Raw genomic sequence first — 576,716 nt, forward strand, 5'->3', positions numbered from 1 at the left:
AAAATACATTTCTAACAATGATTATAAATCTCTATTACATTTGAATGAAATATGAGGATCGAGCGGCTGGGAAACTCTGGAATCCACTATTGCTGTTTGACCACACTTTACACTTCAAGGTTTAGTAAGTGTAGAAACACGTGTAGATGAGGCACGGCTTCTACATCAGTGTGTGTGCACTAGTGTGTCCTCCGTGTAAGCACACACATGAAATAAAAGCCCTCAGGAATCTTGTTTTTTTTTTTCCTTAAGTGTACTGAATAAACAGAGGTGGAAAAATCCTCCCCCTGGAATATAATTCTGACATCAAATTTATGAGTGTTTTCATAGCAGCTTGTGATTTTAAGTTTATTTAATCAGAGCAAACAGAAAGGCCCAAATCATCAGACATGTTGCGAACAAACCACTGTCAAAAGCCGTGCCCAGACTTGATAGGCTCATCACAGGGTGCCAACCAGCCTCGGGTTGCTTTTCATGAGCTTTGACTTGGCAGCAGCTCACAGTGCTGAACAAACCCCCATGAAATGAAAAAAATAAAGAAAAGCCCTTTATGATTTTGTGTGTTGCAAATTGAAATGAGGACACCTATCCTGTGTGAAATCGGGTTTTTGAAACAATCGGTTCATAATTGGATGTGCGTTTGAAGAAGTTTTAACATATTTGACACTTTTTTCTTAAACGAATATTTAAGAATTGGACTGGCTCCCACCAAACTCTTAATAGATAAACCAGGTTTCTGTGTTTTGGGAAAGAAATTAATCTAATTTAAAGTAAGTCCACCACCCTGACAGAATGTTAGCTGCCTAACCGCTGAGATAAATTGATGAAAGGACATTGGTGTTGGTGGATGTGGGTAAGGAAGAAGCCAAGTTGTGATTAGTTTGTGTTCTACTGTGTTGGCAAATGTTCATTGGAACAGTTTTTGTATGATATTAAAAAGATGTAGTTTTCTTAAGGTTGTGACTCAGCTTCTACACTAATAGCTACAGTTTTAAATAAATATTTGTTTTATACTATTAACCAGAAACCAAAAAACCAGGGTCTTAATACTAGCCAATAAAATTGATTCTGATTTCAATTAATACTAAATCCAAGGGAAACGTGTCATTAATTGAAATACGGATGAAAAAAAAATACAGAATTTGGGACAGTGTTCTAGCCTCTATTGAGCAGCTGGGAACCCAGATACTGGTTTCAAATACTGAAGCGCAAGTCCACATGCATTTTTTTTCTGGGGAGGTTCGAAGTGCTCATACAGCCAGCTAAAACAACCAATTACATCATGCCTGTTAAGTGACCGTTTTCATTTCCTGTCACAGTAAACACTCCATTAGACCACGTTATGTGCATGGCTGTAATCATTTGCCTCCTTGTTCCAGATGGTTTTTGTGGGATGAAGTTGGTTTTTGGGGTGAGAGCAGAAGCCACAATTCTGAAGCAACTCTGTGTGGAAGGACCCCAGAAGATTTATAACAGTTAGATATAACTGAAGAAAAAAAAAAAAGAAAAAAAGAAAAAAAAATTATATATATATATATATATATATATATATATATATATATATATATATATATATATATATATATATATATATATATATATATATATATATATATATATATATATATATATATATATATATATATATATATATATAAATAACATATATATAAATTCTGACTATGGTAAAACAGAAAATGTCTGACTCTAAATCAAACCCATTAGAAAGGTCACACTTTTTTTTGTCAGCATATATAGTATAGTAGTATTAAAGTAGGTCCAAGTGAACATTTTGATTTACTATCTCAATTTTGACTGACAGTCTAACATTTGGTATTTATGACCTTACAACCTAAACATCAGCATCAACATTGTGTCTTCAGTGAATGTCCCGACTTAGTCTGCAAATTAAATTAGGGGGTCATAATCCACGATCAATTGAGCTTTACAAATTACACCTCCTCTGTCCCGACGGCAGGTTTGCCGTTGTTGGAATAAGCTTCCAAACTCTGCACTCTCAGCAGCCTCACTGTCAAAATTGAACAAACAACTAAAAACAGAATTGTTCAACAACTTCTTAAGTACTTAAATCTTAAAAAACAAAAACATCTTCTTCCACTTGCATCTCAAAATACAGAACAGAAAAGCGTCTCATAGCACTTTAATGCTTTCTTCTTGAATTAGATTTTTGCTGCAGTGTTCATCACTAGTAAGTCACTTTGGATAAAAGCAAACTACAACTACGTGTAAATGTAAATCGTACTAACTTGTCTAAAGAAATGCCACTAAACATTTTATACTGACCTTTAGGCTATAAATCTGTAAGACTGCAGAATTCTAATTGGGTTTATACAATGTATTGTGCCTGTTGCCCTTAATGGAATACCCCACTTTCCCAATAACCACATCACCAGGTATATGGTCTTCTTAAGTGTAAGTAAAAGAAAAAAAAAAGATTTCGACATACAACATTTTATTTTTCCCTTTTCAGCCTTGTTAGTTTTAATGGGGAGTAAAACATCAATCTCCTCTTCAGTATCCACTTCATAACTCACAGAACTGTGTGGAATCAGAATATTCAAGTTCAATCAAAATTATAGGTCTGAAAAATTTTAATTATAGGCCATTAAGCAAACAGACACTAGATTGTCTTTCTACACCACCCGCAGCTGTTATCGGCAGTAATTTACAAAATTATCTGAGCGTCTATGATTGAACCATCATGATATCTTTGGCCTTTTATATACAGTATCTCTGTAGAGTCCAAGAATCCCCTTTTTTTTTTTTTTTACAATAACTAAATCAATCTACAGTCATTTCCTCTGACACCTGTGATTATTCATCTTGCTTCTGGTTCCAAACACATACATCGCGCATTTAGTGTCACATTTTCTAAATAATTCCTGCATAACAACTTATATTTGTAATCTTAGGAAAGTGTACATTCATAAGTACAGCTCCTAAATATGTGGATTCTTTACAAAGAACACCTGAACCTTCAACATTTTCCACACAGAATGGTGCCAGGAAAACTAAATGTGCAATGTGTGTGCAATTCAGGTGGAAAAACCCCATAAAGCTGTCCTTTTTGCATTAATATATCATGATAACATAATAAGTAGGTGGCCGTGGTTCAAAGCCAGCCCCAGGAGTGAGTTAAAGAGTCAACCCAGAAAATAATCACTAATGTGCTAGAGTTACAAAGGGGATGATGAACCTATTCTGGGAGAAAAGGAACAGTCAGTGAAAGCTGCTATTATAAATGAGTAGCTAACATTTAGGTTCTGCTGGTTTTTATGGACCCACTGCAAATTTTGCAGTAGTTTCTATTCAAAGGTGATTTGTTTTTAAAACTGTTTGAGTTTTTGAACTGCTCATGCAGGAGACATCTTTTAGATAACATTAAAAGGTGGATAGTTTCTAAATTAACAGTATTTTCAACAATGCCCACACTTTCCCAAAAAAATGAATTAGCGTGTGCAGCTGAGAAAAACAAGAGAATCCAGGTTGGAGACTTTACAGATTCTCCACGTACGTCTGGTTCACTTTCTAGTGGATTGGTGGGAAATTACAGATGAATCAGTGTAAACAATATTTCACTAATACAAATACACATCAGAGGAATGAGTAAACTCCAAGGTACAGCTAGAGCCTAATGAAAGTGAGTTTAGGTGCATTCTCCCCCCCCCACATCCTGGTCATAATTTTGCTAAGTAACAGCTGCTTGTGGTTTAATGGGGGGGGGGGGGGGGGGGGGGGGGGGAACAATTTATGAAATTCACTTAAAATTGTTGGCTCGGGAAGCTGGAGAGACATTACTGAGGAACAACTGAACTTTTAATGGGCTGTCATGATTGATTTAGCTGATTCTGAGCCATGAAGCGCACTCCTCATGCATCAACTAGAGAGCTGTATGGCTGACGGTCTAATAACTCTGCCTTGGGAAACATGCCTGAATCAGTTTACTTGGGTTTTTTAGTTGCTGACTAGTTTGCTGTGTTTTAAATCATTACAGGAAGAATTCACAAGCTATTTGACATTATCTGGATTTATGGTCCTGTGAGAAAAGATTACACAACACCCAACTACCTGCTCAGTCTTGGAAAACTTAACACCCCCCCTTGTCTGCTAGCTCACACAGCATTTAGTTTCTTTCCACTGCATTGCAGCTAATTTGAAAGTCATAAAACAATCATTAATTACGCTACAGAGAAATTATACCACCTTATATAAGTTTGTCTAAATTTAAATACATAATTCCTGTTTAAAAAAAAAATTATCTACAGATAGCAAACTATCCTGATTTTAAGATCAGGTACCCAAAGTTGACTCAGCTGCTTCCATTGTAGCACAACTCTGAACTACTATGTGTGGTTATTTCAGACGGGCCTTTGTGGGTTTTAATGACCAATCATAAATCAAATTTGTTGTTTTTTTTTTTTCCCCACCAAATGCTTTTACAACTTGTGGTTGGTCACTGGTGATTGATACGCAGTAAAATGCTTCATAAATGACATGGACATGTTGACAGTGGCACCATACAACTTTATCCTAAGACTTGAAGTTTTCTCACATCTTCACCCAAGTCCACAGGCAAACAGGATGAGACTCACTAAGCGGGTTCTCAAGAGGAAGAGATTAAACTGCTTGTTGAAAGCTAGGAATTAAAATTGGAGTGAATCAAAAATATACCGAAGCCGGAAGGAGTTTTGTCTTTTTCCACGAGGGAAAAGCCTGATTTGATTCTGGCTGTTTAGTCTGAGGGAACACAATCACCAATCACTCCTTTTACTGCTAAAATGTTTCTTCACCTTTCTCTGTGAAGAATAAAAATCATGCATTGCAGGAGTCATTTCAGGGATCCAGTCCAAGACGGGAAGAATATAGTTACTGGAACAGCAAACCTACAATGACATCATCCTCTTAAAACTAATGGCTATTATTCAAAAACATATGGCTGCTGGCCACATGTGTAGTCCATCCCACACTCCCCCTCCACCCCTGCCGACTGATTTGGCAATACATAAACACACACACACGCACGCACGCACACACTTCTGGGTTTTATTTTCTTTACAGGTTATCCTCCAACTCCTGGATTTTGATGATAGCACTTTGCCAGCGCCACTGGCGACAGGCAAACAGCCCAAAGTTCTGGGCAGTTAACAAGCAGAAGATTGATGTGACTAATCTGCCAACTTGACTGTGATCCCAGAATTCCAGAGAAACCTGGTCTCTAATGCAGTGTGTCGACTCATCCCTCTCCCTGAATCCTGCAGACTAGCTAACCAGAGACATTCATGCTTTGCTGAGCTTAAGGAAACACTGGTGACTAAGACCTGGTGGTCTTACCCTTGTGATGGACAGAGGTCAGCATGGGGAAAAAACTAATGCTGCACTGCAGCTCTTTACATACCCAAAACCCGTTTTTACACAAACCATGCTAATTTCTGTCCGTCATAACATTGAAAATGAATTAAAACGAAAACGTGGAGCCCTGGAAGCCAAATGGGCAGAGTATGGAACATAGCTGAAGCATCCTTGTTTTAAATCAGGTTGGGGCACCTGTGCTGCATGTCATTCCCTCTCTCTTGCCCCGTGTTTCCTGTCCACTTCTTTTTTTAAAAAAAAAACTATCAATTAAAAGTATCTTTAAAATTAGTTTTTGACACTAACAGTCATTAAAATGACTCTCAGTGTTTAAAAAAATTTCCTATTTGTGAATTCAGGAAATAACTTTTTTTTCTTTTGTACATGTTCCTGCTTTATGATGGCATATATCACGGCTGACTGAGCTGCCCACACAAAATCCTCTAAAATGGCCCTTTTAAGTTGCAACTGATGGGGCACCATAAAACAGAGAATACAGCTATACCATTAAAGACAAAAGGATGAGTTTATAGCAGTTGGGGGACATGGTAGCTGCTTTGAAGGAACATCCATGGATTAAGAATGGAGAAATCCCTCCCATTCCCAAACCTCATGGATCAGCCATGTCTCAGAGATTAATGAAACAAAACATTTGGCCCTGATGAAGAAAAAAAAAATGTAGTTATCCTACAATGCCTCATTTGCTTCCAAAGATTTGCATTATAAGTCCTAATAACACTTTATTGTTTCCTCCTGTTAATGTGAGGAATGTGGAGTTGCATCTTAAATAGACAGTGGTGTCCAAAAGTAACCCAGATGTGTCTTTGAAATGCATAGAAGGAAAGATCTAAGTAGAACCTTTTCTGGTATGGAGTTAATCAGACAGCATTCAGTGTGATCTCAAAGGCCATGCTAGTTGTTTGCAAAGCAGTATTTTTACATCTTTTATTAAGAAGGTTTTACGAAATCATACGAGAAAACTTATAAACTAATAGTGTGTGGCCCACTATACTAATGACTTAATGTTTGAAGAGTGAGTCACAAATACAGTTCTGTTTTTGTGAAAGGCACAGAAACTACAGTGGCCCTGAGGTAGTATATTGAAATAGTTTTTGTTCATTCTCATTGATTCAAGAACCATGCTTTAAATTAACATCTGCATTTGTTTTGTTTTTTTTTGTTTTTTTTCAATGGATGAAAACAATTTTGATGGTGACAGAATGGTTTCGAGTTTTCTTACAGTTAGTTACTGCAGCTTTTAGCTAAGTGTTACTGCAACTCAAACTGAGCTGCCTTCAACAACAATAAGAAAAATATCTTCCGAACTGACGCTTGAAGGATGGGTTCACCCTGTTTCAAGTGTGTGGATATATGTCCAAAGGCAGGGCTTTTTTTATTCTAAATATTGTGTTTTAATTTTCCCTTTTGCTGCCACTCAACGGAAAAGCACTATTGAGAGAAAAGCAAAATGTCGAGATCATTACTGCTGCTCGACATGGAGTCGTTAGATGTATTTCTTTATCCTTTTTCACGGACGGTAAAAATGGTGCACTCCATCATATTTCACAGGAGCATAGTCTCTTTAGGCTCTAGCTACTAACAGTGTACCATAAATCAGGAAATACTGGGGGGAATTGTATTATGTATTTGTTGGAAGGTACCGTACTTGCAGATGAATATTAATTTTCTGCTCTTGAGTATTTCCAGCAGCTGGATGCATTTGTGGCTCACTGATAAATACTGAACAATGTCAGCCATAGCGTCAAAATTCTAAACCTTTATTACATTTTTTTGAATCTACAAATCTACATTTTGTTGTGCTGATCCCAAACCCAATACCGACATATCCCAACTTTATGTAAGTAAACAGCTGCGTTTTTGCACATCCAGCCGACACAAAGCAATATTAAAATTTACCTTGAGAAATCTAAATCCGCTATTTACCCTCCTTGTAGCTGTGATATTGTTTTGACCAGAAAAATACAATACAATCATTTTGTTAACTTTTTGATGTACTGATTACCGGTACAGTGCAATGCAATTGAATACAGCAGCTCTGCCATGAATTCTACTTTTACAATAATAATTGTTATAATATCTGTTCTTCTGATGCAGATGAAGCTGAATTAGTTCTGACTCAGAATGAAATCTAGTGTGTGCTACTTATATTGGCGGGATAATTAAATACTTCCCTACTCTCTGATGAGGAAATCAAGCAAAAAAAGAACTTCATCTTTGTCAGTTTGAGGTTTTCAGCTACACGACAAATCCAGCAGGATGTTTTTTTGCAGATCATCTCCTAATAGGACAAAGCTGGTCCTTGGCCCTAGATTTTCTGAGGCTCTTTTGAAGGAAGCTGAAGTAATGATTAGAAAGCTAAGTCCACATCTGATATATATTTCCCAATACCAAAGGCATTACTGGAACCAGATGGGCAAGACGTTAGCCTGTTTGATACTTCCTGGTTTTTAACAAGCCTTTTTATTGACAGAATGGTTTCATGTTTTGTTGTTTACACATGCTGCAGTGACATGATGTATTGCGGCTCATAAAAGTATTTACATTGTAACATTCGTCATTGAGTTACTTGGATCTACAGTGTGTTTCTTGTGCAGTGAAAACACAAGTTGGCCAACAGGGCCACTGGATTTCTGTGCACGCAAATTCATGAATCCAATGAAACAGAATGGGGAAAGTCACATGCAAGTCCAAATCCAGCAAGCATAGACTGTGTGCAAACAAATCTGTGATAAGACGGTGCTGCACTTTAGTTAAGCAAGCATTAAAGTTTACTATCAGCATAATCTGTTAATGATGTATATCCCTGGATTAGCATTCACACACACACACACACACACACACACACACACACACACTGCGGCACCAATTGCCCGTGAAACCACACAAAGCTAAATCTGAAGACACCTCGACAAGAATTTCACAGAAACCTGGAGGGGTGGGGTGGCTGGGGGGGAGCGGGGGTATGAAAACATCCATGGGTGAGAGATCCTTTGGTGTGGAGATCTTCCCAGTGAGCGTGAAGAACTGGGACAGCTGAGCTAAGTGTTTTTCTCTTTGACTCGACTGTGGAAGCAGAAGCTGGCTGTTATGTCAGTTCATGCTCCCTTTTGTTTTCACGGCGTCACACATCACATGTAAAGACGTAAATGATGGTTTGAAGACAGATAAGAAGCTGAATGGTCTTTGAAAGATAGGCTGAAGAATCCAAATGTTTGCAGCAAACTAAAATACTTAATAGCGCTTATGCACACATAAAATAAACAGCAAGCCTGAATGATATGAACTCCGTTAACCGCCTACAGGTTTTACTTCTCATACCTTGGATTCAATGCCTCTTTGCTTCAGGCCCCATTGATATGTCCTACCCCCCCTTACTTGATGTGATTCATTATGATTAGATATGTTGGAATGCAGGACGAGCCCAAGATGAATGAAGCAGCTGCAATGGGAAGAGCAAGAAACCAACCTTTCTGCAGACATCCCACGCTACCAAACGACGTTTAAGAATGCAACGCGATTTGAATTTGTATATGTGTCATCATAGTGAGCCATATAACTGTTTATACATACATGAATTTTAAAAGGGTTTAAAAAAGGCTCAAGTATCATGAATAATAATTATAATAAGGAACCAGGCACCACTTGCCAGGCACGAAATAAAAAATACTCTTTAAACAACTGTGATGTGCCAATTTGTAATGTTTCCACAATCGAATTTCGCAAAGCATCTGCTCTTGTTGAGCTACAGTAACCGACCAAACTTGTTAGACAATTTCACTCAAGTCCGTTGAACTGTTGAACTACAATTACAGTCCCACTGAGCAATAGGGAATATGAAGTTGACATCAAGGCATGTTAACTGTTGGGGGATGTGGGTGTCACCTTCTGTCAGGTTTTCTGTTGGCAAGTTGACAGTAAGCCATGCTCTGACTTTCTCGCCTCTTTCACATATAAACTCCATACATTATCCAGATAATGAGGTCTGGATATTGTCTGTAATTGTGTTTTCACACATGTAACACACAGTGGGAGGTTGTCACAGGGAAAACTCCATTTCAGTGAGGGGTCGTTCCTGGCCCGAGGAGGCAGGAGGGACAACACGATAGAAAAAGTATACTGGGGTTTCGTTTGAAGCCTATCGCTTTAAATCCTCCCCAAAAACATGGGACAGAGCAGTGTGATCTGTCCACGCACAGGCTCATTCACATCATCCGGACCTTGTACTAGGAAGCTCACAGGATAAAGTGGAGGTAATCTCTGCACCGTCGGACTCAGACATTTGAGTTCCCACATACACCACCTCTAGATAAAGTCTGGAGAAGATCAGGATTCCAGCGCATGTGAGAAGAGGACCAAGTCAGGATTGCAACAAGCAACTGAAAAACTGGTCTTGTTCGTATAGCTTTCTATAGTCCAAATACTCCACTACTCGCTAGTGTGATTTCCTTTGTCCAGGTAGGTTCCCTGTTAGCCATCTTCACCTGTTCCCATCTCCAACGGATTTAAATGCTTTACACTAGTTGTTTAGCCAAACCAAAGCAGGCACAGGCAAACAGACCATATACTTATACATATACTATACTAGTTTGTATTGCATACTGGCCAAACCAAACTACTTTTGCTACTGCAAGTTAGCAACCAGATCATTTTGATAATAATCAAACCTTTTGTGCTACCTTATGTTAGGAAACTACTGGGCCAAACACAAAGCTACCCAGCATACTGTACTCGTAAGCATGCTGCCAAAGTCTGAACATGTTCCATCTTGGTAACAAGCCAAGCCTCGTGCCATACCTCATATCAACAGACATAATCAAGACACATGCATACAAGTCGGTTTACTGCTGCTTGAGCTCAGTCAGTTTTGCACTTACCCATCTGTACCATAGTTGCACACTTCCAGAAATACACTGAAAGCACATTTTTCACTGCCTGCTCAAGTCTCTGCCCCTTTATACCTGATGCTGCATTCATTGCACACTGGAGGTTGGAAATACACAAGTTAAACAATGAGTTCAATGTGATCCACAAAGTAAGTTTTAAACAATCAACATGGCTGATCACATGAAACTCAATGAATGTACTGTAAATAATTTTGCAATGTCAGCAGAAAACTGCAGAATGCTAGACAATGGATAAATATTACACAAGTCAGGAATTACATGCCAAACCACCAAAAATGTATCAATATAATCTAAATAAACAGATGTAATGGTTACTCTTATTTAGTACCATTTGAAAAAAATCTGCCATCATGAATTTCATTCCAAGGTACAATCGCGCTTTTCAAAAAGTTGGAAATACCCTTCTCTCTCAGTTCATCCTGTAGTTGTATTCATATTTCAGTGCAACTCCATAAAAGAAAACTAAGTCTGAGACCATGTTTTTTTTCCTTCTATATTTATGTAAAATTTGTATGTACATGTAGATTGGTAGCAATGAAATGCTCACATTCAAATCTGAGACAAAAATAGTGCTAAAAACAGACCAGCAACATTCGAGCAAAACAAACCCAACTGGCAATATTTGCACTGTGATAACTTTTGCACGTTAACATGTATGACTACAATGGGTTGTTTTTTTTTTTTTTTTTTTTTTTTTTTTTAAACCAGTGAATACTGATTAATGCAGTTAGACTGGATGTACAGAGACATGACAGTGGTAAAAATATTTAGCCACACATCGAGTGACTACACACACAAAAACAAAACAAAAAAAAAAATTCAAGAAATCTGCCACATAGATCTACAAATTATCTTGTGCTGCAGAGTGATGGTCCTAAGATTATTCAAGTAACAAAACAAAATTAAAATTAAACAAAGAACTTGGACATTGGTCAAAATTGGCTCTAGTGCACTTTTCCCATCGGAAAAAAAAAAATTAAAAAAAAATATAGCGCACACACATTCATATTTCAACAGGAACGAGCTGCTCTGCAGTGCAGCTTCTTAAGCCCAGCAACTGCAACAGCCAATTGTGTGGCCTAAACGTATTAATTTTATGATTTATTATCGTCTGATCAGAAGAGAGGAAATTTAAAAGGAAAAGTTGGACCTTTAAAAGTTGAAGCAAGTGCCAGCAGATGATTAGCCCATGTGTGCCTGAAGAAGAAACGGCAAGCGTGGTTCGGTTCCAAACATCTAACTAAATATCATTTGTTTAATATGTACAAAAAAAACTAAATGTAAAAATGACATTCTGGGATTTCATTTTACCTTTGGACAAACCCACACTAGCTGCTTTCCTTCTGCTTCTAGTCTTTATGCCATGATAGACTAACCGTCTGCTGGCTGTGGCTTGTGATATAAATTTATGAATGGTGTCCTAAAACTGTTCCTTTCAGCAAAACCCACTGGCCTGTAGAATGAAAGAATGTCAGAAAGTATCTACATACATGTAGTGGAAATTGTTTCAGTGAGAGAAAAAATAAAAACCCAACCCTTTACCTAGTCGTTTTGTCACTCACCACATTCAACTAAAACTTAGGAATTGACATTTTAAAGTATATCTGTAAATATACAAAGATATATAGATATATAAACAGGAAAATAGAAAGCAAAGTTTGGGATTTTATTGCTTGTGCAAGTCCATATGTAGGATGAGATGCAACCGAGGCCATTTTATTTGAAGACGGTGTCGAAAGCAGGACATTTGTAGCTCTTCAATTTTTTGATGGTCTTTTTGAACTCTCTGCTGGACTTCTCCCACTTGTGGATGCCGGTGAGGAGGTACTGTTTGTCCACCTTGCGACCCATGATTAGATACTGGTTTCCCAGGTTTTCCAGCTGCTGGCAGGGGCAGTCTGCACCATTCTTCAAATACAACACGAGGTTCTTCAGGTCCTTTTTCTTCAGGCTCCCCGCTTTCAACATTTTCTTCCTTTTCTGCAGGATCACCTTGCGGTCATTGTTTTCCCTCTTCACCTCCTTGATCTTGCTTTTCAAAGCTGCAAGTGAAGAAAGGAACATGGGAAAAAGTTAAGCCACTTTTCGTACAAAATGTTTAGTTAAAGAACACGGTTCCCTCTAAAGACAGCTCTTTTTTATTTTATGATATATGTATTAAAAAAAAAAGTAATTTAGACTTTGAGATTTAAGTCAATATCATTCACAATGCTACAAAGTTAAGAGAATAGCATTTTTATAAGAAAACGCAACATTTTCATTTTAATAGAAATGATGTGCAACATTGATTGAAAACCATAATAAAATAAAAGTATCAAGTCAAAAGTATAAAATTCAATCAACTTGAAAGTACTGACAGCTTGAATTTTCCAGTGTAAATGTCCTGCTCAATTATTTAATATAAGATTATGAATCTTGAGTTCATGTTAAAACAATATTGGCTTCTATATATTTTGAAACAAATACAAATGTTGACATTGGCTTTGAAAATCCAAGATCTGTCAAGATATATTATGACACTAAACATTTCCCCAATCCCCACCCGTCCTTCTCTTAAACACTATAAATGGGCCAACTGAAAATTAGATCGTCTCACTAAACATATCACATACAACGCACACTGTAATATTAAGCAAGTAATTCAAATCCTACTGCATATGTCAAACTGAAATATCTGACAGTGTTTCTGGGATGTCAAGATGTCTATGTAATAGGTCATTACGAGTTTGTCAGCCTGGTCTAGCACTACACCACCACCACAACTTAAATGAAATAACTCTTGTTCACACTCTTGACACACACAACTTCTGACTTTTACCTCTCTCAGTCCAGAATACTCCCGATCTGTCCCTAAACTCCATTTCACCCTATAATCTGTTTCCATCAATTCCCCTTCTGAAACGGAGCACGAGTCAGACTGTGGTGGTCTAAATCTCTATACGCCTCCACGCATTTCATCATCCTCTGATATTTAGTGAAGTGTGTGCAGCACAGATGAACCTGTGATATGGCAGCGCAAGAAAAAAAAAAAAAAAAAAAAAAAAAAAAAAGAGAGAAGAAAAAAAAAAGTGTAGCATCAATTTAGGTGGTGTCGGGACAAGTCAGGGTCTTGTGACCTACAGCGCGCACAACTGACTGATTAGGGAATCATTTTCACACTCCAGCAAAGATCTGGACGGAATCTGTAGCTTCCACCTTATTTTTCTCAACATTTTGGACACCAAATCCTGACTCACGGGATTTACAGAATTGAGCTTGACCTAAGCAACTAAATTGGCACGGGAACAACCTTACAGATGTTTGATTCCCTAGTTGGAGCTTGTATCTCCTGTTGCTAATGGAAGTCTGACCCAAAATAAAAAAAAAAAAAAGCCCTTTTTTCCTTTGTATCAGAGTGCACATGGTAGCGATTATGACCTTTATCCTCCATCTGTGGTCTCCAATGTTCAGTGAAATCAAAATGGGCAGCATTTATATCAATTACTCAATATTTGGTGGGGGGTCTTCAGTGGTGCTGCTTCTTCTTGTACAGGATGTAGCCAACATGGACGTCCTGTTTGGTGGCGCTGATTTTGCAACTGCAGTGACACCAAACCTCAGTTGGTGTAATATATAGAGTAGTTCATTCTTAATCAGATTTACTTTTCAGTAGTTGCCAAACCAATGCACCAATTCAACTTTCAAAAGTTATTGGCAACGAGAAAGCTGATGAGGACTGATCCTTCACGTCCTCATTAAAATGACAAGCATCTCCAGCAGAAGGTATTTTTAATCCATCACTAACGAACATTCAGTGCGTTAAGAACTGATTGGTTCACCCGAAGCCAGCGTTAAAGGTTGTTTGCGAGACGAGATACATTACTCCCAAACTCCACTGTATAGACCTAGAAAAATCCAAATGATAGAAATGACCCTATTCTAGTTCCTGACCCCTGACCTGGTTTCCTGTGCTGGTTCAGAAGTCAAGGCAGAGCCTTAAGCTCCCAGAGTCATAAACCCAGCAGGATGTGCACGGCTCTCCATTCACAATAATGGAAATACAACAGAGCTGATAAGCTCTAGTGAGCACTCCTCCAATGTAGGGCTGCCCTGTTTACTACATCAGCAAAGGGAAGGAGCAATTTTGGCAATGACAACAAAGTGAGTCATCTGACGGAAGGGATAGATTTAATTGAAGGGTGATGGGAGTTTTCTGAGAGAACAGGGCACCGTAAAACCTTAAGCACCGAGATAAATTGTGGTGGGAACAGAGTGTTGAGTGGGATAAGCTGTGTGTTTTCAGGTCAATTCATCAGAGTTACTTTAACAAGTAAGAGCTTCTAAGTCCAGGAATTCTCCTACACAGGACTGAGACTCTGATTTCTCTGAACTCCTGGTGATTCTCCTTCACATACGCACATCCTATTTGCGACACTCTGCGGATAACAGATGTACAGCTTACATCCAAAAGCTGCCTGGCTGCAGTGTTCTCTGCTTTTAAATGTACAACTGATGGGAAACAATTATTCAGAGAGTAATGATTGAAACGGTTATTACCCAAAAAAAAAAACAAAAAAAAAAAAACACACTCCTAACTTAACTGAGAGCAGATTTTTCACAGCTTCCAGTAAGTAAGTGAATTTTCGGTGGGCAAAAACAATTCACTGCCAGGATGTGGATATTTTACACATGATTGGTTCGTGCAGATTAATAAAGACTTCAGTGCAAGTCACGGATTCATTTCTCAGGCCTTTCCATGGTTTTCCAGCTCTATGCTCCATGGAAAAGGGCAAGTAGCCTAGTCATCATGTTTATTGCTGTAGTGCAGTCCAAACACAACAGGAGACTTTTCTGCCACTTGGACTTTAAACACTGGCTCCTAACATGCTTAAGTCCTAACTAGCAGTATCCAATCAAACTAATGGTCAGTGGTATAAAACACATCAAAGCTTCTTTTATCTGCATATTTTCGTCCGTCATGACTTCAACTCCTGTACGATATACAAACCCCTGTATGCAGAAAAGTTTGGACGTGCAAAATGTTTATTAAAAAAAAAAGGGAATGCAATGACTAGCAAGACATTTCAAACCATTTTTGATTGTTAATATTTGGTGTCCGACATCTCGCAGGGAAAGGGGCAACAACAAGGACTGGAAAAAGTGGTGTAACACTTAAAAATCCAAACCAACACACACCGACAAGATACGTGGCTAAATACAGCACTGATTGGACATGATCTGCAGGACCTCAGGCAGCACTGCATAAAAATCACGTTCTGAAAACCACTGTCAGTGAATAGTTTAGCATGGAGAACAAAGCATCCATCCAACAACGATTTGTTATCACCAGCACAGCATTCAAGTCAGCATCTGTGATGGTGTGTGCTGAATATACACACTAAATATTAAAAGAAAAAACACATACATACGTTCTCCATGCTGAAATGCTTATTTATTTATGTTCACCTCACACCCCCCCCCCCCCCTTTAAGAAAACCTTATTTCGCCAACACAATGCCAAACCAAATGCTGAAAGTATTACAGCAGCATGGCTCAGCAGTAAAAGAGTCCAAACTGACCTGTAGACCAGTTGCTTCCTGAAAACATTTGGGGTACTCAGGCTTTAAAAAAAAAAAAAAAGGGGAGGAGGCATCAACCAGTTGAGCAGCTTAAATCATCAAACAACAAAAGGGAAAACATGTTTGTGAAGGCAGAGGTGATGCAACATGTTCTTGTCCCAGCTTTTTTGAAAAATGTTGCTGGCACCAATTCAAAACGAGAGAAAAAGTCTGGGTTTTAACATTTGCCGTTTTGTCTTTGTACCATTTACAGTCCAAAAAAAATTATTTGACTTTACTTTTTATTTACCTTTTATACAGCTTCCAAGTCTTTCTGGAAATGCGGTTTCTGTTTGTTGTTTTTCTTTGTTTTTTTACCCCTTCAGACCCAAACTGAATTCCATTGGTAAATGGGGGGGTGGGGGGTGGGGGATAAAATAAATCTTCAGACTAGCTGGTGATACAAGCAGTGATGCCATCTCCTGACAGGCTGCACATTACTCGTTTACACGCTGCAATCAGCTCCTACTGAAATCACAGCCACGTTTGTTGCATTCCGATTTGAAATCTGCGACATAAGCATCACAATGTGTCATCCCCAGCCTGACACTAAATCTGTATGTGTATCCTTAGATGTCAGCTGGTTAGGGGACTTATGACAAGCAAGCAAAACAACATCTGTCTTCATCCGAGATGAAACGAGCCAATAATGCGCCACTCTTGGCAAACCAGGGCACAGACTAAAAAAAGGCGAGTCCCATCACCGCAACATAAACAACGAGGCAATTCCCTAAACAAATGTAACTCTAAACCCTTCCTGAGAACTGGAAGAAAGTCTGTTTCCAATGTGTGTCCAGTCTATGTTTGCTTGCACCTGGAATTCAAGACGCCACAAGTTTTGTTTTATTCGATAGCTGGAGCAAAACTTCAAAAATCGAGTGCCCCCTTTAGCAAAAGATGAACCTTCCCTCCTGGTTTTGTTCATGTTTGTTTTCGGTCTGGTTGCCACTAATGAAACAAATGTGTAAAACTGGCTGTTTGTTCCATTGTTCTATTTTTCATAAAAAGGTGACTCATCCTTAATTTCCAAGAACTTCCTAATTCTTTAATTGCCAATTTTTGCCTTACTGCTGTGCATTCGCACTGCAAACTTCTAATAAAGGACACGAGTCGATCTAAAAAACACACAGACTGTGTTTGCATGCACCTTAGTGAGCAGGATAGTCCGAGAAATCGGTTTCCTCCGGGAAAAGCGAACAACATGGTGAATGGAAACCTTCGCATAATCATATTTCATGTGGCCAGAGAGTGACAGCTCAGGGAGGAGAAAGGCAAAGAAAAAGGCGGAGAGACACACACAGCTGATCCGCAACAGGAACTGTCTGAATTAAAACAAAAAAAAAAAAAAAAACACAAGGGACAGTGAATTATTTAGACTTCTACAACTTTGTGTTAGTCAAATGTTCTGAAACAGAACATCTTCGTTTGAAAATCATGTTACATCGCCCTATTAACGATCTCTCCTTTCATTCATTCTTTCACTCAGCCCCTGCCAGCAGCCTGTTGTTCTGCACAGGCCAAACCGGAGTATAAATGACAAAGAAACGTGCTTTCTCTGACAGAAAGCTACCTGGGGATAGCAGCTTTCCCGATTACGTGACAGTTAAGAAGTCACTTTTCCCCGAGAAAGCTGACTGTAACCTGGTTAATTAAATCCATGTAAGCACACTCCTAGTTCTAGGGTCTACCCACCCGGGAGCTCCCCCTAGAATTTTACACCCCTGGGGGCTCATTTTCTCTTTGGATTCACACCAGCAACAGTAATGCTGAAATGAAGCATTTATGGGTTTATTGATTCACGATAAGTCCGCCACAGTCTTAAGTTTTCAAAATGTGTTTCCCCCCCCCCCCCACTTTAGAGAAAACAGTCAGTAAAATGTCATTTTGACCATAACATTTTAAAATGCTGTGAACATTACTACAGGGCTTGCTGACAGACCGTTTGCCTCCCCATAAAAGGGGGACACTGGTCTGTTGTTCTCAGGGCTGCTGGGATCACAGAATTATCTCACCTGGCTGAACGTTACGGTGCTGAAAACATTAGATCAAATTTACTGACCAAATCTTAGTCTAAATTGTTGCCGTCTCACATCAAAGCAGGATGAAAATTAGAACACGTTTTTGCTGCTGTGACTGCCGGCTCAGTGTTTTACCAATCAGAACACACACACACCACATTTACAGGTCGTTCACCATTAGAAACTCACAGCTTCAAGATTCAACTTAATCTAGCGCTTGCAAGAGATTTAAAGTTCACTCTATCCATCCAGCCCTCCCTGCTATGCTTTTCTACCATCTGCTACACTCTACCACACTCATCCCTTTGGGTAGTAATTATTAATTACAATAAAGACGAATCTGTAAAAGTTACTAATTAAGCTAAAATATTAAAAAATTTGCCTTATTGGTTAGAAGAGTAAGCCTCAATCCTCAATAGGGGAGAATGATTCTCCGAAAAAAAAAAAAATATAATAATAAAGTACTGCAACTTTAAGTTATCAGTGGTTAATGTAAAAAAAGTATATACTACATCTACTACTTCGACAAAAGTGAGTAAGCCACATGTTTAAAAAAAAAACAAAAAACTATATCATAAGTTAAAACTGTAAAAAAAAAAAGTATCATGATCATGTAAATATATTATTATCATCATCATTATACTGTTCATTTAAATCACCTCACTCAAATCTTTGTCTAAGTGTGTTGAACTTTTTACAGTGTTTCCACCAAGTGCAGAAGGTTGTCTGTGACAAAAGTCCACCAGACAGCAGAACAAACATCCCACTTTACTACTGTGAGGACCAACCACATAAAGACTGTAACAACCCCAATTCATTAGTCACAGGGCATCATCCTCCACCAAACCAGACGGGTCTATCTGCACATAAACACACACAGGCATACACACACACGCAGATGGAAGATAACACTGATGAACTCTGAGTGCTACACGTCAAGGCATATCAGTGTGGAGTGTGTGTGTGTGTCCCCTTCTGTTTTTCCTGTGTTAGAGACACTTACCAAACTCACTGGCACAAATGTTGTCCAGCATGGTGTCGGTTTTCATTTCATCGTCACATGGAGGGCAGATGGAAGGTGGTCCTGAAAGACAACAAAAGGAGGGACACAGTTCTTTTCAAATCATTGAAAAAGAAGCAGAGAAATGCAAGTAGCAGCAAAGCCAGTGATAAATGCACCTGGTTTAAGCTATGGATGGATTACTGAATTGGCCAAGATACTGTTCTCATTTAAAATACACAGAATGGCCACAAAGAGATGCACAAGATCCCCCATCAAGATGCAAAATGACAGACAATGATCTGAAACTATACTGGAGATGCTAAATTCCCAAAAACAGACAAAACTAGACCTCAAATTACAGAAAATAAAAAGATAACATTTAAAAATTATTAAAAGAAAAACACAAAGCTAAAAACACTTGTGCTGACTGTCCAGTGACTCATGATCCAGACATGGTTTTACCTTCGAAAAAAGGAATAAAAGCACAGCCCTGCTGTAAAAAAAAAAATTAAAAAGATTAATCTCACAAATTTCTACACACACCTAACTTCTCTACAGACAGAGATCCTATCTTGTGTTGCGTACGCTCTGATGACCTGACCTCAGTGAGGAATGTCTACAGCTTTTATAGCCAGCTGTAACTAAGAGCTGCAGTAAACTGTTCCTCGCTCAGAGCTGCATTTAAAAAAAAAAAAAAAAAAAAAAAAACATTTCCAAATGGATCGTTTCCATAATGCTCAACAGCGATTTATACACCCGGAAACGTGAAAGCAACAGAATGTAGTGATATTCAATCCAAACTGAAGGAATGTTCTGATACCCCCACCCCCCGAAAACAAAAAGGTAATAATAGTCAGCTAGAAGACAAAACCCCAACTTAAGAAAAAGAGCCAAAGTGTGTTATTGCCAAGAAGGAACTCAGTCTAGAGGCATATCTGCAAATATTTTACCGACACAATTTTTCTATTTCTTTTTTTTTTTTAACCGCAAATGATTGCTCCGTGCCAAACAGCTGAGCTTACTTTCCAAACAAACTTGGACCTGCAATGGGATCGCAGGGTCCTGCTGAATTTAATTCAAACCGACTGCATTTCAATGTCACAGCCATGGATGTGGATGGATGGAGCAGAAGGAGCAAGGGAAGGGAAACAGCTCTTTTCGTTGCCAGTTGTCCATTACACGTGTTTAACCCAAGCTTGTGAAAGTAACACCGTGGTGTAAAGAGCTTGTGAAAATAGACGCTGTTTACAGAGCCACGGGGTCCCTTTGCCTATCAGAGCTTGTGTGTTCACCTTTAGATAAGCCAGCAGGAGACTGCTAAGCACTGTTAGATGACCTCCATTAACAATCATTAAAGAGAAACTGCTGAAAAGATCAGTCTGCTTTGGTTTATCTTTATCAGGCTCAAGAGCAGAAATTGATGCGTTTCAGAAGAAAATTTATGCCAAAAAAGGAAGAAATCTTGATACTATAAGTACTTAAGGCCTAACTCTGTCCTGCGGTAGGATAATGCAATTGGTGTTAGGGCTTATTTAATATCTGAAGTTCATTTTATTTGTGACTGGGACGAACAACAATTATAATATATAATAACTGTGACGTCTACAGGTGCACAGCTTTTTGGGGTCTCTTACAGAAGAGAGTAACAAAAGGCCAACAAAATTAAAAAAAAAAAATAAAATGAATAAGTTCTTATGTTCTCAAAATTCTGAATTAAAGTTTTGAGTAAAGTCCAAATTAGAAGTTTACAGCCTGAGTCAGGATTTTAAAGAGGAGTTTAAAGAAAAAAAAAAAAAAAAAAGACAGATTTAGTTAGTCGAAATTTGAAGATTAAAGTCGGAACTCAAATACATTTTTATGGTGGCCCTAATCTTCAAATTGAGCTTTTATTCAGACAAACAGGCCTTGCTCCATACCACCATGTAAGTCTGTGGCTAACACACACGTCCTCTTCTCAGATACAGTGAGCACTGTGTAATTGCTGGAAGATCCACAAGTCCACCATCTATTTATGGCCAACATGTTCTGCGAAAATGACTTCAAGTGGTGCATTTACAGCTTAAGGCTGAAATGCAAGTCAATTGATAATGTGATGATGGAAATCCCCCCTTATAGTTTATGGTTTTATAGCATGGACACTGGCTCAGCAACTGAACTTGCAAAACCAGAAGTATTTCAAGTCAGCCAGAGCTTTATCTTCGCCAGACGTGTTGATTTTGTGCATTTTTCAGGGTTTCTCTGGTATTTGCCAGCTCGGCTAATCTGCTCAGTGCCTTAGACTGCGCACCCCCCCCCCTCCCCCTTCTCCCCCCCCGTCACGGATGCTACACGAGTTGTCTGTCTCTGCTCCATACCACCACACAGAGTTCCAACAGATCTGGGCAATCTGCAGCCATTGAGGGATTAGTGATAGATGGTAACCAGGGATGGTGGGGTTGCCATGTCCTTGAGAGCTTTTGTTTGCTCACATCCAAACTTGATCTTAATACACTTTTGGGGCCGTGTGTTTTTCAAATTATGGCTTCATCTTTCTGTGATGCGTTTATCAGCGATAGCTCTGTGAAGAACGGGAATTAATAGATGCAGGTTTTCACTTCTTGCTGTTGGACTTCCTCCCAGTTATTGTCCTCCAGCTCAACAAACACCTTGAAATAAATGACTACCATCTGTCAGAAATGTCCAATATTACAACATCAAGTCAACTGCAATATTAAAGACAGCTTAAAGTAATACTGTACATTTGATTTAAAAACAAACAAAAACAGCATACAACTGTCTTCAAAGAGCAACTATAGTTAAAATGCAAAGCAAACCAAGCCCAGGAAAAGCTGAATTTGATGTTTGTGTAGGAATTTGCATTTGCAAAGACCCCTTCACCCCTGGACTAACAGTCTTAAGCCCCTTTAACTGTACTGGTGTCACTTTTCACACAGCAGCAAAAGTGGTGGCTGTTTGTTTTCTCCGTCAGATAGTTCCTTTAGAAATGCTAAAATGATGCATGTTAGTCAACTGACGGGAAAGTAACTGCATCAATTATGATAATTAATTGCTCAAGTTATTTCTAATGCAAATATGTGCCATCTTCTCCAATGTGATGGGTTGCAATTTGATCGCAGTAACTTTAATCTTATGGCATTGGGACTGTTTGGACACGGCAAGAGTACTTAAGTTTAAAATCGTAGGACTCACTGAGGTCACGACCTCAATGTTTTTTCTGTGAATTTGGGGGATTTTAGGTTATGTCACGGGGATTTGTCCTCATGACCTCTGAAAAATATAGTTATGGTCCTGGGCTCTCAGAACAAATATTTCTTAGTTTTCTGGCATTTACAAAAACCATTAGTATTGAAAAATCATAAAATGCCTGATACTCGGAAGCAAGTTACTGACCAAGGTCCGTCAAATTTAAGGACAAAATAGATCATTTACCCTTTGAGAATAGTCTCAAAAGGGAACTGGAAAACCTGGTCCTCGTGGAACTGCTCACTGAGCAACGAATGTAAAGATGTTGAAGTAGTGCACCCCCATGAGTTGCTCATGATAAATACAAGTTGAATACACAGTACACGTAGTAATACATATTTTAAAAGGTAGGGGACACTCATTTGCACAATGAAACACAGCTGAGACGTATGAACTACCTGTCGGTCTGGTGGCCTCTGTTGTGTTGGGCTGCGTCATGGAAATGCACATGTCACCCTGAGGAAACTTATCACAGGTTAGCATCTCCGGCCAGGGAAAGCCGAACGCCTCCATGATGGGGGTACAGCCGTCCCGCACGGCCTCGCAAAGCCAGCGGCACGGGAAGATGGGCCGATCCAGGCACACGGGCGCAAAGAGCGAGCAGAGGAAGACCTGTGTGGTCGGGTGGCAGTTCTTGTGCACCAGAGGCACCCAGCTGCTGGCCTGCTGCTTCACCTCGGCCATGGTCTCGTGCTCCAGCAGGTTGGGCAGCAGCATCTGGTTGTAGCCCACGTTGTAACAGAGCCGCAGGTCGTCCGGGATGTCCACGCACTGTGGAGTCTTGCCGTAGATGGGCACAGTGTACGGGTCCGAATAAGACAGGACCCCACTGACTGACGCTCTGCACGCCGCTGACATGAGCGCCACTGTCACCGCCAGACGGATCATCTTCAAGAACAACTGAGAAGTAGCCTTCATCATTTCTCTTCGCAAAACTAAAACGAATGCAGCCACTGCTGGTCAGCCGGGCGAACAGAGGGGACTGAAATACTGAACACGAAGAAAGAAATGCGCAGTCGAAGTTGAGCTCTGCTGCGTAAAAACGCGTGGAGTTTCTGGTTTGGGCGAAGTCCACAGTCGCTCTCCTCTGATACGTGTGGCTGCTGAGAGAGTTTGGGGAGGTACAGCGCTCTGCCTCTGCTGAGCTTGGAAACAAGAGGCGATTGTAAAGTGCGCTCCGGCCAATCGGAGCGCGCCTGGGCCTTTTGGCACTCAGCTGTCAGTCAAAGCGCTTAATTACCCAGAGTGTAAAAACTCCACAGGAGCCTCCCTACCCCTCCTTTTACTCCCCCACTTTTACTTCCTTTGACAAAACAAAACACCGAATAGGGGCACGTACACATTTCGACCTGGGATTCTAGTTAATATGCGAGCTCCTAATGCGAGTTGTGCAGAATAAAAGGGAATAATGTTTGCGTTCCTCGGAGTTCCAGCATTGTGGTGCATGAAACATGGGTCTGGGAAATAGAACGAAGGTCTCACCGTAATGAGGAAACACTTGGATTCATTTTTAACACATTTGTCCCTTGAAGAGAATGTACAGGACAGCCCCCGGTAAATGTAGTTAATGAGTCACATAACTGTGTTGCTTAAAAAAATTCATTACCCAATAACAATTTAATAGTGCAACTGGAGTTGGGACTTCTCTAAGCACGAGGAGGAACACAAAACAGTTTTCTGCACCATTTAAATGATCGCAAAACCCATTTCTTTCATATTTTTTAATTGAAATAAAATACAGATGAAGTAAGGAGCTAACTGCGTTTACTCAAGTACTGCACTTAAGTATATTTATTAAGAATTTCAATCATTTTACTTTTATTTTTACAGTAATTCCGAGGAAAAAGATGTACCTTTTGCTGTTTGATATTAAATGGTTAAAAGCAGTTGCTACTTTTGTTCCACACCAACTCTCCACAGTTACATGCATCTTTGTCTTTATCATTTACTTTTTAAATATTTTTTTGCTGTGTTTTATTATTTTTTTGTGCGTTTTCAACAGAAATGGAAAATGAATTGACAGTAAAAATAACGTTTCCTTTTGAAAAGTTTTATTTAAGTAGTTCTTGTCCCCCAACAATTATTTGTGCTGCTAGTAAGTATAGAGAGTTTCCAAAATGAAATTATGATTTTTCGAAATACATAGTAAATCAGGTTTTTGAAGTGGTTCTCTCTTTGAATCTGCACATGAAATCGACTTGCACATTTTAGATTTCTGCACAAAACTTATTTATGAGGCACATGTGGAACAGATCTGGACTAGACTCGAATATATGTCATCAGTAGCATCAAGTTCAAAGTCTTGAACTTGATGCTACTTTTTTAAACTTTTTTTTTTTATAACTTGATGCCTGGTGAAATCATTTGCTCAGCAAAGTACCTATATTATTCCACTTAAAGTAGATTTTAAAGCATGTGTTTCAATTTGAGTAATGCATATTAGGATTCGGTGACTCCACTGTCATGCCAGCACAATGAAGTTGTGGATTTGTATTAAGTCATGCTTTATGTTTTACATTTGCAATAATAAAATATCAACCTATAAATACAATAATGATCAGATATAGGGTGTGTTTGAAGTTATTACTACTTTAGAATATTGCACTAATGAATGGTGGAGTATTTTAGGTATAGTGATATTGGTAGTTTAATTGTAGTGAGTGACGCTTGTAGTGAAGTATTTTTTATGTATGTATAGTTGCATGTTTACTATACATAGCATTTATTTTACAAAATATCCTACAGCTCTGTGATAGAATAGTTTCAACACATGAGATTTTTAGTGAAGTTATTAGTTTTTTAGCGAAGTCCTCAAGTCCAGATACTATCCGACTATAAACAATTGGAGTTTTTAGATACATTACGTTATCAAATGTGTGCTGGTTATCTTAAACTGTTTGCCCTTGGTGCACGGAGATATGCAAACATTTGGGAAGTGCTTCTTTATCAAACCTAATTACAAACTTTATGCTAGAGTCAATTTACTGAGCCCCGAGTGTCCATCTCCTCCCAGCTTCACCTCGTTGTGTGATAAGACTGAAGGTGTGAAAGCCCTCTATTTAAATGCAGCCAATTTACATTTCATTGTGTTGTTAAAAATTCCTGCAGAGCAAGAAAAAACAACAACAACAAAGCACTTAATTTGGTTTTAAGTGTGGATGGAGCAAACAGAGTAAAGACGTTTTAGAGTAAAGAGCTTTGTTGAACTTATTTATCAAATGAATGTGTTTCACAGCTGCTCCTCCACTGTGGAGGATAAAGCTCACCTAGATATTTAATTCCTGAGCTGAGGCCAGGAGAAAACATTCAGCAGAATGTTAAATGCATTATGCAGCATGGAGGAATCGTGACAGATGGCACCATTATCAGAAATTGAGGATAATCTGCTGGTTCCGAAAGGTGAAATGAAACAAAAATGTCAAAAGTGCTGTAAATCATTTGGAGCTACAGTCAAAATAGAGTCGGGGCAAAAAAAAGGACTTTAACTTTCAATAGCTCATCAGTGAAATTATCCATTAACTAAGACCTCTGTGTGCCACAGTGGTGATGTGTGTTGTAAAAAAAAATGTAAATGAGGCTCTGAGACCACTATAAAGACGTTAAAGATGACACCTTTGTTAACCTTTCAAATTAACACTGATGGTTTAATAAGGGTGGGCTGTGTTTGTGGTGATGCTACACGGACTTTACAGGCTGATGGCAACCAACAACAGTTTGTGAACAGATTGTTCTTAAAGCAAACTTAAAATTTAGAGGACAGGAGCGCAGACCTGGCTGTGCCTTCAGTCAGGAGTGGAAGGCTGTGCTAAAAACCACCAGCCAGACAAAGCCATTCAGCGAATGGGGAGGAGTGAGTTTACTTCTATATGAGTCTACAGCAGAGAAATGGCAGTGAGGGGGGACCTCTGCAATCAAAAGCAGATATAAGCATGCAGGCGTGGATGTCACTGTTATCACTGCCATGTTCACTTTCCAAACTTTGTGCTTTAACAGTATGTGACTAACAATAGAGAGACTAAATATTTGGACTTTCAGGCCTCCAAGGAGGACAGAGTTTCCCAAAGACAGCCCATCCATCTATTTTCACCAGTGTTTAAAAGCCACAATCTTGTGTACATGTTCATGCATTGCCATGAAAGGGCATTCTGGCCCCTGGCCGAACGAAACATGTATGTCATTAAGCGTCCGTCGTCGGCAAGTGCTGGCTTAAACACTGGATGTGCTCTAGTGCAGGGCGTCAAATGAAGTCTGATGAGGTGTATGTACGCAAAGGATGCTGTGGGTGAAAATGTCCCATTAACCTAGTGCGCGTTAAAGTATAGGAAACACAAGCACACCTGCTTTGTGTCAGGTAATGCCAGGAGAGTGCAAAGCACACTTCCTTTTTTTTTTTTTAAAGTTCAGTGCGTTCATATTACATGGCATAAAAAATACTTTTCCAGGAAATAATGGCTCCAGTGTTGGGTAAAAGTATATGGTTCTTAGCTTTACAGTGTTGTCAGTGAGGAAGTTGTGAAGATGTCCAGTCAGTCTTACTTCATGCTTTTGACCTGTTATATTCTACCTAAAATATTATGGAAGTGGCAGTAGTCTTGTTTCTACTGCAGGCCCACTTTCAATGGCCCAAAAACCCTTGAGGAACTAAATTCCTTTGTCTGTGTTTCCAAAAAGAGGAATCTGGTTCGGAACTTAATTCCATGGCTTTAGTTGTACCCCCACAAAAAAGTATACTTTCTGAAGACCAACTATTGGAGTAGGTCCTGCAGCACTGAACATTACTGTCTGGTCATCTAGCATGCAGCATGTTAGACTCTCACTGCACATGCAGGTTGTTTAGTTTTGGTTGGTTGCTACATAAACCAGGACAGAGCAGCCCAAGAGGTTTCAGGAGGGAAAGACCAATGACAAAGTGCTTGTCATACTGACATGGTTAACTTTACGTGTTACATACAGTAAGAAGGACTCTAACCCTTGAAAATGTTCCTGGAAAAGGAAAAAGAAAAGATACTGGTTCTAATTTAGAGAATCTAACCTTTTAGATGTACAGTAACTGGGTCACGTTCAGCTTTCTGCAGTCATATAAACAAGAAATCCAGCTTTTTACTAAGGGATAGCGGATGTGGAATAGATTAATATGTGAATGTACTGTAGAATATGAACATAAATAATGTCTGGTGTCAAAGGCTTTAACTTCCCACTAGGAAACAACCAACCTAGCACAAAAGGCAGAGGAGAGGGACAATAATAACTTCCCTATGGGAAAAACACTGCGCACCAACAAAGTGGGGACATCTCTTTTCTTATCTACATCATTTTTTGGAGTCCGTCTGTCCTTTGAAATGCAGGAAACAGTAGCTTGTACATTGACTAATTATCAACCCTGTCACCTAAAAATGAGCTTCCTGTTTATTAAAACAGTTTTTGGAGAGAAAGGAGAATGCTACATTACTACAGAAATGCTACATTTATCATTCCAAAGCACATAGCAAAAGGTGGCTATACGGTGAACGTTGCTTAAGAAAGCACTTTAGTTATGGTTGGGGAAAGATTGCAGTTAATTTAAACACACCTGTGCAAAATGACTCACGTTTTCTTTCTTAAACCAGAGAAAAATCTTTCCCCAATCTTAACCATTTGGTGTCAGTGCAGAAAACAATGAAAAACCTTGAAAACACTACCGTCAGTGAGAATCTCTGTGGCCCAAGAGATTGTGCAGGTTGTCCAATAACTGTAGGGCTGGCAGTGTGTGTGTATGTGTGTGTGTGTCACTTTGGATGAGACTATCTGCCAAATGACTTAATGTAAATGTAGGCACAAAAATACGATTTGTAAGTCTTTGTTTTTAGGAGACAGGTAGCAAGTTATGCAAATTCCGACACATGAAAAAAAGACATGTACGATTTAACATTGCACACTTTTTAAGCATAAAAACTGACAGACACTATTATACCATGCATTATTCTAGTATTATTACAATATTACATATTTTTGTTATATATAAAGAGGCTTTGAATATATTATTAATCCCATTGAACCTACATTACCCATAATGCCACTTAACCGACACCATTTCATTCAGAGATTCAGATGTGTAAATGTTAGCAGTGCGAACAAAAAGCTGGTGAAGCCACTTCTTTCTGATTCCATAACCTCAGATTGTTTTCATTTCCAAACTTGTAGTCAGCTCTGACTGACGCCGACTCAAATAACATCACTTAAGGCAACATATTGGACTTCACACAGCTGCCTCTAGAACTCCAAAAGCCTTTATTCAACATTTTTAACATATGCAGTTGGACTTTGACATGTGTAAACAGACTTTGATGTCTAAAATCTGTGGAGTTCTAGTTCAGGGGTAATCTGATTACTGATATGTTGCATGTAAACATACATTTTACTGTTGCCAGGTTACTTTAGAGCATCTGGACAGTTCTTAAAAAACTTCTTAACATCCCAAGAACAAACAACCCCCCCCAAAAAAATAAATTAAATAAAAGCAGCAGAGCTCTCTGAGGTGGGATATCATTAAAAAAAAGTTGTTTAAAAGGTCAACAAAGATGCAAATCCATGCTGCATGACTGAAGCGTCCACATGTTTTTCTTTTAATTTGCCACACAGTGAAGAAACTGACATGTGGGTGGCCAACAAGCTTTTTTGGCCCGAAATTGGCCGCGGCTGACATGGTCATTGGTTGTCAGCAGTCAATTAGATTTGCGTGCCTGTTTAGCTTGTTGTTGTTCTTTTGATTTAGTTTCATGAGTAATAGCAGCACATGGTTAGTGCAAAGACTGAGCCGAGAAGTGTTTTAAAACGTCAGTTCGAGTGTGTGCATCAGTGTTATTAGAGTGATTTATTGCTTTATTTTTTATTAAAGGGGCAAGATGTCGATCTCACCTCAGCCGGCTTCCTTAAACTCCAACCGTCCAAGAAACTCACTTTAGCAATCTGCACATGCAATCTTCTTCTTTTCATCACTGCCTTTCCAACGCCATTCCTATAAATCAGGGGTTGCCAACCCTGGTACCCCTTACCCTGCTTGTTTGTCAACTATTCCAACTATTCCAATCTAACATTACTGATCAGGTATGTTTAGCCAATATGAAGCAGGAAGTTAGCATCTAAAATTAGGGTGGGGTTGGTAAAGACAAAGCACATTGGCATCTTCTAACTAAACCAACCTGATCCAGGTAATCAGTAGTGGGTAGGGGACCAGGGATAGTTAGAAACTGCAGGTGGTCATCAGGTCTGTCTTTTTGTGAGGAGCACATTTCCCTGTAGACGAGTACATACTAGAACAACTCTTTTTAAATGAAGCTGAATGTAGATCCTCATAAGACGTTTGTACAGCAGTTAGCTCAGACTGCATAACAGTTTATGTTACGGAGGAAAGTGTTCTGCCAAAACCACAAATCCCCCACTTATTTTTCTGCACAGCTACCAATTGTCGTCAAGACGACGACTTGCCTGGATGCTCTGTCCTTGCCCTGAATTATTGTGACATTTGCGTCCTGACGAGGAGGAAAAGAAAAGTGGGTGCAGTTACTTTAGCTTGATCATCAGAGGGCAAAATACCTCTCGCATAACTCATAGCTCGTGTGAGGCCGGAGCGTTACTGCTCATCAGGGGTTGTTGAATGGGGGGGGGAGGAGAGGTTCAAGGCTTATCTGGTGCTCAAGGAGTCAAGACTCCCATTCTGAGCCAAATCATAGTTTCAGTAAATCCTGAAGCCCACACTCATATTTGTGTGTGTTGAAAGTTACCAGCAATACTCTTCTCTAATTGATTTGGAATGTACTTTCACTCAGGATATCGGCACCTAAATGCTTCAAGCCACAGCTGCATATTCAGAATGGAATATTGGAGCTTTTTAGTGGTAACACCCCTGCTAGACTTGATAAAGCACAGGGAAAACCTCAGCTCTCTGCATGGTAATACTGTGTGCACTGCATCCATATTCACAAATGTTTTCTGGCTGATTTATGTATTTCACCAAACAAGCCTTCTTCACATTACTCTCCCATATATACTCTATTGTGAGTCTGAATTGCTTATTTGCAACTACTCTGACCCACACAACAAAGATAGAAATTGCTTTAAATATTTAAATATGACTGTTGTTATGTAGTTATAGCTTCATAATGATCACACTTCCTAGCCAAAACCACGAGGAGAAAGTCTATGAGAAAGCCACTGTAAACAATCAGCTTGAAGACAAAGAGTGCCAAAACTAAGACACCATGGTGAAGGAAGTGGGTGGGGGGCGGGGTCTATAAAAAAGTCAGCTAGAAGTCATCAATCTTCGCAGAAGTACACAGAATTTCAGCCCCAACATATACCATCATAATTTATCTTATTAAATTGCAATCAGATCATTATCTGCCACACACTCAGCTTGAGTTCTACTCAGCAATATAAGTTAATAGCTGCGCATCCAAATGGCCTTAAAGAGGCAAATTCACTGCTTCCAGTTCGATGAGCACATTTATGGGAATGATATTAAATGTCCCTCGGCTGTCCTTTTATTCATTGATTATTTATTAATCAGCTTGTTCAGAGAAGTGGATTATGTATCGCTATGACAACAGAGGGCCCGATAACATTCACCTCTCTCCAAAAAATATGTATATTTGTCACACTTTTCTTTACAGAAAGTTAGAAAAACCATTGACCACAGATTCCTCAATTCATACTATGAAGGTGTAGTGGGAGGTGGTTTCTGGTGATAAGTTGAGAAGTAATTTGTTTAAACACATTAGTCCCACTGCAAACAGCAATGGGACGTTCCTGCACTCACATGATTACTATAGAGGATTTAAAGCGATAAGGTGGGTTTAGTTTTACTTGTTAAATCATGCTCTAACACTTTGTTTTCCATTTTACTCTTCGACAATGTGTTGAACCTAACTTGGACTTGACATCCAAACACTATAACTCAAGAAAAGCATTTACAGTTGAGATGAATACCAGCCTGGAGGTGCTTTATGGGGGGGGGTGGGGGGGGGGGGGGGTGGGCCTTTTAGCAACTTTCCATCTTTGCAGCAGCCTTTCAGGTAAACCACTTGAGTGAAAGCAGTCGAGGAGCTCTACAAGGCAATAGGCTCACTGGGCTATAGACACGGAGATAGACCCCTTGCCCTCCCACACAACCACACACACACACACACACACACACACACACGCACCAGCCTTCAGTCTGTCCCATGCTGCACACTGTCTGTTTTGAGACACAGCAGGGCTCATGGGCTGTTCTGGCTAACATTAACATGTATAAACATTACAATTAATGAGCCTCTGTGACATCGCAAGTTAAATGGCTCCTGCCCAGTAACAAATTCAGAGATATTTTTCCTGCACTCAATTATGTCAAGCCAAATAGAGAGTGTGTGGGCCCTTTCTGCCTCTCACTCCCAGTGGAATAAAATGGAAACTGCCCATGTTGTGGTCAGAATAGCAGATGAATCATGTAAAATATTAACATCAGTAAATCTACAAACAGCTAATACGAGTTACAAATAATTTTACTTAACAAATTACCTTCTGTGCACATGTTGAAGCATAAAAAAATCAGGATTGAGCCAAGGTAAGCAATACTTTATCATAACCTGATGCCCATAGCTGGGGTGACACAGGCCAAATGCATCATTCTCATCTTGAATGTGCAGCACCCTCCGACCCCCCCCACCAGGAACACATTACAGTTAATCAGGAAAGTATGTTGCACTGTGTTACACCCATGATTTACACATGGATATTCTCTTTTTGCTGCTCTTTTTGCTGATTCGAACGCCATCATCCCCAACCCACAGCTCTGAACTGAAATGTTTTTATCATTGCATGCATAGATCTGTTGTGTTGTGTTGGCAGTTTGAACCAACGTTGCATTAAATCGTTACACTACAACAGTGGCTTTCAATCACCACGACAATAGCAAAAAAGTTTTGAGCTTGTCCACTATTTCCTGCATCTGCATATCTACTGATTAGGCCCTTGTTGCTGTGTTCTCTTTGCTGTGAGTGACAGTAACATCTTCAAGTTTTGCCTTGGTTTATGTTTATGTGCAAAAACGGAATTTTAAAAGGAAGAAAGTCTGTTGACAGGCAGCGATGCTAAGTAGTGGATAACATTTGAAATACTCCACACATGCACAAAATAAGCAGAGAAGTGTGTGAACAATGACCCCCTTAAAACAGCTTTTTGGTAAAAAACAAGCATATCTCTGGCCTTTCACTGGTTCAGAAACTGGATTGGAGGATCTGTGCCTAACTATTTGTTTAACTCTTTGTAGCTAATGAATTGCCATTCACGCACACACTTCACACTTTCTGGCATTGCAGAAAGTCTGCGTGAACAAATATTTCTGGGCTGCAAATGGATGCCTATAGATATACATAGTCAAATTACAAATTTGAGGGGGTGATCAAATGTATTTAACAGATACCATAGTGGAAACACAAATAAATTGGCCCTAATGTAGATGCATTGTGATCAACTCAAGCTTCTTTATAACGTCAGAGGACCTTTATTTTCTACCAGAAGCTGAAACTATTCCTAGCCATCCAGTTCCCAGCCCCTTCTGCACCATGGGAAAATCAGCCAAGTGAGTGCAGGTCAGGTCAACCTTGTCTCCTTGCCTGACTGTCAAAATAACAGTACCGTCCCCTCTGGCTTCCAGCACTGTCCGTCAGAGCCCGGAGCTCAGAGCTGTGGCACAAAGGGGTGGAAAAGCAATTAAATCAAACATGGATGAGTAGCTGCAGGACAAATGCCTCATCAGCGTTTTCAGCTCAGCCAGAGAAAGGCTGGTGTTTTTTTTTTCCTCAAGAAGGGGTATTGGAAAAAAAAAAAAAAAAAAAAAAAAAAAGTATTGAAAGTAAAAGAGAAAACCCTCCGAAGACATTTTGTGTCACTGGGTGACCAATACAAGAGTTACCTAAAGGGCTAAGAAAGACATTGGCCCAATTCAGAGCCTCTTTCTTCCTCAGTGATGGCCTAAAACTCGGGGTCAGACACATACTCCAACCCTTGACCCGCTGGTTCACATCTCCTTGTAATTACCTTTGCGCATCAACCCCTTGGCCACCCCACCCAAAGACAATGTAACAATTTATCTTTTCAATTGTCTGTCAATCAGCCTCTTACGAGCTTTTTCAGTGGGCGTATATGGTTTCTTTTTCCATTTGTATTTATTTATTTATCTTGCTTCGAGAAGTGGGGGTAGTCTGGCCCCAGAAACAGGGAGCCTTTGTTTGGGCTGGTTTCACATGGATATACCCCCTTCCACCACCACACCCCTCCTCAGCTCTGCTCCCCTCTATCCAGCTCCTTATAATCAGACCTCATGGATTTGTTTAGGGCCGGATCTCAGGGTCATTGTACTGGGCATTTCCATAACCACTGACACAATGACATTTTTCTCTTTTTTATGTATAACTAAGGTGCTTTACAAACGGCTCCCTATAATGCAAATTTAACTTCTCTTCATCTGTCTCTGACTTTACCTTAATATTTTTTTTTTTACATAGAAAAATGTATGCAAAGTAACTGCTCTGAGCTCTGGCTATGATCATCCGGAGAGAAGCCCCGTCAGTATGTTTGCCACTTTGTATTACTCACCAGCCATCTGAAAGGAAAAATACAAACAGGTCTTGGCAAGTGGATGAAATGTTCCAATTTTCCCTGCTGCCATTTTTAACCGCCAACTTCCAGTAATTCTGAACACTAAAGGCATTTCTATCACAGTAGAAGTCGAATTGCCCAGCGTGCCCAACACCTAAACACTCAACAGCTCAATCATTCATTTTCATTGTCAATCTTAAAATGGATGTTTTGTCACCTCTAGCTCTTACAGCATGTGTTGTATCTCCCAATATGAGCTTTTTCTGATATATTTATGTTTACATTAGTGTTTAATAAATGTGGTTAGAAAGGCTGATGTAATTCTTTATGTGCTTTCCAAAACATAGCAGTTTTTGGGTTGTCCATTTATTCCTCCTTTTGTCCCGTCTGATTCTAGCGAACACAATATCAACAGCAACAAGTCCTCTTGGACTCAAGGATGAACTGATTAGATTTTAGTGCCCAAAAGTTCAAGGCCATTGTGACCTTACGCCTGACCCATTCACAACCTACTCGAAATTCTTCAAAATTGGCACAAACATCCACTTGGGATGAATAATGAACTGATTACAATTTGATATTCAGAAGTTTAGGTCATTGTGACCATATGTCATTCTCATTCATGTGAGTGCAAGATTGGCTTTCTTCAAATCACATGGATAAACTAATTAAATCAAAGGTCAATTTAACCTCAATATTTTTCCCATTCACATCAACATAATCTCTCAGAAACACCTACATCTCCTTGCACTCAGGGATGAACTGATTAGAAAATTAGTTTGGACAGAGATTCATGTAAACTGTAACTGTCAGAGACATAAAACTAACGGGTCGGGAAGTGATTTCACTGATAGTATGAACCGAAGAAAGATTACAGTGGCCCTTCACTTCGCTGATACACACACAGTTCACACATTCAATAAGTGAAAATCAGAACCAATGCTTTTGAACCTTTGTCTCTGCCCTTTTCAGAGATGTAAAATCAATAATTTAATCCAGTGGTTTCTACAGTCTCTCATCGTAAATTAGTTCTGCACTATTTGTTTTGATCTAAAGGTTCGTCATAAAACTGTATCAGTTTTGGTTTAATCTTGAAGCAGTAAGAAAAGAGCACAAAACATTTCAAGTGGTCCATTCAAAAAACATTGCTGCGAGTAAGATAAATAAGAGGCTTCTTGAAGAGTGGTCATTTATAACAATAGTCCCCGTGCGAGTTTGCTCTGACAACAGGCTTCTACAGCACCCTATTGCTTGGCAATCACTGTATAAAATTACATGGACTTCAACATTTCCCCCAAGAAGACTGAGCATTCCTAGTCGAGGTAATGAAAGCCAGAGGAGAAAGAAGACGATTCACCCTTGGACTGTGTGATGTGAGGCGGTTTTTGAGGGAGTAAACACAATCGGTCTTTTAGACAGTTTGGTTTGCGCAAGTCACTCATCCTGATTGTCTATCATGTTTCATATGAAGCTCATAATTAGGACGGTGTCAGGAGGGAGATCTGTATAAAGACTGTGGTTTGCTTTGATCAGTCTAATTTGGTCTTTGAAAGGGGTGAGAATTTGTGCGAGCGGTTGCAGTTGGTACGAGTAGAAACACAGCAGTGTTAGCACTCCCAACAACACAAAGCAATTAATCCTTGGTGGGATTTTAAATTGTGCAACAATTGTTCATTTACTGCTGCTTGAATGCTCTCAGTCCTTTACATCTGATGAGGGACAAGGAGAAAAGAATGAGTGGTTGAAGTAGTGAGGGTAAACTAGAGTAGATTGGAGTCATCCTTCTACAAACAGAGCTGCTCCGGTGGCCAAAATAATCCCATTAGTTTATTTAAACTATAATGGCAGACTAAGACAACCATAGATAAAAATGGTGTGACATGCTTTTTAGGGAATTTGCAGTATAAATACAAAGTCTCATTACCTGCTGTGAGCAGAATAAAATAAACATTGGTTGTAAGGGTGCTAATTGTTGGTCAGTCCTCCATGATAGACTGAATAGCCAAGTTTTCCATTACACAGGCTCAACTCAGCTCAACCCTACTTTAGTCCACTCACCTTTGGTACCAGGGGCAAATTTAGTACCACGTGGTTGTCGTGACGATGCCACATAAAGGTGGAATCATGTCGCTGCCAACGCTTCACAGATGCTTTACCTGATGGAAAAGTAGAGTCAGGGCGAGATGGTATTATGCAGTCACTTAGTAATTTACATGTTGGGGCATATGGATGAGTCACCAAAACACAGAACTTTCACACATGACCCAAGTAGGAAGCTACTGCCATTCTTGTTATTGCAACCACTGCATCACATCATGTGACATGTCATGTAAAGCAGGAATTTTAAGGCATTTTTCAGTGTTTTTTAATGGTTTATGTTGAAAGGTTGTGATGAAATAGAACTTTTGGTGCCATTAGAAGAGACAACAGAAGAGCCTGGCACCAAAAGGTTGTAGTTTTAACAGAGGCTTAACACCCTGTGTCTAACCTAAAGGTTGGAGGAAAGGTTGGATGTTCTTACTTTGTTGATCACCTGTATTTTTATCCTGCTCCATCAGCAGACAAACACTAATACAGTGACATAGCTCAACATCTTTTCAGTGAAGTGGCATTAAATTTAGCACTTTACTAGGACTGTGTCCAAGTAAAGTAAAGTTTGGTGAAGTAATACATAATAAATGTTTTGAGTAACATAAAAACAGTGCACCTTGAAATATTAATATTTAAAGTGTCAAATTTTTATTTTAATAATTGCATTTTAACCGAACCCTACCTGAGGGGATAGTGACATTCATCTAGCTGCTGAGAAAAAATAAAGATATACAAAGAAAAAAACAAAGACTAAGATTTTTAATAAAAAATAGCTTGTGACAATGCGGCACAGTGTAAAAAAAAAAAGCTGTGCATACAAATAATCACATATTCAGTAAACACAAACTAATTTTGGTCTTGATATTAACAAAGTATAGAGATTTACTTTGTTAAATTAATTAATTATTGAATTCAATATATTGATTATCTCAGCTCATCATTTTCCACACTCTTATTAAACCCAACAAAGTTCAGTTATTGCTTTACTTATTATTGGCTCATAGTACATTTCACTTCTTAGCACTTTGTAAATTTTACTCAAACTCTTATTACCTAAAATCCTCCTAATTATTTAACATGTCACTTTGTTGCCAAAGTAAATAATTAGCACACTTTTTAGAGTGCAATTAGTCTGGATACAAGAATGTGTGTGTGTGTGTGTCTGCAAAATATTTCCTTCTCCATCACAGTCAAACATCTCCATGATCAATACAGACCCTGTTTTAGCAACCTGACCATGAAGAAGACAACAACCGATCAAACGTTCTGTTTATTTAAACACACCACAAAGACCAGAGTGAAGGCCAGCAGTTGGACAACCCACCCACCCACCCACCCACACACACACACACACACACACACACACACACACACACACCAAAAATACTTCAGAAAATCAAACAAAACAAACTGTTTTCATGCCACTGTGAATCTGATTAAACATGTTTGTAAAGAAAAATGATATGTCAGTTGAATGGAACTGCAACGTTTTCCTTTGTTTTGTTTTTCGGCTGGCGTCGGCCAAAATAGAATATTTGATTGTGGAAAAATAATAGTTGGAGGCAGAAAAAACAAAAAAGGACCAGTTTCACCAATGAGACTCAGACAGTTGTCACTGAATGTGAATGAATGTTAGCTGACACACAGGAGCTAACTTAGCTGTTCCTGCTTTCAAGAAACGTCTAAGAGTCACTTTGGTGTCTCAAGGCCTTTACTGATGTTTTCAGATGTGGAAAATCTGAATGTTCCAATTTGGAGCCTAATGCAGTAGAGTTTAAAAGTTTTAATGTAAATTTCTGAAAGCACAACATGACAAACCTGTCGGTTTGGATTTTTTTCATCTTAAGAGTTTCTTTCCAGGGGGCATGAATGTTTTTTTTTTAAATAAATGAGCTTACATAGAAGGCATTAGATAATATAATTTCACAATTAAATTTCAAATCGAACATTTTATATTTGGTAAATGGTCTGTAATTATAAAGTGCTTTTTTACCTATTGGCACTCAAAGCGCTTTAAACTGCTTCCCATTCACCCATTCACACTCACACTCTCTCACACACACACTAATGGTGAAGCTACTCTGCAGCTTGTCAACACTCACTGGGAGCATTTGTCTTACATGTTACCAAATGTGCCATGATCTCTATCAGTTACCATGGCCCCCTACTCTTTGCCAACTTTAGAAGATGACTGGCTAAAAACCACATGATCATAAATCTAATTGACTGGCTGATAGAAATATGTCTGTATATGATTGGCTGCCATATTTTTTTCCTCCTCCTCTGTCTTTCCCTCTCCGTTACTTTTGAATTAGCAAGCTAACAAAGAGTCACTGTAAGCAGGTTCATGTGATAGTGGGGTTATTTTGAGGACAGCAGTTCTGAGCTGGGACGAATCGCTAGAAAGTCACAGAGCAGTTATTGATAAAACATGATACATGTAAAGGTGAGTGGCAGGCTTTTATGCTTGGCCCGAGATGCAGGGCAGGTGTGTGTAGGCAGAGAACTTGGACTTTAAGGTTTCTGCAGCAATGAGTAAAATTAAATACAAGCTTCACAGTGTCTTCTCAGAAGTGATGTCACCAAGCTGACATCCGAGTCACAATGTCCACATTCCACAAAATGAAGCCGGCGGCCTCTGAAAGAAAGTTAGAAATGCCCTTAAGTCTAACGTGAACGAAGAACAGACGATCATGTGTGACTCCTGTGACACTGATGGCAGGTGTACAGTGGAAAATGGCCTGGTAAATTAAAAGAAGATGGTTGAGCTGGAAAAAGAGAAATGCAACAGACTTTTAATGACTAAATAAAGGCTGGCTAGTCCTCCAGTTTACTAAACACAAAAAGAACGGCCCACACCCACACCGCTGTTGCTGACAGCCTGCAAAATCGGCAGCTGTGTTACCTGCTGCATGGCGAGGGTGCACTGAGTGAAAGATTTGTGTTTCGATCAAACATTTTAGGGGAAAACACAGATTTTGATTAAGGATATGTTTGTCATACTAGTATCAGATATAGCACAACATCTGGTTTGTTTAAACGGAGAGAGAGCATGTTGCCATAGGCTACAACGTTTATATACAACATGTGTGTGTGTGTGTGTGTGTGTGTATGTGTGTGTATCTAACAAACGAGGACCACATGATTGTTTGGTCCCGTCCCTGAAAGATGCTGCCGTGCTTCCCATTGACTTTTCAAACTAACTGCAACAGATATATGGGATATAAGGTGAGTTCTGTCCTGCAGTATCCTTGTTCACACACTAAGCATTATGAGAAAATGGGCCCCTGGGCATAGACAGATAAAAGCCCCCCCATACTTTAGGACCCCGCCCCCCCCCCAGACTGACAGAGACACAAATAGACTATAAAATGTGATGTTTTGACATTTTGCCCATCTCTGGGATCATTTGTGTCTTGATTTTTGGTAACTGATGTCATGGTTTGATGGAAGAGAGTGTAGAGCTACAGTTCTATCAACTGTAGAACAAATATATAGATAAAAATCTGTTGCTTTTATATTTGTGGACCGGCTTTTAAAGGCACAGAACTGAAATGACTATTAGTAAGAATGTTCTGGCTGTTGCTTTAGTGAAGGAAGGTTTTGGTCACTGGAACTGTGAAAGAATGCCAAGCTGTAAAGATTTCTGCTTGTTAAGTCAGACAGTTGGGTACATAGGTCTTAAGTGAGCAGTAGAGTTATGTGACTATAAGCAGTCTCACACACAATGCTATAAAAGTGTCTTGATTTAATAGGGTGATTAATGCCTCTCAGACTGCTGAATGAAATATGAGGTAGTCTGACTCCCGGACCCCGGTCAAAACATGCCCAACTTGAGGGCAACTCAAATCCTGCAATAACAAATGGAAGCTATTTTGCCATTTTGTGTCACACACAGTGATTCATATTTGTTGTGTGCATAATCACGTAATATGCCGTATAAAAATGCGAATTCATCTGGGATTATGTGTAATTTCTTTGAGGCTCAGTAGAATAGAGTGGCTAAGGAGGAGTGGAACAGTGGTACAGGAAACTGTGACTTAACCAAGGAACTTAACGGTACCAAACTGATAAAAGACACCCTAAACAGGATATTAAACAGCTAATAAAGATTTAGCGGCATGTATGTTTCCCTTTAAATCCTTCCCAGGCATCTTGAGGGAAGGGATCGTTTGAATTTCCATGGGCTGTTGAATGCACACTGTCAGCCACATCTGATGCAAATGAGTCATATGGAGATGAGGTAATAACGTCACGCTATTACACTGGTAATTTGGGGTGGCATGATGAGGGACTCCCAGTGGTACCCATAAATCATCTGTTTGTCTGTGGCCTCCATGCATAAAGCAAAACTAATTTCTCAGTTCTTTAATATATGTTTAGCTTTGAAGAGATACTCTGAGCCTTTGTACTTTGTGTTAAAAACCTAAATTATAAGATTAAATAATTAACTCACAGTTAATTTGCGTGCTATCTGTGGTGGTTTGTGTGGTTTGCTGATAAATGCCAATGGCTAAATAATTATGTGGGCAGGTGCTCAGATTTCTGGCTTTCATTTACTGCCCTGATTTGGAACAAAAAGTCCACAGTCACTGGAGTTCCAGCACACTCACATGCCAAATGCTGGCATTTTCAACTGTAACGGGTGAATACGGAGAATGAAAAATGACGAAATCATTAATAAATTCTTAAACAAAATATATGCAAAAATATTTAAATACAGACAGGAGATATCACAAGAACACTTCCCACAGAGGAACAATACATAGGATTAAAAAAATATTAAATTTCATAAATAATGGGCTGTATCATTTTTATTGCCATTACATGACCAACCCAAATTTGGACCTGATCCGACTTCTGTCATCCGATTCAGATAACGGGTCAGAGGAAACATAAATGTTGTAATAAAACATCTCTTGGGAGCTGAGGTCAATCCTCAGATCTGTCCTAGCTGAGATTATACAGAGGGCTTACGAGTCAAATGCGGCAATAACTGGCCATTGTTTAATTTGTCCCCTAGATCAGGTCTCTATTTTTTGTACACTGGGTTTGAGTTTGTTTCCTCTGGGCCCGCTTAAGGTAGTGTCCAAATTTTTTGAGCCCTGAAGATTTCTACTATGAAGCTATGAGTTCATATTTTAGACCTATTGGAAACTGTAGAACCTCCTCCTCGCTTACACTGACACTGCTGTTGAGAACGACCAACCTGTTCACATTATCAAAAGACAGAGCATCTCTCTTTTTTTGCATGATGTGATCGGTGTTGATTTCCACAGCTAAACAGTTCACATTAATTGCAAAAATAAAGGCACTAATTTTGCCAGCTCTAATGAATAAATAAATGCTCATTATAAATAAACTAATAAATATATACAATTCAATTCAGTTCAATTCAACTTTATTTATATAGCGCCAATTCACAACAAAGTCATCTCAAGGCACTTTACATAATAAAGTCCAGGCTACACAAGTATGTAGGCAACCCAACAAATCCCCCTTGAGCAAGCCCTAGGCAACAGTGGAGAGGAAAAACTCCCTTTAACGGAAGAAACCTCCAGCAGAACCAGGCTCAGGGTGGGCGGCCATCTGCCTCGACCGGGCGGGTTGAGTGGAAAGTGGAGAGAGAAAAGAAAAGAAAAGAGCAACAAAAAGCAACAAGAAAACATTATACAGGTTGGTAGGACGAGTAGCAGCACACTGGAAAACACACAGCAATAAAGCCAAGGACACCTGCAGGAAGGGACAGAGAGAGGGGGACAGAGGGGGAGAAGCACAACTACGGGAGAGAGAAGACACACAATTAATAGCATGCAGTGGTGACAAATAAATATATGGAGAGAAAGAGGAGGGGAGCTCATTGAACTTGTCCACCAACACTCTAAACCTATAGCATCTTAAGTAAATATACCAAGTAATATGCTGAAATAATATTTAATAAATAAGTACTCAAATAATAAAATAAATAAATTCATAAATGTTTACATTATTGCCTTTAACATGTATACTTTTTAGATATTTTATTACATTTTTAATACATTTGAATAGTATTTAATATGCCCCTATTTTTGTGTATTTTCTTGTAAATATGACTCTGTAGGTCAGAGGTACAACCAGGGAAAAATGATCAACATAAATGTTTTACTGTGGGACAATGTGCATAATAGCTGTAGCGAACATAATATAGTCAGGTGCTACGTTTGCACATTTAAAATCTAACACTTTTGAATATTTAGTGCACTAAATAGTGGCACTATTGTAAAAGACATCCTTCACCATTGGTGTGTGGTGCCCAAAAAGGTGTAATTTCAAAAGATAGCTGCCTCCCAGTTTAACTACAGAAATTCAATAATGTAAAACTGAAGGAAAATATCAGTACATTTTATATTAATTCTTGCTTTTTTAAACCAGAAAGATGCAACAAGTGTTGAAATAAAGATATATATGTTCTAATTAATTACCAGCATTAATTTGCTTATCATATATTCATTTAGTTATTTCTGTACTTTTAAATTTATAATACTGTTTAATTCTGTGTTTTAAAATGTATTACTTATTGATAATTAAGTAAGTATTTGTTTCTCAGTTATTGCCTCTAAAGCGAAATAAGAATAATGTGTTCTAATTCATTACTTGTCTTTATTCTAAAAATGTTTATTGTTATCGTCATGTGCCAGATCTTTCCCAAATGCTGCAATTTCAATAAGCATCCAGAAGAGGTCATTCAAAGTTTCAGATCTCTTTATATGTTTAATGCATGAAACATTTAAGATGTCAACAGCATGTCAGCGCTGTTCTGCCTCTGCTGTTTCTACCTGGGCACAGTAGTTAGCAATGTGGAGATGTGGGGCCAAAGGGAACATTTATTAGGAGTTCAACATAGCAGCATAAAAAAGACTTTAACGTTTCGTCAAGGAGGTGGATGCATTCCAGTTGTAGCTCCTTCATTGTTAGTCAATTGGCTATAAATCTCGAGTTAAAAGGAAGCAGCTTGCGTCTGGATGGACTCCTGTATGCATGGCTGCCTGGCCAAGACACGAAGGGCCTCACTGTGATCTGGATTCCTTCAAAAGATCCAAGTGGGATTAGAAAGGCCATCGTACATTCTTATCTCCTTTTATGTTTATTAGGGGTGATAATGGTGGAAGACATATTGAGATCACGAGTAAATATTCCAACACACGCAAACAAATAAGAACGTTAAAATACTTCATTTGTTCAAATGTCCCATATATAAAATGTGAACCAGCTTTCCACTAAGTAGTTTTGCTTACCGATGCCTGAATTTCAGTGTGCATCGTATTTTGAGTTTCAGAGTTTGGTTCTGAAGTACAGAAATATTATAAAGTGTAAAGTATCAAAAGTATTATGTAGTAGTTGTATTATTGAATCAATATTACAAATGCACGTATAGATGAGAAATGTTTCACATAATTAAAAGCTTTAGAAAACTGCATAAGTAGAGTATATGTACCTAATATTGTACATAAATACTAGAATCCACCCACTGTAAAATACATTGTGACTTGATGTTAAGTTTGTACGGAAGCCCTGAAAGGCAAGTGGAAGAAACTTAATTCTGGTTTTAATTGATTAAATCTGAGCTAATCGTTTTTGTCCTGTGTTAATGACCTAAGATCAGATGAATGTTTTTGGATTCCTAAGTTTCTTAATTATGTGTGTGTGTATGTGTGTGCTTGTAGTCAGTGACAACCTTATTTATTATCATTATTTATTATCTTCTCATTTATTATTTTTGTCATGTCACTGCAGAGGGCAGAATTATCCATAAGGTTTGTACTGAGCTGTGTGTTTTTCTGTCGTGTTTTAGAATAACATAAGGTGAGTTGTGTCAGTGCATTTTTAGCTTTAGTCTAACAACTGTCTTCTCAGGTAGTGGTCCATGAAACATACGCTATCATAAGGGGGTCCATACTTATCAGTTTGAGAATGAAATGGTGGCTTCGCGGATTCAAGGGACACATGTTGGAAGAAGTTATAAAAACAATAGTTTTAATGATGCTTGACCTTCAGTATTATTCAGGTAAAATACCTGTGCTTACCTGCATACGTGATGTTATGTTCATCGTTCCCTGGATGGATTTAAGCAGAACAATGAATTTAGACTTTAGCATTTGAAATTGTGCTAAAATCACATATCTGCCATGATAAAATCCCGTGGTCGGTTCAATTTCATTCACACTACAAACAAACAGCTCCAGGGCTGCAGCAGACCTACACTGTCATTTGTAAGCTGTGTTGGTGGGATTTTTTTTTTGGCCTGCACCACAGGGTTTGATTGACATCTTTTACAGTAGCACAAAGCTCCAGCATTTGTTTTAAGTGAACTAACCAAGCTGAGAGTGAACACGCATAAGCAGGCATGGCACTGTAATTATAATTTCTAGCTGAAGACTTGTCTATAGGTAGCTATCAATAAATGTGCGAAATTATTATATTCTTTTTGTGAGAGTGCAACACAAATATCCGATTTACCAGTAAAACATTCCATTCCACCATGACTAGATTAATAACACAGTAAACTAGGATTGGCATTGTAGCTTGTGGGTAGCCACAAACAACAGAGTGGCGTAGGAAGGAGTCTAACAACCTAAGAAATCCGTTAACATTGTCAGGAAGACTAGGGGTTCATTGAATGGGGTTTTGGTTCAATGCCTGAAATAATGTATGTGATCAAATACAAGGTTAAAAGATTTTCACGTTTTATTCTCTGATATTAAAGTCATCGGTAAATATCTCCATCTGGGAAATCCGTTGGGCCCTCTCCCAATCAGAGCATTCACCCCGTTTAGAACATGGTATAGCGATGCACTCTTGTGGCCAAAATAAGTATGAGAGAGATAAGCAGACACGCACAAAAAAATAAGTTTACAATTTTTTCTCCTTGTCGGTAAAACAAAAAAAATTTCCTTTCACAGATGCAAAAAAAGTTGTTTCAACTCTTTTATAAATGAAAGAAAATCTAACTTAAAAATTTGGAAAACCCTTTTCCCGCCTGTGTTAGATACACGGGAAAGATAAAAGATTGGCAAGGTAAAAATTATATTTACATTTTTAATTATTTTTTATTTTACTTGTTCTTAGGTCATAAAAAGTAGAAAAAAAGACTTGAAAAAATGAATCTCCAGAATTATTTATTATTATCACTTGCCTTTTAGGGCTTCCATAGGTTTTACTGTCTGGACAAAAGGTGCATTGCTATAAAGTGGTGATTTAAAACCCTTGTTTCCTTTCTTAACTTCATCATTGGTGCCTTAGCTACTCTTTACTGTGCAGTGTTCTGTTTAATTTGTGTCTATCTTTAGTGATAAATCCTCAGTAGGTGTGAATAACTGCAGATAAACATGCACTTCAGGCATGAAGTCATAAAATTTAATATAATCAAGTAGATTTCTCACCAGATGTTGAGGTTCACCACTGTGCCTTACGTTCAGGTGGTGCTGCTTTGTGGACAATTTTCTCCCATCCCTTTTGCCATGGCCTGCCCTTTGTATGCATTGTGCAGCCTAAATTAGCATAGGATACCTGCTCTTATTAATTTGGAGCCTCTAAGAGTGAAATTTACTTAGCTTAATGATCCATCTGTGGTTTCTTTCTATAAATAGACACAAGTGGTCATCTAGAGAGGTTGTATAGTTTCCATTAGATAGTCACTGCAGCAAAAGTGGCCTGAGCAGCAATAAAAACCATTGTCTTGGGCTATTAACCAGCATGTGTTGTAAAAGAAGGGCCCAAATGGTTCTCATTAGTGGTCTCCCACACACCGGTCATCACAATGGAAGGGGGCTTCCTTGCTAAGTCTAATGCAGGAGCAAAACTTGGATTTTTGCTTTTATACCAATGCACTAATTACCCTCTGAAAGCCAGATCCAGGCTTCGTGATCCGTGAGATTGCTGTGAAAAATGCATTCCTCACACTCACAGGCAGCTCATTCTGATCTCCCAACTGAAGACCAGGCCCCCACAGGCTGTGAAAATCTGTCCCAACTTTGCCAGTAGTCAATACCTTAAGAGGCATGTAGTTAGAGAGCTGTTGGGTTCAACTCATTTTAACACGTGAAGTTGTTTAGAGCGGTAACGTAGCTGGTTAACTTTCAAAGAACTTGACCTATCTAGATGGTCACACGTGTTTTCCAAATATTAAAGTAATATAATATTTTTATGTTTGTTCTGAATTTTCTCAAACACAGGGGGGATATTAGGTCCACAGCCAAGTTTAAAGATTGATTTTTACTCAAAATTACAAAAGAATCTACTTTAATGGGTGTGTGATGGTCCAAGGCCAGGACAATCTGCTTTTCATGGGTAATCAAGGCTAAAAGCTGTTGTGGATACAGAAACCCAAACTGAATTTTGTGTGGTCCACAGCCTTAATATTGCAACCAAAAATGTTTTAAAAGTCACACAAAAAAGTAAGTGTTTTGTATATTTTTACATCAAATATCCTGCATGAGCCCACAATTCTGAAAGATTTAAGATGATACATTAGCAATTTCCATCTTTAACTTTTAATTTGTTTTTTAACTCTTCTCCACCAATGCTTTTTATTTACAATCATGCCTTTAATTGCAGTTAACTTGCAAAATCCCCAAGTGATCATGTCTAATTTTAACTGCTGCAGTATTAAAGCCATATTGCAACATCCAGTTGCAAGTATAAACACATTTAAGTTTACTGTGCATTAGGAAACTAATCCACAGTACATGACACGTAGTGGAGGATACTTTACTCAAGTGAATAGTAATACCAATCAGTCAGAACACTCCTTTACATGTGTAAAAGTACATCGAAAGTTTGGATACAATTTACTTGAAAATTTCAGTTCATTGTTAGTTTATTACTGATTCATAAAGATTGTCATAGGTTATAGTTGACTGCAGTGAATCTATTTCATACAAAGTAAATTGTCTTGTCTAGATATTGAGAATCTTATTCCCCTGACTGGTGTCAAAAGTTTCATTCAGGGAACAGTGACTCAGCAATAGATCACTGGTTTAAACACGTTCCACTGAACATTGCTTTGGCATGAGTTTTTATGCCGGATTCCTTTCCTGCTGCAACCCTCTCATTTTATCCGGGCTCGGGACCAGCACCAGGATGGCCCTTGATGGCTGAGTTGGGCCACACCTGGTGGTGTGGTATTGGAACCCGCGACCCTCTGCATCCCAACCCAACCCAACTGAGCCAGGCTCCTTAACAACGATTTAGCAATATTTCATACATAATGCACACTGTATGAAAAATATAATGCAGGAAAACACAGTAGGGAATACAAAAAAATTGCTAATGTTTTGATGGTCAATGATTTGATTTGAATACTATAAAAATTAGGACAATGATTTACATGTATTTAACAACAAACAACACTGGGCCACAAATAGGGACTTTTACTTAAATTACTTTAAATAATTTATAAATCATACACCTGTTTACTTTTACTTAAGTTGAAATGTCGGTCTAGTACTTCTGATTTTACCGGAGTACACTGAGGATTTCAAATGTTCTAAAGGACTTATAGGTATTTATCGCACGGAACCTTAGTCGTTGAACTAAAGTTCCTCTCGGAGCGGATATTTCATAGTACAGGCTAAAAGCTGTTAGCGGAAGATAAACAAAGACCTTGTTCAACATGGCAGAGGTAAGAAAATGGTCATTTTGAATCTTATTGTCACCCATTATTGGTGTGTGGATGAAATATTCTTAATGATGATGTTGTTTTTGAATCTATTGTCTGAAAACGTTACATGAAAAGAAGGAAGGTAGAATAGCTTGTTAGTTTACTGGTCGGTACTTGCCTGGTTACCGACTAGATACAAGTCACTTCTAGCAAACTGTTATGACGTTAAATGTCAGTGACTCATATATGCAAAATTATCGTTTAAGCGTTTTTCTTTTTCAGCGAGGAACCAGGCTGCGTACATCAGCTAAACGGTTTAATGGATAACTGGCTGTGTGCTACCTCTATATCTCCCTATACAATTAGGCCATATGGAGACATAAAGTACAACGCTACACATCATTCAGACTTTGCCTCATGACAAACGGTAACTGTAGTGATAGTAGTTTTGGCCCGATAGTAGCCGTGTGTGGTGTCATGGTACAAAAGCTTACACACGTTTAAAACCCACATAAAGTAGAAACAACCAGTTTTTAAATGCAGATCCAGTGGAGACAGAAGGATTCTGGAAGAAATAATGGTACTGATATAAGTAACAAATGTGTTCTTCCTACTAATATCTTCTGGAAATGTGAATGAGTGAATTTAGAAAATTATTTATTAAACAGTATATATGTTATATACATCGAAAATTGAGAAAAATCTGAGGTTGGTTTATTTATAGATTGTATGACAGAAGCACTATATGGGACCAGTAATAGTTTATAGATAATAGCAGCCTGGTGGCCCAATGGGTAGAGCATCGAGCCAGGATACAGATGTCTGCTGGTTCATATCTCAGGCCCATGCACTAGCTCCGCGGGTGCTGTCTGTGGCTGCCCAGGGCCCCCTCAGAGTTACATGCAGAGCACATATTTAATTGTAACATCTATATGTACTCAATGGCAACCAATAAAGCTTCTAAAGCTTTAATCTCTTGTTTTCACAGACTCACAGCTTGCAGGATATGAGGCAACAGGCAGCCATAGCTGCTAAAGTCTTCCTTCAGAGAGACTATACCAATGGCACTGTGTGCCAGTTCCAAACCAAGTTCCCCTCCGAGCTGGAGACCCGGGTAGGGTATGCCTCTTCACTGTCTGCTTGTTTCATTATACTGAAGATGTTTTACAGAGTTTCATTAACTTCTTGTCCTAAGGGTTCTTAGCTTCTGTATCACAATCTTTTTTCAAAGATTCAATTGGGCAGGTTGGTAGGACCAGTAGCGGCACACTGGAAAACACATAGCTTCAAAGCCGGGGACACCTGCAGAAAGGGACAGAGAGAGGGAGACAGAGAAGGACAAAGACAACTTTGGGAGAGAACACATAGAGTTAATGACATACAGTGGTGACAATTGCGGGGTGAGAGGAGAGGAGAGAGGGTCAAGAGGAGGAAAGCAGCTCAGTGCATTGGGGCAGTTTAAGCCTATAGCAGCCTATAGCAGCATAACTATAACTAACTTTAAGCTTTATTAAAGAGGAAGGTTTTAAGCCTAGACTTAAAAATAGAGAGGGTGTCTGCTTCCCAAATCTGAACTGGGAGCTGGTTCCACAGGAGAGGAGTTTGATAGCTAAAGGCTCTGCCCCCCATTCTACATTTGGAAATTCTGGGAACCACAAGTAGGCCTGCATTCTGAGATCAAAGTGGTCTACTGGGATGATATGGTGCTATGAAGTCTTCTCTATATGATGGAGCCTGACCGTTCAGAGCTTTATATGTAAGAAACAGGGTTTTAAATTCTATTCTAGATTTAATGGAAAGCCAATGGAGAGAAGCTAGTGAAGGTGAAATATGATCCCTCTTGCTAGTTCCAGTCAGCCCCTCTTGCTGCAGCATTTTGGATTAATTGCAGGCTCTTTAGGGAGTTACTGGGGCATCCTGAAAGTAGGGAATTACAGTAGTCCAACCTAGAAGGAACAAATGCATGGACTAGCTAGCTATTTGGCATCACTTTGAATAATTTTTTGTGACAATGTAGTTGCATTTTGGCTGGTTGCATTTTATTTAATCACAATAACGCAATGTAATTGTTGCTGTGGCTGTGGGTGTTGTTAAGGTTAAAAACATTTTGACTAGAGCTTTTTGTCTCTGCCCTGTGTTGCCACCAACCTGTTGTTGCAGGGAGAGCTTATGCCTTTTCCAACGTCCAATGCGTGCAAGGCAGTAAAACAAACTGGGTTGGTTACTAATATTTAGAGATTTCCCAGTTCACGTTGTGTGCTGAAGGGGACCCAAATCCAATATTTTTGCCCTCAAATGATTCACTTCACATTTTTTTTCCTGGAGATGAGCATAAACCAAATCAGATTTTTTCAAATGAGATCTGGACCAATAACCTTAACCCTCATCAGAGCTGGATACCTGTTACTTACAAACATAAATAGTGAATCAACAAAATGAAAACATTGAATTTTACCCAAAAACTTTGAAATTGAGTATGGTCTGTATGTGAAATCACTTGATGAAATTAATGAAACCGTATAATATCAATTAGACTAATGTGTCAAGGATAACGCTGTTAATTTTTGAAAACAATTGTATTTACAACACACTCTACTATTTCACTTGTTTATTCATTCCAAAATGGTTTGTTAAGAGATGGGGGAAAAACAAATTGTCCCAAATGCTCGGAAAACACCGTAATTCCATTAAGGACCTTCACATGCCAGAATGCAGTACAGTGTTATGGCAATTTGCAGCATTTGGGGTGTTTTGAAAATGTTTTCATGCATTTTGGCATAAAGAAACACAGCACTTAGTGAAGTGGTGTGTCTGGCTGATGTGACAAGGGAGGTCTGTGGCACAGACGAATAAACGTATCTAGGTTGCAGACTTACTGACATTACCTCTAAGTAGAGGCCGTTTATTTTTGGTTTTAGTGTCTGCATGACGATTGTTAAAAATATAGTTCATTTAGGAAAATACTGAAGTTATCCTTAATAAAACACTGCTATATTGTGCATTTATCTTATCAAAATAGCTGCACGATTGTTTTGGCACTAGAAACAAATCTGCCGAAATTCAGTGCGAACTTGAATTTGAAGTGTCAGCCACTTCCCCAGAGTAACCCTGCTGGACTTTGTCCTCATGTGAACCACAGTGGAAGTGGGTTAAGAGAAGCCATTGGCAGTAATGTGGAGAAGGAAGGGCAGGTCACTGAGACTAAACAGGCTCCACGCCACATGAAAGATGGTGCCAGGCAAACAGTTCAGAGTTCACAGGACAGAAAGCTGCAGTTGTGAAATGCATGCACCACATGAAAAGTGCTCCACAACTCACTGGTGGTTTATTGTCACTTCCTCCTTGATTGGGTGGTCTCCCATGTTTTTCAATAGGATTCAGTTCACACAAACACACACACAGAAAATGATGAAGAAAAAAAAACACGAATAGCTTTCCTCTGGGAGGTAAAAGCTTAAATCCTCTATCATAAAAAGTTCTCCCACATATATTTTTAATGATTTGCCTTAATCCCAGTTTATGAAATATGCAGTATAATTCCAGATGCATTAGTGGCCAGCCATTTGTCAGGAGGAACTTTGAAAAAGAGCCTTGTGTTCTTTGAGCCATCTTATTTTAACCCAAGTGCCTTAGTTTGCCATGTAGTTGGCCTTGTTTTGCAGACGTGCTTAATTTAACGTCACATTTTTGCAGCCAATTATATTTTGGTTGAGGGATTTATTATTCTTGGTAGCTCTTTCCTGTTTTGCTTTTGGAGAGTTGTACCAAATAACTGGGAAAGCATACAGTGTTCTAAATGTGTTTGGCAGCTGGTTTGCCAAACGTTGCTGCCAAATACAGTCAGTATTTCATTAATTGACGGGTAACAGCTTTCCAATGTGATATTTGTTTTGTATGTTTGCTTATGTTTAATGGCAGTTAAAATTAAGACAATGTCCTCCTCCTGACTCCAATTTGTAAATCCTGTTGAGCTTTGCGCTCTCATCAAAATTTTTTAGAATGCTAATATGGCTGTGCGAGATGTAATGGAAAAATGCAAAGGCAGAGAAATGTGGTTTGAATCACGGCCTCTGAACTGGAAAATTAGAAGAACAAAGACTCCCAATGGTGAGTACCAAACACGTGCAAGACCACTGATGTGTTGGAGCTTGTTGTTGCATTCCTTGGGCACAAGGGAACAGAACATTGGATGGAGGATTTTTAGAAGCTCGGGAGGCCCCTGGCTGGCTCCTGGTCTGTTCTGGAGGCTCCGTGTTTTTCCGTAGTATCACAGAGAGATCAGTAAATAAATTCTATACACCAGCATGGGACTATTGTCAGCACCCCAGTCAAAACAGCCTCTGAGCACAACCTTCCTCCTCCACCATCCGCCTTTTCGTGCAGCAAGCCTTCAATTTAAGGAATTCTTGTGAAACGCTGGTTTGATAATCAGCCAGCCGTGGTTCCACTTTGCATCCTGAAGGCTATCTGTTGTTCACAGAACCGCCAAGACTCCTCTTTGTCTTACTCAAGTTGTGTGTCTGTACCACTGGACAAGGAGAAACCATCAGCGTTGCTTTTTGGGTTGTCAAAATCTTTTCTTCCTTTCAGTGGATTTGTCCTGTGTGTTATTAAGTGAAAGCATTCACAGAGCATATGGCCAAGGCATCCTAATAATTTTAGGTTGTTTTCCAATGCGCGATGGAGGCTCAGCATTCACTTGATGTATGACCAGTCCAAGAAAATTTAGCTTCTCATTTATCTAGCAATGGAAAGAATGGGGTGGGGGGGGAATTCTCAGGTGCTAAGAAGGCAGTTTTTCCACTCCAGAATCCCAACAGAGAGAGAAAGTAGTTCCACTGCAGTCCAACTTTATTCCTGGATCTTTGCCTCTGTTGTTGATTTTAACCCTTTCATCTTCATCTGTGTTTCCATCCATCTTAGATTGACAAGCAGCAGTTTGAAGAAACCGTGCGGACACTGAATAACCTGTACGCCGAAGCTGAGAAGCTGGGGAGCCAGTCATATATTGAAGGCTGTCTAGCCTGCCTCACAGCGTACACCATCTTCCTGTGTATGGAGACTCACTATGAGAAGGTGAGTGATAGTAGTAATAGTTACGGGTGCACATTTAACTGCATTTCATTACCACTCTAGTACCACATTGCTGTACTTTATTTATACCTTTTTGTTTAGTCTTACGTCTAAGCTTGATTTATGCAGCTGTGTTGATTCTAAACCTCAAGTATAGTGTAAGTACGCCATAGCCTCTTACCTATAAAGTACTCTACTCTTTATAGCATGATGCGCACCTCTCCAAAAATGGAACTATACATTGCAGCAGCGCATACTGGACCAACTATAATTGGTCAACTTGGAAGCATCCAATTTCCTCTTAAGCATTTTGTACAGATCATTTTCTCCAACGTCTTCCCTCTTTTATGCTCTGCGGCAATTTTATCAAAAATATCTGCCGTTCAACATCTACTAGTTCAGACTCCGACATAATTTGTTCCTTTTAGCTCATTTCAAAAGATATTGTAGTAGTGATGGAGAGATGAAGCACAACAGTGTTACGGCCATCTAAATAAAATAAATGGTTCAATTGCGCCCCAGACATCACCTAGTGGTGAAAGGAGTGTATCCTTGGGACTTTATGCTGACTTTTTGGGTAGAATTAGTCCTTGAATCCAAACTATGTTTTTCTATGGTCGTAGCTCTGTGTCATTTACTTTGATGGGTTTGATTCCCAAGTCCATTCTGATATTATTGAATCTTTCTGCAATACAGGAATAAGTGACTTCAAAACATCGTTAATAAATACAATACATGTCAGTATTCAAAGCTTCACATGAAGACTGTGTCTCCAGTAGGCTCTAATAAAGTCAATGTTGCTAATATGAGCAAAATGAGCATATTCTGGGAAGCTGTCAAAATGTATTTCTGTGACTGCACAGACAACTGTTGTGCTCTGTAATACTACAAAACCACAAACTTCGTGATCCCACTGGTACCCCTTATAGCTCGAACATCCTGCCAGGCTCAGAGCACTTCCTAAAGCACTTGCCCCAGATGAAGCTTTAATAACGTTACATGCTGGGACCAATACAAGCCTGGTTACGAAGGTTCACTTTCTGTTGCCCTGAGTAATGACACATGTTTCCAAGCTCTGGTTTTCAGCCTACCATCACTCCATTGTGGTACACCAAAAACCCACCGCTGTGGCACAGAAACTGCAATGGCTGTTAGCATTTTAGTAGTGTATTGTCGAGAGACATAAAGGCAGAGATTCACCAAGCCGACATCAAAGAGTAAGGCCTCTAACAAAGGTCACCTGCTGGGTCTCCTCACATTTCCTTCATGTTTGCCAAAAAGGGCACTCGAAGCACTTCTGTACACTCTGCACCTGCATGAGAGGAAGTTTCCTTTCTTTCATCTGTTTCTCTACTTGTACACTGATTCACTGGGCCGAACAGCCTCTGCTGCTATTAAACTAAATGAAGATACATTTTGTGAATGTTTCAACCCTGTTTAACTATTACTGACCCGATAACATTAAAATCTGAAAGAATTCTGTTAAGAGTACAAAGCCTCACAAATTATGAAAAACCCCAGGGCCTTTTCATTGCGGAAACATGACCCAGAAAATTCAGGGACGTGTGTGTTATCAGTTAAATTGATTGTTTGAATAACAGACTTCTTTTGTATCATTGAGGGATATGTGTTGAAATTAATCTTTGTATTTTCCAAAGTCATTGAAATTCTTTTGTCAGCACTGTCAGTTTTGTTTAAACTTGTTAAGACAGTCCAGAACCTAAGGTGTTGAATTTCCAATGATACAAAACAGTGAAACTTCTCACCATTTAAAAATACTGGGAGTAAGGAATTGTGGGAAAAGACACATTTACGCTTAATCCAACAAACGATTTGCATTGAAACATTTAAAATCAAAGAACTTTTGTGTAATGTGAGGTAGTAAGAAGGCTTGTATATCAAAAGTATCATTTTCACATACAATATGGCCTCCAGCATTTGAATGATACCCAGCCCTAATAATTAGCAGCCTGATGTAGAGTGTGTAGAGATGCTGGATTTGTATTTGGTGCTACATCTAGACACAATCATGAAACAGATTATGGTTGACATTGGAAATGACTGAGATAATAGAACTACTGTTCCAGCAATGCGGAACATTGTATTTTGGTTGTAATTTTATGACTGTATGATGTAATTTGATGAGAGCTATCAAATAAATAAATAAAAATTCAGCCTAAAACGTGCTTTGGCCCAGTTCGTCGGGAATGTAAATGGATCAGTAAAGCCGTGGTGTTTTCCTACCCTATGCATTTGTCATTTAGTGGACTCGAGTAAACTGGATTAAAAAAAAAACAAACATTTGGCCTGCGTTGGGTTTTGTAAGCAATTATAAAGACATGCAATTTAAATTGACTGGTCATTACCACAGTCAAAATAGTTTGTTAGTGATCAAGAATGTGGTGGGTTGGCAAGTCAGATCCTGTGGTTGCCTCCTTAGCCAGACAGAGATGTGCCAGTTTGAAATCTGCTACCTGATTTGCAGTATGTACTGTAGGAAAGTACCTCACTGTTGTTGTAGATGTGAGATAGGACTGGTTAATACAGTATGTACTAAGTTTCCTGTTTGGTTGTTCACACAAGCATTTTAATTCTAATGACTGAACATTCCGCAACCTAATGCAACACCTTGAGGGTACGCGGTTATAACAAATTGTATATTTTTTGTTTTGCTTTGAAACATACAGTTGTATGCAAAAACCTATATGAACATATAGACATAACAGACATCTCCCTTGTTTGGACTCACGTAAGGTTGCAGTGTTTTAAAAGGTTAAAGGTTAAAGGTTGTCTTAAAACAAATATCAGGTGGCTATATTAACTCTGAAACAGGCTCCGCGTCCTGTAACCATTCCTCCTGTCGATACAGGCCTTTAACAGATTCCGATACTTCCTTTGGAAGCAAACTGCAAAGTTTTTTTTTGTATAAAATTCCCTATTTGTTACTTTCCTACAACAGAAAAACACAAAAGGGGATTTTTACACTATAAAGACCTACATTAGGAAGTTATTCACTTGATTTAATACAGGGATACTGCTGAAGCCTCATACTAGCTTAGGACATAGCCCCTGTCACTTCCATTGAAACCGATCTCTTCATCGCCAGTATGAGCAGGAGGAAGCATTATAGCAAGTATGACCCCTTTGTTGTTCATATGAGCACTTGTTCTAAGAAAGATTTGTCCTTTAAAGTCAATAACAGATGTCATTTATCCTGGGGTGACAAAACCTTATGATTTGAAAGAACTATGCTAGAATATTTCCTTTATTCAGAACTGCACTACCTCACCTTTATTGCTCTTTTTATTGTATTTTTTTTCCTGTTTTTGTTTTACTTTACTGCATGACATTTATTGTGGACGGCAAAGTAAGAATTTCATGCCCTCTGTCTGTGCATATGACAATAAACACTTTGAATCTTGAAGAGTAAAATCTCAAGTCTCAATAGTCACAGTAGTGGGAAGTAACGAAGTACAAGTGCTTTGTTACTGTACGTGTGTAAAATTTTCATGTATCTATACTTTACTTAAGTAGATTTATTTATGATTACCTCGACTTTTACTCCATTACATGTAAGAGCAAGTATCTCAACTTTTTACTCCACTACATTTTTAATCAAACTTGCACTACAATCACGTCACTTTACACATTTCATATTTTATCACTTTTTTAAAAAGTTTTCTCCTTCTGTGGTCTTATTTAAAAGATTTATTTGACGTATTAGCAGAGTACTCAAAGTGAGCTCTTTTTCTCACATGAGTAGTTTTATTCAGGAATAAAACTGAAAAAAGCATCATGATTTATGTCTATTACTATTAATTAGGTAATGTCCCCCCAAACATAAAGCAGGACTGGTCCACAGAAAAGGACGGATAAAACTAATTTAATTCTTTAAGTAAAATATAAATCATGTAATTACTTACTTAAAACTTTCAGTGGGTACTTATACTTTTGCTAGAGTAGATTATTGTATTTTTACTTAAGTACAGTTTTTGAGTACTTCATCCACCACTGTTGATACCAATGTATAGTGGCTTTTGTACATTTTCTTTTGGATATAGGAGATTTAAACATAAATGGGTAAAAACTGGGCATTTTTTAAAAAACGAGATAACATGTTTTTGCCAAATTACACAAATTTATTAAAAAAACAACAACTTGAATCTCAGTATGCAGCCCCCTCTCAAAAAGGAGGACAGAAAACTGAAAAGAAAGTCGTTTAAAAGTTGTACCATTCTCAAAGCCTGTCTTGCTTGTGGGAAGACTAAAATGTGACACTGTGATTTCTGTTCCCACTTAGGTATTGAAGAAGATTGCAAAGTACATTCAAGAGCAGAATGACAAGATCTACGCACCGCGAGGGCTCCTACTTACCGACCCCATCGAGAGAGGCCTGCGAGTTGTATCCTGTGCTTTAGTGTTTGCTGTAGCCAGGATATTCCGGCTCTTACGTTCTGTTACATATAAATGACAAATGAATTTTCTACACGTATCTGACTGATTCTCCAGAGTAACAAAATGAAAGATCACCAACCTTACAAAGATGTTTAAAACACAGTCAAGGGTCAAAACTACAGTTTTTTTTTTCAACAACAAAACGAGCAACCTTACAGTGCAAGAATGACTGTATATGGAAAGAGGAATTACACGTTAAGGATTTTGGCTGAATTTAACTTGTTAAACCCACCCTGAGATCAGAAAATGTGAACGTAATCACAGCCTTAAGTAGAACAAGGAGCCTTCACAATGACCTAATAGAAATTGTGATTTACAGGCCCTCTGCCCCCACTATGTCTTTCCCTGTAACTGCTGGGTGAAAATGGAAAGCAGCAGTCTGGGCAGCTTACAGGAAATCCAGTGCTATGTAGGGATACCCTGTTAAAAACACCAGATAAAAGTTAGTATGAAATCCATAGCATCTGCATGAAATCAGTGGGCGCACCAACATCCTGGCTTTCCCAGTTTGTGTGTACAGTATGTCTTTGTGTGTGGGGTGACTAAACATCCCCCATTAATTGTAAGTCAGCGGCAATGGGAGATTAGGGATAACAGACTATGACTGAAATTGTTCACAGCCGAGCTTTGTTGCCTCTCTCGCCTATGATTTTATAGGGTTGACAGTGATCTGGATTATTTCTCCCACACTGTCGAGCTGCTGTGCTGACTTTGGTATGGGAGCATTGGGGGACTGGCAGGAATGTCTCACCTCCGTGGTTATTTTCACATTTAAGCCCGAAAACCATGATCCTGCTGTATTTGTAATTGCCTAATGATGTGACCGACTTGATTGATTTGCTCACTGATTTATCGTCCTTATCTGAATTCAAACAATTACCAAAAAATGGAGACAGGCATGATTTCTTCAGATTACTGTATGTGTATGGTGTAAAAGGGAGGAGAATTCAAATCTCAATTTGTCAGATTTAGAAGAAAAAGTAACTCTGCTCTGAAGTTTTTTTTTTTTTTTTTTTTCTTGACTGAATACTGTTAAGATTGAGGTCACCATCTTTGAAGAAAGAAGTCTGTCTAGATGAAAAGCTACCATGGTGAGTCTTGGGTATAATTAACATGTCATAATAAACTGCATTTTGGGGATTTCAGGTATGTTTATTCCAACTATGAAACACGTTTTTCTTAAACCGTTTTGGAAAACCTGCAAAGAGAAGGCCTTGAGTCCAAAAGCAGTAATTAAACAAGGTTTATTCTTTATATGCCCTGTTGTCCTTTGCTCTCAGGCAGAATGCCTCCTCTGCATTCAAAGAAAAAGCCCACATTAAAGTTTAAAGCCTCTTCATCTGTGAGTAATATTAGTTAAGCGCTTTACTGTGGGGAGAGCTGTTCTCTATAGAATTGAAAGGGATAATTCTGCTTACTTTTACTATGTCGCAGTGTGTTGCCATTTACTTCAATGAAGGCTGTATGCACCTATAGTTCACGGTGCAGAAGACACAGTAAGTAATTATCCATTTAGCGTAGCAGCACACTGCTTACGGTGATTAAATAGCTTTAATCAAAAAATTATCACACACTGGAACTGTCTGCCAGGCTTCTACCTCATTGAAAAAAGTTGGAGAATCGAAAGCATTGCTGGTGCCACAAAAGAGCAAGAATTATATAATCCTCGAGGATGGCACAAAATGTGACTGGATATTGTGTTGGTTTCTACAAAGCTTTTTTATATGTTTCATGTTTGTAAAATTTAAAATAAATCATGTGTAAACCATAATCCATTTGGAGCAGATATTTAAGGGCATATAGCTAAGTATCACATACGGAACCATAACCTAAATAAAATGAAACCCTCTTAATTAACATGAAAGTCTGTCACACTCTGGTTACACGTGTACACTGGGTTAGAGCCACGCTACTTTAGGCCACGTTACATTTGCTGTTCCGGCAATTTCGTTCTGTTTAAAATGATTCAATGTCACCACGATGCAGAATTTCCAAGCTGCCAGCACAAACGTCAAACATTGATAATGTCGCCAGTCTTCCATCTTGTTTCCTAATTTTATTGCCCACCAAGTCACAAAAAATGATCAAAATGTAAATGTGTGTCATTGATTTGAAATGTTCTAAGACATTTTGTTGGAAGCAAATATTCCCTCTCATTTACTCTGCTCTGAAATATATTTAGAACAGCCTTCAGCAGTTATCATTCCATAACACTTATTTATTTTCTCACAACATACTTTTGTGTTAGAATTCTCAAACACTGTGTGACAGCACAGTTATGATGGTCAGCCACAGATGGCTTTGCGAATACTTCAAACCCACAGACCACTGAGAGTTTTTCCCTCATCCCATAGATTGTTTCAATTTTTGTTACGTTAAATCCTGACTTTTTATCATTTGTAAAGAATATGACAGGGAGGCTCATTGCGTGGTGTCATCCCAGGATGTGCTTGGCCAAAATCATACTGAAAATCACTTTGTGTTAACGTTGGACAGGACCCAGTCTGCACTTTCAGAGTAAGACATACCCCATAAATATTTTACCTGTGGGGAATGTTGCGTTTGGCACCACGTTCGAGACCATAAACCCTTGTGGATGGATAAACCATTGCCCTACTACTGTATAGATGCACAGAGGGATTAATCTTTCATTTGAGGTTTCTGCTGAGCGCCTCCATACATATACATGTCTTGTTGAGGAATGTAAACCCAGGCCTTTTATAAGTAGTTGTTGAAAGAAGAGTGCATTGGAGCTTTGCCATGGTCAAAAACAGTAAACCACAGCAAGCAGATTAAACACACAGAAAGTATATCCATCCTTCCCAGTGTTTAATCCTCTAAATATTGCCAGAGTCTCTTCTTTTTCTCCTCCAGACATATACTGATATTTTATTGTATCAGACCAACATCAGCCTTTTAATAAAGGTCTTTTTTTGGCAATAAAGCTTCCACTTTTGTAAGCATCCTAAGGGGCCAACTTCCCCATCATTACTATAAACCCCATTTCCAGAAAAGTTGGGAAATTGTGTTATATACAAGTAAAGACAATGCAATCATTTGATTTTGAAACTTATTTTGGATTGTAAATAGTACAAGGAAAAGACCACGCATCAAATGCTGAAACAGAGAAATGTATTTTGTTCATTTTGATGCTTGCAACATGTCTTACAAGAAGAGGTGATGCAACCCAACAAAGCCGTAAGGAAGGATAGGATTTCAGCTGCCCAACAGTTCAGGGCCACCTTTGTCTGTTTTTTCAAATCATAGTTTTAATATTTTTTTTAAATGTGTAACAGGTCTGGACTGCAGTCAGACCAGTTAAGCACCTAGACTGTTAACTGTGGAGCCATGCTGTTGTAATACATGCAGGGTGTGGCTTGTCTTTCTGCTGCTGAAACAAGCATGGTCTTCCCCGAAAAACACATCGCCGAAAGGTAGAACATGTTACTCCAAATCCTCCATATGTCATTCAGCGTTATTGGGTCCATAGCAGATGTGCAAATTACCCAGGCATCCCCACACTGTCACAGATGCCGACTTTTGAACTGATAACAAGTCAGGTGGTTCCTCTCCTCTTTAGGTTTCCACTTCACCTCAGTCCATTTTAAATGAGCTCGGGCTCAGAGAAGGTGGTGTGTGTTTCTCGATCTCGTGTACAAATGGTCGTTTGTTTCCACGGTAGAGTTTTAACTCACATTTGTGGATGCAGCAATAATCTGTGTTGACTAACAGTAGTTTTCAGAGGTGTTCCTGAGCTCACGCAGGGATTTCCACTACAGAATCACGTCTGTTTGAATTAAAGTGCTGCCTGAAAGCCTGGGGATTACAGCCATTTACGTAGTCATGTGATCCATTAGAGTAATTCAGATGCAAAGATCTACAAATCTTTTTCTAGAGGCGGACACTAGGAGTCTTTTAAGTTTCTGTAGTATAAAATGATATAATTGAATACATAGTTATACTTCTCTCAGGAATATATATCTGCTTTTGATACGCATGCTTTTTAAAGAGCAGTTGAGTTGTTGAGCAATCATCGATGTATATGAGGGTTGTTTCATCAAAGAAAACGTCCAACGCAGTGTTAGGCAATGTACTCTGTGTGATGGAGGGGGCTTAGTTGAAATGCTTGTAAGCCATGCCAGCTCATTTAATGCTATGCTTGTGGTAATCTAGCAAACATCCCATAAATAACCCCTAAAGGCTGAGTAACTATCACTGTCAGTCAGGGCAGAGGTAGATCGTGTTTAGTGTCAAGAAAGCCACATTCAAAGTTTCTGTAAATGAAAATGAAGACAAATCCATCCACAATCAATGTTCGAGTACAAATCCTACAAGACGTTGTTTACCGTAACCTGCTGAATATGAAATAGGCATGAAAGTTGGCATAGAAGAACTAAGAGTGTGCTCAGTGTGCCCCTGATGTAGTTATTCTTGTACCATGACACGTATGACAGCTCTAAAAAAAGAAAAAATGTATTTATTGTTCAATCGGTTTTATGTTTTCAATCTTTCTGTTTTTGCAGCAGCCCTTTAACTGGACAATAGCAGCCCTGTACCACTGCCCAGTTACCGGAGGACCACCTAGACCTGTCCCCTTAACACTGCGTCTCTACAATCTAATACTTTCTCTAACTATTACTGTGCGAGCACGTCCTATGTTCAGAGGGTCTCTGACCAAGTTTGAGATTATTCGTCACATATTTATTCAAACATTATGCATGAAATCATATTCATTAGTTGAGCATTAAGCTGTGTTACTACATGCTTGTATTTAGTTAGAGATCAGTCAAGGACTATTACTACTACTTTGTAAAAAAAAAAAATATATTATTTGTGGTATTATGAACTTTTGTATATTTCTGTCTTTTTCGGACACTCCTTTTTCAATAATAAAGCCAACACACAGGGTAACTTATTTTTAAAAAGGTTTGTAGAACCCATCCACAACCATGCTTTAAGTGATTGTCTTGCTAAACTGAAAAAAAAAAACTGAAAAAAACCCAGAGATCTCTGGTTATTAATGAGAATCGCTGCATGTGCAACACCTCAGTTTCATGGTTTTATTTTTCTTACTGTATGAAGGATGTTTGGTGCTTACTGCCTTTTCTGCATGTTTTCTTTGTAGGGTTTGACCTGTGTTATTAATGGCTGAGTGAACGTAGTCAGACTGTAAACATTCCAGTCAAATGCTTTAATTTATGAGGTTATTTGTTTGCTTTCTATAAAAAAACCAAAACGTGTTCTTGCTCAGTATTTTGCATGTACTAATGTCAATGCTACACCTGGAGTCATAGTTATTTTATTAGTAGACTGTGCTATGCATAGCTATTGGTGACTACTGTTAATTTGTTTCCATACATAATCATATATTCATATATTGTGGCATTGCCTTTGACCAGTGTATTAAAAGTGCTCTTGTTTGTTGACAGTGCCTGTAATGGCTTTGAATGTTGCCTTTGTGTGAGTCTAAAGGCCCAGTCACAGTGTAGTAGAGATGCAATTTCTTCTTCTGGTGCACAATAGAGAAACAGTGCATAGTTTGTGCATTAGCACTGTGTTTGAAAATACTTAATTACTTTTTTCATAATTTTGCCTCAGACATATTCAGAACGGTGAGCATACCCAAGGGCTGCTTACACCACACTACATTCCCATCATACCACTGGACCTACCGCGTGTGCTCACACATTCTGCCGCAGACACATTCCGGGCCAGTGGGCTGCCGCGTGTTGGTTACCAGTTTAGCTCTATGATGGTGAACCTTTTCCTACAAATTTGTGCTGTTGACTTTTTGAAAGGACAGTCAACTCTTGGAAAATGAAGAAGGCCATTGCAACATATTGGCTGTGTTGCACCATTCACCTTTTATACTGGGGTGTATGAGGTGGTGGTGACTTTCTGTCTGATATAGCTTTATTTTCCCTGTTCAGTAACTTTTTATTGAATGTAAAAATGAAGGTTAATCGCCAGTCAGTTGGACTTGCATTAACCATGAGCGAACCACCTACAACAGTTGACCATCTGGCCCTGCTAGTAATCAATACATCACAACAAGAAGAACATGTCAGTCAGATCCTGGATTTGTTCTGAGACCATGTTTCTCAATACGGACACTAAAACTAACACTTGGTTGTGAGCCTACAGTCTGGATTCACATGTTTGTGCAATAGACCACCATTGTTGCCCAAAAAATGTTTAAAGACATCAGCCATAACACAACACTCCATAGAGTGACATATTTCCTTATTTTGAAAATGAAGAGCCTTAAAAATATTGTCCACATTAATCACAGTCTCCAAAATTCCAATTTGAATGTATTTTGGAGCACAGACGAACACGAACAGTCTAATCCAGACTGCAGACTGAAATTAAAATCTGAGTAGAGAAGATTCAAGGTTGGTTTAAGCTTCTGTATGCTAAGTTGTGGACAATATGATAATTAAAAAAAATGATCACAGTTATCTTTGTAAGTCTAATATATGTTGTTGGACATAATGTTTAGCTTTAACTGTCTCAGGCATCTCGGGAATGTGTTCTGACAGAAAGCATCTTTAATTATGAAGACTTATTTGGATTGTAACTGAATTACTGAAAAACAAAACAAAAGTGTATTGTTAACCCAAAGCTTGTATGCTCATAAATAAAACGTGTACATATCTGTGCACAAATTTCCTGGAACTTGTGGTGATTTGGAGACAAAAAGGTTCAGCTGCGTTTCAACTTGGTTTGATTTCAAGGGGCGATATTTTGCGTTGTCCCTTTGAGTTATATAGCAGAATAGCTCTCCTGCATCCACCAGAGCTGCTCTATTTCTCAGAGCGGAGGTGAACCCCGACCAGATGATCTCATATTCCCACAGGAGCAGCAGAGTGATGCAGTGAAGAGGCGAACCATCCTTCAGCCGTGTGAATCACAGTTTAAGCCTTTAGAGCTGCTAACTGATCTTTGTAGAGGGACAGCACAATACCAAAAAAAAAAAAAAAAAGATCTGTACAGTTTTTAATAACATGACATTCTTCACTTTATTTCTTCAACAAAGATAGGATTTAAAGTCTAAGCCCATTATAACAGAGATTATCCAAAAGAAATGGAAATTGCATGCAAGTGTTTGAAGAGGGAGAAGCCTCATGAAGAAATAGTTGCTTAGAGTTTTTCCAGGGGTGATTGTTGTAATATGAAATTAAAGAAAGATTTATTTATAGCCTGTAAATACCTATAAATATCCTTTGGATCACGTGAGTGGTGGTGCTTCTACTGCAGTTAGAGAGTTGAATTAAGCAATGCAAGAAGCATTGTTTAGTTTGTATTACCCTCCCTCGGTAATAAGTCGCATTGCCTGAAACTTGAGCTATTATATCAAGATTATATCTTGTGTTTCAGAATGATAACTACACACAAGGCTGAATCACCAAATGGGAACTACATGGTTCTGACTTGTTTAATGTGATACGTCGCTTTGTGTAATTGAATGTCTCTCGACATATTAAAAGGAATTAGGGGTTTCCCAACTGGTGCATTGCTTTTTAACCCAGGGTCACGTAAAAAAAAAAAAAAAAAGAATCGTCGCAAAATGGTCTCATGTAAAGAAACACCCATCTTAGAAACACATGGGAAGATGTTCACAGGATTCAAGTGTCCACACGAGTTGTACCTGATAGGCCTGTGATAACCTGGTAATGTGAGTAGAGTGGATCCCGTTAAACCGCTAAATGCTTGCTGAGATAAGCCCCAACCTCATTATGAAGGTTACTAAACACAACCAGTTGTCCGAGGTCCACGGCCCACCAAGCCGACGCTCAGCTGTTGGTGAGTGAGCGTCCATCAGACTAGTTGTGCAGCCTGTCCCGCATGAGTAGGGACAGCAGACAGCTTATTGAATGTCACCTTTGTCCACTCAAAATCTGACCCATGAGCTCACCGCAAAGACCTCAGCTGGCATGGAGGTAGCTCAAGAGGCAACAACATAAAACTACATATTTAAAACCAAAAATGTTCATTGTCTTTGTGGTACATGCAGCATTTCTTTGACATGGCCTCTACTGTTAATTCATTTATCTTGATCTCAGAGCATATTGGTAACATGTTAGTTTCTGTGTTTCACCTCATTACGGCCTTTATGTGGCACACAAAATCATAAAATTCCCCTGGAACACTATACCTTTCCCAGGATCTGCAGAAATCTGATCTCATCGCGGTTATCAGATGAGGTCTTGTCTGCAACAGCGTGAAGCACGAGTTTTGCAAGAAATAAAATTCCATTTTGGAGTTGGTGCAACACACATCATGTCGTTCATCTCCTGCAGTGAATAAGTGCCTGATTCCTGTTGCAACAAATTTCTAATGTGGCGATTATAAAAATAAGTAAAGTCTGGTTCACACGAAGCATAACTATACATGGACCCCTGCTTTTTATGGAGGAATAGATACAATCAGATTCTATCCGTGTGAAGAAACAACATGCAGGTAGAAATAACGGCATTCGTATCTCATATGTTTTGTAAAAATTACACGGGGCTTATTTAATGTCAAAAAACTATAATAAAAATGACTTATAAGGAGTTTTCCCTTGTCACTGCTTTTTTAATTTTTTTTTTATATCATACACCCTTAAGGAAAAGATTCACAATTTAAAAACACCCTGTATTTTACACTTAAGATTGCAGTAAATTGCGGTTTCAGCCATTTACCTCCATAGAAAACCACAGCTCAAAATGAGTAGGCCTTGTTCCTTTTGTGAAGTAAAATACAAACCACAGAGGAATGGGAATTTTAGGACATGGAAGCCCACCAACTGGCTTTTAAAAACTCATAAAAAGGTTTAACATCATGGCAGCAGTAGGACCCCTGCCTCCTCTTTTCTGCCAACCACACACATATAAAACAAGATCACAGCTTTCAGTGGTCTCACGGAACAAGATATGACAATTCTCAAGGCCTGTTGCAAAGATCAAACACCAGCTCTGAAGAGAAAAACGTTAAAAGGTATAAAACACTCTAACAGCTCTATTACATCAAAAAAAAAAAAAACAACAACAAAAAAAAAAAAGCTTAGCGCAGTAACTAGAAATTTCAAAAGGCTTAAGGTGTTAATCAGTTTATGAAGTTCAACGCTTTTATGATAATCTCAAATCTCAATACCAATAACTGTGTCAGTAACTAGTTGAAGTGTTTGGAAGACAGAGGTCCTGTTCCACAAAGAACCCCATTCTTACAGAGGTGGTAGTGTGATAGTGTGGGGACGGTTATACAGCAAGACAATGGGCCTCATTCACCTTTAAATGTATATTCTTAATTTTGATGATGAGTCACATCCACTAAGACGCCGTTAGTTCTGTAACCTTGTATTTATCAGCTGAGTGCCAACACAATTAAAAAAGTACTGCACAGCTCCGTGGTGCACTCGAGACCATTTCCGTTTCTAACTGAATCAAATATGCAAAGATTATTGTTTGGAGTCACCCAAAATCGTTTCCTCTCTTTAACATCCATGCAGAAAAACCAGACCATGACATATTAATGGAGAAGCTGTGTTTGCCTGAACGTGAGCGAGGCTTCACATCTATCAGGGAGTCCAGCAGCAGCTCGGTTTACACTGCAGCACCAACAGATTAGCCAAACTGAGGATGTCTGGCTTTGCTCCAGCATCCACAGCTGTAGTCTTCTCCTTCAGAGAAAGCAGCCATAATTTAAAGACCGCACAAAGATTTGGGGCAGCTTACTGCCTCAGTTTTAAATGACTGTACTTATGACAACTGTAATTCATCAGCTTTATGGGTTATTGGATGTTCTCCGACAGGAAGAAAAAAAATGTATAATTGGACTTTACTGTAAACATCCCTCCTCTGTGCCAGTGGGCTTTGAAATGAGATCTGTCTGCGGCACATAGGAAAACACAGGATTGTTTGGTATGAAGATGGACCCGTCCTTGTTTTGGTGAAGCAGCTTTGCGACATGTTCGCCGTGTGTGTGTGTGTGTGTGTGTGTGTGTGTGTTTGTCCCTCATCTCAGCCAAAGGCATGCTTGGACTGAGATAACTGCTTTAAAGAGTAGATGAACTGTAACTACAGATTCCTGCAGACAAATGAATGTAATGTGCATTTGAGGCCACAGGAGGGCAGTGTTGCACCATGGTGGGCTGCAGTTAAACTGCACTACAAAACAATCCTCTGTTCCTCAGGTAATTTTCAAATGCACTACTTTTAATTCTTCCAATGACAACATTCAAATGTAAATGTATGAGGAATGTAAAAATTTTTAATGTGCTGCAGAGTTTGTGCTCTTGGATTCAGGGTTTATGTGAGATGATGGCAACAAGCCCAATACACAAACAAGACCTGACAAAGCAGCAAAGAAGCTCTTCGGGTGAAAAAAAAGAACTTAAATTACAAAACATGTTGGTGAAAGACCATCACGCAACCTACAGACCCTGCTATTCCCGAGACATTAGTAGACTATCAAGCTGTCAGCAAAAACCAATGAACAGATGAGAAGCCAGGAGCTGTTCCACATAAACTCATTAACCACCTGGGTCTGATCATACAGCTGGACCATTAAAGCCACCTGGTGGTGGACAGGGGTCAGCATGGGTGCTCAAAATCCTCAAATGGTATCACACACACAAACACACACAATCAAAGAAAGGTTCTAACAACCCAGTACAAAAGACAATAAGAGTTATGTTTCATTTACTCTTCTCTTGACAAGATATTAAGATCACTGGGATGATCTCTCTGTAGACCCTGTTTCTCCAGTCCTCTTTTAGATTCTTGTGGCCCTTCTATCTCCACCCCCACAGAAGCACATGGAATATTTTTCTTTATTTTAATTGGCTTCTAAAGAGCTTATTCTAAGTTTTTTTTTGTGAAGGTAATATAATAACTGACCCTCATTTAATTTCTACTATTATCAAATCCACTGTTGCATCAGTCTTGGTGTAATTCATACTTTTTGCCTCATGACAGCTTGATTAAAAAAAAAATACTAAAATGACAGTCTCCAGCAGATAAAACCTCAGTAAATTAAATTTAAAACAATTTTCTGCAGAGGCCTTTTTCTAATGAAACATAATTCAATGCATTTTAATGGCCATTCAAGACCTGCTACACTGCAGATTCTCTGTAACTGTGTTTCTATGCACATGTTTTCATATGCTGACATATTATGTTGATTGGTCGTATATAAAATTCACAAATGAATGTCTGCCTATCAGGTTGTTCATATGATAAACCGCTATTGTTTAGATGGTAAAGTTGAGCTAACTGTCCCTGACAAATAGCTGGAGGCAGACACATTTATTCATGAAATTTGTACAACGTAAAGGATCCAGTGCAGGTGGGGGAGACTGGGGATGGGGACACTTTTTGTTTGAGCATCAGTAACTTTGTGGTTGTTTGTACTGGAAACTGATCCACGGCACCTACTTGTCTCTAAAGAATAAACCTTTGAATAACAAAAAGTGACAAAACACTTTATTTAGCACAAGTTAATTGCTATGTGTGTATCTTCTATAGACATCACCCAGAGGAGCTGTCGGACGGCCATTTTAGTCAGTTTGACTCAGACTATATTTTGTGAAGCCCATGATACAAAATGTAATGTCTTAAGTGAGTATGTGTGTGGATAGAGCAGCCTGTGGTCCAGAGGATTTAAGGTGAGCACGGTCACATCGATGATGTCAAAACCAGGTTTAGAGTTCATGGCAATACAAGGGAATACACATGATTGTAGTGGGAAGAAAAGGTGTTTATTTCTATAATCTGCAAAAAAAATGTTCAATATACAAAATATTCATTCAATGTGTGGGTGGGTGGAAAAATGCAGCACAAAAATAAGACAAAAGCAAATAAATAAGAACCCAACGATGCGGTGCAGTGAGGAGAGGCAGCAAGAAGGGAGAGGCCAGGAATGAGGACGGCTGATCTTTTTAAACGCCTTCTGGATGAACTGGCCAGGTGCACCCAGTTGCATTAATAGACTCCACCTACCCGGAGCTGAAGAGAGACCCTGTCATAATGTTATGTCCTGCCTCGTGCACACTCTGACCAGGCACCACCCCTCCCTGAAATCAGTTTCTCCCCATGTGACAGCACATCTAACCCTCCTGCTGTGTGCTACCTGTGTGAACACAACAACAACGTGTATGACGGGGCACCCGGCAGAACCCAGGTGTCATATGCGCCAGCTATTCGGCCATCAGAGCTGAATGTTACAACTGTCCCCACTGCAAGCAGCTATCACATAGTTTGACGTTAGCACTCATATGGTCACAGATAAAGTCTGTACAGCTCTGCTGAAATTCAAGGTGGAGAATGTTTTGGCACAAAGTGTGTTTGTTGAGCTGGAGTCACTTGATGCATTTTAATTATTTCTTTCATATTAGGTGTTTGTGAGACTAGTTCGTAACATAGCTAGATAGTTAGAATTCAGTCGGATATTAAATAACTCCCTAAGATAACAGTTGGATACTGAGAGAATCCACAGACAAATCTTTAAAAAAAAGCAATGACCATAAACACCACTTAACAGGAAAGATTAGTTGCTCCATAACTCACTTTTATTATAGAACACATAAAGCAAATTGTTTCATACGCTCAGTTCAAGTATACTGTTATGTATACATAGTGTTCATCATGTACTGGCTCCTCAGAAAACAGAGGGACAGATTTATAGCACCAATATAAAAAAAAAAAGTACAATAAAATAGGATTTACATACACACACACACACACAACAAAGAACAAATATGTAAAAACCTAATGGCATGTATTATTTCCTTCTGAGAATCTGAGGATAGAAATCAGGTTAACTGCAACTCAGGCTGTCTACACATGGAGAAATGCTCTTCTGTGTGTTCTCTCGGCTGTGAGAAGATGGTGCGTGTGATGCAACAGGATGGAAATCAATCATAAAGCGCAGCAAAAAGCACATATCTGAAACGTTAATTTGAAAACATATTACTGTAGGTAGGATGCTCCTGTAGAGACAATAGCAAAGACTTCCGCCTAATAGTAGAGTAATGTTTCTTAATTCTTCTGCTGAGATGCCGGGAGCTCGGACACAAATGCAAACAACCTTGCTCTGAAGCTCATGAGCTAAGGACAGTTAGTATTGTTCTGTCAGTGGTTTTTAAGATGTGGCCTGCAAACTGGCAGCTTGTTCAGCTTAGCTGTTGGCCATGTTTGTACAGTAGATAAAAAAAAAAGAGCTTCAAAGGTCAGAATATGACAGAGCAGTGACCGCACTGCTTTAATGTGTGACAGCAATAATTAATGTGTTTCTTCTCAAATTATTTAACTTTTCAACAGCAACAAAGAAAAAAAAAAAAGACACTCGCACGGCTAGTTGGTGAACTGCTGTAGGTACATGGTCAACCACCAACCAGCTGGTTGAAAATTTGCTCAAACTAACACTTGTGAGTCACAGTCTGCTTCTAATGGTGTAACCTAATTGTGCCATTGACTCCAGTCTGCAAACTACTCCTTGTCTGTAGAGCAGTCAGTCCAACAGAGGAGGGCTAAAGAAGAGGAAATGTTGATGCCACGTTCAATGACTTACAACAGCTTCCTGGATTTTGCATCCATAGATATAGACCAACACAGTAGGAGTTGGTGGAGTGGCCGCCCACTCCAGGGCAGACCATAGACCATAGGGTCAGAGGTTCGTGCCCTGGTCTCCCCAAACGCATGTTGAAGCATCCCTAGGCAAGTCACTGAAGTGCCAAGTACTGGTCCCGAGCCTGGCAGAAACTGAGGACCATTGGCATCCGGTGGAAAAATGTGCCAAATCAACATGAGCACTAATGATTCGCTGTGTTGACCCTGAAATTACGGGATCAGCTGAAAGGATCCTCTACATAGCCCAACACAGTTTGTAACCACTGGGCACAGACGGGTGTTCACCTGAGATGGGGGACTCAGGTGTCATGACTTGAGTTGCTATTAAGTTGCAGTGCATTTTGGATAAAACTGAAGCTGGTTCAGCTTGTGGCTTTGTTTTGAACTCATGAATGTTTGGGTCGTCTGTGTGAGAACTCTGAAGAGGGACACATGAGCAAGGTCTTTGAGATGTCTAGATGATACTTAGCACTTATTTTGGTACCAGACTTGGTCATGTTACTTTACATTTGATTAAATCTTAGTTTATTGGGACTCTTTGTGACAGTAACTGAAAGGTTATGTTGCTGCCTTAGACTGAAATATTGTAACTCATTCATTTTAATAAACTGTTATGAGTTATATAAAATCAACTACTTAATAAATTACACATAACTTTCCCACCGGTGGCTTTAATCGTATAGATTTGAGATTCGGCTGTGAATAATTTTTTTAATAAACCCACATTTTCTCCAACCTGTCGTCTAAAGGGACATCTGCAGATTAACAGCTGGGTCAGGTGTCATCACTGTGAAATATCCGATGGATCAGATAAGATTTATAAGGTGTAAGCAAGCTGCAACAGTTTTGTTAATGCTGAAAATAAAGCCTGAATTTTTTTGACCACTGTCTTTTTAATAGATTTAAATGGGAACACGGGGGCAGGTCATGAGAATTTAGTGACCTGTCTTGTGACTTGTTCGACTAATAACGGCACTAAACACTAAACATTACTGCAGAAAACAGTCATGCAAAGTGTTTTTAATGGCCTTGGTTGCTGTAATTGCAAGCAACTGTCTGTCCAGTCTCCAGGCGGGAGGATTTTGTATGGTGCAATGCTTTTGTACAATTTAGGACTTTTGGGAAATTCAGATTCACAAATAGCTGGTTAGTTTTTTTCATTTGCATCAGGTGGTGAGCTGCATTTTACAAAGAGCAGCACAGGCTGAGTCAAAGTTCACCATATTTTAAACTACACCCACACTGTGGATATCTGCAGAAAACGGGTACAGTGCAGCAAAAACATAACAATGGCAAGACATATATATTCATATTAATATGAAGGAAGTGAGGATGTTAGCATAAATAGCTGATATGCAATAGAAATGCTCCTTTTCCAATGTAACAGGATGTGTGTATGTAAACCTCAGTGTGTAAAAGGCACTACATGAAACTGTTAAAGTGAAAGAATGCTGCATTTATTTCCGTACACAGGCTGCTGCTGTCGTTAGTGATGATTCCTCTCAATCATCAGGTGCCCTGGCACAGACATTTGAACTCCCCAGGGTCAGCTTTGAACAATAAAAACACTCCAGCTGGGCCTTTTTTTTTTTTTTTTTTTTTTTTTTTAAAACGTGCCGCACATCAAAGAAAACATTCTTGATAAGCCCCCCCACCCCCCCGCCTCTCGAAGTGCTGCACCTTGTGTAAAATACCTGACACTTCCCAGCAGGTTTTAATTCATCACTCAAAAATAGGGGTGTACAGAAAGCTCGGCCATTCGTCTTGATCATAACCAGGGACGCTGGAAGTGAAAGGCTGTAGCTGCCTCTGTTTAGACAGGAGGGAGAATCAAATATTCCTTCTGCTGGGAGAAAGAAATAGGGTGTTTGGGGTCAAAGAAAGCTGCTGCCATGTGGAGGAAAGGGGCATAAAAAGATGGTTTGACCAGGGCAGAGCCGGATGAAGGAATCCACCACAGATAGAGACGTGTAGTGGTTAGTGGGCTTCAGATAGTCTCCCTGCTGCTGGAGGAAACAGCCAGTTGACTCCTCTCCTCCCCTTTGTCTTTACCTGTGGGTCACCTGGTTGTTGAGGAGGCCTGGGAACGTCTGTTCTGTTTCACTACTTAATGAGCCACCTAGCAGAGCAGGAGAGACAGAGAATTACCAACACTTTCAATCTCTTCTATTTTCAGGTATGATGCGCGCAGGTGATTTCTGTTCTATAAGTGTCCACATATGCCTTCAATTAGCCATGTGAATGTGCCAGGTGGTAATAATTCAGGAAATCAGGTCAACTTTTTTGCCTGGCTTGGCTCTTGTAAAAGGTAATGATATGCACTTATATAGTACTTTTCTGCCTACTGGTACTCGAAGCGCTTTACCCTGGCGATACTCAGGATTAGTCGAGTAAATTATGAGGGCAACTTATGGTCACGGATTCCACCGAGTCTGCCACATGCTGCCGCCCCTGTTGGTAAATGAAACATGTGGGAGTCAAGCCCGTTATTTCGCAGACGGGACGTGTCCCAAGCTCTGACTTGTACTAACGTGTAGCATTTAAGATTATAATTAATTCATTTTATTATTAGCCGTCGTACTATTCCCCTTAAGTCTTTAAGGCTTGGTGATGCTGTATTAAAAAAAAAACAAAAACAGAGCAGCAGTCTGCTCCAAGGTGGAATAAAGGTTAGAGTATGTGAATGTGATCAATTATTTCGTGCCAGTGCTGCATTTACTGATTAAAATCATTAAAAACTTATTGGTAATCAGTAATGATTATTCATTTCACGAGTAAGTCGTGGGCTAAAGTGTTTGGAACCTCCTCCACCCACACACTGCTGCACAGCGTCATCTGAACCAAATGTTTCTATAGTTTCAGAAACCCAGAAAAGTGACGTGTCTTCACCCTGGAGGATCCCATACCGTCAATTTCCGATGTCGAGTTCTCCTAGTATCATCAATTTATGAGTAGAAACATAACATTTTTGAAGCTGGACTTCCTATGTTTGCGTCAAGAGTGTCAGATATAGTAAAATACAGCTGTTATTTTAATATGTTAAATCAAGTATTCATCTTATCAATGTAAATGAAATTTCACTGTCGGTAAATAAGTATCAGATCGACCTCTGTATCCGATATTTAACATCACTAGCAACTGGTAATAATTGTGGCCAAAACAACAAAAATAGCACTTTTTTTAAGTCTTAACATTTTCATTAATCATTAGTATTTGGAATATTATAAATTGTCTAAATGCTGTTTAATTCCACGTGACTCTTATGATATCTTACCATTGTGGCAGCTGTACATCCACACACGATGGCCATCGTAGCGACACCTGCATTTCACTATGTTATTAGTGTAGTCCGACTCTGGCACTTCGTAGTTTGGATTAATTACTATCTGTAAGAGCGAGAACACGAATGAGCCGGAGATGATGCAGGTCAATTGACTCCTAATTTAAAGAGTGAAAAAAATGGGAAACGTTACCTGAAAAATGTAATCACCAGGTTTCACATCCGTTATGTCCACCCACTGGCAGTCAATGTCATGCCTGTACGTATCCCAGCAGCCCACTGTGATTCCCTGATCGCCAAAGTTAGCGCATTCATACCTTTTCTCAATACCTAAAATGGGACATTAGCATATTAGGACATATATAATGAGTCTCTCTGCAAATCATAAAAAATTTGGAAGCTGCCTTATACATTATTTGGCCACTTGAGGGCAGCACGTTTTTTTCTTTATTTCCTGAAAACTGTTACCAACATTAATGAGAGCAGTAAGAATAAATCCAACTTTGAATATATTAAAACAATCACTTGGAATGAAGCAAAGTACAGCTCAGAGTGTTAAAGTTCTCCTTGGGTGCATCATTACAAGTGACCTCTTTGCTATGTTCTTCCAGTAGGTTACTTTATTTCCACATCTTAATGTTATGTGGTTCTCACCTTCATCACACTCTGAGTCCTCCAGGCAAAAACTTGCTTTGTGTCCCTCTGCCACTTTGGTTCCATTGAGGCTATATAGGTCGTAAAGAGTAAACACCTCCATGCTGTGATAATGCCTGCACACACAGACAGAAACTCAGTTTTCAACACCTACTTAGGTTGAAAATACACTGCAAGAGTAAATCACAATGTCAATTTTTTTTTTTTTTTTACCAGACCTCTAGTCTCTGCTGCAAACTACTCAGTCAAGTTCTAATTTTGACATCAACTATTTTATGCAATATCTACGTGTCAGTATCTGTGTGAAGCTGCCAATTGGCAACTTGTCCTCCAGCCAAAACATACGGGGCCTTTTCCGGAGACTGTGCACTGTAGTTTTAGCTTAAGCCACATGGTCAATTGCAGGGCAGCAAAGTGAACGGAGGGGATATATTCTCCTGAATAAGTCAAGGGAAAAGACTTGGCCTCGATTTTAACCAATGATTATGATATGATATGCTCTTTCTGAATCGTTCGAATTTCTTCCATTATGTGGTAACGTTGAAGCTGAAAGTCAAACAATCTCCTGTATGATAAATGTTATGTGAACTACAGTATTATCATTGTTCTGTAAGTTGGGTGACACAAATGTACTTTTTATCTGCATTTTCTTATTCATGGCAGCAATCTTGCATGATTATGTGTAAATATCTTACTTTTCCTATTACTACATGTATTTATTTATTTAAATATTATTTCTCCTCTTCCTTATAAGGTGGTGGTAAGGAGTTATAGCAATAGAAAAATGTATTTCCGTTACCACATTATCCCAAAATTTTCCTTCTTTAAAGCAAAGTGAAGACACATCACAGTCTGTGACACCAACCTGTGACAGTCATGCCAGACCCAAGTTTCTCTGCTAGCTTTGGGCCTGAAGTCAGACTGGCCGTTGTTGTGGATCTGGGAGGAAAAGCGCAACAAGCGGCGGTAAGAGTTGGCCGGCGTCTGGCTGGAGGTTGAGGCCAGACAGTTCTCCTCGTACGCGCACTGCAGCATGAACATAGGCCTGTCCTCCATGTAGGTGGTCTGCTCCACCACCTCAGGGTTTAAAACCAGGTCAGGAGCCGCTGTGGACAGGACAATCATAAAAAAAATAACTAACCAAGATAGAAGCAGACAGAGACAATAGTGTTTAGAAACACAGAAGCTGCTGAAAAAAGCTCTTGCATGTGTAAAAGCTAATAAGTGGCTTCTCTTCCAAACTGCGCAGCCCTCTTATAATTCAGCAGGGAAATTTGAGTTTCAGTTATGCAAACATGCTCCGACACAGAGATTCTCCAGAGGCAGAAATAATTTCATTTGGTAAATTAAAACTTTGAGCAAAGCAACAGAGTGAAAGCTTTTCAGTTGTGAACTTTAGCTGCAGTTAAAAGTCCAAATGTAAATTGTTTGCACTTATATAGCACTTTTCTACCTATTGGCACTCAAAGCACTTTACACTGCTTCTTATTCACACATTAGCACTCACAACCACACACACAATCACATGGGGGACAGCTGGCCAACACTCACCGGGAGCAACTAAGTTGGGGTTCAGTGTCTTGCTCAAGGACACTTGGACACGTGAGCGGAGGAGCCGGGGATTGAACCAACAATTGCGAGATTGGTGGACAACCGCTCTACCTTCCTGCGCCAAAGTCCCAGGAAGTCGCCCCATTGAAAATGTCAATTACTTGTTTTCTTTTCTCATAGTGTTCAGTATCATGTGGATCACAATCTTAAAGGGCAAAGAAAATGTCTACTGTAACACTACATGATGTCTGGGCATCTTTTTCCCAGTTACCTCTCACAACATTCACCTGTAACAATATGAAATTCTTACTCTCAGAGCAGGAGACGCCAGCAGCGTTACGTCCGCCTCCTCTCGGGCAGCTCAGGTGGGCTCCATGGTGCAGGCAGTGGGACAGAGACATCTCGGTTCCAGAGCAGCGGACACCACTCATCACCACAGAGTCTGCACCCACGTCGCCTGGCCAATACCAAGTCTCCTGTGGAGACATAGCGAAGATGCTTCATGGGTCACAGCTGAACAATAGCAATTTGATTTTCATATTTAAAGAAGATTTTCCTCAAGTTTGCAAAGCCTGCTGTGACTTTTAGGTATATTATTAGGTACATTAGAGTACATCCATATAAGACAACATTTTAAAAACAATCCTTATCATTTAATTCCTACGAAGCTGTGAATATTATGGTGATGATGCTAGGCAACAGTGTGGGTACTTTCTGATGGATATTATCCCCAACAATACCATGAAAAGGTAAGTCTCCACAATGACCACTAGAGGACACAATCCAACCTTCTACAGCATCATGAATGGGGGCAGGGAGTTGTAGTGATGATGTGGCACTGAAATTTCCATATATCATTATATCAAACAGATGACTAGATCGTGTCTTCTTACGTCTGTATTGAAACCTAAATAACTGGTATGTATTGGTAAGAGTGTAGCATGAACTGTCAAATAGGATCTGTGCAACATAAGTCTTAATGTCTGTGATATATCTAAGTGTAGAATGAAGCTGCCAGATTAAAAAAATTGAGCCTAGTAATTTTGTAACCTTATAAATAAGTCTCCTATTACAAGATTCTCTCTTATTCCTGTCATCCTCTAATTATATAGAAAGGATTTTAAATTTCCAGCAATAAAACCTCTGCCCTGCACTGTCCTGCTAGTATTTTCCAAGGGTGATAGTCTGAATCCCCCAACTTGGCTGCTGGTAACAATGATGCTGCACACAACTGTGGCGGATGCCTAATATGTCCTTGTCTAAAAAGAAATGGGCTCTACGTGTCTAAACTGTTTTTACTGCACATCTGTCGCTCTAGCAACAACATACACAAAGAAATAAAAATAGTCCTCCTCTGTATGGAAAGTATATGACTGCCAAAAAGCAAAATTGTTGACAAAACAAGAACAAAAATAACATTGACCAATGATTTTTTTGTTTGGTATTTTGACATCACAAATGGGCCTTTCGCTTCTGTATTTTCAAATTATCTCTTGACTTTAACGTGTTTCAATGAAACAAACACTTGTGTGCAGCGTTGCCTACTCTGTCGCTCTAATTACTGACTTTTCAGACTTTTTTTCCCCCTTACAAAAACATGACTTGCAATACATTCTACTTTTAGGGAATGTGTTTTGTTTTTCTTGACTCTTTGTCCAAAAATGTCCTTTCCTGTGGTCGTTTTTTTCTTAGACTGTCTATGTTTACTGTACGCGGGGATGTGGGGCAGCAGCTTGTTCAGGCAACCAATCGCAAGCCAGAAAGAAGCACGGATGAGAAGTGAGCTAAAAGGACCAATCACTTCTCCCAATTAAACGACTTTCTCTGCGTAAAATTCCATTCAACATGGCTGTTTAAGTTGAGCTCCACAAGTTAAATAATTAATCAATTACTTAGGAAAAAAATATGTGACAAATGGCAGGTACACATAAGTCTATAGTATGTTTTTCTGTAATGTTTTATGCAGCATCAATGTTGTATTAGTTACATTTACAGATGGGGCTATAAATACTAAAAAGCTGTTGGCATCCTACTACAGAAACTGACCTTACTGTGTTCGGTCACTTGGGGGTCAGAGTAATTATATGACTTATTCAGTACAGTGCTGGGGCTAAAGTGTGTGAAACTGGATGAGCGTCAACGAAAACCCTAACCTAGCTCCCTTAATGGAGACCTCAAACGACACTAAAGAGCTCAGCTCGTAACTGCTAATGAAAACGTGCTCAAATTAAGGAGATTCACTAAATATGGAGTGAGGCCATAGCGGGGGGTTTTTTTAAGCACCATTTTCACTGCTGTATCATACGCAGTGGATTTAGAAACCCGGATTAGTTTGGCTTGGCTCTGCTTAACTAACAGTAGAGTTTGGCAGATACTGAAGTCGGAGTCCGGATAAACAGCTACACCTCTCCTTTCCACTGAGATCTGAGTTGTAGTATTTCATTCTCTAATCCCCAACAGTCCCAAAACAATGTCATGACATCCATCATTTGGCTGCATGTCATCTTCGTGTTTCTGCGATACACAAATAAACTGTTGCATGGAATAAAAATTATGCTGAAAAATCAGCATTTTATTAAGCATTTTCTAAAAAATGTAATATTTATGACTAAAAAGGAACTTAATAATGTTTCTTGTTATTAATCTCTGTCCTCTTTGCTAACAGAAGCAATTTATGTGTGCTATGCTTTACATATGCCAATATTGATGATTACAATCTATTTAGTTTGGTTTAAATGGAGTCGTTGTTTAAAATTAATGTACTTCTCTTTGTCTATTATTCCTATTATTAGAAAAAAAATATTTTTGTAATTGCAATTTTTCCTGGTATTACATTCTAGCTAAAAACAAAACAAGAAGCCAAACGCCGTAACTCGTACCTGGAATGCGTTGCTGGCAAAGCCCAGGCCCAGCTGTCTGCAGACCACCATGGCCTCCATGGTTCCCCAGCCTTCACTGCACACAGTACCCCACACCAGAGACCCGTTTCTTTCCACCAGCACCTCTACACGGCCCTCGTAGGGGTTGCGACCTCCACTCAGGCGCAGCTAAGAACACATGAAAACATATGAAAGGGAGCAATTTAAAGACTAAATCCAAACCCTTACCGATCAGAAACAGTGTTCACGAACCCTTTTCAATGTGAGAAAAACATCTTGTAGATTTTACTATATGTAGTCAAGTAAAGGATTCAGTGTACATATTATAGTTCACGCTGACACTGACTGGGAGTTAAATAATCAGGTTAAAGCTGATTTCCTAACTGTCATGGAAACAGAAAAGCCTTTTGACCAAAATCGGTGTAGGGGATTAGGGAAACCTAATTTCCCCAGCACGTTCTTACTCCCAATGCGCCGCCGCCATCCAGTCCCTTTCCATTACGTGGTGACGCTTAAGGTACCGGTTTGTGTCGGCGACCAATGCTCAGAGTTTTTAGTGTAGTACAATGGAAACCAACGGCGCTTCATTGTTTGACGACGAAAGCAATGACGTAGTACATAAAGTGAAAAAGTCTCATCCAACAAGACAAAGGACCTTTCCACAGGAGACCAGGGTTTGAATCTGTTTTCTGTCACTTTACAGTTAAAATCTGTGCGCAAGGCTTTTAAAACAAGTCCGAGGTGGAAGAGAAATCAAGCTGCTGCATGAATTTGAGGATTTCCAGTTCCAACACTGTCACCGAGGAAGGAAGAGCTGTTCTTGTACAGGAAACAATGGTCAATATTGCATCTTGGTCATGTTTCCCAGTGTCTGTGTGTGTGTAACTTTGACTCACCCTCTCCTGAAAGCCCATAGCGGGGACATTACATCTGACGCCTGCGTCCTCCTCATGGCTGCAACCCAAAGCCTCTTCGTTGAACGAGCACTCTGTGATGGATTTCTCAAATCCAGAGCAATTCACCTCATTCATATGCACCGGACCCATACCTGAGCAAAACAGAAAAGAAAAAGAGAAAAAATGTCATAGATAAAAATAAAGGCAGTTTGGGGACATTTGATATCCTGCTGACACTTACTTGAGAATATTGTTGCTACTCTTGTGCCTGTACATAGAAGCCTGATGCTTGAACCAGCAGCCTGTTCAGGGAAACAGCTTTGTCTAAAACAAATCTGCCTGCTTGCATTTGACCTAAAGGACGACTTCACTGATATTTAACTTCTTTCTTTTGGTTCTAGTTTGGTTAGTACATGCAAGAAAAAACCATTTCACTTTTCTCTGATGTCCCTATATCAAAATATCTCTCTAAGTCTGATTGAAAACTGCCTCCAGATGACATCACTTGGAGGAACCTACAGTTCAGATTATTTGAGCTTGTTGACTATTCTAGGCAGTAATCATGGTCAACCTGCTTTTCCAGAAACTTCTCTGGGTCATGTCGTCCAGAGGAGATTTTTAGCTAGACTCAGAGAAATATTTTGATACAGGGACGTCAGAGGGAAGTTTAAAACCATGAATGTCCATTTACACCCTAACTTAAGCCATAGAAAGCAAGTTAAAAATTGATGGAGTCGCCCTCTAAGGAAGTAACTGGCCAGAAAACTGTTGCAGTGTATCTGCCTGAAACACACAAATTCTCACCTTGACATTTCCGTTTCTGTATGGAACAAACAAACAAATCAAAAATCAATAAACCAAGCTGTGATGATCACAAGTTACTGGGAGGCCGAATTGTGTCACTGGCTGTTTCTCCTTGTTTCCAGGCGCCACATTACACTAAGTTCATAAACTGCGAGCTCTAGCTTTAAATTACACACAGACTTGAAATGGCTTTGATTTTTCACATCTAACTTTCAGCAAGAAAGCATTTCCAAAATGCTGAGCTGAAGCGTCCCTTTAAAAAAGGTTAAATGATCCGGATGACATGAAATAGCCAAGAGGCTTATTATGCTACATATAAATGACAGAGAAAGGGAAAGTTAACTAAGAGAAGTGTTCAATTGATTAGACAACCCCAACAGGACAGTTGATTTCTAAGGCCTTTTAGGCTAATTAATTTAAATTGGTTAAAGCTGCCAAAAGCATCAGATCTGAAGTCTGAAGTCTTTGAAATATGATGAAATAAATCTGTTGCACTGCCCTTTGGAAAATGACCTTAAAGTAATTTAAGAGATGAGATGCTGCATCATGTCACAGACAATTATCAAAAATAAAATAAAATGACTTAAGTTGAATCCTGTGCGCTTAATAAGTCAGGCCTTCACATATGACAACTCTAATAATAATAATAATAATCTTTTCCCTTCTCTGTTATCTTGCTTTACGTATTTTGCCATCAGAGTTCTGTTTTTCTCCCCAAAGCATTAAAAAAAGCAAACGATGAGAAAATTATCCAATATCACTGGAACGTGCAGCAATGTACAGCACGTCCCCACTATGAAACATGGCAACGTCATGACAAGGAAACCTGATGGGTCTAGGTGTCAACAGTGGTCTACTACAAGAAATAAAAAGACATGCTGCATAAGAATCAACAATGGAGACTACTACATGACTTAAAATTGTCTAGGCGTGTGTTTATTTTAAAGAAAGAGAGAAATCAATCAAATGCTGAGTTTATCATTAACCTCAGTGTTTTAGCAGAGAGACACAGTAGCAGCGTAGCTCTTCCACGGTGCTAAAGCACTTACAGCCGTCAGGCCTGTGAGTTCATGATACTCTGCTCCGAGGCAAACTGGAGCAAAGCATAGAATTACTGCCTTGAATGTTTTGAATATGTGGTTTGTCTACATGGTCACAACCTTCCCTTCGGTGCCATGAGGCAACATGGAAAGTTGTACCAGGGATACAGACCGTCAGTCTGAACTCATTGCCATGGGCTGACTAAGCTACAGGTCTACTCTATACTTAGTCCATACTGTGTGTTTTAGGTTCCCTGTAAATGAATATGCTGCTTATATCATATGTCTTTAGGCTTTTTTTTTTTTTGCCATTACACAGAAGAGGAGAGTTTTGTGGCGGAGTTGGAGACTGAATAGATGACAGGAATGTTTTTATTCATTAGTTTAATTAAAGATTCTCAGATGTACCAGTGCCACAGTTTAGAAATAATATGTTTCAAGTATTACTGTAGCTCAAAAGAATAACTGAAGTACCAAAGTACCAAAAGTAAAAGTGCTCTTACTTATGCAGAATTCGAAATATGACCGACTGTTCATCTGTGAAATGTTGCGGCTGATAATGATGGAGCTTATTTTAACAACCTTTTACGCCATTTTGATGTAGAAACCTTACGTCTGAATCTAGAATATAACATGAATTGTTTTATGTGCCACTGAATAGATGATTAAAGTTCATATTCTGTGTCTTTTTATTAATGTAAATTAGAAAAATAATTAGAAACAAATGTATATCAGTAACAGTATGAAGTGGCAGAAAATGAAACACTAGTTGCATTAAACTTTTACCAAATGTTCTTACTTTAAATCGCTGTCCGCTAACAAATCACTGTTCTGACTGAGGATCAGCTGGAAAAAAGTGCGAGTTGACTTTTCATGCACAGCTCATAGTTAAAAAACATCAAACCATTATACCTTGTCCCAGCTGACCCCCAGACAGAGCCTCCTTTGCGGTGCCAAAGCCCAGCTCCCGACACACCACGGTGGCAGTCAGCAGGTTCCAGTTATCATCGCATATGGTGCCCCACTCTGCGTTTTTCAACACCTCCACCCGGCCCTCGCCTACAATGGCCCCCCCACGAAGACGAACCAGCGGTTGCTAGAGAGGAAAAACAGAGCCAGTGTAAAAGCTGAAATTCTCAAAACCGCATCGGTTATTCTGGCTGTTTGCAAAAATGACAGACTCAGCTAAAAGTTTGGAACGTGCACTTTTCCTCCCCCCTGCATTGGGAAAGTTAAAGCAGCAGAGTGGGTGGTTTCATGTTTACAGAATTTGCGAATAATGCATCAACTGTTTAAACATACTGGAAGTGTTTCGTTTTACAAGTAAACACATTAGAAGCACAGTTTATTCCAGAACCCACTGACATTATAATAAGATAATGTCTTCACACATCATATGCATGTCCTCCACGTTGTGCTATTAGTGTTTATATCCGAAAACATTCACCTTCTATTAATTTGAAACTAATGGATAAACAATGGATGAACTAATAAACTGCAGGAAAAGAGAAGAGTCATTGAGGTTATTGGGATAACATGTCTTCTGAGCCAGACTTGCTGAGCGTGGTAGAAGCTTTGAGATGGGATGTCAGGCACGCTGCTCCCAGCCCTGCACTCAGCTGTGGAACGTGACACAGAGCATGCAGGCTCATACCTCACAGCAGAATGTGGATGGAGTGGCACGGACAGAAATTTTACAGTGTGGTGTGGTTGGGGTTTTTTTTTCGAGCTTGATTTAAATGAAGTTAGATGGTTGTTTACAGTCTGAGGAAATTTCATGACATTTAGGTTGTGATCACAAACTTATTAGTATTAAGGTGCTGCTCCAACCTGCATTGCTTTGGTTCCAGGGTTGCATCTAGGATTTGAAACCTGACTGGAATTTGCTCCCATTCAGCCAGAAGGACGTTTTTAAGTGAAGCTGAATACTGACGTTAGGTGTTAAGATGTAGTAAAGTTTCACATACCCAGACCAAACTATGTGTGATCTCATGGACACCTGGTACAAGTCAAATTGCGATACGCAAAAAACTGCAATATGCTGAAGATGGTTTTCATGAATCAGTTACAATAAAGTTTTAGAGACTTTGGACCCTACTTCCATCCTCTTTTTTGCCTTCTGAAGATCCATCTTTTCCCTTCCTTGCCCGGACAATTTTACTACACCATGTCACTGCTGAAACCCCGAGGAAATGATCATTCATTTTGATGAATAGTTTCCAAGGCAGCTACAGCTGCAGTTCCGAAAGTGACACTGAGTCCTGAACATCAGTGTTGGCTAATGTCTAACAAAAACATTTCATCCCCCCCTCCCGCCCCATTAGAGCCAATGAACTGAAGTGAACCACTGGAGCCGTTTCTTCCAGCACATTTGTTTACCACTTTCAACACCAAGCTTGTGTTTTCATTTTTCAAAATGTTGCATACATAAATTAGTACGAGTTTGAAAAGCCTCAGGTTTAAGTGATGGAGTCAATGCAAAGACTGTGTAAGTCTTTTTACCTCTTGTCTGAAGGCCTTCCTAAATCCTGTCATGGGAGAGGGGGAGAAGGCTTTGCCAGGCACACAGCTCACCACCACAGGCGACCCTCCAGCACAGGTCCCATTGGACTTCCGTGATGTAGTGTGCCCCAGTTTACAGCTGGACAAATGTGCTTCATTGCCAGTGCAGTTAATAGAAAAATCCCAAAATGTGGGCTTTCTCCTGCGAGCGAACATCCTAGACAGATGGAGCAGATAGAAAGTCTTTAAAGCATAAAAAAAGGAGATTCTTTTTTAATTATGTACATTTTTAACTTAGCTCTGTCTTCGTCATTTAAAGCTGCATTGTGTGACTAGCTTGATACTTGGAATCAGTTCTTCAGCTTTTCTCTACTCTTTACAATCTGCTATGCTCTGCACAGAACTTCACAAGTGAGTCGTTATGAGGATAATAAATAGGAATGCAGCTAAATGTACTAATAAAGGAGAAAGTGTTGCCCCTCTCTGATTGGTCAGACGGGTGAGCCTCGCTCAAAACATTTAGAAGTGAATATGTCTGCGCTGTTCAATTAGTCTATGTCATGGGAAGCTTTTGTACAGCATATTCCCATTTACTTACAGTACTTCTCTTACTAATTCTTAGCTATTAAAATATCTGCTTTTAGTTGCTCATACTATGGAGGTTTCTGTTGACCCACTAATCCTCCAGAACTCCTCCGAATAACACGATTTGAACACACAGATTGTGGACAAACATAGGGAAGGCAGAGCCTTTTATCATCTTTCAGATGTTATTTCCCAATTCATCTCAATCTTAAACGATTTTGAAACTATTCAAAAATGTGTAAGGGGAAAAGAAAAGATCCTTTCATTAGCCTACTGCAAAACCTACGGCTGAATTTCTCGATTTTGATACAGTTTGTGAAGATTAATTAAAACACTATGTCATAGAATTAATGCATGCTTTATCTTGACACCACAAATGAAGACCAGGGCGATGACATCAGCATATAATTAATACCCAAAGACAAAGTTTGAAAACAGCTGCAGCATTCAGTTTTCCTCATAAACCTGAGCAAACTCGGGGTTAAAGATACTCTTCCAGGCCTGCCAGGGTGTTAATCTTTTCCTCTCCCCTTATTAGTGAGCCTAAATTATGTATTTAATGAGCCTTGTATGGAGAATGTCATGTCCTATCCTTGGGTCTCGTGTCTGAGGTGTACGTGAGAAACGAGATCAAACTGGAACAGGCAGCAAATGTTTTTCATTTGGGAGCTGGGAGAAAGAGGCTGCAGCCTGGAAGCTATCCAAGGTGAATGTTCTAAGCCACAGGCAAAGGACTGACTATATCTCCACGATACAATCTGAACACAGCCAGACTGTGTATCAGGACATTAGGGTTGGCTGAATAAACCGGTGGTCCCGAGGCAGTGAAAATATCACAATCCTGCTTTAATTAACGTCTTTGTTTCTCTACACAACTTTTTTTTTTTTTAAATTGAAATTGATGAGAAAACACACCACGTGGGGCTTTTTTAAGAAGACTGTGATTGGTCCACTCTGGAGCATTTTCCTCTGCACATTTTGCACACACCACCTTCTCTAAAGTCATATGTCTTTTCTGTGTTTTAGATTTAACACGGAAGCATAAATCCCGGTTTACTGGGAGTTCAAAGATCCGTTTCAGCTCAGTCGTAGTTAGACTAAGTGCATGGGCAGAAGGGACAGTAGCCAGAGGCCAAACAGCCACTCTGGCCTGAAGGGGTCTGATATTTTTGTTAGAATACTATATAACAATTAGAATCAAATGTATTATCATCTGATCAAAGGGCGACTTCACCAATTTGGAAGTTTCTGTTATTTCTCCTTCATCACACAACTGTAACCTCTATGCCTGAATTAAAGCGAAGAAAATCATTTTAAATACTTAACAGCAACAAATAATAGATTGTGGCTGTCTCCTACTAAGTTTTCTTATTTATATAGTATCAGTACTTTCTATAATATTCTGTGGCAGAAGGTCTAGACAACTCATTGACCTGAGCATTAGCAATGATTAAACACTTGTGTGTTTGCCTGCAGAACGGCAACAGACACAAAATGACTACTCACACAGCTTTCACTGCTGACGCTGTCATCATTAACGGAAACTAAAACAGACAATTATGTTAAAGCCACTAACTAACAGATTACTACATGATTTAAACTGACAGCTGAGTTACAGGGCTACAGTAGCGTATTACATGGTTCACATCATGCTGTTTGAATAACGTACTGCAAGTACTGTAAGTTGAGCGTAAACCTCCAACGTAGACTCATCCTCCATTCTGGCAGCAGTGTTTTCACAGGATCAGGGGTTTAATGATGTGTAGGCAGACTATTAAAAGCAGATGGGCATCTGAAATGAATTTCTAAATATTTCATATTCCACTTTGGTGCCACTAGTTGCATAGCAGGCTCCAGTACAATATACAGTACTGCAAATACATGGTTATGCAGGAGGAGACCAGTTGCTGGAGTTTAGGAGCATTTTTGTCTGATGCAGGATTCTAGCTGCTCAACAGTCCTGGACCTTGTTGACTGATTTTTTTTGTTTTATGATGCGCCAAATGTTCTCTATTGGTGAAAGGTCTGGACTGCAGGCAGGCCAGTACAGCACCCAGACTCTTCTCCTGCAAAGCCACGCTGTTATGATGGATGCAGTATGCAGTATAAAACTTCTGTGTACACTTTTAGCACTGATGGTGCCTTTTCAGATGTGTAACTTTTTTTTAGATGCATTGCTGCCATCAAATTCAAAATGAGCTAATATTTTTCACGAAATGGTAAATTATCTCAGTTTCTACTTCTGATATCTTGTTTATGTTCTATTGTGAATAAAATGTGGGTTGATAGGATTTGCAAATCATTTCATTCTGTTTTTGTTTACGTTTTGCACATCGTTGAAGTTGTATATGAATACAATATTATTATCGGCAAATTATATTTTGGGTTGAAACAATTAATTGATGTAACTTTGTGGAATGAAACAGAATATCTCTTTTCTGACATATTTCAGAAATGCATTTAATTTATATCCTCGAAGTGACTCTGGACATATTTAAACTAGAAAGGTCCACAGGAGCAGCAGAATCAAGACAAACTGAGGTTATGAGACTGTTGTAGTTGTTGGCTCTGTGGCGTCTTGGTGTTTCAAACGACAGCTTGTAAAAACATACAGCAGGCTTCATGAAGCCGATGTAGCAGCGGCAGGATGACACGTAGATGGAAAGTTAAGGAGCTGATGTTGCTCTGCTGTGATTACCTAAAGCAGAGGAAACTTCCAGCCCAGACAGACAGTAAATTCAAGGTTAACTTGAGTGCTGGAAGTTTTATGTTATGCCAAGATTAACCTGTTGGCTGTTTGGCTACAAGCTTCCTCCTGCAAGCAAGATTTATATCTGCCACGCATTACAACAGCTTTGAAGAATGTTGGCTTTACAGAAGTCAGGCTAATGATACACGTAACCCACGCACTGGAAGATGTAGGTTATTGCGTTTTTTGTGGCACTCTGCCTAAATAACGACCGGTTTCCGATGGTTTCCATTTTAAACCTGACAACTTGAGGTCGGAAACTGATCCACCTCATGCGGAAATAATTTTCTCTAAGAAATATGACGTGCAAAAGTTTGCATGTCGGTTTTAGTGAACAAGTCCTTCCATATAAAGGCACTTAATGCTTCTTTGTTGGAAAATCAATTAACCAACAACAGCGACATGCTAAATAAATTCAACGCCATGCAAAATGAGCAGAGATGGAAAAAAACTTGAAAAAGGAAGCACAGTGACCACAAAGAAATAAAGAGTATTTCTGCACCCAACAATATAACAAACAAAACACAAGTAAAAATAGATCAAAATTTCAAACAAGGAAAAAAATCATCATAAACAAAGTAAAAAATGACTAAAACGAGAGGTAGACTGACTAAATAAAATTAAAAAAACTACCCCAAAGAGTCTCAGTAAATATTTCTCCCAATCTGTCCATAACAAGAAGTACACAAGTACTGTATATAATGTCTTCTCTAAATTTTTTTTGGGGGGGGGATTCACTTCCTGTGTTTATTCTCATGTCCCCACCCCAGATCTTTTTAACAAAGAGCGGACAAGACAATTCTTGTGTTATTTGTGATGCAATCTGGTTTGCTTGGATTGCAGTGCGTGAAAGGAGACTGGGCAAAATGGACCAAATTCCAATCTGATCGAGTGATTCGAATCAGAGCAAATAAACTGTAGGTTTGAACCCCCCCCCCCCTAAAAGTGAGGTTATTAGTTATTAGTCTGATACACTGATTTGACTGTGTGATTTCTTTTTGAAAAGAGAGATTTCAGAACAGCACAGCCAGAGATCTCCCAATTTTCACGTTGCCCTATGGATGTTTGGGTGCTTGTAACCTCATCGAGAAACTCCAGTGTAACCGAATCCAATCTGCATGTACTTGCCAGGCTGCTGGCCACATGAAATTACCAGTTTGTGGGCAAAGTGAAGAAATGTCAGAGCAGCTTGGTGCAAAGGTTTGCATCCTCACATGCCGTTTCAGTGTAAGGGGATGCAAACGTAACCCTGAACCCTAAATCATAGTAACAGCACTCGTTTGGCTAGTGTGACTGTCACTGTAAAACTCTATTGGTTTGAATCCCTCTTGATAAATGAATTCACTTTTTAAATTTGTACTAGCTGAATGTGCATTAAATATATTATTGATGAAAAATTGTCAAAATGAGGGGATGCTGGGGAACTGTTGCACACAACCGTACATGGCCAGAGGCAGAGTTTTCTGTTATTTCACACAACCCTGTCTTTGTTAGTATCCACTAGTGAAAGCATCCCGAAATTATTCCTCTCCTGTTTGAATCAATAACCACACACACTGTACTTGCAGTGGGGTACTCACTTGTAGACTCTGGCGTTGTACTTCTTCTCCCCAGGAAAGCCAAACATCCCACATATGACTCTGCTGTTGAACTGGGTCCACTCCGTATTACAGATCTGCTTCCATGTGCCGCCATCTTTTACCTCCACGTAGCCCTCCGTCACAGGGATCCGCTTACGGTAAGACGACAGAATGGCTCGTATACGCACGTCCTCCACTTGAATGTCCATGTTCTGTGGGCAATATAATCATTTTGCATATGTTTTATCGTTCTAAATGATTTCTTCTTATTTCTATTTGTGACAAAGTGTGAGCATACTATACAGCACATGTCTACAGACTAGTTCCTGTGTTACATAATGTCTACTCAAAGACCTAAACCCCCACTATGCCGACTGTCACAGCCTCTCAGGTCTGTACATGCTGCTTTTAAATCTCCAGAATGCACAAGCATTTTTAAAGTGCATCACATAAATAAAGTTAAACACCAAAACCAGCTGGCCTGCAACTGTTTTTCAGTTATAAAAGTCAAAGATACGAAACGGTTTCCATGGCACCATGTGCAACACATTTTAGTGCGGAAAATAGGAACAGCAAGAAATCTGATAAAGTGGAAATGAACATGTTCTTGTTAGCACATGTGCAGAAGGAAAGGATTTTTTTTTTTTTTTCAGGGATCTCACGTTTTACTTAAGTGTCTGGTCAGTTAGGTTCTAGTTTCACAAGTTGTTATTATCTGAAACATTGTGGAGCAATTGTGCACATTTGTGTGATGCTTAACAGAAATACAAAATAAAAAAACTAAATATATTGGGACCTACTTACATCTCTGTGTGTATTCCATGTGATTGTGAGACTTCTGAGAAATTATTTTCAATCTACATTTTGTCTCTAGAAAAGTAACAAATTAGTGTGAAAAAATGTCAGTGCATGTTCATCTCTGTCTACACCACAACTGGAAGACCTCCAGATGGTAAATCTGGAATTATTTAATGGGCGACTTTAAACTGTGATTTTCAACTTGCTTTCTATGGCTTTAGTTTAGGGTTTAAATGTACATTAATGCTTTTAAACTTCCCTCTGACTTCCCTATATTCAAATATTTCTCTGCATCTGGCTGAAAAACTCCTACAGATGACGTGAGGAGTTTTTCCATCATGATGTCATCTGGGGGAGCTCTGGAAAAGCAGGTTGACCCTGATTACAAACTAGTATGAGCAACAAGATGCAATAATCTGAATTCAAGGTTGCCTTCAAGTGATGTCATCTGGAGGCATTTTTTAGCCGGAAGTAGAAAAATCTTTGGATATAGTGAAATCAAAGGGAAGTTTAACTGCTGACTGACTTACTTCACTACATTTCTAATTAAAGTTGCGTTATAATCACTTTTATACCACTTTTTAGATTTTTTTTTTCTGAAAACAAATCACTAGAGCGACAGGCATAGTGTCAGTTTCTCCTTCCATGGACTTATCTAAAATACGTATTTGACAAATTAGCAGTACTCAAAGTGAGCCAGTATGCAGTAATTTTGGAAAAAAAAAAAGGTGAAAAGGCATCAGATCATATAGCTAATTAGCTTTAACCCATCATTTACGTCTATTACTATTAATATTAATAATAATATTGATATTAATTAATTAAATATATTGTGTATTAACTTTTACTTAAGTAGAAATTTCAGTGGGTGCCTATGATTTTACCAGAGTATATATTATTGTTGGTTTATTTGTACTTTTACTTAAGTACAGTTTTTGAGTTCTTCATCCACCACTGCCTACTGTGTTGTACCTCTTTAAAGAGTAGAAGTTGGTCACTGCAGGTCTACATTTTTTTGCTTCAAAAACTTTACACATGTATGACATTTAGTACTTTAGCTGCTACAAATTGTTCTTTAAACAAACAGCAGTGGCTTAGAAGAAATTACAGGAAGTGTTAGCATAGGGCCTTCTCTCACTCACTGTTGATATGCTTAAGTGGGCCCTTGTCCATCATCTGGGTCTCTAAATTGGCCAAGGCATTCTCCAACACCCAGAGGCGCACATGGATAGTAATAGGAAGGAGTCTATTTTCATCCTACACTAAAATATGACGGCATCACTAAAGTCACGTGGATGATTAGTGTGTAACTCTGATAAGGCAATCGAGAAGGATTCCTGTGTCAATAAACATAGAACATCTGGGCATTTAGGTAAAACTCAAGGGGCTGTCAAAAATAAGCTGTGACTCTTTCCTCTCTGTCTTTCTGCAGGGATTAAATAAACATTTTCCTCTTCCATTGACCAAACCCACATTCTTGTACTACGTGACAGTTTAGGCTGAGGAGGGGAAGGGGAGGGAGTTTAGTCTGGCTGGAAGTGGTGTGGAATGGTGGGGGGTGGAGGATGTTGCCTCGCTCAACAGATGTGCTGGTATAAACCTCTCTCATAGACAGCCAAGAAGAACCTAGGCATCAAATAATGAGAAAGGAGGGTTTCTTAAAGTGGCATTTGCATCCAAAGAAGAAGAGACGCTACCAGAGTGAAAACTGCAAATCATCTCTCATTCCTCTGCTATTTTCTCTAAAAGATAACCACATTTATCATTTTGGTCAGAGGCAACAAGGTCTGGATGGCAGGGGATATAAAACTACACAGGCAGAAATCATGGAACAAGATGACTGTGGGGATGTGACCATGTCTGGGTTTACTGAATACATAGTACATGACCTGGTGGCAGACATTCAAAAAAGTTTCAAATGAGAAAAGTAAATATCGAAGGTTGAGGCCCAAATTTTCAGCGTGGAAAGAAGTTTTCCCATGGCTGGTTCACGTGCCTGCTTCCTGTCTCCCGCCCTCATTCTTTTCAAATCCATTTAATTTATCTTAATTCATTTCCTGTTTAGAGCTCAGATGGTCCTCATCTGTCTGTTTGCACACAAAAAATGGCTATTAGACTGTGGAAAAGAAGAGATTTCTAACATGTGTGTCTGCGTTTCTGTACACACTCTTGGGGCTGTTTCTGAGGAGGAGCATTTACACAGATGGAAACATCATTATTAGGATGCAATGGACGGGAAAAGTAAAGGGGCCTCAATCTGCTCCAACACAGCCCTTAATCACAGAATCATCTATTCCACAAGTTCCTTAAATAAAGAGTCTGATTTAGGAATACTAACGCTGGCAATGCAGTTTCTTACAGCGGACTTCACTGAACGTCTCTATATGTAGTCAAGAGGTAAAGTTCACTAATTGTGTGCCTTTGCAAACCAATTAGCTGTACAAGTTATTTATATTGTGATTCATTTAGGTAATTTGGCGGAAAAGTTACTTTGATGTGACTGCTTTTTCTTGAATTTTAATTATGAAGAAAAATCTTCCAAGGGGAGGGGGGGTGGTGATTCTTTCCTATACACGCTCAGATATACAAGAAGTTCATTTCTTTCCCTCAAGGTACAATCTACAATAATGTATGTCTTTGGGCTAATTATTGGAACTCAAGGTAACTCTGTGTAGCTTCTGAGGGCAAAAAAGGTCCCAAGTAGTAAAAGTAGTTATTCAGTTAAGGTACAATTTCAGGAGACAGTTTGTTTTTAAGTGGATTTGTGGCTATAAAAATTAATTATCAAGTCAATAATGCAGATATCATTGACCAGGTTAAATGAAAAGCAATGACATATATGCACTCAAGGTGCTGAATAAGCAGTACAACTATTACCACAAGGGTACAAATAAGTCTGTCTTCTAGAGGACAGAGTCCCAGTGACAAGCCTTGGTAACCCTGAAGATACAATAATGTCACCTTTTTTCTGGGAGTGAACCTACTGTGTGTAGTTGCAGGCAAATACGGGAAGATAAGTACCAAACAGTTAACTGGTTAAATGGCTTTAGGGAAAATTGAGTAAAAAACTAATCGAACCCAGAATGAATGAGGGGCAAAAAGATGTCAAATCTAACAAACACTAGAAATGTGAGTAATGGATGTCAATATTAACAACAGGGCTGGAGAGTGTAGGGGAAAAAAAAAATGGCAAAAGATTAAGTTTGGGTTTTGTGGCTTATATTGTCTACACAGGGTGATTTCATTGATGGGAAGCAGGTGAGTGTGGGCGGAGCAAGGGGGCACGTGGTTAAGACATGGAAGGGGAACAATGGCCTGCAGGCAGGAGGGGTTAGAAGTGAGAAACAGGAAGTCTGATAGAGGGAAAAACAGGGGCAGAGAACGGACAAAGAACTAAACTGTGATGTTAAGCAAACAGGATCAGTTGTTGATAAATCCAATATAAATTTTAGAAAAGTATGACATTACCCTTATTTGTGAATGCTATATACTGTAACCACACATCAGTAATCAGAAGGTGGCAGCTGTATTGAAACCAGAAGAGAATATTTAGCAATAAATGCAAAATAAATGAGTCTCAGACAAAGACGTGCTGCTATGACCTATAGCTGTAATAAGAACGTACTGAAGTGATTTAATGCCAGCTTGTCTGAGGACCACAGGACATGAATATAAAAAAATCCACAGCTGTGGAACGAGCTACGAATCGCATCAAAGCAGACTGTAAGACTCAAGTTATGTTTGATTAAAGAGTAAAACCAACCTTGAGGAATAGTTTGGGTTTTTTAATCTGGTCTTTCAACAACATCGGTGTCCTAATATGTACATGACTGTCTTTCTTACTTGCTATTTTTTGACTCTTTGATCAACACACTTTGTCAGTTTTTAACCAGAACATGATTAAAACGGTAGGTAATCGGTGCCATAAATGCTCCCCCCCCTATTATTTTGTGCAAACAACACTCATAACACACTTTGATGTAAATTGAGTAGATTGCCAAGACTGAAGATAGCAGAGAGTGATTGTTAATTAGAAATTAGAAATGTCACAACTGAATTGGTCTCTAGAAGACGTGGGTACTATCCAGTACTACGGAAAAGTGCTGGGTCAAATGTCTGCTTAGCCCTACCCCAGTGCTGCCAACCTTAATATACTGTGCAACTAACAAAGTGAGAACAAACCCTGAACACGCCATCCCATGGTTACTGTATTTTGGTGCTGGTCCCCTACAGTCCATAATGGAGAGTCCATTTGCCAGAAAAAATACAGCACACAGAGCTAATTGGGAACATATGGCTGCAGTAGAGGTCAACAAATCTCTCAGAAATCACCTCCCATCTACAGCAAAAGTCCCGAGACACAACTGTAAGCTTATGTGCAGTGCTATTCAGTTTCATCCTGCAGATGTTTTCATGTATTTAAAGTCCCTACGTGTATATGGGCTGAACAAAAATTGTAGATCAGATGCAGTCTTTCACAAGAGCTGATGATTCCACCAGCTGCAACACAAATTAAGGATTATGTGTTTTTCGCACACAGTGTTGGGAGAATGTTGGGAATGTTGTGTCACAGTGTGCAGTCCCTCCTTTAATATCCATTAAATGAGCTTTTGTTAACAAACTGAAGACAGATGCTTCACAAAGTCCTGACAAAGCCCGAACCGGAGTGTAAATTACAAACACAGTGATGAACTGGACTTTAATGTGGCATTAAAGCTGCAGCGACACATTTGGGAGGGATCGAAATGGTGGCGCTGTTAGTCCGTCCCACTTTGACAGCAATGTAAATCACACGTTTGACTTTACAGTAGGACACACCAACTGAACACACACCAGTTGTTCAGACAAATGTACCAATATTGAGACATAAATCTGCACAGTTTAATTATGACCAGTTACAGTGGATAAACCATCTATGTGTTGAATGCTTTAACCATCAGACAGACACCAAACACAATCTTTATGCATCTACGTTGGTGTGTGCAGAGAACACAGAGCTCTGTTAGAAATGTTCATATATTAATACCTAAACAGGTGGTGGCAGTAGCGCTGCTGTGGATTCAACTTATTATTCCCAAGCTAAAGAATCACCATTGATGTTTAGCTTTGAATTTTAACAACACTTGAACTGGATTTGAGGAAATGTTATCTCATACATGTGACACATGTTACACATTGTGACAGAGAAGATAGAAGAGGGGCAGCAGTGGTGAAAAATACCAGATGAATGAAGGAGCTCCGTTTCTCTTCATACATATTCAATCTGGCAAATCTGTTCTGCACGTGAGAACTAAAAGAGACAATCAAAGACTCCACAGTACTTCCTTCGACAGTGATAAATGTTTTTCTGCTTTAAAAGGACACATTGGATTCTTCTGGTCTGAACACAATTAAGACCTTGAAATCCATCCAGGCTTTGCCATTAAAAACCCCAACGTCTCTGAATGCAGGCCCTGCCATGATGATGTCAGACAGGGCACTTAATTTTAGATTATCAGGAGGCTAAATATCCACCCGCACTGTGGGAATGTGATGCCTCAGGATGAAAACATTCACAATGCTGCAGAAGCATCTACCGGCTATGTGAAAAATAATTCTTTAATTAAAGATTGGGACACAAAGGGGCAGCCGTGCTAAGCCCATGGTACAAACATGGCTAGACGTTTACAGCTAGGAAAGTGGAAGATGTGACCTTAAGGGCTCAGAAGGAAAAATGACTAAAGAGTGGAAAATGAGAGCTGTAAACGCTGCTTGGGGTGACTTCATTGGCTGCTTGTAATCTACTTATGAAGGAAAGCGCTGGAGAAAAAAAAGCTGCAGCGATAGAAAGAAAGCAGGGGAAAGCTTTGATTCTGCTATTCCCCAAAGTGAGATTTCATCATTACTTTTTGTTTTTAGCATGACAGCAACAAATGATTCGTCAGAAGAAGAGTGAAGGCACCGAAAAATCTGCAAGGCAGCATGGGATGTGCTCCGTAGGCATCTGTTACCAAGTAAACCTTTCACTATGCAGATTATTCCCAATGAGCTACAGTTATGTTGTGCTGGTTTTCAGGGAACAAACTTGTCTAATTTAAGATAAAGAAGGGTTTTGTTCTAGGATTTATGTGCATACAGAGCAGGGTATGTGAACTGACTCTTCAGTTCGTCTAATTCACAACACATGGGTGGCTGAGGAGTTGGAGCTTAAATCTTGTCTGTATGAAAGAGCTCAGGTGCAAGTTTAGCTGAAAAGCTCCTGTGTGTGTTGGATTTGGCAAAACAACATTCAAATTAGAAACAAAAAATTTCAAAAGGGTTGGACAATTTATATGCATGTCTGACTTATCTAATCAGTTCGTCCATGAGTTCAAAGGTGTGTTCCTGAGATATGAAGTTTAAAAGACTAGGATGTACATGCACAAGTACTGATCATCTAGCAAACAAGGAGGGGCAACTTAGGGTTCCGTGTCATGCCTAAGGTCACGTAGCCAGGAGGAACCAGGATTCGAACCTGTGGCTCATGAGCGACTACTCCACAGACAACACATTTTTACAGACCCCCATTTTGTCTGATCTCTAGCATTACAACTAAGAACTGCTTTTCATTATCGGAGTTCGCTAATAACATTAATCAGTTAATCATCTCAACTATAAAATGATGGAAAATGCAACTTGATGTCAGTTTGCTTGCTTTGTCAAAGTGCCAGTATAAAACCTATAGAAATTCATTTTACAACAGCTGAGGAAAAGCACAATTGTGCTTAAAAAAATTGCTGTAAAGATTAGTGGATTCTTTAAATGATCTTATCATCAGCAGGTCAATAACTCTGGGCTCTGTTTGTAGCAAAGTGGTTTCTGAAAGTGAAACATTCCAGAGTGGAATTCAGATTTGGCTGTAATATATTTCGCTATATAGAGGTCTTTATGAAGCAGGCCCGACCAGTTTATGAGATTATATTCTGAGAGTCTAACATTAAAATCCATTTCCTTTCCATTTTCTGTCCACTTTGAAAAGCTTTTGATGACTTATAATTGACGACGTTTGCACTCAGAATGGCTACAATGATTATAATACTCAGCCCCTAATTACATCTCTGCAGACTTTCTACACTGCTGACAGACATTTCTATAAGACTTCTTTGTGTTGCCGGTCTCCGCATCAACTGACATTTCTCCATACGGCCAAACGACAGAGAACATTCCTCTTTCACAAGCTGTTCCTCAGACGTTTATAACCGCTGTTTTTGTCCCTTTGAGCGTTGACTTGAATAAATCAGGATGAGGAATCTGACTGCCAAACATCACACTTCTAAAAGGCTCCAAATTTCCCAATGCTGAAATTGAGGTAAAATGGAATGTGATGCACGAATTTGATCACAAGTCAGACCTCAGAAACTCTGTGCAGCCACTTCTGCGTAAGGAAAGAGACTTGCTCAAAGCAATGACAGGAATATATAAATAAACACTCTAGAGATGCCACGCTAAATATTCCGCAGACACAGAACTGAAACACTGGGTGTCAGTGAGTGTTGTTTACTCTCCAGCTGACTGAGGCACAATGCAACACACACAGTCGCCAGACTCCATGCAAACAACCTCTGTTCACCACAAAAAGAACAAATTCATGGAGCAAGATGTTTATAATCTCCCCGTTTACAAGCCAGTCACAAAACCAGCGACAGTCAAAATGTAACATCTCGTCTTTTATGTCAACAATGTAAGAAGATGAAACACAGAGGAATCTGAGCGCACGTGTCAAAGGTCAGCGACATGTGCATGCAAGGGTTCTCGTTTCACCTCCCTCTTAGCTCACCCTCCAGGCATTTCCTTAAGTTGGTTGACTGGCTGGCCACTACACTGACATCACCTGAGAAGGCATCGTGTTTGCTGCCTGAATCCATCCTGATTTCTTCTTTTGTTTTTGGTGTAACTCATACACCGTTTCATATCTTGACATAAAAACTTCTATAAAACAAAGGCAACCTGAGCAAACACTAAATACAGATGCATACAAGCAAAAAGGTGATTTAATATTTAATATTTAGGTAATAATGACCCCCTTAGTTACAACTGTATGTCCAAAAAACAACTAGTTCCAAGATATGCTGTTAGGTTCAATGGTGACTATAAATTGCCCATAGATGAAAATGATGCGACTTGTCCAGGATGAACAGTACCTCATCTCTCACCCAATGACAGCAGTGATATAGGCTCAAGCCGCCCAGCAACCCTACAAGGACATGCGGTATAGTAGTAGAGATAAGGAACAGATGAATAATCTTGATGCTTCAATAAATACAATGATCACGTTCATTTTTCGTGGTCTACTTTGCCTTTGTTTTATGTCAAATCTAGTTGAAAGATCTGAGATAGCTCAGTATGAGATACACATAGAAAGAAAAGAAATCTGGGGGGGGGGGGGGGTCAAAGGTCTTTCCACACCACCGTACATGCAGCTTCCTTAGTGTTTAAAAAAAAAAAAACGTTAATCATCCGACACCACAGCCCCCTCAGCGATATGTCGTCATGGAACAGCAGAATGGGCCTGGCTGAGTCACCAGATGACCACTTCCAGATGACGCAGACCAAGCGTGGCCATGTGGCAGTCAGACACGGCTGGATGTATTTTAGATGCTTGCTCTTCACCTTCTGAGTCTGATTTTTGTTGTTGTTGTTTTTAACCACTCATCCCATTTTGACCTTCTGCTCCGCTCTCTAGGGAATCTTTACCTTATCTCTCTCTCTCTCTCTGTAAGCCTCTGACAGGAAGTCAGATAAGTGAATCCGCTCCCACAATGCAACATTAAAGCAGCTGAAACTGACATTTTCCAAGTTAGGTGGTTTTTCATCCACTTGTTTTCATACCGTTTAAATTTGCACATAAATAAAATCTGAGAGAAAACAAACAGAAAATGTTACGTATTTTTTTGAGTTTTTGAGTCGAAATTTGCACTATATTAGGACAGAAACTGAGCTCCTGGTTTCAAATTATCACGTGATGCAGTGTTACTCTAAGAAACACGTATCATAGCTGCATTAACTCGTTGCACAGCCGTGGCCGCATCTGACAAACTCAATGAATAGTTTTTTTTTAATTCAAGCCAATAACAACAACCCCATTAACCCTGCCAGTTGCTTTTGGCAAAAAGCAAATGAAGACTGCTGAGCTGTCCACACACGTTCTTACAGCATTCGGTTAAATTACATCGAAGTCTTTACACTCTTCAGAAAGAAAGAAAGACAGGCTGAGCTCTTGAGTGCAGTTTGCTCATAACTTTGGAATGTGGATTCATTGGGGCTGCACAGTGAGCAGAATGATAGCATTCTGCTTTTGGCGGCAATTAGCTTGGAGCTCACCGGCTGGTCACAAAGTGATGCTCACCAGGACTAATAATGATAAGGCCAGGGGACCCTGACAGTTACGAGTGCAACACCCAACAATTAGCAGTTTAACTTTACTTGACCTGCCACACTTTTACTGCAGAAAATTTAAAAAGGAGCATTATTAAAAGACAGAGTGGGAAGTGTACACAGCTGTTTCCAGGCAAAAACCAGCAAAGATGTCTTACTAAAATGCACGTTATTGTTTATCCCATGAAAAGAACTGTTAGACAAATTGTATGATTAGAGCAGCTTTGTCAAGTCTAAAAGAGAAGTAAAGTGCATTTGTATTTTGACTTTGCTGTTCTCTCCAGTAGTTCTTTTGGTGTTGCATAGAAGGGGGATGGGACCGAATCTAATCAGTTCATCTCTGACTCCGCGTGGATGTTTGCACAGAACTTGATTAAAATTTTCTCGAGGAGTTTGTGATGTATGAACAACCTGAAAACATGTTGCCTTTGGTCATGGTCATGGCTGTCGCTACTGTTGCATAAAAAAAAAAGGCATAAAAACTCCCAATACAGCAGCATAAAATCTAATCAGCACTCCCTTCCTTTATTCCTTATACCATGAGTGAATGGCATTGTGACTCTAGACCAAATGTGTTTACCTCACTCGAATAGGTTGCACAGGAATTGAATGATAGTCTCAACCTTATAAAATATCTCGACAAATTGGGAAAACAATTCTCAAAAAAATTATCAAATGAATGTGACAGAAGAGCAAATTCTGTTCAGTATGCAAGAAATACTTATTATATCCTTTATAATTGTATTATTTGATTTACAATGTTTCTAAATGAATGTGACCTGGGTTATGAATCCAGGTCACATTAAACTAATAGATTTAGAAATTCAAATGTCAAACATGAAGTTTGTCTTAACTTAGACACTTGCACTAAGTTGACACTAAGATTCCATAGCTATTGTGAAAGGAATAATGAGAGTGTAGGCTACAGGTCTTACTTTATAATACTTGGAGGCCCTTTTGGGGAAAACTGAATTCAAGGCGTTTCCAGGTGCCATCATTCATTTAGGCTTCATTGGCAAAACAATCAGGAAACATCTTTCTGTATGAATGGCAGTGAAAACTTCACTGCTTCTTCTTATACACCAGGTGTAAAAATAGTACATGAATATTGTGGCTTTTTCCTGACTGGACTAGTCTGAATACAGCCACAAGTAACAATCCTCATAGTACAGTAAATGTAGGCACAATGGTTAGAAATTCTGATCAGGGCTTTTGAGACCTAAGTTGGTTTTACACAAAATGACAAAAGAATAGATCATAAAACCCAACTGTCAACATACAAGTCAACAAGACAAATAAATGTGTTTTTGGCAAATACTGTAGTAAAAAAACATGCCATGAAAAACAAAACACGTGGCTACTGAGTGTGAAAGATTTCAATCACTGCAGGTTCACCTCTACATGGTTGCGCAGGGTGTTGAGAAATTTAAATCCCGGTATCCTCTTGTCGCTGCACACCACACCGACGTCTTCACTGTGCTTACAGTCTGAAACACCAATCCCATTGGACGGACACAAGGCCAAGGTCTTTTCTTTTCCGGTGCAGTGAAGATTGTCAAACCAGATGGGTCCTAAAGAAACAAAAGAGAAATTCATCAGTGGTTCCACTGGGAGGAATTTTCCCTTTGGTAGTGAAAACAATATTTTAAGGGTTTCTGCTGCATATGATGATTTTCTTGTGAATAATAGTAGAGATAGTATAAAAGCTAAATCATTACAATAATAATACATTCCAGCAGCATTGGCCTTCTGATGAAAGAATTTTTGTATCTATCAAGTAACATGATGTTTGAGAAAATATTAAATGTGTTTCCACTCTGATGTGTTTTCACCTACCTTGTCCTTTCCCATATTTCGAGGACGGTGACCATGAGATGGCTTCCACGTAGCCTAGCTCCCGGCACACCACCTGAGCAGCGTGGATGGTAAAGTCATCATCGCAGACGGTTCCCCACTCGCCGTTGTAAAAAACCTCTATTCGGCCCTCGTTGTGCTTCCTTTTATCTCCTGCCAATCGCAGCTGAATCCTGGGCGTGTCTGGTGCCAGCTGGGGGGCGGTGTACTCCTCTTGCTCTGCTTCGGGGTAGCTCAGTGGGTAGCCGTAGTGCTCATACTGGGCAAAAGCCAGTTTTAGTAGCACTGACAGAATGACAGCGCAACAAGGCAGGTACTGAGTGGAAATCATTTTGGCTTGAACTGATGAAGAAAAAAAAAAAAAAGAGAGGAGCCATCATTAATTCCTTGGCAACTAAATCAGACTGCTTTCTTTTTTTTTTTTTAACTTAAGAAAATCATGGAACATAATACTTAAGGGGCACTTCAGAGATTTCACACATACAGAACAGTGCGGGTCAAATCCAGCCTGAAAAAATAACCCCTAATAATGTCATCTCAACTTTGCATTACATGCCTTGTGGTGTTACCACATATTAGTAACAGATGAGGACAGTGTGTGCCATCAAGTTACATTACAGGTAAATGAAGGATCCAGCGTTTTTGGAGCTTGAGCCATACTAGGGACAAAATGTCACATTAACTCAGTTTGTTCGACATTGATTTTGACTTTTTTCTCTTGTGAGATCTTCAATTTAATGAAACTGTAGCCTTAAATTGCTTACGTTCCTCTTTAAACAGTAGTGTTTCATTTGCAGTTGATTAAATGACAGCATGATGCGAAAGGGATCCCTCACTAAAAATAATCATCCAACCCTTCCAGACTGTGGAGCATTTTAGCGTCTTTTGGCTTTTTCGTTTGGATTTAAAGCCCACAAGTGTGTGGTTTTGGTTCACCCCCATTGCCCTCAAGCATTTTGTTTCCGCCAGCAACAGGGCAGTAAGAATTCATGGGCCATCCGCAACAATCACCGTTCGCCAGCCCATTCTCATTTCCGAGCCATCAAAAAGTGCTGGTTTGTCCAGTCATTGCTCTGAGCTTTCAGTGTAGTACAGTGGAAACCCACACTTTTGACACCTAAAGCAATGAAAGTAGTATATGAACTGAAAAAGTCTTAGATGCAGGTGGATGATACACAGGACGTTTCCACAATAGCTCAGGGTTCGACTCTATTGCAAGATATTGTAATCTTTAACAATGATCGTAACACAACTTTTGTTTTTATGTAAATCTTCTCATAACATAATCTTACCCTGAAGTAGTTTTCCCTAACCCCAGTGCAGTTTTGTGTGTATATATAAAGTTGTACCCATAGCATCAAGTAGTGGCATCTTTGGAGCATCCATTACTGACGCCTACCGTGCCTATAGCATCAGTATCCGATGCTGTTGTTGCCATGGCGTTATATAGTGGTGCTCCTGAAAGTGGTGCTTCCTGTGGCATCAAATTGATACAATTTGAAACGTGGCATACGTTGACACCTTAGAAAGTGTTATATGGTGCTGTGGGAGGAGCACTCATTGGCTCATTCATGCTGATGCTCTACGACACTATAGTGAGCAGTGTGGACGTTTATCTAATGGAAGTGCGACATGGAAGACAGAGAAGAAGAAACTGGTTGGGCCAGTATTTCCTCCGACCAATGAGCCAATCACCAGCACGGAGGCACATGCTAGAATGAAAAAGTAGTTTGAAAAACGCTCGGCATGTGCAAGGCAGTGCACGGAAGATTTTCCACCACCTTCCACTTCCATAAATTGCTGCATACTGTGTTCGGTGGATGCTGGGTGTTCAGGCGCAGTAAAAGCTGCTTTTACTGCCCCCAAGTGGACCAAAAACACTTGCTAATGAAGCTTTAAAGTGTTTGTTTTTCTTGGTTTTTGAGGCAGGTCTGGTATCTAATTAGTGGTCAGTTTCCCCACACATATAGTGCAGTTCATTTTCATACTTTTTCAGCAAATTAAAGATCTGTAAATGCAGAGGCATTGCTTTCTATTCATGGAGGAGGACCAACTAGTAACTGTTACATTCTGTACAAAACTCACAGCAAACCACTCGTAAGATAAATGAGTAAAAACTATGACAAGTAAAGTTAAATTAAAAACATAGAGGCCCATTAGATACATATAAATACTTTGCAAAACTTTAAGAATGCAAAAACTATAGACAGCAGCATAGTGCAGCGGATTCATTGTATTTTAACAGCCCTGTAATGTCATTAGCTGCAAACAGCTGCACAATCATTCACATCATTGTATATCAATAGGTGATCATCCAACAGCTTCAGGCTTTAAAAGCTGGACTCAAGCCTGAAGCAGACACCTGCACGTGACTGCAGGAAAATACAAAAACTAAATCACAATTCCAAGTCAAAAGCGAATTAACTCATCATACAAAACACAAATAAAATCATTTACTGCCTCATCAACGACCGTTTCCAAAATGTATTTGGCCAAATTGTTCAGCTTTTGTGTAAAGAAGAAATGAGGTAATACTCCAACTGCAGAGTTTCTGTGTGTCTCACTGTAACGTGGCAATGGTTACACAAGCAAGACACAACACACACATTATAGAATTGACACATGGAATGGAGCCTACAGGCTCACAGGTCTGTGAACAATGTTTCGGTGCAAACAGGAGAGTTGTCATTAGACAAACATGGGCAGCAAGTACAGTTCAACTGAAGCAACACGTATGGAGCTGAACTGAGTTGTCAGAGCAGCTTGTTCCTCAAGCTCAAGAAACAAACCAGAAATCCCCCCAAAATGATTTCATGATAATGTTGGACAGTAGAGTGGAAAAATCATGCTCTGGTTTAAAACTGCAGTATGTTTGTGTCAAGCACTCCTGTGTTTTAAGAAAGGTTTCAATTGCCCACTGTTCTTTCACCTTCACTGAGGTCAGAAACAAGTCCCACCTGCTGCTGGAGGGGATCTCTGCACCGGTTGAAAGGGTCAAAATATCACTTTGTAAAAACGCCAACTGCTCTGCTCCTGCTCTTTCCTGAGATCCCTGCATTTACACAATGAAATGGATCAAAAAAGGTTTTTTGGCTTTTCTCTGATTCTTATAGATCATGTGTTCTATGTACTATTTCTTATTAAATACTGGACGGTTGAAATTTATTAAAAGTTTTCCAAAAGGACATTTCCTGTATTAGCTTTGTACAAAAGTTGAGTGTGATCAGTTTGCAAAGATAGAAACCAGAAAACTTTTCAATCTAGAGAAGCTGGACCTAGTATCTTTTGCTTGATAACTGACTTGGACAGTTAATAATCAAAGTTGTCCATGACTGATCTAATCATCAATCAATAAATTTGCTGGCTGTAAATGTTCAAATAACCGTAAAACTCAAAATAGTTTCTAATGAACTGCTAGACTTATTATCCTATTCTAAAAATGGTTTTAAAAAGAAATCATGTGATGTCTGGAACCAGGAGACAATAAAGGCAGCAGCTGAAGACAATGAATATCTTGCAGTGAGATGAAAACTTAAATATCGGTACTAATCTCTCCAAAGCCACAGTTAAGTCCTCATAAGAAAGGCTATAGCATTGATAATCTAAGTCCTGAGGTGACTTTTGCATATTTCCAGGCTCAAACTTACTTTTCTTGTCGATGCTGAAAACAGTCCTCTGTGCAGCTTTGTGCTCCTGCGGACTCTCACTAACAGCCTGTGCGCAGACACAAAGCCCAAAGTCAGCAGCCCCTCTTCCTACTGCTACACTCGAAACTTTCACTCCCTTTCATGCAGTCCGGAGCCAGGCTTTGCCAGCGATGGCCACGCCCACTCACGCCCACCTTAACGATGAGCTCACTGGATGTGAGCCGTGGATGAAGACGCACAGCGCTGATGGTTACGCGAAGCTGCAACGCTGCTTTAAAGACTAACAAGGGGAAAAAATGCCTATGTGTGGAATGAAATGTCTCCGTGGCCTGTGTGCTACTATAGAACAATAAAACGAAATACTTCTGGGGGTTAAGCATGTCAATTGAGCACTGTAGTAAAGTACAATATAGAGGTACTTGTACTTGTTACTTTTATTTTTACTTCAGTACAGTTCAAATTGAAATATTGGACTTTTTCTCTAGTAGGCTACATTTGTCAGCTTCAGTTACTGGTTACTTTTTGCAGAAATATAATGAATGAAGAGGCTGCCAGTACACAAAGTGCTTAAAATCAGTCCCACTTTTACCAGCTGCTATTTTTTTCCCCATCCAGTTGCTATAGTAACACAGATCTTTGTCCTTATTTTGTATTAATAGGAATTGTTTCTATTTAATTCATTTTTGTTAAATCTCTGAACGTTTGCAAACTGCTCTAAACACATACATTTCCATTTTTCTTAGAGCATTAGTTTATTACTTTCGATTACTTTAGTTACATCTATTACCTTGAGTTGAGGAGTAAGCCAAAGTAGCCCAAAGACACAAATGCCTCTAGGAACAATCCAACAAAAAACAATTACGATTTCTCAGTTTTTAAGTTCAAACCGTCAGAAAGTTATGTAAAGACCCTATTTAAAATGAACGAGGGGGACAAAATATTAAAACCACCTCTTATAATGCATTTATAGTGCAAATATAATTCACTCCAGTATGACTGCACTACCCACGTTGAGCTCGGAAATAAACAGAGAGTAGAACTTTCCGTTTCAACTTTTAACCTCAGTAGAATTAATGGCAGAGCTGCATTGTTGGTTTACATTAGATTGCACAACTGTACCTAAAAAGTGGCCACTGTATAAGTGGGAGTATTAAGATGACTGCCCTCAGAACTCATTAGCAGTAAGAAATTCTAAACGTGCTTCGTGAGGTTTTCGGCTGAAGGGGGATGTTGACGATAACTGGAGTGTCTTATTATTTTGCCTTCTGGCTCGTTTGAGGAATGAGAGTCACAGAGCAGCACTGCACTTTAAAAATGAAGAGGAACAAATGTCGGTCAGGCGTTGAGTTGCATGATATTTTAATTCACATGAAATTTCAGGTCATTCCTCAAATGTGTTCTTATTGTTTATCGTGGACTGAAAAGTACTGGTTGCCTGATTTTATAATTATTTTGTCCAGAAGAAGAAGAAACTTGTTACATTAGTGTTGCCCAGTTCTCTTCATTTCTTGATTCACATCACTTGAGCACCTTGTTGACTGGTGCATTAACAAGGCCTCTCTCACTTTTGTAAGGGAACAACATGAATAAAACATTGTGACTTTTGTTTCCTGCCACTTACTTTCATTTTAGATTTCTTTGCAAGTTAAAATATAACCGTGCAGCATACGTAGCCATTCTTCCCTGGAGAAGACTCAACTCTGCTGCCACCTTGTGCAAATGCTTGCAAAGTACAGCAAATCCAACTAATGTTCCACTTTGTTAGCAACCTGACTTTCTGTCAAGGGTTTGATTCCCTGCTCTGGTCATTTTTTGTGCATCGTTTTACTTATTACAGGTGTTTCCACATACAACTGGCAACTGCCTGGAATAGAAAGACAAGCTCTAGTGTCACATTTGTGTGGTGTCATCAGGCCCCATCATTAGTCTATGTGTTGCCAATCATTCCAACCACAGAATATAGTGTGGTTCCAACATTCTGCTGTTCGCTGGGCTTTTTAAAGTTCAGTTAATGAGATAAAAAGAACATTTGCTTGGGTATTTAGTTACTGCTGAGGCAGAGAAGACTGCGACTGTGGTGACGCTTTTCAGAATCACCACAGAAAGTCCAAACAGACTCCAACTCACCAACAGAAAGAAAGCGGGAAATCTCACAAGACGGCTCAAGCATCCCCCAACAGTTAACATGGCGGGATGGGAACAATATCTACTCTTTGGAGGTATATGTAGAACTCAGTGAACAGATTACATCTCATAAGTTTGATCCACAATGAAAGAGTAAAACATGAGCTGTGGTGTAAAATAATAAGTTAATGAAACAGGTTACGTGTCAAATTCTTTATTTTTGTTTGGGTTTTTTGTTTTTTTTTGGACAAGAGGATCTGTCTTTGCTGAATGCTGGGCAACTTCATGATGATGACACAACTGGCAGATTTACAGGGTTTGGATCAGAGTTTGGATTTTCAGACCTACTTACGACCAAACAGCTAAAAAACCACAGACTTCCAGCCTTAGCTGCCCACATGTTGTAATAAATGCTAATAAGCAAATGTTAAAATGCAGACACGCACAGTGCTAAAATGAAATGAACACTGGTTCCAGTGAAAGTTCTGAGTCTACATCCCTGTCTTGTGGTGACCCCATCTCAGAGCACTTTGTCCAATGCAGCAGAGTGTGCATGCACTTCAGACTTCCTCTGGGCTTTCTCTGCTTCTGTGTTTCTGTGGCTTTGGCAAACAAAGTACTTCAGCAATACTTTGTTATTAAGGTCAGCTGTGACAGCCTGTCTGTGGTACAGAGTGTCTTGGAAGATAATCATCTGTAGCCACACTCTACAGCTTGTTCTTGTTCTGTCTTGTTTTGACTATAAAGCCAGATTACAACTCATAGTTGGGGAAAACATTATAAGGAGACTGTTGGATATCTGCTGTATTAAGCCAACAGAAGCCTGCAGAAGGCTCAAAGCTTAAAAGGGAACATTTTCAACAGTATGACAACTTAAAAAGGTCTCTTCTGCTAAACTACCACTTAACATTTTATACTCAAGTTGGAGTAAAAAGTACACACTCTTAAATGTACTTAAAGTACAATTACTCTTCTGGGAAAACAATTTAATAGCAGTGAATTTGAAGCTGTATTCCAGTCCCCAGTCACACACACACACACACACGTTATAATATGTATTCTTAATGTAGAAGGGAGACGTCCCATCGAACTACCACCCACTAACCTGTCTCTGCACAACGTTGAACTCCTGTCAGGCATCGTAGTGGCTAAGATGAGCGGGCACATGGATTAATCCCTGAGCAGACAGAAAGGAATCTGTAGTAACACCAGAGGAGCAAAGCACCAGATCCTGGTAGATAAAGCAGTCAGACGAGACTGCAAGACCAAACATACCAACCTGTGCACTGCCTGGATGGACTACAAGAAAGCCTATGACTCAATGCCTCACGCATGGATCCTGGAATGCTTGGAACTATATGAGATCAACAGAACTCTAGGAGCCTTTATCAAGAACTCAAAGGGGAAGTGGAAAACAACCCTAGAGGCCGACATCAATCCAATTCCACAAGCCAACATCAAGTGCGGCATATACCAAGGAGATGCTCTGTCCCCGCTGCTGTTCTGCATAGGCCTGAACCTCCTCAGCCAGATCATCACCAAGAGGGGTTACAGATATCGACTACAGAATAGAGCGACCATCAGCCACCTCCTCTCCGTGGGTGACATCAAGCTGTATGCCACCAGTGAACGAGACAGGACATCAAAATGTCATTCAGACTGGATATGTGTGGTCGGATGGTAACAATGAGAGGAAAAGTAGTCAGAACTGAGGGGATTGTACTACCAGAAGGCAAGATAGCAGATGTTGAGTATAGCTTCAAATACCTTGGGATCCCACAGACAAATAGTAACCACGAAGAGGCCACAAGGAAAGCAGCTACTACCAAGTACCAGCAAAGAGTAAAACAAGTCCTGAAAAGTCAGCTGAATGGCATAATAAGCTGGCTGAAAGTGGGGATAGGGGCCACTTAGATTAAGACAAGGAAGCTTCTTACAATAGATGGAGGAATTATTGAGCTTCAGAGCCACTATGCAGGATGAAACAACCAAGATCCATGAATACATCAGGAAAGTGGCCCTTATGTGATGATGTGCTTAGTGAATACCTCAGGCAGCAAAAACCAGAGGAGCAAGGGAAAGAAGAGCAGGACAAAGCTGGACTGAAAGACCACACGGAGGCACTAATCCTAGCAGCACAGGAGCAAGCTCTGAGTAAAAGATCAATATAGGCCGGGGTCTACCATACCAGGCAGGACTCCAGGTGCAAAGAAGACCCACCTCCAATGTTGGTGGAGAATGACAGAGCTAAGATCTGGTAATGTCCCACCAACCCGACATAGTAGCTGTGGAAAAACAAAAGAACAAGGCTGTAGTGGTAGATTTCGCGATCCCAAGCTATAGCAACATCAGGAAGAAGGAACATGAGAAGCTCAACAAATACCAAGGGCTGAAACAGGAGTTAGACAAGATGTGGAAGGTGAAGATATAAGTGGTACCTGTGGTATTAGGAACACTTGGGGCTGTGATCCCCTAACTGGGAGACTGGCTCTAGCAGATTCAAGAACAACATCTGAGATGTCTGTCCATATGTACCGTCCTAGGAACAGCTAAGAACCTGCAAAGTAACCTCAAGCTTCCAGGCCTCTGGTAGAGGGCCTGAGCTTGAAGTAAAGAATTAGGGTGGGGAATTTATATGTGTACACACACACATATATATACATACATATACTTTGCTTTTATTATAGTTTACGAATAAAAGCTGGTTGCTGTTTTTATGGCTACCCAGACAGTCCTCAATGAAGGTGAACACCAGCAGAGGCACCCAAATTAAATGCAAGCTAATATATGTGGTCGTCTGTTCATCAAAGTTTAAATTAAAAAAGGCTACTAGAAATATCTGTTTTGGTGAAGGAGCTCTACATGATTTCTAGAATACAGGAACATGTGGTGATAAAATTTCCACATTTAAAATTTCAACCTTCTTCTTATGGTTCTAGTTTGGTGAGCACGTCTATGATGAATGGAAAATTTAAATGACAAAAAAAAAAACAAAAAAAACAATATAAGCACAGTGCTCTTACAAACTTAAAACCTACATCTCTGGCCTGACTTTTTGCACTGGAAAGTATTTAGACTTTTTCATTTTTTGCATATTTAACATTTGTAAATTTATCTTAAATGGAAAAGGTTTTTTTGCCCATAATGACAGAGTTCAAACAGGCATTTTTAAATGTGTTTTTGCTGATTATTCTTGCATTTACACAAGTATTCAGCTCTTTTGCTGCATCTGAATAGTAAAACTGTATGAGACCTGCATGCTGGGCTGATAGTTAACCTTTCAGTACAACCATGACCGAAAGCTATCAGCCAAGACAACGCTGGAATGACCTCAACTCCATAGAACATCTGTGGGAAGAACACTTACCATCTCAACCCAAATCCAGCTGTGAGAAGCTTTGAGAAACTTACCCAAGAATCAAAGCTGCTATTACTGCCAAAGTAATACCAAAATAAAAATAAAATCACGTGATGGGCAAAAGAATCAGATTGATAGAAAAAAATGTAGAATTTTTCCTATTTCAAATTAAATAAGAATATACAGTAAAAAGAGCAAGAAATGAATCGTTCTGAACACTTAAATGAAGCTGTCTTATTTTAAATATAATGTAATTCTTACGCATTTCTTATTAGCAGCTTGCAATCATAAAGCACTTTAAACTGCATGCAACTGTACACAAGGTCTTACAAAAATAAAATACTGATCATATTAAGATATTCAGATTTTTAACTACCTCTCGTTTAAAAATTACATGTACGATTGAATGGTCCCTTTGGGTTCTCCCACTGAAAAAGCTATTTGATTGTTGGCGAAACACCCTGTAAATAATCTCATCTGGAGAAGCAGGTCAATGAAAACTACAACCTCATATTTTATTACAGAAAATGCAGGAGGATGTTTATTACTATTCATATACATGTACTCCCCTAACTGGAAATATAGGAAGCAAGTGAAGTTGCCTTTTTAATTCTTGTTCCAGATACTGTCAAACATGCCCATCATGAAATCTAGTGCAGTTAGTATCCTGTCACCAGCTGCAGTAGCCTGCTTCAATGCATATTCCAGTGTATTATCCAGGATTATTTAAGAAATGTAAGTGAGTAAAATGTCGTAGCTTTGAAGACATCTTTTTTTATTCTCTGGGTGAGAAAGCAATCTTAAATATAATTTCAAATACATATGTACACACTCATATGACACGTTGAGACAGTTGCGTTTACATTAATAGAAGAAGTTTTTGGCCTCTCGTGAACTCTAACACACTGTCTTCCCTTCATTCATTTTCTTCTTGAAGCAATGGCTGTGGAAGACAGTAAAAAAAGGATTTTTTAAAAATACTTGATTAAATTCAATAATCCAATCTATTTTTATTTCGTATCATCTGTAATCATATTCTCACCGTGTATGCCAGACCCTCGGGCCGAGAGTCCGGTCGCTGCCATTCGTGGTTCGACAAAATCTTTAGAACAACCAAACCAAAGGCTACAATCAAAACTCCTAATGTATTTCCTAACACAGCCTCGGGTGGAAGACTGGAGTATGGCTGAGTTCCAGTGGCGTTTCCTTTACTGTGGGGAAAACAATTTGTGAAGAAGTTGGGTTTTTCAGAAATTAGAGAACTGACAAAAAGATAAAAGACACAAGCACTCACAGAGCAAAGAAGAGCTTCTCGTTGATTCCTGAGATACAGGCAGCAATGCTGAGCAGCAATATGATGCCTCCCAACCACACATGGACAGGTTTCAGGACTTTACGTAGTGTTACGGGGGAACACGGCAGGAGGAAGCCAGCTGCACCACACACCCACTGAATAGGACATCCAACGAGAATGGACAGAAAGACGTGACAAAATCATGTCTCACGGAAAAAGGAACTTCACTGATGAAATGACTCGGAATCTGCATTTTAACTTGTTAACCTGCGTTTGTTTCGCTTGTATACCTGCATTGCGAACACAGCTGTAGCAGTAATTCCAATCCAGCTGTGCAAGGAGTAGACGTTAGAGATTTTATTGATGTTGTGGTAGTCGAACACAGCACAAAGTCCCACGATTGACAGGATCAGGGCGATAAGCATTAGCGCAGCATGCAGGAGCTTCCAAGGGAGTTTATTCTGACCCCAGGTCAGAGGAATACGGTACACTACAGCTCCTGCAGGCGACAAGCACGAAAAGAAAAACCTTTATTAATATGATGTGGAGATTGATTATTGCATTCAGAATTTAATGAACCAATAAAAGTCAAATCTGGCCTTTCTCAGATTTTAAATCATGCTGCATTTATTATATTCCTGTATGTTATATCATTGGAATGATACATGAAAATTAAAAACTGTAAAAACCTAATGGAGGTCAGTGACATTTCTACTCTGTATGAAATATGTACTCAATATATTTCCTCATAATGTATATAAAACAATTTATTACGCTTCTTAATTATAATTTTACATAACCATACATATTACCCTTCTTTCACCTATTACTTTAACACGTGTGTTTAGTTGTCTTTATCCAGCTTGTTCATGTCTTATGTTTATCACTGTGTGTCTACCTTGATCACCGGAGTCAATTTTTTTTATATGCACAAACATCTTTAAATCACTGAAGGCTCATTTTCAAACATTTCACAACTGTATACATCGTTCAATATTGGTTTTTGAACTTGTCCCCTAAGGTTAGAGATTTCACTGGATTCTTTTCGATTTTATGCACCACAGACACCCATATTCTTTGCAATTTTAATTTGAGTAAATATTTTCACAAAATCTATATGGTCCATCAATCGATATTAATATACTAATTAATTATTTGCCCATACTGTAGCTTGCCCATATCGTTTTTCACGGAGTAAAAAACACAGTAGAGTAGATATTGGTCTGACACGATAATGTTTAATGCTCCCGAAAACCTCTCATTTAGCTAATTTTTAGCAACGGCTTTGTATAAGATCAAAAATAGCGATAGAGGGATATTTATTTATGACTTTTATGTCAGCAAATAAAACATGGAAATCTTTTGATCTGGTTCTACTGTAGACCTTATTTCAGGCATTTGACCAAACATCCATTCAAAAATCTCATAAACCTTGGGATGAGGGAACGGATATCGAGGTGTTTGGATTCTTATGACACTCAATTAACCTCATTAGTCCTGTTAGGTGATTTGGGTGAAATGACTGTATTGTATTGTGCTGTTTTTGTAAACATTTTATACAAAACATGATTTTAACACGGTTTTCTGCTCCCCAGCATAATTTTGCAGAAGTGTAAAGTTCCTTTTATGTATTCACTGTAAATAAAGAGAAAGGAACATACAGGAGGCATTGTTACAGTATAAGTCTAGTACATTATGTACCATGATGAAGACTCTAGCACATCTGCTGAAAGGTGTCGTTTTCCATTATATTAAGCTGCACTGCAATCTCTGAGGTGTGGTACTTAAAGCAAAACACTCACTGTGGACATTACCTCAGATTTATGTTAAGGAAATGATGCATCAAATTATACACTAGGTCTCTGCCAAACTTGTAATATGTAATTATTGTAGTCTGACTCTGAGCAGGAAGAGCAGAAGTGAGAAAACAGAAATGAAACTGTATATGATCCAAATTTAAAATGTCACTCACCAACGCCATACACCACCACCAAGCCTGTGACCATCAGGACGGGATGCCAGTTAAACTCCAGGGCCGAGCCATCCCAGGCGAACCCTCCGCGCCAATGGCCGCTCCACACACACACACACACCACGCAGGCCAGACCCAAGCACAGGGACAGCAGGTATAATAAATAGAAGACGATGATGGACGTCATCCTGGAGAGATCTGCAGGCTATATGCATAAGAGGGGTCAAACGCACGAATTAAGATTCTAACCACCTTATTAATTCCACAGGGGAAAGCAGCAGGGCAGCATAGCAGTGAGATAAACAGTGTGTCATGGTGCAGAGTCATTTGTGCATCAAAGTCTAAATGTCTAAAAGTGGCAAAAACTGTACATTCTTACAGGTCTTGCTGCATAGAGCATGTGCAAAGGTATAAAGCAGTTTAATACATTTCACTGTGTAGCACTTTTTAATTACATATTGAAATATTGTCAAATGCTGTTGAGACACTGGCTCTAGGGCCTAGTTGTGTAACCAAATTTAGCCCCGTTTCAATCTTGACATATTCACTAAATCAATGTTGAACACCTTCCTACTTCCCTTCTGTCAGTTGTGATCGATAAAACCGCTAAGATTTAATGTGAGCAACATCAAGATGATACTAGAAAGGATGACTATATTGAATGGGTGTGAAAGTTGATCTGATTTCATAAAAAAAAACAAAAAAACAAAAAAACTTTACTTCTGAAACAAACAGGGAATTACAATAGAAGCTGTTGATTGTATCTAACCTTTAAACTACCACTACTTGCTTCAGCACCACACCAAACTCACATATATCGACATATAGAACATTTAACTTTTATCATCCCTTACCTTATACACAGCTTCTGCAACACTGAAAGCAGTTTCGACTCTACAACACTGATCTTATGTCCACATTCTGTGTAAGTTATTGTCTGATTCTGGTTTACCCTTAGACTAATACTCACAGGGTTATTTGCTCTCACTTCGTGTTTCTCTGATGCAGCTGAAGTCTCACTTCCACATTCAGCTGCAGGTCGGTGGCTGAGCGAGAAACACTCCGAGGTGGAGGAACAGCTGGCAGAGGATGCTCCACCCGGTTGCACCTGCTGCCTATAAATAGATGAGAACTGAGACGTTCATCAGTGTGAGGGTGGAAAGGTATTGAAACAAAAAATGTGATGTCAAATACACATGTAGAACGTTTGTGTACAGATATGAATGGAGTGAAAACTCGAGGGTTTTTGCTCTTCTTCCTTACATACAGTAATAAGTGTCATGAACACACAGACCCCCAATTCATTAACCATGACGCACTGAGCTAGCTAGGTAACTCCCTGCAAGCAACTATTTGAACTAATGCGATTTATCTTTACAGAAAAACCGGGTTAAATACTTTTTACCGAGTGAATGTGCGTCATTCATGTAATACTTTTATTGATTTTTATTGGTTTGCCACAGCCGTGTGCTTTCTTGTAAGCCAGGCTCCCTTAGATGTGCTTGGTATTCAAATTGACTCTGGTAAAGCTGACGTCCGTAGTTAACGCAGCATTGCGAAACAAGTCCAATTTTATAAAAGTTCAAAAAGTCCGTAATTTACCTCATTTACAAAAATTCCACAACCATACAGACGACGGAGGTCGTCCTTAACAGGTTAACCTACAGGTGAAGCCACATTCTTAAGAAACGAAATGTTTATCTTACCTACTTCCTCATTCACAGCGCAAAGCCTTGTGGGAAATGGGGTTTTAATGCGGTTCCTCACTGAACTGCAGCTCTGCGGCAGTCTGCCGGCTCTGCCCACTGTATAATAAACTACATCTAATCATGATACTATAATTGTGCAGTTTTATTAACTCAAACAGTGTCACACACTGTTCAATTTGATGTTTTCCAGTTTTGTCGATGCTATTTTCTCAATTTTCTGAACAGTCTCAATGATATAGCAGACACTACACAATAAGATGATTAATAATCATCTAAGAAAAAAGGCCTGTGACACTCAAAGCAATAAGCTTTAGCAGAGGAAATGAAAATAAAATGTAAGCACTCAGATGTGAATTATAATCTACTGCATAAAAAACAATGCAACAACAATACAGACTGAAGCTAATAAACAAGTCTAACATTGAATAAACATATATTTCTAATACAGATCTATATTTACAATACCCTCACAGGCTGTGTGGTATTTGGCTCTGAAATGACTGTGAAAACAGATCTATTGCAGTAAGAAGGCTGCTGTCCAGGGTGGCTGACCTGTAGAGATCTGCTGTCTTTCAGCTCCACCTGGAGGCAGTTAAACACAGTATCTTATTTGCTTTACGCTGCCTCCCCTGAAAATCCTGAAGGCTGAAAAACCTGTACATAAGAGCTATGTTTAGTCCTAAGAATAAAATACACTGTTTACATTTACTGTGTTTTTGTCTATTTTACTTTCAAACACAAAAGAAAGAGGTACTCTGTAGAAACAACAGCAAAACCAAATTAGTAGGCAGAGATAATATTTTGTATGTAACAGCTCTAAAAAAAAATATTTTAAATTGAGGCTTTTTGTAATTGTGGGGTTTTCAGCACATGGTGGGTATCTTGTGAAAATAATACTCCAGGAAAACTTACTTTCTTAAGTTTAATTATGAAAAGAAATGTTTAAAACACATCACGTTAATTGATGAAAACATCGTTAATGTTTTCTAGGCTTTACTGTTTCCATTATTATTATTATTTTAAAAATTGAATATTTCTTGTATTATTGCTGATTGGCTCATTTACTTTCAGAAAGAATATCCCTCATGTGCCTGTTTCCCACTTACTGCTTGCTGATTTCACAGTCTGTACACTGTGTGGTGTAGTGTCAGTTTGTAATTAGTTTTTGGGTAACAAAGCACACATTCCTTTAGTAAAATACACCTGGGTATATTGAAAAAAGAAACCAATTAAAACTGTCTTTTAACCCTGACCCTCAAGATTGAAATGTAATCCTGTCACCGTGTACATATGCAATGAATCAAATTCCAATAAACGAATTGCCATATGGAACCTGAAGCCTACAGGCCCCCTGAAGTTCTTGGGCTCAGTTTCCAGTTGGCAACGCACCTTTACAGCACGCACATATATATATACTATAACTTTACAGTTGTTTTTAAAGCTTACCAATTTACACCTTGCTTCCTACTGTTCTAATTTTGGGAGTAAATTTCTTTTAATGCTTTTAAACTTTTGGCTGCCTTCCCTATATTTAAATATTATTGCAACTTCTAGCTGAAAAACAACTTCAAATGATTCCAGACTTCAGAGTTTCATCAGGAGTACAGATGATGTCATTTGAAAGAGTTGTTCAAGAATAAAACCTCCACACGACTAGATGACAAATGAAATGATCCAAAGGCAGAAAGATAATATATGGAAGGCAGTTGGATGTCTTATGCCGTTCACACAGTTTGGCGCAAAGACTTTCACCCCCTTATTTGTTAATGGCAAGTGGAGCAAAACAAAGAATTAGTTTTCAGCACCATGTTATTTAATGCACAACATTCGTAATTAATCAAGGAAATGCAACCGCAAAGGGACACGAGCCAGTGTCTTCTTGTGCCAGTCCCAAGTCGGGATAAATGCAGAGGGTTGTGTCAGGAAGGGCGTCCGACGTAAAACACATGACAAATTAAAAATGTGTAGGTGTGTTCGTAGGCAGAGAGAGAAGAGGAAAGATAAGAGTGTAGGACTGACAGTAGGGACTTTGAATGTGGGACTATGACAGGGAAGGCTAGAGAGTTGGTTGACTTGATGCAGAGAAGGAAAGTGGACATACTGTGTGTCCAGGAGACCAGGTGGAAAGGTAGCAAGGCTAGAAGCTTAGGAGCAGGGTTCAAGTTGTTCTACCATGGGTCAGATAGGAAGAGAAATGGAGTAGGAGTTATCCTGAAAGTGGAGTTTGTGAGGAATGTTCTAGAGGGGAAAACAGTATCAGACAGTTTGATGAGTCTGAAGCTGGAAATTGAAGGCGTGATGTTCAATGTTGTGAGTGGTTATGCCCCACAGGTAGGATGTTCCTGCCTCTTTCTTCCAGAAGAGGCACGAACATAGGGTGATGTGTAAGAGCGGAGGTAGAAGCACTCAGGTGGACGACATCTTGTGTAGACGTTGTAATCTGAAAGAGATGAGTGACTATAAAGTATTGGTAGGGGAGAGTGTAGCCAGACAACACAGGATGGTGATGTGTAAAATGACTCTGGTGGTGAGGAAGATGAAGAGGACTAAGGCAGAGCAGAGGACGAAGTGGTGGAAGTTGAAAAAGGAAGAATGACGTGTAGCTTTCAGGGAGGAGCTGAGACAGACTCTGGGTGGTTTGGACAGGTGCCAGGAGTGTGATGGGAAGATGGAAGGAGAACTTTGAAGAGTTGATGAATGAGGAAAAGGATAGATAACGCAGAGTAGAAGAGGCGACTGGTGTGGAGCAGGAAGTAGCAAAGATTAGTAAGAGTGAAGTGAGGAGGACGTTGAAGAGGATGAAGAGTGGAAAGGCAGTTGGTCCTGATGACATACCTGTGGAGGTATGGAAGTGTGTAGGACAGGTGGCAGTAGAGTTTCTGACTAGTTTGTTTAACAAGTTCTTGGAGAATGGAGGGATAAGTGATTGCAGATTAACCCAAACTTAAATTACAAAGAATTATTCAAAGAAATGTAAATCAAAAATGTCCGCATTGATGCAGACATTTTTGATAAGTACACTTTGCCTGTTTTGTCTGGATGTTTGTTTCATTCATGTTTCCAATTATTGACAGAAATGGTGGCATCTTGAGGACAGGGGACACTGCAGCTGGATTATACATGTTAACGTGGCCACAAGGACACATTTCACTTTTCTGTTTTCATCTGAAAACAATTACTCTCAGTCTTTAGTCAGGTTTTCAGAATACCATGGGAGTAGTGCACAGATGTGTCCTGCTGCATGTAGGTGTTTTAAGCTTTATAGCAGTTAAAATAAATGCAGACTTTCTCCAAATGTAGTCACTTTTTGCAGCAAAGGAGTGTGCAGAATAAATGCTTTTCATATGAACAAGCATTTTTAACCCAGCGCTCATCTTCAGGTTTAATGTGTCACTGTTTGAAGGGGGATATTTCATAGAAAGAAAAAGCCACAGCAATTTATTAGAATCTGTCTCTGAACCTTGCAGTATATCATCTGCATTATTTCTTCATCCGTCCTCTGAGGGAAGGGGCGCCAATATAGATGGCATGAGCCGCTGTCCTCCAGCATTGTAAGAAGACAAGAATCAAGCTGCCAGGGGCTGCCAGTCCCTGTCTTATATTATCAAAGTCTCTCGGATCCTGTGACAGAATCCTTGAAGTGATGTTTTCAAATGCTTCTCCTAGTCTCCCCTCAGTGCGACTGGCCTCAGCAGCACAGTGCCGAGGATGAGGACGCTTGGTGGGCAGAGTTGTGACACAATAAGACAGCTCCAGGCTTTTGTGAGGAGACATCAGAGTCAATGTGCTATATTTCTTTTGCTCCTCCTTGGGTTCTGGCATGACATGGACTTTGTCTCATCCTGATAGTCTTGCGGTGATTCTCCCTCTGAGGTTTTCGAAACCAGAGATGCAGAACTGGAGTACAGGCACGGTGTCAGGTTTTTCAGTCTCTGGACAGCTTTTCAAACAGCATGTATGAGTTTTGGGAGTCACAGAAACAAGCGATTAAATATGACTAAGATTATAAGCAGCTCTGTGAGGCTGTGGTGTTTAGTTGCTCACAGAAAACAGCTGATCATAAAAGTTTAACAAGCATGTTAAAAGTGGATATTTGACACTAAACATAGGGGATAACTAATGCTCATGGTGATACCGTAAATTAATATTATTAGTCATCACTCAGACACATAAATCAGCCTCATGGTGGCTGCAGAAAAATGTCAAGTTATCGCCACACTCCTCTGAATTTACCATTGTCCAACATTTTCTCCCAATGCACCCAGCTCAGTCTGAATAGTTGCTGGATTATCAGAAAAAGAGCCCCTGGACACAGACAGGTGGACGTCTTCGTTTTTATTTTTGCTCTATTCTGAAGAATTTGTGTCAGATTTTTCACCTCTTCACTGTTGCTCTTTTTCATAGTCACCTATTATTTTTTTTGTCTTTTGGTTTATTCATCACATCTTTTTTTTTCCCCCAATTCATGGTCATTTGGCATCATTGGGACTTTCAAAAAAGAAATATTAGCACTCACTTCATAAAGAGGTTCTCGCCTACGGGGTCTTTTCATCTCTTGGGCCATTGGGCCTGTGCCTTGTAGGCCTGCTCAGTAATCTGTCCTGGACTGAAGGTGTGGATCATCTCTCGGACTGACATTGCCATGCTGCAAGAATAGATAAAAATGATGTGGAAAATACTTTTTTTTTTCAATTTATATTTTGACTAAAACTTTCGAAATGACTTTAAAGTTAAATGAACAATTCCCCCAAAACAGTTTTAAGTGCTGGATGATAACTACGTCCTCTGAGTTCATCATATTTATAAAGGAAAGAATATGTTTTATTTTCATCGTGTTTCGAAATGAGAGACTCACTACACGGTTGCAGAGGCTTTGGTCAAGTCAAATGTGATCCAGTCTATATTGTGAAAAGATGACCTGACCTGAACTGAATGTCCGTGCAGGAAAGAAGCAGCAAATAGGATCTCTGCAGGGAATCCCACTGAAACTTTGGCTTATTGTGCCGCAGAATGAGTGGCCTGAACAATTTCTGTCTGGAAGCAAATTGAGGAGCGAAGACTCAGCATCTCTGTGATGTCATAGTGATCTACGGCATTGGAGCCACTGTGTCGGCAGTGAAAAGAAGGCTGACTTTGTGAATCAGAAATGATGTCCCCTTATTCTGAGAAAGTCATCCTGAATTCTGTCATAGTGACCTTTTCTACCTTTTACAATTTATTCTCTGCTGGGTTATACATGAGTCTAACAAGTTCAGATTAAGACACAGGGCAAATCTGCTCTTGTTTTCCAGCGAAGGAGGTAGAATATTTTACGATCTCTCCCATAACTTCACATTTTAGAGCTGAATTTCATTTCTCCTATGCAGCAGCCCTGAAGGCCAAAAAAGACCAGATTGAATGCTTTTTTATCATTCCCTTCACAACACTGATTAGCAGAGCTCTTGGTACGAAGGCTGGCAAGCTGTTTTATCTTTTCCTGAATGCCGTGATCATCACAGCTTTCATCAAAATCAGGCCCTATTCACTCAAAATTGCACATAAGAAGTACCCAGCATGCTTTTAGAACAGCACTTACATGAATGTGAGTGGAATATTGTAATATTGTTTTGGAGGAAATCTAATTTATTATTCTTGCATGTGCGCAGGTACAATGGTCATAAAAGCATGATTTCAAATTGAAGAGATACTAACTGAACACTGCTGTATTAGAGGTACTGTGTTGTGGTAATCAGAAACAACCCAAGAGGGCTTTCTTCACAGACAACCAATGGTAATGCCGTCACTGGATGTCGATTTGATCCCAGGGGGCCTTTTGGTTCACTGTCACCACACACACTAGAGGTTTTTGGGTCGTGGATCCATGAGGCAGCTGTGGAGAGCCAATGAAGCTGTTGTTGTAGAATGGGAATGAAGTCTCTAGAGTGGCAGCTGGGCTTCTTGGGGTCTTACCAATAATCACAGGAAACTGCAGTCAAATTGGTAAAATGGCGACAAGAAAATAATGCTACAGGAGTAGGGAGTGAGAGCCCTTTCAAAGGACGGAGAAAGCCTGATTTTAAAGCTGCATCAACGGATTTTGGCCACTTGGGGGAAGAACAACAAGCTGAAAACAATTATTATCGCCATATAAATTTAAACGTGTCAGCAAACTGTAATTATTACTGTACACATTATGTGTACTTTTTAAAAATGTAACAATATTCAGTCACATTTTTTTTCAATAGAAATGCCTTAGGTGTCACCAGGTGACCTGCAGGGCACATATCATCCTTTTAGTTACTAAAACAATTACACTCAGGTGAACCTCTGGAATTATTTAATCTGAGAGGGTGTTTTTTAATCATTTGTGAACTGAAGTCCAACAGAAAGTAGATTAGGCACCAAGACAACCACAAAGCAGCAAATGTATACATACAATATACAATATACAATATACAATGTAATGTTACTATTGGTATTGCTTAACAATAGAAATAACAATTGATCAGTTCCTAACTGTTGTTACCATGGTGATTACTTACTGAAATACGCAGTACAAACCCCAGCAGTAAGAATCAGAAACCCAAGTTGCACTTTGCACAACATTACAGAGAGGATCAAAAATATTCCTTAATCAGTTTTATGAAGCGCCGAGACCAAGATTAACCTCTATCAAAGTGATGGAAAGGCTAAAGTGTGGAGGAAGAACACACTTCAACAGAGGGAAAACATGGACTGACCAATTCAACGATCAGAAGTTGTCCCAAATGAACATGTATTTCACCTGCTTTCATAGTAATTTTTATGCAAAACTGCATTCTTTTTTCCCAAAGCCAATAAGTATCATTTTTAAATGTACTTCACCATGAGCTTTGGACCATAGTTTTTCTTACAGTGAACATTTAGGATTTGCAGGTGCTCTCTACCTGAAAAATTGTGATGATAGCGAACGAAAGTAAGTTACTGTAGCAGGTGAGCTCATATTCTCATCATCCTCGTTCCACATCATCTGATAACATGAACCACATGAACATGGTTATAGAGGGAATTCATCCCTCAGATTTAGGTTTAGATTATCGATGGAAAGTTGCAAGTTGATAGTTGTCTTAAATGGGATTTGAATTGAATGTTTGAAGAGTTTGATGTCTTAGATGTGGTTTGCTGGTTGGATTCCCCAGTTTTGTTTTTATAACTACTGAGTGTGAACACAAATTTGTAGACTTGTGTTTTCCATCATGGTGCTGGTGGACTTACATTTAGAAAGCAGTCATGCAGGGAAGTCATTTCCAAATTCAATTCCCTTCTATTTGAAAAAAAAAAAAAAGCTGTATTACAGCAACAGACATATTTTCAAAGTCAAACACGGTTGTATTTTATGTTACTGCATAATACAGCCACTGAGAAGCTGAGCTCTCAGATCTTTAATACATCCATACCTTCAAATCACCTTTTCTAAATGGTAATTTGGCTTGTGCAGTAGACGGCTGCGAGAGAATGTTTAATAATGTTCTCAGCCAGCATTAGTTTGATGCATGAGAGTCAGAAAGCTGATTTGTTACAGCAGAGGTATCACTTAGCTGAATGTTACAGTGACACCTCTATTAAACGCTCTGGGCTTTAAGGACCATAGGGCTAGTATGCAAAGTGATGGACAGAGTAAACCATCAATCTTCATAATGGTAATGTAAGAAAAAAAAAAGCCACATCATGAGAGTAAATCAACATGGCGGAATGAGGAATGAAGGAGAAAATGAGGCAGAAAACTGCAGCATTGACTGGCGCATGAAAGGATGTCTGAGGAGCTCATGAAAACAGATTCATGTGTGGATGTAGAACTTATGCTCGTCGACTTAACTCCAGCTACAGGACCAACGAGAGGCACTGACACGTGGAGCATGGAGCAGCTCAGGGCCAAGAGGTGCACAGCAGTGAGCAGAGTTACTTTTGTCTTTTGGAGTTGTATTGCTGTGCAGTGATCTTACAGCCTGTGGTTATTCTGCTGGTTAATGGTGTTCTGGTCACCACGAGGCAAATTAAGGCAACTGAAGCACAGTGGGAGCCAGAGAAACAAAATGTTCAGTATATAACAAAGCAATCTTACACGGGAGTTCTTGCCCAAACAAAGATAGTTCCCTGAGGTTGAATGAATGATTGGTGACTTTTCTTCTAGTGCAAACTCTGGTTTAGGTTTTAATAAGATAAAAATTGGACAGGCAGCCAAATTTTCCACACACGTGTCCATTTCATTGTTGCCTTACTATCAAGTAAATTTGTCCAAAAATAGTGTTTTTTTTTTCCTTTTTATTAAAAGCAAAACAATAATTTACATCAGCTGTACTTCTGTGTTTAATGCTAACAGCAAATGTTTGCATACACTGAACTATTGTGAATATGGTTCACCTGGACTTTAGGGGCCTAGCAATCTACCCAAAGCTGAGAAAATAAATATATACACAGTACCAATTTAATAACTCTTTTCAAAAAAGAGAAAGGAGAGAGTGTTCATTTTATTTCTTTCCTTTTATTTCATAGTTTTTATTTTTAAGGCTCTGGTTTTCAGTTTTTAAATGCGTAATTACGACCACTAAGAAGGTATGAGGAAAATCAGTCTTAAAAAAATAAAAAAATAAAAAAAAAGAATGAAACAGCAGGCTGACAAACATGAGAGCGGAACCTGAGTCATAAAGCAAATAAAAATAAAAGGAGAACCAAATATAAGAAGACGGAATGTAACATTGTGATGAACCTTCGATACAGACAAGTACATCTCTCACTATCCAGAGAGCCACACAGATCAGTAAAATTAGATCATCATATAATATAACAAAACTCACAATTCATTAGGGAAAAGTGTCGAAATATAAAAAACAAAAACAGTCTTTTACTGTCTTTGTTAGTTTTCAACTTAATAACTGATCACAGAAGTATGAGCGTTGTTATAGTGTAAACCACAAAAGTGACGAACTGTAACAACCTGCCCATTTAGGCCATGGAAAGCCAAACCTAACCATGGTCACACAGAATATACAAATACAACCAGGCAGAAGATCCACAATAAGTTACATTTAATCCTATTAATTCAAGAGGATATTATATCCCAATAAATAAAACATTATATAAAAATATAATCAAGGTCACACACTCCCAATGAAATTATTAAATCGTCATGAAAATGTATTTTTACACTAGGACAACACTGTTTTTAAATGCAATACTTCAAACTATCAACACTCCTTAAAACCAACGTCCACCCAAGCTGTACAGTTCAACATGATTATGGGCGGCAGTCTTTGTGTGCTGGACAGAATCTCACATCACGATGTGTAACTTCATGTTTTCTCAAAAAGTTTCCTGAGAGCAGGTCAACTCTCATTAAGGCTCACAGACGTAATGACCATTGCGAACGGCGATCTCCATGACAGTCTCAGCTGTACGCCTCTGATTCAAGTCACATAATGCTTTCAGAAGGTCGTTGAGGCTGGCGTCTCTGCCCTCCTTCTCCACCCAAATAGTCAGCAGTTCATGGATCCTATCTTCATATGGAAGGTGGTCATGGCTTTTGATTACATTGTCGTTAATCCCAAGGTGACGGAAGAATCTCTTGTGATAGTTGATGTCGATTTCTTCAAAATATTCAAAGCATTTCTTCAAAGAGACTTCACCTGTTGACAAAGATAAGTAGGCAATTTTTAGTACTTGAAGTTGACTGACAGGACGGAATCTATTCAAATGTGTAGGAAAAGGAAATAAAATTAACACATTACCATTAACAGGATAAAGCTTGGACAACCGTTCGTCTTCCTATATGAACAACAACAACAACAAAAACATCATAACTATTTTATTTATTTTTTATATATAGATATCTAGATCTAGAGAGAGAGAAAGACAAAGAGAAAGAGATTTGACCTATATAGAAATTCAGTCATAGATCCCACCACCTAGTGTCAACAACTGATCATTTAGTCACATTTCCTTATTTTTCCCCACAATTGATATTGTGATGTGAACTGAAATCCCAGGTAGAGTTCTCATAATTCAAATGTGTATTTTATGTATGAATGGAAAACAACCAGCCCCATAAAGACAAAGCAACCTTCCTAAAACAGGTGCAGCAAGGAAAATATGACTCATTGAAATCTCTTTCCAACAATGGCACCACTGAACAAAACAAGTAGAGTAGCCTCACCCGTCCCATTGTAGACTAGTTTCAAAATGATAAATACACAATTAAATGTGCTGTGTTTAAGTTGGGGGGGGCATAGATGTAAGATTCAGAAGTATGAGCATGACAGAGCCTACTTTATCCATCAGGTGTCATTCCTTCTACAACCCCATCCAGTAACAATGTCCCACAATAAAAAGGTATTTTTAAAGTGAATTAAAAAGGTATCCTATTTAGTATGTTAAACTATAAATCATATAGTTTTCATGTAGGACAGTAGATGGTGTATTTTTGCCAATGTTACAGAGCTTTTTTCATCTTAGTGCAAACTAACATTGGCAAAGTACTGGGAAAATGTTATTCTAGGAGGTTAGACTTCTTGACAGATAGCAGGATACACTTTTTTTTATTTAAATCTGTTTGCACAGTCAAAGAACATCCAGGACTGTTCCCTGGTAACCTTGCAAAGTATAAAAAGGTATTGTAAACAATTACAATAATGTAAACCGTTATCATCTAGTGAATTCTCTTCCTCTGAAGTGCTCCTGCTTAATCTTAGTGAATTCTCAGTTTTTATTTGCTGTCTTTTATCACCCCACCCACCAGGAACTGCTAGATCCTTCTTGTTGGAAATTTCAGATTTTTTTATCTGGTCTTATTTTAAAATATGATAGAGTTGTTCTTTGTGGTGATATTCACGTTGACAATTGTTCTAATAATCATGCTACAGAATTTTAAATATAACAAACTCTTAATTTTCAGCAATATGTAGCTGGTGAAACTCATTCTGGTGGTTGCGGTCTTGATCTAGTTTTTAGTCTGGTTGTTTGGATTTCAGAACTGAACATTTTGGATTTATCCGTATCTCAACCATAAGCCTATGGTTTTTAGCTGTGAATTACAGGTTGTTAGCATTGTGCCAATAAGTTTTGTACTCTTTAATTCCTTAACGCCACCTGCACTAAAGAAATGGTTGATTCTTTTAACTCACATTGCATGTCAACCTTAGACTGTATAGCTCCTTTAAGAAAACAGACCTGATCCAATGACCAGGAAGCAACCGTGGATTAATGGCAAGATATGAAATTGTAAATTAGTATATAGACAGGCTGAGCGTAAATGGAAGAAATCTGGTCTTATGGTTCGTTTTATTAAAAAAAATGAAAATCCCAGAGCCTCTTATTTCTCACAATCGTCAAACTCCCAGATTTCTATTTCATACTGTTGATAGGCTGGGTAACCCTCTACCCCCTCATGTCTCTGCCAATTGTGTTGCTGACTGGAAACAAAGTGTGATTAAAAACCTATTGCAAAGTGGAAAAATGAGGGGTGGCATCACTCAAAATCCTTCATTTCTGGATGTGGTCTCTCCTTATCCGAGCTCCCTGAATGATTTCTCTCCCATTTCACTGTCTAACCTACTTGATACAATATCTCATATGAAAGCATCAACTAGTTCACTTGAAGTTATACCAACAAAGTTTTTACTGGAAGTGTTAGACTGTAAGCACCATACTTGCTTATCATACTCAACAAATCACTGAGTACTGGTTGGACTTGAAACGCCTACAAATTGTTCAGAACCCAGCAGCTAGACTCCTGACTAGAACCCTGAAGTTCAGCCACATTACTCCTTGTCTTGTGTCTCTACATTGGCTCCCTGTTCATCTTAGGATAAATTTTAAGATTTTACTGATTACTTATAAAAGCACTGCATGGTCCTATTTTTGTGATCTTTTAATTCCATATGTGCCATTACAAAACTTAAGATTGTTCAACCTAGCGGTTAAAAACCGAGGGGGATAGAGCATTTTCCATCATGGCTCCAAAACTGTGGAATGTCCTGGCTGAGGAAATCAGGCTTTGTGACTCAGAATCATCTTTTAAGTCTGAAAATGCATTTTTAATAGAATTGCCTTTCCAGAGATGTGAGATCCTTGTTTTAGTAGTAATAGTAGTGACTATGACAAGTGACTATGTCACTTGATGTAGTTTTTAGTTTGTGCTTTTCTTTGATTTTATATTTATTTATTTTTCTGTATTTTCCTTTTAATGTACAGCACTTTGTTTGATAAGTGCTTTTTTATTATTATTATTATTATTATTATTATTATTATTATTATTATTATCATCATCATCATCATCAGCAGACGTGATGGAGCAGTCAGGGCCAGGCAAGATAGAGCAGCTACCAGAGCCTGATCCTTCAAAAAGAGAAAAAAAAAAAACCTTACCAAGGCATCAGAAAGAAGTAACAGTGATTTGCGCTTCGACAATTATTTTATGACATTGGTCTGCTTGATATGAACAGTACCAATACAACGGAAAGTGGCATTTACTGCAGCCACTGGGATTCTGTGCACTGACAAGAATGGAAATCATAACCCTTCTTAGAATAATAAATAAGTGCTCCAAGTTTATGTAAATCACAGGCCAGCCACTGTGACTACAGTGAAAGAATACAACTGTGTTCTGACTCAGTGCCACAGTGAATGTGAAATTACCCTGCACCCTACCAGACCGTGAGCAGTGGTGATTTCAAAACTATTTTAGGTAAGTGTTGGTCACCAGAGTAGCGCAGCTCAGTTGTATTTTTTTTAAAAAGCAACAGTATGGAGACGTTACATGTTGTAAGAAATGACAAAGTCAGAAAAGCATAAGAGGAATGGGCCAGAGAGGTGAGGATATCTGCTGTTAAGGTTGCAAAGTGTTACTCAGTAGGAACAAACAAGCAGCAAGCAGGTGAGAACTAAAGAAGCAGGTTGTTGCTCTCACCATTCTGGTGGGCTGCATGGCTTGAGGCAGAGGTTCGGGGAATGCAGAGGAGTACAGGTTGGTTAGACTGTGCTGGGAGTTACTGGCTGAGCTGTTAAGGCTTTCACACAGCACTTTACACTCTTCCGTCGTGCTGGCTGAGGTTTTGGCTCTCACCAGTGGCCAGCTTGTGAAGCTGGACCTTTGGGTTTCTCTCCTTTCCCCAGAGGAACTGTTGTTTATGTAACTCTAGCGAACACATGGAACAAGGAGAACATCCTTTATGTGCTTCTGACGTAACAATAAATAATAATATAATCAATAATAAATGAACACCGTTATTTGTACTACAATATTTTATACGTGGGGTGTATTCATCTTCACTGTTCAAATCATTATTAAATCTCAGAACATTCGAATATTTTCATATTCCTCATTCTGTTCTGGACTTCTTTTCACTATTCCTAGAGTAACTGTGCCAGTAAAATGAGAAGCAACTCACCTCACCAGCTTTAACCTCAGCAGGATTATTATTCTGGGAATCTATAGAAATGATGAAGAAAGGATGTTACAAGAGGATTATGCAACTTTTCCCAAAGCTCAATACATACAGCTATTGACTTCTGTGATTTGAATTGGCCAACATTAGATGTGCCATTTGCAGTACAGTTAGGCTGCTTTCTGGGCCACACTGCTACAGAAACATGCAGCATGAAGCATAGCCTGTGTGAACCATGAGACCAAAAACAATGACAAAGCCTGCAGTGACATCAGTGTCCCTCACTAACCAATTTCAACAAAACTTACCGTTAAATACACCCTTTGAATCACATTCTAGTCTAAAAGCTCACTGGGGTAATCGTGGCTAATGATGGACAGATAATTAAACAGGAATGTTCTACCTTGAAGGCTCTGTCTGTTCGTCCATTGTTTTGCGTCATGGACAAATTATAGCAGGCACTGTGTGATGTCACACACTTCCGCTGTGTCTCTCAACATGCCATTCCCCACTCCCTGTCACACCTCTCATTACATTCAGGCCAAGCTGATTCAGTGGAAGCCCGAAATGGGGAGTTATGAGTTAGCTAGCTGTTCAGGTGCGGCTAATACTGTATATAAATTACCTCTCAGTTGCCTTTGTGAACAGGTTTTACATTAAAAAGTAACACTTCGCTTCCTGATTGCACCTGTTGACGATGTCATTTTACATTCCATTTACATTGATAATACCAAAACCAACTAATAAATATAACCGACAAATATGCAATAGGTCGAATCAGCATCTACTAACAAAAATTGGAAGTGAAGATGTACATTTTTAATGTGTGTTGTACTTTTATTTGGATTTGTTTTCCCTTACCTGCTGCACAGCATCTCTTTCTTTGAAGAAGGAACAAAATAACTATAGCAACTATAGTAATGAGCAGGATCACCAGTACAATTGGCAGGATCACGACAATATTTGCTGATTGAGGAAGAGAAAAAAAACACATAAAAACACAATTTACCACCATTCACAAAACTAAAGTAATGACATGGTCATAATTTTGAGGTATAACTGTTCCCATTGAGCCATGTTTGTTCATACATTTCAACAATCACAATAGCTGCTTTATTGATGGGATCAACATTACAGTTACATACATAAACAATAAAATCTCAAGGATTGTATATTTATATTATACTATATAAAAAGTCAAAATGTCTTTAATCCCACTTGCTGAATTATTGCTAACCATTTTCAAAAGGGCAGATGATAAAGTATCCCCACTTAGCATAAACTATAAATTAACCCGTATCATGTTTAAATCCAAGCTATTTTGCAGGCCAAATTTATCACTATATACATTTTTTTTAACTTAAAGCAAGGAAATGTGGAATGTTTTTTTACTTTAAACAAAACTCCAGGCCTGTCTCCAGTAATGGCTGGTGTCTTTATAATCTTTGAAGACATTTGCAGGTAGGTCTAGCTTCCAATGAATCCCATACCTGAGACAGAGCCGGTGTTATGTTGCATTTCCTTGCATTCCGTGTCGGTGGTGGAAGTGCAGTTCCTCGCTATGACCTCATCCTTTTTACACCTAGTTTGTAGGAACACATAAAGACCAACTTGACCAATGAGTGCTGTTGTGAAAAGCTCTGCGTGAGCCAAGCATCAGGTGTGTTCGCTATGTGCTGTGTATAGACTCACTTTGAACACCTCTTGCACACTTCACATGCTTGGTCCGGAGCACAAAACCAACCTGGTTTGCACTGACATTGAGCGTCTTGAGTGGTCGTACAGTGCCTTACAATTTCCTGGTCTGAGGAAGCAAAATGAAAATGCCTCGTTAGGGTTTAGTTTATGCTTCGAGCACTGTGAAAAGGCCAAGTATTGATTCTTCTTCTACGGTCATTCTAATCGATGATGGAAAGCTTTTAGGTAGAATTACCTGAGCGACACTGCGTGCACTTAAAGCACTGAGGCAGTCCATTGGCGTGCTCAGTGTATGTCCCATAATCACAGTCTTCACACTGGCTCTTCTTTTCCAAGCTTGTGCAGGCCAACTTAACGTGTGTTCCTACCACAAAAGAGAAACCCCCCAAAAATGTCTTTACACACCTAATTAACTGAGCTTTTAAAGATTCAAGTTCAACCTGTCACCTAAGCTAAATAACAACCACTGATCACATGCTCTACTTGCTTCATTACTGCTATAATTTATGATTGGAGCTGGTGACATATCTCCATTCTCTAGACTAAATCATGTGCTGCTCCATGTTGCTTACCAGCTGGACAGTTTAAACAGCAGATGTTATTGTGCCAGTACTCCAGGTCTGCGCTGCAGTGGACATCCCGCTGCGTTCTGCTGCCTCCAAAGTCAAGACCAGATGGTGGAAATGCACTAATGGGTTTAAGGGGCAAGAGGAAAACGGAAAAAACCTGAGAGATAATCAAAAAATAAAAGTCATAATCAATTTATGTTATATTTTTCAGCATTTCACAAAGAATATGTCTGACATTTTATAGTTCAAATCATGAACACAAAACAGTGACTAAATAATGAATTTTTAAGCACAAGTGAAATTATCTGGTTTTACTTTGCCATGTTTAACTCTGGAAGATTATGAAGTCATTTTCATCAGTGCATGATGCTGTGATTAGATAAGAGAATAGATAGATTTGAAGTTACCATTTTATTTACAACTAAAGAGATTTACCAATACGCAGTTAGTGTATATTTGTTTTTGTTTCACATTATTTAACACAGTTTGTCAAACAAAACCACTTTCACAAGGAAGGGAAACAGACCATGAAAATTATTTTACGTAATAATTTAGCAGACATAAGCTTTCCCCAGTTACCCGTGTGTTAATCATTCATATTTGTGATGACAGGCCAAAGTCCTTCATAAACAGCAGCAACAGGAAGTGACTCATTTACAAGGGATGGAGGGGTTTTAAGTTAAATAAAGAGAATGCAATGATTTTTTTTTAATATTTACTTTATGAAGTGGGAAAAGGCTTTTTTTTGGTTCCAGCACTATATTCAAAACAGAAAAAAGAGAAAAGCAATTTTACTTTTCCTTGTTTAAAAAGCATCATAATTAAGGTGATGCAACACTAGACACACAAGACTCTGCCCACCAATGGAATGCACTTGATCTGGCCATAAGCTACCAAACAAGTTCAGAGGTGCGCAAGTGCACAAGATGGAAAAGGGGAATTCCATCAGATATGCCTTTCCTTCATGTCCGCAGGACAGACACAGCCTGATGGTAGGTAGTTCTGTGAAACTCTGCTACAATAAGCAAATGTAAGGATGTTTTTAAAATTATAAATGTCTTACGAGAAACAACACAGACAATGTGCCCTCTATAGGCCTTAACCTAGAACCTGGCCAACTCGATGGAATAGCCTAATAAGGTATTCACATAAACCAACTATATGTCCACACCCAATATTTCTCAACCTCTCCTCACTACTTGGCAAAGGATCACATGCTTAGGTATCTCATAAACTGCGCACCCACAAAACATACAACCTATATTTAATTTTTTTTAAATTCAGGGACTCCAACACCCATCTCCCCCACACCCCGTTATTCAAAAAGAAGTGTGCTAAACAAAATTAAAGAAAAATGTCATGAAATAAAAATAGACATTCAAAATATAATAAACAAACATTCAACTCCATTCAAAATAAATAAATGCAACAGTGTGGAGCAATGTTAGAAATCATAATCTCTTTCCTAAAATATAAAAACAAATCTGAATTTTTAAGAGTTCTGCCCAAATTCGGCATTCCGTATTTTCCACAAAACAAAAAACAAACAAAACAAAAAAAAAAAGAAATATGAAACATGAAATAAAAGCTGTTTGATAAAAGCAATATTGCTAAAAAACAAACAAACAAATGCCTTGAAATAGAAACATTTTAATACAGAGATTGGTAAACAACTTGTCATCCACTCGGTTCAAAGTTTAAGCATAAGTCACATCACTAAACGATGTAACAGCTGATGTTAATTTCCCCCGAGCAGTCAACTAGAGAAACCTTCGAGCAGCTCACTGACCTGTTTGATGGGAAAAGAGCTTAACGTTAAATGAATGAACTACTTGTTACTTTCCCAAACTTATGAGGAATTTCGCACCTGGGCTCAAAGAGCGTGAGAGGCGCTCACAGCTGTGACAGCCGGTGACGGAATTGTGTCCAGACAAGCAAGCAATGCGGAAAATCCCACACTCAAATTAATTTTCCTACGGGACACCACAGATAAACTTTAGCTTGTCGACAACACGTGGCCTTGCTTTGCTTGTTGTTCGGCTTATAAAAGTAAAATGATGAGACAACGTTCTGCCTCAACCAACGCTGGTTAGGAGCGTTTTCCCCACTTTGTTTAAGTTCCTAAGTGAACATGGCGTTTCCTCACCATTTTATGCCGTCATTAACACACAAGTTCACGTTTGTACACTTTGCCATTTGGAATAAAATAAAACTTACCACACAAAGCAGGAAGTTAGTCATGCTTTAGAAAAATGTCAAAATCCATAGACGCTAATGAATCAGGCTGAAATTACTTTGAAAACACCTCTGGGAACTGTTACAAACGTCGCGCGTGCGTCTAATTTAAGTGTCATCTGGACACACCTGCGTCTGGATGACGTAAGGCACAGGGGGCGGGGCCAGACCGCAACGGAGGAGGAAGTATTTTTTTGTTATTGAAGTAATAGTGCCAATACATGGACAAGTATGGACAAAACACTGTCACACAATTAAGCAACATTTGTGAAGTAAAACTTAGAGAGGTTATCTCTCTTGGGTGTTAACAACTTATTGAATTGTGCAATTCAAGGAATTGGTTATGTAATAGAAAAGGGAAAAAAGAAGTAGACATAAAGAAGAGCAACGGGAAAGAAAAACAAAAAGAAGAAAGAGCATGACATCACTTGTTGAGCAACATGCAGTGTAAATACTCATTTTTAGCACCTTAGTACTACAAGGTTTTATTACACAGCATACTGTAAAACTGTGACTTAGATCATAGGGTAAAGACAAACAACTGCTCACAAGTAACTTAACTTTGAATCACCATGAGGTTTCATGGTTTATAAGTTGTCTTTTCCCCTGACGCTATGAACTAACTCTGACTGTCTCCTGAAATGTGCTGTTTGGATGCAGTCATTTCCTATTCAAGTAACATACTGTAGCTCAGCTGTTAAATTCATGGAACCATTACGAAATGTTGAGAGGCACAGAACACAGTTTGGATAAAAAATGACCAAAAATAATCCAAAAGCGATACAAAATAACCATAAAGACACAAAAATAAATGGATAACAGTTCAACAGTAAAAAAAAAATATTACTAAATTAAATTATTAAAAAAGAGACCTACAGTGTCACAATCAAGAGAAAATATATTTAAACAAAATGACCGCAAACAGTTAAACTTTTAGCCATAATTAAGTGACCACAAATTATATAGTGGCTTCATTTTTAGCTGTGCAGGAAATAACTAAAGAAATCCTCTGACTCTTAGCACCACCAACATGTCCAGACTTTCTTTTGTCCAATAGATTCAACACATTCTCATCCCACAGCATCAAATCGTCCCGCTCTTCCTTTGGCATGTCATATTGACACCACAGACACACTTTGGCATCATTATTAGATGCTCCAGAAGTGCCACTATTTGATACTTTTTTTTAATATATAGTACACCATTGCTTTAAGCATCAAATACTGAAGGTTCTCATTGTACTAAACCGAAAGCTAAGAGTGTCCATCAGTGACGCTAACGGGTACCCTAAGCATCAGCATCTACTGCAAAGAGATTGGATAAAGTGGTGCTTTCTGACACCTCAGGAATGAGAACAGGCGGGTAAATTTAAAACCAAAACGGAAAAATGTAAGTGGAAGCTTACTTCCATGCTTCAGTGGAAGGAAATTTGCTTACATTTTATTTCTGCCCTAGACATTGTGCAGAATTTGAAATATTTCTTCAGTTTCCAAGTCACATGTTGTTTTCTTTAAATCAATTCCAAAATGACAATATGTAATTTAAAAAAAAGATGTGGTATCAGACTTTGAAATCCACATCTTATGAGGAATACGTCTGTATTCTGTATATAAGACTTGTAATTTGAGTCATATGAATAAACCCAAATACTGTGTTTAGAGCTACATTTACATCAGGATCTATAAACTCAATTTTCAGTTAAAACCCAAAAAATGTGCAAAATGTAAATAAATAGACAATGCAGTGATGTGCAAATCATATTTCTGACTGCAAATAGCACAAAGACAACATATTAAACACTAAAAGTGTGATTTTTTTTGGAAAACAACAGGCTCAATTTAAAGTATTCCTGTTTTATTTGTAATCATAACTTAAATTACAATTGTTATATTCCAGAGCATATGAGATATTTTTCAATAGGTTCAAATAATTTGCAAATGTGTGCATTCTTTTCTAGTATACATTTACACAAATGTCCTAACATTTCTGCAAATGGGGTTCGTGGAATGACAATTGAACAAAACTGGAGGCAGTTAATACTGCAGTTTAATTAATTTAAGCAGTAGCTCCATCGCTAAATTAACCCTTTTGGAGGCCAAATGCAACGCATGTAAATAAAAACTGTGTCTGCTGTTACAGTCTGTCACTGTGTGTATCTAAAAGTAACAAGAGCTTTCATGTTAAATGAGGACAGCATCACTATTACTGCTGTAGTTTAACGTGAATGGCTGTTCCAAGTGGTTTATCTGTGTCATTAGTCTGTACAGGATAAAGGAGAAACAGACAGTTGTATGAAGCCTCTAATCACAACCCGCATAACAAACTGAAATCCAGTGCTCGCCACGTTTTTTTTTCTAGTTTTTATTTACTTATCTAACGAGCAGTTGCCTGCAGCTCGAAGATATGCCGCCGGACAAAAAGGGGTGGATTCAGCCGCACATCTTTGGCTGGAACGTGTTGATGCCCACAGAGAGAACACCGGGGACACTGGGGATAGTAGAGAGAAAACGCAGTCCTCAGTTTCAGTCGGTTGGCTGTGGTGCCAAGCTGTGAAGCTGTAGCTGAAATGGTCTTATGCTTTTGATGGCGGTTTGAGGTGAAAGCCTATCCTGATGGGGCAGTTCGAGACTCAAAGATTAGACTCATTGGTGGGTGACTGATGGCCTCACGGGCCACTAGGCACACTGAGAAATAGAGCCCACAAGCCTCTGAGCACCACAGCTCATCAACATCTCATTCTACAATTTACAGTGCCATTGCATATCTGTTTTGACCATCTTTATTTTCATAATTATTCAGAATCTGCTGCATGTGTTACAATTTCTGCACCGTTTACCCCTGCTCTCTCGGCTGGAACTTTGTGTTGTTTTTATTAGGTTTTTTTTTTTTTCTTTTTTGATAAGGCGAGGGAGGAGGTCAAAACCTCTAAGCCACTTTTTTCACAAGATAAGACCTTTTCCATTCAGATGGACTGTGCTGCTTTCTGCCCATCTGTTACCCAATCAATTCTAATCATCTAGAAAAAAATAAATACATTATTTTTTTTCTCTTACCAGCTCTTCTGTTTACACTGAGAGAAAAGCAATGCTGCGTAGGCTTTTGGCACAGTGCGAGGGGGCCAAAGTGAAAAAGTACTCTCATATGAACTCAGTTTACTCTCCTCTCCAAAGCTGAGTGAAAGTGAATAGTGCATCAAGCTTAATGAAAGTACATTAAGAAGCACATGTGAAATCTTAAAAAAAAACACACACACACACACACACACACACACATCTTGAAAGACAGACAACAAAATGGGCTGAAAAGCTATGAATTGTGCTCAAAAGCCAGGGAAATGCTTTTTACCTTTTTTCTTCTGTCAAGACATCATCTAACTGTATACACATTCTCACTGAAGAGACCCCAACCATCTTTTTGAGGCAACATAAAACGTTAATGTGCATTTTAGTGAGCAGGATCAGCCTTATGGAGTCAGCATGAAAATAGAGTCGTACAAGTTTGAAAAACACATCCAGTGATTCCAAATGTATTTTTTACTCATTTACTCATAAGCCAGCATGTCCACATCTTGCCCTCTACTAGAGTTTATCTGGTGATTCTTTAGCAACTTCCTGAAGCCCTGCGGTTAAGATCTGTTTTTTTTTTTTTTTTTTTTTTTTTGTGGAAAGTGGAAATCCTCATAATCTAAATTCGAACAGCTCACAATGACATATGGTGTCCACCAAGGTTCAATTCTTGGACCACTGTTATTTCACCTGTACGTGTTCCCTCTAGGTCAAATCGTACATGACAAGAACGTTGCTTTTCACAGCTATGCTGATGACAGTCAGGTTTAGTAGACTCTTTGACCCAATGACTAAGGATCCTTTAGCTCATTCAGAACGCTGCTTCCAGATCTCTAACAAGAACCAGGAGAACTGAGCCCCTCACTCCGGTTCTGTTATGCAACACATAGATGGAACCAACTTTCTGATGATTGTAATTGAATATGCGCCAACTGTAGCCACATACAAAGCTGTCTCCCTCTGCCTTTGATTGTTCTCTTTGTTGCACTCTCATTTCTTTGCTCATTTTGGCGCTGAACACTTCAGAAAAAGGTAAAGCTGTGTGATTACGTGTTTGGTTTGTATACAAAATACAAAATAAAATAAAAAACTTTCCCTCCTAAAAGAGAAAAACATATGACTTTGCCCATCTGTGTTACAGACATTTTATCTGGGGTGCTGTTTTCGACAAACATAAAATAGAGAAAATGAAAAGTATCAACAGATGTTCAGGGATTATACAGCATAACATGGACAACGTTATCTTGTAAGATATCTCAAATTAACAATGCTCCGATGCTATTATTTTAGTAGCAAGAAGAATGATAATGTTCTCAACATTACAACATTACTTTAACCATTAAAAGTGTGGTTATGTCTTTTGGTTTGTGCAAAATCAGAAGTACAGAGGTTTTCTTCAACCTTTTAAATCCTCAATTTATACAAAACTTATGCAAGTCTGCGTAAGTATGCATTGGTAAAAAGTGGGTATACAGTCAGCCTTATGGAGTCAGCATGAACATAGAGTCATACAAGTTTGAAAAACACATCCAGTGATTCCGAATGTATTTTTTACTCATTTACTCATAAGCCAGCCTGTCCACATCTTGCCCTCTACAAGAGTTTAACTGGTGATTCTTTAGCAACTTCCTGATCCCTGCGGTTAAGATCTGTTTTTTTTTTTGTTTTTTTTTATGGAAAGTGGAAATCCTCATAGAAAAAGAGAAGTTATTGTTGTCACTCCTTAGTCACTGCTCTACTGGCCTATGAGTTTTCCCATGGGGAGGGAGGAGCTCACAGCTTAAAGTCAACATTTCCATAATAGTCCACTTCATGTGTGAGTGTTCATATGTGAGTGTGTGAGTGAATGGGTAGCAACATTGTAAAGCGCTTTGGCTAAAAGCGCTATATAAGCAACTATTCATGTGAATTAAATAGTGACAGTAGAATTAACGTATGAAGACTTTTACTGATACAAAAAGTAGCAGACATCTTGAGATCTTTCAACTGTACATTTATTTCAAAAAGGCTGCATATACATTTGCAAATTCTACTGTACAGAAAACATCCAAAGTGTCCATAATATAGATACAATTTACCACAAAGCTGCCCTGGCAATACCAAACATAGATGTTCAGCACTAGAAAAGCTCTGCAGCCTATTCAATATTATCATCTTAAATACTTTTTAACTAATACCTTTAAATGTATGTCAGCATGATTAATTGTACTTTTTTTGTTTCATCCCCATCTGTATTTTACAACATTCACCATTTACAGTAGTTAAACAAGGCACAAGAATAGTGATATGAAGCCAAAGGCCATGCGTGAAGCAGAAAACAGCATGGGACCGATCAAACTCAGGTGACAGAAAAACATGGATGCAACAGTGAACTTTCTATCTCATGAGACAAGGTTAGTCTTACTGCAAAGCATTATTCATATTGAGAGTTTCTGGATTAAATAAAAAAAAACAAAAAAAAACAAGCCGAATTCGTACACATTTATGAGTAGAAGAAAAAAAAACAAACACCCAGAACGAAGAAGAATTTCGAGTGCGATCGGATGTACCACACAGACAGAATGGTCTTGTTGCAACATAAACCACCGCTACTCATTTACAAAAGCACACATTTCCATTTTTGACACTCTTTGCTTGCAGGAATGAAAAGGAAAATCCAGTTAGTCACAAGAAGAAACCATATTGGGAAAAAAAAAAAATAATAAAAGATTATCTTTCACATTCTTCTCTTCCTGCCTTAAATTAAATAAAAAAGATGAATATAATTTGATTAGAGAGCACAGAGATGATACCAAAAAGGAAAATGTTCAGTTCTTGATCATGGCAGGATAAAACCCACACTTATAGTACATCAGGTCAGAAATACACAGATGTATTCAAAAACCTCCCCATCTGAAAAACTTCTGAGTGACATATTCAAAATACATCTAGCTCTTTTGTGCTATAAGTAGCAGACAGGAATTAAATTAGAATAGAAATGCTGAAGAAATTTATTTGAACCAAGAAATGGGAACCATGGCTTGAGTTTATTTCGCTATCTTTTCTCTGGTTAATTTTGTAACTCGGTTATGTAAGGCAGTTATGATTAGAGGTACAAATTTGATGTAAGATGAAGAATTCGTCTCTGATTTAGCTTCAATACCCAGCAGTGGGCTCTGAATTCTGAAAATCTCCTTCAGATATCCCCCTTTATTCAGTTGAGCTTGAACGTATCAGCAGAAAACTTATGGGGATGAAGTAAATAGTGGGTCATCAGGCATCGTGGGCAAAGAATGCAACTCCATGTTCATATGTTCCACATTACATTAGTCCACCGTATGTACTGTAAGTATGGTTCCAAGTACTGTGTCTCACCTTGAGGGTTAAATCATATACTGTACTGCGGACAATAACATCCTGCTTGACATACTGGAAAAGTGAGTGGGATTATCAGGAACAGTTTAGACCTTGAAGGCAGTGGCTTCATTGCTTCCGTTGGTGATCGTAATGTAAATTCGAACAGCTCACAATGACATATGGTGTCCACCAAGGTTCAATTCTTGGACCACTGTTATTCCACCTGTACGTGTTCCCTCTAGGTCAAATCGTACATGACAAGAACGTTGCTTTTCACAGCTATGCTGATGACAGTCAGGTTTAGTAGACTCTTTGACCCAATGACTAAGGATCCTTTAGCTCATTCAGAACGCTGCTTCCAGATCTCTAACAAGAACCAGGAGAACTGAGCCCCTCACTCCGGTTCTGTTATGCAACACATAGATGGAACCAACTTTCTGATGATTGTAATTGAATATGCTCCAACTGTAGCCACATACAAAGCTGTCTCCCTCTGCCTTTGATTGTTCTCTTTGTTGCACTCTCATTTCTTTGCTCATTTTGGCGCTGAACACTTCAGAAAAAGGTAAAGCTGTGTGATTACGTGTTTGGTTTGTATACAAAATACAAAATAAAATAAAAAACTTTCCCTCCTAAAAGAGAAAAAAATATGACTTTGCCCATCTGTGTTACAGACATTTTATCTGGGGTGCTGTTTTCGACAAACATAAAATAGAGAAAATGAAAAGTATCAACAGATGTTCAGGGATTATACAGCATAACATGGACAATGTTATCTTGTAAGATATCTCAAATTAACAATGCTCCGATATTAGCCATATGCTGAAGTGAGATGTGATGGGGCAGTATTATTTCAGTAGCAAGAAGAATGATAATGTTCTCAACATTAAAACATTACTTTAACCATTAAAAGTGTAGCTATGTCTTTTGCTTTGTGCAAAATCAGAACTACAGAGGTTTTCTTAAACCTTTTAAATCCTCAATTTATACAAAACTTATGCAAGTCTGCGTAAGTATGCATTGGTAAAAACTGGGTATACAGTCCCCTCCAAAAGTACTGGAAGAGCTACGTTTGATTTGTTTGTGCTGTACATTGAAGACATTTTGGTTTAAGATCAAAAGATGGATAAGAAACAAAAGTTCAGAATTTCAGATTTTATTTAATTGTACTTACAAAGCAAGATACGTGAACAACTCATAACAGCACCTTTTGTATCAAATGAAAAATATTTTAATTAAGCAAAAGTATTGAGAGGTGCGTTTCTCGTAACCCAGGTGTGTCAGATTTGTTCAATCAATAAATAGATAGAAACATACACAGAAAACAACAACAGCTGATGACAAAAGCATATAGATTTCGAGAGTGAAGAAAAACCCCAAAGCAGGGTCCGCAGAGCAAGAGTGGCCACACCACAAGCTCTAAGACCCCTCATCAGCAGAAATGATCACAAAGCGAGGTTGAAATTTGCTCAAAAATACAATCATGAGCCAAAGAATAAAGTGAATAAAGTCTCATCGGTATGAGACTAAGAGACCAAAGTGATGGAAAAGCAAACTCATACCAATACAAACTCATCTGTATTGTCACGTCTTGGGCTGCACGGCTGCTTGTGGATCAGTCTCACAGATCTTTGTTGATGGTGTAAGTCATGATGGTGGCAGCAGAATGAATTCAGAGGCGCACACAAACATTTTGTCTGCAAATTTACAGAGAAATGCATCAAAACTCAGGAGCTTCATCATGCAGCGACACAATGATCCAAAACACTTAACTCAACAAAGGACATTTTATACTGACGAGATTTATTGACCAGACCTGAACCCAGCTGAACATGTTTTACACTTGCTGAAGATGAGTTTAAAGAAAGACTCCCCCCCCCCCCCCCCCCCCCCTACCCCCAAAAAAACCAAACAATAACTGAAGGAGGCTGCAGTAAAAGCAAAAGTGTATCAATGGAAGAAACCAACAATTTTAGTTATGTCAGTGACTCACAGGCCTGATGCAAACAACGGATTTATAACTAAATATTGAGATTTATTTACTTTTATACTTGTTACAGTAACAATCATCAAATAAAAGCTTGAAATTCTGTCTTAAATGTCTTCAGTGTACAGCAAAGTAAGTATGAATTAGCCTTGCTGTCTAATACTGTTGGAAGGGGACTGAATGCACAGAGATCTAATAGTGTTTTTAAACCCCAGGGCATCTTTTGCCTTCCCCATTCTTTCAGTCTGATGGGTGCCGATTTGAACCAGTATGCATGTGACTTTTGTATATGAAAAGTTGTTGTGGGAGGAGGTGAAGTGATGGGGCAGTCGTGTGTGTCAAGGCCTGATATGGGGCACGTGTGAGGGGTGTTAAATGTTTGGAACGGGCTGATAAGACGTGGCTATACGCTCCCCTGCGGTGGCAGGAAATGATGTTTTACAGCTCCCTCCCTGCCTATCTTACAGTGGGGGAAACTGTAATGCCACAGTCAGAAATCTCACTGTGTCTCATTCGCCACGACCACAGTGTCTCGCATACGCATGTGGGAAGTCACCGTCTGACTGTGCTGTCCTTCAAGGGTAGACTGAGGCTGATAATGTTTATTTCTTTTCTTTTTTTGGGGGGTGGGGGTGGGGTGGGGTGGGGTGTTCAAACAGTGTACTACTTGTTGCCAGAAGCACCAAACAATGAAAATGGGTGAATTTCAAGATACTTGGCTTTAAAAGTTCACAAGCACGACATTTAAGCAATCAGCAGCTTCCTTTAAAAATATATTAGATGCCAGAGAAGTTGTTTTTCATCTCATTCATTCTTTGACATAGATATGGTTTGAAAAAAAAAAATAAAAAATACCCCACAAAAATCTAATTACCTTGAATACAGGTTGCTCTGAAATTAAGCCATAAGTTGTATCAGCTTATTTGCATTAAAGAGCTTTTATGCAAATATGTCCAGCTGTCGTGTGGACTGCTGGGAAAGAAGGAGAGATGGTCACCACAACCTCAAACGCCTCCCCAACCCAACCCCCCCTCCTCTGGTACATTCTGAGGTGGAAATGAATATACAGGGCAAAGCTTAAACATATAAAAACATTAAAAGAACTTCAAAATTGAGTGGGAAGGCAGAAAACGATTGCTAAACGAGAAGAATAAGATCCACAGCAGGCACCAGCTCACCTGGCCCTGTTTGTGATTGGTCAGCGTGTTTGGCCGCTCTCACCGTCTACTCACCGACAACCTTGGGACTTTCCAGCACGCTGCCGACAGTGTGTTGTCCATTAGTGGCTGTGTGAGCACACGTTTGTCAGTTTGCAGTCATTGTCTCGTCTCTCTCAGCCTGTATATTCAGGAGGAGAGTCCTCCATCTTCTGACTTGTCAGCTTGCCTGTTCTGCACAGGCCGGCTGCTTGTATGTGATTGAAATCAGACTCTGGTTCATCCTGGTCCTTAGGGGAGCTTTTGGAGTGGATCTTGCTAATTTCCTCCAGGGCGCTGGCGAGAGAGTCAAGGTCAGCAGTGTCCTGGTGACGTGCCTCCCAAAGGCTCAGTAAGACTGCTGACGGACTCTGCTGCTTTGCAAAATAACCCAGGTTCCTGCAGAGGAGCACACAAACCTGGATTAATGAACAACGCAGGGACAAGTGTTAAGCTTTAGATATGTACTGTGTCTTCCTGATTATGCACTGGGGGGCCTGATGAGGGGGGGGGGGCTGAAGGGACAAGCTGAAAGACGTTGATTTTCCTGATTAGAAACTGTACAAAGCACACTTCCAGAAATGTTTGGATACTTTTTTTTTTCGAAACTTACATTAGATTGTAAATTGTAAATAGTCCAAAAACAACTATGAAAACAAATTTTTTTTTACACATTTTGAATTTGATGCCTGTGAATCATCTCGCATGTTGACGATATATATGACAGCACTCTGTCAGAGTTTAGGAACTGAGGACACCCACTGAGTTTTTCCAATTTTGCCTCCAAATGCAACAAATGTTTTCAGTGCGTGACAGGTCTTGACTGAAGGTAGTTCAATTAAGTGCCTGGTTTCTTTTCCTACTAAAACGTTGTAATATGTGCGGAATGTGCAGAAAAATATGTTGTCTAGATGGCAGCAAATATTGCTCCAAAACCTGAATATATATTCAAGGATTAATGGTGCTTCTACAGATGTGGGTTATGTACGCACTATGCATCAATACACCTCACAGCATCACACATGCTGTTTTTTGAACAAGTCAGATGGTCCCCTTCTCTTTGGGAGGACACAGCATCCATAATTTACAAAAAAAACTTGTCAGACCACAGGATACTTTTCCACTTCACCAGTCCATTGTAGGGGAGCTCGCGCTCAGAAAAGGCGGACACATTTCTGGATCTTTTGGTTACGGTTGTTTCCCCGCTAGCGTTTTAACTTTTTAAATTTGTAGATGCAGAGACAAACTGTGTTCACTGACGATGGTTTTTTTTCAGAGGTTTTCCTGAACCCATGCATTGATTTCCACTACAAAATCATGTCAGTTTTTAATGCAGAGCTGCCTGAGGGCCTGAAGATCATAACCTTTAAATATTGGTTTCTGATCTAGTCTCTTGCCTAATACTCGAGATTCTTTTACATTTAGAAATGGTATCCTCAAAGCATTGAACACTCACTCGTGATACTAACTTCAATGTCCCACCAGGTTTGTTTTTTGGTTTTTTTTAGAATTACGCAGCTTTTTCAGTCTTTTGTTGCATTTGTTCTGTTGTCTTTTAAATTCAAACAGGTTAGAATTTAACCAACTAAATTAAACTGTGAATGTGTAACTTGGAATGGCTTTAATTTCCTCTGACAGAGGAAAGCGTGTGATTTATTATACAAACCTTAAAAGATAAGTTGTATGTTGTTCTACATTTGAAAAATCTGTCAGACCATTGTTCATAAAAGATTTTTTTACATCCTACGTTGTCTGTGACACTGAGCTTCAAGCTCATCAGTTCAAACTGATCACTAAAACATCAACAGATTGTGTGATGACAACCATGGGTCCCGTGCACAGTGCTTCCAAAGAGATTCGCTTAGCTGTAAATACCACAAAGTATATCAAGGGGAACCTTATAATAACACAACAGATAAAATATTAATTCAAATTTTCATTTATTTACTGTAGAAAAATACCCAACTTTACATATTTGTGTGTGGAAAAGTGCATGGATCTTTAGGATCATCAATTCAAACTATGAGAGCTATTAATGCTCACAAGGCTGAAGAGGGTTACAAAAAAACCTTCTAAAGAATAGGACTCCACTCCACAGCTGTTGAGCAGATTGTGTACAAATGGAAAACATTCAACCCCACTGTTACCAAGCCACAGCAGATCCCACCACAGTGTGAACTGGCCAGGGAGGCTGAGAGGAACCCCAAGACAATGTTTAGGAAACTAAGGGCCTCTTTTGCAGTGGTCTGCAGTGGTTTGCACGATAGTCTTAGTAGAACTTTTTGGCTTGAATAAGAAGCCAACAACCAAACTCGGCATTCAGCATCCATCCGGGAACTGAAGCTCACGAGGCGGAGGACCGTGCAGCAAGAAGACAACCCTAAACACATAAGTAGTTCTAGCAAAGAATAGGTGAAGTAGTAGAAATATAATGTTTCGGAGTTACCAAGTCAAATCGGTGTCCTGAAATGCTATAAAAGGACTCGAAGCAGCAAACATAATGTTTTTTCTACCTTCAGGATGAACATGACAAGCCCCAAAATAGGACAGGAGATATACGGAACAAGTGCATGCTGTTTGAAATGAGGTGGCTGAATCACTTCTCTTGAGTCTGCTGATTTAGTCTGTTTTTATTACTTTTTAAGAACTGCAGGTAGAAAGTTTTGTTCTTCTGGTGAAGTGGATATTTGTTCTGTTGGTGGCTGAAGTTTTAGCATTTAAATTCTAAAATGACTTTGTGGTGACATCTATCTAAAATGGACACACACACACACACACACACACACACACACACACACACACACACACACACACACACACACACACACATAGGAGACACACTTTCAAAATAAAGGCCTTTTGATACCTTTTTCATTTTTGTAGCATCTAAATGGTAAAAAGAGTTTATCTACCTGGTTCTAACCTGGTTCTAATCCAGGTTCTAACATAGGCACAAATTTCTGATGTATTTTGCACATTCAAAATAAACATCTTTATTAAAGGTTTTTAATTACACCATTTTAAAATGACGTCTAGCTACAGTAAAAGGCCCAGGTTCTACCAGAAACACACATCGCTGACATACAGGAAACACTGTTTCAAAATAAAAGCATTTTGTTACTTGTTTCAATTTCCAGCATTTAAATAGTAAAAACACTTTGTGGTGAACTCTACCTTACCTTATATTAACATCTATTTAAATGTCTTCTTTTTTAATCTTGACTTCTTACTTATCAACTTTGTCAACTTTTTTGTTTGTTTTCTTTCTCTCCTTTTTATTGTTATTTGGTTTCTTTGTCCTTTTTTTCCGTATTTATCTCTCATCGTCTTCTGCATGTGTTCAACGTTTGCCTATTTGCCTCCAAGTTAGCAACTTCAAAGGAGCAAACTTGTCAACTTTCGGCAGCTTCTGAGTGATCGGCGTCTACCGGTCAGCTTAACAGCTCTCCCACATGATTTCCTCGGAAACGGCCTTTTCTTGTTGTACTGACTCGTCAGGCTGGACAAGCCAACACCTGGTGGATCGTTTTGGCATCTTAAAATTATCTTTAGTGTGATATGAGGCTTTACCCATGTCGACTTAACACAACTTTATTGTTCCTATTGGTGAAATTTGTTGTGCAACCAAGTAAAACATGCCACCTTATTATGTGTTGCAACTTGTTGTTTTCCACCATAGAAAGATTTCCAAACCAGGAAATGATGAAAAAGGTTTAAAAAAGACAATAATAGAGTTGAAAAATAAATAAATTAAATAAATTAAATTCATGAGTATCGTCTTTGGGCTTTGTTACAGATTGCTGTCAGTTTATTGTCGATGAGGCTACACAAATACCTTTAGTACTGAACCTGTTCAATGTGTTGTCAGCTAGTAATAGACTGACCAGGAATATTTGGCGTTCTCCTAAAATCCACACACACCTTTTTGTCTTTGTTCCATCAAAATTTAAAAAGCATTTTCACGCCAGTAAACAAAATCCTCCAGCACAGGACCATGAATAGAATCCCTCCCCTTTAGCAGGCTTACAATGATTGAATCATCAGAAAACGTCACAAAGTCTCTTTCAGCATGGTTGCTTTTAGTAACCTTGCATATGCAGACCATAAACTAACGTAAACTGAATTAAAGAACGGATATCAATGTTACATTTTAGTGCTAAATCAATATTAACAAACCTCAGTGAGTCCTTGGGTGCCCTTTACTTGATTATTAGGAAATCTTTTTATCAAGTGAACACAGATTGGATTAGTGCATAAACACCATTATCTACTTTCATGTTTGACTTGAATTGTAGGAATGTTAGAATATATAATTAAGAAACACATTAGGTAAGAATAATAATTGGCAACAGGTTAGTTTGGATTTCATTCTTATGTGCTGCCAAAGGTAAAGAACGGGGAGCTTGTTGCCATGCCAATACAGAACAATGCCTTTTCTGTATCATGTGGCAATAAGCCCAATTGGGGGCAGTGTTTCACTGTTGCTCCTTGGTGCTTTACAAAGAGAAATAACAACAAGCAACATAAAAGGTTGCAGCCATTGGTCACATCAGGCTCAGTTCAAAGCTGCCCCAACTTGGAGAGGAAAGCTTATCTGGATAATTTGAAATCTCAAAGGACTCTCAGATACCAGTGCCTCATGAATCATGCACTTAACAGGAGATTATAGCTGCCACAAGGTAAGAGAAGAAAAGAGAACAACTAGACTGTATCAATACTGCAGTAGTTTCTTGTCATATGTGCATATGTTTAGTAGATAAAAAAGGACAAGCAAATACACATCACATTCTGTCATTCTCACATTTGTGACATTTGTGAGAATGACAGAAATGTTACGGATGCATCTGATGCTGTGTGTGTTACACAAGGCCACATTATATTCCACATCATGTAACACAGTCATGTTCTGTACAGTAAAATGATGTCTGTACTGCTGACGGACAACATGGAGAATAAACAAGGCCCCAGTGAGGAGGTTAACAACACTCATTCTCATCAGCTGGTGTTCATGGCAGGGCCATTATAGAAACAAAACACCTCAGTGACGATGCTCATCCTACACTCACCGATCTAAGTGAAGCTTCTGGGCTAAGAGTCGCCAGTCCTTGCCCTTGGCGTTGGCAGTGTCGAAGGTGGCACAGATCCTCTGGCGGATGGACAGGGGGATTTTGAAGGCCTTGGGCCCCGTCTGGGACATGATGGTGCAGTCGGTCTGCATAAAAAATGGAACGGACTCCTTTTCAGTCTGGAGAAATGGAGCACAAAGCACACTATAATCAAACCGCAGGGACCAGGTAGGATTCACAAATGTCACATTGTGCTTGTTTTAACCAGTGTGGAGAGACAAAACGGTGTCTTCATTGCGGTTTGATTCAAAATTTAAAACACTGGTAAAACACAGAGTTATAAGAAATGAAAGCCTCCATCTTCTTAAAATATAAGCAACAGTCAGTCATGTATTTTTTGATGATCAAATGCTCAACATTGAGGACAAAAAAAGTGTACCATTGAATGTTTGGAGATTCCTTGTTTGGCTGAGAAATGGCTGCAGTCAATCAAAGCAATGCTAGCAGCATATAGTGCAGTGTGTTGACCCATCGCTTGGTGATAAACTAACTGAACTTCACTTGCAAGTCATGAAATCAGGGAGCATTACTTTTTATTCTATTTTCACACTACTGCTTGAAAAGTGGGGAAAAATCTAGTTTCTCATTTAAAAAGTCAGCTTGCATTATTGTTAGCTTGTCACAGTAAAAGGCCGCAGAGGCACTGGAGTGAACATTCAATACTTGAATCTATTTTAAGACTTTACTATGTGAAAGTTGTTCAAAATAAAATTCATTAACATCAACATTATCTTGTAGCACCATCCTGATGGAGGACTGTCCGCTAACTTGGAAATAAGCTCTAGGTGCCCACTACACACCCTTAATAATGAAAAATAATCACATTGTGTTAAAAATATGAGGCAGTGTGTAATGGAAATATGATAACACAGCTCTTTTAAATGTAATTGAAGTTAGCATTATACCTGCGTCTGACTGTAAAAGCCTCAGTATAAGTATTGTTGGTGGCCTTGAGGTAGGACAAGCACGTTTGAGACTGTTAGTGAAAAAGCAGTTGGGTAAAAATCAATGACTAACACTCTCCTCTGCCTTAACAACTACTGTCAAGGTGCTCTTGAGTGAGGACTTCTAACTCCTAACTGCTCCAGTGGAGCTGCTCAGCTGCTGACAGAAGACTGTTGTTATGGCGGGCAGCTCCCAGGTGTTGGCGCATGTGAATGTGAAGCAGGCTATTTGCTCAAACACGTGTATCCCTGGGCGAATAAAGGTTAAAAATGATATAGAGTAAACTTGGCAAACAGCTGGATCTCTGTTTGTTGTTTCTGTTTAGCATAACTCTGTGAAGAAAGAAACAAAGAGTGTCCTCCTGACTCTGGTAATACACACTGCAAGCTCAGGAGAGCTGGGCCTTGCTGTCAGTGGACACACTCTGGGAAGGTTACATAAAGGTTGAGTGAGAAAGCGAAGCGTGCTCCCTCCTCGCCTCCTGCAGCTGCTGCGCCTCACCTCAGCCACAGCCGTGTAGACCTGCAGAATCTGCTCGTGGCCTTTGACCTGGCGCACGCTGATTTTGCAGGAGAGCTGAGCGGTGGCAGGGCTGTATCTCTCCAAAGAGAAGGCACAGTGCAGGGGCTGCTGGTTGCTGTACCACACTTGGGGAAAGGAGAATTCCTGAGGAGGCAGAAGGAGAAGATGAAGAGGGACATCAGGCGTGCAGCAATGTTAACAAATGTTCTAAATGAGATGGCTCAGCTCCCTGTTCTACAATTTACATTTACATTTAAAGCCTATTATGGATTATAGACAGTACAAAGACAACATACCTAATGTTAAAACTGATAAATGTTGGTTTTTTTATATTGAATTTGATGCAAGCAACATATTTCACAAAAGTTGTTACGGGGCAACAGTAGACTGGAAAAATTGTGGGAGGCTAAAAAACATGGTGCAACATACCACAAGTAATGCAATTAAAAGATTCTTTGAATCCAAAGAGATCTCTGTATGTAAGAGGCAAAACCAACAACCAATAATGATTGACTGCTCCCTTTTCCCATCAATCAGCACTGCTTTAAACGCAAATATGATGATAGACATGACACAGCCTCCTTTTCCGAGACTGAATTCATTTAAACTTGTTTTTTGGAAATCATGGATGCTGCATCTTCCACGCTAAATAGCAGAGGGACTATCTGACTTTTCAGGCACTATTAATCATTATCTTCAGGAATTTGTTGCGAAAGGATTAATGGAAGGATTAATGCTGAATGATATAATGTATACGGGTTTTGGATCAGCATTTGTTGCCATCAAAGGTCCAGCAGTAATTATTTCAACAAAAACAATGTCACATCCCTCACTGCACAGACTACAGCAGAATGGCTCAACAGTTACAGTTAAGAAGCCAGGTTGCTAAACTGACCCGACCTAAACATGCAGCATTATTTGGCAGAAAATACAGTACAAAATTATATAAATGAAATGAATGTATAAAAGACGTTATCGGAAAATAATGAAAATAATAACATTGGCCCAAAAAGTTTGCATCCACCTGATAAATAAATTAAAATTAACTATAATTAATTTTTTAACGACGTTCATTTGCACTAACTCAACGTAGATTAAATATTAGTTTAACGAAGAACAATTATTGTTTTACTTTTTGGACATTTCAAAATACAGGGTTGCAAACTTTTGCACCCAACTGCATAGATGTTGTACAGATGTCTATTGTTGTCTAAAGACTGTAAGGAATAAAACATATGTAGGAACACATGAATAGAGAATATATTACTAATTCACTTCCAGAGAATGGGCACATCTCCATTCGAAGCAAATGACCTTGACCTTTGCTCTACTGCGTTGCTGCCATGTCTGCACATTAAAAGTCACTTGTAAACGATTCTTAGTGAAGGCTACGACATTAAAAGACTCAGCCAGTGGGCCTACTGAAAATTTAACCCACTGATCCTAGTTGCCAAGTTCCCCTCACATCAGCACATAATGGAGTCAGGGATCAGTGGCAGAGGCAGGGGAGGGGTGATAGACATGGAAAGCTAAGATGCTCTTTAGCACTAAAAGTTTGACTAGATGTACGGCGCAACGCTCGGCTATTATTCTACACCTGCGACACCAAAGCAGGTTTGTGCTGCCTGGCTTCCGTCCCTCCCGAAGCGCTCATAAATAAGACTATGGAGGGAGATGGTGTCTTTGATACACCAAGGTCTCACCCTGCACTCAGGTCTTTAAGCAACAACAGCGTGCAGCGGGAACACAAGCTGCGCTGCTTAGTAAATGGCAGCAACAGGCATAAAAACTGAATTCACTGACTGTTGTGGTGCATTCGTTATAATAGCGTTTGCATCTTAATGCTCCAGCGAGCAAAACAAACACAAAGCTATTAATCTCAATTCACATCCACCTTTATAATTCTCATGACAGAAATGTGGGTGACAGTAGGATTCAGGCTAAAAAGCAGTTTGAAAGCACACGAACAGCCCAAACCAGATGGATGTTATGAGCTGAAAAGACATTATTTTCAGATTTGACTTATCTGCTTTATAGGAGCATATGTGACAACAAAGGGAACAAACATCACCACCTAACACTCTAAGAAGGATGTTTTCTGAGCCCGAGGAGGCGGCTGCTGTGTCACTCAGCATCTGACCCGATAAGCTGCAGTTTTGAATAAGCTTAACAGTTCCAACTAAACCAGATCCATCGTGGATGCTAATTTGGACCTGACTTTTCTTTGTCAAAGTGAGCACAGCTTTAGCTCCATTTGTTATTCTTTCTAATTTAACAAGAAGTTAAGATTTTCCACGTAGCTCCTGTGAACAGAGTTGGGAAAATCAACTTTTGATCTTCTACATTTTCAACAATACTGTCTCATTGTTTTAGCAAATTACTGCTGTACTTTTTTTTTTTTTAGAACTTTATAACACAATCTACAGTGTGGGTTTGTTTGTTGAATACAGTACAAATAAAATAGTCAACAATTAAATGCAATGGGAGAAGGATGACATTGAATGTAACATAACTACAGAAAACAAGGGCGTAAACACTGGACATTTTAGTAGAAAACATAAATAAAGTATTACATACATATTAATCCATCTACCTTAGCTGCAGAAAACTGAATGGGGCAGCGTCAGATTTGAGACATTCCCCATATTTAACCTTATATATAATAACTGGGCTTTGTGGACGAAAAATTTGTGCTTTTAAAAAGATTCTTTGTACAGCACATGTACACAATTACAGTATAAATACAGAAAAACATCTAAGAAAAAAGTATGTCTGTATGTTTTTTCTGCTTAATTTAAGCAAAAAAAAAAAAAAAAAAACTGTGCCAAATCATAATGCGGACAACGATCCGCTGTGGCAACCCTGAACTCAAAGGATAAGCCAAAAGGACAAAAAATTATTATGTTAATAAAATTCTAATTCTTTTTAACATTTAAAAATAAGGGGATGCAAACTCTTGCACCCAACTGTACAAAGAGTGTAGACTTTACATAAACAAGATGGCAGATTTGCTGAATGTTCTTCTACAAACAATAGTTTTCACCAACCTTAAACACAGCGTGTTTCAGCTCCGTACAAGGTTTTATTATACGTTATACGTTTTTCCCGATTCTATGTAAAATATATTTAAAATAATTATGGGATTGCATCGTAACAGCAAGTTTGTAAAAAATATCACGCAAATCTTATGACCTAACCTATAATTTCATAAACGTAATAAAATCACAGACGCCGACTTGATAGGTTATTACAGAATAAGAAGAATCTAGATCTAGACAGAATCTAGATCTTACAAAAATTATTATTTTACTGGATATTATGTTATTCATAATCACTTCATTAAAGAAAAAGCTTCTAATTGTTGTCAAAAGAGCTCATATACAGCTTCTTTATTGTGAAAAATGTTGTGCACTGCATAGATAGACGTAAGCTGAAGTCAACCAGGATAATGTGGAAATTAAATATTAAAAATTCTTCTTTCACTCTCATTTTTACTGAAAAGTTTGTAATTGTTTTAAAATGAAATGACGGATATAGGTGAGCACAAGAAAAGTCAACAGAGATAATGAGCAAATGATTATTGTTGTTATGTAATATTTTTGTAATTTATTCTTCAGGGCGGGCTGTTCACTGTTCATTAAGGATAGGTTAGGATTTATAAACGGGTCCTGAGATGGCATGAAATTAAAATAAAAATCAATTTACATAAATTCTGAGATACAAATTGATAAACAATACAACTGGCTTGTTTGAGGTCTGGTAGAAAATGTTAAAAATGAGTACTTTCATCTAGAGAGTCTCATCTAACACAAAAGACGCAGAAACACATCCCATCTCTCCTCACATCATCTGACTGACATGCAAACCCCAAGAGAAACGCCACAGTATTTACTTCTAAGTGTCAAAAAATGGATGTAACAAATTAGCAATTAAGTATCTACGTTCTTACTGAATGGAGTTGATAGTTACTTCCATGGTTCGTGGTTACCTGACATGTGGTAAAGGGTTTGATGCTCCACAGGAACTGTGGAACATCCTGGATGGACACCTGCAGGCTGAAGGTGTTTGCACGAAAAGGCAACATCTTTGGCTCCTCGAGGAGCTGACCCCCTCTGGTCTTCTCTGCAGCCACCACTCCCTGAAGAGAACGGGAAAGGAAGCCGGAAGAAGGGATGTAATGGAAGGAAAAGGACGAGGTGAAACAGAGAGGTAAACCAAGGGTTTGGGAAAGAGAGGAATGAGATGAATGTGAGGGAAAATTGAGAATCCAACAATCCTCTGCTGTCCTTTTGAAGCTTCACTACTATCAGCACAAACACCTGTTGCTAATCCTTTCCTCTGTCACATCCTCTAATTGACTCATCACAAATGTTAACACAGAAACAGGATGCCAAGACGTGACGTCAGGTCCCCGCTAAACAAACCCTACAAACTCGTGCTCTCACATTAGCAGCGCATTTGCAGCCTCAACATGACAGATTGAAGCCTGGATTTAATGTCAGGGAAATGCGCGTGTTGAAAAGGGGAAATGGGGGGAGCGGAGGGGTGCAAACGTCCATCTCCCAAATTGAATCTGTGATGATGAAAGAGCACTTTGATTTCTGCTTGCAGGCATTCATCTGTCATCATTGTTCAGCGTCCTGGTGGGAAAGGTTCGGTGTCTGGCCGTCTCCGCCGCAAAGGGAGAAGACAGGGGGACAGAGCTGTGACTAATGCCAGGTCATTCTGATCGATTCTGATTTAGTGTGTGTGCAAGCAGGAGCTTACATCTGTGTGTGTGTGTGTGTGTGGGTGTGTGTGCACTCTTCAGCATATGTAAAAAAAAAGTGCTTGGGGGCTTATTGCATTTTCTCATTACTGTGGGTGTGAAAACAATGGTTGGTAATATACAGATAAAAGACATATAGGAAAAATAAACGTGGCAATTCAAGACACCAAGCAAACAGCAAACACTGTTTGGGTTTCCTGTAAAACATGAACCATACCTAGCTTAGACATGTGATAATGTTCCCCAACCTGAACACATTTGAATACCGTCAGGATGCTTTCGTGGTTCTATAGACGCTGACTGTTCCTGATCTGTTGTTTGACACATCACACACATGATTGATGCGTCTCAGATCGTGTTTTGCAGCTGAGGGACTGTTACAATGTCAACCAAGAATGAGAAATCCAGCCAGGAGTTTCAAAGTGGTAGAAGGAATTTTTGACATCCACCGTTCAAGAGACGAGCTCATTTTCTGCGCAGACAATAAAAGACGGCTGGAACTGAAAGTACAAAAGATGTGAAATTGCGAGAGTCAAAGAGTCAAACGCTGTGTGCATAAAAGCATAAGGAGAGAAGTTAACTATTATTTCCAGGGGTCATTTCAAGCAAAAGCCCTATTGCAGCACTATTGGTGCCAGTGGTGAGAGGTGGATTGGAAATACAAATCATTTAGACTTGGGCTCGTCCACCAAAAATCCTATGGAGACACATAATTGGTGGAAGGAGATGAGGGCCACAATGAACCAGTGTTGTGCTGATCAACACAAATTTCTCTTGCTTTCTCTTTTTTCTGTCTCTCAAAAGTTGACATTTTTTACCACACTAAGCACGACACCTAATTTGTGAAGTTTTGGGTTCCAGTTTTGCCATTGCCAGTGCAACTAAGTGACTTAGTTAAGGATTTAGGTGTTTAAAGAGCAGAGGAAGTTTTGATAGTTCTTAAAAAAAAGAGGGACACTAATTTCATCATATTCGTGCTTTTGCACCGCAGGGACTGAGAACAATCGAATTTCCTAGAAAGCTGGAGGACTTTTTATAGGTCCCATTTCACTGTAGGTACCTCTGACTTGTTAGCGTATTTGCAATCCATGTGTTTTTTGTACTATAAAGGAAAAAAAAGCATTTCACAGAATGTCATAAGTAGTATATTTTTTAAAGAAATATTTTTTAAAACTGATCTTGTAAATAGCTGTTGTTAAAGCCCTCAAATGATTCAGACTCACTGAAGAGCACTGGCAGTGGGCAGAGATATTCACCCCTTACAGGTTTAAACTCCTGACCAGTCAGACAATTTTAATGGTTTCTGCAAGTTTAGTGAATTTAAAGCATTTTCATTCATTGTATTTTCACGACAACTACTTGAAGTGCTGGGCAGAGTGTGGCAGAACATAGCAGAGCAGGGAGAGGGAGGGCTGGGCACAACACACTGGACTGATTTCATGTTAAAGCTGCATCACTCGCATTATGTAACTTTTACATAAAGTACCAACACAACTTCATAGAGAAAAAAATGCCATAACAAATGAAAGCATTGACTACGCTCGAAAATACGAGCGGCAAATATATTTCACTTGTGCTAGTAGCAAAAGTACTATAGATTGAGTATTTTCACGAGAATGTGCTTCGGTACCAAACATGCATGACCACTGTGGTTAATAACTTAATATACTGCCCTGTATGATCATTTATCAGATTGTTGATATTAATGCATAGTTACACAAGTAGCCATCATTTACATGTTGTAGCTAGTGAAGGTTCAGCTGCTTTAAACTGTGTTTATAAACCCCATGGTTCCCAACATGGTGCATCCAAGGGGTTGTCAGGTCATCAGATTAGAAAGAAAACAAGAGCCTTTACATTATTTCTATGCATTATGCATTATGGCACCTCAAGTTAGTTTGGAAAATATTTATAATGATTTTTTGAAGGACAGTACACATTTCACACACATATTTCCAAGTTTAGTACTTTAGTAAATGTACTTCCAACCTCTGGTCATTCATAATCACTGACTGATCTTCATTTAAAAAGAATTTATTCTTCATATACTGATGGTAGAATTCAGGACTTTGTAGAAAAAAAATCTTTCACCATGTCAAAGGCTGGAGGATGAGGTCGACCGTATTTTCAGGTACTGCAGTATTTGCAGCAGAAGGTAACATCTGTCAGCAGAGCACTAATGTAAATGGTACTTTCATTAGAGAAACTTTGTGTTCAGTGTCTTTTCCATATGCCCTGACCTACTACTCTTCTGCGCATTCCTAAGCAAAAACACTTCTCCCGTCTTTGTTGTCACAACTGACGCAAATGTTCTGCTCATTTTTAGTGATTGTAAGACTGTGTGCAGACGAGATTACATCCTAGAATCCATCAATCTGTATTAAAATCAGCAAAGTTGTCTTGCTCAAGAGGTGTATTTAATCTAGAAAGCAGCATGGTGTAGTATCACACAAGATATGAGAGCCCTGCCAATCATAACCTTTCCTTGCTCTAAGAAAATAGAGTGTTTGTGTTACATCAAGCTTCCTGTTGATGCACAACCTCGTCTGTGATTGACTTTTTGCCAGAGCTTGGAAAACACACAGTAGAGACGTGGAACTAACAGACAGGAGCCCAAGGGATACGCAAAAGTCTGGCATCTGCTCGGCAGACTGGGAATTCATAAACCAAATCCAGAATACATTGTAAAGCCAGCTGCCGCTGACGGCTGCAGCATGACAGAAAGGCGGTCGGGAGGCAGAGTCAGTCACGAGGCTCGGCGTGTTCTGCTCAACACGGCTCAGCTCCTCTGTTATACTAGTCTCTCCGGGGAGGACGGGAAGCTTGATTTCCCCGATGTTTGCTGACGAGAGCTCGATGTTTTAAAACCCTATAGGTCGCCGAAGGATAATCAAGTCAAACAAGATAAGAAAAAGAATGATTGGTTAACATTTGAACGGTGATTACAATAGGGCAGCCTTTGTCTCAGTCTATTAAAACTACAGTGAGGGAGAATCTGTCAAGCTGACTCCCCACTATCAGCCCTGCAACACTGTTTCACACTGGTAATGAATCTGCAATCACAGATAGAGAGCACATGTTGAGGTCTGTGCTGCTTCAGAGAAACTCAGGGAAAAAAAAAGAGAAAAGATGTTCAGTTTGAATCTAGGCCACTGCTGACAATATGTACTTCGAACGTCCAACTTACGATTTCTAATGTCTTTCCTAATAGAGTAGAAACCTCCTAAATGAAACCAGGCACCCCTCACATTTTTGTGAAGGGGCCAGAAAGTGGTGATGGATAGCTCTCCCGCTCTCTCTCTCTCTCTCTCTCTCTCTCTCTCTCTCTCTCAAAAAGGACGGGAACCAAACCCCAATGTCAGTGACAATAATGAGGCACTTACCATCCAACCAGTAGATCCAGGCAAGGATGATAAAACCTATATTTTCTCAGCTACCTGTTGCCGTGAGTGGGATTTCATTGGTGGTACACCACAGACAAAAAAATTGAACCTTACTGCTGATAATTTACATAGCTCATTTTGAACGGTTTGCCTTGGAGCTATTTGCAATAATGAGTGCCTTTAAAAACATTTGGCTGCTGTAGATTATCCAGATGGACCATACTTACACAAATATACCACATGTTGCAGTTGATGTTTTTAAATGTAAATTTTGTTGCTTGGAGCACTACAAATGCAGAACACAATGTGAAGCAAACACGATGCTATTCACTTTCTCCATTTATTTACATAATATTTCTTTTACCTTTGACTTTCTTTTATTCACTTTTTATGTTTTATTCATCGTTGTTTTTATCTGTTTTATCCATATCTTTCCTTGATTATAATTTTTTAACATTTATTTTTATCTTTTATCTTTTATGTGCATTGTCCTATAGTCTCATAATCTTATGTCTTATTGCCCTCGTTTCGTGTGCATTGTTGTCACTTTGAATAAAGTTTTGATTGATTTGACGGACTGATCATGCTGCGATCAACTGTTAAGAGACAAAGTTGTTGTTAAACGAGCCAATTTCTGTGAAAGTCTTTGCTTGTTTTCAGGTTCGTTGTCAGCTTCATTGACAGCTGAAAAGACCTGCTGCTGGACATGTTCGTCGTTTTAACCAGAAAGTGACGTGTCAGGTACTTGATAAAAACCACGAGCTGCTACCTACATTTGAAAATGGAAAAAGGAAATACAGTAATGATCAGTCTAAACTGTCACATTTGACTTCACTGACGAGATGTTCATTCTTCACCAACGTAGGTTCTCCTCTTCAGATCAGGACTTACAAGCGCCATTCAAATGTGACATATTATTTGCCCATTTACATATCCAGACACAGAAATTAGCTTTCATTTGGAATTGTGTTTCTGGATACCTGACCAACATTCGTTCTTCTTTGCTTTGACTTGGTCTGAGGGATTTGACTCTGTCTTTAGCTGGTGAGCACTTGACTGTCGCCACCAGCTAGTTGCTAAAATGTATCCTGGTATATAGAGTATACAATGCATTTCTCAGAGCTTTTTCCCCCCGGAAACTTCTTCCTGTTGTTGGAAATAAAGCTACTGTGAGGCATGAGAATGAAACAAACTGTTGCAGGTTGGGAATCCAAAAGAAGTAGTCATAAGAACTTAAAGTACTTAGGAACTTAGGGAAAGTACAGAGTACAACGTGCAATTTAAAATATGCAGTAATAGTTCATACAACAATATTGACCAGTGCAGCTTTAAACCTGCAAATATTTTATCATTAGATCAGTTTACATTTTATAAATGCCATGAGAAGAGCTTTGTTGTGCATGGGTGCTTTAAAAATAAAATAGATTTTCATAGCATTACACAGAGCTAAACAAACCAGCAGCTATGAAGTCATTTTCAGAATAAACACAACGAATTCAAGCACAAAGTGAGTAAATCAAATCATCCATCTTGCACATCTGACCACTTAAACAAGGGAAGATTTTTAAAGTATTGGGGGATGTAGACTACACAAGTGCACATTCCACCTCAGCAGCCATTTTTAAAAACTCCAGACTACCATTAAATTAGCTTTGCCCATGTGAATCACTTCATAGCAGCTGACTCGGCTGAGCCAAAGTAGTGTGTTCCCTAATGACTGTGTCCTCTTAAGGATAAAAAAAATAAAACAGTGGAAAACAAATGCATAAGTGCTGCTGGGAATAATCGTGACTCCCAATCTGTTAGATTAAACAAGCGGACAAAATGTAAGATAAGCACCTAAGCCACTGTCCTTGCTCACCTGAAAGGCGTGTGGTGTGTCATCCACACAGTACACCCGCAGACTGTAGTTTATGGAGCCGCCTTCCATGCTCCCAAACACGGCCAGCTTCAGCCTCTTGACGGCAGCCTGCGTCAAGGGCTCACCCACCAGCGCGTATGAGCCTGGCTGGTCCAGCAGCAGGTGGCAGCTTGTCAAGTCCATCAGGCAGTAACAGGAAGTGGAGTCCTCGTCCACCAACATGACTTCCTTTGATGAAGAACAGAGGAGGGGCCGCGTGATAACAGGTGACACAGTGCCACATAACTTTCAGTTACAACATACACATAAAGTAGAACATTAGTATGTTTTAAAGAAAACTACAGGATTAGGTACAAAAAACTAATTAGTACTGTCCTTCAAAAATCCTTCTGTTATCTCACATCTTACTAGTCACTACATCATGTAACATGCTTTCAAGCACTGTTATTTTTCAATATTTTATGGAAATCCATGAACTACAGTCACATCTGTGCATATTTAGACAGGGAGACAATTTCCACAATTTGTGCCCTGTAGACCATTGATTGATTTATAACGTGCTTCAAGTGTAAACCTTTAATTCAGTCGTTTAGTCCGTTTTACTCATATAACTCCAATTTTAGGAGCTGAAAAATATATGGACAATTGGCAGCTCAGCTTTTCTCTTCTGATTAGTTAAGAGCTACTAGTGAAACAAGCCATCAGTAGGGCCATGACATGTGAAGCCAAACATGGGTCACCATTGATAACTGGCTATATAGTAAATCAATGAATGAGAAAAGAAACCAAAGTCACAAAAGCAAGTCAAGAGGCTACACACAGAAGGCTCTTCTGATTTTTTTCTAATATGCAAATATTTATATGATAGGGCTGTCTGGAATGAAGAAACAGAAACAGGGTGGGGTGACACATTTGACCTCCAGATAGTGTCAGGAGAAATCAGCCTTGGACATTGTCCAGAGTTGCATTTAACTCACATAACACACATCAGGAAATTGTCCAATCGTAGCTTTTAATTCTGCCAACAATTTAGGACAGAGCAGTGTGCTGCATGCACATAATATGCACGTTGTACTAGGGAGCTTGCAGGATAAAGTATACAGCATCTACGCTGTACGTGACACATGCAGCCCCTACGTACAAAGTTAGGAGAATTTAAAGATTTCAGTGCATGTGTGAAAGGGGTTTTTGAAAAATTTATACAAATTATTTGGCTTTACGATGTGTTCAGGTGCCTCTTTTTGGCTCAGATGAAGGTGACCAAAACGGCCAATGTCTTTAATGTCAGCTTGAGTGGTCTCTGGCCTCAGGCTGAAAAACCCAAACAAATCTATTAGGGGGCACAAAATCATCATGTGAGCTCCGGAAGAGCACGGACAACAATTGTGGTAGATGACAGAAGAATTCTTCCCCTGCTGAAGAAAACCCCCTTTAGAACAGTTAGCAAGGTGAAGAACATCAACTAGGAAATAAACAAATCTGTGTCCAAGAACAATAAAAATAAGACCATAGCAAAAACCATTAGCTGTTACTAATTAGCAGTAAGTAAACATCAGTTAAACACTTTTGGGTTTAAACAAAAGTGTCACAGTCTACAGGACTCTGCAATCAGTGGCATCAAGTCAAAAGTGTGAGAGTTCTTTTTACATGGGTTAATCCAAAAATGCAATAAATAGGATTATTCATATTCATCACGAATGCCTTGAACCTTTGAAATCCATTCTTGCTGACATTCATCACTGCTATGCATGTTCTGACGGAAACCTTTCATATTCTAAGTTTTCATTTTTTAAACCGTACCACTGCGTGCAAAGCCCTCGTCTGTGATACCCAGCACAGCACACAGTTTGCAGCTCAAGTCTGTTGTAGAAGTAAATATTCATGCCCAGAGCCGCATAGATATCATGACTAGAAAACCGAGCAAATGAACTTCTGCATAAAATAGAATGTATTATAGATTGAGTTCTGGTACACTGCCGTTGAAAAATGATGTAGGTAACATAACCGAGGTTTAAATCACAAAGCAAAAACCCACACAGGTTGTAAGCAGTCTCCAGAGAACATAGAAAAGCATTTCCTACATGAGTTATGGTGTTGGTACACAGCGGAACACAAAATAGTCATTATGAACCTTAGGAAGTATTTTATTTATGAGACGGTAACAGCAGCTGGGAAGCACTTCATTCTAACTGAAATGGAGCAGCCTTTTATGTCCTGTCCTTCATTTCCTTCTTTGTTTCTAAACTGAAGTTGAACGGAAGACATTATCACAAACCCAGCAGGAAGTGGGAGCTCTATAATAGCAATGAGAAGTAATTACAACATCCAACTTTCCATCTGTGTTTCTGCAACAAATGGATCAACCAGTACGAACGCTGTTTCAGGTACTTTCTGCAACCATGAATAATGTGTCACCAGTGCCAGTGAAGACTCCCAATCCTACTTCGAGGGAAATATACGTGGACAAAAACTGCCAATGCACTTACTACTATGGGTTTTCTTTAACCTGCACGAGAAGGAAAAGGATTTTGCTGCATTTGTAACTCACCTAATCCACTTTCAAACATCTTCCCCTTTGATTATCCAATCTTGCAATATTACAGCACAGTAACCCCCATGCAACCCTCATCTAAATGAGCAAATACAATCCATGAAATACATGTGATTATACAATTGAATGAAGAGCTGGGTGAACAAGTAGTATGCTAAAATACAGCCTGTGGAGCAATATTTATTTCCTCCCAAATAATCACAAATTAACTAAGATTGCTGCAATCAAAAGTCACATTACCCACAGTCATAATGGCCTGCAGAGACAGCTAGCCTCCACATGTTCCCTCATTGCTGGGTTATTTTATAACTAGGGCTGCTACATAACGTTGTAATACAGTTGTTTGCTCCCTATATATTTTTTTGTTGTCATAAAAATCCAAACCAGTGATGAATAGATCCTAAAAGCAAGGGTTACTTTAGTAGTTAACGCTTGGAAAAGTATATTCCTCTTTAGATTACAAACTTCCACAGCTAAAACAAAAGTCCTCCCAAAATGTACAGGTTCCTATTCTTTGAATCGCGTTTGCTACAAAGTGTATTGCCCAGCTGTTAAAAGCAATTAAACCAATACAAACCTATTAAAATCGATAGTAGCTTGGTATTTTGCAAAAGTAACTTACAAATATCAGAGGTTAGTTTGGCTGTAAAACGTATCTGTTTGCAAAGTATCTATAGATGTGCAGATGACCGTCACTTTTACATTGATCTGGCAGCACATAATTTCTCGAATCCCAACCGGGCAGCTGGGACCTTTCTGTGTGGAGTTTGCATGTTCTGCCTGTACTCTAGTTTCCTCCCACTGCGAAAACACACACAGTTAGGACATGCAGGCAACTCTAAACTGGCTGTAGGTGTAAATGTGGGTGAAATTGGTCGTCTGTCTGTGTACATCTCTCTGTGTCTCCTAAGAAACACTGGCAATCCGTCCCTGACATTTGCCCAATGACAACTTGAACAGGGTTCAGTGTCCTTGAGACCCTAAGGAGACACACCAAGCCAATGGTCGGCAATCGGCCAGGGTCGGGACATTGGTGAGTGTTTGTTGGCCTTGTCTTTTGTGTAGTGTCCTGCACTTTAGACACTAGACGCCCCCCTATCTATGGCTTAAAAAAAAACTTTATAACTTTCTACCTGAGCAAGTTCTGGTGAAGTCAAGTTTACCTCAGGACATCCGCCTACTGTAGAGCTTGAACATGGGAGTTTACTTTGCTCACTCAAGAGTTGCTGATTGGGTCTATAAAAATTTAAAGAAGCGGAAAAGAAGTGGCACAGCATTTCTGAACGCCTTCAGACAAGCATTCTCTGTCACCTGGGCAACCACAGCGTGGAGAGGCCCTTGGTCTCTCTCAGTGTCCGTGCAGACAGGATGTGTAGGCAGAGTTTGGCAGCCTGTTTTCTTGCCGGATAACCACAACCAAATGTAATAATTGGCCACGGTGTGATTTTGACAAGGACTGAGACAAACTTTGTGACTGGATTTAAGGGAGGCACTTCTGTTACTTAAAGTAAAAGCGAATCTTAGCTTGTTATACAACTACAAAAATTTCAAAAAGAACTGGCGTTTAAAAATCCCAAGGTAGTGAGCTAAGACAACTTGAAGGACTGCAAAGTTACAAAAAAGGAAAATTAATTAGAATTAGACAAAGGCAACGGGGTAAGTCCTAAACTGATGTTTAGATGACTCAGGTAATACTTTGAAGGAGAATGATGAAATACTTTTGCACCCTTGGATTTAGTTTCCTTGACTAGAAGACAAATGATTTGCACGTGCAATAGGTGGATTTTGTAGTCATTGTTTACTTAGGAAGTTAAATCAGTAATCATCAAAATGTAATGAGCTAAAATCATCTGATGACATTAAACCAACAAGTAAACATGTGTATTCACACAGAAGCGTGTGTGTAATTACTGTATACTGAGGGTTTATGTAATAATAAGGGTAATGATAAGTACCTTACCCTTAGAAGTCGAAATCACTTGTTAGAGATCAACAGTCAAGAGCACAGCCTGCATAATATCGTGTAATATAAAATGAGATATTAAGTATAAATCTCAAAGTAGCAGCATCTAAACTAGTACAAAGGTCAAATTAGTCAAATGCAGGGTGCACGGATATAATAAGCATCATTACCATTTGTAACCTGCCTTTCGCAGCCAATTACAACCTGAACAGGCTCCAGCCCCACACAACCCTGAAAACTGCTTAAAAATAATGGACGGGCGTAAGGATGGATCGTACCATGGCTTCAGACATTAACCCATTTATGAGACAACCTAGATCAGATTTTAACAAGACTTGGATCAAATATCATGAAATCACTTATGGGAAATTTATTATTCAGGAAACTAGTAACATTAGTTTGCACAGAGGTTGGACATGTACCAAAAATACACCTTGAGTTGAGGCTATAGTTTGGTTCTCGTTGCATCATCCTGGAACGAGAGCTAAATGCTAATAAGGGACCACAGAGTGGTGCTCTTCCGGTGTCCATGTCCACTTCGTGTCACAAGAAAACTAAGATTTTGTTCATTTTGAAGTTTAAGAAAGAAGAATCTGTCTGCAGCCTGTGTGTGCTACACCTTCATGTCTGGGTACAAGGGTACAAAAACATTGTACATTTATAAAAAACATTTATATTTTATAAAAGGCTGCTCAATTTACTTTTCTGATTTACTGGTATGTGTTATATAATTAATGGACTGTTTGACTTTAGTGTTTTTTTTTCCTGCTGTAGGAACTACACACTCCTCTTTGTAACTATAAGACCTCAGCAGATTTTTAGTAATAAAGTGTGTTAGTGGACAGCACGGTGGTGGAGTGGTTAGTGCCGCCTCACAGCTATAAGGTCCCCAGTTCAATTCCTGCATGTTTTCCCTGTGCTAGTGTGGGTTTTTTCAGGTCCTCCGGTTTCCTCCCACACTCAAACAAGATATGGATGCTGGATGACATGGAGGTTAAATGGTGACTGGCGACCTGTCCAGGTTGTGCTCTGCCTCTCGCCCAATGACAGCTGGGGCTGGGATAGGTTCCAAACACTGGGACACTGAATAGGATAAGGGGCTAAGATAATGAATTGATAATTTATGTAATGTATTTAAAGATTTTGTTGAATTGTACTACTGCACAAATAAAAAGTTGATAACCCAAAAGATAAAAATGTGTCAGGCTTTGGGATTCCTGCATTTTGCACTTATGCTTTCTGCATCCTCTTGAGCACGGCCTACTTCACTGCAGTATAGCACTGAATAATATGCTGCAGCAGAGAGTGCTGAGGAGTCTTCAGTGGGTAGTGTGTATTTTAATGACAGCTGAAATCAGAGCATTTTAATGGCACCGTGCTTTTGCAGGTATTATGCATTCTCCAAACCCTCCTCCCTCTCTCTCTCTCTCTCTCTCTCGTCAGGTTAGACCTCAGTGGTAAGTCATTATTTCTATACAAGAAGCTCTGAGCTTCTCTGTGCCCTTTTAATATTAGAGTAAAATCTCAAAGTGACAAGAATGTTGTATTCATTCTTATTCCCTCTGGTCTCCTTTCCTGCCCGATTCGCAACACTTGCACATCTTGAGAAATTGCCCTCTTAAACTGAAAAAAAAAAAGTCACACAATTGCAAGCTTAGAATAGTTATAAAAAGCAAAAAGAGGTAAACATGAGCCTGAACAGAAACGGGAGGGAAAAGCAAAACACAGTTTCAGAAAGTGGTGACACCGCAGTGCTGGCAGAGGAGCTCTTTGCAACATTATTCTCTGACTGACTGACCTGAACAAATTCGACACGGTTTCTGACTTGCAGAAGCAACAGGTCTCGCACCGAGCTTAAACAAATGGAAAGCAACAAATAGGGTAAGCAAGGAAAACCTGTTGCTTCCACTTTATGCAGTATGAAAACAGAAAAAGATTCATCAGCCTCATGTGATTCATGTACAGAGACCACCAAACTTTGGATAAACCGTGGTAATCTGTGCTTGGTCAGATGATGTATGCAGATGACATGGCGATATTTGTTTAAATACCTACAATTCACCTGTTAAATTCCAAAAATTTTAATATATTGTACTTATACTGTGAATTCCAAGACACTGCTCGTGCAGTGAGTCTTTTTCCGCTTTTTTTGTTTTTGTGCCCGCTGCATGTGGCCTTGCACTCGCAGATACCTGGATCACAGTTTTAACATTATCGAGGATTTTCGTCTTTCTGCAGTTTTTGCACTTTGTGGTGTTTATCAGAGCAAACGGACACAAGTATTGCCTGCGGCCGGCGCGTCAAATCCTCCAGAGACCTTCTGCTACAGCTTAACTACTTCCACCAGACCTTCAATACAGCTACTTGCTTCAAAAGCACTCTCCTAACCAAGAGGAATCTTCCCACAAGAGACAGAAGAAAACTCCAAGGGGTGGAGTTTGAGCCAGATTCAAACGGGAGAACACCTTCCACTTCCCTCTGTGGCTAATGTGCGCTTAACAAAACAGATGAACAACTGACATTCATCCCAAAGCTTATGCAGGCACAGCTACAGACAATATCGAAAGAGTACTGGACAGATTTTAAACTTTATCACTCGACTCTCCCAAATTCATTCTGGGGGACTTCAATCACTGCTTTGTCATTGAAAGGTATTCAATATGTGATAGACGTGACCCGCCTTGGAAAGTCTCTGGACTAATGCTGTGGGTCAGTACCAAACGCATCAAGATCTATTCCTCTTTAACCAACAGCCCAATATTGGGTCCCGGAAACCACCTGGATGACCAGCTCATCCTGTGTATAATCAACTTTCTCACCAAACAGTCGCCAAGGGTTCTTGTTAACTACACCTTCTCCGGACCCCTTCACACCTCAACTTGGTCCCACCGGGGCTTGTCTTCCTCTGGACTGCTGTGACAATGACTCAAATGTTGCTGCTATATGCCTCTGTTGAAATACTGCACAATATTTGCACCTCAAGTTGAATCTTGTAATATATGCACAGTTTTCCACTTCAAATTTTACACCACCCATTTTACCTTCTTGCTTTTGTTATACTATATCTTATAGTTTATATTTATATCCTAATATATATACATATATCCTACCATACTACTCTGTGTTCCTTAAATTGCCCCATAGGGACAAATAAAGGGTTTTTGAAGTTTGATAATTTATAGTTGTGTGTTTTAAAAAGTACCATTTTTTTGGAATCTCAGAGTACAAAACCACTTCATGTAAACATTGCCGGGATAAATGAGCTAATCTACCATATTGATAAGATACTATGGTCTTGCTATAATCAGAAAGTACTTGGTGAATTAAACATTGGTGTTATCTTAACCTTAATATCAGTTCGGGTCAGTCATGATTTAAGGAAGTCTGGATAGAGTATAGTATCCTCATGTATAGCATCATTGTGTTTAATTTGCATTATAATTTAGTTATATATTGCAATTGTCTTTGTATCAGCATCTACACTGTGTGAAGGCAACAACTCAAATAAAGGAATAAGGGTAATCTCTCAATAATATTTATTTTCTGTGAAACTCTGGACTCTGCAGGGCTACAACAAATAACAAATATAATAACAAATAAGAAATTATATAAAAGCACTTTCATGGGTATAATAATAATTGTACGCCTCGGTCCATTCCAGATTAAAAGCCCAGTTTTTTTTGTCGACCTGCCATTTAGCACAAGCCATGACGCTCTGACTTACAATTTTTAGTACTGGCCAATCAGAGACAGGTAGGAGGTCCCTGTTGCTGAGTAGAGGTGTAGAACAAATGTCAAAAAAAAGACTCGTCGATCGAAATATGTCCACCAAAACTGAATAAAAAATTTATGATATGTTGGTTCCAGACAAGATGGAGTCTACATCCGGACCCAAAGCTGGAGTCCGCCTATTAGTGACTGCTGGTCTAGTGGTTCTATGGGTCTTTTAGACAAATTACAAAATGTAGAAAATACCAAAGTTCACATTTATTTCTTCTATACATTGATGTCTCACCTGTTTTGATGTTAAAAGACTTGCCTTTAATAAAAACTTATTTTTGTTACACATATCACCATAAGCCTATTATCCAAGACATTCAAACTGCAGGTTTTACTGATCAATTTGGATTTTTAGAACATTGATAAATGAGCATGCACATTATGTGCTGTAATTCCAAACTGTTAAGTTAGTGTTTCAATGCATGTAGCTGAGTTTTCTTACTGTTATTGTTATCAACTGTGCAAGTTTGATCAAGTTTAATATTGACAATTCAGAACTAATAATAATCAGCATTTTTTTGTATGGAAAATATTAATCTATGAAAGTATCTAAAAACAGTATATGAAAAGTATAATACATACAGTTGTTCCCTTCGAAGTGTTATTACGTTGGCCACATTGAAAACACTCAGTAAAGTTCCTTATAGGGGTCTGGGAGAGTAGGGGGGGTTGTGAAGCTACAGCAGGTTAATTGAAGCTGCAGTTTATCCACCTACCAAGACACCACTTCGCCGCTGTTTAAACATGGTCCCAACATGGACAAAGAGTCCACAGCTTTAAAAAATAAAGTTAAGAGCATAGAGCCACGATTTTATAAATGAGTAGAATTACTTTGCTTAAATTATTATTTTGCCAGAGATACAAAACCCCGTAACTCTGGGTTTAAAGCAGTGCACAGACTCTTTTTCCCACACTATCAGCCTAATTAATGGTGACTATGGCTGCATCTTAATTGCCTGAAGTTTCTTTCATTCCCACCATGACCCTCGACAGAGATTGTTTGGTAGAAAAACAGAAACCATATTAATTAGCTCTGTGAATTTAACATTTTGGTCCGATGGACCTTATAGGGCATTCATGGCTTCTCTTAAAGACACAGTTTGCACAGGACGATTGTAATTGTTCTCTCTGCTTTGGCAGCAGAAGCAACCTTCCTTTAGTTGATACTGCTTGCTTAACCTTGGGTTCAGAGAGAAATGAAAAGCTGAACAAATGTGCATTTCCATGACAACTGGATGACTGTGATTATGCAAAATCATTGTGGCTGCAGTACTGACCAGAGATGTTTTTGTATTCACAGTAGTTTGCTTTTGACTTTGAATAACTGTATCCTTTGATTTCAATATAGTTATATAAGAAGTTGATTTAGCTGCTCAACAGTTGCCCTACTGGTAATAGGGAGAATCTGGCATTCAATTCTTTATCTGTTAGTAATGTATCTAATGCTGTTGGAAGGAACAGGTTGCTTTCTAACTAACCCTGCAATACCCTGTACTGATTACCTGAACCATGCTAAACACACCTGATGCAGGTAATCATTACAGGGTTAGTTGGAAAACAAGGAGCACAGGAATGCTCGATCACCAAGACTGGAGTGGAGTGGACTGTGCCACCAACCACTGTGAGCCACAGTTATCAACCAAATTCCCCTTATGTGAACAGTGTTAGGCTGTTAGTGCAAGGCTGGTCAAAATCGATTATAGGTCTAAATGACCCTGTGGTCTGAGGGGGCTTCTGACATCATCTTAATGTTCCCAACGGGGCCTGATCAAATTGTAAAGGTCAGAAATCTTTGAAATTTATGACCTCAAATGTGAAAGGAACAGCAACTGTGTTGCAAAAAATGTCTAAGCCATGACAGTTCATTTTTCTCAGCCATGACTTTATCCACATTTTGTGCTTTGTTTCTCAGTACAAAACAGCAGGGACACATGCTTCTACTGTAGCTGACATGCTCATTGACCATGATCACCATGGAATTACTCAGAAACCTTTTTTTTTGGCATTTTTAACATTAAAATATACAAACAAAAGCCACTGTAGATATTGTGATAGATTGTGTAGATATTGTGTCACCAACCAGATGTTGTGAAGTTGTAGCAGTAGATTGGACTTTACAGACTTACAATAAAAACTTACAATCTCAATTCAAGTTTGCACTGAAAAATATATAAAATATGCTGATTCAGTCTTTTTAGCATTTTCTTTTCTTTAGTTTCATCAGTGCAAAGCAATGCACACAAGATTAATATTTCTACTGTGAGATTACTGAAGTAGCCGCTCTGATATCATTTAGTTAAAACCCGATGTGTGTGTGTGTGTGAGTGTGTGTGTTTGTGTGTTCATACACATTTTTACTAATGGGTTTCCATGACTTTTCGTTGCATTTCCTTGACCGAACATTTCGTGAAAAGTCTGCAAGTATAATAAAAAGAATTTAAATAAATAACATTAATGACAACCTATTTGGTTTTATTAAAAAACTAATTAAAAAATATTGTTTATGCTTAAGTTGTTTATACATTGGCACAATAAATGAGGCAAATCTTGAGAATTTTGTTTGTTACCGTTAACCAGAACAGGACAGTAATAGAAGAGAGGCCCCCCAACTATAAGCCTCATTGTTTTCTGTATTTGTGAAAGCTTCTCATCCATTTGCTTTTCTGTCTCCAGCAGAGAGACGGAATCTCTTTTTGTTTGCATTTCAGTGGAGACTGTCGGATTTGGTGATGAAGGTCCGTTTGCATGTAGCTTCTGCTTCATTCTGATTTCTCAACAGCACAGATGTCGCCATCGATTGTAGCCCTCTTGTTTTTCAAATCACCCAGCTCATCAGTGAGGGCTTTTCCCTTGAGATCAATAGAATGCTGCTCGCTCTTTCTCCTTCCTTCATGTACATCTAGCTCCGACAGCTGAACACAGCCGCTCTTTGGCGATTTCTAGTTCGCTTATGCCTCCGACAGACCTAACGAGGTCAACAGTGAGTCTCCTGAAGCTGGCCTGTTTGTGAAATAACAAGCAGACCCTTCGCCACATTCCGCATCCTGAGAAATAATGGTTTCGTCCCAATTGTCTCATACAGGATGGTGTCCACAGATTCAAAATCCCTGAGTTTGTCAAAACTCCCTAAACTCTCAAATGACATCATCACAAGCGGCTGCATCCACATGTTTAACATCAACAAAAAAATGATTTAAAACATTGCTCTAAATCAGACTTTACTTTTAGTTTTGATTCATCAGATTATAAATAATACAACAAAGGCCAAACCAAACAACAGAGTGACTACTTTTGTCCAATTTGTCCAATAGGCTAAATGACTGATTACAAGATTAAAGCGTGCAATTCAATTACAGTTTGAAAATATAACTATAATTTAATCAGTTGTGGTTACTTATAGTTATGAACATTTGTTTTGATTTGTTGTAGCATTTAATAATTTGGATAAATAAAAAACGAAACAAAAGCATTTTTTTTTTAATCCCTTAACATTTACAAATTAAAATTTTTGTGCCAAATCCTTTTATCTAAAGCAACTTACAAGTCTAGTTTATTTCCCACAATGTCTACAGTTTCGTCCACATCTGTATGTGTGTATATGTGTATGTGTACAGTATACACATGTACACACAAACACCATTACTATATGTAATATTAAATAAGAGATTATCAGGTTTAATCTTATGTTTATTCAGTTTGTACGTCTTTAGAAAAGAAGAGCAGCGTGGTTTGGTCTGATTAAATAAATAAATGGACGGTTATAGTTCTGCTTTAATATTACCGCTTTTTTTACAATGTTGCTTCTCATTCACCCATTCATACACACACAGCCACAACACAAGGTGCTCCCCTGACCCACCGGGAATGACTCGGGGTTCAGTGTCTTGCCCAAGGACACTTCGACACGTGGCCTTACCAACTGAGCCACACTTGACTTTTGAATTTGTTAATTCACCTTCTCCCAGGGCATCAATGTAGTGTTTCACATGTGGCCATTGTTGCAATCCTGTTTCTGATACACTGACATTATCAATCCGTCTTTGTTTGCAACACTGAAGCAAAGGGGTTTTGCATCCAGTTGCTTTCACAGAGTCGTCATACATGGCAGGGTAATCGTAGAACAACTAGAGAGGCCGCTTTCGTCTTCTCAAACAGTAGCCCTACATCCATCTCTGAACACACTGTGTAGGATGGATACGAACCCACACAAGTCGATGCTAATTTATGACTTCCAAACATATTTCTGCATGTCCTTATGGAATTTCCCAACAGTTTTCCAATTCATGTTTGCCCAGTTCACTGAAGTCTTCACCTTGGTGCCATCATATAGCCTGATGTGCATGTCTGTCTGTTTAGCCTGTAAGTTGCTGTTCAGGCTCTTATCACATAGGATGATGTAAACCATTTGACTTCGCTTTGACACCTGGGACAAGGTCCATTTCTTAAAAGTAAGGACCAAGCCCAATGGTATGCATGCGTTCACCACAAGCAGTAAAAACGTCTTGTGTCTTCACGACTTGAACGAACAGTGAGGATCGGCCACCTTAAGCATGAACAGTACATCTGCAGGTAAAGCTTCATGTCTGGACATGGACATGGACTGTTTATCTGGTGGCAGATGAAAGAGTCCTGCAGCTGGTAGCGGGTGTTCCCACATTGGTACCTGGAGTAAAATAGCCTGGGGTGAGAGGTGAAGCATACGCAGCAACGGCAGCCTTATGCTTCTATCCTTTAGCATGATGATCATCACCTTTAGCATGATCAAAATGTCTAAAAGTCTTACTACACAGTTTGCATTTTGCATGCTCCCAGTCAGGCCCTATATTTGTCCATGTGAATCCAAACATCTATAAAACTCCAATCCCCTGGCATAGCACAGATTCACATTTCTCTGGCAAAGGAGCAGCTTAAAAGCTAAAAAGTAATTCCTTTTCCAGATTTACCGTGACTGTATGAACTATGAGTAGCACAAGTTGACATTTTATTATTATGCAAATACACTATATTGGTAAAGAAAGAAAAGAAAAAAAGTAGCCACCCAGCAATTTTACAGTGCTCTATCCAATGCTCTACTCAGCTAAGGATTAAATCTAAAAACTATAACTTCTCAAGCTTTGATGTTTACAGTTTTAGAGCGAGGAGCCTTGTGGCAACATTTTAGGATATTGCAGTAAATTGTGAAAAACTGTGGGACTGACAGCACTTCTCTGTTGTAGAGACACACATACTTAATAGCTTCACGTACGAGGAGACACTGATGAAGTCTAAAATTGTCTGTAACACCAACTACAAACTTTGAAAGTTTTGAAGTTTTAATAAACTCTGTAACCTGTAAAAGTTGGGTGGGTTTTGGTCTGAGTCAAATCGCTTAAAAGTCATATAAATCAGTAACAACAGAAAAAAATAAGAGCAATACTTCAGAGATGCACAATTGATGCATGAATGACATTCATAGCACAAATCTTGCACAATGGATACTGTGCAAAATTTGGAGCAACGCTGATTAAAAAAATGTCAGTTGTACAATTTGTAGGCAGCAGGATGGAGCACACCAGCATTTTCGAAGAGTTGAGCTAAAGTACCACTGTGGTTGCAATATTTCTTCAATCAGATTGAAATCACTTTAATTAGAGATTCCAACTTAGCTGTTCACATGGACTCTGGTCAGATAAGATGTGCATTTACATGCTCGAAGCATTTAATGAGAAAATGATTTATTATTTATTTTGAGATGCACAAAGTGCTTCAGCACCACTGTGAAGCCTTTAATCTGCTGGAAACAAGCAGTTTTATCCTCCTTTGAGCAAGTTCACTTCAAGTTCTGTCCTTGTTTCATCACCCAGTGGGACGGCCACATGTTTGCAGAAACATTGAAATAAAAGTTGTTGTTTTTTTCAACGATCGAAGTGTTGAAGCGTGTACATGGCAAAAACATTCCTGTGGCTCAGATTATTCAAGGTTTACACTGATCCTCTAATTCAGATTAAAAATACAAACTGATCGGGCCAATCTGTTCCAGTTGACGTGGTCACATGATTATCATTATTGTGATTATATGTGAAATTAGACTAATTAGAAATAAGAATCACATGGCGTGAATGGAACATTGATGTTTTGGTTTATGTTGCTATCCTTCATGTTACTATCAAAAGAAATCAAAAACTTCCAAGATTACTTCAAAATTCAAAATGGACAACAAAACCCAGCAACTGAAAGTCTAATAACTTATATACTGGACATTTTTACGTTGTCAAATCCACTAAGCTAAAATTAAATTAGGACTGATAATGAAGGTCTCCTATGTTAGTCATTGCTTGAGGTAAGATGGAGCTACATGCAGAGGCTGCATATCCATCACCTAGACTAACATTATTCAGGGCAAAAGCAGAGAATGTAGAGAGCAAGCGAATCTGGCTGCTCTTCCTCTTAATAACAAGCTCTTTTAAGTGCTGACAACCACCACAACAGCCGGCGGCAAACCTGCGGTGTTCATTATTCTGACCCATGCTTAGCTTCCCAAAACTTTATGTCAGATTTCCATTTGCATCACCGCCTGACTGAATATTCTCTTTACCTTTCTCCCCTCTCTTACTTGTCTTGTTATCACATTGGTGGTTACTGCATTAAAAAAAAAAAAAAAGCGAATAATACAAAGTGACAACAGGGATTGGATCTTGTTATGCCTTTGGTTGTGGGATTAGGTTCTCAAGACTTCATCCAAAGTTGTAAAAGCAACCTTCCTCACTTAAGGGAAACAGAAACAAAAAGAAAGACACTCATGGAATAAAAACACAGACGCATAAAGACCTGGAAAAAAAATGCATCCTGCTGCAAAGCATCCGAGCGAGGCTAACAAGAAATGCGAAATATTGGTTGAGAGTTGTGCTGCTTGGTTAGGTCAGGTGTGAATGATGCATTACTTGTGTTTGTGTGTGTGTGTGTGTGTGTGTGTGTGTGTGTGTGTGTGTGTGTGTGTGTGTGTGTGTGTTGGTCTCAGAAACAATCTCCATGATTCTCCTGCTGATTTCCTCATGGTTAAATTCACTGTGCCATGTCTTTCCTGATCCACTAATCGATACTTCCCTCATCTAACGGGCTCTCTCCCCCTACTTACCCTCACCCTCACCCCCACCCCCACTGAATAACAGCAGCCTTACCTCTTTCTGGCCATTACGCGCTGTAATTGTTTCTTTATTTTCCTCCTGCTGGCCTGGCAGCGTTACCTTCTTTTGGCCTTATGTCACCCGGTGGACCCACAAAGGACATAAGGATGGATTAATCGGCTCCCCCTCAAACCCCCAACGGTCCTTAATGGCTCACACATAATTCACCAGTCACCTGTCACTCTGACTATCTGGACCTTTTACCACATAAAGCACAATAATAAAGGTCAGCGAACAGGGGGTGACAAAAGAGTCGATCTTAAGTCAAGGAAAATAGCTTTAACATCCCTTTACTATAGTTACTGTCCTACACAAGTATGAATAAAGGGAACTTTTGACCTTTAGATTAGCATGAGGTAAACAACAACAAATACTGAAGTAAGTGAAAGTGAGTTAATGGTGAAGTCTTAGAGGAAACAGGGACAATGGATATTGATGAAGCCTAGTTTTGACTTATGGTGCACATATGTTTGCCCACATGCAGGAGTATAATTCTATTGTGTTTCTGTTACACTTGCACAATATACGCATTGTCACCATTAGCAAACCTGATTTAACTGAAGAATTGAATTAAACAGGAAGTGGAAAAGGGTAAAGAAGTGTTATTTACTCTGAGGAGTAAATAATTTTCCATTTAAAATGTTAAATGGAAAATAAAACACGTAAGATGTGAATATATTCAGAAGTCACTGATCTTGACCCTCCACTTTCTTCCTTTTCTTTATATACCGCTTATTTTTTTCTCTCCGTTTTAATTCTATCTCCTGACTTTATTACATTAACCATCCAGCTCATTCAATGTGCAGCTCTGCACAGCATGTGGTTGTGATTTGGGAGGTTTACACATCAGGGTCCCTTTGACCTATGCTTACCCATACAGGTGTGCATATACATTTACATACTGTATTCATTCATATTATCATGTAACATGACAAGAGACAAAGCGTGAACAATTAATTTAAACCACAGGAGTAACAAAAAAAAGTTAGGAGACCGGTAAAAGCTCCCTAGACCTGAGGGTAAACTGCGTTGTGAGTATGTTTGTCTATGATTTTGTCACTTCAAGCCATCATTTTTTTTTATTACAAGACAATTTAAGCCAGTGTCGGTATAGAATTGATTCATTAGTGCAGCTTTAAGGGTTATGACAGAAAAGCCTGTGGCAGGCTCCAATATGCTGTAATCAGGAGTTGCATTAGCTAATTAGAAAAAGCTTGAACCTTGTGTCTGGGATGCGAAGATTACAAGTATCATTATGATGTGTGGATACAATAGCTGCTCTTTATTTGATTTTTAATTTAATTGCCTTGGCAATGTGGGCATTTAACCAGGCCTGTAGGTCCATATGTTGCAACTAAAGCTGCATGGAAAGATGCTATTTTGAGGCAAGTAAACAACTGAGCAGACACAGTATATTGGTCACATATTATACAAGTAATTCCTCTTGTCTTAATATTGTATCTCATCTGAAGTAAGACAGGTGGTGAGTGGGTGGAAATCATTAAAATACTGATTCAGACAAAAATAATGAATGAGCCTGTTATTTATGGTGCACTGATTCCAAATTTCAATATTGCAACGCTGGATGGACGAATACTTTTATAAAGAAGTCTTTTTTTGGCCTTTACTTAGTTCAAAAAAATCAATGTACTTGTACTTCTACGACTTTTACGGTCTACTTTCGAGATCTTTGTACTGCAAACATAACGAGTGGAAGTACAACCATTAGGTGGGTGCACCATCCCTACCTCCTTGTTCACATTTAGCTGCAAAGAAAGTGAGGAAAAACAACCGAGAGGGGCCAAACGCCGTGTCTGAGCCCAGCTACTCTGGCCTGCACCGTACTTGACAGATGTGGGCCTGCAGCTCTCACCTCCCATTTGCTGTCCTGGGTTTTCCTCTTCAGCTGGATGTTCCAGTTCTCGGCATCCACCTCAGCACAGTGAGCGATGGTCATGGCCACTGGGCACAAGAGGTCCAAGCCTGGAGGACCGTACGTCACCTCTGGGCCCAAGAGGATTTCACAGCCTTCCAGTGTTTGGACACTAAACACATCATGACACACAAACACACAGAGAGTGAGACACACTGCCCAAGAGGGAAGGAAAAAACAGGTGCAAGTATTTTTTTACGGAATGTAGCAGTTGTCTTCACGTGTGTCCTTTTATGTTAGATGTATGCAGTAACACTGGAACACTAATGTTTCACTGATGCAAGATATTTCGATGAATCTCACACACTTGATCTGTGCTTATAAGAAAAAAGGTGAATCCACACTGTGGCCGCTTTTGTTTTTTCGCTGCATGCATTGTTAAAACTCCCGACTGTGATCTTTACAGGACTTTCCATATTTAACATTTTTCTGTTTATTATCTCAGTGCCATTATATGTGCTTAACATTTCTCTTTGAGCCTCTGCTGCTGCATGAAAAACAACAAACTAATGAGGAGCTTATGAAAAGAGGTGGGCTGCAAACAAAACATGCCTCAGGGCTTGTACTTCCAGGTCCGACTCCCTCTGAGTGCCAGTGAACTCTGGCACCTTAAGTTCAAGTTACTGCTATACAGCCGAGCTGCTGGAATTCGTTCCAGCACAGGTGAAAAAGTCAGTGTGATTTGCCGGCGAGTTGGAGTGAGCTCATTAAAAGCAGCTTACAGCAAACAGGTCTTGCCAGACAATGGTGGCAGCAGCGGTGTTGCTTGTTTTTTTTTGTGTGTTTTTTTTTAAAGACATAAAAAAGAGCAGGTGGGATCATGACAGATGAGAAGGACACCTCAACTAAGCTTTCTAAGCTTGTATAAGTCACCATGGTTTGGAGATCTGGGCATTGATTTGGGAAGGTTAGGTCCCTTGAATGGGATGTGTTTTATAGCTGTGGGGGGAAGCAGCAGCTGTAACTTTACACACTGACTTTAAAGTGCCAGGTTGAGTATGAAGAAAACATGCATAAAGGTGTTAAAGTGGATTAGTTTATGATTCACTACAATCTGCTGCCTGTATGGTGAAGAACAAATATAGATTTAAGTGTTATTTTTGAATCTGTGGGCTACGGCTCACAGATTTAGTATATACCAAAGAATGAGCTGAGACTTAAAAACATAAAATTAGATCTAAGAGGAGAGAACACTTGCATCTGTGTGCTCTGTTGATTAAATACAAGCTGGATCACCCAAATCCATTTAGACTGTTAAGATGTCATTTAATGGTCATTATCATGTCCACTGTTATGGTTCAGAATGCACCTATTCTCTACCAGTCGGTTGGTAGTTGTATTATAATACATAATACATAGGTCCATGGTATGATACGTAGATACTAATTACTAAGCCACATGTTTGGTGAGATAAGAACAAATAATAGGCCTGAATGGGAGGCAACTCTGAGTTAATAAAGTTTTATTAAAATGTTTACGTCTATGATAGATGAGCTCAGGTTCATCATACTACTATTAGGCTGGTACAGTTATTATGATTGATACCTGTGGCAGTTTGGTGACGGTCAGCAGCTGTAGTACATATGAGCAATAATGTCAGTCAGTGACATAATTATGTAGGTAGGAAGGGGTTGGAGACAAAACACGGGACTTTGGAACAAAGAGACACTAGTAAGTTCATGTTGTAACTTTATCCACAATCTTTTCCATAAAGCGAACATGTAGTTTTTGTACCTAGATGAATTTAGAACTGTAACCATGACAACAAAGGTTCAACGTATGATAGCACTTCATAAAATACTGTACCTACTGACAGGTATAGATCTACTGAGCCATATGTCATATGGACTGACAAAAAAAGATGACATACTTAACTATTCTGATCATCTGAACTGGGAGATTTGTAAGTAAAGTCTTGATTATTTTAGTAAGTGAGACCACTGAGCTGGTACAGAGAGTCCTGATATTCCTAAAGAACATTTTGAAATTTATTAGATATGGGTCCTTGGCTATAACCAGACCATTTGATTTAACTATTTACACCATGGACATGGAAAACAGTCAAAAATATTACCTTTAATATTTGATTGAAGTTAAAGCGCAATTATCCTTTGATATGCAAAACATTTCCTATTGCATTTAAAATGTGTCCACATTCTAAAACATCAACACAAGCCAAACCCCATTTCCTCATCGACTACTTCTCTCTGATCATTCTCGTACTCATTCCATCCTATGAGGCAGACGGTTTCCTCATTATGTTTTCGTTTTTTTTCCTGTAAGAAAATGCAAAAGTTGACTCATGTCAACAGTGCAGCCTGCTGAGTGCAGCTCGGCGCCAACAACAGCAGTTAAGGCTTTATTTCCCACTGAGAGCATCCAAATGCATTCTCTCACTGTGCTGCCTTTGGATAACAACCCTGCTTTAAATGGCACATGATTTACCTCAGAACAACTGATTGTTTACTTGCAATGCAATCATTCATAAAGACTAAATTGTCTTGACAGTCTCCAAAATGACACTCCAGTTTAATTTCCCAATTACTGCCTCGACCTGAAGAGGGCGAGGGAGTGATATACTCATTTTTTCAGCCTATCAGGCCTCAAGCAGGTACCATCTCATTTCACGACAACACGAGTTTTTTTTTCTACCTGTCTCAGCCCACGGTCAGTTTGTCTGTCATGTCAACAGCGGGACTGATCTGGCCCTACAGAGAGACCCAACGGTGTTGAGCCTGAGCATATACATTTCCTGCAAACTGCAGACAAGGAACAGATTACTGGGTCCTTAAGTAGCCTGCAGCTCGGAACCATGGGTCCAGAGGCGGCATTACAGAAGTGCCCAAGGGCAGCAGCCCTTTTTTCTTAATTCTACTTGTCATCACAATGAAGGGCTCTATATGGCAGCTTCTTGAGCCCATAGATGAGGCGCATTATTTAAAGTGAGTGATGACTCAGTCCTCTAGGATCCAGAGGGCCGTGCAAAAGTGGCAGAACAGGCTTAATAAATGCACACATTAGCACGGTCCATTAGCTTCACCTTTATTTGCTTGTAGTCTCCCACCTGTTTGTCCCACTGTGCTTTTGTCCATTTTTAAGTTGATGCAAGCACCTTATAGGGTGCGTGGATTCCATTAATCAGACAGGCTTCTAAAGATGCAGCGTTGTGCATCAATGAAATATCCACAAAGACTTTTGAGTTCTTCTGATTATATTATCCATAACATCTCTCATCTGCTGTGGGCCCCTTTTAACTGTTAAAGCCTTTATTGCAAAGCATTCAGCCAAACATCATCTTAATCAAAGACTGAGAAAGTTACTTAACTGAAAGAAAAGCTCTGGGAAACACTAATAATAAGTTAAACTAATAACCTATCTGTCTTAAAACATATTACAATGCACTGTGCCTTGATTTTAAATACAATCGCAATGACCATTCAACTAAGTTTCATAGCACTTCAACTCCCGTCTTAGCGTTCCACAGCCCATTTGAATGGGAAAATGAGAGTAAGCAACAAGGCTAATCACTTGAAACAACTCACCATACTATTTGGTCACTTGTCACTGAGAGTCCTATTCAGACAACTAAAAATAATGCCTAAAAATCACAGAATGATTTGAGCAATATACTTGCTTGAAGCACTTTTGGCACAGAAACAGGGCTATGTTTTGCCAAGCTGCATCATTTTTGTGTGTTTTTCATGCTTTTCTACAGAAGACAGTGATTCTTGAATCATATGTTAGAGTTAATAGCGGGGGGTGGGGGTGGGATATGCAAGAGAAAGATAAAGGAAACTAAAACAAAGAATGGCAAAACATAGGAAATTTGAAACATTTTTAGTTTTTAGACAAAAATATATTTTGGATTTAGAAACTGGGCACTTTAAGCCTTAAATGGTTTTAAATAAAGAGTGATTTTAAACAAGTTCTGTAGAATCAACTCTATGCTAATTTTTGAGGGACGATATTAAGAGTTTTGGAATCCACCTAAAATGCACTATTATCCTTTACAGGTGAACTTAATTTGACCTTCTCTAAACTTTTGAATGCACATGTCTGTTCAGTGTTTCAGTACTTATTGCATAGCATGCTGTTCTCTAACAAGGTGACTAACCACGAAAATCACAACGTGATCCATGGATCAGTTACTTAAATAGTACTTAAACAACCCCATTTCATGATACAATATTTCTGTAGCATAAACCCTTTAGACTTTCCATAAATTTCACACAAAAGTTGAATATCCCTAACTTTTTTGTGAATATATTTGTCTCTTGATCAACAGGGTGTTTGGGGAACTATTTAAAATTCAGTAAAATATTTTAAGGTAAATAAATGTATTTAATGTAGTAGGTTGTTCAGAAGATGTTATGATTGAAATATATTAAACGTCAGAAGACTAACTTCTTAAAAATACAAAAGATTTGATTGATACTTTTTCCATGTATTTGTTGTGGGAGATTACCATGTTTTATATGGTAATCATGATCTGCATCTATATATAATGTATTTATAGTTATGGTGAAGATTTTCTTGAGATTTCTATAAAAATTGGAACTGATGTTGAATCTGTAAACCTGTGAACCTAATGTACCTTTACTTGCTCCTATACTAACTCGAAAACTCGAAAGTATTAGAGCACACACTTTTGAAAACTTGTCAGCTCTTGACCTGTGTTCACTGTGTACTTGTTCATTAAACCCATCAGCTGAAGAGTTACCATCATTCAGCCAAACAGAATGACTGATTTCACTCATTATTTCTAATATCCTCTTTGTTGCCCCTTTTAAATTGCTGTTAATTTACTGACAATAAAACGCTACACTTTTTCACCACATGCAACTGCAAATGTCTTGGGTTAAAAGCAAATCAAGAAAGGAAATTCCCTTTGAGCTGCTAGAAGCATTTGAAAGATAATTTGAAACACCTGGGCAGGAAATGTTGAGTTTAATTGACAGCAGTTTAATAATTATTATTTTTTTAAAAGTCAAAATGGAAAAGACTGGAATGCATTAGTAAATAGAAATTTTATTGTCAAATGAAACACTGATGAACCAACTCTGCTGTTGTACTGATGCAAGTATTGTCATTCTAGATATATAGAGAAAAAATACCATAACAACAGATAGAAAGAACAATTTGCCTTAAGGTTAAACATTGTCCACAGGAAAATTAAGGGAAGGCTGGAATATTTAACCAATATCGAAACAATTACCAATTTTACAAAGGTTACAAATTGACGTACAGCAAAATGTAGAAACATGAGGCAAATACAAATAAATAAATGAAGATTTATATATTTCAGTTTTACATAAATACAGAAACATTGTGTTTTTCTTAATTAGCTTATTGTCTTCTTAAATGTTTTTGATGCATCTCAGGTAAATAAAAACCGATGACACAATTTATTGTAATCCTACACTGCTGAGCACAGTCTATAGCCACAACTACTTGGCTTTTAAAGTTGAGTTATTTGTTGTAATGAGAGGTTCGGCTGAAACTATTAACCCCATAAATGACACAGGGCAAAAACGCAGGGGGGAATGTCATTGTCCACATCATATTATAGATGGATAAATGAATCCTTCTACCTCTGGAGGGTTCCAACATTTTAGATCAAGATTGATCTCAGTTTGACAGCACTTGTAAGCGTGTAATGTCACCTTGGCAGAGACATAGAGGTGTGTGCTCTGGACTGAAACTATGAGCGATGTGTCCATCTAGATGTATGGGCCATAAGAGCGGACGGTTTAGATTTGGACGGCGTTTCCAAAAATTCCTGGACTCCAGGAATCTGAACAGGGAAGCCATGTTACAGCTACATCTATGTTAGATTACTGTGTTAGCCCTCACGTTTTATTACTGATCCTGCAATGTATTTGTCTAAATTCTGATACTTTATAAAGTCAAATAGAAGCATTTCTAGACAACAATAAATGTTCATCTGGACCTTTTTTGCACCGTAGTTTCATTAGATCTAGAAGAGGGAGAGTTGTTTTTGCCTCACAAGGACGAGGGAATTATTTTACAATACAAGCACTCATAAAGCCTCAGAGGCAAAGAGAATATGTCTGACCTAAGCAAAACTGTACCTTCAAAAGATTTAGATGAGCCTTTGAAAAGGCTTCAAGAACACAAGAAGCAGCTTTTTCTATCTGTCAGGGTGGGCAGGGATTGGGGCTGGACACTGCCTGAGAAAGTCAGGATCCGGCTCTCTGCATGTTCTCTGGCCTGCCAGGATGCAGACAGTGATTGACAGCTCGGACGAGATGACAAGCACAACAGACCGCGGGGAGAAATATGGGTGTCTACAGTAAACACTGCTCTGCTCACACAGAGCGACAGAAAAAAAATAAGCACTTGAAAAAGCAAAGCTGTGGCTGAAACCAGATACTGTCAGGTTGGAGCCTGAAATAGTTTGAAATACTTCAAAAAAGAAGCAGTGGAAGAAACCAGACACAGCGAGGAAGCTATAAAAGAAGGGAACAGCAGCTTGTAAAGCTTATAAAGACATCATGGACTACACATACACCGCTGTATGTGCGCACTGACAGGATTCAGCGTGGGGAAAATTTCAAGCTGACTGTGATCGACAGGTGTCAAAAGACACAGTGATTCACAGCTGACCACCGTCCACCACAACATTCTTTGAGGTCAGTGAAAACACACCTAACATGTCTTTTCAAAGTACAACTGCCTGTTCTTAAATTTGACCTTAAATACGGAAACAGCACGACAGGCATAATTCCGGCGCTGTTTGCATTTCATTAGTTCCCCACACTGTCGAGTGGCTTTAACACTAATGTGTGTATTCTGCAGGGTGTCTTTGCTCAAGCAGAGCGCTGCGAATAAACACTGAAACTCTGACTCTTCATAGGAAGCTGGAAACCCTTGTGATTCTCTGCGGGGGGGGAAGAGCGTGCAAAAAACCCTTTTCCCCCCTGGAGAGACTCTCAGTCCATCCAAGGGTCATTACCTTAGCTGTGATCAGAATGTATAATGTGCATACTGCCAAGATGAAAGGCCCCAGGAGACAATGTCGCCTTCGATTCCGCCGTGCATGTCCATCAGAGCACGGCGCTACATTCATCACTGCACTCATCATTGTTTAAACAAGCTTCCTAGGTCGTGACTCTCTCCCAGAGCGCCGCGTTGTTGACACCGAGTGGAGTACATAACTACATATTGACTCTCTTCTGAGGAGCTGGGACAGAAAAGAGATTAGAGGATTGGAGATTTGACTTTGACTTTCTGCGAATCACTTGGTTAAATGAAGGACTCTATTGCACCACCACCACCACCACCCCCAGGGGTGAGGTTGAGTTTCCCATAGCAGCTGGGACATCAAAGCCCAGACTACCACCTGTGAGGGGCTTCTGGAAACTAACACCTATATCATGACACCTAGAGGACTCCTATAGTGAATGAGGGGAGGCTGCAGCGCTCACTGAGACCATCTGCCACACAGCCTGCCTGTAAATATACAGAGATGTGGGAGTGGCCACGGGCAGGGTCACACATCTACCCTCTGTGTATCTTCCTCCTTTACTGCCCAGAACATTTCTTTATTTATTTGTATCTTTATTTATTAGGGTTGTAAGATCTGGCTGAATAGGCAAACAATGGACATAAGTTATTTGGCCCATTCACAGCTCATTCATGCTTCTTTCTAGCTATTTCTAGATTTATTGCAGAGCTCCCCCAGTGAAAACTCTTCCATGTATTGTCATCTGGAAGAGTTGGAAGCAGGGAAATATATTAATATAGGAAAGTCAGAGGGAAGTACATTTACACCCCAAAACTAAAGCCAAAGATAGCAAGTTTTTTAATGTTATGTCAATTAAACATTATCGCAAATACTAAATCACTGCTGTATTAAATCACCTTAACAAACTTAAAACGTTTGTTAAGGTGAAAGTTCCGTAATACAAAAACTGTTAACATATAATATTCACAGAAATCAGTTCTGGACATTGTCTGGATTTGTGTTTATTACATATAAAGCCAGAATTATGCTTCTCCATGGATACATGTAAACATCAAGGTGGACGTTTCGATACGTTGGCACAGGTGTTTCTTTTATAATTGCATGCTAGATGTACATGTCCACAAGGGGGGAGTATTGCTTTTTAACAAACCCCATATTTGCTGAAAATTAAGAAACAATCCGGAAGAAGAAATTAAATGAACACGTTCTACAATTCACAACACCGTGTTTGTAAAGGTAAATGCAATTTTATTTTTTTTTTCCAAATCCCTGCAAGAATGGTTCTTTGGCAGGATGCTCTGCTGATGTGTGGTGCACTGAACTGAATTGAGCAAAATTACAATGACGTGTGAAGCCTGTGCGAGTTCTCTGCTGTCATTGCTCAGATGAGTTTGTGATGTATTTGATAAACATAGAGAACTACAATGTCCTGTCCTTTGTTGTTTTTAAATCAACCTCTGAATATTTTGAGAGATAGTATAGTATGAGTGGTCATTTCAAAGATCAAGTGGTAAATTGTGACACTATTCCAGTTTTCATTAACCAAATAGTTTGTTTTCCCATGTGAAATGTAGTAAGCATTCAAACCCAGCCTTTTCTTATTTTTTTCCTTTTTCAAATACTGTTGTGTTGTCTTTTATCAAAGCACAATGAAACCAAATAAGAACACTAAAGGTTGACAGCTCGACAGATATGACAAGTTACATTCTACCTTTCCTTTCTTCGTCTTTTCGTGTCTATCCTGAAATTATCCACTCAGTGTGTTTGATGCGTATATACGAACGACGGGTTGTTAAAATGTGGGAGGTGTGCGCGGAGCCTCTGCGGACTACGGTTACCCATCATTCCCTTCTCTGTGTCGGTCCGTTATGTGTATTAACGGAGAAGTAAAATTCGGCCTTAACACACAAGTCTGAAGTGTCTCACTGAAGATTTCAGTGAGAGGTCAGTGTGTACAGCATGACTGAAAAATTAGGCTGCGGGAAACAGTGTTTTCCACACATTTCTCAGTGTGTCAAAAATGCAATTATTAGGAGTGTTTTACAAACTATTATAGAATCCAAACATCAAAGTTACAGGTTTTAGAATTGTGCACACAGTGAAGAGTGCAGGAGTCTCAGAAGGGAAGACTCTGACATTTATTAGTGACTTTCCCCAGAAAAAGTTGATGGATTTGTCCCTAGTCACCTTTTACCAAAATGTCACTCAAAGGGGTCAGAAAAGTCACTAGATTTAGCAACAGTGTTGCTAGTTGGGCACCACTGCACACTCAAATGTCACATGAGCACATAGGCCACACTGTCTAAACAGACACTGGCTGCTCATATCTTTGTCATGGCCCAAGACAATAGGTTGTCACAGTGACACACGTACATACGGTATTAATTTCAATTACAGCCTTTTGGGATTGTATGATTGTACAGGCTGACATCACGATAGTGATTATATTAACCATGCGGCACTATTATTTTAAATTATTTATTGCCAACAAATTCCACGTACAAGTACTGTAGGTGTCTACTGTAGGTCCGACACTGTTTTGCTGCACGTGCCCCTGTAACTAGTTCCTAACAAATTTAGCCTGGTACAGTACAGCATGGTTTACTATATGTCATCAGTAGGAAACAATGACACTACCACTGTCAGAAATGAGCCTCATCTTTTTCTGCTTGGTTTTTATTCGATTGGTTGTTGGCAACCAGTGACCAGAACTCAAGCTGATGTTCATGTAACAATGGAGAGACATTGTGATATTGCGTCTCTGATGTGCACTCACATACTAGTATAGTATGTGCTAGACAGAAAACCTTAGTACACAAAACAAAACGACATTAATTACCTAAAGTAAAATCCAGCTCTCTTAATTGCAGCTTATTCGTTTTTTGGCTGTGCTCCCACACTCCCTCTGTTGCTGTTAGTGCTGCTGTTTCTGCTTTTTCAAGTGTCATTTGCTAGTTGAGAATCGTAGCTCCGACACACACACACACAGAAAGGTGGGCAGGATGTGGCTATAGGGATTTGTGTGTGTATAGAGCTGGGTACTAAAATATTGTTGATAGTATGAAAGAAATTTCCATGATAACAACGAGCGGCCAGACTAGGTGCAGTTCATATAATTCCTTATGAAATGGCAGTTTGGGAATTTTGGTATCTCGCCTAGAATAGGGAGACCCGGGCACCCTTCTTTACCCAGACCTGGGAGGGGAGCCGGAGCTATTTGGCGCCTGGACCTTTCCAGGTCAGACCACAGGGAGCCATAATGGTTGGATGGACAACAAAAAAGCTAATAAATCTTTTCTGCATTGTGCCAACCCCTTCACATGATAGTTCGATTAGGCAGCATCAGTAATGTGGGTGAATGAACACACAAACATACAACATACAAACCAACTCCAGCCAGTGTAGCTCTTCAATCTTTCAAAAATATGTTGCAATAAAACACAATCCTCCCACTGAGTAAGTTCCTTACAAAAATATTCTCCAATGCAAAATAGTGACGGGGTTAATATTTCAACACAGAAACCATTAATAGATTAATTTTCTGAGTCTTAGAAGGTGACACTCTTTTGATTGGCTAAATAATATACATACAATAATATGTAAACTGCACTTTGATGGAATCAGCAGTGTGCTCTTATTAGAAATCATGCATGTTCTTTTAAAGCTAATCCCAGTTTTCAAGAATGTTTAAAGCAACAGCCACCAGTGTTTTTACTTGATAGGTAGCTAAAAGTTTTTAAAAAAGTCACTAATTAAACTGTGAGAATATAAGAAACAATCTTACCTGAAGTACAGTTTGAACAGTGTAAAAGAAGTAATCTACAGCAGCTTGGTCAAACTGTCCTGCTGTCCTTTTATAGACACACTAAATCCTCTAAATTATCTTTAGAGCTTGAAAACCATTTTATTTTATACGTAGAGGAAAGAATGAATGAAGTAGAAAAAAGTAGGCCTTAATAAACTCCCCAAAATAAAGAAATAACATTGAATCTAATTCTGGGGTAAGTAAGAAACCAAGGACAGAGTGTATTAACCTTGGAGCTGTTAAAGCTGATTCTAACAGAACCAAGTGTTAAGAAACGAAGGTCCTGTACTGAAGTAACAGACGGTAAATAATTAGAGACGAACAGAAACAGTAAGGACAGAGGATGGAGCGTCAGGGGGAGACGGATGATCAGACAGAGCGGGACTGACAGATGGATAGATGCTTAAAACGATATTTGGGAAAACTCCAGCCTCACCTTGCCTCGGCCTGATTGATCACCATGTACATCTCCCAGGACATATTTTCAGCCACGGCTCCATGCGGCACCAGCAGGCTGACCCCTGGAAAACACACACAAATGTGTCAACAGCCACACTGACAGCATAGGGCAAAATAAGGGCTTAAAGCGCGTTGTACATGCAGGGGGTCATGGAAATATTTATTCGAGAGTTGTCAGTAAACTCTAGGATATCAGGTGTCTGGTATGACATTTAGTGGAAACAATTACATTTGAGCGAAACATAATTATTTCGGTGTGTAAACACTGTTCATATATCATGAATATATGATGAAGGAGAATGTAGCTTTTAGTTTGCAGCACCACAAGAGATGATCTGCTTCAATATTTACACACACACACACGTTGCTATGGTCTTCTGAATTTCGATTGGTTGCTAGCAGAAACGTTTGTTTTGGCACTGGTATGTACATCTCTCTGACCGTCCTTCAAAATAAAAGACAATGCATAGTTTGTCACTGTGACAGACAACATTACTCTCTGTCCTCTCACTGTGTGTCTCACTCAGACTGAGCACATCACATATATACTGTTTGCATTTACACCAATCGGGCTTAACCACCAGTGACCACCAGTGTTGGCAACTCCTCAGTAAAAAAAGTCTTAAAAGTTGCTAAAAGTGACTATGTGACATCATAACCAAATTTCCATAATTGCTTATTGCACCATGCGTATTGTGATGGTGTGAATAAGCTTAATAGTTTTGTTATTTTGCAAATAATTTCTTCAAGCCTCTCTTCAACTCAATGACATTTTCTGAATATATATTGGTTAAATAAGAGAGTACTGATTCCACTTTTATATTAGATCTAAGAACTTATCAGTTTTCAGTTTACTTTAAATAAGGATATTTTAATGTGCGCATTAAATTTTATTCTGTCATGTTTGATGCTTTTGTAAATTTCCATAAGCAAGAAAACTTTGTCTTTCAGTCACTTACTGCTGTCTTATGTAAGTTCACTTTAAATGACCCTTTAAACTACAAAATCAATGGCACTGAGTCTTAACAGTCCATACACACACACACACACACACACACACACACACACACACACACACACAAACACAAACGGAATGTTTCACAATGTTTCACAGAGAAATTTATTGATATAAACAAACAGACTGATTTTATTGGTTTTTATCCGTTTTCCTTTAGTTAGTGAGGAGTTTAAGGGCGTAGGAGGACTTAAGTAAAAACTTTTCTTTTTCATTTTTTTTTTTTTATAAAATGTTTCTTTTTTCTTTATTCGGTGCAGGTTTCATAAGCTACAAAACAACATCTTGTATGTATTCATAATGAAATAGAAATTAAAAACATAATAATACATTATTTGTTTTTCTGTTAAATTATAAAATCTAACAGAATTACAGTCTTTCTTGAAAATTGATTGACTCACTGCAGCAATATCTTTCCACTTTCCACAATTTTTATAAATTGTGGTATGACTCAAAGTTGATTCACTGTCTTGATTGACTGTTTCCAGTTCTGTCAGTATTAAATTCAGAGGTAACATTTTATCAGGTACTCTACATCTTGATCCACATTAACTTGTCAAGGACCTCCAAAACTTTTAGAGACACAATTTCTCCTGCTGTGACAAATTTCACATTTCTATGTAACATAAAGTTATTTACACAAAAGGCATCACTATATAGTATTAAGTGTTATCTATTATTGTCGTTGTCAATTAAAACAAAAAGGTCCCATTCAGACCCATTCAGTTTTCAAAATACTTCGGAGGACCAATCGGGTTCTGCCTCTTTACTTGGGGTCAAAAACGTAACAGGATCATGCAACTCTGTAGCTTCAAAATCCTGTCAATCCATTCCAGAAAAGCAGGTTTTAGCAGCAAAACACTACTTCTGATGACTTTTACAGCCTTGCAAGTAAAGTCCTATATTCTAAATCCATAATTGTTGGTATTAAATATTTCCAATAATTGTGGAAAGTGATTGGATTATTTGTTTTAATTTAACAGACTTTCAGTTATGGGTATTAATAATAATGTATCCCTTCATCTAGTTTAGTAAATGAAGCAGATATGCAATTAGGTGATAATGACTATATGTTCCTAATTTAGATTTTATTAAAACTAATTTTGGCAAAAACATTCAACTCCGGCTTGTTTTTATTGAAGCAATGTTAGCCTGTTAACGTCCTCAACATTCTGTGTTAATTTGTTGGACGGTGCACAGCAGCACTTGATCTTACCGTTCATTGTTATTGTTAAGTTCAAAATTAAAAGGATGTCATCATCCCAGCTAATTACCTTAAAAAAAAATGTGTGGAAAACATGGCTGCCATTACCTCCCAGCCTTTGGAACTATTTCCATAGTCCAACATTGGTGATAAAAAAATACAAAAATAAACAAATATCCCTCAATTATCAATGTCCCCAATCTCTCGAAATCCACTCTGGCTTAAATGTGACTTTGTGAAACCTCAAACGCGAGGATTTTATTAGACACTGTGTAAATGCCACACTTACAAATGTCACCTAAGTTAAAATATGTTTAACAATTCAACTTAAAAATGTTTTTTTTTTTTTATATATTAGGGTAATGCCTGAACAGGAGCTCGCTAATGCTAATTAGACAGACCGTGTCTGTTTGAAAGTAACACAGGTTTTCCAGTATATGTGGAATTGTGCCGAAACTTTTCTATTTGTGTTTTGGATTCATCAAGAGTTTTTATTTATTTTATTTTTTTTCACCCATCCCACTACAGTTGCCCAACACTATTCATCTGCTGCTGTGTCAATGGCAAAGCATTCCCACTGAGGAGCAGAGAGCACATAAATGCCGTGCTTCACCAATAAAAGGTTCAGAGGAGCAGAGTGGGAGATGCTGGATAAAGATGGGTTTGGCAGCAGTATAGAGAGCAAGAAATTACATACTAGCGCAAGTTTATTTTCCGTTTAATAAAAGCTTTGCATCACATGGCAGAACATAGATGTACTAGTGTTTACAGTGTGTATAGTGTTTAGAACTATATAGTGATGTAGACATTTTACAAACTGTTGGTGAGTTTGTCTTAATGTTACCTTACTGCACCTTTGTGCCCTTTTTAGTCCAGGTTGTGTGTGTTTGTGTGTGTGTGTACGCCCATCAACCTAGCAGTGCACATGAAAGAAACCAGTTTTCTCAAATGTATTTTATATTGCCACCCTTGTCAAGCAGAGCGACTTTCTGTGCTATCCTCTCCCCACTGCTTCAGGAAGTCACACTAAACAAGAATGCTGCAAAACTTCTAACATTTATTAAAAAAATAAAATTCTAATTGGCTAGAAGGGCAAGCCTCAACATTTTTAGAGGTATCTCTGTATTGCTATTGTATGAGTCTGGCTTCACAGGAGGCTTTAATAGCACTGCTGCACATTAATATCTGCTTTGGAGCATATTTTACTAAAAATATTTAGGAAAAAGTTACATACTCTAGCTTTAAGACTACGTGTTTTAATATTGCAGAAAGCAGATCCACTGACAAATGATGTGTTCTGTGGGTTATGCAAAGTACGTTGTAGCTAGAGCTGCCACAAACCCTTATAAAATTAAAACCAGAGGAGGTGATTATATGCATGCATCCATCTCTAAAAGACTGAATTTAAAAGTCAAGTTTACTGTACATATTTAGGGAAGGCTGCTATTTTGGTTCCATATCACCAAGGTGATGAGAAAGCTTCAGTAATCTGCACTGAAGTGCTACGCTGGGCTGGCTTTTCATTCTAATGAATAGCAGTCCCTGCAGATAGACTGTGTAAGTGCTATACTCAAGACTCCTCCACATAGACCCTCAGCCTGAAAGCCGACCGCAACAGGCTGATTTTGCTGCGCCTCTCCACGCTGGCCCGAGGACCGTCGCTACATACCCAAGGACTACTGAAGAGGGCTGTAAGTGCAACAGCTCATGCAAACTTTTGACCTCTATACAAATGTAATGGTCCATGCTCTCCTCCTCCTACCGCTCCGTTTGTGTTGGCAGGACATGATGACAGCGTGACCCTGAGAGAGCCTGCAAGGATGTGGAGGAATAACAAACAGCTACCTGCCTTGGCACTGGTGGCTCCTAGCAACAGCTGATAGTATATGGTTTCTAAGGACGGTGGAGATGTTCTAATAGTTGTGATGAGAATATGACTTCTTAGCACAGCGTAAACTTTGACAAGCTGAGATACATTACTATCACTATTGTACATTTCTTATTCTTTATCTCCATTTCTTACTATGAACATAGTCATAGTTGTTATATAAAATATAGAGTTGTGAGCAAATTTCTTTAAAATAACAAAAAGAGTAAAACATTTTAATTTAGAGCCATTTACAGGCACATACAATGGTATGCAGACACTTTGCTCAAGTACTGTACTTAAGTAGAAAGCACAATGGATTACTAAAGTATTTTCATTTGATGTAACTTTAGCTCCATTACAACTCACAAGAAAATATTATATGTACTACTCCACTACTTTTATTTGACAGGTTTACTTGCTAGTTCTTTTTTTTTTTTCCCCCTGATTATTACCACAGCATTTTTATGGATGAAGCAGCTGCTAGGGCATAAAGTGGTTGCTATAGTAACAGAGATCTTTGTCCTTTGAATTAATTAAGTGTACTACTGATTTTTCTTCGACAAACTTTCAAAGACAAAAAAATATACCAAGCAAATCTTAACTTGTACATTTATGTCATTAACAGAATGACATTCAGTGCTGTTTAAATCATAACTTATAGTGAAGTACGGTAAAGTAAAGGTATTATTTGATCACATTGGTACTGTACTGATGATCTTGTCCTGTTAACGTATTTGTTTTACGTGTTTTCTTTTTTACTTCTATATTGAGGCATAATAACAACAGCCTTCCACGTTAGTAAAATACAACAATGAAGTCATACTCCATTTTGTTTCATCCGTCCCCTTCCTGTAAGCCCCTGATTTGGATGTTCTCAGACAGAGAACATCACCTTTTTAGAGCTGAGAAAACTTCACTCTGCCACTTTGTTGTGTGCTGACAAAATAGAACAAAGAAAAGCTGTTCTTCCTTGTGGAGGAACACTGGTGGTAAACATGAGATGTCTGTTGCGTTGTGAGACTTTCTTGCAAACATGCAGCTACACTGAGAATCTAACAAATTGCTCACCGGTGTTTGGCACCACCAGCCGGCCTCCAGGGTGGCCAAACACTCCCGTGGTCCTCAGCTGCTCTTTGGTGGTGTTGATAGGCCCGTTGAGGGTGAGCAGGCCCTTTTTGCGTCTGTCCACGGTGCTGCAGTAGTCCCGGCTCAGCTCTCGCGGAAAGGTCTCGCCTGCGACTTTAGTGTGGAACTCCGCCCGCTCGGCCACGCCTAGCGAAACCATAAAGGAGCTCTGAACTTTGACCTTGATGTCAGGTAGGGGGTCAAAGAGCTCTTTGTCCGTGCTGTCCTGGAAGCAGAGGGGAGTGCTGTATGTCCGTCCCACCGTCATGTCCGGTGGCATCGAGGAGTTGAGAAGCAGTGGGTTGCCTGCAGAGACAGAGACAGCACAGCCACATAGTCACCTAAAAGCCCAGATCACACGGGACACGGGATCCTGAACAGCAATCATGTTAGATAATGAAATTTAGGAGTGTCCCAGATACAGCGAAATAAGGTCAAGATTGTGTTCTTTTATTTGTCTTTATTGATTTAGTGAAGTGAAAATAGCAATTTTAAAAGCTACAAAAAACAAAGAATTCCTAATTGCTTATGGTAGGAAAAACATAAAATGTGTTTTTGAATGGATTTAATAATTATGTCAGGGGATTTGTGTCTGCGGAATAATACAGTGCATTATGTTTAATAAAGTTGTTATCTGATTTGATATTAAAATCACCTTTAATCTCCAGAATGAATACAAATTCATGGATGTCACTAGATAACACTAATCCATCCATATCAGGTTTAAGGGACACATTTCTGGGCTACTTCTCCTGCAATTTTCTGCAGCTGACCAGCGAAGCTCCAGCACCAATTAAACCAGCATGTCCGGGCAGGTGACCAGTGCATCAGAGGTAAGGGAGCACAACCTGGACAGAAGGTTCAGTGCTCAGAGCCACGGTCTGAGCGTTAAGATTTAATTACCAAGCAAACACACAGCTTGATCTCCATAATCCATCTGCTGGAGTCAGCTCTTCTGGACACCTCGTTGTCCTCCTGAAGGACAGGAGGGAGTGCCAGGAGGGCTCTGGTGACTGCTCTGTAAATGAAGGGAGTCCTTCAGCTCCCAGTGTGGACCCAACAGCCTGTGGAGGGTGTCTTCATCTGTGGCCATTAGATGTGACAATGCTGCCAAACAGAGCAAGGAGCAGGCCGCATCGATCTGGCACACTCAGGCACACAGTGCCCCCGGACTAGCTGTGCCAAGTTAAGGGCGAAGTCACTGAGTCCTTGCTGCCCAGCTGTTGCCTGGTGAGAGGTGCAAGGCGGGAGGCTAATGTTGTTTTATTTTTAGAGAAATCGTTAATTACAGGGGGTGTGACTTGTGATGAGTGCTCTGCACTGTGCTGGTTTTACTTGCTCTTCAACAGTTCTACTTTTCTTGTCGTTTATGTCTTTCAGACAGATTTCTCCTTGTATTAAATTATAGAATATAACCAGATATTAATTAACGTGATAGTAATTGTGCAGAGTTTTTTCCTCTACATACTTGTATAGTCTTGACTTTATTCTGTAAAGCGCCTTGAGATGTTGTGAATAGGCGCTGTATAAATAAAGTTGAAGAATTGCATTGAATTGAAAATCTTACTTGCTGAACTCCTACTTTTAGAAATAATATACAAACTGAGCAAATAATGCAACCGCAAGGGGGCACAAGCCAGTGTCTTCTTGTGCCAGTCCCAAGTAAAAGTGTCAGGTGTGTTGTGTGATAAAAGAGTATCAGTGAGAATGAAAGGTGTTCAAGACGGTGGTGAGACCAGCGATGTTGTTCGGCTTAGAGACAGTGGCACTGAAGAAAAGACAGGAGGCAGAGCTGGAGGTAGCAGAGCTTAAGATGTTGAGGTTCTCTTTGGGAGTGACGAGGATGGACAGGATCAGGAATGAGGACATCAGAGGGACAGCTCATGTTAGATGTTTTGGAGATAAAGTCAGAGAGGCCAGATTGAGGTGGTTTGGACATGTTCAGAGGAGAAACTGTGAATATATCGGTAGAAGGATGCTGAGGTTGGAGCTGCCAGGCAGGAGGTCTAGAGGAAAACCAAAGAGGAGATTTATGGATGTAGTGAGGGAGAACATGAAGTTAGTTGGTGTGAGTGAAGAGGATGCAGAGGACAGAGTTAGATGGAGGCACATGATTCGCTGTGGCGACCCCTGAAAGAGAGCAGCCGAAAGGAAAAGAAGATACAAACTGAGCAAATATTTTTTTTAAAAAACAATCAATTCATCAGTTTCACAAACTGATATGTTGTATTTGTTCAATTACAATCTAAAGTGCTTTTTAACTGATTTGAAAATCAAATTTTCTTTACAATTTACACAGTGTCCCAACATCGTCACAGGGGTTGAACGTGTGACATTTCCGATGTAGCACATGCGCAGTTTTACAATATGCATAGTTATTAAATTATGCGGTTATTACATTCTGAGTTTCTACACACATGTTCTCCGTGCACTGGGTCACCATGCTCTGTGATTGCTCCTGCACTATAAATGATACAAAAGCACGAGCAGACATGATGACATTTTCAGGTAATTGCCGCAAAGATAATATTCCATAAAAAATACAGTGCCATCAAAAATGAAATGATGCATTTTTCATTTCATAACAGCGACTGTAAACCTACAGGCGGACTTGATTTCCCCCACTCGGTCAGCGCCGCAAACAAGTGGACATTAACCCTCTGAAACTGACATTCGATCACCAGTAAATTTTCTCCCCTCCAGTCGAGTGCAGAATGATCTGATTATCTCTTGAGTGTGCATCTTTAAGAATGGCGCAGCGAAAATGGAATGGCAGTGGTGAAATGAGAGAAGTTAATGAAATGTACCTCAGGTTGAATACCTTGAGGGATAGGTTTGGAATTGGGCCTCTGATTAAAAATCACTCAGAAGGAGAAGTAATGCAGAGAGACAGGGTCAGGTCGAAAGACTTGTTCAGAACTCTGCCTTACAGCCGTTCCGGCAGCGGGGAGCCATCAGAAACCATTTAAGAACTTCTTTAAGTGTTTATGCTTGTTCTTTCTTTCGGGTACTTATTAGGCATGTAAAGTGATTTGTAGTTAAACACACACTTTCAGAGGTGTTTGCCCTATATGTTTATGAAAAGGATGCTAAAATGTTAACAATGTAATCATGTTAAAAAGTGAGCTAATATCAACTTCCTACAAAACAGACTGGAGCTGGTGTAAGAAGAGGTTCGCCTGAAATGGGAAGGAGTGATTGTGGCCAGTGGAGGGCACAGCAGGCAGGCTACAGGGAGAGGTGGCCTATTTAAATAGGATTTATGACCTGCTGAATGTGGACCCATCTCAGCCCCGCAGCCCCGTTTCTTTTCTCACGTTTCCACTCGCGTGATGAAGGGCGGGGCTTGAGTGACTCCCCGGGCCCTAGGGGAGCCGGGGAGTGAGTGTGGGCTCCAGCAGGGCTTCTCCGGGAGCTGTCATCGCGTTTGGGAGGATGGATCGCCCATTGCCACGATGGCTATCACTTGCACTAACCCAGAAGTGTCAGTGACAGTAATATGAATGCCTGTAGCGAGGCTGGCTAGGACAGCAGCAGTCACACGACCAACAGAAGTTATTGCTGTGCACAACAAAAATTGAATTGATGTTCACTGTTCCATACCTCCCATTTATCCCTCCGTGGCTTAGGCCAGTGTAATCCGATGGAGGAGATTGGTTGCCTGACAGTCAAATGTGTGGTCTGCGGGGAGGGGCTGGAGCAGCACCCCGTGTCTATCAGATTGATTATCTCTGCTTCACAATAACAGAGGAGCAAGTATGTCAAAATAGAAGGACAGGTCCTTTCACTGATTATGGAGGTATAAATCCTAAGCAGATAGGCAGGCTGCACGCCATGCAGCTCGATGCAAACTACTGCCATCAATCACAGGGGCGGCCCTGTCGCAGAGGTCGTTGATGACGCTGCCTTTTGGCCTTGTGGTCATCGGTGCGTATCAGCATTGAGCTGATGGCGCTTTCTCGCTTACCTTGTCTGGTGGTCTTGAAGTTGAAAGACTGGAAACCGCCAGTGAGCGCAGAAGAGTCTATGACATCCACGCCATAATCGCTGTGGTTCTTCCGGTACAGCATGACAGCCACTACGAGGATTGCCACAGCGATTATACCAGCCCCGAGACCAGAGTACAGAGCTACGTCATTAGAGTTGTCCATACCTGAAACATGCACGACACACGGAAAAACATAAGAGGTACAGTACAGCATAATCTCATTTCAGATTCAATGAACAAGTCTTAAATAGTGGCTGGTGCAAACCGAACAAATAAAGGCTAGACGCTAATAAAAGCCAGGTTACATAAAACAAATAAAAGGTGGAATTATCTGTAATGTAACGACTGTTGACATGCTAACATGTTGTATGATGTCAATTTCAGCAGCAGTAACACAGCATTCAATGGGTTGTTGTAAACCTATAGTTATGGTCCAGTGGGTGGTGATGTACTGTAAACTTAGGACATAGGAGAAACTGGTTCAGTTTCCACTTCCAGCTGACAGTAAATGTTTGTACATCGGTATTTTATCCTGGATCTTTCCCTAAACCTAACCCAGATGTTTTTGTGCCTGAACCTAAGCACATGGAATTTCTATCTAAGAAAGTTCTAGCTCTGCGTCCATTTTATAACCAGGAAATCATAGCACTTGATAAGATCGTAATGAACCTACTAGGATGTAATAGGTCACTTACTGAACCATGAATATTGGCTGACAGGAAGTAATGAAGACCAACTGAATCGGGTGATCTGAATTTAACTGGTACTGAAGTAAATAATGGCTTCAGTCACTGAGAACTTTCAGCATATAGAAGTCTTTCTCCGACATCTGTCTTTAAAAAGTCTTTTTCCGATATTTGTCTTCAAAAACAAAACGTGAAAATGCAGTTTTTAAAGTTTAACCAAAAACAACCTAGACTTTGTTATACAGATAACAACCCAGACACATGGGGGGTGAGGGGCCGATGGAAAAGAGCAGCGAGGATAATATTGCTATTATGTAGACATTCAAGGGCAAACACAGCAAGAGTTAGAATGTCTTCCACTAACGTCTGCATTGAAATGAAACGAGAAGGATGGTAAGATGAAGCCAACCATCTGTCTTTTCTCTCTATGCTATGTTATGCACCACAGATAGGAATATATGAGCATGTCCAGTCATTAAACTAAACTGTTACATTTCACACTCAAGCTGCTAAAATGAAGGGTAATTAGCCTAATCGCCTTTAGACTCAACAGTATTCTTTATATCTAATAGCCACTATGTCTTTCTCAGGGTATTCAATCAGACCACATGGAGTGTACAATGATCAGCCACAACATTAAAACCATTGCATAGAGGTAATGTTGTGGTGGACATGGGTCACTGGGGGGACATTTAAATACTTGCTATGATCAAAAGGTGTCTGACAGTGCATCTCAACCTTCTGCTTAGCTGCAGACTGGTCTAGCCGATTTGAGCATTATTGAGTTTGGTAGGTCACCTACCCCCCTACTAGCATAATTTTCAAGTCATATGCGTGGGCCATTGCTGACATTTAGCGAGCTCATTTGGTGATATAAATTAGAACTGACCAAGTCGCTTGTAGGGATGAAGTCTGGGTGGAAGGGTTGTTGACAAAAGACAAGAATTTGAGATGACAGTTTGTGCCGTGCTTAATATCATTAGTCAGTGCTGCTTCTGTCTTTAACCCACCGCCACAGTCTTTTCCTAAATTATCTCACGATACCGAGCTCCTAAGCCTGCTAGTATGAAGAGCAGGTGCCTACTGGCTCATATCGTTTGTGCTGATAACACATGCTGGTAACACATGGGGTGGACAAATTCCATTATTTGTCCAGTAACTATTGTTGAGCCGGTGCAAAGGAATTTCGTTCAAATGGGCCCTTGTTTTATTTGAATGACAGTAAAGAAGGCAGCAGCCACAGCTTTCAAACTAGTGTGGAAGGCCAATAAAAAGCACACAAGTTAGCACCTGGCAATCACTTATACAGGCCAATTCCAGCGAGTGATTGAAAGCCACCACAGGAATGTGAGGACAGCATCATAAATTGGTCAAATTAGCTTGTTTGCAATGATTACAATCCATTAATCTACCACAACATAGCACATGTTCACTTGTCACAACCAATATATCTCCTGGCTTCAAAGTAGAAACACTGCTGGGGTGTCACGGCTGTCATAAAAGTCAAGCACTGAATAATGACATGGATGTGTAATGAGCATTTGCTGGGTTAAAACAGGAGTTGCTCCGATCAAGGTGAACTAAATGGTGGTAATTCATGATTGAGTTTCCAGAGTATGTGCTGAGTAAAAGCACTGCTTTTTGTGCTACCTCTGAACTAAGAATATATAACCCCCCCCCCCCCCAAGATTTCAGTGCATTACATATATAGTGACAGGTGGGGGCTGGGAGTTGAAGATGAAAGAAATCCACAGATGAAGACTCACTTTGAGGTTTAACGTCATGTAGCAGCTTTCGATCTGCAAAGACAGAGAGATAGAATGAGACAAAGAGGAGAGAAAGTGGTGATTAAAGTACGAGCCTATGTGAAGTGACTAACAAGTGTGGTCTCAGATCCAACACCCAGGGTAGAAAGAAGCTCTTTTGCTGACTGTAGATGTCTCATAGATGACATACAGTATCTGATAATAGCAGGCATCATTAGTGTCCTCGTATTACCATAGATAAAGGTGGTGAGGTGCAAATGGCTCAAAGGCTGGCAATTGCCTGAGTGGACTAATCATCTCCTAACACAAGTTGATTTAAGAGCAAGTCACACACCTATTCAAGTCTAAGAGTTTTATTAAATGTCTATCGTGGAGTACGAAATGAACAGTCTAATCACTACAATTTAATAGTTTTGAGTTTTAATTTAAGTTTCTTTTTACATTTGTGATTCATATTTTAATTCATCTCTTTGAATTAAACTCAATGCTTTCTGGTGGTCTGCGGCAGTCGTAAGGAACACAAGAATGATAAGTCATAGATGTATTAGTCACAAAATCCTATATTGAACAGGGATGCAATGATTTTGTGCAGTTATGAGCAGAGAACATAACGTAATGTTGGTAGCTTAGCTAATGTGCCTATAATCAGTAAAAAAATGGAATAATAATAGTTGTACTGCAGATAAGTAAGTAAGCTTTGCATTATAGAAGAGGAGCTAAACTAACATTTGTTTATCTGACAGGAAAAACACAGCTTTTTGATAATATGGAATCTATTGATTATATTTGCCGCTTACAGGAAGGGTTTGGGATTTTTTAAGCTGGTCCTAAAACAACATCGAGTTGCTCACAGTATATGCAGAGGCATATTGTTGGGAGGGGCAAGTGGAGGGCACGTGTTTGGGATACCCCCAATATTTGGAATAAAGAGCCGCTTACGGCCATCATATTGGCAGATTTTGAAATGGTCACTATAAAAAGTGAGCATACGCTGCACTGCTACTGACCCAAAAAGCTTGGAAGCTGCCATACCTTACACATACTGTACAGCATTAGGTAGACGATAAATAGAGCAATAGAGCGATAGAGCAATAAAACAAGCATGCTTTTCTGGTGACCAGAAATGAAAGTGACAATAGGAAAAGGAGGAAAAATGACAGGGAGGTTGGTGTGAGGGGTCTCAATGGGCTTTTTGATGGGCACCACTGTGTACATGTTCATGACAATAGGTCTCGGCCGCAACGACTGACTGTGCTCTGCACAGAGGCCTTGTCACATTCGACTCAAAATGGGACTATCAGGGAAAAATGCTCAGGCCTTGAATACAGACTAAGCTTTTAAGGAGGAATTGACATTGTATGGTGAAGGATACATGTATGAACCAGAATACACTGATAAAGAAGGCCGAAGGAAAGGCTCTGCATTTGGGCCTAAGTTCATTACACTCTGGTCATGTTCTGGATGAAATGTGACAAGGAGTCTGTGCAAAGAAGAAACGAATGACAGCACTCAAGACTTACTATCATGTACATGTACGAAATCATGGGGTCATTACAAAGAAAAAAAGCAACGTACTACATTTTACTTGTTACTTTTTAAACAGTAACACAATACTCAATTATTCCCTGGAGAAAGTTACTAATTACTAATGTCTGAGATGCACTGTCGTGTTAACAGTATAATATTAAACCCTACATATGCCCACATAGCACATACCCCTCTGCTAATAAAGGGAAAATAAAGAAAATGAATCTTTCATTAAAACAGCTAGATTCTAAAAAATACAAAATTATAAAAATAGATCCATCTTCGTAACCCTTGGATATGATTTGCCGGCCGATGGCTGGTTATCCTTGCACCTTTAGCTGATGACAGACTTAAAAGGCGAAAAACATATTTTGAATGGACGATTAACTGCATTCACGGGGCCGAACACATTCGCTCACCAAGCCGTGGCTCTACAGTAGACGAGGCCAGTTTATTTCATCGGTGGTTACATTTTAAGAAAAACAGGCTCCCAAATTGTTAGCACGAGGCTTAAAGCTGCAGGATCTCCACAGGTGCACTAGAATTTCATGTTGCTTTTATTGTTAGGAAACAGTTCAGGATCTCAATTAGTGACCCCAAAGCTTAAATATCCAATGACTCCAGCGTTGGATTTAAAGGAAGCTGTATCCTCCATGTAGAAAGCAAAGAAACCATGCTCACCGCTACTGGAGGTGGCTATTTAGTCTGTTTAGTGTTGCATCCTGCTGCGTGTGGCCTTATACAGCTCAATCAGTAGGGTCCATTATGCTTGAACAAGCTATGCACGATGCAAGTAACTTGAGTAGTGGGTTGTGATGTGATTACTCCTTTTAGGTAAACAGTAATATGTATGTTACATTTACTGTGTTACAGTGTGTTACAGCCAAATGCACTGTGATTACAGTAGTCAGTTAAATTGCATCACGTATAACGACACTTGCTGTTGTAAATTGTATTAGGACAATTCTGTGGGCTCTCTTTAAATGCTAACATGAGCCATATAAAAAGTGGTTACTATTGATGAGTGAATCAACCTTCACCCCCCTCTCTCTATTCACAAATACAAAAAAAAAAAAAAAAAACATCTTTTGGCAAACGTTTTATTATGAATGGAAGCTTCAAATACACCTGTGCCTCAAAGTACAGTTCACATTGGATTACTGTACTCAATATTCTGTATAGTGAGGAACATTCAGATTTTTGAATCATTGCATGTGCATCTCCCAAACATTGCAATGACAAACATCAAGCGTCATCCAAGAGTGAATGTCTGCACTTTACCCTGTGACAGTTATGCCATAGAACATATCAAGTTAGTGGGACACATGGGAAAGAGCACTGATATTAACATGCACTGGACATTTATGTCAATCCCAACACACGTCTCCTTGTTCAAACATGCTTGTGATGAGCAGCCATGCTAAGTGATGTGGGCATTTATGTTGATGGGTAAAATAGAGAAATGATGAGAATGATAATGATGGCCAGCAGGGAGAAAGGCCTTACTCTGGGTGCACAGTCCGTCTGTGCAGTTTTGTGTGGCCTCGCTGTTCCCTTCGCACATCTTGCCACGGTTTCTGGGTGCTGGGGAGTTGCATTCCCGACTCCGCTGCCTCTCGCACTGGCTGTTGCACAGGGTCCATTCGCTCCACTCGTCCCAAGCTCCATCAACTACAGAAGAATGGAGAGGACAATCGAAAAGACAAAAAAAAAAGAATTTGAGCAAGTTGCTCAAAAACCATCAGTTTCTACCAAGCTTTGGACCGGTGCTGCGCCGCTGGGGACGGGGATGGGCTGTTGGGGTTTCGGCGTCTTGCCCAGGGACACTTTGACATGCGGTCGGTAGGCGACCACATACAGTACTGTCACCGAGAGACCGAAAACCACCTTATCCACTTCTTCGACTTCCTGGCAGCAGATACTTTTCATTTCCTTGTTCTTCCATTGTCAAAAATAGTAACACTGTGTTGTGCTCTGTCTATATATACTTCTCAAATGGTCATGAGATGCATTACAGATTATAAATAGAGATTCGACCATTCTGCATGTATTGACTTTTGGAACGAGGTAAAACTATTCAACAGTGAACCAGTATGATACATTATCAACACGACTTAATGAATTTAAAATGGAACAGACAATTGTGCAAAACCTTTCCGGTTTTTCAAAAGAAGGCTGGTTTATTTTAGAACATGTACACCTCATTTCCATTAGAGGGGACTGTCAAGTGTTTCAAACTGAGAACTCTTCTGTAGTAAAACCAGCTAAACTTGCATCAGTTTGAGAATATCAATAAATCAAGACCAACATTTAGTTCTAAATCAAAACCTTCAGTGTCTAAATACTGTTTATAGCACCTTTGTTTGGCACTAATATTAAGAATAAATACGAATATTCAATGTAGCGTCTTGCAATATTCCAGGTGTCATGCACTCATTTTCTTCACTTTGGACCAAAAACACGTTATCCCCTCTGCTCACGCCCACCCAGGGTCAGCACCCCCATCAATCAAATTCTGTGGAAACCATACATGATCCGATACATTGCTGTAGACAATCTTCATTTTTTGGTACTATAAATTTGTTTTCTTAGCGGGCGCACATGTATTTTCAATATAAGACAAAAGACAAAGAGTCATGTGGAAGTACAGGTTGAGAGATATTTTCTCCCCATTAACCCCCAGGCTTGTTTATATAATGGGATTTGATGCAAGGCTAAGAAACCAACAGTCTGGTGCCTGCTAATAGCTGGAACCCTTCCGCCACGCTCCATCATCTGATCGAGGCACAGCTCATCGTGTTAGCTTAACAAATACTGGGCGACCATATGGCGCCTGAAGATTTTTTGGCAGCTGTTGCCACGACCATAATAGAGTCTTGTGGGTGTTGGAGATGGTAATTTTCCTTTTGTGCTGATGATACCTCCACTCTGCACTTCTTTGGAGTTTCTTCTGAACTACTAGAAATGCTGCAGTGTTGCAGACATTTTGCCTGCACTTGCTGGTGAGTTCATGCATATTGTTTATACCCCAAGACTGGTTGTTCTGTACTTATCTGGCACTGAAAAAAATAGTCTGACAAGCTTGACAAAACTCTCTGCATCACTTTTAACACCATTTTTGGATACTTTTCACAACCCCCCCACTTTATTTATTTTATTTTGGCTAAATATTTGTTTCCAGTCTAGTTTCATAAATTGGCTTATCAACAGATCCTCAGTGGTTTATTTTGGTGACATTTTTGCAGCTAAGCCAACACTATGATTTTTTTTTTGAGGCCCTTTTGTTTTGTTTTTTCATGGTTTCAATTTTTCTAAAACACATTTTTCCAATTTAACTGCAAACCCAACAGATGATCTAAAAATAACAAATTCACACAGTTTTTATGAACCACTGCTGGGGACTTGTAGCAACCTAATGGACACTTAAAATATACAATAAAATATTCAATAAAGATTGTTTAGACTGTAGTTTTAGGATTGAGTCATTGCATTGTCAACAGTATACAGAACATTGCATCGGCTTCAGCCCTGCAGCGCCCACTAAAGAAACTTTATTTGATTTTTTTAGTAGACACTTTTAAAAACAATATCATAATCTCTAAGATTTAATAACACTAAATAATCCTAAATAATTCTAAATTCATAAATGAAATAACGGGGGTAGCAGTTGATTGGCTCAGATTGGCTGGTCACTGACCGTAAGGTCGGAGATTCACGCCCCACTCTCCCTGATTGCTTATCGAAGTATCCCTGTGCAAGACACCGAACCCCTAACTGCCCACCCCCAGCCACGCAGTACAAGCCCTTTGGAAATGGGGAAGGGTTGCGTCAGGAAGGTCATCCAGCGTAGAAATGTGCCTAATCAACATGCCGTGGCGACCCTAAACGTACGGCACAAAGCTGACGGGAAAACACAGAAAATAAAAACGAAAATAAATGAAATAAGGAAAGGAGTGTTAAAAATGTTAATAATTGCCAAAATGTGATTTTTCTGTCTACGTAGACTCAAGACAAGCTTATGGTTGGCAGATGGCATAAATTCGGGGTTTCTGCTTTCAAAAAATTGAATGGGAGAAATTGGATCACATTCATGACACGCAGCACCAACAGCCCCAATTTGCTCGTGTACAGCTCCCACATTGGCACATTAACTCATGAACGACACTGTTGTGGTAATAGCGCCACATTTTGATTCCTGCCTACAGGTAGCATTATAAGCACTCAACGTGTCACCCCATAAAAATCATTGGTCACCCCATTCATTTTCTGCTGGCATCTCCCAATACCAGACCTGAAAAGGCAACTGGTTAATCCTACTATAACAAATGATGGTAACTGATACTTTCGGGAGCCGCGGACTCTTTAACTGATAACTAATTAGATATAGATGCCATTGCCACAATTATCCAGTGGGATGATACAGTACCCAGTCTGTATTGTTTTAATCATCTGCATTCTTCCAGCATTTCAGCCTCCACAGCGTGACTTTCATTTCTACCACTAATATCGTTCTCTCTTTGCCATTTCATGTTACGAGGCTATCTTCCTCATCATGCTGCAGCCTCTGACCTCATCCATCCTCCCTGCTCTCTTTGCACCATCATTAAGGCGATGCTCTGGGCTGGCTTGTCAGAAGTGGACGGGCTTGTCAGTCAGCAGCTCAGACAGCTGGGTTCATCACAGCCTACACTTTGCTCCTGTCTGCATTTCCTTCCTCCCACAAAGACACGGATCAGCCCTGATAGCAGGGTGACACCTGCTTCCCCATACAACTCAGTCTGAGGCCTCCAAGCCATTATGGTGGCACAGGTTTGATTATGTGTGGGCAGGAAATTCTTACTCATCCGTTTTTATTCGGCATAATCCTTTTTTTTTTGTGTCCACACTTTCATTTAAGTTCACTTGGTCTAAAAATGTCTATTTATACACGCACGCACACGCACACAGTATGTAAGGTTGACAGCTTTAATTGGCATTGAGAGGCAGCTGAAAACTTCAATACCTATACATCACTCAAAATTCAATTTTTGGTTTTCAGACTTCAATTGACAAAGTGAGTTTTGAAAGCCCTTGAAAAGAAAAGCTGAGTCATTGTTATTGATCACCTACCTCAGAGTTTTTCCTGCACACTGATTCAAAGCGGCTCACTGTCCTTTTCTGTTCCACCCTTTTTAAAAGATGCTTGTTGCTGGTAAGTTTAACTAAATATTGACTGTAAATCATTGCCTTTAAAATGATTGTTAACAGAAGTCGCTCAACATTGTTTTAAAATGTAAAAGAGCAAAACGTATTAAACTTAACAAAACAGGTTGAATAAACTTCATTGTTCTTGTCACATGGACAGAGAGTTTTTCTGTCCTTTTTACATTTTTTTCAGTTTTGAGAGTTATTTCTTCATTTCTCAAGACTGTAGAATGCATCGAACAGGGTGGGTGGAAGGAACTCAGAGTTAATTATTTACAGGCCCCTTTGTTTTTCTAAGGTAAAGTCTACTTGCTAGAAATTGTGGTAGCTGTTGAATGTTGAATGCATATTTTTGCCTAAAAAGATTTTCCAAGCCAAAGTATTCGGCAACATGTGTTCCTGTCTTCCATGTTCGGTAGGTAGTGGCCTTCTTCATTTCTTCTACTGTTGGCATGGCAGCAAAGTGCATTTCATCACCACACACTGAGCGCATGTGGATCACTCTGTATGTCTACAAGACAAAGAAACTTCATTCTTCATATAGAGCTGGGTATGTACATCAGATAGTGCTAGAGAGTCTATACCGCCCCACAGCAGCTCCTGCTGATGCACAGCTGAAAGCAGTGTGTGAAATGTTATTTCAAGGTTTATTTAAAGCTTTGTGACGGTATATACTCTGAAGTCATACAAATAATACTTGGAAGCCCCGAAGTTGATCTACATCTAAGTGGTTTAAGCCATTAGGATGAAGTAGCTTACCTTCATTTGCTGACTAATTAGAATAAAAAATCTTCATATTTATTTAGTTCTTGCAATAATTTCTTGCGAATGATGCTGTTGATAATAAATGTGACTAAAAATATACATTATAGTTAACCTTAAAAAAACACAGCAGCCCTTGAAACCTGAGCTGATTTTAACCACTGTGCTGACAAGCTGCTCGATCCATAATAATACATCATCATTCATTACCTGCTAATATTTTTATTAAGAACCTGCAAAGAATGAGAAACGATCATTGTATTCTTTGCCTGTAGGTCTTCTGCTTCCACATATTTCTCATCCTGTTCTAGAGTTCCTTGTTGCCAATAAACTACACCTGGCTCTCGGGTCCCATCTGGAATTTGGCAATCTGAAGCCTCGCAGACTGAACAAATTGGCACAAGGCCAACTAACTTGATGACCTCACCAACTTGTGAAGCCCAGTTTCCAAGCATCCAAGCTCTTTGGGGACACGGTGCTTGTGCTCAGACTGACAGTGCAGCGCAAAAAGGCATGTAGATGGATTACACATTTGAGCATATGCTCACTTCACACGTGCTGATAATGTGTACAGACATGCACACTTGATAGAAATCCTGCTAACACAACGTGAAAGACAGCTGCTAAAGATACCGTTTACCACTTCACAGTGCAACGTCTACTTTGAACAATGTTTTCTCTGTCTTCTCTGATTTTCATTTACTGTACATCTCTCTGCTGTTTCACCTACTAGTCTGGCGCCTTCCAAGCCAAAAATGTATTTGTATTCTCACACTACATGGTGATTTAGGCAGGGAAAACTCTAAAGCAATAACACTTAGTTTTCAATGCACTGTTTACACCACATGACAATGGATCTCACAAGCAGAGGATATGTTCACACTAGATTATTCGGGACAGAAAAGAATCAACACATTTAGTTATGTAAGTGAGACACATAGGGTATAATAAACTTTGTGACAAAAACGAACCCCCCCCCTCACTCTGTCTCCCCTCTTTTTACACTGGTGGTATTTTCATTGAACTGAACTTATGAACTAATCTATGAGTCAGCTGCTTCTGTCTGGAAGAGCTCGAAAGAGAAAAGGTCAAAAGCGGAGAAAGGTTTACATTTAATTTTAACTAGCGCAACGCCTGTTAGTATAGATTTTCATATTTAGCAGCAAAGCAGCATCTTTTGGGAGCCTTTATTGGCTACAATGATCTCTGATTATTTTCCCTGATATGCAGACCTTTGCAACTACTGTAAAAGTGCAAAGAAGACATTTCCGACCCATTTATTATATGTTTGCACATTAAATATATTGTTTAGGTTCAAATGTCTTCAGCTGATTTAAGTAAGATTCAAATAAGAGTGTCTCCATATGTTGTTAATGAGATGAAGATCACTGTACGGACTTAAAGGGCAACTAATTACATATAACTGTAAGATAGTACCTGCATATCCATGAACATATCAGTGCTATTCTAAAATGTTGATAGCAATTTTTAAATCTCCGTGGAGATTCAAGCAGCAATTTTCGATCAAATTAGTTTAGGAGCAAATTTCCAGTGTGCACATAATTTGTAGGTAAAAAGATTTTAAAGAATTATCAATTCACAACAAAGTCATCTCAATCACTTTAAGTCCAGACTATACAAGTATGTAATCGTTATTTATATATATTTTTGTTCTAATAATAGTGTTAATACCACATATTTGTGCAGTCAGAATTTTTTTTATTGTTGTTGTTGAAATACAAATAAAAACTTCCAGCATCAGAGTGCAAACATTCAAGACTATGTTGGTTTTGTATAATTATAGAATAATTTTAGCACAACATGACATTGATGACTTGTTAAGTTGATTATTTTAATGATTGAAATCCATAAGGCCTCTCCTCTCGGCTTGCTGATGAGCAAAAAGCTAAATTATTTCTTTCTTTTTTTTTTTTGCTATTTTTTGCTGCTTGTACCACTGATGCTGGCTATGGGCCACCCGATAATAAAATGCTGTTTAAATATGGTCTTTTATTTTTCTTGTTACAAAAGTATTACTGTGTACCCACAGTGTTTTGCTTCTTTATTAAAGAAATTAGTGTCCAGTCTGCTGTACCCTCTAGAAGATCTAGAATCATCCTCTTACAAGCCATAAATGGCTGAAGGGAGCCACAGAAAGTACTTTACTGCTACACTGCAATGCTAAACTATATTCCTGACTATGGTAAACCTTAACACATCAGAATTTAGCACAAAGCACCACTGTGCAAAGGAACAGCTTCACAAAGATGCTAAAATGGCTCTTTTGTTTCCATTTATTTCGTTTAACCAGGCCAACAGGACTACAGACTAACTGCGAATGGGCCTGAATACAGCCCTCACACTACAAAATCATCCTTTTCTCTGTGAGAACAAACCACAACCCACTAGTCGGAACAACAAAGACCTTCCTGTTTGAAGTACCCCAGCTCACCTTCACCTCTGAATCACACAGCACACTGAGTCATACACTTTCTCTCATTGGTCCTTCCTGTAGTTATTTTGTATCATACTCTTTTTTTGTTTGTTTTATAGTTTGTGCTTTCATCTACGCAGCAATTCTCTCTACAACAGTCAATCACTTTATAACACGAGCAGTCCACCGATACAAAGCCATTGTCTGGTTCCTATGGATCTGTCCCTTACAATCCCCATTACTGGTGCACTGTGATGCTAATCAGGCAGCAAAGTAAAGTCACTGAAGTCCTTTTAGTCACTCTTGATATCAACATTGGTTAAATTTCCACTATGTTATTAGAAGATCTTACGAAGGTGACATTTGCAATAGTGCAAAGTCTTGGGAAAAAAAGGCCCTGTCATCTGAAAAACAAAAGGGAAAGAAAAATGTGCTGGAAGTGTAAATAATTAACAGCCTGTCATCCGGTAATATCATTAGTAAATGAAATGGGAACATTGTTTTTACATTTCTGGCATCATGTTTTAGTATTTGTCATGTCAGCTTAGTCACTTGTAGCTAAATAGTCGTAACTTTTGACACCAAAGAACTTTTGCAAACTCCATCTATATAATGCAGTTAGACATATGCAGAAACTCAAGCGTGTTGGTGAAACTGACTTGGACAAAGTGCGTTGCAGGTGATCTTCTGCACGGACATGCCCTCGCAGAAAGCCCCGCCATTCAGAGGTGCTGGGTTAGTACAGGTTCGAGATCGCTTCTGGACTCCCCTCCCACACGGCACATTACAGAGCGACCACTCCGTCCACAGGGACCAGCCGCCGTTTACTGAGAGTTCAGCAAAGTTAGGGTGGAAGAGGTAGAGTTAGTGCACAACAACATGTATTACTTTTCCAGAAGTCTGGCATAGTTAAATACTCTTACAAGAGCTGGGGTTATTAATGATTATGCAGGCTCCGAGCCACCGCGAGGCAACAATGCATAACGGCTGGAGCAGATTGAGCAGAGCACATTCATTGTGGTGGATATACAACTCCCGCTTTCCTAATTACCAGTTCAATGTTCCTTGCCCTTGGATTAAGATAAAGGCACGGAACTGTGAGAAAGCGAAGAAAACAGCCATTAAACAGAATTGCCATTTCTAAAGGCGACACTGACTCATAGTGGTTGACAGGTTGGAGTCAACCACTTAGCAAAAGCAGTTTACTCTATGATCTTTCTGTCTAACTTTGGTGCGAGCCAAATGTTTAAAAGCGCTATCAAAACTGCAAACCTGCATTGCTGGAAGGCCCCTGGCACATAAATAATTAATAGGCAACACTCCTTTTAAATTAGATTAAGACACAGTGGCTTATTTCCTTTCATAAAGTACACATCGATTTTAAATGAGAGGCAGTAAATTGAGTCCCTGAATGATGTATTCATTGCAATAAACAGGAAACATTGCTCTTCTGTGGAAACATGGAGATAGGTCTCTTAATCACTTGTATAGGGTTGCAGGAAGCCAAATAAATGAATTTGAAGCGACATGTAAACGTTGTCAGTACACAGTAATGTGTTTAATATAGCACCTCTGAGGACAGCTTACCGTAGACTATCACAGCGGCTGTGGCACTGCGTCTCTTCGCCACGATGTTGCTGGCCAGACACGTGTAGTTGCCCGAGTCAGACAGACGTGCCTCGTTGATGATGAGGTTGTGGTCGGCTCGGGTGTCGATGTTGTCATCAGTCAGGGAACTCACCAGCTCTTCGTTTTTCAGCCATTCCACCTGCACGAGCGAGGCGATAAAGGACAGAGATATGAGAAATGTTTACATTTCCTTTCTAGTAGAGAAATTCAACTTTACTCTGAGAAAGTACAGCACAGTAGTAAAGTGAAAAACAGTAGCTGGGCAAGTGTTAGCTCACAAGTTCTTTGAAAAACAAGGTTAAATATGAACACTGTCCTAAATACTGCAACACTGGACAGTAAGATACCATAGCAAGATAATCAGGTGACTTATAAACAGGCCAACAGAAAAAATTATCTCAACTATTGTGCTCTCGGAAAATATCAATAATAATCTTTCATTACACACAAAGTACATTCAAATTGTAACCTTACTGAGATATACAGTAATTTCACATTTAGATGGTCTTTAAAGGTGTTAAAATATACATTTTTATATTCACTAATTCATTCAGGAAAATGGAAAGTATATTTGTAATTAGCCATTAGTTTTAAATGTTGTTTCTGAGTTTGTCAAATGGGTGCGACATTGGATCCGATTTTCATTACTCCCCCAGGTGCTTTGTGGGTTCTTTCGTGCTGTTTTGGAGTGTAGAAACCTGAACGTTACATGTAAAAAAGTGCTGTGATTTCCATCGTGAATACCGAAAGTATTCAGTTGAACAAGCACAAATGGTGGTAAAGTATTTATGTATGAAAATATGTTAATGGGATGGCTTTGATTCAGAGACAATTGGAGTGGATGTCTCGGAAAAAGTCTGGCACGTCTTCAACCGCTGTGTTCTTATTTGCATTGCAAGGTCATGTTAGAGTATTAGAGAACTATTTCCGAGCTTTCAGTGTAGTGAAATAGAAACCCTGGTTCTTCAATATTTGATGCCTAAATCAATGACATAAAAAAACATGAAAAAGTGTCATAGGGAGGTGGATGGTGCAATAGGACACATGACTTTTCCAGTGGGAAGACGCAGGACTTCTCCACGTGAAAAAAGACTCGGGACCACGCGATACCGGGGTTCGAGTCAAGTGCGACATGTTGTGAGCTTAATTGATGATTGTCTAACAACGTGGTGCACATGGTCACTATAGTGAGGAAGTTCGTGTTTGCCGTTGCCACTGTTTGTAGCGTTTGATTTTTATGTAATTTGTCTTCTAACTTAACCTCATCCTTGCGTGTTTCTGCCTAATTCTGAACGTTTTTTTTTTTTTTTTTTTAACGTGACATTACGCTGAAGTTGTTTTCCCTTACCCTAATATGTATAAAGTTGTTCCTTGGGTGCACCTGCAGTGTCAGTACAAGGTGCGTTGGTTCCCAGGGCATCAAATACTAAGGGCACCTGTGGCATCAATATGATGATACGGTGTTTAGTGTTATGTAAATCTAAGGGGAAAATTGGCTGCCATTGTGGCAATAAGTAAGTTCGTGGAGTCTGTGGCTCAGTTGGTAGAGCAGTCGCCCGTGAGCCACGGTGTTAGTGGTTCAATTCCTGTTTTCTCCTGGCTACAAGTCGAAGTGTCTCCGGGCCAAGACACTGATCCCCAAGTTGTCCCAGACACCCACACTGTGGCACTTTTTCAACAAATGGCTCTGTGGATTTTGAAAAAGAGGATAGGGACAAACAACTAAGAAGGGCATCACGTTTCGCGGACTACCCACGTTCATACTAACGGCCTGCTTTGTTCACTAGAGACTGTCTCTATCCTTCTAATCTAATATCACATACAGTGGATGCATGCGATAATAACGTTGGTTGTGGCTTCGAATAAAGGAAATCACTAGCACTAGGGCATCATTATCAATCACACTATCCAATATCATAAACAGTGTTAAATAGCAGAGACCATACACTCAAACTCTGAACAATAAAAAAGATCAGTTTTCTGCATCATTTTCCTTACATGCTTTCTGTGGTTTCCATGGTCACATTCATTGTGTTTTGGCCCCACATACAGTCTGAAAGGACTTATTGAGTGGCAGTAGCACAATGTCTAATTAGCTTTCGTCTTGATCTCATTCTTTGCTCGTTCTGTTATGATGATATAACTCACCAACTTTTGATAAAATTCAGCAAAAACCACAAACCATTTCTTTGCTTTTCATGGCTGGCTTGCTTTGCCCATCCTCATTCCCACGGAGTAGGATAATTATCTGTTTTGGTGATTTAATGTGGACAGTAGTAATTTCAGAAATGAGCAGAGGCACCTGGTGTTTTTAGGATTGGGGTTAGTTGTTATTTTGAAATGACAACAGCCTATTGGCATTTAGCCGATTTGTACATGCACACATAGTCTGAGATGCCAACCTCAGTGGCATTGATGATTATTCTGGAAACGGCATAGGTGGTGAAGGCAACTACTTTTCTGAAAGTTTCTTTAAAGCCTCAGTATGCTTCACATTGACTGCTTATTGGATTGTCTTACAGCTGCAACACCCCACCCACCCACACAGGCATTGGGCCATCAGCTCTGCTTCTGACAATTTCTGCAACTTTCTCGAACCAGTAATTGACAATCACACCTCCCTCATGTGGTGAATGGTGTGCAGAGGTGTTAAAGGCAGGTAACTCGGGATTTGAACCTCTCTCAAGCTTTCTTTTGTTCATTTTTTTTTAACACGACTACATCATCACTTGCAACACCATAAATGCCTTCAAGACTATTTGAAAAAGTGCACAGTGCACACGTTTTTATCAAGAATACAAATAGACAAAAAAAGACCTAGGAGGTCTCAGAAACAGATCCGGGAGAAAGTGTAATGCAGCACCCTTTTTTGCCTTTGAGTGCTTCCTATCCACACACCTAAAAACCTTTTGCTAAACTCTAAGATGATGCAAAAGTCCAAAGGCTGGTCCATTGCACCCTACAAGACCCACACTGCTGTATAACCAAAGCTGGGCAACACAACCACTGCAACTAAAGCCATTAGGCAGTCAAAAGAAGCACCATAACCAATTACCAGCAACAGAGAGGAAAACTAATTATGAATTACAAACTTAGTGACGCTTTGCTGCTTCTACCCTGGTAAGGGAGCTGCATCACTGCATTTGCAAATTGCATTCATAGTGAAGCAGAATGGGCTGACTTGATGGATTTATAGGAAGCGCACAGGCACCCTTTATAATAAACAACACTCAGGGTGGATGCAAATAGGAAGTGCCTGTGGGCATGCAAACACATGGTAAATAGAAATGACATACAGACCCAGGGGATGATAGATTGCAGGTATATATATTGACACAAATAAAAATGATAATGCACATCACAACACAGTGATCATTTCTCACATGTTGTGTTTTTCACACCCCTGTTTATAACTTGTGCGGATTTTAGCCAAGTGGGAATTTTCTTTCTTTAGAGAGGAATACAGCGCAGTCACAAAGACCTAAGTGTCAATTTGTTCCCTAGTTTAAAAGAAAACTTGGAAAGTGATCTTCCTCTTCACTATATAAAAGATGGCCTTCAGTGTGGGTTCTGTCACAGGTAAAACACTTAATTTCTCATGATTAAAGTCATCTGTCACTGAATAGGGGACAGAATTGGTGGCACCCACAGAGTCTTTATGTATTTATTTCAATTTCATCCAGGGAAATTTGTGACTTGAAATGGATAATTAACGTGTGGCAAGAGCCGGCCTTCACAGTGTTTTGGGGCCACACTTCCACATTAGCTGTCTGTCTGCTGCTAACAGCCCACGGGTAATGATGAAATGATTTACCAAGCAGAAGGGAAAAGAGGGAGATACACACAAAGACAGACAGAAGCCGAGAAAAATTCAAAGAGGGGGAAGTTGTGGGAGACAAAAACAAAAAAAATGAAGGACAAACACAAATTAGCCCGGCAAGTGTGTGGCAGAGGATGTAAGAAATGAGTTGCCTAATCGGCACATTTGTTTCAATTAGGAAGCGGTCATCAGTGTCAGCCTTTACGGAGGGGCTTCCAGGTGGGGCCTCACACCAGGGCTTTCTCTCTCTGATTTCATTACCAGACCGCCCCTGAAGGTCACTTCCTCCAGCACCTCCACAGCAGCCAGGTCCTTTCATCTACTTAAGTACACACACACACACACACACACACACACACACACACACACACACACACACACACACACTGACATGGCTCATTCAGATGACATTTGCCGATGATTAGATGCTGAGCAATGTGGAGGTTGAGAAGCAATTATAGGACAGAAGAGCAATGTAACAAGTGACACTGCAGCCATCATCAAGACTTATAAGGAGAGCGCTGATCAACACCTGGCAAGCTAAAACATTTCACGGCGTGCGTGCGCGTCTCCCCACCCCACTCCTAGGTCTAATGGTCATTCGATGTCAAGGTAACACACACAGTACAATCGTTGCTTTAAGAGGAAAAAGTGGCCTGCTAAGCCATGCTCACGTGTCAGAATGTCCTTCCCTCCGAGCAAGTCTCAGCTGCTTGTGGAGAAGCCGACGTGGGCTGCGGGACTATTTTTTTAATTGCTGAGTTTCTCATCATTGCATTAAATGGATTAAGTTTCTTCATCAGATGTACCCCCAGGGGTTAGGGGATGCCAGTGGGACCCACTGAGCAACACATCAGAAGCGACACCCCCATGCATAGAGCTAATCCACCTGATGGATTCTCCCCACAACCAATCAGCAGGACATGTAAGGAAAGGCATTCTCATGCACACGCACACAGACACACACACACACACACGCATGCACACACACACACACAAAGATAACATAGTGTCTTTGAACTCAGCATGCCCCGGTGTGTTTATATGAGCGGCAAGCCTGAAAGCAGCAGGTAGAACTGGAAGGCGCTATCTGTGGCTCAGCTGTGCTCCCCTGCTCCGGAGGTTAATCAGAAAAGATATGGGGAGAACACAAAGTGGGCCTGCATTGCCCATCCGCCTCCCCTGTTGCTTCCCAAATGCCAGCCTCTCCTTCCCTCCGAGCTACGTGGCACTCCATTACTATTCCACCTCGATCCGTCTTATCTTAACGAAATAAATAGAGGGAGCTCCCGGTTTCGGCCTGGGCTCGGGGGTGGGGATGTAAATGCTTGGCTTAATAATGAAGCTCATCATGTGCTCTCTATAGGAGACTCTCTCTGACCTATGAGAAAATAACAGAGATGCTGAGCAGCGGGGATCAGAGTAGTAAGTAGGAACAAGTGCAGAGGAGGCAGGAGGTGTGACGGAGTTAAACGCTAACTTGTTTTGGAGCAGCATCGCTATGTCTTTGCGAAGCTCAACAGAGAACAGCTTGTATCACAGTGCAGAAGCATTTAGTTGATTCCCCTTTGTGCCGTAGCCTGGGCTGTCTACCTGAGCTACTGTAGATCAAGGGGATTCATCTCGGATTAAAGGCTTTCATTCAGGGAAGTTGAAATTGGCTTCCAGTTTGGCTGTTCATTTCTCACTTTCTCTCCCTAAAGAAACTCATTATACAGGGTGCTCATACACTCCTTTTTTCCCCGGAGTTGAAATATCTTGCCGTGCATTCACACCCCTCTGATACTGTGAAGCAAAAGCGGGGGATTGGTTATGGATTGGGAGCACCGAAACAAAATGACAAATAAGCCATAGGTAAATTATGATCTTTTTCAGAACATTCACACACTTGTGCTAAATGTGACTTTACGAGAAACACCCACAGATATTTTTTTTTCTGTTGATGAACTTGAATGAATGTCTCATGGTGCGTTCACACATATGGATACAAAGCTGGCAGTAGTTGTTCTCTGATAATGCTGTAGTTCTGAGGATTGTGTATTGTGCTTCATGTGTAATTGACACACTATCGACACTTGTTGTCTGTTGTATCCAGTCGATTTTGGTATTTTTATTTCTTATTTTCTTCAGTTCCAGTAGTTTACGTTGCAAACATAATATGTTAAAGACACATAATAATTAACGCCCGTGAATTTCCCACATATGAATCCAGTTTTCCTGATAATCACAATTTATACAATCACCTGGAATTCAAATATTTTCTCTGTTGTTGTAGCAAGTAGACCCATTACTGCCTTTGTGTGTGTTTTCTGCCAAATTAAGAAAGCAGCTTAATATGACAGTAGCCTTTGCCATGACATCGCCGACGTGTTCTCCAACCTTAACACCCATATAGTTCAATTGTCGCTACTCTCTGATACGACCCAGGGAACCATAAGCTCAATCAGCGCTGCCAAGTCGGTTGGCAGGCATCTGTTGAAAGTAGACCCCTTTTACATGAAGTCAAAATATCAGCCAGTTTTACTTTGGATTTTTTGTTCTAAATAGTCAAACACAACAATTAAACTGTGGAAATACAACGGTTTGGTTAGTGTTAGATAGAAAAACATTAGGTTTAGGTTAAAGTTAGGCACTAAAAAATATGGTTACAGTTTGTAAAAAAAAGGCGTTTCTCTGTCTGTGTTCTTATCTGTACTGGTTTTCTTGTGGACTTGTGAAACATTATCAGTCATAGCCCAAGTACTGTTCCAATTCGAAGTTTGCATCTAACCAAGTACAAATCAAATACCCAGAGGTGTTCTCACTCTGCCTGTTGTATCGAGGATGATTTGGAAGCCGACTTGGGTGGACTTACAGTAGTCAGATGCCCTTCCTGACGCAGCCCTCCCCAATTTCTACCGGTCTTGGACCAGCACTGCCAGTGCATCGCTGGGGAGGGGGAATGGGCTGTTAGGGGTTCAGTGTCCAGGGAAACCTCGACATATAGCCAGGGCCGGGGATCGAACCACTCACCCTGTGGTCCGTAAGCAACTGCCTTTACCAACTGAGCTATATATCTGATGGAAAATGCAATTCATTGGCTTTACATTTTACCTTGGACTCACACAAGTATAAATGCATATAAAGAGCTAGAATAAAAATATATATATCAAAATTATTACACAATTTAGTTGTAGTGACAAAAATAAGACAGTTTAATTGGATTAAACAGCTAATTTAAAGCAACATAACCCGCCACCCACATATTAATCTGGAAAAACAGCAATGTTACTCACTTTCTAAATAAAATGAAAAAAAAAAAATAAAAATAATAATCTAATTTAAAAACCAATTATTGGTCATTTGTTTTGCACTCTAACGTGTTCTTTAATATTAGTTTGTAATTTTTTTCTGTACACATTTGACCTAATTTAGGTGAGTAACATTTTTTTTCTTGGTTTGTTTTTTTTGTTTAGCTTCCTGGTAACTTTAGAGATGAGATATACCAAACATTGAATGTATGGCAAATTACTCACCTGTTCTGAATGGAACTTTTTATTAAAAGTCAGGTAAAGTGATTTGAGTTGTTTTTATTTAATACACTAGCATAAACAAAGCATAACTTGCAAGTTAATGCAACATCCCTTAAGTACACTGAACATAACGGCGCCAAATTAATGAAACAAAAATCCATGATGTTGCATTAAATTAATCAAGTTACAATAACCTAACATGCTGTTGCATTTATTTGCTTTTATTTTTAGTATTTATTTAACCAGATTTTGTTGAACCAGTTGACATAACTAAAACATTTCATTTCTTTTAGCGTATTATAAATTGCACTGTTTTTAAAATATAGGCCTACATACAGCCTAAAAAGTGTTTTCTATATCCCAATGACAATAATCCTCCCGTCCGGACTCCAAGTTCAAACTTGCCAATTCTGAACTCCCAAGTTCGGAAATACACCCAACCTACCCTAGTCAAATAATATCTAGTTTATAATTATTTTACGTTGAGCAGAAAATTGACTCAGTTTTACTTTCTACTAGAATCAAGAGGCTCTTGTCCCACTGTAGCTCAGACGGTATTTTGAGTTGAGCCTTTCTTAACTTTCCCATTGCATAGCTGAGCTCCCTTTGATACGTGAATAATAATTTGAGTCAGTAAGAAACTTTTTAAAGGAATAACAAAAAATGTCAAGTAAAGCAAGGGTTGATAATGTCATATCCAATTTATGTGAATATAAAATCTAACAAAGCAAAACTGAAAGTATAATAAGTAGAAAAAATATCTCAAATATTGTTGAAAATGTGTGACAAATAATCGGAGGTAAGCGGATGATTTACAGTATTGTCAGAAATCCATCTGTTTCACCACTTCCCTTGTGTAAATGCAGATCCACAGTCGAAGTGAGATTCCAGCTTGGTGTGTCAGACTCTTGGTTGAATAAACTGTAACCTTCTTATTTTCCTCTCGGCTGTTCCCTTTCAGGGGTCGCTACAGCAAATCATGTGCCTCCGTCTAACCCTGTCCTCTCCATCCTCTTCACTCACACCAACTACCTTCATGTCCTCCCTCACTACATCCATAAATCTCCTCTTTGGTTTTCCTCTAGACCTCCTGACTGGCAGCTCCAACCTCAGCATCCTTCTACTGATATATTCACAGTTTCTCCTCTGAACATGTCCAAACCACCTCAATCTGGCCTCTCTGACTTTATCTACAACACAACTAACATGAGCCGTCCCTCTGATGTCCTCATTCCTGATCCTGTCCATCCTCGTCACTCCCAGAGAGAACCTCAACATCTGAAGCTCTGCTACCTCCAGCTCTGCTTCCTGTATTTTCTTCAGTGCCACTGTCTCTAAGCCGAACAACATCGCTGGTCTCACCACCGTCTTGAACACATTTCCTTTCATTCTCACTGATACTCTTATCACACAACACACCTGACACTTTTCTCCACCCGTTCCAACCTGCCTGTAACCTCACTGTTCCACCTGGGTCCCTCTCATTGACACACATGTATTCTGTCTTACTATGGCTAAGCTTCATTCCTCTGTTTTCCAGAGCAGACCTCCACTTCTCTAGATTTTCCTCCACCTGCTCCCTGCTCTCACTACAAATCACAATGTCATCTGCAAACATCATAGTCCATGGAGATTCTTGTCTAACCTCATCTGTCAGTCTGTCCATCACCCGAGCAAACAAGAAGGGGCTCAGAGCTGATCCTTGATGCAGACCCACCTCCACCTTGAACTCCTCTGTCACACCTACAGCAGACCTCACCACTGTCTTACAGCTCTCATACATGTCCTGCACCACTCTAACATACTTCTCTGCCGCTCCAGATGTCCTCATACAATACCACAGCTCCTATCTCAACCTGTCATACGCTTTCTCTAAATCTACAAAGACTCAATGCAGCTCCCTCTGACCTTCTCTGTACTTCTCCATCAGCATCCTCAAAGCAAATACTGCATCTGTTGTTCTCTTTCTAGGCATGAAACCATATTGCTGCTCACAAACCAGCACAAACCTCTGCCCTTAGCCTGCCACCTCTCCTGGACACTTCCATACCTCCACAAGTTTGACATCAGGACCAACTGCCTCAGCAACCTGTACAAATCCACCTCTCCCTCCTTAGTGTCCAACCTAACATACAAGTCCTCATATGCACTTTGTTTGGCCTTTGCCACCTCTACCTTCACCTTACGCTGCATCTCCCTGTGCTCCTGTCTACTCTCTTCAGTCCTCTCAGCGTCCCACTTCTTCTTAGCTAACCTCTTTCCCTGTATACACTCCTGAACTTCCTCATTCCACCACCAAGTCTCCTTGTCCACTTTCCTCTTTTCAGATGACCTACAGAGTACCCTCCTACTTGTCTCCCTGATTACATTAGCTGTAGTGGTCCAATCATCTGAAAGCACCTCCTGACCACGCAGGGTCTGTCTCAGGTCCACCCTGAAAACTACACAACAATATTCCAACTTCCACCACTTCGTCCTCTGCTCTGCCTTAGTCATATTCATCATCCTCACCACCAGCATCATTTTACACACCACCATCCTGTGTTGTCCGGCTACACTCTCCCCTACCAATGCTTTACAGTCACTGATCTCTTTCAGATTACAATGTCTACACAAGATGTCGTCCACCTTAGTGCATCTACCTCCGCTCATATTTGTCACTCTATGTTCCTGCCTCTTCTGGAAAAAAGTGTTCACTACAGCCATTTCCATCCTCTTTGCAAAATCTACCACCATCGGTCCTTCTGCGTTCCTGTCCTGAAGACCAAACCTGCCCATCACCTCTGTTTTCTCTTCACATACATGTTTATTAAAATATGTCAACTCTCTAGCCTTCCCTGTCATAGTCCCAACATTCAAAGTCCCTACTGTCAGTCCTACATTCTTAGCTTTCCTCTTCTCTCTCTCCCTACGAACACACCTTCCTCCTCTCTTTCTTCGACCAACAGTAGTCCAGTGTCCACCGGTACCCTGTAGGTCAACTGCACCTGAGAAGGTCGTTGTTATCATCATTGTTATCATGATTCGCATTATTAAATGGCATGTGTTTTACGTCGGATGCCCTTCCTGACACAATCCTCAGCAATATTCAGACTTGGGACTGGTACAAGAAGACACTGGCTTGTGTCCCCTTGCGTTTGCATTGGTTAAATAAACTGTAACCACATCATACAAAATGATGTCATTGTGAGTGACCAGAGATTATCTCACCCCGACATCCCCGCTGAGAAGGCTGATTTCCAAACACACCCTTCATAAGGACAGTTTTCCTTACTTGAGCTCCAAACCGCAGGCTCACATTCTATTGTTTTTTTTTTTTTTCTCCAGTAGCATCCATACTGCAGCCGCACTGTGAAACCTCACACTAGCACACTCGTGGATGCCATCTCAATATTTCATGGACGAGGTGCGCTGAAATTGACTGGGCTGAGGATATCTGCCCTGTGCTCTCTACATTATTCACTCCCATCTCTTGTGGCCGGGCTCATTTGTGTTGACAAAGGACTAGATGGGTGATTTCAGTCTGTACTGCTCAGATTCAACTATTTTTATCCCCAGTGTGGATTCTGCGGTGCTGGAGTGACATCACTCCTCCATTTCCATGTTAAATCATTTATACAGTGCAGTGCTCGATGTTGACCTCCACCTAAATCTGTTCCCTGCACACATCAATTACACATCCATTGTTCATGCTGATGATCACTAGACCAAATAGGACTTCAGGCACTGTGGACCTAGAGAAAAAGTGCATTTCAGCAACATTTATTTCACCGAGACATTTAAATGCTATTGTTGGCCCACAAGTCAGTCTTGCAGGTTGATCACACCGTGAGACACATCTGTTCCCTATATCCTGTGGAGCCAGGGCTTAAGTTTTCACCAGGCAATAACCAGGCGAAACTACCTGTGGCTTGGAGGTGTTTTAAGATAATGCACGATGTAAAAAGTATAGCCAAATGCAAGCTCTGCTCTGCTAAAATGATGTACTTACTATTTGAGTAGTCACGTTTATCAAGAAAAAGAAAAATTAAACATACGGTACTTGCAACGTACACTGGCAACAATGGGGCTTATATCTAGTAACTAAAATGTTATCTGAAGTTAATTTAGCTTCATATTCCTATTTATTCCATGTTGTCCGTTCTTCTCCATCCAGGATCTTAGCCTAAATCTAGGCCTTGGTCATTATTTTTTATTTTCATAAGGTTCTTTTCAGTGAATGTTGCTCTGTCTATTATACATCCGTCACTACATATTCGTTTTGGCAGAAGACGCGAGAATTTGCATTCTTGCACAATTTGCTTAACTGCAATGGACTAATGAGGATGTTACTGTCCAGCAACTCGTACTAGAAGGATGCAAGTCTTTGGACTGTGGGAGGAAACGAGAGGAGAGCTACGCAAGCCCGCAAACTCACACAGACAGGCAGCAGCTGGCCAGTAGATTCAAACCGTGAACCTTCTAGCTGTGAGGCAGAAGCACAAACCACTCCACCAGCATGCATTCAAACATATAGTATATACATAGTAAAGAAAATATGACACTTGGTTAACCCAGAGGTAAAATAACTAGACATGATGTTTGACATCCTACATCCATACAGTAGAATGTGCATTAGAGGGCATTTGGGAGTGTTCGAACAGGGAGTTAGTTGTAAGCAGAGTAGAAGAGAGTGATGACTCCTTTTTTCTCACCATTTGAAAACCAATAACTCAACAAATAGTTCCAAACAGCACAAATGGTGCTGGTGAGTTGCTATTTTTGTAACACAGTGTTTTGTAAGGTAAGACGTTGAAATCAGCTGTTATAATGTCAACTGTTATATATTTGACTCAGCAACCACAATCACAGGACACTTGACAAAGTTTGACAGATCTATTGAATAGATAGAATGTAGAAGTTAAACCCAGCTGACTGATAAATGTGCCAGAATCTTGACAGCTAGAAGTGTCAAAGACTATCACTGAAGCGGATGTTTCAAAACCCTTGATGAGTCTCTCAGGTTTCGCATGATGTGTGAACGTCATTCAGTGTATGATTCACAACACATACACACAAAAAAAGACTCTAGTTAAAAAAAACACAACCCTGACATATTAGTGTGATGTGCAACTGTGAATTCAGACTAGTGAAAAATAATCTTTCATGGATCGTATCTTAGAAGCAGTGATGCAACTGACAGACACAGATCTGGATGTCCATATCGCAATGACTTTTCATGGCTTTTACACCTCTGGCAACACACAGTAGGGGCTGCTGATGGATCAAACTACAGAATTCAGTGGAGGAAAAACAGCATCCCCTCGTACCCACTCCTCATGCATCAGTATCCAAAGCTGTAACTGGACCTTTCACTTTGTGGCATGACCCACTTTAAGCCAGATGTTTCTCAGTAGTGTGAACTCATGAGACTCGCAAAGCTAATGACACAAAGCTGATGCCAGCATTCAGTTTTTTCCATGCTGAAACCACTTTCCACCACCGTATTAAAATATTAAAAACAAGTGGTATTTTTGTTGTGGCTGATCACTGCAAACTAAATCGAAAAAAAAAATTATCTTGGGGCCAGAGACTTCCTCAATTTGGAGCCAGCACACTTACTTACCACTGGTAACTATATCAACCTCTAAAAGGTCAGAGCAACCAGAGCTGAAGGTAGAATTGATTGTCTGCACAGCACCACAATAAGGCTGGACACCCTGATGCAAATCTTTTTTTTCTGCTCAGTGGGAATATAAGTTTCTCCCCTTTCAGGAGAGGAGGAGGAGCAATGAGGCAGTCAGGTCTTACCTCCGCCAGGGGCACTCCCTCTGGAGGGCGACAGTGCAGAACGATCATCCCATTGATTGGCACCTCCTTCCCCTGGGGGTCCTGCTCAAAGTTCTTCCTCAGGTCTGGTTGGGGAGATAAGAGGCAGCTGTCAGGTGTCAAGTGTTATGGCTACCCTCTTCTGCAGCTAGCATGCTGGTCTGGCCCCAGCTCTGCACGCCACAACCTTCAAAACCCACTACACACAGTTCAGAAAGGATCCAATGGCACTGTGTTGGGTAATTTGTTGACAAGGTGATTTGAAGGATACACTGCATGGAGGTAGTGAGCAAGGATTGGTCTGATCATCCTGGTCATCCATGTGCATACAGTAGTGACAGATCCTATTCTGCCCATTATCAAAACTGCCTTTGACAGCTTACCCGGATCACAGCTATCCACCAAAAAAACCTTTAAATGTCAGCCTATGGGCCAGTATGGATCTTTGAGCAAGAATGGGCCTTTGAAATTTCGACCTAGGTCGTGAATAGGTTTCATACTCAGGATCAGGAGAGGATCCCTATAACAGTTAGGATGTAATAGTCTGGATAAACAATAATAATGTGCAAATCCCAGCAAATTTTGACATCACATCGTAATATGTGAACTCAGATTTTTACTTTGTTCAAAGGATAGGAACAGACTTCTTTGCTTTCTTGAAGTTTAACAGTATGTGATATTTGCTCTGCTTAGTCAAACATTACTGTAAATGTAACACAGAAGAGCACTTTTAGATAACATATAACTCCCTCTAGCTGTGTTCAGTTTTTCCTCAGTGACTGACAGTCAAGCACGCTGTACTTGTTTAATACTTGAGGGCTTTACTTTTTCATGTATTTATATAATATATTTATTTTCTTCTATTTCTTTTCTGCTTTGGTGATATACCTAACATCACTGGATAGAGTAACCAGGAAATTTTTTTATAGCTATTCACTTCAGTGACTATTATGTGTTCACTGGAATTGAACTACAATTTTTGTTTAGTTGTGCCATCAACAAACTTTAAGGGCTTAAACAAACATTTTTTACCAACCCTAATGAACTTAATGAAGGGACAAACACACCCAAGTTCCCTTTAGATTCAACTGAAATAACAAGCAGTCATCCAAAAGTGACTCGAATGATTAAAATAATAATTTATAGCACAACAGACAGGCAGAACTGGGACAGGAAAACACATTTGCACATTTGCATTCAAGGAAGATTAAAGATATTTTGATGTATCTGATGTATCAAAAGACTGAGGGTCAGTCGCTTTTTACATATGCAGCAGAATTTATAAAACACCAGTTATCTAACTTCCTGCATTGTAAATGACCAATCAGTGACCTTCCGTGCTACATATCCTGAGCTGACTGTTTTTGATGGAAGAACCGCAGCCTGGCAACAAAATATATATCCTGGTTCCCCTGATGAAAACTAAGGTAATAAACTATGTTCCTATAAAAGTTCCTGGTCCACGGGAAACAGTCTTGCAGTGGAAATAAACTTCAAGTAAACAAACTTTAGTGACTGTAGCTGACGACCTAATGACAGAATGTCAGCTTAATTGACCAATGCTGATATTATGTATGTGTTTTCAGCTGGTGTGTTACAGCTGCCAACCTAATTGGATATTTATCCTGCAAACTGACATTAGCAGTGTTCCTTTTTCCCTAGTAAATGTTTGGCATTTGGATGTAACAAGCTAAGGTGCAGGTCAAGGCATTTCATTGGCCTTTTATAAGGAATAATATATTCAGGTCATCTTCTGAATGCTACACTTTAGGAATTCTGTAGACAATAAGGCCAAACACAATCTTTCCACAACCATCAAACACTAGCCACTTTTCACTATTTCTATTCCCTGGTTTGGGCTTTGTTACACAGGTTGCCAAACCCAGCTACAAAAAGCTTTTAAAAGTGTTTCCATACTTACAAGCAATGCGGACAGTAGCCTTGCGACTCTTGGAGGTACCCAGGTGGCTCCAGGCCACACAGAGACACCAGTAATCTTCAGGGCCATGGAAATCCTCCACCTGCTGACGCGACACATTGATCATCACCTCACGTACCTTTAGCCCTGGGACAAGAAGAGATCATAAGACAGTTAACAAACACACACGCACATTATACAACATGTCTTGCCTACCCACCTTGAATCCCAAATTAACTGATTTCAAAATACCCAACTGTGCACTGACAATACAACCTTTTTGTAACAGTGCATAGAAACCTGGTTTATGTAGAAACAACGCAGTTCTGTTTTGGATTAGAGAGTTTGAACCATTGGGTTGAGATAAAACTACCTGTTTTCTTTGATGCCGAAACCTTCATGACATATTTTGTGCTCGTCCACCATATTGTATTTTTGTGCCACGGTCACACTAGTTAGTAATATTGAAAGTCTTTCTTTTGGTCTAGAGCAAGCACATGACTCACTGTAATCCTTGGGGAAGACTAAGGGTCAGCAGCTATGGTAACACATTGTAGTTTAGCAGGCTAAACAGAACTGAACATGAATCACAGCTGAGGCTTTTTCGTTTTTTCATGGATTGGTGCCTGTTGAAATATTTCACATGTTAAATAGAACATGTTAACATGCTGGTAGAATTCACCCTGAGGCCAATTTAAGTATATGTGCCAATTATCAATCAACACAAAAATGTGGATATTATAGCAACCTGCTGGTGATATTGGTACTAACCAAAGTCTCAGTAAGCTTGATCCTTTGGAGATGTCTCATCCTGTTTAGTAGTTGGTTGAATATCAATGTCAAAATGGTGGATAGACCATTAGATCATGGCTAAATATATGTCTCTTAAGGTCTTGGGGGTTAAAGCTGGGGTTCAATTTACAAGCAAAGATTTAGGGGCAATCGAAAGTAGAGTTCAGAAAGAATACTGTAATGCAAAGCCTAGAATTCTAAAGAAGGGTCCTTACAGAATCCTTAATCAATACTTCGATAAGTCTACAGGCTTGCATCAGTGATCAATGGCTTTTACAAGATAGGCAGTGCACAAGTTCTTGCGAAAGGCCGACACACTTCCTTAATCAGTGTCTTCTCCCCCTCATTGCTGAGCTCTGAGAATATCACTAAGTAAATTGGCAGAATCACAGTCCCCCAGGGGCCCCAACTGTATGTTTTGAACGCTCAATGCTGCTAACAAGAGAAAAGCTAAATCAGCTGTAGCAGAATTACATTAATAATTTGGACTACACTTAACTGCTTCAAACAGCATATGCAGGCTTGCTGAACAAGCGACACTGGGACAATATGGCATATTATGTAACACAAAAGGCATGCAAACACAGCACGCCACACAATGCTTGCAATATACTGAATGCATTAAAAAAAAAAAAAGATTAAAAAAGAAAAACTCTTTGAAAATCCTCTTAGGCAACACTCTGCAAGCTCCGAGTTGGAAAATATCGCCACCCTGTCATATAGCGTTATGTGTATGCAGCACCCATATTAAATCTGAGTCATCGGCTTAAGGCTGGCCATGTGTTTCTTCACTGTTCCTTGAGCCTTTTTCAGCCTGCAGGCCTTATACCCTCAGCTGGATTAAGGGCAAGAGATGTGTAATGTGCTTGGGACTGCAAAAGACCAAAAACAGGCAATACGCCCCCATCCTAAAGCCCTCCACCTCTCACACTTCTGGCTCTTGTGCACTCACTTTCTCTGATAAATAACTCTTTAATCTGACATGCTCTTACTAAAGTAAAAGAGCCTCATACTGTGGCTGCACAGCTTGTGAGGCACTGAGCAGACTTCCAAATGAATACCAATTAAACCTGAGTGAATGGCAGCGGGGCTACAGCAGTGGATTCATGCTGGCGCTCGTGGTAAAATTAAGAAATGGAGAACATTTCATGGCAGGTGGTCTCCACTGTGCCAGGTAGAAATGACAGCAGCAGAAATGTGGACTTCTTCCTTTTTGTCAAACTGAACACAGTTGACAAGTTGTGAGCTGCTCATACAATTTAGGCGGTTTATCTCAATATGGTTCACTGCAGTGTATTTGGTGACCCAGGTAGTTTAAATCTTGATTGACAGGCCGGAAAAAAGAAGGCCACATTTAGGAAGAGCAATAAGCAACAGCAGCTCTAGGGTTGATGCTTCCTCGTCGCAGCCCCTGCAGACACTGAGACACAGGCATAATTCATAATTTGTCAAACAGCGGCAGAAAGCTGGCAAGTGATGGTGTATGTGTGGAGAGAGATACAGCGGACAAAATAATGACTAATGACTTTCCATGATGCCCTAAAAAGTGAGAGCCTGTGTTTTAGAGAAGAGGAAGGGGGAAGAGAAGACAGACTGATGGAAACCGAGAGAGAGAAAAGGCAGAGGTGAGCTTGCCTGACAGAGAGGCACATTTCCTGCAGTCCAAACCGGCGTCGACAGGTGGTTTGCCGGAGAGACGAAGACGAGCAGTGCCACTGTGTCATCTGTCAGCCCTATTTGTTTATAGGCAGAACGCTGTTGACAGGGCTCATTAGAGTAAACCACTTGATCTGTTCTCCTCCCCAATCTCCTCCTCGCTCTTTGCAGTTCCCGGAGTCACTTGATAAATCCATCCCAAAACAGCTGAATCACTCGGAGAAAGACTGACAAGAGGGCTGGAAGGAGAACTATGTTTTGGCAGGTCCCAGATCCAGTGAAGAAGTGAGAGGCGCCGCTGTAGCATCGATATAGTCAAGCTCATTAATTTGGATGCGGATGGCAAAGAACTTCATTAAATATTGCATCAGGATCATTTCTGCTTAAAAGGTTTCAATTCAGAGGACTTTTTTGTCCAATGTCATCTTTCTCTCTCTTTTCTCTGGTTCTCTTCTGTTAGCCATCCAGTAAAGGTAAAATGAGAATGCTCTGCTGTCCCATAGATCAATATTAGACTTTTCAGAAAATGGCAATATCTGCCCAATGTACTGGCAAACCAAAAATACTGCTCGAGTGGCTCTGCAGCAGAGGGAAAGGGGGAGCCTGGGACATGACTTTACTGCCCTCACTGAAAAGGTGTGCCCTCATTTTAAAAGCTGAAGTTCCATTTAAATATCTGGAACTACTGGAACTCACAAATTAAAGGTGTACATCAAACCCATGAATCCCTTGGTGCAGCTTTTGCTTTCCAATTTTAAAGTTTTATAATTTACTCAATACAGACTTAAGCAACTCAGGCCATATGGTCATTAAAAGGACATTAAAAGGAAGGAATATTCAGAAATACCGTCCTTTGGCATGCACGGTATGTGGTACTAAGATGGGCATCTTTTTTATGAATATGTGTGCAGAGTCTTTTCCTTTTTTTAATATGCATTTCACTGCAGCCTAAACCTTTAGATTGTTCTTTTGAAGCTGGGTTATTGAGATGCTTAAATATTTCGAACAGAATCTTCCTTGGTGTCCAAAATATATATGTATAAATACATACATACAGTATATACATTATTAACTTTTTTTTTGTTGTTACTATATTGGTGCCTTGCAAAAAAGGGGTGAAATATTAACAGTCACCTACTGCCATGATGTGCTCTTTTAATAAATGCTGCTTGGTATGAGAGGGAAGGGACAAATACGTCATCGTTTACACTGAGGGACTCGTTGGATGAACTGTGTATTCTTACTAATGATGTCACTGACTGTGGATTAACACCAGAAGTGGCTTTTATCTTACTCTTGCACTGAACTTGCTTTAGGAAAGATCAAGTTATGTTGAAACACTGCTGTAACCATCAGCAAAGTTTAGTGTGTCAAGTGCATGTGTTTGCTATTAGAAAATGTGACCACTGTGTGATTCAGGAGATGAACAGAAGGCCTCATTCATTCAATGTGATATTCATGAACCCCCAGTGTATATCAGGTGGAAGTACTGGAGGTTCTGGAGACAGGGAAACCCCCAAATCCCGCAAGAGCAGGAAATTAACACGTGTTTTTCTGTCAAAACAAATATGGGGCGACGGGAAAATTGGACTTTCTAACTTAAGGCACACAATTTTTTTGCAAAAGAGCAGAAAGAACAAAAAACTAATAAAAACCAACAAAATCACGGATGTGAAGGAAGTAACAACGTGGACTATAGAGCCTACAGAGGATAATGAAACTTTGTAAAACAACACTACGTTCAGGTAAAGGTGCAGTTACTTTAGGTCTGCCTGAGTAAAAAAACAAAAAAAACAAAACATCTTTAAAATAATTGTTGTGAGGATGTCTGGCAGAGACTGGGTCTTAAGAGTAAGGATTAAAATCTTCAGACAGCAAACTCTTAATAATTGTGTCTGCTGAACGTTAGTCATAATGGGCCGTATAGTTGTGAACTGTGTAGCAGCCTTGAGTATCACAGCACAGTGAAAGATAAATAGTCATTCCTTAAGCTGTAAATGGAGGAAAAGTACAATTACCCCCACTAAAGAAGGAAGCCTTTGCCAGTAGTAACTATTTGAGAGAAGGTTTTCCACAAAAGTCTGTGTTTACTCAGAAAAATCCATTGCCAGGGCATCTCTCACTGCAGTGTTATTGAACAGGAGGCTGCACCCCATGTAATGTCAGCCAGGGGTTGGGAAATCATTTCAATCAAAAGTTCACCCATTTACTCATGGAACCTTGCCAGTGGGGCGGCAGTTACTATAAACTCAAACATAGAAAGTCTTTCTTTGGATGAAACACACTTTGGTGTAACATTGATTTGGAAATGTTGAGCAAATGTGGTTGTTGAGCTTCTGATAACAAATGTGAGAGGACTGGAATTTAAAAGCTATTGTAAAGTATATGATGGGCCTTTTATTGACAACCTGCAATGAGGTGGTTGACAGGGCAGGACATTCTGTCAGGTGTAGTTATGTGGATGGGCCCAGCAACACAGCCATATCAATAGCGGAGATTGTCTTCATCAGAAACACAACATAAAGCACAGAGCATAAAGCACTGAATTATAGCTTAATTTTAATGGATGGCCTCTTTATTTACACAGTCGCTGCTTTAGATTTAAGAGGGATGAAGAGGGATCTTCGTACAGCCATGTCAGTAGTCCCACCTTTTCACTACACTTAAGCAAGACATGTAATTGTAGTTGCCTAACATTAACAAGACCTTAATTCTAGAAGTAGTTGATGAGAAAATCCAAACAAAAGAGTAATTTTTTTTTTTAAGGCATTGACAAACTTTTAACAGCTTAAAAAGCTTAAAAAGTGATATCAATGCTGAATGGGACGATGTCCAATAAACAGCATGGAAAATAAGCACGAAAACTCAAGAGGCACCTGGAAAATTAATTTTAACAGCTATTTTAACAGCTAATTTTACTAGCTATCTTGTGGTGGCATTGCAGTGTGGTGGTGTATTTATGCTAGTACTACAACTTCATAGAGGGCAACATGGTAGTGCAGTGGTTGGTGCTGCTCCCTCGCAGCTGGTTGGGGGTTTGTGTCATGATCTGGTATTTGGTGAGTTTAAATTGCCCATAGGTTTGCGAATGTTTGCGAGTGTGTGTGTTTGTGTGTGTGTGTGTGTGTGTGTGTCTGCCCTGAGATAGTACGGATGTCCCGATACCAGAATGAATACATGTACTTACATTTGTGTACTAAACTGTTTTGCTTCTAGTATGACCTGTCCGGCTCCAGCCCACCACAACCCTAAACAAGCTGTTACGGATAATAGATGGATTTGCTTAACTCGAATAGTAAAATTACTACTAAAGGAAGCAAATGTGAGAATATTCACTTCAGTACATCCACTTGCTTTATTCTCATGTGATGCCTGTTCAATGTCACTGGCATTTATGTCTTGGTTCAAAATCTGTGATGACATAGGAAACACAAGTGTGTGTCCTGGTTCATAGTCCATGTTAGAAAAGCCCACAACTCCACACAGTGCTTTTTCCTGGCAGGCTGCTGACACTGCTGTCAAACCAACACTCAGTCACACTGGACGGCAGTTCAGGGCGATTGTAGTGCGTATCTGGTTCAAAAGTAGTTTAGCTGACTTCACTGACAGTTAACAAGGGAGTTAAGTGTCAGAGTGACCAACAGACAGGAGCAGCCTTCAAACTGGCTGTTCTCTATTTTTTATTACATCACAGTTACTTTTGAAGTAATCCGGCACAAGACTTGGTTTGTAAAGCCTGTCATGTTGTTGCTCCTGCATCGAGTCATGTGCAATAAAAGGTCAATGGCTTTGGGCTTGTCCCTTCAGGGGTCGCCACAGCGGAATGTGTTCCACAAGATGATTTGGCATGAATTTTTTTTCTACACCCGATACACATCCTGCAGCAACCCTCCCATTTTATACGTGTTCGGGACTGGCACCAGGTTGGCCCTTGGTGGTTGGGCGGCCTTCTGCATCCAAACTCAATGCTCTACCCATTTAGCCACCAGACCCCCCAATTGGGGGGGATGTGCAATGGTGCAGCTTAAAGAATAAGAGGTGCAATAAAACGCAACTCAAGCTCTTGTTGGCTTGATATTCCCATTAAACACTGTATCATGCACACAATAAATACGTACTTCATGAAACATCAAAATAAAGTATAATGAGTTTTTAACAATGTGCCAAGATAATGGTTTGGAATGAACTGCTTGATTATGGGTCCTGTCGCTGTTGCTTGCTCATCTACTGTGCAGCAGGGATGAGATACCAATAAAACCTCTATTGGTTTATTTCATATTCATGGTCATTGTCAATTGATATCTGTATTTATGCAATAGCTGAGAGTTATCGTGGAATTAAATACAATACAGCACCACGTAACATTGCATGTACAGTAAACTTGACTAAATTCAAAAGATATGGCAAATGTACTGTACGCGTAGGAGGCTTCATTTCTCTTATCCCCACACTTGTGCTATTTTAATTTCCAAATAAAGTGAGTTATGTATATATAATGCCCATGGCAGTTGAGGAATTTTAAGTTCAGTGTAGAAGTGTGATGCCACCTTTATCTGGTATCTTCCATGTCTTGGACACAGGGTGTGAAATTGCTCATCGAAAAAACATCCAGCCAAGTAAATTGTGATGGTAGCTGGTGAGTTAATGGCTTTGACAAGTATTTTTTATCCCTGAAGACTCAAAGTGCAGATGCCTTTTTTTTTTTTTTTAATTCAGCTGTACTAAACAAAAGATTGAGCTTCTGCTGTGATCATGAGACAAAAAAAAAAAAAAAAAATTCCTATACATGTGATCATATAGTCAGTTTGAGAGCACACGGCACATTTGTTTATGTTAAGTGGATTCTTATCAGCATGTTTCTGTGATAACTTTAGGTCATCTCCTGTTTGATGCTTTTCAAGGAGCTGTGCAGATTCCTAATTCTGATGCATGCAACATTCAACAGACAGCTACTCTTATCTCTGGTCTGCTGCACAGTGGCCTGCATGCTAATAAAACTAATCTCACTGAAATCACAATCACTTTATTCATAAAAAGCTTAACATATTGCCACGGGTGACATAATGCATTTCTTGTGTACAGTATGCATTACAGTACAGTAGATACTGAGTTCAAGCTCCGTTTATAGTTTATAAAATGAACCTGCAGCACTTTGTGCTCATTTACTATTACATTTAGTGTTACATAAACTACAGGTTTACATATTGTATACATTAGCAGGTTCTGCATTGGTAAATTAGTTAATGGTCAATTAATTGAATGTCCATAGTTGTGGAAAGATAAGGATCAGGGTATCAGTCATGTTTACAAAATGTCAAACTCAACTGCAGACCAAAAAGCAGTCAACACACTGTAATCGTTTAAAAAGTTTGTCTTCATCACCATCATCCCACATCATGTATAGAACATTAGGCAAAAGCTGTGACCTAAACCTACATTACAATACAACTTTTAAGAGTCAAACTACAATAGCTATATGCTGTAAAATGTGACAGGGGATTAAATGCTGATATGCTGTTAGATGCTGTAGATACGACCAACATAACCTTTCGTGTCACTATGTGACACAAGAAGTTAAACATTTGACTTAAGCAGTTCTGTGACTCTACTTAACAGGAAGGACAGCGTGCTGCACCTATTAGAGATTTTTTTGAACTTATGAAGCAAATCTTTATTGAAAAAATGACATGTAGTAGCTTTAAGATTGATGGATAAGTTGTTAGTTATTATTTCTTCTAAAATGGGGGATGAAGACTCTATAGCTGACTCTCATTTAGCGGTAAGTTAAGGAGATATTGCACATTTTTTTTTCACTTTTCTGATAAACAAAACAATAAAATGTTATCATGCAGTGTGTTTGCACTGCAGAGCTAAATGCAGAAGGGATTTTTGTAATATCTGTTTTTAAATTGTTCAAAAACAAGCACACACACATCAAACTGAAAAAAACCCAAACTAATGAATTCTGATGGCCTAACAATATTCAGACTACCTTATCTAAACAAGTTCCAAAGTTGCCATGGTTACCACGCATGAGTAATTGGGTGGCAAACTGAATATTTCCTATATATTTACATGGCAGAAAAAAGTTGCTGCTCCCCATCTTAATCAAAAAACAAAAAACGATTGTATCTGCTGAATATGTGGCAGTTAATTTTTGCATTTGATGGCATGATGTAGATTGATTTGTGTATTTGCTGCTCTCCAACTGTTCCAATTCTAAATGATTTGTATAATATCTTCACAAAATGAATTGCTGAGATCTGGGACTATGATGGCATCGATACAGAGAAGTCTAATGGGGCAAGAAACATGAGCATTCAGACAATCACACAAATTGTAAAAAAGCCAATATTTTAGGACTGAAATCTAAAATGCAATATCTGCAGGTTTTTGGTAAATACATTGCTAATGTTACCTCATTTCAATTGTGATGTATTGATGATTACCAATAATATTTATTAAGTCAGCAGAACATCTTGAATTTGGAGTAAAGGAGACCTGGTCTCATGGTGCTCAGATACTAATTGTTCAGCAGTAGTTGGGCTCTGGCAAGTTAGTGCTGTTCTCTGTGTGTTGGGCTGAGTCACAATAATAATAATAATAATGGTGGTAGAGCACAATGCCATAATAGCCATGTACATCATCAAGGACTACATTAAGAAAGACAACATCAGAACCCAATCAAGACCTGCATTAGGAGAGAAAAGATAGAACTGCTGAACATAAAGCCATCAATGGACAACTCTTCCACGATCCAGAGAGGCCAGCAGCTGACAAAGAAGCATCCATGGCATGACTACACAGCCGGGTGTCTCATGGGTGAAACGAGGAGCGTAATCAGCATTGCCTAGCACCACTCAACACCAGGTACTGCCAAATGAAAAAAAAATAATAAAGAAACACATCCTGGAGGAGCAAATGTAGAATGTGCCACGTGCATCTCAGAGTTGCTGATTGCAGAGCACTTGTACTGACATCACCAACACACACACACAGCACAAGGGCCAGCAACATCCACTGGACTTATTAATCCTCCAGATCAATTAGGCTACCAACATTCTGTGTAACGTGCCCATAGTCACTGACCACATGATACTTGCAAACCGGCTGACATGTGCACGAGAGAACACATTAACAGATTTTTTAAAAAAAGTTCAGCGATCCCAGAGTCCAAATCAACAGGACGTGCAATGCCAGGGCAAAGTAGGGCCTTAGGAAGACTTAGAAACACGCATGAAGGGATTTGACGACCACCTTTGAACACTCCCTGGCCAGCAAGCAGCTAGTGAAGTGCTTAAGATTACACTCATGGGCACTGCACACATGCTTTGAAGGTGCTAGAGTGAATCATTCTGATCTCTTATTGAGATCTGTATTCACCTGAGGTTACCAAGAATATCATATTATTATTATTATTATTATTATTAATATTATCCATTAGCATCCCTCTTAATTATTTCAGCATCCATTTTAGCCGATCTGACTAAACCTAATAATAACCAATAATCAGACTGCTAGCCTGCACTTGTGTGCCACCCACATGCTGCACAGAGCCACAACAGAATCCTTCAAGTGAAACTGAGGACACTCCGCTTTCTCAGAACGACATCAGCACATCACGTCATCCCCCATCAGGGTCTTATGATATGTGCTCCAGCTTACCAACTAGGACTGGCTCCCATACCAGGACTTTATGCTGTCAAAAGAGTCCTGCGGGTAGTGTTTTGAACGAATTTCCTGCTGCTCCAAAACCAGTGCACGAATCAATCTCCAAATTAGCAAAATTTCACACGCATGTATACATGCACACGCACAAGCACAAGCACACAGACCATTAGATTCTATTTCACATATGTTTTTTTTAGGGAACAGTATTTGATAACGTACAAATTTTTATTCCTCCCAGAGCAAAGAACCCTTTATGTTCCAACCCCATTAGGCCCTGTGCTGACTTCTCAGCTTTGTAACCAGAGACAGTCCCAACCCACAACTGTGTCTCCTTGAAATGATACCCAATTTCAAGCCTGCAAAACGTGAAATCAAGCCTGACTAACCCAAAACAAACCAACATCTCACACATCGTGCAATGTTATGAGATGTTGGAAACAATTGGGACACTATATAACAATGGTGGGAGAAAAAAAAAAAAACAAAAAAAACAGCAATTAGAACTACAGTGGCTCGTAAACAAAGAATAAAAGAAAAGTGGTTTTGTATTTCTTTTTCTGTGTCTGAATGAGGAGCTAAAACGCAGATTGATACATCAAATCTGCCCACTCAAGCAAAAAGTCATTACTAACTTCAGTATTTTGTGTGTAACTGGATTCAGCAGTGGTGTGTGCAGAGAGTGGAGGAGGGTGGGAGGGGGGTTGGCGGTGGTTCATTTCGTTCCCACATTCATCCTTTTTCTCCTCTTTCAGCTTCAGGTAGCTCCTCTAAAATGTGTTTAACTACACCATATTGAGCACATTAATTCTAATCATTAGGACTACGCTCCTTTGTGTTTATAGCAAAATTTGTCTGAATTATGTCCGTATTAGCTTCATTTTCTCCACAAGTGTAAGTCACTTGGTCTATATGCTGCAGTGCAGCACTTTCCAAATGAGCATAGAGAGCAAACAGGAACCTAGAGGTGTGGGGGTACTGGAGCCATTACTAGGACTATTTGGTCCATGGATAACCGGTGTGACAGGTGTGTCAGGATTGTCAGCAGGAAGTCAAGCATGTCTCAGTGGGTATTCAGGTTCAGTCGTGATGTGGCCTTTTGTCACATCTCTGGGATTTTAATGGATAGAATGTCATAGTGCAGGTTTGGGGGGTGTCTAGCAATTCTGCCTTGTGCATATATGCTCTGCTAGCTACACCAAATTGGAGCACTTTGCAACTGAGTGTGAACGAGTAGTCCCTATAGTCCTGGTCCTGAAGATACTGGATTGACCCATTTGCCTCGATGAAGCACAAGATTAATCCAGGTGTCGCCTCAGCTACAGTGTGGACACGACACTGGATTGCCATAGAAAGCGATAGGCTCCGTATGAGGATGCAATGAAATTCTCTCTTTGCCATAAACCAATCCCCCCTGGGGGAAGCAGTGGGTGGCTGCAGGGTGGAGTTTCTTGCTCAGGGACACACCTAGTGGGTAGGCTGGGATTTGATCCTGCAACTTGATCCTGCTGGTCTACGTGCACTCTGGTTCCCTCATATAACATAACTACTTTGGTTACTTTTGGTGTATGTCATTCTCCCCTCCCTCTTCTGTCTATTTCTATACTATCACCCATTAAATAAGAATAAAGAATCTTCCAGCTCAACTTCCAGTCCTGAAATTTTTCATGTTGGAATCATGCAGCACTGAGCCTCTCCTGGAGTTGTTGTATAGATAATATTCATCGAACTAAATTGGATATAAAAACACCATCAAATTCATCAATCTTTTTCTTTGGGCTGTTCCCTTTCAGGAGTCGCCACAGCGAATCATGTGCCTCCATCTAACTCTGTCCTCTGCATCCTCTTCTCTCACACCAACTAACTTCATGTTCTCCCTCACTACATCCATAAATCTCCTCTTTGGTCTTCCTCTAGACCTCCTGCCTGGCAGCTCCAACCTCAGCATCCTTCTATCAATATATTCACAGTTTCTCCTCTGAACATGTCCAAACCACCTCAATCTGGCCTCTCTGACTTTATCTCCAACACATCTAACATGAGCTGTCCCTCTGATGTCCTCATTCCAGATCCTGTCCATCCTCATCAATCCCAAAGAGAACCTCAACATCTGAAGCTCTGCTACCTCCAGCTCTGCTTCCTGTCTTTTCTTCAGTGCCACTGTCTCTAAGCCGAACAACATCTCTGGTCTCACCACCGTCTTGAACACGTTTCCTTTCATTCTCGCTGATAATCTTTTATCACACAACACACCTGACACTTTTCTCCACCCGTTCCAACCTGCCTGCACTCGCCTCTTCACCTCTTTTCCACACTCTCCGTTGCTCTGAACCATTGACCCTAAGTACTTAAAGTCCTGCACCTTCTTCACCTCTGCTCCCTGTTACCTCACCGTTCCACCTGGGTCCCTCTCATTGACACACATGTATTCTGTCTTACTGCAGCTAAGCTTCATTCCAGTTTTCCAGAGCAGACCTCCACCTCTCTAGATTGTCCTCCAACTGCTCCCTGCTCTCACTACAAATCACAATGTCATCTGCAAACATCACAGTCCATGGAGATTCCTGTCTAACCTCATCTGTCAGTCTGTCCATCACCAGAGCAAACAAGAAGGGGCTCAGAGCTGATCCTTGATGCAGACCCACCTCCACCTTGAACTCCTCTGTCGCACCTACAGCAGACCTCACCATGGTCTTACAGCTCTCATACATGTCCTGCACCACTCTAACATACTTCTCTGCCGCTCCAGACGTCCTCATACAATACCACAGCTCCTCTCTCGGCACCCTGTCATACGCTTCTTTAAATCTACGAAGACTCAATTCAACTCCCTCTGACCCTCTCTGTACTTCTCCATCAGATTCCTCAAAGCAAATACTGCATCTGTTGTTCTCTTTCTAGGCATGAAACCATATTGCTGCTCACAAATGCTCACCTCTGCCCTTAGCCTACTGCCACCTCTCCTGGACACTTCCATACCTCCACAGGTTTGACATCGAGACCAACTGCCTCAGCAACCTGTACCTTTGCCACCTCTACCTTCCCCTTACGCTGCATCTCCCTGTACTCCTGTCTACTCTCTTCAGTCCTCTCAGTGTCCCACTTCTTCTTAGCTAACCTCTTCCTCTGTATCCACTACTTCCTCATTCCACCACTTAGTCTCCTTGTCCACTTTCCTCTTTCCTGATGACACACCGAGTACCCTCCAACCTGTCTCCCTGATCACATTAGCTGTAGTGGTCCAGTCATCTGGTCCAGTCAACGTTTTTCCATTTTCAACTTCCACCACTTCGTCCTAAATTCGCTGACTCATCAGCTGTTAAAAAGGCCTTCTTTTTCTTTAGTGGTAAAAAAGAAAAAAGCAAACCTTTACAGCCTAGACTTCAGCTTCAGCAGCAAACATGTGGTAGGGCCAAATAAAATGATCTCTAGGAAAAAGAGAAGTTATAATCCCCACTTTCCCCCCAGGAGTCTATAGTCTTGATAAAAAGGTGTGTGTGTATATATGTGCGTGGGGTGTATTGTCCGGCCCGCATTCGGTTAACAACCCCATTAACTGGCTCACAAAGCAACCCCGGGGCAACGATAACATCAATCCCAGCTTTAGAGGCCATTACATTTCAGCCTGAGATATACGCGCTGCACTGAAATAGCGAGGTGATGCTGAGGTAGCAGAGTTGCTGGAAGGGTGGCAAGGTGTCACCACCCGTTTGTCAAGCCCAACCCTCCATCCAGCCGGCAACCCCATCCTGACCCCCCCAACACACACACACACACACGCACAAATATTAACAAAGGCAAAAAACAAGCGAACAAGCTGCCCTCTCCCCTAGGCTACTTGGGAGGTGTGGACTTAGGTCGTTTATTTGCTTTAGTCAGACCCCCGCACTCCACACACGCACACACACACACACACGGACACCACATATTTACCATCTAAACTATACAAAGGCACACAGTGTAAACACAGAATCAATACAGATGCACGCATCAAAACACATCCATAAACATGTACAAACCAGCAGAACACACACACACACACACACGCTGAAACCGTCTCACTATGTGCATATGCATCACTTTACCATAACTCACATTACTCATACCCCACATGACAATAGATAAATACTTCAACCTTCACCTCCACACACACACACCCATAAAACACCCACTCACACACACACGTGATTCGGCTTTAGCAGCATATGAAGATGAGAGCTTTGTCCTCTTGCTGCTCACCGATGATAACATTCACACTCCACAGACGCTGGAATGAAAGGTCAATGATTTCCCCCCCTCCACCACCCCCCCACCCTCTCTTTTCATCTGCCCCATAGTTGCGTATTGAACACAGGGATTCTATACGGAAACATGTTTGTGTGCAACTCTAAGTGCTTAATAGTCAGATTCCTCCAAGGGAGGCTTAACTGCCTCAATTAAAATCACATAAAGGAGAATGCACGAGTCCTAGCAGCATAAACACGTCTCCTCTTTCAGAACAAACAAGGATAAAGAGCTTCCCCCTGATAAAGCCAGGTGGATTCTGATTTCCTCTCATACTCCCAGGTTGGAGGCAGTAATCACAATTATGGGGAGCACCAAAAGAGGCGGTGCCGATGAGTGACGGCTCTCACCGCCATCCTGGACATATGGGTGGGAGGGGACTGGTTTACACCCAGGGGATCAGTCAGCTCTCCCAGCGGGAAGCCTGCAGAGCATTTCCCAGATACGTTTGAAGAGGAAGGTTTTCATGGCAACTGCGTGAGGAAGTGCTGAGGCTTTTTGCATAATAGGAAATAGGACTTCAGAGTTTACTTCAGGGAATGGAGATGAGAAAAATCCACCTACACTGAGTTTACTGGTCTCCTGAGGTTGGCAAAATGTGTAATTGTGTGAAATTCTTGGTTTGCATCATGGTAAGTGGCTTAAAAGACGTGTTTGCAAAGCAATACTTCTTTTTACCAATCAGAATCTGGAGAAGGGGGGTTTCCGTGTGTAGCACGGATAATCAATATTTCAACTTTTAACAATACCCTTTCCTCCAGTAGCTGGTTGTTTAGTGTATAGCTCAGTTGTGTAAAAAAAGGCACAAAGATCTGGTTGCAGTGCAACATCATGAAAAGCAGCAGAAAAGTGGTTCACATTTAACTGAAATGCTTTCCTACTGTTCAATCAGTGAAACCAGCATTTTTACAGCAGATGACCACAGCATCTTATAACTGGAGATGCATTCTGGGAAATAATGTATATACTTCTACAGATTGTTATTCCTGTGGTCATCATGGGACACTTGAACCCCTTACTGAATTACAAACTAATGAAATTCTTTAAATGCAGCTCCTGACGGTGGGGTGAGGCCGATTCCATCACGAGCCTTTGCAGACTGACACCCCAAACACTGTCGAGTCAAATCCTAATCCCATATTGGTCTAAGCCATGGTTATGTTCTTTTCATACAGCTCCCTTCATATTTCTTCCAACTCTCATGTCTGAGGTACATTCTGAATCTGCAGAGTTATCAGTAGAGTAGAATGCATGAAATATGGATGGAAAAATCTAACTGCTGTACTAGCTTATGCAAGCTTCAATAAATGGATTCAGTTCACTTATAATGTGTCCAAACAGCCCTCTGATGAAGTGACTGGTATCATATGCCTCATAAATACCCTGAATATGCTTTTAATGAAGGCAGCTGTCACTGTTTTTATTCAGCTGTGAAGCAAATGACTCAGAAATTGTTGAAAAGTCAGAAACTCGTTTAAAGAAAAAGAAAAAATATCCATAAAATCTTTTTGAAGACTGGACAGGTTCTGCTGTTTAAATTATGCCACATTTTATGCCGACTGAAAACAACATTCGAATGTCGTAATGTAGTAATGTAGTAAAATGTAGTAATAAGCACACACACATTTGCTGATATAAATGTTCTTATCTATCACTGCCGAATAAGATTCTCAAACCAGTGTGTTGTAGACTTTATGTTAATGAAGTGTAGTGCTGAAATGTTAAATATTTATTTGACAACATTTAACTTCAATTAGATTATTAAAACTAAAAATAAACTAAACTAAAATGAAGTAGAAATGAGTCCATTGAATAAAACAGCCCACAACTCAAATTAATGAAACCACAGGTGAAACTAACTAAATTTAAAAGGAAATGCAGATTGAATCCAAAAATAATATCAAAATAAAAACTGTCTTGAAAATGTAAAAGCAGGATAGAAGGCAGAGCCTTTCGCTCTAAAGCTCCTCTCCTGTGGAACCAGCTCCCAATTAAGGTTCAGGAAGCAGACACCCGACTTTTACGTTAGGACTAAACTAAAAACTTTCCCTTTTGATGAAACTTCTAGTTAGAGGTGGTGACTTCTGCCGTTATAGACAGAGCGTGTTTCCATCGCATAGTACAGGTTTACCTCAACCCACCTCATCTTTTTCAAAACAGCATTTCTGTATGTTGTTCGATAAAACTACATTTTCTCACATAAACTTTAGTTTTGGACTGGGATCCAACAAGACCATGGCCACTACATTAAGACTGGGTTTATATAAAAGCATATGTTTTAAATATGTTTCCATAAAATCACATTAATCAATAAATACCTGAATCAGGAGTCTGATATTGTAATGTATTGCAAAGGTCAACACAGCTTTATGTAATAAAGCTCACTATAGAAATGCTACAGTGTCTCCATTAAATATTTTTTTCAGCGGAGAGGACTTGGTTACTGCTTTAGGAATTAGTTTGTTGTTGGGCCACTCGGCTCATCCTCCATGTTGATCCAGATGAAATATTTAAAGCAACTGGATGTGGTGCTGAGAGGATTGGTGCCACACTAAACTAAGATAATGAACACTTAAATACAAGACTATTGTCATTGTGAGCATGTTGGTATTTTTCTACAAGCACAACCTGCATATTTCTAATATGGCATAGATGAATTACTGAACGGGCCCCTAGTAGGCACAGGCCCAGGGATCCAGGAGCCCAAAGGGGCTGTGGGCCAGAATTTCTTTATGACGTAAGTTTTAATGTTTCATGTTTGAGAGGCACACGTCAGTTAAAAGTTAACAAATGACAACAAAGAGACAAACAATTACCTAGAATAGACAAAAATAAGCCAAAAAAGACAAACCGAAGGCACGAATAAATCACAAAGGACACAAAAGACGGATTTACCTGTCTGTGTCCAGGAACCCATTTTAAACAATTCATCCATGCCATGTGGGAGAGAGTCTTACCTTGTTCAACTGTATACTCAGTATTTCTTTAACAACCATAATAAATCAAAGCTTTTGTTTAGGTTATGTGTTTATGTAGAAATCAGTATGAATGTTACACTTAATACAAAATGAATGTAGGGGCTTCAAAGCAGTTTCCCAGGTTTCTCATTCCGGCCTTGCCAGTGACAATGTGGGGGACATAAATTTATAGATATTTTACAATGTTCAGACTCATTCATGGAATAGACCCCGCAGTGCTAAGCCTTTGTCATTTTTTATTGTACAATGCATTTTCATCGCAATTCATATAAGGTCGTCACAGATATAAAATTTTCAGCTTCAAGCCTGCATAAAATCTTTTGTGGAGATTTGATCTAATTTCACTGTCGCCGTGCAGCTATTGTATTTCAATAAATCTTAGTTAGCATGAAAAAAGGTGGATGGAATCTTTTTAATAACAAGAAGACAGTTACTTGAGAATTCATCAGGATATTCTTGTAATTGCATGGAGGCGCACGAAGTCTGCTGGGCGTATATAGCCCCCGAGAATGAAGAAACTGATCTTTTGCATATCTAATCTTAACTCTTCTGTCCACGAACAGATCAGTCCTGTCTTCAAGGAAACCCCAAGCCTTCCATCCTCTCACCCCATTATAATCACTCGGTGATACACTTGAATGCATTTCAGACAATTGCAATAAAGTGTCTTTGGTGTCCTCATTTTACCTCATCTACTTCACTTCTCTATTTCCCAGAATGCTTTTCAACAACGGGGTGTAAGCTTGTTGTTTTCAATCTCTGGAGGGAATGTGAGCAAATAAATGTAGTGTTGCTCATGAGGCCGGCTGCTCTGTGAACACTGGGGTGTGTCTGCAACCTGGCCCTTGCTTAAAATGCCAATTGCCTGGTGGCTGCATTGCATTATGGTCTGCCGAGGCTCCTGTGCATAGAGAAAAAAGGTATCTTTTTTCCCTACTATGATGGATTTCTCCCTGTATGACTGTTGAACGTTGGTCCCAAAATGGTGAACCTAGACGGAAGGTCTTGCAAGGTTCACACTCCCAACCTAAATCTAAAAGGTGGCTATGGCCTTTAATTTCTGATATCATTCAGGCTTCAAAGTGACTTTGAGATGAACTTGCTAAAATTTAATCTGCAAACAGCTGCTGACAACGCTTTTTATAGATGAAACTGGAAGAATCTATAAAAATGCAAACAATATCCATGCGCACACTTGGCAGGATTGCCTCTCCTTAGGTGAGGTACAGCACACAGTGCAGATATACAGTCCTTCCGTAGTGTCTCCTGCTGGCAAACTCAAGGGCATTGTCAGCTTTATCAGCACCCAGTGATTCATCAAGGTAGTTGGTAAATAAGAGATGCTATCAGGTGCTCCTGGTGGCATTGAGGGCCCATGTCCTAATCAATAACATTCCAATTCCTCACTGATCTCCTTCTCTGATTAGCCACCCTAATCAAATACACAATGTTGCTGTCTATTACTGAGCCAGGACAAAGCGTCCCCGTTAAGTCCGCCCTTATCTGTGGTTTTGCGTTTGCTGCTGGTATAAGGCAGGCCTATGCCAAGGGCTACGATGACCACATCCTCTGGCTTTTCTAATTGCTAATCCACTTGGGCCAGATGATGGCAGCGAGATTTCACTTGGCCTGGCAGTGCCACGGGCAGTTAAGCGCAGTCACTGTGAGATGTTGCCAGTCGGGTCGAGCAAGTTGAGGTAAAATGGCTCATAATTCTTTCAACTTCCTTAAACGGGACTGGGAGATAGTGCAGTGACAAGGATAATGAAACTGGTTAAGGGGAAGGAGGGGTGGGTGGGCTGTCAGTCAATAAAGAGCGGCGATAGCAGCAGGCACTTACTGACGTGAGAACGCTGATGAACAAGCCGAGCCTAATTTGAGTTAATGAATATGAAATATGCATCAAATTTCCTTTTCAAAATGATCTGCAGTGAGCATAACTGATGGGAGAGGAAATGAATCTGCATTAAGCAGACAGGGTTTAGCTTCTAAAGACTGATTATACTGTGGATGTGGTTCTGAAATGGTCATGTTATACACATTAGTCCATAGACCACATAGAATGACACCGTCCACAGGGGAGATAACTGCTAGTTAGTGTTATTTTAAAGCATACCCTAATCTGAATAAATCAAGTGAATTAAACTTGAATTATTGTGTTATATAAAGCCCGTGTGTGGAGGATCTTTGATGCACTTTTGTACCAGCTTTTACTGAGACAGTCTCTTTGGTTTAAGAAAAACCTGCAACATTAAAATAATTTATTAGATGCTACATCTAAGATTCATAGGGGATTCAAACTAGTCACTTTTCCTTCATTTACATACGGATCCTCTGAAGTTGACACTGGACCATAAATCCCACATCCTGGGGCTTTTCTAACAAAGTATATTAGAGGGCAAGGTAACAATTAAGCACAATGAAATAACTCTAGCGTTTTTAACTAATTCCCAGAGTCACTTTGATGGGAATTTCATTGGGAACAAAAAAAAAAAAAATAGACCATGACTGGTAAAGAACCTGGCCAACAGTTGCCGTATGTAACAGATTTTCCCATATTGTCTTTTAAAGCTTGCAAGTCCTTCAAAGAATTCAAAGGCGTCTTAGCCATTTTTTAAATGAGGAATTTAACTGTACTTCAAGAGATATTTAATGACTATGAAATGCTTTTGTGTCCGTCTCCTGATTTCTGCACTTCAAAGATCACTGGGAGAGTTGATTAGAGTCTTCTAATTGTCTTCATAGTGAACTTTTGGGCCACGATACTGGTTCTACCATCATTCGAATACATTCAGTGCACTCAGGTCATCTCTATTTAATTGTTAAGCATGTTGGCTGTACCAGAGTCAATTGAGTCAATTTTCAGCAAGAAAATGTCTTTTGTTTTCGTCATTGCTTGCATGATGCAATTACTCTTTAAGACCATGTCTACACCAAGGTACAGGGTCCAAAATTAACATCTGTTAACCGCCAAAAGCAGCTAGATATTCCTTTTGGCAAGTGAATGTCTGAGTACCAACTTTTTGCACACAGCTCTCACACTCTTAAGCCATCCATGTGTACCAGGTGTGTCCTCGAGCAAGACACTCAGCACTAGTTCCCTGGGTGCTGCCTGTGGCTGCCCACTGCTCCCCCAGGGAGATGAGTTAAATGCAGCGATCGAATTTTAGTGTAACGTTCCTGTCATGTCCACATGGGGCAACTATTACTGCACTGCCGACTCGCTCTACGCAGGATTTAAAAAGCAGTACAGGTGTCATCCCAAGTCTGGAGAACCATCTGTAAATACTGCGGGGACCATTGCAACAGAATGCAGTTCTGAGGAGAAATAGATCATCCTAATCAAAAACAGTGACCTCTCAAATAAAAGATGGAAGTAAAGAGTAATTAGGTGTGTAAGTAGTTTACTTAAACCAAGTACTGCAGCCACTGTTATTATGTTAAGTTGGAAAACTGCTTGATGCACTGTCCGATTTGTAAAGCACAGGCTTGTTATATATCAAAGTGAATGAAGGGAGGAGGAGAAAGGGTAGATTTAAAGTCAGGATGCAACAGTAGAGACAAACAGAGAAAGTAAAAAAAAAAAAAAAAAGATAAACAGAAATTGTTCAGGTCAAAGTTCATAATCTAAATTTCACTAAATTCAAAACTCAAGATTAGAAGCTGTAACAAATTAATTGACAGCTAATAATAATGTTAATTTGTTTTCCTATGCTGTTGAAGATTTGCAGACATTTGCACACAAAGATCAGCTTGAGAAACTAAACTACGCATTAATGTGAAATGTTTATGAACAAATTCCAGATCAGTTATAAATATATTTTGGTGGCAGCTGCAGCAGCAGCAGCAGCAGAGATGAAGGACAGAAATCTGAAGACGTTCTGTTCAGTAGTAAAGTGCTGTCAGTGAGCAGGGGAAGTCAATAAACCAGGCCGATTGCTACTCAAGTAGAGAGAAAGATGTGTATCCTAAAACAGCATCAGAGTCACATCATAGGGATTTGATACCACTGGCTTACAATTAATACTATTACCACATTGACTTGGAAAAGAATGCAGTTCTTTTACTGCTAAAATTATTATTAACACGTGAATAATCCTACGTTCTTTATACACACACTTGTGAACTTGCATATAAATCTGCTAAAACTAACCCAGTAAACACACTCGCAGTAAAATAAATTTACTGGTGACACAAAAAGGCAATTGATTATTTCGGCCCGTAAAAACTATGCTTGGCAAGTAAATTTTGTTCAGGGGATATACTGTATATATATATATACACATACATACATACATATATATATATATATATATATATATATATATATATATATATATATATATATATATATATATATATATATATATATATATATATATATATATATATATATACATATATATATGTGTGTGTGTGTGTGTGTGTGTGTGTGTATACATATATATACATATATACATATATATATAAAGATATAAAGATATTAAAATATTTAACATAAAAATATGTGTGTATATAAATATTTTTTCATTTTTTATGTCACATAAAGTCTTATAAAGGTGACTCTCTTGAAAAACTATGGCAGGATACTAATAATGTAATGCTTTTTCATCCATCAGTCTCCTCAGTCAGCTGTTACCTACAGTATACTCTAACGCCTAAAGCTTGTCAAATACAGAAACTCAGTAAAATACTGAAACTGGAGTTTATTCCGGCAGTTTTCCAGCCTTCATAGTACTTTCCTCAGCATTTTCTGAGAAATCCAGAGCGCTGACCGGATCACTGCAGCTACGAGTTTATTCTGCTCTCTGAGTTAAGAGGCAGGTTTCCTGCATGGAATACTGAGCATTTTCCACTCAGTAGTCTTCTGATCTGTGCAGTGTTAGCCACAAAATTACATTTTAGCTTGATCTATCAGCCATTTGGCTGTTTTCTACTGCAATCCTGCACAAGGTGATGTCGCTTAGAACCTGGTCTTTATTCAAGATGTTGAAACCTGACTGTAACCTTAACACTGATATTTAGTGTTTTTCTGGCCAAGACTTGTTAAAATGTTAATATTTTCCTGCTTTTAATGCTACAGTACAAACTATGAGTTGAGTTTTCTGCGGTGCTATAGAGTCCATACATTTTTCCCCATATCTTGGGAAAAAAAAAATCAGAAGCACAGTTTAATTAGTGTTTGCACAAAGATAGCAACAGGGGTATCACATTAGCATCTCAACTGAAGGATCAGGTTTGAGGTTGGAGGGAAACAGTGGTGCTGTGGAGGAGGCATTTCAGCCATTAATCACACTATCTTCTGTAGCATGGAAACAGGAATATTAATAGAACTGTCCTCATGTAAACAACTCACTAATGTCTTAGTGGACTTGTTATTACTGGATATAATCTGATTATTTAGTGAATGTGCTTTGTGTTTGTGGGAGTAGCTTTGCTATTGTCAGAAGCATAAAAGGACAAAGACTTTAGTTTTTGTTCTCAGACTGGTGATGTTCAAGTGGTTACAGCCTAGGAAATGTAGGAAGTGTTGTTCATAACACAAAATAAACTGTCAATGAATAAACAACAAAAGGTTAATATTTTAAAATGTATTTTGAAATTTGCTCTTTATTATTTATATGGACAATGGAATAAAATAGCATATGTAATTTTAAATAGTTTACATATACTTAATTGTTTAGTTTGTCGAGTGTTGCTCTGTCATCGGGATTATGTTTTACTTGTGGGACAGTTTTTTAGGTGTAATTTAACTGTAGTGATGATACCATATTAAACAACCTTAAAGTTACGAAACACGTCCGGAACATGTGTAGAAGAAATTGCATGAAACTGTATCGTTTCTTTGTCTGCTCTGTCATTTTTAAGTCTTTCTCGATCTTTTACAGCAAAACATTCAACATGTCTTAAATAAATTGACCTCTGTTTTGGGTTTGCTTAACGGTTCATTGCTTTATCATTACTTTCCAATGCAACGTATATTTGGAATGAATGATACAGTATTTTTAATAAAGGGAAAGGGAGCTGCTTAATTCATGGGACTGTGAGACCAGTGACCAGAGTTCAGTGCCTGAGTCTGGTTCACAGCCTCGTCTCTGGTTAGGATCAGGCAAGAAAACCGCTGACTTCAGGGTTTGGGTAAGATGTGTTTGAAAGTGATAAAACATGTTTTGTGTAAAATGATAGATATTCATCTATGACACCATCCCTCAATCTTTCTCTGACCATCACCATATCCCGTACCTGCCTAATCACAACCATCACAAATGCACATGTACCTCTGTCCATGAGGAGGACTGATGTTTACGGTTTTGTAAAAGCGAATCAATCACATGCAGCAATGGTACATGGAGACAAATTAGACCCAAGTACTAACCCCTTCTCATTGGGGCTTTAAGTTGTCTCTGGGAGTTTGTGTAGACCAAAAAGTATTTGTCAGATGGCCTAAAACATTACTCAAGATGACTGGTAATGAATGGCCAGTCATCTCTTCTGTTGTGCCACTGCCTGCTAGTTACCGTGAATTAATTCATGTTGTCTTTGTCTTTGTAAAAAGCCTCCAATTATAAATTAACACCGTTTTGAAAGTGTCAGTTATATCAATTCAATTCAACTCAACTTTATTTATACAGCACCAATTAACAACAAAGTCGTCTCGAAGCAGTTTACATAATAAAGTCAAGACTGTACAAAGTATGTAGAGGGAACCCAACAAATCCCCCTTGAGCGAGCCCTAGGCAACAGTGGAGAGGAAAAACTCCCTTTAACGGAAGAAACCTCCAGCAGAACCAGGCTCAGGCTGGACGGCCATCTGCCTCGACCCGTTGGGGTGAGTGGAAAGTGAAGAGAGAAAAGAAAATAGCAACAAAAAGCAACACACTTACAGCTATCTATCTAAAGTTTGTTAATTGCAAACATAATCCACTTTATTGTAAGTTAAAAAATGTTTTTACTGATTTTAAACTTGCTTCTTTTTGGTCTGCATGTACTTAAATGCCATGAAACGTCCTACGAACTTCCCTATATCAAAATATTTCTACTACTAGCTGAAAAATGGATCCAGATGAAATCACTTGGAGGAACCTTAAGTTAAGATTATGTTGTCTTGTTGCTCACAATAAAACTGCTGAGAAACGGGTTCTTTTACTGCTGTTGTTCTTGTAAAATGGTTATTATTATTTAAAGTTCCAACAGTTGTGCAGAAATGTCAGATTTTAATTTGGTGGTTTGTCAACACAGCTGCCACATGTTGTAGCTTTGATACAGCAGAGTTTTTTTTTTTTTTGTAAAGGTTCTTCCTCTAATCTGTCACATTGGCTGATTAGCCTCCCCCCCCCCCGCTGGATGCTGGATGGTTGTTATGGCATATGAAGTGAGCCTGCGAATACCACCAAGTGAACTTTGCCTTGCACTTTTCCTACGCACACAGAACAGCAAACAATTGAAGCTCAAAATTTCATTTTGCCATTATCAAGCTTGCAACAATTTCACAGCACAGCAATCACACTATAATGAACTTCCAGAAGCAATTAAAGCTTCTTTCCTGTGGAGGGACCTTCATGAATACAAGAAAGACAACTTTCTCACAGCCTCTAATCACAATGCATTCCAGTCGAGGTGTCACATTGGCTTTGTTGTTTGCTAGAAATCCCTTCAGGAGGCCTCAGTCAGGTCCTCTAATCAACAGGCTCCCACCTGACAAACACTAATGTGGTTTAATTGGTATGGCACGCAACTGCTTCCCCAACATTTCAAATCATAACCCCAACCCCGGAACTAACATTGGCTGCACATGTGTTGACGGTAGACTTTGCTGAAACAGTATTCACACAGCATTTCAAGGTTTCCAGCTGGTCTAGCCTGAGGGTGCACATATCTCCAGTGACTAGTCTAAGTCATGGTTAGCACGGAGTTACTTAACACCAACTCAATTTAATTTGTGGACATGAAAACAAAAATAAGAGTGCAACTGGGGTTTTGATCCATTTTAGCAGAGATAACTGCAGCAGGAAAATGAGCTTTATATATATAAATAATCATCAAAAGCTTTGTAACAGCATTTTGAACAAATAGAAGTCATGTTAGGTTGTTATAACTTTTACATCAGAAAAAGTTTGAAGGGCTTATTGCTAACTGCACTGTAAAAAGTAATTTGGGGCACTTGTTACTGATTTAAAGAAATTGTTTAATTTGAAAACTTACTGTAATATTTTTTATTAAATTAATAGTGTTGGTAATTACATGTGTGATGGTCACTCGATTGTCTGCATTAATTGATGTAAAATACAGTTCAGTAACAAAATTCCATTCTCCTTTAGTGCAAGACTTTAAGTCCCCTCCTCTGTCCATTTAACACAAAACGAATAGACTATGGTACAGGACGACATTTTCTAGATGAGAATAATATGACTTTTTAACTAAGGAAATTTCGCCTTATGTCTTATAGCCGTTATTTTGGGGCCTGGTGGCTCAGAATCGATTTGGCACAACCCACCAGGTGTGGCTCCGCCCAGCCACCCAGGGCCACCTTGGTGCTGGTCCCGAGGCCAGATAAAATGGGAGGGTTGCAGCAGAAAGGGCTTCCAGCATAAAAAATTTCACGCCAAGTCAAAGTGCCGAACACATTCCGCTGTGGCAACCCCTGAACAGACGAGCCGCAAGAAAACTGTATTGATCCTATAGTTGCTATTTTTAGAGGACTGATTAATAAAAGACAATTTTTAATTTTTTTTGCTTCTCAGCTTATCCCGTGAGTTCAGGGTCACCACAGCGGATCATTGTCCGCATGTGGATTTGGCACAGTTTTTACGCCGGATGCCCTTCCCGACGCAACCCTCCCCAACTCACGACTCACCCTGTGCTGGTTGTATTTAGCCATGTTAACGGGCCATATTTGCCTTGTGTGAGTAGATAAGATAAGAGTTCCCTTTGTGAAATTTGCTTAGCTTCAATGGTTCAATCCCTGGTCCCAGCTATATCTCGATGTGTCTCTGTGCAAGACACTGAACCCCTAACAGCCCATTCCCCTCCCCATTTGCGCAGTGCCGGTCCAAGCCCGGTAGAAATATGGGAGGGCTGCGTCTGGAAGGGCATCAGGGGTTTAAAAAAACTGTGCCAAATTCAACATGCGGACAATGATCGGCTATGGCGACCCTGAACTCACGGGATAAAAGCCGAAACGAAAAGACAAAAAAAAATATTTCTTTAAACGTTTTCACAACTATTTAGAGCAACTTAATATTTATCATCAACTTAAAACCATTTGTTTTTTAATGCCAGTAATTAATTGGTAAATAGAAATGCATTTATTTCTAGCAGACGTAGAGCTAATTTCCTCTAAGCATTATTCTTTGTTGCTTCTACTTATTTGCAAAGTGTTGCCTACATTTGTTTGGTTTTTGTTGAGCAAATGTATTTGTATTGTGTGCAATTTCATACATTTTTGGCTCTCAAAAGGGTTTCTATGCTGTTCCTGAGCTTGTGTTATATCCGGACACTGTACTTGTACAGTACAATGTACTTATAAGCTTTGAGGCTTACTGTGAGAGACTAGTGCAGATTTCAGTCTGGCCTTCTGGACTTCTGATTAGATTTTTTTTACATGCCAAAGACTTTGACATAGGGCTGTTGTAAAGGTCCACAAACAGACCTCAACCACAGAGAAAGCTGCTCTGTTGTTGCTGAGGTGCAAAGAAGTTTACTTGAGACACCAGTGGTTCTAACATTTTGGCCAAAACAGAACCACCTCCTAATAAAATGCACCCCAGTTCGACTCAGTAATAACCACATACTAGAATTATCACTTTTCTGACAATTTCAATTGAAAACTAAAAAACTGCAACCTTCTAAAAGTAGAATTCATAGCAGAGCGGCCGTATTGGATTATATTACATTGCACAGGTGTAACTAACACTGAATCCTACACATACCATAATTCAATACGCTCAATTAGCACCCATGTTTTGGAAAATGGCATGTTTGCAGTTCAGTTTGCAACTCTAGCTTTTTAGTTTGTAGACAACAGCATGGCTGAACTAATGGTTCAGTAGTTTCTATCCAACCATGGCTGTGACCTTTCCACAATAAAACACAATCTGGCAAATTTTTTGGCCCAGTGCTTACTGAAAACAAACATCAATTTCTCATGTCAAAGTCGTAGTTTATAAAGATTTAAGTTTAATTAGGAATTAGTCAAAAGTGACAGTGTTATTAGGTAACATAATATAACCACAGTGGGAAAACCTGCTTTTACTTTGTGAATCAGATGGCTTCACTTTGACACCAGTGTCAATATTTTTCTCTGTGTCTTATTGCTGATATGTATATGTGATGTATATTACTGAGTTTCTTCATTTTCATCCCAAATTAAACAATATTCCGTATTCTCTAGCAGGTTTTAATGAAATCTTTACTTTCCACCCACACTAATTAAATTCTTTAAGCGTAGGCTCTTTATGTCATGGTGACCCATAACATCTACTCACAGGTAATAAACTATAAACGTAGCTGCCTTTAAATGAAATAGTTTGTGCAGTTAACTCGCAAAAAAAAAAAGTTTCAAACAAGTAGCTGCAGTCAGAGAGGGGCCACTGGTGAAGCATTATTTCAAAGACTGTGATCATAACAGAATAGCATTTGAGAATCAGGCCCGATGCTGATGTGGTACAGTATACCCCTCCATCTAGAACTGCAAGGAGCTTAAAATAAGCACACACTGCTGGACCCTGCTCTGATTACTGCCTCTGCTTGCCTCTTAGGCTTAAACCATTTGAAGCCACACTGATATTGACACTAAAGGTTGGATCAAGTAGCTGCGGTCAATACCAAAAGCAATCTAGATGCAGAGTGAAATGATACATTAATGTATGATGAAAGACTTTCCCGTTTATCCAGAGGGAATTAAATCATTGTATTAAATGTAGTATGAAGGCATGTGGCTTACAAAGCCTTTCCAAAGACAGTGTCTTAAATGACACAGGTTTACTGCAAATCTTATTGTGTCCTAATGCTAAATTAACGGTCTTGAACGCATAAAAGAGAAAACGTCTACTTTAATATTTACTTCTTCTCTACAGACAACATAGCATCTCTGGATTTAGTGAGTGAAGAATTAAACTTATAGTCTCCTCCAAAAGTTTTTGAACAGCAATACCAATTCATTTATGTCTGCTTATGACTAAGGACATCGGGGTTTCGGGCCAAAAGATAAATGCCACTAAAGGTCTGAATTAAAATCTTTTCTTTCTTGATATTTACATATAGATATACTCTTATTAAACAGCATATAGCACCTTTTGTATCAGATCACCCAAAAGGTGCTTTAAAACTACTTACGATGTTGCGAACAAAAAAGAAAAACTATGTGGAAGTAGCTCCATCACGCAGCAAGACATCGTTCCAAACCACGCTGTCAACTCAACAAAGGACCTCAGAGGAGACATGTTGAAGGTTTTAGACTGGAAAGGGAACTTCTGAGAATACTGGCACTGAGGAATAAGGACCTATTATATCTGTGGTATTGATAACAACAGAGAATGAATGAATGGTGTGATAACATCATTCTGAATAGCAATCAAATATCCAAAGGCATTTTACAGATTCTCCAAAGAGTTTTAGAGAATTTTCTAATTTGAAGTAACCAGTGGCTCAATGTATCTATAGTATATAATCTGTATAAGAAATAACTACACTATGTGCATCATAAAGCTGAAAAGAACTTTCACATTTACTTTAGTTTAGACAATTTATTTTTTTCTTTACTCAAGTCAGAGTCTTCAGTATCCTTCTAAAATAAGCCTTCATTCAACTGAAAGACAAAGACACTATTGATCATTGGATATACTCTGGAAAATGCGATTTGTAGCCAAGGTAAATGTTAGTCCAGCCAAGTCTTTTTCGTTATTTACTTTCATCAAGCAAAGACCCTGTAAAGATGTTTTCTCAATCAGCCTCCTACTACTGTAAGAGTAATAATCACACAAATGCAATTTTTACCAAATGGGAAAGATTATCCTTTGTCACTGGATTGAAGACTGCAAACTAATTGGCATTTCGTGCTTAAAATTTTTTATAAAATCTGCTTTACAACTGTATCAACAGGCTTCTCACGGATACCCAAATGCGCCCATCCTGTGTGTCATACTAGAAATACACAGAACTAAAAATTTGGCCCGACGCCCGACTGAATCTACTGCATCGTGCACATAATGAGTGTTCAGGTTTCCAGCAATCAGTGAATAAAACAAAAGCTTTCGTACCAGTGTTAAGGTCCTTATACTCCTGGGAGAAGTGCTCGTTCTGGTGAACCCATTCTCCATTGCATTTAAAGAAGATCTGTAAGGCAGGCGCGGCTCGGCAGCGCAGCTTGATGGGGTTGCTCTTGACAATGTAGGCATCCTCCGGCTCCTGGATGAAGTGTGGCAGGGTGCCCTGCACTGAGGGTAGAGACTCAGGCTGACCATCACCCGTGGCACCTGTAAACCAACACACTGTTTAGCCGCAGGCTTGTTTTAGAGACAGTGTTCAACTCTTACAGAAACAAAGGCAATTTAGCAGTAAAGAGACTTTTAAGGGAAAAAATTCACATTTATTTTTTCTCACTAAAAAACAGCAACCGCTTCAGAATTTAAATGCATTCTTAGTCGACAATGCTGTGAATTCCCCCGTCATCAAAAGCTGCATATTGTTGAAAGGAAAGTATATACAGAGCACAAATTTGTCCCCTATTTGAGCAAAACTGTTCTTCTCAGAGCAATTTACAGATGAATGAAATCAGAGCAAACCAAGTGGAGAGGAATTAAGGAGGGACTGATTACCCAAATTGTGGCTGTGGAGTCTGAATACATCTTATCTCAGCCACAAGGCCTGGATTTAGGTCTACACAAAAACAACCTTTGTTGCTTCTGCCAACATGCCACCGTCCTTAACAACAATTCACAGCAGGTTGCCCTTTTCCTTTGACTTTAGCAAGCACCCAGCCCAGTTCGTGAGCATTGTTCGTCGTGGCAGCTCATCGATCTAAGTGCAGTTTTGGAAACACCGATCTGAGAGATTGCAACAGCGTGACTTTGTATAAGAGACTTTGTTATTTAGTTTGAAGGTAGGTCTCTGTTAATAAGAACTGTGCTCACCTTTTCTGGGTAAAGCACAGAGAGCTCTGCAGGCTGGGACAATAAGGAACAGGATGTTTGTGTTCCTGCCATCACCCGAGATCCTTCTTAGAATTACACCTCAGTCCCATCAAGGCAGCTCCAGCTAAGCTATTCAGTGCCGTAAAAGCCCATGAAAGCTATTATACCCCACCATCAAATCCAATTCTGTCCCCTGAAATCGAATCGGCCCTCTCACCACCTCTCTCAATCAATGTTGTCCTTGTTAAATGGGTAAATAAATGGATGCAGGTGTAAAGAGAGGCCACACATAAAACAAACAGGCAGGGAAGGGAATAAATGGAAATAATATGCTGATATTAGCCACTGTAGGACAAGAGGATGTCTATATGATATTTCTACCACATGCAATTCCTCTAGTTATTCATACCATCACTATGGCCTGTTTACTGTGTCTTCAATATTTCATGGAAAACAAATTTAAAAAGCAAACTAAGAGGCCTGCTGCAAATGTTGTTTTGATAAATCCTCCATTGGGTGCCACATTTTACATGGTCTTTTTAATACACATTCATAACCTGCTCCAAGATGTATTGCTATAAAAAAAAAAAAAAAAGGTCATGTCATGGTGTGGTATATAGTATATGTCATGGTGATACAGGTGATATGTGATGTAAGTGATTATACATACATTTTTCAAATATGGACAATAGAATTCGATTTTTAAAATTTTTTTTTTTAATCTTTATGCCTGAACTAACTTACCTAGATCATGAGTAATTTACTGTCTGTTCACTTCATAATAAACAGTACAACACTTAAAATACTTATTGCTCGGTAACTACTACTAAGACTCTCTGTAGGTCATTTATACCAAAAAAAAAAAAAAAAGACCAACATGGCTGGGGGGGCTATGAGTCAAACTTGGCTACGTCCATATTTCCATATTTGGTCACAATGAAGCAAACCAGCTGTTTGTCCTAAGACCTTACAGCTTCTTTGTGGGACAACTTCAGCGTGAGTGGATATGTTGTGCACTGGTCTTGGTCCAAACACCTCTATCATGTTTTCCCTCTCAATCCCACTGACGTCCATGGCCACTGAATCTTAGGGTTGGGGGGAGGAGCAAAAGAGTATGCTATGGGGCTCTGGTCCCTACACTGCTCCCACAATAGCACCTTCTCCTGGTCCTGAGGAGCTTTGGTCGGACCCTACTTGAGCTACTCACCCTCACTTCCTACATTGTGCATGTGGAAGACGTCCACTGGTTACCTGTCCCAGCATAATACTGTTATTTAGAACGGTTGTGGCTAATTTAAACGCAGTTTTCCCAATAACTTTCTACCTGACACCTGCCTTCCTACTAGATATTTAGATTTTTTTTTGTCCGACTCTACTTCCCCTAACGTTATATTTAATACATTTACATCTACTTATACAGAATATTCATGTCATACATGAAAACAAACAAAAAAAAAAGACAAAAGCGCATGCAGCAAAGAAGTCAATGTGGTGATGACTTCCTAGTGTTTCACAATCACAGCCAGACCTGCAATTTGAGCCGGGTTTTTGCTCTCAGAGGGACGGCGGCCTTTCTCTGTCCATATATGTATCACCACATGTGGAGGCAAGCCATTACACAAGCTACCACAAGCTGTTTTCCACATTCACTGAGCTGGAGTTCATCTCAGCTCCTTGCTGTATTATTTATACATCCTCTGCATCATGCAGAGACTTTTTTTTTTTAATAAAAAAAAACAAGGAGCAGTTTATTATGACATCTGACAGATAATTATCATTCTCATCTTAAGGTGAATTGTGAATTGTTCAAAGAATATAAGTACTTGACCTGTGCCATGATGAAATGGAATCTCTGGGAGAGCTATTTTCAAAAGTACATCACTGGTGCCCAATTACACACTGTGCTGTGTCTTCAGCAAACTTTCGAAGTATTTTCTTCCACAAGAGTAACGTTTCTTATGCTGAGCAGACGAGTTCTTCCACGAGCTGCTTATCATGTATTATCTTTTTACTGGCTTTTTCAACAACTATACCACTGTAGTATTTAAGATACATACTTGGTTTTCCTACAAGGACTGGGGATAAAATATGAGTACTATTAACTATAATGCAGTTTCGACAAACCAATGAGCATAAAAATCTACTTTTAAACAACCCTGTGAACTGGAGGACGATAATTTGGGAGGTTTATTACAGCAGCAGCCAAGAAGGTGCTAGACTATTTATGTTATCTTTTTGCCTTATGTAATGGCTTAAATTCAAGAATTACATTCTCCCCAGTGTATTATTTATTCACCTTCATAATACCAACTTGAATAAGTCGAATGTAGTACATCATTAAAAACACAGCAGGGTTTTTAGCTCCTCAACATTTTACTTTTTCCGAGTTTTTGCTCATGCAACTCTGGCATTATCAGTTACCGGGAAAGAGGAGAAACCAGAATAAGCATGTGCAGAAACAAAATAAATACATTAGCTTCATTGCAGATAAACTGGAATCCAAAGAGAATCCAATGTCTGAGCTGAAGTTGTTCTTGGGGAAGTAAAAGCTCCACAATTCCTCCTGAGTGGTGCATAAGGTTTGATCCACAGCTACAAGAAAAGTTTTTTGAAGTTATTGACACCAAAACAAGGTTATTTTTATTACTTACTGACTTTTTCCCACTAGCACCGCCAAGGTTTAATGGGCATGTCCAACACACAGACATGAAAAATTATATTTATTCACTGGCTAAAACACTGTGTTGTCTATACTTAGATAAAGATTAGCAACAGTTTTTATAAAGTATAACAGAGTAGGAAATGCTTCTCGAAGGAAGAGATATGTTTATAACCATAACCCTGAGCTTATTAAAACATAGTTTGGACCAAGGTTATTTTAGTTTTTAGATGTCTTTTAATTTTGATACTATGTTTGGGTTTTACTCTTCACTGTTTAGTTCTTATTCTAAAAACTCATTTCTATTTTAGTTTGTTTCAGTTATTAGTTTTTGTCATTTTAGTTGAGGACGACAGCAAAGCATCAGTGGGTGTAAAGATTAGTATGAATTTATAATTAATTTTATATCATGCATTTGTTTCAGACTAGAACAAGTTCATGTACTTTAGGCCACTGCAAGTATTTAGTCTTAACTCAGGTTGCCTCTATTATGTTATGTTTAATGATGTGGAAGAGTTTTGTATGAGATACTAGCAACTAAACCTTGTTTAGTTCTGTCACCCAATGTGTCATATGGGGGAAAATGTTATTGGGCTTTTCAATAAATGTAACCTACTACAGAAAAAGAACTGGTGTAAATCACATTACTAAAGCTTTTGCCCTTATCTGTAGCTAATTTCAGCATTTCAAATTTCTGAAACTACAAACATCAACTGTTAGAAAATCAGCAACATCTCTGAGAAAAAACAGGCCCCGTCTTATGACCACTTATTGCAACTAAAAACGAATGGATCTAACTTACGTTAAGAATCCAGTATACCGTCTGAATTGCTTGTTGAACGGTCGGACTTTTCCACCCTGTTCTTATGCAATGTGTAACAACAACAGGGTCCAAGCTGGCACTGCTTTGTTTTAGGTGGTCACAAGCCAAAAATTCAGAAAAACCACAGAAAAACAGCCTTTACAGTCACAAGACCAACACAGTTAAACTCCTACAGGAGACCGAGATGCTTCCAAACAGGGAAATACTTCTTGGAAAAATGACATTTCTTCAGTAGCCTTAATGTGACAGAGAGAACAATAAGAAGCTTAGCTGATGTTGGTTCTTTCTTAAGTCTTTCACCTCTAAATCTCTACCATGACATCTCCATTTTAAGCTTCCAAAAGCTGTAGATTCAAATGTTAATTTGTTTATTCCCCCGTTATTCTCAAGACTTTTTAAACCTCTGAGGATTACTGGATGTTTGAAAAACAGGCGCAATGCAATTTTACGAAAAAATGCGTTTTTTTGTCTTTAGTCTGTTAATTACTGATAATGAATGTCAGAAACAGAGGCATGAATGTCAGTGCTGACTGCAAATCAATGCTTTTATTACTCTTACAAATTCACATAGAAGCCTGTTAATAAAACTGAAATTGTTCAACCAGAGAGAAGTAGTGCTTCAACATAATTTAAAAACACTAACACATTTAATGGTTAGGGCATGCAATCCTCCTCCATCCAACACCTTCCTCGCCACTGAGCATCCCTACTCTAATCAGCTAATTGCTGCTATGATGAATAAAAATAGTCGCACTGCCGAGCCCAGACGAAGCTCCCCTTCCACTTTTTTCCCCACACTGCACAACAACTAATGATGTGCCATGTCCCTTTCTCTTACCGTTTAAACATTCAGCACATTCAAAGGTAGCAGATAATTGGAACAAGGTGACAATCCACGCTCCATAAACCAGGAGCCGTAGTCCTGGCTGCTCCACGCGTGATGGATGCTCATAAATATCATCCTTAATGAAGGAAATGACTGCGGCACCAATAAGTCACTTATTTCCTCATTACAGTGGTTAATTTTAACACTGCCTCTAAAATGCTCTCTCACCCTATCTGCTGCCAGTCACAGGTTTCCACCTGACTTAACATGAGGCTCAGCGCAGCGGACCTGCAGCAGATAAACGCCCTGGGTATCAAATCTGTATATAGGGGCCAGACGACACGGTGGCGGTACTGTCAGCTCAGGCTGGCTGACAATGCCTGGGAGCCGGGGGACCATGTTGAACAAAACCAAATTCAAATCAACAGTCTCATAGAGACATGCCAGGGCAACAAGCACTGCATCGGCTGTTTGGATACGCAAGGGCGGACGATGGATTTTAAAGTCATGGAGCTATAAGAGACCTGTTTTTGAACCATAATTCCTTACATCTCACAGTGCGCACATACACCAATGATCACCAACGGTTTTACAGAAGGTAAAAAAAAAATGTGATTCCCTGCCATTTTTTTTAGACTGAGAAATGTTTCAACAATCACTGGGTGATCACCATGAAAGTTAGTACAATTTCCCCACATGATGAACTCTTTTGATTTGTCATAGCTCCATCATCAGACCCCAATTTCACTTTGTCCAACGAGATCAATGGCTTTTGGCTTGTCCCTTCAGGAACATGTAGACACTTATAGTGAGTATGTTAGTGTTAATCACCATCCTGTGAGCTGAATGCCAAGTTTAAGGGGTGGAACATGCTTCAAAACTCTTAGAACTGTGGATGCAGCATGTGTGGCTCTTTATACGTTGGTTATTTTACTCTTGGTGCATGTGGAATTAATGTATGTGCAAAGATTTAGTCCATTTTCGTCATGATCATCAATTTGTATTTTTTATACAGCCAACTTCAGCTCACCCACTACTGATTTCCCACTTGGTAATTATTCACTTAACACACAGATGACTTGGGGCACAGTATGAAACACGGCTTTGAGCAGATTACAAAAGATTAACACAAAACTTCCTTCCTACATTTCCACATTTCCAATCATTTCCTGTCACGCTGACTGTACTATATGCTTTTACTTCTTGACACCCATGACTGTGTTGATCGCTATTTCACACAGTCTTTTTCAACTACACATTCCTCCTCTCACATCCGCAGCATCACCGAGGACTTCTCATAGATTTTTTCTTTTTTCTTACTGGAGCTGAGATTGACTGAGGGCAAGGATAAGGAGTGTCAGCAGTGTGAGAATCAGCTTCACATGGCGAGCACCCTTTCAGCTTTGCAGCAGGTGTCCTCCTCATTTGAAAGGCACCAAGTCAGGAGATGTCAGACTAATCCTTGACACTAAAGGAGAGAAAGTGGCTGGAGGAAAATGCAGCATAATGCTGTACACACGGCAGGACTGGGAGACCGGTGAGTGAACTCCACAATATAGAGGTGCCGGAGACACAGAGAGGACAGAAGCGGTGGTGAATACACACCCAGAAACACTCACATTTGCATTTGTGCTACTTAAATTCACTGGCATTTTACACTCGCACTAACCTGAGTATGAACTCTGAGAAGAAATCTGATTCAAGGCTCAAAGCACCAGGAGTTGTGCAATTGTATGTGTGTGTGCTTTACATCAGTGCCAATCATTTCCTTAAGTATATAACTATTTTAGGAAACATAGCCAGCTTTTCTAGCAGCTGCTCATATTGATTTATTCTTCCTCAGTGTAAAAGTTGACAGCGTTGCTTGAGATCCCGAGTACAATATTCCATCGGAGTTTCTTTGGTTGCATAATTTTTTTAGACAGTTCATATAATCAAATAATTACTGCATTTTGAGCAGGAAAGACTAACAAATTTCTGTGGCCACATTCAAAAACATCAATTTCTTCTTCCACTACATGTATTTTTTATTAGAAGACATGTAGTGTTACTTGACAAACTATATGTCGGCCCACTCAGTGACGAGCGTCAAACAAGTTTGACTGTCTACATTTTTATTTTTAATCAAAAACACAAAAAAAAATCTTCGGTTTCCGTCTCTCAAATGTGTCTTCTAAGCCAGTGAACTTATTATCACCTTGTACATCATTCAAGCAGATAATGGAGGAAACACAGCAATTGAAATAATAATTACAATGATTGCAGTTATACACTCACTGATCACTCGCTTCTGCTTGGTTGGACCCCTTTTGCCTCAGAACTGCCATAATTCTGCATTGCTTTGATTCAACAAGGTGTTGGGAACATTCCTTAGACATTTTCATCCACTTTGACATCACAGCATCATGCAGTTGCTTCTCGTTTCCATGTTGTCAATTTCCTTTTCCACCACATCCCAAAAATGCTAAATGTTCTGCACTTATATAGCACTTTTCTACCTACTGGCACTCAAAGCGCTCTACACTGCTTCTTATTCATCCATTCGCATGCACGCACACTCACACACACACAAACACACAAACACTGAATGCTCACTGGGAGCAACTAACTTGGGGTTGAGTGTCTAGCTCAAGGACACATGTGACCGGAGGAGATGGGGATTGAACCAACAACTTCAAGATTGATTCAACGACCGCTGTACCTTCCTGCGCCACAGTCCCCCCTGATCTATTGGATTGAGATCTGGTGACTGTGTTGTTATAGTGAAGAAAGAAGTTTGAACTGATTTTATCTTTGTGACATGGCACATTATCCTGCTACAAGTAGCCATCACAACATAGGTACATTGTGTTTGTGAAGGGATATGCAAGGTCGGCACTAGGCGCTAGGGACCAAAAGTGAGCCAAAAAATATCCCCCACATCATCACACCACCCGCAGAAGCCTGAATCATTGACACAAGGCAGGATGGATCCATGATTTCATGTTGTTTACACCCAATTCTGACCCTTACAACTGAATGTTGCAAAAGCAATCGAGAGTCACCCAACCGGGCAACATTTTCCCAGTCTTCCAGTCTTGTTGTCGAATTTATCGAATGCTTGGAAAGTGTAACAGCTTCCAGTTCTTAGCTGACAGGAGTGGCAGGAGTGTGGTCTTCTGCTGCTGTAACCGATTTGTTTCAAGGTTTGATGTATGGTGCAATCAGAGATGCTTTTCTGCAGAGCTCAGTCAAAAAGGGTTAAGTTACTGTTGCCCTTCTGTCCGCTTTATATATATACCTGTAATATGTATGTATGTTTTATAACTTATGTCACCAAAAATACTTTAAACTACAAAATCTGGGGAGACAAAAATAGATAAACAACCAATGCCTTTTGACTGACCATTAAACTTTAGGTTTTAAAGTGGAAGAAATTGATTTTGCGATGTTGCACAGCAATTAATTCAATCAATGCCTCATGAATTTGGCGTGAACTTGCATTTTAAATCATTGCAACATGCATCAGAATTTGTTTAGAAAAGCTGTTGCAAAAGTAGGCATCACATAAAAATCAAAAAGCACTGGCTAAGTTACAACATTAAGCCTTGTTGGCATAGTCGCTTTTCCTTTGTGTAGCTGAACTATAACATTACTAACTGTGGTTTGATGGTCCAGTTGATAATAATAATACCAAAGGGGTTTAATGGATATGCAGATGCTTGTGAAACAGTTTGAGAGAACTTGTAGCGATGAATCACTTTCACAGCTCTAAGCTGGCAGCCACAGTAACTGCGCATCTTTATTCGAATTTGCAAAGTACACAGCTTTATCTGTGTGGACCGTGAGAAGCCAGCTGTCAGTCCTCATTGAAAGCTGCTTCACAAAACAATGCAAGGAAAGGACGTCTGAGTTCTGTGAATACAGGTTTCCTCACTTCCTCTCTCCTAGATGCAACCAAGGTGAACGAGGAGACGACTTAAGGTCATGGGAAGCTTCGCCCTTTGGGTCTGATACTGAGTAGAAAAACACTTGCTTGCATAAAGACATCAGAGCAAAATAGCGATGTCTGAGTAGAAAATAACTCAAGTAAAAGGCTTTTAGTTTTTTTTTTTTGAACAGTTTCTAGATGGTCTGTCAAATAAAGCCCCAGGGGGATTAGACCCTTTGAGGGTGATGAGTCAATATGTGCAGCCTCACTGCATGACAGAGGAGCTGGCCACGCTGTTTACTAATACACATTTTGTAGCGTTACATTGTCAAGTAATATTCCCACTTCATCCTCCCTGTACCCCTGTAGCCCCCCCCCCCCCTTGCCTGTATGCTTCTCAGCAAAGCCTTGTACATGGCCTGTAATCAATTTTAAAAGGTTGAATGGTATGAAAAGCAATTACACGGCACATGTGTCCTCTGTCAGGCAGCTAGCAAGTCTGCAGTTTGAGAGGTAGGATCCCCAGTGATTACAGAGCATAGATCTAGAGCTGTGTCAGTTATAGGTTGTTTCTGTTAGATCCTCCAGTTACACCAGCGGCCCAGGCAGCCTTACAGGGTCTGATTGACTGAGACAGCCTCTGACAGTTATTGACAGGCTGCTGCACTTCCCAGAAAGGGCAACGAGGAGGAAAAAAAAAAAGAGAGATTGGGAAGTAAATCCCCATGTTAGGGCTGCTCACATATCCCATTTCTGCTTAGCCTCCAAGAAGGATGCTCTTCTTTACATTATGTGAAGGGACTGCTGTTTATTAAATATCAAATATCTGGCACGTGATATCCTCCAGCGAGATTTGTCTTCAGGAAAAACAGCAATAAAAAGTTTTTTTTCTTTGTACAATTTAGTCCATTCTCCAATTTTCAAATTAACACATGCTTGTTTTGCTAATATGAGCTCGCTGACTGATAACACGCAACTCTCTAAAGTAAAAAAAAAAAAAAAAGCCTTTCGCTCCTCAGAAAACTAAATAAATGACAGCCCCGTAACTTTACTTTCTCAAGAGTATGTTTGGAAAAATCTTGCAAAGTCTACATATTAACTGGATATTTCCAAATACAAGGTCGGGTGCTGGAAAAAACATATCTGGCAAAAGCCTATACTTACACTATGACAAGTCTAAAACCACATCTAATGTTGTATTTAATGTGCCTTTTATACAAATATATTTGGTTATATATCTTTGTGTTCAGATATGATGTGAAATTACCAACACCCCTACATAAGCAACCTTATCAAACTTAATTTTCTATTGGTTTCCATTAAAAGGCATCTTTAAATATTATTATTAAACTTAAAATTTGAGACTGTAAAATGCAACTATGTACCGGCAACAATGTTTTTCAGGAGGTTGGAGTGGTTGGATAGGGCAACAAAGGAGATCAGGATTTGAGTCTTGTACATCCGCTGTCATAGCTACAAGTCGAATGATGCATGTGGTTGTTAAGGCAGATTTGAACTTTTTTACTAACATAACCCAGTTTGGTTACAGTTGGTCACTGTCCAACATAACTGAGTGTATCGTATGTTTTCACTGAAAGCTCTGAAGAAAATTCTGAGTTTGTTCGGATATTCTTGTACAAGCATTGCTTGAGATTCAGACTCACTGAATGCCACTTACACATCTCCAGCACTTCCCTGTAACCTGACCTGCAACATATACTGTGATCAAGATCTAAGTATCACCAGTCTCATTATTTTAGTAAATGACCTGTGTTGTAGTTTATTTCAAATTTATAAATATTCATATTTTGTAAGCGTTACAGAGTTTGGAATTTGTGACTGAAAGATTTGTTGATTTAATGACCTGACTTTTTTGCAGTAGTTTAGGTCACTACAACAATACCTGTAATAAATGATGAGCTGCTTGGATTTCAATTATAGCTGTACATAACAGTACTTCAAATGGTAACATTTGTCATCAAATATACTAAAAACATGGTTGGAATTTATAGTTGTTGGAATTGGTGTGATGTCTAAATGATATCTCTCAGCTTCACTGTGGCCCTCGGGCATTTTCATATTAGGGAATCTGGCCCCCTTCAAAATACCCCTGGGTTTAGAGGGGGAAAAACTGGCAGTCAAACTGGCAGCCATTTTGGCTCCATTGTAAAAGTGTCAACATGCGCCATTATGTGTCTTGGTGCCAAAAGGGTGAAAAATGACAAGACTCCTGCCTGTTTCGCAGTGTTATTTAAAAAAAAAACGATTCTTTTCTATACAGGCCGAATTTATTTAGCGAAACCGGAGCCACCACGACATGGTTGGGATAGTTGATGGGCGTACAAAGAGCAGGATTGTGTTACTACAGAACAAAGTTTTCATTACATGTACCAGCCAATTTCTAAAAAAGTTGTACAAAGTACCAAGACAATATATCAAACGTTGAAACTGAGAAAAATGTTTAATGAAGTAAAAATGTGCTCATTGTTCTGTGGTTTGCTCTGATGTGCGGTTCAACAAGCGAAAAGACAGGCGAACAACAAATATTCAGTACAGTGCCTCTGCGGCCAAAGTCATCTTAGAAAGCATAGACGAGATTTACTGATGCTACAATTTGCAGTTCACTTTAAAGAACATTCGTAATTTTCCTGAAAGCTATTGAATACCATTAACAAACCATTAATGCCACACCAACTGTCAATAACTGTAAATATCACACCGGTTATTTTAGAGACAGCAATATTACATAAAAAATGACAACACACAAAAAGATTTGTGAAAAACTGCTCAAAGGTAAAAATGAATGATATAAATGTCACACTAATTTGAAAAGCCACATTTTTTTTCAAACAATATACTGTACTTGACTTCATGCTTTATAATCATACAGGATTGAGTAAATGAATCCAAAAAAGAGCCTGACATTGATAAGTCCGTAACACTGGATTTGAAAGTGGTTGTTTGAGACTCCAACTGTATTTTAATACAAGGCTAACGGGCCCCGTTTGGATATTAGAGCTTAGGGTGGGTGTAGGGAAAGTCTTGTGCCTGCTCCTCAGCACTGCCTGTCAGGTTGTATTCAAGGTAGACTGATCCTCTCTGTTGACACATTGATAGGTGAAAACCTGTGAACCCTGGCAGATCACAGACTGTAACATGTGCTCCATGTTCTCAGCAGACAAGAAAATTTTATTTCATCAACATGCATTCAGGTGTTGTCTTCGGTCTGCGAGACATTTCAATCACGCTCTGTGTAGGCTTCATTGCTCTGTGCAGCTGGTGTAGAAATACCGTTGGCATCGGGAGCTCAGTTAGGTGTTGATTAACACATTAGCAAAAAAAATAAAAAATAAATCAGTGACTGAAAGGCAGAATTCATGCCAACTTAATTTTTTTTTTATATTGAATGTGTTATTTTTTTTCCATTAGGGACATTTTTTTATTTCATTGTAAATACGGCCTTTTTTAAAAGATCTGCTTTTAAGTCAGGTTTTCTTCATAATTACATACTTTAGTTATTATTGTCACTTATACTGACATTATAGCCAGTTATATGCCCAGATTTTAGAATTACTTTGATGTTGTTGTTAACATGTGCTAATTGGCTAAATTGGGTAGCAGTTACTGAGCTTACTAGAAAAAGAAGTGTGATTGGCTGCATGAAACACCACTGCCATGAAAAGTGACAGTTAAATTAAATGGTTTATTATAAAATTAAGAGTCAAAACAAAATAAACGAACATTATGAAAATTATTATACCAAAAATGTGCAATGTAAAATGTGTCATGAAAGAAAAGTATTACTGGGCTATGAAATAGCATCTGAAGAGGAATATTTTCTAAAGTAAAACTCAACTTTTTCATTCTTTAAAAAGAAAATCAATCAGGTACTTCTGTTTTGTTTTTTTTTCAAGTTCATTCAATCGAGTACAATCTGGAAACATGAGTTGTTGTGACTTGAGGAACCCAAATTTGGGGAGTTCATTCCACTCATTAAGTTTAGTTATACATTTCCAAAGCCCTCCAAATGACTTTCAACCTAGATTCAGTTAACTTGTGTCTTTTAAGCAAAACCTGAACTTAAATTTGCAAGTTCAATAAAGTTAAGCAATTTCTTTGCAGAGTAGAAAACAGGAGAAATGTCTTAACTTCTTAATGTTTTAAAAATTTCACACAGTTTATTTATTTATTTGTGACATTCAATTTCCAATGTATTTATTTATTTAATATTGATGGCTTCCACTAAAAGAGGATTACCACCATGAATAGAATGCAGTTTCTAATGTAATTTATTACCCCCAGAAGAGAGAAATTGGTCATCTATTAGCATTACAGTTCACTAAGAAATGGCTTGTTAGCATTGTTAGCAGTCAAAATGGATACTGATGGTTGTACCAGTGAGCTGCAGGCTCATCAGCATTACATTTGGTCTCATGTATAAACATGAGGTGTGTTCTGTCCAAATCCTCACAATACTGCTGAATCAATCCATCCTCTATTAGACTTCCAGGCACCGTAGAAACGTTGTTGCTGGAAATACTGATGACAGTGATTTGCATATTACTACAAAATCGTTCCCTGCCATTGATTGCCTTGTTGCTGGGCTAACCTTGATGTTATGTATTATAGGTTAATCAGATTAAAAGTTACTCCCAAGGCATGAAACAAGAATAGACAGGTGTAGATAAACGTCTTTTGGAGACACACTGATGACTGTTTGTTTGAAACAGTTATCTCCTCTGTAAGAAGCCTGTATTTTGTTAACCCACCCATCCACCTTGACCTCCTCCCTGTGAAGACGATCTCTTTAGATTATTAATTAACAATGAAACCTAAGTTTAACCTGTTTCCAAAGAAAACCAACAGGGCCTTTTTCAGGGCTACAATACCTACTTTTAGGTAAGGGAGTCGTCCACGGACCACAGGGTGAGTGGTTCGATCCCCGGCCCCAGCTATATGTCGAACTGTCCCTGGGCAAGACACTGAACCCCTAACAGCCCATTCTGGTCCAAGCTCGGTGGAAATTGGGGAGGGTTGCGTCAGGAAGGGCATCCGGCGTAAAAACGGTGCCAAATCAACATGCGGACAAGCATCCGCTGCGGTGACCCTGAACTCACGGGATAAGCCGAAAGGACAAAAATAAATAAATAAATAAATAAAACAAACTGATAACTTAACAGAAACTTGTAAAAAAAAAAAAAAAAAAAGAAAATGGTTAAAAAGGTTTCCAATACCTACCAAATCTGCGTATCTTCACTAACATGAAATGCCAACAATGACTCCAAAAATTGTGTTTCTATACAACTAATCTGCAAAACACAAATCTGCATGGGGAACATAATTGCAATTGGAATATGTTTATTCTTCTGTGTTCTGCGTTTTTCTGCCAAAATGTTACATTTGTTGCCTAAACTTAATCGAACATGGGACATAGGAGTCCAACATGGGTCTGTGGTATGGCAGTCAAAGTCCCGTGCATCCTTTTCAACTCTCGTTCTACTTATAAATGTAGAGCTACATTTAACTTTGACGGTGTCTCATTTTATAATTTGTTTGTTTAGGCAAATCCAATGTTTTACAAAATTGTTTTTAAAGAATAAATTTGATATTTTGGTGATTCAATTAATGCATTTACTGGGACAATTAGTTGGGAAGTGGCGATGTCCTGATACCACTTTGTCCCAGACTGAATACAAGTGCTTACATTTTATTACTTGCTAAGTACTGATACATGTATGAAACTGTTTTGCTTCTAGTAAAAGTTGCTGGAAAGCCAAGTCCTCAGTCCATTGAAGTTGGCACATTCCTCTGCCACAACAAGTATGGTGGCCTCAAATGTTTAATTAACGAAGCAACTTTTACTTCAAAAAAACTAAAAGAAAAGGGGAAAAAAATCACATCCTGGATGGAGAAACACGGATAACACAGACTGTAGAGTCTACTTAGGAATATGGAGGTAAAATAACTTTACAACTTTGTAAAACAAAGCAAACCTCAGGTAGTGTTCTAGTTACTAAACATAAAACCCTAGTTTTATATAAAAAGGGGCCTGTATGAATGTTAATGTGGCTAAAAAGGTTCTTGCGATTACATTTCCAGAAGTTATTTCTAAATTGGTACATATTTTTATATCAACTTGAGCAATGCTAAATTAGAACTTACAAATTAAAAAAGCCTATTGAAAAATTAGTTTTTTTTTAAGGTCTCGAGTGATTTTGTGGGTGTAGAACCCTTTGCTACACAGGTCTGTGATGCTCAAGACTACATTAGCCACCACTTACATAAAACAATACATTGCATAAAAAGGACAATGTTTATGTCCTCCCTGATTCCAATACGATTCCAAGATGAGGGAACCATAAATTGATATGAAAACACAGTTATTATTAGGCTGAAAAAAACTGCAGCAAGTACTAAAGTGTTTATCCACACAATGAAGAGAAACACACTGAAACACCATTTAAGCTCAGAGACAAAAAAAAAAATGGAGCACATCATATCCTCATTAAGTGCATACCATACTCACAATGATTCATAAATAAGCTTAATGCAGTCCTGTCGGTTCTTTTTAAGCTTGGGTGCAGTGTCCATTTAGAGTGTGTGACATATGAATAAAAACAGACATAAATAAAATATCACGGAGACAATATGTCCCCTAAGCCAAGGCAGTTGTACCTGATTTGAAAATGCGAAAAGGTCTTCAGGAATAGGACGTGTCTAGCCAGCTTAATGGCTTTGATCACTCTTTCAGTAATGGCAAATGCCTTAAGTGTTACCTGTGCCATCTCCTGGCACATTCAAATTGAAAGGCCAGAAACTAATTACCAACTGCGACTGCCTGACAAAGCTCCAATTCCAGCTCATTTTCCCTGTCAAACAGAGACAGGAGGTTGATGCTGGAACTTGTCAAACTCAAGTCTCCCTTTGCAAAAAAGCCTGCTTCCTTACCCCTCGATCCACCTGCCATTTTAAATGAACTGTCCAGCTCACTGCTGTCTTCTGATGTTAGAAGAGTGCAGTGGCCCAGCGGCCGTGGGGTAAATTGAATCTCAGAAGACAAGAGCCATACGGTTGGGGCTAATTTGTTTACAAGCTGGCTGATGGGGGCCACAGAGGGCCCCCAATGGGATTCAGGGGAAATGGCCTCTAAACCCAAGCTGAGGTGGCTCTGATGAATCTTATTTAGCACTCTGCCTTAAACTGCAAAAGAAAAGTCAAGGTGCTTCCTCCACAGACGTACTCATACAATAACAAACACAGACAGGGAAAGATTTACGTCTGGCTCAGCTGCCATTTGATATCTAGTGGCACAAGAGAAATTTTAGTAATTTTATTTATCTCTTAGTGTACACAACATTCTGTTTCTTAGGGCCAGTGGACTTAGGGGACTTTTCATGGAATCGAACCCTGTATCCTACATTAAAGATGTCACTAAATTGCACTTCATGTAGTTTAAGACATACTGGATGTCTTTGGATTGTAAAGGAAACCACACAGAGGACATACAGGAATTGAGCACAAAACCCTTTGGCTCGAAGATGACAGTACTAACAGCAACAGACCATTTTTTGAGTGGGACGGAATTTATTCATTTATTCATTCAAGTTCCAATTAAAGGATCGTGCTAAAATGTCATTCAATTGACTTATTCTTAATAAAGACATTTAAAGGGCCAAGAGGACAAATTCTACTGTACAGTATTTAGGGTTCCCTTTATGACCAACAGCAGGTCAATTTTGATAAATATGTCAACATCCATATGACTGACTTATGACTGACAGACTTTCACAATCTGTACACAAAACTATTCAACATACAGTACAAATCTAGGGAGTTAATAAGATGACACACTTTCTCATGCTGCTCAAGAAGAGGAAGCTCACCTCTGAAATCCACACCCAGTGTACAGAAGCATCATAAGCAACGTCCAAATCACATCCATCACCTTGCATCTTCGGCCCAGACCAAACAAAGACTGGAACACTTTATGCAGGCGGCCAGCCAGCTCCCGGGACAGTTGTAGGTGTTTTAAAAGAGCTGCATGGTGTGAGAGCTAGGAACACAACAAAAAGGGAAGCACTGGTCCCCTACACACCATGCTTTAGGAAAGTTCTGTCTGGCTGCCAATTGTGCTCCCCCATGACCCAGACCACCCGAATAGGCTTTTGCCAGGGGCTGCCACTCTCCTCAATAAACCACCCCACCCATATGCCCACATAACTGACAAAAAAGTGATTGGAGAATACGTACTACTGACCGAACCTTCCTGAATTCTGTGCAGTATATGGCAGCATGTACCCTACTCTTCTCACTTTTCTAATCGTTTAAAAGTTTTCTACTCTTTTATTTTCCCTGTTCTGTATCACTACCTCAAAATCCTGTGCGTTGTACATTTGGCAAATGAAGAGTTTCCGATTGTGAAGTAAGATGGTCACAGCAAAACTCTGCATTGGTAAGGCTGTGCTTTGCGTCTCATGGATAAAACAAATCGTTTATATGAGGATGACTACACTTTCTCTCTTCCAAGAGTTGTGCATGTAAAATAAAGAGATAATGATGCCCGTGATTGTGTAAGATTCCCCTAGCTGTGAATTCAGAAATCATCATTTACAGTAAGTCAAGAACAGCAACAAGGTCCTAATGCTGGATGCACAGCAATGTCAGAGAGTAAATGAGAGGATGCTACCAACTGAAAGAAAATCTTAATATGCAACAAAAGCCAATATGCCAATCTTACCAATGTAGTATTTCATCATTCAGCTGTCAACTTCATCCCACTGATTTATGAATATATCATTTAGTAATTGATTGGGTGGTTTGCTGTAGCCCCTTGTTAATATTTCATCTGACCTCACTCTGAATTGGAGTTTATCATCTCTGACAGATGACTTCGCTGTGTGAAGGAATGCTGATGTAAAATGAAAGCTGTTGCTCTCCTCTACATTTCATTAAAAATAAAATGTGGAAAACAGAGAACCTGCCAGAGGTGAGGTGTAATGAGCAGGAACAGGCACCTGGGTCCTAATAGGCATCTATCCATTTAGTGTTCCACACAGCTTGGTCTAGAAAATGTTATATTTTGCATGCTTCGTGAACATGGATTAGAACATACCTTCTCTGTGGAATATCATTATAATTCAATAGGAACAAGTGTTTGGATAAAAGCTTATTAGATTTGATTGGCTTTGGATTGGATGTGTTCAGACCCTTTTTTTTTTACACATAATGTGTAGATTGGCCCTTGATGTATAAAGTAGTATAAAGTATAAAGACGTTTTAGGAAAATTTTGCAAATTTTCTAAATGCTTCTGATCCCTTCCTCCAGGTACTCTGGTTTCCTTCCACAGTCCAAAATTACCCTTAGATGTGAATGCGAATGGTTGTCCGTATGTGTGTCTCTGTCCAGAGTGTACACTGCCTCACGTGCTATGATCCCTACGTTTAAGTCTGGGCTACTTAAGGACAGTGCGATAATTGTCCAGCATTATGTTTGCGGTTTGCTTCAGGTCATTTTCACACTTAAAGATAAATACTTTCTTTTAGACTTTCTTTAAAGGACCTCTCAGTATTTGGCATCATTTTATCTACCAGGTTCTACCATCTCTGCAGAGAACTTTTGAACCTCTGTTGACGTGGCTGAACCCTGGTGGATCTTAATTTCTTCATAAATTTAACAATGATTAAAGCCACTGTGCTCCCCACAAAAGTCTACATTTTAGTTTTGTTTGTGATCTCACACAGTTAACTAGATTTCATGTCTTGGATTTTGTCCTGTCATTCAGTGTGAGCTGTTACATTGTATATGCACTGATGTGTTCCTCTGAACTCTGTCCTAACAATAGGTGACAGCGGACTCCAATAAAGTTCTAGACACATCTCAGAAGTAATTGAAGCAAATAGATGCATTTGATTTTACATTGGAAAGCCATAGCAAAGGGTCTGGATGAAATTATAAATATAAAAGTATGTTAACATTTCTAAAAAGTGGATGTTAGGTTTATAAGGGACCGAAAATTAAGTTTCCAACACAATAAAATGTTCAAACAGTGTAGAGGTCTGAATATTTCCTAAAGAGATTGTACAGCACAAAGATTTTTTATACATGTGTTTTATGTAGTGTTTTATATGTTAATTATCATAAGTGTGAATTTACAATATGTAGTAAACCTACATGCATTTGTATGATATGTTATCATCCATTATGCTGTGGGAATTAACATGTAATAACTATGCCTGTGCTTCCATTTCCATTATAGTCTGGATAATTCAGTCTTCAGCTCCTTTCGTTATGAGCAGCATCACATTATAATTTTGTAAAATGAGATCATATCATGAGGCGGCAGGAGCAGGAAAGACGACCGTTAGGTCTGTGGTGAAGGGTTCCTCCCTACAGGGATGGGATGGTTACAAGCGAGTGGATATTATCTCCTCTGACACTCATTGTGTAGCTGACTCCCTTTGCAGAGGCAGAGGCCTGGAAGCATTGTTGGAATTGATTTAGTGAAAAAGGCCCAATCTTTGGACACTTTGCTGCTATTGACTGCGGCTTCAAATCAGAAATTCGAACAGAACTCAGTGTGGGATTTAATTAAAACTCAAAAGAGGGAATGACTGACACTGCGGACAGGGTAGTTGCAAGAAATCAATTGTCCAATGCAAATGAGTTTCAAATCCCCTCTTTGCTTTCCACTTCCATTATTTATTTATCTTTTTTTTCCTCCTCCACAGCTCTGTGCGGCATACTTAACTGGGGGCACAGCTCTCTCTTTATTCAGCAGTTAAGAAGATAGGCAAATGTTTTTAAGCTCATTACTAAAATGTGTGTCATTACGATTTGGATTGCCACCCCTATTTTCATGTCATTCAAAAGAGCCTGTCAAAGATCCAATTACTGCCAATATGAAAAGGAGATTTTTGAAAGAAAAAAAATCCAAACTAAAACTCATGTCTATCAAATAAAAGAGCTATTGATAATACTGTAGATGCCCGCGGTGATGGGTCAAGTTTTGTTTGTTGCTAGTTTATTAGCTTATTTTTGTGAGTAAGTAGCAAATTTTAAATGAGATGTCAAGATATTTCCAGCACAGTCGCAGTGGAGTTTGACAGCTGAACATAATTCGGCCATCTGCAACATCAACAGTGAACATCGAGTTTCGATCTCAGTCCCTCAGAATAAAAGCAGTGGGTTCTCTCTAGCATTGACATTTTTCACCAACAAAAAAAAAGAAAGATCACACAGAGAAATCCATTCCTAAAAAGTTTGTGTTAGGGAAGGGCTTATTCCTACTCCTAACTATTCCTATTACTTTATCCTCATTGGGAACCTCTGACAGAACAAGAAGATCAGGCAGGCTGAGGAAAAGTGAGCCCACCAAAAAGGCAAAAAATGACTGTTGCCTGGCAACGTCAGCCCACAATTTTCGCTTTGCTTATTGTAGTCTGGCAAACCTGAATAGGCATATTGCTTGGGAGACATAATTTCTACTGGGCTGTACAGAGACAGAATAGATGATTGACAGCTCTCTTTTTCGCTCAAACATCAGCAGCTATTCATGTATCACAGCGGATGATGGCACATCTCTCCAAGCTGCCATTGGTTTTGGCTTTGAAGCTTATTCTAAATTACCAACCGAAATTTTTTAATGAAACTAGAGGCCAAAAAGTACTATAAATGTACTTAAAATAGCTGTTGTCAATGTCCAGTCATCCTTTAAAGCTGGCATAAATAATGCTATATAAACAGTGGTTTCAATGGCCATGTTTAACGCAAAAGCAGAGAGAATTATTAGCTGGGTCCAAAGATCCTCTCAGCTCTACAGATTTTGCATTTTAACTAATTGTTTTTGGGGAGGCTTGCAACAGGAAGGGCATCTGGCATAAAAAAAAAAAAAAAATGTGCCAAATCAACATGCAGACAAATGATCCGCTGTGGCAACCCTGAACTCGCAGGATAAGCCGAAAGCACAAAAAAAGATTTAATCAGCCAATTCAAATCATCAGCCAACAATTTGAGTTTGCTCCTTAGCAAATTATTACTGGATATGATATAGTATGATAAAGTACAGGTACTCATTTTCATATTATAGTGATTTTGAAATTAAAGGTAAAATATGAACTAGAAAATTCATGTGAATACAGTTTTAAACAGGGAAAATTGTATTGTAAGTGGAATCCAAAAAGTAACTTTTTCTTTTAAAAAGAATTATTCAAGTGCTGAATAGATAATACCTGTTCACCACGAACTTTGAGGCGGTAAAATAATTTTACTGCAAAGAAAAAAGCCTTGAGCACCTCTGGTACTATGACAGGATAAGTGATTAAGATAATTGATATATCAATTCTATTATTGTAAAAAAAAAAAAATTTCCCTAATGGCACATTCCAACTTTCATATTTGTTAGTATTAACATTTTTCAGACTTGAACCTCAGGTGAAAACAGACGGGGGCAAATGGCCACACACACACACACACACAAAAGCTAAGTAACTAACTACACAACCTGACATGAGCAGAGCTCCACGGAACATTAGCAGTCGAACACAGATTCATTCGTTGTTAGCCTGCTAGAAGACACTAACTTATGACTGCAATTCAGTGAGGTTAGTGCTGGTGGCACATTTCTAGTTAAATGTTCATTATCATAAATATGTGGGGAAAGTTCTTTTTGTCGTTATTACCATGTAGATTTCTACTGAATAACATCCAGTTTGAAAAGGGCCAGCCTTGACCTTTGTGACCTTCCCAGCAGCTAATAGTGCGTAATCATTGATAATTGGCAGCCAGCAGCATTTACAAAAGGGCCAGTGATAAATGCTAATTAAGAATGGAAAATGTGTGTGTGTGTGTGTGTGTGTGTGTGTGTGTGTGTGTGTGTGTGTGTGTGTGTGTGTTGTCATGTGCGAGTGAATACTTGTGCATCTAATCTTGCCAGTTCTGAGCCTGGTTCCACCAGCCTGCTGCAATCAAACCAAAAAGTGAGCGGTGCTACGGCCCGGCTGCTTGAACCCGGCCCCTGCATCACACGTTGAAGTAAGAAAGAAAAGCCGACAGAGAGGGAGAAAAAAAGAGTGGTCTGATCTCTCTCTTTGGATCTGTTTGGTGTCTCAGCTCTTGGAGGAAAAGTGCCAAGTCAGCACTGAATTGAATGACAGACACAGAGACAGAGCGAAATCTGGTAGTAAAGTGTGTCTGGGAATGGATCACTAAGAGGAGAAAACAGGAGCTTTTTTTATGGCACGGCTGTCAAAAGAAAGGAGATGAGAAAAGACTCTTTATTTGATGCACTGACACTGACCACACAATTCGAACTGTGTAGGTGAGACAATTCAGTGCAAAAGCATGAAATATATTTCACTAGTAAAACTAACGGTATGTTATTTACTTATCTTATCGAACATATGTATCATGTGGTGCTTACATGTCACCTGGTAATAAATAGAAATTTTTATTTAATTCAATGACGAGTTACATTTACAGCCAAGGATGAACCTCGTTGGGTTCCTTCGGACACTCACTTCTACTGTTTAATGATGGGACTATACTTTTGTGTTGTGCACGTGTGCATACACATTGCAATCTATGTTCAGACAGGTTCGCATGTGTTTCTTTTGTACTTGTATCACAGACGTTTGGTGTCCACAAGAGGCAGTTTCGCATTCAACAAACCTCAATCTGCAAAAATGTAGTGACAAACCAGAAGTGAAATAAATATGCGTTTTCATTGCGTAAGCTTTATACAATGCGCAGCGTTTGAATAACTAAATGTGGATTTCAACGGTAAAATGTATAGAACCTTTTTCCAGACCCCTGCAGGAATGGTTCCTTGGCAGGATGCTCTGCTGAGGGGCAGGATGCTCTGCTGAGGCGTGGTCTACTCAACTGTATTACACAGAAGTAGAGCGCACAAAGAGAACGCAGACATCTCAAAACACACAAGTGAGACCCCGTGTTGTGTTCTACTCAAAGTACAGCATTCTATAGTGGAGACATGTTTTATTTGGATAGCATCTCAAAACACAGTGAAAGGAAAACCATTATTAAAAACCAGTATTAAATCTGTGCGAACACTTAGACGGGTATGAACAGTTATGTTTCGTTTTCTTTTACTATTCTGTTCTTCTTTCCAGTTCCTTTCCCATTTCAATCCCGACTCCCGACATTATAAAAACGTCTCCCGCAAATCTCCGCAAAAAGCTTACTTGAGATTTGGGAGGTGTGCACCTTTGGGAATTTAGGAGCCTCTGTGGCCTACGGTTACGCATAATAATCTCTGCGTAGGTCTGCGTCAACATTTAGGTGCATCGACGGAGAAGTAGAATTCGGAAAAGGTAAAAAAGTAACACATCAAACTAAATAATAAGGTTTGGTTATGGAGTCCACAAATACTAAGGTGACATTGGGACACAGAAATCATGGACTGGATCACATTATGGATAATTTTTTGTGAATAATATTTGGCTTTTGGAGGGAAGAAACAGTGGAGGGATGTGTTCCACATTCCTGACAACAAGAGGATAATTTGCAACTTCCTGTAAAACATCATCAATTACATCAAGATGAAGTCCATGTAGTGAGTCGCAGCTTTTAAGGGTTAGTTCATATTAATACACAGGACGAGTTTCTATAGGTTGTATCCTGACAGACACGGAGGGGCAAAACTTTACTTTAAATGAACTCGGAGGGAAACATGTTTTTGTGCAGCTACCTTCTTTATTTACCATGCGCAGAGAGTAATTAATCTGGAGAATCGGTTCGCTTCAGTACATTTCAAACAGCTGTGCCTGTTAATTTGAAAATATAATAGTGTGGTGAGCAGATTTCTTCATCAGGCTGCTGCAGTCCACACTCAACCAGGACCATTTTGAAGATACTCAAAATTCTGGATACTATGGGAAATTACCTTTTAATTTAGTGTTAAACATGATTCTGTAGTTTATTAATTCACCATTAGTGCTTCTTTTTTCTTTATACTGTCCATCAGGAAACACACTGAACTCCCTCTGCTAAATTCTTATCTTGAACTTAACATCTCTGACCTTCAAGCAAGATCAGCTTACTATTTAATGCCAAGAAGAGTGGCAGTCATGCTGTGATGAACACTCGGTGTCTCAAACTGCCTTTTAAAGTCAGTTTAATAGCCGGATGGTGTATTTCCTCTCTCATGACAGACAAAGATGTTCTCAAGACAGGGCTTTAAAGGCCCTAATAAAAATATGCTCACCTCAAGTTGGTGTGGACAGCTTTGCCAAAGGTTTTACTCCATTTCACTGACACTTAACAAGAACCTGGAGAGGATCCCACTTATTCAACATTACCGCTCCGCTGGCGGCCTCATTATCTTCCACCGAAAAGCTGCTGAAAGTCACCGGAGACAGATATAATATGAGGGGAAGACAGGTTTCAGCTCTGACAGAGCTAATGTTGTCAAACCAGAAATGCTCCACATGTTATGGACTGGATTGAAAAACATATACCCCACCTATATATCCTAAACATGTGCTTCTAGGAGCAATGGGAAGAGCAGCGTCCCCAGTGAACCAGCCCAGATCGAGTTTGGGCCAATACCAACAATATAGTGTTTCCGTGTCAAAAAAAAAGCAAGCTATTGGTTGACTGAGATGAAGAAACAAGAGTCTACACCAACGTTTGGCACAGCGCGTCTTGTCTCAGCCCCGTGGAGCTTGTTTGAAGTAGCTACTGATGTGCTGTTATTTATGCAGAGCGAGACCGCAGAGACCACAAGCGGAGAGCAGTGTGACCCACATTCGGCAGACTTGAAAGCGCTGCTCTTTGCCAAGTTTAACAGAGGGCAAAAGTACACAAAAGGGCACGGCTGTTTGTGCACGGCGGCTCATCCCGTGCAGCCAGTCGATAAAAAATAGGGAGCACCTAAAGGTTTCGTGTAGAACAGGAAATGAATGCGTCAATTAAAAAAGTAAGTGTGGTTTCAAAGGGAACGTTTTGGTGATTCTGTTGCTGACTTGGTGACACCTTGTGAGAAAGAGCCTTTGTTTTGGGGGCGCGACTACATAGCATTGGAATATAAGTAGAAATAACCTTGGGGAGTAAACACAAGTTGAAGTTCTTATTCTGTCTGTTTGTAAAGATGAAAATTATTCATCTTGAAAAAAAAGGAGTTTTTTTTTATTGTAATAATCACTTTGATGTCTTTCTTACTCTGTCAGACACAGTGCAGGGGGGGTTTCGCTCATCCCCCCCAGAGATCAGTCAATCAAAGACTAGATTCCAATGCTTCAACATCCTTTTCTATGGATTTTCTAAATTTGTATATGTACACAACACACTGCTGCAGTGTATCAAGCTCTTCAACTGCTCAACCCATAGCAGTGATTCATGCTTATTCTAAATATTAAAATCATCTTTTCCTATCAAAACATCATTAAAATTATTAAAATAACATATGCTTAAAATTTTCTAGAAAACTAATGTAATTAAAATATCTTTACACAACCTCAAAGGGAGATGACGTTAACCTTAAAGCATCTATCGTGCACATTCTCATAATAGAAATGTATTAAATATAAAAAAGAAGGTGACAAGGTAGTTATGGAAAATGATCACCTGAATCTGCATCTCATTTCTAATTTAAGGAGCTTTTATAGTGAGTTTGACCTCACTTTGAAGCCCACTATGAAGTCTGTACTGGTTTATGGCCTATTAGTTGCCGGGTCCGTTGCACAAAATGACAATGTGTATGCTAATGGTTAGCAAGGATTTAGTGATAATAGTTTAATTTGATCAAAATAAATATGTGCACACATTGCAAATATGCCGGCGGGAATGTCAGAAGGTGAAAGGTCAAGTCAATTAAAATATTGCATTTAAATTGCTCTGGGAATTTTACAGCAACATCAGCCACATCTGTGATTATATTTCCAGCTTAGCAAACCTGACACCTGTTTACACAACTTATCATTGGAATTATCTCTAAATCGTTTCTGGAACCCATCGTCCTGACATATTTTTTATTTTTTATTTTTTGCCACTTGACTATCAAATATGAAATAACTGACTACTGTGTTTAATACAGTAAAAAATTGCACTGTTGCACATCAAGGAAGTAGATAAATGCTTTTAACCTTTACCTAACCGATTAAATCCCGCTGAGATAAAAAAAAGAAATTAACCAATGACTGAAAACACAGCGACACTTGCTCAGATAGAAACACTCTGTGTTCCCAGTAAATTACTTACACACACACACACTCTCACACATTCACAAACACACACCTATTTCAGACCATACATCATGTTTCGCACAGTTGACACAGCATTTATTACTTATTTAAATGATCTGACTCAGAGATTTAACCATTCTTACAGAAGATGCACCATGTGTTCATTGAGAGCATTTGTTTTAATGCCGTGGCCAAACTTTGGCACCCACCGAAAGGAAAAAGTTAGAATGTGATCCACTGCTACTTAAAAACCCTTTCAGATATAGTAAATTGGACATTAGTCGCTTGCAGCGACATTCTGCCTGCAACATTTCCAAATGTTTCTGTGACAAAATACTATGACCAATTAACAACTTAAAATATTTTTTTGTAAATTTTAGCAGTGATAATGGTTTCGTTTCAAATTTTGGTCTGTTATGCTCTTGCTCCTTGCTTCTAATCCAAAACCCATGTTTTAAGATGAAGAGACATTTCCATATATGATAAGTAACAATGGAAAACCTCAGTGAACATTTTAAATACAGTGACAAAAACCTATGTACTTTTTCTCTAAATACATCTTTTTTTTAAGATAAGTAAGATAAAGGGTTTTCTCAGATACTACATATAAGTAAAAGTGGCAAATTTGTCAAACCTGTAACAAATAAACAAAATACATGTGAAATGTAAGAGAAAAAGAAGTTGAACCTGTCTACTCTTGAAAAGTCCTGTGTCTTGTTGTACCATTCAAGAACCCACCCACCTCTTTACTGATTTTTTGCAAACTAAAACTGCAACCTCAATTCAGGTATTCAGGTCTGTGGTTTGTAGTATCTTGTTCATTAACAGAATCAAAGTCACAAAGAGGATGTTGAGTGGATGGTGCAGAGTATGACAGAGACCTGAATCCAACTCCAGTGTGTGGTTAGTTTAAACAACACAACAGTTGGAGTTGTGACCCTAAACTCTAAATTGTTTAAATATCCTCCAGTTAGATGTTATACTGCAAAACCAGATATTTCAGTGGGAAAAACAATGTCTGGGGATATTCGGGATATGTTTATGTATTTGCAATTTGCTATTTAGGTTAATTAAAACATACCCTCAATATGTTAATGCGAAACATGATTCAGCTGCAATTACTCTACATTACCTACAACATTTTGGTGGTTGCTGTTTGGCTGCATGAAAATGTAAGTTTTAGGAGACGGGCCTGGGAGACCAGGAGCCGAAACACAGATTTCACCTGCATTAACTGTACTGTTTGCAAAATTACAGATCGGTGCCAGTATACACACCAGCAGCTGCCTTTTCATTGTCAGTCTCATAGGCTCATTTTCTCTGCCGCTACCATCTAAATATTTCAAGAAAAACATTTTACAGTTGAGATAAATGGAAAGCTATTGCCTTAATGTGTTTGTTACAAAATGACCTCAGCACATCTAAAAAAAACAAACCTACAGAGCTGTGCTTAAAACGAACAGGTGTGCATCATAATTTATTGAGCTCCACATCAAACGCATAGCTCAACTCAAACTGCGAGGATTTCTCTCTCACTCGTTCTGCTCTTTCATGAGAAGTTTGTTCACTGTGGGACAACTTGGGATGAAGTATTGACTCGTTGGATCTGATATTTGGATGCAGGTTTTGAAACTGCAAATTGCAAGTTTGGAACAAAAACTTTAACATGGATGAAGTGAGACAATAAACATCAAGGGGTTGTTCAACACAACCTAGCAGAGGTACATTTTGTGTAGTTTGTCTTTTGAAACTGTAATAAAAAAAACCTTTTGTGTGGATTTATGACACACACTGTTGATTCTGAATATGCTTATAAATTATTTTTGACTACAGAGAGAAAAGATGAGTATTAATATAAAAGCTGAGCTGGATTTAATTATGATCAGTGTTGCTGCATGAGACAGTGAGAGGGGAAATCTATTTTCCTCTGTGAAAATGATGATTGTTTCTGCAAAGTTTGAAAAGTGGACTTCGGCTCTTTTTCCAAAGGGGTCGGGGAGTCACCTAAACAACTGTTGTGCTCCACACTGTGTTTACAGTGGAAACCAGACTCTATTTCCCTCCCTGAACATCAGAAAGCCAATGCTGGCTGGCAGTCAGAAGGGAATTAATTACACACTCACAGATTCACAGTTCTGACTGCAAACACAATGAGTTCAACACAAACAAACACTGGTCAGCATTCATTCCCACAGATGAATAAAACAACACCAGTCATTATCTACGCCTCTCATCTCTCCTTTGTCTCAGCTGCTTCACTTTGCCCAGAATTTGCTGACAGCTTTTATTGTGCAGTTCAATATCGCATACAAAAATGCATCCGATTCCTTCCTCTCCACGGTCGTACTGCCACAAGACACTCAACTATCGTTTAACTCTCTCCCTCACTAATGAATGCATACATAATGCATCATTGTAATGCGAGGCATTTTCTTCTCAATAGCCCAGATTGAAGTAAATTGGCTATGATTAAATCCATAAAGTCATCCTTTGTCAGGTTTTGTCTCAGCAATAAACTTAAATGCTTGTTGATCAAACAAAAATGCTACTGCATGTGATAGTATACCATTGTTACACAGACAGAAATAGAAATGATTCCGGTCTTACATTCCTTAAGTGCTCTTACAGGCTGAGACACATGAAGCTTCATTATAGAAATGCTGAATGAATATCATTAGATCCCTCTTAATTTCCCTCTGCTTGACTCATTGGGAAAAGCTTTTGTACTTGACTGAAATAACCATATAGCATAATTTACATCACTATAGTAAAAGTAATATAACTAGTATGCCAAGTTTGTAAGAACATCATTGCAATAAAACAAGGTGTTTAGTGTGTTTTTTCCTTTTTGTTTCGGTTGAATTTCCACTACTTAATCGTTCCCTGTGGAGTTTTGAGGCCAATTAATGTTTTCGGTGTCCATGTGTCTGCAAGTGTATACATGACGTATATTTCATCATCTGGCCAAGTCTGTGAATGTCCGGGGGTTAGTGTGTGTTTGTGTGCGTGCGGCTTGTCCCCGTCAGGGATCACCACAGCGGAACGTGTTCGGCATGTTGACGTGGCATGAATTTTTACGTCTAATGCCCTTCCTCCCGCAACCCTGTCCTTTTATCCGGGCTCTGGACTGGCACCAGGGTGCCTTTGGTGGCTGGGTGGGGCCACACCCGATGGGGTGGGATATAAACCCACGGCCTTCTGCATCCCAACCTACTGCTCTACCACTCAGCCACTAGCTAGGCCCCCAATCACAACGGGGGGTCAAACTGAGGACCTGAATTGTATGGATACAAGGTCTGCAAGCCAATCACAAGAGACAGGGCCCCATAAGTGAGGGGTGTCACATTAGTTAGGCCCCTGGCTTCCTTTTTTAAAATATGAAACGTGATGTGTGCATACAACAAATTCAAAGGAAGCCAAAATAACTATCAAATGGTGAAGTTTTCTAGGCAAACACAGAACTTTATCTTCAATCTTTCAATCTAGTTGGTGATAATGTATCTGCAAATTAAGTCATTTTACCAGATGTTTTTTAAAACCGCACTTTATGTATTACGTTTTTAATCTGCACATATTCTGCACTTTACATAACAATGTTGTATTTTCACGAGAACAAATTTATGGCGTAAAAAATATTTGTAGATTGTTGTAACTCTTTAGAAAACGAAGATTTTCAAACCTGAGCACATGAAAAAAAAAAAAAAAGTCCACTAACAAACATGTCAACTATCACGTCTGGGACTGGTTGTGTGGGCGATTGTGCCATAAACCAACTAATTGTTTTTACGTTTCCCAATAACGGCGCTCTAATGTTCGAATGTTTAATTGGGTGCACTGTTGATTACATTTGAAAGCTCTGATCCACACTCCAAAGCAGTAAGAGGCAGTAATGCTCGTATTACGCCAAAAACTAAGAAGAAGAAAATGTAATCTTTATTGATTTAAAGCAACTTTACACTTATTATTTTGAGCCAGCTTTGTCAGACACAATTGAAGGCAAGTGACATTCATCCATACGCACTCAAACACCACTTATTCAATGTGACAGAACCTGGAAATAGATTCTGGCATTTCCCAAAAAATTTTAAAGTCCTGCTGGGATGTGGCATGAAGCTGTTGAGAAAGGTTCAACATTATGCAAATATCCTCAGGAGTGACATCCCTGTGACCGTGCTAAAGCATTTGGCTACCGAGCTCCGCTATGATAATGTAACCGTACTTCAAATGAGGTTTTCTCATTACCAACACAAATGTTATGAGTGACCAAAATGATTTGTGAACGCACTTCACTTGGTAAATAAAATACTGTGTTGTGTTGTCCATATTTTAATGACGGGGGAAAACACAAAACACTGGGGGTGAATCAAACACCTGTTATGTCAGTCCTTCCCATCTGCCTTCCCTCGTGGTGCTCATACAGTGGGTGATATGAGCTTGACAACGAATCAGTGTGTGGTCAGACTTCAGCCCGTGCAGCTGCAGAGTCGCCCCCATGCTGCGTTCAGACATATGAATACAAAGAGCCAGGCTGTTGCTCATCTCGGATGTGTAACTTTCCAACACGTCTATTCATACAATAGCATGCTTCAAATTGAAAGTTTATGATTTTACCACAATGCTAAAGAGAAATGAGGCTTATCATGTTGTTTAGCTCCCTGTCAAGTGGTAGTTTCCTATACTTTAATGTTTGAGTAATAGGTTCTTTGCAGTATTGTCACTTGAAATGCATAACCAATAATCTGACAGTGACTGAATCTCTCATGACTGAACCCTCATGTCTGAATGACGGACCTTGTCACCCTTCCGTAAAAGTAGCAAAGGCAATCTACTGTAACTAAGACGAACCTAGTAACATTTCCATATCACTTTTAAACCAATACGAGTGAGTTTGCAGTCACATTAACAGATTAAGGTTCTAAACACATAGAATAGAAGAAAATGTAAAATGTGTGATGTAGGTTTGTTCCCGACCAGTTAACAGCATTTGTGGTGTAGAAATCAAAGGGGGAACAAAAAAAATCATACATTTCATATTTAAAGTTGCTGTCGAGGGTAATGCACATTGTTGAAGGGAATAGATGAAGGATGAGAAACAGCAGCAAGGGAAATGTCTGTACCCAGCAGCTGCAGCGCTGAAAAGATGAGAGGGATGCATGACAGGCTCCTATCACCAGTCAGTACAAAAGCAGTAAAACACTCAATCTAATCATGGAGACTATATGCAAGCCATATTACAGTCAAGCTATTAAAGAACTGAATGCTGCACTTGATCTGAAATTCAAAACTCTGCGTGCATTAATTAATTTATTATGCTGAAACTACTAGCTCAGATCATCAGTGTGTTATTGAGGTTTTGAAGAGAACACACAACAACCTATCACCTTAGCGATGCTGGTGCATAACATGTCCTGAAGAAAATCATTTCAAGTGTTCAATCACTGTCTCGTCTTTTACAATCTGCGTAATAAGGCTGAAACAAACTGAGCCCATTGTTTATGTTAATGAAGTCTAGTGTTGGAACGTCAACTCTTTGTGATCAGTAGATTATTTTCACACCACACTGGTCCTTGGATAACTTCAAATCCCCTCTAAAATAACCTTGCATGTATATTGCGCCTGTACTGAGCCTTTTTCTGTCATAGTCATGGACATGTCAGAATAAAGTCGTGAAGTGCCTGATTGACACAAAGCAGTTACTGTAATTGATTGATGAAGGCAGCAGTGTTCAGCCTCCTGGCTCATAAAAGAATACAGCAAAACCCAGAATAAAAATATATATAAAAAAAAACAACTGACTCTTTGATAGTGTGCTACTTTGCTTATAATCTTTTCTGCTGGCACTCCACATGTGCAGCGCAGGAGGAGCCACAATTCTTCCCTCTTGACTTGCTATTCAGGGTGCAATGCCTACATTTCAGTGTCAGTGCACCACCACAAATGATCCTGAAAAGGAAAACTCGCATTCATCCATACCTTTAAGGATTATGCTCTACAGGAAGTTACACACTTGCTTCATGCTTATAGCAGCAGGTAAGTAAAAAGAAAATTGTGTGACAAGCTACGCTACTACAGATTGCACACTATCCCCTCTTCATACCCTGCCAGGAAAGTGTGGAATGGGCAGAATCTGAGACACTTTTTTTCCCCTAGCAGAGCAGGGCCTGTGATCCTTGAGCTGAAGGAGCTTTGCTTTCCCCAGACACGCTTCCTGCACATGCAGCAATACTGGGGAACTCAAGCCTGATTGGAGAAGACAGGCCGGTCCACTACTGCCAGCAGACTGTTCAGGATTCGACATATGTGACGGCGTCCTGGCAGGGACATCAGCCCACTGGGCTGTGATTTGCAGCAGGATCCAGCATGGCTCAATAGCAGCACACCTGATGACAGGGGAGGTTCAGCCAGATAAGACTGTCTTGATGCTGCCCAAATGAGAGCCAGGCGTAATCACACATTCTTCTAAAAGTGCTGCCTGTACCCTGGGTATATCTACATGAGGCTGGAGGAAATCACTCTTCGGCCAAGCATGGCTCTCTTTAGCTCAGTGGAGTGATGGACGGCCAAGCACACAGGACAGCCCGGTCGACAAATAGCTCACACTCGCATGGTCCTTCACTGCAGAGGGCTCGTGTCAAAAGCAATGCTTGACACCCTGGCTTTGAAGCCTAATGAAATTAGGGTTGTGAGCAGACAGCTGGTTAGAGAGGGGCGCATGGAACCTAGAGTGCATTATTAAGTGTAATGAATGTCAGCGTACCGAGCTCATCCGACACATAAGGTGCCAATTATAGAGGTGGACCCTGGTGTGGTTCTAAACTCAATGCACGAAGGAGGAGCTCTTTTGGCCTAACTGACATTTGCATCATTAACTCTAAGAAACAGGAGTGGAAGGCTAGCAACCATCCTCGCCTCCAGGCCTCCGAGGGCCCTCACAGGGGCACGGGGACACAGAGTCACCCCTCTGTACCTCTACAGAGCGTACTCCTTACCTATTATTGATGAGGCGGAGGGTGAATGGAATATGAATGGGAGAGAGTCAGAGTGACATTTGGAGGCTATTAGATACTCTTGTGCACCATAGCATAAAAATGTTTGGCAGGGCAGTTCATTCATTAGTCAACACAGAATAGCGCTTCAAATCTTCACGCATAAAGAGGTAAATAAAGCATTCATAGATATCATTGCCTCGGGCAGCTGGAGCAAACACTATTGATTTTTCTGGAGTGTTCTAAAATAATGGTCACAGATGTGTCAAGACATTCATCAAACGGTCTCTATGAGCCAAATCCTCAATGCAGTAAAAAGCCAATATGCTGCTCTGTTCTCTCAGAGTAATCAGAAATCTGGGCCAGTGTTAGTGGTGACAGTTTAGCGACTTGCTACAATATACTGTCAACACACACAGACATTCAGACGCACAAAGAAAGAGACGGAAAGCAACCCCGCAAGCACCAGCATTTTTCCCTTCAGTGGAAAACAACATGTGCCGCTTTTTTAAACTGTACATTTCAAGCTACAGTTCTCATAGGCAGACTGGACACACTGCAGATAGTGCATTCTAATTTAAGGTTTCAGGATTCAATATAGTCTTGTCAGCGATGCGAAAATTCTCTTCAAGCTGAAGGATATTACCTGCAGATTTATAAGTCCTTCCAAGTCCAGTGCAAACCAACAAGCCTCAAGGTGCATGTTGTCTACTCTTTCAATAATATGTAATGTACTCGCTGCTATAAAGCAGATTCTCCCAAGGCGCCACCAACTGTCTCACAATATATTCTTGGTTAGTTCGGTGGCAGTCATTATTAGGCCGATACATCACAGTAAACAACAAAAACAGCCACAAAAGGCCACGGGGACTTTTTGTAACTGTTCGTGCTGAGCTTTATTGAAGGACATGTCAGCGAAGAGTTGACCAGAATATTTGACACCACCTGGCCACATGGGAATATGCGCGGGGAAGAAAGAGTGACTTCTATAATTGATTGCACCAGGCATCGTTTTTTAATGCACTCACCCATGATTAAATAAATACTCATATACAAGGTAACATAGAGAGGTGGGGGTGGGGGCTGTAACAAGGGAGATTATTGCAAAACAATTGTTCACGTAACTGATGTGTGTCCAAGCAAGTGCAAGGCTTCCACTGCGGCAATCAAAGCAACATTATGATTGTATTGAGTTTTGAGTGTTTGAGTGACAGTGCAAATCTTCACTTTCTATCAAGGGCTATTCCAAAAGATTATTTTGTCGCGTGGGGTTCGAAGCTGTCAAGATGAAGCAGAATCGTATTTTTTATATCTAAGGCATATCAATTTGATAATGCTAATAGAGTGACTAATTTATAAAGTAGTTCAACTTGAAGTTCTTGAAAAAGCGGATTTTTACTTAACAAGCCGAACTTCAGCTGTGCTGATATGTAACAGCAATATCTAGGTTGGCTTACTCACCTAATTGAAGAATGGGTGGATGACGACAGTGCCCACCATGTAGCAGGAAGGGAATAAGAAAAAAAGAGACATGAGCGACATTATCAATGTATCAGCAGCTTTAAGACGAACAAATTAAAGAACTTCTAATTTAAACTGGTATCTTCAGGTAATAAAACACTGCATCCGGCATTAAGCAAAAGTAGTGTTGCAATGTCCTGCAAAAAGCAGCTCTTTGAAGGGCCTTGTTGCTCCATCTTGCCCTGTCCACTGTAACATTTGTACCATGAGGAATCAGCCACAGAGTGACAACTCTCTAGAGGACTATGAATGCTGCCTCTCTGCTGCACTCCCAATTAGAAGTCTTCACCTGCCCAGCTAGGGATGGAGTCAAAAGTTCTTCCATCTGTCAGACCCCGGGCACTATCCCTGTCATGTCACTCTTCAGACAGGCCATTGAGGCCAACAGCCTCCGCCTAAAAGCCCTACATTTCCATGGCCATCACGGCTTGCTTGAATTGTTTGCCGTACTTTGACAGGCTCCTTTGAGGAAGACACATACACCATGAATACGGCGTGTCAGACAACTCTTGAGTACTCCCCTGTACAAGCAAATGGATGGATTGAGGGTTGGGGGCTGAGAATTTCCTCGCAACAAGAAAACCGGGCTGATTTCTAGGAGAAGGGTTGTAGAAATACTTTTGAGTCTCCTAACCTTGTTTTCACTTCTTTGCTTTTTTTGCCTTTTACTTCCTTCAGATTCTAGCTATTAAATACATGCTCTTCGCCGTAGGAGCTTACAGCTTTCCTAAATGGCCTTTAGTCCAGCCGAGTTTGGATGTGGGAGTTTGGGCGGGTCACAACCTAACATGGGAGCTCGCTCCCAAGGGTCCACTGGACAGTCCTAGCCAGTGACACATTGATATATGAGCTCCAGTTTTTGCTCCCACTTCCCCCTCAGCACAGAGGAGCAGGTGTGCTGATCAGTGCCACTTGATCTGTCAGTCGGATGGATAAAAATAGCCTTGGAGATTGAGCTGGGAGCAGGACTCGACTAAGTCTTCAGTGGGAAACTCAATTGACTTTGAAAATCTGCTTGAATGTTCTTGACCAAGCTAAATGAGCCAATGAGTCTGCTCACGGTCAAACGTCTTAAATGGGGCTTTTGAGTTGTCTTACCAGTAGGTGTCTGTGGGTGAGACTGGAAGAAGGAACAGCCTTCCATTAATAATAACATCATCAAATGTTACATTAATGCAAATGCACCAATGTGCATCTAGAAATGCAGAATTTTCTAAAAAGTCATTCTATAACATCCACATCAGTACTGTAAATACAGTCAATTAATGGGACAAACTCGCATTTGTCCAATTTGCCTGACGCTCTCATTCTCTAAGTGGAGGTTTTTTTTGTGCTTCCCTCCTCCTTTCCTTCCTGGTCATTTACGATCAGACTTTCTTGGCATATCCTTGGTTATGGTCGTCTTTTATAGGCTGAAAACAAAATGCACAACTTTGCAAGTTTCTTTTGAAGCTCCTGATCAACAGAGATTGAGGGCAGAGACTTTAGGATGGGAGCAATGCTGCGGCATCAGCAGCTTTTCATTGTGGTGGAGGCTGAACAGGCTCTGCTAGTTGTTTGAACAGCAGGCGGCTATTACACCACACGGATGCTCAGACTAATTAAATGTGCTTTGATTCCCTTCATGTTACGCTCTCTCTTCTCTAGCATGTCTTAAATCTGCACAGATAGGGGTAAGGAAGTGTTAACGTCAGTGTTGTTTGTTGTCTTTTCTGCCAAATGTAGCAGAAGTGGTTTATTCACTCGGCTTAGCCTCACAGCTACAGCAGGGCTCATAAAAAAGCATCCACGTAAAACATTCAGGGTGGTGAGGCTCCATGATTAAGTCCTCAAGTGAATTAGTTATGTTGTAGTTCTGTTCTCTTTGACTGGGTTCGGTTTTAATGAGCCATTCTCCATTTCATTTCCACTTGACACACTCCTATCTAACTTTGTCAAAGGTACAAAATGAGGTGCTAAGGAGAAGCTTGTCTAATTAACTAGCCACTTGTGGTGGTCCCAACGGCAACTGCCATTCTAAATATTGAAGCTATTATGATGTTCATTCTCACCATTAACATAAAAGAGAGGCAATGGGCCATTTAATGTGGCTCCTAAGTAAACACCTGCAAAGCTTATTCAAATCAGAGATACGGGTTCAGAAGGTTACTGAATGCTAGGCTGATAATCGTGACACTCAAACGAGATCCCTGGCTGTCGATTGCATATGTTAAGCCGGAAAATAAGAGCACGTGTCATCACAAACACTAGTCTACTGAGACTTCCCACTAAATCGTGCATTAAGTGTCTAAAACTTAAAACTGCTGACTCATCAAGTCCCTTGAGAATTTCATTCATAACTTGAAAGGCCACGCTGATCCCAGATCCACTCTTCAGCTCAGAGAAAAGACAAATATGCTCATATTCCATCTAAGAGGGAGATTAGCAGCATTAGCAATAGACCCGAAAATAGTGCAGAGGAGACAGTTGTCTGTTTGCTGTTGGAGAAGAATATGCAATAGAAAAAGGCTGTCATGGGTGTCAAGAGTGAAATGTCTGGGTGTGTGAGGATTAAAAAAAACATCTATTTACCTCGGGCAAGTGGAACCAGCATTGAGAAAGAAGGATTAATTATGTGCATATGTAACAGAGTCAAGACATAATTTAAAGAAAGAGAATGTAGCCAAGAGGAGCTCCATGAATTGGCTGACAGAAGCGGTCCACCCCCTCCAGTCTTCGAGCATTTATATCTAGCATAATGTCTTCATTGCTGCTCTTATTACAATAGAATATGGAAAGATGGGAGATTTTATATGCATATATATAGAAATACATATATAAAATACATAACAAATTTTTCTTTTTTTTTTTTGAGGGGGTTGATTGCGCCGCTTTGCTTATGCCCTGAAAGTATTCTGGGGAAAAAGAACTACAGAAAAACTGCTGGCATGGGAACATTTTCACAGAAGTAGGAATTAACTCCGAGTAAATAATACCACTGTGGAGGGGCCTAGACTACCACAAAGCATGCCAAAAGTTCTACAACACTGAGGGCATGAGAGTCCTCCCTCTGTTCAACAATACATGACAAGTGGGAATGAAGATGGAGAACACTTAATCTGTGTTGTGAAATTGTTTTGATGGAAGTAGGAGCTTTTGTCATTGTTTTTTTTGGCAATAAATTACGTAAATCATGTCCAATTGCTGCTGTGTCTTGGTAAATACCCTTCTGCTGTCTGTTCAGACAAGGCAGAATAAGGCGACATGTTGCCCGCGCTTGACTGGTCCTGTTTTAAGGATGGTTGAGGAAAGGGGTTGCGGGGAATATTTTACACGCATCATCTAAATTACTGTCAGAGGAGTCCACACGGAGGACAGAAAATTTTGAAGGACGCCTGCTGTAATCTCTGCAGAAAATAAATAAACCAAGCATGGCCGTTTAATTGCTGCCTCCGACTTGGCCTCTATGCTGCCTTCAGGGAGCCGAGCAGCTGCAGAGCTGGACGGCCATCAGAGTGGAGGAGAAAAAGAGAGGGAGGATGTGGTCACAGTGACTCAAAGGCTTTAAACACTGAACCCAGTTGATCCTGCTCCCCAATTCCAGTTCATACTTAAATGATTCATAGACATGATTTTGCCTTTATATGTCACCAAGGGCAACTCCGTGGGCTCAGGACTCAGTGGATACAGATCTATGGGGCCCAGAGTTTGGATAAAAGACTGATGTTTCAGGCGGAGACCAACCCTCTATGGAGAGGGAATTGAATCAAATGATAACAAATGAGTTATTGATTCAGCAGCGATTATAGCTACACAGATGAATCTCAAAATGTCGTCACCGTCTCATTCTTCATTTTATTTTCACTGCAGGGACAAAAGGACAGCCACTAGCAAATTAATTCCACTGGGAGAAATCTCAAGCAATGATTTTCATGTCAAGGTTAGCTAAGAGTGACTTAACTGTACACGGCGATAGACTCGGTATCAGATTCAATTAGCTGGAACATGTTCACACCATGGAGCGGGCCCCATTGTGGAATGGATCGAGTGCGGTGCTGACATTTCGGAGGTTAGACGTTGAGCATCCTCTGGGAACCTTTCATTAAAATATGGATGTACGCGGCATGCAAGGACCTGTGTAAAAGCTGTGACTAAATAGCAGATGTCACATTTTAAGTTCCTCTTCTCCTCAAATCCCACAATGCCACAGATATCTGAAGATGCTGCATGTCTGCATCAGTCAGGACAATGTATTATATATACTGCTCCTGCACTTATTGTACTTATGCTGTGCTACTTTCTGTTTACGTACAAAAAGCCCGAGATAGCAAACAATAAGACTGGATCCCTCAAGAGAGATATGCAGCATGTTTAATACAGCTGCACAAAAACAGGTCATTTATTGAGAGACAATACAAGCAGGTCTGACCAATTATCAAGAAGAGAGAGTCGATATGAGACTCGATATGAAACAGTGGCAGCTCAACACCACCTAATAAAAATAGACAATAGTTAAAAAAAAAAAAAGCATATTTCACACTTAGGGAAGTTCTTAGGGAACTGAAAGAGATTGGGGTCAGTGAATTTAACATTAGCCCATATCAGCCTCCAAACTTCCACACGTCACACGACGCAGTGTGTGAAATACTTTCGTGTAGGACAGTAATAGTTGTATTTGCTCAAACAAATCCACACACGCTTCCGAAATCATCAAAAATAGTCAAAAACAGTGTCAAATTAACATCTATGATTCCGTGTAGAGAAATAAATACTCATTGATATCATATATGTACATTTCCAAAGGTCATGGAGATTAATGAGTAAAATAATGTACCTACATTTATATTGGCCTTTTGTAGGCACTTACACGAAGGCAGCGTGAACAACTCAGATGATGTGATGCGATATTTGCGTATGAAATAACCACTGCACCTGTGCTGTGCTCCTTCCCTCCCCTCCCTGCAGTTTTTATGCCAGATGCCCTTCCTGACACAACTCCCCCCCTCCCAATTTCTACCGGGCTTGGGACCGGCACTGGTTATGGGGGATGTGGCTTTTGGGGGTTCAGTGTCTTGCCCAGGGACACTTCGACTTGTGGTCGGGAAAAGCAGGCAAGCTCTTCTTTTTGTTTTTACAGGACTATATATGACTTTAATTTTCCAACTCAAAAGGCAACCAGCTGGAAATATTAAAAATACAGCAATCTTCACAGTTTTGGAACTTCAATAACATAATCACAGAATCAAATCTTCCCCCCTGTAATATTAAAGATGAGGTGATTTCTGCCCTTATTAGTTATTCATTGCCTCTAATCTCCAAACATCTAGTCAGTGACCACTGGTGATCCTTGCATAACAGCTGCTGACTGAAAGAAAAAAATACTCAAATCCATTCAAGGCTGAACACCAGAAGCCTGTGGGGTTTCTCCTCCAGCAGCTCTGCATCCTTTAGCTGATCAGCAACTATTCATGGTAGCCTCTAATTTGAGTAGTGGAAATCAGAGGAATCACACACCGGAAATCACTTCAATCTGTATGATAATTTGAGACTCTCATGTGGAATCGGTCCAGTTCAGGAGGTAGGAAGTGTCAGATTGGCTGGTGATTTAATCTAAATCATACAGTTGAAGCAGTGTACATTTGTTGCAGCAACCTTCTATGAGAAGCACTCCATAGAATAAATGATGCTTTTAAAGTAACCTGAACCCGCTTGCTTTTTCTGTAGACACAGGAACCATAGAATCAATGGTTTTTTTTTTTTGGACCCTTTCAGTTGCATGGATCATATCTAAAATGAGCAGTGATAATATTTGAAGGAATCCAAAGCCAACAATGATGCTATATCAACTGGCAAGGAATTTAAAAAAAATAAAAAAAAAACTTTCCAAAGTTCTAAAATGCCCTCAAGCAAAATAAGTCATGAACAAAAGCACAAAGATATGAGCCTTGTATGTCCCCGGTGCATCTTCAGAATTCCTGCAAAAGCCAAAGCAACAGAGAGAAGGAGGATTTTAGCAAACAAGAAAAGCCCATTTAGATCAGAGGATGGCTCCCTTCTCAGAACAGCTTTGAAAGTCTATTATTGAGCAGTGTGGATTTTAGCTGGGAATGAAACTTTAATTATCTCGATGCTTCCTTCACATTCCTCTGTCTGACCAGTGATCGGGGGCTTCACCCCTCTCCACCGGGAGCCACAGGAAAGCAGGTTAATAGAGGTGCATGTTTGACTGCCAAGTAAATTAAACAGGTGTCAGTGGGGTAGAAAATAAAAACCTCTGTTCCAAAAATGCACGTCGAGCAAAAATAAGGCACAAAAAACAAAACTGCATAAAACGAAAACAGGTAAGACCTTTTGGATACGATTTCTAGGGTCGTCCTTGATTTAAGACCTTACACGTTGAGGTTGAGATCTGGGAATGCGACACTGATGTCCAATGGAGTAAAAACAGCCGCTTTTTCTCATGTGCCTAAAAATTTCTGTCCACTCTGACATCACATTTTCAAAACAGTTAACACGCTGGCCCAAACTGAAGAGGACTGGCAAAAATGACAAGACATTTAAAACATGCAAAAATGTAGTGGTAAAACTATAACTTTTTTCCATTGGTCAATTGGCCAATTTTTCTGAGTTTGCCAGAGACAATAAACTCAACTGAAGCCATCCACCTGCCCTTTTTTCAGATGACCTGTTAAAATTTTGTACAACAATGTTTTTGTTTTAAAACAGTTGCTTCATTTAGTCTTGCAGCTCGTTTCGTTTCTGTCATTCTGTCCATTTCAATTTAAAAAAAAATAACATCTTTGTCACAAACTGTTCAATAAAGGAGTTGAATACTGTAAAATACCGCTGTGAAAATCCAGAGACAGAGAGAGAAAAAGAACTGAAACGTAACGATGAAAATATTCCCCCGAAATATGAAGACTTAAGAATTGTCAGAACTTCAGTTTGAGTCCCTTATCCATTACCTAATCAACGTCACACTGGATGTCTTCCCTAGTAAACATCTACCCATGCTCACAAATAGCAACCATCTTTTATTAGCAATCAGTCATTATCCATCTTTAATAGACGGATAATGACTGACTGCAAATTAAAGGCTTTGGTACAGATGGTTGGATTGAGATACATGAGAGATATTATAAGCTGAGAATGTGCGTATCCCTATTGTTTGACGCAGTCAATCAAATAGACATTGCGGTCTTTGCATGATTTGAACACATTATAGCAATGGCCAAAAACTGTAAACCTTCACCCTCCATCTTTGGAGGAACACTGTCACCTTGCCAAACCACAGCGATCGACAGCACCATTTTACATTTTAGGCAATAGGCTTTTTCACTTAAGAGCCGGATCCAAAAAATTGTTACCACTCTCATATCTATGCTCATACAGTACATATATAATAGAATGTATAGCCAGGAAGTAAAAAAAAATGTGTTTTTTTCTTTCTTTTCTTTTTTCCCCTTTAGCAACCACGATTGACAGTAAAATTGCAGTGCAACATAAAGAACACAAAGCGCAAACAATTTGCTGTTTTAGGTGCAGGGATATTAGCTCCATTGGGGTTTTGCTATTAAACAACAATACTTGCTGTATGTATTCTTTTGTATTTTCAGCTCTGCATCCCACAAAGTAAGCGTATGGATTTTATTCATGACTTTCATTACGTGCAACTCTGGAAAGCACTTTTACTTGTGCAGCACTCGTTACGAATGGCTGTGTCGCACTCTCTGTCACTGTTGGTTTCAGCTTTGAAATCCCAAACACCCTCCTCCTCAGCATTCCCTGTACTCCGTCGTGGTTGGCCCGGCTGCACAGAGCCAGTGGTAATTAAGGTAGAGCAATTAGCTTCAGCCAGCCGCAGTCCTGGTGACTTAATAAGTGCTGACAATTATCTGAAATTAATATGATTGATGCCATTGTCTTATGCTCCTCTACTCAGTCAGATCTTGGCAGGGCTTCAGGTTGTTATTACCAAGTATGCATCCACAGTATTAGTATGACTAATTATGCTCTTCATGAGGCTGTTGCCATTTCATCACCGAGAATGGGATTATTAGTTAGAGGTGCTACAGTATGTTCCCAGCTAAACACACTCAGCACTCACCCAAGAGGACAAAGTTGATGGCGTGTCTGGATGGCTTTGAAGCAGTTTCGTGAATACACCTTATGCAGGTTTCAAACTGCTGCGAGGGAACTGCCTCTACCACTTTGTTGCCACAGGTGAAATGAAACGAAATAATAAAAAAAAGAAACTAACAAAAAACACACTTTTTCTACTGTGCTGATTTACATAACGTTTTTCTTTCCGGGGATAGACGGTTGAGGATTTTTCAGAGCACTGTTGCTTCTCCAGGTAGCTTAAATCCCAGAGGAAATTACCTCCACAAGTGCAATTGTTGAGCTCAGGTTCCAATTTTGAAGAGCAATTTGCACCATACAATTTACGGGTTTTCCAGCTTTAGCTTTTGACACCTGTTGCCATACTGTGGTTTTACCATCCGGCACCCACTAACATTTGAAGAGCCATTCCATGAGGACAACAACTAAAGGTGCTGAGGGACATATTGCTGCAGCTTGCTCAGTCTTATAATGAGCGCTGTCAGGGATTTACAGCGGTGAACTTTTGTGCCCTGATCTGTGGCAGGTCACCGCCGAGTTCATATCAATAATTCATCTTGCGGCTCAACTCCCTTCCCTGTTATGAAACAAATCTTGTTAGGAAGTCCTGCCAACACTGGCTCCATCTCACTACCCGTCTGTGTTTGTAGCTCTCCCTGCTCAGGCTGGAAAGGGAGTTGAGAGAGAGGGGGGAGGAGAGATTAACTGAGTTCATCTACATGTTTGGCAGCAACGACAGGAAGGAAGCTTGAATCTGGTTTGTGATCTGATGAATGGAGTCCCCACCACCGCCGCCACTACCACCACAATGACTTACTTCTCCTCCCACGGCTGCAATAGATAGAGTTCATAAAAAGTAGATAAGAGTGTGCCCCTTGCTCTTTATCCTCACAGTATGGCTCCTACACAGCCTTCCTCTGGCTTATTGTGAAACAACCTGGAGCTGTCAGAGGCTCAGCGGAGACCAGGGGAGAGAAGAGGGCAGGGAAGTGGAACGGCGAACTGGATCGGCTGCTCTGATAAGATCCAGGGAGACTCCTCTCGCTTCCCACGCAGCTGGCAGCGAGCGACAGTAACCTTTCCTGTCAATGACAGTTTCTAAAAGCAGCAGGGGGATTTGAAGGTATCATGTTTGACTTCTTTCAAATTAGCACCATTTTATTGTTGTTGTCTTCTCCTGGTCCTGCCTATCAAGGTGCCAACAATGAATCAATTCATGGTGAATAATTACACACCTGGGGGATACTGAGCACATGATGAACAGTATTTCAACTCTTAACACGATGCTTGGATATTCATAAAACCTCAAAAGCAAGTGAAGACTTGGATAAAGTGAACGCACCACATGGTTCTTCTTACTGGAAAGTTGACCTCGAGTGTCTAAGGCTTTGATCACACTGCACACTAGTTTAAACAAGATCCATCTACCAGAGTTAAACATGTCTAGGAGTTTTCCCCCTATATTAGTGTGCTAATGAGGTCCCAGTGTGATACTTTTTAATGAAACCATCCAGGAGGCCAATTGTCCATTACTAATTATCATATGCTAATTGGCACAGCAAAGTGCAGAAAGAAAACTGACTTTGTTTGTCTGCTCCACTCATGTCTTATTTCTCTCTGTGCGTGCATTGTATCAGAAGTGCTGAATGATTGTAATTATGGGGAAAAGATGGTGCAGCTCAAATGTTAAAATGATTACCGCTGCACTGTCAATAACAAGCCGCATGTGGGTGTGTAATTTGTACAAAATGTACAAAATGTTTAACTAAAATTAAACTTTGGTGTGAACCTCCAGGAGAACAATAACAGTTCTTCAGTCAAAGTAAAAGTGAGAATTTTATTTTCATCACGCCATCTCGCTTTGTCTGTGGCGGTTCTTGATAAGGCAGGTATAACAAATTCTTCTCGCAGTATTGCACATTATCCTCATTGGGCACAACCAATGCTCCCAAGTCTGAAATAAGGTGGAGAAGAAATCTCCAATAGATCCCACTGATCTGAGAAAGAATAAACCCTGATGAATAGCACCATATTGAATTATACTCAAGTAAAAGAAAACATTGGGTGGCACCTGGCAGTGGACCGTATTGGTTCAGTTCTGGTTCAGTGTGCCAGAAAATGGGACAGGGACTCCAAACAAATACAAATAACTGCTATTGCTTTGGAGATTGTGGCTGACCAGCTCTGCAAACTGAATATAGCAACAGGTTCCAGTTCAGCACACAACACAAAAGGCTCGGTCCTGCTGGAAACATGTAGGTAGAGCTGCTATCTAGTGAGAAATGTAACATCAAGGGGCCCCTCATGGCATTCAGGTGGAAATGATCAAATTCCACAATGTGTCTAACGGGTGCTTGGTAAGACAGCACCATTCCTACTGGCAGTATCACATGACACCCATCTGTATATCGTCCGTGTCCGTCTACCATTCCCCATACTCCACTCTGCTAAGCATATACACATGTCCAGATTCCATTTGGCTCGTTTATGTGGGTGTTGGGCGTGTGATAATTAGCTATGGACGATAAAGCAAGGAGGTAGGACAGAGGTATTTTGCTGAATCCCCATTAGCTCATTTGCCTAGGGTCATTAGACAGAGTTCGATGAAAGCCATACCCGTTGTTTGCGCCACGGCATTGCACAACGCAGGAGGACCTGGGCCCTCTCCAGTGGCTGATAGGCTTTTCATAGTCGGTGATTGGGGATATTTTCAATGTTAATGATTATGGTGTACAGCAATCCTTGCGTAAAGCCATTAGAACAGTCAGGCAATGTTCAGTGAATCCTGAGTCATCTCCAGTGAGGACTGCAGCTACTCTTGAAAATGATTCTCGAAAGGTTTTCCTCCTAGGTTGTTGTGCAGTCATGAAAAGATGTCAGACTTTGAACTAACGAACACTGAACTGAAGCGTTTACATCAAGGAGCATGAAAAACTGTCAGTGCATGTTTATGGAATTTGACAGCTCATTAAATCAGAGCAGTAAATCACTGCTCAATTACATTAGCAGGGACATATATGAATTATGATACACTTGAGTACAAAATACAAAAGGCAGACTTTGATAATGTGATGGATATTTGGGAAAACTAATGACCTGTGCTGTCTCCATTGAGAATGCTCATTTAAACGTAGAGAAATATTGTCAGTCTGCTTCTTCCCTATTGCAATATAAACTGGTATTGGCCTGATGGATGGCAACTTTTCACTGGCAATATATCATGTAATGTCGATACATTCCAGGAGAGAAAATATGTTTAGGGTGGTTATATGTAATTGAGTTGACAGTGGTGGTGGACTATAATGAGTCTGACATCTACTAAATCTCAGGAACCCCAGCCACTTCTGATAGTATCACACCACTCGGTGACCATTATGTATTATTCACCACCATCGATATAGGCCAGTAGGTACCTACTGCACATGCTCAGAGAAGGTTAAGGTATTGGTAAGTGTTTAAACACAGGAACAACAACTGCTAAAGTAAGAAAAATGAGTAATGACAATGAATGGGAAACAAAATGGTGTTTCTTGTGTCCTATGTTTTGTCAGCCACCCGACCACCCAGACGTCCTCCCTAGAAAGACTGAGTAGACTCTAAATAAAACGTTGCACATGTAATTATTTACCACGTCTGCTAGATGTTGCCAATTTTCCACACAGCTTGATCATAGTAACTATGCGTCTAAGCCAATGCGAACATGTAACCCACTGAACTATAACTAAGAGTGTGGTAACTACCATTTATTGGCATGATAACATCAATAATGTGATTATACTACTTGTTCCCATATGGCTTTTGATAACACGTTGCTTAGCATAACCGAGAGAAAGGCATGATTTCAAAACAGGTTTCTGAAAAATGGAAGCTAAAACTACCCATCACCGTGGGCTGCTTCAAATGCAGACGTAAAAAAAATTATAGATTGAGCTTGGTGATCATATGATGGATTTTGCCTGTGCGAGACTGACAACTGTAATGGGTTTTCATGCCAGCTGCCTATCGCAAGTTTGTCAGAACCATACGTTTGCCGTAGGCTCTTTATACCTATTCTTGGGGGACCATATAGTAAATTGACTTTTGAAGCACTCAAGGAAGCGAGAGAAAGAAACATCCGACAGAAAAATACTACTTGTTGACATCTGTTTTTTTTTTTTTTGTTCCCCCCCTTTTACATCTACTTTGCACGGACACCATCGCGGAGATTGTCTGCTTTGCTCAACAACTGCAGCAGATACTCAATGTTCTTAAAACTCTCTACAAAAAATAGCCTTTTTTAATAATTTACTCTCAATTTAATACCGAATGCTCACTGAGTCAACGGCAGATAACTGCAAGCTGTTTTGCATTATAATGAATTAGTTACATGTGAATCAAATTAAGCAAATAGAGCACATGACAGAATTATGTGAAGCTCGTTCTTGAGATGGAACAATTTCCTTTGCAACTCTGATGACTGATTTTCCAGTTAAGTGAACGGCTGGTGCATTTGTTCTGTTCACTGACAGTAACCCGTCATTTGCGGCACTTAATCTATCTGAGGACGGAGCACAGCTTTCAATTAACTCGTCAAATAAGCCTTGTGACACATCCATCATGTGCCTGGCTCTGGTCCACTTTTTTTTTTCTCTCACTTAGGGTAAAAAGAAAAAAAACCAAAGGAAAAAAAACACATTTTATTTGAAACCACAATTCAGTGGCTAACTTTGAATTCATCTTACCAGAAAAAATACGCTTACAAATATTCTTTCATTACACTGGAACATATTATTACATGCTTATTTTTAATCTTAAATGTCTTCTCTATCTTTTATTAAGATGTCTTCTTAAATCTTTTTTTTAACTTTTCAAGGGCCAAAAACTCAGTTAGCAGAGTGTCATGGTGCAGTGATAATTACACTTGATAATTTCCCCCTGTAACTAATTGCATCAATCATGTACATCATCATGCATCAATCTTTTTACCTGGAAGAGAGGGGGCCCTTTTGGGATTTTCCCAATGCAGCTCATTACTGCTCATGGAGACCCAGAAGACAGTTTTGCTCAGTCCAGCTGGACTGTGAAGCTCACTGGCAGGCTACAGCAAGGGGCACTGCCTCCCTCCCCAAGAGCTGACATCCAACCAATCAGGTTGACCTTGACTTGGCAGCAGAGAGGTACATCTCTCACCTTGATCTGCGGATGTCTGTGTCCCTGGCTTGGTGACATCAAAAGTATCAAGGTCATATTGTAACATGGTACCTGCCACCAGTCACATTTGGTTGGTTGGAGGGAAAAAAGGTGAGCAATAACAGGTCTTGGCCTCAGGAATCTAATAAGAGATGAGCTAAATAAATAAGTGGAGTTCCTGCGATATTAATATTGCCAGCAGTCAGAGGTATAGGCTGGCTTACTGACATGCAGCCTAGCGGAGCCGCAATTAGATCCACTCATCTGCTTTGCCTCAGCTCAGTATGGGCACAGAGCAATCAGGAGCACCTGCTGAGACAAAGTGAGAGACTAACAAAGTTTCATCCAATGCCTCAGACTTTATTTAGAAAACTGCTTGAGTCAACTATCCGCCGGTTGATAAATCCAACATGTTGTACACTGTTATGGGCTTTCTAGTGTAGTACAGCATCTTTCCATGTGGGCATGTTTAAGACCTTGCCAGACATGTCCAGACCCTTTAGCTGGTGGTGGTGTGACTTTAGATTAGATTTGGTATGATTCTTTTCCATAAATAAATAAATAAATAAATAAAAAACAGGTATAACCTTTTTGGCAGGCTGCCTGGCCTTCACATCTGGCATTTTAAATTAATTAGAACATCAAAACTTAAAAGTTGTTTATGAGTCATGCAGTTTAGTGTCAAAAGGCTGCAATGATGCAGTCAATCAACGAAATCATTTTACAAGAAACCAGTTAGCCCCACTAAAATTGAAGGATGAAAAAGCATCTGCAGACGAGGACAATCAAAGTGTCCTACTTTTTCACTGTGTGCCCTACCAGAGACATTGCACCGGGATTATAGTGGGTTTTACTCATAAACCAATAATCCATCCTGCAGTTCTACTTTCTGCCACCAGGGGTCAGAAATTTGCTATTCATCACTTTTGTACAGTACTGTAGAGTAATATGATGTGACTTTCTGGTGCACAAACAAACAGTGTGGTGCGTGGAAGTTGTCTGACTATGTTTCATATCATACAGGTTGTGCGGTACAGTTATAACCTGTCTCGTGTCTAGGTTGATGTCGGTCAAGACTAAATTACCATTTCATTAATTTCATGCCTCTGCAGCTTTGTTTTTGCGTCATCTCCTGCCCCCTGCTTGAAGTGCCCAAGCAGAACCACATGCCCAATTACATGGAGTATTTCTTCACACGTATTCTTTCAAAACATCTCACGCAAACTATGTCCCAATGTCTCCTGACGATCTCATGACCTGATCCTCCTGACATCCTCTATACTTTGTCTGAAACAGGCTTGAGACAGACCAGGGCGGCCCCCTTTTTTATGGGCAATAGAACCCGATGACCAGAATGCAAAGTATTTATTACTTATCTTCGTCAATATTTCCATAATATTGAATTACTAGTTGCTAACTGCGCGTATTGCAGAAGACCAGGTTCACAATATGTATTGGCACCACTCAGAGTAGCTATCTGTTGAAATAGAGCAGAGCTGGACATCCACATCACACCCCAAGCTCTGTCTGCTCAAATACATGTCATTTTTCTTATTATTCTTCAGGTCTCTCTGTGTTGGCCTTGAGAGACCGTTTGTGACCCGTCCAGACTGTACCCTGCCTATCCAATGGCAGCTGGGACAAGCTCCAGTCAAACTCCCTTATCCTATATGGTAGTCCTGCAAGCTACACATTCACCATCTGACTTTACTTACATTATTAGTATTTATTTAGTATTGTGTTTGTTAAGATAAATGCTGCACTTCATTGATTAAAAAAATACAACATATTTAAATATAACGCAAACCTCAGAAATGTTCCCTCCAAAACATATTTAGTTGCTAACAATATACATTTTAGGGGAAAAGATCTATTAAATAACATCACTGTTGGTAAAAATAAAAAAACAACAGTAAAATACAGTAGTACAGTACAATACTGTGGTCAATAATAATCACAGTTTAGAGTAAACCCTGACCATGTAGGCATTAAGTTGTATGGCATTCAGCTGAGATGTAACCATGGGTACCACCTACACCCTTACTGCAGGGTACTGTAATCAAATGCCAAGCAGTCCTGGCAACAGGGGCCAAGTGGACACTTTCAATGCCGGCATCTGTATATGTTAGCAGCCATGTAATTTTTCATTTGCTCTAAGAAAGTGAGCTGCTGAGAGTATGGCATCTAAAGCAACCCATTTTGTAATTGTTCTGTGATATGAGCTGTGAAAAGAGCTGAAAATAGCCAAGCTACTTACCTCAGAGGGACCTGCCTAAAGACACAGGTCACGGACTGTTGGCAATATGGTGGAACTCAGGAATAGACACAAGTCCTCCAACCTAAATGACGCCTTCACTGTTTTTGAACTTGCTTTTTTTAGTAGTACATAAATGTCCTTAAACTTCCCTTTGACTTAGATATTTTGATATTGGTCAAAGCCAAAGTCAAAGCCAAGAAAAATGCCTCCAGACGACATCACTTGGAGGAACCTTCAGTTCAGATTATTTCATCTTGTTGCTCAGACTATGGAGGTTGTAATCACGGTCAACATGCTTTTCTAGAGCTTCCCCAGATAACTTCATCTGAACCCCTAATGATGAAAAACTCCTCCAGGTGACGTCATCTGGAGGAGTTTTCAGCTGGAAGCAGAGAAATATTTTAATATAGTGAAGTCAGAAGGTAGCATTAATGTACATTTACAAACTAAACTAAAGCCATAGAGGCCAAGTTGAAATTTGATGAAGTGATCCTTTAACCGTGCTCGTTTCCTGTAGATCCTTTGTCGCTAGCCTCTCATATGAACAGAACTTAGCCATCCCACCCCCACTAGACCCCATTGCCCACCCCAGGCCATTTTTTTCTTAGGGTTCATCTTTTTCCAAATTAGACCATCATTTTTATATGCAAAAAGATTCTCTTGAGTTGCTTTCTTACTTTTAAGTCTTCATGTTAGGGGAAGCTAATGGCCTCCTGGCTGTGGCTCCATACTTTACTCTAACCTGTGCATTTCTGGTTTTGTTCATTAGATGGCGATTACTTTGAGATTACAAATTATAAGGTCAGTAATCAACTTTTGCCCTGCTGTGCTGTATTAAGTACCAGCAATTAGTCAATTTAAAAGCAAAGTCATGGCAAAGCAGGCCGATGCCTTAGGGCCACATGTCCCAAAGGTTCCTAAAGCCGCAGGTGTGGCATTGGGTTTGTCATAAAGTGATTACTACTAATTCTGTTTGGGAACATGGGAGTTTTTGATATTACACGTGTTCCTATCTTTCTTATTTAAGATGCTGCTTTACATGCATATTGCATAATCTTAGTTTCTATAATTAAATAACACAGTCAACCTGGGGCCGTGTCAAATTCTTGGAAGGAATGTTTTTTTGTTTCGTTTTTTAAATCGTGCCCATCAAGCAGGTTAGATTCACAAAAATGTGAATGTTATTTGATCGATTTGGGAAAAGGGGTTTCTTATAGACACCAGCTACAGTATTGATGAATCAGTCCCACTGCATCATATGGATCAGATCAGTGCTTGATGTCCAACTGGTGTTTGCAAATCCATCGGTCTGCCACTAGTTAGAGCAAGACAACCAGCAATTCTACGTACAGCATCATATTCAGCATCAATATAAGTAATCATCGGTAATTGTAATTTGATGAAGAGCTCTCAAAATTTCATATTCCTGGAAGAAACCCGTCTTCAGGACTAAAAATGATGAGGTCTCCTTCGGCCTGAAAAATGACTGAAAGAGGAATCTTTATTGGGCAGCACAAGCTGTTAGAGTATCGCCATTAGAGTAATAATTTCCCAATGCAGGACCTTCTGGAGCCTTTGACACCTCCTCTTCCTCATTATCCGCTCACTGATTTTCTCTGGTGGTGGTCTGCATCCTTCTCACTAAATTAGGAGACGGGGGATATCTCCCAGCCAATTCAGCTTTGATGTTTAATTTTTTTAAAGCAAGCCAAAGAGGAAGTGACATCCCACTGGAGAATATTATGCTAATCTAGAAAATGTTAATTAGGCCCAAAGGGTTAATTTCTTCTGCTTTATCGACTCCATACTTTAATCTGTTTCTCAGTTAAAATGCTCATACTGGAGCATTCTTAGAAATAATCAGTGTTACAAATTCTGAAACATTACTTTTCCTTCCTTGTAGCAAAAAAAAATTGCCTTAATCCTCCTCCTTTGAAATGTAATTGGTTCAATCCCAGATCCAAAGAGCTCTCTCATCGAGCCACAGTATAATATAATCTTCTTTAACTTATCGCATAAATTCAACAACATATTGCAGCACATCCAACTGTACATTGCACACATTCTTTGTGGTAAAAACCAAGATTAGAAGAAGGTCAAGTATTATTTCTCAGCAAAACATTCTATCTGTTATGGAAACCAAAGAAGATTGTAGACAACAACTTAATTATGTTTCATTCAATGAATTTTCCAATGAGATGCAGCAAACCATGCCTAAATGGATGATAATTACCTTAATACCAAGGGGGCTATTCTTATCTTGCAAATTTTCTCCGCACAAAGGGAAACAATGATGGAATGATGGAAACGCTTTTCAGTACAATGTCAGCTGCAACAAGCTTCCACTGTGTACCTGCACAGTCAAAGGGGGCCATGTTGGATGTAAAATGCTTGATTTGATATACAGCACTGCATGCACTTGAGGGTGAATTTGGCTCACAGCTCGTTTGAAGAAAACCAGACAAAACGTATCGTCCCCTACAGGCTTTTTCATTCACCTGCACATTTACCACAGTGCCAATGTCTCCTGTCATCTCATTTCATTAGTGTTAATTCTCCCCAGCCTGGGGGACATGGGGTGACGTCGAAGCACAACTTTTTTTTTTATTTTTACTGGGATGCAAAGAAGAACGAATGGCTCTCACTCCTCACAATGAGTGATAAACAATGTCCCAACATGGCAGGTAACGGTTATGTATCGCCTTAACTCCTATATTTGACACATTGAAATGATAGGCGTTATGGCAGGGAGTGATGGATTCTGCTGTGCAGCCGGTGCTTATGTGCAAAGGTTGAATTGTAGAGCAGGAATTCATCTCAAGGTTGGTCTAAAAGTAAAATTAAAGGGGTGTGGAAGCTTGACAGTTTCAAGGTTAGTTTCACATTAATTCATTTCCCAAGGTCTTGTTTTAAAGCACTGTTAAATAGCACAAAGTCAGAATTAAAGGGCAAATAAATTCTTTGGAACGACACACTCTTAGAAATTTTGAACTGAATTTACAGCATGTTTATTTCATTTTTAAGTTTAGTGATGTACATGTACACTCTTTCATGACTCACAGAGACACACAAACCCTGTTTCCAGAAAAGTTGGGACAGCGTAAAACGTAAATTACATTTTTATTTGCGAAGGACACAGACAACGTTTCAAGTCTTAAAAACTCAAAAATACGTTTTTAGAAATATTTGCTCACTTCAAACCCCTTGGAACAGGTGCTTGTTTGCCACTGTGTTGCATCTCCTCTTAATTTGACATCCATCTGTAAGGGAGTATTGGAAACTGAGGAGAACAATTACTGTAATGTTAAAGAAAAATAGAAAAAAATTTTTTTGACCAGTTTAGCACTACTGAGCAAAGCTACAAGAAGCATTCGATTTGCTGTGCACCCCCACAACACCAAAGATGCCGGCTTTTGAACTATGCACTGATAACAGGTCAGATGGTCCGGCTCCTCTCTTGGAGGAAGCATTCATCATAATTCCCCTCCCCCCACAAAAAACATTTCAAATTTTGGCTTATCAGAACACAGGACAGTTTTCCACTTCAGTGGAAAACTGCAAGAGATGCAAGAGTGACTGGACTAAAAAATGTCCCTGTTGAAATCAATGTGTTTTTATGTCACTTTGGTCAAAATATTATACAAATTAATCATTTGTATAATATCCTTGTCTACAAATGATTGTAGAGGGCATGTAAAGGGCCAATGGCCACTTTACAATGCTGCTTCTCATTCACACACTCTGTGGTCAGATTTATAATCACGTCTTTCCAGTTAACTTTAGTAGTTGTAAAATAATCATCCACCATATGTTTAATGTTTATTTTTTTCTTACTTTTTTCTTAGTAGTTTTGTTTCTGTCCCAACGTTTGAAATATTTTGCCGCTTTTAAATTCAAATTGCCATTAACTGGCACGTCCTTGTTCCATTTACTATTTAGGTTTCAAATACTTTCCATTTAACACAGCATTACAACGTTCCTGGAAATGGGGTTTGTAACCATTTAACCAACTGAAAGCTAAATTATCAGCATTTTAACTTTTAAATGATCTTTTGTATTCCTACAAGTAGCCATGGTACCACGCACACATTCCTGCATATAATAGAAATATATACTTTAACAACTAAGAGAATGGTTCAAACTTTAAGACAGAAGTTTCACACACCAACATACAGTACATACACCTACTCACACAGCCGGTAACAATGATTTTGCAAATACATTTTCATATTCGAAGGACTCAAGGGGATATGAAGAAGTACAAAGGAATTCGATGGGTGGATTCGTGCAGCAATAAAAGAGAAGGTCAACTGCTTTATAATACCAAATTATTTCACACAACCAATGAAAACTAAATTCACAGTTTTATTGGATCCAAATGATTTACACCCTTAGAACAACTCACAGAAAATGGTTATACATTACAGACTACTAGGGAAGGTGACATAAAAAGAAGAGAGCTAAAGAGAAAAAAAAGGTGAGTATATACAGTGTCTTTGTCTGCCTTACTGGTCGTCACTACACCTACTGGAGCTATGAGAACACTGGGCCAAGTGAACACGTCTTTCCTGCTTCTAAATGCAGACATGGAGTGTGCTTTCATCCATTAAAAATGATGACTGAGGGACCCAAACAGCCCCTTTTTCCCCGCCACTGCTGCCTAACACTATAATATGGTTAAGTGGACATAATTTGCACCTGTCTCTCCCTGTCAATTTCTAAAGAGGGATGGAGTTGCACTCAGGCATAGAAAAGGTAGCATCGCACAGCTCGGAAACCAAAGACACCCCCCCCCCTTCTATCCAACAAGGTGAAACCAGCGCTGCAAATGCTGCTGCTTTAATGTCACTTGACTTGATTCTTTGTAGCCTAATTGCTTCACTTGGCCACTTTTTATCACACTTGGTTATCCGATCCAAGAAGAGAATCTATTTAGACATCACCAGTGAGGAAATCATGTTCATTTCCAGACCTGCAGGCAGCAGGGATTTTATACAACTATATACATGCACTGCATTATTACTGCCAACTCCAGCCTTAGGGATTGGACTGTAGCCTTTGTGCTTTTTGGGTACACAGATCCCTATCCCCCTAATTGATTTTCCCTGATTCTTTAGATGCAGAGCCAGGAACAGTGCACCACAGAAAGGCAGCTGATAGAGTTAATTAGGAATAACTGTTCCTGGATTTGTGATAAAAGCTAAGGAACCATTTAGGCAAAATGCATAAGCCAATTAACAATGTGCAATCTATTAACAGAGGAATATTTACTCATATAGTGTTTATCTGGACGGTTAAACACCTATTGTCTTTAAAATTGGAATACCCCAGAACAGCTATATCATACAGATGCATGTGCCCACACTGCAACATCCTCTCTTATGTAATTACCCGCTCTTTTTATCAGTTTCCACATTGAAAAGAGGATTATTTCCTTGGTCATAACGAAGTTAATTTGTGTTAGGATCACACAATGCTACAAGTTTTGTTCACATACCACCTAATCGCAGCATTGGAGACTTGGGTGTCCAAATAATTCTCAAAGGGACAACCAATCCAGAGGAAGAATTAATCCCTTTGTTTCGGTTAAAACTCAATGGGAGCGGTCAAAAAAAGCTCCGTTTATAACGGCGCGTCAGCAAGCTGGTAGAGTTGATTGCACTGTTAAAAATATTCAGAGGTGGCAGAAGTACACAAACACGGGATTCAAGTAAAAGTTCAAGGTCTTGCATGAAAAGTACTCCATTTTAGTTACGAATTCTTTGTTCACATTGCAATGACACAGTATTTTAAAGCAACTTAAACTTAAACACACAGTTCTGCCCAGCCGTTAGTCTCCCTGTTCTATGCTCGGCACATCAAATTACAATAAATAGAAGCTGCAAAACTTAATTATCAATTGTTGGATTTCCATTTGGTCATTGCTCAAAATAAAAAAAAAGAATACCTCTGTTACTCTACCAGTGCTGTTCTATTAGTGTGACTTCATAGGAGTCTTTAACAGCATCTCTCTATACTAAGGAAGTTTTGGACAATATTTGTACTAACAAATGTATTTTGAAACGAAGCTGAACTTTATGCTGTTGATAATATGAATTTCCCTCACAAATAAATAAAATGTTCGGGCCTTCTAAAAGTTAAATATGGGTTTTAATTTGTGCACAGATTCAATGAGGAAAGCCCCACTTGAAAAACAATTTGTGATCAAATCAACATTCAGTTCTTGTCTTCTATTCTGAAATCGACTCTTTGGTTAGTAGCACATCAATTGTGTCACATGTACAGTACAAACAAGGTTTCTAAGGTGAAAAATATAAAAACACAACAACATTGTATTTATTGAAAAAAATAAAATCAAAGATCAGTGTTACTAAAGGGACCTGGTGTGGAATGAAAGCAGCTAATAAAAATAAATCCATCAGTAATTAGTTGGTCCATCTGTTTAATAAAAATGAGTATTTTCTAAGAATAAAGCTGTCGAATAAAAGTTGTAGAGTAAAAAGTACAATGTACAAAGTACATTGTGAATACTTTGGTGAAATACTGCCTTACACATGTGCTTTGGTACAGTACTTGAGTAAAATGTACCTAGTTACTTACCACCCCCTGCAGGTAAGTACAAATATGTGTTATATACACGACTTTGATCTGTGAACTTGAGGTTAAACACAGTAACCAGGACCACTAAAAGTGCCTAGGATTTTTTTTTAGTTCTAATCCTAAACTCAGGTTTAGGACTCCTTCCTTGAGACTCTGAAAATTATCTAATCTAATGTAATCTAATAATCTAAAAATAATCAGATAAATACCACAATCCATATTTAGATATAATGGAAACCAGCATCTACAGTGAAGTGAACCCATTCTCCTTTATTATGCTCTGCTGAGTATTATGTCTATTTGTTCTACCCTTCTACTCTCATCACCTGGGATTTTCCTAACTTTTCAGCAGGTTTTGGGCTTGTGGGAAATGGTCGTTATTAAAGGTCTGTCTAGACAGACTGTTGAGCAAGGTTATTTAGGGCAGGATTTCTTTGTTATTTCTGTTACTGCAAATGCATTTCGAATTAGGTTTTTTGAAGGTTTGCTGAACTGTTTATTTTGTAGGAACCAGTAGGAACCAACTCAGTCTCTTTAGATTCATGCTCACAGCCCACAACTCTGCAGTAAACAATCTACTCTATATTCCATGTTACCATTTAAAAATAACATCTCAAAGTAATATCTTATATTTATATAGCATAGCTACTTGTAAATAAGAAGGCAATGGATTTGCCTTTGACCTTGGGTTTGGCTCATTAGTAATATTTACCATGGCCATATCTATACCCTAGATACTCTAAAAGCCAGAGAATATTTTTCCACCACCAAGCTTTAAAATAGCTATGTTTTAATACTAAACTAAAATTAGGTTTATTCAATTGTACCGCTAACATATTTGTTGTAATTTTTACAAAGTCAGCAAGCTTTCAATTTACAGTTTTCGTTTTTCAGTTGGTAGCGTTTCAAATTGACATAAAATAATTCTGATCCGGCTTGTTAAAGACAGTCAGCTGTGGGTAATTTATTGTTGTGTTGTAAATTTTAACCATTAGTAATAAAAAGGGCAGGCAGAACTGGTACACGCACTTCTGTCGCGCTAGGTGAAAAACAAACACATTATACAATACACATAACGCACAAGCCTAGTGCAGCGCTAGTGATCACAATAGTGTGCATAAGGCAACATGGAGGCATTTCAAGGTTCCTTATACTGTATATAGTTTAACTTCAACAACATCGTTATAAATTCACATCTGTCATGACAGTACAGCTATTTTATAATTAATCCAAATGCAATCCAAATTTTATAACTTCACTCCCCCCCCCCCCCCCCCCCCCCCCCACCCCCCTTCCCCAAGTGTTAAACACACAGACAAATGTGCAAGCTGCTTTGGGTTGAGGGCAAATACACACAAACTATAATTCAAATCAAATAATAGCAATTTCATGTGCTACTTCTGCACTGGCTGTCTCTCCTACATCTGTCTCCTCATTTACAATCCATCTCTTCCTGACGCTTTCCTGCTGCTTCAGATCGCAGCATGGAAATATTCAAAAGAATTTGAATATTAATTGGAAGCTAAATCACACTGGTCAGACTTTTCTATTTAGGTTTTCCGACATTTATGAAACTCTGTTTTGCCAATACCTCTGGTCTCAAATGTAACATCGTCAGGACGAGTCCTTTTCAGTCTTGGGAAATATGTTTGCTCCTCAATGCAGACGAAGTTTAAAACATTGAGCGTCCAAATTACAAAATAAGATTTCAGTGTTAATAAAAAAAAATGGTTTAATCAGTATGTGGAAGCCAACGGTGATGTTTTCGTAGGCTGCCATGGAAAAACAAATGTACTGCATGGGAAACACTGGTGAGAGAGGCAGCTCCAGCCCAACTGACCAATCCACAGCCAATCAAAGTATTTGAATAGTTGGACATTTTGCTGCATTTGCTAAAGTAGACGCCCTGGCTGTGAAGGCAGACACAGTAAATACAACTCACCTTTCATTGTAGTCTGTATAGTGTCACTAACCAAATTGATTAATTTGATCTAATATCATGTGGAAAGTCTTTGAGAGCAGCAGGCTTCTATATTATTTTACCCCAATTTATGTGTGCAGGGAGCTGAGAGGTGGGATGGCAGGATGTCATTACTGCCTTAAAAAACTAAAATAAAAAAACTAAATGGGAGCCACGTGGTTCTCTGAATACACCAATGATTGAAAGTGCCTAAACGGAGATGAAGCCCTAGAAATACTCAAGCAGTAGTATACCCACAAGTTTAGTTATATAGGTCACAATAAACTTGCAGTTATCTATCCAACCATCCATTATCTGTTAGGGGTCACAGAGGACTGGAGCGTATCCCAGCTGTCATTTGGCGAGAGGTGGGTTACACCTTGGAGCGGTCTCCAGTGTCTCAGGGCCAGCAGAGAGAGCAGGTTACACCTACGGGCAGGTTAGAGTCACCAATGAACCTAACATGCATGTGTTTGGAGTGTGGGAGGAAACTGGAGAACCTAGAGGAAACCCACCCACACACGAATATGACTTAGTTTACCAGGTAAAATAACCTGCAAGTGTTTTTTTTTTTTTTTCTCTGCCTCAGTCTGCCAAAAGCATTCAGAGGTAGTTCTCACTGGGATACAAATGCTATAAATGCACTGGCCTTCTGTGGTGGTAAATGGTTAAAAGGATGGACTAAATGGCATATGTAAACTAATGACAATGATGGTGAACTAAATTTGCACTGCTGGAAAAAAAAAAATTCCACCTCATTTTTCTCCACTGTCAGTGTGCAGACTGCAGCGAGCTGTGGGAGCTGTGAGAAACCGCAGCCCACTTTACTCACCGCAAATACCATTAAAAGAACATTGCTCTCATCATTCAGACTCCACCCCATGGCCCGAGTGATGACAGGCATTACGCCCGATGCACAAACAAGGCTATTACAGTCAACTGGACAGCAACTTGCACTGCTGCCTTATCTTTAACATATAATGTAGCAGCAAACCGCGGTAGGTTGGACCAAAGCTCTCAAATAGCTGTTCTAAAACATTTTATCCAGCTCTCTCTGGCTTGAGGACAACAAATAGTCAAGATGTGGATGTATGTGATTTATCACAGCAACAAGGGGATATTTCAAACGATTTAACTCAAAGGTCGAGATGTTCAGCTACATATTCCCATCACTGCTTCTATGTGTCTATTGGGTAAAGGAAACAGGAACATAATAAAGCGGCCAATGCACTGGAGGAATATTAGACTAATGAAAAGCTCTTTCCTGCCTTGGCTGCTAGCCCATCTCGTGTACTGCCTTGCGTCTACCATTTCACAGCATGGAGCTGTGAAATGGAATTCCACTGGCAAAACAATAAAGCAACCCCCCACGACTGTGCGTCATGCACTTTAGCTCACCAAAAAAATAAATAAATGTAAAAAATAAAAAAACTGTGACAAACAGTGATGACTCACAGGACGTGCATATAGAATAACTCCATTTTAAGTAGCTCGTTTATATGTGGAGGAGTTCATTACTGTGCAAGCCCACCGAAGAACATAAGTGCTGGTGTGTGCTGACAATCATGTTCTATTGGCATCTTGACTTTTACAATAATATACAGTACAATAAAAGTCCTGGAACATCAAGACATTGCAGGTGAAGGAGGTGAAGAGAAGAAGGCCTTCCTGTTTGAAAATCTGAAAAAAAAATCTTGCTGTGGCCTGCAGCTCATGAGATGAGACAAATACCCCAGAGTACTAACATATGGACTGTCACAGTAAAGGCAGAGATGCTGTATAGGTTTAGATATAGATGGATCTGCAGGCAGAAATGGAACTTAGTATTCATAATTCAATTTTTTCTTTAGTGTTTAATCAAATAAACAAAAGAATGTTCTTTTTTTGGTTTTGTTTTTTAATGGAGCACATCCCCTTTCATGGTAGCTGCCATGATTCTACAGTAGCCAAGAACAGACAAACTAAAACAATGATTCCAGAGAAGGACGTTTTCATGTTGGAACAGACATTGATGGCTCTGCATAGGGGCATGTAAAGCACAGAGCTGCTATGTAAATGACTCGTCGACCGTGAAGGTTCTTAATGATCCAGATTTGGTTATCCGGAGGTTGAGTCCTGTCAGCTGGACTTCCACCAAAGAAGAGAGAGGTTCAGTTGACATGACTTAACCTCCAGAATCTGCTAGAAATCTTGCTTTTCCGAGCTTAATTAGTTACTGTTTTAGGCTGATGCTTTGCAATGCATTACGAATAAACCGCTTCTACTTATGTGTGCGCACTGGCTTTGACACCGAAATCTACAGACATGCAAATCCAATTTCAAGGTCTGAGAACTGTTGTAGCGCTGCACATAATTTGATCAACTGTGACATTTTAGAGTGAATTTGACACCAGACATTCATCCCTGTTTAAAGCCACATTTTACCAATAACACCAGTAGGCTACGGTCTGTTGTATTTCGGAAATGCTTCACTAAAAGCAGATCAATAACAAGGAGCAAAGACTTCACACCACTGATCAAGGAAAGCTGAACATTTTAGACCAATCCTATCAAGAAAATTCTACTTGGTAACCGAGTTTAGCCTAATTAAAGCCCTGATGACTTGAAAAGCTCACAATATAAACCTTGGATAATTTGTCGTCACAAATACCACGATGGTTTTAAACAATTCTTCGCCGTAAGTCTGGGGGTGTTTGCCAAAGCTGTGTGTACTCTTGTGTGGCGAGTACACATCTGGGCAGGAAGGCAAAAGTAAAATACCCAACTACTGCACGTTAGTGAGGACTGGTCAACTTTGAGTTATCTGTATAAGAATAACTGTACTAGTGTAGATCTAAAGGAAGCCACAGGTATGATGCACCAATTTATTGTTTACAAAGTCTCATATCAGATACTTGATGATCACTGATCATGTGGCCCTTTAAAATATAGCCGTACTGCCAAATACTTACAGCGGTCAACCAGCCATAAGCACAAACACATGGGCTTGACCTGGGCAGTCTTACCTGAATCCAGGTGATGTTTAAATCCATGGATGGTTATTATCCATTAGAGAGACATGGACTGTGTCCTGGCTCTTAAAGTCAGTTCTTTCTCCACATGTCCGCTGTTGTACAAGTCACTGGGTCAAACAGATAACTGTGTGTATAAAGATAAATTTAGCTTGAAGCTAACAGGGTTAGCTCTGGTCCTGTGCAGTGAAACATAAGTGGACAAATCGCTCTTTATTGTTTACATCTGACTCTGATCCAGATGTTAAAAGTTTCTAATCTGCAGTAATTAAAATTCTGTTTAAGACTGGACATTTTGCCCGTAAAGTTGCTTTGCTAACCAAACGTTTCCCGTTGTTGTTGCCTCTTCACAATAAAAGCATTCATTTTTCAAAACCTGAGGTTCCTCTTATTGTTTTGCAGTCAAGGTAAATGCAAACCCTTTATATTGATTTGTACATATTTCGTTGTACTGGTTTTAATGATCACAAGGGGGGATGTAAGGAGAGAAAACCGACACATTGAGGCTACTTCAGATCAGATCAGAGGTTAGCACAGTTAAACTAGCCTGATAAGAAAATAACAGTTTTCATCTTTTCCTGCTCAAACTTAAATAGGTCCAATTATCAAACAATTGCTGTCCCTGAAGTATATTTTGCTGTTTATACAGTCAAAAGGGACTTTCTGGTCTCAGGCTACAGCAGAGTGAGTGTTAAAAGCTGAGTAGGTGAGGGAGCGGCACTACAACCAGTTGAGTGCGCGGTTAAAGAGCCCCAAGTGAAACTGCGGCAGCAAAGAAATCTTTCCGCCCGAAGTAAAACCGACCCAAGATACTGCGCTGTGTGGGGTGGACAGTGTGGTGTCCAGACTGTAACAAAGGTTGGCGATGGCCACCCTGGCCTAAACCCCTGATGCGCCACTGTGGGTGGGTGATGCGCCACTATGGGTGGGTAGCATTCAGGTGCCTGCGATCTTCAACCTCACACTGTAGATGCTACTTAACAAACACACTGCCTCTTTGAGATTATCAGATTTGAAAATATCTAAATCAGTTAGATTGAGCTGATAAAAAGTAAATAGGAACATCATTTACAATCAGTTCTGTACATGACTGACTTCTAATGGACCCTGGACCTCTTAGATGTGACTGCCCCCAGAGCAGGGCTTATAGTGAGGCCCATGAAAACCGGTCATGAAACAAAATTTACAGTAGTCTCTGATTCTTCTGCTTGAAACGGATGAAAAATCCAGAGTTTCCCAGAAGGTTTGTATGTGGCTGGAAAGTCTCTTGTGGTGAAAGAGGACTGTCCATACCTTACTTTGTCAACTCAAATTCATTATGAGGCGACTACAGTTCCAGTTTAATGATGTAGTTTACACTTCATGCCGTTAAAGAAAACTATGTAACGTTTTAAAGTATTTTGTAGTAGAAATATGCTTCATACTTGAACCTGTTGGGGAGCTGGGACTTACACCTCCTCACACCTGTCAGTGTTGCCTCTGGGCACTTCAGCACAAAGACAAGAAAGTTAGGTTAAGTTTAGGTTGTACACAGCCTTCTACTTGGTGTCAGCTGGGCTCCTATGAGTAGTTCCGGCCACTTCTGTGACCCCCTACAGGGTAAGTGGTAAATATAATGGATGTTCAACTAAGGAGAAAAAAAACTAAATCATCAGATGCATATCCTTCATTATACCTATAGCCCAACTAAAAATACAACAGAATAGGGAGAAAGAATATTCTAATTCTAAATAAACACTATACATTTTGCCTACTGAACCAGCATGGTATTCATTCGTGCCTTGCATGCAAATTATTTCCAAAAGACAAAATCTCAAGAAAGGCAAAACTGTATAGTACATTCCCACTACATTTCAAGTATCTGATTTGCTACAGCGGATGGGATATGAGTGACTACATCCTATAATCTGACCATCTGAAAAGTCATGTCAAGCCGCTGAACAATGCAGCTGTCTAATCTTCCAGCTGACATGTGCAACTTCACACGGAGAAACCACCAGGCTTGCAGTCCTTACATTAATAATAGCTTCTTGTCAGGGGAAAGCATTGGCATGGTAATGCATCGTGTCTTACGTCTAGGTATGCCATTCCAGATCTCCGTGTTGCAAGCATTGCACTTCTGCTGTTTTATTAGGAACTATCTGCTGTAGATTAATAAATGTCGCACTGGCTGAGTCCCACAGGACAAGGGGCAGGGAAGCACACACTGATAATGGAGGGGGGATCCATCATGTCTCTCAGTCAGAACGCTGCAACTGCCACCCTGGCTCATGATGTGCACGTGCAAGGCAACAGTGGCTATTAAGGATGACACTTTGAACAGCTGGAAATGATCTGATGATAAATGTAAAAGATGCTTTGGTTATTTTGCCCATTATGATGCACAAACATTAAATGAATCAAACTGATGTTTAATCTAAAAAACTAATTTCACTAAAATTTGCTTGAACAGTACTTTTTATGATGACCTTACCCAAGCCCTAGTCCACCATCACCACCATACCAGGAATTACAGAGAAAAGTGGGACTCATTATGTAGACATCCAGATACGCAGATCCATTTTACACAGTCTATTTCAGGACGTTAATGGCGGGGCAAATATATGACAAGTATCCATCCCACTGACAGATTTGATAACAGGAAAAATGGGTAATTTGCAGTAATATTATAAACATTTGTCCTCCACAGGCATACATTTAGATCTTTAAAAGCTGAATTGAAATTCATGAGCATAACACCGCCCCCCCCCTCCCAACAAATGAATTCAGTCTAAATCATCCAAGAGTTCTCAAAGGACAACGGTAAAGCGAGCTGTTTTTCTGACATGTCATGAATTTAAAAAAAGGCCTGTGGGCTCTTAACGGCCTGTGGCCTACTGCAAAAACAGAAAGCTCAGCGCCCGTTTTTCCCCAGTGCTCCAGTAATAGGCCAGTGGAAATAAATGTAATCACTGCACTTTGTTCTCCCCAGTGATATCATTTCTTCTTATTACTTTTCACCCCCTCTGCCGCTCAGGCCACCATCAGAATCTCATTTGATCCTATTTACATTCACTCTGGTTTCAAAGCCTGCTGATGCTAAAAAGCAATTACTACTTCAAGTACGCCCAAAAGGAGTCACACAAGATGTCTCTGCCAAACAGCAAAGAAGTCCAACCCAGTCAGTGAAAGACATTAAGTTCTTGTCTTCTCATGTAAAGCACAGGTCACTACATTTACAAGCAAGGGACTGATTATGACAAACGTGGCCTTTAAAACAAGCCTTTAACCAGAGACAATGGCAGAAAAGTAACATTTATCAAGAGATTAACACTCGAGCTGCTCAAATCCAAACAACAGAGGGATATGTCACTTATAAAATTAGACTGTCTGCTCAAGACAGGGACCTTTATCAGCCTCATAAAATCTAACTGAAAGTCAAAAGCATAAATGACGGTTAAAGAACAAACCTGTCCCAGACTAGAGTCAATTAAAGTGATACTCCTTAGTTTGCCCATCATGGGAAGAACCATTCAGATGTTAAATATTGGCTGTGGAGGGATCTTTATGGACATTCTAAACTTATAGGAAGCATCTTGTCCCCCCCCCCCCCCCCCACTAAGAATAAAAACCCTGATGCCATCTGGGTTGTTTGTAACTGGGCTAAGAATCTGCTTTGTCTTTTTACTACAAAATCTTTTGCAATATGGAAAGTGTAGGATCTAGTATTTTTGGAGCTTGAAAAGTTCCTTAACTTGGAAACAACAACATGATTTAACTGAACTTAGTTTGAAAAGGTAAACGTTCCCTGAGGTTTTAATTTTAAGTTAATTAAAAAGTTAAACTCTAAAGGTAATTAAACTTGCGAAAGCACAACCATTTAAACTCAATATATTAACCCTATGAAGATTTCTAAAGATTCACAACTTGTGACATATAGAACTTCAAGTTGCAGCCCATCTACACCAACTTTCATCATGATCACCACAAGCCTTAAAAAAAAAACAATGCCAAAACATTAGAACCACTTCTTACAATGCACTTTGACCTCAATAATAAACATGCAGTAGACTTATCACCTTTCTGACAGTTTCAACCTAAAAACTGAGAAATTGTAACCTTGTAAAAGTAGAACTCATGGCAGAGCTGCTGTTAATTTCATTAAATTGCACAGGTGGTCAAAGACATACAGAAATATGTCATAAATACTTTCTTTACACTAGAAAATACAAAATATGCTAGTTATTTTCCTTTAAAACTAAATTTAATGAGTTGAATAAACTCTTAATAGTTCATTCATTCAGCTCATATTAAGTGAAAATTAAAAGTAGAAATAGTTTTGTTGAACTAAACTTGAAGTTTAGTTGATTCTACTAAATTCCTGTGCTTCAATTCTAAACATTTCCATAATTTGTCGTGCACATTTATGAAATCACACTACTAAATGACCAGCACCTGCTCAAATCTCTGCTCTGCAACAGGTGCTTTGTGTTATTCTTCTTTCAGATAAACAGAATAAAAAGGGAAAAAAGAGGTTTGTATAGCCTCCAAGTCCAATGAGTCCAAAGTGTCTTGTTGTTTTCTACAGTGTCATTTCATCATTTCATTATTCCATTAAGTCACATTCCAATTAACGCGACCCTGCACCAAATCATAAAAACATGATGTAACCCATTGTAACAGCAAGTAGATGATGCAACTACTGCTGCCTTGAAGGACGCAGACACAAAAAATTGAAAACCTTTAATTTGATTTCCTTTAATGCAATGTGTGGTTGTCCATACCATTAAGTGTATAGTCTTAAACGACCCTGTTGCCCATTGATTGTGTTGTTTAGCGAGGGGAGATTCAATTACTCCGTTCTTCCAAGTGAGCGCCGAGCAAAAGACATAGAACTATCAGTAGTAGGCTGCTCTGGGGACAGACGCAACAGAGGATAAGCAACACAGCCGAACCTCCATCGCAATGCACTCTTTGTTAAATTACCCAAGGTTAGTGCAGCGTACTAAAGGCGATGAAAGCGATTAGTTTTCCACCAGTTGGTCAATTGTCAGTCTGCAGGCGGAAAAACCATTGTGTATACAGTGCTGTTTTAGCCCAGATGCCAGCATCAAGAATCACGTTTGAGCAAGAGCAGTTTTTTTTTTGTTTTTTTTTTGGTTTCTAAACAACTCTCATTAATGGATTGTTTGAACTATCATTTCTCATCTGTCCTTTGAGAACTAGCAGGCAACACATGCATTTAAATCCTCCTCAAGAGAAGCTACTGTATATACTCTTGAAACAGTACAAGTTAAAATAAAAAGCAAAACTCCATCATCACTAGAAGAGCAATAAAAAGAGGCTCCTCCGATCAATGCTGCTTTTACAGTCAGTGCAGAAGTGTATTCTGTAGCATTTGATGTTTCTTAAGCAGAAAGCAGCTCATGGGGATTAGAAGAAATGACACGGATTTAAGGTTTTAATACTTTATATTTTATGTAATCCATTATGCCTCTTAATTCTCGACTGGATGTTTGTCTTATTTTTTTTTTTTTTACTTGTTCCTTTTCACTTCTCTTAAATGAGAGACATGTGTTTCTCTATTCCTGTCCTCCCCTGTGGCAGATGGAAGCAGAACTAAATGTGGAATATTTCGGATGCCACTGAAGTGCAACAAAATGTCTAGAAATGGTTTTCAAAACCTTTTTTGTCTGCAATTACCATTCTGCTTTCCATACAGCCCTGAGGGCTACTCATTACTCAAGGACTTAACATAGTGATGGACTACTTTAATTTATTCCTCACAGCCTGCATATACAGCAAGCATCTATCGAGTTACACAACCTCGCCTTGGAATCTAAAGCTTGTCTAAAGAAAATCAGTAGTGACATTTGTGACTGTGGTTTTATTTCCTGATATTTTCCCACCACCTATTCTGTTTTGTTTAGTTTTATTTTTTTTTTTTGACTTCTGAATAGCTACCTGGTGCACAAATTAAGACTGAACACAAATCTCACTGTTTGTTCAAGCTAAATGGCTGTGTTCTTTTTAATCAATCTGTCAGCTCCAATCATTGACTTTGCATTTATTAGGCTTTCTTCAAAATTCATATTGCTGCAAAACATTGATGCAGTTAATAAATAAGTGCTGTTACCTATTAATCATGTTGAAATGTTTCTTTTCAAAGCTCATGCTCCATCTCCGCACTCCTCACTCTAATGGCCAGTGCATCCTTGACCTGCTAGTGTGTGACGTTAAAAGCTTTTTAGTGTCGGAAGGTGATTTCTAGTACTTTGCAGGAGATCTTTGTTTTGCAGGGCCCATATGGATTTCACATGCCCCGAGAATAGAAGGGCTGACGAAAAGAGATGACTCTTATCTCAGTGTGTTTCCTTCTGCGGAGAACACGACATTAAGTTGGCATTCTCAAAGACCAAAGTCAAATCTAGGTACTTGTAGCATGCTTGCAATAGCTCTTACGTCAGTCAGTGGATATTCACTGCGGGGCTCTCGTGACTACTGTGAACAATAGCCATGGGTGGATTGTGAGAAAATGTCCTTAAACGTTCTCAGTCGTTCAGGTGTGGTCATTCAGAAATAGTCATGGCAACTGCACTTCTCTCTTCTTAGTTAAAAAGAACACTGCAGAAACTACGCATCCAAGTAGCTTCTTGAGTCTGAAGGTTTCGGGTCAGTTAGGTCAGTTGGCATGACTCAACTTCCACATCATGAGAAAATGGGTCTCTGGGTACAGCAACGCAACCCTGTCTCCTTATAATTATGTTCCTATGCAACTAAACAGCAAATGCAATGATGTTTTTGTAGCGAATGCAAAAGATTATGCGAATGCCTAAATTTACTATTAACAGAGAGGAAGTTGAAAAGAGGTGGTTGGGGAGGGCCACAGGTGTACAAAGTGCAGGGCCGTCACGCCACAGATCTGAGATCAATGTCAGAGTCCTGTGTCCGGTTAGGCTAAGGCAAGAAAACCATATAACCAATGTTAAGGTTAGAAACAGATTGTGGATGTGCAATGAAACACGTTTTTTGTAGAGTAATATTTTCCTCTACTGCACCAGCCCTTGATCTTCCTTTAACCTTAACTAGCCACTGTAACTGCCTAATCACTACTAGAAAATGATTTAATAACATCAGAGAAACTAAATGTTGTACAGCAGTATTACATACAACAGGATATTTTACTGCAAGATCCGATATTTTAGCAGAACAAATACATATGATAATATTTTATTGATTTGTTTAGTATCAATGTATTTGCAACTCGCTATGTATATTACATGTCAAAGTTCTCACTACGTTTACAGAAAACACGTGGTTGTAATTACATGACACAGGAAAACGTTTTCATGTTTGCACTTAAATGTTTGAGTAAAATTTATTAAATAGTCTTATAAATTGTACTTGAAAATTATATGCCAATACTAAATAAAGAAATAATTAAAGTGTGTTGAGCTTAGCCTAACCAGTATAGAAATATATAATCATATAATCCATATATTTAGTAAATTAATCTAACATGCAAAATCTCAATACTTACTCAATATCCAGGCCGAAAATAGTTTGTGTTTATTGAGTATGTGGGTAAGATTTATTTGCATTTGCCAATTATACATTTTTTTTTTTTATGTGATATCCATCTACTAGGTTCAGTGATACAGTGCCAAGTTTTTCTACACAATGGTGGCACGTCAGTTAGGAAAACAAATAATTTTTTCAAATCAATAATTTATTGACATCGCATTGTCATAGGTCATTTTCTATTAACAATCCTAGTAATACTTTTTAAAATTTTAAACATCAATGTCAGTTTATACAGGGTAGAATTTCCATGTTGATGGGCTGTTTGTATCTGCATACTGAAATCACATGACACACATGAAACAGTTAATTTAGAGACATTTGAGATCATAATTTTTTATAAATGTACGTATTGAACATATGAATGAACGTATGAACACCATGCCGTATAAAAACCAAACTGCTTGGGTGCACTGCTGATAAACAGACACTGACTTTGTTGCAGCCCATCGTTCATATATACAGCTACAGTTAGCAGCTACCTGAACTGGAACATGTGTAGTGGTGCATGACACTGCGTTCATAAATGGCAAGTGAGGTTTTAAACGGGTATTAAAACTACCTGCTGGCAAAATAAAACCATTTCAAAACAGCAGGGAAAATGGAGACGAATGGTGACTTGGCTTGCGTCGACTCGGGACCTTTTCTGAAGAGCTGACAAACAAGACGCCTGGATAACAGAAAACAGCTGTAGTGGATGACAGAAGGATTCTTGCTCTCGTGAAGAAACACTCTTTTACAGCAGTTGTCAAGATCAAGAGAACTCTCCAAGAAGTTGGTGTCAAAGTCAAGAAGGGGGAGACTTTGTAAGAGGCTGTACCACAAGATGTAAACCACTGACAAATCTTAAGAAGGAGGCCAGATTAGAGGTAACAAAAAATGTTAAAAAGCCATCCTGAGACAAATATCTACTTGTGCCAGAATGAAATGAAGGAAAAGTACAGTAATTATGTAAATAAACCCCAAACTAATTTATGCAGTACACAATTTCACCCAAAAAAAAAGGCAAATTTTTCTGCCTTTTATAGTTTATTGTATTTAATGTAAGATGATTATATTGCTGCCATGAACACATTAAGCTCTAGCTCCATTCTGGTGCTTCTTAACACGGAGTGGTATGTTGTAATAACTACCAGCTAGTCATGGAATATCTTTATAAATTACTCGCATGCCCCCAACTCTGACCGAAGACTGGTCACTGCTGGTCACCCAATTAGCTAAAGAATATCTTCAGACAGCCTTCATCTTGATGGCATTTCATGTGATTCACTGTAGGAAAATCCACACTGAGTCACACGAACAGCAGCTGACATAAGATGTTCCCAAACAAGCAGCAGCAGCAGCTTCAGGGCAGTGATACAGTGCCTGCCGCATTGTTGTGTAACTGCTATTAATTTGTGTAAATGCACATTAAAAAAGACAAACCCAACAGCAACGGACAAATTATTTTCCTGCGATGCTGTGTAGGCACAAGCCACTGCAAATCAGCAAAGATGCAACGTGGCCCATAAGGTTGAGACGAACACATGTTGGTTTACATAGGAGGGTTCAGTAATCCGCAACGGCGCTGACCCTGAAGAACTCTGAGATTGTATCAAAAGCCAAAATGAGTTTCAAACGAGAAATCTAGCAGCATGAAAAGAAGGCAGTGGGAGGACGCCTTAGGCACATCAGGAACTGAAGAGTTACATAGCCACTGCCAGCCAAGACAAAGCAGAGCAGAATACAATGCAATATTCATATTCTAAATGCTTTCCCAGGTCACAAGCCAAACTGTCAGGCCCTGTTCAGTCAACAGAAAAGCAGTGAACTATCCCACGATGCACCCATCAAACCCTGTACTCATTAAATATAGCAAAAACAGGTTTAATACGGTACAACTCCACGACTAATCCATTAGTCACTGGTGGAAAAAAAAAAAAAGTTAGGAACAGCCAGTGGAAGGTTGGACAGGGAACACATGCCAGGTGTTTCATCACCTTCCAGCTAAGAAACTCAGAGGAGATAGCAGCAGCTGTCTGCTACCATCAAAACACGGCTACCTCATTTTCCTATCCAGGAAGCCTATCTGAAAATATGCTGAAAGTGATCACCGCACACCGTAAACCTGCGACGGTGATAGGCTTCCAATGTATTTTCATATCACCCTTCGACGTCCATTGAGAGGGTGGTTCTGATCATCCATCAATCCAGGTTGATACTTTCGGTGAGTAATGTTATATGAGAAAGGTGGCTCATGTGGCTAGTGAATGAATAGACTGTCAAAAACAGATAGACCATAAAACAGGAAAGTGCTTAAGAAGGTGCCTTTGAGAAGGCAAGGAAAGCTGAGAGCTCTCTAAAATATTGAAAATCCATGTATACAGTAGCATTTATCAAACACCAATGCATCATTGTGCAATTTACTGTAATGCTTTTGTGTTGTGCCCATGAAGCAATAAGAAAAGAAGAGACAAATAGTAGTTTCTATCTCACATCACTGCCATTCAAGTTTCCCATTGCCGTGTTGGTGTACAGTATTTATGTACTTATCTGTTTTTTTTATCCCTTCAAAATTAATTTGCACAGTTGAAGTCAAAACACACAACATTTTAAGACATTTAGTAATTTACTGCTCTATGTTAGTTTCATCATGCTGTGTTCAACGATTAACATATTGCAAAGACAGTAGGCAGGGATTTACAGGGAGCTCATTCAAAGAACTTGGCCATGGACAGGGCCGGGGGGCGGGGGGGCCAGGAGTGGCACAACACAAGCCCCCATGCGTTTCTTGCACAAAGTTTCATATGACCTTTTTTCAGCTGAAATTGAGAAGAAGGAAACTTAACAAGAGGCTTTAGGACTTTAAAATAGACAAATTAAGTAAATGAACGTCTTTAAATCTTTTCAACATCAAAGTCCCTGTTTTTGTTAACACTAAGTAAGAACTGTAAATTTCATCACCCCCCCCCCCCAACACATATGTACACTGAAAAAGAAGTTTTAAAGGTCAGTATGAAAAGGAGAAACAAGCAGAGTAGAACAAACTGTTCATAATGACAAAGGCCCTGGCTGCTAATGTTAGATATTGAAGGGACAATTTCAGACTTTGGAAAATAAAGCAACTTGTATCAAAACAGTATTATTCAAAGGTCTTAGATAAAATACTCCTGACATGAGATGCATGTGCGTACTGTAAAGAAAATATTCACTAATAAAAAAACTCACTCCAGGCTTTAAAACAAGCATTTTTTTTTTTTAAACTGCGGAGGATCATAAAAAGAGACACCTGTTTGCAATTATGTTTCACTGGAAAATATGATGCATCAGTTTGCCACCTTTATCAGCTGTCACGAAGTCGCACACTGAAACTGTGAACACATGCGAAACCAATTACTACAACACTGATCACAGAGCCCGAGAAAACCTTTAGACCAGTCGTTAAAAAGCCACAACCACAAATAATTTACAGTGTAGTATATTTAATAATTGTGACTTGCCTTAAAATTTGTTTGCGTTTCATATTCAATTTATCCTCCACTTTAACTTGATAAAGGCTGCTTTTTTAATGCATGATGATTTCATGGTTTCAATTAAACATACTGTATTGTTAGGGGCTGGGCAATACATCCAATTCATTCGATTAATTCTAGTTTCTGTTTTTGAACAATGTGAAAACTGCCTTAAATTCTAGCTACTCACTCTGCTGCCACTCAAATGGCAGCCGCATCAGCTCTCTGGAGTAACCAGTAATGTCAGCTGTCTCCGTTTCCTTAAGACTCAATGCATGTGTGTTGGCTTTGCTGGTCAACAAGCCGGAGTAATGGCTGCCAGACCAGGTGAAGACTAGAAAACAAAACCAAAGAAAGGTCATGTTACCTCAGTGATGTGGAAATGCCAGCCATCGCAGCATCTTTCTACTTAGCTTGCCTTTGTGCGTGGGCTTCAAATTAAAAGAAAGTAAAACGCTTCCTCCACAGAAGCTATATTGTCTGTGTGTGTCTATGTGATCATTTTTTTAGTGTTTTTCTTTATTTTTTTATAAGTGGTACATGTGGCTCTAATTTCTGGGAAAATGCATATAGTTTAAATAAATCTATTTTTGGATCATGTTTTGTCTTGAGTTTGTGTAAACAGAAGAAAATTAGGTTTTTAATTTGAATTTTGATGACTTCAGTGAACCCTATAGAGCAGGACACCATTCTTAAATAATTTCCATTTGGGTTGTCAGTGAGAAGGGTCAGTTAATTTAAACTTGTGTTCAATATCTACAGTAATATTATGTAAAAGCTCTGATTTAGGACCAAAAACCAACAAATTTTTTTTCCCAGTTTGTACATGTTACATATGAATACAAGTAAGATTAGACGAAGTTGAGTTAATATTTACAACAGGCCCTGTGTCATTGTCATGGCAACAGCTGGGAAAAATATTGCTGGAAAAGCCAAAATGTTTAGCTGCTGGAATTTTTTTACATTTTAAAACTTTATATATTCACTAACTGAATTTAGTTGACTAACATACAAAATTTGGAGAAATATTGTTGCAATGTTTTTTTATGATGCATTTTAAGAACATCGGGTTTTGGCTAATATCACACAGCATGTAATGTTAAGGAAACATTTCTTAAAGCCTTTTTTTACAAATCCATTTTTGCCAATAATTTAGTGCCTAATAAAAACCTAACGGTGAATCGTGCAAACACCGTGTTTCCACACTTTAAATCTTACACAGTTTTCATTCTTGGAGCAAAAAAACAGGTGTAAAGCTGGCTGCTGTTTTGGTGCCATTGTAAGCAACGCTATCCGCCATTTTGTTACCTCGCGGCAAAGGGATGCAATTTTACCAGACCACTGCTTCTCTCGGTTGTGGGGCTATTTCAACAAACTGTTTACTGTGTTGTATATCGGGTGTCAAACTAATTATATGGCTGTTAAGGTTGGAAGACCGGTTCGGAATGGCACGAAACTATGTAAAGCATGCCTTTAAAAGTGACTTACAGGAAACGAGTGATATACCAAAAATATAATTAATCATTACTTTACAAGTGTAAATACATTATTTAACTGATTCTCTTTAAATCTCAGTTTTTACATATAAACATATAGTCTGTTGAGTGCAAATGTGCACAGTTAACCCTAGTACTCAAAAGTGTAATTAAAATGAGTTTGACAAGAAAATATCCAAAACATGTGTTTACCATGTTGTTCCGTTTCTGATAATTGTATCTGACACCTAACAGCTGATAACATATTTTCCAGAGTTTCTGATAACTAATTTAATTTGTCTATATGCTTATTTAGATCAAATGACCCTACAGTCCAAAGTTATGCTGTAAAACAGAAAGGAAGCTAATTCTCACATTTAAGAAGCTGGACCAAGAACAAATTGTGGCTCAAAAATAGAGACTGTAAATAAATTCCAGAAAAATGACACTTTTCATTCATCCATCCACCGCTAATTTCTTTAAAAGGAAAAAGCTACTGGTAAACCCTTTTGCTGGGCTTCTCTGCAGCACCTCTTAGTCAACCACCGCTCACAAACAGCGTGGTCCAATGAGTAACATGTGTCCAGCAGCGAGACCCAGACGTCCTCCAGGCAGGACAGGACACAGCGAGCTGAGACTGCTGCTCGGCAGTCCATTCATCAAAACTTGTCCTTCAGCGCTGTTCTGTCCCACTAGGCCTGCTGCCGCACCATGGATCAACAGAGGACATGTCTGAACAGCTGACCCAAGGCCATGAAAGTGGGTAAAGCAACAGCAGAGAACTATCAGGGCTGGCATAAAGGTCATACATCAGGCGTCCAAGAAAATACCTGTGATCTGTGTACTAGAGGACTTTCTACTGCTACTGGCCTTGGACAGAGCCAGCTCATGTTGCTGGGTAACCATGTGAGCTGCTTTCTTAGTTAAGTGAATTTTTATCCTTCACTCTTTGTCTTTGTGCTCTCCGTTTTACTACACTCCATTTTCTTCACATCCTAAGCAAGTCAATAACTGTAGAAACCTGCAAATGCTCACATTAAGCAGGCAGTGCTTTTTTAACCCATGAAAAGATGAAAAAGGAAATGCCGAAATACCCACAGTGCACTTTCTATGGCTTTCATTTAGTGTGTAAATGCTTTTAAAAGTCCTTCTGACTTTCCTGCATTAATACATTTCTCTGCTTCTAGCTGAAACCTCCTCCAGATGACGTCACCTTGAGGAGTTTTTTCTCATTAGGAGCTTAAGGTGATGTTATCCGCAGGAGCTCAGAAAACTAGGTTGACCTTTATACAGAACTTCATAGTAAGAACAACAAGATATGAACGGAAGGTTCCTCCAAGTGATGTCCTCTGGAGGCATTTTTCAGCTAGAAGTGGAGAGATATTTTAATATAGTGAAGTCAAAGGGGAGTTTAATGGCATTTATGTATACGTACTACCATAACTGTAACCATAGGAGGCAAGCGCAAAATCAGTGAATGCCTCCTTTAAAGTCTACAGCCATGTGAACAGCTGTGTGACACAGTGGTGCTTCGGCTCAAACATGAAATGCCAACTTATGACTAGTGTTGCCATTATAATTAGTAAGCCTGTCCAGATGTTATTTTATTGAATATATGCATGAAATAACAGCTATGCTCACACCTTAATTTTGAAACGGAGCACATTGTGCACGTATTAACAGCATTGCTCAGTAGTGAAAGAGTCTGGATGCTCCATTGACCTGCTACCACTGAAAACATCTGGAGCATTGTGAGGCCAAAAAAATAAATAAATAAAAAATAAACCCGAGCAGGACCTGAACTGCAGAGCTGACAAAACCTGTATCAAGCAGAAATGGGGAAAAGCTTTTGCTTTCAAATCAAAGCTATTGTTCTCCTCGGAGCGTTTTTAGAAGAGGCAACGCGACACCGTGGTAAACATGCTACTGCCGCAGCTTTTTTTCTTGAGATTTCTTGCTGGCATCGCATTCAAAATGTGCAAATCAAAAACAATTACATTTCTCAGTTTGAACATCTGTTTTCTTTGTACAATTTACAATCAAGTTGTTAGGTTTTAACTCTTTTTTTAACTTACATTTCGCACAGCCTCCAAACTTTTCTGGAAATGTTTGTTATAGCCTGGTTTGCCACATAGGTTCTGCTGGAGGCTGTAATGATAAAATAAGACCACTAATGTAAAGTACCCCCCCCCCTCCAGGATTATAAATGTAGGTCCAAAATCCCAGGGGAATCTAGGTGGTAGACTGAGTGACGAGACCATCGCCTAGACCTGGAACACTAGCATAACAAACACCACCGAAAGGTGGTCGACACCATGTGATGATGACACTCCTTTATCTTAGCTCCAATGGACAGACTGTGAGAGATTCACTTAGAAACTCCAGTCATTCAAAAGGCCATTTACTTGAGATCGGCTGACATAGATTTCAGCCACGACCCCATACATCACCAGGACATGTTTTTCGATAACAATATTGAATTCTCTCCGACTTGATAAGAAGATGAGACCTCACCTTTCCTTCCACTCTGATTCCATAGAAGCCCACACCCAGACGCTATCAAATATGTCCCTGCAATGAAGTGAAAACAAAATTTACACAGGACGGGGAGTGGGTTTCCTAATTACTTTGTGTGTGTGAGCGAGTTTATAAGCACATTCACATACATTCCCCAGTGGACCTTATGGAGCTTAGGGGTTTGCTGAACAGGATGCTATCATAAAGCAGTCTTGTAAAAAGCTCATCTGGTGCACACTCTGTAAACACAGATATGAAGAAGTTCACCGTGCAACCTGACACATCTAAATTCAGACTATATCACCGCACAGATGTAATGCCGGCACTGGGTCTGCAGCAAAGACTAAATTAACGTGAACAAAAACACACATTAGAGCTGTGTTTTTGTAAAAAGACTGTTCTGCCTCTGCAGATCCTTGAGAATAATTGCTTCACAGTACAAGTGTGATTAATTACAGTTTGCAGCAATGAATATGTTTTTATTTAGAACGCATGTAAGAAATTAAGATGACATAATAGCAGTTTTGTATATTGCTTTATTACTGTTATGTGTGTGTTAAAGTGGCTGTTAAAAACAAGTTAATTTAGATTTTTTGGCAGAAAACTATGGATGTACTTTGATAAAATGGACCCCTGGGTGCAGACAGGGTGAAATATGTGTCTACTCATGGTGATTTCTTGTTTTTTGTTTGCCTGTTTTGGATATTTAAAGGTATTTGTTTGTAATTTGAGATGTTTTGAGTTTTTTTTGTGCTTATTTTGCATCTTAACTGAGCCCCTGAAAACAAGACATATGAGCGTTTACTTCAGAGGCTTTGTCCCTTTGTCCCTCGGGTCCCTGGGCCTGTGCTCATATGCTCATACCCCCCCCCCCCCCAAAAAAAATGTTCAACTCATCTGTAATTTCTACAGTTGTAAATGTGCACAGCACTTGAAGAGTAAGTAAGGACTGAGTCATTATATTCTTCATATTAAATCTTAATATAAAATATCGTCTGAAAAGTACTAAGAGAAGATAATTTATATCAATGTTAATACACATGTCTCTAAGCCCCACAAAGATGATGCCCCTTGTCTCTAGCCCTTTTTGAAAAGGCAGTTTATCCTTCTATAAGTTTTTTTTCCTTTCATTTTTGGTCATCATTATACAACACATTATAAAATCCTCCGCCTACTACATTCAAATCCCAAGGGTGTTATCACCCTTAGGGAGTTCTTTAGTGCTAGAAAATAACAGCAACAACAAAACAAACCTCCCTAGAATAAAGCCGTGTCCGCATGTGTCATTTAGGGCTCATGCAAGGGCTGCATTATTTAAAAAGAAACCTACTCGGCTGCAGTCTAGACAGGACTGTAGAATGAAGACATGTGGCTCCAAGAGCACAACTGATTGAATCTCCTGACTGAGACGAATGGAGGGCATCTGCAGCTTTGTTAGATGATTTAACACTGTGACGGAGTGGGTCTTCTCGCCCTGTCCTGATTGCCATCCCCTCACATTAAGCAGCAACTTGAGCATTTTCTGCAGAGTTCTAAATAAAAAAAAAAAAACTAATAGTAAATTGATTCACTGAAAATAGTGACGCTGAGGCTTTGGTTGTTACAGTAAAAGCAGTAGCTGTGTTTAAATGTATGTGCTTCCTCTGCACAACAACCAAGGACTATTTCACAGTGTGGTCTCAACATTGACAGGGATGTAAATGGGGAAATGTAGCCTGCAGTTACAAACTAATTTAATGTGCTTGAACTAAACCTATTATTTCGGACCTTTTTTCCCCCTCATGTTTAAAACAGTAGAGAGGTGGTGAATCTTTTGGGTAGCATTGATTTTGCAACAAGAGTCAAGATTTTACTGAACGGCAAAAATATAGAGAAAAAAGATGTTTGTCCAGGATGTCTGGTTTAGACAACAGCACGCTTCTTGGCTGTTCATCCTGTTTCAACCTGGTTGATGAAATTTTCAGTATCCACACCTGCTTGAATTTTAAAAAACCAAATCCAAGGGATGCAAGGGTCATGTTCTTAAAGCAGCAGCCTTTTATTGAACCAATAGGTAAAAAAAATAACATTAAAAATAAATTTAAACAAGACAAGACAAAACACAATATAATCTTTTATGTAGTTATCACTTATAAAAGATTTCTGTTCACTTTTCCCTCATCAGACCAGCTGGACATAACTGTACAAGACCACAAAAGCCTGAGTTTGCATTCAGGCTAAAAAACTCTCAACATTATTTCAGCAAACTAAATCTATGTAACATCATTAAATATCCAAATCCAAAGTGCAAAATCACTAAAATAATGAGGCCATCCAAACACACTTGGGTAAGCAATTAATTAAAGACACATTTCAACAAAAGCTATACCAACATACCCAGAGCATCCCTGTGGTTACATGTAGTCCCTGTTTGTAAAACTCCCATCGTGTTGTCTCTTACCCTTCGTGATTTCATTTTTTAAATTTCCACTGTCCTTTCTCACTGCAGCCACTAGCCTGCTACTTGGCTGACTTAATGACAACAAACTAGCTTCAGTAGCCACAAGGACCAGAAACTCTGCTTACGTCGTCACATCACAACAGCAACCCAGACGTTAATTCATCTACATTTTACACTACGTGCCCCCCCCCCCTTCTGTTATGGGAAATCACAATAATGTATTTTGAACATGGAAAAAAAAAAAACATTAATTATGGCTACTATCATTCACATTTCTCTGAATTTGGTGATACTGCGCCCTACATTTGAATGGCAACTTACAGATAACAGATGGTTAGTTGGGAAAAAAATGATTTTGTCGGAGCTCCATTCAGCCACATAGTGGGACAGGAGAGCCTAGAGCTGATGGCTGATTACATTAAGCCTCTTAGGCAGCAAGTTGATGAATCTACTCATGAAATGTGAAGGTAATAGTCTTGACATAGCAAAGAAATAACTCACCAGCTGTACCTGCAAAGTCCCCGAATGACAGCAATCCCAAATAGGAGCCAGTCCAATATGAAACAGGAATTTGCTTTTATTACCATCATCATTACTGTATATCATTTTTGAATGTACAGCCATTTGGTTTCATTTAAATGTAAATCTGGGCACTGAACTGCGCATATTGTCACCCACAGCAGCTTGACTGTGATGATTCAGTCTCAAATCTGCAGGGAAAATATAAGAGCCCCTTTACTTTCTCTGAGGGAAAATAACAGATTTGACCTTTGTATGTTTTTATAGAAGCCCTGTACACAGCAAAATATGGAAAAAAAAAAAAAAACTTAAGATTTACACTTGTTTTTTCTAGAAAACAAAACCCCAACCTGAAGATGAAGAGGAGGACAACAGGGTCAAGGGTGAACTACAGCATTGAGAGAATGGAGGCTCGATGGTGCAGCGTCAGAATACGCCATCACACACCATCACACACCATGTGGCGGTGATTACTTCAGCAAGACTTGACACAATTATCCATCTGTGGAGCTGGAAGATGCTGTGTGCTACTAATGTTCATCAAATGAGGAGACCACCAGGGGCCTGGGTGTCTGTGTAATTTGACTCTTTCCAACTAGGAGAACATTTGCAGCTCCATACATACTGTAACATAAACTTGTAATCATATAACACATTCAGAAAACTTAACAGCACAACCTGTTTAATTACAGGCAAATGAAGTGACTTCCACAATCCTCCATCAAATATCAGTTAATCCCCTTCCTCATTATTTTTCTTACACACCTTCTCTCTCTTGCTAAATCACACGTCACATAAATTAATCATCAACTCCCAAATAAATGCACCCGCATGTCAAATGAAATCAACAAGAGCCTCATCAGAAGTTAGGTTATAGAGGATATTACATATCAATGCACTCTGATAGCCTTTCTGCATCTTTGAGCAGGGCTTCATTAGGAGATAAATACACAGCAAACCTGATCTGTGAGCATGTCACATCTAACACGGCAGCTAAGGAAGTTTGCGTTTCATGACCAGTTGTGTGTGTCATGATTGAAAAGCCTTTTAAAGTTCCCCCTCTGGGCCACGCCAGCTTTACTCAGAGCTGCGTTGCACAGGAGGAGCCCTCCTTCGTGACCCATCGCGTGAGTCTCATTTCTAACCAAACATCACCAATGATCCTCTAAAGCTTCAATCTTGCTGAGTGCAAGCTACAACTGTCAGTTCCCGCTGAGGCCAGACTCCTGCGTGTGCTGCTGTTTGGCTCGTGGAGTCAACCTTGTGGGGAAATGTCCGTGTGACACCTGTCGTTACAATTATGGCCTTTGGGACTGATGTGATGTGCAGAGAAATGGCAACAGGGAAAGTGTTGGCAATATACATACTGGGGGAGCTGGACAGAGTCAAAAATGTCACGTTGATTCTTGCCACTAACATTACGAAAGCATTAGGAGTGATATTGGTATGTAGCTCAATCCATTAATTAGTCCATGAATTGATTAGTCAATTGGAGAGGCAGTTCTACGGGAGGCCAGGAGGGACACAGCCACTGGCCAAAGTCTCACTATCTATCTATCTATCTATATACACACATATACACAAATATATAAAAATTATAAAAACACAGCTTTCAAACTCAGGACTGGCCACTGTCTGGCCAACTGATAAAAATGAAAGTGCTAAAAATAAAGATACTAATTGTAATAAGAATGTCTATTTGTTTTTCCTTGTAGATTCTGTAGACAAAAACAATTCAATCAATGAACAAATGACATATTACACCAATCAGGATTAACATTATGACCATCCTGTGCGATTGAATGCAATCTGATATAGTGACTGCCATGAATTCTACTTTTACAAGGTTATAATTTCTCAGTTTTTAGGTGGAAACTTTTAGAAAGGGGATAATTCTAGTATGTGTTTATTATCGAGGTCAAAGTGCGTAGGGGAGTCATACTGGATTGCATCATAAGAAGAGGTGGTTCTAATGTTATGGCCCCCTCATTAATTTTGGCCAATACAAGTATAACTCCACTATCCAGTTTAGCCTCAATAATGGTTACAAAGGCTACACAACCAATTTCACACAATGCAAATGACAAACTGCTGATTTGTTAAATGAAACACTCTGGTATAACTTGCACACAGGAAGTGACAAAAAGTCTGAATAAAATCTAAATTCAAATTGTTCACTCACTGTTGCTTAGGAGACAAACTCTTTATCCATAGAACATCAGACCCACAATTTTTACATCTTCAGCTTTCTGTCAAGTCTTTTATTATGAAGTATTTGTTATGGAGCTACTGGTTTGGTAAAACCAGGAAGGAGGAAAACATGCCACTTCACAATAAAAGCCTCCCAATCCCAGAACATCCAGCCATAAAATATACAACAGCAGGATGCATTCTTTTACGTATAACCTTAAAAAATAGTTAACAGGCAAAGAGAGCTGAAATCACACATAGTCGGCAACTGACTGTCGACTATTTCACAATATTTTCTCTTTAGATTCTCAGATTTAGATCGTGGTCATCTGTCTCTATTTTATATGTTGTGTTTTACTGGTGTTTCACTGGCTAATTTAACATCTGGCTGAGGGGCAACAGTTGCAAAGTAGCCAGTGATGTTGATTAATGTGCTATGTCTCTGGGTTATTAAAAATAATGTAAAAGTTTAGTAAATAACAAATTAAAGCAAGTTTGATTAATTTGCACCATATTGCTGTCATCTGGGGATTAAACTTAATACTTTTCAGAGTTTAAAAGCTGTTGCCTTTTAAAAGTCAAGGCGATTTAAGGGAAGTTGCACTGTGGGACGTGCGGAATCCAGGGTTTCTGGACGTTGACCAACACTGAGTTCAACACAGCCACAGTTTTTAACAATTCATTTTCAAACCTCTTTCTTGTGACTCCCCCAACATTTATAAAAGTACAAGGCTTAAATCACATGAGCGCATATTTAACTTCCGCTGAACACACAGTTACAATTATGACTGCAAATGTAACAAGCCAAAATAGTTCAGAGCCACTGGCATTAATGCATAGATTTGCCGTAAATATATTTAGTTATTAATTACATATGTTCCACTACGATACGGAGAACATCATTGCATCTTGCAGTAGATAATAATGACTTTTATTATCTGCGGACGACGATCCATATCGACCAATATGAAAAAAATATTTTGATATGTTCTTCTGTATCACTTAGCTCCCACAGGCTGCAACTGACAGAAAGCTGTGACCTCAATCTATCACTGAACTCATTTCCCCTCAACCGGCATCCATACAGTGAGTTTAGATTGTGTGAAAAACAGTAATGTCCCATCAGATTCAAGTGCCATAACTGAACATACTTATGATCTACATTTACCAGATCAACACAGAAGCAAAAGGAAACACATTGATATGAAGTCGTGTGCTTAGTGTTTTAACATTACATTCAAAGTGGTGAAGGAGCTTCCTCTCACCAAAACCTCAGTTATGGAAAAGTCTCTTCATCAAGTATGATTTGTCATCAAACCTGAGAAATACTCTTTTGTGGAGTAATAACCAGAATCATCCTCTTTATTCTGCCACCTGCCACGGCCACCACACATTCAGCTGTGTTTTTAACCAACAATATGTGCCAAAAAAAAAAAAAAAAAGAAAACGCGTTGATTATCTTTTTTGTGAAGCACATGGGCGCTGCAAACTCGTCCCAGCCCTTTCAAAAATCCTTTTTGTGCGTCGGTGGCTGAATGATTTGCTGATATTATGTTTAAAATCAACAGAAATGCTCCCCGCACAGACAGCCTTCCACAGCCCATCATTTTCCTTCACACTGTGTCCACTCCGTGACACCAGGGAGGGGATCGTTTGAAAATGAAGACAAAGTCTCCACTGTAACTAACAGAGAGAAATGCGCTGACATGCCTGTTGCACAGGCGTGCCTGTATTAAAAGCCGAATGCAGCGCGGTCATGGGGATGGATTCATTAAAGACTGCGAGAACTGAGTGAAAATGGAGCAATTAACATCGATTTGAGAGAGGGGGGATATGAAAAAAGATAAAGAGTGTGGGAACTTGACAGTGTGAGCTGTGGCTTGATGAATCAATATTAGATGCTCTGCTGCGCATTGGGAGAAAGAAAGCTTAAACAGTGACAGTAAGTCCGGGGGTGAATCAGAGAAAAGATAGTAAAACACGCTGAAATGGGAAATGTGCACCGTGGTATATTTGCAAAGCTTTGAAATCATAAATGAATACTCATAAAAGAAATGTGGCAAGTGGTGCGTAACCACGAGGATGGAACATAGGAGACTGGTTTTCTTCACGCCGGGTAAAAAGCATTCAGTGCCACCCAATGTGGCCATGCACGGACACGGGCACAGCTCTTACCTCTGGACATCACGGATGCTGTGCAGTAGATAAGAAGCAAGAGGCCCACAACGGAGAGGTAAGGTCCTTTTTTCAGCGCACCCATACCGACGCGTAGCTCTCCACAGATACGTTACAGGGGTGACGCTGCTCCGGATCTCTGGTGCCTCCTCTCTCCTTACCCGAGCTGGACGAGCTCCGGCTGAGCAAGTTCCTCCAGTAAGCCACTGGCTGTTTGGTGCTGTGGTAGGAGGAGAAGAAGAAGAAAAAAAAGAAAGAGTAGTAGTAGTGAATGGCTCACGGGCTGCACTGTTGATCGAGAGGGAAGAAGCATCTTCACTTCACTTTTGCTGTGCATGTGTGCGCGTCAGGGGGAGACGTGCTCCGACTTTACCCCCCTTTTCCATGCATCATCATCTCGGGAGCCTGCCTCGTGCTAACCAATGGCAGAGTAAGAGAGGCGGAGAGGAGGAGACCGACAGTAGGATGGATGTAGGCCTGATCACTGAAACAGTTCTACCTAATGCAAGTCAGAGTCCAATTCAGAAAGGTTTAGGGCATTTTTGAATTGACCTATAATTAGTTAACCTTAATCAAAGAGAATTGTATGTTGTGCTACCAAATTCTTATAAAATGTAGTACAGTTGAGAATCAGAAAATGATTTAATAACTAAACAGGTACAAAAAATCTTACACTTGTATTTCTATAACGAAAACAGCCGTATTCTGTTTTATTCCAAAATGATTCCAGACAAAGCAATAAATTAAATCGCGCTAATTTCCTGAAACTTAGAATTTCTCGGTTGTATTTACTCAAACAATAATCAGATTTACTTGTTAAAACTTGCAACCACATTACTCTAGAATGACCAAGTAATCGTTACTCCTGCAACTCGAGTTCTTCAAACACACACACCACTTTATTACGTACAGTCAAATGCAATCCAATACAGCAGCGCTACTATGAATTCTACTTTTACAATATTATATTTTCTCAAAAAGTTGAAACAGTCAGAAAAGTGATAATTCTACTGTCTTTTTATTGTTGAGGTTGAAGTACGGAATCATACTGGAGTGCAATATAAGAAGAGATGGATATAATGTCATTCATTTTAAATAGGGTCTAGGGGCGGCTGTAGCTCAGTTGGTAAGGCAGATGTCCACGGAGCACAGGGTCAGTATTTCGATCCCCGGTCTCAGATATATGTCGAAGTGTCTCTGGGCAAGACACTGAACCCCTAACAGCCCATTCCCCTCCCCAGCTGTGCAGTGCCGGCCCAAGCCCGGGTAGAAATTGGGGAGGGTTGCGTCAGGAAGGGCATCCGGCGTAAAAACTGTGCCAAATCAACATGCGGACAATGATCCGCTGTGGTGACCCTGAACTCACGGGATAAGCCGAAAGGACAAAAATAAATAAATAAATAAATGAGTTAAACTCATTGTAAATAGGGTGGCCACCTCTAACTTGATGAAGACTGAGACATTTTATCATTTCATGTAAAAATATTAGCTTATTTTGAATTTGATGTCAGCAACACACATGTGTAGCATCCCCTTTTCTTTTAACAACTGTCTGTAAATGTTTGGGAAGTGAGGAGACCAGCTGGAGTTTTAGGGGAGGAATGTTGTCCCGTTCTCGTCTGATGCAGGACTCTAGCTGCTCATCAGGTTTGGCACTCGTTCTATTTTTTCTCTGCCAGCCACAAATTTAGTTTCCCCAATCACTCTGTCTACTCCATGTATTTGCTTAATTCACTATGCTCAGTTCTGAGTTAGTCTCCTTATCCACCCCCACCAAGTTGACATTTACCTTTTTTTTAGTTCAGTCTGTTTGTGTTGTTTTTTTCCCCCTCAGGCTGATTTATGTCTTATGCTCTGGTTATTTGAAGTTACTTAATCCAGGCTTTCTGTGTTAGGTTTGTGTTTAAGTTGTCGTCGTTCTGGAGAGACTTTTGGTTACTTTTGTTTCAGTGATCTACTTAAACTTTACGACAACCTCTCATTGCCTGTGCTCGAGTCCTCGTTCTGTACCAACCTTCCTGACAGTTTGTGGATTGCATGGTGAACTGAGTTCACAGACAGTGATTTTTGGAAGTGTTCCTGAGCCCATGCAGTGATGTCCAGTAGAGAATCATGCCTGTTTTGATCTGTTGCCAATTAACTTAATTAGTTGTGAAATGCTCCTCAATTAGTTTTTTTTAAATTGCTGCAATTAGTTTTCCAGCCTTTTGTTCCTCCTGTTTTATCTTTGAGAAGTGTTGATGCCATCAAATTCAAAATGAGCTAATATTTTCCATGAAATGGTAAAATGTCTGAACATCTGATGTTCAGATGTTCTATTGTGAATAAAATATGCGCTGATGAGATTTGCAAATCATTGCATTCTATTCTTAGTAACATTTTACACATCATCCCAACTTTCTTTTTGAATTGGGGTTGTAGAATTTACAGTAAACGAAAGATAAGCCAAGAGTTGGTTTTTAATAGTAAAGTGAAATTAAGGTTCCAGTAAATATGTCAAACTGACAGTCTAGATATGTGGTCAGTTTGATTAAAGGATAATTTCCTCTTTAGGCGGATGCACAAAGCAAAAGAGCAGACTGGCCCTCGGTGCTCCTGACAAATACATTTCCAAGAACTGTATGTTGGCATCCTGCAATAATACAAAAAAATGTGTCATAATTCACGACCACAGAACAAGAGAAGGTAAGTATACAAACGTAAATGAAGTTAGTGCGAAGAATCCTGAAGAATTTCCATGCTAAGGATTGTTATGACTACACCTGGTGTTGTTCCGGTGAAATATGACACATTAGCTAATAAAACCTGAACATCATATGCATCACAGCTTATGACACAAAAGTTATATTGAATTGCATTAAACTGTACAAACTGTACCTACATTAAACAGAGTGCTCCGATTAGTTCTATGTATTTTCTCTCAGTAAAATAATACTAAGAAGTGATACATGTTGGGTTGAAAATACTATTACTGTAATAGTTGAAAAATAGAACCCCAACCCATTAACAAAGGCTAATGATTGTTGAACTAATATTGGTAACGCATATCTAAAAGATTAGTTTGGGGTTTTTGAAGCTTATTGTAATACATTATTGAGGTACTTATATGTATTGTGCAGGCTACAGCTCTCTGTTTTGCCCAGACAATCAAAATACAGCTATGTTGTAAGAAAAGGGGCCATAATGTACAGCTCTCTTTGTGTGTAAAATGCCACATAAATTACATAAATTGTATTTCACAGTAAATGGAGAAACAAAGCACAGAAAAGGTAGAAAAATAATTAATTTATAATATAAATGTGCAACCCATATCCCAGTCTCAATAATATGCCTTTTGGCACACACCACCCTTTGCTTCTACAAGGAAAACACGTCAATATTGCACTGTAGCCTGAATGAGCTGCTGATGGTAATGTCATCACTGTGGCCTTTTAGCGAAAATATCGTATGCACAAATCTCCACAGACCTTTGGATTTGTTTGATTGAAAAAAATAATGATAATAAGAGAGCATATTTATTAACACGTATGCCTATGCCAGCTGTTATTTGGTGATGTTACAGCCCTGCATCCTATGAGAAATAGCTCCACATACTGTATATACAATAACTGTCCTTGCTAACAATGTATTTTTTTATGTCAATTTTGACCCATTTACATATACAGTAGAATACAATACAACTACAGTAAGTCCTGGGTTTGCGGTGGGGGGGCTAACTAGTCAACTGTAGAAGACATCGCATACATTATATAGATTGATATCGATAGATAGATGTATATAGAGAGATTCAGATTCTAGATGAGATGTCACAGCAGCTAGGCAAAACAAACTGGGCCAAAACCTAATTTCATGTACGTTTAAGCAACAAGCAACTCAATATCGTATTAGGTTAAGGTAAAGGTAGATATTTGGTGTGTTGGTAATTATGGCTTAGTAATCATTAAGCATTCATAATTTAACCTAACACAAGTAAGCAAATAAGTTTGGTTTCCGCTGCAGCCAAGTCACAACATATTAAGGCACTTGTCTTCCTTTCAGCTCACTGTCTTTCTCTGTAGATCTTCCCATACTAACACCCCATTGTTTCTTTCTGCCACAACCTCAGGACTCTCAACTTTTCAACCCTGGTCTCTGCAGCCCTACACTAGCAAATTGTTGGCTCACAGTTCTCCCCAACAGATGGAAATATCCCACCAAACTCATGGAACTGCTCATTACTCTCCTGACAAAAAAAAAAAAAAAAAAAAACTATGACAAAACAAAACCTCCATTCTTCTCCTTCCAAATCATCCTGTTGTCTGGATTCCATCCTCTCCACTCTCCGCCAGGAAACTGCACCCACACTAATCCCAGCCATTACACAAATCATTAATTCCGCTCTCACAACAGAATTAGCTTAATATATGCAGCCTTTTAAACAGTGTTCAAGATATTTTGACAGGGGCAAGTTTAATCCTACAGCCTCTCCACTGGTGTGCCACAAGGCTCAGGTCTTGGTCCTCTTCTTTTCACAATCTGTAAACCTCCCTGGGGTCTAAAATCCATTCGCACAGCGTTTTTTATCATTGCTATGCTATACTATGCTATGCTTTTTGTCCGATGACTCCACTGTAATCATGCATTTATACCCGTCTGACATCCCTTCTTCAACTCAGTCTCTCCAAGCCAGATGTTCCATACAATACAGCATCAGCATCAACTTGGGATCCTCAGTGATTGTCTGAATATGCTGCCCAGGTCCTGGTTATAATCTTGTGTTAACTACTCCAATGCTCTACAGATAGGCTACCAGTATGGTATCATCTTCTAGATGATCTAAAAGGCGGCAACGTGTCTCATTTTTGATTATGCAAAAAGGACATACAGTATGTCACATCACTGTTCAGATCTCTGCACTGGCTTCCAGTATTAGATTCAAAGCTCTGGCTCTCAGCTACAAGAGCTACAACACAACAGCACCTTCCTACCTAAACTCCCTCATCCACGTCTTAAATCTCTCCCACCCACTGTGCTCTGCCAACAAATGACGTCTGCTCGTCCCTTCACAACACTGCAAAAGATGCTAAGCAAAATCAAGCAAAAAAATATCACTATGCACTAAAGTTTTCTTCTTGACTTAGATTTCTTACTTACTTTTAAGTTGCTTTGGATAAAAGCATCTGCTGAATGACTAAATGTAAATGTAGAACAGCAACACTAACAGATAAACATTAATCAACAATGACAAAAATTTATTTTTGTCGCTGTTATTTTGTGTTGCTACATTCTAATAATTATTTAATTGGGTGTGCTTACTAAATCCATTTGTACTTACTTGAAAACGAATTACTTGTTATCACTCACTGTATTAGTTGGCAAAACAGGATGCCAGTCGGGGCCCACAACTCATTTTGCCCTAGGCCACCTTGGGGGGTAATCTGGCTGTGCCCTTACAGAAATGTTCCCAATGTGTGAAGGCAATAAGAGAATTTACTCAAAGTGCTCTTTACTCAGTGACTGCTTGACCGATCAGGAGAGGAAGTACATGCTATTTTAACAATACTGTAATAGTACTGCATTCTTTTCATTAAAGATGTAGAAAAATTCATCTTCTCTATGTTGAGACTGAGGACTCAGTGCTCATAGACAATTCAGCTGGAGATTTATGTGAAGGTCATGTTGCTAAAGGACAGTGCATGCAGCCACCAGGGTAACTTGCTATTTGCAGTGTAGGTCTGTAAAGTCACTCATTACTAGAACAGTTTTAGTCTTGTCTTCATGATATATGTTGCACATACATTTCTGTCATCTGTAATTGTCTGTCTACATGAATGATATTAGAAAGAGAAAACCTTACGATTTAATGTGGCAATGTTTTGTGGCATATGGTGCAGTCATAGTATTTGAAAGGTTTCTGCTGTTCTTGCTTTACATACTATTGGTAGGAAGACTGAAAACGTAACAAAAAATTCCAATTAAAAAAACTAAACACTTCATCCAGAATTCTGCATATTTTTCATTTACTGCAAATGTGCTCTTCCAAAGAAGGTCGCCACTTTATTTCTTGTTCATATTTGCTATTCTGTCAAGAAAATACTGCAACGCTGCTGCTGATGTGTGGAATATCACTGCCAAGCTTCCTTTTCCATCATGCAAAGCTCAGGGTTTTTTTCGTCAGGAAGTTTTTGACCTGATTCTATGCTGCAGATAGTCCACATCCAATTATGTTTTCACCCCCCATCTGACACAAATGTGATGTTCTGTAATCAGTGTGACCCACAGAAAGCTGTATGGAAAGACTGCAAATGTGCATTTATGGATATGAAGAAAATGGGATGTGGAGGCAAGCAAACTTTGCCATTTTTGGATGATTACATAAAAAATTAAAGCGTGTTCATGTCAATGAGTATCATAATTAACACCTTGCCTGAGATAGCCATTGATTAATAGCTGAAAATAAAGCCAAACTTTTACTGTTAAACATTAAAAGAAAAACCTTCAAAAAAGTTTTCCTTTTACTGGAATGTCTAAAAAAAATACATTTCCATCTTTCTTGCTATACTCTGCAGACGTCATAATAATGTCAGTGTAATTCAACCTTCACTCTGGATACTAGTTATATCCTTGAATGAACAGTCAGCCAAAAGAAAAAAATAAAAATAAAAATAGCAAATCACTAAACCATTAGAATGAAGTTATTGAAGCTGAAGGCCTGCAGGTGGCCTTGGATTCTTCTTTGGACTGAATCTCTCTGCCACAAGTGTCCTTGATATCATTGGTTTTAAAGACTGCAACACTGAAGTTGTTAAAAGAATCATTGACGTCACTGGAAGTTTTACTTTGCTCCTGGTTTCTCTTTTACTTAAATTATTTGTAAAAGCCTTATAGAGCACTCTTATGTGAACTCTGTCTATTTTGAACTTTGACAAAATACAGGTGTAAGCAACTGATCATGGTGTCTTATTTAACACAATGGAAACATTTTTTTGCCTGGCTAGCTCTTAAAAGCAATAGTTGTACTTATATGGGAGCAGAGAATGGCTTTGGTTGCAAAAGTTTTTAAGTTCATTATTTTGAGATCACAAGTAAATTAATAGCTGGTTATCTTGAGACAAGAATGCTCATTTTCTCGTGATAACAAATACATTCTCGCTTTCTTGATTACACCCGATGCCTCATCCTTCAGTGTTTGGACTGTACCACTCAGGATTACAAAACGTGTAGTTGTTCCATTTAACTAGATCAGATCCTGTGTGAATGTGAGAATGGAAGTGGCCACTTTTAAGTATCTGTCAGCACCATGCGGGCGGGGGGAAAGGGGACAGAGCTTGAGAGACAGAGCGCGAGGAAACAGCATAATAAATAATTGCAAACATGGCCATTTGTGATTTCTATAGGTAACAGAGGCTCAGTCAGGCTTTTTTCCTGTTTTGGGTTGAGTTTACATTGCCACTCTAGCCAAAACACCATTATGTTTGAGAGTCACTTCTCAAATTAAACTTGTGTTTTTCTATAGTGAGGATCCAACCCATCCAAATGTTACCTCAAATTAACATTGTGTATTATTTTTTCATAATACTGTACTACATTCAGAATATTTCCCAGTACTGACAGGAAGCTTTGTGGGAACACCACATTCAAACAAATCAAAGGTTAAGATATGATTAAGATGAATAACAAAGAGGAGCTGGGAACGTCATGTAACTAACATTCTGTTCTGGACTGGACACTTATGACAAGGCTTCAATTGATGTGAAAGGTGAACTTAAGGACAGCACTTTAAATGATTCACCTCTTGTAGCTTTTTTATATGAAATGACTGGGAAAGCAATCAGTGCAAGTACCTCCAGCCATGCAGATATAACAAAGTGGGCAGCCCTTTGTTTTTATGGATGGGGAAGGCTGAAAGAATGGTGCAGTAGTTTAACTATACTTGAGTGGAGTGCGGCAGTGGAATGTGCAGATAACAGAAGCTGTGGTTCCACTGTAAGCGCGCTCTGATCCGCTTGTTTTATTGCTTGCTGTCATAGTTATCAATTATGAACAGATTTAGTCAAAAGGGAGAAAGCTTAAGTGGAGTGGAGTATCACACTGTTCAGTGTCATCTGCTTTGATCAGGACCATAGCTATGAGCCAGTAGGTCCCTAATCCACATGCTAGAAGACTCGGCCAATAATATGTGACACAATGATAATGGTTTCTTTTGAGCATGAAAAATGAGAGGGGTTAGGGTTGAGAAAAGATGATGGTTCAGGTTTGTTTTTTTTTAAATTATACACTGAGTAAAGTTTCAAACTCGAAACAGCACAAACATTTCAAAATCATCTGCTTTGTCACTTATCCATCTGGCCGACCACTTGCCTAAAATCATTATTCATCATGGATGTCATAATTACTATGGCCCCAAAATTATTATGGGGCAGATGGTCTGGCAATTAACCAAACATCTGTGTGATAATAATTCAGATAGTTAGGTGACCCACTGAACCATAATTATGGGCATATCATTGATTAATAAACCAACATTCAATTTAATGATTACACTCCTATCTCCTTTTGCCTTTTGCTTACTCAAATGTTAGACAATCAGTATTAGAACAATAAAGAACTCAGTTACAATTGGTCACTTACTAAATTTATTTATCCACAGCTACTTAGTTAGGAGCACACATTTAAGGAAACTTGAGAAAGACATTTCATTACTCGTGTCTGATGTTCCAACAAGTCAAGAAGAGTAATCTCACAGTTTCATCAAACACGCTTCTCAAAGTTTTGCTAAAGCCACAGGACTCTGTAAGAAACCATTTACTTCCACAGCTGAACACAAAACATTGAACCTTTCACTTTTACCTTGTTGTGGTCCCCAACACCTTTTGGTCAGTTCCTCTGCTCCAGTTACCGTGTTGCGTCTGCTCCCTTCAGTAGCTGAGACAAACTGAGCCTCTTGTAACAAACCTTTGCTATGCATTGTTCCCTTGACTACTGGATAAGAAAAATTTGAAAGGCAAACTACAAAGGCAACCATCAAAGCCATATGATGTCATTAATGACCTTGTGGTTGATGGAGAACTGCAACCAAATGAGCCTTAGCATCCCAAACGTAACAATTGCTGATGTCACCAAAAGTCCAAAAAGAGTAAAAGGTTCACAATGTAGTGAGAAAGTAAAGATTTTCATCAAAGACTGTAACCTACGTGAAATACCGAAGAGTGGGGACAGTCAAATGTGTTTGTGTACCTGGAACAGCTGACCTGACTGACGAAGACACATTCAGACGTCACAGCACCGTACAGAGAATACATGCTGAAAGTGAGAAGTGAGCAGTGCTACAGCAATAACACGTGTATTCATTCAGACCAACTCCTACCTTTAGCATTTCTGTGATCGAAACATTGTTTTTGTGTCAGCTGGACAAGGCACAAGTAAAAAAAAACAAAGTTTGCTGTTTAAATCTGCTTAAAAAGATTTGCAATGGCGAGGTCAGAATTTACGAACTAATCCTGGACTTACAGTTTACTGCGACTGCAGCAAAGCGAGTGATCTTTCTTAAGCCTGAGGCTGTGCACAAAATGTGGGTGACTTGGTTGAATTCCCTAATAGTTTAGTGAACCTGTGAGGGCAGACAACCTCAGCACCTTTGTTTTGGTTCTTAAGTATAAAAGTGGGGTTTATCCTAGCGTAACTCCTCCATCGTCATCCTGAATGCTGGTGTAATTAGCAAGTGTGATTGAGATTTTCACCAGGTTGGGGAATGTTAGTTAGAAAAATAATTACAAAATAATTAGTTGGCCCACGGAGAGAAAGCAATTGATGTGAATTATTTCTCCCTCCAGAAAACGTCTGATTGGCAGAGGTAAAATGTGCCACTGTACAACATAGTCACAACAAAAAGTTAGAAGTCATTTATTTTGCTACAATTGAATATTTATCTGAATTGTCCTTGGACCAGGCTACTGTCACCTGCAGTGGCTGGGGATCCCTGAACTAGAAAAAAATAATAATAATTTAGGCTACAATTTAAAAAAAATAAATAAATTATACATCATTGGGTTTCCTGCAATATGAACTTCTGCTGGCATTATTGAAAGCATTCATATACAGTAATCTGCAATATAAAAGAGACAATATGATAAAAATTTAATTTACCTGATAATAGATACATTGTTGGTAATGTGCAACATGATTCTCTGGCTGTATACAAAGAGCCAATGGTCTGTTACTGCAGAAGACTGTGGCACCATATTATGGAGCAAATCCAAATAGAGGCCCAATATCCGACATTCAGTCCCCCAAGTTATCTCTCACCAAACTGATCTAACTCAAATGAGGGTCTGATGTTTGCAAAACACTTAAGCAGTTTATCACCGTGCTCAAACATAGTGTTGGTCATAGCACCAGTGTGGAAATTGTGTCTTATTGAATGTGGACTGATGGTGCTGTGCCAACATTGTAGCAGGAAGCAGGATACATTCCACTAATCTTACTGATTTACATGGTAGGTACATTTTACCCCCAACATTTGGTGAAGTAAATGTATAAAATATCATAAAATGGAATACTCAGGTAAAGTAGAAGTACCCTTAAAACTGAACTTTGTTACTTTCTACCAAGTTACTGTGAATGGTTTCAACAAATCCTGACTGATAATGACTACAATATGCAATGAACCTGGCATCATTTGATTTCAAGCTTAGCTCCACCCTGAGAAGATGTCTAATCAGGTGTTAATGAATGATTTACTACATCTTTGTGGCTGAGGAAATTTGAAGCGTGGGCAGTGTAGGGGAAATTAAAGTAGCAGAACTAAATTAACAAACATTCTGCACAAACAATTAATGATCCAATCAGGAACACGAATAGGGCATTTCATGGTGACAGTAATAAACATGTGAACAATACTGGTCTCATCATAATGGACCTTCATCCTCTTGGGTACACTAATAAACAGGGTTAGGATTACTGACGAGTCACAGTTGGGGCTTAAGCACAAAGACAAGTTCAGGTCAAACATTCAGTATTAAACACTGACACGTGGACCCAAAAGCAGAAGTTGACAAATTTAGAAGAATAAAACTCACAGCATCTATGCCGGGGAAAAACAGCAAAACACAAACGTTAACTACCGACTGAAGTTTCGCTACAGAAGGTGGAAACCAATGGCTACAAGCTGTCAATACGGACACGGTAAATACTACACACTCACAAACAGAAGAATGGCTGGTGGTTGAGGAAAGTGTGAACAGAATAAGGAGATGACAGTGAACTGGACGTGCCACACTAGCAACACAACAACCTAACACAAGTGCTTAAATACAGGAAACATGCAGGGGTGGTGATGAGGATGATCAGGGACAGGTGAGTGAACCAGTGACCAACCGAGGAGCCGAAACCAGAAGGGAGCAGAGACAGACAGAAGCAGAGTGGTGGGGCGAGGGAGCCTCGGCTGGTGGGGAGGAGTACTGCAAGCGCACGCAGGAGAGAGGATGAAGGCACATACAAACACATGGCCACTTGAGATCACCTAAAAAGAAAAATGTAATTATGGGTCGCAATGACGTGGTTGACTTCATGACCTGTGGGCAGGGCTTCAATTTGACAGTTCATTTGTTGAATTCATATGGCAACAGCTGTGCCTTTATCAGATCAGATCTCATATTGATCTCATATTGACTGATCTTAGCTCAACAGCTTATTAATTATGTCTACATAAGTGTTTTTTTTTTGTTTTTTTTTTAGTTGCAAATGTGCAGTCAATGAGTGTCAATTTAGACGTTATACTAAAAACCATTAGAGAAAAAAGTGACCTTTATTATAAATTTAAATTTAAAGTCTTAATAAGCCATTGTTTGTTTATTTTATTCATGGCACTAGAAGAATATTATCACACTTATTTTTTAAGGCTCTCTGCTGTGAATAAATTAGACATCCTTTCCTCCTTGTCTTCTTTTAGACATCTATGTTTCTCCTGGGTTGTTGTCTGAAGCAGCACCTGCAGACTAACAGCTGGATCAGATGCTGTGTGCGTTCTACTCGATATTTACAGATAATGTCATGCAATGTTCAAGTGTGCAGAGTTACAAATGCTGCCAATGTGAATGATGTGAAACATCTCTGCAAATTTCCCTTAGATTTTCACCAGCATTTGCACAGTGATTAAAACCTTTTATAGATTTTTAAACTTTTAGAGTTTGTATGTTACGGCTCAGACACAGAAACGATAAAGGCTATGTCAACACAACACATTAAAATTACTATAAAAAACTCCCCCAGACAATTAAATCGGTCATAATGGATCTTTAGCATCTTAGCATGCTAACATCCACTTCACAAGAGCCACAAGTTTGTTTCACACAGATAAAGTTAAATGAATTTGCAATTAAATTCAAAATCCACCCAATTACATGAACTAGTTTACATACATTTTTCAGACATCCCACCATATAAAACCTAATTTCTGTGACATGATTTGTTGGGGTGTGATGGCATCATGGGGGTTCTATTATTAATATTGACCCCACAGAGCACTGCTGAAATGTGATTGTCTATATGGTCCTTTAATGCCTCACACACACTGTGTGAACAAAGCTTTTACTGCTCACATTTACCATGCGTACGAACAACATTCATGCTCACATTCTTCTGCAAGCAGGTTTTTATTGAAGATGAAGATGAAGATGCCAAAGACAAAACAAGAGTGTCACCAAAGTCGGTAGGTTTCCCACTCCCCTCTCTAAAGTCACACTTTTAACACGGATACACACACAGATAGTTACCATTGTAACTAAATTGTAACTAAATTAGCTTATATGAACAGGAACATAGCTGAAAAAGAGGCCCACACAATTTAAGTAAAAACATCGAACAATAAATTTGGAACTAACGATAAGCTTTTGTCATGTACTTTTTAATAAAGACAGATTCCATGGTCATGAGTTTTAAGAAGTAGCCTTTTGGCTGTGGTTAAACATTATCTTGAATAATGTACTTTACATGTATCGGAAAGTTCTGCAAATAATAACTTAATCAAAATAAATAACTTTGATCTAATCTGCTCTCCATGGAAAATTGTACCAAACAAAATCAAACCTGCAGACAGCAGCCCTACATACAGACTTACACATCTCTAATGTACAGTATGACTCATTTGCTAATTTGCACCGTTACACATCAACATCAATCAACATTTTATCAGTGGTTTACTTATTATTATTTGATGGAAACAACCTAACACGAGCACCTGCATAATCGGTGCTTCTCCTCACCGTGGTTGGTATTACTGCTGCCTCTCTGCTGTCTGCCTCCACCTCTAACTCCCCTTCCTGTATTGATCGAAAGGAAAAAGTTACCTTCAAAACAGTACATATCACTTGTTTCCCTTTGTACTAACATTTCCCAATTTAATGGTCATATATCGGTTCATGACATGATACAGAAAGGTCAGCTCTAAAAATATCACATCGAAATCCATCACAGAATAACAGATGAATTGAATCAGATTTCCTACAGGGGGGTTTGACATACTGTACATAACAAAAGCTTTAGGTTTGTCTTTAATAAAGTCAAGAACATCAAGTTTCTCTTTGGTTGGTCTCCCCTCCTCCCTCAGGCCGATACCCTTGATCCATTAAACTCAGACTGAGCACTGCATAAAGAAATTACGTGATTGTAGTTGAAGCATCATAATGTATATTATTGGTAGGTACAGTTTATCTGTGTAGTGCACTTATTGCACTCAATTTCACAATAATAGTCACTATGAAATCAGATAACTTGTAAAGAAAAGTACCAGTTGGCAGCTTTAAATTGTTTGTAGGTGTGAATGAGTCTGTGTATCTGTATATTCCGTCCATTATCTGTAACTGCTTATCCAAGTTGGGGGTACACCCTGGACACATATCCAGTCTATGTCAGGGCCAACATAGAGAGACATCCACAGACAAAAAACCATTCACACTCATGTTCACACCTACAGGTAATTTGGGAGTAACCAGTAACCTAACATGCAGGTCTTTAGACTCTGGGAGGAAACCACAGTACCTGGAGGAAACCCACACAAGCAGGAGGACAACATGCAAAGTCCAAACATAACGGCCAGAGACCCGCAACCTTCTAGTTGAGAGGCGGGTTTTGTGTCATAGTTTAAACCTAGGACCCAAATGCACAACCACAGAGACAATAAGCAGGATACAGACTATAAGCAGAATACAGAGTTTATTAACACAAGCCAGACCTACAAGGCCAGACAGCTAAAGTATTTAAAACGTTACCTCTAGAACATAACTCTGGGACATTTTTGCTTTTTTCTGATTGATCACGGCTCAAATTAATTTTAAAGGTGAATACACCTGTACACCAGTGCTTTCATTGAGTCTGTGTCATGGGAAGCTTCCACAGCACTGGATGAATCAGATAACATAACAAATTGATGGAACTTTTTAAATATACATGTTAAAGAAGAAGAATATTGCATACTGTAACTTTAATAATGCAAGGGTTCAGATATTTTGACCTTCAGGTTTTCCCTCAGTTGGTCCAATAAATGAGAAGGATTTATCAAAACCTGTTTTAAAACTGAAGTTGGAGAAAAGTTATTGATTGTGTCTGGTGTGTGTGTATATGTGTGTGTGTGTGTGTGTGTGTGTGTGTGTGTGTGTGTCCCACCAACTACTGTATATCATTTCCTTCTTTGCTATTTTTCACACCAACCTAAAATAAGACACCTTGTAAATAGATAGCTGCAGTTTCCAAAGAAGCCCCTTTCCTGATTAAGAAATTTGTGATGCCGACTTGGCAAAAAGAGGAAGCTGTACAGAAATGAATCCAGGCTCGATATTTTCAAGTCAAGTTGGGAAGAAGACATTAGACATTAGAAGACAAGTTGTGATTATAGGAATGAACGAAACCGCATCAGGAGTTTACTGTGTTTAAGCCTGTAGACAGCACAAGCCCTAAGGGTCTGAGGAGAGCAGTTCTACCAAAACCCTATCTTTGATACTCATTAAATCGTCCACCAAGCACACACAGCCGCCTGGGTAAAGAAATAAGTGAGCTGTAACAGAGTACGCGCACAAACTATAAAACACAGTTGACTACATACATAAGCTACAATATCATTTAAAGAATCTACAAATTTATTAGACTGTGAATCAGAGATTGCTTTTGACATCGAGTACATTTAAATAAGAAACCAAAACATATATGATTTGTACATTAAATTAGGAATATTGGACAGCACTGCACCTCACAATGTAGATTACCAAACTACTACGTTCCCTGAACCTATGAGATTTCAGACTGAAATCCCACAGTTTGAAAACCTCTGCTGTAACTGTACACTAGTCAGACATCCACTGATACTATAAAAAGTGAGAATCGTTGTTGAATGTTATCCAGACTAATCCGACGTCAGCATTCTTGTTGAGAATCGGATTGAATTCTACAGTATCTATAGAAGAGATTAAGGATCTTTTACTAAACTTAACCTCATTGTTTGGTATCTAAACGCATCCTTGTTCCATCCTTTCTAGTTAATATTTTATATTTTGGAGTTCTCCTGAAGTAATTTTGGATGATTTACAATTTCAAAAAAGTGCTTCTTTTGTTATGAGGGTCCTTTATGTAATAGCTCTTCTTAAGCTGTGTATGAAAGTGTTTTTTTGTTGTTGTTCTTGTTTTTGGTGTTCTGTAGCTCCTGTCTCTTTAAGGACACGAAGGTTTGATTGGCCAGCGTTCAGAAGGCGCCTGGTTGGCTCAGCTGAGCAGTAAGTGGGTGGACTTCTAAATCTAAAAGTGTAGTCGTTGTCTGATTTATTCTACGTCTGTTCATCTCACATTTTGAACTTTTGGTATTGTTTAATGTGGACGCCCATCACCACTACAATAAGGTTATAACTACAACAACATGTGACGCTAGAGAAGAGAAGAAGATCAATGTGACGCTGATTATAATTTTTTTTATTTTATTTAAAGGATATTTTGCTACAGCATCAGTATAGAACTAAGAACTACATCTTAAAAAAATAATAAAAAACTTCAGAAAAACGATTGCAGTGCTTTACTTATGATTCGTACCTCAAAAACACCAAGTTTTCATCTTAACGTCTTCACCATAACTAATCTTATGATGCAAAATATATAATGTATAATTCTGCCTTTGTCTGCCAATGGATTTTCATGTTTGAATTACATTTGAATTAACATGAAGACCTCTGTGGGAGTGTTTCAGGGCTACTCTTACGATAATGGTAATCTCCCCTACAGTCAATATAAAACAATAAATAAATGCATAAAGAAACCACAGAATGGAACACCATTGGATTTTGACTCCATTTGCCCGACACAGCAACATCTAAAAAGAAGACAGTTCTATTACCTTGTATGCAGGTACCTTTCAATTATTTCTGCAAGGTGCACTCTATTTGCAGAATAGTGCTACTCCTGGCATGTAGCGCTTGAAGTGTGCTCTTCCAAGCACAGGATGAATGACACTACTTAACTGTATTCTTATTACTGCTCGCTCCTTTTTAGGTGGAGGGGGCATGGAGTGATGCCATTTATCATGCTAGACATGAGGCAGGGTTTTATTTTTTTTTTTTCTTATCAAACACATTTTCTCCTGCAGGGACTTCACAGCACACATCTTTGATGCATTTTCAAATTTATTGGACATCTTTATTTATATATTTAGCTTTCAGTGAGCAGGCCAGCCTGGAAACTCCCACCTCAGAAGTGATTGTCTTCGTCACTTTGGTGTCAAAAAGTATTGAGTGGCCTGTAATGTGGAACATCCTACGGGGATAAACCTTGATTTCTTCCAGGGAACATGGTGAAAATCCATAAACAAACTGGCAGTGAGAATATTTGATAGCGGCACCGCCAGAAGGCTCTATTGAAAGATTACTGTAGGTACCCCCAGGAATTTCTGTAACCGATGAAGTGACTTTTGCATGTATGCAGATGTGACACATGCTTATTGATTTTCAGTTTGAGTTATACCATGCAAATCCTGGGCTTATGAGCCACAGTGCCAAACAGGACAATGTGTGGCTTCACTGTGGCTGTCAGATCCCTGACTTAAATTTACTGCATCACATCAATCAAGATCTGCACTGCAAAAATGGGATAAATCTTAAAAACAAAGAACAGTTAGTGCAAAAGCGTTATTTTGTCAAGCATGGACCAAGAGTTTAGTACAAAGCAACCTTCAGGCAGCAAGTTGGCACAGCACAGTTTCAACCCCGTCAAAATATTGAACTTATATTTACTCAGCTCAACATGACTGAGACATCTTGGAGTGGCAGAGACAAAATACTCAGGTAGCAGCTAAGTTCAGGATACTTCAGTGAGAGTCGGTGACACTACCAACACCAAGCTAGTCTGCCTTTGTGAAATCTGTGTACCACCACCAGCTGTGGTCAGAGGCATTTAGGTTGTCCATCCATCTGTACATTCGTCCCATTCTCATCACTGACAAATTCCTTTTTTCTCTCTTCCCCTATTTTTCAAAATTTGCCACAAACATCAACTTAGAATCAGAAAGGAACTGATAGGATTTTGTTGCTGAAAGCTCAAGGTCGCTATGGCCCAAAACATCGACGAGGCTATAACTCAAAACTGTATGTGCTAATGAAGATCAAAGCTGTGTCTCAATTCAGGGACTGCATCCTTAGCAGGCTCCATCTGAAGAACGACTCAATTCAATTCATTTCAATTCAACTTTATTTATAAAACGCCAATTCACAACAAAGTCATTTCAGGGCACTGTACAGAATAAAGTCAAGATTACAAAGATGTATATAGAGAACCCAACAATTCCCCCTGGAGCAAGCCATAGGCAACAGTGGAGAGGAAAAACTCCCTTTAACGGAAGAAACATCCAGCAGAACCAGGCTCAGGGTGGACGTCCATCTGCCTTGACCGGTTGGTGTGAGTGGAAAGTGAAGAGAGAAAAGAACAGAGCAACAAAAAGCAACAACAAAACATCAGGCAGGGTAGTAGGACCAGTAGCTGCACACAGCTTTAAGTTACTGGCATGATATGGTGCTATGAGGTCTTCTCCATATGATGGAGCCTGACCATTCAGAACTTTATATGTAAGAAGCAGGGTTTTAAATGCTATTCTAGATTTAATGGGAAGCCAATGGAGAGAAGCTAGTGAAGGTGAAATATGATCTCTCTTGCTCCTAACTTTGGCAGTTGCAATGTATCCCAAGGCTCTTTGTGTGATGTAATGATGATGTTCTGAGAAAACTGAAAAATGATTTAGTTGTGGGTAAGTGCAATGAAACTAAAGTTTCTTAATAACTGTAAAGGCTCAGATTTTAATAAACTTTAAGTTCTGTTAAGTAGCTAAATGGTCTGCACAGACAGAGAAGATCTTCTCTATCTTATCAGTACTAAATTCACTTTAAACTGGTTCTCATTCATCCATTCGCAAGCACACACAGGGGAGCTGCTATGTAGCTGTGCTGACCAACCAAAGAAACCAACTTGGGAGTTCAGTGTTTTGCTGAAAGACACTTTAAAATGTGAGAGGAAGAGCCAGCAATTGAACCAACAAAGCTGGGATTAGGGAATGACTGCTCCGTGTAAAGACCATATGGTATCCTCAGTACCATCTCAGTACAGTTTGGCCCTCACAATAGATTGCATCCTTCGAAGGATGTAGCCCCTGAATTGAGACAGAACTCACATTTCACACATACTGTTTTCTTAATTAGATACTTTTCCACAAACCAAACTAAACTGTGCTGGTGGAACTCAGTGAAAAAGAAATTAAGTATACACAAAGGGCAAAAAGCTTTAAAGTGTGTAAACACATTGCCCCTTGTCATAATTACGATCAGGTCCTGGTGTGTTGTACAGCTACAACACATTAGGGTTGTTTGTAATACCCTAGTGGAAAAAACAATATATGGGCTTGTTTTTCTAGTCATCTCTAGCTTCAAATGTGTCATGACCCCTGCTTTGGACTCAGTTTACCCTAACCTTTGACCATCCCTGTCCCATTCCGCCCACTCTTAGACCCACGCAAATTCCCATACCTGCACTCCACCTCTCTATCTCTTCCTCTCTGTCCTGCTCTCTCTCTTCCAGCCCTGCTTTCTTGCTCTCCTGTTCCAGCTCTACTTCCTGTTCTTGGCTTTTATTTTGGTATTTCCCCACCTCATTTCCTGTTCTACAGTTTATTCTGTCATCTTAACCAGTCATTAAGTTCCCCCATTTTTTCACCAGTGCCCCTGTCCATTTAAACCCCCTGCAAGATTCCCTCCCTGCCAGATCCTCACTGTGCTCAGTTTTTAGTTTAAAGACACATAAGTTAACTTTATGGGTCTCTTTGTGTGTTAGGTCCAGTTGGTGGACAGTCTCGTGTCGATGTTGAACAGCAGGTTAAGTTTGCCAGAGAATGTCAGGCCAGTCAGACAGTGAAATACAGTCTGCTGCTGAGGGACAGGGAGCCCAAACAGAGAGTCCTCACCATACAGGACAACTAGTAAGGAGGCCTAGGTATGTGTAAAACTTCCCTTTTAGAGTCACCTGTAGATTTTGCTGCATTAGTCTCACTTCTGATGTAAGCAACTTAAAACATAAAGTTATTGTTATTGATGAACAATTAAATGTTTTTATCTTTTCAGAGCTTAAGATGGACAGGATCAGAAATGAGAACATCAGAGGGAGAGCCCATGTTAGTTGTGTTGGAGATAAAGTCAGAGAGGCCAGATTGAGGTGGTTTGGACATGTTCAGAAGAGAGACTGTGAATATATCAGTAGAGGATGCTGAGGTTGGAGCTGCCAGGCAGGAGGTTTAGAGGAAGACCAAAGAGAAGATTTATGGATGTAGTGAGAGAGGACATGAAGTTAGTTGGTGTGAGAGAAGAGGATGCAGAGGACAGGGTTAGATGGAGGCACATGATTCGCTGTGGTGACTCCTGAAAGGGAACAGCTGAGAAGAAAGGAATAAGCCAGTGAAATATGTGAAATAATATTATCTTACACAAGTTGACAGATTTGCATTTGAATCTAAGATTTGGAAGATGAGTGTAATTAAGCAGCATATTGGTTTTATATGCTACTTAATAGCACAGATTCCTACTAAATTTAATGCTACTATTGAACTGAGGCCGATTTCCCATTTGTAGGTGGGGGTGGGCAACGCAAATTGGTTGTCATTCCTCCTGATTGTGATGGGTAAAGTGGGCAGCAGCTAAAAGGAGTGAGTGAAAAAGGAAAGTGTACACTCTACAGAGCTCATTTGAAAGAACAAATTGATACTACTCCATTACCACCAAAAGAAAAAGAAAAAGAAAAGAAAACATGCCCGAAGCCCCATGCACCACCTACAGAAAGATGGTTCCAATTCAGGTTCTCCCAGTGCACATCAAGAGCTACAAGAAGGAGACTATAGATCTGTGCAGTTGTACAATCTTTGGCTAGGATGTTTGAGTATATAGTCACCGGGCACGTTGGGTAGACCTGTACCTGTACCTGTAATGCAATTCCATCCAATATCTGTTAGAAAGGTGATAATTCCAATCTTTTTTTTTATTATAGAGGTTGTGGTGGGTGGTGGGGTCAGACTGGATGGAGTGCATTATATTAAGAGGTCGTTCAAATTATTTGGCCCCCTCATTTTAAATAGGCTGGCTGAAACTTACTTATTAGAACTTACTCCGATAATGCACTGTAGTTAGACTCCACCACTCAATATGACCTATGTAGGTTTAGATACATTATACTGTACTAGCACAGTTATTGTATTATAAAGTATTGTTTTTAGACTTGCTGAGTGTCCTGTGCATAAAGGTGCATTCAACATTGATATCATGAGACAAGGATTACGGTGCATAAACCAAAAACATCTCATATGAAGCAGTGAGTCCCTTTCAAAGGTAAAACCTCCTCTGTCCTTGCTGCCATCAGAAAAAAAGTTAACCAATAACTATATAATTACTGACTATAATAGAAGTGCACAGCTTTATTATGATATAATTATTTTATTTATTAATTTATTTTTATTATTAACTTTAGCTGTTGTGATCAGCTGTTTCAACACAAATGTCCACTAAAGGGGGATCAATAAAGTATTATTTTAAGTTTCTCTTTGTGTATAATTTCTCCTTAAAGTTCAGAGGACATCTTGAAGTGGATCAGTTACCATGTGGATGAAAGCAGCACATTTTCCCTTTGTGTGTCCTTAGATAAAACAGTGGCAGCACCAAAAAAGTCCACTTTACTGTCTTAACAGCCTGGATCACAACTACTTCAGGTGTGTTGTGTTGGCCTTCTGTTATACATAGTTACATTAATTACAAAGTTAACTCAATTTAAACACTGTTCTTTTTTATTCTCTAATAGTCAGGACTGCAGGAGGAGTTATAGCAGCTAGTATGGCTCAAGGCAGACCTCTCCCCAGCTTCATGCACCTCTGCTCTGGTGATCCTGACAGCATACAGGTGTTGACCACCGCTGTCACAGAAGTTGTTGAAATTTGAGTAAACACTGTTTACAGTTAATAACTGACCTATTTTGTGTACATTATATTTTTGTGATATACATTGAATCAATTGGGACACTGAGAAGAACATTTTTTTTTACTTAACGTATTGGTTTGTTGCTTTCCTTTCAGAAAAACAGAGCAACTGATGAGAACATTATTTAGCTCATTGTTGACATCATAAGCTGTGAATAGACTGGCAAAGTGTGGAAAACAAAGACTGCGTAATCAGGTAGTTTCATATGAAAATTCCAGTCAAGGCCATCTGCCTTGACTGGTTGGGGTGAGTAGAAAGTGGAGAGAGAAAAACCCACGGCTCCAAAGCTGGGGACACCTGCAGAAAGGGACAGAGAGAGGGAGACAGAGAAGGAGAAGCACAACTATGGGAGGAAGAAGACACAAAGTTAATGTCATGCAGTGGTGGCATATAAATGTATAGCGAGAAAAGAGAGGAGAGGAGCTCATTGCAGGGTCACTCAACAGTCTAAACCTATAGCATCATAACTAAGAGCTTGTTCAAGTTGACTGAGCAGCTTTAACTATACACTTTATCAAAAAGGATTCAACCCTAGACTTAAAAGTAGAGAGGGTGTCTGCTCTCCAAATCTGAACTTGGAGCTGGTTCCACAGGAGAGGACCTTGATAGCTAAAGGCTCTGCTTCCCATTCTACCTTTGGAAACTTGGGTAACCACAAGTAGGTCTGCATTCTGAGATCAAATAGCCAATTCTGAGATGGTCTAATTGGACGATATGTTACTATGACGTCTTGCAATTATGATGGAGCTTGACCGTTCAGAGCTTTGTATTAAATGTGGAGGGTTTTGAGTTCTATTCTAGATTTAATGGGAAGCCAATGGAGAGAAGCTAGTGAAGGTGAAATATGATCCCTCTTGCTAGTTCCAGTCAGCAGTCTTGCTGCAGCATTTTGGATTAATTGCAGGCTCTTTAAGGAGTTACTTGGGCATCCTGAAAGTAGGGAATTACAGCAGTCCAACCTAGAGGTAACAAATCCATCGACTAGTTTTTGAGCATCACTTTGAGACAGGATGCTCCTAATCAGAGGCACATGTTCACTTATTTTGAAGTTTAATTCATTTTGTGGTTGCTTTACCATGTTTACTATTAACAGTCCAATCATTTAAACATCTACAATGTATATTTAACTACTTGCAAATGCTAAAGCCAAATTTTTTCTTTTGCTTTTCTGTGTGCATGTGGCAATTACATGGTTTGTCTGACATTAAAATAAGACTGATATTACAATTACATGGATTGTCAGGTTTGAAGATTATCAAGTCTGTTTAATACATTTTCCAGTGACTACATTGGAGTCAGTCAGTTCATTTGTCTGTTGCCCCAACGGTGAAATTGATATGTTCAGGTATCATTCAAGGCTTTAATGGTTAAATTATTTGCTACGGGTAAAAATCCTGAATTATGACTTGAATTGTGATGCCTTCACTTCACTTTTCATGGTAACAAAATGAGATACAGATGCGATTCAGTTATACCCTAAATAAACAGCTGTACAGGCACATTACATACAGGAGAAAAAACCTTTACAGAAAAAGTCTGATCATCTAGAATAAAGCAGGTAAATTTTGTGATAGTTACTGTAATTTGCTGCCCGAAGACTTTCAATGCACTGAACCACTGATATGTACAAGTCTCTACCATATGATTCAGATGGGGCTCGGGGATTGATGATGGACTTCACAGCTTCCATTGCTGCTGGTGAATGAGGACACTCACTCAATTTCTGGGACTTGAACTCCAAAGGGTTCTTCTCTTACACCATCAAATGTCTCCCAGTCTGTTACAAACAACTCCAGGTCCTGTCATACTTTTAAACAATTAAATAAATCTAAGTTTACTTGTAAAAAAGAGCTACAGTATTGTAATAACAGCCAAGCACAGGTTTGTAGACTGCATAGAATATTTAACAAACCTGCAAGTCTTCAGTTTCAACAGCAGGCTTCTGCATGTGCCCCAAAACCCAGAGCTGGTTAGGGGTGAGTCCACCTTTTGACCTCAAAGGATGTTAACCCAACCGTCTTTAAAGGTGTGACGTGCATCTGTCAGCCAAGGAAGAAACATACAATGTGCACAAAACATATGCACAGTGTCCGACAAATCCAGCAAGCCCTCTCCCTCTAGGTTGTGAAGCAGCTCCTAGTACATCTGTGTCACAATGGTCCAAACATCTCTCCACAGATGCTCAATTCTAAATTAGAGAAATTAAATTTAGCTACTAAGTAATCCTTCAAAGAAAACCAAATGACAAACATGTTAAACAGATCTATCACTAATAAATTACTATTTATTAGTAAAACTATGCAGTTTATGTTTATACCATTTTCCACAACTTCTTCACAAATCGCTAATAGCGATTTATACATAAATGAAGGTAACCTTTGATTGTGTTGACTTTTTCCGGCTATGAGGCTGCCTCTTTCAGTCCTTTTCACACTGAACGTGGTGAACTATGTGTCCCTCTGATTGCAAGCAACCTTTTACCATTCTGTAGTATGTTCTTTATTGAACACACAGCGCTGTTCAGTGTCAGATAAGCTGTTGTAGGAAGATCTTGTCGACAGCCCAAGTTCACGCGTACGTCTAAAGATGGTGGATTCGCTACCTCCCAGCAGGTGTGCAATACATGACACTGGTAAGGGCCTATCAATCAGGGGAGCCAGCAAATCTTCAGAAATGTTTAATTTGGTTGGCCCTTGTTCATTGCCTACTTCTGTAATGAGAGCACGGGGTCCCTCTCAGGTCAAGAAAGTGCTGGGTTAATTTTCCCTTGTATACTCAAAAGACATTCCACAACATCTGTGGGAATTTGCAGAATCAATGATACAGATGTAAAAATAAACACCTCCTGATTTACAACTTTTTGAAAACAGTCCAAATCCAAATGTGGCCGACCTAGAAGTTCACTTATTCTTGATTAAAGACTTCTCAGTAGTTGTGTCAGCAGTAATTCCTGTAAACATTCCATCAGCTAGGTCTTTTGAAAAGTACATTTAAATATATTTGTAACAAATGTTTTGAAGTTGTCATGAGCCTTAACTCCTATAAGTTTCAAAGAAAGGTACGAAAACAGCTCAACAACAAGACCGGGATGGAGAGATATATCTTAAAACATTTAATTTTTATTAAACAGATATAGGCAACACAAGCAACTGCTAATGCAATTTATTGGCAGTCGCCAATTAGCGTTAACCTTAAAACTAGTAGGGTTCAAACCCTAAGCCTGAAAACTAGACTAACCCTGTCTTCAGCTGTCCTTTAAAACTTTATTAAAAACTTTAGCAAAGCCTGTTGCTGTGGACATGAGTATATAAATTATAATACAACAATGTGATGTATATAAACTGTTTACCTGGTTTCGTACAATATCTATAGCATAGTCAGTAGATGCATCTTCTTCTGACATCTTGTAGTTTATTCATCCTGGTTCATGTTTAGAATATTTAGTTATTCAGCCTTGTTTAAAAAACTCCAATTGTGTTCTTGTTTTAGTTAATGTAGTTATTGAGTTTCCACCATTCATGTATTAACCTACACGTGTTTCAGTTCATGTTGATTCTATCCTCCCTTCTGGAGTAATTTTTAGTTTCCTTAGTTTCTTTTGGTTATCTAAAATCTGTTTACACCCCCCTTCTGTTGTCTTTGCTGCTTTTGGTCTGGCCAAAGACATGGAGCAAGCACAGTGAAAGAGACTGAGATTATAATGCCCTTTGCTCGACAGTTGACAGGTCACAGCCAGAGGCTGCTCTAATCCAGATCGTGCTCTAACTGCTTTGACTAATATAGAAAAGATCCTGTTTTCTAGACCGTGGTTAATGGTCAAATGAGACAAAATTTGTAGCAGAATTAGTCGCCCTCAGGGATGCTATAGCTACTACGATTAATAGGGAATCACAGTCTGAACCAACTTCACAACCGAGATTAAACGTGAGATGGACGCCCCCGGCCTTTTAACCCCACCTTGTAACCCAAACCACAGTCGTCCAAGTCTTCCACCACCAACAACCACAAGACTTACTCGATCCACACCTTTCTGAGTCAAGTAAAGGGTAAAAGCATACGGACCCAGTTCAAGGCACAGGCAACTGCCCCCCCCCTCAAATCAAGAGCCTGACATACAGATACTTAACTCCCTGCATCCTTCTGACCCCTGCCACTCTCCATGTTTTTTTTTTCACCTGGACCATCCGACTCCTTCCCTCGTGCTCGAGGTTATGGACTGATTCACACCTGTCTTTGCTGCTTTTGGTTCATTATTAAACGGAAATGTACAGGATAAAATGTACAGAAAACGCTTCTCAGCAATAATTTGTAGAATGAACAACACCACAGAATCTATTGCCCAAAATGCAAACAAACAAAACATATTATATCACTTTTATTTTTACTCTTTAATTACTGTTGAGTTTAATTTTTTCCTAAGCTGTTCCTCCTATGAGACATTGCACCAACGATAAACAACATACATCACCAGACACTAAAAATTATATCGAGCTCCACTGAGAGTTGTGGAACTCATCTAACGACGGAGCTGAAGACTCATAGATTCCTGTCGGTTTGGCCCGAGTTACTCACTAAAACAACTCGCCCTTGTTCCCACTTTCTGTGGCCTTTGAACTATAGGTGCTCATTCCCGAGGTCTACTGAATGTGTCGGCACATTACTCTTCCTTAAAGATTCAACAGCCCACTGTGGTTTGCGGAAAAAATGAGGATGAGGGGGTGTCATTTATCATGATCAGGACTGCAGCTTGACTAGCGCTATGTGGAAGCATTATATGAGGATATTTTTCAGCACAGGTTAGTAAACAATGTTCAGAGGAGCTATCGGGAAGGTGGAGGATACAAGGCATGTTTTGACAATTCAGACAGACAGGGATCATGTCAATCAAAAGTAGGTAAAGATATTGACACAGTCAGTAAAGCTGATCCAAAAGTACAGGGACAGGGACCAACGGAAATACTCAAGTGGTCCACGTTAATTATTCAATATGAACATTTTTTTATTCTTTTCTATGTGTAATATTTGACAGACAACTGGAATTTTAAGAATTGTTTCTAGGTTAATTCATCCAATGACTCTTACAGGTGTGAATAAAAATGAATGAATAGTTGCTGTAATAGATCTTTGAGAAAACGTTTTTTTACGGTACAATGGCAAATACTTATACTAAAATTAACTTTGTCAAGTGTATAAAAATGTATTGACAATCACTTTAAATACCAAATTGACATGCTTTAACTTTAATAACTTTTTTTGTGTTAGATCTGTCAAGCTTTAATACACAGAACCTATAGCTGTCTACCTGGACACAATCACAGATTATTTGATTGATGTCAATTACAAAGAGTTTGGACACTAACTAAAGATTGATGTAATATTAACAGGTAATTTGTTGAAACTATGATTCACAGACCTACAGTAACTACAGCTTTACCTGAACAAGGTCTGGCTAATAATAATAATAATAGATTTTATTTATAATGCAGTTTATATTATAAAGCAAATCTCAAAGTGCTACAAGGAACATGAACATGTGTGTGTGTATGTGTGTGTGTGTGTGTGTGTGTGTGTGTGTCTGTCCCTCTTTGCAGGTGTCCCCGTCTTTGAAACTGTGTGTCTTCCAGTGTGCAGCTACTGGTCCTACCAACCTGCCCGATGTTTTGTTGCTACTTTTGTTGCTCTTTTCTCTCTTCACTTTCCACTCACCCCAACCGGTCGAGGCATTTGGCCGTCCACCCTGAGCCTGGTTCTGCTGGAGGTTTCTGCCGTTAAAGGGATTTTTTCCTCTCCACTGTTGCCTATGGCTATATCAAGGGGGAATTGTTGGGTTGTCTCTATACATCTTTATTGTCTTGACTTTATTCTGTAAAGTGCTTTGAGATGACTTTGTTGTTATATAAATAATAATAATAATAATAAAAAAATAATAAATCCTAACATTATGTTTAATGTCAATAATTTGATGTTCACAGTGTCTTTTGGTGGTAAAGTTGGTTTTGCTACTTTTCAAGGTACTGTGTGGTGCTGTCCTTTAAACAAATATGAAAAAATAAATAAATAAATAAATAAAAGCTTTGTTTACCGCAGTGTGTCTCACTGAATTGAACTGTGCATCCTTGAAACTTTACAAATGTGTTGAATGCATTTCAGTTCTTGTAAAACATTAGAAATTTGAGGTGGAAAACAGCCATGGAGAAAAAGAAGTATGTATACTGTATACACACAGGTATGTTCACAATTATACATGTCTGCTGAGTAAACACAGAATATTTTTCAATTTGTCTAAAAACTTTGTAAAAATGTACATGTGCACACAAGCATGCAGCTTAGTATGTTAGCAGTTTCTGGCTCAATGTTAGTAGTGGAATAAACAAAATTGGGTCCAATTATGAAAATACGAGCACCACAAGTTTTCAAATACTTTCCAAGGTCCTTTTAATAAAACATCTCGTTAATACATGTGTTCAGATGCCATTGGGGATTTAATATATTTAATAAAGTGCTCATATGTTTAGTCTAATTAGTCAGGTATATCATGATGGGTCTCTAGTCGGACCCAGAAGCAAGAGGCAGCTGCCATTTTTCACAATTTATTGGCACGCATGAGTACTACAACTTAAAGACCTGATGTACACTGAAGTTTTATCTTTAAAGTTACTCAAATCCAGTCTCCTACCTGCTCCAGTCTGCAAAGAAACAGAGTAGAAATGACACAGTGACCTGACACAAAGGACCAGCGAGCACTGATTGAGCTGTGCCAGGCTTTATGCTCAGAGGTCTTGATTACAAACCAACATAAATGTGCATGGCACAGTGAGACAGAATCTAACTGGCAGAGAAACTGTCAGAAAGAAAGCTGAATGCAAAGACACAGACCATGAGAAATAACTACATCTGGCAAATAAAACTGAGTGAATCAGATAGAATGTATTAAGCAAAAACTAAACTGTATGTATCCCAAAACCTTACAGTATTAATTAGTGTGTAATCACGCAAATGTACTTAGTTACTTTACATCATTGGGATCAGTAAAAATGGTTGCTAGTGGTGGAAGTTGCTGGGTGTTTATGTAAAAGCTGATATATTTTTTGGTCACTTTATTTAAAATCAGAAACTCAAATTGAAGCTCATTTGGCAGTTTCCTGTCATCAGTCTGGTTCTCAGGCCATCAGAATCTTATAAATGTTGTTTGACAAAGTCCAGACAGTGGCTTTTATTAAATTAACAACTCTAGCATAAAGGTCAGATTCAAACTGGAGATGTTTGTCATTCTGCCAGGTTCTCCAATCTCCACAGAGATGTATAAAGCTCTGTTGTGTTCCTGCTCACCTTGCATGAGCAAGGTCCTTTTTTGTCGTTGGTCTTTAGTCATGAAATGATTATCCATTATTTTATTTCATCTTGTCTAGATTATTATAACTCTCTCTCTGGTTTGTTTCCAAGAGGCCCAGAATGCAGCTGAGGGAACATGTAACACCGATCCTGAAGGCTCCTGATCAAAGTACTTGATCTTTTAGGACCCTGCACGCTGAGGCACCTATGTAGTTTGGAGAGTTACTGCAATCCTGCATCACCAACAGTGGCGGTGTAAGAACTCCAGGTTTATCCCGTTATTCAAATGAATTACCCTTCAAGGTTCAGATAACAAAGCTAAAATCTACGATTTTAATGTAGTGAATACTGTCAATAGTAAAATTCCAAATTAATCCACTCTCCAAGCAGCTCTCCCTGCTCTACTGCAGCTCTGCTTCGCTCTCTATGCTCCACCTTGTTCTGCGCAGCTCTTGAGGTCTTATCAAATAAAATATATAAGATAGCTACAAAAAGTATTTCCACGATGGCAACATTGCTGCGCCTGGCACATCAGTTCAGAGAGATCGTGTTCTTCATGAAAGGAGACCAGACTGTTCTCATTCCCAAGGTGTCAAAAAGTGTTGCTTTTTTCCAGTTCTGTCTGCGTTACATGCTGATGCTTAGGGGACCCTTTCGTGTTGGCGATTGATGCTGAGCTTTTAGTGTATTTCAGTGGAAACCACAACGCTTCCATATGTTACACTCCAAAGCAATGACGTGGAATAAAAAGCCTTGGAGTTATATGGAGTTGGGTGGGGTGGTGGATGGCAAAACAAGACACAGGACTTTTCCAAAGGAGCCTGGAATTCTACATTGTGCTTTAACAACGATCGTAACACTATGTGGTGCACGTGGTTGGTAATGAAGTAAATACATGCTGTTGTCACTGTCTGCAATTTTTTTGTCTTTATGTAATTTATTCGCCCTGAAGTTCTCCTGCTTTTTTTTAAACTGTTGTTATTGTTTTCAGTATCTATGCCACAGTACATCTGTAGCGTCAATACTGCACACAAGAGATTTAAAAGTTCTAATCTTAAACGAAAACAACATTTTAAACCAAAGTTTAAGGCTAAATTTTGCTTAATTCTTCCAGCGTTCTTTAAGTTCTGAAATAATGAAAGGGCTCAGTGTAAACGCACACTGTGTACATATAGTTTTAAGCGATGCAATTACAAATCACTGTATCAATGTAAAGAGGACACGCTTCAGAAAAAAAAAAAGCCTTTTCATGAATACAGAGTGACATGAGTGAATAGGCTGCATATTGTGGGTGCAAAAACTTTCCACATACAATATACAGCATTGCTCATGAGTTACATACAAAATGTTAACAGGGTCTTAATCCTCTTTGACAGTTTCCTTGATATTCCAGCCTCGGACTCAAAAAGTGGGTAATGCTTCTCGGTAACAGATACAGGGTTGTCTCGCTGTCAGAAAGAACTCACACGACCAATTTGTTTGCCTGATATTGAAAGCAAAAACGGACGGGGCTGACAGCCTTTTACTGGATTAACACTGACAGCAGCCACTTTAACTCCTCTTCCACGAGTTGGAATAAACAATTAGACGGCAGTGCTGTGTGTTTCCCATCTCTACTGTGACTGCAAATAAACATTTTGTTGCTCTGGTGAAGGTTCGTCCCAGGATGTCATTCCTTATTTGATTTACTTATTGTTTTATTAGAACAAACCATCAAATTGCAGATCAATTTAGCCAACGCGCACATGCACAGTCATTCACTACAGAAGCGATTCAGTTTACAAGACAGTGTGTCCCTTGTTTGACTCTCAGTGAGGACACAACACATTCAGCAGGTCCTGAAACCACAACTGAAAGTCCTGAAAACAGATGCACAAGCACACATACATACTGTACACATACATGCTCATGCTTGACCCAACCTCTAATGTTTAATTAGGTTAATTCTGCTAAGCTTTGTCACTATATACTTTTTTATCTACTTGGTTTAAAGACATTTATGTTCTCGCACATCCTTAATTCTCCATGAACATTTGTATTTATTTATTTTTTATTTTTTTTTACCTTGCATAGAATGCATATGTAATAATGGGCTATTTACAGCAACTGCGTTGGAACTGCAAAAAAAAAAAAACACTACCGATTTTTTTCATGTGTAATTAACATTCTTGTAAATTCTGAACTAGTTTTGTTTCGTATTTAAATTAGCTTCCGAGTGTATCTCTGCAGTTGTGTGAATATTTAGATTGTTTAAAGAGCAAAACTTTTCTATTGTAGCTTAAAATAGGCTTTCAGCTGCTTTGCATTTTTAAAAAATGCAATAGTTTGCAAAGTATTTAAAAATGTTGAAATTGTACAGCTACTTCTGATTTTCATGTTTAGTTGTAAACTACTGTTGTTGTTTTTTAATTAACTTTTTAATGTAAATTGTATCTACAATGTGGCATTGAACTAAACAAACTAAATGAACTAAACAAAATTAAACTAATTTGACATGACAATCATACAATAATTCTAATGTCACTGGTTGGGATGTTTCATTTTTTGCTACCTCTACTAAGGCACTAACAACATGGTGGATAAAAATAATGAGAAAATGCCTGTTTAAAACATGATATCCTTTGTGAAGAAGCTTTTCCAGGATTGTTGCATTAGCAGTGGTACTTTAGTTCAAGTTCATCCCTTCTTCACTTCACAAGATAAAATAAACTTTAATAGAGATGAGTTTTGTTTTATTTTAGTTCATTTATCTTTTCATTTTACAGATATGCTTTGAACACAATAGTTTTGGTGTCGGTTTTCGAAATCCATCACCCAAACAGGATATGTGTATGAAATGTTTGTGTGAGTCACATTACTACCAATGCAACTGTACGTCTCCGAAATAATTGTTCAATACATATCACAACCTTCACAGTACAAAGTAGGCATTTATTCATCCTCCAACCATCACAGATACTAGATTTGAACTGTGCACTGATAACAGGTCAGATGGTTCAGCTCCTCCTGAGCATGGGCGACACAGAATCCATTAGACAATAAGTCGCTTGTGTAGCAGAACAATTCTCAGAGTACTAGCAAAATATGTCCAGATGCTAAATGAATAGAATCCTATTAGTTGCAGCAAAGCAGCAGAAGCTGTTTTATATTTCATTGATATTTTAACAAGCACTAAAAGTGATTCCCGTCTGTGAACTTGATGATTGACAAAAGAATTTAAAAGATTAAAGCCACATTCTAGAACTGAATCAAAAATCAGTGTTTCCATCACAACCACTCAGAGACAAGAGTCTCAGTTTGCACTGATCCACAAGCTGCGCGGACAAACATTTGTGTCTTCGGGGAAACCATGTGTTAAATTCAACTTTCCAAGATTCGTCCACATTACTTTTAGTTTTTGATAAATGTCCAGATCATCAGCCCGATATGTGAAGAAGAGAGAGCAGAGGTAGCGCGGCGGTAAGTCTTTTCATTCTTTACTGCACTTGTCCATAAGACAACAGCTGTTCTTGTCCCATTTGTTGCACAACTACAACTGATACAGCAATGGACAAATGATCAGACAATGGGTCATTTTCCATTTTCCATCTGTTTTGTGTGTCTCTGTAGTAATAGTGTGTGTCAGCAGTGAGTTTGTACAGAGTCTCTGGTACAGGGGGACTCATAGGTCTTTGTCCATCAGGATCCTTTAGCAATATTTCCACAATCTGCCAGTGTGACTAAAATACCTTCATGTTTTTACAGGCAAGGTTTACTCGTAATTATCCACTCTAGAGATTGTTGTATGACAAACACTGAACATTTATTTAATTCCACGTTTCAGAATTGAGGTGATAAAGAAGTCATTAAACGTTCACTAATAATTCCAGGAACACGTTTCTCGGAGTAATTCCACAGAACACGGTGAGAAACCGTGTACCTCCACAGCTACACACTTAACTTTCCACTGCTCCCTTGTTGCTCTCCACAACCTTGTTGTCAGTTCCTTCCGTTAGCTCTATATCTTGGAACTCCATTAGCAGAATATTGAAGCTCCAATAGCTGTCTGTTCTTTCCAGTAGCTGAGCTGGTTCTTTTTTTGTCATAACCAGCCTTCTAACTACATTGTTTCCTTGACAACTGGTTAAACAAACACAACATGGACATGAGGAGATAGATGGGAGCGATGGAGGAAGAACTGAGGAAGGCCGAAAAGATCACAGTCCTGGGGGAGCAGGAGTTTTGGCAACAGGACAGAGAGCAGCTGCTGGAGGAGAACAGGAGGCTGCAGAGAAAGCTGTCCATCATGACGGAAGACAACAAAAAATTATATACCGAGCTCCAGAAAGCCAAAGAGGAGAGGGGAGGGGAAGAAGAAGAGATCAGCTCTCTTCCCAAGCGTCTCTTTCCTCTGGAGAAGAATTTTAGTACAGCCCTTTTTATCTCCAGGAGACTGAAGAGTGAGGTGGCAGAGGAGGAGAGAAAGAAGAGGGAGCAGCTGATCAACTCTCTCCAACAGAGGCTCTGTGCTGAAAAACAGGAAACAGAGAGAGCGAGAGCCTTGTTCCATCAGTGCAGTGGGTTGGAGACTGGAGAAGAGAAGTGGAGGAGAAAAGTCTCCAAGCTGGAAGAGCTCCTCACTGAGAAAGACAAAGCGCTCAGGAGAGCCATCAAGAAAAGACAAGCTCGCACTCGGGCCTACGTGGACATTTTGGCCGAGCTTACCAAAACAACGTCAGCTCTGAAACAGAGCCACCTGACCTGTGTCGCTCTGGAGGGGAAACTACAAACAATGCTGGCTTCAGGAAGTTTCAGGAAGGAGCTTTCAAACACAGGAAACAGCTTCAGGCAGCAACTCTTAGAGCAGGAAAGGAGATTCAAGAAGGACTTCAGTGAAAAGAACAGCAGAAAAGAAGGAGAAGGACTCCACAAAGACCTCTCATACAAAGACATCAAGTCCAGAATGGAACCTGTTGAGCTCTGTGAATTGTGGCAGAGCAAAGCTCAGCATTGGAACAAAGAAAAGATGGAGCTGGAAGAGGAAGAAAAGATGTAGAATCAGCAGGAGAAAGGGAGGAAAAAAGAAATCCAGTTCCCAGTGAAGAAGAAGTTGAAAAAAAGAGCAAAAATAGTTTCTGCCTCTGGAGGACAAACAGCATAAACCCTACATCCCCCTCCATCTATCTTCACATCTTCTCTCTACCCCCCCACCCACATAACTCTTCAACCTCTACCCTGGCCCATATCTCCATCGTAGTCCTCCTTCCTAGGGTTTTCTTAATAATTATGTAAATTCTTGACCTTGAATAAAACTACAAACTCAAATCCACTTCTTTTTGTCTTCAGCATAATATAAATACATCAATGTCACGTTATACTTCAGATATGACTAACTTCTCATCATTTATCCAGTCAGTCAGTCAGAGACTTTGCACATTGCTCAGTGTATGGTTTCTCCGTGAAGTGGATGAAACTACACTACAGAGAGAAAACTGCTCGTTATTTTGACTTAGTGAGGGAGGGGCTTTTTGTTGCTGGAACCAACAGTTTAGTTCAGTTCAGTTATTGTAATTAGGCCTGTACACAGTAAATACTGTGTCTAAATAACTGCAGGGAATGCAACACATTCTCATCCCACAGCCTCACATAATGACACTTCCGGGCTGTGTTACAGTTGTGGAAACATCACATTTTGGTTGACTTTACCTGCAGACACAACTGGCTTAGGATTAGGCACCAAAACTTGAGAATAAGGTTAAGTTAGAAGATAAAATACATAGAATCAGAACCTTTAATACCTACAACAAAGTTAAAATGTTATATACAGTATGTACTTACTGATTCAGTAAACATGATGTAGTGGACCAGTTTTCATTAAAGCAAACAATATCTCAGGCTGGAGTCGAACCTCTGTCTTCTGTGGGACACTCCTTTGTCTGTTGTACTGTCCACCACCTCAACCAACTCCGTAAGTGGACTTTTGTTTTAATATGCTACATTATTGCTTTAGGAGTCAAATCAGTGTCTTTTGATGTCTGTACAACAGACAAAGGTTAATACTTAAAAAACATGTAAACTTTTTGTCAGCCTTAACAAGCAAACTACAAAAAACAACCAAACTCTATGCTGGGTGCCAGCAAGGCACACCCCTCCCAGGGGCAGAAAGAAAAGTCATCCTGGACTCCAAGAGTTTTTTGTAGGCAGAGAGAAGAGGAAAGCCAAGAGTGTAGGACTGACAGTAAAGACTTTGAATTTTGAGACTATGACAGGAAAGGCTAGAGAGATGGCAATGTAGCAAGGCTAGAAGCTTATGAGCAGGGTATAAGTTATAACATGGTGTGAATAGAAAGAGAAATTGAATGGTATTTATCCTGAAAGAGGAGTTTGTAAGAAATGTTGTGGAGGTAAAAACAGTATCTGATACAGTAGGTTGGATGGTCTGAAGATGGAAATTGAAGGTGTGATGTTCAATGTTGTTAGTGTTTATGCCCCACAGGTAGGATGTGAGTTAGAAGTGATGCAGAGCATCATGCTGAAGATTCCAATGGACATGTTGATGAAGGGAACATGGGTGATGATAATGTGGTGGGCAGGTTTGGTCTTCAGGACAGGAACCTAATATTTTTTTCCATAAGAGGCGCGAACATAGGGTGAAATAAAAGCGTGGAGTTGGACTACATCTTGTTTTGATGTAATCTGAAAGAGATCAGTGAATGCGCAGTATGATCTTGGAGAGAGAGGATTCCTGTGTAATGAAGAAGTGTGCTGGTGCCGATTCTTAAGAACAAGGGAGATGTGCAGAGCTATGGCAACTACAGAGGAATAAGTCTGATGAGCCAAACAAAGAAGTTGTGGGAAAGAGTAGTGGCAGTAGGCTAAGGGCAGAGGTGAACATTTGTGAACAGCAATATGGTTGTGCGCCTAGAAAGAGTCCAACAGATGCAGTATTTGCTTTGAGGAAGCTGATGGAGAAGTACAGAGAGGGTCATAGGGATTTGCATTGTGTCGCATTTTGTTGCATTTTGTCTTGTGTCTTCATTGTAGATTTAGATAAAGCATATGTCAGGGTGCCGAGAGAGGAGCTGTGGTATTGTATGAGGACATCTGTAGTGGCATAGAAGAATGTTAGAGTGGTGCAGGACATGTATGAGAGCTGTAAGACAGTGGTGAGGTCTGCTGTAGGTGCGACAGAGGAGTTCAAGGTGGAGGTGGGTCTGCATCAAGGATCAGCTCTGAGCCCCTTCTTGTTTGCTCTGGTGATGGACAGACTGACAGATGAGGTTAGACAAGAATCTCCATGGACTATGATGTTTGCAGATGACATTGAGATTTGTAGTGAGAGCAGGGAGCAGGTGGAGGAAAATCTAGAGAGGTGGAGGTCTGCTCTGGAAAACAGAGGAATGAAGCTTAGCCGCAGTAAAACAGAATACATGTGTGTCAATGAGAGGGACCCAGGTGGAACAGTGAGTTTACAGGCAGGTTGGAACGGGTGGAGAAAAGTGTCAGGTGTGTTGTGTGATAAAAGAGTATCAGCGAGAATGAAAGGAAAGATGTTCAAGACGGTGGTGAGACCAGAGATGTTGTTCGGCTTAGAGACAGTGGCACTAAAGAAAAGACAGGAGGCAGAGCAGGAGGTAGCAGAGCTTAAGATGTTGAGGTTCTCTCTGGGAGTGACGAGGATGGACAGGACCAGGAATGACGACATCAGAGCTCATGTTAGATGTTTTGGAGATAAAGTCAGAGAGGCCAGATTGAGGTGGTTTGGACATGTTCAGAGGAGAAACTGTGAATATATCGCCAGAAGGATGCTGAGGTTGGAGCTGCCAGGCAGGAGATCTAGAGGAAAACCAAAGAGGAGATTTATGGATGTAGTGAGGGAGGACATGAAATTAGTTGGTGTGAGTGAAGAGGATGGAGAGGACAGGGTTAGACGGAGGCACATGATTCGCGTTGGCGACCCCTGAAAGGGAACAGCCGAGAGGAAAATAAGATTGTAGTTTTATGCAGTTTTTTGTATTAAATTATTTAGTAGTTTTAGAATTAAAGAGTTTTGAATTGCAAACATAGGCAGTTAATAAAATAATCTGTTCCCCTATAGATTAAACAACCCAGCAACATATCTCAGTTATAAGGTGATAGAAATGACAGGATGAAAGAACGACTGTTTCATGTGAAAGAGAGCACTCGTACTTTAACCTCCGTCAGCTCATTGTTTGGGTTTCAAACGACTGTCATCCTGTACACTGCCACTCTATAGACTGTTTTAGTTAACAGCAGAAAACAAAGACATATTACAATTGGGCATGTGTTACCCAGATTACAGTGTGGAGTTTTTAGTTTGATCTACCTGAGGCCGATATCAGAAGAACCTTGAATGAGTGCATACATATCAATAAAGAGCCTTCAACACAATAAATGGTTTGAATAAAAAAATATATTAAAACAAGTGTAGGGATGGTTTTGGCCAAGTGGTGAGCGGTGGTCTCCCCCAGACATAACACTTGGCATTAAGGCCAAAGGGTTTAATCTTTGTCTCATCAGACCACAGAATTTTTATTCTCATGGTCTGAGAGTCCTTCAGACAGGCTGTCATGTGCCTTTTACTGAGGAGTGGTTTCTGTCTGGCCACTCTACCATATAGGCCTGATAGCTGGAGTTATGCAGAGATGGTTGCTCTTCTGGAAGGTTCTTCTCTCTTAACAGAGAAATTCTGGAGCTCTCTCAGTGTGACCATCAGGCTCTTGGTCACCTCCCTGACCAAGACCCTCTTCTCTCGATCGCTCATTTTGGCCGGCCAGCCCGCCCTCGGAAGACTATTGGTTCCTCCAGAACTTGCACGTGCCACAAAACGGGCTGGGTCAGTGCACCTGACCACCATTCCAGTGTGCTGCATTTGAGTAGCATCCTCGAGGAAGTCGTTCATACGTCCACACTGAAAAAAAAAAAGCTTCCCAGCAAGCTCTCTGTTGTGACACAGAGCTGTGTGCATAAAACACAATAAAGTGTCATTTGCAACAGTGTTCAGAACTGATTAAAACAGGCATTGGACACCAAACAGCATGGAAAAGAGTAGGAAATCACAAAAATTTTGGTTTTTGATAACTTGTAGATGTACGGTTATTCATCCACTCAATGGTGATTTATTTTTTAAACTGATTAATGTCAAACAAAATACAGATTATAATTTTATACGGACATGCAGTACTGTAGTTGAGACATCATTAGAACACATTAATAATACACCAGGTTTGACTGTCATAATCCAACCTAGTTCTGAGATACTGTATAACCTTCAGAGATGCAACTGATCTCTGTTCCACGACTTGAACTCCTGCAGCAATTGTTCAAGAAGATAAATTGTCTGCAGAGCTTTTTTTTAAGAGATAAAGCTTAAATTAGCTATGCCTACAAATTATGAGTGGATGCGGCCTCTGTGATGTGTATCTTTATTATTTCTCTTACAGTGGCGGATACCTATTGTCACAGTCACATAAAAAATAACAGGAGGAAGGGTTAGGAGTGACTAATGGAGGACGGGGGCTGAAAACAAACCATAAAATATTTATAAGGCTTCCTTACTGTAGCTTGGTAAATACAACAAGAAAACATATCAACCTTAAATTCACTTTCAATTAATGCACATCTTTAACATATTAATAATGGGCCTGGTCAACCATTAAGGAATCAACCTTTATACAACCACTGTGGTTGAAACTCTTTTAAATGGTGTAGATAGCAGCATTGAGTATGGCTTAATATGGATATTAAGATTTTTGGACATTTATTTATTTTAAAACCACATTTGAAAACAGACAAACAAAAAAGATAAGACAGAAAATTGGGGTAATTGTTTCAGTTTGTGGAGGTATATGTTTCTCATGTGATACAGGCATTAAGGAAAGTTGGGATGTGGGTTTTTCACTTGCTGCAGATCAGTGGCACATGTGATATTGCCAGCTATTTGTCCAACTTTCCAACAAAATCAAGCTTAGCAAAAGAACAACTTACTCTATATTAGCTGATGTTCTGTCCAATAAAACGACTGTAAAGCTAGTAGATGGAAATAATAAAGCAAAAGCCTAAAACTCACTAGGTCATATTGGTTTTATGTGACTCATGTGGTTTTACATGTGACTTAAAGGTTTCTTTTATATGCTGGACAAACTAATTGAACAACTGTATATTAATGAGTAGTCAACTTAAAAATGCTGCCAGCTTTTGTTTGCAGTAATTCAATATGCGTTTAATTCTAGTGATATACAAAGAGTTTGTGCAAAGAGTTTGTGCTTTATTTTCAGAATCATCCCATCAAAGCATCGAACCAATAGTTTTTACAGTGTAATGTTAAAAATGATTCTTTCTTGATGTTACTGATGCTAACATGACATTTTACATTTTTAAATGCATTTTAAATATGTACATCAGTTTTTCCCACAGTATAAAAATCAACATCAAATCAGGAAGTAATCCATTACAGTGAACAGCAGGTTTGGCTTGATTTTTGTCAATGATGACTTTTCATAGCAGCCTGCACTTATAACAGTGACAATACTTTAAATCTGACAATGAAAGCAGACATTGTGTTCACTTTGATGGATTTCAGTCACATTTCGAGTGTCAATTCCGAGTCTGTAATGAGATTTTCATACAACACTGAAATTGATGTAAAACAATAGCTGTGGAAGTAAGAAAGAAACATCCAACCTTCTCAAATACTTTCCAATGAAAACCAGTGAACACCACCCGCAACTTTTTAACTAGCAACCCACTCAATCATCTTGAGAAGTTTCCAAGAACATTTTTGCATGTGCATTTGGAGCTTAGGCCCAGGACCTGCAGCCTTTTCCAACAGAATATTGCATTCAAATACTTTAAATCTATAAGTGCCTCTTATAGAATTTCGCATCTTATTTGGATTAATATACCAACATGAATCAGATAAAATGCTTTACTATTGGAAATGATTTCAGAAATGACCAAGTTGAGTATCACTTTAAGGTTTAGGATTTCTGTTTTGGTGTGTCTGTATTTTTATGCTTCTATTGTTTTTTATGTTATATTGTGCCACATTATAGGGATCCCATTACAGCTTTTTTGTGCAGCATTAGGCCGTTACTGTGTGTACATACTCTCTGGCTAGTAGTGGGGAGTGAAGTACTCAAAAAATTAAAATACACAAATACACAGACAAAAATGTTTGGGGGCATTAACTAATTAATGGCAATAAACAGAAACGATGGGTTGAAGGTGATTAACTGTATGGTCTGATGTTTTATTTCTAAACTCTTCATGTTGTACCATTGCATGGTGACAATAACAGCCAAACTAACAGCACATACAACTATTGATGAAATGTCAAGAGAGCTGGAAATAAGGTCACAATGCGCAGAATTAAAGAGCTACATCAGCCCCTCAGCAAGAAGAAAACATGACTTTAAACGTCCAGTTCTCTTGTAGCATTATTTTTTATTTGCACCTGATTTAATCCAAGTAAACACAGTGGATGGTCATGCGTGAGTGGCTGCCTTTCTTCAGAAGGAGAGGAGAACAAAAAAAAAAATGGCCTCAATGAATGAATGAATGAATGAATCAATCAATCAGTCATATTAATGAATGTGAATCAGCAGTGACCAGCTCTGCCTCAATTCTCAGCACAGTAACACCAAGAACTGGGTTTGCTCTGCTTCACATCTCCCCCTTTCAGGGAACATGGGACAGAGAGGGAGGCAATGCTGAGTTCGAGTTCAGGAAACGATTGGAGGCTGGTCAATTTATTGTTTGTTGGACATTGACATGGCAAATTACATTTGAAACCACATTCAATGATCCCCATTTGAAGCCACATTTTATCCTTAATTCACCATCTTTGTGTCTACAAATAGAACATTAGTCTGGGGGGTTTCGTTTTAGCTGTGTGTGCTCCTGCACAGTGAATGAAAGGCCGACAGAACACGCCAAAGAGTAGGATTAATGCATACCAACTCACTTTGAGTACTGCTAATATGTCAATAGTTCTTTGAAATAAAAGGAAGTGACTCTATGTCTGTGCCTGGTTTAGTCAAGTGATTAACCTCTAAGTAGTGATTTGTTTTGATATTAAAAATGGAAAAAGCAGTTTATTATGAAATGCGTAAAGTGGTTGTAATGCAACCTTGATTAGAAATATAGAGAAGTATAGATCTTTGCTCTCAGATGTTGTTGAGTAAAGGTCAAAGAAGCCAGAAAGTACAGCAATTAAGTACTTTGTTACTTTCCACCACTGCTAACAGCTAACAGAAGTGTGCCATCAACTTTATCTACCTTGGACCAGAATTCTACAATCAAGACATAACAAGTGCAAGTAAAAGATGTGCTACAGAAGGTCACCTATTGTAGATTAAGGCCGTACTTATTGTTTAATGCCCTTCCTGTTGAAAGTAACTGGTTCTTAACACATTTAATAAAAAGAGGCTTTCGATAAACTATGTCCTTGAGTCAGTCATTCAGCAATAACTTAATATATGCAAAAAATATGTTTTGAGTTTATTGAGTGGATTCATCCTGAGCTGCTTTTGAACATTATTTTATTTAACCCAGTGTGTTTCAGTTGTGTACTGTATTACATCTGTCTTGCTAGAAATGTGTTTCTGTACAACTATATTTTATGTGGAATGTGAGGGTAACAGAATAATACAGATAAATCAGGGGATACACAGAATAGCACATGTTCAGAAAGTGCTTTAATAAAATGTATGTTAGTGAAAGGTCTCTGCAGTGATTATTTGAGTATTTGCTAACTAAAATAAATCTTTATGTAAAGGGGAAGTCAGGTTATGAAGAGAATATAAAAATTCCCCCTATGGATTCTAGACACTGGTGGTAGTGCAGAAGAGGAGGTTGAAACTGTGTGGTGGTTATGGCTGAAGATGTGGATTTAGTAGTGCTCTGATGGACATTGGGAAGGAATGAGGAATGCTGATGTGATGAAAACAGGCTGTGAATGGGGTGGAGGAGGGTGGCTTCAGCAGAGCGAGGAGTGGAATAGATTTAAGATTTGACTATGGCAAAGTATGAGATGATTTGCTCACACTATAGCAGCCTGACTGGTTAACATAAGTGAAACGCCCTCAGCCTGCTTACTGGAGGAGGGAGAGAGAGGCAAATAGTGTGTGTTTTAAAGGCGTCCTACTAATTCGGTTTTCACCTAAATTCCTTCTTTTCATGCTGAAGATGTGAATAAAATTTCCATTTTGACTATGTAATGATGGTGCTTAGACTCTAACATCACTTGGTTAAAGTGGGAGAAAGATTGTGGTCTGGCTTAATACTGAAAGATTTTAGACACATGTTTAATGGGTCCAAAGATGTCATTTGAACCTACCGTCTTATATTGATCCGTTACATGTGAAATAGCTCTGCTGCATCTGTAGACAGGCATCTGTTGAATTGCACCAAAATGCAAAGTACAAACACAGCATTTAAGTTATAGCACTAAATAAAGATGTAAGAGTCTGTAAAAAAGTCTCAGTCTGCCGTAAAAGTCAGTACTTCCCTAATGGGAGATAATGTGAAAAGTTACATGATGTCAAGTGATGTTAAGAGACACTAAGAGTTATCTTATGATGGAGTCAAACCAGAGCCTCCACGGGTAAAAGTCCTGTTTTTTTTTTGTGATCCAACCTGCCTCATTGCAAACTTTGAAGGCTTAACCAAAACATCAAGTTCAGTACTGCAGCTAGATGTTGCCGTGCACTAGACGGTACCATCAACATACTCTTTCGAGTTTTACAGAAGGACAGTCTCAAACCAGAGAGCTGTCCATGGGAGAAAAGCAACCGTTTGGAATCGAACACAAAATAGCACAGCGAAGGGAACCGACAATGGTGGATGATAAGAGCATTATGAGGCATTCTTACAAAAAATAGACTTCTATATCAACTCACATGTAATTTCATGAATAAGTCATGCTGTTGTCACTCATCTTTTAACAGAAATGTTATTAAAACGTACCAATTAAAGTCACTTGACATGTTTCCAAACGCTGTTTAGCCTCAATGAAACCCAACATTCTGTGCAGATATAAATAGTAAAGTATAGGGCACCATGTGCTGCCAGAAAAGCTTTAATTTGTCTTGAAACGGATTTTACAAGCATCTGCAACTGTACTGGAGGGATGGGACATCGTCTTTCCAAGAGATGTGCCCTCATTTGGTGTTTTTAATGATGGTGGTGGAGAGTGCTGTCTAACATGTCGGTCCGAAATCTCACAAAGGTGACGGTGAAGGATGTTAATTGCTCAATTGTACCAGGCAGGGAACTTGTGTCAAGGCATCTACTGTCACTGTTTCTTCAGAAAATACCCCTATAAGTATCCACCTGCTCCTGCTCCAGTTCCAGTGGGTGGAAATCTATGACTAAAGCAGGGCCATGTGGTTACTATCTAAACTGCTGACCATGTTCAGTGTCACAGGGAAAACTTTTCCAGCATCAAACCTAGGACCTTTTTGCTCTGAGACAGCTGTGCTATCTACCTTTTCATTAACGCCCCCCAATAAGCAACTAAATTCTGGCTGCAGAATATAATATTGTATATAACTCAAAAATAAATACAATTGTGAGACTTCACGCTATTGAAACACAGAGAACACATTTGCGACGGATTTCAAAGTCAAATGCAAGATTTAGATGAGTATTTGAATGTTCCTTCTTGACTTAAGAAGGGCAGCAGTTTAAGAGAAAAAAAAAAAGATGAGCCTGGATTTGCAATTTATTCTCTTCAACAACCGATGCTGAGGCCTCAACTTAACTTGTAGTCATTGAGTCGTTATTTGCGAGCTTGTGCTTTTATTCAGTTTCTGCCTGTGATGCTAAGCACTTGCTGCTGAAGTGCGGGTTCCTCTTTTCTGAATTGATTTTATTATTGTCATGTTTCTGCGCTGCACTTGAAAAGCAATTGTCTAAAAGTTTTGCCAGCAATGTTGTTTCTTTTTGTTGCATTGCACATTGTCCTTTTTGTCTTCTGCCATGATGGCTATACCCAATTCTGCCAGCTACCCAAATGTGGAAAATGTCAATTATTGCATATACAGTGCATACAGAAAGTATTCCCAACTTTTTCCACATTTTATTACGTTACAGACTTATTCCAATATGAATCAAATTCATTATTTTCCTCCAAATTCTGGGGTATGGAGTCTTGTTCTTCAAACAATACGTCGGTCCAAAATCTCACAAAGGTGACTGCGAAGGATGGTAATTGCTCAGTTGTACCATGCAGGGAACTTGTGTCAAGGCATCTACTGTCCCTGTTTCATACCCCTATTCCATCTGCTCCAGTTCCAGGGCCATGTGGTTACTATCTAAACTGCTGACCATGTTCAGTGTCACAGGGAAAATTTTTCCAGCATCAAACCTAGGACCTTTTTGCTCTGAGACTGCAGTGCTATCTATCCTTTCATTAAGTACCACAAATAAGCAACTAAATTCTGGCTGCAGAATATAATATTGTATATAACTCAAAAATAAATACAATTGTGAGACTTCACGCTATTGAAACACAGAGAACACATTTGCGACGGATTTCAAAGTCAAATGCAAGATTTAGATGAGTATTTGAATGTTCCTTCTTGACTTAAGAAGGGCAGCAGTTTAAGAGAAAAAAAAAAAGATGAGCCTGGATTTGCAATTTATTCTCTTCAACAACCGATGCTGAGGCCTCAACTTAACTTGTAGTCATTGAGTCGTTATTTGCGAGCTTGTGCTTTTATTCAGTTTCTGCCTGTGATGCTAAGCACTTGCTGCTGAAGTGCGGGTTCCTCTTTTCTGAATTGATTTTATTATTGTCATGTTTCTGCGCTGCACTTGAAAAGCAATTGTCTAAAAGTTTTGCCAGCAATGTTGTTTCTTTTTGTTGCATTGCACATTGTCCTTTTTGTCTTCTGCCATGATGGCTATACCCAATTCTGCCAGCTACCCAAATGTGGAAAATGTCAATTATTGCATATACAGTGCATACAGAAAGTATTCCCAACTTTTTCCACATTTTATTACGTTACAGACTTATTCCAATATGAATCAAATTCATTATTTTCCTCCAAATTCTGGGGTATGGAGTCTTGTTCTTCAAACAATACGTCGGTCCAAAATCTCACAAAGGTGACTGCGAAGGATGGTAATTGCTCAGTTGTACCATGCAGGGAACTTGTGTCAAGGCATCTACTGTCCCTGTTTCATACCCCTATTCCATCTGCTCCAGTTCCAGGGCCATGTGGTTACTATCTAAACTGCTGACCATGTTCAGTGTCACAGGGAAAATTTTTCCAGCATCAAACCTAGGACCTTTTTGCTCTGAGACTGCAGTGCTATCTATCCTTTCATTAAGTACCACAAATAAGCAACTAAATGCTGGCTGCAGAATATAATGTTGTGTTTAACTCAAAAATAAATACAATTGTGAAACTTCACACTACTGAAATACAGAGAACACATTTACGGTGGATTTCAAAGTCAAATGCAGGATTTAGATGAGTATTTGTATTTGTATTGTTCTTCATACAATACCCCATAATGACAATGTGAAAGAAGTTTGTTTAAAATCTTTCAATTTATTAAAAACAAAAAAAGAAAAAATCCCATTTACATAAGTATTAATTTGCCATGAGCAAAATAGAGCTCTGGTGCATTCTGTTTCCACGAATCATTCTTGAGATGTTTCTAAAACTTGATTCGAGTCCACCTGTGGGAAATTTAGTTTAGTGGACTTGGTTTGGAAATGCATACACCTGTCTATATAACAGACAGAAACCACTCCTCAGTAAAAGGCACATGACGCCTGAAGGACTCTCAGACCATGAGAAAGTAAATTCTTTGGTCTGTTGAAACAAAGATTGAACTCTTTGGCCTGAATGCCAAGTGTGGAAGAAACTAGGCACCGCTCACTACCTGGTCTATACCATCCCTACAGTAAAGCATGGTGTTGGCGGCATCATGCTGTGGGGATTATTTTTGGAGAGATCTGAAAATGAGCGCCAATGTTACTACAACTTGACTGGACCTGATGGAGCTTGAGAGGTACAGCAAAGAACAATAGGTGTGCCAAGATTGTAGCATCATACTCAAGACTTGAGGCTGTGATTGGTGCTAAAGGTGCTTCAACAAACTATTAAGCAAAGGTGGTGAATACTTGTGTACATTGTTAATTTTAATACATTTGCAAAGATTTTCATCAAACTTTCTGGATGCACTGTACCATGTTTTTAGAAATTCAAACATATTTGTACATGGCTATAGATGTTTCCCAATGAAAGCCAACCAGGAAATGCAAGATGTACTGTATACCCTTAATGTGAAATGTCGATGCAGAATAAGTTTAATTTTATTGATGGGAGCTCAAGTGTAATTCAAAATGGCAAAATAAAACAAAGTGGAGTGAGAACAACATTCCTCTTAAAAAGAAACGAGTACGACTGGATTTTAGTTGTTCTACTGACTACTTGTGTAGAAATGGATATTAAATTGAGTTGCAGACAAAGAGAAACTTGCAAGGAAGTTTGGCATTTGCATTAACAACAAACAGCAAAAGCACTATACCTTAAACGGAGAAACAAATGAAGGCCTGTCTATCCTATAATTGTGTTTCAGATAAATGTTTCTCCGCAAGGTGAGAACTTAATAAAGGCCCAGAACACCATTACCGGTAGAAGAAATATATTTGGTAATATCACAAATACAGGTTCAAGTGTATGCATATTAAACTTACATTCCAACTTTACTCTTAAACAGGAAGCTAGTTTATGGGATCCAACCTGAAAAACATCAAGATGACACCCAGCTGCACCACCTAACGTCATCAGGAACTACTGCTGCCTTCCCCCATCCACAGTCCATCAGGCAGAGGGGGAGGGGATGGGGGGGTTGTTTTGCTGAATAGGAAGAAACCAAGCACTCTCTTGGGCGGAGAGACTGTGTTAGCCATGGCTGAAGTGGTGATAAGGCACAGACTGTGACCTTTCCATGAACTGAATCCAACTCTTTGCATCCTAAATGAGACACATGTATGTTCAAGAAATGCTGACTCTACACTTTCTGTGACCACAGACACCATTCATAGAGACGTGTCTCAAAGAGGTGCAAACAAGACATAAAACTAAGCCGTGTGTCTGTGTTGTTGATGTGCTGCTCAGCACCACAGAGAGCCCTCAGACCTGCACTTTCAGGTTTGAAGGCTGTGACAGAGACTTTCACAGGTTCGTGATAATAACCAGAGCAGCTCCAACAGTTTCCTGAAGCTGAAATTCGCTTTGACCATAAAGTTAAAACGAGGGATGGGTACGTGTATGTGTTAAAGCATTAGAACTTTGGTGGTTTTATTATGAGGAGCAAAATAAATTCTATAGCTCATTAAAATTAAAACACAGAGATCTTATACTTCACTGAGTGAAGTGTCTTGCACTGAACAACATTGTGGTGGAACACAAATAAAAGTCAGCAATAATAACACACCTGCAGAATGGATTAAATGTGGGGACAATTTAAAAGTAACACAGTGAGTGATCCAGGTGTGTGCATGACTGAATGACTGAATGGTTTGTTTGCTCTCTCAGGTTTATTCTCACTGAAAGTTGTTTTGGGGTTTTTTGTGAATTACACAAATAATTCTAAAAAATAAATAGGTTTTTGGTTTTACTTCCTCAGAGACTTTCATTAAAAATGCCCCAAAATATCAAAACATGCATTGCAATTTTGAAAAAAATTTCATAAAATCATTTTAGGCTGCATCAGTGTCAGAAACCAGTCCCCAAATTCTGAACAGTGGTTATTTTTTCCTTGCTAATTGCTTATCTGATTACCGCATAATGGATGTACTGCATAATGAGTATTTTTGTACCTTACTGATGATTCAAACTTAACAATTTTGACAAACACACAAATTGGTGTTTCGTCAACAGACACACAGCTTAGTGGTATCAATGTGCTTATGAATGTCTCTCTGTCACATCTACATTTATTTACAATGATAAATAAAATAAAAGAGAGGTGGCATCAGGGGTGGCCAATCAGTTTGAGGGTGGCCTGTGCCACCCCTCTGAACATGTCTCTGCCCATCACTCAGTAACATTTTGTCAGTGCTTTTTTTCACAATACAGTTATTTTTGATTCAGCTGCTTGGGCATTAAGTGGAAACATGGCAGCAGTGAAGGTTAAGGCCCTTTAATTATAAGCCAGTGGGCACATTTGTCTTGGAGGGGATGCAACAGCTGCTCCAAAGAGGTGTCCTGCCAGCTGAAAGTCAGTGTTCACACATGTAGGAAGATATCCTTGTCTGATTGACAAAACCTTTGACCAAGGTCAGTGAGAATTTGTGTTTGGGCGATTGGGGTGTGTGTGTGCTTGCTTTTGGTGGTGCTGTGGGGCCAATGAGTGATAAACCCTCACTGGGTTTTTATTTCAGTCCAGCCAGTGGTGGGCGGTGGTAACACTGTATTCTACCTTTAAATGTCATCTAACAGTTAGCATGTGAACAATCCTTCAGCTTCAATTACAAAAAGTAACCCCCCCCCCCCCAAAATAAAATAAAAAACTGCCTTAGAGAAAGGGTTAGAGCTATTTTTTCAGAAATATAAGTCCAGAAATGCTTGCAGTATTTTTTTTAACCTGGGTCATGTTCTCATAATTATAAATGATCGGTGCTGTTATGTTCTGTAGAGCTGACAAACCTCCGTCTCAGACTCTTTGACTCGATACTGAGAAGGTGAAGCAGGCTCCAGCGTGGAACTCCTTTGTCAAGATCTTAATGGACAATAAATAATCGCCCTCATTCTTCTAGTCCAGTAAAAATAGTTTTCACAGCTATAATCCAAGGCCAAACCCAAGGGTAGTCCTTCAGAACTAATAATTAGTCTTACAGGACAGACCTTTTGTCTCATATCCATCGTAACCCAACGATCATCCGTGTATAATAAAAACACATAATTTGCCCCTAGTCATTCCTATATTTTCGGAGGGGACTTATTTAATCACAATTTAAGTCAGATAACATTTGGTAGTGATTCATCACCCAGCTTTAAATAGACTGAAATGGTAAATGGTCTGTACCTCAATAATACTTTTCTACCTATTGGTTCTTAAAGTGCTCTACGCTGCTATTCTTTTACACTCCCAATCAAACAGATGGGGGAGCAACTAAGTTAGGATTCTGTGTCTGGAAGAGCCGGGGATTAAACCAACAACCCTGGGATTGGTGGACGACCAGTTTACCTCATGCGCCACAGTAGAAGTGAAGGTTCAAAACTTCAGAGATAAAATCTGCCTAATGTATTTGATTATCTGTTTTTGCGACTATTTGCAGGAAGCAACAACATTACCACCAACATTATCGCTAAGTGACTGTGAGACCAGTGAGTAGTAAACACATCATCATGAACTGAATATCTCGACAACACAAGGTTCACTTCACTTTCTATTATAAATCATGTCATGTTTGAGAACAGGCACAAAGCTGAAGATCTCGTCTGATAGTGTCGACAGGATTATAAGTGCATATGATGGATCTTGTCGTGTCTGAGCTCCACAATTGATCTGTGATGGCTCTGAATAAGCTCAGTTTCATCAGCTATCAGCTTTGCAATAACACATCCCTGCCTTGACTTAATGTAGTCCACCCCAACACCCACAAGTCAATATCTCGATTTGGATTCCTGGTGCAGGCCTGCAGAGAGTAAGTCGGGGCTGTTCATTGTTAAGTGTTGCAACCTACATTAACAGCAAAGAGATAAACTCATGTTTCCCATAATATGAGACAGAGCCATGCATCAGAGCTCATCGGGGTTATCAGCGTTCACAGATCTGCGCTCGGGTTATGGTGGAGAAGGCTGATTATGCGGGCCTGTAACTTATTTTCCTGCAAAGCCAAAGTCAGCATAGAATCACATTATCAACAGCTGCATGTAGAATTACAACATATTCTTGGAGTATGAGTAACAGTGTGCACTGTCACCGGAGGGTTCTGAAACTCCAAACTGTGCCCCAAATTCAAACACATTTAAAAAATGAGTCAAAAGATGTTGAAACCTTAATGGAAAGTGCTGCTTATTGGAAAAAGTATACTTTGCATGATTATTAATTCCATTGTCTATTTAGGGTAATGAAGCAATCTCAAGTAAATAAATGAAATTATCTTACTAAATGACTAATGTGGGTCATGTGGGTCAAGAGAGATACTGCTGGCAGCAGAATAAATTCATACACAGTTATTCTGAAATTAAGTTATGTCCAAACATTTGCAGCTGCTGTTGTTATTTATCAGAATTATATAGTCCAAAAAACTGTTTGTCTCAAAAGGCCAAGATGTGGGGATAATCCCAACACTCCTGGTGCCCTGAGTGGGAGCACAACAAAAAGCATGCTCAAAGCTTTTGACAATGAGAGCGAAAGGCACAAATTGATGCCAGGTGGGAATGACTGCTTGTTGCCCCACTGCAATTTCGCTGGCTATTTGTCAAGTACTCCCAGCAAACATTGTGCCATGGCGATTTTGTGTTGTTGGCCAAAGGTGCACAAACAGCAACATGGACAGAAAACTGACATGATTAAAATCACGCTTTAAATGGTGTGCGTGTGCACCTCTCCCACTAAACTCATGTGCTTTGATGTTTTGTTTCTGCTTGTTTAATTTGGTTTGTCGAGAGCCTAATTTTAGGATTTACAGTTTAGCCATGTTCATTTTGTGTTGTTAAAGACCCATCATCCCACTGCACAAAAATTTCCAGCTCACCAGCACTGAAGAGTCAACAGTGATGTCATATAAGATTTGTATTGCTGTATTGGTTATGTGATATGTTTGTGATGTCTTTTGGATGTGCTTGTTACTAATAGTAGAGAGTTAGCATTCGCTGTAAGATGCTATGCTACTGCGTATGATGATTAATTAACAACACAGGGTGTCATCATGGAGCCCAATTGGTGGTTAAGAACTATGGGGGGGACTGTGAATATTGGCAATATTTTTGAAATATTGTGACCAGACAAAGATCCAAATTGGATCAAAACATCTTTGTTTTTGAAAAAAAAAGTATGCTTGCAATTATTTTTATTTAAACGACCTAAGATCTCCTTGACATTTATGGCAGCACAGAGCCAGGCATATTTTAAAGCTGTACTTCTTAAATGGTGGAACTCGAACCTCTAGTACGTTTATTTATATTAATTAAATAACATCAGTCATTCCTACTTCCGAAAAGAATTAAAATTAAAAAGAACTAAAAAGTTGAACAAAATATATAAATGTAAATTTGATAAAGCAAATTTTATATTTAGTACTGCATGTGGCAGGTTCACAGTTTCTGGCAGTTCCTGTTTGCTTTAGTAGTAATGCAAACAGTAGTATTACTACTAATGCAAACAGTAACTGCCAGAAACTGTGAACCTGCCAAATGCAATCACAACTACTGTGAACAGGAAGAATGATTCAATATTGAAACACGTTAACATTTTGTGGTTACCAAGTAGCAGCAATGCAGCTGAAAATAGAGAAATTAAGAAATATGGAAGTTGAAAATGGAATCAACTGACCAAAAGCAGCAAGGTCAAGGTCAAGTCCCAGTGCCATGTCAGAAGGTTTAGATGATTACTGAAGGTATGAGGGCATGAAGGTATGAAGGTATGACACATGACTGTACATCCAGCTGTGCATAATGATTCAGGAGAGATTTGAATGTGTGTTTCTAAGAAAACACAAGGTCCCGTTTCCAGTTTACCTTCATTAGAATGTCTTTGCCATCCAGTACAGCCCTCACACTATTAAAAATGGCTTAAACCAACCCTGCACAAAACATCTCATCCCGAGAGAACACTGCAGGTAAACTGTAAGAGGACAGTCCAAGCACTGGAGAAGCATTGTTTTGTGACACTGTGATTTATTAGCTCAGACGTATTTTTAACAATCCCATCAAAATGTGATCCACTCTGGGATTAAACATAACGATGTGGATACTATGTGAGCAAGTTTAGTGTCTGCCCTCAAATCATGCAGAGGTCAGTTATGGGTACTGGTTTTAATAAGAGGAAGCCTATAATAATAAACCATGATTTACACCTGGAAAGTAAAGTGAATTTCTTCACTTCCAGATGCAAGAAAACCAGATGTTTAAGAAGACATTGGTAATACACTGATCCATATGTTTGCTATTTAAAACATATGCATATGTTCCAGAATTTCACCGGTGTTGAGATCCATGCTCAGGTCAACAGGTGTCTATCGACTCCTTCCAGCCACAACAGATTCAGCGTGACATTATCTTTGAAAAACATGGAAAACACTATTCATCCATCCATCATCTTTACACACTTAACCTGTTCAGGGTCGTGGGGGCCTATCTGTTACCCAGCTGTCATAACTAGCTGGGACAGAGGTGGGGAACTCCCTGGACATGTCTCCAGTCTACGTCAGAGAAACATACAGAGAAAGACAACCATTCATACTTACAGGCAAGTTAGAGTCACCAGTTAATCTAACATGCATGTCTTTGGACTGTGGGAGGAAACCCACACACGCCGGATTCGAACCAGAGACCTTCTAGCTGTGAAGCATCAGTTCTAACCCCTCCACCATCATGCTGCCAAAAACGCTGATCCTACAAAAAGTAAATAATAAACTATTATAGCAAACAAGCACAGAGCTACTCAGCTGCTAAACATCTAAGATTATCAGGCTACAAATGTTGATTCATGACTCATCGAGTATTGAATAGAAGCAAAACAGAAATAAATTAATGTGGGATCATAAAAGATGGTTAGTGCATAAGTTAAAGTCTAATGTAAGAGGGCACTGCTCCTCAGCACAAAAGTGACAGAAACTGTTTGATATGGAGCTAAAGCTCCTCTAACAAAGTCCTCTAACTAAAAGAAGAAACTAGAGCTGGGAACTAGGGGAAGAGAGAATCTATGATGTGGATATGGAGAGAGTCCTTGTAAAGCTACTGATTCACAATAAATGTACACTAATTAAACTGTAGTTTATTTGTCAGTAATCCTAAATTAGTTCATGTGATTATTGCAGCACGGTTAGTTCTCTGTATCTGTGTTGCAGGCCAGCACTGACAAGATACCCAAGTGTTTTTTGAGAGTCTTTCAGCTGCAGAGGATCTGTTTCGTGACAACCTAAGACCTGTGAAGCATCCATGAGATTTTAAAGCTGTAGCAACCCCTTTCCTTTCTCAAGTGATGAATGCCACCTGTTTGGAGGAGAGTGTGCAGTTTGTGAGCTCTTCTGGCTTTTGAGGTAACTATGAGAGATTCTCACCTCAGTTCAAAGTTCTCTTGGGGTTGCAGCTTGATCTGCAGGTCCTAGTCATTCAATGCTGCAACTTTGCTGGAGCAGAACTGAATCTAGATTTACTGATTCAGATAATAGATGTGTATTACACCCTTAAGACATAATAAACATGAAAGCAGATAAAGTTGTCAAACTCTTCAGAATGATTGTCTTTTTGGAAAATAGTGTAATTTTTCAGTTTTTTCACCCGTTTTCTGCCAAAGAATGCATTGGCAAACCTGCCCCCCCCCCCCCTTTACACATTAAAGCAAGACCCCAAACTAATCTTTAGTAATTATGTGTCTCTCTCTCTCTTTTTTTGCCTATGTAATCACACTTTTGATGCATGTTGCATCACTTAGTCATTGTTTCTCTTTGTATTTCTTCATTTTACATCTCTAATTTTCTGTGTCTTTGAAGTTGTTTTGTGTCACGAAAATTAGTTTTTTTTATGTTTTTGAAGTTTTGTGACTCTTTGAAGTTTCTCTATGTTGATGATCAATGTGTTTCTTTATATATCTTTTATTTCTCTTGTGGCTGTTACGTGGACGTTTTGTTTCTAGATATGGGTGTTTTGAATGTGGCATCATTTTGGGGCCTGTGGCACCTCTGGCCACGCTCTGGCACCACCTCTGTGCACTGCGCTCTAAAACTACAGGTGTCAACACTCTATCACTGGTCCCATAATAGCCGCTCTCCACATAGTTAAGATGAGAATAGATGTCACTTAAAAATGAGCGGTGCAGCCGATGTCAGGGAAGTAAAGCACTGCTGTGTTTAAGGTTACTATTCGGAGAAGAGAATAAGGCTCCTGCGTTAAGCTATGATATATTAAATTGGAAGGAGAAGGCACCGTCTGTGCAATCCACCAAGATAAATGACCAAAGCACTATATAAAGTGACATAGTTTATCTCAAGCCTAAGAACATGAAACTGTCCAGGTCTCTGTGGTCGTGCTCATGTTGCATTCATTGAGTTCAGCCCTTACACATTCAGAAAGGAAAGCTGTAGAAAATATTCTCCCCCTGGACTCTACATTGGCCAATCTCTGTGTGGCTGGGGTGTTGCCTGTCTTCATATTTTGTGTCTTTTATGTTGAAGACTTGGCAGATTCACAATAAGAGCAGAGCGCTGTGTTTCATACACGGTGCTTTCAAGGCTACGCAGGAGGGAAAGGGCAGGAAAACATCAATCCCACTCAATTTCCTCAGGACCTTGAAATGTGGGCCATGCTTTGTGTCGCTTTTCTCTGCAAAACACTGAAGAACAGTTTTCAATCTTCACTAAAATGAGTTCAGGTTTCTTTAAACTACTTGAAGATTTTGCTGTATCACTGCAGGTAACTGGGTTGGCCAACGGCTGTCGTGGCAGTTGTGCTTGTGTTGATGCATTATGAACAGTTTAAACAAATGTACCTCAGTGCTGCAGCACTGAGCTGCTGTGCTGCAACAGAACTGGTGATTTTGATTTCATCGGAGCAATTATAGATCATCGGGATATCAGACAGGGGCTAAATAAAACAATTTTTCTGTGTGAAGTCATGGTGCATTATTGTGTAAGTCAGAGCTGTACACAAACATAATGTGAAGGATTTCTCAGGATCTTTTTGGACAAATAAATGGACTGTAGGTCCACTAGAGACTATCTAGTCATGGGTAGACAATTATATCAAAGACGTTCAACTGTGCTAAGAGAAATTCTTCTCACTTTTAGAGTGCAGAGAATTAGTACAATGCCAGTGGCCATCAATTTTGTCTTTTTAATCAGTCCCATTGTGTCAGAGCAAGAAGGAATGGATGCATTCAGCCAGCTGGTCTACACTCGCTTACCACACCGGAATGACTCATCACAAATGAAAAAGATCAAAGTTTTGTATTGGCCCCTGTCTCTATCCTTTAAAAGCAAATTGGAACAGAACACAATGCATTAACCAATATTAATGAGCAGTTTTATTATTGTGTGCAGGATTGTTGGAGACCAAGGCCTAAAGGAAAAGTACAGCTTAAAAAAAAAAAAAAATGCATTTCTGGGTGTAACTTGGCAGTTTTGGGTCAAATTTGACCGAACAGAGATTAAGACTTTTAGAACAAGATGTGTCACATTAAAATATGAGAAATATGCTGTGTAACAATACAATTATTTTAGATGGCCTAACTTTGGCCTCCAGTGCTGATGTGAGGAAGCTTGACCAGGATTTGTCTTTTACAGACAAATCTCTAGAACAGCCTTCTTCCACCTACAGAACATTGCCAAAATTAGGAGCATCCTGTCTCAAAGTGATGCCGAAAAACTGGTCCATGCATTGAATTTGGACTACTGTAATTCCCTACTTTCAGGATGTCCCAGTAACTCCCTAAAAACCCTGCAATTAATCCAAAATGCTGCAGCAAGAGGTGCTGACTGGAACAAGCAAGAGAGATCATATTTTTCCTTCATTAGCTTCTCTCCATTGGTTTCCCATTAAATCTAGAATAGAATTTAAAACCCAGCTTCTTGCATATAAAGCTCTGAACAGTCAGGCTCCATCCCAATTGAGAGACCTCATAGTTCCATATCATCCCAGTAGACCACATCGATCTCAGAATGCAGGCCTACTTGAGGTTCCCAGAATTTCCAAAGTTAGAATGGGAGGCAGAGCCTTTAGCTATCCCACCCCTCTCCAGTGGAACTGGCTCCCAATCCAGATTCGGGGAGCAGACACCCTTTCTACTTTTAAGTCTAGGCTTAAAACCTTCCTGTTTTATAAAGGTTATGGTTAAATCAACCTGAACAAGCTCTTAGTTATGATACTACAGGTTTAGACTGTTGGGGGACCCCCGCAAGTGCAATGAGCTCCTCTCCTCTCTTTTCTCTCTATACATTTATATGCCACCACTGCATGACGTTAACTCTGTGTCTTCTTTCTCCCATATTTGTGCTACTCCCTCTCTATCTCTTTCTGCAGGTGTCCCCGACTTTGGAGCTGTGTGTTTTCCAGTGTGCAGCTACTGGTCCCACCAACCGGCTGAATGTTTTGTTGTTGCTTTTTGTCGCTCTTTTCTTTTCTCTCTCCACTTTCCACTCACCCCAACTGGTCAAGGCAGATGGCCGCTCACCCTGAGCCTGGTTCTGATGGAGGTTTCTTCCGTTAAATGGAGTTTTTCCTCTCCACTGTTGCCCAGGGCTTGCTCAAGGGGGATTTATTGGGTTTCCTCTACGTACTTGTATAGTCTGAACTTTATTATGTAAAGTTCGTTGAGATGACTTTGTTGTGAAATAAAGTTGAATTGAATTGAACACAAACTAAATTTCCTGAAAAGTTAATAAAGTAAGTAAAAGGAGAATGCAATGAAAATAAAATGCAGCATTAACTGGCAAAAACTAGTGAGCCAACATTTCCTGGGCCTCTGTGTCTACACAAACATGAAACATTTATGATTTGCTGCCAAATATACTGGATATTACTGTGGTAAGTTCTGAAATTCAGTGGCTACAATAAACTTACCTGCACAGTTTTGTGTAGGCAGTAGTGTAAATTAATACAGTAACAAAGTACAGGTACTTTGATACTGTGCTCGAGTAAAGTTCCCGTATTTAAAAAAATACCTTGTACTCCATTACATCTAGGAGCAAGTATCTACTTTTTTAATCCACGACTTTTTTAATCAAAGTTGGGTTACATGTTACAAACCATTTTTCAGTTTCTTATTAAAACAAAATCACTAGCGAGACAAGAGTCTCTTCACTAAACCAGGCACAGGTATCCCTCCTTTTGTGCTCAGTAAGACAGTAAGTTTACTCTTTGGTGTGTTGTGCTGAGTTTGGCCTCGCTACAGAGATCTGCATTCACTGTGCAGAAGCAAAAACCCCTGGACTAACTAGTCCCTGCTGATTCGCACAACTACTCTCCTTTCGGCTTATCCCGTGAGTTCAGGGTCGCCACAGCAGATCATTGTCCGCATGTTAATTTGGCACAGTTTTGGCACTCTCCCCAATTTCTACCGGGCTTGGACCCACAGCTGAGGGGTGGAATGGGCTGTTGGGGGTTCAGTGTCTTGGCGAGGGACACTTCGACATATAGCCAGGGCCGGGGATTGAACCCCTCACCCTGTGGTCCGTGGACAACTGGTCCAGCTATAGCTGATTCGCACATTAATATATGATTTGACTGATGCAATTTTTTCTTCTCCTCTCCATCTGAAGGAAGGCAGCCACATACATATGACCATTCACTGATTCTTTGCAATTTTATACATTAAAAAAGCTTTATTCTCAAGTTATGAAACTGGCCCCATCCTTAGTCTTGAAAGACTCCGTTGGGTGCTCTTTTCCTACTCAAATCATAATACAACACAGCAAAACACACATTCCAATAGTTCTGTAATGTATTGATGTTACGCCGCTGTCTAGGGGGTAGGAGTGCAAAATACAAGAACAAATAAGGCTATTCCCTCCCTGCTCCCCAAACCTAAGTCCTGATTCCAAATTTGCAATTAAGTGTGTAACGTATTACTACAGCTGAGGGCAGGTGATGAGTAAAGGGCTACAACCCAGGTTGCACCAAGGCCAAAATACCAAACAAAAGAATCTACTCCCCAACGAAGGTCCTAAGCAGCCCCTAAGACAAAACAAATTAAAGTACATTCACTATCCCTAACTCAATAATGGGGGGGGGGCGGGGGAAGAAATGGCTATTTACACATAATATTTACAAAATGTATTTATTTCTTTTTTGATTGTATATTTAAAAAATACACAAAAAAACACCCACAACTATGGCACAAAGCCCACAAATCCAAAAATACGGCTACAAATAATGCAAAATTCGCAAAGTTTACGAAGGTCTGGAGGTGCTGCTGCCAGAGAAGTCAGTCTGGCTGCTGCAAACTAAACTTTTAAAACTTCAGGAAGTGCATGATGGACCAATCAGCTCCCGGCACTGCCCTCCAATCCAGCCAATCAGACGGGCACCTACAACTCAGACACAGAGATTCACACAAACAAAGAGCACTCACTCTCACTCAAAACACAACTTAAAAGGAACAACAACTTAAATGACATAGGGACGAGGCTGTAACAATTGATGGCATTAAATTCCAAAAGAGCACATATAAAAATACACATAAAAATTATAAATATCTCAGTTTCAACATTTGATTAAACCTATTTGGCAATAAATAGCACAAACGATTTGCAACATGTTGCAATCATGTTCTTCTCTAATTATATTTTACACGACTTTTCTGGAAATGGGTGTTGTATGTATTGTAAGACAATAATCTACATTATTTCCATCAAAAAGAAACATTTAAATAGCAGCAGTCACACTGGAGCAGTCACATCCTAAAACATACAGAGGCCCCGATTTCTCCACAATAGAGCAGAATGCAGTGAAGCCACAACACATAGAGAAGCAAGTAACAAGACTTGTTTGGCTGTTGCTGACAATAATGTGGTTGTCATTGCTTCCTCCACCTACAAATAAACCCAGCAGGATGGAACAATTGTAGGCGAGTCTCTGGGGAAGGTAGAGAATCCCTGTCTGAAGGAGAAGTTTAAGTAGATAAGTCAGGCAGAGAGAAAAAACAAAGACAATTCACAAAACTTCATCTCAAAATAAAGCATCAAATACACTGTGTATTCGTAAGGTTTGAATTTTATCAAGCATTTGCTTTATGTAGCAACATCTCTGCATAGTACTTTTCAATGACACAGTGATAGTTTTACTCTCAGGTTTCATTGTCCAAATAAAAAAAGCTCACACTTACTTAGTAGACTAGTCTTGACTTTTTGGACTTAAATGTAGGACCTTTTAAACCTTTTTAAATCTTTTTCTAACACTAACATCAGTGGTTTTAGTTGCCTGAACCTAAACTCAGGTGTTTGCATGACAGTCTTATGCTTTGTTCATTCACCAACCTCTCCAACCCCCTCCTGACAGCTCCCTTTCTCTAAATTATAGTATTTCATTTGTTCAAAAAACACGTTGCATCGGAACATAATGATTAAGTCATTACATTTGTTACACAAACGTAATTTTGCATTTGCAGTTTAGCTGTATAGTAAACAACAAATTATTTTCAGTGACTGTACAATTCTGGAAATGCATGTTAGTCATTTTACACATGGTGGAAGGTCGGTCAAATAGTACATGTCATGATCTGGCCCTTTAGTTCCACTTCCTGTCCTGGACTTTTATTTTGTAGTCCTTTTGCCCCCATTTTCCCCTCAGGAAGGTAGAGTGGTTGTCTACCAATCTCGCAGCCTTTGGAGTCTATCCCCAGCTCCTCCAGTCACATGTTGAAGTGTCCTTAAAGAAGACATAGCAGCTCCCCCATCAGTGTGTGTGTGTGTGTGTGTGATTGTGAGTGTGAATGGGTGAATAAGAAGCAGTGTAAAGCGCTTTGATAGCCAACAGGTAGAAAAGTGAAGACCGTTTACCCATTTCCTGTTCCCAGTTCTCACTTCCAGCTTCACCACTCATCATTCGCAATTGTTCACACCGGTTCCCGCCCTTTTTAAACCTAGCTCTCCCCTCTGTTCCCCGTCAGATCATTGTCCGAGGTTTGGTTTTCTTGTTCTGAATCATAGTTTCGTTGCCCTGGTTTATGTTCCTTTCCGAGTTTCCTGTGTTTATACTAAGGCCTATCACCCCGTTATAGTATCAACACTCCAATTTTTAAGTTTTAGCTTCACCCGCTTAATTTGTGTTTATTTTCTTGTTAGTTTTTTTTAGAATTCTTGTTAGTATCATCTCTATAATTGTTAACAATGTTTATTTTCTCGCCACAACCCCTGTTGTCTTGTTGCACTTGCGTCCACCCCAAATACCCATCTTGACAGTGCATTCAGCAAGTGAAATCACTTCACCTTCCCATTCATTTTGGACACATTTGGCAACACTTGTGCCAAGTTTCATCTCCATTTCTAACAAACAAATGTTTTCACTTGTCTCTGACTTCCTTCTCATTCTCTATAGCAACAGAGGCAGATGAGTATCGTTGTATTTGGAGCCAAATTCTGTTCCCATGAAACGAACTAGGAAGTGCAATTGCACGTTGCATTTACACATCAATCAGCCACAAGATTAATCCTACCAATCAGCAAATTGCAACGGCATATATTTTGTCGATGATAGCCAGCATTACATTTTTCCCATGCTGACCTCTGTCCATCCGGTGTGTGTTGATACTGAAGGTATCAGTAAAATATATCCAGACTACATTAATATATTCTTTTCTGAACAGACTGAGGAAAGGTTAACGTACCTCTCTATTGTAGCAACTTCACTCAGTGTACTCATACTTTAATGCCCACAGACATGACTGTATATAAATAATAGCTGCAAAACCAATGTTTTAGAAAACACATTCACCTTTAAACACCTTCGTTCCGAGCTGAAAAGAACAGTGACCAATTATTGCATTTCGCTGGCTTTGAACACAAGTTCAATCTAATCTACAGCTTTAATAAATGTTTGATGGTTATGTTTAGTATCTTAAGGTTAAAGAATGACTGTGGGCTGACTTAACAGAGAAAAATAAACTGTCAATACACATATGTATTAACTTTTATATCAAACCAAAATCCTGCTCTAACCTTAAATAAAGCTTTTTTCGCCTAAACTTAAATCCAGGCCTAATTCTAGAGTTGAATTTAGGTCTGTGTTGCAGCAGTCATGCAGCTTAACCCTAAGCACTTAATTGCAATTCATTTTCTTTTTAATAAATGTAGCACTTCAGTCAAAATATATCTTGCATCAATCCTTTTTATTCCATTTTTGACAAAACTATAATAACGTTGTGTTTAACATGTGGGAGATAGCGTTTTTCCTCAACACCAAACACGATGGATTTCTGAGAATTTTTAAAATAGTTTATTGTATTGTTTCTTGCTATTCGTGTAATATTGAAAGGCTCAATAGGAAAATTAGGTCAAATGTACTTGTTGCTAGAAAGGCAATAATTTCACCATTGACTTTTGCATCTTAAACATTTCTCTTTAGTGGGGCAAGTGACACTGAGGTAGAAGAGGCTAAAGCTAAGCGAATGGTTTCAAGTTCCCCTAAAGGTCACAGTTAAGTTTGGTGTGCTATGAGTTGATGACGTAAATGTAAGTGTCAACGGGAAAAATGTGTTTCAAGAATAACTTGATCTTGCAGCAAAATGCTCTACGAAATCATAACTTCCTTCACCAGCAGAAACCACATCTGTTTACTTTGTCTTTAGTTTTAAATTATTATTATCACTCGCTGCATAGAGTGAATGAAGTTATAGTTTTGACTCTGCAGCACCGCTCCATTCTTTCCCTCTTCTACTTATTGTATATTGTGGAGTATAATGTGAGTTGTATGACTGAAATGCAAATGCATACCTTTTCTTCTATTCCTGCTCTCAAACAGACAAACCTTGCTGCTGATGTATTCAGACACGAGCATTAAGTGTTTTGAGTGGGCATTCTCTCCTCAGTCTTGAAGCGCCTCTGTCTCTCTAGTGGGAAATGACTTGAATATCAATATGTTAACTTTCATCCTGCTCCGAAATAACAATCTAGAAACAGCTACTTGAAGATACACTTGTTTCTTTTATATATGCAGCATTAATGTTGGCATTTAGCCAACCCTGGCCCTCCTCTCTCACGTATCATATTCCACCCCTTCTCATTTTCACGCTTATAAATTTCAATGCCGTTTCCCTCTGAAAGACTCAATACAATTTCCCCTGACTCACCAGTTTTCTTTTAATATCTCATCACAAACGAAACGTGTGATGTTCCATCTCCAACTCAGTGACCTTGCTGCAGGAAAGTGATTTTTTTTTTTTTAAGTGAGAGAGAGAGAGGAGCCCAAATTTATAATCACATGATGAGGGATGTTTTAGTGAAAGGAAGCTGGATGGGTGGTCGAAAAGAACACCAAGTCTCAGCTGTCTGGAATTCTTCAGTTGTTCCCAGTCGCACATTTTAGATCACTGTATTAAACTGTTATGGTTCCAAACTGCAGAATTACAGCACTTCAGAGGTGTTTCATTGCTGCTTCTGTTCATGTGCAGGTAGAATAAACAAGTGAAAGCCTGTAAACAAGCTGACATCTTTTCTTGAATCTCTACCGTTAATTGGGAGCAGCTACAGTGTGACTTGTGGCACATTGTGTCAGAAAGTACCTGCAATTAGAACATGCAATCAACACTTAACCACTGTTTACAAAGTGTCACAAGTTTGCACAATTAAGCGTTAGAAGTTGCACAATGATCCTAAAATCTCTGCAAAGGGTGGAAACATCCACTTGTATTAATTTAATCTCTGCACACACACACACACATGCAACATATAGACTATTTTGACCATGACAAATATTCAGAGAAAACAGGTTGTGCTCTTTATCTCAGACTACTTTGTGTGAATGATTAAGGACAGTTGTGTTTAAACCATTTAAACTTTTTTAGTAGTGGCACAAAATACATTCACTTTATCATTAAAGAAAGGACACAGGCCTACAATTACAAATAATAACTGAACCGTTCAAAATCTAAAATTGTCTGCATACGTTGAAGGGCAACCATGAAAATGTTAATAACAAAAACATTAAAATGATGCTTCGGTTTTCTCATGCGCATGTTGTGCATGTGACTGTGGTGGTTGCTGCATGAGCCTTGTAAATATATGCAGTGCAATACTGAGAGCTCTGCAACGACCAGCTGTGAGGCCAGTTTTGACATCTCTTGGTCTACATAGACATTAGCTCTCACCAGTACAGCAGAAAATGGTGACTGAGGAAGGTGTTGGCACCTTTGAATGAACGGCCTTAACCAGCTACTCTGAGATCACACTGACACCGCGAATAAGACATGGTACTCTGACCGCCAAACTCTAGTTTGTTTTACCAATTGGGCACATCACGGACCACCCAGTGTGAGCAACAACTGTGTCCTCTTAAAGATCTTCCCCTGCTTCCAGCCTGAACTAACTACACCACAGAGGTGTTGTAGGGTGACACATTATTTCATTAAACTGTGACAGCATTGCTGTGAAAACCGTTCTATATGTTACTAAAATAATGTTGCAGTTTTTTTGTGAGATGCCAACAGGTGCAGTTCCCAGGGGGTGTTGAAAGAAGGAGAGTGAAGTGTGTGTGTGTATATATAGTTTGGGTTGTGTTAAAAAAAAAACCTTTTACATGTGGAAGAGAAACTGTGTCCATTTCATAAAAGAACATGTGCCTGAACTCAACTCTATTCACTCTTTGTAGTGTCACCCATTCTTTTCTAATAGCCAGACATTTTGGACAGGAAGCACCACAGGTGCACCAAGGTTAAATAAAACAACCGTCAATTTAATCAAAAAATGTCAAAATGTAAAGCGGTGTTCAGATGCCCTGTGGGGGACAAAGTCATAAAATCTCATGACAATCAAATTAATTTAACTTCATTTTTCAGAGAGAAAACTTTGAAATTCATCATCATTTTGAGGTGAAAGTGTTGAACAAGTTTTGTTTTCACATAGTGATGATCTCACTCCACAGGACTGAACTGTTTTAAACCGTTACACACTTTTGTTGCCCCTGTCCGTACTTTTTTGTGTCTTGTTGCATCAATTTAAAACTTTTAAACATCTGCTAATAACATTATGATTAAAATGATTTGCAAACCGTTGCATTGTATTTTCTTTGACATTTTACACGGCCTCCAAGCTTTTCTGGAAATGGGGTTTCAATCTCCTCACAAGTCCTGTTCATCTCCTGCTTTCATATCCTTACAAAAGCTGACCTCTGTATGAAACACTGCATATGCCACAGATAATGTATCTCAAAAAAAAAAAGACAAGAAGTCTGCATGCTATGATAGACACTTACACAGCTTGGGTATATGCAAAGGAATTACCAGGCTGACATTCTGAGAGAAAAGGCCCAGATAGAGGGGATATCACTGGCTCTGATCTCTACTTGATTGTTCATTTCACATTACGTTGTAGACCACCTGCGCACACGCTGGAAGCCGGATGGAAGGTGATGACAGGCTGAGTTGCAAAAGATAAAGAGTGGGTACAGAGATGACACCCATCATGCAGAGGCACATCGCTTTGTAATGAATGGTCGCCAGACTCTCCTACCTTGTCCATCCTTTGTAAATATGACACCGCGAGGCAATCTGACGGCAGGCGGCAGAGGTCACACATGTCTCGCTGCTCATGTCTGCACATCCTTTTCATAATCTGTCGTCAGGAGCAGTGACAGCTGTGACTGTAGCATCCACGCAAACAGAGGAACTAAGCATCATGTTATGAGCCATTTTCAAAGCACTTGTTTTTTTTTTAAGATACCTGCCAGTTCTGACTTTGCTAATCCTCTGAGATATATTGATTCAGCCCAGCAAGCCGGACTTCTTATGGCTCCAGCTTTTAATCTGTTATCTGTGGCTCATATGACTTTTTGTCTCTTTTTTTCCCCCTCCCCCTTATTCCCCTGTGATAATATTTCACACTTGGAGTGCAGGATAGCTGGCACTTTCTTAATATTGGCAGCGGTTTATATAAACCTCCATGCTCACAAATCCATTGAAAGCTATTCTCTCTATCTAAATATAGTAGCTTTTACTCTCCTCTCACTCTGGTCCTGTCTGCTATCTGTTGCAAAATGTGTCTCTCTTATCTGTCAGAGAAGTTTCCCTTACACTCCTTTCACTGCTTCGCTGTATCTCTCTGTTCTTTAAAGACTTATTCCCTCTTCTCCTCCGTCTTGACTTGTTAGCTCCTCTAAGCCGCCCCCGTTCTCTTCCCTCATTTGTGGGAGCATCTGAGAGGTTATGAATTAATTGAGTCTCTTATATGCAAATGACACCTTCTAATGTTTCCATGGATATGAGAAAGCAGGTTATTCAGCTATGACCACTGATTGCCAGTTGTGCAGCCCAATAACAAAGGTGTTTAATCAACCCTGAGTTGACAATAAGGACGTCAGCTGCAAACTAATTGTGATTATGTCTCCGTGGCCAATTAAATGAGTCATCAGACATGGGCTTTACAGCTGATCGTTTATTGAATCATTAGAAACAGTCAACTTTTATTTTCTGTGGAATGCCACATCAAAATGAATGTTACTTGGTATTTAGACAAGTGTGTTTCTCTAGAGACAATAAACCGCTCTAAGGCACAGACTGACTGTCTTGGCTGTCACAATACTGGAAAGTGATTAAAACTGACAGATGACTTTTCCACTTGGATTTTCAGTGCCCATAAAAAGTCTTTATTTCCCTTGGAAGTTTTCCCCATTAATTAATTTTTTTTTTTTTTACAAGTCATGGATGACTTAATTTGACTTTTTTTTTACAGCAAATTTCTAAAAAAGTGAACTAATTTCTTCAATATAGTCTAAATAAAACTAGATTATAAACAGTAGATCATCTGGTGGTGTTTCTTTATGGTCTGCGACAGACCGGGTGAACCCTCCACCCAAACCATGAGTGTAAAATGAGAACTGGGTAACATATTGGGCAAACATATTTTTTCTGGATAGAAGAAAAGAGCAACAAACAACAAAAGTCACCATGACAGTGCATTATGAGATTAGCAATAGGGTAAATTTGCATTCTCCAAGTTTGATGTGAGCAAATAAAAGTAATGACGATGAGCTGGCATCCACTGCATCTCTCTGTAGTTTTTCTTACTGAGTAGTGAGGCTGTGTTCTGTGACTCTGTGTCTGAACGCAGAGAGAGTTCAACTAAACTATTTTGCTAAATTTGATTAACACCTGAATCCCACCCGACCAGGTGTGGCCCCACCCAGCCACCACGGGCGACCTTGGTGCACGGACAAAAAAATGGGAGCATGTTCCGCTGTGCCGACCCCTGAAGAGACAAGCCGAAAGCCGTTGATCTTTCTGACCTACAGTACAGGCAGCAACAGTGATCTTTGACATTTGTTATTATTTACTGCATTTTTTTGCCACAGTTACCATCAGTGTCATTTAAAATGCATTTTTTCTTAGAGGAGTACATTTACATTAACATTTTCATGGAAAATATTAGCTCATTTTGAACTTGATGGCAGCAACACATCTCAAAAAAGTTGGAACAGGGGCAACAAAAGGCTGGTAAAGTAATTGCTGCAAATCAGAAATAAATGGAGGAGCAATTGACAACTAATTGGGTTAATTGGCAACGAGTCAGTAACATGACCCTCTCGAATGTAAAAATGGGCAGAGGTTCACCAATCTGTGACAAACTGCGTCTAAAAACTGCAAAACAATTTCAGAAAATTGCTCCTCAACGTAAAATTAAAAAGACTTTGAATCTTTTAATGATTTTATATACTGTAGATGGTGGAATCTTCAGAGAATCAGAAGGAATCTCAAGGAACAAGGCCAAAGGTCAAAACTGGATGCATGTGATCTTTAGGCATTGAGGCTGCACTGCATTAAAAACAGGCACGATTCTCTACTGGACATCACTGCATGGGCTCAGGAACACTTCCATTTTTTGACATAAGATTTTAATTCAGCTAATAGTTCAGTTGAAACAACAAATGATTTTTTTTTTCCATTTTGTCCACACATCACGCTTCAATTCGTAACCTGAAAGGGCAGGTTTATTTGGATTTGACTGGTTAGAGCAATTAATATCACATTTTTCAAATGTGGAGTTTTCATAAATTCTGTACTCAAATGTTTCATATCATATTCACTTGAAATGCCAGGGCCATCGCTGCCTGTCACACAAGAAGAAAAACTGAAATCTCCTTTCCAGACAAAACCTCTTTTTGGAAAATGTTGACATGTTATTCATTATCTCTCTGCTATAATTGTCAAAGGCAACTCTATCTTTTGAGCCACCGAGATTAGGAAACACTTTCCAGGCTTAATTGTCATGTACTGTTTTGATATGTATCCAATAAGCTCGGGTTATGATGTGTTTGTTCCATTGTATTCGCCTGCAGGCAAGGTTTGAAATCCATCTAATAAATGCCGAGCTTAATCCCCGATGTGGGATCCACAAAGATGATAATGCAGACGTTGACAGGTGTACTGGTGGTGATTTCTTCTTCAACAATGTGGAGACTGGGAACATTTGAAGCCCCTCATGTTTACGCAGTAATTTATTACATTTTTTTTTTTGTGCTTAGGAATATGCTATAACACATGACTTTTTGACTTCACACTGACAGTATTTGTCAGCTTAACGTGTTTGTTTGCATTTTAAATTGCTTCATCATTTTCAGTTACTGTACGAGACATTCCGAAATTTCTCCACTTCCATCTACACTTGCTAAACAAGCTCTTAATAAATACGGCTGTGAATGTATCTAGGATTAGGAAATGGAAATGGCTTTCGGTATAGTTCTGTGCAGGCAAATCTCTGTCATATTCTCCTCACCCAAAGGTTTACACAGTCTATTTGCTTACACATGTACATTTCTGTACATTTTCTGCAAGAAACATTAGCTGACAGTGGCCACAAGTATCTTATTTCCCTATGTGTTAGCATGGGGATGTTAGCTGCAGGTAAATGTCAGGCCAAAATGATCCATCATCTCCAATCACCGATTGATGTTGCTTTACAGTATGTGCACCCTGCTTGCAGCAACACCATTGCTGCTGCTGGTTATTTTAAGGGGCATTAAGTAATGGATGGGTCCCTGGAGATACATTATGTGCTAAAGGGAAGTAAAAATCTCACTTATGCCCCTTTAGGTTTACAGATGGTGTGAAAATACCATAGAAATTGGAAAGAGAGGCCATTCATTTTGTTTTGTGACCCAAGTTTGTGCTTTTCATTTTCTGTGCATTGATCCCTCTGGCCTGAGGCAAAAAGGTTGAAGGGTGAAGTTGAGGTAGAGGTTGGAAATGCTGTGGTGTACCGTTGTGTACTAGCTGTACAGCAAGCTCCCTACATTTTATGTTCACAGTGCAAGCGACTTGATTGGTTGATGGGTCGCTCTATTCTGACGGATTGAAAGCAGCGCCAGAGGCTCTGATTCCATCTATGTAGTAGTGGTCCACAGCAACAAAGTTTTGACAGGACAAAAGGAAAATAAGTAAAAATATCACCTTTCACGACGGCACAAGTGCTAATTAGATAGACATAATTGAAAATAAACAGTGAAAAATCAATACATTTGCTTTCAAGCTAACCATCAACCCCAACGATGCATGCAAGCTTCCCCCAAACATAATTTTAGAGCTCGCTTATTCCCGTTGCCAAATGAAAGTTGTTGTGCAGTGGGAAGCTTTGAATGGCTGTAATCAACTTCTCATTGATTTTGCACTCACCGACAAAAAACAGTGGATATAGAACAAAATCGCATCGGTGGGGAGAATCAAAGAAGCCAGGATAAAGCATGGCTGCTGACTGAAAGGCCAGTGACTGAAAAAGTTTAGATTAGGTTGTCGAGCCTCTACACATCACTTAAATTCCTCTCATCTTTTAGTTATTTTTCCTGTAACAACGTGATTACTGTTAAGAGCCGGTGTGGAGGACAATCATTTTCAAATGGCAGAATATGCAGAGGAGCACTACAACCAAAACTCTAGGGGAGTGCTGAGAGCAAAACCGTACCTATAAAATAGTGGCCCAGACATCTAAACAATGAGGCGCAACTCATTATGAAGCTCAGTGAAGCACGGAATCCTGCAGCTTGAACTGCAGATTCAGGTGATTAGACTCTGTAGGTTTATCCCATCATTTTAGACATATGACTGCTTTAAATTTACAGTATATGATGGCAATTAGAACAGTTGTGATGTCACGGCAACATGTTTTCCATTGAAATATATTAACTCTTCACATTCAGGACACATAAGTGTATTAAATTAATCATTAACTGTTCTTATCAGCCCACACAAATGCAATGCTACATCCCTCTTTATTAGTGTCTGTACATATTGGTTTTATGAAGAGTCTGAGTTACACTGATTTGTTTGTGCCCCTCTGCAGAAATGGTGGTTGTGGCATTTTTTTCTCTCATCTGTGCTGCAGGCAGCTCTAAGGGTGAGTGAGAGTGATGCCTGCAAATCCAGAAGCTTTTTCTGACTGTACATGGCCTATAGACAATGCAGACGCACAAAGTGAATATGCTATTTTGTTGATGTGGCTGACGGTCAGCAACGCCCACTGAGTCCCCAAAACCCGTCTGTAAAAGCTGCTTAAAACCTACACAAACCAAAGAAGCTAACACATCCAATTTGGCAAAGCACCTTCGCGATGGACGTGCCAACTTTGTGGATGTGAAAAGTTTTTTTGTTTTTTTTTGTACAAACCGCAGAGTAGCTGTGAGATCAGAGCCTGTTGGCTAAATGCCTAAAATTGATTGGTTTGTGTTTGTTGGTGTAACTTTGGCGATCTTTACCCTATAATTAACAAATATCACTGTAACATTACATTCACATTCAATGAGCACCTTCTTGTTTTTAGTCAGTACTGATGCTGCACTTTACTGGATAAAATGACAAAAAGATCCATCACCAGCAGGTGATTTCAGCTGCCACTAATGAACATAAAGTCCATCAGTTACCTGTTTGTTTAACATGCTTTCTGTAAGCCTGTGTCTGTTGGGAGCCCAAAAACAAATACATAGGATGTGGATCAAGACAGATCACCCCCAACATCACTGTACAGCCACAAAAGAACACAGTGTTTTGTACTTAGTTACAGAAAATGCAGCAGGGATTCATCTTGACTCTAGAGAATCTGTCTTGTTAGTTGGATTAGGTGCATTTTTTCCAGTTATTCTTTTCAGTCATTTAAATCACTCAATAATTTAAGCTTTTAAAAGTAGCTCCTGAAGTATAAGGTCTGCTTGATTAATATATGATATTACTGTAGAATAGCTAAATTTGTATAAGTAGGTGAGCTACCCAGTTTTCAAAGAAAATTGTGAGATTGTTATCTGGGCCAAATAACTGGATTGTGCCACCACTAGTTATCACAACATTTCTATTACTAGAAAACAAGGAGGCCTAGTGGCTCAGTGGTACAGCATTGCTTGGGATACAGAAGGCCGTGGGTTCGAATGGCACCCCAACAGGTGTGTCCCCACCTAGGCACCAAAGGGTTTTATCCGGTCCCAAGCTAGGGTAAAACCTAAAGGGTTTTGGCAGGAAGGGCATCTGGCATAAGAACTCGTGCCAAGTAAACGTTTGGAACACATTACGCTCTGGCGACCCCTGAAAGGTCAAGCCGAGAAAGTACTAGAAAATGATTTTTAAACACAATTTAAGTGATACATTGCTGCAAATTTAAAGTCAATATAAAATCACAGGAATCACATAAACTCAAGTATAGTGAAGACCTGATTTACTGCAGATCATTTAAAAAGCTTGAATAAGTTTTAAAACACCTTTATGCATTGTAACAGATATAAACTAGAATCGTATTGAGCATGAAAATAAGATTTATAAATGATACTATAAGTCTGGCACTTCATGATGATAAAGCCTGAACATTGCCTGCACACTGCAGTGGTGAAAACTCAATTCAAATGACTCAATACACCTCTTTGGCAACAGTCAACATTTTCTACATTATCTAGTTTATTGTTTTCGCATCTATTATTTTTTACTTTTTCTGATGTTATAGGTTATGCCATGGTTTCATTTCAGTATCAATATCAAGATATTTTGGCAGGTATTGCTATGAAGTCATAATTTTGATGATGTAATGTTGTCACTACATTACCACATTAGGTTGCTATCATCTTTCATCATGTGCAAGACCATTGTTATCATCATTAACTACAATGTTGGTTAGAGAAAGAAATTACAGTTTATATAAAGTAACATTACGGGCGGGTGGAGTGGTTAGTGTGGAGTATGTCTCTCTGCGTTGGCCCTGTCCAAGGTTGACCTCACCTCTCCAACGGCAACTGGTGTAGGCTCCAGCCCTGTGACCCCTAAAGCATTAGCAGTATTTGTGATAGCTGGATGGATCTACTGGTAGGCTGAGTAGCAGGTGGCCTACGAAATCATAACTATGGATGTGCTGACCTTTAACTCATTTAGTGCCTGATCATGTTGTTGTTGTTTTTAATTTTGTTATTCATTATTAATTTCTAATCCATTATACTTTAGTTACTTTGGCTTTACAGTTGACAGTACTGTTAGGAAGTTTACAATTTTCGCTTATAGGCTTTTCAACTTTACTGCCCTGTCTGAAACATTTGTTGGAAAGGTAATCAAAATGAAATCAATTTTAATAAATTTAATAAAACATCATAAAAACACTGCCACATTCGTACATTTTTCTTTAGAAAAGCTGCCATGAGATCAAACATTTTTGTGCACAACAATCTAACAAAAGGTCTGCAAAATCCTAGAGGGACTGATGTTAATGGTTAATAAGTCAAAGGCTGCAGTAAAAGCCAGAGAGTCTCAAAACAACAAAGAAAGAGAGATTCAAATCTACGTCAAAATGTACATAAAATGAACAAAAAAATACATAATAAAACAGATCAAAAAGCGACACATGATAACGAATGATAAAAATATGTAGACACAAATTTACCCCAAAAAGACCAAAAAAAGAAATTACGGCAACTGAGAGTTTCATGTATCTGTCAGAGGTTGGGAGTCTATGCCCAGGGCCCATTTTCTCATGATTTGTTTATGGTGCTAGAATATACAAGTAAAACTGTAAAGACACAAATAAATAACTGAAAAGCCTCCTTCAGATGATGTCCTCTAGTTGCTCATACCATCAGCTTTGGTCCAGCAGCTCCTGAGCAGAGTAATATTTGAACGGAAAAGGCCGAGTGAAGTTTAATACTATTCAAATACATGTAGTCACCAAACTAGAACTATAGGAGGGAAGTAGAAAAATATATCAAGCTGCCCTAAAAAAAAATGGGTTTCAATAATAAAGGTAAAAGAGGACACTGAGCCACAGTGACCCAGACGGTAATGACCCAGTTACCTTTGCGACATGAAAAAGTCAAAGAATTCATAAAGGATGCAGCAAATTGTTTGATGGTGTTTTGTGATCAAGCGTCATAAGCTGGGTTATCAGTCAATGGATGACATCTGGAATAGTTAAATCAGATTGTGTTCACTGATAAAAGTTAGCTCCCAAAGGCCCTGGACATTTGTCTCTTTTTTTATAATTTCCTCTCTTTGTAAGAACACTCTTTGAACGGGATTGACAATCTTTGATCTGTATAGATTGAGCACAGAGTGAGGTCAGGAGCTTATATATTTTAAATCCAAGTTGGGGATGGAGAGAAAGAATAGGAGTAACAGAGAGGGACAGATCAATAGTAGGGCTTAATATGTCAGTGATAAAAAACCAAGCCACTCATTTAACCACCAGGAGCATTGTATTTATGCTCGAACAACACACTTTATGGTCAGTAAGATATACAGCCCACATCTAAGTTCATTCTGTCCATAGTAAAGGGCTCCAGAGGTGGTAAATCTGTCCATCCAGCCACCTCTCACTTTACCTTTGGGGTCACTTTTATGAGTAAAACCACACGTCCTGACCCGGCTGAGTTTCCCACCGCAGTGGAAAATTACCTGGGTGAAGGAGTGACTCCGGGCCAAATCTCAGGTGATGGATTCTCCATGAAAAAGCAGGGCAGATTGTGATAGATGGGCAGGTCCCAGAGCTATTCCTCAGCTGCTTCCACCAGCTGGGTTACCCATTGTAATGGCCTCTACAGGACACTGCAGCATGGGGCATTTTATATTTGGAAAAACAGAAGCTGTCAGCTTCATGCCAAAGTGAACATTTAAGTCACCTCCATATGACAGGAAGGGATGTACAGACAACTGATACAGTACGTGTTGAAACAGCTATTTTCAGTGGTACGAAAAAAAAACAAACAACTAAACTAAAAAACAAAAATCCACAACTTATCCAGTGAAAAAAAAAAGATAAATAGCAGTTTAAAATTAGCAGCACATCTCTCTGTGCCCCTAGTGTCCCAAATCCCATAAACACCTTTAAAAAAAAAACAGAATTTAAAAAAATAATTTTTTACTTTTACAGATATGAAATTTAGTTTGACGTGATATATTATGATATTTCTGTCACGGAAATCTTAGTAAAATAAAATACAATGTCATAAAAATGGAAATGGGAATGGTCTAAACTTATGTGCTTTTCTACCTTCAAAGTACCGAAACCCCTGTACACTGCTTCTCATTCACCCATTCTCACAATCACACAGTGATGCTATGCAGGTTGCCTGCACTCACTGGGGAGCAACTACGAGGGGGTTCAGTGTCGAGACAAACCAAAAACCCTGGGATTGATTGATTATTGCTCTAGCCACTTTTCAATATGCAAATATGTACAAATATGTTCCAAAGCGTTTCATGTTTATGCATTTGCTTCAAATGTTATCATGCATCATGCAAGGGCATTATCTTTTATAATCAGCACCATAGATAAGAGCCAGTAGGTATCTGCTCCACATGCTGGTTTGCCTTGTTCATCGTTATTATGTTGTCATAAAGCAGTAATTAAGCAGATCCCTTTATGAATTTCTGTAGGTAGAAGCCTTCTCTGTGCTGAGACACTGATAGAATCAGTTCTATTTATGACCAATAAACCACAAATGTGAAATCATCATTTCTTGACACCAAAGGCAAAGCTAATGAACTGGGCACAGACAAAAAGCGTGCGAAAGATCAATGTGCGATTGGTGAATTAAGATCATTAGTTACCCTTGATTTTCCTGTGACTTGGTCACTGCACCTTCTAGCACATTTTTACAGCAGAGCCCCCCCCCCCCACCGCGCTCTGCGCCTTGAGAGGCAGAAAAATAGGCTTGCCGTTGGAGCAGCTTATCTATGGCAACATATGAGGAGAGCGGCCCAGTGAAGTTCCAGAAGAATGTCTTGTTTTAATTGCTTCTTTAAAGCCTGAGCAGCTGAACACAGGGAGAGGGGTTCATCTGTAAAATAGCACGGAGGCTTCGTAGTGTGCTGGGTGGGGGGGGGCAGCGTGACTTTCCTTACACTTTAAAAGAGCTTATTCATAGGTGCTCATAAGTTGCACCACCACACAGTAACACTGAGTGGGGCTTTACAGCTTAAACTTAATCATATTTAATGGGTTGCATAAGGGGTAGTGCTAGTCAGATTTTATTTTTAAGTATACAAACATTTTTCATAAAGTAGCGTAATGTGACTGACGAATCCTCAATACTTTCCATAAAAGTTTAGGTTTCCTTTAATGCTACATCTAATGCAGTGAGGGATTTTGCTCAGGACGTCTGACTAACCATGACTGCAAATATTGCAGACTTTTTCTTTTACCTTAATTGAAAACCTTTCTAAGTATGTTGAGTGTCAGTGAGTGAGAGCACACGGTTAGTAGGTGAAGGGAAAGTCAGAAAAGTGAATGAGGAGTGAATGGCTTTAGTGACGATGGCTCCCTGAGGCTCCTGGTATCAAACATGGCTCTGAGACACTTTGCGCTGAGTTTGTTGAGAAAATCGTGTGTGTGTGTTTGTGTGTGTGTGTACAGAGTTGTCACTGCAAGTGCAGAATAATAGTTGCTGCAAGTCTATTTTGTAGATAACCTCCAAAAGTCAGCTTATCAAAAATACAGTTATATGATTCACAATCTAACAACTGTGAAGGTCCTTTTTGAAAATAACTAACTAAATTATGTTGGCATCATGTTTTCCTCATTATTAACCCTTTATGGCTGAATAAGGCCCTGTACTCACTTGTACGAACTGCAGACTATGAGCACAACAGGCCACTGTCCTTCTGAGTACCATTAATCAGAAAAATACCCGCACTTTCTTATCAATGTCCTGTGTTGTTGTGGTCATCCAAAAGCCCGTTTTCTGCTCAAACATGAGGAGAAAAAAAATGTAGCTGACTGAGTAACAACAAGAGTCTATTGTTGTTAAAATAACTGAAACATAATTAAAACAAATAAAGCTTGTTTCTCAAAAGTAATTGGCTGAATCATGGCAGATAAAGTAGTATCTAATCACTGTAAGTATTCAATGCAAAAATAAATGGTGAATGAGGAAAAGCTGAATAAAAAGAGTTTCTTCAACAAATGTAGTTTTCACACCGTTACATTACCAAACTCATAAAGTTAATAAGGTCTATAATCTAAAAGAACTTGTGGGCCGTTTGTTTCCCAAAAACCCAGTCCACCTCGACTCTTTCACTCCCGTCAAAGAGCGCAAGTTTAAAACCTTTACACAGATCTGATAGATCACCTTCTTTCCTGCGCCCTGAAAAGTACTCAGTTGAGGGATCTTAAATGAGAGAATCTGGCCTTCTCCTTCCTGCCACTCCCCCGCAGCTGGAAGAATCAGCAGAGAAGGAAAACTGTACTCGCAGTCATCATTCCACTGGTCAGGCAAAGCACTTTGTTCCACAAACACCCTCAAGGACTTTGGCAGAGCTGCCAAAACTTCTTCCATGACTTGCCCTAGTAACCTGATTGACCGGATCCCGGTCGCCTCTCTAAGAGTAGTCAAAGAGGGTCTTGACATCTTCATAAGGTGTCCCACCTTAGTACAGCCGGCCTCCCGGAAACTAGTTCGAAGGCTAGTGGACTTAAGTGTCTGAGTCCGAATGAAGTTGTTAAAAAATAAGGGTTCCTCAAACACCCACATACCTGGCGTGTCATTGTTGACACGTTCGATTTTAAAAACCTGCCACGCCTGCAACACAGAGTAGTAGAAGGATTTCAAGCCCGCACAATCCACTTCCTCAGCCCGCAGGAAGAAGAGGTGTTTATCGTACCCAAAGCGCCCCACTCTCCTCAGCAGTAAGCGAGAGGTATCGAGCCAGCGTGATCCACAGCCGTAAAGCAGTTTCTGCGCAGTATAGAGTCTGAAAGAGGCAATCTTAGAGTGAATGTCAATCAGGCCTTGACCCCCTTCAGCCACAGGCAGGTAGAGAACTGCTGCCCGGACCCAGTGCCTGCCAGACCAGAAAAAGTCCACAATGATTTTCTGGATGTCCTCTATCAGGCCACTTGGTGGTGTCATGGCCGTAAGTTTGTGCCACAGAGTCGAGGCGACCAAGTTGTTGGAAACAAGAACTCTTCCTCTGTATGACATCTGAGGTAGCAACCATTTCCATTTAGACAACCGAGCACAAACATTCTCCCTAACTCCTTCCCAATTTTTCCTCTGGAAACCTTCCGAGCCAAGATAAACTCCCAGCACTTTCAGCCCAGTCTTCCCCCACTGAAGTCCTCCTGGCAAGCTAGGCACTTGCTGACCTCTCCACTGTCCTACTAGCAAGGCCTCACTTTTTGCCCAGTTGACCTTTGCAGATGTGGCTTCCTCATAGAGAGACAAAGTCTCCTCCAAGCACCAAGCATCCCATTGATTGGTCACAAAGACATTTAAGTCATCTGCATAAGCGGAAACAGTGAGAGGGAGGGACATTCCGGAAAAGCCCGGCAAAGAGACACCACCCAGCCGACTTCTCAGCCTGCACAGCAAAGGCTCAATGACAAGACTATACAACTGCCCAGAAATAGGGCAGCCTTGTCTGATTCCTCACCGTACAGGGATTGGTCGACTCAGTCCTGCCCCCATCTTAACCATGCATTCAGCACCGTTATACAACAAATGTAACCATCCTAGGAACCCATCACCAATGCCAAAAGCCTTAAGCACAGAAAACAAATAGGAGTGGTCAACCCTGTCGAAAGCTTTCTCCTGATCTAAAGACATAATTCCCACATTGACATTCGAAATGCTACATAAATCAATCAGATCACGCATAAGGAAAACATTGTCCATAATGGTCCTGTCCGGTACACAATATGTTTGGTCCGGATTAACAAGAATTCCTAGATAGTCCTTCAGTCTATTAGACAAGGCTCTGGAGAGCACCTTATAGTCCGTGCAAAGTAGGGCTACTGGTCTCCAGTTCTTAAGCAGGGCCAGGTCTCCCTTCTTTGGCAGGAGGGAGAGTACTGCCCGCTGACAAGAAACAGGAAGAGAACCCCTATCTAGACACTCCATAAAAACTGCATGCAAGTCTGGACCAATTACATTCCAAAACCGCTTAAAAAAGTCACTGGAGAGACCATCAATCCCAGGTGCCCGTCCTGTTGCCATTTGGTTAACAACATCTGTTAACTCTTCAAGAGTCAATGGGCTGTCTAGAGCAGTGCGCTCTTCTTGCACAAGCTGAGGAAGCCCATCCAGAAGCTTCTCACGATGCTCCATATTGCAATCCTCAGCGGAAAAGAGGTCAGAATAAAAATCCACTGCATGACGTCGCATTTCACTTGGATTGGAAGTCAACCTGCCTCCTGGAAGTTTAAGACAGGTCATTTGCTTCCTTCGAGCCACCGATTTCTCCAGGTTGAAGAAAAAGGAGCTTGGGGCATCCATATGTTCCAGTTGAAGGAGGCGAGACCTCACAAGGGCCCCCTTTATTCTCTCATGCAGAAAGGAGCTGAGCTCCAGCCTCTTTTCCTGCAATACCCGACGTGTGTCAGGATCTGAGCCTCCATGTAGCTCTTTCTCAAGGTGTGTTATGTCTGCCTCAAGCTCCCTGACTGCGGTCTTAATCCTAGCGGTGGAGTAAGACGTGTACTGTTGGCAATACACACGTGTTTGAGCCTTACCAACCTCCCACCACTGCCTCAGAGAGCTAAAGTTTAATTTCTGAAGCCTCCAGTGTTCCCAGAATCTCCTGAAGTCTTGGCAGAAAGTGTTGTCCTGTAGCAGCTTATTATTAAAGTGCCAGTATGATTTAGCCTTTTCACCTGGGGAAATTACCAAAGTTGTGCTAACGAGGTGGTGATCAGTGAAACCCACTGGGCTTATAGTGCTGCTAGATAGTCTAGAGCTAAGGCTTTGGGAGATGTAGATCCTGTCAAGCCTAGCTGCACCCACCCTGTTGCTATTGCCTCTCACCCATGTATATTGCCTAGTTTTTGGATGTTTGACCCTCCATGCATCTAACAGATCTAGGTGGTTAATGGTGCAGAGGAGACTCTGGGATGATTGAGGGTGAGGTTCCTCACACATCCTGTCCATAGTAAAGTCTATGGTACATTTGAAATCCCCACCAATGATAAGAGCATCATGCTGGTAATTGCTCAGTTCAGCTTTTAATAAAGAAAAAAAACCTTCTCGCTCTGTGCCTTGATTCGGGGCATATAAATTGACAAGACACAGCACAAAGTTTTCTATTTCAACTCTAATAATAATAAGGCGGCCTTTCACCACCTCTGTGGTGGATAGTACAGCTACATTTACACCTTTCTTAAATAAGACAAATACCCCTGAACTTAAATAGGTACCATGACTAAAAAAACATAGACCCTCCCACCATAAACCCCATTCTGGCTCGTCCGCTGGAACAGTGTGCGTCTCTTGCAAAAATAGAACATCTAGTCTCTTCTGTGAAAAAACCTCCGCAATTAAAGCTCTTTTACATCTATCCCTCCCACCATTAATGTTTAAAGTGCCTATTTTTAGGTCCTGCATCGCAAAGATGGGAAAGAAGAGACAGACAAGTTAAAGCATACATTAAACAGTAGAGGAAGGTAAAACACCACGTGATGCATGATCATGCTATCTGGAAAACCTCATCTTTTTAATCATTTTTTCTTTAGGTGTTTTATTCAAAGCTGTTATATGTTTCCTAAGTCGAAAACGCTTTCTCTCATCCAGGTCAAACCCAGCCAGTTTCAGGAGTACTCTTGCAGACCTAATGAACTTGTCCGTATCACTGAAATAGTCTGTCACTTTGACCGACTTTTTATAAGTTTTATCAAGAAAACCACTAATCTCGTCCAGGGAGTAGAGGTCTACATTTTTGGTAGAACATTCACCGAGAGACATTGTGTCTGAATCGGTGTCATAATCAATGTCTTCTTCACCAGTCAGTTGACTATTGGTACTAGCGGCTACAGCAACACTTGTTGTAGTAAGCAGCTGTAGAGCCTCGTCAGTTACTCCAGGCTGGCTGCAGTCCTGAGCATCTGTTATCACAGGTGTTTCCTGTTGTACCACAGACACACTCTGTACATCCCTTTCTACATCACCGTTATCACCATAATGATTAAGTACACTCTGCATTGCCGCTGTGTTCCCGGACTCATCTAAGGGACATGCTACTGGACCAACCGCCACTTCCACCGCCGCGTCGACGGCGGAGCCGACTAGAGCCTCCGCGGTGGCATCGCCACTGGCATTGCCCCCGGCGATGCCCACAACCGCAGCGTTAACCGCCTGCTGTTTATGTGGACACGCGAGACGTTTGTGTCCAACATCACCACATTCAAAACATTTCATGTTTCCCGAGCTAGCATACAACATGTAAGACCCATCGCCATGCTTGACTCTAAAAGAAACATCTAGCGTCTGTGTAGACGAGTCAAGGAACATAAACACCTGTCGCCTCAGAGATTGTACATGCTTCAGCTTGGGATCTTTACAACCCAAGTTGACCGTTTTAAAACCACTTGCAAATTTGCCAAATTTACGGAGTTCGTTCTCCAGCAGTGCATTAGGGATGAACGGCGGTACACCTGATACAATCACCCGCGTAGAAGGGGCTGACAGGGGGGACACCTGTACAAACAAGTCCCGGATAACCACGCCACTTTCAACGAGGTCATTAACAATACGCTCCGCTTTCAGGAACACGACCACCGCTTTGTTCATTCTTGATGCAACAAGTAAATTTTCATGTCCTACCTGGTTACCGATAGCTAGCAGAACCTCTTCCACTGTAATACTACCGTCCGGCGGGGCAATCCTAATTCCCTGCCGAAGGGTTGGGACTGGTGCCTCAGAGGACGCCATCCCGCCCCAAAACTAACAAAAAAAACAAAAAACAAAACTAGCAGCAAAACTTACCTAATCATGCAAGAGAAAAACGATAAAAAGAAAAATAGAGAAAAGACCAAACAAACAAACAAAAAAAGAAAGCTAAAAGAAAAGTTCAAGAACTCGCGGTTCTCACACGCGCTTCTCACACACACTCTACCCACAGTCACACGAAACTCCCAGCATGCAACAGGAGAGGAGAGGAGAGGAAGAAGAGAGAGAGAGGGAGGGGAAGGAGAGAGAGAGTGGGAGAAGAAAGGGAGAGGGAGAAGAGAGAGAGGGAGAGGAAGAATGGAGAGGGAGAGAGAGAGAGGGAGGGTGAAATAAATGGGCAGAGGCAAAATACAAGGTGTGCAGCCAGGAGCGCTGTCTGCCTCTGAGTCATGGGGTCTCGCTCGTTTCATCCAGATGTCAGAAAGGAGAAGCAGGAGTGTTTTTGTGATGCTGATGTAGAAAGCGCCGGTGGATTTGTACGGCGATTAATTTTGCGTGAGATCACAGACGATGGCATCTGCCTGCGCAAATACGTTGGTTTTCTTTGTGTGGGTAGTAAGACGCCACATCTGTGTTCCTGTGTGGCGGTGCAAGTTTGTGAAGCCCTTCGGGTGAGGGGACAATACCCCACCTTAGGTCGTCTCTTTCTGCCTTTACCCATCACTATTTATTTTGCTGTGCTTTAACATTGATAACACATATGCTGTACAGTTATGAAGGGCAACACTGTTCAAGGAGTTGTTTTCACATGGGAACATGTTGCCAGGAAACAACAAGTGTACACATAAAAACATTTCAGACCTTGTGGCTCAATTTGTCTGCTTTTTTCCCTCAGTCAGAAATGAAGTGGATAACACACAAAGCATGCATGCATGCACAAAAACTGAATTCTCATGTAGGCTGTGAAATTTCAGCTGGTCATCTATGGAACTATGATGCGGTCGCTTGACAGAAAAAAACCTGTTTGATTTTGCTATTCAGTTTGAAACCGAGCAGAACCCTTTTAGCATTCCGCCCAAGTGATTCATGAATAATCTAATTCCGCTCCCGGTTAATCGCGGGGCGGGGGGGGGGGGGGGGGTTGCATCATCGGACGACTTACAGGGGCCCAGCACATCCCACCTTCATTTTACCTCCATAGTGGACCGCTCTCTGCACTCGCAACATAATGTCTGAACCAAGATTGTGGAAGAAATATTACCGAGCGCCGGGCCATCCATCATCAGGGCTGCCTGGGCTATGAAATAAAGGCCGGACCCAACCAACAATGAGTCCTATCTCGGATGTTAGACCTCATGCTTGTGTATTTATCACCTAAGCGGCGGCACAGCATGTGATTCATTGAACAGTCTCATTGATATAACATGCTGACTACATCGCTGGGCAGCCTGTTTCTGATAATACTCCACACACCCCTCGCTTTCCCCCAATGCCCCCGCATCAGGATGTGCATTTTTAGTTTATTTTTTTTATATTTTTGCTGTTGTTGTTCCTCTCTCCCACTGCGCTTATGCTTATGAAAGTGTTTGCATTGTTGATGTGTTTAGGGTGGCCTCATCATAAGGTCTGCTGCCTGAGGGGAGGTGTCAGCATGAGAGGGAAAAAGTTGGAGATGCCACAAAGGTATTTAAAAAGGAGTGGAAGCTTCTCTCTGCAGGCGTAATTTCAAGGCAGGGGGATGGGCGTGGGGGTGGGGGTGGTGGGTTCTGCTGTAATGCCAGAGGTTCTTTAACTTTAGTAAATACAGTCCAGTGCCATCTTACTATCTTACGTTTCTTTTGTCCTAAATACTTAAATACACAACTGTGCAAAAGTAGCAGTTTGGTGGGGTTTAGGAAAAATGGCATTGGTAGGCTTAAAGTCACGGCCATCTTGGGGCTACTCACTGTCAGGTACAGAGCATCTTTGTGGTCAAAATGACAACAAAAGTTGTTTAACACTGGATTTGAGCTCCAGCCTCCAAGTTGGAAGAAAGTTGTTCGGGTTGGCAGAATGTATCTACTCTACTGCTCCACCCAGCCTTCCATCTCCCTGCTTCATATGCTCTTCTACTGTCTGCTAAGCACCGCCACACTCTGCACAGTCCCTCAGGTATCAGTAAGAATCTACAAAACTCAATGATCTAACCACAATTATTTGAGTTTTCCGATCAGGCAAACTGAATTTAAAAGACCACAGCAAACAGCTGCGGAACTGGTGGACGACTGATCTACTTCCTGAACCACTGTGTTTGTGTATTAAACTTGCCAACAAAAGACTTAATGTGGTTGCAAGCGCTAAATGTTTTCAATAAAAATGTATAAGCAGCTGCTATTAAGTTGTGTAGAAATGACATTTTTAGGAGACCGGGTTGGGTGCAGCTAAGAAAATATCACAATAATGAAACTCCCTTTACGGGAATATGTGTTTGGGACAATCTCTATGATTGTACAATGATTGTAGTTGCAGTGTTAATGCATTAAAGCTTGTTTTATCAGGGTCTTTTTTAAGAATGATTTGTGGGACCCAAATGCTGGAGCATCTGACAGGTGTAGAGGATAGAAGCTGGTTAAGCGGCACAGCGGGGAGGGAGAAACAGGGAGAGCAGAGTGGACGGGTGAGATGGTGATGCTCACCAGCACAGCAGTCACGGCCGTGACATGTTTAAAGCACATTTTGCTTAAATAATAAAAGACACAAATTATATGTATTTGCAGGTTTAATCTTTTATTCTGTTGTGTTATGTTGAGAGACTCTTTTTGGGTTTTCGTTTTTCAGCTATCAGGGCCTTCAGGAAAGTAACTCAAGTACTGTATTTTCGTTTAATTTGAAGCTACTTTATTGGATTTGTGTTTCTTTTACTCCAGTACTATTCAGAGGGAAAAACTACTTTAAGTACTTTTGAGTTCTAGGTTCTTTAAAAAAAATCCAGACAACACGAGATTAAGTTCTTATTAAAATCTTGGGCATCAAAAACCCCAATATATTGTTCCAATCAAAGGGTAGAGCAGGCACTTTGTTGCTCTGAGACAATAAAAAAAAAAAAAAAAAAGTCCACAAATCACTGCAGTGGTATAGTGATGAAGCTTGAAGTGGATCATGCCTGTTCCCATCCCTACTGACAACTTATAGCTACACAAACTTTGCTTTTTTTTTTCAGTTACTCACAGGATTCCACTTACTAAGGCGTGAAATGCTGTATAGCCGTATTGTTTTTAAAGGGATGACTCGTTGCTGCACCGAGCCTTCAAGACAGATGCTATTTCCCCGCTTGTTGACTAGAAGCACTCCTCTGATGGCGTTATTACAATGCCATGCTTTTTTTGGACTTGGCTACTTTCCTCCTAAGTTCATTATGCACAGTCTGTGACAGAGTACATTAGTTCTACGCACTGTACAACTGCCAACTCCCGTAATCCAATATTAATGTATAAATTCTTTTTGGCAGGCCAATAAAACTCAGATGAGTTTCCCTGCAAACGTACACTCGTGCAGCCATTTGACAGACATTCGAAAAAGGGTATTAGCATATCATCGGCACAGGCTCTCCGGGGACAGAGAGGATTTCCCCCCCCATCACCTCCAGTGTCTCTGGTCTCCGGTACAGCAATAGTTAGAAAAAGCAGTGACAACCAGCACTGTGTGGGAAGGAAGAAATAACAGTAGGTGGATTATGTAAATTGGATTATGTAAATTAGACAGGGAAATCTTTTTTATGTTGTTTTAGTCACAAAACAGTAAACTTTATTATATTTTTTTTAGGAGACAGTGATAAAGACAAACGGTGTGAAGTTATCTTTAGAATCAGGAAATGAATTAAGTGAAAAAGGGACCAAAGTGCATGTTGGGTCTTTTGCATTATTCACGAGGGACTGTTACACATATTATTTTCATATCCAACAATGAAAATACATATTTGTCCTATAGCTCAGTGGTTGGCTGTTGACTGTTTTAAGCGACTGCGGGATACTACATCATTTAGAAGCCAGTCATTTCAGCATAATAATGCTTTCATTTGTTCTGGTGTTATTAAAGGGTGAAAGAATTATCCACACACACACACACACACACACACACACACACACACACACACACACACACACACACACAGAAGAAGGCTTATTTTCCACATTTTAATCAGACATACAGCAGGCATATCAAAATGATAATCTGTGTCCTTGCTGTGTGTCGGAGGGTCACCTTCTCAGAGGTGCCGATGGGAAACAAAACGATGTTTTGTGTGCTAGCTACCACTAAAATGCTTTCTCAAGGTCCCTCACACCCACATCCCCCCATTATTAAACGGCCAGCCTCAAGGCCTGCTCTATATTCATGACATAAACGTTGTTCATAACTAATATTTGTGAGTAGTTCCAATCATGTCCCAGTAAACAGTGGCTGCCCTCGCACCACTGGAGCTGCACTGGCACCTTTATTGATCTCCGCGCAATAAAGAAGCATAAAACTACCTCTGGAAATTAGATTTTTATACTACAGAAATATGCTGGCTGAAATTGCATTACCTTAGCACATTCATAACATTTTTTTTTTCCTCAAACAAAGTTAGAAATTAAATCCCAGTCCTGGGGGTGTTGCTGAGTTTACTCCTCACCGCAGCTGCTATCAACAAAAGGATCTTTAGTAACGAAAAGAGAATTCTGTCCTCAGGGAATGTATTCATGAACTCTCATCATGACTCTTATTTTCCAATGTGGTGAGGTGGCTTTATGAAGAAATGGTGCATTCAAGTAAAACAAGTTTCTCATAACATGAAAAGTGGGACTCCATGATTTACTTTGCTGCCAGGTTCCTTTTACAAAGTGACAAACTCTCAGAATTAGTTTCCACCTTTTTCCATTGCTTTACTGTGGACGTAATATTGCAGGAGCATAAAATGATAACCATTATTTTTTCTCTCTGCTGGGGAGAAATGTTTCCCATCAATATGCTTCTGTAGTTGGGCTCATTTTCTACACATCATCCATGGTGTCACATTTTTGGTGATGTGGATCCTGCCTTCAATCAAATGTCTTTTGTACTTGCGCACTCATGCTGAGAGTTTGCATTTGTATTCATACATATTCAATGCAAGGGCTGCCAGTGTGGTGCTGATGAAATATAAGGTATGTCTGTGTGAGTCTACCAGTAGAAGAAAACAGACAAATGGACCACATGATTACCTTTGATTGTTGCATGATCACTTCAGAAGGACTTGAAGAAAATGCTGTGTGTTTCCTGAGTTATGTCCTAGACTTGAATGCATGATTGATGATCTTTGTTTTCTACAGAAGAAGAATTCTACTCCAATGTTTGATAATTATTGGAAGATGACCTGCAGTAATATTTATCTTTTCACATTCATATGGCTCCAACTAATCAGTATTTCGTTAAACAGCTGAGTATCACATTTTGTTGGGGTATATCCTTTGTCATTAAGTCACGACTAATAAATACTGTCTAATATGAGTATTGGCAACATACTCCACATCCCACAGCTTTCGATATTGATGCTTTCTAAGGCGTCAAATTGGGATGCTTTGTACATCCTTTGGCGTATCATATTGATGCCAAAGGTACCCTTTACTATTTGGCGTTCCAGGAACGCCACTATTTGACTTTTCGTCTTCTTATTTTACCTCAGCGATTTAGGCGTCATCGATTTAGGCATCATACACTGAAGCACCAGGGTTTCTAGTTGACTACTAAAGCTCCTAGCATCAGTTACTGACGTGAACAGGCGCCTTAAACCTGCAAAGGGACTGTGCATAACCCTGGTTCCCTCAACAAAAAGCAGATGGGACTTCTTCATTGTCACTGAGCTTAGTTTCTGCAAAACACCAACAGATAAACCACGTTTATGAGTTTTGAAGCTGAAACTTCCACGAGAAGTAAAATGCCATTGCTAGGCTTTAAACATACTACACCACGGTCACATTGCCTCACTGTTACCACCACTAAACTTACAATTTGTAGGTTGATTTACTGCACTTACCTCTTTTAGAGAAGCTTTTACTCTTAAAGTGACCTCATATAGCTAGTGATCAGGTAAAGATGACTTAGTGGCCTTTCAGTCTCTTTGTCCAACGTGATGTTAAATGTTTGACAACTTAAGTAGCCTTATTTGCAGACTTGTTAGCGACCACTTTTTTTAAGATGTGTAAAAGTTCACAGAAATTCGCACAAGTAGGATTGATTTTATGTTGTGGAATAAAATAGGAAACTCTCTTCTTGCGTTAACCACAGACCCTATTTCAGGGGTCCAAAAACCAAAAACCCATTGATAAAACCCATAGACATTAGGACCAAGGAACCAGAAGTGATAACTGAGTATTGGCTTTTAGAAGTATTTCCTACAGCATTCAATAACAGAATACCATGCATTTGTCTATGATCTAGAAGTGTCGTTTGAAATTAATTTAAAGCAATCTGGAGATGATTTGTATCCTAAGTTAAAGTGGAGTATGAAACAAAATTGTGTCATCAGCATGAAAAATTAATAAAATAATAATTTGGTAAATACCGTTATGTATAAGCCAGCATGGTGGTGCAGTGGTGGAGTAGTGCTGCAGCCTTACAGCTAGAATGTCCCCAATTTGGCTTTTCTGTGTGGAGTTTGCATGTTCTCCCCCTTCTTGTGTCTTTTTTCTATGGGTACTCCAGTTTCCTCCAACTGTCCAAACACATGCATGTTATGTTATTTGGTGAAGTTGTGAATGTGAGTGTAAATGTCTGTCTGTGCATGTCTCTATGTCTTGGCCCTGTGATTGACTGGAGCCCTATCTAGGATCGACCCTGCCTCTTGCCCACTGACAGCTGGGACAGGCTCCAGCCCCCGCGACCCTCAACGGGATAAGCAGGTATAGATAATAGAAGGATGGATGTTATGTATACTGTAAAGAGTAATGGTCCAAGCATGGAGCTCTGTGGCACACCATTACCGATAAATAGATGTGACTTGGAAATGTCAGCAAAAATTGTCTTGCGAGTAAGACAAGGAAGAAACAATTAAGAGCTGCAGTTAGGACACTTTTTTAAACATCTTTTTCTCTTATCTTTATATTAATATATGACTTTGCTTCTAATACTGAAAAAGTATTCCAGATCACCTAAAGGAACAGAATGACCTACGTATTATGAGCAAACAGATCAGCTAAACAGCTAAAATGCTGTTTGTTTTTCAGTTAGGAGAAAATACATTATACAGGGATATTAATACATCGACAGAAAAGGTGTGTTTATTGCTATTTATAGACACATACTCCCCAAATTAGTACCATAGGAAATAAGTGGAAAATTTATTAAATCATCCTTAACTACTGGATCTTGATCCTTGCGTTGCAATTCTGGACATACCAATGCTGCTGTAGCTGCCATTTGAGCATAACAGAACTCAATCTACCATGTTACTCCAGGACTTGTACATGAACAAGTCAGGCTGCCCCTAAGGATCCCAAGCAGTCTCTTAAGTATTTTTTGGTGTACAGGCTGCAGTTTAAGCCTCTGTGTGGAAAATGGTGAGGGAACCGAGTTTTTTTCTATCAAGCTGTTATCAGCAGCAGCCACATCGAGATGAGTCTACGGGCTTGTAGTGCAGAACTGTTTCAGCAGTGAGTGCATACAGCGACAGGAAAACCTGAGGGAAAAACATGAGCCACGTATTCACCAGCTGCAGTGATGAAACTTTGTCACAGAGTACTTAAGTGGGTTTGGAACTCTAATGCTTTCATTTATATGGCTGACAGTTTAGAAACATACAAAAGCCAAGTAGGCGGTAGAATGCGCAAGCTTTTGTCAGTGTTGGAGCTAAGAGTGGGCATACGGTACATACCTGTGTAAATTCAGTTTATATTGAACTCACAAAAAGTGTCAGTGGAAAGCAGGGAGAATAAAGTCAATCATTCTGGGATTGTAGCTATGTCTACCTGTGGTAAAGCAGAACAAAACAATGTTCAAGCCCTATAAATTACATTGGAGCACATTTTGGTGCAAATTATAGCGGATTTTACGGGTCCTATATGTTGAACATAATTTTCCTAGAAACATTCCTCATACTTTTCTAAAAGTTAGCTATTTAGCTGTTTGATTACCACAACAAAGAAAACAATACTTCACGTGGTAAAACCTTACAAACACACTCTTCCTACATGTCCCCTCTCAATTGCATGTTTGTTGAAGAAGAAGAAGAAAAGGAAGTATGTTGTAGATAGGTATGTTGCAAATTTGACATGATTAAAATTTAATTAGTAAATCAAACTGAAGCTACCTTATTGGAACACACATCTGTTAGAACAGGATAAAACATGAAAACCGTAAGCTATCTACGTGAGAAAAGCAAGCTATCTTGAATCTGAGAAAAGTGGGCAAAACCATCGGAGGCATCGCACAAACATTGGACACATTGAAAAAACTGTTTGCTGTTGTTTTCCTTTGCCAACCTGTTTTTTGTGTAAGTTGCTCTTGGTTGTCTTCTTTTTCTGGACTCTCCAAATGAAGTATTGTGAGAGCTGTAAAGAAAAACTAATTCACCAAAAACTTCCACTGACCAGGGGGGAAGGTGTTACAAATTACCATTGGAAGCAGACTTAATGCACACAAATATACAGGCCTTAAAGATGCAAACCCATGATCAGCAGTAAGAGGAGTAACCTCTACTAAAGTGAAGAAATGCCAAAGTGTTGAGCAAGTTCAATAACATCATCGAAATCATACAAGCTCATCTGTGGAGCAAAGGAGGTATACGTGTCCTGACTTGGGCTGCATGGCTGCTTCTGGAACAGTCTCCTGATCTTCATGTGGTTGTCGCAGCAGAATGAGTTTAACAGAAACATTTTGTCAGCAAATTAACAGAGTAATAATTAACTAACTGGCACAGGCAGGACCATGATCCAAAACACACTGTCAACCCAACAACAGGAAAAGGTTTTAGGTCAGACAAGAGAATCACTAGACCCTGACCCAACTGAGTACTTCTCCTGCTGAAGAGGAGTTTGAAGTGAGAAGCAACTGAAGGAGGCTGCTGTAAAAGCCTGGAAGAGTGTATCACCATTACATACCAAAAATATGGTGATGTGAGTGACTCAACCTTGAGTGACTCAACCAAAAAGTTGGGAAGATGTGAAAACATAAATAAAAAGAGAATGCAATGATTTGCAAAACACATCATACCAGATGTTGAAACTTAGATATTTTACCATTTCATGGAAAATATCAGCTCATTTTGAATTTGATGGCAGCAACACATCTCAGAAAAGTTGGAAGAGGGGCAACAAAAGGCTGGAAAAGTAATTGTCACAAATCAAAAACACATGGAGGAGAATTTGACAACTAATTAGGTTAATTGGCAACAGGTCAGTAACATGACCGGGTATAAAAGGAGCATTTCAGAGAGGCGGAGTCTCTTGAATGTAAAGATGGGCGGAGTTTCACCAATCTGTGACAAACTGTCCAAAAAAATGTGGAACAATAAAAATGTTCCTCAACGTAAAATTGCAAAGACTTATAGTTTAGAACATAATCAAAAGATTTAGAGAATAAGGAATCTCTTGTACACAAAGGACAAGGTCAGCGGTCAAAACTGGATGTGCGTGATCTTCAGGCCCTCAGGCAGCACTGCATTAAAAACATTCTCTACTGGACATCACTGCATGGGCTCAGGAACACTGGTCGCTGTGCAATCCACAAATGAAACTTAAAGCTGTATCATGCAAAGAAGAAAAAGCCATATGTGAACACGACCTAAAGAAGTTGCAGTGTTTTCTTGGCCAAAGATTAAAAATGGTCTGAGGTGAAATGGAAAGGTGTTCTGTGGTCAGATGAATCAAAATTTAATATTCTTACAGACAATTGTTAAAAGAAGAGGGGATGCTACATGATGTTAAACATCACCCTGTTCGAGATGTTGATGCCTTGCTTTATGCCATTTAATGTAAAACAAAAAAAAAAAAACAATCAAAGAAAAGCTTTAATTTTCAATTTTCATCTCATACGTCAGCTAAAACAAGTTACATAACCTTGTTGTTCCATTACTTTTGCAGGAAACTAAGATGCCTTTAATCAAACACAAAGGAGTATCCAACAAATCTAGGCCCTTTTCATGAATTATGGGAAACGTGAAGGAACATGGGTTTTGGGTCTCTGTAAGTGCTCCCACGACCTTCCCTAAGGTGCAAAGAACAGCTCTGTGAATAAGAACCTTCATGCTACACGTTGCTCGCGAGCATCAGCCTGTGGCAGCAGCATCTGGCAGAGAGCCGAGGCAATGAACTCTCCTCCTGATGGACATTACTATTGATAACCGAGTTACGAATCATTTAATACCATTAGCGTGTTTCTACCCCTGTGCCTCACATGGAAATATCATTCCTACCCCAATCTTGCACGCTGCGAGAGATTATCAAGAGTGATGATGCAGTGAAATGGTGGACAATTTCTCAAGTTAATAAAATGAGCTCCACAGAGAGCTATTTCAAGGCATCACTGAAATGTTTAAAGTGAGAGCTGATGGTGGCCTCAGCGGTTGCGCTCAGAATCCACTGCAGAGAACTAAAAATCCAACACTTGTTCGCGTTGTTGACGCATATTGGTCACAGTTAGGGCTTGGACTTAAGTAATAGCTGTGTTTTTGAAGCACAGAAGAGAGAATGTACTCGACACAAGCTCATAGAGAACAGAGCTGTTGGAGAGCTTTCTTTCAGTGTGTACATTTTTTTGTTGGTCATAATTTACTGCAATTAAAGCAATTTAATAAAATGCTGCAGAACACTCTGCATCACAGCGGAATGAGTCTATGCCATTTGCAGAGAACTACACCAAAATGACTCTTTACGTCAAAGCTTTAGTTGTACGTCATTCAGCACCCATTTGAAGTCACTAACTAAAGCATTAGATTCAAAATGCATCCAAAACTATTAAATGGTAAATGTTCTGCACTTATATAGCACTTTTGTACCTATTGGCACTCAAAGCACTTTACACTGCTTCTTATTCACCCATTCACACTCACAATCACACACTGATGGGGAAGCTGCTATGCACCTGGCCAGCACTCACCGGGTGCAGCTACGTTGGGTCAAGGTCTTGCTCAAGGACACTTCAACATGTGGCTAGAGGAGCCAGGGATTGAATTAGCAACTGGGGAGGGATTGGTGGACTTGGTGGCGTTTAATGCTAAACTCATCTCTTCATAGCTGGTCTTTTATTTTCCATTTGCTGTTAGAGTTCAATCCTCAAAAATTACTCTTTTTTTCCATTAATGCTTAACGTTTACGGTGTCACTTATCTGATCTGTGTCTGGGACTAAAGAAGTTGAAAGTTTTGAAGCAAAAAACATAGACTTGATTTACTTGTTGTAATTATTTATTTATTTTATCTCATCTTTTTCTTTTTTCCTTTTAGGCATAGATTTGTTCTGTATTTAGATGTGACCTAATATATTTCTGTGTCAGTTTTTGTGGTCAGTCCAGTTGTGCATTGCAATCTGCAGCTCTTCTTAGCCCATGCTCGGCCGTGGAGCCACTTAGTTATAAATTGTTTGCTCTCAAATGGTGAAATATCATGTGACAGGCCTGATTCCAGACAACCTGGAGTGCATGGTGTGCGTACTGGGATTTTTTTCCTGCTAAGCTCAACCTAGCCAATGATTTACATCTGTGGAGGGAGGAAGCAATTGTCATGTCAGGTTTAGCCTGGTGTGGGAAAATGTTTTACAGCATCCATTAGACTGTCTCTTGAGCTGTCTCCGGAGTTTAGTCCTTCTACCTACCATATGTTAGAGCTGCCCCCTTACGGCTACAATGGTCCCAGTTTGAATACCCGGCCGTCTGCACCCTTTTTGTGTGGGGTTTGCATGTTCTCCCCGTGCTTGCATAAGTTTCCTCCCACAGTCCAAAGACATGCATGTTAGCTTCATTGGTGACTTTGAGATGGAGAGCTGGACTGAAATGATCTCAAATATACAGCAAGAGCCATAAAGTCTTTAAATAGATGGTGTGGCCCCACAGTTTTCTTGGTGTTAACATTTTAACATCAATCTTAAATAGATAAAGACAAGCAATTGGGGTTGGAACTATTTACTTGCCAACCTGTGTACAGTAGTAATGGAGGGGAAATGGGGTGTTAAATACGAAAGATCACATTGTTTTCAAAAGCATCCTCACTTCAGTTTCACTGCCTAAAATGTTTGCACAGTTTAAACCACCTATTATACCAAGCTAAATCTGGTTCTAATGCAACACCTCTCAAATAGAATCCTTCTTCATGAAGGTGATAATGTTCAGCGTTTGTTGAAGCAGGTTCAGAGAAGTGTTAATGCTCATTTAGGAGCATGTAGTTTGCAGTGCTGTTAAACTTTGCACCTCACTACTCAGATGTGTGTCTTGTTATCTAGCCTCGGTGATAAAAATAGGCCAGATTAAATACCTATGGCTTCTCAGTTAAACTTGATAATGAATTTTAGTTTATTAAACTAACTGAAATATTTTAGTAGTTATATGATGTGATGGATGTGCAATTTATTTGATAGCAGACAGTATTAGAAAGACAGAAAGCCAGAGCAGAGTATGAGGGTTATGGCATTCAACAATGGTCCCCCGGCCAGGAATCTCAACTCAAGACGGTCTTCATAAAAAAAAATCACTGGTCATCAACATCAATTTATTACCATGGGACGATGTCTTGAAGCTGTAGCGGACATAACACTGTTACCTAATATTTAGACAGTTGAACAGTAAGACTTTCCCACAAGAGACAAGCATTCAATTCCACTGTGAAACTACTTTCTGTTTCTGTTTTAATGAGCTACCTGACGGGAGTCATGTGATGAATCAGTGAATTGAAACAAAATCATGACACTTTACCACCTGACCATTAGTTTATTTGTCCCTAACTCAGTCCCTCCAGGAATCCACAACCATCAATTCAATCAATACAATATGATTTCTGTGCAACCTTTACAATTAAAACATTGCAACATGCATCATGTTTTTTTTTTTTGTTTGTTTTTTTTTAAACAGCTGTTGTGGAATAAGGTTGTTTAAATGGGAGAAATGACAAGAGGCACAAAGAACCTACAGTATATCAGCATTAAGGTTCGAAGCCTAGTTGCTCAACTACTAGGGGCACTGCACTCATTTATAATAAGTCAACTGTCCTTAAATGTGAAGGGAAAAGAAATTAATATCCAAATTTGCAGTTCTCTACCCAACATAGAGATTTTAATCATCTTTGAACCCACTGTTTTGCCCAGTGCTATAGCAAGACCAGGCAAAAGTGGAGAGGAAAAACTCCCTTTAACGGAAGAAACCTCCAGCAGAACCAGGCTCAGGGTGGGCGGCCATCTGCCTTGACCGGTTGGGGTGAGTGGAAAGTGGAGAGAGAAAAAAAAGAGCAACAAGAAGTAAGAGGTAAACACTGGGCAGGTCGGTGGGACCAGTAGCTGCACACTACTAGTACAGCTTGTTGCACTGCCCCCATGTGGCCAAACCATTGAGGCAGCTTCAAATCTCCATGCAATATTCTACTTCAGATAATCTAGTAATTGGAGGAAGCCTTGTGTGCAAATAACAATTTCAAAATTACGCAGGCTTTAAAGGACGCCTCCATTGATGCCATTAAACTTCCCTTTGACTTCACTATTTTAAAATATCTCTCTGCTTCTGGCTGAAAAACTCCTCCAGATGAAATCACTTGAAAGAACCTTCAGTTCAGATGATGTCATCTTGTTGCTCTTTGCTATGAAGTTTGTAATTATGGTCAACCTGCTTTTCCAGAGCTCACCCAGATGACATCATCTGAACTCCTAATGATGAAAAGCTCCTCCAGGTGATGTCGTCTGGAGGAGTCTTTCAGCTAGAAGCAGTGAAATAATTTAATATAGGGAAGTTTAAAAGCATTAATGTACATTTACACCCTAAACTAAAGCCATAGAGAGCAGGTTGGAAATTGGTGAAGTTGCCCTTTAAAACATAGGCAGGTTTAAAAACGACCGATTTTAAATTAATTTATAAATAGTTATTTTCTGCTCTCATTTTAAGATTAGCTTGGTTTTGAATGTTGCTCAGAGATATATTCAGTCTTCTCAATCATTAAAACGTGATTAAAGAGCTGAACCTAAATTGATTTGTTAGGTATTTAATGGTATTTGATAGATTCAAATAGAGTAAAATATTAACAACACATTTAGAATGAGATTCAATAACAGAATCTGACTTTTGATGTATTTCTGTAAGCCTTTCCAGGGATATCGCACCAAACCACACACAAAGCACTGACTCCTGACTGTGCTTTTAGACACACTTTTGAACTGTGTAGCCATGTAGAGGGGAAAGCACTGCTTTAGGAAAGCCTATGTTAAGAGTGGATTCCCACTGGAACTACATATGCTTAAAATATTTCAACACTCAGGGTACCACCAGGCATTTGTCTCATGGCACATATTAGGGCATGACTGCACTGGTCCTGGCTATATGTCGAAGTGTCTCTGGGCAAGACACTCAACCCCCAACAGCCCATTCCCCTCTCCAGCTGTGCAGTGCTGATCCAAACCCGGTAGAAATTGGGTAAGGTTGCGTCAGGAAGGGCATCCGGCGTAAAAACTGTGCCAAATCAACATGCGGACAATGATCTGCTTTGGCGACCCTGAACTCATGTTATAAGCTGAAAGAAAAAGAAAAAAAAATGCATTCAAACATTTTAGCACAGTCAAAAATGCACCATTCTGCTATATTCTCCAGGTTGACTGTGTGATCATGAATGTCGTATGTAGATGTGTTTCTAGCTGCTGAGTTCAAGACAAACCAGTTATCAAAAATCATACAGAGAAAACTACTATACTAATTTCTCCACTGTCAGGAGCTTCAGCGAAGCAGAAAGCCAAACAGCCACAGGACATGTTGCTTTTTCAGTAGTAGACATGTCCTTTTTAGTGCAAAGATGGGCTTCATTGTGGGTTTTTTTTTTTTAAGGCAGAAAACATAACTCATGTGTGCAAGTGCTCATTTGATGAAAACCAGCACCTATCACATTCAGTCATTACTGATAAGTTCAGTTTCATCTTCTGTGGAGTTTTCACCCTAAGAAAGGAAAGACATGACTGCTAAATGATTCACAAGATAAAGTACCACTGGTTAAAGTCAGTGTTTCATTGGGCTAAACTCAAGTTTAACATGGTTTTTCTGTAACATGCTTTTAGGAGAAGTGCCACACTTCATCCTAAACTACCTACTGTATTTTTTTTCCGACACCACAAGAAGTCACAATCTGATCTAGAAAATAGTTATAACATCCAAATGTAGCCATGCAACCACCAAATCATCTTTTATGTAGTTTTATTGCTCTGTTGTGTGTGTGCGCTGTCTGTTTCAGGCTTCAATCCATTTCCTCAGCCTGGGCATTATACAACAGGATTAAAGATGGAGGAGATTATCCCTATGTCCAGCAGGGTGGAATGAAGAGAGACTGTGCTGAGCACATTGACTTTGTTCTTATTGGCCAGTCCCTCAGATGAGGACTTCAGTCTTTAACTTTGTATGGGACTAACTATTTAGTAGCTTTAGTCTGTTGTCCATGGGCAGAGACAGTACTTCACTGTTTGGGTTGTGTAGCATTGTATGAAAGATATGATATGAATAACATCGAGGGCCCACTGACTTTACCACCTGTTATAACAGCTCCTTGCTCCAAATATTAAAGGTCCGGTTCAGAAATAAACACTGATCTGATTGATATGTTGTAATTAGAAGAAAAACTTTACCTCCTAGATCGTAATACTATGTGAGATCAGCTGACGGTTCTGCTAGAGAGGTCATCACCCTCTAAGGTGGAGCTACAGAGATAGATATTCCATCAGCGATGTCATTAACTTTATATAAAACAATCTCGTGTGTCTTACAGACAGCAGTGTTGTCCGTTTCCACACTGACTGACAGAGCAGACACATGCACAGCAGCAAGTTTTGTGGTAACCTCTCATCAGTTTAACTCTGTGAATTAGCACAGTACATTAATAAGTGACGGCTACTTTACACCTGAGGACATTAACTTGTAAGAGCGTTGACTGAAAAGCGTTTGCTTAAAGCTGCTGACTACGTGCTTCTGCTGATCTAGGCTCATTTTGCCACCTTATAATTCGCCTCCTTATAATTTGCCTCTTACCATACTATCAATAGAACACAAATGCCAGTATAACAATACATACATATAACAAACGTACAACAGTAGTGAATTAAATGTGTTCATAATATTAAGTGTGCATGTGCTATTATGCCTGGATTTTGCAGAGCCATAGACTTTGCAAGTAAGCCACAAACTGTGCATAATAACTAATAAATGACTCTGCTGTGAAGATCATTGATCAATTATTCTCTAAGCAAATCTCTCCTATAGTTAAACCACATTTTCCTACGCATAAAACACATATGAATTATGTGCAAGCTCTGCATGTGCACACACGGAATTAAATAAGTTTCAAATGTGATTATTTCATCCGCTGCTTCTGCACTAGCTGTCTCTCACATCTCTCTTCCTGACCCTTTCCCGCTGTTTCACATTGCAACACTGAAATATTCCAAATTATTTGAATATTAATTGGAAGCTAAATCACACTGTTCAGCTTTCCTAATGATGTTTTTTTGTTTCTAACTGACCTCTGGGCCAATAGACGAGCTCTTTAAGGTCTTGGGAAGTATGTTTTACTAGTCATCTGGATTCAGGAGCAAACTTTTTAGCATCAGATGGTAAAGATGGTATCTGTTTGCATTAGTTGATACAGACCAGCAGATATATACCACAGGCTACCTTCACAACCCAACTGGATTATGAATTTAGCCTAACTGTTCTTACCATTTACAAGCGAGGTTTTTACATGTTTCCTAATAACAACCGATGGCGTTGGAAAACAAGCTACTTTCTAGCTTGTTTTCTTTGGCATTAAAATCACTCTCAATGAATTTTAATGATAAATTACTGGCAATTAATTGAAAAAAAAAATCAATTGATGTGAGGCAGTACAAGGTAAAAACTGAAAACTACCCCAACAGAGCTAGAATAAATAAAGCAATAAAAACCAAGGGAAACATAAATAGCACTACAAGTCAGGCATGGACAAGACCAAAGGCTTGACTAGACAAAAAGAAAATGGAGTGGACAAGAACTCATGTTCTCATCCCACAGCATCAGATATTGTAGCTTCCTATGGCATCAAAATATTGCTTCTTTTTACCTCCTTTGGTGTATCGTATTACATTGAACATTCCAGGAGCAACGCTATTTGATGACGTGGAAATAACTGCATCTGGTATTGACACTGCAGGTACACTTTGGCACCGGTATTGGAGGCTCTAGGAGTGTGACCTTTTTGATGGGACAGGAACAACTTTATATGCACAAAAAAGTACATTCCTTTGAGGGAAAACAACTTCAGGGTGACGGTTATGTAAGAAACAACTAGGGTTAGAGCCTTGGAGAAAAAGAAATAAGAAGTTTAAAGGGTAGGTTTAGTTTAAGTATCTTCATTCTGCTTGATTTCATTGCTGTTTGTCACATGACCACTGGACCCAAACCCATTCATCCATGTTGTTCGGTTTTTCCTGCTTGTACAAACGACCTACAGAATTGTATTTTACAGTAAGATAGTTTTAAAATGATACTCGGTTATTGTAGCTTTAAAATTAGCTACCATGCTTTATCTGGAGCTTAAATTAGAAAAATGTTTACGTTTTATTTATTGATATAGAAGTCTTCGGTTGATTTGCAATATTTTTCACTGAGATATAAAGAATGTTAGGGAAAAGTAATTAACTGCAGCCATATAGCAGCTTAGGAGCATTTCTTGGTCTTTGGCCTGATATGCAGTGTGAATTGTTTGACCCTAGATACACACATGTGTAATCAACTATGCCCAATCAGTTCCATTTGCCACAGGTGGACCACAGTCATGTTCTGACACAGCCCAAGGATAATTAAAGTAAAGAGGAGGCACCTGATCACAATCTGAGTGTCACAGCAAAGGATCTGAATCTCTTTACAAATGAGACATTTTAGTTTGGTTTCTACCAAATTTGCACAAATGTCTAAAGTGATTAGAAACCTTCTCATCCTCTTTTCTTTTCCTACTCACGGCGAAATACTGCAGCACTGCTATTCTAGTGATAGCAAAATCCAAAGTCACATGAACAACAATTCAGCCCTCTGTGGCAGAGAGATTGTGAGATTCAGTGCAGATCTCATCCATCATTTATGCATGGCTCTCCATTACAGGTTCATTTGAATGAGAGGATAGTATAGCTCTGCCTTTTTTGGAGCTCTAAAGGTCAGTGATTGAATAGAGTCATCATGCAGAAAGTAACCTGATTTCCCTCTCACAGTTGTGCAGTAATTCCCGGGCTCTTGTGGTTTAGTAAATAACAGCTCAGACTTGGTACGCCACAGAACTGTTACATTAATCTTTTCCTGGAATTGCTGGGATTATTCTCTGTCAATTTCCAGTTTGGAATAGGGTTTAGTAGTCCAAACATTGCAACAATGTCCTCTGCATAAACCCAGAGCATGTTGCAGCTCATTTGATTCAGCCCAGCATGTGCTGAGCCACCTCTAGTGCCTGGGTAGCTATAGTATGAGTTGACCAGCTGTTGAGAGGAGGAAATGAGGCTCAGCGTAATGATCGTCCTGTGGTTTTATGCACCTGGCCATTGGTTTGTACTGAGACTTTCAAATTAGCTTTGGACTAATGTCTCAAGGACGTCCAGCTGTGTAGGTGGATATAGTGTGCCTCATTCTACTGTATCCATCTCCAGATGGATGCAATGAGTGAGGCCTTCGCACCTTTCTGGTAAAAAGTTCAGAGTTTTTGAGGCTATGTGGCGTTGCTCCCTAAACACACTTTGACTGATTATTGTATAAGTGGATTATTGCTGTTGCAGATTGTTTCTTTGCAGTGAAGCTGCGTGTTTCTTAGTCTAATGTTGATGTGAGAAACACCAGAGGCAGCTCGACCCCCCAGAGTTCAAAGCAACAGTGATTTTTCAGGAGCGTAGACAGCAGCAGCAAAGCAGTCAATAGACAGAGAGGTGTGGAGCCTCTGACGGTTTTAATTGCTACGTGGCTACAGACCGTAAGTCTCTCTGGCCTTCTGTGTAGGCCTTACTTATTCGCATTTTCTGTGCAGGAAATTAAGGTAGAAAAAGACAGATTTAATAGCTGTATGGATCAGCAGTAAACATTTCTTACAAACAAACCCTCTGGAAAAAACACTGGGCAGGGAAGCAATTTTGGTTAAGAGGCTAAACGGCAGTACTACAGTTTCCTTTTTGTGACGCATCCTGCGTGGCACAGCACATTACTCCCATGGCGAAATATTACAGGCCAAGGGTAAAATGGTTGGTAATCCAAACAGTGGTACGTTTGGATTAGGTTGAGGATCAAGTACATGTGGCAGATAACAACCATAGAATATAGACTTCAGCACTACTTTGACATAACTTTGTTTTTTTATTAAATGCTCACCATCAGTGTATATTTGCACTGTACAGTTGAATTATTTTGTTTATATCTGAAAGCATGCGTGTAATGTCTACATATGTCATGGCATTCACCTCATGTACCTTTTGCTTCTTGTAATGAGTGTCTTGTAAGCCTGTGTATGTTGGACACCTTTGGCTCTATGACATGTAAATAATATGACATTCTTTCATCCATTTATTCATTCTATTCTACACAGAGCTATTTATAGATATGGGGACCCTATGCCTTGGAATGTCTTTGATATGGCATATGTTGACCTGCAAATTGTCATGGCAACACATGCAAATTACCCAGATTCTTGACTGCTGCTGTCAAAACCTGTACACTGACTGTGTATGTACTTGACTCAGTGACTCACAAAGTTGCATGTTCAGTGCTTTAGCAGACCACAGGATGGCGATTTTTCCCAGCTGTCCTTCCTGGATCCATAACTTGGGTTTGTGGTTAATTATCGTCATCGGAAATGAATAATCGCTTCAGATGATGGTTTACAGGAAAGATTGTCATGTCATTTGCTTGCATCTCTCCCCAAATTGCCGGTGAGAGTGACACATGGAGAAAAGATGCAAGTGAGAGAAATGCGAAAAAAATGTTATGAGAAATGGGATGCACCTCTTCACATATAAGTGGGACAGTTTGTCAGATGCAGATGTTGACATAAAGTTTGTTTTTAAGATGTGGGTTTTTTAAATCCGATGAACATGGAACAAAATAAAAAAGCCTTGCATGCAGGGCCTGATAACTCTTTGCCATTTTTTATAAAAATGTGGAGTCTATTAAAAACATATTCACTTAAAGTGTTGACCACCAGACTTTAATTAGCTAGAAGTGTGTCCTTAACCCCCACCAAAATGCAAACTAATGAATTATGCCTACTCTTAGCATCTTCACCAAAATAATATTGGCCATTGAAGATGAAAATAGAGTAAGAGTGCAGTTATATAGTGATCTGTAAATTGATGTGAAGGGGACAAAGCTACTGAGGAGACGTTGACAGAAATATCATTTTGTTGTTTCTGTGATTTTTTTCTACATACATTAAGCTCACATTTTAGAACTTCACAACTGTTAGACTGTAACTCAAAATATGAATATAATATGGCTTCTTTGAAGCAACTTCCAACATCCTGCCTAAGTCCAGAAGTTAATTGACTGCATTAATTTACTTAGAATTTATGTTATCTTTTATTTTTCATTCTCTTGCCATTTGTTTTATTTGCAGTTTTTTTTAGCAATATTCTTATCTAAATTTTGTGTTATTTTTCGTTATTTGTTTTTATTTTTATTGAGAGTCTTTCAATTGTGTACATTGGCCTCACTGCTTCTCTATTATTAGTAAGATTTTATTCGATTTTAAATAGTCTTGTTTAGTGGGCATTATTATCACTGGTATGGTCTTTGCTTGGTCCACCTTTCCATCACTTATCAAGCACTTTGAATTGCATTAATCTGTGTGAAAGGTGCCATATAAATAAAGTTTTGATTGATTTGAGACTTTATGCACCACTATGCTCTGTATGTATGCCTTCAGCATAGCATCTGGGCAAGGGTGGGGTAATTTATTACCTATTATTTTTTGCATATGTGACATCACAGCGGGTGTATTTTCGACATCACTCACTCTTGAGGTGTAAAAGTTGGACATTTATCTGAAAAACGGCACAAACCAAGAGTTGAATACTTTGACTCCAGACGGGGACCTCTGCCAATACCTTCCACCCCAAAGGTCAAATTTTGTTTGTTTTCCACAACACCGGCTCCTAACAGCCAAATATAAAATGCCTGTGGTTGTAACCTTTTGCAGACCAGCTCCTCCTCCTGTGGCTACTTTCCACTGCACTCTTCCCTGAGATCATCATTTCCATGTCACATTTCTCTACTTGTTGAAGCAGGGGGCCACTCTGCAGTACTGTTACATCAGTCTTCTGACAGACTGAGTAGACGCATTCACTACATGATTTTCGTGTCAGTGAAGCAGCTCTTCAAGCATTATCTGTCACCCTGCTCCGATGAATGGAAATAATCAGCATGTGACACACGCATCTCATTTGAATGACGACTGAAGGGACATATTCAGAAAAGGACACATAGACTCTCTGTAGTCCCGACGCCGTGAGACATCAGACAGCTTTGATAACAGCAGCCTGGTGGTCACCCCAGCTGGAGGGGGGGCTTAGATCAACCAAAAGAGACAGCTGGGGGCCCCACCAGAGCAGACCATCTACAGCACAGCATGAACTCTATCATCACTGCCTGTTATTCTTTTCCCTTCTCTGTTTGTGGACTCCTGAGAGCTGACTGACGGGTGCCGAGGAAGATTTGGATCAGAGTGAGCCAATGCTGATAGGCTTTGGTATTTAGATGTGTAATTATTTATTTAGCTGCTTTTTTTTCCCTTCTCACGAAGAAAACAATTTTTCTCCTGCCCTGATACGTGATTTGGGTTAATAGAATTTAAAAACATTCTAACTACAATCCCCAGAAGAGCTTTTAAGCTAACAGAGACAGGGCGCAGTCTGTAGGAAAGTGATGGAGGGGCTATAATTACTTGCCAAAGATGTGGTTTTTATATCAACAAATTACCAGGTGTACAAAGAAAGCTCTGTGGTCTGGAAGCAGCAAAGATAAAGCCTCTCCGCTTTTTCTTTCCCACTGTTTGTCTCTTGACTCTAATCCCATCAAAGGCTCCCCTGCTTTTTGTTTTCCCTTTTCCGAATGCTAAGATCCTCCCCCATCTCGGGTTTACCTTCCCCTCAGGATTGGTATCTTGGAGTAAATACACTGGTGATTACTCACTTCCAGACAAACATCTGGGAGCGTAAATACAGCTAATCCCCTTCATCAGTGCAGTCTCTGCACTACAGCTAGTTCTTCCTAGGCGTAAGTACCACAGCAACAAAAAGTACTAGCGACAGGATATAGTTGCCTCTGCTGGTCCTTCTGCATTTGAACGGAAACTTAACAACATATTCCTTTGATGGCTGTTGAATGCAAGCCACGGTGCCTCGAATAGTTTTTCCCCTTGTTAAATGTAAATGAACATGAACACAGGAGTCCAAACATTGGCAGAAGTGTTTGAATTTGGCAGGTGTGGTTTTGTTTAGATTTTTGTCCCAGTAAAAAAAAAAAACCCTTGTACACGTGTCCACAAGGACGTCTGCAGTGGAATATTATTAAAAAATACCCACCGCTGCTTTCTGGGGGGAAAAACAGTGAATATACTCGTGTGTGGAACGGAACCTTTTAGCTACATTATTAGATTAATGAGACAGTAACTTAATGATGTTCAGGCATTCTATTAATTCAATGTTGAAATGATGATGTTTGTAAAGTGCTCCTGCAAAACAAAACTAACCAAATTGTTTGCCCAGCATGAAACTATTCTGTAAAAATGGCCATGAGGTGGCCAAAACATTAGAAGTATCGGTGTAGCCTATGACTTTTTTGTGCCCAAGTATTACTTAAATTGTCAGTGTCTGTTTGAATTTACATTAGTACAGGCAGAGATCGTTGTGAAGCTGCGTGTCTTCTTGAAAAATGTACCACCAATTTTTAAGTGAGTTATGAACTGTATTTTATTTCTGCTGTATGTCTTATGCTATGAGTAATAATTTGATGGATCTGTTCAATATAAAAACATGCAGATTTTTCATACAGATGCTTGTAACACTATTAAAACTAACAATAAGCATGTAAGACATAATATAGTGTGATAATGGCCTACTGAGCCTACTAATACATAGAGCAGGTACCTACTGACCCATAAATATGGTGATGACAGATGGTGTTCAAATGTACAGGTACAAAGTAAAATTTTACCTGTTTGAGAAACTGAAGAAACACAAAAATGAAAATCTTCTAAAACCATTCATCCAAACCATATAATCTGACAAATTTCTTCCTATCAGAAGATATGTGATAAACTGCCCAGATCCAGGTCCAATCCAGATCCAATAATACGTCTAAGGTTTTAATTCTAATTAATTTGGGTTACTTACGTTGCACACGGTCTAATTTTCACAGTAAACCAGTACAGCGTTTTCTGCTTTGTACTCTCTCAGCTTGGTCACAGAGACGAGCTGATTCCTACACAGAAATAAATTATGTTTTCAGTCTTCTGAACCATGTCTTAATTGCTCTTCTTGGCTTCATCTGCAAAGTATTTAGTAATTATAGTCTTGACCATGAATTTTCTAAGGACTGGTGTACAAGCAAATATGGCACAATTTTATGCACGTTTCTCCATGTGGTTTTGAACGGACAGCGAGAAATATGAGCTACTCAACGCAAACTGATTCAGGTCTGTTTGGGTGTACAAGAAGTCCACCGCAAAGACAGGAGACAGGTATTTGAGTCAGTAAGGACTCAGCTGCTGCAGATATAACCAGAAGTAATGTGTTTTAACCTTTGTGAATTGTTAAAAGGAAGAGACTGTAATACACTAGTGCCAACAGCTATAAAATAAACCCAATCAATATTTTCTATCATTGAGACTATAAAATAATTATTTATAATGAGGGGTTGTTCTTAGCGATAAGCCTAGATAGAATTATCACTGCAGTTTCCCTTTGCTCTACAGAGCACTCTGGCATTTTTCAACAAATTGTTGTGATTTCAGGGCCTGCAACTTTACTGCTTTTGTTCGGTCTCACTGCTCTCATTAACCTTCCTTCCAGCAGCAGCAGGCAGCAGTGGCAGTTCTTGCCCATTTAAACCGCAGGGGCCGGAGTGGGGCCAGCTGTTCTTTTTAGAGGGACCAGTTAGATTAACTCTGAACTTAAGAGCTCAGAGGGTCATCCAAAGATATAAAATAGGACTATGTTCAGTTTATAGGTCTATATGAAAATGGGACATTTTAAAAAATTTACCACTTTAAATTTACTGTTCGCATATGGTATTTACCGCAATACTCAGTATTAATTATTTACAAAGCAACATGGATGGTGTTTTTATGAATTTTCTAAGCATACAAAATTATACAAAGTATTACAAACCCCAGTTTGTTGGAATGTTGTGTAAAATGTAAATTTAAGGGGATGCTATAATTTGTAAATCGTTTAAAACCCACTTTTGATTCAAATTTGCTCAAAAACATTCATTACCTGAGCCCACGCAGTGATATTAAATACAAATATCACTACAATTCTTTTATTTGTTTCTAAAGGTTTTCATGGTCTCGCCTCACAGTATCTGTCTGACCTCCTCCTGTCGAACACCCCATGACTGAGCTCAGGTCAGCAGATCCCTCACTTTTAGTTGTTCCCAAGACGAAGAGGTGACGATGCTTTTTCAGTTGCTGCCCCAAAACTGTGGAATGAGTTGCCCTTGCACATCAGGCAGGAGACTCACATCTTGTTTTTAAATCATCTCATCAAACACATTATTTCTTTTTGGCTCAGTTTGAGATGTTGGCTTTTACTGTATTTCACCTTTGCTTTATATTTGTCCTTTAAATTTCATATCTATAATTTCATGTATTTAATTTGTCTTCATGTTTGTGTATAGCACTTTGGCTGACTTTGTTGTTTTTAAGGTGCGATTGGATTAGACAAAAACGATGTCAGTTTTTTATTGCACTTCCTGTCACGTTGATACATTGTCTTGTGGTATTTAGAATTAAAAATAGATTTTAAATTATTTGCAAACCGTAGCATTCTCCCTTTTATTTACTGTACTCTTTACACAATGTCCCAGCGTTTTTACAAATTGTGTTTGCACAAAGCTTCTGGCTCTGAGTTCTGGCCTGAGCTCCTCTGGAAGCCCAGAATAAATGATGTCTTGACACATCATTGGTCCACACAGATTGTTAACACACAGCCATAAATCTGCTGCTCCCCATCACAGGTGAACCTATTCCCTATCCTTAACCTGACCCAGAGTGTTATTAATCTGCTTTTAACCTTAAACTCAGCCTAACAAAGAGCTGAAATTTCACCTTGTATCTACCATACAGTATGTCTTGTTTATAGCCGAGCTGCTTTGGCCTTAGGCAGTTTCATTGACCACTCAGCTGTCCAGGTGTCTTCCCACTACACAGGGAAATATGCAAAATATGTGTTTTACTCATTTCGACTAGTTTAATTTTGTAATAGTTTGAAATGTCGTATTATTATATAACATATTACATAACCTTATGCATACATGAACTTATGTCAATAATAATTACGAGCATGATGCTTATGTATACATACATATTTTTTTTGGGTGTATTTGCTGCAATAATGTCATTAGATGATGTCTGATTTTGTTTCATTTAAAAGATCACTGATTTAGTGTTCCCGAGCATATTTTTATTAGAATATTGGCCTTATGCATATTCAAAACATCTGGTTTAGACAAAGAGAAGTAGGTGTTTTTCTTGCCATGATGAGCGAGTTTTGCTAAAATAGGAAAGTCTTCTGAACAATTCAGCTCAGGCAAGTTTTTCACTCAATCTTTGTTTTTGTCTCCATCCAATTATTCTTTTGTAACTTTTTAATCTTTACGGAGGCCCATTACAATCTACGTAGTTGGATTATCTAGACATCCATAATTAGGACCACAAGAATCCTGCCCGAACTCTGCTTCACCTATTTTGTATCAACAAGGAAAAAGTGCTGCTTCTTCCACTCTGCTGAATAGCTGCATGTTGGGATCAACCGGGCAATGAAAAACTCTCTGTGTGATGACCCTGATGGGAACTGGGAATGCGCCGCTTCTCCCCTTCTGGCCCAGGAAGCCTTCAGAGACCGTCAGTACCTCTCAATTATGCTAAACATGTTTAAGCTTTTTGACAGGCAGATGTCCTAAGCTAAACTGTAATTTTATTTCTTAAACTGAACCTTAAACCTTAATTGAATCTTAATCCACGTTGTGTAATTTAATCCTTCAGCCTTAGCACTAAGATTAACCTTATTTTCTTTCACCATCAGTTCCTTAACCTATCACCAATTAAGTGTTGGACAACATTAACCACCTTCTTAATTTCAGAATTACCTTTAAGGTTGAGCAGTTTATTATTCGAACTATTATACACCTATTTATCTTATTAGTCATGAGGTCAATAAATAATGATTTCTGCACTATACATCCAGTGATGTTCTGTGTATTCTTTTGGTGATACAGTAGACAAATGATCAATTACCTTCGAATTTACTGCCCTTGCTGTATGACTGATTCTTTTGCTTTGGTTATTAAATGATTAATTGGTAATAAAAGATTGATCATCTTTTATGACTGCCCTATAATGACACCAGATTATTGATAATGTGCCTTTTGCTCTACACTCTCACTTTGTTTAAGACTTTCTGCTTTTCTTACGATTTCCAGCCAAGATCTGAAGTGATTTTGCAGCACACAAATGCCCTTTTTCTCGCTACATGCAGCCTTGCTCCATTTGTTTCGTTAGTTGTCTACACACCAGAGTCTATCCCCTTGTCCTTTCTATGCTGTGGTCAGGAATGTGCTCAAGATGGAGCAGTTGCATCATGTTTGTAATTATTCTGAACATTAAGTAGCAATAAGAATAATGTAAATAGAGTTTGGTAAAAGTATCCAGCACATAGAGTATGCATAAGGTAATGTGATTAGGAATATATTTCCAAGTATTACAACAACTTTGTGAGCTTAATTGAGCGTGTTTATAACTACAGCACACCAGGCTATGTGAAGGAGTGAATAACTTGCATAGAGCTGTAAAGAACGTCTCACCTGGACCAGTTTAGCTGGCCCAGTAAAGCCACTAGTTTTCAGAGTCAGTCTCATAACTTTCTAAAATATTCAAGTTTATTCATTTCAAATGCAAGATTTAAGCATCATCAGTCCTTTAATCAAGCTTGTGAGCTCATTAGCTTCAAGTATTCTATCTATGATGAAAATGGCCACTGTGCTCTTCTCCTAGCCAGAAGCATTTTTTTTTTTTATTGCCTTGGTATATTCCATGGTGCTTGTTGGAAGTCACCTTGTGTCCAGCCATTAAGGAATATAGAATCTGCAGTTGTCTGTCCTCTATTTTTGACACTGCTGCTCACCCTGCTCATTGTCAATTGTGTTCCAAGGTCAATAGCTGGGCTTCCTGCCTGTGAGTCATCTTCCATCCCTGACCTCACCCCTACCCCCGGGGTACGCTCTTTTATTGACTTTTACCTTAATTGGTGCAGCCTATAACACACTGCTGCCATCATGAATTGGCCATGTTGGCCCAAATTGTGTCAATTTTCATTTGTCAACTGCCTTTCCAGCCTGACACTTGGCCTTTCCCTAGTGGCCAGTATATGGTGCTAGGTATGACAGTTTCCAATACACAGAGTAAAACAATTCACAGATCGACAATGTTCTCATTGAACCTAATCATACTTATACCACATGCAGGACTTACACTGTCCTTTCTACTTTCTTATTATATATAAAACATCTTCAAGTGTATTACTCATGAAAAACTACACTTAAAAAACTCTGCACCCATGTCTTCAGTAGCAGGACACAACAATATGAAACACACCAGCTTCAGTTTCCAGAAGAACAGGCCACAGTAGGCTACTAATGTCTCTTTGCTGTTTTCTTGTTAAGGAAAAAAAAATAACACAGGGAGTTTCAAAGAGATATTTTCCACCAAGAATGAAAAAGTAAAGAAAAAAAGAGGTGCTGTATGTGTGACTAATATGATGTGAAGGTATTGTTCTTTCTTTTAAGTAGGTGACATATGAAATACATCTATGTACATGTAGTGTCTAAAATCAGTTTGGGCTTGTTTAGCCAATCATACACCAATTACTAGAGCACAGTTTTTCTACTCTGTCCATCAACTCAGCACTCTGGTGGGCTTTGGTGTTCTCAAGGTACCAGTTGGCTCATCAGTCTCTCCGCTGTTGTCTCATCCTGCCTGTCTATCCTTTGTCCTTACCACTATTGGGCCTCCCCCCCCTATCTGCACTTCTGTCACCATGCTGTCTACAATCCTCTAACCCTGATACTCCCTCTGCTCACCAATCCTCACCCTCGTCTCAGCATAAAGTTGGACAAATGGCCAAAGCCTGGTCTCTAGTTGGTCACAGATAACATTCGTCATAGCAACAGGTAATAAAGTAAACTAAAAGCCTGAAACTAAGCAAGAAAATAGAATGAATTAATGTAATGAGAATATAATATCACGACACAAATTAAAATACATGAAAAATACTGCATTTAATCACACACACACACACACACGACTAACCAGTGAATAAACCCTCTCTGTTGGTGTGTAAAGGTGCACCAAAGCCAAAGATGAACACAGCAGAGACTGTGTCCTTCTGGGCCAGGACACATGCGTCCCTGAAGTTGTGTTGATGGTTATCATGAGCCTGGGGTTCATCGGTTTTGTTTTAAAGGGACCGAGCATTTATTAAGACGACAGAAGGCTGGGGATTGCGTAACAAATATGCTGTCTGATGCACACTCCTGCTCTGTTTCATCGGTTTAGCTTGGTGTATGCTGGTCTATCCAACTGTTTTAAAAGCCGGGCTCAAATTCACTGAAATTAGGAGAACATGAAGTCAGAAGGCGGTGCAATGTTTGGTGGATGGATGTGCTGAAGGAGAAAGTGTATTTTATCCTTTGGATGGGGCGGTTTGGCACACCATGGCTCATCCAGTTAACAGTCCAGCACCAGTAGAAGCAGCAGCACATCCCAATCCATGCTATCAGAAATAACAATCTACCATATCACCTTGAAAGTCAGTGAACAGGAATATTGTTAAAATACACAAAATTTTACAGTTAGAAGCAAAAGGAGTGCTGCTATTTGCAGCCTACACAGATTGTATAATAAAAGCTAACCACATAAATTTAATTAAAATACACAGAGAAACCAATGCAATAGAATATATATATATATATATATATATATATAAACACTACATGCATCCAACACATGAAATATACATGCATGTGTTTCTACGGTGGCAATATTGTTTGTGTTTTGACAGAATTCAGTCACTACATGCCACAAGGGCACTGGTCTCCTGTAGACCCCCTGCCCCAAAAGTTCACAAATTAAGAGTGATAAAGACTGTAAGAACAAACAAATATGGTCATTTACGATGGAGGACTTGTTAATCGATCCATAAATTACATTTATTGCAAGAGTGTTCGCAAAAGTCACAAATGCAGTTTAGTTGTGTAGAAACATATTTTTCTAGGTGGTGACTAACAAAGAGCCAATATGAGAGCACTTGACTTTGTCAAGTGACAAAAAAACAAGACTGAAATAAATGCTAATGCTGTTGCCAGTTTTGTAAGTAACTACTAACAGCTAATTTATAAGAATTGTATTTTAACAAAACAAATCTTTCCAGAAGTCTCTGGACACATAGGTCAAAAATGACCTTTTGAGATTTTCATGTAAACCTTAAAATTATGAGAAAGTTTTAATATTTAGATAAACGGGAAGTTTTGTAACATTCTGCACAATTAGGCCAGAAATAAAATATGAGCAAATTTATGAAATTATTTATGTTAATAAAAGCGTCAATATCCTATTTTTTAATTCACTCCATTGAAGCATTTTCAAGGATTTAGGTTTGTTGCCCTTCCTTTTTTCTTTAGTTAGCATATACAACAACAAGAAAAAGTAATGGCACCGTTTGCAATTTCCTGGTTTTCTTCATAAATAGGCCATGAAACATGATCTGATCACGATATCTCTGTCATTATTTTTCATACAGTATATCTATTGAACACACCCATCAAACCTACAAATAGATGGTGGAAAAAGTAACTGATGCTTTTTTCAAGCAGCATCAGTGGATGTGAGTTATGCCAGGACACCATGAAACGTTTATCAGTCCTAGAGATACTAGAGATACAAATTCCCCGAGACCTCAACCCAGTCTAATTTAAGAGATGCTCCAGAGTAACCTCGAGTGCTGTTCACACCAGACGTCCTAAGAATATGGCTGAGAGGAAGCGCTTCATTAAGAAAGAATGGTCCAAAATTCTAACTAAACATTGTGCATCTCTAATCCACAGTTACAGGAAGCACTTGCTGGATATTATTGGTGGCAAAAAAGGTTTACCCATTTATTAAAACAGTGTTTCCATTACCTTTTCCACTACTTTGACTTTGCATGTTTAATGGGGGGATCAATAAAGACATGAAAGATCAAGACTGTTCATTCGTGTTTTTCTAAGCTTAGCAACATTTGTTAAGAACCCAAGTGAGGGGACGACGAGGGGAAGTATAAAAGTAAAAGGGATTGTGCAGAGGGAGAGAGACAGAAAAAATATAGGAGCACAGGAAAAGACACCACTATAGGAGCAAACACAGTGAATCAGAACATGAACATAAATACAGGAGTGAGGGCAACTTAACAAACTAACTAACCACAACTGTGCCAGGGAAGTAGGGAAACAGGATAATATACATTCATGCAGGGGAATGTTGGGCTGATACACACAGAACAAAAGTGTTTGTGCAAATAAAAGGATCTAGAGAAGGAAATGATAACTAACCAAAAGCAGTGCGCACATCCAATAACGACAAGTGTCAGGACCAGACGGATAAACCAAAGAGTGTGCACATACAGGAACCAATCACAACAGCAAACATTATAACACAGCCACACTCGCACAAAGATTGATAGATAGTGATAAACAAATATTCAAACATCAGACCAAAAATGAGAGGAACCAGAAAACAGGAGCCAGGCAGAACAGAAAAATCCATAGTCCAAACAGTAGAGACCAAGGCGAGGACTTGGTGTCTAGAGGCACAGGAAGACAATCTGGCAGGAAACAGTTGGGAGAGCTGGGTTTAAATGGACACGGGCACAGGTGAAAATACTTAGGACTAATGAGTTGCAAATTTAAATTTGTAAATTTGGTGAAGATCATATCATAACATGTCACATACATAAAATGTGATCTGATCAATTTATGCAGCAAATTAGGAAAATGCAAACAGCTACTTTTTTTCTAGACTGTCGTAAACGAAAAACAAAAAGATATTTCAAATGAGATTAGGATTTATGAGTTTCACTATACTATATATACAGTTTCTTACTATGTTTGCAGAGTCAATAACGTGATATTTGGACAAAATAAATGTCCAAATGTTTGCTGGAAACGTCTGAGCAGCTCATGAATGCCTTTAACTTTCAAGCATTACTGGCTGTAGGTCCCCAAAGTACAACATCAAACAGCTTCCCAATCAATATTTCACTTCCACTGACACCTCCTTGTGTCCAGGTGTACTTTCCATACCCCATTTACTTCTCCGGTCAGATGAGACAATCAATTTCACCACCGCATGTTTTATATGTCTAATAAAATCTCTGCGCTGTCAACTAGCTGTGGAATATTTAAGAGTTCAATTCAGACGGCTGCTAGTGTACCAAGGCTGGGCAACAGTTGAAAGCCAGGAGGGACCGCTCGGTAGAAAGGTCAGGTATCAGCTACTCAGACCACGCCAAATGTCAGCAAGACAATCTGATAATTTTTGACCCTGGGGTGAGGAGAAAATCAAAGTGTATATATGGAGGATCTGTAAAAGGCCCAGTGCAAAATGTCAGACAAATATAAGGTGGGATGAAGTGAGATGTCAGTCAGACACCAGTGTCAGTATTCAGAGAGCCGACATTTAGTCTTTTGCGGCAAAGTGCAGTGAGCTGATCAAACTGCACGTGTAACCGAAAGTGACAGCAACAAGCTATTTGTTTAACTGAGGAGAAAAAATAATTAGTGTTTCCTTTGCAGAATGTTTTCACATTTTACTTTACTTACGTGGTTTCAGTGAGGTTTTGCCTCCCACCCAAGGTGAAGACAATACAGTTCAGTGAATTTAGATTGTTAAATGATGTACAACTAGAATATTTAGAAAACACCCTCATTAAAAATCAGCAGAACTGACACTAAGCTCAAAGTCACACAGTTAATGATGACAGAATGTGAGATCTTCTTGCCTTTTTTTTTTTTTTTTTTGAAACCATTTAAAACTAGAGCTGAGGAGAATCAGAAGCGAATAAATCATTTGAAAATCCCATTAGAACAGACACATAGGACTCAGCTGTGTTTTTAAAAGCCAAAAGGGTCAAAGATAAAAAAAAATTAATAGGCTTCATAGGTAGAAATAAATAGACTGGGAAAAGGTGGCTCTGATGGAAAATGAGGTTTAATAAAAAGCTGCCTGCTTTCTTCACAGTGGGGTAGACAGAATACGGAACATGCCAGTATCATCGGTTCCTTTTGGCTGGAGGGTGCAGGGCTTCACTGAAACAATCAGCTCAGAGGCAAAGCGCTAAAACAACCCAGCCTCAATGCTCTAGGTCGGGCGATCCAATCGCAAAACATGAATAACCTCGGCCTAGAAAAGCAATTACCCTGCAGCCTAGACAAAGGGGCCAAGGCACTGACACCTTCACGGCCAGAATGGCAGCAGCGGGCTGCTGCTGTCTCTGCAACGGTACATTTTAATACGCTTTGTGCATTGCTGTTTAATCCTTGGTGGGAGGAGGGGGGTTCTGTGTGTAATTCCTATTATTTCAAGTAATAATACATCGATTCAAAAGTTGCTGGTGGTGTTCATGTTCATGTAATTTATGTAGGACAAACACAAAAAGAAAATACAAGATATTAACACGCTAATATTGCCAATTAGCTGAGGCCAAGGATCTTTGATGGAGCCTTTAACCAAGACATCCTCCGAACTCTAACTTTGTTTTAGTATATTTTAAAGGGTGGATACCTGAAACTAAAAAATGTAACGTTGGTAACCTTTAAATGAATAATGTTTTTTTTTTTTACAATTCCCACACAGACACTTAAACCAACAATAAATCTCTACTCATGGTTGATGTATATGTCAGTCTGCAACCTGGGCTGGCTTGTTTGTCTCTGCTCTGTGATCTCTGTTGTTTGCCAAAACATAAAAAAAAAAAACCCGGAGGGTTGATTTTGACAGCCGTCATTCCCGGAGTAATTATCCAGATTTTTAGCTACAGCCCTAATCAAAATCTTGAGTTACTGCATGAAGACATATTATGTTAATTAGAGCTGGATGTTGGCACTAATCGCCTGATTCAATTTCAACAGTCCAGAATTTAATAATTTTCATTGGATTCACTCATGTTTGTGTTGGTATCAGCCTGATGTCTGCAGATGGCTGTCAGCTACTGGAAAATTATATTGTAGAATAAGAAGAACGTTTGATTGTTGTTGCGATAGAATTTTTTTTCCTCTTCCTTAGTCAAGTGTTACTAGATCTTGGAAGAATTTTAGACAAAACTCAGCACGATCTCCGTTTAATACATGACGGCATGGAGAAGAACACACGGATGTAGGTGTCTTCTTCTGACTTGTATCTCTCAAACCTCTTCTAATTATACTCAAACCTAAGAAAGTAACCACCTTCACAAAACATGAATGAAGAAACCAGCTGTAATTTCTTTTTGACAGTCATAATTTTTGTCCCTTTTTAGCTTATCTGTCAATGTCAGTTGTGAAGCAATAAACCCCTTGTGACCCCAGGACCCCACTATCTACTACATTTCCTGTGCCTTCTTGTCCTCTTTGGGACCTCTTCAATAAGCCCATTATATATTATAGCCTAATATTTGCATGAAACACACAAACTAGTTACTCATTTGAGAGACTTACATTGTGGGTCGTAAGGTTGCACAAATGTGGAAATATGGGACTCGGCTTGCACTCATTTTCTTGACATGAAGTGAATCAATATTTGTGATTTTCTTTTCTATTTTTGGTCAGTAAATTTACATAACAAACGAAGCAACATTTAACTAAGGTCATTGTGTAGTTAATATAAAGTCTTTACGGGTCAGTTAGCAAAGAAATATGGAAAAATACTGACGTTTATTCATAACCTTGAGTTTTGACTGTGCCTCTGAAAACCCTCAATTTGATGGGCTACATCCCTACCTGTCTATACTAAAGTGAATCAGGACACCCCTAGGTTACACACACAAACACAAAAAAAAAAGCTATGTGGTAGAGCCCTCTCCTCTTCTGCATCAGTCTCAACCTGCTTTATTAATTTTGGTATCAGCAATAGCAGCCTGGGTTTTACTTGGTATTGGATCAGAAAAGAAATAAGTGGAATTTCACATCATTATTGCAGGCACTACCCACCCCCGCAAGATCTCTTAACTCTGCTCCTTACAGTCTTCTCTCTACCTGCGCCTCTACACTGACCAGCACTTCAGTTGGACTTAATGATGAAATTACAGTAAATCTGAAATCTCCATAACGTATAAACAAAGCGAGAAAATGATGAGAAATTCTCCGATTAGTTAAAAGGGCAAGCTTTTAGAAGTGAACATATCTGTACTGCCGCTGTGAGTTTGGGAGGATTTGACAGCACCTCTTCACATTAGGGCAAGTTTTGAGGCATATTACTTGAAAAAAAATATAAGCTATATCTTTAAGTTGCCTGGAGGTAACATCTATGCCGCAGCGCACTCCAACATAAATGCAAAGCAGCTGAAATTTGTAAATGTAATTTCCAGAGCACTTGAATATAAGTGTGACCCTTTGGTGAGCTTTCTTGGCCATGGGAAGTTAAAAAGGGAAAGTCAATTTAGAGCCTCTTCAGTAAAAACGTTTGTAAATCTTACACTTAATTAAAAGGACCTCAATTTACTGCTCTTATCTTAGGTAATCATGTTAACCAATAGCGGTGCTAAAAACTCATTAGGGGTATGGATTTTAATTAGCAACCTTGTAGATGCAACATAAAATATCCCCCACTGAACAGAAATCCGTTTGTAAAGGGAATATTCAAGCTGTGCTTGCTTGGAAAAGGTAATTATTAGCTAATGAAGTGTATTTTCTTTTCTATTCAGTGATTTCCTTTTCGACAATTTGCCATAGTATGCACTTAAATTTACTATATGTCACTTGGCCGTACAAATTAAATACACTCTACTACACCTAATCAGTCAGTCCTGATGAGGTTTCTGCAAGTACAGTACATACCGTATAAAATCTAATGGAAAACCGCTGCTCTGAATGTGAAAAAAGTGGCTAAATTAGAAGTGATGAATGCTGGCTCTGGATTTAGTATAAATAGTATTAAGTCGGATGCAAATTGCTTTCTGGTGTTAATGCATTGCATTATTGCTTGAGTGAAATTTATATCACTGACTATTTAAGGATTTTATGTTTTTAATTTACACTAACATGTTTTTAAATCCATAATTGCAAGAGTTTTGGCAAATTTGGCAAACACATCACCCACTGATAACCTAATGAAATGATCAGACACTTTATTTATTACAGTAGTTTCCACTACTAAGCTCGCCTGCTTTTAGTAGTTAACTTTATCAGGTATAATCCTGGGTAAAGCCCATAGCTGGATTATGGAATGGGCCAACTAGGCACTAACCCAAGGCCCTAGTCTCTACCTGCAAAATATCCCAGAAGCAAAAAAAACCTTAATAACCATAGGAAGATGCTAAACAACCATATGCAAAATGCTCACAAGGACACACAAAACAGCCATAAAGACATACAAAATCACAGCAAAAGGCACACAGTGACCACAAGGAGACATAAAAAGGTCTTCAAAGAAAGACAACAGTCAACCACAAAGAGATGCAAAGTGGCATAATTTCATTATGTGTCAAACATCTTGGTATATAAGCATGGTATGACTGGGATGGTGGGAACATTTTATTCACAACTAAATAAGCACCAAACAATATAAATTTAGGTATTACTACCCAAAAGTATGGCTGTCGTTCTTTTTTATGACTGTGACATGTATTTTGTTTCATTTACTGTGATTCAAATGCAGCCCATATATCCATCCATCATCTATGCTGCTTATACTGTTAAGGGGCACAGCATACTGGAGCCTCTGGAACTATATATATATATATATATATTCTGAATCTAAGGAGTTGGTTCCAGTAACTGCATCAACACTACAAAAGTAATTCTACACTTTCTCTATTTCTCTTGCAATTTTTAAAGATTGCTTTGGCTTTTCTTGGAAGCATCAGAAAAGAAAAGCTCTAACTTTTAAAAATTGTGACAAAAAGCTGAGTCAGACTTGCCTTCAGACAAAGATTGCAAATTGCATACCATATGGCAAAACTCCTGAAGTTTATTTGTCTGGAAGTTAGGCTTTTTGGACTTTAGTCTTGGCAGAAGATGGATGTTAAGACGAAGATGGTTAGGGTTACATATTAAACAACTTTCAGCTAAAATCAATTACTTCTGGCAGTCTGATGTCCTTGTCTGCATACAGGTTCTCTGGAGAAAGTTTCCAAGAGATTTTTTAGAAAACAGGGGACTTTTAAAGTGTTACTGAGTTCAAGGACCCTACTTCAAGGACAATCTGTTGATAATTCTACCGCTTTTCGTTAAGCTTTGAATATATGAACTTTGCATACTAGTATTTTTATGCTGCTCTTCTTAGAGTACTACTTTCAACAATCAATTAAAGTACTGTTTAGTAGAAAACCTAACTAAATCCATTTGCAACCACACAACTGAAAAGATATAAAACTAAACAATCAGGTTTTCCCCACCGATTGAAATTTATGGAGGTTCCTCCCTGACCCCTTTTCCCCAAATTCAATGTAGTTATTAAAATTATATTCCTCTTTCATTTTTTTAATGAATTTTTAATATTGACATGCTTTTTTAACAGGATAATGTTAGCAGACGGCGAGCCAACTAGCAGGTGGAGAGTGTGAACGTCTTTTCCTTCTCCCTGAGGTAGAAATTAAAGATGATATCGAAAGGTCAGGGAGAAATCAGGATCCAGAGGAAACAGCTCTGGATGATGAAAGTGTTGCTGGTGCAGAGAGCTACTTGTGATCATACCCACACAGTCCACCCGTTTAATAAGAAGAGGGAAGAGCAGTCTGCCCATTACTTGCTGTGAATTATATACAGCAATAATCAATTGTTTTAGTGATCAAATCAAGCTGATGACATAAGGAAATGGTGCTGAAGGTCAGCTGAGCTCAGGGCTGCAGCAGCAGAAGGAGGAAGGAGAGACAAACATTGTGCTGCACAGCTGTATAACATGGTACACAGCAGGGATGTAAAGATCAACACAGTTTTGTGATGAAATCCTACTGGATAGGATGGAACTGTCGAAGGAGACAAAAATATCCATGTTTCAAAGTTAAACAAAGTTTAGGCTGGTCTCTTTTCCATATTTTTCATATTTATTAGGCGGCTGTAGCTCAGTTGGTAAAGACAGTCTTCCACGGACCACAGGGTGAGTGGTTCAATCCCCGGCCCTGGCTATATGTCACAGTGTCCCTGGGCAAGACACTGAACCCTTAACAGCTCATTCCCCTCCCCAGCTGTGCAGTGATGGTTCAAGCCCGGTAGAAATTGGGGAGGGTTGTGTCAGGAAGGACATCCGGCGTCAAATCAACATGCGGACAATATTCTGCTGTGGCGACCCTGAACTCACGGGATAAGCCGAAAGGACAAAAAAATAAATAAAAAATTAGACTTAGAAGAATCAAACACAGTGCTGATGTCCTCCCTGATGTGCAGATTCATGAACTAGGTAAAAACTGTGTTTTCAGCTTTATAGCATTATTAACACAGGACTAATAATAAATATGGATCTGGTGAAATGAATGGTTTGCAACAAAACAAGTAAGCACACATTGATAATGACAGCGAGTCAGAAACCTGGAGATGACAGTTCGCTTCCTATCCGACGTGATGGCACTTTGAGATTATCTGTCAGGAAGAGATAAGGATGAGATAAACTCCCTAAATTCATTTGTGAGATACTGGTACTGGAGACTTAACCAAGAAGATTAGGTTCTGTGAATGTAGTTATTCGAGCTTCTACACACTACTGAATAATGGTTCTGAATACTTTGTGAAAAAAAAATATGTTTTCACTTTGCAGTTATAGGTTATTGTGTGTAGGCTGATGTTATCTGATGGGCAACATTTGCCATTTAGAATTAAATTGACCACACAAGAAATTTTATACGAATTGTATGTGAATATTTTTTTAACCAACTGTATGAATTTAGATATCTTCAAAGGTCAATCAAATTCAGACTTCATGATTCTTTATCTTAACTCTTTATCAGAAATCGTACATTAATTAGCCTTTATCCAATTTTCTTAAAATGGTGGTATAATTGATATTATATTTTTATTGAAGTCTTATTGTTACAATTTGTCACTTTCTGACCCAAATTAACACCCTGAGACATATCTTTAGTCTTTACACAGACAAATAGATACTAAAGCAAGAAAATATTATATATTATATTGTTTTGTATCAATAAGTGTCTCACTACAGTAGTACTTTGTGAGATCACATCCCCAAGGCACCTATCAGTCAACCACCTGTGACCCTGTGGAAGGATAACTGGTCATCACAATAATTAGTTTTGCCCAATTTCCTGTTTGCCACACATACATTTTAACAACTTGCTGCCTAAGCGTTGTGACACACTCAACGACTGTGCGGCCGATGAATGTGATTCAGTCATGAAGACTGGTCGGAACTAATTGGTCCTGGTCAGTGCCAGTCTGGCCTAGCCTGCGCTGACAGTTGGCAGTTTGATGTCAGTCATTCTGACAACAAATATTTTAGACATTTTTAATATTTGGTCACCATTGATGTTACAGGTGATGTGGAACTACAGTAACTACAGCTTTACCTGAACGTAGCAAGTTATTTTACCTTGATTTCGCTCTGTAGGCTCTAAAGTCCATGTTGTCCTCGGCTTTACATCCGTGATATAGCGGCTTTTTTTGTCTTTTTTTGCCTACTATCAGAAATCTGTGATGTGTTTGTGGAAACCGTTTTTATGTGTGAGCTGCCCAGTCTTTGACAGTCTTTGTTAGTCTTCAGTTTCGTCCCCAGATGTAGCCCATATTGCACCGGCAGTAAGCATCTGTTTGTGTAATTTTTTTATAGTGAGTCCTACACTGTTGGCTGTAGTCAAACCCTCCTTTTGCGTTTTTTCAGGTTATTGACTCAGCATTAGTTCTCTCAGTGAGAGACACCATTGATTAGCTGTTCAGCTTAGTGAATCAGTACACAAGAAGAGACCACAGTACTAACCCCAAGTACAATTTATTAGTTCTTATCAGACATATGCTCAATTTTAAGTAGCTATGAATCATCTGTAGTGAGTTTACAGTTTGGATATCTGTAGTTCTAGGTTTTGTGCTGTTTTCATTACCACAAGTTCTTTAATGTCAATCTAGCCTGTTGCTTCTTACAAGATAATGTTATTCACTTTACCTGTCTGTAGTTTTAATGTTGTGGCTGATCGGTGTTATGATTGACTGGCCATAGCAAATGCAAACCTACACCACCTAATTTTAAATGACCGCTCACTAGCTCTGTATAAAGTAAATCACAGATGACAAATAAACTATGCACACATCCAAAGATGATTAATATTAACAGTTCAATTTGCAGTTTTTAAATTCGGTCCTCACCTGCATCCCATTGACATTCCCAATTAGAGACACTGATACCTGATTAAAATAACAGTTTGAGTTTGATACTGTGATAAAGTTTATACAAATCTCACAAATGAAACACAAATTAATGCACACGCTTGTTATAGATTTAAACTGACATCTTTTTTTTTTTTTTTTATGTTACGGGAATAATTTCTTCAATAGTCTTGATTCATCCATGAATCCCATCTGCTTACCACCACTGTTTCTCTGGTCGATGTTAAAAGTAGCAACCACTCTTCATGAAATCAGAGACTTTAATTCAGATATCTACTAAAAAATAAAAGCTTTTCTTATCAACAGGCTGATTTATCCTACTGTAGTTATGGGGCCTTAACAGGGTGATTTTATTCATCTGTCTATAATGTTTTGGTCAACACCAAATACATGTCAAACTGTGTGGTCGTACACATCCTTAAGGCCCTCAGACAATAACACCTGATGATTTTGCTGTTACCTATCATTTCACACTCATGCCAAAAGTGATATATATTTAAATATAGTAAATAGTAGCTTTAACTATATAACAGCTGCAAAGGAATCGTCCATTAAATCTGGATATGGATATGGACAACACTTCCATTTTTACGCTGGATGCCTTACCTGAAGCAACCCTCCAAACTTTTTACCAGGTTTGGGACTGCCACTGCATGGCTGGGGATGACGATGGGCAGTATGAGGTTCAGTGTCTTGCCCAGGGACACTGACGTATGGTCGGGGAGAACTTCTGACCGTACGTAAATTAAGTAAATTAGTAAATTAACAAGTTAATTTTTTGAACTGTGATAACACAAAATAATCTGTGGTTCTGATTTGGAATAGAACAACAAAAGGGAAAAATTGCATGGCAGATCAACTCAAAGCCTAAACGTAACAAATTTCAGCCATCTGCCAAACTCAAAATGTGTTTTCTGCCATGAAATTTTGACGTTTACTTATTTATTTTAATAGTCCATGAAAGTCAAAGAAAAAATTTGATGAACCTTGGTCGGTTGGGGGAACTTTATTGACCACCATGACCCTTTCCTTTATTGACAGGCTCCGGATTTTCTTATGTTTTTATGTCATTTATTTATTTATTTGCAGCACAAACTTAGGGGTGGCAATCAGTCTGTTGATCCGGCTACTACTTAGCTCCCACTGAAAAATCTTGGGCATGACAATGACCCAAAATGACTGATGGCTCATGAGTAGATTAGAAAGAAGAAAGTTGTTTTGTGGCTTAAAGCTGCACAAATCATCTGCTTGTGAACCCAGAGTGCAGAATTAGCTGTTAGCTTTAGTACTATAAGTTGTCACTTCTCCCATTACTGTGCATCAGCGGGAGTCAACTTCACTCACCACTAGTTTGGAAGTTGGAAATCCTCGATCTTCTCCCTCCCGTGTCAATCTTAGTGGCCAAACTAATGACTCAGGTGAAAGTGCCGTGGATGTTAAGAGGAGGTCTTGGTGGTTGTATGAAATACTTTGATAACAGGAGGAAGCAATTAGTTTAATTTCTTTAAGGTTATGTTTTGGTTCTAATAAACCATCTTTCCCTAATCCTAACTCTGTGGCAAGTTTTGCAGCCTCGACAGTGATGATCCAGCACATTGTTACTGTGTGTTTAATGCTGTTGCTGACATGAGTTTCAGTTTGGGAAGAGGTGATAGCTGATTGAGGAGCAGGCAGATGGCTCTGGAACAACAACACACCCCCCCCCCCCCCCCCCCCCCCCCCCCCAAAAAAAAAAACCTGTCTGATCAGTGATAATCGTTGTATCCTGTACACAGTTTGTAAGGAGTGAAGCTGTGGCTGTTTACACATTTGCAATGTGTAAAGTTTTGCGACAATGTAGCACATCTGACGTATTATATTGTGGTGACCTTAAACATCACTACCTCTGCCAGTAGCTTCCAAGTGGGGCCGCTGCTACCTGATGTATGACAACCAAATTGATATAGTTACAAAACTCAACTACACTTAAACACCTGTAACTGTCATACGGACAATGTTTAGCGTAATCCTCAGAGCAATGAAACAAGTTTTCACTTCTGGTTACTTGAAATTAAAGAGAAAATGGGAAGAAGAGGAAAAATGACGAGGTTGATTTTTTGGGCCTCAATGACCTTCTTTGCTCTGGCATCTGGCATCACCTCACGGTATCCAGTACATTCTCGAGCAGAGCATATAGGAAGTAGGAAAGAACATCAAAAATAATTTTTCTATGCCTAATTTTGCTTTATCACTGGTACTAGCTGCTTTTTTTACTTAAACATGTATCGAGTTTGCTGCGAAAGCTGTCAGAAATGGCATGTGGTTTAAACAAAACAAGCCTCTCCTCTAAAAATGTTCCACACAGCTACACACCTGCAAATCCAAATATGTTTACTCAAAATCTACTTGCAACAAGATTACATATTCTCTTACATCATATTTTTTGACATTCAACAGATATGGGAAGTTCCAAATACTAAATGTATTTACAAAATATATGTTGGCTTTTATTTTGAGTTTCAAGCAAGCTTTTTTAAAATAGTTAAAATGTCCATATTCAAGCTTATTGTGAAACTGTGGAATATGCTGGTGGATAGATCCTCACATAAAAAAACCAAGACACAGTGACTTTCTCTAGCACTGTAAAATAAAAACGAAATAAAACCAGATACTGACTGCAGGTGGTTACAGCTTTAACGATACATAACTCGTAATGCTTTATTTCGATTAGCTTTGTTCGAGCTGACTGGAGCTGTTTGTTTCGTTTCATTTGCTTTGCCACTGATTTGCGAACCAGCCATGGAGCAACAGGATTTGATAAAATAATCAAATCTCATGCACAACACATTTTAGTGTCAGCACTAGGCTGAGTCAACTGTGAAACAAACAACACAAAGCTTCATTATTATTGTTCACCTCACTGCTGATTTGGAAAAAATGATCTGACTTTCAGACCACACACTGCTCAGTGGAACTGCTTCAGAGGTTTTTGCACAATTCTTTATTTGGAATAATTGATATTAATCTGCTATAAGTGTATGATTCAGACTGGTGTTAAGACATGTGGCAGTGGCCAAGCCAGACAGGCAGCAACAATTAATCTAAACTCTGCAGAATCGGGAATAAGCTTTGGTCTCTGCCTGAATACAGCTCAGTATACATAGGTAGCATTATACAGTACCACTCATTGCTGTAGCTGCAACTGTAGATACCACTTACTAATCAACAGCTCTGGGCCACATTTAGTGGTAAGTAGTCATTTATCATTTGTCCTACAGTATTTCATGCACTGTACATGCAGCAAGTCACAGATTAAATATTGGAGTTTTTTTCATAAACCCGGCATTGTTTTAGACTGACACTGTACAATTACTAAAAAGTATGTTTCTGTTGTGCTGCAAATTACTGCATTGAGGTGAAGTGTAATACTGTTTCTGTACTGTATCATTTAGCTAAGATTTTGTCCTAATGAGTAAAGAATTAAACTCACAGTCTCCTAATTCCAAGAGCTGTGAGAAACCAGTTCTTGTGATAATTTGTTTCTGTGAATGAATTCCATTGAATGACCAAAACCAACAACTATTACTTACTACCCAATTTATGTTTACTATGAAGTTTTATATATCTTATTATTCTTCAGTGCCCTAGAGTTTTATTGTTGTCTGAAAACTGTTAAAAACACATGGATGAACCACACTTTTGAACAAGGCTCCTTCCTTATCATGAACACACACTGTATTATTTTTGCTTTAATTTGAGTCAGTCCCACCTACACAGCTCTTACTGCTGGACCTTCTCACCAAAGCAGCAAATATATACATTGATTAGCCACATTATTAGCACCGAATCTGGTGCTTCTAATAAATGTATATAAAGTATTTATATGCAGCCCAAAATAGTCCCCAACAAATGCATTATGTTAAATTAGCAAACATAATTAAAATAAACTGTATTGTCAGTTTATTAATCCTTTTAAATCAGCTTGGGGATGTTTGCTAAAGGGAAAGAAGAAAAATGCTGCAATAAAGACAAAAACAAGTTTTGTTTCAGTCCTAATGAAGTGTTTTAAAATCAAGCAAATTTAGCTTTGGATACATTTTTACACCAATATCATTTTACAAACATTATTACAAATAACCATCCTCAGTATCATACTATTCCTTTATTGATTTACAGTACAGTTTGGGACATTCTCAGTTTTTGTAATGACATTGCCACAACTACATAAAACACTGTTGTGGAGCAGAGCAGAGTAGCGAGGGCGTGTGCTGGGTGGAGCAGAGTGGACTAATTTTGAATCCCATGTTAGTACTAGTTTATATTCCATATTTTAGCTTAAAGGTGCAGAAATTATTCTCTATTTAATAATTTCTTAAAGGAATAGCTAATGTACATACGATAGTTCTGCTCTTATTTCTGTGCAAGTAATATAAACTAGTTTCTAGCAGTTAGCTTAACTGCTGGAAACAGAGAGTATTTTATACAGTTATGTAAAGGGTATAAAACAAATGAAACATAACTAGTTAATTAGTTTTTTAAGCAATAACCAGATCCTGTTATCTTTGGACAGGCTTTATGCTAAGCTAAGCTAACCCTGCAAAGCTAAGCCAATGTGTACGTAAATCTGTTTCTAAATTGCTTTGTAAAGCAGGTGCAAACATGTTCTCAAGTTTGTCAACCATCAAAATATTGAGCTGCCCTGTAGGTTAATGGCTATATTGCCAAATAATGGCCTTATACAAAAAAAAAAGTCTTTAAAGAAACCTAATCTTTGCATTTTCGCCTATATTACAAAACAAAGTGATTATTTTAGCAGATGATCTTAGAACTCTCTTAAAAAATACAAATGTAGTCTTTGTAGTAAAAGATATGTTTACTGTGCTTTGGTGGCATCTGCTCATTTGTCCTCCGTTTACATTTCCTTCTTTGTCGTGCCAGTCATTCTGGCACTGACCGTGGAGGCTGCGACACCATCATTATGCCCATTTGCAGAGGCACCTTGGGAGCAAGGTTGTTAAGAACACTAATTCCAGTCAGCGAAGGGCTGTGTAGCTCTAATCTGTGTGCGGGAATTGGTAATCATGAGGTGGCACACCATCAAACACAGATTGCCATGTCAGATAGGATTAAAGATAGCATCGCTTTGATTGATATGTCTCTGTGTGCAGCTGATGGATGCTGATGTGACAGGAAGGGTATGATGACCTCCTGTACAAGAGACAGTTTCAGGCAAACAATCAGATTAGTTAAAGATGTATTGGTTTAAAATGTGTTGTGCTGCGCCGTGCTTCATGAAAAATGGAAATGACTGCCATCGTATTACCCTACAACAGCACTATAGTGGCAATTTCACCTTGTTTTACTTTTATGCGCTACTATGCAGCACTTTGATGAGTACCTTCTCAGACAGTTGGCATGCATTAGTAACCACCATGACACCCAATGCCTTTGTTATTCCTTGTAGTTTCAATAAAGCATGCTGTCCTGGGTTTTACTGGCAAATAACTGGACAAATAGATGACACAAAGGTTGGGCTGATGTTTGTGCATTGTGCAAGCAAACAAAAGGATATTTGGGACAACTCTGTGCAATACAGGTTCACGATTAAAATATTAATCATCTTGCCTCAGGACAACAAGTACATAAAGTGCATAAAAGACCACCCACAGTCTGCACTGAACAGAGGGAACACTGCTTCATGTTCATACTGTGTGTACCAGAACAATGTCTGCAATCCATTTGGCCATACCACTGATACCACTGTGCTGCTTGTTCTGTGAGGGCGAGAGCGGAAAGAGCTGCTTATGGAGTTTATTCCAAACATGAAACAGTGGCTAGAGAGGCTGAAGCCAGGGTAAATATTCGCGTTAAAAGGGTAAAGAGTTGTATCAAAGGCAAGGAGGAAGGGGTGAATAGCACTTTAAACATCTGCAGGTAGATACAATTATAAGTCAATTATAATATTTAATGTGCATTTTTAAACTGGAAGTTTTGACCAGACCGTAACATAGATATTTTTTGGTAAAATGTATTATTCACCAAGCTGCAGGCATACAACATATAGTGTTACAATGAACAATTCCCTCCAAAAGTATTGGCACAGCATGGCCAATTCATTTGTTCTAAAGATATTTGAAAACAAATAAAATTTCAGCTTTGATTTGATGTTTTTTAAATTTAGATACATTACACATGACTGTGTAAGCTACTGATATGTATTTGGTTTACTAACCATATTGATTACAACACATTTGGGTTTGGGTTATTAGTATTTGTATGACATGTAGTGTAAAACGTAAAGAGTGGTTCATCACATAGTCAGTATGGTCATGTGCATAATGTTACATTGTATTTTTCTTTTCTTTTTCAATCTGTTTCAGTTTTGAGCCCATTTTGTTACTGGAAAAAGCTTCAATAAAGAAGGGAAAAGCAGAAGAAACAGAGCTATTCCCGCATCTCCTGTGGTTGGCTTATGTCATTTTCAAGTTTGGGCAGTCGTCAGTCATCGAGAAGGAAGGCTTGCTCCTCAAAGAGTCAAAGCTGTTGGAGACCTTGTCCCATGGGAGAGCCCTCTTGGCAAGACTGTGGGTGGCGCACATCGTGACCTGAGAAAAAGCAAAGAGTTGATACTCCCAAACCTAATAAAAGATGAAGACAGCAAGGCATTAGGTATTGGGTATCTAGTTGATGAAGATAAGCTCTATATGATCATATCAGTCAACTTTTCAAAGAGGTAAGGAAAGATGTGGACAGGCCAAAACCTGCGACGAGAAGACGTAAAACCAAAGACACCAAACCCACTGACTAGATGAGAACTGCTCAGCCAAGTAGTGGGGCTCTATGGCCTAATAGGTCTGGCCCCACCTGCCAAGGAGAAAGGAGCTTTTCTTGTCAGGAAAACCTTTCAGAAAGCTGTGACAGGAGGACTGGCCCAAGACACATGGGATAAGCCACTCTCAGAAGGTCTGTGAGAGGAGGCCATCAAACTGTTTGAGGACTATGCAGAGCTTGGCCAGGTAAAGGCCCACAGAGGTCTCTCACCAACTGCATGGCAGGAAAAACCATGGGGAATTACATTCTCAGATGGGAGTGAAAAGTCATATGGAGAAGTCATGTATCTAAGGTGGCGAACACATGGAGGCACAGCTCTAAGTTGAGTCCAAGGCAAAGCTAGCACCACTGGACCAAAAAGGTGTTTGAGTCAGGGCTGAGCTTTGTGGTGCGGTTTTTGCAGCCAGACTCAGGAAATACTTTGAGAAGTACAGCTGCATGGGGATTGAGCAGTGGTTTCACTTAGTAGACAGCCGCACAATCCTGGGAGCAACTCAGCAAGATAGCTATGGCTACCAGGCCTTTTTTTGCCAACAGAGTTGGAGAGATCAAACAGGCTGGACCAGTTCAGGACTGGTGGTGGATTCCAGGCGATCTCAATATCGCCAATATTGTCACAAGTGGAGCAGCACCTAAAGACCCCAGGTAGAGACTGTGTGGCAAAGAGGACCAGAAAGTCTGCACCATACATACAGTAACTCTTTTTCTTGTAGTTGACTGGCCAAATTTAAAGTAGCCTATTGGAACAGATACTTAAAGTAAAGTAAATAAAATGTAATATTTGTTTGCAGTAACTGCATTGCGATGCCCTGACATAAAAATAAAGTTAAATTTCAATGCAGAACATGCAGATGCCTCTGCGCAGTAAATCACGACTACAGTAATAATGAATAGGGGCTTTGGGTACTGCAGCACCATTTGCAGTAATGTGAAGCCTCTGTGTTTTAGCCCAGCAAACTGTGAGGGATTTACCAAGACATTCCGAATCTGAATTAGACTCGCACATGCTTGGCTTGAGTGATGCTGCAATTAAAGAAAGATTAGTTTGCGGTTGGTAATGTAGCAGGTAAATGAAGAGAGAATCTGAAATCCACAGTTTGAACTCATGATTTAGTCACGGATGTTTTCATTTTTCTCTGCTGTTGTTCTACTTCAATCCATCTTTATTTAAACCCTTTTTTTTAAACATGGTTTGATTTGTTTTTAGTCTTGTTACCCTAAAGACAGCTGTGAGCGAACAAATGTTGGTGTTGCTGTGTTTCCTTTCTTTCTGTCATTTAAAGAGAGCCACTAATAGTTTTACTCACTAGCTGTCACTTTTCTCATTAGTTTGGATGTTAGACACACTATTTTAATTTCAGCGATAATATTCCAGGGTTACATCTCCCAACGTGCTGAACATTGATGGATGCTGACACTGTTGTCTTTGCTCTCTTTCGATGTGAATATTTATAATGTGCAACATATAAAATTCATAGCCCTTTCACTGCTGCCCTTGACCTGCTCAGAGGCTTTGAAGTCATTCTTCCTGCACTGACAGGGCCACCTCATCTCCTGTTGTATTTCATGAAGCACAGCAGAATATGGTAAAATCCATTTCAGAATTATCCCCATTGATAGAGGCATAAAATACTTCATATTTTATAGGTAGTACAAGCCTCCTAAAAATGTTTTCCACACAATTACTGCGGTTGATAGTGAAGTCTCACTTTGTGTTGAAAAGCATATTTTCTAAAATGTTCAACACCGCAATAACATGGCATTTCACATAAAACATGAGTGAAGCTGTGTAGTGTGTGACCACTGCTGCTGAATAATGAATAGCACAGCAACCAGTCATGCTTCCTGTGTCTGCTGCTGCTTTATCTCATGACTGTATTTGATCCTTTTTGCTTGACAGCACACTAAAGCTTGCAGGCAGCTGTTGGCTTCCTGTAGAAGATGTAAAGTTTGTGATAAGTTAACTGTGTTACTTGTCCTGCTGAACTGAAAGGAACAAGAACAAGCTGTTCTAGCCCATCAAGTTTACAGGCACATTACCTACTGTAGGAAGAGACATCCAGGGAAACAGCTGCTGCAGCAGTCCTTGGTGGAGCTGCCGACCGGTCCCACATTGGTTCACCGGTTCCCCATGTGGCCCCTGTGACATGCCATGCAAATCGAAATGGATGCCCCCAACTTTATGAACAAAAATTAATGTGAATTTTCTGCATTTTAAGCAGCCAGCGCAACAATACCACATGGCACCATATGGTATATGCACAGAGCCAAAAAAAGCGATTGGCAAATGTTAACACAGTCATTTGTGGGGTTTTATCCTGCACACAAAGTGGTGGAAGTGTGAAATAATTTAGAACTTGCAGCATACGTGCGGTGGAACAGGAAACAAATTTAATACGATAAAGTACAGCTTCTTTTGTATCTTCGGCCCACACGTCAAACAACGATACCCTTCTAGATAAAAAAAGCACGTAGCAATTTAGTTCTATTGATTTCATATGAGAAGGAAATAAAAGGTGACAAGCTTTCCCAATTGTCTGGCCATTCACACCTGATTATATATTTCTATCTAGAGTTTAAAATTGAGAAAAATATTAAGCAATTTGCATATTATGTAGCCTTCAATTCCTCCCTCTGAATGCTTTGGTGGGAAGCTGACTGATGAACTCGAAAGTAACAGAAAACTGATAATGGCTTTGCAGCGTATCATCAGAATCTGTAAAATTAAGGACGAGTGATGTTTACAGAAAGCAATCTGTTTGATGAGCGCTTCAAAATCAATTTCAAGCAACAAGGGTCAAAGCAGCCTCCCTTGATTTGACAATGGTTCTGTAGCATACTGCTCCCCAGCTAAATGGTGGTGGGCAGACGAATGCAATTACCCAGCATAAAACATTCCTGACTCCCTACTAATTATAAACCCTTGTGAATAATCACAATCCAATGCAATTAATGGAGGAACTCTTCAGCAGAACACTGCAGAGATCTGCACCTCGCCCTGATGCCACATTTTAATTTTACAGATTTCATAACGCCTATCCATATTTGAAATTAGAGTTATGAAATGTGACTGACCCTTTGTCGCCACCGGGGGAGGCCCTGATTGCAAATCTGTCCCATCTATAACTTTTGAAAAATGCCGCTACATGACGATTTTACACGGTTCAAAAAGCCCTAAAAAATTTGTATTAAATGCCATATCAGTGCATATAATAAGTAAAATAAATCAGTTCCAACTGGCTTCAGAATACTGGGTGAACTTTTTCTTGGGAGATTTTAAAAAGAAAAATCTGATCCAAAATATCACTTCCAAAGGAGGACTGTGGTTTCACAGATAGTACGTTCTTGCCTATAACAAGTCCATTTGAGAAAATATACATCTTTGTTAATGGGATAGGATATAAGGTAAGTCATTTTGTTTATTTTGTTTGCCACAACAATACTTTTTTATAAAATTGGGATTTGTGACTTGACATTTGGGACTTGGGATTTGTAAAATAAAATTACTTAATAGGATGGAGATGTTTTGTATTGCAAATGTCTGTGTTTCACACTCTCAATAGAGCACCGGCACACAGCCGGAAGTAATAAAACTGGAATGTTTTACCAGTTCTAAAAAGGTCATGAAAGTGTGATAACTGAAACCAAACAGAGCCTGAGCGGATGGTTTTTATTCTAAAGGTAAAATCTGAATTCATATTTACTGCAATTCCGTGGTCTACGCTTGTTAAATAAAAGCAGTGTGTTACAGATGTACAGTACATCGTGTTAGAACACACCAATAACTTAACATTATGCTAATATACAGTTTGACAATATCCACACTGACCCCAGAAGTTTTTTTTTTAAATAAAAAAAAAACAAACAATAATGTGAGGTAATACATGAGAGGCACAAGGTGGGGCTACTAGTCCACCGTCCATTCCAGCTGTTTCAGTATTTCTGTAAGGGTCAGCAATGTTTTATCTATTGGGTTTTGCAATAAGGCATTAAATGTATTTGGAATCAAAGTGAATAATGAAGTTTCATGGCTTCATATTCAAACTAGCGCTAATCATTTTGACCTGTGCTCTTGCTTGTTGCAACAAAAATGCAACGAGCTACAAATGAGTACTATAGTGACTTGAAGCCAATAACAAGAAACGATGAGACTGTCAATATTCCATATTCAATATTTAACCAAGGCACTGTGAGTTACATTTGCGGCATTTTAGGTGTATATGTGAGGCAGGATAGATTAGTTTTGAATTTTTTTTTTTTTTTGCAATGGAAACCCTCCAAATATTTCATCTCCAGGGTGATTTTTTTCAGTAGTTCAGTAGTGGTTGTGATGAATATGAGAATGCTGAGGCAATACCTTGGGGTTATATTTATGACATTTTGTGCTGCCATCCTGCCCTTTTGACTGAACTTGAGTCATGTGTGGGGGTCATTGAGGGCACATGCTGCACATGAAAGAGTAAGGAGAAGAGTCAGGAGCATTAAATACACACAAACAATCTCAATGTATCACTGTGTATGCTTGCATGTGTGTGTGTCTGTCTTTGTGTTTTTTGCTTTATTTTAAATAATTTTTAAAACTGCAGGGCCAGAAATGACCCATAGATGATCTCTACCCCATACAGCTTTAATGGAAATATGAACAAACACAATGTTTCACTGTATGGGCCACCATTTTTAAAATGAAAAATAAATGGGGTGGGGAGCTTCTCAGCTGTTAAAATTGTAGCAGACAAAACAAGGGTTAATCATTACTCCTCACAATTTCCATGTTACTGTTTGCCAGGTGTTAGGTCTTCAAGCTAATAAAAGGAGCGACTCACCCCACGAACTGTCATTAGGTTGAAGAAACAAATGAATAGCAGCCCCTGATTATATTCTCTCAATGACATAAATCCTGAACGTGCAGCAAATCCTCATTTCTGTTTTTAAGTATTGTAGGAACCGAATCCATCATGCTCTGGAACGTAAAGGATCCTGATAACTCAAAATGTCACTTTAACCGTGTGTGTCCTCACCTCCTCTGCTATCTTCATCCACTACCATTTGTCTCTTTAATAAATGCTTGACACATTACAGCACAGGACATAAATGTGAAAAAGTGCGATAGTTTCATTTGAAAAATGTACCTTCGTAGATGTAGCCTGTATGAAATAATCCTGGTATTGTTTTAATTGAACAGACTCTTCCTGTTACATATATTACACCAATATGTGAACAGAATCTAAAATTATACTTACTGACCATTTAGGAATAAATGAAGAAAAAACTAGGATCAAAACAGCACTAGCACCTCATGATATCTCAGACCAGAGGTCTTATCAATTTTGCAGGTCTGTAACCATTGGGTCCAAATGGCAATAAAAAACTAGTGACAGTATTTGATCAAAGTTGGGGGGTTGTAAGGCAAAAGGCTTCTCATATGGGACTCTGCCCCTTGAGCCAAGATTGAGGGTCTGATAAGAACCTGACTCCAGGCAGCTCACTGCAAAATGTATTAACGTACTGTGTCATTACTTCATATTGGGCCCGGTATGCCCTGCATCTGGAGAGCTACAGAGGAGAAAATGGAGTTAGAGCTTACGTCTTATTGCAACCGATATTCACCCTCCCCACATTACAGTGGGAGACAATACTGTGACCTTTGACCCATGGGAGTGAGGGAGGAGTCACAAACAGAAATGACTGAAAGAGAAATTGAACGACTGTTGAGTAAACAAAGTCAAAGTGCAGAAAAATGAACACAATTCTCTTCAGGTGGTGTATTTTGACCCCTTTGCAGATTGTAAAGCCACAAAGAAACCACTGCACTTACTTATACAAGTTTTTCCTTGAGAAATAAAGATGTCAGCTTTCTGTGTTAACGAACGTTACTCACTAAATGCACTGTGTGTTACTGATGTGTAAAGTGTTGAGTGTTTTTTCTTTGTCATAAAACATTTTCACAGATTTTTTTTTTTCAATTTTTATTTGTTAAATGTTTGCTTGCCTGCAGTCTTTTCTACTGCTACTTTACTGCACGATACATACTTGTAAATGAAAATAAAACACAGTTAAGAGTTCAAAAACTGCATTTTTTTCATATTAAATTTGAATGAGGGGGTGGGAGAATTTTAACCATGTAAACTCTTGGTTTTATTATTATCTTATGTTAGAATATGTATATTGTTTCCTGCATGTTTGCCTCATATGCATGTAACATGACGGGTTTGTTTACCTTTGAATATTTTTCATTTCATTTCATTTTGCTTCATGAGAAAGAACAGCAGAAACACAAATATTTTCCCCATAAGATGATGGTAAAATGTGGTTTGATCTTGGACTTCTTCTTCTACCAAATGAACAAATTTTTCTCGAAGCTTGAACTAAAAAAAAAAACTTCTGTCATTTTTCCAGCAGATTTAACAGCAGGCATGAAGTTTTATACTATACTATGTAAATGCAAATGTTATCAGTGTCTTGAGTTTGATTTAGTTTCTGTCGTAGTACAATGTAAAATAGTGCAAAAGTTTTTGTCCATTTTCAGTCAATTGATTTAGTTCTAGTCTACATACAGTCAACAACTACTAGAAATATTTTAGTCTAGCTTGCAAAATAACACCAACATGGACATGCTACTGACAGTGGCAACTGATGTCGAGCAGTTTTCACCTGATGGTGACACTAGATAAAAGCATCACTAAATTGAGTAGAAATAAAACACTGAGTGCAAAGTGCAATGGACCCACGGACAAATGTTGCATAGCTAAAACCACTATGTATATAATGTGATATCATTCAGGATCATTTTTAATAAGGCACACTCACATTCCTTTTCCTATTGACAATGTATACAACCACCACCAAAGTGCAAATATATTAAACAAGTTTAAGCAAATCCATGATATCATGACTAAACATAACCATCTTTATTTAGTGGCTAAACCTGTTTGTGGCTAAACCTAAACAAACTGCTGTGTTTGCATTTGTTATGCAATTGTACAGTAAGAGACAGCATCCCCCATTTTGGTTCCTGCTACTAAAAGGTGTGTCATTTCCACAGACATCTGCCTTCCTGTGTGGTGGCACTATTTCAACAGCCGCTTTTGTGGGTTGGAGGTCTTCTTGCCATTCACTGACCTCTGCAGTCACCGCACATACTTTGAAAAATGCAGAGCACACCACAATTAATCCATCCGTCTATTATTTTTACCCCTTATCCTCATCAGAGTTGCAAGGGGGCTGGGGCCTATCCTAGCTATTAGTGGGTGAGAGATGGGGTAAAACACTTGGACAGGTCTCCAGTCTGTCTCAGGGCAAACACAGACAGACAACCATTCACACCTACAGGCAGCTTAGAGTCACTACGCTCACTAATGAGTCAGACCTAACATACACCTGTTGAGGAATACAGGTTAATAAATGCATTAATAGGGATGCTGCTAAACAAATGCACTGTTTGTGAAACAACACTTTAGCATTTCTGTATTAATTTATAGCTGTTTATTAAAGGTAAATTGTTCACAATAATACCTTTGTGTGGTAAATGCCACTTGGATTCAGCATGCAGTGAGTAGTACAATACTTCATTAAACATCCACTTATGGCAAGTTATTGCTCAGATTCTTGTAATGTGCTGTATAATTTTCTTTTTTATTCTCCGTCTCTGGCTGGTGACTTGACTCACAGTGCCCTCTTAGATAGCACTTGCGTTTAAGCCTGCACTTTAGTTGACTCTGTTTCGAATGGCTGAGCAGCGTCTTGCCCTTGCTGAGTTCCACTAACTAGGAAATGCAAAATTCTAGGCTCAGTGCACAGGCCAAGGGGCTTAGACGGAGCTCTGGGGAGTAGGGTTACTCTCAAGTAAGAATTGTGACTGGATGTAACAAGTCAGGATGAGGCCTCTGAGGGTTTGGGGAGAAAATCTGGCAAATAAAAAAAAAGAGTGAAAGGAAAAGAGGGTCAGAAGGTTTTTTGGGATATAATATATTGGACTTGGCTATCTTACAAAAAAAAAATATATATATATAGACAATATTTTACTAAAGAACTTCACTGTTTGGTGATGAGTCATAGTGAGCAACATGACCTCCTTCATTGTTGTATTTTCTCAATCAACTGACTTGAATACCCACCCCTGTGCAACAACCATCAAAATGTTACAAAAACACTATCTTACAGTAAAAGTATTATTCCCAGGTTAAAGAAATATTCTTCGTGTTTTTATTTTTGTTCTTGAAAGAATGCTGTTCATTCCAGATTCCAGATTGGTTCCCAAATATTCGTCCAACTTTCATGTCAACAGAGGCCATTTATCTTTTCCCTTTCACATGACCAACAGGATCCGTTGTTGCAAGAGTGCCCCCACGTGTCTATTGTATCTTCCCACAAAATATAGCCTACTTCAGTGTTTTTCATTGTTTAGGGTGAAATATTGTTTGGATAACTACTGTGAAAACATAGCACATTGTTTAAAGTTTGGCACAAAGACATCTGCGTTCAGGGCAGGTATTAAATATCCATAGTTTGTGTCAGCAAAAATGTCACATGATTTGTGACATGTTACACTACAACAAAAGCAGTAGTTTAACACTGGACTCAAATTTCTGTCTCCTGTGGAAAAGTCCTGTGCTTTGAACTTTTGTGGTATAAATACTAGATTTAACCACACAGTACTAAATGACACAAACATCTAGTCGTCATGAGTCATGAACTGCTGTACAGAAAGTCCTTCGTCTTGTTAAGTTTAGACAAGAAAAGAACTTTTGTCAAGTTCAGAGAAAAATTGTGATTTTCTCCAAAACCAAATAAACTAATTGTGTCAGAAGTCATCCATCCATTATCTTTAACTGCTATCCTGTTTAAGGATGGGGGGAGCCTATCCCCGCTGTCATAGGGTTAGAGGGACTCTATCACAGACAGACAACCATTAACACTTAAATTCACACCTATGGGCAAGAGAGTCTCCAAATAACCCAACATGCATGTCTTCGGACTGTGGGAGGATACCGGAGTACCAGGAGGAAACACACGCAAACACGGGGAAAACATGCAAACTCCACACAGAAAAGCCACAGCCAGGAGGGATTCTAACCTGGGACATTCTGTCTGTGAGGTGGCAGAGCTACCCACTCCACCACTGTGCTGGTAGAGCCTGAAGTCATTCTTAACTTTTCTATATTAAGCTAGACCCCAATATTTCCTGAGCGAGCCACACTCTTCAGATATTTATTTGTAAAAAAATTATTATTACGAAAAACATTTTATTTTCACTTGACAATTATGTAGCACTTTGTGTTGGTCTATCACATAAAATCCCAATAAAATACATTTACGATTGTGGTTGTAACGTGACAAAACTTTATTGTTGTCATTGAGCACATGTACAGTGCCTTGCAAAAGTACTGATTCCCCTTGAACTTTGTAAAGATCCTTGTTTTTCAAATATTTACATTTTCAAGTGTTTCATATCTTGTTGGGGGTTTTAAATTGCTAAATGTGTTGGTTTGCTGATGTTCACCTTTTTAAATTTGTTATTAAACCGAAATTCATTGAGTTTGGTTACTTATTGCTTTAACGCTCTTAATTGTCCATATTTGGTAAGAATTCCATTATTGTTTCAGTTGGTTTGACCATCTTCAAAAATAATGAAAAAGACACTAATACACAGACTATATACGGAAATACTGGAAAATAGAATCAGATTTATTGCTTGCTCACTTCATGTTCACGTTTGGAATTTTAAACATGATCATAGTTCACTTTCTAGGCCACTGGGACTGAATCTGAGAAGAAGAAATGGAAAACCGGCACTTGCACATCTGTCATCAACACAGTGTGGGGCCCTTGAGCAAAGCTTGTAACCCCAACCGCTCTAATGGACCTGCTCATTTCAGACTGAGGTTGTAAATGTGTGTGTGTGTAACTGTGTAATTCATGTAAATGAGGCTGCCTCTCAGTTTCATAATTCTTAATAAAATAAAGATTTGTTTTACTTTTTTTGCACTTTCTTATCCACGTTGCTACAGTGTATAAATACATGGATTCGTCTTCCTGAAGTCCTAAAAGCAGACCCCAAAAAATGCATCACTGAAAATGCTGGTTACTAGGACGTCACTCCTCTTCTGAGATGCTCAATAAACATCATCCATGAGCAGAATAGAAGCATGTGGGTGGATTTCATCCCACTGCGAACACATATTCCCTCCTCTGGATCCTTGTTTGCAACAAATAAATGGCTACCAACATTTGGGACCTTCTCTCTTCTCTGGTTGCAAGGCACAAATGAAGACAAACGCAGCATGACATGTACTGTATCAGCTCTCAAAGCTGTCACCCCTGTGATCACGTTACCATCCTTTGGCAGAGGATCAGAGTGCTACTTTGCTGTTTGTGTAAGGTGGGTTTGATGTTGCATATCATACACACTTGAACAGCTTTGCTCCCCCCCCCCCATACATCACAGCCATGGGGCATTTGCTGTGAAACATGAACGCATAGAGGAGTCTGTTCAGTTTAGTTAGGAGAGAGATTTTCTTGTGTCAGGTGATGGATATATGAGGAATGATTCAGAACAGCAGGGATGAGCAGGGCCTTCAGCTGGAAGGTAATTTTACTTTTGATTCCTCATCTTGCTATGTTTTCCAATGTAGGTGGAAACTGCAAAGCTATACAAGTACTTTCATTGTTAAAGTTTTTCACCTGTGTTGCAGAAGTTTTACTGCTTTTTCTGAAATTGTACAGGAAATCAAGTGAAAGCATTTAATGCGACCTAAATACTGAATTTAGAAAGAATCTCCGATCTCAAAGGGAAAACAGACATCTACAAATAATATTAATTAATTAGAAATATAAAACATATGTGTTCAACCCCTTTAAGTCAGTTTTGAATACATGTTTGAAAAGGTTTTCTTCTCAGTAAAACTGCTCAAACTCTGTCATGCTCTATAATTCAGTGCTATTGCCGACTGTGCCTTTATATTTTGCTACATTAATTTTACCCTCCACTCATCTTTGAGGACCTGCCACAGGGAAGTGTCTACAAAGGATCCAGCCATCACTATTTATGTGCAGCTTTTGGTTTTGTGTGGACTCATCAGTCGGCACAACCTTCTTCCTGTTGATTCTTCCACGTCTTCTGACAAACTCTTCTGTCCGAGGTGTACTGGGAGCCCAGTGGCAACTGGAATGGGTTCCAGCACCCTAAGAACCTTAACAGGACCAACGGTTAAGATAATGGATGGAGGGATGTTATTGTTATATGTCAGTTACTGTGTATGAATGCGATTACCAACTTCTGTCTTTTCTCCTTACCTCAACACATCATCCAGCTGCCAAACTCCTCCCGTCAATGTTTCTTGTGCCTATGACTGTACGTATAAAAAATAAAGGAAGGCAGAATAATGTTTAAATACTGGAAGTCATGGTTAAAGAATTTTTATTAGCCTAATTTATTGATTCTAAATATTGATTTCAATTTTACCGTAACATACATTTACCTTCATGTAACCATGACTGGGTCTGACATAATGTGTTTTTTCCTCTCTCTTTCTGTTGTCATGTGGCTTATACTATAAATCAGCGTGAATTAATTAGACTACATGTCATGTAATTTCTACTTTCCAGGCTTTTAGATGTCCTGGGGCTTCTTTCCATTTATACTGTTCTTGGTCAATGCAGTCATATTCATTTCCATACATACAAGACATCAGAAGCAATCTTGTGGGGGTTTGGAAAAAGGTTGGCAAAGTCTTTCTTAGATCTTGTCAAGTCTACAAAAGATTTGTTGTATTGGCAGTCTTGTGAAGGTGTCCTGTCTTGGTTCTTACTCATTTCTGTGTGTTTCCTAGAACTTTACTTTGATGGGTTTAATCTACTGATGCTACATTTTTGGATTGAGACACTTTGCTCTGTAAGGAAACAAAGGTTTCCCAGGAAAACCTTAAATGCAGCATGCTGTATGTCTTTCTATTATTGCAATATACACGTCTACATTATTGGTACAGTACTTTCATGTATATGCAAGTACCATTTTAGTCATATTTTGCAATTTTTTTTTGACTGTGTTGCAGGCATCAAATTTATATATTTACAAAAAGGCAGTATAATCGGTAAAAATCTTTTCTTTGTATTAAAACATAAAACATTAAAGTTAAAAATTAATGTCCATTTCAACATTAAAAATTAAAACATAAAAGAAATTCCACCTGCATGTGGATTTTTTGATTCAATGGATGAGACAAGTGTAGTGGGTTGATCAGAGGTTTGGTATTTGAAAGTCTAATGATGAAAGACTGAACTTGAAGCTGTAAATATGATCAGATGTTTATTCACAACTGGGATAATTATACCGTAATCCTGGATGTATTATCATGTTCTTTTGCTTTAGAAATATTTCGCACAAGGTTAAAGATACACAGCTTTTCAAATTTTCATCCTTTCCTCCAGGCCATTTCTGATCTGCAAAAGTAAATCCATCACAGCTGGACATGCTCTTGATTGGCTCCCCTGAAATATTTCAAATTTAGGCTAATTTGCAGTTTGGAGCAGTGGGTTTACCTCACTGGAATCAACTCTTCTGGCAGGTGTCAGCAGAAAGACCATTCTGACAGTAAAAAAAAAAAAAAAAGTTTTTGACAAGGAATAAAATGAAGCTAGATTATTAATCTTTGTGTTATTTCAAAGTAAGGATTAAATCTAATATCCTATTCTGTATAATTACAGGCCACAATGCCAGAGCTCAGGCCAGGACACAAGTCACCTCACCTTACTCTCTAATTAATTAACCATTAATTAACTCAATACACAACCACCTCTCCTCCCAGTCTTTTGTCTTCGAGTGAGGTTTTCTTCAGCTGAAGCAACTGTAAAACCAAGGAATTTTCCAAACAAGCACTGTTAGCCTCCCAACCTCAAAGCACATAAACTGTGTCCACACATTGGTACAACAGTAAAAATTCTGGTGGACACATGCTCTCAGCCGCTGCTGGTGCCAACTCTCATCTATGAGAGTCAAAGTCAGTGCAGAGAACGTAGCATATGCACAACTGTGGTTTGCCAACAAATAGCATCTGGTGGTCCCCACACCAAGCAAGGTCTTCAGCTCTACAACATCCCAATTTAAGTTCTGTTACTCTAAATGGTCTGTAGGTGTGAAAGTGAGTGTGAATGGTTGTTTGTCTGTTTATGTCTCTCTGTGCTGGCCCTGAAATAGACTGGAGACCTGTCCAGGCTGTACCCCACCCCTTACCCAATGACAGATTTAGTCACACCTGTAGTTACCGATTGTAACCGGAAAATATGGTTTATTACTACAGCAAACTCATTAAAAAGCTACTTAGTCAGAAATGTAACTGACAAATAGCTGGTATTTGTTTACAATTCATCAAAGCAAACTCCATTTGTGTTAATAAAGCTACACTAACAATTTGTAAGCTAATTACAACAAGGATCTGAATTGGACTTTTGTTACTATGCTGGGGAGCTGAAGGTTCGCAGCCTGTCGTCTACATGGAAAGTGTAGCATCAGCTGCTTTAGAGTGTGTGTGTGTGTGTGTGTGTGGGGGGGGGGGGGGGGGGAGACTGTTTGAAAAGTGCTCACAGCCCAATCCCTCTGCTTATCTGTATAAAGCACAGGAAAACTGTAAAGTAAAAAAACAGGTTTGGGATCTGGTTACATACATTAAAGATAAATGAGGCCAGTATTACATGAAATGTTCTGTTCAAATATTATGCATATACCTTTTTTCTCCTGCACATAAACAGAAAAATAAGCAGCTAACATCAAAACTTTAAACCATGTGCACACAGTTTTCAAGAATCAGCGGGGATTAATATACACTGGATCTTCGGATGTTTAATAGAGAACATCTATATGTTTTTTTGTTACATGTGGCACACTGCTGTAGCCAATCACAATGCTACAAACACAGGCCACAGCTGTGACTCTAATTGTCATTTGTGATTAAACCTCGCCGAATAAAATACATCCAGCAAACATCCAGAGTTTCCTCCTTCAAATGAGCAGTGGAGCAGCCAAATGTGTCAAAATGCAAACTGGGGTTTCTATTTCAATTCATATCCAATTGTGAGACAGAAAATGTGGATTGTTGATTAATAAGACTGCAAACATTAAAATTAAATATCATTTATCTAAACATAATAAAAATATGTTGAAGAGCAAAACAGAAATATTAAAAATATATTTATACACAGTGTGTGTCCAACTTTTTAAAATATACTTATCTGTGTAAAACATCCAGTTTGGCTGAAAACATACACATAAACATAAAACATGATATTTTTACTATAAAGCCTTAATCATGTTTGTTAAATTACCTTCTATGTAACCAAACTTACAGACACGGTTAAGATGTCCAAAAGACAAAATTTTTAATTTGTGCTATTAAGTTTTGCTTCAGATTCCAACTCCAGTGAATAAGGTTGAATGCTGGCAGAGTGATGTGCAGCATGGGGTCTGAGCCTTCTCCAGTAAAGCAGTTTTGGGCTCTTGGGGGGGTTGAGTGCCTACGAGCGGACACTGAGGCAAGGAAAGAGCCATTGATGAAGACAATGAAAGGTCCGAATGTGTGCAGTGATTGGAAAAAGTAGAGGAAGTCAGTTGTAGAACAGGAAAGAAGCTGGTTCAGAGAGGCCTCAATGAATCTGGACCAGTCACATTATTGAACTGCAGAGTAAACGTCCAAAACATTGCTGAAAGGCTTTCAGTATAGACATGCTGTCCAGGTGTAATAAGATTGCTGCTGATTTAACCATTTTGGGCCACCTATAGTAATGAGGGGGCACCAAGATATGTTTCTTAGTAGTTTCCTGGCCTGATAGTTACCTGATATATTTCAGTAAGTTCAGCAAGTAAGTTACTTGTGTCCAGTGTTATAACAATAGTTAGTTTCATGCAAACATTATGCTGTAATATGATCTATGTCATTGCAAATCATTATGAACAAAATAAAGCTTAAAATGGCCAATAAATAAGCTACTCTGACAAAAATAAATAGCTACTCTGAAATGAATAATATGGCTGATAAGTGTTTAGATAATGTTCATAGCTATAAATCTACTTGCTCCACTCAATTACATTCACACCTTTCATTTTATGTTATAGCAGCGACAAACAAAGTAATCAGTTTTGTTTTTTGTTTTTTTTTTGCTTCAGTTGCAGTGATTTTTACAGTGGGTGAAATACTACTTATTACGACTACGTAAATACTACTTATAGCACAGTAAGCTTGTTCATGCTAAGGTTGTCTGTGTTAATCCTTTCCACACTGTCATTATATAAAAGGTTCACACTGTCATCATCTCTTGGTGTAGACAGAAAAAAATTATTCAAATAAAGTTTGTTTATAAAATGTGATCAGAACAATTTCTGTAAAACACCCAAATGAAAAGTATCCTAACGATATTAGAATCATACAGACATAAGAATGAATATGGCTAAAACAAAATACTATAATAAAACAGAAGGACTAATGTGCAAATAAAATAACTGACAGATGTCTATGCATGTTGCAGAGCGGAAGTTAACTTTAGTTAAATTGGAAAATCATATCTGTCATAAAATATTCTCAGAACTCAGACCCTGAGGCATGCCAGTGGACATCTTCCCTAGGGCACCAAAATGTCCAGAAATGGCCCTGAGCACATTACTACTGTATGTAGAATCATTTTTGAGCCTATAAATTTCCTGTGATTGTGTCCAAAAAAAAAAAAAAAAGCAGCATGCTGCTTCTTTTACCTGTGAATCCAGTTTCTTGATTCACAACACCAGAAGGACAAAGTTGGCACCAAAGTGTTAAGAAGCTGAAATCCCATATCGAACAAAAATACGAAAAATATTTTTTCAAATAAAGTAATTATTCTTCTCTGTATGGAAAAGGCTTAGTGTTGAAAGATGCTGCATAAGAGTGGGGAGATTGGCTCTGGTCACATGTTCTTGAGCAAGACACTGAACCCCAACTTAGTTGCTCCCGGTAGAGTTGGGCAGCTGAAATCGGTGTGAGAGTGAAAATGTCAAACCAACTTTATTTATAAAAGCACGTTCAAAAAAACTGCAAAAACTGACCAAAGTGCTTAACAATTTAAAATGGTAAAACCACAATAAATACAAACCATTTATAAAAATAGTACAGTCACATACTCATACCGGGTCAAAACCCAGGGAGAAAAAGTCAGTATTTAGCTTTGATTCAAAAATAGACAGTGAGGAGGCCTGGATTCCACTAATTGGGGCCTGCAACAGCAAATGCGCCGTCTCCCCTGAGCTTCCGCCGTGTCCTCGGCACATCCAGGAGCAGCTGGTCAGCAGACCTGAGTGACATTGAGGGGGATTGCACATATAGCAAATCAGAGAGGTAGGCCAGAGTAAGACCATTTAAGGATTTAAGAACAAAAGAATTTTAAAATGAACTATGATGGACAAGCAGCCAGTCCAGCGATGCTAAAACTGGGGTGATGTGATCTCTCTCTCTCTTCCTTGTTCCAGTTAACAAACATGCAGCTGCATTTTGTACCAACTGAAGACGGGACAGGGACAAGTAAGAGACACCAAAATACATATAATTACAGTAATTACAGAGTTGTGACAAAAGCATGGATTACTGTCTCAAAGTGTTTTTTTGACAAGGTGATTTATCTTTGGCCAATTGTCTTAAATGAAAGAAGCTGGATTTCACCACTGCACTAACCTGCCTGTCCAAGCTAAAACCACTGTCCATCTTAACACCCTAATTTGTGACAGTAGGTTTAACTAATTGTGTCAAAGGGCCCAGGTCTACAAGAGGGGGCTGCTGGTGCTTGGATCAAAGACAACAACCTGTCTTTTTTTTTTTTTTATTATTAAAATTGAGGAAATTAAGAGCCATCCAGGCTCGTAATTCCTCAAGACACTCCATCAGTGAGCTTATGGAATAGGCACCTTCTGTCTCAGTGGCACATATATCTGGGTGTCATCTGCATAACAGTGCAAAGGACATTTATGCTTTCTAAGAATGGAGCCAAGGGGGAGCAGATAGAGGGAAAAAAGCAGAGGCCCAAGAATTGAGCCCTGTGGAACCCCATACACACAAGGAACAGAACATTATCAATTTGTAAGAGTTCTCTCTGCCAACTATGACTTAAACCACTCCAGAGCAGTTCCACGGATGCCTATCCATTGCTCTAAACGAGAAATCAAAATGCTATGATCTACTGTGCCAAAGGCAGCAGTAAGATCCAGTAGCACCAAGACCAGAGTCCCCAGCGTCTGTAGCTAAGAGGATGTAATTTAAAACCCTACGTAGTGCCGATTCAGTGTTGTAAAGCAATTTCAAGTCAGACTGCAAAAACTCAAAAACGCTGTTTTCCTCCAAAAACTCCTTCAATTGGACATATACCATTTTCTCCAGAATTTTGACGAAAAGGGAAGTTTAGAAATGGGCCTAAAATTGGACAACACAGAGGGATCCAGGCCTGGCTTTTTAAATCCGTGGCTGCACTGTAGCATGTTTGCAGTGACTTGGGAAGACACCAGAGGCAAGGCTGCTGTTAATAACACCAAGCATAGAAGCCCCCAGAGTAGTGATAACCTCTTTAAAAAAAAAAAAAACTGGTGGAACCGCATCAGTGGGGGAACCTGAGGGCTTCAGATGTCTAACAGTCTCATATAAAATAGACAAAGTCACAGGCTCAAACTAGTAAAAGTTACAGGGCACAACACAGACACTGAAGGGTCAGAAGCAGGTGGTGATTTGAGAGCCCTCACATTATTCACCCTATTCACAAGAACACTTTTCACAGGGGCATTAAGAAAAACATCTATGATGTTAAACAGAACACAGGGCTTCTTACAGTTTGACAGGATGATACTGGACAGGTTTTCCCTTTTTGCCTCTTTTACAATAGCCTGATAACGACGCAAGCAGTCCTTTAAAATTTGGAATGACACCTGTAGCTTGTCCTTCTTCCACTTTCCTTCAGCTTTTCAGCACCCACGTCTAACAGCGCGAGTTGTATGATTCAGCCACGGCACCAGGCTGCCTGGATTTTAACAGAGCCACGGCATCTAGTGCCGTCTGGCAGGTGGAATGAAACAAGGAGCTGAGCTCGTCTGTATCGGAACACAGACTCAGGAGTGATCTTCTTTTGATGAGAAAAAAGGCAGAGAACTTAGCGGCAGTGGAAGCGTTAATAATACGGACGCACCGAGCAGGAGCGAGGCTTAAAAGTGTTAAAGGCCAGCGTAATGTCAAATAATACAGGCATATGATCAGAAAACACTGCATCACAAATCCTCAAGTTGGAAACAGATAGACCATAAGTTAAAACCAGGTCAAGAGTATGTCCATGCTCTTCTGTGGGTTTCAAAATGTGCTGAAGAAATTTAAAAGTCAATAAGGCTTCAAAAGTCCTTGGACATTGTTTTGTTTTGACAGCACACATTTACATTAAAATCTCCAACGATAAGAACTCGATCAATAAGTGAATGAGAAGCAGTGTAAAACACTTTGAGTTCTAACAATAGGTAGATAGGTGCCACACACACACAAACACACACAGTAAGACCATTTAGTGCTAAGTATGTCCGTCCAAAATATTGTTTAACACGTTGCTGCCTTCAAAGTGAGCAAATAATTTAACAAAATTTGGTTTGTTATCTTTGTATAAATTACAATCTTTAACACTAAATCACAACTTTTCTGCAGATGGAGTTAGTGGCTTTTACGTAGAGATATGGCAAGTATTAAACCAACATTATAGAGTCTCAAACATTCAGTCCTGCAGCTTCTATAAGAATAATTCTGATATTTCCAGAGTATAAAACAAACAAACTAAACAAAATACAAAAAAAAAAAAGTGCTGACCAGTTCTGCAAAAACTAAGACAATACATCAACACGTGTGCTGCATGAAAAATAGAATTACTCACTAGTGTTCTCTTTGGCCTGCAAAAGGAACCAAATGTCAGGCCAAATATTCCTCAAAAAGAAACAAACTGAGTAATTATTGAAGCACTGGGAACAGATTTAGTATTAGGTTTTGGAGGACCCAAGTAAAGAAGCAGCAAGGGGAGGTTCCAAACTAAAAGGGGTTTATTAAAAGGCATTAGGAGGGAAAACAGCTGAAATCCACTCCATTAGGAGGACAGGAAGAAAAAAAAGGGTAAGAACTACAAAACACAGTTAATCAGAACATTAACTTAAAAACTTAAGAAAGGGAAGATAAATTAAATTGTGACTGATGGGGGAGCAGGGAAACTTCCCATCTATCTACCAACATACATGTGAATACACTAAACCAAAAGAGATGTGCATATAGAAATCGACAGAACAGTAAGGGGACAAGTAATGATTACCTAGTAATTAAACAGAGGGAGACAAACAATGAACACAAATAACCAAACCTCAGACCAAAATGGCATAAATAGAGTCCAGACACGGGGAACAGGCAGAACAGAGAAACAGAAGTCTAAACAGGGGAAAAAATTTTGGAGGCTTGCTGTGCAGGAGTATGCAACACAACATCAAAGAAGAACTGGAAGGTAACTGAGGGGAAAGCCGGGTTTAAAAGGTGAAAATAATCAGGGGCTGATGATGGGTAGTACAGAGAACTTAGAAGCTGGATATAGGCTGAGGGGCTACAAAATAAAAGTTTGGAACAGGAAGTAAAGCTCGTGGAAACAGGGACAGAATTGGACAAGCGGTGGCAGGTTTAGGCCCTGAAACCAATCAACAACGCAGAGATCAGTGGCTTTGCTGATGAGGCAGCACAAGGTACAAAGGCTGCGGTGTGGTACTGTGCTGCTCTATTGGTTAATACCTAGTGTTTGAACACACATTATATTAGGCTGTGGAAACCGGATTTTAATGCTACGGTCTAGTCTCATAACTTCACAGGGTGCACGAGCTATGTAGGGGTCAGCCTTTCAACGTGCAGCTGTAATCATCATGGAACCCAGTAACCATCTGATAAGACAAACCAAGAGGATTTTGATCTGTTCTTCATCTTATCTGCTCTGGCACTGAAGTGTTGGCATTCTGTTTGAAGTCTGAACAGCAAGGCTTGCCGTGGAGTTAATTGTTGCCACCGATATTGTCAAACAGCCCTGGAGAAGGCGTTCATTAGCTGAGGCCTAAAATCACTGAGGCACGCGGGCACTGCGTATCTGTAAGCATGTTGTGGGTAGATAGCACTTAGAGATCAGGCTGCTATCTCGAGCTCCCTGGGCCACTCCAGAACGATGATAATCAAACATTTAATCAACCAGGTCTCTTGAAGATGTGAGATTAAATGATCCAGATAAGTGCACAAGCATTGTGGCAACTGGAGAGCAGACAAAAAGAACATGAGCAGCTGTGCCGGAAAGTGGGATTCTTAGAGAAAAGCTGTCTGTCGAGGTGGCACTAGCTTTATGCTGATGCTAAAGCTTATATTTCTATATGTATAAAAATGCTGTCCATTATGAAAACAGTTGGTGCTTTAGTCTTAACGTGTAGTGCCACAGAATTTTTGTATTGTAGTTACAAAAATCTATATGTTTTTTCATGTATAAGGATTAAAAATTTCTTTTGTTTTAAAAATATCAGAACATTGGCCAGTCCACGACAAAAAAACGTTTTAACCTTCCATAGAAAGGAACATGGTCAGCACGGTGGTAGAGTGGTTAGTTCTGCAGCCTCACAGCTACTGGAGAATGTTCCTGGTTTGACTCTGGCTGGGTGACTTCTTTCAGTGTGGAGTTTGCATCGTATCCCTGTGCTTGCCTGGGTTTCCTACCACATTGCAAAGACATGCATGTAGGTGCCTGTAGGTGTGAATGTGATTGTGAACGGTTTTCTTTCTGTGTATGTCTCTCTGTGTTGGCCCTGATATAGATTGGAGACCTGTCCAGAGTCCAGTCCCCCCACGACCCAAAACAGAATCAGTGGTTACAGATAATGGATAGATGGATAGAAATGAACTCTGTGAGCAGAGGTGTTGACAATTTAGACTTAAGTCAGGACTTCTTGGATCTATTTACTTAAGGCTACAGAATGTGAGTTTTTTTCCTTCTTTTTTTTTTTTTTTTGTTGTCGAGATAATGTAGGTGCCTTAGGTGGAGTCAAACTGTGCACACCAATGTTTTTTAGCAGGGCTCGCCCTTCTGATTAATTCTTTTTTGTTGTAATTTGATAATGACTAATACCTGAGGGGCTTGGCAGAGTGTGGCGAAGTGTGAAGAAGATGGTAAAAAAAAAAGAGAGGAGGGCTGGGCGGAGCAGAGTGGACCGATTAAGTCTGACATTAGGTAAATTGCAAAATGGCATAAAAAGCAGCAACACTGAAAACTGTCTCCTTGGGCTCAAACTTTTCATTTTGAAGTACAAAACAAGGCTTGGAGCTTCTAATGCGCCTTTTATAATGACCACTTTATTACTATACGAAATTAAAATGTATTATCTAAGAAATACAGATGTCAAATTTGTTGGACTTTTTTAATCAGACATACACAAAGATGTTAGACTATAACCTATATCCACTGTATAATACGTTACAGTAGATCTCCCTTCTTGTGAAATAAATACATGCATGCAGTTTCAAACATGGAGTATTGTCAAGCAGTGTCCCATCGTTAAACATAAGAAGTTATTCGTGCACATTTAGGTTTGTGGTTTCAGTGAATACCCCACTGAATTGAAAAACTGGGCTGTGTTTTTGGCAGATAATTGTGTGTTATCACACCAATCAATGCAGTGTTATCAGTAGTAAACCTTTAATTATGGCTCGGAAGGTGATTTTCTACATCCCAGCAGTCTGATAAGTAGGTGGCCATTAGATGAAGCAGTTTCAACTGTTGGTGACTAGTGTTTTAAAGTCCAGAGAAAGTCTGGAAGGAGGATATGGTGGGAGTGAGGCCTTGGAAGTGGGAGACACTTGGAACTAACTGTAAATGTTTGAGCTTTTAATGTTTTAACCCGAATCAGGATCCTTCCCTAAACCTAACCAAGAGGTTTTTTTGTGGCTAATCTTAACCACCTGGTTTAACTTCTTCCTTTTTATTACTGTTATTAACATGAGCAACAGTATTAACAGGGGTGGTCTTAATAATGAGATGGAGGAGCAGGATCAGCATGGCCACTCTGAGCAGTTAAATCAAGTCTTTGGATCATTCAATCATCACTAGAGATCATATTACCTTCCATGTTTTCTAACACTTAGTACCTGGACTCTGTGCTGTTATTTATTATGTGAATGAGTCGGTGGTCTCACATAGTAGTGCTGGCATCAATTGGTGTTGGCCCCACAGTCGTCATCCTTCAGCGTGAGACAATCAAACTTCCTAAGGCATCAAATTGCCTCGTTTTTTTTTTTACATCTGACCTATAGTACTGACGCCACAGGAACCCTGTAAAGTTACTTTTGCAACAACAGCATCTGATATTGATGCTACAGATTCCCTTTGGCGTCAGTATAGGGACCCTCCTGGAGCGCTACCAATTAAAGACACACAAAAACTGCATCAGGGTTAGGCAGCGTAAGATTACATTAAAAGATAAAATACATAAAAACAAAATGCTGCAATTAGTGACAAAGCCACACACGTACTACCTTTCACTAGTAACCATGTGTAACGATCATCAGTAAAGCGCACAACCTCTCGCACTTGAATCGAACCATGGTCTCCTGTGGACGAGACTTAGGTCTTTGCGGTGAATTCCAGTCCACCTCCCTATGAGAATTTTATACTACAGCATTGCTGGTTTTGGTTGAGCTACACTCAAACGGGTCACCCTAAGTGTCAGCATGAAATTCAAAGGGACTCAGCAACCCCCAGAATGAGAACGAGGTGACCTAACTGGACTTGCGGATTGTGATCAAAGCTTTGCTCACTTCAGTTACTTATATAATGCGAAATATATAGAGGGATCTTATGCACAAATCTACTATCTCTAAAGCAGAGAATGAATGAATGAAGCTCTGTGAGTGAAGACTGATGATTCGCATCAACACCGTATGTTAGATTGCGTGTCAGAAGGTGATATAACTGTTGCAGAGCAGCAACAATACCTGTCAACAGGTGTAGAAATTAACACCTAGCAGTTAATTGTGGCATCATGTTGCTGAGCTACTCTGCAGGTGATAAACCAGGATATCACTGTCTGTCTGACAGTGTGTGCTTCTCCTCTCATTCATGCATCTCACTAAAGCACCTGTGCTGATGCTTTGTTCACACGTATAGGGTGAATCTGTGGCTATGGGGGTGTGTTGTGTTGAACACAATTTACATTCACTGGCCACTTTATTAGTTACATCTTGCTAGTACCCAGTTGGACCTTCAGAACTGCCTTAATTCTCTGCAGCATAGATTCACCAAGGTGTTGCAAACATTTCTTAGAAATTTGGTTCCAGAATGACATGAGAGCATAACACCGTTGCTGGAGATCTCCTCTTCCAACTCCAATGCTTTCATGTCGTTCAAATTCTGATCCTAACAGCAGAAATTGAGACTCAAACCGGGCAACTTTTTCCCCCAATCAGATATTGTGCATTTGCAGTGCTGATTGGGACCTGATTGCCGTTTTTAGGTGACAGGTGTGGCACCTGCTGTTGTAGCCCATCTGAATCAAGTTGGTGAACTTCTGGACCATGTCTACATGCACTGAGGTGCTGCCATTTGATTGGCTGATTATCAGGTACATCTGCAAACATCTATTGGCTTGGTGAGCATATTTGAATCTGCTCTGACTAGACAGATGTTCTCTGATTCATCCCCAAAGCTGTCATTTCTCCTTGTTTTTTGTTGTAATATATGTTGCATGCAGAGTTAGAAAGGGTGTTTTCACTGTCAAATTCCTTCCTCCGGACGCGCTGTGTCAGAGCATGTTTGCATAAAATTGAAACTAGCTCAGTGTTTTTCCCTGTAATGAAGCTGTGCTCCTTTTGAATCTCCTGATCTCTGATGATGGCACTCAACTGCATAAGCCTGGCTCCTCTCTCACTCGCACACAACTAGCATATCACACTGTGAAGTGGGTGTGAATAGAGGATTGTTCAGAAATATTTCAGAATGTCTTACTGATCTCAAAAGACTTTTATATATTTTATAAACTTTTGTGGCTTTTTCATTCACAACAATTCTCTGAGCAGTTTTATTATGTGCCAGTATGGACATGCATGCAGGGAACAATGTCAGTGCTGCCGTTCCTAAGAATTACTCTTTGCTAATTTCTGTCTTGCTAATTTTTTATTTTTATATAGTTATGATCAGCTGACATCCGTCTGCTTGCTGCAGAGACTCGGAAGCAGTCTGGGTCAGGATTAACATTTTGTTAATGGTCTAAATTAAACTGCTTTCCCTTCTAGGTTCAGACTCAGCTGTCCATCTATTGAGTATGCTGCAGTGATTTGCCCTGGTGATGCAAACACGACAAAATCAAATCATGCAAGGATTGTGATTTAAAAGCAACGAATTGTGCAATGCAGTTATTTAAGAAAGATGTTGTTGTTCTCCTGCATGTGTCCCATCCAAGAGTTTTCAAATATTACATTAATATAGAAACTGGAAATTGTTTTATATCCTCATAAAAACGTAGGGAGGGCAAAATAAAAAATAAAGTTTTCAGGATTTTCAGTGACGGCATCCAACACATGAGTAAACAACTAGAGATAGGTGCACTCACCAGCGACAAATCTTGTTGCCTCCCTTCTGTCCCTTTTTGTTTCCTTTGAAGCACAACAAACAGGCTGTAAAACAATAACTGGGAGATGTTTCCCTTCATCACTTCACAGGATTTCTGTCTTTTCTATCTGTCTGGGCCCTGGTTCCTCAGAACTGCCTCGAGGCTGAACTTATCTTAGCCTCTAAAAAGGCTCAGATGTTACTAACAAGGTCCTTGGCTATTTGAAAAGAGTGCAGACTGTAAAACTGGTTTGATATTGTTGAGCAAAGCACTTTGAAACACTAAGCAGCTAAAAGCTATGCAATGTTTTATATACAAACTGCATTTCCATAAAAGTTGAGATGTTGTGAAAAATGCAAATAAAGTAGTTTTCATTCACATTTTTTTGGAAATAGAGTAATTACATGCGCTTTAGTGAAATGGTAGAGCTCGTATTTTGGAACAATAATTATCCTGTCAGAGATGTGTAAATGATTTACTTCAGCAGGATTTAGCATCGTGACTTTGTTGCCCAGACATAAACCACAATGAAGGTGGACAGAGTTATATATGGGCCGAAAAACCCACAGCTGTAAATTGGACCACAGTGCAATGAGCGATTAAACCTTCAGCTTGGAGCAATAGTGCAATCACCCTCGTTACCAGTCAACCACAGAATGCCATCTCCCTCTTTTCCCCCCCTTTTGTTTGAGTTTCGTCACAATATTGCCTTTGAGGGAGCAGTGCTATTAGGAGGTGAGGTATTAGCGGACACCTGAGTGCTAGATAAAATGATTTTAATTAAGATGTTTGTTTCCAGTTTCGATTAAGCAGATCTGGTTAATTAAAGTCCAGGTTATTTTAAGAAGCTAATTAAATCTTATTTCAACAGAGGCAGAATATATTTGAAGGCCAACAGCAATTGTCAATATCTTTATTTACAAGTTCTATTGTTTAGTTTATAATAATGACATTTGGAGGTTCACACAATAATCCCAACACAAACAAGATGATAACAAGAATTTACATGTGCAACTAAAAGTGTGATTTTTTCCCCTCATAGTTTTAAAAACAATGGATCAATGGATTTAAAAGAATTCCGCTACAAAAATAAATAAATAAATAAAAATAAATAATACAATAAAAGATATTCCATGTTGTTTCCTATTCTTAAATAGCCATGATTTTCGCTGACTGAGTGAAGGTAAAGCTATAACATATGAGTTAAGTGTTTTATTATTTGCAAACATAAAATGTAGTGCCCTGGAATTTAGTGCAGCACCAAATCCTTTATAGACACATCACAGGATTTCTGTCTTTGAATCAAGGTCAATTGAGTTTTAAAATAAAAGTCTACACGCTGTGGTTTTTCGGAGTGAGCGTGTGTGTTTGTTTGTGTATCCATTTACAAACTTGTGTTTTCAAACTTACAAGGCTTTTCATATTTTCTAAGGCAAATGTACTGTATTCAGAGGTGAGTGGAGCCTTTACAGCAATAAAAGTATAAGTAGCTACAGCACAGTGTACACAGTAGCACTTATCACTACTTGGTGGTTTTAACAAGGTGACAGGGGTCAGCACGGATGCAACATGAACTACATTTATTTATGCATTTTATTTTTTTACAGTTCTTGAACCACTGATTTGCATCACGGATGTGCAGCAAATGTGATGCTGTTGACAAAAGTTCAGGTGTGGTCTACGTGTAACTCATAAATGAGGTTTCTGCAGAATGTCTTAAGTTTCATACGTGCACGGAGAGAATCACTTCGAAAACCTGATTTGACAATTTACTTAAAAAATAAAAAATCAATGTACACAGGCATTTCTTCTGTATTGATTTGCTTTTGGTAGTTTTGAACATTTATAACTTAACTCAGAAAGTTGTTAGTTACAACATATTAATGATAACCATTGATAACCATTTGCTAGCTGAAAGCATCATGCGGGATGTTAGGTTGGAAGAGAAACAGAGGACCTATAGTACATGTAGCTCAGGGGTAGGCTAAGGTAACCAGTCAGGGTTAGAGTAAAACTGGGATAAGGTTAATTATCACAACACAACTATCAGAGCTAACAAAAAGTTGATAATCACCTTTTTCGGCTGCCTACATTATTCACATCAATTTCACTTAATTCTGATTTGGTGCCGTTTTTCATACAGTTTCCATATTGAGGTCAAGCATGTGCAGTGGACTGGCCACAGCAAGGCGATGCAGATTCTGAGCATTTGGGGCAATGCTGATAAAAAATACAAAATCATGGCTTTCTGGTAGAAACATGTCACCTTGTGGAGCAGTGTGTGTCTCTCTAAGTTGTTTTTGATAAATTGAAGTTCTGCTGCAGACTGGATTATTATACTAAACATGAGTAGAGAAGATTCTGTGTTGGTTTCAGCTGTATGATGATTGTGAACAGTGCAATAAAAAGACCAAAATTAACAAGAGTGCCGAGTGGGGGCAAATATATAACCCCGTTTTGAACAAGCAATTCAAAAAAGGCTGAAAGGCAGAGTTATGCTTCTCTGTAGGTATGTGGCCACAGCCCATTAGAAAATGGGGAGTGTTGCGTCAGGAAGGACATACAGCGTAAAAACTGCCAAATCAACATGCAGACTAATGACCTGCTGTGGCGACCCTGAACCAAAAGGAGAAAAAAAAAATTAGTAAATTGTTGGGTGTTTTGCGAGTCAGGTTTGAATTGGATGTGAAGACGACGATGTCAAATATGCTGATGAAAAATCTTAAAGACAGATGAAAACACTCCATCATCTAAAATAAAGAGATGAGGTTATTATGAATGTGTCCTTCCTGTCAGGCATTTAGGACCATTCCAGGGTGATGGAACGGTCTGTGATGAAGTAGCCTAAATCCTGTTCGTTTCATACACAGATATTTCAATCGATGGGTTTCTGAGATGAAAACGAGAATGAAAAGAAGAGCTAAAGCCCCGGCATGCGCCAAACGAACAGGCTTTATGCTGCCATTCAGGTCTGGAGAGTTTAATGGCCTAATATCAAATGTAAGCAGCAAGCAAAGCAGCAACACATCAGGCCATCATGAATAAAGCAGAGAGAGACTACGGAAGAGACTGGAATTCAGCTGCAGTGCGACCATCCATAAAAACATACCCTGCTGAGACACTGGCACGGGCTTTATGAAATCTTTCTTTCCTGCCCGGCGTTTAATGGAGCTCCAACACGCTAATTTGAGCCAAATAGGAAGAACAGAGGCAGGGACATTAAAGCAAATGGCAATTCCCGAAGGAGCAGCCTCTGGGAATTGCACAGCCTTCCCACTTAAAGGCAATGCTCTCCCATTTAGCATTTACCACTGTGCCCTGTTCATGGCAATGATGTATGTAGCCAACATCAGGAAGAAAGCCTTTTACAGTTAGCGGCCCACTTTGTTCAGAAAGAATGCTCACATGAAAACTTCAATTAGAAAAAGAACTGAAGAAAGGAAACAAGTTTCCTCCAACAGATCAAGGTTGACAACTGCGGGCGGCTGGTACACAGTAACTCAACAGCATGTTTGCTTACAGTCTAGCCTTAGCATACAAAGCGGCAGGAGAAAAATAGATCTGTTTAGCACATGACAGCTTCCATCAATCAGGTGTGAGCACCGCAAGGGGAGACGCTGGCACGATCAAACAGGCGTTCACTCTGTCACCTCCACACTCGACTTTTCCAGGCACCTCAACATCTGACTGAATGTAACAGCGTGCACACACATACACCCACTCTCTAACAATTTATAGGACGGATGAGATTTATTCCTGATTAACTCTCAGGATTGGGACATAAAGTATGTACATATTATTCAAAAAGCCCAGGTACCAATACACACCGTACATGTAGCAACATGCTATTGCATGTTTAAATTAAAGTCTCACTCGTGTGGAAATCAAACAAACGAATCATATTAACATTTTTCATAAATTCTGTACCCTGTTTTAAATGTCAACATACACTGATTGGCCACAATGTTAAGACCACCTGGTATTTTCAGTGTTGTGGTAGACGTGTCAGAACATACAGTGCATCATACTATGGGCCTGTGTAGCTGAAGACCAGTCTGTGTGCTCATGCTGAGCTGTAACTTGCACCAGGTGGATTTTATGCTAATTGTTTTAATGTTTGAATACCTGAGCCTGTGTCCTGCAAAGACACTGCAGCTCCTCAGGCTTTCTACGATTTACCACTGGGGCTTCATTAAGTGTACATACAGATGAATTTGGCGACTTTGGCGCAGGAAGGTAGATGGGTCGTCCACCAATCCCCCAATTGTTGGTTGCATCCCCGGCTCATACGGTCCTATGTCCAAATGTCCTTGAGCAAGAAAAGTCCTTGCACTGAACCCCAACTTAGTTGCTCCCGGTAAGTGTTGGCCAGCTGCATAGCAGCTCCCCCATTCGTGTATGAGTGTGTGTGATTGACTTCATTGCATCACTGTTGATTTTCTACTAATTGATAGATGTTTTTGAATTCGGGCTTTTTCTGTCGGAATTCTGAAGTGTCCTTGGTTTGTAAGTGAATGAATAAGAGGATGAATTGCAAAGCACTTTGTATTTCACGGTACAACAGGGGCTTCATAAGTTCAGTTCATTATTTCAACAAAGTTAAAATGCAGAACAGTTCAAAAGTCCTCAGCCAATAATAGATTTGAAGTTTTAGCAATGTTAGGTTGACCACATATATATTTCTGGCTCTTTATCGGAGTGTAATTGACATTTTCCCCGTCTGAATAAGCGGTTTCTTTTCAACTTTGCAACCAGATGAAGTTGCCAGCCGCTGAACCAGGTCCTTGCTGGACCTCTTCTCATCTCTCGAACAGGTTTTCTTGGTCTTCTATTTTTGGCCCAAAGAAGTTAAAGACAGGTTACACTTATTACTTTGCTTTGGACTACATTTTATTTTAACACAGCGTATATATATCTTCCATCTTTTCTAGTGGTATTTTTATCTTTCTCATTCATTCATTTACAAACCAAGGACATTTTAGTCTTCAAACGAGTAAATCTGAAAATAAAAAGAGAAAATAGAAATCTCCTGTGGACTCCTGAGCTACAACAACCCTGACATACAAACCACATTTTAGAAGCCGGTTTTTGTCAAAACCAAATAAGATTTCACATGATACTGAGCCTATTAGTAGGTGGAGCAGGTACCTACTGGACCATAAATATGTTGCTGATACTGAATAATGTGATAATGAGCACTTAATGGTCATTATCACAGCACATTTATAGAACACATATTTATGAGAAGTTAATCATAAAAAAATAGTTGATTTCACTTAATCCTGATATCTTATCATAATATCACCCCTAACTTGTGTCCAAATATTGCTAAACCAGATCCACACAACTTTTAGAGTTTAAGTTTTTGTCAGAACACAATGAAAAAAAAGTGTGTGGGATTCATCATTTTTGACACAGAAGAGGAATTAAGACATAACAGAGCAAGACATGGGATGTTATTTTGATGTATTCATAGTCTAATTTTTCAATTTTATTTCTCCACTGGACCCCCATATACAAAAATATACATGGATTTTAAGCCAACCACCTTCTTTATTTCCAATGCAAACTGTGTTTTTGTGGAAAAAACAGTCACCTTTTGTTGCAGTGACAGCACTTTTTGGAATAAACAATGGAAAACTGGATCGTTAGCATGGCTGAACAAGCGTAAATTCACTTTCCATCAAGAGAAATCCTGAGAAGAAGAAAGAGAATAATAGCTTGGAGGAAGCCAGCATGCTAAACAGGAAAACAGTCACTTTCTGGCCAAATGTAGAGAGAATAATTCCACTTTGCTTTTTAAAGCTGGAGCTCTCCAACATGAGTAGGGACAGCAAGAAGCAATGCAGATGTTGTGGCACTTTTTCCTTTTGCATTTTCTGGCAAACACAATGAACCTGGAAGGGCTGTTTGAAGCACAAGCCAATTTAGTGCTCTCATAAACACAGTATCACAATGACCAGCATAAAGTGAATATGTTAATTTTATTTCTCTTCTTTGTTAAATGACACTCGGAGTTGACCCTACTTTGCTGGTGATGTATGTCGTGTTTCCTCATCCTGAATAAAGACACTTGACACAGGCAGAAGATAGACGTGGTGCCATCTTGATGTAAGCACTAAACTCTTTTACATGTTCAACCCTAGTAGGTTATTTGCTCTCCGGTAATCCGGTAACCAGATTCATTAAATGGATGGAAACAAGACGAAGATCCTGCACTGGTGATTATCCCTGCGAGGGAGATAAATGAATTAAAAAGTTCAGGAGTTCTGACAGTTGTCTTATCTTAAGAAGGCATTTTAGAAACTGACAATATTTCATCTCCTTGTTGTTGTTTTGAATCTCTTTGGGGTCATTGTGCCATTGGACCTGGTTGACTGTGAGCTCATTCTGACAAATTAATGACATTTACCTTAGCTTTATGCTGTATATTGCACAATTTACATTAAGATCAAGAAATCACCACATCGGACACACTACTAATCTGTGTGACTACGTGTGACTTTTTTTCTACAAAGTGTCCTCTTGAGAAGAGTCTGTTCAGTTTGTTCCCTATTAGTCTAATTAAGTCACAACAGGACAGCTTTTTGGAGCAAGAAGTGACAACTCAAAAGGTTTTCACTTTAGCATTTTCATCGAACCTCATATTTTTTCTGTTTTAAAACTGCACTTTTAGATGCACTGGAGGTAAATGGCTGTGATTACTCAGCACAAGACCGCTTATTAGCTGAAGGCAGCATTAGCTTGTGGAGCTGCTACAGTAAAACTAACTAAATAAGCTATTTTGTAGAGCAGAAAAAGGAGCGTAGGATGGTCAGTAACTGCTACTTACTCGGAGGACAAGACAAACCTGAAATGAATATGCAGATTTGATGGAAAATTGTGAATACAGCTCTGACGCAAGTATAATATTTAAAATGAGAAAAGCAGGTTTTGCTATTATATTCCAACATATGTCCAAGGCCTGTATGCAGTGTAAAAAGTTACTCTTGTGTATGTTGCATCATTGTTGCAATAATTACAGTCATGGGAGACACACAGTGTGAAATTGAGGAAAGGGAGCAGGATTACATCACTCTATTCTTGTTCACAGTGGAAACAGCAAATTATTTTCACCAGCAGAAGAGCACAAACCAGCACTCAGCCAGAGGTCTCTCTCCTCCCCAATTACTGCGGGAGCACATGGTGGCGCTGACATGTGAAAGCAAAGCCTTCGGGAGGGCGGTGGCTTTACAGTGGACTGCTGGGTTTTCAACTTCAGCACAGGGTCCAATATTAGACTGGCCTGGAGAGCTGCCGTGCACTGTGTGTGTGTGTGTGTGTGTGTGTGTGTGTGTGTGTGTGTGTGTGTGTGTGTGTGTGTGTGTGTGTGTGTGTGTGTGTGTGTGTGTGTGTGTGTGTGTGTGTGTGTGTGTGTGTGTGTGTGTGTGTGTGTGTGTGTGTGTGTGTGTGCGCACCCATTCCCACCTTGCCAGAAAACACCATCGATCCCCAAATGCAACACTGCCTGCCTGCACACTCCAAGAGCACCTTGCAGAATGCCAATTCCAAAACTCTTGTCTTTTTCAATGAATGCACAAGTCTGTAACCTGGCTGCCACAAATTGGATCAGAATCAGTGGAGGTTTTATTCCTTCTGGCAGTGCCTGGAGCCCAGTATTTCATAGCCACTACTGTCAGTCATAGGCAGGAACAGAGGTGCATATTTGGACGGAGGGGCATTTGTTCCTGCTTTTAACTCTCCATGTGTCTCTTCCTAGTGCAATGCACTTTTGAAGTAGATTACCAGCCAGCTCAATAACTCCCAGAGTGCATTAGATTGCCAGTGTCTTATCACTATGTAGATCGTCTCATCTCTCTTACATCTAATACAATGTGCCTCACCTTTCTTTGCATACATTTACTAAGGACATGTGTATTAATTATTCACCGCAGAGCAGGTGAATATTTTTGCTATGGATCTTTCTAAAAAAAAAAAAAAAAAAAATCAAAAAAGAGCTACGGTGTGTTTGGTGTAAACATGAAGCCTCATGCAAGCAGTCAGGGATTTTTATCAAATTGAATCAAAGTGAAAACTCATTTTAGATTAAACTAAGTAAAAGCACACTATAAAAGCCTTTGTTTTTCAAAAGATCCGTGCTGAACATCAATCTCACAAGTTACCTGTGATGCAGGCACCAGGCTATGCATTAAACCCTTGGGAACACAGTATATTCTATTGTGTTTTTTTTTTTTCCCTATTGTGGGTGACATTTCAAAAGCTATCTCGCTCAGAGTTACAAGTTCACCTATCAAGTGCTGCCCTTACTGAGACAGATTAGGTTACAATTTGTTTAAAATGTCATCCTCTCTTCCAATAACATCTGTACACATGTGGGACTTATAGGTGTATGGGAAACTCATACTGTACTGCGCTGAGTCACAAACAAAGGGATTAATGTAAGATGACAGTTGTGACAATCCAAGCAAGTGTAGCGAGGAAACAATATAAGCAGCAGGTCCCTAGTTTACCATAATTAATACAGCAAACACTGTATTCATTTAAATGATTGAGTGTGTTTAAAAGGCACAGTTTGAATGTTTGTAGATTTAATGCAACGCCCATAAACCACACTGTATATATTGAGGCTTAAATTGTCAATTTTAAATAAATGACCAATAAACATTCCGATTATTATGCTGTGCTCAAGTTAGATAAAGGCAACAGATCTATCTATTTGCAACAGATATAACTGATACAACATATAATTATGAAACAAAATACACTTAAAAATTTCCTGTAACAGGTACTTGCAAGCATGTGAAAATCCAGGATCATCAGATCAGGTGGGAGTCTACGAGGGACTGCTTTTTTTTGGCTACCAAAGTTTGATCTTGACAACACAGGTATGTAGAAGTGTGTCATGGCTTCAATAAAAAAGGATATTTCAGAAGACCTTAGAAACAAATTGCTGATGTGCACCAGAAGCAAGGTGTGGAATAGTCCACAAGGAACCACAGGGTACTGCCTAGGAAACTAGAAGCCTGTCTTACAATGGTCTTGTAGGTACTACTCTTCAAAAAGGATCTCCAGGATTTTCTGTGGATGGACGATACCTTTTTGGCCGAAAAAATAAATTAAAAAAAGCATAAGTTTTAGTAATGACTTTCATGCGTGAAGATTATAGTTTTCTGGAATCCTTTTCCAGTCCAAACTGGCAACAAAACACTGCTTTCCTAATGCAGCTGCCCTTGGAAAGATGAAATAAATCAACAGTCCTTGCTGATACATCCACCATTTCCTTAATGACGGGCCAACAAACCGTCCCTGCATTACTATGTTTGTCAGCCATTTTCTATTGACCATTGGTAATAAATGCAGGAAGTTCATGGCAGGGTGTCACTCTCACATACACAAGTTGCTCTGTTTTCTGTTGCTTGCTCTAACATTTCCTTCACTGCAGGCCCTGGCCACTCCTTCCTGCCAGCCTTCATGCCCCAGTCTCCAAAGCTCAGCTGTAGCTGCCCCTCTCTTTCACACCTGCAGCTCATTTGCCTCGATAAGCTCAATTGGCATTCTGACCGTTCAATTTGGCTTAAATCTCCACCAAATTATCTACTGTTCTTTTACAGGCAACACTTGTGGGCAGCTGTGGCGCAGGAGGTAGAGCGCTCATCCGCCAATCTCAGATGGTTCGATCGCTGGGTCCTCCGGGCACACGTCAAAGTGTCCTTGAGTAAGACACAGCATCCCCCACAGCCTTCCTATGTTTCATGTATAGTATTTGACCATAGTCTCTTGGTTTCGTGTTTTTTTCCCCTCCCCTCCACTCTTGTACTTCAACTAGTCAGTTTTGACTGTTTTGCCAGTTTTTCACTAACACTACTTTTTCCTTTTACATGGTTAAAAAAAAAAAAAAAAAAGGTGATGTGTTTATTTGCTTTAAATCTGCCTGACAGTTGAGTTTAGGCCTAAGCTACAGCAGGAGGACGGATAGAGTAGATAGAACAATTGTAGTCAAGTAAGAGTGGCGTTACTTAAAAATAATATTACTCAAGTAGAAGTAAAAAGTAGTTACTGAGTCACTGATCGTGTTGGGTTTCTTTTTTAGAAATTATGTAATCAGACAAAAACAAAATGATGTGCTAATTCTGCTTTTTCCAAATAATAAAATAAATGAGTAAAAATAACATCTTGTACAAAACAACAAATTAAGAAAACATCTCACTTTCATAAAATAAAACTTTTGAAACCAATACCTACAGTAGGTAACGTTTGTATGTTTAAGCAGTGCAAACTAATTCAATTGAAAAGATATATTGTATACTATACATTCAATTGCCCTCCAAATGGCACAGCAGGTTCAGCAGATAAAAACAACATTAGAACAAATCAGCTTGCATACATACAAGAAGGCTCATTTAACCAAAGACTGTGCGGGTGCGTGTCTGCTTCTGTACATCTAAAACGTGCTTGTTCTTCAGTCAGTGATGGTTAAGCTTCAGAAGTAGTTGGCCCTGAAGATTCTTATAGTGAAGCTGTGATGGTTTAGCAGTGAACAGGATGTAGGATACATGACTTTAAAGTCTCTCACAAGCTGAAGATGCAGACCTGTGTTAACTTCGAGTGACAGCTTCTTGATGTGAGGAAATGTGTGCAATAGATCAATACCTCCAGTGGACGGAGATGAAAGGTACCTCTCCAGCTTCTGTTTTTTTCTGACCGCATGGATACAAAGAAGTCATCTTCATCAGCGAGGCTGCCGTTTCTGCTGACATCATCCAACTCTGTGTCTAGGTAATGTCTGAAGTCAAGGCCTGTGGAAAGTTAATAAAACGTTCATGCAGGTCAGTATCTACTACCTCCAGTTAAATGAAAAAAAAAAACTAAACAAAAATTAGATTTACTGGCTTTTAAGATGCTGTTCTCTGCAACTGGTAAAGTGTGAGCAGCAAGAAGCTCATGTGCACAAATAAGGGAGAAACTGCAGCTGCATTCATGTTCCACTGTTTCAAAAACCATGGTTTTATTCCACAGAGCATGACATTTTGCAAAAGCAGACCTAGACAGCTTCTTTTAAATTTCATTAGCAGCTCCTGCTGCAGTGGCATCAACTGTTGATATAAGATTAAGATTTACACACTTTTGGTGCCTAGGAAGTTGAAAATCAAGACCTGTTTTGTCATTCAAAACAGCAGACCCAACTCCAGCCCTAACTCTCTCTCTTCTGTTGCTGTTGGAGGAGTCTCCATCCTCCTGTCCATCGTTGGCTTCTTCTTCCTGCACTGCCTCCTCAAGTTGGAACCCATGTCTGTTGTCGTCCTGGTCACTTTTTCCCTGATGTAATCTGTGCGAGCCTTCAAGAGGTCTACAAACCAATGCAGCACAATGCTGAGGTGTCATCCATCCAGTGACAGGTGACTCCTAAGTAGCTATGCTGTCTGGCAGTCAAGCAGTCTGTTGTGGTAGCAATGTAGTTCACAGTGCTGCGATTTTTGATGATTATGTTCTTTGCTGCTTCCTGTATTTTTGAACATAATGTTTTCCTTGTCATTACTGCACACTGAGGTTGCAAAGTTTCCATCATAATCTTATAGGATGTTGCATCAACAACAGAAAATGGTTGGCTGGCCTAACATACAAACATTAGCACAAGCTTGCTTCATAGGTGGTTCAGTAGAAGCATGTTCCATTTAAGCAAAACATGCTTTGTATATGAGGCCAGGGGAGTTCATCTTCTTCAGGTTTAGCATTAGAGACAGGTACATTTGCCATTTTTCACATGTTTTGATTCCCTGTCTGCTACCTCTGAAGAGTTAGTGCCGCTAAGCCACCAGTTTGTGGGTGGTCATGTGATTATTGTGTCGAACACAATCAACTGGTAGATCCACTGGTGACCTCTCTACCTCAAAAAATTAAGTGTATCTAATTTGTATAATAAATGGTAAAAAAATAAATATAAAAATAGTCACATGTAGCCCAATGTAGCAGAGTAGCATTTATTCTTCACAAATCTAGTCAAGTAAAAGTAAAAAGTATGGTGCAGTAAAACTATTCTTAAAAGTAATTTTTTTTTTTTCATAAAGTTACTCAAATAAATGTAACTCGTTACTACCCACCTCTGAGGAGGACTAACTAAGTTCACGCACATGGAGGTGGAAGACGGCTTGGGTTTCAGAAAAAAAACACAGCGACAAGACATTAAGTAGAGGAGGACCATGAGAGTCCTTGTAACCCATCTGTGAATTGCATAAGTGCTGCCTCAGATACTGCAAAGTGATTGCAGATGCAGAGCAGGTGAGTGCAGCAGGAGGGGGTGGGCAAGAAGACAGTGAAGGTGAGAAAGGCTGGAGGGGCTGGGTTTGGCTATTTGGCTGATGTTAACCAGGTGAGGTGTGTGTGTAGAGAGGAAGAAGGGAAAGAGAGTAAGTAAGTAAGGAGGAGAAAGCGAGAAGAGAAAAACAGAAAAAAAAACCCAGCAGAAACATCATCACATAAAAGCCAACACCAACCATGTAAAATCAGCACCAATAAAAACAAAAATGATCAAATTAGGCTCCACACAAACAGGCTCATGCAAACATATGTTCAGACTGTTAAGCTATTTAAAGAAGTGGCGATGCATTCAGCCATAAAGCATATGCCATCCAGACACAAACACCATGTCTGAACAGAAGGCGTAGGTGCTCCATCTGCATCCTTGTAACAGACATTCATACACAGTACTGAGCTGTGCTGTAGGTCGACAAATAAAATGTTACAGGTCAAGGTCAATCATAACTCAAATCTAATGCTTAAATAGAATTTCCAACACAATTTATAGACCAAGCAAACACATTGATAGATGAACGTAGGCTAATCAAAGCTCTGGGCATGTGGCCAAACATTTAGCTACAGTGCATAGCATACGCTCGAAGAATAAAAACGAAACAGATCACATCCAGGCAGGTGGAACAAAAAAGAATATGCACGAACATCGGAGTGTCTGAATGTGTTTTTAGATATTCAGAAACAACCCTGTCCCAAAATTCATGTTCCATATATCTAAAATGCAGTTATGTTTTTGTTGGGAACATAATGAGATGAGGATTAGGTTCTGATGCAACATATTTGTTGAGTTAATTAAACAGAACAGAAAGGGAGTTGCAATAAGGCATCAGGTGTAGGTGGTGGGGGGGGAATGACATGGTGCAGATCGATTCCTTAGTTTTGTATGTGGTTAGGTTAGAAAACCACTGAGGTTACGATTAGAGTAAGATCACGGGTTCGTTTAAAAGCAATTAAACATGCTGTGTGAAGTGAGTGTTAACCTCAATCTTGTTAACAAGCCATTGGTCAGACAAACTGGATGTTGTACTGCAAGATCGCAACTCACTCTTTAAGTTGCATGTCAAGATATTCTCCATATCTTGATAGAAAATGTCATCTGAACAACAGCCTAATCATGTTTCCAGGTTAGTTTTGTAGGATTGTCAGAACACACAGGAGTAACACAGTATCTCATTTACTTATTTTTGATTTGCATTGTATATAGAGTACACTGCAGGCTGGAATGTCAGTCATCTAAAAGCCTTAAGGACTGGTTGGTAACATACCATCTCCCTATGAGATCAGTAAAGTTGTTTTAAACTTGAATCTTAATGAGGTAGCTGAGCTAGACTCAAAGTACATCCAAGGCAAATCACATGAATGTGATTTGGTAATGACAACTGGTTGGACCTAGTATAACCGGCCAGGTGCCAGCCCGGCACAGTCAGTGGTGAAAGTCATTAAGTGTGTGCTGTTTACAGATTCTAGTCTTAAGACTTGGTATAAAACACTGGATCGTAAGATTTATTTAAACGTGTTTAATATTTGGAACTGTAATTGGTGCCAATGACGTCACAACCAAGAGAGACCTACAAAACTGACAGCTTTACCTTAAGTTCTGTAATGTAGGCACTATAGTCTTCACCTTTCCATCAAGGATTAACACTTTTCTTGTTCTGTTTTAAAAAAAAAAAATTATAAAATGCTGTTGTTTGGATTTGCGGGTGTGATATCCAGTTATTACCGAGCAGTCCTTAATTAAACTTGCAGATTTGTAGTCTTAGAGACAGTCTTTAGGTGTGAACTGTCCAGTACTTGGACGTTTTCAGGTGTGTCCCTAGTTTTAGGTGCATGTTTTAATTACATTTTACTGGCTGGTGCACACTGATGCACATTGGAGTAGAAACCTTTACTAGGAGCTTATCAGATTGCCTCCAACTGGAGCACGGCATAAGGTTGGCAAAGCATTTCCATATCTGCCCAACAGCCCACTGTTCTCTTGGTGACTGGGCACCACGAATGGCTCCCATATACTGTAAACATCAAGGACCTTGTTGCTCCAGTACCCAGTGACAAAGATTGCCTCACCAGGAACAATGTTTATTTCATTTCAGTACTGGAAGTCATTCCAAGCTACAAATTAATTTAAATATGATAATGTTTCCATTTAACTTGGATCTTCATCAGGTTAAAAGTGATTTAATCTCAAGCACAATGCCACAGTGGAAGGCAACAAAAATACCCCGGGGCAAAAAGATGAGGTGCTACAGTGTTCATTTTTTTCCCCATCACCGTGATATTAACTCATATGCTTTTACTTTTTACCACAATGTTCACTAGATAGTCACCAATTTACACAGTATCTCTGCTCATCATCTACTGGAACTGGATATGAGGTCGATGAGCAGTGAGATAGGGTTAAGGAATAAAAAAAAATAATAAAAAAAAACTGGGCTTAAAATGAAATCCTGAGGACAACTGTGGAACTTTGGTGACAGTTCCCTACGTTCTTTAGACACCTTTCACATCACACATATTGGGGCATTCGACAAGTTGGTAGCATGAAACATCAAAACGTACAACTTTAAGATAATATTTTAGCTTTAAAAGCTGTTTGTAGACAACAGCTTATCTTATATGATACATTATAAATGCAGTGATTTTTGTAAAGGTTATTTTTTCTGACTTAAAGACCGTAGTTCTTCCGACTGCGGGGCCACTGGGCTTAGATTCATATCAGATGCTGATCCTATGCCACTTGATGTGACACTGTAAGCATATGTACAAAAGCATTAGTGCTAACATTTGGGGTTTACAGTGTAACTCTGGGGTTCAGCACTGAACTTTAATCTCCACAATACAAATGTAAGCATTCATTTGTTTAATTTGAACCTCTTACTAAATGCCAAATTCAGGGTCTCAAAGAAAGCCCAGGACAGCGTCTCTTCGAGTTGGCAGGGTTTTAGGTTCTTCAGTGCTGTGGAAGTGAGTTGAGCTTTGGCTCATCCGGCAGAGAGGGAGCATCTCAAAAGTGTCATTTTCCAGGCATTTTAATGCATAATAATACAGTGACTGTATATCGAGCTCTTAGTAATTCAAAAATGCATGTGAGTCCTCATACCGATGTGTGTTAGAAGTAAGCAGAGAAGAAAGTCCTCTCCAATCAGTGAGACATTTACCAACAATGAAGTAAGCGCTGACACAATAGTATTTAAAAAAAAATAAAAAAACTCTAGATGCACACACCAGGTCTGCAAAGAGACCTAGAAAATTACACACCGATTCCTTGATAATAGCAAAGTCTAGTGCATTTTAACTGCAACTAACATGCTGTATAGGGAAGCTGGACATTCTGTAGGTTCACTTGGACACTAATGACACTTTCTGCAGAGTTTTTGTGAGTTTGGAAAAATGATCTCTTGTTGTAAGGCAATAATGCCAATAATGATTTCATTTATACCATTCGTTCATGTAATTATTTAAAATATTAAATACACGTATTTAATATTGACGACTTTGGGCTTATATATAAGAAAGTGGTTCAAATGTTTTTCTCTATTTCTTTACAATTGTACCGCTGTATTTGAAATGTGCCTAGAAGGACAGAAATCACCTGTCCACAGCCACAGTTTGCTTCACAGTTTGTACTGGGGCATCTATTATCTGCTTTTGTGCAAAATTCAAGGATCCACATTATCCCTGCTCCTCCCAGAGAGAGACCCATGGTGTGTTGTTCAAGTCTGATGACTGTGTCATGCAGTCTAAACTACTTGCTCCTGCTTGGACTTCAAACTGGTCTGATAGAGATTCAGTGCATCTTTAAGATTCTGCAGGAAAATACAATTTTTCCTACAAAACATACAGTAAGCCGGGATAACTGGCCATGGCACAACAGGCTTTGCACCAAGTCTTGGATGTAGATGATATTCTGTCTCAATAATAATGATGGTCAGATATGGACCCTGGTCCTACTTGGGTTGAAAATGACTTGGTTTTTTACGAATCTTTTCAGCACACTCTGTTGCACTGTTGCCTTAGAAATTTTCAATTTAGCTTTAATTGGGTGCTGGGAGAGTTTTTCAGAACTCAAGGGTGCAACTGATGATAACATTGGCAACCTTTTCAACGCAGGTCCTTTCTCAAAGTTAAAGCACAGGCAGTTAAAACAATAACACACAGAGGAGCAGGTTTGTCCTGTGGACAAAATGATTTGCAGTTGGGCCACACATGTACCATATCCTGCACCACACAACAATGAAAAACCTCAGAGATTATACACGACCAGGCATAACATTATGACCACCTGTGCAAGTTAAAGCAATCAACTACAGTGACCCAGCCAACTGTAATGGATTGCAGCGACCCTATTTAAAATTAATGAGATGGTCAAAACATTAGAACCACCTATTCTTTTGATGCACTCCAGTATGACTCAACTACTCACTTCGACCTTAATAATAAACACATAGAAGTTATCAGGTTTCTGACCATTTCAACCTAAAAACTGGGAAATTCTAACCTTGTAAAAGTAGAATTCAAGGCAGAGTCTCTGTATTGGATTGCATTAAATTGCACAGGTGGTCATAATGTTATGCCTGATCTTGTTTTTGTTGAGTTAATTTTGTGTGTGTGTGTGTTTGCGCGCATTACATTTGACACAAACTCTTTATAAACTGTAGGTCAAAGGTCAAAGTCACCATGACCTAACAAAACATTTGGCTTGGCCATAGCTCAGGAATCCATATACTTGGGGACTTTACATGTAAATTAGCTGTTAGCTGAATCTTCTGAGCTGCATTTTCTCATTGTATGAGATAATGTTACTAAACTAAACTAAACTAAACATTACTACATTTCACTGTCAAAGTGTTTAGTGTCTAATGGTTAATGGATGTTTTATATTTTAAAAAGGTCCACTTCACAGTGACATATTGTTCTGCAACAATTTTCTGGCCATATTCTATAACATAAATACGGAGTAATGTTGTAAAGGGCTGCTGTAGCTGGTACGTCGTGATTTTTAAGTAAGATTCTCTGTGGAGAGTCCAGACTTTTGCCAGGGGGAGCCCTGGTCACCCAGTAGAACCACCCTTACTCTATCAGTATTTTGCACTTCAGTTTTTTGGATGCCTCCTCCGTCCCAAATATGCACTTAAAGTAATCTTATTTAAATTTAATCAAAGTCTTTACTAAATCTATCAGTCTAAACACACATTTATGTAAACTGAAACATTACTGGCAGATGCATGGCACCACTACATGGTAATTTCAGTGGAGGAGGGGGTTGGCTCAAAATCAGTACACAGTATTTATTTTAAAGCTCAGTTCAACTTATTCACAATATTGTAGCTAGTAATAAGCAGCAAAGAATATTAAATAATTTGCCCTTTGAAATCAGAATGTAAAATTTGCCTATCCCCAACATTTTGCAGATATATGTAATTCTCAGGCTCTGTCTATTAAATTGAACTGATGTTGAATTTAAAACATTTGCACAAAACAGAACCCAGAGTACATTCAGTATAAACGTAGGGAATAGCACTTCTTGGGTTGAAAAGGAAAAAATAAAACTTAAAAAAAATTGCAGACAGGGAAAACACTTTCATTTAGCAGTGGAACAAAACAACATCACCAACCTAACATGCTTCAGCTCTTGAGCTAAACACCACAGTCACCCACCAGAATCGAAGCAGTAATTTTTGAACATTCCTTTTGGCGAAGAGAGACAACAGCTGTGTCCCAATTAAAGACCTTGGATCCTCAGAAGGACGCAAATGCATGAAGGTAGGTCCTTCAGAAGACCTGAAGGCCACACAGAAATTGTCTTCACACTCCCAATGAAACAGTCCAGTCTCCCGATTAATTGTGCATTCAGTTCCTCCCCATTAGCATGTAAAGTAAACTTTTAAACTTAGTGCAGCTAAGAACCATCTGGCAGAAAGTATTAATTATAAATACAGCAATATGACGTCTGTTTCTGCACTGCACAAAACTAAGATATTTAATATACATAATTTTCAACAAAAAGAAAGTTTATAAAAATTAAATGTCACAGTACAGATAATGTGAGAAGCTATAAATCCAAAAAATTAACAAACCATTGTTTTTAAGCACAATTTAGTCATTGAACAGTTTACATCATATTGTCACAGCAAGGATAAATTTACCTTAGCACAATATTTCCAATAAGGTGGATTTAGATGTCAGCAAGATTTAAATGTTCTGCACTTATTGGCACTCAAAGCACTTTACACTGCTTCTTATTCACCCATTTGCTCTCACAATGACACAAATGGGACACAAACTCACACAGCTATGGGGGAGCTGCTATGCAGCTGGTCAATGCTCACTGGGACCAACTAAGTTGGTGTTGAACCAGCAACTGCGAGATTGGTGGACAACCGCTTCACCTTCCTGCAACACAGTCGCCGCACGACTCCGCCAAAACATCATAGAGTTAGAATTTTCATTTTAATCTCATGTCCTATTTATTATATTCATGTCCATATTTTCTAGCCTAAAAAACGCAGTTTAAAAAGGGAATGAGTTGACAAAGTGTATTTAAGGCTATTTATTAAGACTCTATATTGTGTTATACTGCTGACCAAGTGTCAGTCTCTCCAGAACTAAAGCCCAGACACAAAGTGCACCAAGAAAGTCTGCAGGGCTATAATTAAAAAAACCTGCATCTGTGGTAGAGCGAAGTGTGCTTTTACTACAGGATTCAGTTGTAGACACAGCAAATGTCCAGTCTCTGCAAACCCAAATCAAAGACTTCACGGTTCATTTTGCAAACAAGGGTTCCCTTTGCAGCGCAGAACAGAATGATACCTTCCAAGTTATGGTTTTCGCTGCTGATCTACTTGCTGTCCTTATTATACTGGCTTTCCTCTGATGATCCACACAAGCAGATACAGGTGGATGATGCTCAAAGCACTGGAGCGATTTACTGGGCTGCACAGAGGCTCAGGAAGCACACTGAGGCCTCACAGCAGCGTACTGCAGTGTGTTGGTGTGGGTTTTTTCCTTGAATGCTCTGATTTTCTCCCACACACTTAATTTTTACAATAAAAGTACTTGACTGCATTTTTACCTCTGAAGAACTTCTTAAGTTAGCGTTATAAGAAACATATTGTGAATTAACACACTGAAACAAACTGGAAACATTGTCAGAGGTTGTTGTATATCCTTAAATGCAAAGTTTATGTAATTTATTTGTAGATGAAAATCTGATCACAGTTATTGACAAATAAGTGCATAAAACCAAGTCACATCAAATGGTTCAGATACTTGGTTTTCAAAACCTCAAATCCAGCATGTTCTCACCTGGAGGCCCGAATACAGGTTTGCTAAAAGTCAAATATGCTTGTACCTGTAGTGGCAGGTTCAAATTCAGGGTATTTTACTATTATATATTACATTTAAAGAAAATGATTCAACCCAAAATATAATTAACTCATAAACGATGAGATATTACTGTATATAAACCACCAGTCAGTGCATAGAGCTCCAGCTTGCCAGCTGTAACATTAATGAGGTTTACAGATACACACACTACCCATACTATTTTAAGCAATTTTACATTATTACTTTAATGACTATTATACGATTACACACCAGTTAAACTAAATCGTTAAACATATTGCTACTAAATAAAGAACAGAAGAAATTAATGTTTTTCAAAGTAAATGGTCCAAAATCAGATTTATGTAATATTTTTTTTCACATTTTTTATAAGAAATATGTTCCAAACCTTATTGTGGAGAGGTGCCGTTGATGTCTATTATTAGGTCAGACTCACAAAAACGGTACTAGCAGCACTGCAGAGATTTCTGAGTGAGGCTCACCCTTCTAACCAATCAAAGGATTTCAATGATTTCTGTCTGTAAATGTTGCAACTTTATTACTTTAATGTCATTTTATTACCACAAGTACATGAAGCCCTGGCCAGAGAGTAGTGGAGCGTAGAAGAGTGTAGCAGAGCAGAAAGAGGGAGGGCTGGGAGGGGGAGCTGTAGCATTAACAAGGTCTAAATGAGCCTTATTAATGAAGCAAATATGGTAGCACTTGCACTTTTAGTGGGGTGTTGAGTTTGTGTACTACTACCACTAGTAATACTACCACTACAACTACTACTACTTTTGCCTACCCGCCTCACCATCTTGTGTTTCTTGTTCTTGTTTGAACTTTGTTGTTACAGTGTTGCAGTATTCCTGGATATCTGCAATTAGTTCGAGGAGAAAAGTGTTAGCATAATCAATACAAATGTTAATTAACAGTGCAAAATGACTCCAGAGGTAGCCATTCATTCATCCATTAGCTGTAACTGCTTATCACGGAGAGTCACTGGGGGGCTGGAGCTTATCCCAGTTGTTACTGGGCAGGAACTCAAGTTGTAATAAAGCAGAATTATCCTTTAACTGGACCAATAAAAAAAGCCACTAGTGTAAACACTGGAAGCCAATGTTAGTGTGTTATCTGATTTACCGAGGACAAACCACCTGAAAATACCTGGTAAATGTGAGGTCACATTGTATTAGTGCACAAGTTGATGAGGATTACTCCATTAAATGATCAACTGGGAGGTGATAAGTTTTGAATTTACCGAGCTGAAACTGTCTTACATGCCTTGTTTGCATAGGGTGGGCAGGCTCAGTGTGACATGACTGTAGCAGAGACACATGTCAAACCGCAGCACTGCAGTTTTTTTATGAGCCTGACCTCTGCATCTCCACTGTTCTCGGATGCATCCACCGCAGAGAGGTGAATTGTATTCTCGGGGGCGTTCTCCTGTGAACAGAAGGCAAACAGGATCACGTTTATGAGCACAGGTTTAAGAGACTAACATGTGCTCGTGCATATGCCCTATCAAACGTGCCGGCGGCATCTGTGCCGCCGCCGCCGCTGCTGCTGCTTCAACCTGCTTCAACCTGCTCGCCTTACAGATTGCAATTTGAGATAGTGTTTTGTGGTTGAGCCTGACCTTAGCAGCAGCAGATGAGCGGATTGGATTTTGAAATTGTATTGTTTTGCACCACCTTGGCCTGTGAACACAAAGATAAGATGTTTGAATGGTTTTGTATTTGTTCTGAGGGGGAGCTCAGCCAGGCTCTTGGCAAACTCGCCATCCCATCGTCTGTGCACTTTCCCTGCTCTAGCCAGACCATCCACTCCTCTGCTACATTAATATGTCACAGATATGGATAATCAGACTAAAAACCCCCATAAAATGTTTTTTAAGGAAATTCCCCCTGGATATCTAAATGGCTCTTAGAGTAATTGTTCTCATTTCTCACAGACTTAGCATACATATTTATTGTAGTGGCATGCTTTTACTAATGATGACATTAGAAGAGGCTCATGATCATAGAGGCAGTAATCAAAAACTGCATTTCAAGAGTTGAGCCTCAGCTTATTACTGTAGACGTAAGATGACAGCAACACCACAAATTACAACACCTCTAACACTAGCCATACAATGTCATTTTGGTTCATCATTATATTCTTTTTCTTATAATTTTTGTATTTCTTTTAAATAATATTTTGTACTTTGAAGATACAAAATACAAATTATTCGCCATTAACAGCAGGTAAATGTATTATTTCCTCAGTACTTTTAACTCGTTCTCTGACATTTACTGCATCCTACATACATTCAGTATAAAATGCATATATGATTAATATATACATTAAAGTTGCATGGTTGGTGGATGCATAGAAAATTTTACTACTGGCCTGGTCACATTCCCCATACTGACCTCGATTGTGAAGTTGACATTGTCATTAATACAGTAAGTACTGTCAGTATAGTTTGGATTGAGGGCTTAATATACAAGATAAATAATTCCATGTGCGAATTGTATTGTGTCCATACAGATTTATAATATATGCACCGTTGTACAAAACAAACTTGTTCTTTTATTTATGTACAAACAAATCTGAGAGGCCTGTACATTAATTTATAGACTAAAATGAAGGTTGTTTGTAAAGTTTTCAAGGTCTAAAGTGTGTTAGTGTGTCCCTCTTTAATGAATGAGTTGTAACTATTTGCAGTTTTTCCCTATACAAATATTCTATACAGCACAAAATATACTATGTAACAAAAACACACACAAAAGGTTTTTTCTTATCTGTATACTGTTTAGAGTAGAGTGGAGTTATTTGTTCAGTTTTTCCAATGTGAACACGTATTCACAAGGCGTCCTGATGATGTAGAAGGAATCTGAGACACCGCTTGTGATGCGTTGTAAAAAGCGTCCTGTGCATCTTAGCCATGGTTGCCTGTGAAAACTGTATATGTTGATAAATCAACCTAAAACTAAAGAGCCGTCTTTTGAAGAAAAGCAAGTTATTGTGAGAATAGAGGGGAAAAACAATCAAAGGCACATATGACACAAACATATGACGTAGCCGTTACAACAATTGGGAATTTATGGACTGTTGAGATCAAGATGAAGCTCCGCCAAAGTGATGAAAACACTGAAATGCAGAGGAAGAAGGAATCTTCTCATGATCCAAATTATACATCTTATGTGAAGCACGGTGGAGGTAGTGTCATGTCTTGGGCTGCATGACTGCTTCTGGAACAGGCTCACTGATCTTTATTGATGAAATAGCTTAAGGTGGCTCGCAGAAGACTGAATTCAGATGTGAACAGAAACATGTCTAAAAATTTACAGAGAAATGCGTCAAACTAACAGGGAAGAGTTTCATCATGTCGCAAGATAATGATCTTTTACTCTTTATTATATTAGATTGTGTATAGAAAGTTATCGGCTTTATAAAACGGATTATTTTTACTTCAGCACAAAAACTGTATTTATTTCTTTTAATGAAATCAACTGACTTTGCAGTTAATCAGCATGTGGCATCATTCTGCAGCAGTGAAACATGAGTTAATCCTTATCCAAGAACCACAGGCTGGAGCTTTGGAGAGAAAGACATTTTAGTCAAAAGGAAGCTTTAATTAATGTTTGTGAAATCAGCCCTGCATTTCAAAGTGTGTACTTCCAGCAGGATGTCTCACCTGTCTACCTCAGAGACACATCAAGAGCCAAATGAAAGTGTACCACATCAAAAGTGCTACAACACAAAAGTGTGCATTTTCTTTTGATGGGACATGGTACCCCTCAAAGAGAATGACTACCCACAGCACAAGGAATTCCTTTTTCTTATCGACCCTTCTCTTGTGCTTAGGTCCTCCTTATGTTTGATACGGGACAGATGTATCACATGTAGAATAATTATCATCTCCTTCTAACATCCGCCATCGACCCAAACCATTGATGGAACAGGGTGGAAGTCAGTCGACTCACCACACATCAACAAAAATGTTATCTAAACTCCAGAAAAGCAACTTTGATTGTTTTTCATTCATTTAACTTTAATTCATAAACATCCTTAAGTGTTCTGTCTTTCCAATATTAGGAATAGCAAATATTTTAAACTTGCACACATCCATTTTGTTTAGTAGCAAATAACTTTGGACAAAGTTAAATGTGTTGCACAGAGATCCCAGTTTCTACAGTTACTGGCTTAGGTTGGTGTTTCTAAACCTATTGGCTGTAACAAGCAGCTTTTTTCCACTGAAGAAGCTCTGGTAAATTGACTGGACTCTATCTGCCCTGCACCACCTGGCACAGACCAAGTTAGTCACTAGCTGGAGGAGCATATAAGCACGTGAAAAGCAAAGTAAAATAAAAACCAGAGCTAAATAGTAGTATTTTGGGGGAGATCCAAATGAGTTATGAGGTTTACCAACTCTAATGCACAGCGAGAAAATCCACTGAGAGTGAACCAGTGTCTCTCTATCTCAGCTTCCCTGAAATTAACTATATTCTTTGTTCAGTTTAGCTCTTTTTTCTAGACTCTGCTTTACTGTGTATGAGGCGGATTTGTAAAGCGGATTCATACAGCACTTACACAATGGCTCTTATCTATGGCTTTGTTGCCGAATGTTTTACTGTTATAGATCTTTTAGATTAGCATCCTTCTGCAGCGGCCTACAGGCATCTATGTGACTGCTGACAAAAGTAGCAGGAGGAATTTTGAAGTGTTTAAGGTTATAATACCTTGTGATGGTTCAAGGCTCATTCAACAGTTCTTTGCACTGCTGATGGACAAAGACATGAGCTATACAGCTAAAGCAACCTGAGACATTCTCAACGCAAAACAGTTTAATTTTCTGCATGGTGCCAACAATGTATCCAACTGAGCAAGAATTTGGGAAGAAACCCAAAATGTATAGTGACTTCTGTTGGGATATTTTATATAAAATACATAAATAAATATAAAATGGCTGGAATATTTATCAAATATTTCATGAATCTTTAAAAATGTCTACTTTTTTTTTTTTTTTAGATATTATCCTATCTAATTTTAAAATAAAATGTATTTTCAAAGAATCATATAAAGAAAGTTTGTGATTTGGGCAAATTGAGTGAAGATTTCCTGTGGAAAGTAGTAATATGAGACGATTATAAATGTTTGCATAATAAATCAATAAATGATTCTAACTTTATAGAAATCCAAATAATTGATCATATTTCCTGCTGTTAAATCTTGCTCCATTATTTTTGGAAAGTGACATAAAGTGATCCAAAAGAAAATTCTAAGATCATATCAACATCAATTATCTCAAGAAGATGGATAAAAAGAGCACCAGCTCATTTTTCATCTTTTAACTGTAGCTCCCTTGTTATCTTGTCAGCGGATGTGCCATTACCATTAACTTGCACGCAGGGAAATATGAAGGAGCAAACAATGAACATGACAAAATGTGAAATTCCCCAGCCTCTCTCAAGGTCTCATTTCCCTGGCAGCTGCTGGGGAGCAAGAAAGATAGATCCTCCATCAACAGCCTTTGGGAGGAAGGTTGCGCAATTTTTTTCCTGGGCTATTTATCTACATTTAGTCAGCATAAGTTGCATGGAAGCTCCATCCCTCTGGAATGTATCTGAGAGACAAAAAGATTGGGGGAAAAATATAAAATAAAAGGTCCAACTGTGCAGTCAATTTAATCTCAAGTACAGAGACCATTAAAGCAACCTGGAGTAAATTGCACCCACAATAAATTACCTCAACTCTTGAGGAGAGCTGCTGTGATTGGGTCACCTGTCATGCAGGCATATTCATGTGCTCCATCACAGCCACAATGATCCACATAGCTGCTATAGTTGAGTCACAGGCAAGTAATCTCCAATTCAAATAATATCCAGATTTCACTATATCCTTGTAAAGGGTGAGTGGAGCTCCATCATTTTACAAATCGCCAGACTTGAGGCAAAACATTTGTGTATTGTTCTGCATCTAATATTAACTGACTTCATTGCAAGTACTACTGTTACGCCAGAGCATTATGGGGAGGGGGGTAACACTCATGAAATAGAGATAATCACATTACTGCTTAAAAAAAAATAACCCCCGAAATCCATGTCAGCTTTGATACTAATGTCATTTCTACTCAGTAGCTGTTTCTGCACTGAATTCCCACAGACTTGTCAATCAATCATTTTTTTTTTCCTCTTTAAGATCTTTGTTTATCAGCAAATTGAATACATCAATCATTTACCTGCCTGAAACCAATGTGTTGTAGCCTTTATGTTGGTAAAATGTAATGGGAAAATGTTGACTTGTTCTGATCAGAAGATTTTATTTATTCCTTTATTTTTACAACACAATGGTCTTTGAATAATAACTAAAAGAAAATAGAACTTGTGAAACTAACAAAAATGAAATTTAAGATTAAATATCAAAATAAAGACTAATTTGAAAATGTGAAAATACAATAACCTTGCTTTGGGCTAAATATAGATGTCACTTGTGAGCTAGTTTTCATACATCAGCTAATTTCTTTCCATACTGGAGTATTTTGTGACTATTCAAGTACAGCTCCTTCAGTTAACTATAAGGTACTTTGTCTCTGTGATTTGTGAATCAACTTTGGGTAAAATTTGATTTAAAAACAAGTTGACATTACTGCATGTAATGATCTTATTTTAAAATGTCTTATTCAACCACACCACCTTCCCTCCCTGCTGCCTTTTGTTATGCACATGCACAGATTAGAAAGCTGGTTACTTGTTTACACTGCAGAGTAATCAATGTGCTCCAAGATAATCTTCTTCTTGGGGAAAATCTGATGTCCCTAATCTGCTACCCTGATTATGAATATATACAAACCATGTCTCTCATTTATATGACAGTTAAGAAATTAGCTTACACGAGAACGCTGACTGTAACTCTGTTACTTCTAAGTGCAAGTGAATGCACTGAGTGTTAATTACACACTGCTCCACATTCTTTTTTCCAATCCAGCAAGGGTCAGCATATAACATTGAATTCTAAAGTATTTAAATAAATTTGGTGTATGTATGTCAGACTGAGTATTTCCAGGCTTGGAGCCATTAAAATTTTAAAGATTTAAACACAGAATGTCTTAAGTTGTAGTAATGTACTTTGTACTGTCTTTTTTGGTTTGTCTCTTGTTTCAAGGTCCTTCTTAATGACTTATATACAATTATATTTCTTATTGGCTACATTGTTGGACGTGATTATTGCACTAGATGTAACATTACTGCTAGTTCAATCAATGAAAGGCAGCTTCCAGAAATGTCCATGCAATACATGAATAAATGATTCCACGAGAGTGCTGTCCTACTTTTCATTGTTGATCTTTTGCTCAGCAGCCAACTTCACACACCAGATTAAGTGTGTTGATCCTTTACCACCAAGAAACCAAGAGGCATCATACTACAATCGTGGTGAGACATAAGTCTTTAGTTACTTCAGTTTTATCAGTAGCAGTGCTGTCCTGTGGGTATAATTGCTTTAAAAAGAAAAATAGGGGCCTTAAATGCTGACAGACTAGGGCCACATATTTTCTTTAAGCAGGCCCTGTCAAGGTTTTCCTTCTTAATATTGTTTTTGTTTCTACCAATGACTAAGAAAGCAAAATGTTGGGCTGACCTTCATATACTGAATATTGCTCAATTTAAGCCCATCGCCGATCAGCATCTTTCCATCCATCCAAATCACTACGGCACTCAGCTGAGCTGCCCAGTAGCAGACTCTGTCCCTCATTGTCGTTGGATAGAATTACCATTTTAAATTATATTTGCAATGACACATTGTATATATTTATTATAAGCATATCTAAAATTTGGATCAGGTATCTGAAAGACTTTGAATCGAAAAAGAAACTTGGGATATACGTCAATTTGAATTTTTTAATACTGTTTTAATTTCAGTGCAGAAGTTACATCCTGATGTCTTCTAACTTAGACTCATTTACCCCACCTGACTTCTCTGTAAGATTCTATACTCAAAGGCTAACTACAGGATGCCATTTGGTCCGACATTTAAAAAGTTTCGGGGCCAGAATGGAACACAGTTTTTAATAAACAGGAATACATTTCCCCTGGATGGAACAACAACTACACAATATTTGTGGTAGTTTTGTCTGTGTAGTTGTTTTGTGTGAGTTTAATCTGAGATTAAGTAAACTCAGTGATGCCAGGAGGTAAATATAAGAAGGTATGGGGCAGGCAGATTATTATGGAGCTTGTCAGGTGACTACTGAGGTAAATAATCAGGTATATTGGCATTTATGCACAAGGCGAACACAGCAGAGGTATCAGGCATAAAGAGGTTTAATTGTCCAGATAAAGAAAAGGCAGGTGGTCAGATCACCCAGGGAGCATATACATGAGACCTGATCTAGCACCACACAGTTCACATACAAGTTATTAGTCTGAGAAAGGGCAAGCAAGGTCAGAGTCCCAGAGACACAAGGTACTGTAGGGTAGGAACGACTACACAGGAACACTGAAAAGCCAGATGGGTAATCACGGTGAACAATGTGACAACATGTGCCTGCAGGCTAATGGTTTATGAGCTGTCTGTGATTACTCTGATGCAGAGCAGGTGAGGGTGGGAGGAGGTGTGGGTCAGGTGATGGTACAGGCAGTAGGGGGGGGGGGTCAGAGGATCTGAAACAGAGGAAAAAGAAAAAAAAGGAAGCATGCGAGGCCACAAGCAACAACAATGGGATAACGAGTCAACAAATGAGGAAGACATTTCTTTCTAAACCCTCATGTCACAGGAGTCATTTGTAGATCAGGAAGTCAAAGGGATACTGGTAAATTAACAAGATTGAGGCTTGGGCACGGTGGGTTAAAGCAATGTCTGCACATTATAAGCAAACATCCTACTGGGTTGTGTGACTGCAGCAATCCTGAAACCATTAAACATGTTTTTCCTAGAATGTACCAAGGAGACAACTGAAAGGAAACTGTTTTATAGAAGAAATGTTATGTTTTTCTATCAAATCTTTCTTTGGCCAAATAGGGAATCAGCATCTGATCACACAGGCAGTATATAGCAAGTACACCGCCAAAAATCCACAAAAGAAAAAACACATGAAGACATCACCGTTAATGTATGGAAGAAAAAACATGCCATGAGGTACTAGAATTGTGGTGAATACAGTTTTGTGGTTTTAAATGACATCCAGCTGGTTTAGCAGCCCAAGCTGAAATGGCTGCTGGTTGAAATCTGAAGCTAAAGTAAGTGTTTAGCTGAGAGTAAAGATTGTGGTAGTTAGTGAGATTGTTAGAGAAGCTGAGATTGTAATTTGTCTTTTCTTCTGGCATTTTTTTCTTTTAGATTTCCATCTCTCTCCTTTTCGCATTTCTGGTCATTTCGATTCAATTTTGTGTTGTTCTTTTATCATCTCTTTGGGATATTTTTTGAATCCTTTTGTCTTTTACCGGAGCTCTGTGACCTGGGGCCCTCTGACCCCCCGTGACCATTAGGCCAGTGTCCACTAAACCTGTTATATAAACCATTCACTCATAGGACCATTCAGTGAAAAGACCTGAAACACTTTAGGGACCCTTTACATTAACTTTCTGCCTGAGTTAGGCATAGGATAAGGATAGTAGTGGTTGTTGTATGTAGTTGGTGTTTTGTGAAAACAAGACCCAGACACATCGACAAGACAACAGATTATTATAGGAGCCATTGTGTGTCATTTAACACAGCGATCAAGAGATGTAGGAAGGTAGAGCGGTCGTTCACCATTCCTGCAGTTGTTGGTTCAGTCCCTGGCTCCACTGGTCACATGTCGAAGTGTCCTTGAGCAAGACACTGAACCCCAGCTTAGATGCTCAGGGTGAGTGTTGGCCAGCTGCATAGCAGCTCCCACATCAGTGTGTGTGTGACTGTGAGTGGAAGTGGGTGAATAAGAAGCAGTGTAAAGTGCTTGGAGTGCCAATAGGTAGACAAGCGCTTTCTAATTGCAGACCATTTACCATGTTACTAATGGCCATTTTCAAATCAATTACTACCAAACTTAAATATTAGCCTTCCCAGGAACTGTCATAGTCATCATCATATGTGTTATAGTCCTAAAAGTTAGGTCTTTGTTTGCCTTAGTTAGAGGGTGGCACGAGGATTTGGCTGCATTAAATTTTATATTCAAACGGGCAAAAACTTTGTAAAATTTGAGCCGAAAAGTAGTTTTGATTCTCTATATGAATGATGTTAAAAATCACCTGTATGTATGTATGTATGTATACAAACAAAACTCTAAAATGGAATTATATGTACAGTTAGAAAATAGTATAGGGTGTATTGCTACCAACATGGAATTTACTAATGCTGTTGCCAAGAGTTTGTTTAACCAAAGCAGTAATAACCGTGAAGATTCAAACCATTTGTTTATAGGATTCAACATTTAGCAGCTTGTGAGTTCTCGGACAACAGGGGTGTTTAAAGTCCGGCTCGCCGTCTTCGTGCCATCCATGACACTGAGACAGATTTTCCATCTCATAATGTTTTATTTATGGCCCACCACTACTGTCCAACATAATTGATTGCATCATACAAGTTCAAGATGCAATACAGCATCTCTTGTCACTGCATAGTGGCAGCACTTACAGCAAGTGTGCTGTAAGTGTAAGGAATAAGCATCTCAAAGGTGGAATAAATCTGGCCACAACACTGATGACCCCCTTCCTGCTGCCAGTAGATCATTTTTTACATGGCTAACTCAGCGAAAATGAGGGAAGTTGACAGTGAGGGCTGCTGCTTCCAAGAAAGATGGAAATTACGTTTTTTTTTCACTGAAAGCTGTGAAGAAAATGCTGTTTGTTTGGATCCACATATTTGTGTGAGCAAACATTTTCTGTTATGAAATTGAACAAGCTTTGCTGAAGATCTAGTCTCACTGATTGCCACCTATGTGACATTTTATACATCTCACGCACTGATCTGAGACCTTACCTACAACGTATACTAGGATCAAGATCTCAGTAAGTGACCTGTGTCATAGACTATGAAATTCATGAGTTATATATATATTTATGTTACAGGGTTCAGAATTTCTGACTAAAAAGATTTGATGCCTATTTAATGATCTGAATTAGTTTTACAAGAGTTTAGGTCACTACAACAAACTCAACAAAATTTGTAGCTGTACATAATTCAAATGGTAACAATTGTCACTATTTAAAAACAAAAACATCGTTGGAACTGTGCACTTGGACTCGAAGTCACCTATAGTCGTTGAGATTGGTGTGATTTCTACAGGATATTTGTCAGCTTCATTCAAAATCTTTGCCAGAAAAACAGTTTGGAGTAGTTTATTCAGTTATGTTTTTTCTACAATACTTCAGTCAGAATTCATAGAATCATGTTGGCCAGTCATCTTTCCATTGTCTATGATGTAGTAATATAATTTAAACTCTACTGACCGTCACAAGTTACATGCTGCCAACATAATGTGTGTTGTCTTATACCGTAAGTCACCATTAACCTCAATATGCTTCTAATAGCAGCTCAACTGTGTAATTTACATTGCAAATTACGCTTTTTTCCAGAGCAATCGATACAGTGTTTTTTGCATTGATACTGTCAGACGCAGTGAAAACCGTGACATCGAAATCTGTCTCAAACACACAAACATTCACCTCCAAAGGCCTCGTTAAATAGAACTACCACTGTGAAAATCAGTCATGCTTCTCATCTCAGCAGAATCGCCCACTGCGATTCTGCATCAATAATTGGGTTGGACGTTTCATGTAGCTGTTTGGTTTTGAAAGTGAAGAGCTGTCCACGGGCTTCAGACATTCCTAGAAATGCCAAATGGAAATTGAAATATAATAGGAGGGTTGCATTGTTTAGGTGGTGTTTCCTAATGCACTAAATATGAGTGTAATTGCAAATTGTTATTTTAAAATTCTCGGTGTGTGTCCTCGTCTGGAATGGAAAGAGAGAGAGAGCTGTGATGATTTTACACAAATGATGTAAGCAGATGCATGGAGAGGTGTCATGACTCAAAGGGAAATAGTCATCAAGAAGCAAAAATCTGTGATTCTTGGATAGGTAACACCTCCCAGTATGAAAAGCTTCTCAAACCTCCATGTGATCTTGCAGTCTGACAGATATTACCTATGATTAATTTTTCACCAAACTCCAAGGTCCTAGCGTACTTTACTGAGCTTACTTTACTGAACTCTTCCCTAATGTCACCAGTGACTTGTAATACCTGTGGAGTGCTGCATGTGGCCTTGTATTATATGCTCTTATTTATGTTGCGTCCAGCCTATTTTAAAATGTGAATGGCTTTTGTATAGATGACATAGTAATCATCAAGATTTCCAGCAGCCGCTGCAGATTGAATGCAACAAAGGGCCTAAAGTACTTAACTTATGAAAATTATACTTGCAGTGCCACTGAAGCAAAAGCAGCTGAAAATTGAATTGCTACTGTACATGTGATTTCTGTGAGAGAAAGAGTCTCTTAGTAGACAAAGAGGTGTATGACTGCAGTTTATGGAGCAACATGCAGGTTCAGAGCAGATTTCACAGCAACTTTTTAACTTTAAATGTAAATGGGCCCATAAAAAAACGAAACAAAACAGCCAACAGCTAGAAAGCACCTAACCTCTGCGGTGCACTTCTAAAGAACATTATTTCCGGAACAATTTCTTTCTCTTGACTTTAGGTCTAATTCCAAAGTGTCAAGTGCAGAAATCCAGAACACATTTTGTTATAAGAAGAAACTGCCAGCACCGCTGTTGGCCTGGTTGCCTGGTGGCCTACACTCTGCGCAGCTGTTCATGGAGTCCTCGTCACCAAATTACTATGACTTTCCAAATAATATTACTGACTTAAACTAATAATTGACTTTCTCTGATTGGTTAGAAAGGTGAGTCTGATTAGAAAAAAATTAGAAACTGCATTGCTGCCTGTGCTTTTCTGGGAATCTGGTTCTGGAAGTATCAACAGCATATTTCTAATAAAAGTTCATAAATAAATAAAACAAAAAACAAATATTATCTTTTTTAAATAAAACTATTTAGCAATAAAACCTTAAAACCTTCTAGAGTACACAAATCCTATAGACATGGATGGATGATGAAATGATGGCCTCCTGGGCACAGACAGATTAAGATTAGGTAGGAATTTCTTTTTTTTTTTTTCTTTTTTTTTAATAAATATTTTAAATGCAAGACAGATAAAATAAAACAGATAATGTTTTCTTTTTTTGCAGTTGCAGAAGACATCCATCTTTAATAGTATTGTTGTTAAATATTAGCAGTGAGGATGCTAAACGTGGAGAGTTTGGTAGCTTCTTTTCACCATGTTTTAACTGTTTGTGGTCATTTTGTATCTCCTTGGGCTTTGTAGTCTCTTTCTTGGTCTCTGGCATCATTTTTACACCTTTGTGTGCTAACTGAGCTCTGGATACTGTGCGCAATGGGCCCTGTTCAGTCTTCCATTCATGCTTACAGTAAAGGGTGTAGATAAAAATCCACTCTAGGTTCAAAAGTCTTTTTTTGCTAAGACCTAAAACTACATCCATTTGACATATATGAACTTTTGGTTGATTAAAGGGACTGAGCTGGTGGCCATTTGTATTCATTAGACCTCAATGGAGCAGTAATTCTCCCTGACCCTGATGTGAGCATCAGAGGTCTCCAGCTTTAGACTGACTTGTCACCAGTCAGGGCTTGTTTTGGAATGAATGATTTAAGAGTTATACAAACCCAAATATTGCTAAAAAAGCAAACATTTTCAACTGATTGCTTATTTCACTGATGCTCATGTTTTGTGCAATAGCAATAAAATAAACTCCTTGCAATGTGTGGTTTGTCCAAAATGTTAGACTGTACCTGCTAAATGAAACCTATGAGTTTAGAACAGAAGGTACAGTACAAGGTGTGCAAGACTTGTGGATACATCCCGTTCTGCAAACACCATCACAAGAGGTGAAGAAATGTGGCTCTGCCTTGATGAGAAAGGCAAAATGTTTCAGCAGTGAAGACTATGTCTATTCAGTATGGTCTTACTGAGAGTGTGCAGTTCTTACAGGAACTTGTAAAAAAAAAAGACCTGGATTCGAGGATGAAACTGAAAGCACAAAATACCTGTGTATTGTAGATGTGTTAGGAGATGCATATAAATGACAAGTTTGGCAGGATCACCAATATGTGAATGCAAAGCCAGTTTTAGCCGGCTCTGGATGTGGATTGATTTCGACTATTAAAAAATGCAAAACAAGTCTAGAGCTAAATGGTCAGAATTTTTCCACTTGAGCTACTCTTATGCCATTAGATTGGTTGCTACTGATCCCATGTACAACCATGTACAAGGAACATTAAAAACAAGGAACTATGATGAACTTCAGACTAGAGTGGAAGATATCAATGTAGTTTATGAGGTTGGAATAATTTCCTTATACATTTCATCTGACTTCACAGTTTTTATGGCAGATCAGTGGAAAAACTATTTACTCGCTGTTTTGTCTGAAGGGTCTTATCAATGCCAGACTCTAAGACATGTGATTTGACTATGTGCTGGCTTGTATCGTACTTTACTCTAGAATGATATCGATCAATTTACTAAATTTACCGCATAGATACCTGCTGACATTCCTCTCAAAGTTTCTCGATTTGTTTGGCCCATTGCACTGAAACCCCCAACATGCAACAACATCTTGATTTAAAAGAGTGCATGTTGGATTTTTTTCTGGCGTTTTTCGTTCAAATGCTTTAATAGATTAGTCTGAAACTGGACAATTTTGGCAGAGTCAGCAGATTGGTGTGCCACTGACTTGTACATATGGTGATGAATTTGCCAATATCTTAGGAGAACAAAGCGGAGAGGTTTATTCCATGTGTCTCCATTCCACAAGATCATCTTGGATGGACATGACAGATGTACAATAATGAAATGTAGGGTCGTTGCGATACCAATATTTTTACTTTTAGGGGGGTTTTGTTGTTGTTTTTGGGTTTTTTCTCCTTGGAGCTGCAGTGGACCTGCTGCAACATGTGCCAGCAGGATCAGCAACATTACCTTTTTGCTTTTCTTTGTGACTAATGTGAAGCTACACTTCTTATGCTGCTTCGTTAGGGGCACAAAAATCCCATTCTTCAGTGCCTACAACGGCTATTAGGTCACTTCCCGTGTCATCAGTTCCATAGAAAACATGAACAACTCTAAAAGCTTTGAGGAACCCAACCTAAACCCCCTCCTATACCCACGGCCAGCCATCAAAAACATTTGCTAATTGTTAAGGTTGTGCCAAAATTCATCCATGCCATATATATAATATATCATTACAGACTTGCTAGAAGAAACAAAATCAAGGTGACCTAAGATTTTTGGTTCTTTGAAGAACTATAGATTTTGCTAGAATTGTTCCATAGAGATTTAAACTACTTTATTTATTTAATTTTTTTTTTATGATGTCTGGTCTTTGAAACTATTAAGTTATATTCTTGTGTTTATCCCTTACTCTGAAAATGAGCAAGCAATAAAAAAGTTGTCGTAAAGTTAAAGTTAAAACGTGCTTTCGCTTTTTCTTTAAAAAACTGTGTGAATCCTGACAGAAATAAATAGTTGAAATAGACTTGTGGTTACTGGTTTTTGCATAAATCAGGAAAACATCTATTTCATCTACTGATAGAGTCTGTAATTACACTAAGCCTGATTTGATTTTCTTCAAATCGGTTTAGTGCCTTTTAGAAAAAGGTGTGAAGGTGGACCAGGAAACAGACTGTTTGAATACATGTTTCTTCTGTCTTCACTATACCGGGGTTAAATCTTGTTATCCATCTTAGAATCATTTTTTAAGTTACATCTGCAAAATCCAGGTCGTACTGAACCATAATTATCTTGGACCCAAAGGTTCATCAGTTACAGAACATAAAAAGTTTGCAACACAACCCGCAGGTATTAATAAGGCCCCGAATTCTAGCAGGATGACAAGAACATTCTTTTTCAACTCAGCTGCGAGCAACGGATTTTCAGCGGCTTCCTATTTCCAAGCGAAAACATACATTCGGCTTCAAACCAGCCCCGGTATTATGAGTCACGTGGGAAAGAGGTGAGGTGAGCATCGATAGATCAGTCCTAACGAGGGCCCCTGCGTCACTCCGAACCATCCTGATCTGCATAACCATCTGTAAATGTTGTTTGGTGAATGATTTTTCCATCCCTTAGCCACAAGCTGCTGGATTTGCTGATTTCCATATTGATTTACGTCTGGGGTTGAGCAGGTTAATTAAATGTGAAAAGTGTGGCAGCAGGGAGATATAGAGGACAGAGTAAAGGCAAGCAGAGTGACTGAGTTTCTACAACAGCAATCAATGCAAAATAACAAGGTATCTGTCATCACGTTGCAATGGATTGGATGGAGTGTGATGTGCAGATGAATTAAACAGCTGCTATAAAGCACTCAAGCTGTGCTTGTTTAAGATTTAGCTGTGCATTAGTAATGACTTAGTGGATTAACAGAGGCGAGATTTTCTGACACTTTCAGGTTACCTGTGGAAAATGCCAAGACAGATCAGGAGGATTATGAAGGACAGCATTAGAAAAGCTGACAGGAAACAAAAGCCTGTGCTGAAGTCTTCGACTTTTCACGCCAGTTACATATTCACAAAAAGCAACCTTGTTGTGTTTAAGAATGTCAAACTAACGAGAAAATCACAAACCAAACCAGGCTATTCGGTTATATTCTGTACATGCCTCCTACACTAATTTTTAGGACAGTGTTAACAGCTGACAGAGGTTTCTCAAATTTGCCTCTCGTGGGTCACAAAGTGTATTAAAAGTGCAATGGTGGCCTTATAGCTCATGTGAAAAAAAAATAAATGCATGTAAAACCACATGTTGCATCATTTATTTGATTGCTGGGAATTAGCTTGATTTGACAGCTGGTGATTGTAAATGATTGTTCAGTAAATCAAAGCTTCAAAATTTTGAAGCCTTAGGGTCGATTATTTATCTTATCCACAATCACTGCAGTCATGCATGAACTTGCCTGAAAACAGATATACAATCATACAAAAATGTATGTCAATTGGCTAGATTTGAATAAACAGGAAGAATAGTGAGTATGAAAACAGCATGTTAGCCTGGATTAGTTACACCACAGTTGAAGAACAGAGCACTGATATACAACCTGTGCTGATGCACTGCAGGAGTTTCTTTAATCAAGTAATAGGAAAAGTAGCGCATACAAAACTTCCCCCCACCCTCTTAGTTACTGGTGTATTTACTGTGAATTCAGCATTACATAAATTTATCACAAACGCCTAGTGACGTTGCCAAGAGACAAGTCAGCCAAAGTATTCCCTGTCTGATCTAGAGCAGCTTCTTCACTAGGTAGGAAGGAACAGGGGAAAAATAACACTGTCATGGCAGATTTTGTATTTTCAAATCATTTAAGTAGCAGTGTGTGCTCCAGTGCAAAGTTACTGAGCAGAAACCTCTGGGTGATTTTTAACAGTGACTTGACTTTTGAAGAGCATGTAAAGAGGCAGGAGTGTCGTTCTGCTTTCTGCAATTTAGAGGCAAATCAAAAATCAAGTTGTTTTTTTTTTTTTTTCTCTCTCATCTGGTATTTCAGCCTCAGGCAGCAACTTCAGCAGCAGCAGTAGCAGCATGTTTACACTGAAGGCTGATGAACACATCACATCTGCAAATGACATTTCGACAATAGTTAGCAATGTTGATTTTAAGATTCAAGGAATAGGTTTCATTTCCAGTTTCCCGTCCTAGATCCTCTCTTAATGCTAATCCACCCAAAGTTTTTGAGTTTGTCCTTATTTCTAAAAACATTTCCAAAAAATTGATCTCAATGATGGAGTAAGTTGACACTAGGTTGAAGTGCTGCAAAACTATGCAATAAGTTATTGGTTAATACTAGTGGTTAAAACATGCAATCATTGTTTTGCTTTTAACCTCAGCCAAAGGTTCTCGAGCCTAAATCTACAGTAGCCCATCAAATCCCAAACCAAACTTTAAAATACAGGTGCCCTCCTGAACGACACACATTAACACTTCGGATCAGCCACACACTAGCACAGACTGCTAAAGGATCTTTTTTGCTCCTCAAGGAGTTGTAATTTCTGCAGGTATTTAAGTTTACATTCTCAGTTGAAACAGCTCATACTGTCATTTTAAAATTTTAATACAATACCTTTAAAAACATTGGTTTTCAATACACTTTCAATACCAAAGAAAAAAAATACACTCATCGCCGAGGGCCTAAAATTTTTGACTTTGCATCATACAGCTTATAGAGTATGGGGCAGTGGTTCATGGGTCGTTTAGCTCACTCCCTTTCTGTCTGTTTAGTAACTCATTTCAGTAAAAAGTCTGGCCACAACTTCCGGAGACAAGGTTTTCTCAATACTCTTATATTTAAAAATAAAACTAAAGACCTTTTCACACATGCACTTGAATCCTGAAATTCACCTGACTCTATCCAGAGGTGGTACATGTGAAAACGCAATGTGTGTGTGTGAGAGGCTGCAAACATTATCCACACTTATGTGCATGAGCATGTGGGTGGAGCCCGCTGTTCTGTCCCGAATTGTCAGGACGATTTAAAAACTTATAGATTTTTTTTTATAAATGAACAGCTCTGATGTGCTATAAATGAAAAAAAAAAAAAGAGTTTTTGACTCTAACATCTCCCACTGTGCGTTACATGTGTGAAACCCAACTCTAGTCAATGTCCAGAGTTCTTCTTGTGAAAGAGGCTCAACACTTATCCAATATTAGCAACCACTATGCCAGAAGATGCTGCAGAGCTGTTGGTTAAATTGGGCCGTAGGTCCCCAGGATCTCAATGTGGCCCCTGCATCACAGTATTGCTGCTGTCACACTTGAATATCGTGCCAGTTGCACTCTGATAAAATGGACACTGCAGTGGCACTGATACAGCCACTTTAAAAGATGGGCAGCGCACAATTTACACAAGTGGCACAGCAGCAAGACATTAGAATTTTCGGTTTCTACAGTACAAACGGATTAACTCATATGCACAGAAAACAGGTCATCTGCAGTGATATCTCAGGATGGGCTCAGTGCTGTCAAAGGGTGCCCATGTTTATTTTCAGCAAATATAGAAAATTCTAGAGAATTTACACATTTTGTTTTCTGGCCCCTTTCAAGTTGTTTATGATTGCAGATACAGCTTTCCCATCTCTGGCTACAGAGAGAAATATTTCCCCCAGTACAACAGTTGAATCCTTTGTTCTTTCAATCAGAGACCCCCCCCCCAAAAAAAAAAAAAAAACTAAACCTGATGATCACTGCTGTAGTTTTATACCGCTGAAAATGTTACTCTGCAGCTGTTGGAAATATTTCAACATGACATCAAACCATCTGTTTAGCCAGTCTGTGGGAATAAGAACAAAATCAGCACCACCACAACACAGAGCCAGGAAATGCAAGGTACATAGCCTGCAGGTGTTTTTAACAGTGCTTAAGTACTGGGGTGGGATTTTTCCTTTAAAGCACAGCTGTCTGTGGCCTGGAGCTGTACTGTAGATCTTTGTTTGGCTGTGAAATCAGAGAAGCAGAGGGTTAGGTTTAAATGCATGATAAACAGCATAACTAATTCAATATTATCCCAACTATTATTGGTAACCTCTGTGGTGCTTTTACGGAGACAATGAGATTCAAAGTCTATAGCTGCTATAATTGTTTTGGGGTTTTTTTGTGCATTAAATTACCGTATGTGTGTAAGATGGTGTTCCCACAGATAATTATCAGCAATTCTGCAGTCTTCCTCAGCCACACAGAGCACTGTGCCTCTTTCAGCCAGTGCACAACTCTCACCCCTCACCTCGCTTGCGCAAGCGAACCAGCCCAGTACCCCCAGTATCACACCAGTTAGTGGTCGTTATCTGTTGTCATGAGCACTGTAGCTACTTGGACCATATGCTAGTAGGCTTTTCCAATGCAAAGTCACTAAAACTAGGAAGGATACAGCTTCTTTGGTTTGGTGTTGTAGGCGAAAATGTCATGGTGGCCTACAGTTACAGTCATAAAATGTTTGTAGTTTTTAACTCTGTGAAGATTGCTTGGAAACATTTCTTGATTAGACTACATCTTAATATTTGAGTGCTGAAACAATCAAAGTGCTTTAACTTAACATCTTGATTATCTACTTTTTCCCTTACAGCCATACTTAAAACAGTGGAGAGGTCCAGCCTCTGTAATGAGCGTTATAAGCAACATGGATTTTAGAATAAGAATATGATTCTGCAGATTGTCCATACATTTTGTCTTGAAGCAGCTGTTGATAGTTGAAAACAAGATTTAAAGAAGAAGATAGAAGAGTCTTTATCAGGTCAAGTTTTTACTTTAAAAAACTACAGTCGGTTTAATTAATGTCTGTGTCCACAATGTTTAGAAGAGTAACATAAATGATAAAAAGCAACAAATGTTTGTCCACGACACTTGTCCAGATTGGCATACACTCCTTTAAGGCCCAATAAGTAACTTTTTTATATTAAAATAATCACTTCAAAGTATTTGCAACAGTGGGGCCGAATCCACTGCAGTCTCAAACTTTGGAGTCTTGTGGTTACCATCCACATTCAATTGGACATCATAGTGTCACTGTTACATCTGGGGCCTCGATGTACTCGATGGGGGCTTTTTAAAACAGCATGCATTTACAGGACTAGTAGAGAATACAGGTTTTATTTCAGTCACAACATATGCTGCATTTTCTCTGGACATTTCAGTTAGCATTACTACTTAGAGTTAAGTCTGTAACTAGTCTTTAAATAAAACACCATGTAGTGTTAGTTTTAAAAATGCTCATGAAACCCTACTAAAGTGCACAAAACATACTACAAGCACAATATAAGGTATATCAAATTATATTCATAAATATGAGAAATCACAGTTTAACCACAATGATAGCTGTACTCAACATGGGTAAAGATCTTTCTGTATTACTGAGGGGGAACTCTGCTCACACACACTCCTTACCATACTCAGCAAAACTTCACTTGTACTTAATCAAAATACTGCAAAGATGTTTTCTTGACACTATGAATACTACTGGGCAACGACTGATTGGGTATAACTTGATTTTTCAGCCAGACCATGACCTCAAGGATTCTTCCCAGCTGTGTAAGAGCTTATCTAAGATTGTATATCAAGAAGAAATTAGCTGCTGGAAAACTCTGGGTGATGGCTTGGCCAGCTTAATCACCAGATTTGAACCTCATTTCTACTGGTGTGGGAGAAGCTGGACCGAAGGATTCGGGAACACTGCCCAACCAGCACAGCAGGTAATTGGTAGGTTCAGAAGGCCTGGAAGGAAATCAAAGCTGAACATCTGCAAAAACAGAACAGTAGAATGCCACAGATTTGTAGTTATTACTGCAGTTTTTTGATGAAAGTAAAATTTTGCATGCAAAATTGATTTGACCATTATTTTCAAATATGCTTAAAAAGGGTAAATGGTCTGCACTTAAATAGCGTTTAAAGTGCTTTACACTGCTTCTTATTCACCCATTCACACACATTCATACACCGATGGGGGAGCTGCTATGCAACTGGCCAACACTCACCAGGAGCAACTAAGTTGGGGTTCAGTGTCTTGCTCAAGGACACTTCAACATGTGACCATGAGAGGAGCCGGGGATTGAACCAACAACTGTGAGATTGGTGGACAACTGCTCTACCTTCCTGCGCCTCCGTCACCCACATAACTATAACATAAACTATTAAAATTTTAAAGTGGGGGTTTAAGCAGATGACTTGCTGGTGAGGGAGTTCAGGGTATGATAGTTTTCACCTCTGAACTATGGACAATAGGACCAGGAATGGGATTGTTGCTTGACACATGTAACAAACAGTGGAACTTTAGCCCCGTCAGCACCTGGTCAGAGCAGACAGGAGGCAGAAGATAGAAAAAAATGTGCTGAAGGAACCGTGTGTGTTAAGTTACTGCCAGTAGCCTGATGGAAACACTGTTAAGACGCCCACATTCTTGCTCTAAGGCCCCCTGACAATTTCCTGCTCTATCCACACACTGGCTCACTCTGACATTTTGCGTTCTCACGTGCAGCTCCTCTGCGTAATGTGTGGAGAAGTTCAGAGTTGCAGTGCATGTGTGAAAGCAACTTAAGAACAAGAATTGCAGAAAGTATTTAACATTTTGGCTCAATAGTGCTGGACTTATTTTTAATGTTGGTTTAACAGTGCTGTCATGTGCCAATTCGTGTTTGTATTTAGCTTTGGCATTTAGCATTCAGATAAATGTCTCACTTTTAAAAAGATCATAAGTGTTTTGGTAAATGCTGGAGGTAGAACACTGAGGTTCGGTCTTGTGTGCGTTCTGTTTCTGACAATAGATTCGCAGCATTTGCAAGTTCTGGGATCAGTTGAACAGTGCAACACATTACAAAGCTATTTGATTGTTTTGGAGGAGTTAAACAATTCCGGCAATTAATGGGCAAATGTGATGTGAGAACCTCCATGTTATACACAGATGCGAGTTGATTTGACTTTTGAACAGACTGGTGAGGATGGCTCAACAGCAGCTTACCAGAAAGAGCTTCATTTGGAATCTCTCACATCTATGGGTTTGGGAGTGAGGGAATCTTGTTTGAAAGATTTTAGTTTTTTAATGTATTTCAAAACAAATCAAAATAATATTTCCTAGCCTAAGTGAAGATCATCCAGTGTTGCAATCACATTGTAAAAAAAAGCACTGCAGCAAACACCTGAGGAGAGAGACACACTGTAGAAGAACAATCCACTCTTGACTTGTAGCCTTCAGGCCCCCACAATTCATTAGCTTACTCCCAAAAGTAAGAAGCACACATTAGCAGGAGGTTGTTTTCTGTGATGGACACAGTCCATCACCGACTGGACACATCCTGGACTGCTCAGCAGTCCGTTATAGGGCTGACACATGAGACAGGCAACATCCACGTACACATTCACACCTTTAGGCAATTTACAGTAACCCATCATCAATGTCTTTGGACTGCAAGGAGAAGCCACAGTACCAGAAGAAAACCAAGTACAAAGACACCATGCAAACTCAAAAAATAAATAATTTAATAACTGCGGCCCTTCCGGCTGTGAGGCCCTCTAACACCATGCTGTGAAAATGCTATTATGAGCAGAATGAAAAGCTCCTACTGTACCTTGATGAACATTGCAGAAAGTGAGTCAGTAACCCAAGGGCTTCCTGACACACCCACACTGCAGGGATGCTACAATATCATCCATCTTCCACTCAGCTTGAGTCATGTAATCAGTGAGTTAGTCTGTTTAACTAAAGAAAATCTACAGTGTCAAACATGTTTGAATGTTCTGTTATTAATGTTAACGTTATTGATGTAACAAGGCGGCAAATCCACGTGTTTTCAAGAAAGCAGCAGCCATAAATCCAGCTGACAGCTGTCAATGCACACCACTGTGCTTCATTAAAGCACCTTTCAGTTTCAGTGCCGTAGCAGCAGCAGTAAATGAAGTAAGCCATCAGTTTCCCTGCATCAGTTTCAGTGATATTTAGCAGGTGAACTGTTCATTTGGCATTTAGTTCATGTTGAGGTTAATGTGTGTAATGGGCCTAAATTCTGTCCACACTGTCCTGATACTAAAAAGTCACCTTGACACCTTCTTCTTTCTGTAGGTTTTACGTTTGCAATTAAAGTCATAGGATTGAATGTGGTCAGATATGATTCAACTGAAAGGATCGTTAATTCCATCTGCTCTCACTTCCAAGATCAACAGTAACATAATGTTGAGTAATAATAATTAGAATCTCTTGGTCTGAATGTGGCTAAAGAGCTTTTGAATGATGATGTCATAGCAAACCTTATCATTTTAACTTTCTCTTTTAAGGCCTCTTCTCCCTCCGTCTGCTTTGTTCCAATTATAAAAAAGATGTGAACCCTAGATGCAATATGAGAGTGGATGGGTGTGGATGTGTCTGTTTGTTTGTACTGCAGTTAATCAATTTAACTCATTTAAAAGATGAACCCTTGGAAGAAATTCAGTTTTTGTAAAATACTTCAATTAACATTAGATCACGAAACCCCAATGTTGTGTCTGAATATATAAAATATGAATTAATATTAATACCTTATAGTAGTAACATTGTCCATACTGCATTTCTATTGGAAGAATTATTATGTAAAGAGTTACCCACAACACTGCTAACAACACTGATGGCATGACACATGTTGCATGCTAATAAATATTCTAATAAAAACTCAAAGGCCGGCACACACTTAACGACTGTGCAATGTGATTCCGTCAACTGGCCGGACCTAGTTGGTCCTGGTCAGTGCCAGTCCGGCTCAGTCGGCTCTGACAGGTCAGGACACAGCACACATTTTCGTTAAGTGTCTGCTGTGTACAGATTCTAGTCTTTGGTTTTAAGATCCATTCTCTGCCAGCTGTTCTCACAAAGATTTTTTTTAACAGATTTAATATTCACGACCAGTATCGGCGACCTATAGTGTCACAATGGAGGCAGAACAGAGCTTTACCTGAATCTAGCATTGTTTTAAAGTTACTTTTACCTTAATTTCCCTCCGTAGGCTCTATAGTCCGCACTGTTTTTGCCTTTACTCGTGATTTTGCCGCTTTTTCTGTCAAGGTAAAAAGTCAAAGGCATATTTGTTAAGCCACAAGAACATGCGTGATTTGGAATGTAGACCATCCAGTTGTTCCCTAATAGTCGTTAAGTTCAATTCAATTCAATTCGACTTTATTTATATAGCGGCAATTCACAACAAAGTCATCTCAAGGTACTTTACAGAATACAGTCAAGACTATAAAGATGTATACAGAGAACCCAACAATTCCCTCTTGAGCAAGCTCTAAGCAACAGTGGAGAGGAAAAACTCCCTTTAACGGAAGAAACCTCCAGCAGAACCATGCTCAGGGTGGGTGGCCATCTGCCTTGACCGGTTTGGGTGAGTGGGAAGTGGAGACAGAAAAGAAAAAGAGCAACAAAAGCAACAACAAAACATCAGGCAGGTTGGTAGGACCAGAAGCTGCACACTGGGAAACACACAGCTTCAAAGCCCAGGGGCACCTGCAAAGAGGGACAGAGAGAGGGGGGTCACACAGAGTTAATGTCATACAGTAGTTACAATTTTGAGGTGAGAGGAGAGAGTGACAGGAGGAGGGGGGGTCCCCCAGCAGTCTAAGCCTATAGCAGCATAACTATAACTAAGTATAAGATTTATCAAAGAGGAAGGTTTTGAGCCTAGACTTGAAAGTAGAGAGGGTGTCTGCCTCCCGAATCTGAACTGGGAGCTGGTTCCACAGGAGAGGAACTTGATAGCTAAAGGCTCTACCTCCTATTCTACCTTTGGAAATTCTGGGAACCACAAGTAGGTCTTCATTCTGAGATTGAAGTGGTCTACAGGGATGATATGGTGCTTAGAGGTCTTCTATATATGATGGAGCCTGAACGTTCAGAGCTTTATATGTAAGAAGCAGTCTTGCCACATGTTTGGTTAGTTGTTAGGTGTGTGCTACTTCTATGATAATTGGTGGAAATCTCTGATAGTTGGTGGAAACTGTCTTTATCTGTAAACTCTCCAATTTAATAGTCTTTGCTAGTCTTTAGGTGTTTCCCCAGCTTAAGGGGTTCAGAAACAGCCGTGGTGCAGAAATGTATCTAAAACTTAATTTAATTTAAATTCTGTGCTTGGAATGTGAGTTGTATTATCTTCATTGTATGATGATTTAAAGTGTTTGTAGAAAATGCCCTCAGTTCTTTGTGGATGTAATATGAACATTTTATTACCTCACTTAACAAACACCACCCAATGTAGAATTTGTACAGACATGAATATTTTGCAAGCATTACTAGTACAATTATTCTAACAATGATGATGAAATGCCATTGTTATCATTGCCATCATCCTCTTCATTATTAAGCTGTAGCAGTGCTCACAACATCCAAATCTCTGCAGTCTGTCAAGCTTGTGGGCGCTGACAGATCAATGGAAATCTGAGTCTGTGAAATTCAAGTACAGTTTCACCATTGCCCTGAGGAGTCTGTGATAAAAGAGGGCAAGCCAGACAGTGATGGATATAGATTTAGGGAATGATTTTTATCTCAAAGCCATTTTATGTCTCATTGCATACATGACATGGAAAAGAAAAGTAGATGTTTCAATTGAAGCCAGATGTGTCCGATCAGCATAAACATTAGCTCACTGAGGAAGTGTTTAAGATGTTCTTCTCTTCAGGTGAGAGTGCCTGTCTCCTGCCAACAAATATCACCATATGTGCTCATATCCAAGTCAATTAAAATGCCCTATTGAATGTGTGTATTGCAGCGTAAGCATGAGTTTTACAAATGACAGATTCAGTTATCCTAAAATAGTGGGTACGTTATGATGCAGATATTGAAAGAGGGACCATATAACCGTTTAGCCTGTGTATCCCGCAACAGCAGCAATAACAACCTCAAATTATTATTGCCGTCAACCAGCAATGTTGGTAGTGCAACATTTAGTCCAACAATGTAAATCATTGTTGGACTAAATTCAACAAGCGTCACAGTCCACGGGAAATGTCAGAGTTTGAGTGGGCTCTCTTCAAATGTTCCATTATGTTCCCTTTTCACAAAGGTACTCGCACTACAAAATAAAAACACAAGGCTGTTGGACCCAAAAGCCCAAACACACACTTTTCAGTCCACTCACAGTTTAAATGACTAGTTTTTATTTTCAGTTGCAATTTTTTTTTTTTTTGGTGGGGAGAAACCAGTTAAGAAAGTAGAAGAGCATGAGTTTGTCTGTGCAGGCTGTGGTGACTTGACTGCATGTCTTTGCCTTAATCAACAAACCAGCTCCAGTAGTGAACAGTTAGAGCTACATTAGTGGGATTTTGTAGGCAACCTGGGCACCACAACAAGCTTTAAATATAACACGTAATTTACATTTTCTGCTTGGAAGATGCATTGACTCCTTGCAGTTACATTGCAGATGGCAACCATCTTTATACCCCCATCCCAACGCTTACTTTTCTAAATGTGGGAGAGTACATTGTCTGTCAGGTGCCATGTCATTGGCAACCATACTGACATAAATGCAACAAAACACTGATTCTTCTTCTCTGTTTAGTCCCAAGTGGACCTGTAGTGTAGCTGCTGCTACTTCAACATTAACATTAAATTTCCTTTTTTGAGCACAATTTAGTGGCATTCGTCAATGAGACGAATGCCACTAAATTCACATTTTCTAAAAAATCACATTTTCTAATGATTACACACATAATTATGAATAGTATATTCCATTTATGCCAATAATTCTTCCAATATTCCATTCCTGCTTACAGGTTGACCTGTTTTACGCAGCTGAAATATGCAAAATCGTGTTTCTGCCGCACAGATTAGCAGTGTGGTATCACAGAGTCACAAACGTCTGTTGTTAAGTTCACAACTTCGCTTGAGTTGCAACATTGTTGCCAAGTGTGCACTGATGCACACTAAACCAAAATATATGAATTTATTTTAACAAATACCAACGTCATACGCCTGGTCTGCTTATCCCCTGCATCTTTAACACCTTCTAAAGCAGAGGTAGTCAATAGTGATTCAGAGAGGTCCGGATAGAGTTTAGTATCCTCGTTTACAGGCCTGCAGCATCATCATGTTTAAGTAGAATTATAATTTAGTTATACATTACAATTAGTTTATACATTTTGAAGTAAATGTTCTGCACTTTTATACCTATCGGCGCTTTACACTGCTTCTTATTCACCCATTCACACTCACAATAACACACACACACTCATACACCGATGGCCAACACTCACTGGGAGCAACTAAGTTGGGGTTCAGTGTCTTGCTCAAGGTAACTTCAACATGTGACCGGAGGAGCTGGGGATTGAACCAACATTTGTGAGATTGGTGGACAACCTCTCTACCTTCCTGCACCACAGTCGCCCACATAACTATAACATAAACCAGTGTTTCATTTTTTATATAATTTTGCGCTTTGTTCCATAGCGGCATTTCACATTCCTACTTCTCACCAATGCCACACTCTCAGAGCAGATGAGACAGCGGTTTCGAGCTTTCTATAGGGAAAGGATGAACATGTACACCTCAGTCCATTCTGGATTAAAAGCCTGGTTTTGTGTGTCAACCTTCCACCGTTTAGCACAAGCCGTGACAGACTGACTTACAATTTTGTCGCTTTTTCTCTCCCTGGCACTGCCACTGCTGCTGTTTTCACTCGGAAAGGGGGTTTTCTGCGCCTCTATTGAGTGAAGGCCCGCCCTACTTTGCCTGGGATTGGCTCACATTCTCACCTTAACCAACCTCAGTGCCTAAACCAATGGGAAAAAGTACTGGCCAATCAGAGACAGGTGGGATGTCCCTGTTGCTGAGTAGCAGTGTAAAAACAAATGTAATCTCTGCCACAACTGATGAAAAATTCAATATTATGTCTGTTCCAGCTATAGGTCCGGACGGAATAGAGTCTGGGTCCAGACCCCGACTGTGGTCCGCTTATTAGTTACTGTTGTTTGAAAGTTATCATCTGGTAAATGGGCTTCCACATTTACACATTTAGCAGACATGGAGCAACATTCATTTAAATGTAAGTTTTCATTTACATAGACTTTTTCACTCACTTTTGGTTTTCCACTAATTACATAAACATTAGCTGACAAATTAATCTTACTTTATTTAAAAGCTATGCACAGAAACGTGGGGCATTATCAATATCGTGGAACTGTTGCCATGTTGAACTGTTAACCATGTAAATAGCTATTTGTCATTTGACTTTGACTTTTTTATGGCTTCCGTGACACCCTCACAGTAACTCAAAAACCTGTGCTGACAGTTTGACAGGTGCACAACAACACTTTTTGGCATTGTGAGTGTTGAGATCCAGGGCAGGAACGTAGAGCTCTCACTGCAACACAAAACCAATCCCCATATGGCAGGCTGACAAAAATCTATCAATACCAACCTGATAACCTTCATCACTGCAACACAGTCCCATAATTTAAAAATCAAACGGGAGGTTTGATGTTTAAATATGGGACTGTGTTGCAGAGAAGAAGGTTATCGCCCTCCAAACCAGACTGGCCTTTTACCTCAGTGTCTGATGACCAAAAAGAGAAGGTGTTGTTTGCCTGTGTCAATTCATCAGCACTTCCCATGCTGAGGAAAGTTCAACATTCCATTCCATAGAAATGTTGCTGCTGCTGATTCATCTGATAAGATTCACGGTGCGTTGCTATTGATCTGTGACCCAGGCTTGTGGCCAAGAATATCATTTCCCTCATCAGGCGACAGTTAGACGACACCAGGCTCAGCAGAACCACACAGACACAGACAAGTGGATCTTTTAACAATGCGCTGGTGTTAAAGTCAGCTGCAATTTTAAGCTGCAGGCCTGCACATGTAATGAATACTTCCTTAACGAGATGAGATTCGATTTATTTTTTTTTACGTACAATAAACTTAAATAGCATACAGTGCTAAAGGAAAGGAGAACACACTCTTTGTCATTAGAGTTTTCCTACAAATTTCCAGAAACTTTGGGACAATGTATAAAACTTAAAAGATAATGAAAAGACTTGCATTATCATATGAGGCATTGATGATAAACAGCACAAACAATAATGAGAATAATGTTTGTTATTCATCAAATTGAGTATTTGATGATTTTATCCTGCCGCAGAGCTCGAGCTCATTTAAAATTGACTGAGGTGTCCTGATGAGTCAAATTATGAAATTCTTTTAGGAAAATCATAGCCCCTGTATCCTCTGTGCTGTAGGGGAGACTTGTTATCAGTGCACAATTCAAAAGCCAGCTTGGGTAACTTGCATCTGTGAAGGCAGCATTAAAGCTAAATGCTATGCTAGTTTTGGAGCAACATATGCTGCCACCCAGATGATGTATTTATCATAAGAGGGCTTGATAAAATCAACAGGACAATGCCAAATAACATTCTGCACATATTACAACAGCATGGCCCAGTAGTAAAAGAATCAAGTTCCTAAACTGTTTTGTCTGTGGTTCAGACCTGTCACCCACTGAAAACATTTGATGCATTATGAGGGGAATGGGAAATAAAAAAGAGTAAAAATATTTCAAAGCGTTAAAGGTTACAAGTACTAACTGTGAAGACCATATTCTAGAAGTGGAAGAAATGTGGACACACTGAACCCACTAAAACAGGCACTAGAAAACTTAACTAGGAGCTACATAAGAATCCAAAACAAACAGCAGGGAACCTGACAAAGTCCTTAGAGGCAACTTGAATAAAAGTCCACATCTACACAGTAACGCATAGAAATCTGGATTGTTTGGGAGAAATGCACACAGGAAGCTATTGCTTACTTCTAGACATAAGGCAGCTTGCTTGGAGTACGCTAAGGAGCATGTGAAGTTTTTGGAGCAAGACTATATGCTGTGATGTGAACAAAGAACAAAGAATCATTTGATCAGAATTTGCATACGCGTTTGTGGCAAGAAATAAAAACTGCATTAGGCACTAGAACAAGCGGAAGAAAAAAAAATGAGCCTAGCCTTCTACCTTCAGTCAAAAGATAAAAATGAAGACTCTAAATCCTACAAAAAGGAAATTTAAAGCAGTCGGTCTCTTCAGAAGACGAGGTGATTCAACACAGTGGTAAACGTGCCTCGTCCCAACTTTGTTGCTGGCATGAAATTCCCTTTCGTTTTACAGTTTAAAAATTGTATCGAAATTAGGTTATAAGTGATTTCCAAACCATTGCACTTTACACAGCATCCCAACTTTATTGCAAATGGGGTTTGCGGCTAAAAAAAAAAATAAATCATGGACCACCCCACCCATTATCACTGTCTTTCATAAGCACTTTACGTAGCAGTCGTACAAAGATGCAGCAGTTCAATACAAAATGTGGACAGATGGTATAAGAAAGAAGAAAACAAACACTAAATCTGTTAAAAAGGAAAGAAAGAGGGGAAAAGGTGGTTCACCAGAAAAAAGCTGACTGCAGAGGAGCTCTTTTTTGTTTCCCAAGTGTGTTATTTGGAGGAGATAGCACCTGGTCAACAACAGGCTTTTGGGATGTCAAGCATCTTTCTGAGAGGAATGTTAAACATGAAAGCAGCAGGAGGCCATAGATTGTCAGACAACAAAAAAAGAAAAGCTCTGTGTACAAAAAAGGCTGACAAACAAAATGCTAAAAGACCAGAAGACAAACACAGAGCTTAACGTATTATACTGCTGCTCCCCTCTCAACAGAAGTAGACAGCAACTGTATATAGACAAAAGCAAAGTTTCTAGACACCTGCCATCACTGCTTTCACTATGATTTCAGTTATACCTGCTGTCAGATCATTAAACTCTTGTTTACGCACACGTCAACATCAAGATGGAAGTAACACATAAAACAGTTGATTGTTGATTGTAGTTAACACTGCATGTCTCTCATCCATGTTGGAATAAGTGGTGTCCATTCTTTACAGTATCCTGAAGCTTCACCATACACACTTCGTGACATTTCTACGACGCCGTATTAAAAGTAATGGCACAGTAAAGCTGCATTGAAGTCTAGTTAGGACAATTCTTAAAGCGTAGGCAGTGTGAAAGCTTTAAGATGTAAAAAAGGTTGTAGAGAACATGCTCAGTTTGATTAAAAGAACAGTTTTTATTACATTTTTGAAAATTCCTCAGTGTGTTCAACTACTTTAAGCTCAACAGTAGAAGATAAAGTGATCAAGCTTTTTTTTTTTAAAGCTGTCATATTAAACATTTTCAGGGAAGACTGTCAAAGGACCACAACAACATTCGCAGGGAAGGTTCACCAGAAAAGATGAAAGTCTTATATGTAGTTAATGCTAATGTACTGAAGTATTAGATTACCGTCTGTTTTAAGCCTGACTTATTTTACTCTGTCCTTTTTGAATTAAAAAAAAAATCTTTCTATTAAATTGTTTAACATAATATAAAATGACAACTTGTGTGTGAACTGACCAAGAAAGTTTAAGGTTGGAATGTTGACACAAAAAAGTAATTATATAATAATTCAGCTTTAGTTTTTAGGGCTCCAAAAAAACAGCTTTTTCTATAATGGGTCTTTATGCTGTACCTCCTCCCCAGCTCTGTGTGAAACTGATCATTTTAGCTCCTGTGCCTTTAGGTCTACTCAATTCTGATTAACCAAGTTACAGAAGCCACAGATGATATATGAAGGTACGTGGGTCAGACTGAAGCAAACCTGAGCTCTGTGTACTGACTGTTCTCTGAGAACCATTGGAAAATGAGAGACAGAGAGAGACAGAATAAGAAATAAGATTTTGTTTATGTGTGATTTCTACAGTTGTGTAAAATGGCAAGAACAGTAAAACAAAGATTTTTTTTCTTCTTTAAAATCAACATCATTTTTGAATCACAATTAACAATTACGAATGCTACTTAAGGCAGCACCATGGTGGGGTGGTTAGCCCTGCCTCCTCACAGCTAGAAGGTCCCTGGTTTAAATCCAAGGCCTTTCTGTGTGGAGTTTAAATGTTCTCCCCGTGCTTACGTTTGTTTCCCCTGAGTACTCCAGTTTTCTCCCACAGTCCAAAGACATGTATGTTAGGTTACTTGGTGACTCTAAATTGCCCCTAGATGTGAGTGTTATTGGTTGTCTGTCTGTGTATGTCTCTTTGTGTTTGCCGTGATATAGTCTGGAGACCTGTCCCGTTTGGATCCTGCCTCTCGCCCTAGGACAGCTGGGATAAGCTCCAGCCCCCCTGCGACCCTAGACAAGATAGGCAGTTAAAGATAACTGGTGAATGGATGGAAATCTTTCTTAAACTGGAGCCTATCCAAGCTGTCAAAATGGTTTATTATTATGTGTTATATATTATTATCTAAGAGAAATGTTTGTAATAATTATTTAGCTCTGCTTGCTTCATCTGTTTCACCACCTGAAGAGAGACAGATAAAAGATAAAAAGATAAAATGGCAAGTTTGACATAATGTATTTAAAAAAACTATGTAAAAAGAATGATGTTGTGGAGTTTAAACTGTTTCACTATTCATACCAATATTTAATTAATAATAAGTAATTAATTACATTTAATTATTAATTAATTTAAATATATGCATGTTAATGTAAGTAATATTGTGTTTAACTGATTGGGCCCGGTTCTGCCCCCAGTTGCTAATCCCTTAAATACTCCAGACATACACAAACTACACAAGGAAGTATGTGAGGAATAATGATGATTATAGTGCTGTTGTCTGTGTGTACGCATGATAAACAACAAGTAGCCTACATCATGACAGTAAAAAGGGAAAATCTGTTTTTAGTTCTAGAAAAGCTCGAATCAGTCAACTCTGAGTTTGTTCCCTCTTCGTTTAACACAGAGATGCATGATAGCAACAGTAACGAAAGAGAGGAGCCCACATTTTAATTCAGGTGTATAAATATTAATGTGTGATATTAATGCAGATTTATCTTTAAAAAGATCAAGAGTTGTGAAAGATAAAGACAATAGTCCATAAACTGGCACTGTTACATTAATTCAGTTTCATTCATTCATTAGTAGACTTTGATTTGCTAAATGGATAAAGTGCCTAAATATTCAACTAAAATTTAATGGAGGCAGCAGGCAAAGGAACTCAGCATATAACACGCAAGTACAGTGGCAAGAAAAAGTAATGGCACTGTTTGCAATTCTTTGGCTTTTTCATTAATGGGATCTCATCTGTGTCAAAGTCACAGATATCATCAAACACTAACAGTCATGATCTTTTAGGTCTTTATGGAACACTCCCAATAAACATACAAGCTGAAGTTGCTGATTAGCATGGAGCTAGAGTTACAGAGTATTTATCAGTCCACAGTTATGCAGAATATCTACAATTGGACACAATTTGGTGCCGGAGTTATACTCCACAGAGGTGAGTGCCAAGCCAAGATCACTCCAAAGACATAATGCAGAATGCTCAATGATCACTCAGTCAATACAACAAACATTAAACAGGCACATGCACGACATGCCAGTAAGAAGACATCATCCAAAAAGTGAAGAGAGCATCATGATATGGGGCTTTTAAATGTTGTGCAGGTCTAATCCACTGGTACAGGAATTGCTGCCAAAGGAGGTTCAACCAGCCACTAAAACAATATTGTCATCGATTATGACTGTTTGCGTTTAGCTATCAGCAAGAAAATATTGTGTTTGTTGATAATTTTGTGTGGTGAAGATCAGATCACATTTCATTAAAAGCAAGAAACAGTGCATTTCTTGTTTTTGTCACTGTGTATATCCTATGTAGACCTGTAAATGCAATATCACTCTGATATACTGGTAGATGTTTTTTTTTCATGAAAATCCATGAAACTTAAAAGTGAGGGTAAAATACTGTGTATAAATATTTCAGACTCTTACTCTAAAAGCATTTACTGACTGGTTCGATATGTAAAGCCAGTAAACTTAAACTGAAATACTATAAAAACATGTTCAGTTATCTGCAGTATTAATTAAACAAATGTGCGCACACACACACACACACACACACACCGACACACACACTTAGTGCCTTCTTTTAATCTTCTAGTATTTACTGCTGCAATACAACCAGACTCTTATAAATTCCCCATAGTGTTTAATACAGCACAAAAGTGTGATCAGTCACATATGAGAAATGATTCTTCATAGGAGCAGTGCGTCCTGTTTTTAGTGCTTCACACACTTTCCCACAGATTTAAAGTGTTTACAGTTGGAGACGAACATACGCTGTTTATTATCGTAGTCTATGTGTGATGAAAGGTCAATGTCTTTGCTGTTAGACCTTTAGTGATCAGAGCAAAACAAAAAAAAGTTCTGTTCAGCCATTTACTTTATTCCTGATCTGACATACTGTACAATTTTGTGTTTCTATATGAACTGTATGGTTGGGAAAATGAAATGTGTCTTGTCTGAATTCTTTTTTAAGCAAATTCCTGAAATACCACCCAGATTAGAGTTCACTAAAAATCATACTGAGCCTATAGAAGGCTGGAATCTACCTGCTGGCTGCAGCCTGTCCGTGTGGAGTTTGCATGTTCTCCCTGTGCCTCGGTACGGTTTCCTCTCACAGTCAAAAGACCTGCATTATATTTTCGACAAAACCCTCAAATGAAAGCTGACAGATGAGATTTAGATCTAATGTACAGTGCCAAAATTATGAAAATAGTTTAAATACTTGTGAACACAAGTGTACTCGTCTGACATTGTGTGCTGCAGCGATATCAGTTGATAAGCCTCCTTATTATACAATTCTTCATTGTTTATCCATTACATAACAATGTTGAGGCCTGGTACAGAGCAGAAACAAAGGCAGCAGCTTCACAGAGCTGGCAGACATAAACATAAACTGAAATGAAGGCTTGTTCCCTAACTTCCTCCTTCATTTTTGACATCCAAGGCACTCAAAAGCTTCTCTTAAAAAGCATCAGATTGCCCTTCAGGATAAAACACGTAGCTGTTCATCAGCACTGTCAGGATTTGCAACGCTTTGAGCTGTGTCTCCCAGTAAAGTAGCAGCACAACAATTCACAGTTGTCATGGGGAGTTTGTGCTCCTTCATCTTCTTCAGAGCAAGGAGATGTCGCACTGGTGGCGCCCACAACACTTACTGAGGATGCTCAAAATAAAACAAAGGAGTAACAATGGGTCCCTGCCGGCTTCCCCTCTTCCAAATACCTGCTTAGCTAAATGAGAGCTTAAAGAAAGTTCAGTGGGTGCTAGAAAAAGTTCAGTATCTGAGTGCTGCAAAAAAGGGATGGAGTCAACCTTTCTGCTTACAGATTCCAGCAGCACCAATTCATCAATTCTGGGGGCTGGGGGGGGGATTAGAAAACATTTGTGGTCATGATAAAGAAACACATAGATGACTGATGGAGAGAGATGGGGTTTAAAGTGACACCCATTGTTGACTAAATATGAGTTTTTGAGACACATTGTGGAATCTGCTATGACTGCTTCCATGAACAGCTTAGCCACTGGTGCTACTGCTACTGCGAATATTATACACAGCAAAATGTGATACACTGGGTACAGAGGTGGCAGGAGTACAGGTGACATCACCCAGAGGACTTTTCCATCGTTAGGAGGTCAGCGGATGTCATCTAGAGGAGCTCTGGAAAAGCAGGTTGACTTTGATTCCAAACTGCATAGTGTGAGCAAATAGAGAATCTGAACAGAAGGTTCCTCCAAGTGATGTCATCTGGAGGAGTTTTTCAGCTGGCAGTAGAGAAAATTTTTGATATAGGAAGGTCATTAGCTCAAACTATTTGTATAAAAATTCTTACTTTTATAATTATTATTTTTATATTAAAACCACTTGCTGGTGTTGTGGCTGATCTGTGTATGTTCGGTTAGAGTGACAAAGTCTAACAGTCTGATGGTGAAGTGGGAACTTGCAATTTAAAGCATCATAAAAATACTGCAACAAGCAGCCCAATTTTGTTCGAAAGTTCAGTGGGTGCAAGCACAAATCATGCATTTTTGGCCACAACAATCCTAAGTCTGCAGAATCCTAGAGGGGAACGACTGTCGCATACACAGATCACCCAGTAGGGTTACGCTTCAGTTTAATGATGTCACGACAGTAAAACCACCTGGGGGTTTTAACATTGTAGTAGAAAGGTGTCAGCACTGGAAAGGAGTGCTGGCCATGATTAACAGGTGTCAGAACACTATGTGGCTTATTTGTGTGAAACATCAGGAGCAAACCGAAATGCAAAAATGCAGATACAGCAGACGACAGTTGCGAGCTCAGTGACTCTGCTGATACAGAGTTAATGGAACCGTTTAGAGGCAGAACACCATTAATATTACAATAACATCACATATGCGAAGTAGCAGTTTATCAAGCTTAAAGGCACGGTTATGGCATTTGGCTATAAAGTTCTTCTGATCTCCTCTTTGATTGTTTAGCTGCGTGCGTACGTGCGCGCAAACACACCCACACAAACATGCGTCATTATTCAGTCAAGCTCCCCCCATAGCTGTGCAGTAATGTACTGCTTTGCCACATGCTATATTCCCGACTCCAAAGACTGGATGGACCATTCTTACACCATCTTCATCTTCTTTAATACTTTCAGCAACAAAAGCTTCAATCACTACATTACACTATTCTTAAAAGAAAAAAAAAAATCAACAAAATAGGGCATGTCGAGATGAAGGCATGGATTTGTGTTTCGAATTTCATGCAGACTGCTCATTCTCTGCATCTTGCATTATTCAGCTCCGTGAACAGGAATCTCCTTCCCTGATATCCTTTGAACACAGCAGCGTTTTGTTTACATCAGACTCAAGTAAATGTTTGAAGGGCCTTATAGCATCATCAAACCAAGCCGCCTCATCTTTTATGGGGTCTACATGTGGTGTCTAGGGGTTTAGGTCTTAACAATAGAGACTGTTTTAGGTCTGTATGCTAAACTGCCTATAATAAATCCCGCTGACAATACACCAATAAAATAGAATATATTTAAATGCAAATTGGACGGCGGTGATATCACATTGTCAGGAGGTATTAGGAAATAAACCCATCTTAATGAAATAGCTTCTGTTTGCTGGTCACAGTATTATATAAAGCTTCTCACTGTTCAACACAAACAGGGTCCGTTCTTAGTTTTAATATTGCTTGCTCACCTTTGACAAATTTGTTTAAAGGAGCAGAGAAAGTCTGCCGTTTTACCTTGAGCAGCGGGGAGACGAAGAGGGCAGCAGCAGAGGCTCTGGCAGGGTTTGATGTGATGCCAGCAGGAGCAGAGAGAAAAGAAACAACAACTGAGAGCATGGTACTCTTAGTACAAACTCAACCTATGCTGCCTTTACATCACTGACTGAACCTACTGAAGAAAAAAAATATAATTCCTATACTCACGTGGATTTTTTTTCTAAACGTTATCACATTTAGTATTTTATTATAGATATTGAGGAGCAGTGCAATACTGTATAGCATAATTTGCAATTCTGCAATATCTGTACACACAATAATTGGTTACAATGATTGATCACCCACTTTGGATGTTTTTACATGATTCAGTGGCTGCTATCTGTTATCAGTACTATAGATATGGGCTAAAAGGTGATTGTTCCACATGCTAGTAGGCTCAGGTCATCATCATCATGAGATTTTAGGCAATGCAATGTTCTTTAGTTTAGGCACATACTTTGTACATAAGAAAGGTTATGAAAAGATCCTGGCGTGAATTTAAATACATAAAAAGTTAGAATAACTGCAGTAACAGTACTCACTTAGAAAATGTCCTCCTGTAAAATGTAATTAGGTCATTAGAACAAGCAGGGAAAAAGGGCGAACATTAACATACAGCCTTTGGATGGAGGAGTACGTAGTACGTACAGTACACTGTAGCAAGCACGGTCACAATATAAAGACACAGAAAGGTTTGCTATAAAGCAGAGGATTTTCCTAAAATAGGCCAGAGTTAAAGTTCAGTTTTAAACAACTTAAATTAAATGTGCTTTTGGCTGTTTAGGATGAAGAATGGTATGAAACTGGTTGCCATTTTGGCACCGCAGTAAGCAGTGGTATCTGTTATTTTGGTGCCTGATGCCGAAGTGGCACATTTTTGAAAGTCGTATGTGGGGTTGCTGTTTCAACAGACAAATGTTGGTCGAACAAGAAGAAATGAAACGAACAAACCTCTGGGGATTAAGTTGGGATAATTATATAGTTATAGTTGAGAACTGAGAAAGAACTGAGAATTCCTCCTTTTTTCTCATCCACCTTAATCACATCCCTATGAAGACTTTGTCAACTACAAAATATATCTGTTGCTTGTCTGCTGTCAGTTTCCCACGCAGCTCATAATAATTATGCCAGTAGGTGTAATGTAGCCTACTGAGCCATAGCTATGGGCTAAAAGTGACTGAAAACTCTAGATGATAACAGTAGAATTGGGAGTGGTTGTTTTCATGTTGTGCAAAATCAAAAGGGGGTGATCTCACCCGAGTACAGTAATTTACGTAGGTTATCAAAAGCCAAAGAGGCCTCAGTTTGCTTATTGTATATTTCTCTTAAATAAGGCAGGGGCTCCCAGACTCTTACCTGATTAAAATACCACACACTCATATCCCTAAATCTAATTTTCCTTTGAAATTAATTAATATTTCTATAGCTCTAAATACTATTCCCACAAATTGCCTGTAATCTTATAGTCTCATTTGTTTAATTGCATTCCCTTCCGACTTTCAAGCGCCACTGTATCATTTTATGTACTATCTGTGATTGCGTTATATTCCATTAGGGATATGAATATGTTTGTTAAGTCCTTGAGAGATGCATACAGCAATTCCTATGTAGATGCACATCTGTACCTGTGCATAACAAATAGACACAAAATGAGAAGTGATTTATGAATGTCTAATGTGACATGATAAATTCATGTGACAATGATGGTGTAGTGTAGATGGAGATTAATTACAGTGACCAACATTCTCAATGGCCATATATTCATGTGTATTGTATTTTAAGACAGACTTAAATTAATGTGACCCTATTGATTAGTTCATTTACCAAGCTTATAGTAACATCTGGGACACGCATGAAATGTTAGTGTGGTATCACCCATCAAACTCTTTGTATCATAACAATGTGGCAACTGGAGGCACCAGATGAATATTAGTACTATACAGAAAATCTGATATATACAGAGATAATCATTATTTGGCTGATTCATGTGTCGAGCTAATGCTCTTCCCTTTTTCAATACTAGTAGAAGTGACGCATATGAACAGATGGAAAGTGCAAAGGAAGTCTAATCTGCAATTTCCTGATTGCTGTAAGATAAGTAGTGACCATATAAAGGGAATATGTACCAGTTGCAGACGAGGTGCCAAATCCAACACTTTTTTTTTTTTTTTACTTATCAGGCTAATTGACCTATCTGGAGCGAGGCTGCAGCTCTGTATCGCAAACCATCTGTTGACGCACAGTCTGTGTTATTAGTGCTTCCTCCGCCCACGTCTCAGTAGACACAACACCCATCAATCATGATCCATTACTCTCACTCTCATGATTAAGGCCTTCTGCACTATCACAGCCCCTTTGTTAATGAGCAAACATGCAAGAGGTCTCTATGTCCAGCCTCTTGAACTCTATGTCCAAGAGGCTGGACATAGAGTGGGCATCTGCTGCCTTGTGATACATGTAAGCTCGAGGGGAAGGGTTGGAAATATGAGTCGCCCGTTAGAAAAAAGGTCCAAAAACACTGTGATAGTGAAGGAAAACCAAGTTACTACTGAAGGGGATGTGTGGGAGATTGTATGACTGACCTGACCTTTACGTGACCTTTACCTGACCTTTAGCTGGTAAAACTAATGATCTATAAATTTTGATTTAAACACCAGGTGGAGATGCTGCACAGAGCCTGCTGTTTCAGAGGAGAAGATTATCCTGCTGGAGGGGTTAAGAGAGCGAACTGCAGAAAGAGTAGATAATATGATGCCGGTCAATAAGAGAGCTTTACCTTGGTTTCAGGTAAGTTTCTCTTTCTCTTCCATAGAATGTGTAATTTGTGTCTCTGCAGTGCAGTCTATTGCATAGGTACATTGTAGCCAAATACCTTTCGAAGTACCCAACGTCGGACCTGGTGACGCTCGTCTTCTCTCTTTTCTGTGCAGCAGTAATTTTGGTAAAAGTGAATGTTGCTGTTCAGCATCGATTAGCTCCAACGCCAACGTGCTCTGCTTACCACAGTGGTGAAGAAGCTCACAGCAGCATAGAAACTACTGCTACTACTGCTACTACTACTAATAATAATAATAATAATAATGATAATAATAGTTAAGTTGCGTTATCTGAAAAGAAAACGGAAGCTGGCAACAGAAATGACCTGCCAAATAATGTTAGGTACCATCAATACGTCCCTCTTTCTATAGAAAGTAGACCTCATTTTCCTTTGTCTGTGTTTTACATTGGATAACTTCATTCATCGTCATTTTCTATATTAATTTTATATTAATTTTTTAACAATCTGCCTGCGAATGTAATGTGTTTATATGCTTTCTGAGATCCAGACCTGGCATAAAGAATGAGAAGTTGACATTATGCTATGGGTAATAGCACATGTATATAATTAGTCATCCAAATAGCATTTGGCGAGTCAGTTTAATTTACTTGTGCCCCTTTTCTTTTTCTTTCTCTCCCCCTTGTCCCTCTTCTCTTTTCCATCCATTCTGAACAAGATTTGAACAAATTTTAGAGAAACAAAACAAAATTATGCATGTAACCACTGTTGCAGTTACAGGGAAACAAATCGCATGGATCACAACGTTGCCCCTGCATACTAACTGTCAACATAGCGTGACGTAAATTCACATTCTCTAGAAATGGTGGATTCTGGAGCTTTGCCCATTCAGTTCCACATACATGGTCAATGATCATGAAAAGACAGCAACAAATATTTGCAGTTCAGAAATAAGCATACAGATAAATTCCAACACAGAGGGCTTTCAACTGTTTCTATCATTGTGACCGAAAGAGGGAAGTGTGAAGAAACCATACAACTTCATGTGTGAAACGTGCCGGTGGTGTTCTGTTCTGACGTAGCCATGTTTGGCCCCACTGACATTTATTGATGCCTTTTCTACTGCAGAGATCCAACGCCAATGTTTACAAAACTATTCAGATTCAGCCAAATATTCAAAATGTTTTACATGAATTTTCATCATACAGGAGGATAAGGATTTGGGCTGATGACCAGACTAGAGTTCAAAGGCCCCCCACAGCAAACTGGAGATGAAGGAGACTGTAGTGGTGTGTATGTTTAAAGGGCTGTATCTCCAACGCTATTATTATTAAATGTATGTAAACCTATTCTAAGCTGAGTCTTGGTACTTTATTGCAGTAGTATCAAATATTTTATTTAAAATCATATGTGATGATGCAGAGAACACGAAGAACCAAATTTTTGTAAGTGTCCAAATACTTGCGGCCTGAATTGTACAAGGAGATATACAGAAATAAAAGGACATTGCATCAATTAGTTATGGCTGAGGTAAATAATTGTTCTAGAAATGTTATAAATGGTTTATACTCAATAATGGATTCAAATGAGTGTGAACATACTTACCCTACGACATGAATGCGGCATATGTTACCCTTACATGTCTAATAAGTCTAGTTTCCTGTGCACAGATGGGGCTCTTAAAAAAGGATGGCAAAAGGAGCCAATGCTGACTAATTAGATTTCAAGTCAGTGGACACGTGCAAAACTATGCACACATCAGATCCTAAGCAACAAAACAGTAACTGATGTGATCTGAACCTTTGATGCACTGGGCCGTTTCTTCCTAAATAAGGTGATGGTTTTGAAGCATGCAAACATCTAAAAATTGTCTTGGAAGCTCGGCTTGCTCCCCACTGAGCTCAGCATGTGGAGTTTTTCCTTCTTTCACCTTCCCAGACACATGCTGAGAAAGCTGGAGGCGGACGCTCAGAGATACACAAATCATTTGTCTGTACAGCATCTGTTTCTGTGTTTTGTGTCTAGCTGGCCGACACCCTCATATTTGCCTTTTTATTGCTGATAAACAGCATGCCAAGTCGCTGGAATCGCCTTCTCTGCACCGCACCAACACTGTGGCTTTTCATGTATTACAGTCCTGCTGAGGCAGGTTGGATAGAGCCTCATGAGGTCCCTATACAAACAAACTGTCAAACACATCCCTCGTGTGTGTCTGCACTTTGCATGTGGCAAGAGGAAGGTAACCAGCGGGCTCTGCCGACAGGGACCAGTAAAAAAAAAAAAAACTAAAGGTATGGACTATGAAATATTCATGAGTGTATATGCAGAGCAAAGCTTTCAGCAGAGCCGCTCACAGCCTGTTATTTTCTGGTTTAAGGAGCATTCACAGGTCTCTTGGAAGCTCATGACACACACAAGAGGATCCAGACAATGTGAAGAAGCTTGTGGCTCCAATTCTTAAAAGAGTCATTGTCCTGCTGATGATCTGGTTTACAAGTCTAAAATTCCCTTTAAATGTATTCATTTACTTTATTAGATGTTAACAGGAGAGTAATGGAAGCTTTGTCCACGTTGAAATTAAACTCAAGCAACTGTCCAGTCTCAGCATTTGGGCAGGTGCAGCTTAAAACCAGCTTTTGCCATGTTCATGTTTTACAGAGATAACGGTTTTTTTATTAATGAATTGTGACTGTTCATGTTGGGACATGTTTATCATCACATTCTGTGTTCGTGAAAGGATTAAAATTCTGTACATTGATAACAAAAACCATTGGGTTTAATTACTTGAACTGATGGGATTTGTTTGACACATTCCTTTGGTTTTATTGCACTTTTGATGCCAAGTTTGATGTTGCATAAAACAGAGCTTTTGATAGATCAGAGTTTACCAATTTCTAACTTGGAAATATATATACATACAGTCATGGCCAAAAGTATCTGCACCCTTGCAATTCTCTCAGAAAATTGTTCCAATTAAGAATGTTTTGGTAACCCCATGCTTATTGATTTTGTTTGCACTGGAACAACACAAAAAATAAATCGGATACATTTCCACACAGAATCCAAAAATTGCACTGGACAAAATGATTGGCACCCTTAACTAAATATTTGGTAGCACCCCTTTGGAGAAAATAACTGAAATCTATCGTCTCCTGTAACCATGACTGAGTTTCTTACACCTCTGTACTGGAATTTTGAAGGATGCTTTCTCCCAACTGCTGTTTTGAGATATATCCATAGGTGTTCTATGGGATTCTGATCTGGACTCATTGCTGCTCTTCAGCACTTTGTTTGGAACCATTTCTGAGTGCTTCTTGAAGGGTGTTTCGGGTCATTGTCCTGCTGGAAGACCCACGACCTCCGGTGGAGACGCAGCTTTCTGTCACTGGCAACTACATTGCGCCCCAAAATTCTAGTAATCATCAGATTTCATTATATCATTTACACAGTCTAAGCAGCAAATCAGCCCCAAAACATCTTTGAACCTCCACCATGTTTGACTGTAGGGACTGGGTTCTTTTCTGTCAAGGCCTCGTTTCTTTTTCTGTGAACAGTGACATGATGTCCTTTACCAAAAAGCTTTACTTTTGGCTCATCTGCCCATTTTTTTTGTCACATTCTCCCAGAAAGATTGTGGTGGTGGTGTCCTCCTGGGTCTCCTACCATAGCGTCCCTTTTCATTCAGATGGCGACGGATAGTGCGAGTTGCCACTGCTGTACCTTGTCTCTGCAGATCAGCCTGTTTGAAAGTTAATCAGGTTCTTTAGCTACCATTCTAACAATCCTTCCCTGTAATTTTTCATTAATTTTCTCTCTTCCATCTACATCCAGGGAGGTTAGCTGCAGTGCCATGGGCTGTAAATCCCTTGATGATATTGCACACAGTGGACACAGGAACACTAATCTCTGGATATGGACTTATAGCCTTGAGATTTTCCATGTTTTTCCACAATTTTTTCTCTCAAATCCACAGACACCTCTTTACTCTTCTGTCTTTTCTCTATGCTCAGTGTGACACACTACACAAACGTTGAGTCAACTTTTCTCCATTTTCACTGGTTGTTTAAAGTGTGATTACTATATTGCACACAGCTGTTACTTGCCACAGGTGTGTCTAAATACAAATTACAGGAGCATCACATGCTTGAAAAGCAGTTATTCATTACAATTTTCACAAGGTGCCAAAAGTTTTGTCCAGTCCAGTTTTGAGTTCTCTGTGAATTATTTTACGTTTATGTTATTCCAGTGCAAACAAAAACAAATAGCACGTAAATATTGGAACAGTTTTCTGAGAGAAGGGCTGCATTTTTTTGACAGAATTGCAAGGGTGCCGATATTTTTGGCCATGACTGTGTGTGTGTGTGTCTATATATATGTATATATTTACCGCAATATGACACCAAAACTGTTCATTTTATACCTGCTTCATAGCTAATTTGTATTGTTTATTCATCATGTAAAAGAGGATCTGGTGCGTTACAATAGTGAACTGATATATCCGGTGGTTGTTGAAAATCCCTGATCTGACACCACACAACATTATAGCACAAAACAAGGAAATCAGCCTGTGAGCTATAAATTAACACATTCTCTGCACCCAGGTTGATCAGTCATGTCACAGGAAGAAATTTGTCTCTTTGGGTTGCAATGTGCTAAAGGAAGCTTAGAAAAGACGAACATGGGATGTGGCTATTTTAAATGAAAGGTTACTAAGACCTTATTAAAGATGATGCCACACACCACCTTGCATACTCATGAAAATACAACTAAAACGAACTGATTCTCTTCCAATTAGCAAGACTATTAGTTTGCCTACTATTATTTTTAAGCTGCTATCATCACATCAATATGTGTCCAAATCTGCTTTGCACACAGACTGTTCTAAAGACTCAATTCATAATATTAAATAATGACGAAAATTTTTTTAACTTTAACCCTTGTGTTATGTTCACTTTTTAGTCCCTGCGGCAATGTTTGGGTCAAATTGACCAGGGGCAATTTTGGGGTTTTGAAAGCATTACAGAAAGAAAAAGATATATAAAATCCTTAACATACACTGTCTTTATCTCAAACACAGACACTGTAATTAACATTTGTGATTAATGTTTGCAATTACAAGATCCCATTTAATAATCAAAATAATGAAATTCATTTTTTACAATTTGTCTAACAAACTAAAATATAATAGACTTTATATATAAACTTTATATTACTTACTTTATATATAAAGGACTTCGGTGACAAATCTAGAAAAACAAAACAAATGGAAAAACTCAATGGAAGTTATTGAAGTTTCTTATGTTACATATGATTATGATACACTATATATATTTCAATCATTGTAAATTAAAACTATTCAAACTGGCCATTTTAGATCTAGTTGGATCTGGGGTTTCTCCAGCAGTGGCAATTTCTTCTGCTGAATGCATTGCATGGGTTTTTATCCTCAAATTCATTCTTATATTCAGAATTTGTTTCTATATTATCCTCATATTGTAAGAAATCCTCTTTATCCCGTCGACTACCTGTCTCACTGTCTGCAAAAGCTCTAAGGCCCTCTGAGCAGTGTAGCTATTGCTCATGCTGCTGGTGGAGGATTGTAGATGAATTTACTTAGTTATATGTTTTGCCCCTTCCACACAGGTTCCCACACATATGCATGGTGAGAAAAAAGGTGTAGGTACCTGTACAACCACTAGGGGTCCAGAGGGTTTCTAAGTACTTGGATTGCAACATTTTAGCAATGTGCAAATGTCCGCTGTGCTATATGTGTATTGAGAGAGGTAGATAGAAAGAGACTTTGTCTGCATGCTGGTCAATTTGACACAAACATTATATGAGGGACATAAATGTGTGACCATGGAGTTTCTGGTCACTACCTTTTTCTTGTATCAGTTTTCTTTTAGTAAAACTATAAAACGGGTCCATTTGACCCGTACACCACCTTTTTTTTTTTAATGGTGATAAATGATTGGGCACTCTGGGCGGTTCACAGCTGACTCCCGCTTCTTTCTGGCTGCTGATTGGTTAACTGAACATGCTGCCAATGCTAATTCTCGTCTCCTTCCAGATCCTGCACCTCCTCACTCTTTTTTTGCCAGCTCAGCTCTCTCACCAGCCATGGCACCTGACCAAGCTCCACCTCTCACTCATTTGCCCTTTTCAAATCAGGCCCAATAGCATTTTACCAACAACTCACCTTCACTCTTTGGCCTCATCAGCATTGTCTAGCTCTCTCTGCTGTTTCCTTGTCACTTTATATTTGTATGTTTTTGGCAATTTCTCATGGTGCCAGTTTTTTGAAAAAAAGCCTCACCTGTCCCTGTTATCTGTTGAAGCACATATTATACAGTTGAGTAAAGGGTGTATTTGAATTAATTTTCTGAATCTGTTTCCAGATCAGCAAAACAAAGCTCAGCCAAAATATTGACCATTTGTGGTAACTCTAAATTAAAATTGATAACTAGTTATTACTCTAACAGTGACCATATAAATGCTGAGCAAATGTACTACTGAAACACAGTAAACTAACATCAGTACTAAGTTAGTTAAAAGTAATGTAATTACGCCAAAGATCATTGTTTTTTTAAACTGATATCTCCAGTGGATATGGGGTTATCAAGTCATGTGATCTCCCAGGAAATGTGAGGACATTGTGGCATAAAACAATCCAGAACAAGATTTTAACGGGAATCTAACAGAGGAGGCAGTAGAAAGTACTGTAGAACTGCCAAAGATGGAGCTGATTTTAACCATTTTATGTACTGACAGCTGGTTGATCCATGTTACAACATCATCATTTATAGTTGGTTTTATTGAGCATCTGCATTTGCAAAAGTAACCAGAAACTAAAGTTGGTTGTTCGTAGTACTGTTCCTCTCTGTTGGACAGAATTGTAATACAACACAAGTCTTCATTTTGTTTTCACTGTGGCGATTTTATTTTTTATCAGGCATAGAAAATTCATGTCACAATGTAACATCAGCAAGTGAAATCCTCTGCAAATTGACACGTGGATGGATTTGTCAAGGGTGTGGAGGTGCTGTTTACTCTAGAGCAAGCACCTTCTGAGAGTTGGAGGGTAGATTAAAGTCCACAGATGCACTTGATGACAGATTGTAGTTATCAAACAGATTGTGCTACGTGTGGCCTCTCCACAAGGGTCAAGGTAAAAGCAAATAATATTCCCAAAAATGATGGGAAACATTTGCCTGTATCTATTGCTTTGGGTTTTCACAGATGCTTTACCACGCTGCCACATTTTTACACTTGAGTAAATTACCTCATTTGCATATACAAATGACATCAACCCCTCATCAGGTGGTCCATTTTAGCTGTTTCCATACACTGTAAAATAGAACTCGTCTCAACGTAATGAGTAAAAAGGCTGCCTCAAAGGTTTACAATCAAACAAACACATTATGTCCTTCTGTAAGTGTATTTTCATTAAACGTGGCATATTGCATACATTCTCATCTTAATTGAGTTGACTTAGATATTTGTATGTATTAAACAACAAATAGTATCTACAACTAGTAGATAGAGATCTGAAGTCTAAAACTGTCTGCTGAATTACCTTTATTAACAGGATTCAAAGAGTAGGACTTATTCACATCCCATAGAGGCAAAGGGACTAGTGAATACGTCCCTCGTCTTTGAAACACAAAGAGATTTCATGTTCAGTCATATGGGTTTTCTAAATATTTGGAAATATAAAACTGATTAGAATAAAGATGATTATATTTCAAGTCTAAAATGACACTAAAATTATGAGTCTATAGGGGCTATGTTGTTTTTAGTTAAGTGTTTGAACAGCTTTTGACACGAAATACAATGTTCACCGCATCTTTGGGCTCAAATTGGGTTTAGACAGAAAACGGTGTCTCTTTATTTCTTTTTTTCAGTTTCAGATAAGGTCAAAACCTTTGGAAGTAATCTGGACAGTGGATGCTGATGGGTCTAATAATAAGCTATTTTAGTTTCTTTAAAAATTTAATTTATGAATGAATTGTTTAAAGGTTAGTTCATTCAGCTCATCCTTCGAAGTTAATATACCAACTACATTGTCTGGACTTTCAATAGATACTAGAAATTTCTAGAAAGTTCCATTAAATTGAAATTTTAAAACTTTAAAATAATGAAATAAGAGCCGATTACCAAAAATTATTGTATGATGATTTACAATGCATAGGAAAAAAATGAGATTAAAGAGAATTAAAAAAACAAAGATTAATCAAATTTTCAGATATCAAATGGATCCATGACAACATACTTGATTTAGGACAACTGGCCAAGATGAGACATAACAACAGCTGATTTGTTTTTTGCTTTTCAATAAATAAAATCCTTGACTCGTGCTGCAGCATGTACTGTGAATGGAGCCAAAATGCCTAAAGTATGTCACACTGAATAATACAGCAGTGTTGTGATCGCAGAAATAATTCAACCAATGTCCTGTTACATTGCAATTTAAAACAACATAAAAACATTGCAACATGCATCACAATTTAAATTTAAAAAATATGTTACAAAGGCTGCAACAATCTCAAAAAAAGGTCTGCGAAATCCTGGATGGACTGAAGAAGTAACTGAAAATGGCAACTGTGAAGTTGAATTATCTACCACACACACACACACACACACACGTATGGACTCAATTGCACGAATTGACAGGTGTTCGTATTGAAAAGTAGTTATTTTAAGTGACGTTATACAGTTAAAGGATTAGGAAAACGTTTGGGAGGATTTGAGCAGGCGAAATGCAAAAGACCAAAAGCAGTGTTTCGAAAAACACAGGTATCAAAATGCTGAGGAAAGATGGAGGATACTGCCTGTTATAAACACAGTAGAGATGAGGGCAATGACTGAACAGCTGCTGGGTAGGAAGGAGAGGAGATGCATGAGGTGAGGTGGGAAACTGGGAAACTGCAGGGCATAGGAGGAGAGAGAGGTATGATGTCCGAAGTTAGAAAAGAAAAATACGGATGACTAATGAACTGTGGCAGTAATAGATTACTTTCACGTTGCAATCTCTATATTGAACATTAGCCAAGTGCAAAATGACATTTTAAACAAGATCACAAGTTTCACTGTAACATTTTAGCAGATCGAGGTGCCCTTGAAGCTTCTCTCTGAAACATTTTGCATGAAAGCATAAATAACAACTAATTCAGCCCCACTTTGATGGGCTTCACTCTACATCTGCCTGACATTCTCCATGTCCACACTGAAACACACACTCTTGTCCTTTCCCAGCTGTCACTGCTGCCCACTCCCCAGGGGTAATTGCAGCGCCAAATCATTACTGTGCTCTCTTATCAAATGGCCACCGAAGTCTTGGAAGGCAGCAGTTCAGAAACCCTTTCACATAAAACAAAGTGAAATCCAATAAGAAGCAGAACAACAAAGATTAATCTTCTCTCAGACTTGTCTGATCAAAATGATTTCGGATATAAATTCGCTGTAAACGGCCTCACTGTTTTTCTTATAAATTTCTGAAGGTGAGCTGCAACTTACGAGGCCCGTATTTCTGTCTCAGTGAAGCTGGCAGTAATAACAGTATCCATACCCGGTGGGTGCCTGTTGAGGAGAACATCTCTCATATACATGATTTGTTTCTGAAAGGTTTAGCAATAAAGACCCAGAGAAAAATCGGAACTTCCTGATTGCTTTCCAAAATTAAAACTGCACATATTACTTGTCTCACTGTGATGATCACTAAGTGTTTGAAGCTTCCTTCTCTCTCTCTCTCCATCTTTTTTTTTTTTGCCTCACATCTTTCATCTCAAAGAGATCAACCCTTGAGATGCCAGATACATTCTGGTGCTTCACAAAGTTTGTCCTACAGTACTTCAAGTAAAAAGGGGTTACAGTAAGATCAAGACTACATGTTTTTTTTTTTAACAAATATCACACATCTGAAGAAACATTTAGTGATGTCAAACTGAAAAGAGGAACATTTAAGAAAACAATGTGAAGCTAACAAGCTGACAGTGAAGGAAAGTAACGAAGTACAAGTGCTTTGGTACTATACCTTAAGTGAAGTACAGCTAGGTAAAAAATGTGCTTACGTAGATTCAATTATGACTACTTTGACTTCACATCTAAGAGCCAATATCTGTACTTCTTACTCCACTCAGATCATATACTTAAACAGCTTTAACCCATTATTTATGTCTATTACCATTAATTACATTGATGCCCCCCTGAGTAAAATATGAATGATGCATTTACTTACATTTTCTTAAGTAGAAATGTCAGTGGGGAGTTATACTTTTACTAGAGTGCATTATTTCTTGTGTTTTTGTACAGTTTCTGAGTACTTTATGCACCACTGCTAACTGATCTCCATCAGAGCAGTAAGAAGCACAACAGAATATGGAGACCCAAGCACACTCATCATGATTTAAAACGATTTACTTTTTTAAAAAAAAGAGAAAATTGTGAGTCAACTATGCACGTAATCTGGCCATGTGATGGATTGATTGTGTTCGACTCAAATAGCACTGGCAAATAAAGGGAACTTATTTTAATTTCTTTACAAAACGTGACCTACTGTGTTTTGTAAAAGATGCGGGACGTGAATGTCTTTAAAATAAGTTCTATGAGCAGCTGGATGTATTTCAAATGTAATGGATGAACACTGGAGTTATAACCTACCATAGAAACCAAACAGCACTGACAGGGACTATATTGGGCACTGGGCGTTTGTTCTCCCAGTCACCACAAGGGAAGAGCTCTGCCTAACAATCACCAGTAGAAACAAACAAGGAACAACCATAGAGGCCTGAGGGACTTTACAATAGGTATATAGATTATCCAACACATCCAACACTATTGTGCCGCTTTGTACGTCCTTTGGCTAATCATATTACTTTACTATTGGACGCTCTGGGAGCACCACTATTTGACACCCTGAGAACAATTGCGTCTGCTGTTGATACTGCAGATGCAGTTTTGCGTCAGTATTGGAGGGTCCGGGAGCGTCATCTTTTGATGCAACAGTAAGACAACAGTGGGAAAGTCCTGTGTTTTGTTGTTGCATCCACTACCCCTGTCATCCTCCCTGCGAGGCTGTTTCTCTTCTAATATCATGTCATGGATTTGGGCGTCTGATATTGAAGCGCCGTGGTTTCTAATGAACTACGCTGAGCGTCAATCACCAACGGAAAGAGGCACCATCAGCGACAGCATGGAACGCAGAAGGTCTTGACAAAATGGCGCTTTTTAACACTTCAGGAATGAGAACGGGCTGGATTATCCTACCTTTCAATTGTTTGGATCACTAGGGAGTGGACTCACTAATATGGAGTACAGGCCGACCCAAAACACTTCCTGCTCCACCTCCTTCCAACACACACCAGCGATAAGACAACCAATATATTTAGAATGACTACAATACACCATAAAAGCAAGTAGAACTCAGAAGTGAAGTCACAGAAACTGTGAAGAACCGTAACACCTGACTCCTACAGCAGCCTCTTGTGTGCTGCTGTAGACTGGTCCATAGTGCCCACTCCCTTGTCAGAGTAGGGACAGCAAGCACTCACTCCCTTTGAGAGGAGCTCCCAGAGTCCTTAGGGAACTCATCATGTATGCAACACGATTTTCCACAGTGTGCTGACAACAGAGAATTCTTCTTGGCCTCCACCTTTTCACCTTGCTACAGTGATGTACAGGTGGATCTCAGGGTGCTGTGACATTACTGTTGAGTGTGGTTACAAGTTATAGCTTAATCTAAGATATATATATAAGATATAATGTAAAGTAACGATTAAAGTGAAACCCTTCCACTACATTTGAGCTAATTCATCCTCTTAGTTGTTGCAACAGCCTGAAGGGTCAGTGAGGATTTCTCACTCATTTAACATTAGACAAGTTGTGGTTCCCCTTTGGCTCTTCTGTAACTAGTGGCTGAGGTTGGGGAGACGTACAATATATGTTTCTTCCAAGACTTGGGGATAACCTCTCCATGCTTTACTTATCTGTAAACACATGGTCTGTGTGTAGCGACAAAAAAGCTTTCACAGCTAATGAGTTTTCCCAGATCACCAGTGAAGCTGCCCTCACTTCTTGTTAATGTAGTTTTCGACCAGAATTTCCTGACATTAAGAAAGCTAATTCTCAGACTCTTGTGCCCTCAATTTCAAACTATCCCAAATCCTCTTAATAGATTACGAGTCATCAATCAGCACTCACAAAGGAGAGTGAGGGAGTAAACTCAATATCCATGACTAAGCTTATTTGCCCTGGTGGTGACAGCCACCACTGGAGAGGGACTGTTGAGATGCACTTTGCCACCACATTACATCTCATCCAGAACAGCAGACAAGGCTAATGAAATAGGATATGGAGAGTTCCCCTCAAACAGCCCCAACTCTGACAATTGCCATATGGGACCTTTAAAAAGCTGCATCTCAGATAGTCCGGAGGGGCTGTCATTTTGCTTCAGTTTCATCTTCAGTGTCGCAGAGGCAACCCATAGCCAATTAGTCCAGCGGTCATCAGTAGAAGAGGAGAGGAGCTGCGGTCAGTGCTGGTCCTCAGATGGCTGACCTTGGGAGCAGCAGACTCTCAGCATCTGGGTCTATAGAGGCAGTGAAGCTTAAAGGCATTCTCCCCACTGCACCTCCTGCCCCAAATTAGATGGGAGGCACTAGATTACACAGCGCATGAAATGTGGATCACTTCTGCAACCTAGTGGCAGGAAGAAGGGATATAAAAACTCAGATCTGCAATTACCACCAAGAACAGGAAAGAGCTCAATATAAAAGCAGATTACCATCATTCCTGAGTTAGGTTTGTGTTAGATATGTATACAATTGTCTCGACTGTAATAGCGATGAGATATGAGATTGGATTCTATGTTTTCCTGTATGTGCAATAATAAAAGGACTGTTTAAATACTGATGCTGGGCTCCATTTGTTTGGTATAAATCTACAAGGTCGAACGGCATTATTTTCTGGCTGAATAGCATAAAGTGAAGAAGCTACTGTAGAAGGAAATTATCTAACTGTAAATACCTCTAACTAAACAATACCTCTAGATGACACAGTCCCGTCCTGAATTATTGGAAAAGCAACACCAATTCATCCGATTTAGCTGTACACTTTCATTTGAGATCAAAAGATGAACATCACATGAAAGTTCAGAATTTCAGCTTTACCGCCTGGATATGTTAAACAACACAGAACATAGCACATTTTGTGTTAGATGAACAAATTTGTAGGAAAGCAAAAGTATTGAAAGAGACAACTGCAATAACTGCATCAGGCCTGTGAGTCACTGACATCACTGACACACTTTTCCAGGCTTTTGCTGCAGGCTCCTTCAGTTACTGTTTGTTTTTGAGGGGGGGGGTCTCTCTTTAAACTCGTCTTCAGCAGGTGTAAAACATGTTCAGCTGGTCATTAAATCTCGTCATTATAAAACGTTTGTCCTCTGATGAAGCCCTTTTGTTGAGTTGACATTGGATTTTATATCATTGCATTGCCGCATGATAAAGTTCCTCCCAATGAGTTTTGATGCATTTCTCTGTAAATATGCAGACAAAATGTTACTGTGCACCTTTGAATTAATTCTGCTGCCACCATCATGACTTATATCATAAACAAAGATCAGAGAGACTGTTCCACAAGCAGCCGTGCAGCCCAAGACGTGACAATACAGGTTAGTTTCTGTGGTTTGGATCCCGAGCAGATATTTTCTTCCGCCACACTTTAGCCTTTTCATTGCTTTGGTCTCATCAGTCCATAAAACAGATTTTTTTGTGGATCATATCTGTACTTTATTATTAATTTTAACCTGGCTTTCTGATACTTAAGGCTGATGAGTCTTCTGTTTCTGTAAATGACACTTTTAAATGTTGGTTGCTATATAATATATAAATATATATATATATATATATATATATATATATATATATATATATATATATATATATATTTTTTTTTTTTTTTTTTTTTGTGACCACTTGAGATGTAAACCCCTCAACCCCTGTCCATAGCCAATAGTGAACCAGCAACAAAATACAGTCTGAGTCGCACAAATTCCCGGCTCATAGCAGCAGTGTGATAAGCTGTCAGTATAGTGGAGACCCCACTGTGTGTGATCTGAACTTTCCATTCCACAAAACACTGGACAAACTGAATTTTCCAAAGTCACTGAAAGAATTGTCAGAAGTTGCAAGAATAAATGCTTTTTGAAACTGTTCTTGACTTTCAAAACTAGGCCACTCCTGATCAGGAAATTGCACAAAGGACGCATACGACCTCTTTAATTCACACCCACCATAATGAGCTTATGAATTATGAGTTTTCTGGGTGAAATAATGGATTTGTATGCTGAAGGACCAGCCGGAATGACAGCCACTATAAATGAAAAAAACGACTCTAGTAGTTACAGTCGGCCGTTATGGAAATTTCAGGTCATTTCTTTTGCCACTGATGTGAGGGTTCTTAACTGCACAATGTTAAATGTAATCCATTTACCACGTGCACATAATGTAATTATAATCATAACAAAATAATCAAGAATTTGAATTCTGACACAGTCGGCTATTTTTGTGTCTGACTGTGACTGTTATGCAATGAGCTAGCAGAGAAATGGGATGTAGGTCATGCTTTGAAAAGGTCTATGTCAATTGTCACAGTCGTCACCATGAAATTGCACAATGTGGTTAAGTGCTACAGAAGCTGCATATACAAAGCACATACTGGGTTGTACAGTAAGTTTATGAATACATTTTGCATCAACTATTAGCTCAGTTAGCGGTCATTTCATTTTAGATTCATATTTTCCAATTAAACACAACTTGTTCTTTTCTTTCCAACCTGGACGGTGTATGTCTCGTCCTCAACACAAAGAAAGGCTCATTCACAGGCACCGTATAATGGGAGCCTGGGAGGCAGTCAGCACATCATATGATGCAGTGTAACTGAACTTTAGCCAAAGGCGTGAGCCATTTGTAATGTCACTATCATTTATTTTACCCAAACTGTTATCATCAAGACCTCATTAAAAGCAACTTGCCTCCATATGTTTTAATCAGCCTGTCCAATTACTACCACAAAGTCAACCCCTCAGGTGGATTGAATACAGAGGTGACATTAAAAAGTAATACAAAGTGATATGATATATGACCTGACAGATGTCAAGGCTGAATGGAACAGAAACACCTGTGCTTTCACCATAAACATGATCAAATTTTGATGCAAGTCCTAAAGCTAGAAAACCCAATTAACCCTTAAGAATGTGTTAAGAATGTTTTTAAAACATTTGATTTTACCTTAATATACCATATAATAAATATCTACATTGAACAAGTTCTGTGATTTGATCATGGTGGCGTGACTGAGGACTCCATTCTCAGTTTATGTGTGGTAAAAGTATGTGAACCTCTAGAATTTTCACTTCAGTTTTAAGGGTAAATTAGGGTTAGATCTTTCAATCAATGGGCCTAAAATCAGGCGGAAATCTTAAAAGTTCAGCCTTATTTCGGGAAGGGAAATCTGGGTCTTCACTCTCTTGACACAAACGTAGGTTTGTAGAAGTGTCATGGCTCCAATAATGGAGATTTATGAAGACATTTGACGAAGAGTTGTTAATGCTCCCCAGGCTGGAAAGGGTTACAGAAGAATCTCTATAAGTCAACCCTCCAGGATCAGTCCTGGGCAGTGAAGTCATTAGGTGTAGTGTGGTGATCAACTGATGCACACTATCCCTAAAATATTTTCCTTTAGAGAGTTATTACAAAAAGAGCAGCTATAAAAGAATAAGTACATATTTATAAGTCCCACAAATTGGCTTTTATCCCAATTCATGTGTGCATTGAGCAGAGAGGCACGACTGGAGGAGCTCACTAGAGCATCCTCTATGGGCCAAAAAAAGCATCATCGGGGTAATTTGTATGTCTGCAAATCGGATGAACGAGGATTTTGCAACTTTCATGAGAACGTATGGCCACCACATTTCTATACAGTATCTACAGTAGTTCATATAATAAATCTACTGTTTGGACATCAACAGTTGACTGTCAGGTAGATTGTGAGCAGATGGAGAACATTCAACACCACTGTCAAATAAATTAATTGACAATGCTGGATGTTCACATACTTTTGCCACAATGGTGTTATCAAATGTACATATTGGTTGACATCATCATGAATACACAGTACTTTTAATCGAGTAATTACCTTAATTTGTTAAAGCAAAAACCATTTGACCAAGATTCCGAATGTCACAATAATATCAGTGTGTGGAGTTAAAGAACCACCACTGAAATAAACAGTGTTTATTTGTGTCACACTGCTATTGTGAGCCTGGCAGCATGTCAGAGATTGGCTATTAAGCCATTAGCAAGATCTCTATTCCCAACAGAATGAGTGGATTGAACTGTGTGTAATCACAGTGTCGCTGACCACAGTGATGAGAAAATAAATACACATGGACAATCTATGTCTTCTCAAATCAACCCAAGCTAAAGAAAGCCATCGAAAAACAACTGAGCAGCCAGTCTGTCACACTGAACCATATCTTTGATTTCCCAAGTGAAGATTATGCCATGAGTTCAATAGTCAACTTTCACACACTGAAGTAGCCCAAATCCAAGATTTTGCGTCAAAGACACTCAGATGATTTTCTTCAAGTAAAACATCTAATTACATGGCAGTGTCAAATTTGTTGGACAGAGACCAGTCTGGTCCAACAAATGTGTCCAGTTTGGCTTGAAACAACCTGCCCGTATCAATCATTCTGTATCAGTTTCAGTACATTTACAAGTATTTTACTTGTGTTTGTACCTGAGCAAAACTGAGGTATTTTTACTGCTTATAACTATACTCCTACGTGATAATACTTTCATCTGTCATGAGGTGGTGTCCAACTTGTCAGGTTGGAAGGTGAACCTTCAGCCCAGTCAGATGTCTTGAGCACTGTGGGACTGATTTTCATTGAGGATATCTCTGTACTTTACTCCATTCAGCTGTCCCTCGTCCCTGTCCAGTCTCCCAGTCCCTTCTGCTTAAAAAAAAAAAACCCACAGCACTGTAGCAATGATTTCGGGCAGGTGATGACTGCTGCCTTGTTTTCTCCAAACTAAAGCCCTTCTCTCCTGATTGCTCATTTTGGCCAGGTGACCATCTCTTTGAAGAGTCCTGGTTGTGCTAAAGTCTGGAATCAGGCAGATCAGCAGAACTGTTTTGTAGTCTTTGCCAGATCTGTGCCTCGCAGTAATCTGTCTCTGAGCTCTGCAGGCAGTTCCTTTGACCTCATGGTTTTTGCTCTGATACAGTCTGCATTGTCAGCTTTGAAGCCTTCCATAGAAAGGTGTGTGCCTATCCAAATCATGTCCAATCTATTTTAATTTATCACACAAACAGCTCAGCAATGATCAAGAGAAATGAGGGGCACACTTAAATTTCAAGGAGTGTTTGCAAAGGGTCAGAATATCTTAACATTTGGGGCACTGAGTGTAGAGTAATTAATCGAGTAGTATCTGTAGTATCAGGCTGCAACAAAATGTTTAAACTTTATGAATGAATCTACTAATACCGACTGTATTTTGTATGTATCCTATCGCCAGATTCTTGCCAATATGTATCTTGACAAGCTACCCAGAAGTATGTAAAGTAATACAAATTATTAAATCCAAAACATATGATCATCAAAACAGGTTGTTAAAGTGAGAACTACCTAAAGTAATGACCACATAATTGCATCAACATATATTGAAATTAGCTACATAAATGAGTTCTTAAAGTATTTGTTAACCCAATACTTTTGTACTTTTACTTATGTAACACTTGCATGCAGGACTTTTACTGTGGTCTTGCTCCTGTTACTATTAGAAAATGATCCAAGTGCTTCGTCCACCACTGGTCAGTAAATGACTGGTCATTGTTGTTAACTAAGTCTGCTGCAGATGTGTTTAGAGTTTTTCTATTTGGCTTTTTTTTTTTTTTATTCAAATCTAAAGGTCACTTTTAAAAATCAGGACATCATCATAACAGCCTTAGTTTCTTAGTAGAGTTTAGATTTCAGTCCCTGTGGACCTTACCAGACTACATGATCAAAAGGTTGCATTGGGCCTTTAATGTAGAGATGACACAGCCAAGCACACAGAGTCAGTTCTTAGAGAATAGCATGAAAATTTTATCTGTGGATCAAACATCTGCACTGCCCGCCATAATCAGATTTAATTAAGGTGAAATTGCCTTACAGGCCTGTGATCGATAAGATGGTATTCTCTCTGTCATAAAAGGAGTGGACGGATTATTTGGGCTATTAGATCTTATAATTAAGACCATCAGCAGAGAAACAATTAAAAGGAACCTAAATTGTTTTAAAGTAACTTGTGTGTGACTGAAGCAGGGGAGCTTGGTATTGTGACAGCAAAACCTATTGACTAATACAGTTTCTATGCCATGAAAATCCCCATAGATTCCCACTATAGGCTTTTATTTAATTGGAAACTTAAGATCCTGTCTTGGATCGACAGGAAGTGTAGAGTTTACCAAAGAATCACGTGTGTAACAAAAAAAAAGAAAAAAGGTCAAAGTTGTGACTGGGTAATTAGTAAGAAAATCCTCCAGTGCTTCAGTTTATGACAGCAAGCTAGATGCTAATTAAAGGAAAACTTTATGTACATTATGTCCTAATTATCAGCAGGACATTATTTTTTTATTTTTTTATTTAAAAAGCAACTACAATCCCAATCTTTTCATCAGATAGAAACAGGTTTATGTGTTCCTATTGTTTTCCTTTCGATTCTTCCAAAATGTCCTGAAAGGTATTGCAGAAGTACATACATTTCACACTTTATTATATTATTATAAAATAATTTTAAAAAAAGAATACTGCATATTTCAGGGCAGCACAGTGATTTGTTAGCGCTACTGCCTCACAGCTAGAAAGTGCCTGTGTGGGTTTCCTCCCACAGTCCAAAGACACACATGTTCAGTTAATTGGTGGCTCCAAACTGATCATAGTGAAAGATGTTATCACAATTTTGTATAAAGACAGACTTAAGCGAAGAGACGGGGAGAGGGAGTAAACTAAATAACAGGTTTTATTGCAAAAAACTCAAGGACCAACAAAAATCGTTCCTAAGAGGAGGGTACCCAAACAAAAACACACAGTAGGTAACAAAACACTGAACAAGAATATTAACATACATTACACACAGTAAACCACAAATGAATACTAGGAAAAAAAACAACTAGGGAAACAGAATGAAAATGACAAACAGAGCCCAAATAAAAGGACGCAGGATGCCAAATAACACGGGTCAGATAGATCACGTGCAAGGTGTAAAGTACAGGAGCAAGACGAGGATCTGGGAGGGATCTTTGGGGGAAGCCTTGACATAAATAGTGAGGGGACCAGGTGTAAACAGTAATGAGTGATTAAGATACGTAAAGCTGGTGGAAAAGACGAGGAAAAGGAAGATGGAGAAAAGGCTACAAAATAAAAGTCCAAGGCAGGAAGTAGAACTTAGGGCCAGATCGTGACAGAGATAGACCTGTCCAGGGTGTAGTCCACCTTTTACCACTGACAGCTGGGATAGGTACCAGGCTATTCTGACATAGTGTAACACTTTTATTGTTGTTGTGGTGAAAGGAAAAGGTCCAACGTTCATTCTTCTTTTAGTTGTGTTTCTTTTCCCCCAAACGCCAGAGGACATTTGGCTCTTTAGCTACTATTTGCTGTTCTGTATTAACTGTGTCAAATCTTCATTTTATTTTAGTCCTTAACTAATTTCACATCAGTTGCTGGTAATGCGTAAATGTGTATAAATTAGTGATCATAAAAACTGAAACAATTTCTGCAATAACAGACCAGACCACTTCGCCACTTAGGTCCTAAAGTACTTTTTGAAGTAAAACACAACTACAGTATGACAAAATGTAATGCTACTGCATTCCACACTGATGGCAAAACAACAGGAGCACAGTTGGTAAGGGTGAAAAGTGTGGGGAGTGGAGTGTTAGAGGGCTGTCCTGTGGTGATGGGCTTCATCATGACTTTGTTCGGGGAATGGACGGAGAGCTCCAGACCTCCTGCGGTGCGCCTCCTCCAGCCCATCATGTGGCGATGGAAGGACTTACCAGTATCTGCTGCCTGAGAGCAGAGAACAGGAGCGAGGAGCCAGCAAGACTGCCCTGATTACTTTGACCTACAGGGGTCATTGTGATTCAGTTCAATTATGACATTATTATTTCTTTCTTTGACTATATCTCTTTTTTTAAAACTCCATAATGTAGTAGTAAATGTTTTGATCAACATAATGTTTGCACAATGACGGACTCGGATTGCCTAAGGGTCAGGGGCAAAAACTTTAGAGGGCACCTGTTATCAGGAGAGAACAACAATGAATTACTGTTTAAACCACTACATCACTTCATCATGTTTTCTCTATTATGGGGGCACTTTACAAGGGCACCTCTTTGCATTTTCTCCCCTGTGGCAGTAACTTATAGGGCTCCTACCTTTGCGCTACTGTGGAGATACATCAGAGGCTACTGCATTTCCTTTTAGGCTGCTGGGGACACTCCCCATACATCAGTGGAAAACTGTAGCTTTCAAACAATGCATGCTGTCAATTGATGCTAACTTTGCTTCTGTATAATATGATTCAGCTCATTAGAATAAACTCGAGGTTGGAGGATGTATGGGAGTGAAAAGGTGAAGGGGGGTCTCTGCTTTCATGGAGCAGAGAGATCAGCAGAAAAGGAATGATTCAGTTTATGAAAGCTGTGAGGACATTTACTCTACCCTTCTCATCTAATCTCACTTATACACACATACTGTAAAATGTAAAGTCAATTTGTTTTTGTTTTTTTGTAAAATTAGAAATTACAATCGATTAAACAAAAAATGTATTATTACTAGTGCAGATATTTTTTCTATACTGTACTACAGTATTTATTGCTGTTTGTTATAAATATTTAAAGTCTTTCCCTTGCTAGATTCTTTTTAGTTTAGATAATATATTTTCAATTAATCTTCTACACTCCTGCACTTTATTATATAGAGTAAGAGGCTACTGTTTGTATGAAGGAGCCCTTATAGATTGCATGTTCTCATAAAAGGAGCTTTACCCACAACCTTATCAGAGGTAAATATTTTATTTTGGTGTGCGCAGTAGTCATTTACGGTACATTTTAGAAGGGTTGTAAATCTAGATTATGTATATTTTAGCAGACCACAGTGAGTTAAATCGTAGAAAATGTAATTTCCCAACAACCAAATTACTGCCAGCGAAAATGCTGATTGGCTATCAGCTTTGGAAAACCACTAGCCACAGTGCAGTCAAGCTCTGCATGTTTTAAAATTCAACATACAGCCATTTTTGACAGTACAATTCTGCTAATAATATGTACATTTACAGTACAACGTTTAACACCTTGGAGGAAGAGAATGTGCTTTTACTTTCTTGCTTGGAGTTCATGAAAAGATCAATATTATTGTCATGCCAGCATAGAGAAGACAAGTATCGTCACAAAAGCCAACTGCAAACTTACATCACGATGATTTTACACTCGGATTTTTGTATGGATTAAACAAAAGGAGACATATCAATTTAATTACTGAGATTAATACTGAGCTGTTTCCTCATGTATTCACCATGTACACTGGTCTTTCAACAACTAAAAAAGCAAAACTTTAAAAAGGAATTGATTGGGATCTTAGGGTCACTTGCACCACTAGCACAAGATGCAGAAACTAAACATCCACACTAGGCAGTGAAACTGATGGTACTGCTGCTAATAGCTGTCTAAGACTGGTAAATTAGGTGAAAGTGATACATCTGGAATATGCATCTTCCTTCAATGTAATGCCTCTATTGTTTTTCATATTCACACTAAGAAGAGCAGCAACATGAAAACAGTCACAAATACTCCAATGATGCTGTTTAATTTCCCTGAAGGAGACCCAGCAACAAGATGCTGGGAAAATATATCCTTTTTATTTCCCTACCCTGCCCGATCCATTTCCATAATTTGCAGTTTCTTACCATACTTGTGGAGTGCTAGAAAGAGAATACCTCATGCACTAGACTTCCCGCTGCTCTCTTAGCAGGGATGCAGAAGCTCAGAAAGTAGAAGAGGCTAAAAAATAGAAAGCGAACTGAAAAGGAGATACAGAAACAGTTATCTTTTATGAAGCCTGGTTTCAAGTTACAGTCATATTGATTAGTGGAAAACTTTGTGACCTTTGTGACAGTAGGATGTGACCTAAATTAACTGACACAAACGAAATAACTCGTCAAACTGGTAAATTGTTATTTTCTTTGGCTAGACATAAAAAAATGCAGCTCACAACTTACTGAATGTCCAGTGTTAATGTTTGTTTTCATTTACTCTATGTGTTTACCATCTAAGAATTATGCCAAAAATTTGCCACAGGATGTAAAAATTATTGTCCCTATTCACTCTCAGAAAAGATGTGACATTATTCCACCTTCAGGGTCACAACAGCTTGTCACTGGGGCTGTACCCTCTAGAAGGCCACATTTGTACCCTTCACATTGGGCACTTATTTGTACCCTTGAGGTAATAGCTGTACTTATATATACACACTCAAGTGGCAAAGTCATTGCCTTTTATTTAACATAGTCAATGACGAATGCATTATTGCCTTGATTATTGTAATAGAAAATTTTCATATCCACAAATCAACAAAAAAAAAAAAAACAGACTGACGAAAAGTGACATATTTATATCCTTTTCACCCTCGAAAGGTACACATACTTACCTTGAGGTGCCATAATTAGCCCTAGGGTTTACATTAGATTGTGCCTTGGGGGTTAAATTAACTCCTACTGTACACCTGTTTCTGACAATGTAGACATAATCCATGGATTTGTAAAATCGAGTAGCTTCTGACCGCTGTTATGGAAATAAAATTAATGTCTTCTTGGGTATGAAGACCATTGAAATTTTAAAACATGGAATGTTAATGTGTGTAAGGAAGGGCTGAATCTAGTGTGAGATCTCCATGGCACCTAATACTGAAAGTAGATTTATTGGTTTTAACATTTGCAGAATCAATAGCAGATTAGATGACACATAAAGTTTTAGTATTCATCTGATGGATGATTCAAAATCTCACAAGTTGGCACGACCATGCAAGGTAACAGTGAAAGGTACAGCTTATGCTGCCAACAGGGTGTAAGCTGTTGATTTGTTAGGGGAGCTCTCTGACACTTAAAAAATACTTGGTCTACTGCCAAAGTAGCTGTTGGCTTAGACACACTGTCATTTGCATTTAAGGCTGTTTCTGCAGAGAGAAATTCATTTGTGAAACTTTGCAACTTTGTAATTACATAGTCAGTCAGAGAATATGGCGGCTTCAGGACACAAAGGAGAATCTGGAGATGAAGAAAATGCAGGCGTAAATTATATACTCATATGATGAGAAATGTTTGCCGAATAAGTGTTGATTTTCGGTAGCAGTAGGTGGTTACACGTCTAAGTAGGAAGATTAATTTTTAACATGAACGAAGAAGAAGCAATGTTTGAAAAAAATTGCTGATTTTGAACAAAAGGTCATTCCAAACTTCAACTCCTCTTTGAAGCTCTTGATTCTGTTGTTATGCCAGCAGTGCTGTAACCTGAATACTAAATGAGCTCAAAGTCATTCAAAATAGTCAGTCAAAAAAAGTCAGTCAAAATATTGTGGCAATGCAACCAGTGGTGTGTATTAATTAACAAGTGACAGATTAATGTATGTTTGGATGATTCTGTACAATTATACACAAAACAAAACATTATAAAATCAGATCCAGAAGGCTGTGTAGTGAAGTGTCTCAGCAGCTTATGGAAGAAGTTACGCCACTACTAGCGGTGTAAAGATCACTAAGATCCCAAGCTAACCTTTAACTGTTACCTTGGATGGTCATGCCAACTTGTGTGATTGTGAATCATGCTGATACTGGAAAAGCATATGATACAAGGAGGCATTGCATAAGAGCAATGTGCAGTGGCTGGTAGACTTGCAAACAGACCATAGAAACCCTCCTGGGCAAGATGCGGCATATACCAAGGAGATGCTCTGTTCCCGCTGCTGTTCTGCATAGGCCTGAACGCCCTCAGTCAGATCATCACAAAGAGGGGATATCGACTACGAAATGACCATCAGCACTCTCCTCTACTTGTATGACCTCCAGCTGTATGCAAGGAGGGACCGAGACATCGACTCACTGATCCATACCACCAGGACATCGGAATGTCATTCAGACTGGATAAGTGTGGCCAAATGGTAAAAAGGACAGGAAAGGTAGTCAGAACTGAGGGGATTGTACTACCAGAAAGCAAAATGGCAAATGTTGAGGATAGTTGAGGAAGTACCTTGGTATCCCACAGACAAGTAGTAACCATGAAGAGTCCACAAGGAAAGCAGCTACTACAAAGTGCGCACAAAGAGTAAGGCAAGTCCTGGGAAGTCAGCTGAATGGGAAGAACAAAGTCGAGGCACTTAACGCCCACACCCACCCGGGCATCAGGTACCCAGCTGGCATAATAAGCTGGCCGAAAGGGGACATAGAGGCCACTGACATCAAGACAAGGAAGCTCCTTGCAATACATCGAGGGTTTCACCCGAAATCCAGCATCCTAAGACTGTACATTAAGCGGAAGGAAGGAAGCCGAGGATCACTGAGCATCAGAGCCAGGATGAAACAACCAAGATCTATGAATACATCAGGAAGATGGTTCCATGTGATAACGTGCTCAGTGAATACCTGACACAGCAGACACCAGAGAATCAAGGGAAAAAAGAGCAGGAATCCTTATGGAAGGACTAACCCCTGCAAGGTATGTACCACCGTCAGAGAGAAGAAGTGGCTGATTCCATTCAAGAAGTGAAATTTGTATAATGTATACATTCATTCCACACAGACTGATATATTTGTTTATTTCTTTTCATTTGATGATTATAACTGATAACTAATGAAAATCCCAAGTTCAGTATCTCAGAAAATTAGAATAGTACTTAACACCAATAAAAAGAAAGGATTTTTCTTTTCCTTGGTAGTAGCTAATCAGCTAATTAACACAAAACATCTGCAAAGGCCTTTAAATAGTCTCTCAGTCTAGTTCTGTAGGCTACACAATCATGGGGAAGACTGCTGATTTGACAGTTGTCCAAAAGACGGCCATTGACACCTTGCACACCTTGGGTTTCAGCTATCGCATTCCGTGTGTCAAGCCA

The 576,716-nt window shown here is 39.3% G+C and overlaps 6 protein-coding genes across 17 annotated transcripts; 1 reads left to right on the top strand and 5 right to left on the bottom strand.

The window, feature by feature from the left end:
- Positions 1-10,964: 10,964 nt before the first annotated feature.
- On the bottom strand, positions 10,965-23,425 carry sfrp1a (secreted frizzled-related protein 1a). Its single transcript, XM_067521801.1, has 3 exons — positions 22,555-23,425; positions 18,914-18,994; positions 10,965-12,337 (listed from the first exon to the last, which is right to left on the bottom strand). Exons 1-3 carry the CDS (start codon positions 23,075-23,077, stop codon positions 12,012-12,014), a joined length of 930 nt encoding a protein of 309 aa, XP_067377902.1. The 5' UTR covers positions 23,078-23,425; the 3' UTR covers positions 10,965-12,011.
- A 23,971-nt stretch (positions 23,426-47,396) lies between these two features.
- On the top strand, positions 47,397-63,702 carry LOC137136454 (golgin subfamily A member 7-like). 2 transcript variants are annotated; one of them, XM_067521827.1, is made up of 6 exons: positions 47,397-47,522; positions 48,490-48,615; positions 52,425-52,577; positions 56,875-56,976; positions 58,067-58,120; positions 61,553-63,702. In XM_067521827.1, the coding sequence occupies exons 1-5, from the start codon at positions 47,514-47,516 to the stop codon at positions 58,106-58,108; spliced, it is 432 nt and encodes a 143-aa protein (XP_067377928.1). In that variant the 5' UTR covers positions 47,397-47,513; the 3' UTR covers positions 58,109-58,120; positions 61,553-63,702. The 2 variants fall into 2 exon arrangements, with proteins under 2 accessions (XP_067377928.1, XP_067377929.1); XM_067521828.1 differs by having other exon boundaries at positions 61,556-63,702.
- A 5,858-nt stretch (positions 63,703-69,560) lies between these two features.
- loxl2b (lysyl oxidase-like 2b) lies at positions 69,561-104,999 on the bottom strand. 2 transcript variants are annotated; one of them, XM_067521457.1, is made up of 15 exons: positions 104,855-104,977; positions 104,165-104,259; positions 101,190-101,549; positions 100,749-100,924; positions 89,163-89,374; positions 84,249-84,465; positions 82,659-82,842; positions 79,903-80,054; positions 79,007-79,174; positions 76,438-76,603; positions 75,442-75,682; positions 74,577-74,692; positions 74,116-74,252; positions 73,917-74,028; positions 69,561-72,761 (listed from the first exon to the last, which is right to left on the bottom strand). In XM_067521457.1, the coding sequence occupies exons 3-15, from the start codon at positions 101,536-101,538 to the stop codon at positions 72,691-72,693; spliced, it is 2,301 nt and encodes a 766-aa protein (XP_067377558.1). In that variant the 5' UTR covers positions 101,539-101,549; positions 104,165-104,259; positions 104,855-104,977; the 3' UTR covers positions 69,561-72,690. The 2 variants fall into 2 exon arrangements, with proteins under 2 accessions (XP_067377558.1, XP_067377557.1); XM_067521456.1 differs by lacking the exon at positions 104,165-104,259 and having other exon boundaries at positions 104,855-104,999.
- A 6,095-nt stretch (positions 105,000-111,094) lies between these two features.
- cyb561a3a (cytochrome b561 family, member A3a) lies at positions 111,095-115,376 on the bottom strand. Of its 5 annotated transcripts, none has more exons than XM_067522338.1 (7): positions 115,309-115,376; positions 114,573-114,734; positions 113,603-113,807; positions 111,921-112,129; positions 111,631-111,785; positions 111,379-111,547; positions 111,095-111,279 (listed from the first exon to the last, which is right to left on the bottom strand). In XM_067522338.1, exons 3-7 carry the CDS (start codon positions 113,787-113,789, stop codon positions 111,253-111,255), a joined length of 747 nt encoding a protein of 248 aa, XP_067378439.1. In that variant the 5' UTR covers positions 113,790-113,807; positions 114,573-114,734; positions 115,309-115,376; the 3' UTR covers positions 111,095-111,252. The 5 variants fall into 5 exon arrangements, with proteins under 5 accessions (XP_067378439.1, XP_067378440.1, XP_067378437.1 ...); XM_067522339.1 differs by having other exon boundaries at positions 114,573-114,717; positions 115,309-115,326; XM_067522336.1 differs by having other exon boundaries at positions 114,573-114,717; positions 115,205-115,314.
- An 8,415-nt stretch (positions 115,377-123,791) lies between these two features.
- On the bottom strand, positions 123,792-133,348 carry hdr (hematopoietic death receptor). 3 transcript variants are annotated; one of them, XM_067521679.1, is made up of 10 exons: positions 133,193-133,348; positions 130,979-131,132; positions 130,642-130,770; positions 130,401-130,512; positions 130,199-130,290; positions 129,570-129,674; positions 128,712-128,752; positions 128,387-128,458; positions 125,055-125,091; positions 123,792-124,952 (listed from the first exon to the last, which is right to left on the bottom strand). In XM_067521679.1, the coding sequence occupies exons 1-10, from the start codon at positions 133,214-133,216 to the stop codon at positions 124,663-124,665; spliced, it is 1,056 nt and encodes a 351-aa protein (XP_067377780.1). In that variant the 5' UTR covers positions 133,217-133,348; the 3' UTR covers positions 123,792-124,662. The 3 variants fall into 3 exon arrangements, with proteins under 3 accessions (XP_067377780.1, XP_067377779.1, XP_067377781.1); XM_067521678.1 differs by having other exon boundaries at positions 128,231-128,458; XM_067521680.1 differs by lacking the exon at positions 128,387-128,458.
- Positions 133,349-137,955: 4,607 nt separating this feature from the next.
- Positions 137,956-340,559, bottom strand: unc5db (unc-5 netrin receptor Db). 4 transcript variants are annotated; one of them, XM_067521862.1, is made up of 18 exons: positions 340,186-340,558; positions 255,925-256,140; positions 226,293-226,436; positions 224,354-224,457; positions 211,190-211,370; positions 210,262-210,429; positions 202,729-202,893; positions 199,696-199,728; positions 197,223-197,408; positions 193,199-193,561; positions 188,019-188,103; positions 176,730-176,901; positions 159,400-159,627; positions 153,376-153,525; positions 149,367-149,531; positions 147,861-148,039; positions 142,831-143,193; positions 137,956-141,308 (listed from the first exon to the last, which is right to left on the bottom strand). In XM_067521862.1, exons 1-17 carry the CDS (start codon positions 340,268-340,270, stop codon positions 142,932-142,934), a joined length of 2,886 nt encoding a protein of 961 aa, XP_067377963.1. In that variant the 5' UTR covers positions 340,271-340,558; the 3' UTR covers positions 137,956-141,308; positions 142,831-142,931. The 4 variants fall into 4 exon arrangements, with proteins under 4 accessions (XP_067377963.1, XP_067377962.1, XP_067377965.1 ...); XM_067521861.1 differs by having other exon boundaries at positions 142,473-143,193; XM_067521864.1 differs by lacking the exon at positions 137,956-141,308 and having other exon boundaries at positions 142,473-143,193; positions 147,861-148,006; positions 340,186-340,559.
- Positions 340,560-576,716: the final 236,157 nt, after the last annotated feature.

The sequence above is a fragment of the Channa argus genome, chromosome 11, assembly GCF_033026475.1.
Source record: "Channa argus isolate prfri chromosome 11, Channa argus male v1.0, whole genome shotgun sequence".
NCBI lineage: Eukaryota > Metazoa > Chordata > Actinopteri > Anabantiformes > Channidae > Channa > Channa argus.

Bases quoted from the DNA above. Each gene is read 5' to 3' on its own strand.
- sfrp1a (XM_067521801.1), bottom strand. From the start codon at position 23,077: ATGATGAAGGCTACTTCTCAGTTGTTCTTGAAGATGATCCGTCTGGCG. The intron at 18,995-22,554 runs GTAGTTCATACG...GTTGTCTTTCAG, and splicing joins AGAGGCCACCAGACCGACAG to GACCACCTTCCATCTGCCCT. The intron at 12,338-18,913 runs GTAAGTGTCTCT...CTTCACTTGCAG, and splicing joins CATTTGTGCCAGTGAGTTTG to CTTTGAAAAGCAAGATCAAG.
- LOC137136454 (XM_067521827.1), top strand. The intron at 48,616-52,424 runs GTAGGGTATGCC...CATCCATCTTAG, and splicing joins CCTCCGAGCTGGAGACCCGG to ATTGACAAGCAGCAGTTTGA. The intron at 56,977-58,066 runs GTATCCTGTGCT...AATACTGTTAAG, and splicing joins TCGAGAGAGGCCTGCGAGTT to ATTGAGGTCACCATCTTTGA.
- loxl2b (XM_067521456.1), bottom strand. From the start codon at position 101,538: ATGATTTCCACTCAGTACCTGCCTTGTTGCGCTGTCATTCTGTCAGTG. The intron at 80,055-82,658 runs GTATAATGGTTT...TGTTTTGCTCAG, and splicing joins TGGGGGTCAGCTGGGACAAG to GTATGGGTCCGGTGCATATG. The intron at 74,693-75,441 runs GTTGGTGTCACA...CTGTGTGTGCAG, and splicing joins GTCTGGCATGACTGTCACAG to GCATTATCACAGCATGGAGG.
- cyb561a3a (XM_067522336.1), bottom strand. The intron at 112,130-113,602 runs GTGAGTGACATT...TGTCGCCTGCAG, and splicing joins GGTGGTGGTGTATGGCGTTG to GAGCTGTAGTGTACCGTATT. The intron at 111,786-111,920 runs GTATACAAGCGA...TGTCCTATTCAG, and splicing joins CAGCTGTGTTCGCAATGCAG to TGGGTGTGTGGTGCAGCTGG.
- hdr (XM_067521678.1), bottom strand. From the start codon at position 133,216: ATGACTAACTTCCTGCTTTGTGTG. The intron at 129,675-130,198 runs GTATGGGATTCA...TTCCTCAATCAG, and splicing joins TAACACCGGCTCTGTCTCAG to CAAATATTGTCGTGATCCTG. The intron at 128,753-129,569 runs GTAAGGGAAAAC...TCATTTCTATAG, and splicing joins AAAGAGATGCTGTGCAGCAG to ATTCCCAGAATAATAATCCT.
- unc5db (XM_067521862.1), bottom strand. From the start codon at position 340,270: ATGGGTGCGCTGAAAAAAGGACCTTACCTCTCCGTTGTGGGCCTCTTG. The intron at 197,409-199,695 runs GTGAGTCTTCAT...TGCATGTTTCAG, and splicing joins ACATGACGTTAAACCTCAAA to GTATGGACAACTCTAATGAC. The intron at 148,040-149,366 runs GTGAGGCGCAGC...CCATTTCTCCAG, and splicing joins TCTACACGGCTGTGGCTGAG to ACTGAAAAGGAGTCCGTTCC.